Source organism: Pleurodeles waltl, chromosome 10 (assembly GCF_031143425.1).
Source record: "Pleurodeles waltl isolate 20211129_DDA chromosome 10, aPleWal1.hap1.20221129, whole genome shotgun sequence".
NCBI lineage: Eukaryota > Metazoa > Chordata > Amphibia > Caudata > Salamandridae > Pleurodeles > Pleurodeles waltl.
Genome location: NC_090449.1, coordinates 436,150,177 through 436,726,892, shown reverse-complemented (window position 1 = coordinate 436,726,892; position 576,716 = coordinate 436,150,177). Strand labels below are relative to the sequence as shown.

General features: G+C 46.3%; 1 protein-coding gene across 1 annotated transcript; it reads right to left on the bottom strand.

Annotated features, from left to right (window-relative positions):
- Positions 1–91,901: 91,901 nt before the first annotated feature.
- Positions 91,902–574,832, bottom strand: GLYR1 (glyoxylate reductase 1 homolog). Its single transcript, XM_069210697.1, has 16 exons — positions 574,679–574,832; positions 530,029–530,065; positions 500,157–500,236; positions 488,956–489,118; positions 488,063–488,815; positions 414,289–414,375; positions 389,267–389,320; positions 388,660–388,707; positions 388,500–388,573; positions 327,268–327,367; positions 326,521–326,631; positions 296,060–296,161; positions 200,772–200,934; positions 199,776–199,955; positions 99,182–99,306; positions 91,902–93,064 (listed from the first exon to the last, which is right to left on the bottom strand). Exons 1-16 carry the CDS (start codon positions 574,726–574,728, stop codon positions 92,990–92,992), a joined length of 2,202 nt encoding a protein of 733 aa, XP_069066798.1. The 5' UTR covers positions 574,729–574,832; the 3' UTR covers positions 91,902–92,989.
- Positions 574,833–576,716: the final 1,884 nt, after the last annotated feature.

Sequence of the window (576,716 nt, the reverse complement as noted above, 5' to 3'; positions counted from 1 at the left end):
TGTATCTCACACCTACTTCTTCGTGACAAAACGTTACTGGTGTAGATTGGGGGACTGCTAATAGCCTTCTTAAAAATTTGTTTTCTACGATCTGGAGGCCTGAACATTCTGCGTATCCCCAGACCCCAGCTCCAAATGTCGCAATAGAAAGACATTTGGAGGAAAAAACAGTCATCATTTCTTTGACAGGTTTGTGTTGCAGTCTTTTCGCAAACCTAAAAACTGCTTCTATGGCTTTTTGAAATTGTATTGAACGTAAATTTACTAAAAATTTCCAATTTAAATCTACGTCAATGGGGACCCCCAGATACGTAAAATGTGGGACCTTGAGTATCTCATGCCCATCTAGAGCAATTTTTTTTGTTTTTGCTAATTTGGGCCCAGTCTTCATCACAAATGACTTAGTTCTATTCATTGTAAGACCAAGGTTCCCCATAAAAGTATTAAAAGCATTCAATAAAATAGAATAGCGTACCCAAGCCTCTGTGCAGGCGTGGAGTTTACTAAGTAAGATGATTATATCTTTATCCACGCCCATATTCAGCATGACCATCCACAGTTTCTCCCTGTTAACTGTGTCAAGGGCGCAGGACAGATCCATAAATGCTAGATGTATACACCCCCTTTTAACTTTGGTATATTTTTGAACTATGAGGGTCAAATTGAGAGTTTGTTCTACTGTGCCCACACCGGGCCGAAAGCCAAATTGAACTTCTGAAAGGGAATGAGATTCAGTTGCCCAATTTTCCAACTTGTTTAGGATCACTCGGCCTAAGATTTTAACTGAGCTATCCAATAAAGAAATTGGACGATAGCATAAAGGATCTGCCCTGTCTCCCTTCTTAAAAATCGGGACAATGATCGCTTCTTTCCAGGTATCTACTAAAGGGCCTGTCACAGCCGATCTCAGGACATTAGTAAGCAGTGGCCCCCAGAAATCTGGAAGCACTTTATATAAATCAGCAGGGATTCTGTCTGGGCCAGAAGCTTTCTCAGAGGGGCAATCTTGAATGGCTTATTTTACATCATCCACGCTTATAATATGCTGAAAGCCAGACTTGACTGATCATTTCCTCTTAACTTCAAACAATTTATCTTTTCTAGTTGAACATTAGTCTCTATTGCAAAAGTTTTTTTTAAAATAGTCACCCAAATTTTGGCTGGAATGACAGTATCCATGGACATCTCATGTTTGTCATTCAGCAATGAAGAATTAACCACATGCCAGAACGCAGTTGTATCTTTAGTTTTGCTTGCTTCCATCAATTCCTCCCACGCAGACTCACTTAATTCGGCTTTCCTCTTGGCAAGTGCTTCCGTGTAATTTTTCCTAGCAACTTTAACTGCTTGTCAGTCTTGGGGAAATGCGCTGGTTATTTTCTTTAGGTTACTTAAGGATATGGTACATGTGTGGTTAAACCATCTTGGGCCATGTACTTTATTAGTGCCAGAGGGCTGTAATTTCTCAGCCATATACTTTGTCAGAGAGGAAAATGCACAGACAATTTCATGGGGGGCCCTATCTTCATCCAAGGATATCATAACATCTGACCCTTTATTCAACATTAAGGGGGTAATTTTGACCCTGGCGAGGCTGGCGGTGCTTCCTGCCCTATTACGACCGCGGCGGAAGCGCCGCGGTCGCACCGCCGGGGCCGGCGGTTTCCCGCCGTTTTAGCCCCGGCGGTGATAATCCTCCAGGGCAGCGCTGCATGCAGCGCTGCATGCAGCGCTGCCCTGGGGATTATGACACCCCTACCGCCAGCCTGTTTCTCGCTGTTTGCACCACCAGGAAGAAGCTGGCGGTAAGGGGTGTCCTGGGGCTCCTGGGGGCCCCTGCACTGCCCATGCCACTGGCATGGGCAGTGCAGGGGCCCCCTAACAGGGCCCCGGCCAGCTTTTCACTGTCTGCATAGCAGACAGTGAAAAGCGCGATGGGTGCAACTGCACCCGTCGCACGGCTGCAACACCGCCGGCTCCATTATGAGCCGGCTCCTATGTTGTGGCCTCATCCCCGCTGGGCCGGCGGGCGGAAACTTGGGTTGCGCCCGCCGGCCCAGCGGGAATGTCATAATGGGGGCTGCGTGAGTGCGGCTGTACGGCGGTTACCGCCTGGCGGGTGGCGGTAGCCGCCTGCCAAGGTCGTAATGACCCCCTAAATCTTTAAAAAAGCTATTACTCTCTATCTTTCCCCCTTTGGTTGTAAGTCCTTTTTGGGCTGAAAACTTCATATCGGGGTGTCGCTTCTCTCTTCTTGAGTCACTCGTCAAGTCCAAATTAATTACAATAGATAAAGGCTTGTGATCGCTAATACAGGTCGCGGTCACCCTGAACTGCCCAACAAGAGAGGATAGTTCTCTAGAGTAGATAATATAGTCAATAATAGTATGAGTATCTCCCCTTATAAATGTTGGTACCCCTCTAGTAGCTGGTATGGGGAAAAGTAGAGAATTAGCTGTTATCAAAGAGTTAAGAGCATTCCCATATGAAGAATGTTTAAAATGCTGAATGGGATTATCATTTTCATCCAAGAGTCCGCAGCAGTCCAAATACTCTGGCTCACACAAATGGGCATTAAAATCGCTGACCCAAATTATTCTTAGGTCCTTTCTACTAATGATTGTTGCCTTATATATTGACATCTCCAAGCTGCCAACCACACTTGTGTCTGAATTGTCAAAGGTATTATTATAATAATTAATCAGTAGTATATCAAATGGCTCTGCTAATTTCAGAAATAAAGCCAAAAAGAAAGGGGATGTGCCCACAACATGTGCTTCCATCCCCCGGCCTTTACTGATAGGAAAGTAGCCAGACCACCCTTAGCCCTACCTGCAGAGGCCTTAATTGCAGGGACACTATATGTGGTGTAGCCATTAATATGCGGGGGTTCTACAAGCCAGGTCTCCTGTCAGCAGATGAAAAGATTTTCCTTCACTAATTTTAACCAGTCAGGATATCCAATTTTTGATTTTAAGCCTGCAACGTTCCAAGAAATGATCCCTAAGGCTGTCGTACCCTGTGTGTCATGTATGTCAGAAGCTCCCTTAGACTGCGAGAGGGACTGTTGCGGTATATTTATCTCCAGGGGGCCTTGCAATAAGGGCCCAGTTGCTGGTGGTCAATCTAGCTGCTCCAGTGAGGCCAGAGGCTCAAATCTGTTAGACAGTATCAGAGGAATTGTAAGCACCGGGATTGCCAAAGTTCTGATTCCCAGAATGAATTAAATCAGAGTGACATGGATTAAATGTCGAGGGAATGAACTTAGATAGACGTTGTACTTTTATAGACCCTACAGATGGTCTCATAGTTGAAAAATGGTGAATGGTGAAAAATGGTGACAATCCAGGGGCTCCTAAAGTTTATAATGATGCAATCCCCTTGTGATGCTTTAGGGGATGGGCCAACCCAGGGGACCCTTCTTACAGTTAAAATGTCCCTATAGAAATCTACCCTCCCTCCCGAATGCTTTCCTACCCAATTCGTCACTTTATTTAACAGTGATGCATGGGACTCATAGTGAGTATTTTCTAATGTAGGGACGTTTTCCAGGATTAAAATATAGGGAGCGCATACCAGCGGAATCCTCGGGCAGGCTATTTGAGTTCTTATAGTCACCTGACCCACTAAGCCTTCCCACTTGGTTATGCCCCACTGAGGCTGTAAATTTATTGAATCCTGGAATACTTCTGAGTTCAGGGATTTTAGGGCTGGGTTCTGAGCAGGAATCGGCCTGTAGTTTTGGTGCTGATGAATGGCCGGGACAGGTGAGCGTACAGGGGTGGGATGATTGTTCTGGGGTTCCGCCCTCGGTAGTATGGAATTCATTATCGTCATGTTTGTTATAAGTTCAACCTTCTTCTCAAGGACAGCCACTCTCTCCAGAACCAATGAACACAGCTTTTTTATATCCCTGAGTTGATCTTCAATCTGGGAGAAACAGGTATTAAGAGGATCCAAGTTCTTTCTGTCTTTTGGCTGTTTTCCTATAATTTGTTTTTTTAAAGGGTTAGATAATCATTTCCTCTTTTTCTTCTCTGTTCCTGCTAAAAACTTTCTGGTTCGTAACTGTTTGTAGGAGATCGGGCTAAGTCTGAAGGAGTTACTACAGTGTGGAGGGGGATTACTTGCCTACTTTTTTTTGGAGGTGGACTCTCTGGAGTTATAGGGGTAATTAAATCAATTTCCATTGTTACACAGGGATTTCCTGTCTTTGTCTTGCCTAGTGAAGATGTTACAGGCACAATCCTTCCCTCCCCCCCACCCTTCCCTATTTTCTCAAGGGACGACTCTAAGGAAGCTTCTACTCTCCCTGTCTTCGACTCAATGGCACCCATTACTGAGGTTAAATAGCTAGTTATCAACCTGGGGGGGGAGCCTCCTGAATGGAATCCCTTCACCCACAGTCTCTTTTGCGTTTCCCTATCAAGGCAAACTAATCCTTTATCAAAGGAGAAAACGCCGTGTGTTTCTTTACTGGTTTCGGTGCCCCAAACTAGGGAAGAGTGAAACTAAGTTATACTTGACTTCTATTTTCTATCTTAGGGAGATTATCTGGCCACAACTTCCTGCCACAAAAGCCCCTGGAATTACAACACAATAGTCCTTGCTGTCACTTTACGTGTGTATAAGTCAACAGGGCACAGGGGGGGACTGAACTGAAATATTTTAAATACCCAAAAAAATGGTGAGGGCTCCTCTCCTCCTCCCTTGCTTCAGCAGCTCTCCATAAATCAAGCTCCTCCACCGAGCCTCCAGTAGCAGAATTGAAAGGGGGGGCCCAGCCCAGTCTCTTCCTGGCGATGACGGGCGAAGGACGGGCCTGCCCTTGGCCCGGGCTTTGCCCGGGCGCCGCCCGCGTCCCGCGAGGCGGGAGCGCAAGAATAGTTTAAAGGGCTCCTGCCCCTCATCCAGCAGCAAGCGCGTCCCGCGAGGCGGGAGCGCAGAGAATAGTTTAAAGGGCTCCTGCCCCTCCTCCAGCAGCAAGCGCGTCCCGCGAGGCAGGAGCGCAGAGAATAGTTTAAAGGGCTCCTGCAAGCTGTTAGTAACAATATATCTGGTGGGTACTCAATCTTCCAGAACATTCCTTACATTGTGAATATCCTCTAGGCGCCAGACTAGATCAAGAAACGTTTTCCCCAGCAATAGCGCTACAACGTGGTGCCACAGGACTCCTACTGCAGCTTTGCCCACTTCAGATGTGACGACATGCAACTTTATAGGGTGTCCTCTGATGTGCTGGCATCATGACAAAACCGCAGAAATACATTTGCACACCTAAGGATCTTATTATCCCAGTACTAAATCATTAGGGGAACAGGGAGAGCAGTAAGAATTCTTGCCATAGGTAAGCAACTTTGCTTCTGATGGACACTTCTTCCAGCAGAGTTCACACCTTATAAATGAGTCCCAAAGTAATATCCTCCAGGAAGTGGGATTTAGCATTGCTGGTTTATTCAGATTTTCCACTGCAGGGGTGAGTAGAAAATCTTGATTTTATTAAAGACACAGAGGCCAATATTATGCATTACTTCTTTATTGCCACACACGAGGCAGCAATCAGAACTTTACATTAGAATAGGAATCTTAACAACATTAAATTCAAGTATAAAAACCACAAACAGCAGAAAATCGTTCCTTCTTTTTTTGCTGTGAATAAACCAAAACTGTTCTCTGTCCCGTATCCAACACAGTATTCCTTCTGCAAGGCTGTCAAAACCACATCAGTGTCTTTTCCGATCTTCTTAATTATCTCCTGTAATCATAAAATGTATCTTTTAAAGGTGAGTACATACTAGGTGAGACGATATTAGCCTCCGTGTCTTAAATAAAATTATGATTTTCTACCCACCCCTGCAAGGCACGGACATCAATATTATTCATGTTCAGTCTTGCCATAACAGTCCTCACAGCACACGCCACTTGTTTAAAATAGTATTTTTAAATACTGAGGTCCTCATTACGACTTCAGCTGTATTTTACACAGACTGCCGAAGCCGAGGGCACTAGAAGACCCCCAGTGCTGGTGGTCTTCCGACTGCACTATCAAAAGTACTGAGGGATTTCTGCCACAAAGTGTGTATGCGTGTGTGTAAGTTTGTGTATGGGTGTTTGTATACGTGTTTGTAAGCGTGTTTGGATGCTTGTGTGTATGCGTGTGTATGAGTTTATGAATGCGTGTGTGATTGTTGAAGTGAGTGCGTGTTGGAATGTCTGTGTAAATGCGTGTATAAATGCGTATGAGTGAATGCATGTATGTCAGTGTTTGTGATTGAGTGTATGCGGGGTGCATGTGGGTGTGTGTGAATGCGGGGTGCATGTGGGTGTGTGTGTATGCGGGGTGCATGTGGGTGTGTGTGTATGTGGGGTCTGGTTTGGAAGGTGAGTGGGAGGGTGTAGGGATTGTAGGGAGCAGTGGGGGAGTCATCTACCGGCGACAGGAATGCCACCCAGTTTTATAAGGATACACAAAGGGTCTCTTTCCAAACATACCTAGTTGTCCTCTAGCCCTGCTGTCCTCTGTCACCCATTGATCTTCCTCTTCCTCTCTGCAGTTGAGGATAAAATCCTGGTGACTTAAATCCGGATGGTCTAAAAGCCTCTGAAAATGAAGCTCGTGTGAATCCAAAACCTTGGCTGGGAAATCGTCCCAGCATTCTCCTAACCCCTCAGAAAACCTTCCTAATGTCCTTCTGTACCTTTTGAATGGAATTAAAAGGTACCAACATACCTTGCCATTTCTTTAGCAAATTCTTCTCCAAAGAGCATACCATTGGCCTCCGGGTGTGACTCTTTGCTTGCTAATTCAGCCTATTTTGGATCTATTTTCATGATGCTTTTCCTACAGTAAAAACACTGAGCTGTATTGGAATTACCCAACAAACAAATACCCATTAGCGCAAATCCTCTACATCAACATTTGCCTCTTTTAAATATGCTTCCTCACACATCAAATATTTTTGTTAAATGCCCAAACACATCTAAAAGCCTGTCCTGGCAACCTTTTAAGCCCATGTCCTAGCGTCATGCTCTGCTTGTTTTAAAATGCCATTATCTTAAGGTCCAAATCTGGAGTATAAGCAACTTTATTTGCTAATGATGGTCTTGGCATTCAGATCCTAACTGATTCCTCAGGCATTTCACACCTAACCCAAAACTCAACATATTCTGCCACATGATTTTGCAGAATCCACTTAAGTGAGGATCAAACACAAAAACACCCAAAGGATCCCTCACATTCTCAAATTTATCTCTGGTATTCAACTGTCTTCTCTCCCTCTTTTGTCTATCCAGTCTTGATCAGAACTCCCCAAGTCTGAGGAATAGCTTAATTCCACATTACCACTACCTGATGACTTGTCACAAGCTACCGATTTTGGACCCTGTTTTTTTTTTTACCTTCATAGCCTTTTCCTCCAACTCCAAATGAGTTGCCCGCTTCTTTTTTCCTTGGGGACCGTCATGTCCTTTCGATGTATGGCTCCTTTCCCTATCACAAATTAAATGTATCCTTTTTTGGGTCACTTTACAACCCTCTTTTGAACCGCTTGACATCAACCTCCTCCACTGAACAAAGATCCCTGTCCTCGTTTGTATTTGTTTTGAATTTTATAGTGGGTTATTAGGTGGCTAAGACGACATCTGCCACTTCCAGTAGTAAACAGGCCTCCAATTGGCGCAGCTCAATCTAAACAAAAGCAGCTGCAGCCTCAAATGGTTGGGGTGTAGGTTTTGACCACTGTGCAGGGAAAGCAGGTGCACCGAATATTGAGTCCAACAGATTGGTGTACCAAATCCCTTTCACCCAATGCAGTGCAATGAGACTTAGTTGTGCTTGATTCTCCTGCAGAGTTATTGAAAGAAGTGTGATTGGCAAAAGTGCATAAAGAACACTTCATGACCAGTTGAATATGAAGGCATCTCCCAAAGATCCATTCAGAGGGTAGAGTATGGCACAAACTAAGGAAACGTCCTGTTCGGGGCTGTTAAAGAAAGCCATGCATTATTATTTTGATTAACACAGAAAATATTTTCTATCTCTTCAGGATAAAGTTCCCACGTGTGGTCCTTTTAAGAGAAACAACTCAGAGTATCCATCCTCACATTCAAGGTACCCATAAGGTGGGCCATTACTGGGTAGACACCATTCTTCGTGAACAACTTCCACAGTTGTAAGGCCTCTTAACACAGGATCCAAGAACACACACTGCCCTATATGTTGAAGTAGTGGATGCTGGTTGAGTTGTCCAGTAGGATCTGGAAATTTCTCTATAAGACAGAATGGAGAAGTGCCTGCAGTACAAGGTGGAATGCTTGCAACTCCAACATATTCATGTGCAGCTGTTGCTTTGACACAGAACCCTAGCCTCCGACCTATCATATCACCCAGATTAGCATGCCTGCTCTGCCAGCGGAGAGCTTAAAGAACCAAGATTAGAGTCTGATTCACAAACATCACAGTAATATCCGGAATATCTGTAATCCTCTGAAGACAAGTAAAAGCTGTCATACAGGTCACGTCCAATACCACAGTACTGATGGACAATCTCTGCATGGAGACAATGTAAGACTTCTGGGAATTGATAGAAAATCCCACATTGTGCAAAAGTGTTGTGGTACAGTCAAGATGTTTCTTGAACAATACAGTGGACCCCACCTTCATCTCACAGTCATCCAGGTACTGAAATATATGGATATGGGCTCCTGTCATCACCTCCAACACTTTGTCCTGTTGAATGAAGACGATTAAGAGGAGAAGGTCCAGAAAGGGTTTTGAGGAACTAGAGAATAAGAAAGTAAAATCCTGTGCCACTTTCTACCATGGACACTAATTTTATGTTTCCTTTGTTCAACAGAACACGACCTCTACCTCCAAGAATGAGGTATGTACCAGAAAAGACTTCCTTGGATAAGCAGGATGGTCCAGTGAACAGGAAGGGGGGGGGGGGGTAATCCACGCAAACCCATGAACCCAGCAATCCATCGTAAACTTCTCCTAGTGGTGGTAAAGTTGGAGATCCCCCATAGAATCTGTGGTGGAGGTTTTGAGGTAGCAGATTTAGCAGAAGATGACTGAGAATTACGCTGCTGCTGCTGGACCACCTCAGTCCTTACAACAATGATAAAGCTGTAAGAAGTTCCGGACTGGATAGTTTTTCTGATGGTGTCTCTCAGAGGGAAGCTCTGGTAGCAATGGTACAGCTGGGGAGGCCAAGTCCAAAAACCGTCATTTGGTGCAACTGATCTTGCACTGTTCTATGGAGTAGTCAGCCTTCTCGCTAAAAAGCTGCTTGCTATTGATGGGAACGTCCATTAATGCAGTCGGCATAGCTCCAAAAAAGCCTGTGAAGCATACTGAGGTATACTGGCACAAACAACCATGGTGGCTGTGTATCAGGCCTTTTTGTTAGTAGAATTCCAGTCGCTCTTCAAATTTGTTTGGAGGGATCCAATCCATCACTGTCAAGGTAAGAAAGGCTGCTTCATGTGGGCTGGGAGACTAAATACAACAATTTTAGCCAGATCCCTTAAGGCATGGGCCTACCAGCCAAGAAGATGTGTGTTCACAGTGCACAGGGCATGGCTGCCAAATGCAAATCTTTTTGCCAATAGAATCTAGTCTCTTAGGCTCACGATCTGCTGGAGGCAGAATATCACTATCCCTATGACAAAGAATGTGTTGACAGAAATTTGGGGTCACATGGTGTCAAATAAACAGTTCCACACTACAAAACATAGTGGGACATCCGTATCTGCCCAATGAGGCAATTGGCAACATTCATTCAAGATATAAGCATTAGAAGGAACAGTAAGTATAACACATAAGTACATGAACTGCCTTTTATTTACATAGCACCCTGCACTATGGGTTACCTAATGCCTAACTTAGGGATTACATATATGTAGGAAAAGGGGAGTTTAAGGGTTGCCAGATAGTTTTAAATGCCAAGTCAAAGTTGCAATGGCAGGCCTCAGACATGGTTAACCATCGCTTGACAAATAACTTGCAATACAGTAGCCCAGTACGGTGCCAAAGTCGTACAAGTCCATACCATATCATAAAATCCTGTGTCATCCGCGTAGCATCTAGGACACTCTGAAAAAGCACCAGGAAACATGGCATGTAGACTTCTGGGGGTGAGGTATGCCCTGTGCAAACAGTAAAACTGAATGAGTTTAAATCTGGCATTTCAGGACACCTTTAGGGAGGATCCCAGAGTCGTCCTCCAACCAGAGTCATAAAACGTGATTCCAAAATCTGTCCCTAACACTGGCACAGCTGGAACAAGTCTGGGTGAGCCCCTTCCATCAGAGCCCTACAATATATCATGACCACTATTGTTCTCCCAGATATGAGGAACAAATAATAAAGGCACTCATGTTCAGGTGGTTCAGCGGGACCCTGCCCCCACCACTCATGGGCTGTACCAATGAAAGTCCAATGCAACAGGAAGTGTCCCACTGGGATGTAATATGTCTCCCCCAAGTATAGGAAGGAACTAGCTCCACCCCTGCAAATAGATCACCCTGCATCGTCAGCCTTGCTTACATTTACTGTTGCCGGCCAATCCAAACCCCCCCCCTCACGGGTGTTGCCGGTGATGAGCAATCATCAAGGGAAGTTTGCAAGTGTACGGGATCCTAGTGTGCATTCTATGTAATGCCCATGCCTACACAGTGTGCAATGTGCCATTCTAACCAATACATTCCTTTTGTGCACCATTGATGCAGGGACAGGTTTTACCAAAATTGTCAAAAAAGCTGCAGAAGCTGTTAGAAATTGGGTCACTAGTTGGCAGATGTATACACCCTTGTCCAAACAGGGACCACAATCCTAGTCAGGGTAAGTCACAAAACAATCCAAAATGTCCTGTGCTCACTCTCTGGTAGGCACAGAGCAGGCAGGCGTAACTTAGAAGGTAATGGGTAAAGTATTTATGCAATAATTCATACAGTAACAGTGAAAGCACCACAAAAATCAACAGTTTAGGAAAATAGATACTATTTATCTGAATAAAATAAGATCAAAATGAGAAAAATCAATATGCACAAGGCAAAATATCAATTTTTAAATGATTAAGTGTAGGAGGCTGGCCTGGCTTATAGTGGGTACCTTGTGGTACTTACACCTTGTGCCAGGTCCATTTATCCCTTATTAGTAGAATAGAGGTGTTTCTAGCAGCTTAAGCTGTTAGGGGTAGCTATGGCAAAGCAGCTTAGGCTGAACTAGGAGACATGCAAAACTCCTACTATACCACTTATATCATATATCACTATATCACAAGAAAACACAATACTCAGAGTTACTAAAAATAAAGGTGCTTTATTTTAGTGACAATATGCCAAAAGTATCTCAGATGATACCCTCAATTAGGAGGTAAGTAATATACACAAATTATATGTACACAAACCAAAGTCAGGTAAGTAACAGTAAGAAAAGTAGTGCAAACAATGTAGAATCACAATAGGATGCAATAGGTAGACATAGGCCTAGGGGCAACACAAACCATATACTCCAAAATTGGAATGCGAATCACGAATGGACCCCAGCCCTATGGTAGGTTGTAGAGGGTCGCTGGGACTGTGAGAAAACAGTAAGGGTGTCCAAAATACCCCAACCCAAGACCCTGAAAAGTAGGAGTAAATTTACCCTACTACCCCAGAAAGACAGTATAGTCGAGATAGGGGATTCTGCAAGAACCAAAACTGCTACCAAAGCACTGAAGACAGATTCCTGGAGCTGAGGACCTGTAAAGGAAGGGGACCAAGTCCATGAATCACGCAAGTGTCCGGGGGGGGGGGCAGGAGCCCACTAAACCCCGGATGAAGGTGCAAAAGGGCTGCCTCTGGGTGGAAGAAGCCAAGATTCTGCAACAACGGAAAGGGCCAGGAACTTCTGCTTTGGTCAGAAGATGTCCCACGGCGTGCTGGAGGTTGTAGAAATGTTTCCACGCAGAAATACCACAAACGAGCCTTGCTAGCTGCAAGAGCCACAGTTGAGGATTTTGGGTGCTGCTGGGGCCCAGGAAGGACCAGGATGTCGCCCCTTGGAGGAGGAGACAGAGGAGGCGCTCAGCAACTTAGAGAGCCCCTGCAGAAGCAGGCAGCACCCGCAGAAGTACTGGAACAGGCACTTAGAAGACCTGAGGACAGTGGTCGACTCAGAGTCACAAAGGAGGGTCCCACGACATCGGAGGCCAACTCAGCGAGTTGGGCAATGCAGGATGGAGTGCTGGGGACCCAGGCTAAGCTGTGCACAAAGGAATCCTTGGAAAAGTGCACAGAAGCTGGAGCAGCTGCAGATCACGCAGTACACAGGTTTGCTGTCTGGCGTGGGGAGGGAAGGACTTACCTCCACCAAATTTGGACAGAAGGGCCACTGGACTGTGGGAGACATTTGGACCCAGCTCCTGTGTTCCAGGGACCACCCTCGTCAGGATGAGAGGGGACCCAAAGGACCGGTGATGCAGAAGTTTGGTGCCTGCGTTAGCAGGGGGAAGATTCTGTCGACCCTCAGGAGATTTCTTCTCGGCTTCTGGTGCAGTGTGAAGGCACACAGCCCTCAGAGCATGCACCACCAGGAAATAGCCGAGAAAGCCAGCAGGATGAGGTGCAACAATGTTGCTGGTAGTCGTCTTGCTACTTTGTTGCGGTTTTGCAGGCGTCCTGGAGCAGTCAGCAGTCGATCCTTGGCAGACGTCAAAGAGGGAAGTGCAGAGGAACTCTGGTGAGCTCTTGCATTCGTTATCTGAGGAATGGCCCAGAGGAGAGACCCTAAATAGCCCATAAAGGAGGATTGGCCACTGAGAAAGGTAAGCACCTATCAGGAGGGGTATCTGACGTCACCTGCTGGCACTGGCCACTCAGAGCTGTCCATTGTGCCCCAACACCTCTGAATCCAAGATGGCAGAGGTCTGGGACACACTGGAGGAACTCTGGGCACCTCCCCTGGGAGGTGCTGGTCAGGGGAGTGGTCACTCCCCTTTCCTTTGTCCAGTTTGGCGCCAGAGCAGGGCTGGGGGATCCCTGAACCGGTGTAGACTGGCTTATGCAGAGATGGGCACCATCTGTGCCCATCAAAGCATTTCCAGAGGCTGGGGGAGGCTACTCCTCCCCAGCCCTTCACACCTATTTCCAAAGGGAGAGGGTGAAACACCCTCTCTCAGAGGAAATTCTTTGTTCTGCCTTCCTGGGACAAGGCTGCCCAGGGGGGCAAAAACCTGTCTGAGGGGTTGGCAGCAGCGGCAGTGGAGACCCCGGAAAGCAAGTTTGGCAGTACCAGGGTTCTGTGCTAGGGACCGGAGATGCATGGAATTGTCCCCCCAATACCAGAATGGTATTGGGGTGACAATTCCATGATCCTAGACATGTTACAGGGCCATGTTCGGAGTTACCATGGTGACGCTACATATAGGTATTGACCTATATGTAGTGCACGCGTGTAATGGTGTCCCCACACTCACAAAGTCCGGGGAATTTGCCCTGAACAATGTGGGGGCACCTTGGCTAGTGCCAGGGTGCCCACACACTAAGTAACTTGGCACCTAACCTTCACCAAGTGAGGGTTAGACATGTAGGTGACTTATAAGTTACTTATGTGGAGTGAAAATGGCTGTGAAATAACATGGACGTTATTTCACTCTGGCTGCAGTGGCAGTCCTGTGTAAGAATTGTCTGAGCTCCCTATGGGTGGTAAAAGAAATGCTGCAGCCCATGGGGATCTCCTGGAACCCCAATACCCTGGGTACCTAGGTACCATGTACAAGGGAATTATAAGGGTGTGCCAGTGTGCCAATGAGAATTGATAAAATTAGTCACTAGCCTGCAGTGCCAATTTTAAAAGCAGAGAGAGCATAAACACTGAGGTTCTGGTTAGCAGAGCCTCAGTGATACAGTTAGGCACCACACAGGGATCACATATAGGCCGCAAACTTATGAGCACTGGGGTCCTGGCTAGCAGGATCCCAGTGACACATATCAAACACACTGACAACATAGGGTTTCCACTATGAGCACTGGGGCCCTGGCTAGCAGGATCCCAGTGAGACAGTAAAAACACCCTGATATATACTCACAAACAGGCCAAAAGTGGGGGTAACAAGGCTAGAAAGAGGCTACCTTCCTACATTAAGTGAGTCCCAATCCTTAAGAATCAGTGGTTATATCCTTGTAACACACAGTACCTGGGATGTGTCAAAAATAACGACGCACGGAGGAGAGGCGTTGAAAAATAAGGCACTGCATCAGATTTTCCAGAGCGGCACAAACGATGCGTTGTGTCTTTCCACTCTGCAAGGTGATGCCTTGATTTCCAGGAGTGGAGCCATGGTTCCTCACTGCAATGTGGAGGTATTTTGATGCCCGGGAATGATGCGTTGAAAATGAAAATCCATGCCGCTCTGGTACGAAGGAGCAGGCGCTGCGTCAATGTGGTGGGCGATGCAGCAATTTTTCAGTTGCAAGGCAGGTGCTGCATTGATATTCTGACACACAGGGATTTTCTTCTCTTTGTTGAAGTCTTTGTTGGCCCAGAGACTTTTGAAACAGGAGGCAAGCTCAATCCAAGCCCTTGGAGAGCACTTGTGGGGAAGGCAGAATCCTTCCAGCAGAGTCAGGGGACAGCAGGGCAACAAGCCGGACAGCAGTCCTTCTCAGCAAAGCAGTCCAGATGGGTCCTTTGGGCAGCAAGGCAGTCCATCTGACAGAGTTCAGGTGTAGATACAAAAATGTCTGATTTGGTGGGGCAAGAGACCCAGTATATACCCAAAAATGCCTTTGAAATCGGGGAACCTTCAGAGAGATTTTGAAGTGCACAAGTTCCCCTTGTCTGCCAGGATCCCTGTGGGGAATTATCAGTCCTGTGTGTGAAGGCAGGCCATTGGCCTTTGAAATGTAAGAGAGCCCCTCTACCCATTCTGCCCAGGAAAACCCATCTGTATGCAGATGAATACAGATGCAGCTGAATGTCCTGTGTTTATTGTTGTCTGGGTGGAATGCACAAGGGGAATTTCAACCAGCACAGTCCAGACATGTATTGGAGACAGGTTGTAAGGCACAGATGGCAGTAAGTGCAGAGAAATGCCCACTTTCTGAAAGTGGCATTTCTAAAACAGTAATATTAAATCCAAAGTCACCAGTAAGCAGGATTTTCTATTACCATTCTTGTCTTACTAAACATGATAGAGCTACTCCTTTCAGATCAGAATCTACCACTTAAAAGTATGCAAGGGCAATTCTAATGCTGGCCTATGAGAGGAGCAGACCTCACAGTAGTGGGAAACACATTTGTGAGTTTTTCACTACCAGGACATGTAAAACACATAAGTACATGTTCTGCCTTTTATTTACATAGCACCCTGCACTATGGGTTACCTAGTGCCTACCTTAGGGATGACATATATGTAGAAAAAAGGGAGTTTAAGGCTTGGCAGATAGTTTTAAATGCAAGCCAAAGTGGCAGTGAAACTGCACACACAGGCCTTGCAATGACAGGCCTTAGACATGGTTAAGGGGCTACTTATGTAGGTGGCACAACTAGTGCTGCAGGCCCAGTAGTAGCATTTAATTTACAGGCCCTAGGCACCTCTACTGCACTTTACTAGGGACCTACAGTTAAAGCAAATATGTCTATTGGGTAGGAGCCAATGTTACCATTTTTAGGGGAGAGAGCAAATGCACTTTAGCACTGATCAGCAGTGGTACGTGGTAAAGTGCGCAGTCTTAAAACCAGTAAATACAGGGTCAGGAAAATGGAGGGAGACAGGCAAAAAGTTGGGGGATGACCACCCTAAAACTGTCACGTCTAACAGAAGGCAACCTGTGTTGCCTTTGGCCCGCCACATCCCAGAGCTCTGACGGCCACAGAGCTACCCTTTGTAACTGGCAAGAGATGAGGAAGGGTTAAAATCCTGGACGTTGCCACTCTTATGGATAGTGTAAGGTCTATTAGTTTGTCCTTAGGAATGGGAAACCCCTAGCCCATTTATACATTATATGCTGGAGGGTACAAGGACGCAACTGATATGTATCCCGTTATTAGATCATGGGATAATCCAAAATGATGTGAGGAATTGAGACAGTTCAGAAACGGTACAAAAATTCATACTGTATTTATTAATGTGCAAAGGGATCCTCCAATTTTTCAAGAAATGTGGGATCCCCTAAATATTAACAGCCACCACGTGTTTCGCCTCTTCCTTGGGTGGAAGCTGGGGCATTTTCAAGGTGTATAGTGGCATCTCTAAGGGGAGTAACTCTAGTGCATAACGTATAAAAAAGCATTTCGTAGTGACCTCAAAGTAAAAAGATGTAAGTAAGTGCAAGGCGACATGCAGGGTTCCCAAATCTCTGAAGTTGTGGCGTCATATGCTGTCTGGGGGCAACAGCTTTGTAACTGGGCAAATCGATAATAAAGCTTGCAGTTCGGTGCTGTCATTTCATGCCTGTTAACCAGCAAGCGTAATTTCTGTAATGCCACCTGACACATCGAGTTTCCCTAGTATAAGTTAAGAAGCATGCTATCCAATTCCCAAAAGAACACCCTTGGGAGCTCTACTGACAGGGCCGCAAACAAGTAAAGGAGCTGCAGCAGTACTACCAACTTAAAGATGGCTATCCGCCCACTGATCGATAGGAGCAAGTGACTCCAAAAGGCCAATAACTACCTCAAGGCAGAGGCACCTCGAGCAAAGATACCTCATAGAGTAGTTCTGCAGAACGATAAAAGGCGACTCCCAAGTAGCAAATGGTATCCTGTTCCCAGCACAGCAGTAAGGGGCCACACTTCCACCCAATCAGTTGGCAGTGTGTAAGCACAGGACCTGTGCCTGTTAACTTCTAGGTCAGACAAGAACCCAGACTCTGCCAAAGCTGATACTGCTACCTCCAATCAGAAGTGTCACCTCTCATATACAGCAGTATATCATCCACATACAAAGAAATGTGCAGACAGTATCACAATACCTGCAGGTCCCTATAATGTCTACCCTGCCAAACCGTCCATGCAAATGGCTCTAAGGCTAGAGCAAAGAACAGAGGGGACAGGTAGCGACCCTGCCGGGTACACTCCGAGATCACCATTCCAGTCCTGACCTCAGCCATCGGTTGAGTATACAACAGCTTAGTCCATTTTACAAAGGATAATCCATGCCAAGGAGAGAGGCATACAAGAACTCCCAGTGCAGAGAATCAAACACCTTCCGAATGTCTACAGATAATGCTAGTGAATCCTTTGGAAAATGCCCCTGCTGCTCCAACATATGAATCTATTGAGAAATGTTAGCTAAGGTACCACGGGTAAGTAAGAAGCCTGTCTGATCAGGGTGACTCAGACTACCTACATGTGGCAAAATCCTACTCACCAGAATCTTACTCGGAATTTTATAATCAACGCTAAGAATCAAGAGGGAGCGAAAAGAGTCGAACAAAAATGTGTCCTAATCCTTCTTGGAGAACGACAATTGTGATCTCGACCAGAGAGAGCGGAAGACCTCCCTGCCACTGAGCATTGTAAAAAAAATTCACCAATTTAGGGGAAAGGTCAATGTCATAAATAGCATAGAATTCTACCAGCAACCCGGTCGATCCGTGACATTCCACTTAGCCATCTCCTTAATCGGTCCTGCATCTGCTGCAGACTGATGTCATCACCTAGTTAATCTGCCATGACGAGTTCAAGCACCAACAGGGAGGAGTCCGCAATGTAACAAAAAAAATTGGCCTTGCAAACCACGGTTCTCACGGAGTACAACTCACAGTAGTAACGGAGGAATGAAGTATTAATTTCCTTCTGAATGAACACTTCTTGGCCCAACAAGTCATGAACTTGAAGAATAGTATGCCCCCTTGCCTCTTCCTCTATAAGCCAGGCTAACATGCTCCCTGATTTGTTCCTCTACGTGTGGGCTTTGCCATTATGCATTCTATAATCATACTGCTGCAAATGCTCCACCATTTTAAGCAGTTTCTCCCGGTCAGTGAGCATCCTCTTCCTGCCCTACGATGTCTCCCCCAGATCCTGAGGAACCCCATTGAGGACCGTCTCCTGCTGTCTAATATCTGAGAGTAATTCAGAGGCGCACACTCCTGTCTTATTAGAAATGCAATAACCTCGCACCACCACCTTTGTGGCCTCCCATTCAACACCCACAGACAACGCCAAACTTGCACTGTGAAGCCAGAAATGAGTGATCTGCTCTCCTAGTGAGGGCCGTAAAACCAGTTCATCAAGCAGGGTCGGGTCTAACTTCCAAGTGCAGCAGGGAATGTGGTCTGTCCAAAGTGAGATCTGCTACACAGTTCAAATCCCCTCCCACTACCCTAAAGCAAGGCAACATCTATGGTCGGAGGAACACCAGGCTGGTCAAGAAAGAGGGGTGATCCGCATTAGGTGCGTACACATTAAATAAGACAACATCCCTGCCATCTAACCGACCAAACACATACCGGCCTTCAGGGTCAACAATCACCCTATGCAGCCGGTGAGCACCCCAGGCCTAAGCCACATAAGAGCCACCCTTTCAAAGGCTTAATAAGTAGTGTCATACAGTTGTCCCTACCCTACCCTGAGGTTCCGTCAGGTATGTCTCTTGCAAAAACGCAACCTGCACCCCCTTTGTTTCAAATATGTCAAAACATCATAATGCTTGGAGGGAGTGGACAGGGCCTGCCCATTCTAGGTGATCACTTTAATACAGTCAGCCATCAAGTCAAGCCTGTGTGCAGTCCAGCAGGCCACAGCCCACTGCACTAGCCAAACCTTCAGGGCATCAGTTGCCAGTCATGCAACACACTACCACCCACTACACACAACTCCCAACACCCCTATGACTGTGATATGCATACATCCTGCCCAAACAAAATATGGCAGACAGCCTACAAACTAAGACCCATCAAGTAGGGCCAATCAATAGGTCCGTATCAATAAAGTCGGTAGGGGAAAGAGACCAGCCAGCCTCATAATTAAACAGAGTTCAAACATGGAAAAGTACACTTCACACAGGCCAGCATCCCAGATCCCCTCCAGCCAAAATCAAAAAGAATCAGCATAAATACACAGGAGAAGAAGTTGCAGTCACTACACTGTAGCACCACAGTTGAGGTGTGCACCTCACAGGTCCCCGCCACTATCCAGTCAGGACTCAAATACTGCAGTCTGCCATGCCCGGGATAACCCCTCGGAGCATGTACTACAGGGCCAATGCCGTTGAGCCCTCTGAGCTAAGGGTAGATCCCGTGCTGGTAGCAGAGTCACATTGTGGTGAGCTATCTCCAGATCTCAGGGATGCCACTTTCTCAACGGCCTTCATCCTTTCTAGGGCCACCTGCTGCTTAGTAGACCAGTGTGCTCCTCTTCGCCAGGACCACTGTTGCCTCAGGTACAGGAGCCGACAATGTTCCGTCTGCTCTCGTCACACCATCTTCCTTATTGTTAAGTTCTAACCAGTCCAACACTCCTTCAGGATTTGTGAAAAAATGAAGTTTATCCTTCGCCTGTATCCTCAAACAGTCCGGAAAGAGCAGGGAGTAGAGCAGCCCCAGCTCACAATGTCTCTTTTTGACTACAATGAACAATGCTCTTTGAGTTTCCAACTCAAGTGTAAAGTCAGGATAACAGGAAACTTTAGCTTCCTCCACTACGAAGGGACCATTATTGCGGGCCTGCTGTAAAAGGAAATCCCTGTTGCAGAAATGCAGGACACGGGCCACCACAGATTAGTGTGGGTCTCCCGGTCTGGGTGGGTGGGCATGTAACATGTATGATCTAGGGTGTAAAACTTAGACAGGCCTTCTGGGGCCACCACCTCCTGAAGGCAGTGTCCCAGGAAACTCAGCATGGAGTCGCCCTCCACTCTCTCCAGCAGCCCCACAACCTTGATGTTATTACAACAGGCCCTCCATTCGTGATCATTCAGCCTGTCTACCCGACTGCACCTCCAACTCCGTGAGGCTCGTTCCATGTTTTAGGCCTCAGGGGTCAACGTTTGCAACAACACTTCTGGGGCTGAGACTCTTCAATATTTTTCTAGAATCCTCTTAAAGGAAGTCCAGCTCAACCGCAGTGGAGTCGATCTTACCCTCCAGTCGTTCCCCGGTAGCATCAATCATGGCTAAGAGCTTGTCAAACTTTCTGTTGATGTGGGAGGTATCCCTGCCACCCGCACCCTGCTTGTTCCCTTTTGGGGGGGGCCTCACAGGCATCCTCCATGGACCTTTAAGTGCGACCTATGACAGACTCAGGTGAGCGGGGTCAAGACCAGGACAGTCAGTAACCAAAAAAAGAAACAAGGCCCAGAGGTGCAACACAGTCAATCAAAACCACAATGATGATATTGAGAAGGGCGAAGTCATCAGGGAGGACCCCACAAGCATCAAGACCAGTCCTTGGGCAGCAAGTCCCGAGCCCCAGCCAGGGGGCCCCAACACTTTAATGCCCAAAATATTCAGGGGAAAGGAGGTCTGCAACAACCTGATCACAGTGAAGACAGCAGCAGGGGATAAGGTGCATGCCATAGGATACTGCGCAGGTAGAAATGTTTAACTTGTTCCTGGGGCTCCTGCCCCAATGCTACAGTGAGAAGTCCCAGGAGGGAATGCCCAAATGATCCAGCCTGTACCCCCCAAGAGCCAACAACCATCATAATCTCAGCAACTGTAAGGCCCAGCATCCAAAGTCCTGAGGCCTCCACAGTCCCAATGTCAGTGCCCCTAAAACACAACACACTAGTAGACAGAGGCTGGTAATCCACAGCACTCCTCACCTGGTGTCTTAGGAGAAGACCCTGCAGCCTCAAAACGCACCTATAGCACCCTCTGTCACCTCTGATATCTCCCAACAAAGTGGCGGGAGGGGGCTGCCTCGGAATCCAAGGGATGGGAAACTGCAGCTCAGGACCCGGTCTGCATTCCTGTCTTCTGAGAAGGGGGGGAGAAGAGCCCTGTCAGGAGTGACCCCAGGCATGCAGTGGTCGATCCTGCTTCACAGGCCAGATCTGAATCAGGCATGGCTCCGGCGAGCTTGGCAGCCTCTGTCTCACTATGGGTCTGCCATCTTGCTCCTGCTTGGAGGTCAATCTGCCCTGGCCCTCCGCTGTGTCACCACACCCATTCTGGCAGCTACGGCCCCCACCAGACTGTCAATGGTTCAGGGGCACTCAGGTCAGCCTCCAGCGTCGAGTGTGATGGCCAGGAGAGGCTGGAGGCTTGAGGGTTAGCGAGGAGTTTGAGACACCTGCTCCTCACGACATGGCAGCAAGCTCCGCTCACCCATCAGATGTAGTTTATAAAGAGAATGAAGACTAATCCTTAACTAGAAGCTATAGGCCAATATCTTTAATCAAGTGGAATACAAGCTTTTTGCTAATATTTTTGCATGCAGACTGGAAAAATACGTCCTTCACAACCAGCTGCTTTGCCGCTAGTGAGGTGGTGAGGGACTCAATCGCAGGAGGCCCTGGACACAGGAGGAAGGGCTGCATCAGCGTTGCCCATGTCGCTAAAGCTACAAATCGGCTCACCATCTCCTACGGCTTGCTGCTTTGGCACTACTGATGTCGTGGGGACTCGTAATCCCAGGAGGCCCTGGCACAGGAGGAGGGGCTGCACCAGTGTTTCCTGCGCCAATAGAGCCACAAAGTGGTTCGCCATTTCCTGTGGCACAGGATGTGCACAGGCCACACCTGGTGATACTGATCATCTTCGATTTAGTAAGCCTTTTGTTAGACTTGGTATCCTTGGCTTGGTCTCCCCTAACTTATTGCCTCTGTTTCCCAGGTTGTTGATGTGTGCGGAACTCTGTTTTTGCTGTTTTTGATACTCTGGGCACTTTACCACTGCTAACCAGTGCTAATGTGCAAGTGCTCCTATGTGAAATGTATCTATAATCGGCTTTCCATGATAGTATGCATATTTGATTTACCAGTAAGTCCTTAGTACAGTTCACAAGAGGTGCCCAGGTCCTGTAAGTCAAATGCTACTAGTGGCCTTGCAGCACTGGTTCTGTCACCTATATGAAGTAGCCCTGTAAACATGGCTCAGACCTACCACTGCAGTGTCTGTGTGTGCAGTTTTAAACTGCCAATTCGACTTGATAAGTGTACCCACTTGCCAGAACTAAACCCTCCCTTCTTATACATGTAAGTCACCCCTAAGGTAGACCCTAGGTAGCCCCAGGGGCAGGGTGCAGTGTTTGTTAAAGGTGGGACATGTACTGATGTGTGTTACATGTCTTAACAGTTAAATACTGCTAAATTCAGTCCTCACTGTTGCAAAGCCTATCTCTCTCATGGGTTAACATGGGGTCTGCCTTAAAATATTATTAAAGAGCAGGTTCCATTTGGGGGCAGATAGAAATAAGGAGTTTAGGGTCTCTGAACTCACAATTTAAAAATACATCTTTTGGTAAAGGTTGTTTTTTAGATTGTGTGTTTGAAAATGCCACTTTTAGGAAGTAGGCATTTTCTTGCTCAAACCATTCTATGACTCTGCCTGTTTATGGATTTCCTGTCTGGGTCAGTTTGACAGCTGGGCTGTTTGCACCTCTCCTCTAGACAGTGACACAAAGGGAGCTGGGGTGTAGCCTGTATATCCTGATGAGCCATCTGGGCTGGAGGGGAAGGGAGGACTGGTTACTTACACCTGAATGGGCTATGCCTACCCTCACACAGTGCTGTCTCCAACCCCTCGGTGTGTGGAGAACAGTGAGAAGCTGAGGAGAAGTGCTGCCCCTGCCTGTGACTGTGCTTTGTTGATCTATCCTGCGGGTGCTGCTTCTGCCTGTGAAAGGGGACAAACACTGGACTTTTTTGTGCATTCCTGCTTGAGAAGAATCTCCAAGGGCTTGAACTGAGCTTGCCTTCTGTTGTTGAAGTCTCAGGGCCATCAAAGACTTCCCATGCCAGCACTTGGATCCTCTGCTGAGACCCCTGCCAAGTGGTAACCTATCCAGTCCCTGGGCCCTTGAAAGGTGAAGTTGGCAGATAAGAACTGAAAATCCACACACACAATGCCTTGCTGGGAAATTTGACGCACCTTCTGCAACACTAATGATAAACGACACGCTGCTGGCTTCGCGGCTGAAATCGATGCTCCACCTGCATCGTGGCTGGACAAACGACGCACAACACCAGCTTATGGAGGCTGATAACAACGCAAACCTCGTGCAGCGTGGTTTTCTGATAGCCTGCAACCAGATTTTCCGCGCATCGTTCCTGGGCATCAAAGTCAACCAGACTCTGCGTGGATCCGAGGTGCCCTGTCCGGAAATCTACGCATCGCTCTCTTGCAAGGGAAAAAAAACTATGCATCTCCGACCCGACCAGAGAAGGAAACAATGCACAGCCTCACTTGCGAGTAAGGAATCAACGCATCGCTGACTTTTCCAAGGCATGCTCGCTCGTGCGGCTTTATTTTTTACACTAACCAGGTACTTTGTGTAACAACAACATTCTCACTGTTTTCTAAGGAAAGACTCTTATTCTTTTGAAAATTCATATCTTGATTTGTGTATGTTAGATTTCTGTTGTTTTGGTCTTGTTCGATTTAGATAAAGATTACCTATTTTTCTAAACTGGTGTGGTGTCCATTTTGTAGTGTTTTCACTGTATTAGTATGTGTTGGTACAAATACCTTACACATTGCTTCTGAAGTTAAGCCTGCCTGCTCATGGCAAGCTACCAAGAGGGTGAGTGGGGGTTAACGGAGGATGATTCTCCTTTACCCTGACTACAGTGAGGGTCCTTGCTTGGACAGGGGCTAACCTGACTGCCAAACAAATACCCCATTTCTAACACCTTTCATCTTGGGGCTCCAATCTTCACACTGATCTCATTCCCCGCCCCACCTGCCCGAATGTTCATCTGCTCTCCGGCCTGTGTTTTGTTCACATCAGTGTTTATTACTTGAGCCTCTTTCTTAACAATATGGTCGAACAAACAACACAAGACAACTCTTTGGGGACAGGGAAGAAGCCCAAAGCCCCATGTGCCTGAGAACTGCACCCTCCAAGTAATTGATGAACTGATTGTGGAAGTTGAGTACTTAATTAGTGGCAGTGGAACTGTCCTTGTTATGCGGCACCCAGGAAGGCAAAATCTAAGATCACCCAGTTCCACAAACTGAAAGACATTGTCAAAACCAACTGCTCCAGGGATAAAGTCCTTGCTGAGTCTGGGTATAATTTGGCATTAGAGTCAGTTTCAACGGTTGGTGCCACAGCCTTCCCCCTTTCCTTGTCTTCCACTGCCCTGGGTCCCCTGTGCACCAAGGCATCACCCATCCAGGACCCTGAGGCAGTGCATTATCCTTACCAGTTCCTGCTCCCATTCCTTTTGATCTTACTAGTACTTACTTGATCTTACTAGGCACCAGGATGCAGAGTGAGTCCCTGCTGTATATGACCATGCTTGTCCAATGGGTTTCAAGAGTCTGGTCGTGCTACTTAGATCTGAATTTAAGTCTGTCAAAGGTGTTGTTGTTTCCCTGAGTTCAAAGGTATCAGACCTAGTTAGCATTAATAACGGTTTACTAGCAAAATTTAAGGACAAGGATCCCTGCATAAACCCCGCAAGAGCAAATACATCTCCCCCTCATATAATGTCTCCTCCTGTTGCTTGGAAATAGGACAGCCCGTCTCCTCTCATTTACCCTACCTTTGCAGCTTATATAGCTGCCATGGGTTCTGCTCTCACCTGGATCTCAGTAAGACAAGGGGCCCTTCAACCAAGCATAAACTCCAGTCCTAAAGATGCTCATACAGGTATCCCCACTGTCTCCAGTACCCCTCATCCAGTAACCTTAGGACGTGGCACCACCAGGGGTTCCAACTCAGGGGCTCATTCTGATTTTTCCCACAAAGGAACATGGCTTTGGGGTTCCCCTTAGTAGAGACCTTCCATCTGATTGTACTCCTTAAGTAGTAGTCCATGTGGATATGCCTCTAATTACTCCTAATATCCAAGAGGGTTTTTTTTCAACCTAAGAAGAAGGTATCCCATTGGTTGTCCAAGAAGGCAGGGGTAGAAAATGGTTTTCATATCAAAATTAACATAGTCCGTGAAGTAGAGTGGGTTGGACATAGCCCTAAGTTGAAAAGAGGGGACTTTAGTGGTGAATTTCAACAATAGGTGGACCACTGCCAGAATCTTGGCTTCCTCCCAGTACCTAGGGGACTCAGGTATTGGGGTGCATCCATTAGAGTTCTTTTATAAGTTAGGGCCTGGCCTTGTAAAAAGTCACCCCATCTCTGCCTGGTGGCCCCGTTCCTTCCCAGCCACCTTTAGTAAGTCCACCCAGGAGCAACACATTTGCCCTGCTTTTTCTGCGCCCGGGTAAATGGCTACCATCACCCTGAGGCCCTTCTTGGACCCTCATCTCATGGTGGGCTCCCAGGGGAGATTCCTGCTCACTTCCCTGTTTCTAATAGATTCGAAACCCTGGGCACTAGTATTGCCCATGGGGCGAATTAATAAATTGATGGAAACAGAGGTGAGACGCTTCCTATCAGTGGTCAGCTGGGATTCCTATCATGGGACATAGCAGGGTTAGATGCTAAGATTAGGGACATAAATTGGTTATATTTGATCAAATCCTACTAAATTTTATAGCTTTTCAAGAAAAAAAAGGTACCTTAAAGCTACATCCTTTTTCAGATAATTGTTTTCACTTCTTCTGCCCAGGGATACCTTCTTCCTCTGGGTGAGCCAAGGCTGGATTGTGCATTCTAGTCTCCAAGGTGGAGACAGACTGTTCTTATGTATGGACTGTTTTACTTACTTTTCCTGACAAGTCACTGGTGCTAATTGTGAATCTCTACACAACCTAATGGTCGCTTCCCTTACTCTGAACCTATTCTTAGGACCAACATGGTCATAGAGAAATTCAATAACTCATTGGACCCCTGTGGAGCTGTTTTGGTAAGAGGAGGGTCGATAATGGTCATGGGTGACTTTAATGTCCATCCCTGCCTGGGCCTTGCTTCGATTTCTAGGACACTATAACTGATGAAGAGTCCCTATTTCCCCATTTGCAAACTCTTCTCAAGAAGAGCAGCTAAATTGTTTGATCCACTCCCAGAGCCTGATCATCCCCAGTGTCCAGGCAGTTCTCACATATGTTGGCAGAGGGGGCTGAATCAATTGTAGATCATATTCTGATCTCAACATCACTCTTGTTTCCTGGGGGGCTAACAGATCAAATGGACAGGGTGGAGCGATCATAACCCCTTGAGTCTGGTACTAAAATACCTGAGTCAGGGTTCTTCTTCACCTACTCTTTGTTTGCAACATTTGACCTCCGCTGACCATGGTAGACATCTAAGGTGGTCTAAAATCAACACAGTAACTTTGTGGGACACTCTTTTAGCCAGTTTAGCCAAGTGGTCAAATGTTGACTTGATCTGGATCTCTGTCCCAAGAATGTTCTTATTCATTCTCAGCAGTTTGCTCTGGGATCAAGTCTGCCCTTGCTTCCTCCAGTCATGGCTCTACAGTCCCTACTAGTTCTCTGTGGTTTAATGAGGCATGTTTAAAAGCTCATTATGCGTTAAAAACAGCTCTTAAGTGTAGGAAAATACCATCTTCCTTGGAATGTTACCCCCATTTTTACCTGTATGTCAGTACGTTTTTGCCTGTCTCACTGAGATGCTGCTGGTCAGGACCCCAGTGCTCATAGTTTATGTCCTAATGTGTATGTGCCTAACTGTGTCACTGAGGATCTGCTAATCAGAACCTCAGTGCTTATGCTCTCTCTGCTTTTAAATTTGTCACTGTAGGCCAGTGACTTTATTAACAATTTCAATTGACACACTAGACCACCCTTATAAGTCCATAGTATATGGTACCGAGGTACCCAGGGCATTGAGGTTCCAGGAGATCCATATGGGCTGCAGCATTTCTTTTGTCCCCCTTAGGGAGCTCAGACAAACCCTTGTACAGGCCTGCTATTGCAGCCTGCGTGAAATAGTGCACACACTATTTCACATTCATTTTCACTGCTCTCAAGTAACTTATAAGTCACCTATATGTCTGACCTTCACTTGCTGAAGGTTAGGTGCAAAGTTACTGAGTGTGAGGGCACCCTTGCACTTGCAAAGGTGCCCCCACTTAGTTCAGGGCCATTATCCCAGACTTTGTGAGTGTGGGGACGCCATTACACGCGTGCACTACATATAGGTCAAAACCTATATGTAGCTTCACAATGGTAACTCCGAATATGGCCATGTAACATGTCTAAGATCATGGAATTGTCCCCCCATTCCAAATCTAGAATTTGGGAGCCAATTCCATGCATCCTGGGGGCTCCACCATGGACCCCAAGTACTGCTAAACCAGCTCTCTGAGGTTTGCACTGTAGCTACAGCTGCTGCCACCTCACAGACAGGGTTCTGCCCTCCTGGGGTCTGGGCAGGCCAGTCCCAGGAAGGCAGAACAAAGCATTTCCTCTGAGAGCAGGGTGTTACACCCTCTCCCTTTGGAAATAGGTGTTACAGGCTGGGGAGGGGTAGCCTCCCCCAGCCTCTGGAAAAGCTTTGAAGGGCACAGATGGTGCCCTCCCCTGCATAAGCCAGTCTACACCAGTTCAAGGACCCCTTCTCCCCTGCTCTGGCGCGAAACTGGACAAAGGAAAGGGGGGTGACCACTCCCCTGTCCATCACCACCCCAGGGGTGGTGGTCCAGAGCTCCTCCAGTGTGTCCCAGACTTCAGCTATCTTGCTTTGCAAGGTGTGGTGGCACTCTGGAGGGCTCCGAGTGGCCAGTGCCAGCAGGTGATGTTAGAGACCCCTCCTGATAGGTCCCTACCTGATAAGGTAGTCAATCCCCTTCTCATGGCTATTTAGGGTCTCTCCTGTGGGTTCTCTTCAGATTCTGCTTGCAAGTTTCCTTAAATCAAATCAATAAAAAAAAAATTATAAAGCGCGCTACTCACCTGTGAGGGTCTCAAGGCGCTAGGGGAGGGGAGTTACTGCTGCTCGAAGAGTCAGGTTTTGAGCTGCCTCCGGAATGCAAGGTGGTCCTGAGGTTGGCGGGGAGGGAGTTCCATGTCTTGGCCGCCAGGTAGGAGAAGGATTTCCCACCTGCCGTAGTGCGGCGGATGCCAGGGACGGCGGTGAGTGCGAGGTTGGCGGAGCAAAGTTGACGGTGGGTGTGTAGAAACTGAGGCGGCAGTTGAGGTATTCCCTTGTTGTGGAGGGCTTTGTGTGCGTGGGTGAGGAGTCGGAAGGTGATCCTTTTGTTGACGGGAAGCCAGTGCAGGTATCTCAGGTGGGCGGAGATGTGGCTGTTGCGGGGTATGTCGAGGATGAGGCGGGCAGAGGCGTTTTGTATTCGCTGAAGACGTTTTTGGAGTTTTGTGGTGGTTCCTGCGTATAGGGTGTTTCCGTAGTGCAGGCGGCTTGTGACGAGGGCGTGGGTCACAGTTTTTCTGGTGTCGGCGGGGATCCAGAGGAAGATCTTTCAGAGCATGCGGAGAGTGAGGAAGCAGGAAGATGATACAGCGTTGACTTGTTTGGTCATGGTGAGATGTGGGTCCAGGATGAATCAGAGGTTGCGTGCGTGGTCTGAGGGTGTTGGTGCGGTGCCAAGGGCCGTGGGCCACCAAGAGTTGTCCCAAGCGGACAGGGTGTTTCCGAGGATGAGGACTTCCGTTTTGTCTGAGTTCAGTTTCAGACAGCTAAGTTTCATCCAATCTGCGACGTCTTTCATTCCATCTTGCAGGTTGGTCTTGGCGCTGGTGGGGTCCTTGGTGAGGGAAAGTATCAGCTGAGTGTCGTCGGCGTAGGAGGTGATGTTGATGTTGTGTTTGCGTACGATGTCGGCGAGGGGGCTCATGTAGACATTGAAGAGAGTCGGGCTGAGCGAGGAGCCTTATGGGACGCCGCAGATGATCTCGGTGGGGTCTGAGCGGAACGGAGGCAGGTAGACTCTTTGAGAGCGGTCAGTGAGGAAAGAAGTGATCCAGTCCAGGGCCTGTCCTTGGATACCGGTGGAGAGGAGGCGGGATATTAGGGTTCGGTGGCAGACGGTGTTGAAGGCCGCCGAGAGGTCGAGGAGGATGAGGGCGACTGTTTCTCCGTTGTCCATCAGAGTTCTGATGTCATCTGTGACTGCGATGAGGGCGGTTTCTGTGCTGTGGTTGACTCGGATTCCGGACTGGGAGGGGTCGAGTAGGTTGTTGTCTTCAAGGAAGTTGGTCAGTTGTTTGTTGACGGTCTTCTCGATGACTTTGGCCGGGAAGGGGAGGAGCGAGATGGGGCGAAAATTCTTCAGGTCGCTGGGGTCCGCCGTTGGTTTCTTCAGGAGGGCGTTGACTTCCTCGTATTTCCAGCTCTCGGGGAAGTGGCAGAAGCAAACGAGCTGTTGATGATGGTCTGGAGGTGCGGGGCGATGATGTCGTCGGCTTTGTTGAAGATGAAGTGGGGGCATGGGTCCGAGGGGGCACCGGAGTGGATGGTTTTCATGGGGGCTTTGGTCTCCTCCGTGCTGATGTGAGTCCAGGCGTTGAGGGTGATGGCCGGGGTAGTAGGTTCTGTGGTGGTTGACTGGGACTGATGACCGAAGCTGTTGTGAAGGTCGGTGATCTTTCGATGGAAGAAGGTAGCGAGGGAGTTGCAGAGATCTTGTGAGGGCGTGATGGAGTTGGAGTTGGCGTTAGGATTGGAGAGCTCTCTGACGATGTTGAAGAGTTCTTTGCTGTTGTGAGTGTTCTTGTTCAGTCTGTCTGTGAAGGAAGTTCTTTTGGTGGCGCGGATCAGCTGATGGTGTTCGCGGGTGGTGTTTTTGAGGGCAGACATGTTTTCTACGGTGTGGTCTTTGCGCCAGGCTTTCTCGAGGGTACGGCAGTTTTGTTTGGATTCCTTGTTGGTGAACCATTGAGGTTTCCTGGTGTTGGTCTGTCGTGGGAGGCGTCTGAGGGGTGCGAGGTTGTCCGCGCAGTTGGTGATCCAGTGTGTGAGGCTGAGGGCCACGTTGTTGGGGGTCGGTGGAGAAGGTGGGTTAGTTGTCGCGGAGAGTGGAGAGTAGCTGTTCCGTGGGGATTTTTTTCCAATGTCTGCGTGGGATGGGTTGTGTGCGGAGGTGGATAGTCTTGCGTCTGAAGGTGAAGTGGACACATCTGTGGTCGGTCCAGTGTACTACGGATGAGTGGCTGAAGGATACGTGGTTGCTGGCGGAGAAGATGGGGTCGAGCGTGTGTCCGGCGATGTGGGTGGGGGTGTTCACCAGTTGCTTGAGACCGAGGTTGGCGAGCAGGGTGGTGGTGTTGGGGTCGTTGTTCTGCTCCATGTGGAAGTTGAGGTCTCCGAGGAGGATGTAGTTCGGCGAGGCTAGGGCGTGTGGGGAGATGAAGTCAGCGATGGATTCGCTGAAGAGGGTGGGTGGTCCAGGGGGTCTGTAGATGAGAGTTCCTCTGAGGGTTGTCCTGGGGTCGGTGTGGATCTGGAAGTGCATGTGTTCGGCGGCGAGGGGGGTGTCTTCGGTGGAAGTGGTGACGTTGATGGAGTCCTTGAATACGATGGCAATTCCTCCTCCGACTTGGTTGGTGCGATCTCTCCTGGTGATCTTGTAGCCGTCGGGGATGGCTATGGCGATGTCGGGTGCGGTGGAGTCCAGGAGGTCCTATAGTTCAATGGTGTGCTTGTGGACGGAGCGTGCGTTGATGAGGATGCATTTGAGATGGTTATTGGCGCGTGGGCTGGCGGGCGGGGTGCAGTCGCGGTGGAAGGTGTGTTTGCAGGTAAGGCATGCAAAGGGTCCATGAGTGCATTTCGGGTTGGCTTGGAAGCAGGTTCTGGAGCGTCCCGGGTTGAGTGCGTGGAGGGAGGTGGGGTCGTAGCGGTGCTGCGGGGTTTGGGAGGGCTGGGAGCAAGGGCGCCATAAGAGGGAGGAGGGGGGGGAGGAAGGGTCAGCTGGGGCGGGAGGCGAGGGGGGGGGCGACGAATGGGAGCGGGTGGGGCGGGGCCGAGCGGGTGGTGGCGGCGGGAAGCAGAGGGCGGGGGGGTCAGATAGAGGGGAAGGGAAAGAAGATAGGGAAGGGAGGAGATGGATTACAGAGGAGGAGAGGAGTCCGAAGAAAAGAAGAGAAGACCCCAGAAGAAGCGGAGGAGAGGAGTCAGAAGAAAAGAAGAGAAGAGAAGAGCCCAGAAGAAGCGGAGGAGAGGAGTCAGAAGAAAAGAAGAGAAGAACCCAGAAGAAGCGGAGGAGAGGAGTCAGAGGAAAAGAAGAAAAGAAGAGAAGAGCCCAGAAGAAGAGGAGAGAAGAGTACAGAAGAAGAAGAGAAGAGCCCAGAAGAAGAGGAGAGAAGAGTACAGAGGAAGAACACAGAAGAACACAGAAGAAGAAAAGAACACGCAGGATGGGGTGCAGAAGAGGAGAAGAACACTTAAGAAGAAAAGAACACGCAGGATGGGGTGCAGAGGAGGAGAAGAACACGGAAGAAGAGCAGAGCAGGAAGAAAATGCAGTGAGGAAGAAGAGAACAGAAGAGAAGAACACAGAGGAAGAGCAGAGCATGAGGTAAACGCGGTGAGGAAGAGGAGAAGAGAAGAACACGGAGGAAGAGCAGAGCAGGAAGAAAATGCGGTGAGGAAGAGGAGCGGGACCCAGAGGAAGAGCGGAACACGAGGAAAGTGCGGTGAGGAGGAAGAGAAGGACACAGGAGAAGGGCAGAACCGGAGGAAGATGGCTACCAGAGGGAGGAGCAGAAAGCGAAGGGAGATGGACAGAGGGAGGACAGCAGAGGTACGAAGAAAAAGTTGGAGGACAGAGCAGAAGACAGAAGTGCAGAAAAACTGAGGTGAGTGACGAGGGGCTGGGCGAGGGGCTGGGGAGTACTTACGGTTTTGCTGGTTTCGCTGGGAGATGGCAGGAGCCTGGGCAGGTGGAGCTGCAGCGGTGGGGGAAGCGACCTACCGTAGGGTCAAGGAATCATCTGCAACAACTTCAGCATCCTCTGACCTCAGATCAACCGCAGCCTGCTCCAAGAAACAATATAACTGCAACCAAGTATCTACAAGAGATACTTTTCTTCAGCAATCTCAGCTCCAAGTCAGCAACTGCAACCGTTTCCACGGCGTGCCTGCTCTGGGGACTCCCTGTCTTCATCCTGCACCAGGAGGGCCGAAGAAATCTCCTGTGGAGTGACGGAGTCACTTCCCTGCTCCCAGCAGGCACCTTCCAAGATGACGACGGGTACCCTTGGACTCCTCTCACAGCAACGAGCGTGCTCCTTGGGACACAGAGGATGGACATCATCGACAGACTGTCCTGAGGTCCTGCTGATGCAATTTGGAGGAGATAAGACCTTCCCTTCTCTGAGAACGATGGTACCCCTGTGTACTGCATCTTCCTTCTTCACCTCCTGAGGCCTCTGTGCACTCTTTGCAAAATTCCTTTGTGCACAGCCTGGCCCAGGTCCCCAGCACTCCATCCTGCGATGCTCAACTCGCTGAGTTGTTCTCCGGCGGCGTGGGACCTTATTTTGTTGTGCTGCATCAACCGCATTTTGCACCTCCTTTGTCCCCAGATCCTGTGACTCCCGGGGGTGCTGGCTGGCATCCTGAGGGCTCGCTAAGGTGCTGAGAGCCCCCTCTTCCTACTCACACAGAGTTGAGGCCCCCCAAGTCCCTCCTAGGTCGATCCAGCACCATTTTGACGCAAAATGCAGTTTTGTTGTAGCCAAGGCTTGTTGGTGACTTCCAACACGAAATCACATCTGCAACGATCTTCACGTCGTGGGACATCCTTTGCATCATGCAGGAACCTGCTGGCATCTTCCTAGGTTGCATTCCTGCAGTCTTCGACTAACCAGGGACTCTTCTTTTGCACCCTCTTCTGGGTTGCCAGGGGCTTCTGTCCTTCGCGGAACTTCTTTCGACTTCTGGACTTGGTTCCCTTCCTTTGCAGGTCTTCAGGTCCAGAAATCCAGCAGTTGTTCTTTGCAGGCTTGGTTGGCTGCTGCAAAATCCCAATCACGAGGTGCAGTGTGTCCTAAGGAAACTTGCAGTACTTTACTCCGGCTTTTCTGGGCTCGGGGGTGGGGTAATTTACTTACCTTTACTGTATTCTTATTCTCTCAGCGATTCTGCATGCACTACACTTGTTTAGGGGGAAATTTGTGATTCACATTCCACTTTCTTAGTATATGGTTTGTGTTGCCCCTAGACCTATTTCCTATTGATTGCATTGTCCTATGACTATTTACTTGTCTAATGTTGGTGTCTAGTGTATATATTGTGTATAATACTTACCTCCAGAAGGAGTATTGTCTCTAAGATATTTTTGGTACTGTGTCACCCAAATAAATACCTTTATTTTTGGTAACACTGAGTATTGTCTTTACTTGTGTATAAGTACTGTGTAACTATAAGTGGTATTACAGGAGCTTTGCATGTCTCCTAGTTCAGCCTAAGCTGCTCTGCTATAGCTAACTCTATCAGCCTAAGCTGCTAAAACACTACTACATTTCACTGGACCTGGTATAAGGTGTAAGTACCCAAGGTACCCACTACAAACCAGGCCACCCTCCTACACTAAGTGCCGCCCGAGAGTCAGGTAGGAGATACAGAGTGTGAGATCAAACTATAAGTTGGTATTGAAGTTGATATTTGGGATCAGTTAGTATGCACTTGACATTCCATTGGCCATGCAGCATTTTGGAGAGCTGTAAATCACCCCTTCTTGACAGAGGAAACCATGTCCAGTTTGGCCACCACCATTCCGGAAGCTAACTGGTTTGATCATCTCTCTTATATCTATTATTTTAGTAATAGCAATGAGTTGACTCCTAACCGGTTTTAAGGAAGCCAGTTCCTCCTGTCTCTCCTTTTCTATTGAGGAAGTTTTTAGTGCCATCAGACGCTTGTCCTGCATTAAAACTCCTGGGTCAGATGGCAACCCATCTGATCTCTTAAGACTGACATTGCTATCCGGGCACCACGGTTGACAAACATCTTAAATGCTGCAGCTTCTATTGGTCCTTTAATTTCTTGGTCACAAACCATCATAGTGCTGGTTTTCAAAAAGGGTTACCTGCCAATTTCCCTTATTGAAAACTACAGTTAGGGTTCTGGGTCAGGTTGATTTAACAAGGCTGTCAAACTGGACCAAATAAAAGAACAGGATCGTTGATTCTCAGTATGGGTTTAGGCCCGGCCTGGGTAACATTGAACAGTATTTAAACTTACATATCCTGATCCAAAAGTATACGCCTGCCAAAAAGGGTTCCCTCTTTCTGGGATTTATGGATCTCTTGTTAGCCCTTGATTGGGTGAACCAATCAAAGTTGTGGTCCTTACTATTGTCTTTAGGTGTGGAGCAGGCCCTTGTCTCCTTTCTGGCAAACATCTATATGGACATGTCCGCCTCTGTTAGATTTAGGGAGGATGGTTCATGCACAGAATTATTCCCTATCACCAGAGGTGTGAGACAGGGATGTATTTTGTCCCCCTTCCTTTTTACCATCTATATCACTGGACTGAAGCGGCATTGCTGGAAATACAAGGGGACCCCTTCGAGCAGGTTCTCAGACATTTCCAGCCCTTTTATATGCTGACAATGCCATCCCTATGTCAAGGAAGGCATTGGGTCTTCAGTGACGTATAGATTCTTAGGTCAAGTTTATGGAGAGTTTGGATCTCACAGTTAACATCTCAAAATCTTTTGTGGTGGCAGTGGGCCCCAGGTCCACCAAAAACCAAGATCACACAAGTTTGCTCTTTTAATTATCTAGATATAATGTTTGATGACAAGTCCTCTTGGGGCCCTGTCATCCAGTCGAAAAGGCTTACTTTACCCAGACTGTGTGGTGCGGTCTTGGACTTCAGTCTTAGGGTGGGTCGGAAACCTGTAAAAGCACTGCTCCATACTGATAAGGCTAAGTGAGTCTCTGCTACCTTAGGGGAGTGCAATCTGGGGGCATCGCGAATGCAGTCCTCTTCAGTTAGAGGAAAACACGTTTTTCAGGTGATTGTTGGGAGTGCCCCAAAGCTCTCCCACATTTGTAGTACTTGAGGAACTTGACCTCAGGTACATTGTGGACATCATTAAACGTAGGCCTATATTGCTTTGATTGACGATATGGTGCAAGTGTGAGCCAACTCTCAGCAGGCTGATTATTCTGGACTGTCTTTCTTTAGCCGACTCTAAAGCAATTCCCTGGGTATGCTACATCCAGCATGCGTTGACATCTTTGGGCGTCCCAGACTTTTTACACAGCCTGAGGAAATTGTCAAGGTGGACTACTTATGGGTTAAACAGCTTTTTTTTATTTTTTTATCTTGGCTTTCTGTTTTTAGGGAGAATCAGGAATTGTGTAAGCCACCTTTTCAAGTTTATTGTTTGATTAAAACAGTTCGATTTTTAGAACCACACAAACTGGGAAAATAATGTTTACCATCACCAGCTTTTATCTGGCTGAACTCTTTCCTCCCATTGGTCAGTTTCTCCAAAGATTGGGCCGCTGATGGATCTTTAGGTCCTAGTGAATGTGACAAAGGTTCAGCTCAGTCCATTACACGTGTTGTAGTGTTCAATAGCCGACACACCCTTCCAAGGAAAACATTTTTGTTTCATCTTGAAAGAGGCCCAGTTTTCACAAGTTAGGTCAGTAATGGTGTTCCTCTCCATGCTGGGGGGAGATGCGTACTTGTATAGACATATGTATATATATATATATATATATATATATATATATATATATATATAGATAGATATATAGATATATATATATAGATATGTATAATCTTCAAGATCCATTGGGCCCGGTTTTAGCCTGTCTACACCAATTTAACATATTTTACTGTTGTTAGCATATACAGTAATTGTGCCAGTTCTTTCTTTTGATTATGGTTTATGATCTGTGTCTTATGTATTTTACCTGCCATGATGGATTAGTACGATTAAGGTGATTTTATCTGCTTTCTATCTTTGATGGTTATTTGACCAAATAAAGATATTTTAGTACTAATAACTAAGTATGGTTTTAGAGAATCACTCATCAAAATACGAGTCAGACAATATGGGTGAGAATTAATGTTACTCTATGACACCTTCTTTTTAGGCCAATATACTGGACAGGGCTACACCCTCTCTTTTCTATTGTTCCTGTTAATTATCATCTATAAGAAATGCCAAGAAAACTGAATGCATAAAATTGGAGAATGACATTCGATGAGCTACCTTATCTAAATGATATCCTCATTTTCTAGGCTGAAGCACAATCTTTGATACTAGAGGTCATCCAGCAGTATGCTGCTATATCTGAATATACGCTTAATAAAGAGAAGTCTGAAGAAAGGCTACTAAATTTCACCTGTAAACTTGACAAACATGAAAGCTCAGAGGCCTGAAATAGCAGTCTCTTGAGTTAAAATTGTAGGAAAGTACCATCTTGCCTGGCATGTTACCCCCATATTTCACTGTATATATGTTGTTTTAGTTGTATGTGTCACTGGGACCCTGCCAGCCAGGGCCCCAGTGCTCATAAGTGTGCCCTGTATGTGTTACCTGTGTTATGACTAACTGTCTCACTGAGGCTCTGCTAATCAGAACCTCAGTGGTTATGCTCTCTCATTTCTTTCCAAATTGTCACTAACAGGCTAGTGACCAATTTTACCAATTTACATTGGCATACTGGAACACCCTTAAAATTCCCTAGTATATGGTACTGAGGTACCCAGGGTATTGGGGTTCCAGGAGATCCCTATGGGCTGCAGCATTTCTTTTGCCACCCATAGGGAGCTCTGACAATTCTTACACAGGCCTGCCACTGCAGCCTGAGTGAAATAACGTCCACGTTATTTCACAGCCATTTTACACTGCACTTAAATAACTTATAAGTCACCTATATGTCTAACCTTTACCTGGTAAAGGTTGGGTGCTGAGTTACTTAGTGTGGGGGCACCCTGGCACTAGCCAAGGTGCCCCCACATTGTTCAGGGCCAATTCCCCGCACTTTGTGAGTGCGGGGACACCATAACACGCGTGCACTACATATAGGTCACTACCTATGTGTAGCTTCACAATGGTAACTCCGAATATGGCCATGTAACATGTCTAAGATCATGGAATTGCCCCACCAATGCCATCCTGGTATTGGGGAGACAATCCCATGATTCCCCGGGTCTCTAGCACAGACCCGGGTACTGCCAAACTGCCTTTCTGGGGTTTCCACTGCAGCTGCTGCCAACCCCTCAGACAGGATTCTGCCCTCCTGGGGTCCAGCCAGGCTTGGCCCAGGAAGGCAGAACAAAGGACTTCCTCAGAGAGAGGGTGTTACACCCTCTCCCGTTGGAATAAGGTGTCAGGGCTGGGGAGGAGTAGCCTCCCCCAGCCTCTGGAAATGCTTTGATGGGCACAGATGGTGCCCATCTCTGCATAAGCCAGTCTACACCGGTTCAGGGATCCCCCAGCCCTGCTCTGGCGCGAAACTGGACAAAGGAAAGGGGAGTGACCACTCCCCTGACCTGCACCTCCCCTGGGAGGTGCCCAGAGCTCCTCCAGTGTGCTCCAGACCTCTGCCATCTTGGAAACAGAGGTGCTGCTGGCACACTGGACTGCTCTGAGTGGCCAGGGCCAGCAGGTGACTTCAGAGACTCCTTCTGATAGGCTCCTTCAGGTGTTGCTAGCCTATCCTCTCTCCTAAGTAGCCAAACCCTCTTTTCTGGCTATTTAGGGTCTCTGCTTTGGGGAATTCTTTAGATAACGAATGCAAGAGCTCATCAGAGTTCCTCTGCATCTCTCTCTTCACCTTCTACCAAGGAATTGACTGCTGACCACACTGGAAGCCTGCAAAACTGCAACAAAGTAGCAACGACGACTACTGCGACACTGTAACGCTGATCCAGCCGCCTTCTCGACTGTTTTCCTGGTGGTGCAGGCTGTGGGGGTAGTCTGCCTCCTCTCTGCACTAGAAGCTCCGAAGAAATCTGCCGTGGGTCGACGGAATCTTCCCCCTGCAACCGCAGGCACCAAAGAACTGCATCACCGGTCCTCTGGGTCTCCTCTCAGCACGACGAGCGAGGTCCCTTGAACTCAGCAACTCTGTCCAAGTGAATCCCACAGTCCAGTGACTCTTCAGTCTAAGTTTGGTGGAGGTAAGTCCTTGCCTCCCCACGCCAGACTGCATTGCTGGGAACCGCGTGTTTTGCAGCTACTCCGGCTCCTGTGCACTCCACGAAGATTTCCTTTGTGCACAGCCAAGCCTGGGTCCATGGCACTCTAACCTGCATTGCACGACCTCCTGAGTTGTCCTCTGGCGGCGTGGGACTCTCTTGTGCAACTTTGGGTGAGCACCGTTTCACTCCACTTCGTAGTGCCTGTTCCGGCACTTCTGCGGGTACTGCCTGCTTCTGAGAGGGCTCCTTATCTTGCTGGGCGCCCCCTCTGTCCCCTGACGCAATTGGTGACATCCTGGTCCCTCCTGGGCCACAGCAGCAGCCAAAAACCGTAACCGCGAGCTTTGCAGCTAGCAAGGCTTGTTTGCGGTCTTTCTGCGGGGAAACACTTCTGCACGACTCTTCACAACGTGGGACATCCATCCTCCAAAGGGGAAGTTTCTAGCCCTTGTCGTTCGTGCAGAATCCTCAGCTTCTACCATCCGGTGGCAGCTTCTTTGCATCCACAGCTGGCATTTCCTGGGCATCTGCCCACTCCCGACTTGATCGTGAATTTTGGACTTGGTCCCCTTGTTCCACAGGTACCCTCGTCTGGAAATCCATAGTTGTTGCATTGCTGGTGTTGGTCTTTCCTGCAGAATTCCCCTATCACGACTTCTGTGCTCTTTGGGGAATTTAGGTGTACTTTGCACCCACTTTTCAGGGTCTTGGGGTGGGCTATTTTTCTAACCCTCACTGTTTTCTTACAGTCCCAGCGACCCTCTACAAGGTCACATAGGTTTGGGGTCCATTCGTGGTTCGCATTCCACTTCTAGAGTATATGGTTTGTGTTGCCCCTATCCCTATGTGCCCCCATTGCATTCTATTGTGACTCTACATTGTTTGCACTGTTTTCTATTGCTATTACTGCATATTTTGGTATTGTGTACATATATCTTGTGTATATTTGCTATCCTCATACTGAGGGTACTCACTGAGATACTTTTGGCATATTGTCATAAAAATAAAGTACCTTTATTTTTAGTATATCTGTGTATTGTGTTTTCTTATGATATTGTGCATATGACACTAGTGGTACTGTAGGAGCTTCACTTGTCTCCTAGTTCAGCATAAGCTGTTCTGCTAAGCTACCTTTTCTATCAGCCTAAGCTGCTAGACACCCCTATACACTAATAAGGGATACCTGGGCCTGGTGCAAGGTGTAAGTACCCCTTGGTACTCACTACAAGCCAGTCCAGCCTCCTACAAAAATATACAGGGGTCTGGTTCAATAATGGTGTACTGGAATCAGCTAAGTATTATGAAAAAGGCATCATAGCCAACATCAAATAACTCAAAGGGCTGATCTCCAAGAAACATTTAATTTTGGAAGGGCAGAAATAAAATGATAACTTCCACTGGCAAACATTTAATATATATTTTCAGTGTCAGATGTTCCAGTTAGTTCTGCAGAAACCCAGGCTTGTTGATCTTATTGTGGAAGGCAAAAAACTCCACATCTCTCGGAGTAGGTTGACATTAAAAACAACATCTGGGAGGTATAAAAATTCCAAACGTCTTCTTAAATCAAAAGACACATGTAACTTAACAAAGCACTATCTTGCTAATGAACACAGTTGCTAACTCAGTGGTCAGGTTACCCATAGAAAATGATTTACTTGCCCCTAATTCCTTAATATCCATCACAACCAAACCTATAATTCAAGTACCCCTTTACAGACCTGCATAAAAATGACACGGTCTATGCTCTACAATAAACTTAAGATTCAGGTGAACAAATCTTCTATTTAAATTAAACTAGATGGCAAGACAATATACTAGGGTGACTTTATCATATAGTTTCACAAAAACACAATCTAAATTTGGACTAAATAATGTTTACTTCTAAAACGTCTTGAGATTAAAAGTCACTTTGCGCAGAACAGGCAACCACATGAGCCAGACCTCCCACCGATAATAAACACACTCAGACCTGGGCCATTTAACTTAAAAAATATACAACCATATCTCCATATCCTTTTAAATCGAATACCACTAAAGAGAAAAAAAGAGAAAGAAGATATACACCGTTTACTTAAACCACGTCTCTCACACATTCAATGGTCTCAAATCTTAAATTCTTGTTTCAACTATAAAAACAACGTAGCCACATCTCAAAGTACTTTGCAAATGACAGAACCTTTTGTAATCCCATCCTTAATCAGACTTTTAAAGGAATCAAACTGATCCAACCAATATGGTAAGGATATTGAGTTCATGGAGAAAATATTTCATGTGCACATCCACTTCAACGTAGACTCAACTTGCTTGGGTATCCATGCTATAAATAATTTACCAAAGATTAAAGTCAAAGATATGTGATGATTTTGCTGGGTGTCAAAACAATACTGAGTAATTGGAAACCAGTGAAGTAATTTTCAACACAGACTTGGTGGGTTTGGCTGAGCTACATACATGATTCCGACAATGCTTCCCTGAAAAACTGAAACTTTATAAAAATAATAATAGACCACTACGGGACTCCTTGGAAATGTACCTGTAGAAGTAAAACACTATAGTAGTTTCGCCATGATCAATGGATGGCTTTCTCTACCCACTCTCAAGTGCTGGTCCTTTTGATGATTTTTTTGGGTTGCACCCTGTTAGTATTTATCCTTTTTTTGACTGCCGTTTAATTTATTTATGTTCTTATTTTATTTATTCCTATCCTATTTTCAATTTTCATGTACCCCTTCTGTTTTTTTTTCTTCTAATTTTCTATCTTGGTGTCCCAACTACTCTTCCAGCACTAAATGTACTGTACTCAGGAAACGTTAAGCAGAATAACCAAATGCTATTGAAAAGCCTACCTGTTAATGTTATCTGTTCAGTATGCAATGTCTCACATATGACACTATTTAACAAAAGGGCTAAGATCCCTAACCTGGATCATTGCCCACTATTTTACTTATGACCTTATACAAGAAGCCTGCATCAGTATCGTTCTCAAATACTCTCCAAATGGCTATTAATTGATATCATGCACTTGTCTTCATACAATGAACTAACACTTTGATCCCTTTAAATACATGTGATGTAAGATGACATGTATACTTGTCTTTGCAATACATTATCAAAATATACATATATAATAACTAACTAAAATTGGTAAAACATTTACAAATAATGTCCAGCAAATATAAATCATGACATCTGTCTTCTACCTTATATTAACACAGAAAATCCAAATATAAAACATATCACAACTGTGTGCCTATCACACAGGATTAACGTTTGCTACATGATTTTAAAATACTAGACAGCCTGCTAGGAAAAGGCATGACACGTACATTTCTTTGTGAAAACTTAAAATCTTAGTTGCATCATACCCATATGCATTACATTATTGTTGTTTTGCACATATGATCAAGATTGTGTCAGTGTTTTATAAATATATATGTATGCCATTTTGCAGTGCTGTGGAGCTTCCAGTAGTTCTGAACATGCCTGCTAATTTCCACAGTTCAAGTCGGCCCAGAAGCCATGTTATTCAAGGTTGTACAATTGCACATTTCATACAAGCAGAACCTCACTTCTGAGCCCTGTGTGTGGTGATACATCACTGACTTGTATTGATATAATCATGTGTATTTAGGCATTATGCTCCAACTGACAAGTTTCTAGTCAAAGCCCTGGTCAGTTGAAATTACAATTGCCTTTTGTTGTCTGTTGCTGTTTTGCATTAACTGCTAGTTGGACTTTAGGTTTCCAGGGGCAGCCAGTCATTAAGGGCTCTGGAGTTTCACCCCCTTCCTTTCCCAAAGCATGAGGAATGTATGTCAGTCTGAGCAAAGATTAGCTTGCCAGACACTCGCCATATCAGGGTCAGGCAGCCAAGGTGCTTTGTATGTGTTAATTCACAGGCATCTTGTAGTCTGAGCCAAGTGTTGCCAGGATGAATTTGTCACAGCTCAGAGGGCGTGATCTCATCAGCCTGGCAAAGCCCTGTGAGGTCCCCCCCTCATGAAGAGGAGGAGCGTCACTGGTAGACCCAGACATGGGCACTTCAGGTTTAAGCCCTGAATCCCCTAGGGCTGACTATCAATGACACCTTGTCACAGAGTGGGGTGGGGTTTGTGAGACTAGCTGACCTCACACTGCGAGGAGTTAAAGAAAGTCCTCCTTTCATTGGCTAGCCTATGACAAGTTCAGTCAAGGATTTGTGGCAGGATCTTCTGTCCATTCCTTCCATCCACAAATCCTGCAGAAATCATTAAGGTCTTTGTACCTCTTCCACCCACCACAGCCCAGTAAGTGCTCAGTTAATTTTGTATTCGTGTATGTATGTGCATCAGCGCATGCATGCTGTGGATGGGTGTAGGAAAGTACCATCTTGCCTGGCATATTACCCCCATTTTCACTGTATGTATGTTTGTTTTTTGCCCTTGTGTCACTGGGATCCTGCCAGGCAGGACCCCAGTGCTCATAGTGTATGCCCTGTATGTGTTCCCTGTGTGGTGCCTAACTGTATCACTGAGGCTCTGCTAACCAGAACCTCAGTGTTTATGCTCTCTCTGCTTTCTAAATTTGTCACTGCAGGCTAGTGACTAATTTTACCAATTCTCATTGGCACACTGGTACACCCATATAATTCTCTTGTATATGGTACTTAGGTACCCAGGGTATTGGGGTTCCAGGAAATCCCTATGGGCTGCAGCATTTCTTTTGCCACCCATAGGGAGCTCGGACAATTCTTACACAGGCCTGCCACTGCAGCCTGAGTGAAATAACGTCCACGTTATTTCACAGCCATTTTATACTGCACATAAGTAACTTATAAGTCACCTATATGTCTAACCCTCACTTGGTGAAGGTTAGGTGCCAAGTTACATAGTGTGTGGGCACCCTGGCACTAGCCAAGGTGCCCCCACATCGTTCAGGGCAAATTCCCTGAACTTTGTGAGTGTGGGGACACCATTACACGTGTGCACTATACATAGGTCACTACCTATGTATAGCGTCACAATGGTAACTCCGAACATGGCCATGTAATATGTCTAAGACCATGGAATTGTCACCCCAATACCATTCTGGTACTGGGGGGACAATTCCATGATCCCCCGGGTCTCTAGCACGGAACCCGGGTACTGCCAAACTGCCTTTCTGGGGTTTCCACTGCAGCTGCTGCTGCTGCCAACCCCTCAGACAGGATTCTGCCCTCCTGGGGTCTGTGTAGCCCCAGCCCAGGAAGGCAGAAAAAAGGATTTCCTCTGAGAGAGGGTGTTACACCCTCTCCCTTTGGAAATAGGTGTGAAGGGCTGGGGAGGAGTAGCCTCCCCCCAGCCTCTGGAAATGCTTTCATGGGCACAGATGGTGCCCATCTCTGCATAAGCCAGTCTACACCGGTTCAGGGATCCCCCAGCCCTGCTCTGGCACAAAACTGGACAAAGGAAAGGGGAGTGACCACTCCCCTGACCAGTACCTCCCATGGGAGGTGCCCAGAGCTCCTCCAGTGTGTCCCAGACCTCTGCCATCTTGGAATTCAGAGGTGTTGGGGGCACACTGGACTGCTCTGAGTGGCCAGTGCCAGGAGGTGACGTCAGAGACCCCCTCTGATAGGCTCTTACCTCTCTTGGTAGCCAAACCTCCTTTCTTGGTAGCCAAACCTCCTTTTCTGGCTATTTAGGGTCTCTCCTCTGGAGTATTCTTCAGATACCGAATGCAAGAGCTCATCAGAGTTCCTCTGCACTTCCCTCTTTGACTTCTACCAAGGATCGACCGCTGACTGCTCCAGGACACCTGCAAAAACCGCAACAAAGTAGCAAGACGACTACCAGCAACATTGTAGCGCCTCATCCTGCCGGCTTTCTCGACTGTTTCCTGGTGGTGCATGCTCTGAGGGCTGTCTGCCTTCACCCTGCACTGGAAGCCAAGAAGAAATCTCCTGTGGGTTGACAGAATCTTCCCCCTGCTAACGCAGGCACCAAAAGACCGCATCTGCGGTCCTCTGGGTCCCCTCTCATCCTGATGAGCATGGTCCCTGGAACACAGAAGCTAGATCCAAGTGACCCCCACAGTCCAGTGAGCCTTCAGTCCAAGTTTGGTGGAGGTAAGTCCTTGCCTCTCCACGCTAGACTGCAAACCTGTGTACTGCATGATTTGCAGCTGCTCCGGCTTCTGTGCACTTCTCCAAGGATTCCTTTGTGCAGAGCCTGGGTCCCCAGCACTCTGTTCTGCAGTGCTCAACCCTCTGAGTTGCTTCTGCAGGGGCTCTCTGAGTTGCTAAGCGCCCCCTCTGTCTCCTCCTCCAAGGGGTGACATCTTGGTCCTTCCTGGCCCCCAGCAGCACCCAAAAACCTTGACCGCAACCCTTGCAGCTAGCAAGGCTTGGTTGTGGTATTTCTGCGTGGAAACACTTCTGCAACATCCAGCACGCTGTGGGACATCTTCCATCCAAAGGAGAAGTTCCTAGCCCTTTTCGTTGTTGCAGAATCTTTGGCTTCTTCCACCCGGAGGCAGCCCTTTTGCACCTTCATCCGGGGTTTTCTGGGCTCCTGCCCCCCCTGGACACTATCACAACTCTTGGACTTGGTCCCCTTGCCTTGCAGGTCCTCACGTCCAGGAATCCGTCTTCAGTGTTTTGCTGGTGCTTGTGGTTCTTGCAGAATCCCCCTATCACGACTATTGTGTCCTTCTGGGGTAGTAGGGTAACTTTACTCCTGCGTTTCCGGGCCTTGGGGTGGGGTATCTTGGACACCCTGACTGTTTTCTTACAGTCCCAGTGACCCTCTACAAGCTCCCATAGGTCTGGGTCCATTCGTGATTCGCATTCCACTTTTGGAGTATAAGGTTTGTGTTGCTCCAGACCTATGTTCACCTATTGCATCCTATTGTGATTCTACATTGTTTGCACTACTTTTCTTACTGTTACTTACCTGTTTTGGGTTTGTGTACATATAACTTGTGTATATTACTTACCTTTTAAGTGAGGGTACTCTCTGAGATACTTTTGGCATATTGTCATAAAAATAAAGTAACTTTATTTTTAGTAACTCTGACTATTGTGTTTTATGATATTGTGCTATATGATATACATGGTATAGTAGGAGCTTTGCATGTCTCTTAGTTCAGCATAAGCTGCTTTGCCATAGCTACCTTCTATCAGCCTAAGCTGCTAGAAACACCTCTAATCTACTAATAAGGGATAACTGGACCTGGCACAAGGTGTAAGTACCACAAGGTACCCACTATAAGACAGGCCTGCCTCCTACAATGGGTGCATGTGCTTGCCAATGGTGGGCGTATGTGTGCACACTTGTGAATGGGTGGCTATGAGTGAATGCATGTGGGTGGGTGTGAGTATGTGTGTGCTTTTAAAGGTGGATGGGTGGAAAAGAGCGTACCTGCCCCCACTACTTATGCACATTACGGGCTGCGACTGCCCAACATGTTGTGTTTAATTTTTAATACCCAATTGGTAATGCCTTAGTGGTCCATATTGCATCTGAATTACAAATTGCATTTAAATAATATTTCTTGTGCATCAAAGTGATTTAAATTCACAAAAACATAAGTAAAAATTGAGGCAGCAGCCTGTGGAGACATCATTAATCAATAGGCGAAACCAGGCTCCCAGAGCCCGTTACCAATTGTTCGGAGAAGAGAAAAAGAAACTGAAGAAATTGAAAGCGGTTTTTCTGTAACGTCAATACTGTAAAATATGTCTGTGGAATCAAGGTCGCTCACAAGGGCAGCAGGCAGTGCTCAATTTGTAAAATTAGTGTTGGTGCGCAAAGCTCAGAAGCCCAGCTGGTGCTATTAAACATCCGTGTGCCGAATACAAACAGCTCAGGCTTCGTTAATGCATTGTCAAGCACTGTCTGCCTCTTTATTTTACTCTGCAGGTTCCTGCTATCTCCCTGTCTGACAGTTTGCCAGTCTTCCGCTTCCCCCTCCTTTCTAATTTTTGTGTTTTCCCTCTTGGTTTCGGAAAATGTCTGATCTGAAACAATGAGCGCAGGTGCCGCCGCCCCCCCAACAGCAACCAGCAGCTCAAATTAAACACTGGCTACAGGGTATGGGTCAATGATGCCCTGCTTTGTCTTTGTTTTGAAATCCCTTAGGGGAAACCCTGATTAGCCCAAGTATGATAATGTTCATAACATTATTTAGATAAACAAAGTTTACATTTCTGGTTTCTTAAGAGTTCCTCCCAGATGAGTGAGTGGACAGATAAAACAAACCACCAAGAGTGGTCTTCAGAAGTTAAAAAAAAAAAAAAAAAAAAATGCTATTCACGTAATAAGTATGAAATGGCCAGCAGCCACATGGAGGCTCTAGACAGTACAGATGGGAGCACTCGCTATGGGAAAGCAGATGGGCGTACTCACTGTCTGTAGGAAGTTGGCTCTGTATGTGCTATTTCAAAGTAAGGAATAGCATGCACAGAGTCCAAGGGTTCCCCTTAGAGGTAAAATAGTGGTAAAAATAGATAATACTAATGCTCTATTTTGTGGTAGTGTGGTCGAGCAGTAGGCTTATCCAAGGAGTAGTGTTAAGCATTTGTTGTACATACACATAGACAATAAATGAGGTACACACACTCAGAGACAAATCCAGCCAATAGGTTTTTATATAGAAAAATATCTTTTCTTAGTTTATTTTAAGAACCACAGGTTCAAATTTAACATGTAATATCTTGTTCGAAAGGTATTGCAGGTAAGTACTTTAGGAACTTCAAATCATCAAAATTGCATGTATACTTTTCAAGTTATTGTCAAATAGCTGTTTCAAAAGTGGACACTTAGTGCAATTTTCACAGTTCCTGGGGGAGGTAAGTTTTTGTTAGTTTTACCAGGTAAGTAGGACACTTACAGGGTTCAGTTCTTGGTCCAAGGTAGCCCACCGTTGGGGGTTCAGAGCAACCCCAAAGTCACCACACCAGCAGCTCAGGGCCGGTCAGGTGCAGAGTTCAAAGTGGTGCCCAAAACACATAGGCTAGAATGGAGAGAAGGGGGTGCCCCGGTTCCGGTCTGCTTGCAGGTAAGTACCCGCGTCTTCGGAGGGCAGACCAGGGGGGTTTTGTAGGGCACCGGGGGGGACACAAGTCCACACAGAAATTTCACCCTCAGCAGCGCGGGGGCGGCCGGGTGCAGTGTAGAAACAAGCGTCGGGTTTGTAATGGAAGTCAATGGGAGATCTAGGGATCTCTTCAGCGCTGCAGGCAGGCAAGGGGGGGATTCCTCGGGGAAACCTCCACTTGGGCGAGGGAGAGGGACTCCTGGGGGTCACTCCTCCAGTGAAAGTCCGGTCCTTCAGGTCCTGGGGGCTGCGGGTGCAGGGTCTCTCCCAGGCGTCGGGACTTTAGGTTCAAAGAGTCGCGGTCAGGGGAAGCCTCGGGATTCCCTCTGCAGGCGGCGCTGTGGGGGACAGGTTTTGGTACTCACAGTATCAGAGTAGTCCTGGGGTCCCTCCTGAGGTGTTGGATCGCCACCAGCCGAGTCGGGGTCGCCGGGTGCAGTGTGGCAAGTCTCACGCTTCTTGCGGGGAGCTTGCAGGGTTCTTTAAAGCTGCTGGAAACAAAGTTGCAGCTTTTCTTTGGAGCAGGTCCGCTGTCCTCGGGAGTTTCTTGTCTTTTCGAAGCAGGGGCAGTCCTCAGAGGATGTCGAGGTCGCTGGTCCCTTTGGAAGGCGTCGCTGGAGCAGGATCTTTGGAAGGCAGGAGACAGGCCGGTGAGTTTCTGGAGCCAAGGCAGTTGTCGTCTTCTGGTCTTCCGCTGCAGGGGTTTTCAGCTAGGCAGTCCTTCTTCTTGTAGTTGCAGGAATCTAATTTTCTAGGGTTCAGGGTAGCCCTTAAATACTAAATTCAAGGGCGTGTTTAGGTCTGGGGGGTTAGTAGCCAATGGCTACTAGCCCTGAGGGTGGGTACACCCTCTTTGTGCCTCCTCCCAAGGGGAGGGGGTCACAATCCTAACCCTATTGGGGGAATCCTCCATCTGCAAGATGGAGGATTTCTAAAAGTTAGAGTCACCTCAGCTCAGGACACCTTAGGGGCTGTCCTGACTGGCCAGTGACTCCTCCTTGTTATTCTCATTATTTTCTCCGGCCTTGCCGCCAAAAGTGGGGCCTGGCCGGAGGGGGCGGGCAACTCCACTAGCTGGAGTGTCCTGCTGGGTTGGCACAAAGGAGGTGAGCCTTTGAGGCTCACCGCCAGGTGTGACAATTCCTGCCTGGGAGAGGTGTTAGCATCTCCACCCAGTGCAGGCTTTGTTACTGGCCTCAGAGTGACAAAGGCACTCTCCCCATGGGGCCAGCAACATGTCTCGGTTTGTGGCAGGCTGCTAAAACTAGTCAGCCTACACAGATAGTCGGTTAAGTTTCAGGGGGCACCTCTAAGGTGCCCTCTGTGGTGTATTTTACAATAAAATGTACACTGGCATCAGTGTGCATTTATTGTGCTGAGAAGTTTGATACCAAACTTCCCAGTTTTCAGTGTAGCCATTATGGTGCTGTGGAGTTCGTGTTTGACATACTCCCAGACCATATACTCTTATGGCTACCCTGCACTTACAATGTCTAAGGTTTTATTTAGACACTGTAGGGGTACCATGCTCATGCACTGGTACCCTCACCTATGGTATAGTGCACCCTGCCTTAGGGCTGTAAGGCCTGCTAGGGGGGTGTCTTACCTATACTGCATAGGCAGTGAGAGGCTGGCATGGCACCCTGAGGGGAGTGCCATGTCGACTTACTCGTTTTGTCCTCACTAGCACACACAAGCTGGCAAGCAGTGTGTCTGTGCAGAGTGAGAGGTCTCCAGGGTGGCATAAGACATGCTGCAGCCCTTAGAGACCTTCCTTGGCATCAGGGCCCTTGGTACTAGAAGTACCAGTTACAAGGGACTTATCTGGATGCCAGGGTCTGCCAATTGTGGATACAAAAGTACAGGTTAGGGAAAGAACACTGGTGCTGGGGCCTGGTTAGCAGGCCTCAGCACACTTTCAATTGTAAACATAGCATCAGCAAAGGCAAAAAGTCAGGGGGCAACCATGCCAAGGAGGCATTTCCTTACACAACCCCCCCCCAAACGAAAGAGGATGAGACTAACCTTTCCCAAGAGAGTCTTCATTTTCTAAGTGGAAGAACCTGGAAAGGCCATCTGCATTGGCATGGGCAGTCCCAGGTCTGTGTTCCACTATAAAGTCCATTCCCTGTAGGGAGATGGACCACCTCAACAGTTTAGGATTTTCACCTTTCATTTGCATCAGCCATTTGAGAGGTCTGTGGTCAGTTTGAACTAGGAAGTGAGTCCCAAAGAGGTATGGTCTCAGCTTCTTCAGGGACCAAACCACAGCAAAGGCCTCCCTCTCAATGGCACTCCAACGCTGCTCCCTGGGGAGTAACCTCCTGCTAATGAAAGCAACAGGTTGGTCAAGGCCATCATCATTGGTTTGGGACAAAACTGCCCCTATCCCATGTTCAGAGGCATCAGTCTGCACAATGAACTGCTTAGAATAATCTGGAGCTTTGAGAACTGGTGCTGAGCACATTGCCTGTTTCAGGGTGTCAAAGGCCTGTTGGCATTCCACAGTCCAGTTCACTTTCTTGGGCATTTTCTTGGAGGTGAGTTCAGTGAGGGCTGTCACAATGGATCCATATCCCTTCACAAACCTCCTGTAATACCCAGTCAAGCCAAGGAATGCCCTGACTTGAGTCTGGGTTTTTTGGAGCTACCCAGTCCAGAATAGTCTGGATCTTAGGTTGGAGTGGCTGAACTTGGCCTCCACCTACAAGGTGTCCCAAGTAAACCACAGTTCCCTGCCCTATCTGGCATTTGGATGCCTTGATAGAGAGGCCTGCAGATTGCAGAGCCTTCAAAACCTTCCTCAGGTGGACCAGGTGATCCTGCCAGGTGGAGCTAAAGACAGCAATATCATCAAGATAAGCTGTGCTAAAGGACTCCAAGCCAGCAAGGACTTGATTCACCAACCTTTGGAAGGTGGCAGGGGCATTCTTTAAACCAAAGGGCATAACAGTAAACTGATAATGCCCATCAGGTGTGGAGAATGCTGTCTTTTCTTTTGCTCCAGGTGCCATTTTTATTTGCCAGTACCCTGCTGTCAAGTCAAAGGTACTTAGAAATTTGGCAGCACCTAATTTATCAATGAGCTCATCAGCTCTTGGAATTGGATGAGCATCTGTCTTGGTGACAGAATTGAGCCCTCTGTAGTCCACACAAAACCTCATCTCTTTCTTTCCATCTGTGGTGTGAGGTTTGGGGACTAAGACCACTGGGCTAGCCCAGGGGCTGTCAGAGCGCTCAATGACTCCCAATTCCAGCATCTTGTGGACTTCCACCTTGATGCTTTCCTTAACATGGTCAGACTGTCTAAAGATTTTGTTCTTGACAGGCATGCTGTCTCCTGTGTCCACCTCATGGGTACACAGGTGTGTCTGACCAGGGGTTAAGGAGAAGAGTTCAGGAAACTGTTGTAGGACTCTCCTACAATCAGCTTGCTGTTGGCCAGAGAGGGTGTCTGAGTAGATCACTCCATCTACTGTGCCATCTTTTGGGTCTGATGACAGAAGATCAGGGAGAGGTTCACTCTCTGCCTCCTGATCCTCATCTGTTACCATCAACAGATTGACATCAGCCCTGTCGTGGAAGAGCTTAAGGCGGTTTACATGGATCACCCTCTTGGGGCTCCTGCTTGTGCCCAGGTCCACCAAGTAGGTGACCTGACTCTTCCTCTCTAGTACTGGGTAAGGGCCACTCCATTTGTCCTGGAGTGCCCTGGGAGCCACAGGCTCCAGAACCCAGACTTTCTGCCCTGGTTGGAACTCAACCAGTGCAGCCTTTTGGTCATACCAAAACTTCTGGAGCTGTTGGCTGGCCTCAAGGTTTTTGGTTGCCTTTTCCATGTACTCTGCCATTCTAGAGCGAAGGCCAAGTACATAGTCCACTATGTCCTGTTTAGGCTCATGGAGAGGTCTCTCCCAGCCTTCTTTAACAAGGGCAAGTGGTCCCCTTACAGGATGACCAAACAGAAGTTCAAAGGGTGAGAACCCTACTCCCTTCTGTGGTACCTCCCTGTAAGCGAAAAGCAGACATGGCAGGAGGACATCCCATCTCCTTTTGAGTTTTTCTGGGAGCCCCATGATCATGCCTTTTAATGTCTTGTTGAATCTCTCAACCAAGCCATTAGTTTGTGGATGGTATGGTGTAGTGAATTTATAAGTCACTCCACACTCATTCCACATGTGCTTTAGGTATGCTGACATGAAGTTGGTACCTCTGTCAGACACCACCTCCTTAGGGAAACCCACTCTGGTAAAGATACCAATGAGGGCCTTGGCTACTGCAGGGGCAGTAGTCGACCTAAGGGGAATAGCTTCAGGATACCTGGTAGCATGATCCACTACTACCAGGATATACATATTTCCTGAGGCTGTGGGAGGTTCCAGTGGACCAACTATGTCCACACCCACTCTTTCAAAGGGCACCCCCACCACTGGAAGTGGAATGAGGGGGGCCTTTGGATGCCCACCTGTCTTACCACTGGCTTGACAGGTGGGGCAGGAGAGGCAAAACTCCTTAACCATGTTGGACATATTGGGCCAGTAGAAGTGGTTGACTAACCTCTCCCACGTCTTGGTTTGTCCCAAATGTCCAGCAAGGGGAATGTCATGGGCCAATGTTAGGATGAACTCTCTGAACAGCTGAGGCACTACCACTCTCCTAGTGGCACCAGGTTTGGGGTCTCTGGCCTCAGTGTACAGGAGCCCATCTTCCCAATAGACCCTATGTGTTCCATTTTTCTTGCCTTTGGACTCTTCAGCAGCTTGCTGCCTAAGGCCTTCAAGAGAGGGACAGGTTTCTTGTCCCTTACACAGCTCTTCCCTTGAGGGTCCCCCTGGGCCTAAGAGCTCAACCTGGTAAGGTTCAAGCTCCAAAGGCTCAGTTCCCTCAGAGGGCAGAACATCTTCCTGAGAAGAGAGGTTCCCTTTCTTTTGCTGTGTTGCAGTTGGTTTCCCAACTGACTTTCCTTTCCTCTTGGTAGGCTGGGCCATTCTTCCAGACTCCAGCTCTACTTGTTCACCCTGTGCCTTGCATGGTGCTCTTGTTTTCACACACACCAGTTCAGGGATACCCAGCATTGCTGCATGGGTTTTTAGTTCTACCTCAGCCCATGCTGAGGACTCCAGGTCATTTCCAAGCAGACAGTCCACTGGGATATTTGAGGAGACCACCACCTGTTTCAGGCCATTGACCCCTCCCCATTCTAAAGTAACCATTGCCATGGGATGTACTTTTCTCTGATTGTCAGCGTTGGTGACTGTGTAAGTTTTTCCAGTCAGGTATTGGCCAGGGGAAACCAGTTTCTCTGTCACCATGGTGACACTGGCACCTGTATCCCTCAGGCCCTCTATTCTAGTCCCATTAATTAAGAGTTGCTGTCTGTATTTTTGCATGTTAGGCGGCCAGACAGCTAGTGTGGCTAAATCCACCCCACCCTCAGAAACTAGAGTAGCTTCAGTGTGGACCCTGATTTGCTCTGGGCACACTGTTGATCCCACTTGGAGACTAGCCATACCAGTGTTACCTGGATGGGAGTTTGGAGTGGAACCTTTCTTGGGACAGGCCTTGTCTCCAGTTTGGTGTCCATGCTGTTTACAGCTATGACACCAGGCCTTTTTGGGATCAAAGTTTTTACCCTTGTACCCATTGTTTTGTGAAGAGGCTCTGGGCCCACCCTCCTGTGCAGGTTTTTGGGGGCCTGTAGAAGACTCTTTACTATTTTTAGTTTTGGTTGTCTCATCACCCTTCTGCTGGGGAGTCTTTGTGACCCCTTTCTTTTGGTCACCCCCTGTTGAAGTCTTGGACACCCTTGTCTTGACCCAATGGTCCGCCTTCTTTCCCAATTCTTGGGGAGAAATTGGTCCTAGGTCTACCAGATGCTGATGCAGTTTATCATTGAAACAATTACTTAACAGGTGTTCTTTCACAAATAAATTGTACAGCCCATCATAATTACTTACACCACTGCCTTGAATCCAACCATCTAGTGTTTTCACTGAGTAGTCAACAAAGTCAACCCAGGTCTGGCTCGAGGATTTTTGAGCCCCCCTGAACCTAATCCTGTACTCCTCAGTGGAGAATCCAAAGCCCTCAATCAGGGTACCCTTCATGAGGTCATAAGATTCTGCATCTTGTCCAGAGAGTGTGAGGAGTCTATCCCTACACTTTCCTGTGAACATTTCCCAAAGGAGAGCACCCCAGTGAGATCTGTTCACTTTTCTGGTTACACAAGCCCTCTCAAAAGCTGTGAACCATTTGGTGATGTCATCACCATCTTCATATTTAGTTACAATCCCTTTGGGGATTTTCAACATGTCAGGAGAATCTCTGACCCTATTTATGTTGCTGCCACCATTGATGGGTCCTAGGCCCATCTCTTGTCTTTCCCTCTCTATGGCTAGGATCTGTCTTTCCAAAGCCAATCTTTTGGCCATCCTGGCTAACTGGATGTCCTCTTCACTGGGGCTATCCTCAGTGATTTCAGAGGTGTTGGTCTCTCCTGTGAGGGAACCAGCATCTCTGACTATTATTTTAGGAGTCAGGGTTTGAGGGACCCTGTTCTCCCTAGATAGGACTGGTAGGGGGGAATTGTCCTCCAAGTCACTATCCTCTTCCTCTGAGTTGCCACCCTCAGAGGGGTTGGCCTTTTCAAACTCTGCCAAAAGCTCCTGGAGCTGTATTTTGGTAGGTTTGGGGCCCATTGTTATTTTCTTTAGTTTACAGAGTGACCTTAGCTCTCTCATCTGTAGATGGAGGTAAGGTGTGGTGTCGAGTTCCACCACATTCACATCTGTGCTAGACATTTTGCTTCTAAAAGTTGGGATACTTTTTAAGAATCTACAACTAGTTCTAGGTTCTAATTCAAACTTTTACAAACTTTTAAACTCTAAAAGAAATGCTAAACAGGATCTAACACAAGGCCCTAGCAGGTCTTTTAAGAATTTAGAAAACTTTTCAAATTGCAAAAATCAATTTCTAATGACAATTTTGGAATTTGTCGTGTGATCAGGTATTGGCTGAGTAGTCCAGCAAATGCAAAGTCTTGTACCCCACCGCTGATCCACCAATGTAGGAAGTTGGCTCTGTATGTGCTATTTCAAAGTAAGGAATAGCATGCACAGAGTCCAAGGGTTCCCCTTAGAGGTAAAATAGTGGTAAAAATAGATAATACTAATGCTCTATTTTGTGGTAGTGTGGTCGAGCAGTAGGCTTATCCAAGGAGTAGTGTTAAGCATTTGTTGTACATACACATAGACAATAAATGAGGTACACACACTCAGAGACAAATCCAGCCAATAGGTTTTTATATAGAAAAATATCTTTTCTTAGTTTATTTTAAGAACCACAGGTTCAAATTTAACATGTAATATCTTGTTCGAAAGGTATTGCAGGTAAGTACTTTAGGAACTTCAAATCATCAAAATTGCATGTATACTTTTCAAGTTATTGTCAAATAGCTGTTTCAAAAGTGGACACTTAGTGCAATTTTCACAGTTCCTGGGGGAGGTAAGTTTTTGTTAGTTTTACCAGGTAAGTAGGACACTTACAGGGTTCAGTTCTTGGTCCAAGGTAGCCCACCGTTGGGGGTTCAGAGCAACCCCAAAGTCACCACACCAGCAGCTCAGGGCCGGTCAGGTGCAGAGTTCAAAGTGGTGCCCAAAACACATAGGCTAGAATGGAGAGAAGGGGGTGCCCCGGTTCCGGTCTGCTTGCAGGTAAGTACCCGCGTCTTCGGAGGGCAGACCAGGGGGGTTTTGTAGGGCACCGGGGGGGACACAAGTCCACACAGAAATTTCACCCTCAGCAGCGCGGGGGCGGCCGGGTGCAGTGTAGAAACAAGCGTCGGGTTTGTAATGGAAGTCAATGGGAGATCTAGGGATCTCTTCAGCGCTGCAGGCAGGCAAGGGGGGGATTCCTCGGGGAAACCTCCACTTGGGCGAGGGAGAGGGACTCCTGGGGGTCACTCCTCCAGTGAAAGTCCGGTCCTTCAGGTCCTGGGGGCTGCGGGTGCAGGGTCTCTCCCAGGCGTCGGGACTTTAGGTTCAAAGAGTCGCGGTCAGGGGAAGCCTCGGGATTCCCTCTGCAGGCGGCGCTGTGGGGGACAGGTTTTGGTACTCACAGTATCAGAGTAGTCCTGGGGTCCCTCCTGAGGTGTTGGATCGCCACCAGCCGAGTCGGGGTCGCCGGGTGCAGTGTGGCAAGTCTCACGCTTCTTGCGGGGAGCTTGCAGGGTTCTTTAAAGCTGCTGGAAACAAAGTTGCAGCTTTTCTTTGGAGCAGGTCCGCTGTCCTCGGGAGTTTCTTGTCTTTTCGAAGCAGGGGCAGTCCTCAGAGGATGTCGAGGTCGCTGGTCCCTTTGGAAGGCGTCGCTGGAGCAGGATCTTTGGAAGGCAGGAGACAGGCCGGTGAGTTTCTGGAGCCAAGGCAGTTGTCGTCTTCTGGTCTTCCGCTGCAGGGGTTTTCAGCTAGGCAGTCCTTCTTCTTGTAGTTGCAGGAATCTAATTTTCTAGGGTTCAGGGTAGCCCTTAAATACTAAATTCAAGGGCGTGTTTAGGTCTGGGGGGTTAGTAGCCAATGGCTACTAGCCCTGAGGGTGGGTACACCCTCTTTGTGCCTCCTCCCAAGGGGAGGGGGTCACAATCCTAACCCTATTGGGGGAATCCTCCATCTGCAAGATGGAGGATTTCTAAAAGTTAGAGTCACCTCAGCTCAGGACACCTTAGGGGCTGTCCTGACTGGCCAGTGACTCCTCCTTGTTATTCTCATTATTTTCTCCGGCCTTGCCGCCAAAAGTGGGGCCTGGCCGGAGGGGGCGGGCAACTCCACTAGCTGGAGTGTCCTGCTGGGTTGGCACAAAGGAGGTGAGCCTTTGAGGCTCACCGCCAGGTGTGACAATTCCTGCCTGGGAGAGGTGTTAGCATCTCCACCCAGTGCAGGCTTTGTTACTGGCCTCAGAGTGACAAAGGCACTCTCCCCATGGGGCCAGCAACATGTCTCGGTTTGTGGCAGGCTGCTAAAACTAGTCAGCCTACACAGATAGTCGGTTAAGTTTCAGGGGGCACCTCTAAGGTGCCCTCTGTGGTGTATTTTACAATAAAATGTACACTGGCATCAGTGTGCATTTATTGTGCTGAGAAGTTTGATACCAAACTTCCCAGTTTTCAGTGTAGCCATTATGGTGCTGTGGAGTTCGTGTTTGACATACTCCCAGACCATATACTCTTATGGCTACCCTGCACTTACAATGTCTAAGGTTTTATTTAGACACTGTAGGGGTACCATGCTCATGCACTGGTACCCTCACCTATGGTATAGTGCACCCTGCCTTAGGGCTGTAAGGCCTGCTAGGGGGGTGTCTTACCTATACTGCATAGGCAGTGAGAGGCTGGCATGGCACCCTGAGGGGAGTGCCATGTCGACTTACTCGTTTTGTCCTCACTAGCACACACAAGCTGGCAAGCAGTGTGTCTGTGCAGAGTGAGAGGTCTCCAGGGTGGCATAAGACATGCTGCAGCCCTTAGAGACCTTCCTTGGCATCAGGGCCCTTGGTACTAGAAGTACCAGTTACAAGGGACTTATCTGGATGCCAGGGTCTGCCAATTGTGGATACAAAAGTACAGGTTAGGGAAAGAACACTGGTGCTGGGGCCTGGTTAGCAGGCCTCAGCACACTTTCAATTGTAAACATAGCATCAGCAAAGGCAAAAAGTCAGGGGGCAACCATGCCAAGGAGGCATTTCCTTACACTGTCTGAAAGAGCTACAATGGGGAACTCTGTGAGAAAGTAGGCTCTTTCTAGCATGGTTACCCCCATTTTTGGCCTGTTTTTCAGCGTTTGTCAGTGTGTTTTTACCTTCTCACTAGGATCTTGCTAGCCAGGACCCCAGTGCTCATAGTTTGTGGCCTAGGTGGGTTGTCAGTATGCTTGACTGTGTCACTGGAGTTGTGCTAACCAGAACTCCAGTGCTTATGCTCTCTCTGTGTACCAAAGTTCTCACTATAGTTTAGTAACTCAAAATACCAATTCTAAGTGGCACACTGTGCGCGCCCCCCCCACCCCCCCCTTATATGTCCCTAGTATATGGTACCCAGGGCATTGGGGTTCTATGAGATCCTTACAGGCAGCAGCATTTCTTTTGCCACCCATAAGGAGCTCATACAAACACTCCTTCAGGATTGCCACTCCAGCCTGAGTGAAATAGTGCACACAATATTTCACAACTGTTTTTGACTGCACCAGGTAAATTATAAGTCACCTATATGTCTAACCTTCATTTACCGAAGGCTAGGTGCAAAAGTACTGTGTTGAGGGCACCCTTGCACTAGCAAAGGTGCCCCCACGTTGTCAAGGGCAATCACCCGGACTTCTTGAGTGCGGGGATACCATTATTAGCATGCACTACATATATGTCAATACATATATGTAGCTTCACAATAGTAACTCCAAATATGGCCATGTGAGGTGTTTAAGATTGTGAAACTGAATCCCCAATCCAAATCTGTTATTGTGGGCCTATTCCATGCACCCTGGGGGCTCCACCATGGGCCCCCAGTACTGCCAAACCAGCTCTCTGAGGTTTCCACTGCAGCCCCAGCAGCTTCCACTTCACAGACATGTTTCTGCCCTCCTGGAGATTGAGCAGCTTAATCCCAGGAAGGCAGAACAATGCAATTCCTTTAGGAGAGGGATGTTACACCCTCTCCCATTGCAAATAGTTATTACAGGCATGGGAGGGGTATCCTCCCAGAGGCCCTGGAAATGCTTTGAAGAGCACAAACAGTGCCCTTCTTGCATAATCCAGTCTACACCGGTTCAGGGACCCCCCAGTCCTTGCTCTGGCACGAAACTGGGCAAAGGAAAGGGGAGTGACCACTCCCCTGTCCATCACCACCCCAAGGGTGGTGTCCAGAGCTCTTCCAGCGTGTCCCTGGCGTTAGCCATCTTGATTTCCAAGGTGTGGCGACCCTCTGGAGACCTCTGAGTGGCCAGTGCCAGCAGGTGACATCAGAGACCCGTCCTGATAGGTGTATACCTGGATAGGTAGCCAATCCCCCTCTCAGGGCTATTTAAGATCTCTCCTCTGGGTGTTTCCTCAGATTTGGTTTGCAAGACTCCACCAGGACTCCTCTGCATCCTCTGCTTCAGCCTCTGACTGTCGGATCAACCGCAGATTGCTCCAGGAACCGCTGTAACTGCAACAGAGTATCCAAGAAGACTCCTGTGACTTGCAACTTCAGCTCCAGACAGCAATTGCAACAGTTTTTAAGGTGTGCACGCTCTGAGGGCAGCCTGTCTTCACCCTGCACCAGAACCAAAGGAATCTCCCATGGAGTGACAGAGTCCCTTCCCTGCTTCATCAGGCACCTCTCTGTGATGACAACAGGTACTCTGTGACTCCTCTCCTGTCGACAAGCATGATCCTTGGAACACAGGTGGTGGACCGAAGTGACCCTGACAGTCCAAAGGTCCAGCTGTCCAAATTTGGCGGAGGTAAGCGCTTGCCTTGGGCTTCCAGTCTTGCATAATTCTACATCATGACTTGTAGTGTGTTCTGAGGAAACTTGGTGTACTTTACTCCTGCTTTCCTGGGCTCTTGGGTGGGGCACTTTACTTACCTTTGGTGTTTTGCCACACTCCAAGTGCCCCTCTACACACTACACTTGCCTAGGGGGCAATTCGACATTTGCATTCCACTATTTTAGTATATGGTTTGTGTTGCCCCTAGGCCTATTGCAATCTATTGTATTTTCTACTGTTTGCACTATTCTGTGACTGTTTACTTACCTGATTTTGATTACTAATGTATGTATTGTGTATAACACTTACCTCCAGAAAGAGTGTTGCCTCGAAGATATTTTTGGCCTTATGTCACTAAAACAAAGTACCTTTATTTTTGGTAACACTGAGTATTGTCTTTTATTGTGTATAAGTACTGTGTAACTATAGTGGTATTGCAGGAGCTTTGCATGTCTCCTAGTTCAGCCTTTGCTGCTCTGCTACAGCTACCCCTAAAGAGCCTAAGCTGCTAGAATACTGCTTACATTTCACTAATAAGGGATGACTGGACCTGGTATAAGGGGTAAGTACCTTAGGTACCCACTACAAACCAGGCCAACCTCCTACAAACTCGCTATCCGCGCGTGGAGCGGCAATGAGTACAGCTCTCCACACTGACAAAAATAAATGGAGTTGCATAGAAGGAGAAAAAGGAATTTAGGGAATTGCGTGGAATTTCAGACAGCTTATTCTCTTGCCACAGGAGGGAAACGACTAGCTGCAAGAAGTACCCTGATTCCCCCACTTGGAGAATAGAGACACTTCAGGCAGCAGAAATATGGTAAGAAACAGAATCTTCATATTTTTTTGTGCTTTTTAATGATGATGGTGTCCTTACTGCAACATATCCTGCATTCAGCCACTACAAGGGGTATGGATCATTGCTGAAATGAACTATGTAGGTGCTTCCAGTGAGAAGAGTAGCAGATCTTGTGTGAATGGCATATTGATCAGCCCACATTCTTCAGCCATTGGTTGATAGTTCCTGCTATTTCAATGCACCATCCATGTACTCACTCAGTATCCTTCCATGAATACTCACCAATTCATGTGTCAATTCTTTGCACTAAAATTCAAAGGGCCAGTATGCATGATTGTGGCCATGTTTGTCTCAAAGGATGGGGCAAGACAATAGTCAAAGTCAAAACCATAAAGCTTTATTCAAAATTAAAAATCATTACAACAGGAGGGAAAAGTAGTTCATTGGTCTTAACTCAAATCAGTGTCAGTAATGCATAAAAATAAAGCTAATTATGGGAGTTCATAACATAAGGAAATTAGCCATAATCAAAATCAGAGATCAGTAATGGACAAGCATGAATCTACGCACTTCATAAGACAAGGCAGAATAATCAAGGGAAGTCAACATTCTTTATTCGGTTCATATATTAATAAAAGCCCACAATCATATTACATTCACATATTTACTTTTACAAACTTTAGAACCAAATTTCATCTTAAAATTAACTTGTGGGAGTAGACCTTAAAACCATAACAACCCTCGAATTAACAATTTCTTATAAAAAGGAATACATATAAAATTCTAATTAAAATCTCCTCGGTTCTTAAAATAAATTTGCACAATTAGGTCATGACTAGGAGGTGAGGGGCAGATCCAATACCACTCTAAAGTTTTTCCACCACTTGATTAGATAACCTTTTCCTTAGAGCTGTTACGCTAACAAAGTAAATGGCTAGGGCATAACAATCCTCAATATTCTCCAAGTCCATTAATAACTGAAACGCCTCCTGATAATGATATAAACGCTCTCTTAGGAACAAATGCCTATATTTATGGGCTTTGTGGCACAGGGCAGCCCAGCAAGTCACCTTACTGCACTGCTCTGCGTCACAGGGAAAGGGCAGAAATGCACAGTATTTAAAAGAACACCAAACATTCCTGTCCTTTCCCCTGAGCTGGCGCCTAAAGGCAGCCTAGTGCCAACGCAGGCAGCCTTGCACCTTGGTACAAGGGTGGCTGCTTTGCATGCGGGATTGTTTTTGTGCAGGAAGGGACACCTTCCTGCACAAAAACAATACTGAGAGGCTTTTTTCTCTAAGTGTGCTGCAGAATGTATCACACACAGAGGAAAAAACGAGGAGAGATAAACATATTTCTCCTTGTTACGCCTCTCTTGGGGAGGTGTATCTTTTTGGCCCATTCCCAGGTTTGCAAGTTCTTTTAAGTCTGGAAATGTGTCAAAATCAATGGATGCTGCATGGGAAAATTCACTTAACACCCATGGAAACACCTCCCTAGCGCAGAGTAATGTAACACAGTGATTTCCGCTGCGTTAAATTACTCGAGATTTATGAAGTCACACAAGGTAGCCTTGCATGTCCTCATAAATCACAGTTAAGTTTTGCATCCCTCTTACACCACGTTGCGTTGTGAAAGAGCGATGCAAACCAAGTCATAAATATGGCCCAAGGATTTCAAAAACATTTCTTCAGGTCAACATAAAATCTTCAAAAGAGAGTTAATGCTGTATAGACTGTTTGGCTTTCTCTTTGCACAGACAATTAGCAACATTAGTGACCCAGGTATTCCCATGCAAGAAGGAAACCAACTAGAGGATTGTTTAAAAAACACAGAGAAACTAGTTAAGAGAAATCTGTGTCGGACAATTGGGACCCAGCTGATACGTTTTTGCTGTCCCCAATGTCTAACTTCACTGTGCATTGCATCAAATTTCTACTACACTCTCCCAAACATCTTTGTCCAGGGCATATTGTTTTAGAGAGATTTGTGAGAATCGCACAACATTCTCTGGATTTTCAAATGGCCTCCTTTCCCTATTGTTCATAGGTTTTAAATTATCCCTTGATATAAGATAACCAACGTATTTTTTTAGCTTGGTCCATGGTTAGACAATCTTTGAGTACTAACTGAGTCAAGCGAGTCTCGGATTTAAACCATAACAAGTGCCAAAGTAACAGAGGCTTGGCCTTTATGATATACTTAATGGGATTTACACCAAACTCCTTACGTACTATAGTTTCAGTGGTTGAGTGGAGGACTGTCAGTAGCCTTCTAAGAAATGTATTCTCCTGCCTTTGTAAAACTTGATTATCTCCCACTCCCCAGTATTCTGCCCCATAAGTTGCTGCTAGAATCGTTTTGGCATTATAAATGGTTAACATTTCTTTGATCGGTTTGGCTCCCAAGTTTAATAGTGCATCTAAAAATCCCCTTATTATTCCTCTGTATGTTAACAGCAGTTATCTCTTATGCAATTTCAATCCTCCATCTTTGGAGAAGTGCATCCTATGTAAAAAAAAAAAAAAAAAAAAAAAGTGCTTGGTACTAGAAATTTTCAAGCTCTTGATTTAGAATGAGTGGGCTGTTTGTTTCTTTCTTTCACATGACATGGTAAAGGTTTTTCATAGTTTTATGTTTAAATCAATGTTTTCCATAATGCTAACAAAGGCATTAACGAGACTTTGCAGATCAATCAGAGTTCAGGCCAAAAGGACTGCATCATCCATGTATAAGCGGATCGGTATGCATCATGAACCTGCTTTGGGGGGAGGTCAGCATCAACTAACTGTAATTTCTCCTCCATCTGATTAATATAGATTGAGAACAGAAATGGAACTAGTACACACCCCTGTTGAGCCCCTCTGAGTCTTGAACCATCTGGTTAGTTCTTCCTGAGGTCCATAATGCACCCTCGCTGATATATTGCTATACCTGTGCGCAAGCAATGCTATTATGTCCTTGTGGGCCCCCAGCTTTGTCATGCATTTCCATAACTTATTATGATTAACCATATTTAATGCACAACTTAAGTCCATGAAACATATATATATTTCCTGCCATTGTATTGGTGTACTATCTTATTAAAATATTTAAGTTGAGGCATTGTTCTTCAGTCCCCAATCGTCTTCTGAGACCAAACAGCACACTCAACAATATATTATTATCCTCTGCTCACTGCCCTAAATTTTCAAGGAGAATCCTTCCTAATATCCTAGCTGAGGAATCACCTCTAGAGCCTTTTTTTCTTTTTCTTTTTTTTTAAATTGAGATTATTAAGGATCCCATCCAGGAGGGTAGAATAGGGCCTGAGCCAGCTGCATTGCAGACAGAAATCTGCATCATTGGTGCCCAGAAATCTGGAAGTTGTTTGTAGGGGTGAACTGTAACTCCATCTGGGCCAGCTGCTTTACCCTATGGGCTTCTCACCAAGACTCTATGAACCTCCTCTATGGAAAACAAAATCTGTATTTGGGAAAAAATATTATCTATAAACATCATCTCTGCTTTGTATGTGTTTAAAGAGACACACAAAATTGAAAGGAAATGATCCACCCAAGACTCTTCCCTTATTGAGCTGCCTAATTTAGGTGCGGCGCTATCCTTAAAAGGGGAAAGCATTTACAGTTTTCCATAATAATAGATTATCCCTTGTTTCTGCAGCCTGTAGTAAGTTTGTCCATGCTTTCACTTGTAGTTGTTATTCCCATTCTCTTAGGGACGCTTTATAACAAATACTTCTACTAGGTATTCCAACACAATACCTAGGATGTGCATGGAGTAGTATAATTAAGTCTTTTCGTGCTATTGCACAATTACGGTTAAACCATCTCTTTGGTCCCTGTTCTTTGCCCTCAAGTTCTCTAGCAAAATGTTCACTTATTGATCTGGAAATTTGAACATGGGTGGCAATAATCAACTCGTTATCAGCTCCTTCAATAAGTAAATATGTGGCCCTATCTTCTTCTATTACCATGATGTATAATCCACACGATCAACTCCTGTCAATTTCAATCTAATAGTATTTCCTCCTGTCGGCTGTATATTTATTACTTTGTTCTCCTGTTCAGTTAAAGGTATTTGTTATTGGAAGGTTAAAATGAGCAGACTGATCACTTACTCAGTTTTCTCCCCACTCATAACTCGAAGTGTTTGCCTAAAACTGTATGCGACTAAGATGTGGCATGTAATACTTTGACCTCTACTCACAATAAATGTGTGCGGTTTTGGGATATTGCCTACATAATTTAAGTCCCCAAAGTGCATATTGTATTTGAACTTTAGCTTAAGGCTGAGAAATCTGCAGCGTTTAAAATGGTCAACATCTTCATCCTGTGTATCGCGAAGGCCACATATCTCTTTTAGTGTCGCCAAACATTTTGCCAGATTGAAGTCACCCTTATTATACAAACATCCTTCCCTAGACCCTTAATAAAAACTTCCATGTCATTTTCCAGAGCTTCTATTCCCTTGTCTCCAGTGGCATCAAATATATTTTATAATAATAATCAATAAAGAGCACCGAGGGGGCATGGCTAGGACATCGAGATCAGACGTAGCTTAGCGGATGAGCTCAAGCACTGAACTGCCTGCGCCAAAATAATTGCCCCTGGGGCCTCCTGATTCACCCTGGCACTTGGGGGAATCTGGTAAAGACAATCCCCCGGATGAAGATATTCTGCCACCCTTGATCCGCACAACTGCTCTGACTTGTGGCTGCAAGATCAAGATAGTGGCCAGCTCCAGCAGGTGGGACTAATGGGCGGGGGAGGGGGGACGTGGGAGTTGGGGGCTGTTGGTGCAGAGCTGATGGCTTCCTTTGCCTCCGCATTCAACTAACCTCCCGTTGAAAACTGGAGCAAAAAGGAGGGGGAGGCCTTGGTCATTCTTGTGCTGTTACACCCTGGGATTCCGATCCTGCAGAGCTCATGACACAAGGCACCATGTCTGACTCTTTCACCCACCACCCCCGGCCAGGAATTTTCGAGGGACCTGGGCTATGGACTCTGTTCTCACCAGCCTTTGATGACAGCCACTTTGTCAGACGAAACCCGACAGTCTGCAGATCACAATACCGGCAAACAGCAAAATAGTATGTGATAAGAGGCAGAGGGGCTCTGAATCCCATCATTTTGAAAAATACACCCTTTGTGACAGAGGAGCTGCTGGCGACCATAGGGCAACGCTGGAGAAAGGAGGAGACCAGGGAAGCTCTCCTGACCTGACATTAGGGAAACTACTGCAGGCCATGCAGGCCTCATGGACGGCCCTCAAGAGGAAAACAGATAAAGGGTGATGGACATCATACTGATATGGGCGAACATGGGCCGCATGGCGAAGCGGGTGAAATCACCAGATTCTTGCACCTCAAGGGCAGGGACACAATGCTGAGAGTGGCCCTACGGCAGGCCTGCTCCTCTAAGGGGACCACACTATCATGATGTTCCCTGACTTCATGCATGAGGTACAGGCCAAGAGACGATCCTTCGATAAGATTAAGGTGGAACCCAGAAAGCGTAACCTACAATACTCCCTATAATTCCTGGCAAAACTATGCATAATGGATGAAGACAAGGTCTGGTTCAGCACAACACCAGAAGAGGAAAGGGAACTGGCTGGGGGGTGGCAGCTGGCGGGCCTTTGCAGCCCGCAAAGAAGGAGAAGTCCCCAAACAGAGGTGCAGCATGGTCCGGGCTCCCCTCATGGATTGGGGATGAACGCAGCTCTGAGCAGAGACATACGCTGTGGAGGGCAAGGAGCAGATGCGACAGCCAACCACAACCCACAGGGACAAGCCAAGACCATCTCCTACTTCAGAAGGCAAACTCTGATCATGAGCATTGTTCAGTTTCTATAAGGTTTAAAGTTTGGGAGGGGATGCAGACAGACACCACAGGCATTGGGGGAGTGGGTAGTTCTACAATCACAGCCTGAGGATGTAGAGTAGAGGTGTTGTGCTAAGGGGGATTGACAATGACACTACCAACACAGGGTTGACACTACAGAAGGGGCTAAGGGTCCTGATGACATGAATGAGAATGTCAGACATGGCGTCAGATACCTGGGAGGATAATTGGGGTTCTCCCTGCTATCTTGGAACATGAATTGTCTAGGGAGTAAACTGAAAAGAGGGGTGGATTCCAGATACTTGAATAGACAGAACTGTGGCATAATCCCTCTGCAGGAAACTCATTTGGAGGCTAACAGTAATACCATCTTGGAAAAACGGCCAATGGTCGCTACTACACTTGGGATTTGCCATGGGATCCAAGGGAGTCAGCATACTGGTGAGGAGATCTCTCCTCCTGGAAGTCCTGAAGACCTGGACTGACCAAAATGTCTGTCACGCTGAAATCCTGGAATGAGGAAAGGATTATCATTGCCTCATGGTACTTTCCACTTGGGTTACAAACAGACATGCGGTGTAGGGCAGGGGACTGGCTGGCTCAGATGCCACTCACAATCATGATACTGGCAGGGGGGGGTCGGGGAATTGGCCTGAACTTGGTACTAGACACTGAAACAGATACGATCTCATAGGACAGAGACCGTCAGGCAAAAATACACAACTGATACTTAATCTGCAATGGGGCTGACAGATCTATGGTGGGAGGTGCAGCCTATGGACCGTTGCTGCTCATATGTAGCCAAATAAGCAGACTACATGTCCCGATTGGACTCTCCCTGGTCCCCCCCGTACCCAGCATAAACAATACTATATTACTGCATTTCTGCTCAGGGACATATGAACAACTTGAGAACCACACACGATTGGGGAGATGGACTCACGGTGGCTGTGAGACTTGGAGGCTAGACCCCTGGAAGTTGAGAAACTGGGACATGAGAAAGCACCAGCCCGCCTCCAGAGAACACCAGCACGGCCCGTCGGATGTCATAGTATGGGAGGCCTACAAATCTGTTTTAAGGGGTGACATGCTCGCACACAAAACAGGGAAAAGAGAGAGAAACAAAAAGAGGTGGCTGCACTAGAAGCGCCTTTAGCACAGTGCGAATTAGCCGACTCTGGTGAGGGAGAACTACTGTTTCTGGGTGGAAGAAGATGCCCTATTATCGATCTGAACACCACCAGCGGAGGGGAGGAGATGAATCCACTATTTATCATCTACAAGAAGTTACAACTATCTTGGAGCATGGTTTAGTGATACGGGGAAAGTAACCGTTTATCAGCACAGGATGAAGACAAAAGCACAAGCAGCCATGTATGCCCTTTGTAAATTGTATGGAAAATTATACCGCTCAACGACCGTAGCAATCAGGGTTTGATAACCCACAAAGCTGCTGTCTACAGTAGGATACACGCATCAAGTATTTCCAGGGCTATGTGAGACTCTGTTGGAGAAACCCAGGTGCCAGGCTTCCAAGCACATTTTTTGGCTACTGAGATGTACATGCAACAGCCCGATACACCTGGAGTTTGGACTCACGCAGCAAATATATGAATGCCTGAGCATGCATGGTGCTAAACTCAATATGTGTGGTACAGAATACGCCATGGAGCAACTATTTAAACAGAGCAGTAGAGACCTTAAAACTTGGCGATTGAGAATTGGATAACAGAAGGCATAAGTTTTAAGGCTATATAGTGTGCCATAAATAAAGAAGTATGAGTTATTGTGGGAAGCAGACATTGCCAGACATAATGAAAAACAATACTAATCAGCTTTTACTGTATCCTATGAGGCTCACAAAATACAGCCATACTTGAGCAAGCACTGGGAAAGAAGTGCCTAAAAGAGATCCTATGGGCCAGGCTGGTGCCTTTGCAGATAAAAGAATTAAATCTTAACTGGAAATTGCTATCTCCTATTACAGGATACAGACTATGCAACTACAGAAAGGAGTCTCTGTTGCATCTGAGATGCATTTGTCCAGCCCTGTTACATGAACTACAAACTACTAAAACCAATTGTCCTGTCAACGGGGGCACAGAGAAGTGTAAAAGCAATAGCAGCTCCTCTTCAGCACGGTCCTCTCCGATCTGTCGAAGTCTGGCCAATTCATGCAGTGCTGCATGAACCGCCCTGTAAGAAGCAAGGTGACAGTGCTAACGAAGATTAAAAACTAACTTGAAAAACTCCACTGCCCAATTTGTGATGGCCTGTGCAGACAGCATTTTAATCCACTCATTTGCACAGGCTTTATATGGGCGGGATCGTTCTTTCATCCTGCTAAAAAAAATTGCTGACTATGGTGCCTTTTACAATGTATAATTACAATGTCTTTTGCATTCGTTTTTTGTCACTAATCCGCAGGAACGATGTGATATCTCACTAAGTCACATAAGGGAAACCCTGCATTTTTTATCGCACTAACTGCACTCTGCCAAGCCCCTGGCGGATGACCAGTCACTTACAAAAAATTCAATTGACTTGGAAGATAGTGTCTCCCGTCTTTCTTTAAAGCATGCAGAAATTGCACTTTATTCTGCTCACATGTACATTTTAAGTCACTCGTTGCAGTACCTTAGAAGTGTTGTATCTGATGTATTTATAATGACGAATGTTTTTAATGAAATTTCACGCAGTCCTTGCACTTTGTTCTTCCTGCATGCTTATTTTAAGTCACTCGATGCATAACCTCACAACTGTTGTCTCTGATGTATTTGTAATAACATGAAAGCTTTTAATGATATATCATACAGTTTTAATTTTTAATTTTAATGCACATGTATGATTTTATATTCGTATCTTCGGAACGCAGAAATTGTATGGAAGTATTGCAGTATGCTTGCCGAATAATTTTTCTTTTTCTTAACACATTATCATTACTATTACATTTATTTATATGAGGAATTGCAACGATTTTAATTAATCACGCAATAAACATGTATTCATTCAGTTCTGCTTTGCAACACCAGCTTGTCATGGAATAAGACTGTGTATGGCGAACAGGCACTCAGTACTTGAGGCTCACAGTCCTGCTTCGTTGAGGTGACAGCATCCAAAAAGACTGTTAAAGTAAGCACCCGTACCTGGAAACTAAGGACTCAAATGGTATCTCCATCAAAAACGTGAGAACAAGATTTAGGTCCTGCTGGGGCATAACAAAAAGAGTTGGGGGAGGAGGGGGGTACAAATTAGTCACCACCATCATAAGAGAGAACCTGAACATGGAAGATTGGTCTGGGAGAAAGAACAACACTGACAATGCCACCAAACAAACCCCTGCAGCCACCGCAGACAGTTCTGAGCCAGAGTGTGTGTGTGAACTGGATGACTTCTGACAATTGGTCGTCAAGACAACATTTTTCTATCTCTAAGGATATACAAATTACGTGGAACAGTAGCAAGCGGACAAGATAATGTCAACAGTCTTTGGTGGTAGTTGAAAGAAGCTTGTAGTCCCCACTCAATCCCCAGACATGAAGGTTGAGGCTCTGAAGACTGTGATGCAGGACCAGCACCTCTGACCGAGAGGAGATTCGCCCCGAGAGGTAGCTGAAGCAGGAGATCGACGGAGTGGTGCCGACGGTTTGTGTACCACATCCTTCTTGGTCAATCAAGGGCGAAAAGAATGATTTGGGCCTGGTCCATGTGCACCTTCCTCTGGAATGAAGGGTATGGGGGAAGTGCATAGTTAAGCGGAAAGTTCCAGCTTAACCAAAACCCTCTTAACAGATACTGGCTGATGGAGAACTGCTGGCACTAAGCATTTACTCAGGTACACAAGCTCACCTAAGGAGTGTCCCAAAGGGCAAAGATGTTCATGACTATCCCTGGTAGACGATGACACTGTGGATCGCCAAGATAAAGCCTGCTCGGGGTGCTGTCCCTGACATTCACAGCCACAGCCAAGCAATTGGCTGTTAAACAGATTCCTTGAGATTGTGTCTAGGACCACAGACTCAACCCCTCCTCACAGGAATTGAGGCCTTTCTCCCCCTTACTTGTTCATGTACCACATTCCAGGCGTATAGTCTGTTGAGAGCTGGACGGACTGTGAATGGAAAGGGGGAAGGCCTTCAGCACCAGCAGAATTGCCAGCAACTCTACAAGGTTGATATGTAGCACCTGCTCTTCTGGAGGCCCGAGGCCACTGGTCTATAGACGGGCTCCCGACCCAAAAGTGGAGGCACCCATCACTTTCATGGCCATGCCAGGGTTGACGGGGTGAAAAAAATACATTCCTTTGAGAAGGTTCTCTTCGTTCTCCCACCAGGCCACTTCCACCACAGCACACTAAGAGCGCACAATGATATCTGACAGCTATCACCCCTACCCTCAAATCCTGTAACCACTGCCTGCGGAGGCATTACCGCAGAGCCCTCACAGATGCCTGCAAGACCAGGAAAATACAGAAAGTCAGCAAGACCTAGCAGATGCAAAACATCAGGAATGGTATTCATACACTTTTTGGGAATGAAAAAAACATTACTTGGATGCCTTGGAAGAGGAGGAAAGGCATAGATCAGGGAAGCCTCCAGAACTGCCCATATGGAAAGGAGAAGCTGAAAAGGCTCTAGGTGAGATCCGGACCGGTTGATCAAAAAGCCAAGATTGAACAGTAACACTTCTGTCGTCTGCACATGGCACGTCACTACCTCTGGCGAGTTGGCTTTCATCAGCCAGTCGTCCAGGTACAGGAAACCGGGATCCCCACTCTGAGTTGTGCTGCAAGCACTGCCATCACCTTGGTGAAGACCAGAGGTGCTGACATCAAGCTCAATGGAAGTACCTCAAATTTCTCATGGATGGTGCCCAATACAAAATGCAGGTACTTCCAATGTGACCACAGAATCAAAAGGATGGAAGAACACACCCTGCAAATCGATTGATACCAACAAGTCTCCCGCTTCCAACACCGATGGGACCTGAGCTACAGACACCATCTTGAACCTTTCATTCCTGAGGAAAAAGTTCAGGACCCTGTGGTATGACCCTTGACCAGCTTCTTGATGTGGCATCAATTCCACTGCTCTGCTCAGAAGCAGCTCCACTGCCTCCTAATCCAAGATGGATATCTAATCTTCACATGACAAAAAGGTTGAGGAAAGGGCCTGTAGGAAGGGTAGGACATACCCCCTTTCCACTATCTGTAGGATCTGCTGATGCAAAATGATTGCCTTCAAGCCCCTTAGAAAGGAGGGCAATGGGCCTACCATAGGCTCCTGGTAGTGTGCAGGCAGCTTTGGGCTTTACTCCAGGTTCGATGAGACCACCCCTCTGCATTACATTGTCTGATGATGGGATTTTGGGCTTGTAGCTGCTGAGATAGAGTGAACGGATGCTGATGACATTTGAAGCCCTTCTGGAAGCCTCAAAAGTCGCCAAACTGCTTATAATCCCTTTGAGGCTACTGCTGTAGACCTAAGGGCCTAGCAGTAGATCTGCTGGCCTTGAACCTCTCCAGGGCAGAATCAACTTTGCCACAAAAAACAAACAGGTGCCATCAAAGGGACGGTCTATTAAAGTGGCTTGCACATCTGTGGAAAATCCAGGCGTGCAAAGCATGAAGACCCATAGCTCATGTCTAGTTAACAGCGTCCAGACCAGATTTGTTAATATGCTGAAAGGTATTTTGGCTATCTCTAACAACCTCAGAAAAATGGGCTTTTGAGGAAATCAGAAATATGTAGAACAACTAGCTGGGCCATGTATTACAAGGTGTGTGCATACCTGGCCAGGAGATATAAGGCATTTAAGTATTTCAATGCGTTTTGACTTTGTCCAAAGGACTGATTGGGAAAATTCTCGACAACTGTCCTGAAGTGCAAGCAGCTTGAATTACCAAGCTTTCTAGACAAGAGACTGAGTTCTCATGGGCAGGGCAATAGCGTCTGGCAACCTACACTCAGCACGAGAAGAAGACAATTTGTTCCATATTGCAAGTACAGGATCCAGCACAGCATCACTGAAGGCAAGTAGGGGGTATGGTCAAGCCAGCCAATGTGACAGACCTACCAAGCTAGTGCTTTGTCCACTAGCCTGCCCATCAGAAATCATCCTGGTCAACGTTAGGCTGTGGTGGCCATCAGGGGTGCTTAGAGATCCCCCCAACACCCCTCACAACACTATCTACCTCACCTCTACCTCTACCTCTCATGGTCCACACTCCTGCTGGGCCCGCCTTGTGACTGGGCCGTGGGACTGTGTGCCGTGAAATCATCCAACTGGCCCTGCAAAAGCACCCTGAGATATATTGGCTGGACTGTAAGTGAGGCTGCCTGTCCCCCCCCCCCCCCCTTCACAACTCTGGACCGTGCCGTCATTGTGCCACGAAGTCGTGCATCTATCGCCAGCGGTATAGCTGCTGCAGGCCCCATCTGGCAAGGCCCCAAGCCAGCGCCCCACCTTGGGACCTCTGAATCATTAGCCACCCTAGGGTGGTCTCATCAAACCTGGAGTAAAGCCCGAAGCTGCCTGCACAGACTACTCACAACAGCTGTGATCCCTCAGCCTACAGCCTTGGGGGACAGCATCTGTGAGGGTCTGACCGACAAGGTCACTTTCTGCAGTGGCACACATGCCGTACCTGTCCTCAAAGCCGGAGTCCGCACTCAGATTGGGGCACATAACCAAAGGAAAAGCGTGACTGGAGACATCCTCACATCAGCACCCACTGCTTGGCTCTGGTGGAGCCTAGGCCCTCCCAACTGCTGCAGTAAACAACGCGCTGACATTTGGGTTAAGAGTATACACAGCGGACCACACAAAATCACTGGACACTAATCAACCAACTGAATTTCAGAGATTACAGTGCTGCCTCTCCTCCACTGGAGACAAAAGATATCCGCCTCTGCTTTGGCTTCCCCCAGTGTTACACTCGTGGGGGGGGGGGGGGGGGGGGGGGGGGGGGTGAGTCTGTGCAGTATGTCTACAGATGCCTGGGACAGTCCTGAGAGTCTTCTTTGCCATCCCTTTTGGATACCCGGCATTACCTATACCCTACTGCCTTTAGAAGGGGACTCTTAATGCCCCCCCAACTCTCTACTTATATCAGGGTGCGCGGGGTGTAGGCACCCTGCTGATGGGGCCGGCACCTCAGATACAGCACTACCAAGGGGGAGGACACAGATGTTCTCCTGCCCTGGCCCCTTAGCTGCTTCTGAGTTGGGGCCTTTCCAGATTTGTACCTTGTCCTAATCACTCCTGCTTATTGTGATCCCCATCTAGACGGACAGCGCTCTCAGCACTCCTGCTCACTGAGACCCCAGAAGTGGCAGAAGAGAACTACAATAAACTTTTGCACTCTGGGGGTGAAGGACCCCAGACAGGGCCACCCAGGACACATTGGGACCCTTCAATCTTGCCCCCCTGCCCGGTACCCACTGAGCAATGCATGGGGGAGGTAGCACATTTCATAGACTTAATTGTCCTTCCTGGGATCTTACCTTTGGGCCCACACTGTGGCCCTTCACAATGGGCAGGCTACGTTCTGCCACCCGCTTTAAATCCTAGACAGCCTGGGACTGGGAGGAAAGATACAATTGGGGGGGTCACCTGCCAGAGAAACAGGCCTCTCCGCCCCAAGTCCCACCAAATCTCAGAGGTGAAGTAGGGGCAAGCTGCAAGAAGAGGCTGCCCCTCAACAAACCCCAGCAAAGCCCCCAGCCCTGGAACAGATTATCGAGGACCGCAGCTGTACCTTGCTTACCACAGAATGAAAGGATGTAACCTCCGGAGGAGGAGGCTTCAGGGGAACTCCATCTTAATAAATCGGTGAGGTATCCAGACTATCGACTGAACTGAGACCAGGAAACTCCAGTTGGGTCAACAGAAAAGGTGGTGCAGGAACCTGGCACCTTTATGTGGTATGTGAACATGGTGTAAAGGGTCCAGGGGGTTCCCCAGTGACTGGACAGGGCTTGCTATGCAATCCCAAAGTGCTCCATTTAGGGGTAGTGTGGTCGAGCATTCCTATGCTTAATACAAAGGAGCGCAAGACATCTACAAATATACACAACAGTTGATAAATGAGACTCACCACTCAAGGAGGAGATCCAAACCAATTTATAAAAATAGCAGATATCTTTATATACATTTAGGCATCAGAGACAAATTGCTCAGGTAGGTAAGTTTTTAAATAGGAATTATTTTCAATTTAAAAAGTGGACACTGTGTAGTTTGAGTTCTACAATATTATGCTATGGTAGGAAAAACAAGTTCAGCAATCAGATACTGTATGCCGACTTACGGGACTAATCTCCGAGACTTAAGGTGAGTATTGGGCAAGGGTCAGGACCACACCAACAGGTCATTCCAGGTGGCACTGAGGGAGGGGGAAGAGGGGAGGGTGTGTGGAAGTGGTCTAGTACGGCGTTGTGTGCCCAATGTGTTTTAATGTGGACTGGTCTCTGGAAAAAGGCAGCAGTATCTGGCTAGGAGGCCAGACGAGGACAACCAACATGTAGGTTACAAATGTGGGGTACTCAGGATGTAGGTGCACCTTAGGTCCTCTTCTCCACAGGCCAGGGGCGATGGGTGCAGAGGTGTCAGGGAGCACTCATGGTTTAGGGGATCCTGTGATCTGAGGCTGAAGGCATTGTTAGGGACTTCAGGAGAGGTAAAACCACAGTGGACTCAAGCTCAGGAGAGCTGGGAGACTTTATTGACAACAAGGGCCCACTTCAACTCAGGCTGGGGGCAACTGGTGCATAGGCAGTTTTAGGTGTCGGGTTTCTCTCACCACAGAGGCCGCAGGAGAGGGGGCATGCGGGCAGAGGCTGCAGGTGGCTTTGGGGGTCCAGGAGGGGTGAAACCACGATGGACTTGGACTCTGGGGTAATTTTGTTGCCACTCGTGGTCCACTTCATCTCGTGTCAGAGACGGCGGGTGCAGTGGGTACTTCAGACATTGAATCTTTGTGGTTCAAGAGGCTTCAGAGCCCCTTCTTTAGAGTTGGTTGGGGAACAGATCCGTTCACGGGGGTTCTTGAATCTATCGAAGGCAGGCAGTCCTCTTGTGTGTCTGGAGTCACAGCCTTTGGTGCAGAGTTCGATAATGGATGCAGACAGGCCGGCGGGGTTGGTACCAGGTGAGCTGCTTCTTTTCTCCTCTTCTGCTGTTGCGGCTCTTCAGTGTCCGTGGTCTTCTTAAGTCGTCAGGATCTGCTTCTCTGGTGACAGCAGCTCCTCTACATATTGAATTTAGGGGTGTTTGGGGTGTGTAAAACAGTAGCCAATGGGTCACTATGCCCCCTATATGACCATTTCCTATGGGAAGTGGCCATAACCCAGTTCCAGAATTCCTTAGTATGCCATCACCAAGATAGCTACTTATGAAAAATCTTACCCACGTAGCAGTACTCCACCTTAGGGGGTGGTACTAGCTTGGGGGTGTCACACCTACCCGACTAGCTCATTTTCTCAACTGTCGAGGTGCCCAATGGGCTCTGAATGGATGGGGGCGGGAGGGGGTTTTGGGTGGCGCTTCCTCTCGTGATGGGAGCCAGATTCACATTTCAAAGGCAGCAGTCCGTTGAGGTTTAGGAAGGCTTATCAGCAGGTCATCCTGTGGAAGGGGGTGTTACAATGTCTTCCCGAACAGGCTTTTGTTCTGGCCCTCCCGAGAGCAGAGTGCTCTTACCATAGGGGTCCAGAACAGTGTCTCCTGTGGCAGGCTGGCAGAAACTGGTTGCTGACCATAATAGAGGCTGGTAGGGTTTCAGGGGGCACCTTTAAGGAGCCCTCTGGGTACATGTATTGGTAAATCCAGCACTGGCATTGTGGGATTACCAATGCGAGATGTTTGATACCAAACATCCCTATCTCCAGTGATAGCCATCAAGTAGCTAGGGGTACTCGTACTGACCAGTGTCCAGCACATGCATGTAAAATCTGAGAAGCAACAGACAAAGCAGGGGCATATCTGCTTGTGCAGATATGCCCTCACGTGTAATATAATGCACCTTGCCTTAGGGATGTAAGGGCCGTTACAGTGGTGACTTACACATATTGCATGCAGTGTTAGGGGACATGGAACACAGGTTGTGTGCCATGTTGTGTTTTCACTTTGGTATGCACCAAGACATGCAGCCTGTAATGGCACCCTGTCACTTGCTTGTTGGGGGAGTCACTTAGAGAGGCACAGTTCATGATGCAGCCCTTAGGGGCCCTCTTTAGTACCCCAGGCCCTAGGTACCATTTACTAGGGGCTTACATAGGGTGTTAAAGATGTTGCCAATTGGGGAAACAACTGTGCAGTTTTGGGAAAGAGATTTGGCACTGGGGACCTGGTTAGCAGGAACCCAGTGCACTTTCAGTCAAAATGACAGATACCAGGCAAAAAGTGGGGGGGTAACCATGTCAAAAAGAGGCACTTTCCTGCATGTGGCCTACCTCTTGAAGTACGCTTTTTGGGTATACTTGATGCTGGCCTAGTTTGCTGTCGCAGGACCACAACTTAAAAAGTTTTGTTTACCTCTCAATAATTCCCTTGGGATGCATACCGAGTCAAGACTTGCATGACTTGGAGTCATGATCTGACCTTAGGCACCACAGACAAATAGTGTGAGGGTCTGTGATGTTCATGTGTCCCTTGCAGTCCCTATTGGGCTTAAAGCCTACAAGCACTGTAAAGGTAAGATGACAGAAATTGTGGATCGGCAGGTCTATGTTGTCTAGAACTTTGCCTATGGACTGCCTGGCCAGAGAAGGGTTTCTGCAGCTCAGCCAAAGACAGGTTGCAGAAGAGCCTCACTAAAGGAAGGAAAGGCTTTGATTCTGAGGACTATAGTTGCAATAGTTCTGTTAAAACGTTAGACTCTCCCTCTATATAGAGCAGACTCAACTCCAAAACATTTGTTGCTTTATCTGGTAAAATATTCTGGTTACTTTCAGTTTGTAAAAGAAGATCTAAGCCAGGATTCTGTATTATAGGAGGAAAGGAGCTCATCCAAAGTTGAGGTATTTGCTTCTGTGCAACCACAATCCTCATCAGCTATTACAAAGGCCTCAGAGTCACAGCCAAACAATTCTTGCATCTAGGTGAATGCATGGACCCTTCGGGGAGTGTCCACTATGTGTTTGCAACCAAAACATGTTTTTGCTTTCTCTTTAGCATCTTAGAAATGTCAGCAGACATTGAAGGTAGCATCTGAGTCAGCGTGGAGATGGCATATTGGTGGGGTTCATCTAAAGTGATGTGGAGATGAGATGTAAGGGTCAGAGCCTGTTTGATTTAACACACCTATCAGGATCAGACTTCTTGGGGAGAGGGCCACAAATCACAGGAGCTGTCCTGAACAAGTCCACCATTGCTAGTTGGAAGGCCTTAACCTGTGCAGTCAGTCAAAAGAGGCCAGAACTCCAGTGTCATCTTTTTAAAATATATGTTCTCCTCTGTCAGTAAGGAAGAGCCCCGCTTTCGACGATGGCGGCATAACACCAAAGGGTCCCAAAGGTGGGACAGTTTACTCAAGAAAGAAGAGGATTTCTCCATACTATGGTTGTATTTGAGTGCTTTATGGGAAGATCTTTTTAGAGATTGTTCTCTTTCAGGGGGACTTAAGTGTAGGCATATGGGAAAGATAAACAAGATAGTTGCCTGTAGTAACCTGTGTTCTGTTGGTTACTCCATCTAAATGTAAATGCTGCACATTGTGAATATTCCCCAGGTGTCAAGTCAAACTGGATCCAGAAACTTTCAAACAGTATTCCTGCAAGCTGTAAGTGGTGTCATTCAGCTACTTAGGGACGTTTTTTTCTGCTTCAGAAGTTACTAGTGGGTGCATATAAGCACCATCATGTGCATTAACGCCAGTTGCTTACTCAGGCAGTCCAAAACTTTAGATGGAGAGCCCATCGGCAGAATGCTATACCCAGTATACAATGAGGACTTTTTTAGATGGCATTAAGGGCACAGTTCACACAAAGGGGGAGTGGAAGAGTCTCTGCAGAATCTGTGGGTCGAGTACCCACCAGAAAGACTTTTACAATATTAAGTAACTTGTTCTTCTGATGTAAACCTCAAACCACAAATTCCTCACCTTGTGAATAGTTACTATAGCAGTACCTCCCCAGTTGGTGGGCATGTGAACTGGCTTAGAACAAAATGTCCTGCAGAATGGGGAGGCAAAATGCCCCTCTTGATCGACATGGCTGTCGAGGCAGTAGTGCTTCATGAATGTATGCACCATCCCCCACAAAGCAGTCTGACAAATGTCCAGGACAGGTAACCTGTCTGCTAGCGCAGTGATAGCAGCCTTAGTTATAGAAAATTAGCTCATAACCCCCTCGGAGGCTGCCTCTTTACTAACACATATCAGATCTTTATGTTCTTTTGGGAGATGGTCTGTATTTGTATTGCCTTATCCTTCTTTCTCTGGAGAAGCCCCACAAAGAGCTTATCATCTGCCCAGTGTTCTTCAGTATGATCAATATAAAAAAATATTGCCCTTTTGGGGTCAAACCTTTGAAGTCTATGTTTCTCCCTAGTGGGACGAGGTGGGGCAAATAATGCTGGAAGGGTGATATCCTTTAAGATATAAAATGGAGTGACTACTTTCAGTATTAAGGATACCCAGTCCCTCAACACCAAATTATGTGGAAAGAATACTGTATAATGTAGATTGCCCAAAGGGCCTGCAGCTCGCTCACATGTTGAGCTGATGTTATGGCAATGAGAAAAATAAGACTTTCCACGTCAGAAGCATTAACGGGACAACTGTGCAGCAGCTCAAAATGGGTGAGAACTAAGTCCAAATTCCACTGTGGTATCGCAAGGGATTTTGGTGGAAAACAATGTTGGAAACCTTTCAAAAATCTCTTTACAACAGGTGTTTTAAATAAAGAAGACTGATCTGGCAAGTACAAAAGGCTGAAATTGCTGGCAAATAGCCCTTAACAGTGCCTAAATTAAGTAATTGCTGGGCCAAGTACAAAACAAAACTTCAGACAAATTGACTTTTAGGGGCTCAATTTGTTGGGTGTCGCACTGCCTCGCATACACTAGTAGAAGTACATCTCACTGCAAAAAATAACAACCTCAGGAAGAAGGAAGGTTGAAAGAGGCCAACTGATGGCACTCAAATCAACAATGGAAATGTAAAATGTAGCAGATCCACCCTATTGCTGCGACAGATCATCCTGAAGTGGAAATGTAATCTGAGGACAAATGAGCATGTCCATGAGTTCCAGGTATCACACTCTTGGTCCAAATCCAGCGACACTAGGACAGTTTGGTGTGGGTCGTTCCTGATCCTTTGCAGACTTCAAGAGAGGAGAGGGAGAGACAAGAAAGCATACAGGAGACTTGAGGTCAATCTAGACGGAAGATGTCTCCATGAGAGAGTTGTCTTAGAAATTCCAGTGACCCTGCAGGTTATAAGTAATGTAGTAATGGCAGAAAAAAAAAAAAAAATCAAAATAATCGAACCATGACTGAACACGCCGTATGCCACTTCCGGGTGCAACAGCCATTCATGATCTGCTAAGCATCAGTGGCTGAGTTTGTCAGCAGTGGCATTTATAGATCTGTCAGCTTTACCACCAGAGAAATTTCTTAGTAATCCAGCCATTTCCAGAGGTGCAGAGCCTCCTGAAAGAGGGTGCATGGCCCACCCCGCACTGCTTGATGGAGTACCACCAGGCAGTATTGTCTAAGCACCTACACAAGCCTTCATATGATGACAGGCAGTAAGGCATTCAGTACCAAGATAGTTGACCTCAAATCCAACAAACTGATATAGTTTCAAGTTTCTGCACGAGACCAGAGGCCTTTGATCTCGACCTCTCCCAGATGGGCTGCCCAACCTAGTATTGATGCATCTGTGCCCATCAGCTCTGGATGTGGTAAAAAGGGTCTGCCACTGAACCAACCACAGTCTAGCAAACACCCCTGCAGATCGTTTACCGTCTCCTCTGAAATCTTGATTCAATCCAGCAGATTCCCCTAATGCTCTGCCCACTGTTATTTTAGGTTCAAGTGCAGAGTCCATGTGTGCCACCGGACATGGTTGGTCAACAGGATGTAGGATGACAACAATCCCAGCAGCGTCAGTGTAATCTGCACTGACATCCAGGACAGAGGCAGAAATACTGGGATCTTGGCTCAAATGTTCTGAACTCTCCACTTTGAGGGAAAGGCACAAAACTGTACTGTATTTTGAATAGCTCATCTGAACGGGAGTGTCTGCAAAGGAGTCCGGTATAACTTTTGCTCTTTGATACAATGTTAAGAGGTTTGCCATTGCCTGGGGTGAGTCTGCCTTCAGTAGCAAGTTGCAGAGGTGGGGGAAGACTGGTAATACCGGCCTCTGAAGGTAAGCTGCAACCATGGCCATCTCTTTCTGGAACACCTGTGGGGCACTAGTGAGGCCAAAAGGGAGCACGATTAACTGAAAATGCTCCAAGTCTATTGTGAACCACAGGTAGTGCCCGTGAGCCTGCAGGACATGAATATGGAAGTAAGTGCCCTTCAGGTCCAACAACACCATCCAGTCTCAGTTTTTAGGGTCGGAAGGGACCTGGGCTAGCATGAGCATCTTGAATTTGTCCTTATGTAGGTAGGCGTTGAGTGTGTGAAGATCCAAGACAGAATGAAGGCCTCCATCCTTCTTCGGCACAAGTAAGTGCCTACTTCGGAGGCTGGAACCTTCTCTATGGCTGAAAGGGCCTGCACGTTCTGCTGCAAAACAGATGGTCCTTTGTCAGCCATCCAAATGGTGGTAAAAGGTGTGGAAAGCAATAGGAGGTCATATCTCCAATGTACAATTTGGAGGGGACATTCGTCTGAAGTGATGGCTGGCCAACCTTGGAGGAAATATCGGATCCTGCCTCTGAAGGGTGTCTAAGTGAGGGCAAAGACACAGTAAAGCATTTTTTCGGCTGCTGTAGGAGAGACAGGGGAATGAGCTGCACATTGCCCCTGCTGTCCTGAGTGACATCTTTGAGAACCATAGCCTCGGCCACGAAAGGGCTGAAAGACCTGCTGAGCTGGTGGAGGGGTTTAGTATAGGCAAAAATGAAACCCCATTAACAGCTGGAGAGAGGGCGAAATTATTAATGAAATGGTCTGGTGGAGCCAGACAGACAAAGAACGTGCTATGGCTGTACTCTCCCTGGGTTCATTGGGACGCGAAGACTGCCAGAAGAAACCAGTTAAGTGCCAAAAATGTGCAGCATGGCCTCTCTGAAGGCCTCTACTTGCTACAGCAAGTCCAATGGAGCCGGGAACTCAGGTTGCGCCGAAACTAGCCTCTAAATTGGCTCTGATGATGATCAAGAGCATGACGGGAAGCCCACTAAAGCCCTTGTTCCCTCTCTGGAGTCTGAGAGGCGCAGGAAGGTGCCAGATTCCCGCTTTGGCTTCTTATGCTTATTTTTGGACTCACTCAAAGAAGTCAACCGCAACTATAAATTGGTCCTTGCTTTCAATTTCAACCTGGTAGGCGTGGAGCCTTCTTATGCTTGGTAATGTAAGATTTGGCCTCATTGTCCAGTATGGCCTTCGTATTCATCTAAGAGCAGTCATTACAGGCCCTGGAGTCATGTTCTGGCCACATTTTGTGAGGGTCCGTCACAGTCATCTGTTTACAACAGTTCCTACACAGTTTGACCTCAGTTACTAGAGGTTAACATTTCTCCTTGCACACCAGTAATTTGTTTGACAATAAAATAGGTATTAAAGACCATGGAGAAGCTCCAGATTTCTGCCTGAAGGCACGGAAAGAAAGTAACTGATATCAGAATGCAAGGATGGCGATTACATGCAGCTCTGCTCATCACTTGTGGAGTGGGACAGTATCAGATTGTGCGGCTCCAACCCCATCTACTAGAGCTCAGGAGTTCTACTATAAAGTTTCAAGATCCAATCTGACATCTACGGAATTTTCATAAGGTGAGGAATCAGCAGTTAGAAGTATCCATCAGAATTGGCCTTCTGCTCCCAGGTGGCTATGGAGTGCATCAAAGGATTCTTCGGCTGCAGAGCTGTGTTCCAAGCCAAAGCAACATGCAGAACATCTGGGTCCAATAAGTTCATTTACTCGCAGCATATGATACCAGGTTTAAATCACAAAATCATAAGGAGTCACTTAACCTAGTTAATGTCACAATACTGAGGAATTTAATCTGCGAGGCATAAATCGCACTGGGGACCTGTGTTGACCAGGAATGGAGAAACAGAAATGTGGTTGGCACCTAATACACACAAATATGGTCATATCAGATCACAAATTGGCAGCTAAAGCTACAGAGTACCATCTGACAGCACTCCAGAGTTTTTGCAGTGTGAAGAATTTTCCAGACCAACCTGGCACCTAGAGGGACAGCCACAAGGTGAGCAATCTGGGGGGAAATGTATCCATCAGAATCACAGAGTACACTTACGTTTAAACAAGGCTATTGAATGCTGGTGAATTTTTTTAATTTACTACAACACTGAATTTTTTGTGTATTATTTATCCTGTAGAGTTAGATTTATCTATTGTTAGGACTTAATGGCTAGATGAACCCCAGACATGCCTTGATATGTAAAACCATAAATAAAACACTAAGAGGGTGTACTTTCTTTTTCACATCATTGTATGGAAACATTTTCTTGGAAGAATTGTAATCCTGGAGACAGGTCCTTCGATTTATGTGGCTTTTTGTGGTGGCAAGACAAAGGTAAGCCTCTGTGAATATTTTTGCTCCATTAAGAAGGGCAACCATTTCCCAAATGTCAGGCAGAGGATACTTTTCAACTTTTACAAACTTTTTTGAGTTCCCTGAAGACAATGCAGTGTTGTCTCCTCTCCTATATCCCAACCACGGTTTTCATGCTACTACCACTGGGGGCAACCAGTAGGTGGTTTCAATAAAATCCATCACTCTAGTTTTACCAAGTCTTCTAAACCCTTAGTGGAAAGCACAACAGAAATGGTTTGTCATCAAAACACTTACATGACTCCATAATTTCGGCCCCACCCAGACCACCCCAGCTCCTTCTGCCACTCCAGACACTCTGCTAAGGAAAACAATACTTTAGGACCAGAAATCGTTCTTTAGCAGAAAAATTTTGAGAGGTTTTTACTTGAACTAACAGAGGTAGTGCCGGCTATACACAAGTTAGTGAATGCTAAACTGAATGACTAGCAACATTCATCAACCTTGATGATTCAAACCCTTCCTTTTCCTTTACTCTGGCACGGAAACATGAAAGAAGGTTGTCTCTGAGTGTTGGACCTGTGGGCAGTCTAGTGCTAATTGGAGCAAGTTAACACCCCACACCTAATTTTGCTGACCTGGGGTTGGTGACCATCTTCATAAGTTTGCTAAAAGACCACACAAAACTACCACCATCTGCTGCGCATTCGTTGTGTTTAATGCTGTACATGGAGCGTAAGAAGTGCCATGCATGGTGAATACAATCAATAACATCTTGGGTGTCAACATTTACTCATAAATTCTACTTTATGCATACATTCACCCAAATACAAAAAAAACAAATACAGATGGATGAGCACAACTTTTTGCTGCTTGGTATTTGGCGAAGTGTAGGAAGTTGCCTCTGTATATACTATTTCAAAGTAAGAAATAGTGTACACAGAGTCCAAGGGTTCCCCTTAGAGGTAAGATAGTGGCAAAAAGAGATAATTCTAATGCTCTATTTTGTGGTAGTGTGGTCGAGCAGTAGGCTTATTAGAGGGAAGTGTTAAGCATTTGTTGTACACACACAGGCAATAAATGAGGAACACACACTCAAAGACAAATTCCAGGCCAGTAGGTTTTTATATAGAAAAATATATTTTCTTAGTTTATTTTAAGAACTACAGGTTCAAGATTTACAAATAATACTTTAAATGAAAGGTATTTCACTCAGGTATTCTAGGAACTTTGAATAATCACAATAGCATGCACAGTTTTGACAAAAATGGCAATAAGCTATTTTAAAAGTGCAAAAATCAACAGTTCCTGGGGGAGGTAAGTATTGGTTAAGTTCACAGGTAAGTAAAACACTTACAGGGTTCAAAGTTGGGTCCAAGGTAGCCCACCGTTGGGGGTTCAAGGCAACCCCAAAGTTACCACACCAGCAGCTCAGGACGGTCAGGTTCAGAGGTCAAAGTGGTGCCCAAAACAAATAGGCTTCAATGGAAATAGGGATGCCCCGGGTCCAGTCTGCCAGCAGGTAAGTACCTGCGTCTTCGGAGGGCAGACCAGGGAGGTTTCCTCGGGGTAGCCACTACCTGGGCTAGGCAGAGGGTCGCTCCTTCACTGGAGTTCGGTTCCTTCAGGACCTGGGGGCTGCGGGTGCAGTGTGGTTTCCAGGCGTCTGGTTCCTTGAAGCAGGCAGTCGCAGTCAGGGGGAGCCTCTGGATTTTCTCTGCAGACGTTGCTGTGGGGGCTCAGGGGGGTCAACTCTGGCTACTCACGGGCTCGCAGTCACCAGGGAGTCCTCCCTGTAGTGTTAGTTTTTGGCAGGTCGAGCCGGGGGGCGTCTGGTGCAGAGTAGAAAGTCTCACGCTTCCAGCGGGAAATGTGTGGTCTTTAAAAGTTGCTTCTTTGTTTCAAAAAGTTGCAGTTTCTTGAACAGGGCCGCTGTTCTCTGGAGCTTCTTGGTCCTTTAGATGCAGGGTAGTCCTCTGAGGCTTCAGAGGTCGCTGGACCCTGTTGGATGCGTCGCTGTTGCAGTTTTCTTCGAAGTAGGGAGACAGGCCGGTGGGGCTGGGGCCAAATCAGTCGTCTTCTCCGTCTTCACTGCAGGGCTTCAGGTCAGCAGTCCTTCTTCTTTAGGTTGCAGGAATATATCTTCCTCGGTTCTGGGAGCCCCTAAATACTCAATTTAGGAGTGTGTTTAGATCTGGGAGGGCAGTAGCCAATGGCTACTGTCCTTGAGGGTGGCTACACCATCTTTGTGCCTCCTCCCTGTGGGGAGAGGGGCACATCCCTAATCCTATTGGGAGAATCCTCCATCTGCAAGATGGAGGATTTCTAAAAGTAAGAGTCACCTCAGCTCAGGACACCTTAGGGGCTGTCCTGACTGGGGAGTGACTCGTCCTTGTTTTCCTCATTATCTCCTCCAGCATTGCCGCCAAAAGTGGGGGCAGTGGCCGGAGGGGCGGGCATCTCCACTAGCTGGGATGCCCTGTGGCGCTGTAACAAAGGGGGTGAGCCTTTGAGGCTCACTGCCAGTTGTTACAGTTCCTGCAGGGGGAGGTGAGAAGCACTTCCACCCAGTACAGGCTTTGTTCCTGGCCACAGTGACAAAGGCACTCTCCCCACGTGGCCAGCAACATGTCTGGTGTGTCGCAGGCTGGCAAAAACTAGTCAGCCCACACTGGAAGTCGGGTATGTTTTCAGGGGGCATCTCTAAGATGCCCTCTGGGTGTATTTTACAATAAAGTGCACACTGGCATCAGTGTGCATTTATTGTGCCGAGAAGTTTGACACCAAACTTCCCATTTTTCAGTGTAGTCATTATGGTGCTGTGGAGTTCACGTTTGACAGACTCCCAGACCATATACTCTTATGGCTACCCTCCACTTACAATATCTAAGGTTTTGCTTAGATACTCTATAGGAATAGTGCTTGTGCACGTATGCCCTCACCTGTGGTATAGTGCACCCTGCCTTAGGGCTGTAAGGCCTGCTAGAGGGGTGACTTACCTATGCCACAGGCAGTGTGAGGTTGGCATGGCACTGTGAGGGGAGTGCCATGTCGACTCAGTCATTTTCTCCTCACCAGCACACACAAGCTGTGAGGCAGTGTGTATGTGCTGATTGAGGGGTCCCCAGGGTGGCATAAGACATGCTGCAGCCCTTAGAGACCTTCCCTGGCATCTGGGCCCTTGGTACCAGGGGTGCCAGTTACAAGGGACTTACCTGGGTGCCAGGGTTGTGCCAATTGTGGAGACAAACGTACAGTTTAGGGTAAGAACACTGGTGCTGGGGCCTGGTTAGCAGGGTCCCAGCACACTTTCAAATCATAACTTGGCATCAGCAAAGGCAAAAAGTCAGGGGGTAACCATGCCAAGGAGGCATTTCCTTACACAAAGGCTTCTCTAACTCAAACACTCTTAAGTGAAGGATAAAGGCTGCAGGGTGTCCTAATTAGGAGTTGTCAAGAAGCAAAAACAATAATTTCCAGTGCGATGGGTCTTGCACTTGCTTGAGTTAAAGCTGGTAATGTTGTAAATTCTTACCTGGACTTATCTTGCCACTTTAATGGAAAATGAAAAGTAAATCAGTTGACAGAAGTGAGTGTCATGGCCGCCATGAGCATGCGCGCAAAGGAGAAACAAAAGGAAAGAGAGGTTTGCTCGCAGTCATATATATTGGCAAACGTGTTATTATACATGTAACAGGGTGGATGTCCAAGGCGGTAACCAAACCTCCCCAAGGAGGAACAAACGTAAAACATTTACCAATAATAACAAAGGATTTTTCAAAGGCAAGCCTGTGAGTGATGAGCGTGCGGTGGGTGTGGTTAAAAACCCACAAATAGATTACAATAGGTCAGAGCGCTTGTATTCTCAACCTAACAATAGTTTCAGGGTAAACAAAGGGGTAGTTTTCACTTGGGAGACATTTTAGGCTCTTGAAAGGGGGTGAAAGACATTCAGATTCTCTTGCATTAGCCACAGTACTTGATTTCACCTAACAATTTATGGCTGCAGTGTAACTGCACAGTTAAGAGGTATTGTGGTATACAAAAGTGGTAGGCATTTTGACTGTGTCACCAAATAGATAGAAGGTTGTGTTTTGCTACCGATGCATAGAACTTATACAGGACACTGATGTGCTTTTCTTAGGTCATCAAACTTCTTTCACCTAAAATACTACTTCTGAGGATGTCACAACTCATCTTACATGGAAGGAGGAGGTGGGCAGGCATCTAGATACCTGAATATTCCAGTAGACAGGAAAAACATAGTGAAGGAGACTGGTACTTCTTCAGGTATTATGTGCACCGAAACAAAAAATAGAAGACAAGGATGGAAACATTTATACTAAATTGATGTTTTAGTATGTATATGACATGCCAAGTGAGTTGGAGGGTCAAATCAGGGCACTCTGGAAACCTTACCTGTGGCACGGCACTTTGGAGACAATCTAACAAAGCTGTCCCCCTAGAGCCTTCCACAAACTTGGGATATTTTATGCCAGTTAGCTGTTAGGGAGACAGGAAGGAGCTGGTGAAGACCACTGATTTATTTCTGAAATCTATTCAATAAATACGTGGGCTAGTCCCATAAATGCTTAGTATAATGCATTAAGTGCTTGGAGAGATATACTGAGCCAGTGACTGGCTCTTAGCATTCTACTGGGATACACCAGGAAGGCTGATCTTTTAAGCAATGATGCATACCTTTAATGTGACCTATGCTATTTATTCAGTATTGAAGCAGAGTTTGTAAAGCTTCCGTGCACATTTCTAGCAAGCCTGTGATATGCACACAGTATTGAAGCTATGACTTGTAATAACCATTTTGGATATTGGGGTACAGTGCAGCCACACCATACCAGAGTACGTTGCCATCATGTATACAAATTTATTGTGCTGTACTTTTACTGTTCTGGTTACTTTGTATCTAGCAGTCTATTTAAAAGTTGTCTCACCGTGCAATCTGGTCTTCCTGCTAATATCCCGTTTATATTTACAGTGAATCCTCATGTGTGCAAAAGGTGGAAAGAAGAGTGCAGCATGTGTATCGAAGCCATTCAGGGTGCCATTGAGAATTCAAGCAAACATGCTGAAGACTCGAGAAAAAGTGGCGCCAAGAACAGACACCGGACAACCACACAGACTTCAAGAACGCCACCCGCCGACACCACCAACTCATCCGAACCGCCAAAAGAACCACCTTGAAAGAACGCATCATCACCAACGCAGATAGCTACAAGGAGCTCTTCAACATCGTGAAGGAACTCTCCAACATTGGCTCCACATCAACAACATCCCACCATCACAAGACCTCTGCGACCCCCTAGCCACCACCTTCTACCGCAAGATCACAGACATCCATGACAGCTTCAAGACCCAGGCTCCCCTCAGCCCCCGTCATTCACCAACAACACAGACTCACCGCCCACCAGCCTCCGGCTCTCCTGGACCCACGTCAACGACGATACCATCAAAACCATGACCACCATCCACTCCGGCTCACCATCCGACCCCTGCCCTCACCACAACTTCAACAAAGCAAGCTCCATCATCGCACCCCAACTCTGGAAGATCATCAACAGTTCCTTTGAAACCGCCACCTTCCCGGAGAGCTGGAAACCCACCGAGATCAATGCCCTCCTCAAGGAACCCAAGGTGGACCCATAGGACCTCAAGAACTTCCGGCCCATCTCCCTGCTCCCCTTCCCGGCAAACGTAATTGAGAAAATTATCAACGAACAACTGACCCGTTTCCTCGAGAACACAACTCTGGACCTATCCACATCCCGATTCTGCAGCAACCACAGCACCGAAACCGCCTTCATCGCTGCCACTGATGATATCAGGATCATACTTGACAACTGCAAAACCGCGGCCTTCATCCTCCTGGACCTCTCGCCCGTGTTTGACACCATCTGCCACCACACCCTACGCACACGCCTCAACGACGCAGGGATCCGTGACAGAGCCCTGGACTGGATCACCTCCTTCCTCACCAGCAGAACTCCAAGAGTCCCCCTCCCTCCATTCCACTCTGAGGCCATCAAAATCGTCTGCGGTGCACCCCAGGGATCATCCCTCAACCTAACCCTCTTTAACCTCTACATGTCACTGCTCGCAAACACTGCCCGATCTCACAACCTCAACATCATCTCATACGCTGATGACACCCAGCTGATGCGCTCCCTCACCAAGGACCCTGCCACCACCAAAACCATCCTCAACGAAGGAATGAAGGCCATCGCTGAATGGATGAAGAACAGCTGCCTGAAACTGAATTCTGACAAAACTAAGGTCCTCATCCTCGGCTCCTCCCCCTCCACATGGGACGACTCCTGGTGGCCTGCCACACATCCACCGACCACGCACGGAACCTGGGATTCATCCTGGACTCATCGCTATCAATGACCCAGGAAGTCAACACCATCTCTTCCTCTTGCTTCAACACCCTCCGCATGTTGAGGAAGATCTACAAATGGACCCCTACTGAAACCAGAAGGACGGTCACCCAAGCCCTCGTAAACAGCAAACTGGACTACGGCAACGCCCTCTACGCAAGAACCATGGTCAAGCTCCAGAAAAGACTACAACGCATGCAGAACGCCTCCGCATCCCTCATCCTGGACATCCCCCGCCACAGCCACATCACAGCTCACCTGAGAGACCTCCACTGGCCCCCGTCAACAAGAGAATTACATTTAAACTCCTCACCCATGCTCACAAGGCACTACACAACACTGGACCAGAATACTTCAACAGACGGCTCTACTACACCCTGACCCGACAGCTGAAGCTTTGCTCTGCTGACCTTGCCCTCGCCACCATCCCACACATCCACAGAATGACCGCCAAGACATGGAACACTCTTCCAACCCACCTACGACAGACAGGACCGACTTAACCTTCAGTAGACACCTCAAGATCCGGCTGTTCGATCAGTAGCAGCTCCCCCACCCCTTCCATCAGTGCCTTAAGACCCTCACGGGTGAGTACTGCGCTTTCAAATACTTTGGTTGCCAAAATGCCTGCTTACAGCTAAAAAAAATTATTATTTTCATTTGTGTCAGAAAGGCATGAAGTGTTTTCATATTATGTCTCTTGAGCAACAAGTTATGAATTTGATGAGGCATTGTTAACATTGATATTTTAAACCTCATGCTAGTCTTGCCCTGGAGAGGTACACATTTTATAGCCATGCACAAATGGAAAGTCATTTGATGAGCTTCTCACAAGACTACGGTCACTGTGAAAGAACTTTACTTTTGGTAAAATGCCAGATTAATTGATTAGGGAAAATATTTGTCCGCAGCAGGAAAATTCAAAAGACTGGATTATTGTCGACCTGATTCTCCAAGTTTGTAGTGTGTCGAATCTCAATTTAAAGGATGAGAGAAGGCAACAAAATTATAAAACATTTACTGCAACAAAAATAGAGACCTGAAATAATCTCCAACTGCGGTTATATTATTTTGAAAGGTTCAGAAAAGAAGTAATCTCACAAAGAAATACATATCACACAAAATGTACCTCATTGGCAACCCTCTTTTATATTTTTATAACATAATGTTCTCTTTCTAACACTAGGCAAATATTAAAACCTCTCTTCCAAATCACATTAAAAGTGTACTTAAATCTCACTTGTAAGTAATGTCAGAAAGAAAAAAACGGAAAACAGGGAAGAGGGCATTAAGGCGAGAGTTCCATTCCAAATAGTATTATTCAGGAGATTGTTACATTGTGTATACCTTGAGACGTGTTCAGGCAAAAGTTACACAAAATGGGAAATCAGCTTAAAACAAGTGAATCTGTATTGTTCTAAAGACATTAACGATATTTAGCAGAGAATAACCACAGGGCAGCATGAAATGTTAAGTTCCTGGGGTTGCCAACAGAAAGGCTATGAGCTCAAGGTGTCAATAATTAAGATGCAGGCAGAGATGATGGACTTTCAACACGTAACGAAGTACTATATAGTATTCGGCCAATGGACATAATCCCAGATTTCTGAAATCTATAAAGAATGTCCACTACTGAGAAATGTGACCACCATCCCCAATACTTACACACTGTGCGTACTGCATCAATCAACCATAGACTTTTTTTTTTTTACCAAGAAAGGTTTATTTTTCGCCAGTTTTGTTAATTGCACAAAATTGTTTCCCCGTTAAACATCACACATAATATTCTGAATGACAAACGTTAATCATAAACAAATATCCCCCCCACCCATCCCCTCCCAAAAATAAAATTCACAACCTTAATTATATCTTTTTTGCAAGAGAAAAGGGAGAAACAGTCTTTCTAAAATACTCACTTGAGTCATCTTTTAAAAAAGAGGGTGATAAATTCTTTTTAAAAAACAAATACAGTTTGTCAAAAACAGAAAATAACCATAAAAAGAAACTTTACATAATTGTCGACAACAACAAAAAAAACATTGAGAAACAAGCTCTGGCAAAGCAGCTCCCTTCTAGCTGAACTATGACCTCGTCATACAGTCACCTGTCCCCATAATTTGTTAGATCATCTGTTCTTGAATTCTCCCATCTGCCTCTTGGAAGCTTAGCTAGTTTCCATGATTAGAAGATAGGTTCAAATTGATAAATAAAGGAATCAGCGAGGAAGGGGACTTCTGAATCATAAGAAATCAAATAGGGTTCTTGCTACTTCTCTAGGCTCTTGAGCCTCCCTTGTCCAGAAAAGTGTCAGCTGCCGAAAAACAAAACTGGACCAACACTGCAGGTCAACAGTGCATCATCACCTTCATACAGCCCCACTTGCTGACAGCTATAGTTTGTTACATTTATATATTATCTTGCTATCAGGCTAAGATATTGGTTCTGACTGTTAACACTAAAATGATGAGTTTACATGTTCACTAAACCATCTCCAATTGTGTTAACTTCTAGACCACAGCAGTCTGGCCCTATAACTTCAATTCCATGTTCTACTTTGACATACGGAAACCTCCCCGACCTTCCAGGATACCGAATGTCTGAAGAGAACACTCCTCTCCCAAGCCCTACATGATTATACTTACACAGAGCATCAATTTCTCAAGTGCAGTGCTCAAATAAAGAGCGTTGTACAGGAGTTTAAAAATATCATTACAGAAATAAATAAAACGTCTGCATAACAACCTTCCTCTCTCACACGTCAGATTTACTGTTTATTCCTCCACCATTCTCCCTGCACACAAGCTTCCCCATCAAAACAGGGGCACTGAAGAATGTACAATGTTTTGTTGCATTTCACCCACAGTGTTGTATGAAATCAGGAAACCTTGACCAGGCTACATTTTGGAATCATCAGGTATTTAATACCAAGTGCTGCATACCGCCCCAGTAAGTTCATTCAAAGCAATCAAAAATTTAAGACTCGCTCATTCTGACACTCCTTGTAAGCACTAATTAGAAGTGCATACTCTGCGCAATTTGGACTAGGAAACTCCAACAAAGTTTAGATTACCACACAAAGGAGAGTGTCAGGTTCCCATGAGCAGAAAGGTGGAAAATGGACTTGTACATTTAAAAGTGGAGCCACTCTCTTCCAACAAAAAGGGAGAATTGTAATGCAGAAAATGTGCAGACCGCATGATGATCATGAACTAGGACTTGGATTTCACACACATTAAAAAATAGGTAGGAACACCAAAATACTCAAAATTCCAGGTTTTTAAAAAGACAATGCTGCATCAATTAGTACATTGTTGGAGGCAGCACGGGGAGGGTGGGGGTGGAGGGGTGGCGGTGAGATTGAGTTGCGGGGGAAACATTCTTAATTATCTTTCTCAAGTGCATTTTCAAATGGGGCACGGGGACATCTATTCAACACACATGGATATACACACAGCTTTAGATTTTCTTTGATGTAATCAGTTCGCTAAAAAAAAAAAAAAAAAAAAATCACACCGCAACGGCAGTTTACAATCAACTAGTAATTACTCTTCTCAGACTTTGATCATGCTGGTTCACTTGCTTCTCCATTTTTTTCACTTGTTGTCTTGAATATACTCCAGCGACTGCTGTGACAAGCTATGGTAGTTAGAATACAGGACAGTCATGTAGAACAGAAGTGTCTTTGGAATGTTCCCTTTACATTTTGGTGTTTCCCCAATCTAGACAGCCATCTACTTTCTAAAAGGGAAAGAGGGGCGGGGGACAAATGTTGACTTCCAATGCTCATTTCCAGCACAAACCGAAGCACTTTTTTTTGCCTTGGTTGGTTGACAGAGGGGAAGAGGAGCCTTATTTCTTTGTGACTCTCAACACCGGAGGGTCCCAACTAAGGAAAGATATGGTGGCGATGAGTTTGGTTCTGAAATGGGGTGACAGCTGTCACATCAACAAAGCCTTTGATAGCCGTAGAAAATGCAGTGTTTTCAATAAAGCAAGGATTGGAGAAAATGATCCACAGATTTCTTTGCCGTCCTTGGAAGCAGGGTGTTCACCCAATGCAGAAGGGGTGAAGAGAGGGATACTATAAACATACATGAGAGAAAGGTAGGAAAATCGCTGGACCAGCACAAACTGGATGAGTCTGCTGTCACACCACAAGCCAGCATGACACTTACCAAACTGACTAATTGCAGAGCACTTACCAACAATGACTAGGCAAGGTACTCTACCACCTCAGATGGGCAAGAACAGAGGAGGTCTACCAACACCTGCTGCGAGAAAAACAGCCCTCTTGAGAACCTGCAGGCAACAGAGGAGGAGGGGACCCAAAGCAGCAGAAACACGCTGCTTTTACACAAGGCATGTCTCACTAATGCAACTCTCTCCCCCACACTGCCACCTCTGCAACCCTGCTGCTTCTGCCTCAGGGAAAAGGGAAGGGAGGAAATAAGTAACTGGGTCTATCCACATTTTGTGGCTGGTCTCTATACAGTAGGGAGAGAAGGATTGACCGGCCAGCATTAAAAACCCAGAATGGAAACAGTTATAAAAGAACAATGAGAGTGGGAAAAGCCTAATGAATGTAGGCCCTATACACTGCAGACATGTCGTTGTCTGATTGGTCCAATGCTTTCGCTCGTTTGTACACCTAGAAGAAAATGACAGACAATAATCAGGGTGGCATGTCCAGTCCTCGTTTCCCATCCCCCCTCCCAAATTCCACCCCAAGTTCCTTAGCTCTGTGCCCTTCTCTCCTGTGGTGAAGCACTATTGTATGAAACGAGAGGAGGGCTTGGTCCAGGCACCACAGCTTCTTCTGTAGAATGCCATTCCTGTGATGGGGAGGGTGAAGACTGATTTTAGAGGTCAAATCCATTTGCAACACTGCCTCTTGAAAAGGGACTGGTCAAAACCACTTCACATACTTTTAAGTAGCTGAGCAATACCTCACACATGGATGGCAGACACTTCACCAACTTTTCAACTGTATATTTCTTCCAACCATAATGTTCATTAGAACTGCTGCTCCTCACCTACCCCCATATGAAATGAGCTCTTCATCTCTAGGCTCCATCCCGCACTGTTCATCTAGTGGCTGAGTCTCACAGCGTTCTTCTATTTGAATCATGTCAGAGTTGTCATCATCTTCTACCTGAACAATCTCATAAGTCTCCCTCATCACTACCTGTACCATCTGACAGCAATGTTCCTCTACCTGAGCCATCTCACATGACACCTCTTCTTCCTGGGCCATCTGACAACAGACCTCCTCAACCCTTGTCATGTGATAGGGCAACTCACCTAACCGAGCCAAGTGATAAGGCACACCCTGCCCCTGACTCATGTGGCGAGACAGCTCTTGTACGGTAGAGACCTGGCAGGGCACACCCTCTATTTGAGCTGTCAGATAGGCCACGCCCTCCATCTGTGCCATGTTGCAAGACTGTTCATCTAGCTGAGCGGACAATTCTACTTGTTCCGATCGACAATGCACATCTCCTACCTGGGTTGCCTGGCAAGACCGGTCCCCTAAAGGAAACAACTGGTGGGGGGCATCATGAACATGTTCCACTTGATAGAGAACCTCCTCCACCGGATAAGTCTGGCAGGGCACATTACCTACACAAGATAAAGGTAAGGAGGACACTTCTTGACCCATTTGGCAGGTGTTGTCTTTCTCTAAATCATTAATTTCTGTGACTTCCTGTTCCTCATCATGTACCATTTCAAAAGGCCTTTTTGTTAGAGTCTGGACCACCTGGAAGGTTCCCTCCTCAACAGGTACCATCTCACCAGCTTCAGTCCCCATTTGTATTATCTGGCAAGAGTCCCCTTCATGTATTATCTCAGATGCATGATCTTCAATTTGTATTATGTGACAGTTATCTTCCACTACATCCACCAATTCTGAAGACTGAGCATCCACTTCTATGATTTGACAGGAGTTGTCCTCTTCATGTAACAACTGAGACACCTTGTGATCTATTTCTATTACACTACGAGTCTCCTCTGCTACTCTAGCTGCCTCACAGGTTTGATCTTTTACATGTTTAATCTGACAGGACTCCTCCTGCATCTCTGCAATCTGACTGTTGCCACCCACTATCTGCTCCATCTGACAGGGCTCCTCTAACTGGATCATGTGAGAGGGAGTTTCTTCTGCATGTACCATCTGACAGCAATGATCCTTCCTCACCTGAGAGGGGTCATCTGCTCCCTGATGCATATTACAGTTCTCCTCCTCTACTTCTACCATATGACAGATATCCTCCTCCAAATGTACCATTTGACAGGACCCTTCCTCCACCTGCACTATCTCACAGGCCTCTTCTAAGTGGACTATGTGACAGGTCTCCTCCTCCACATGCACCACATGACGAGTCTCCTCCTCCTCCACAACCATGTGACATGTCTCTGCCACCTCAACCATGTGAAAGGAGGACTCGTCCTCCATCTCCACCATATGACAGGACTCTTCCTGCACCACTTCAAGAATGTGACAGGGCTCCTCCACCTGAACCATCTGACACATTTCCTCTTCCATCTGTAACATGTGACAGGACTCTACATCCAACGGTGTCAGTTCATCAGTACACGCTGATTGCGCATGCTTCATCTCAGGCTCAACTACTATTACCCTATCTATTGCAGAGTGTGCCATCTCATGAGAACCCTGTGCTGCTCTTGCCATTTGAAAGTATTCCTCTGCTATGCGTGCCATCTGGCAAGTCTTAGCTACCTGTGCCATACTATCAGCCCCTGCCTCTCTATTATGTCCCGCTTGTACCTGTGATGCCATAACAGTCCCAGCCTCTACCATATGACAAGATATCTTATCTGTTTGTGGATGACATGTGGCCTGTGCTGCACGAGCCATTTGCCAGTACTCCTCAGCTATTCGGGCCATCTCACTGCTCTCCACTGTCTGACCCAGTTTGGCAGCCTCTGCTTCTACTTGTACTATCTCAATAGTGTCTATGTTAACTTGTGGCACCCTACCATTTTCTGTCTGTACCTGTGGCACAGTATCAGTCCTGGATTCTTCCTGTGCCAACCTCCCATTGTCTGCCTCTACCTGCAGCACTCTACCAGTCTCCACCAGTGGCATGCTATCACCCATGACTTTTATCTTCAGTATGCTACCAGGCTGTGGCTTTACCTGCTGTACCCTACCAGTTTGCGTCTCTACCTTAGGCACCAGAGTAGTCAAGGCATCTAACCGTGGAACCTGACCAGTCTTGGATTTGACCTGCGCCAAATGACCTATAAGGACCTTCAATGGGAGCCTGCTAACTGTTTGGGATTCTACCTCTGTCACCCGACCAGTCTGGGCTTTTATTTCTGGCACCCAATCAGAATCAGCCACTATCTCTGGCACCCACCCAGTGTGTGTGTCTTCCACTGGCATCCCACCAGTCTGTGCCTCCATCTGTGCCACCGCAACAGTCTCAATTTGTGTTTCTTTATCATCCTGGACCTCCACCCGTGAAATCTGGGATTTCTGGTCCGTGATCTGTGGCTCCCTTAATACCTTGACTTCCACATGCGGCACCATAATAGCCTGGGCCTCAACTTGTGACATTATAGCAGAACTTTTCTCTGCTTGTTGCAGCCTAATAGTGTGGGCCTCCACTTGTGGCATTCTACCTGTTGTGGCTTCATCCTGTGACACCTCAACCGTTCTGCCCTCTGTCTCTGGCACCTTAAAAGCTTGGGTCTCAAACTGTGGCACACCACCAGTTTCCACACGTGGTACCCGGCTACGCAACACCTTGGCAATCTCACAGGATGTCTCATCTATTTGTGCTATACATTCATTATCTGTTACTTGTGATATGTGCCAGTACTCCTTGGCTAATACTGCAATCCGACAGATCTCCTCTTCTACTTGTGCCATCTGACATGTCTCCTCCTCTTCCTGTACCATCTGACAGGCCCCATCAACTTCTACCTGAGAGGTCTCTGCTATTCCAGCCACAAAACAGGTTTTCTCCTCTACTTGTGTTATTTCACTATTAGGCTTCTCTACTTGTTTCAAATGACAAATGTTGTCCCCTACTTGGGTTATTTTATAAATTGCATTCTCTTTTAGTGCCACTGAACAATCATTTTTCTCTACTTCTGCCACCTGGCAGGTCCCCATGTCTGTGTGTGCCTTCAGACAGCTACTGTTGTTCAATGGCAGTGTTCCATGCATCTTGTTTGCCTCCACATGCATAATTTCCTGGTTGTCTTCCTCAAACTGTTTACTTCCATCTTGTCGTTTACTCTCTTTTAGATCTCCCGCACTCTGAGCTTCTCCATATCCAGAAGTAATTTCATCCTCAATCTGTTTTCTATCATAAACCTTTCCCCCCTTCCGTTGTTCCAAACCACTTATTCCTTCCTCTGATTGGCCCAACATACAGAGCAGATCTTTCTGTGGTATTTCACATTTGTGCTTTTTCTCTGTGTGAACACTTCTGCAAGTACTGCTTTGCTCTCTTTGTCCCAACTGAAACCCCCCCACTTCATTCCATTCCTTTTCTGATGTGGTTTTAGGAAATTGTCCTTTACAGAACTCTACTCCCTCAAGACATACCGTTTCCTTTCTGCATTTCATCTCACTGGACACTGCATCTTTACTTACCTCATGCTTAAAGTTGGTATTTGCCCTCTTCTGTTCACATATATTATCATTTCTCAGCATCAACTTACATGTTTTTCTTCTCTCCCTTCCAAAGAGGTTCTCCATTCTGTGCAGCCCCTTCTGACTACTTGTTTCTGACATAGCCTCCGTAAAGATCTCCTTTCTTTCTTCTTTCTTAGTATGTTCCAATGAAGCATTTCCCTCTTCATTCCATGATGCCCTCTTTTGTGGCTTTTCCTCTGATGTCATCTGCTTCTGATGCGTATCGTGGGATGTAATTTCCTTTTGCAGCATCATCTCAGCGATAGTCTCCTGTTTCTTTGCATCACAGTCCTCCTCCCTACTCTTTAAACTGGCTTCCTCTATATACGGTCTCTTAAAGGGTTCATTAGTTTGATTCTCGTACTTGTCCCTTTCATTACAGATTGGCAGCTTCAACTCCCTATTGCTGGTCTCCAGTCGCTGCTCCTTCTTGCAGATCTCCAGCCTCTGCTTCATCTCGCAGATCTTTTGCATCTTCTCCCTCTCAAAGATCTCTTGACTGGGCTCCCCCTCATGGGATGTCTTTTTTATCTCCCTCCCACAGGTCTTCCACCTATGTTCGTTCCCAATGTTTTCAAGTGTCTCCATAATCTCATGGGTAGATGGTCTTAATTCACTGGTCTCCTCCAACTGCACCACAACGCTGGGCCCCTGCCACTGCTCCTCAATGGCAGCACCCTGCCCCTGCTCCTTGACGGCAGCCCCCTGCCACTGTTCTCCAACACCGGACCCCTGACACTGTTCCCTCATGCCAGCCCCCTGCCTCTCTTCTCCAATGCCAACCTTCTGCTTCTTGCCAACATCATCCCTCTGCTGCTTTCCACTAATCTCTTCCTTCTGTTCCTGATCCTGTCTTGGCTTACTCTTACAGGATTCCTGTCTCTGCTCCCACTCTCCAACTAATTCCCCTTGTTCCCTCTCTTTGGTCCAAGGTATAAGCTGGTCCTCACTGGTCTTACTGCTATGCTCCCTCTCATCTGATTCCTGCCTCTGCTCCTTCTCACAGCTTTTCTGCACCCGTTCCTGCTCACACAATCCCTTTGTCTGCTCTAGTTCACACATTAATTGAGTCTGCTCATAAGCTTCCTTTCTTGGCTCTTGCTCACAGATTTCCTGCCTCTGGCCCCTCTTGTAGGTCTTCTCTCCCTGCTCTACCTCACAAGTCTTCTGCCACTGTACTCGCTCATAGTCCATCATCTGTCTCGGCTGCACCTTCAAAATTTCCTGTCCTTCAACATGGGCTTCTGGTTCATGCTCCGCAGAACAGATTTCTTTACACTTTTGCTCACTAGTGTCATTCTGACTCCGATTACTACTGTAGGTCCCTGCCTGTTTGTGCTCATTATTAAAGGTTTCTTCGTGTCCTTGCTCAATATAGCAGGACATCCTCTGCTTCTGCTCTCTATCGGAGGTCACCACTTGGTCCCTGTGACAGGTCTCTCCCTGCCTCTGCTCCCCATCACAGATATCTTGCCTTAGCTCTCCATGAGAATTCTCCCCCCACGTAAGCGAAACCCTTTGTAGAATTTTCTGACATGGCTTTCCCTCCTCTATTAGACTTACCTTCTCACGCAGTTCCTTTTTCTGCATCTCTTTTCCCAGATCCCCTTTTTGTGCACCCACTCTTAAGTGCCCTTCATGCACTTTCTCCCATGTCTTTTCCCTCATATAAGAGACCCCCAGTTGTTGCTCCTCTGTTAGTAACTCCATGTTTGACTCCTGTCCTGTAGGTCCTCCCTCAAATGTCTCTTTATCCCTGCCACAGAACTTCTTTGCTCTTCGTTTGCAGGTTCCCTCCCCATCTTGGAGCCAACTACAGGAACTCTGCCCTTTCTTTTTCAGCTTATGGATCCCTTCTTTAGTCCAGTCCCCATCACAGATGACCTCCTCTCGTTTCCTTTTACATATTACCTCCTCTCTCTTTTTTCTTTTGTGGGTCCCCTCCTCTCTGCGTTTCCTCCTGCAGGTCTTCACTGCTCCCCAACCCCCCTCGCAGGTGTCCTCCTCTCCCTGTCCCACCTCAAAGGACTCAGATGAAAAAAGTCTCTGGGACACATGTGTCCCATTATACTGGAGATGTGGAAGGTTTGCTACCTCATTAGCTGCAGCTGCCATCGGAGTTGGGTGGTTCACAGAATCGCCAAGGGCGATGGCTAGCCTCAGGTCCTTCTGTATATATTTCAGGTATAAATCAGGTTTAAAGTTCCCTTGAAGAATATCTGTAAAGAAAGACAAGTAACCAGTTGAGTTAATGTAAATATACAAAACAAACGACTCATGCCTCCTGATACAGTACTCACCACACTTCAAAATAATTTCTGAAGTGTCTTTTTACAGCAAACCTTTTTATCCTATAACAAGAGCCAGTGGGGAACACAGCAGCCTTCCTTCCAAGCTCAACAATGTCCATGGTAACCTGAGCCCTCACATTCAAACTCATTAGCCTCTGAGGTATCAACACCTTTCTAATAGTCTAAAAACAGTGGCTATCTACACACGGATTAAAAGCACTAATACAAAGGGTCTCCGTGATAGCAAAACCTTCTCATGCTCTGGTTACTTCTTTTTAAGTTACTAATGAAAATAACATACCTTGGCTATAGAGAAGCTACCAACAACAAATTAAACCAATAAAGAGAACAAACACCACCAAAAAGTTAGACTTCATCTAGTAGTCATCCAATGCAGTAACTAAATGTCAGATAGCTGGATATCACAAAATCTACATTAGTTCTCCAACACTGCATCTTATTCAGACTGGTCTACATACATTTATACTTCACCCCATACCAACAGCACACATTAAAACACATATTGTATCTTTAAAAAAATCAACACATCACCAGGCACAATCAGTTGGCTAAACGCTGCCCCCTTAACAGCCCATTAATTTATGTCCAAGCATATCTATGCTTCAGTCGACACCAAACCCAAAATGCCCCCACCTTCACAATACGTAAATATACTGTTCTATTTCAAAACATTAGCCAAGCCCACTGGCACCATTAAGCACACAACAGCACCAAAGTCATATAGTTTGCTACGTTTTACAACCACAAAAGGACACCAAAGTTGAAATTATATATATATTTATACTTTGCCCAATACTAATGACACACATTAGATGCACTACAAAGCCATCATGATCAAAACAGAGAACCAAAGTCAAATAGTTGGGTAAGCTTTGCCCCGCTGACAGAAAACTGACATTCTGCCATCAACATATAAATCAGAACATTTAAGAAAATCTTTGGTTTATACATACCACACATACTATCGCCCAATACAATTAATACACATTTTACTGTAAAGATATTTTTTTCTCTAGGCAAACAGAATGTCGGCAGGATGCCTTGACCACGAGTCACATAGTTCATTGCAACTATCCAAAAGGTAAAACTGCTGTGCAAATGGTGATTAAAAAAACAAGGTTATACAAGGGGGAAAAAAAATGTTAGCCTCCCGTATGAACAGTTTTGCAGTTTAAAGCTATTACTGTTGCGTAAAATGTGAATCTCCAAACAGTTCCTGTTACAAAATTAGTGGCGTACCTTTTACAGGGTGACACTCATTTATCTGAAGCTGCACAGTTGTATCCTTTAGCGGAACCACTAACGTTTGGTACTGGTTACATATCTAGTTACATGCACAAACAGTTCATTGAGTTATATAATTTATAAAGTGGGGACTATAGCTATGGAGAGGAAACTTAACTTTAACAGAAACTAGAGGTCAGCACATGAAACCGACTTTAACAGCACCTACTCATAAGGATTATCACTTTAGGCTAGAGTTCTTGAACGAGTAAGCTTGTGAGATACTGGTAGCTCTCCAGCTACCTATAAGTAGTTCTCCTGGATGCAGCTTAGCCTCCTAATTTAGAAGCTTTTGCTCAGTTGAATTAGTATACGAATATCAAAACTGAAACATGTAATTGAGCAGAAAACATGTGCATTTTCAGGTCTTAATAACTGATGTTTCAAGAAAAGTGGTTGAATTAAATATATATATATATATATATATGTATATATATATATATATATAGTTGATATTTGAGTGATAACTCATATGGGGTTGGGAAGACCTATTCTTACTTTTGAGTCATGGGCACAGGAGCTGTGACTTATGTATTACCCATGTGGAAGCATTTTACATCAAGAAAGCAGCTTTTTTTTTTTTTTTTTTTTTTTTTTTTAACACTCCTGATGGCAACTATGACTGATGAGTTGAGGGGGGAATCACTGCTCTTCTCTTGCATATTCCACTAATGTAACCTTGTCCAATGTGGTCCCAATTAAAACGTTAATATTAGTAGCTCAGGATGACTGTCATTCAACATAAGTAGCTCTTATAACAGAAAAGGTTGGAGGCCCCTGCTTTAAGAATTTTTGGGAACAGTAGCCTTAGCCATTTAATTGAAAGAGCAATTAGAAAGTAGTCAGTTACTCACCGTGTTTTGTGATTAAGATTGTGTAAAATAAAAAGGCTTCATTTGCCCTCCTTTTCTTCCAAATGTAATAAATTTTGTGAAACTAAAACAAGCATTGACAAAGCAAATAGGTCAGCATATATTTACCTATAGGCTTTGCCAATTCTTGTTGCAGAGGCTGTGCAGCATTAGGAGGGGGAGGGAAAAAAGTAAAATAAGGTGGAGCAATCATGTGACACACTAGCACATGCACGTCCTTGCATTGCTTGGGGACCACGTCACTCCGTAGCCACACACCTGAATCACAACGAATGCACATATCTGTGGAAGGCTACAGGGACCATTTTATTTTATTTACCGATATAAGATGGAAAATATGAATTATTACTGCATAAAAGTGCTTTTCTGAAAGCGGAGCGTCATGCAGACCTGCCTGGCACTAAAAAAAAAAAAAAAAAAGACAATTATATATATATATATATATATATATATATATATATATATATATATGGAAAATGTCACTTACCCAGTGTACATCTGTTCGTGGCATTAGTCGCTGCAGATTCACATGCTGTGCACATCCTGCCATCTGGTGTTGGGCTCGGAGTGTTACAAGTTGTTTTTCTTCGAAGAAGTCTTTTCGAGTCACGAGACTGAGGGACTCCTCCCATTTCGACTCCATTGCGCATGGGCGTCGACACCATCTTAGATTGTTTTGCCCGCAGAGGGTGAGGTAGGAGTTGTGTATGCTAGTAATAGTGCCCATGCAATGGAGTGAATGCGTATGTCCATAATAAAGTTTTAAGTAATATATTTACAAATGTACAAATATTTAAGATCAACTTCTAAACTGCTACAGGCTCCCGGGGAGGCGGGTGGGCGCATGTGAATATGCAGCGACTAATGCCACGAACAGATGTACACTGGGTAAGTGACATTTTCCGTTCGATGGCATGTGTAGCTGCAGATACACATGCTGTGCATAGACTAGTAAGCAGTTATCTCCCCAAAAGCGGTGGTTCAGCCTGTAGGAGTTGAAGTAGTATGATATAATGTTCTTAATACAGCTTGACCTACTGTTGCTTGTTGTGCAGTTAGCACATCTACACAGTAGTGCTTGGTAAATGTATGAGGCGTAGACCATGTTGCTGCCTTACATATTTCGTTCATTGGAATATTTCCTAGAAAGGCCATGGTAGCACCTTTCTTTCTGGTTGAGTGTGCCTTTGGTGTAATAGGCAGTTCTCTTTTAGCTTTAAGATAGCAGGTTTGAATGCACTTAACTATCCATCTAGCAATGCCTTGTTTTGAAATTGGATTTGCTGTATGAGGTTTTTGAAAGGCGATAAATAGTTGTTTTGTCTTTCGAATTAGTTTTGTTCTGTCGATGTAGTACATTAGTGCTCTTTTGATGTCTAATGTATGTAGTGCTCTTTCGGCTACATAATCTGGCTGTGGGAAGAACACTGGTAATTCTACCGTTTGATTTAAGTGGAACGGTGAGATTACTTTTGGTAAAAATTTAGGATTGGTCCGTAGAACAACTTTATTTTTGTGTATTTGAATAAATGGTTCTTGAATAGTAAATACTTGAATTTCACTCACTCTTCTTAGAGATGTGATGGCAATTAAAAATGCAACTTTCCACGTTAAATATTGCATTTCACAAGAGTGCATGGGCTCAAAAGGTGGACCCATGAGTCGTGTTAGGACAATGTTGAGGTTCCATGAAGGAACTGGTGGTGTTCTTAGTGGTATAATTCTCTTTAGGCCTTCCATAAACGCCTTTATGACTGGTATCCTAAACAATGAAATTGAGTGCGTAATTTGTAGGTAAGCAGAAATTGCCGTAAGATGTATTTTAATGGAAGAGAAAGCTAGGTTAGATTTTTGCAAATGTAGTAAGTATCCTACTATTTCTTTTGCAGATGCGTGTAAAGGTTGGATTTGATTATTATGGCAGTAAGAAACAAATCTTTTCCACTTATTTGCATAACAGTGTCTAGTGGTAGGTTTTCTAGCTTGTTCTATGACCTCCATACATTCCTGTGTGAGGTCTAAGTGCCCGAATTCTAGGATTTCAGGAGCCAAATTGCTAGATTCAGCGATGCTGGATTTGGATGTCTGATCTGTTGTTTGGATTGTGTTAACAGATCTGGTCTGTTTGGCAGTTTGATATGAGGTACTACTGAAAGGTCTAGTAGTGTTGTATACCAAGGTTGCCTTGCCCATGTTGGTGCTATTAGTATGAGTTTGAGTTTGTTTTGACTCAACTTGTTTACTAGATATGGAAGAAGTGGGAGAGGGGGAAAAGCGTACGCAAATATCCCTGACCAGTTCATCCATAGTGCATTGCCCTGAGACTGATGTTGTGGGTACCTGGATGCGAAGTTTTGGCATTTTGAGTTTTCTTTTGTTGCAAATAGATCTATTTGTGGCGTTCCCCACATTCTGAAGTAAGTGTTCAGTATTTGGGTGTGAATTTCCCATTCGTGGATCTGTTGGTGATCCCGAGAGAGATTGTCTGCTAACTGATTCTGAATCCCTGGAATAAATTGTGCTATTAGGCGAATGTGGTTGTGAAAGCCCAATGCCATATTTTTTGTTAGGAGACAACTGTGTCGAGTGTGTTCCTCCCTGTTTGTTTAGGTAATACATTGTTGTCATGTTGTCTGTTTTGACAAGAGTGTATTTGTGGGTTATTATGGGTTGAAATGCTTTTAGAGCTAGAAATACCGCTAACAGTTCTAAGTGGTTTATATGAAACTGTTTTTGGTGAATGTCCCATTGTCCTTGGATGCTGTGCTGATTGAGGTGTGCTCCCCACCCTGTCATGGATGCATCTGTTGTTATTACGCATTGTGGCACTGGGTCTTGAAAAGGCCGCCCTTGGTTTAAATTTATACTGTTCCACCATTGAAGCGAGATGTATGTTTGGCGGTCTATCAACACCAGATCTAGAAGTTGACCCTGTGCCTGTGACCACTGTGATGCTAGGCACTGTTGTAAGGGCCGCATGTGCAACCTTGCGTTTGGGACAATGGCTATGCATGAGGACATCATGCCTAGGAATTTCATTACTAATTTGACCTGTATCTTTTGGTTTGGATACATGGCTTGTATGACATTTTGGAATGTTTGGACTCTTTGTGGACTTGGAGTGGCAATTCCTTTTACTGTGTTGATTGTTGCTCCTAGGTATTGCTGTGTTTGACACGGCAGAAGGTGTGACTTTGAGTAATTGATTGAGAAACCTAGTTTGTGTAGGGTTTGTATGACGTAATTTGTGTGTTGTGAACACTGTTTTTGCGTGTTGGTTTTGATTAACCAATCGTCTAGGTACGGGAACACATGTATTTGCTGCCTTCTGATATGTGCAGCTACTACTGCTAGACATTTTGTAAAAACTCTTGGCGCAGTTGTTATTCCGAATGGCAACACTTTGAATTGGTAATGTATCCCTTGGAATACAAACCTTAGGTACTTCTTGTGTGAAGGATGTATTGGTATATGGAAATATGCATCCTTTAGATCCAGTGTTGTCATGTAGTCTTGTTGTTTGAGCAGTGGGATTACTTCTTGTAATGTAACCATGTGAAAATGGTCTGGTTTGATGTATGTATTTACTATTCTGAGATCTAGTATGGGTCTTAGAGTTTTGTCTTTTTTGGGTATCAGAAAGTACAGTGAGTAAACTCCTGTGTTTATTTCTTGTTTTGGTACTAACTCTATTGCTTCTTTTTGGAGCAATGCTTGAACTTCTAGTCCTAGAAGATTTATATGTTGTTTTAACATATTGTGTGTTTTCGGTGGAATGTTTGGAGGGAATTTGATAAATTCTATGCAATAACCATTGTGGATAATTGCTAAGACCCAAGTGTCTGTTGTTATTTCCTCCCAATGTGTGTAAAACTTGGTTAGTCTCCCTCCCACAGGTGTTATGTGTTGGGGATTTGAGACCTTGAAGTCACTGTTTGTTTGGAGGAGTTTTGGGACTTTGGAACTTTCCTCTGTTCCTTTGAAATTGTCCCCCTCTATATTGTCCCCGAAAACCTCCCCGCTGATACTGGCTCTGGTAAGTGGGCTTTGTTTGTAAGGCTGTGGCTTCTGTGGTTTGCCCTCGAAACCCCCCTCGAAATTGTGTTTTTCGAAATGTGCCTCTGCTCTGTGGGGAGTAGAGTGCGCCCATGGCTTTGGCCGTGTCAGTGTCTTTTTTAAGTTTTTCGATCGCAGTGTCCACCTCCAGCCCAAACAACTGCTGTCCATTGAATGGCATATTCAGCACAGCTTGCTGTATCTCTGGTTTAAATCCTGATGTACGCAGCCATGCATGTCTCATTGTTACAGCTGTGTTGACAGTTCTAGCAGCTGTGTCTGCAGCATCCATTGCTGACCATATCTGATTATTTGAGATACCCTGTCCTCCTTCTACTACTTGCTGCGCTCTCTTTTGGAACTCCTTGGGTAAATGTTCAATAAGGTGTTGCATCTCATCCCAATGGGCCCTATCATATCTGGCTAGCAAAGCTTGCAAATTTGCAATACGCCACTGGTTTGCTGCCTGTGCCGCCACCCTTTTGCCTGCAGCATCGAATCTTCGACTTTCTTTATCTGGAGGTGGTGCATCTCCTGAAGTATGAGAGTTGGCTCTTTTGCGCGCTGCTCCCACTACAACAGAGTCTGGTGTTAGCTGATGTGTAATGTACACTGGGTCTGTTGGTGGCAGTTTATATTTTTTTATCTACTCTTGGAGTAATGGCTCTCCCTTTAACAGGCTCCTCAAACACTTGTTTGGAGTGTTTTAGCATTCCGGGTAGCATAGGAAGACTCTGATATTGGCTGTGTGTGGATGACAGTGTATTAAAAAGAAAGTCGTCTTCAATGGGCTCTGAATGAAGGCTGACATTATGAAATGCAGCTGCTCTTGACACCACTTGTGCGTAGCCTGTACTATCCTCTGGTGGCGATGGTTTAGCTGGATAGCATTCTGGACTATTGTCTGACACTGGTGCGTCAAAGGTCCCATGCGTCAGGGTCATCTTGACTCATTCCTGTATGAGTTGGGGATTGCATCATTGGTGGAGTGGCTACCGGTGATGGTTGCGGAGAGTGATGTGGGGATGGTGGTGGTGTTACTTGTTTAGCCACCTTTGCGTGTGGCTGTTTGTCTTTGTCTTGGAAGGAAAGCTTGCGTTTCATTTTGACTGGAGGAAGAGTGCTGATCTTCCCTGTATCTTTTTGAATAAAGAGCCGTCTTTGTGTGTGATCTGGCTCTATTGCCTGTAATTCCTGTCCAAATCTATGTGTCTTCATTTGTGTGGACAGTCCTTGTTCCTCAGTGTAGGAACTTGTTTTCGGTTCCGAGGCCGGATATTTCGGTACCGAAACCTTTTCGGCTGCTTTTTTCGGCTCCGACGAAACCTTTTTTTACTTTCGGCGTCGTGCTCTCTCGGTGCCGACCCGTTTCGGTGCTGGTGTCTCGGTGCCGAATCTTCTCTGAGCCACTATCTCGGGCCCGAGATTGCTGTGTGCCGGTATCTCGACCGGAGTCGGATGACTTCGACACCAGCTCACCCTTTTTCGGTGCCGATGAACGGTCACCTACTTTTCGGGTTAAGCCATGGCCTGTTGGCGGTGGCGTCCCCTGGGCTTTAGCACTTTTCTCGTGAGTTTTTGTTTTCGACGTCTTACTCACGGTTTTCGGCGTTTCTTCAGGATCGATCTCCTCAGAGTCCGACTCCTGGGTGGAGAATGTTTCTTCCTCCTCCTCGAAACGCCCTTGTCCTGTTGGCGCCGACGCCATTTGCAGTCTTCTTGCTCTTCGGTCCCTGAGTGTCTTCCTGGACCGAAACGCTCGACAGGCCTCACAAGTATCCTCCTTGTGTTCTGGTGACAAACACAAGTTACAGACCAGATGTTGATCTGTATATGGATACTTGTTATGGCATTTTGGACAGAAGCGGAATGGGGTCCGTTCCATCAGCCTTGAAGAGACACGTGGCCGGGCCGACCAGGCCCCGACGGGGATGGAAGAAAACCCCGAAGGGCCACCGGAGCTCTTCTTAATTCGGTGTCGATCTGTTGTAACTAACCCAATACCGAACGCAAACAATACCGACGATTTTTCTGAGATTCTAACTAACTTTCCGACCCGAAAAACGGAGCGAAAAGGAACAAGTCCGAACCCGATGGCGGAAAAAAAACAATCTAAGATGGAGTCGACGCCCATGCGCAATGGAGTCGAAATGGGAGGAGTCCCTCGGTCTCGTGACTCGAAAAGACTTCTTCGAAGAAAAACAACTTGTAACACTCCGAGCCCAACACCAGATGGTGGGATGTGCACAGCATGTGTATCTGCAGCTACACATGCCATCGAACATTATATATATATATATATATGGAAAATGTCACTTACCCAGTGTACATCTGTTCGTGGCATTAGTCGCTGCAGATTCACATTCTGTGCACATCCCGCCATCTAGTGTTGGGCTCGGAGTGTTACAAGTTGTTTTTCTTTGAAGAAGTCTTTTCGAGTCACGAGATCGAGGGACTCCTCCCATTTCGGCTCCATTGCGCATGGGCGTCGACTCCATCTTAGATTGTTTTCCCCGCAGAGGGTGAGGTAGGAGTTGTGTATTACAGTAATAGTGCCCATGCAATGGAGTGAATACGTATGTACATAATGTAGTTTAAAGTGATATATTTACAAATTAACAAATGTTCAAGATCAACCTCTAAACGGCTACAGGCTCCCGGGGAGGCGGGTGGGCGCATGTGAATCTGCAGCGACTAATGCCACGAACAGATGTACACTGGGTAAGTGACATTTTCGGTTTGATGGCATGTGTAGCTGCAGATACACATGCTGTGCATAGACCAGTAAGCAGTTATCTCCCCAAAAGCGGTGGTTCAGCCTGTAGGAGTTGAAGTTGTTTGAAACAATGTTCGTAGTACTGCTTGGCCTACTGTGGCTTGTTGTACCGTTAACACATCTACACAGTAGTGTTTGGTAAATGTATGAGGCGTAGACCATGTGGCTGCCTTACATATTTCGGTCATTGGAATATTTCCTAGAAAGGCCATGGTAGCACCTTTCTTTCTAGTCGAGTGTGCCTTTGGTGTAATAGGCAGTTCTCTTTTTGCTTTAAGATAACAAGTTTGAATGCACTTAACTATCCATCTAGCAATGCCTTGTTTAGAAATTGGATTTCCTGTATGGGGTTTTTGGAAAGCAATAAATAATTGTTTTGTCTTCCGAATTAGTTTTGTTCTGTCAATGTAGTACATTAACGCTCTTTTGATGTCTAATGTATGTAGTGCTCTTTCAGCTACAGAATCTGGCTCTGGAAAGAACACTGGTAGTTCTACTGTTTGATTCAAGTGGAACGGTGATATGACTTTTGGTAAGAATTTAGGATTTGTTCGTAAGACTACTTTATGCTTGTGTATCTGAATAAATGGTTCTTGTATGGTAAATGCTTGTATCTCACTTACTCTTCTTAGAGATGTGATAGCAATTAGAAATGCAACTTTCCATGTTAAATATTGCATTTCACATGAGTGCATGGGTTCGAAAGGTGGACCCATGAGGCGAGTTAAGACAATATTGAGGTTCCATGAAGGAACTGGTGGTGTTCTTGGTGGTATAATACTCTTCAGGCCTTCCATAAACGCTTTAATGACTGGTATCCTAAATAAAGAAGTTGAGTGTGTAATTTGCTGATAAGCTGAAATTGCGGTAAGATGTATTTTAATGGATGAAAAAGCTAGCTTTGACTTTTGCAAATGTAGTAAGTAGCTTACAATGTCTTTAGCAGATGCGTGTAATGGCTGGATTTGATTATTATGGCAATAATAAACAAATCTTTTCCACTTATTTGCATAGCAATGTCTAGTGGTTGGTTTCCTAGCTTGTTTTATGACCTCCATACATTCATGTGTAAGGTCTAAGTGATCGAATTCTAAGATTTCAGGAGCCAAATTGCTAGATTCAGCGATGCTGGATTTGGGTGTCTGATCTGTTGTTTGTGTTGAGTTAACAGATCTGGTTTGTTTGGTAGTTTGACATGAGGCACCACTGAGAGGTCTAATAGTGTTGTGTACCAAGGTTGTCTTGCCCAAGTTGGTGCTATTAGTATGAGTTTGAGTTTGTTTTGACTCAATTTGTTTACTAGATATGGAAGGAGTGGGAGAGGGGGGAAAAGCGTATGCAAATATCCCTGACCAACTCATCCATAACGCATTGCCCTGAGACTGATCTTGTGGGTATCTGGATGCGAAGTTTTGGCATTTTGCGTTTTCTTTTGTTGCAAATAGGTCTATTTGTGGTGTTCCCCATCTTTGGAAGTAAGTGTTTAGTATTTCGGGGTGAATCTCCCATTCGTGGATCTGTTGGTGATCCCGAGAAAGATTGTCTGCTAACTGATTCTGAATCCCTGGAATAAACTGTGCTATTAGGCGAATGTGGTTGTGAATCGCCCAATGCCATATTTTTTGTGCTAGGAGACATAACTGAGTTGAGTGTGTTCGTCCCTGTTTGTTCAGATAATACATCGTTGTCATGTTGTCTGTTTTGACAAGGATGTGTTTTTGGCTTATTATGGGTTGAAATGCTTTTAGCGCTAGAAATACTGCCAGTAGTTCTAAGTGATTTATGTAAAATTGTCTTAGCATCCAGGGACAATGGGACACTCAGCAGTGTTGATTGAGATGAGCTCCCCACCCTATCATGGAGGCATCTGTAGTTATTACGTATTGAGGCACTGGGTCTTGGAAAGGCCGCCCTTGGTTTAAATTTATGCTGTTCCATCATAGAAGCGAGGTGTATGTTTGGCGGTCTATCAACACTAGATCTAGAAGTTGACCCTGTGCCTGTGACCATTGTGATGCTAGGCACTGTTGTAAGGGCCGCATGTAAAATCTGGCGTTTGGGACAATGGCTATGCATGAGGACATCATGCCTAGTAGTTTCATCACCATCTTGACCTGTATTCTTTGTTTTGGATACATGACCTGTATTACCTTGTGAAATGCTTGTACCCTTTGTGGACTTGGAGTGGCAACCCCTTTTGTTGTGTCGATTGTCGCCCCTAAGTACTGCTGTGTTTGGCACGGCTGAATGTGCGACTGTGTAGTTGAGTGAGAAACCTAGTTTGTGGAGGGTCTTGATAACATACCTTGTGTGTTGTGAACACCGTTTTTGCGTGTTGGTTTTGATTAACCAATCGTCTAGGTACGGGAACACGTGTATTTTCTGTCTTCTGATATGCGCAGCTACCACTGCCAGGCATTTTGTGAAAACTCTTGGCGCAGTTGTTATTCCAAATGGCAACACTTTGAATTGGTAATGTACCCCTTGGAATACAAACCTTAGGTACTTTCTGTGTGAAGGATGTATCGGTATATGGAATTATGCATCCTTTAGGTCTAGTGTTGTCATGTAGTCTTGCTGTTTGAGCAATGGGATTACGTCCTGTAACGTCACCATGTGAAAGTGATCCGATTTGATGTAGGTATTTAACGTTCCGAGATCTAATATAGGTTGTAGAGTTTTGTCCTTTTTGGGTATGAGAAAGTACAGAGAGTAAACTCCTGTTCCTTTCTGATGAATTGGTACTAATTCTATTGCTTGTTTTTGTAGCAATGCTTGGACCTCTAGTTGTAGAAGATCCATGTGTTGCTTTGACATATTGTGTTTTCTCGGTGGGACATTTGGTGGGAAATTGAGAAATTCTATGCAATAACCATGCTGGATAATTGCTAAGACCCAAGTATCTGTTGTTATCTCCTCACATTGTTTGTAGAACTTGGTTAGTCTCCCTCCCACAGGTGTTGTGTTGGGGATTTGTGACGTGAAAGTCACTGCTTGCTTTGTGGAGTTTTGGGACTTTGGAATTTCCCTCTACATTTTTTGGAACTGTCCCCCTCTATATTGTGCCCGAAAACCTCCCCGCTGATATTGGCTCTGATAAGTGGGCCTTGTTTGTGAGGTTGTGGGTTCTGTGCTTTGTCCTCGAAACTGTCTTTCGAAATGTGCCTCTGCTCTGTGGGGAGTAGAGTGCGCCCATGGCTTTGGCCGTATCTGTGTCTTTTTTAAGCTTTTCGATGGCAGTGTCCACCTCCGGCCCAAACAACTGCTGTCCGTTAAATGGCATATTCAGCACGGCTTGTTGTATTTCCGGCTTGAATCCTGATGTACGCAGCCATGCATGTCTCCTTATTGTCACTGCTGTGTTTATAGTTCTAGCAGCTGTGTCTACTGCATCTATTGCTGACCGTATCTGATTGTTTGAGATACTCTGTCCTTCTTCCACTACTTGCTGTGCTCTCTTTTGGAACTCCTTGGGCAAATGTTCTATAAAGTGTTGCATTTCGTCCCAATGAGCTCTATCGTATCTGGCCAACAAAGCCTGTGAGTTTGCAGTACACCACTGGTTTGCTGCCTGTGCCGCCACTCTTACCTGCTGCGTCAAATTTACCACTCTCTTTATCTGGAGGTGGTGCATCTCCTGAAGTGTGTGAGTTCTCCCTCTTGCGAGCTGCCCCTACTACTACTGAGTCCGGTGTTAGCTGTTTGTGTGATGTACACGGTTTCCGTTGGTGGCGGTTTATATTTTTTCTCCACTCTTGGAGTAAATGCCCTTCCTTTTACAGGCTACTCAAACACTTGCTTGGAGTGCTTTAGCATTCCAGGTAGCATGGGGAGACTCTGGTACTGGCTGTGTGTGGACTACAGTGTATTAAATAGAAAGTCGTCTTCAATTGGCTCGGAATGCAGGCTGACATTATGAAACGCCGCTGCCCTAGACACCACCTGCACATAGGCTGTACTATCTTCTGGTGGTGACGTCTCGCTGGATAACAGTCAGGACTATTATCTGACACTGGCGCATCATAAAGATCCCACCCGTCTGGATCGTCCTGACTCATCCCTGTATGAGTCGGGGATTGCATCATTGGTGGAGTGGCTACTGGTGATGGTTGCGGAGAGCGTTGTGGGGACGGTGGCGGGCTTACTTGTTTAGCCACCTTTGCCTGTGGCTGCTTGTCTTTCTCCTGGAAGGCAAGTTTGCGTTTCATTCTAATAGGAGGGAGAGTGCTGATCTTCCCAGTTTCTTTTTGGATGTGGAGCCTTCTTTGTGTGTAGTCTGGCTCCATTGTCTCTAGTTCCTCTCCAAATCTGTGTGTTTTCATTTGTGAGGACAGTCCTTGTTCCTCTGTGTAGGAACTTGATTTCGGTTCTGAGGCCGGATGTTTCGGTATCGAAACCTTTTCGGCTGCTTTTTTCGGTTCCGCCGAAACCTTTTTTATTTTCGGCGTCGTGGTCTCTCGGTGCCAACCCATTTCGGTGCCGCTGTCTCGGTGCCGAATTTGTTCGGAGCCGCTGTCTCGGGCCCGAGATTGCTGTATGGCGGTATCTCGACCGGAGTCGGATGACTTCAACACCAGCGTGCCCTTTTTCGGTGCCGATGATCGGTCACCTATTTTTCGGGTTAAGCCATGGCCTGTTGGCGGTGGCGTCCCCTGGGCTTTTGTGGTCTTCTCGTGAGTTTTATGTTTCGATGTCTTACTCACGGTTTTCGGCGTTTCTTCTGGATCGAGCTCGTCCGAGTCCGACTCCTGGATGGAGAAAGTTTCTTCTTCCTCCTCGAAACACCCTTGTCCTGTCGGCGCCGACGCCATCTGCAGTCTTCTCGCTCTTCGGTCTCTTAATGTCTTTCTGGACCGAAACACAGGCTTCACAAGTATCCTCCTTGTGCTCTGGAGACAAACAAGTTACAGACCAGATGCTGATCTGTATACGGATACTTGTTGTGACATTTTGGGCAGAAGCGGAATGGGGTCCGTTCCATCAGCCTTGAAGAGACACGTGGCCGGGCCGACCAGGCCCCGACGGGGGATCGAAAAAACCCCAAAGGGCCACCAGAGCTCTTCAAAAATCGGTGTTGATCTGTTATAACTAACCCGATACCTAACGCAAACAATACGACGATTTTTCCGAGATTCTAACTAACCTTCCGACCCGAAACACGGAGCGAAAAGGAACACGTCCGAACCCGATGGCGGAAAAAAAACAATCTAAGATGGAGTCGACGCCCATGCGCAATGGAGCCGAAATGGGAGGAGTCCCTCGATCTCGTGACTCGAAAAGACTTCTTCGAAGAAAAACAACTTGTAACACTCCGAGCCCAACACTAGATGGCGGGATGTGCACAGCATGTGTATCTGCAGCTACACATGCCATCAAACATAAATATGTGGAAAATGTCACTTACCCAGTGTATATCTGTTCATGGCATGAGACGCTGCAGATTCACATGCTGTGCATTATCCTGCCATCCAGTGTTGGGCTCGGAGTGTTACAAGTTGTTTTTCTTCGAAGAAGTCTTTTCGAGTCACGAGACCGAGGGACTCCTCCCCTTTCGGCTCCATTGCGCATGGACGTCGACTCCATCTTAGATTGCTTTCCCCGCAGAGGGTGAGGTAGGAGTTGTATATATAGTAATAGTGCCCATGCAATGGAGTGAGTATGTATGTACATAATGTGTCTAAAAGTGATATATATTTACAAATTTACAAATGTACAAGTGTTATCAACATATATCATTTTAATCAACTTATAATGGCTACAGGCTCCCAGGGAGGCGGGAGGGCGCATGTCAATCTGTAGCGTGTCATGCCACGAACAGATGTACACTGGGTAAGTGACATTTTCCATTAAATGGCATGTGTAGCTGCAGATACACATGCTGTGCTTAGACTAGTAAGCAGTTATCTCCCCAAAAGCAGTGGTTTAGCCTGTAGGAATTGAAGTTGATTGAAATAATGTTCGTAATACTGCTTGTCCTACTGTGGCTTGTTGTGTTAACACATCTACACAGTAATGTTTCGTGAATGTATGAGGCGTAGACCATGTGGCTGCCTTACATATTTCTGTCATAGGTATATTTCCCAGAAAGGCCATTGGGGCGCCTTTCTTTCTAGTGGAGTGTGCCTTTGGTGTAATAGGCAGGTCTCTCTTTGCTTTTACATAGCAGGTTTGAATACACTTAACTATCCATCTGGCAATGCCTTGTTTAGATACTGGATTTCCTGCAAGAGGTTTTTGAAAGGCTACAATTGTTTTGTTTTGCGAAATTGTTTGGTTCTATCAATGTAATACATTAGTGCCCTTTTGATGTCTAATGTATGTATTGCCCTTTCGGCTACAGAGTCTGATTGTGGAAAAAAGACTGGGAGTTCCACCGTTTGATTTAGGTGGAACGGTGATATAAATTTTGGTAAAAATTTGGGATTTGTGCGGAGAACCACTTTGTTTATGTATTTGTATAAAGGGTTCTTGTATGGTAAATGCTTGTATTTCACTGACTCTTCTAAGAGATGTGATAGCTATTAGGAAGGCTACTTTTCATGTTAAGTATTGCATCTCACAAGAGTGCATGGGTTCAAATGGTGGACCCATGAGTCGTGTTAATACAATATTGAGGTTCCATGAGGGAACTGGTGGTGTTCTTGGGGGTATGATTCTTTTTAGACCCTCCATAAATTCTTTTATGACTGGGATTCTAAAGAGTGATGTTGAATGTGTAATCTGCAGATAGGCAGATATTGCAGTGAGATGTATTTTGATGGACGAAAAAGCTAACTTAGACTTTTGTAAGTGTAATAAGTAGCTTACAATGTTTTTTGTGGTGGCATGTAGTGGTTGAATTTGATTATGGCAGTAATAAACAAATATTTTCCATTTATTTGCGTAGCAATGTCTTGTAGTAGGTTTCCTAGCTTGTTTAATGACCTCCATACATTCTTGTGTATGGTCTAAATGTCCAAATTCTAAAACTTCAGGAGCCAGATTGCTAGATTGAGCGATGCTGGATTCGGGTGTCTGATCTGTTGTTTGTGTTGAGTTAACAGATCTGGTCTGTTTGGTAGTTTGATATGAGGTACTACTGACAGATCTAGTAGTGTTGTGTACCATGGTTGGCGAGCCCAAGTTGGTGCTACTAGTATTAGTTTGAGTTTGTTGTCACTCAATTTGTTTACTAAATAAGGAAGGAGTGGGAGAGGGGGGAAAAGCGTATGCAAATATCCCTGACCAACTCATCCATAACGCATTGCCCTTGGAATGAGGGTGTGGGTACCTGGACGCGAAGGTTTGGCATTTTGCGTTTTCTTTTGTTGCGAATAGGTCTATTTGTGGTGTTCCCCAGTTTTGAAAGTAAGTTTGCAGTATCTGGGGATGAATTTCCCATTCGTGTATTTGTTGGTGATCTCAACTGAGATTGTCGGCTAACTGGTTTTGAATTCGTGGTATGTATTGTGCTATTAGGCAAATGTGATTGTGAATCGCCCAATGCCAAACCTTCTGTGCTAAGAGACACAGCTGTGATGTGTGTCTCTCCCTGTTTGTTTAGGTAATACATTGTTGTCATGTTGTCTGTTTTGACAAGAATGTGTTTGTGGGCTATTAACGGTTGAAATGCTTTTAATGCTAGAAACACTGCTAGTAGTTCTATTTGATTTATATGAAGCTGGCTTTGTTGAGTGTCCCATTGTCCCTGGATGCTGTGCTGGTTGAGGTGTGCTCCCCACCCTACCATTGAAGCATCTGTTGTGAGCACGTATTGAGGCACTGGGTCTTGGAATGGCCGCCCTTGGTTTAAATTTATAGGATTCCACCATTGAAGAGAGGAGTGTGTTTGGCGGTCTATCAACACTAGATCTTGAAGTTGACCCTGTGCTTGTGTCCATTGTGTCACTAGGCACTGTTGTAAGGGCCGCATGTGTAGTCTTGCGTTTGGGACAATGGCTATGCATGAAGACATCATGCCTAGAAGTTTCATCACAAACCTCACTTGATAGTGTTGGTTTGGGTGCATGTTTAGTATTACGTTTTGGAATGCTTGTAACCTTTGTGGACTTGGAGTGGCAATCTCTTTTTGTGTGTTGATTGTTGCTCCTAAGTATTGTTGTATTTGACACGGCTGTGTCATTTTTGGTAGTTTAGTAAGAACCCTAGCTTGTGAAGGGTTTCTATGACATATTTTGTGTGTTGAAGACACTGTTTCTGAGTGCTGGTTTTTATTAACCAATCGTCTAGGTACGGGAATACGTGTATGTGCTGTCTCCTGATATGTGCAGCTACTACCGCAAGGCATTTTGTAAATAATCTTGGTGCTGTTGTTATCCCGAATGGTAACACTGTGAATTGGTAATGTACTCCTTGGATTACAAACCTTAAGTATTTCCTGTGGGAAGGATGTATAGGTATATGGAAGTAAGCATCCTTGAGGTATAATGTTGACATGTAGTCCTGTTTGAGCAAGGGAATCACGTTTTGAAGTGTCACCATGTGAAAGTGATATGATTTGATGTAAAGATTTAGTGTTCTGAGATCTAAGATGGGTCTCAGTGTTTTGTCCTTTTTTGGAATTAGGAAATACAGGGAGTAAACTCCTGTTCCTTTCTGATGGTTGGGTACTAGTTCTATTGCTTCTTTTTGTAACAACGCTTGGACTTCTAGTTGTAATAGATCCAAGTGCTGTTTGGACATGTGTGCTTTTGGAGGCACATTTGGTGGTAATTGTAGGAATTCTATGCAATAACCATGTTGGATAATGGCTAGGACCCAAGAGACCGTTGTTATGTTTTCCCAATTTCTGTAATAATCTGTGAGTCTCCCCCCCCCCCCCCACTGGTGTTATGTGTTGGGGATTTGTGACGTTGGAGTCACTGTTTAGTTTGTGGGGTTTTTGGGCTTTGGAATTTCCCTCGTCTTAGGGAACTGTCCACCCCCTATATTGTCCCCGAAAGCCTCCTCTTTGGTATTGGCCCTCGTATGTGGGTCTGGCCTGGGAGGTTGAAGGTTCAGTACTTTGGGCCTGAAACCCCCCTCTAAAGTGTAGCTTCCTAAAGGTGCCTCTGCTCTGTGGGGAGTAGAGCGCGCCCATGGCTTTGGCCGTGTCTGTGTCTTTCTTTAGCTTTTCTATAGCTGTATCCACCTCCGGCACAAACAATTGTTGTCCAATAAAAGGCATTTTCAGCACAGCCTGCTGGATCTCTGGCTTAAATCCGGAGGTGCGTAGCCGTGCGTGTCTCCGAATGGTGACCGCCATGTTTACTGTTCTGGCGGCTGTGTCCGCTGCGTCCATAGCTGATCTTATTTGGTTGTTGGAGATACTTTGGCCCTCCTCCAAAACCTGTTGAGCACGCTTCTGAAACTCTTTGGGAAGGTGTTCAATGAAACGTTGCATTTCATCCCAATGTGCCCCGTCATATCTTGCCAATAAAGCCTGTGAATTGGCAATTCGCCATTGATTGGCTACTTGTGCTGCAACCCTTTTCCCTGCTGCATCGAACTTTCAACTTTCTTTGTCGTGTGGTGGTGCATCCCCAGAAGTCTGAGTTTGCCCTTTTCCGGGCTGCTCCTACTACAACCGAGTCAGGTGTTAGCTGTTGCGTAATATACACAGCGCCCGTAGGGGGAGGTTTGTACTTCTTCTCCACCCTAGGTGTGATGGTTCTGCCTTTGACTGGGTCTTGAAACACCTGTTTCGCTTGTTTTAACATGCCTGGTAACATAGGCAAACTTTGGTATTGGCTATGTGTTGATGACAGGGTATTGAATAGAAAGTCATCCTCTATAGGTTCAGAATGCAGTGCTACGTTATTAAAAGTAGCTGCTCTGGAAACCACCTGCATGTAAGCAGTACTGTCCTCTGGTGGTGATGGTTTTGCCGGGTAGCAATCCGTGCTATTATCAGATACTGGTGCATCGTATAGATCCCATGCATCTGGGTCATCTTGACTCATCCCTGTGTGCGTTGGTGATTGCATCATTGGGGGTGTTGCAATTGGGGACAGTTGCGGTGATTGCTGTGGCGATGGCTGTGGTGAAAAACGTGGTGGTGTTTTTTCTTTAGCCACCTTGGCTTTTGGCTGTTTTTCAGTTTCCTGGAAAGCGAGTTTCTGCTTCATTTTAATTGGGGGAAGAGTTCTTATTTTCCCTGTGTCCTTCTGTATATGGAGTCTTCTCTGTGTATAGTCCGGCTCTCCCATCTCTAGATCTTGTCCAAACTTATGGCCTTGTAGTTGTGACGAAAGGCCTTGTTCGTCGGTATAGGAGCTTTGTTTCAGCACCGAGGCTGGATGTTTCGGCACCGAAACCTTTTTAGCAGTCTTTTTTGGCTCCGAAGCCACTTTCTTCAGCTTCGGGGTGCTGATATCTCGGTGCCGAGTTTGGTCGGAGCCGGAATCTCGGTGCCGAGTAAACTTTGTGCCGGTATCTTGACCGGAGTCTGATGTCTTCGGCAGGTGTGTGCCCTTTTTCGGTGCAGATGCTTGGTCACCATGCTTACGGGTTAAGCCATGGCCTGTCGGCGGTGGTATCCCCTGGGCTTTCATAATTTTTGTGTGAGTTTTGTCCGGGGCTGTTTTACTTACGGTTTGTAGCCTCGCCGGCTGCTCACTCTCGGGCTCGTCCGAGTCCGAATCAGGAATGGAGAATGTCTCCTCTTCTTCGAAGTCGGGGTGTCCAGCCGGCGACGACGCCATTTAAAGCATTCGAGCTCTCTGGTCCCGTAGCGTCTCCTTCAACCGAAATGCCCAACAGGCCTCGCGCAGGTATCCTTTTTGTGTTCGGGGGACAAACACAAATTACAGACTAAATGCTGGTCTGTATAAGGATACTTAGCGTGGCATACGGGGCAGAAGCGGAATGGTGTCCGTTCCATGAGCCTTGAAGATGCACGCGTTCGGGCCGACCAGGCCCCGCCGGGGAATGGAAGCCCCAAAGGGCTACCAGAGCTCTTCTTTTCTTCGGTGTCGAGGCGCTATTACTAACCCGATACTGAGCGCAAACAATACCGAATTTTCTGATAGTTAACTAACTTTTCCGAACCGAAACACGGAGTGAAGAGGAACACGTCCGAACCCGATGGCGGAAAGAAAGCAATCTAAGATGGAGTCGACGCCCATGCGCAATGGAGCCGAAAGGGGAGGAGTCCCTCGGTCTCGAAAAGACTTCTTCGAAGAAAAACAACTTGTAACACTCCGAGCCCAACACTAGATGGCAGGATAATGCACAGCATGTGTATCTGCAGCTACACATGCCATTGAACATATGGAAAATGTCACTTACCCAGTGTACATCTGTCCGTGGCATGAGACGCTGCAGATTCACATGCTGTGCATATCCCGCCATCTAGTGTTGGGCTCGGAGTGATACAAGTTGTTTTTCTTCAAAGAAGTCTTTGAGTCACGAGATTGAGGGACTCCTCCGATTTCGGCTCCATTGCGCATGGGCGTCGATTCCATCTTAGATTGTTTTCCCCGCAGAGGGTGAGGTAGGAGTTGTATATATAGTAATAGTGCCCATGCAATGGAGTAAGTATGTATGTACATAGTGTGATTAAAAGTAATCTATTTAAAAATTTACAAGTTTATTTTTATCAACTTATAACGGCTACAGGCTCCCGGGGAGGTGGGAGGGCATGTGAATCTGCAGCGTCTCATGCCACGAACAGATGTACACTGGGTAAGTGACATTTTCCGTTCGATGGCATGTGTAGCTGCAGATACACATGCTGTGCATAGACTAGTAAGCAGTTATCTCCCCAAAAGCGGTAGTTTAGCATGTAGGAGTTGAAGTTGTTTGAAATAATGTTCTCAGTACTGCCTGTCCTACTGTGGCTTGTTGTGTTGTTAACACATCCACAGAGTAATGTGTAGTGAATGTATGAGGTGGAGACCATGTGGCTGCCGTACAGATTTCTGTCATTGGTATATTCCCTAGAAAGGCCATGGTGGCGCCTTTCTTTCTAGTGGAGTGTGCCTTTGGTGCAATAGACAGTTCTCTTTTTGCTTTAACATAACAGGTTTGAATACACTTAACTATCCATCTAGCAATGCCGTGTTTGGATATTGGATTTCCTGCATGAGGTTTTTGGAAAGCTACAAACAATTGTTTTGTTTTGCGAAATTGTTTGGTTCTATCAATGTAATACATTAGTGCTCTCTTTATGTCTAATGTATGTAATGCTCTTTCAGCTTCAGAGTCTGGTTCTGGAAAAAACACCGGGAGTTCCACTGTTTGGTTTAAGTGGAACAGTGATATAACTTTTGGCAAAAAAATTGGATTTGTGCGTAAAACCACTTTATGCTTGTGTATTTGTATAAAGGGTTCCTGTATGGTAAAAGCTTGTATTTCACTTACTCTTCTGAGAGATGTGATAGCTATTAGGAAGGCTACTTTCCAGGTTAAGTATTGCATTTCACACGAGTGCATGGGTTCGAATGGTGGACCCATGAGTCGTGTTAATACAATATTGAGGTTCCACGAAGGAACTGGCAGTGTTCTTGATGGAATTATCCTTTTTAGACCCTCCATAAATGCTTTTATGACTGGGATTCTAAATAGTGAAGTTGAATGTGTAATTTGCAGATAGGCAGAAATTGCTGTGAGATGTATTTTAATGGATGAAAAAGCTAACTTAGACTTTTGTAAGTTTAGTAAGTAGCTTACAATGTTTTTCGCGGATGCGTGTAATGGTTGAATTTGTTTATTATGACAGTAATAAACAAATCGTTTCCATTTATTTATGTAGCAATGTCTTGTAGTAGGTTTTCTAGCCTGTTTGATGACCTCCATACATTCTTGTGTAAGGTCTAGATGTCCGAATTCTAAGATTTCAGGAGACAGATTGCTAGATTGAGCGAGGCTGGATTCGGGTGTCTGATCTGTTTGTGTTGAGTTAACAGATCGGGGTCGGTTTGGTAGTTTGATATGAGGCACTACTGACCGGTCTAGTAGTGTTGTTTACCAAGGTTGTCGTCCCCAAGTTGGTGCTATTAGTATTAGTTTGAGTTTGTTTTGACTCAATTTGTTTACTAGATACGGAAGGAGTGGGAGAGGGGGAAAAGCGTAAGCAAATATCCCTGACCAACTCATCCATAACGCATTGCCCTTGGAGTGAGGCTGTGGGTACCTGGATGCGAAGTTTGGCATTTTGCATTTTCTTTTGTTGCGAAGAGGTCTATTTGCGGTGTTCCACAGTTTTGGAAGTAGGTCTGTAGTATCTGGGGATGAATTTCCCATTCGAGGATTTGTTGGTGATCTCGACTGAGATTGTCTGCCAACTGGTTTTGAATTCCGGGGATGTATTGCGCTATTAGGCGAATGTGATTGTGAATCGCCCAATGCCAAATCTTCTGTGCTAAGAGACACAGTTGTGATGAGTGTGCCCCTCCTTGTTTAAGTAATACATTGTTGTCATGTTGTCTGTTTTGACAAGAATGTGTTTGTGGGCTACTAGTGGTTGAAATGCTTTCAACGCTTGAAACACTGCTAGTAATTCTAGCTGATTTTTATGAAGTTGTTTCTGCTGAGTGTCCCATTGTCCCTGGATGCTGTGTTGGTTGAGGTGTGCTCCCCACCCTACCATGGAAGCATCTGTTGTGATCACGTATTGAGGCACTGGGTCTTGGAATGGCCGCCCTTGGTTTAAATTTATAGGATTCCACCATTGAAGAGAGGAGTGTGTTTGGCGGTCTATCAACACTAGATCTTGAAGTTGACCCTGTGCTTGTGTCCATTGTGTCGCTTGGCACTGTTGTAAGGGCCGCATGTGTAGTCTTGCGTTTGGGACCATGGCTATGCATGAAGACATCATGCCTAGAAGTTTCATCACAAACCTCACTTGATAGTGTTGGTTTGGGTGCATGTTTAGTATTACGTTTTGGAATGCTTGTAACCTTTGTGGACTTGGAGTGGCAATCTCTTTTTGTGTGTTGATTGTTGGTCCTAAGTATTGTTGTATTTGACACAGCTGTGTCATTTTTGGTAGTTTAGTGAGAACCCTAGTTTGTGAAGGGTTTCTATGATGTATTTTGTGTGCTGGAGACACTGTTTTTGAGTGCTGGTTTTGATTAACCAATCGTCTAGATATGGGAATACGTGTAAGTGCTGTCTTCGGATATGTGCAGCTACTACTGCAAGGCATTTTGTAAATACCCTTGGTGCTGTTGTTATCCCGAATGGTAACACTTTGAATTGGTAATGTACTCCTTTGATTACAAACCTTAAGTATTTCCTGTGGGAAGGATGTATAGGTATATGGAAGTGAGGATCCTTGAGGTCTAATGTTGACATGTAGTTTTGTTGTCGGAGCAATGGAATTACGTCTTGAAGTGTCACCATGTGAAAGTGATCTGATGTAAAGATTTAATGTTCTGAGATCTAATATGGGCCTCAGATTTTTGTCCTTTTTTGGTATTAGAAAATACAGGGAGTAGACACCTTTTCCTTTTTGATGTTTGGGTACTAGTTCTATTGCCTCTTTTTGTAATAACGCTTGGACTTCTAGTTGTAATAGATCCAAGTGTTGCCTGGACATAATGTGTGTCCTTGGAGGCACATTTGGTGGTAATTGTATGAATTCTATGCAATAACCATGTTGGATAATGGCTACAAGTCTGTTGTTATTTCCTCCCAATTTTTGTAATAATCTGTGAGTCTCCTCCCCACTGATGTTGTGTGTTGTGGATTTGTGACATTAATGTCACTGTTTAGTTTGAGGGGTCTTTGGGCTTTGGAACTTTCCTCTGGTTTTAGGGAACTGTCCACCTCGGTATTGTCCCCGAAAGCCTCCTCTTTGATATTGGTCCTGGTATGTGGGTCTGGCTTGTGAGGTTGAGGGTTCTGTGCTTTGGGCCCAAAACCCCCCACTAAATTGCGTTTTCCTAAATGTGCCTCTGCTCTGTGGGGAGTAGAGCGCGCCCATGGCCTTGGCCGTATCAGTGTCCTCCTTCAGCTTCTCTATAGCTGTATCCACCTCCGGGCCAAACAACTGCTGTCCATTAAAAGGCATATTAAGCACAGCCTGTTGGATCTCTGGCTTAAATCCGGAGGTGCGTAACCATGCGTGTCTCCGAATAATGACCATTGTATTCACAGTTCTTGCGGCTGTGTCCGCTGCGTCCATTGCCGATCGTATCTGGTTGTTGGAGATACTTTGGCCCTCCTCCACCACTTGTTGTGCACGCTTTTAAAACTCTTTGGGAAGATGTTCTATAAAGTGCTGCATTTCATCCCAATGAGCTCTGTCATATCTTGACAATAAAGCATGTGAATTGGCAATGCGCCATTGATTGGCTGCCTGTGCTGCAACTCTTTTCCCCGCTGCATCAAACTTTCGACTTTCTTTGTCGGGTGGTGGTGCATCTCCAGAGGTGTGTGAATTAGCCCTTTTACGTGCTGCGCCTACTACTACTGAGTCAGGTGTCAGTTGTTGCGTGATGTACACAGGGTCTGTAGGGGGAGGCTTGTACTTTTTCTCCACCCTAGGTGTGATGGCTCTGCCTTTGACAGGCTCTTGAAATACTTGTTTCGCGTGTTTCAAAATCCCTGGTAAAATTGGAAGACTTTGGTAGTGACTGTGTGTTGACGACAAAGTATTGAATAAAAAGTCACCCTCAATCGGTTCAGCGTGCAGTGCCACATTGTGAAAAGCAGCTGCTCTGGACACCACCTGCGTGTAAGCAGTACTGTCTTCAGGTGGTGATGGCCTTGCTGGGTAGCAGTCTGGACTATTGTCAGATACTGGTGCATCATATAGATCCCATGCATCTGGGTCATCCTGGCTCATCCCTGTGCGCGTTGGAGATTGCATCATAGGGGGGGTCGCAATTGGTGACGGTTGCGGTGAGTGGTGTGGTGATGGTTGTGGCGAAAAACGAGGTGGAGTCACTTATTTTGCCACCTTTGCTTTTGGTTGTTTTCCTGTGTCTTGGAAAGCAAGTTTCCTTTTCATCTTAATAGGCGGGAGAGTTCTTATTTTCCCCGTTTCCTTTTGAATATGGAGCCTTCTTTGTGTATAATCTGGCTCCCCCGCTTCTAGCTCTTGTCCAAATTTATGGCCTTGGAGTTGTACTGAAAGGCCTTGTTCTTCGGAGTAGGAGCTTGTTTTCGGCTCCGAAGCTGGGTGTTTCAGCACCAAAACTTTTTTTAACGGTATCTCGATGTCGAGTTTGGTCGGAGCCATATTCTCGGTGTCGAGTATACTCTGTGCCGGTATCTCGACCGGAGTCAGATGACTTCGACACATGTGTGCCCTTTTTCGGTTCCAATGGTTGGTCATTGATTTTACGGGTTAAGCCATGGCCTGCTGGCGGTGGCGTCCCCTGGGCTTTCATGATTTTGGCGTGAGTTTTGGCCGTGGCTGGTTTACTCACGGTTTTCGCCGGCTGCTCCGTTTCGGGCTCGTCCGAGTCGGCAATGGAGAAAGTCTCTTCTTCTTCGACGTCATGGTGTCCTGACTTCGGTCCCGTAGCGTTTTCTTCGACCATAATGACTGGCAAGCTTCACAAGTATCCTCTTTGTGTTCGGGGGACAAACACAAATTACAGACCAGATGCTGATCTGTGTAAGGATACTTCTTGTGGCATTCGGGGAAGAAGCGGAATGGGGTCCGTTCCATGAGCCTTGAAGACGCATGCAGTCGGGCCGACCAGGCCCCGCTGGGGGATAGAAGCCCCGAAGGGCTACCGGGGTATTTCTTTAATTTGGTGTCGATCTGCGTTAACTAACCCGATACCGAATGCAAACAATACCGTCAAATTTTCTGAGATTTAACTAACTTTCCGAACCGAAACACGGAGCGAAGAGGAACACGTCCGAACCCGATGGCGGAAAAAAAACAATCTAAGATGGAGTCGACGCCCATGCGCAATGGAGCCGAAATGGGAGGAGTCCCTCGATCTCGTGACTCGAAAAGACTTCTTCGAAGAAAAACAACTTGTAACACTCCGAGCCCAACTCTAGATGACAGGATATGCACAGTATGTGTATCTGCAGCTACACATGCCATCAAACATATATTTATAAATTATTGTTATGTACCATGAGGTGTGGTAAAGCAACTGAGGAATGGGTGGGTGAGAATCGGGGGATTATTTAAGGTATTTAGGGGGAGCAGCACACGAGTAGCGCTAAAGTTTATTTATTTTTTAAAGCATGGGTGGGGAAGCAACACAGATGGCAGGGACAGAGGGATGCATCAAAAAGGAAGTAGGTGGGTTGGGGTGGGGAAGCAACAGAGGGCATGAGGAGCAGCAACAGGCAAGAGTGCAACAAGAAGCGGGCTGGGGAGAAGTACATGGGTGACAAATCAATACGGGAGAAGTAGACACAGGGAGCGCAACATGGGAGTAAGGAAAAGAGCATGGGTGACAGAGCAACATGGAGTGCAGGGGTAGAGAAGTACACACTGAAAAAACAGTTGGAAAACACATGCACTCTAAAAGGGTGCTTAAAGAAAAAAGTAGTGCTTAAAAAGAAAGCAGTGGAAGGAAATGAGTAATTAGTCCGTGCTCCAGGGGAACAAAAGCTCACACATGCTAACAAGTAAGAGTGACAGTAAAGCCAACCAATGATAAGCAATGTGCATGCTCTAAACCACAGTAAGCTAAGAATAGGTATTTTCACCAACAGACAGATTGCGCTGTCTCGCAGGCAAGACCTAAAAAGTAGGTCCCGGACTATGAGCAGAGGCACAAATCAAGTCACTCAATCAAAAGAATGGTGAAGAGGGTATGGTAAAATGAAGGGACAAACAAGAATTGGAAGGAAAGCATTGAATAAAAAGCAAGACAGTGAGAGAGGAATAAAGCCGACTAATGGTAAGGAATGGGTGGACTCTAAAGTCAGTAAGCTTTTAGAATGGTCCATAAGAGATCTTTCCCAAGCAGAGTTAAAAAAACAAAAAAACAAAAAAAAAAAACACACATCTGAAGGCAAGACCAAAAAACTGGTTTTAAAATCCTGCATGTAGTAGATTTTGTTGGCATAAATCCAAAGGCAAAATGCACTTATTAGGGCAAAAGTTATCTACAATGCTTAGAAAAGCTGTGATGTCCTACAGTGTCTGCGGGTTTGCGGAAGAAACCAAGATCTCTTGGGTGACTTTAATCTGCAATCCTCAAATGCGTCTCCTCCTCTTCCTATACGTATTCTTAAAATAGCCTTAAATATTTCTCTCCTCTCATTTCGTGTCACTCATTTTATGGGTGGTAATCCTGAACTAATTTTCTTCTAATTCATTTTTTTCTCCTTCAATTCTATATTATTATTCTCCCTCCAAGAACTATCTTATCTCGCTTTTTTGTAGTTCACCAGTACCTGCCTCTTGTTCTCTCAATACTAAGATCTGCCATAAAAATAAAAAAATAAAGAAAAGACAGTGCAGTGGACAAACCCACCCATCTGGTACTCTAGCATCCTTGGATCTTTTGGCATCTTTAACTACAGGTCAAGCTTCCAGACCACTGTCTGAAGTTCTCACTGGAGTTGGCGGACCCCCTGAAAACCTAAAAACCCACCTGCAAATCCCCTCAGTCATATGACTCTGGGGTTATCTTTTCTGCGTTCCTCTATGCACAACTATGAACGCCTTTGGCATAAACTTAAGTATGTTGTGAGCTTCCAAAAAACATGAGAGATCATCAGATATCAAAATGCCAAAACAAGATACACTACTAGGCTTCAACATGCCAAGGAAGCTTTCTGTCACCAGGCTATATGGAGACACAGGGTACTGGCAGAATATTTTGTAGTTAGGGGTACAGACCTCTTCATGGAATCCCTGCATGTTTAATGCTCTAACAAGTGCTAATCCTACTTTCCAGTCCATCACCAACAACTCCCCTGTGAAATGGTTGCTCAAAATAGGGTCAAACCACATTTCTGAACCAGTCTAATATGGTCTAGGAAGGGAAAGAAGAACAGAAAGACTGAATCTGGTCTCCAAAAGTGGGTAGAAAGCAGGAATTTAAGCAAGTGAAAATAATTTAAGGCTAAGAGAGAGAACTTTGTTGTTCTTGTACATTGTTATACTGCTCCCATCTGTGTAGATGCTTAAAGGGCAGCACTCCATTAATGTATCACAGCAATAGAGAGTACATGGACTTACAAAAGGCTTAGTCTCCTGTGACCAAGCCTAACCACCAAAGGAAAAAAAATACTGACCCTCCTCAGTCAGTGTTTGTTCTCCAGGAATAAGGAAAAGCACAAAGCAAGAGAAGAGCTACCAGGCTGGCACTCTTCTTGCAGACTAAGCCTATGTACTGGAAGCTTGCAGAATCATTATGCTGCTGGACTTGTATGGCGATGACCACTACCTGAAGAGTGAGCCCACATCACCCTGATCATTCCTTACTAGCAGCTAACACCTTTCAACAACATCTTCTGCCCCCGATGTCTTGAGAAATCTGGACTTTGCCTTTACATAGACATTATCTTCTTCAAAAGCAGCACCGGCCGATCTAGAGACTCCCTAAATAAACATCTGCTTGTTTCGAGACCCCACCAAAATACCACATGGGTACAACATATCCATCACACCTTCATCTAATTTTAGAGCTGAGGTACCAATTTCCATCTCCAAGAACAGAAAAGCTCTTGTACAAGCTTCTGACCAGAATCTAGAGATCCTCGATCTTCACTTCACCATACTTAAGACACTCACATATAAACACACACACACTCAGAGGCACTCTCCATGGGACAATCAATCCCAGTCAGGGGATTCACACAAACATCTACTCCTGACCCTTTCTCCCCTAACCCTACTAGAAACCAGCACCATTCTCACTATCCTTCTGAAGTTTACCCAAACTCCGCAAGATTGAACTCATACATTCACAACACATCTGTAAGATAACAGGCTTCTTGCAGGTTTCCACCAACTTTTGCCTCCATTTGGACTATTAGCTACTGGTTTTTTGACAGAGTGCATTGAGGGCTGCTGTCCAGTCCTTTTACAAAATATATGCTGAACTCTATGTCCTCAATCAGCAAGTACTGACTTACTTAAAAGTCCCTAGTATATAGTAGTACCCAGGGTACACATGACATGCAATGCAATATGTCCCCACAGGGCTGCAGGGACTGGTTGTGCCACTCTTTGTGGGACAAAATGAAAACATGACCACCAGCCTGCCACTGTAAACTGGAAAGGCAGTGTCACACTGCCAGTTCGACTTTGTTATTACCATTAATGGTAAGGCCATTCTATCTCTTAACAATACATATAAAGTATCCCAAAGAAAGGTCAATAGAACCATATGACAGGAAGCTGTATTGTGTTAAGACAGACATGTATTTTTCATATGTCTTAGCAGCAACACTTCCAAATTGTTGTTTTTCTGTGGTTAAAGTTAGTAGCCCCACTGACTAACACAGGGTACTTGGTTGGCATCCCAACTCAGCTAACTCCTGAATGGGGCTATTTAATTGGGTTATGGAAGTTATCAATTAATTGTGGCATTAAATGTAACTTTATTGTTAAGTTGATATTTATGTCATTTTTAAAGTTAAGCAACATTAAGAAAGTTGCCACTTTGTGCCCCAGCTAGTTCAGTGGCCTCACAAAGGCCACAGCATGCAGCTTTCTGAACGCCTGAGGAGACGTATGAACAACTCCCAGACTCAGGAACACAGGCAGTAGCCACAGAGTGAGGTGTGACCTCCTCCCCCAGAATGGCCACTTGGTGTGTAAGCCCAAATGGGGAGCTTCAAAGGGGAAGCCAGCTTTGAAGGGCAAATGGTGATAACACTCCTGAGCAGGCTGCCTTTTGTTCCTGTAGACAGGTTGGAGAAAGGGACAGAGGGAAATGCAGTGTCAGAACCAGTTTTCCCGTGCGTGTGTAGCCCTTAGGTAGCCACACCTCTGGAAGGAGCTACCACGCTCCTCATAACCAAGGAAGGGTTGTGCCATCTTGAAAGGGGCAATAATGTTGCACTCTGGGGTGGCCAGATACCACACCAGATAAGAACTTAGTCACCCAAGAGGAAGGGATCCACAAGCCCACTGGCTAGTGACTGTTATCCCATCGGTGTACCTTCCTTGGATAAATATGGCACCCCTGGCACCCTAGGTTTCAGTACACCTTGGTTCTGGAAGGAGGACAGAGGAAAGACCATCTTGCAGCCTCTGGAAGCACACAAAGGCTGCAATGTGGTGGTGATAGCATCTGCTGCACTTTGGGCTAGTAGAGTTTGGATCCTGTACCAAGCTCAGGGAAAAGCTGATTCCTAGCCCCAGATCGAAGCAGTGACTCTAAGTGTCAGTTGGCTGTCCCTGTGGAACAGCACCAGGGTCACTGAGGCTAAGAGCCCAAATCACCAAGTTGGTTCTCTGAGATAGCCAAAATTCACACCTGTGGGTGTTGTCTATTCCTGGATTTGTTGCAACCAATGGACAATAGACACACCAAAAGTTTGCAGCCTGCTGTGGCCTGTGCTCTTTTACCTATATACACATTTTATTTATTATATTTTAGTACAGCTTGCTTTTTAGCGGAGTTGCTTTTATATTCTAATCAGCTGCCTTTCTACAACAGCATTGTTGTTAGTTTCTATGCATGACATGTCACTCTGTACCCTGCTCAAGGCTGTCATTGCACCTGACAGTTTACTTGGTATTGCGAGTCTCACTGTAGACATATCACATCAGGCCTGTTCTCAGGACACAACATGTTATTGTTATGTAATCATCACAGAGGCCGAAGAAGGTTATAGGGGACATTCCAACAAGCCATCTTACCATGAGTGCCTCTTTGTCGATCGCTTCGCTGATCTTGTCTCCAGCCAACTGGGCCACTACCAGCTGTCCACAGGCAGACCCTTGCTGTCCATGTATGGAGTCGGGGGCTCCTTTCATGGACTAGTGTGAGCACAAGGGCTAACACTGCGATGCTCTCATATTAGATGCTAGAAGTGTAGGTAGGAATTCTTAAATTCATGATTATGCTAGAATGCTGGGACCGTTTATATGTGTTACTGTAACAGTCACAATCATCACTGTATTTGTAATAATTGCAGCTCATGTCTTTTATCATAGAATTCAGTCTCTTCAATACATGTATTGAAACTTATGCTGCATTTCTCTGTCTGTCTTCACATGGGTGAGACCTGTGCAAATGAGAGAAAGGGTAAGTTCTGTTGAACCACGACTTCCCTGAGGCATCCGAGTGTCATGTTTTTAGGCTGCCACAAATCACCTTTACTTTCTAGTTTTGGGTGAAGTGCTGCCAGCTAGCCGAGAAGGTCAGTCCAACTGCTTCCAGTCAGTGTGGGATTGACTTGGTCATCCACCGACAACTGTGCTGCTGCCTGAAGTCAAGCAGTCTTACCCCCATGGTACCAGCACTACAACATGACGCCAAACATTGGTCAGGCACTAACTTAACAGATCCCCTGAGTATCTCTCACCCTTGCATGGTAAAGGCATCCTAATGACCTTATATGAAGATGTCCATTGCATTAGGGAAATATCCTCAGCTAAATAGGTAGAACCTATCTTTGACTGTAGGTTGTTCAAGCTTGAACCGTAAAAAGAGTCCCCAAATCGGTGTTTTTTTAAATCTCTGAACTTACCATTCTAAAATATGGCGAACCGTGAACGGGTAGCAATACCAGTAAAGACGAGACAACCTCTCACACATTTATTAGGTCACAGACTCACTAAAGAAGGCAGGGATGTTAAGTTTGCAGTAGAGGCACACAATGGACACAGAACAGAAATTTTCTATTTCTGGGTAAATTTTCCAGTAGTAGATGGAAACACACCTTTGCCATAATTGCACAATAGCAAATGCACCTCCTCAATACAGAGCTTATGTATATTTAGAAATACCAATAACTTATCTATAACACCAAAATTAGTTTGAAGGCACGCTACTGCATGTTATACACAACGTCAGATTAGGTCCCCTAAGTAATCTAGGACCTACATGGCCAGAACTAGCCATATATACACCACAGCCCAATGTAGCAAATATGCCAGTAGCGGACGTATGCCACTTATATAAGAATTTAGCAGAGATATATAGATGCTTAATATAATTCGTGATGCAGACCTTAAGCACCGCCTCAGCGAGGGCTGCTCCAGCGACACCACATTTGGCTAAAGTCTGGATAAAATCTGCGACACTGCATTCAATAATAGGTAAGATACCCACCAAAATTGAAGAAATTCTATTTTGGTTGACAAAAAATACACATGCTGGAAGCAGTGTTTCACCACACGGTAAAACAAAACAAACATAAAATTCTCCCTTTGGGTTGGTTCCCCTCAGATAACTGTGCCACTTGGCGTGCAGTATTTGCTGCAATTTACACTACTGCACATGGTACAGCAACACTTGCAAATCTTAGGGAAATCTTAAAACAAATTCAAGACGAATACAGTTGTGCCCCTGCTCTGAATTCGGGGATGCAATTAATGGGCAATCTTGCCACAGAGTCCTCAATTACATTAAGTAATCTTAAGGGGGAAGCAGTAGCATTGGCAGTACACCAGCTGTTCCGGGACACTCCTCAATAGGAACAGGAACGTAAGCTACCTAAGATTATCGCCAAGACTTATACCAGTATAGGTTTGGATTGTCTGGGAGCTGGGCCAGGTAAATCACAATTACACTGTAAACACAATAAAGATGATACCAAACAAGCAACAGAGGATTCTAAAAATGCTGGGATAAACAGAAAAATAATTAAGATAAACAAAAGCAAAGAGGAGAATCCTCGCATTCGGAGACCTCAGAAGAGTGTTACGATCTTATCTGTCAGGAGTTTTGAAAGTTTTCCTGTTTCTATCAGTATACTGCTACTCGCACATCTCGTTCCTTTTAGGACTCAACAGGCAAACATAGTGAGCGAGGACGATGGTCAGATCACTGAAACGAGTACGTGAAAATGAGAAAGAAGTCACAATGCTCATCCTAAGTTTCATTTAAAAAGGAAGAGAAACTTCCACAACAAAAACCCAGATTCAAAAAGAAAAATGTTTCTGCAATTTCAGCTAAACATACCACACATATTGAGAACCTTATTACTGAAGAACAGGACGTGGGCAGACAGCATTTCTCTTTCAATCACTGGGTGAGGTCCGGAGGGGCTTCAAAGGGAAGGAAATGTATTTCCTTCCCTTTGAAGTCTCTCCCAGGGTTTCAAAAGCCGGATTGCTTTTAAACCGGCTTATGAAACCCCACTTCAGAAATTGACATAAGGGAGCGACCCCTTGGGCAAGGGTCGCTCCTGGGGGGGGGGGGCATTTTTCAGGAAGGCCTTTTCTGGCACCAGGGATCATTTATTTTTTTTGTTATGTTTTTTTTTTTCTTTTTAGGTGGGGAGCGACCCCTTAGGCAAGGGTCGCTCCCCTAGGGGGAAAATTATATTTAGGCCATTTCTGCCCCCCTTGGGGGAAGATAGGCCTATTTTGATGAGGCCAATCTGCCCCCAAGGGGGGCAGAAACCACTAGACACCAGGGAGTTTTTTCTTTGTGTGAATTTCACGCAAGGGTCGCTCCCTGGGGGTGGGGGGGGGGGGGGGGGGAATTATTTTAGGCCGATCTGCCCCCGGGGGGGGGGGGGGGGGCCAGAAACCTCTAGGCGGCAGGGCAATTTTTTGGGGTGGTTTTTTGTTGTTTGTTTTTTTAGAGGTGGGGAGTGACCCATTAGGCAAGGGTCGCTCCCCTGGGGGGCAAATTGTATTTAGACCATTTCTGCCCCCCTTGGGGGCAGATTGACCTCAAATCGCCCAATCTGCCCCCAAGGGGGCAGAAACCACTAGGCACTGGGGATTTGTTTTTTGGCGCCAATGTCACGCAGGGGGAGCGTCCCCGTAGGCAAGGGTTGCTCCCAGGGGGTGGGGGGCAAATTTATTTTAGGCCATTTCTGCCCCTCCGGGGGCAGATCGGCCTATTTGGCCGATCAGCCCCCGGGGGGTCAGAAACCTCTAGGCGCCTGGGCAATTTTTTTTGTGTGTGTTTTTTTTGTTTGTTTGTTTTTTTAGAGATGGGGGGGCGACCCATCAGGCAAGGGTCGCTGCCCTGGGGGGTGGGGGGGGCAAATTGTATTTAGACCATTTCTGCCCCCCCTGGGGCCGGCTGAGCTAGAGGCCAAAATCCACAGGTAGGCACTTTGCAAAAAACACCTCTGTTTTCTTTAAAAAAAAATGTGATGTGTGCATGTTGCGTTTTGGGGCATTTCCTGTCGCGGGCGCTAGGCCTACCCACACAAGTGAGGTATCATTTTTATCGGGAGACTTGGGGGAACATAGATTAGCAAAACAAGTGTTATTGCCCCTTCTCTACATTTTTTTGTTCCAAATATAGGAGATTGTGTAAAAAAGACATCTATTTGAGAAATGCCCTGTAATTCACATGCTAGTATGGTCACCCCGGAATTCAGAGATGTGCAAATAACCACTGCTCCTCAACACCCTATCTTGTGCCTTTTTTGGAAATACAAAGGTTTTCTTGATAGCTATTTTTTACTCTCTATATTTCAGCAAATGAATTGCTGTATACCCGGTATAGAATGAAAACGCACTGCAGAGTGCAGCTCATTTATTGGCTCTGGGTACCTAGGGTTCTTGATGAACCTACAAGCCCTATATATCCCCGCAACCAGAGGAGTCCAGCAGACGTAACGGTATATTGCTTTCTATAATCTGACATTGCAGGAAAAAGTTAGAGTAAAACGTAGAGAAACATTTATGTTTTTTCCACCTCAATTTCAATATTTTTCTTTCTCAGTTGTTATTTTCTGTAGGAAACCCTTGTAGGATCTACACAAATGACCCCTTGCTGAATTCAGAATTTTGTCTACTTTTCAGAAATGTTTAGGTTTCTGGGATCCAGCATTGGTTTCATGCCCATTTCTGTCACTGACTGGAAGGAGGCTGAAAGCACAAAAAATTGCAAAAATGGGGTATGTCCCAGTAAAATGCCAAAATTGTGTTGAAAAATTGGGTTTTCCGATTCAAGTCTGCCTGTTCCTGAAAGCTGGGAAGCTGCTGAGTTTAGCACTGCAAACCCTTTGTTTGCCATTTTCAGGGGAAAAACCACAAGCCTTCTTCTGCAGCCACTTTTTCCCATTTTGTTTGAAAAAAAACGAATTATTCACTGTATTTTGGCTAATTTCTTGGCCTCCTTCAGGGGAACCCACAAAGTCTGGGTACCTCTAGAATCCCTGGGATGTTGGAAAAAAAGGACGCAAATTTGGCTTCGTTAGCTTATGTGGACAAAAAGTTATGAGGGCCTAAGTGCGAACTGCCCCAAATAGGCAAAAAAAGGCCTGGCACAGGAGGGGGAAAAGGCCTGGCAGCGAAGGGGTTAAGGGGACTATGAGCCCGCAGACTGTATTTGAAAGGAAATGTGGTATCAAATAGAGAGGATGTCCACACATCAAACGCCACTAGGCTATTTACCAGCTTGCTACTGGGAAGAATCAGTTCTATAGAATCATAGATAAAATCAGGGTGTGTGTCTCATAGCTCCCAAAATATATTCTCTTATGATAGAGCAGCAACCCCTCAATTTACGAATCCAACTAATTGACTTATCAGTGCACTTTTTTGTTCCATGTATGGGTTTTGCTTAAGTTTGGGGACACTGACAATGAAAATTGAACATCTACGATACCTAACAGAGGAACCCAGCTCTGTATTAGTCTTGCTGGGATTAAGTACCTGGGAGCCCCTCCTCGAGCCTAGCTCCTTCCTAACATTATGTGAGGGGAGTGTTGAGTGTGGGGGATGTGACTTCAAAGATGTACTAGCGTCACCCGGGTCTTCTGATCAAATTTCTGACCCAACCGCTTTTTGGCACAGAATTACACACAACTAAACAGCAGGAACTACTGGGGATTTTGAGCTCCTTAGTAGGTGGTGGTTGTTGGTAAGTATGAGTGACATTCGGAACCCTAGTGGTGACAGTTTTTTTTTTATAAAGAGTGAGCTGATTTAACAAAGTGCAGAGACGGAGAACCATATTTTTACGACCCCCCCGCTCCCTCCTCCGTTCTACAACTTGTTGGTGATCTACTCCAGTTGACACACCAAGGGCAACAATTGGTTTGATTACACTAAGACTGCAGCCTTTTATCCGATGGCAGTTCGGGGCCCAAGTTGCCCATGTCGGAAAGTGCTTGAAAGCGATTGCTAAACGGGATCGTGAGTGCATACTCGGCCAGGCTCTATTCAACAGATGCATCAGGTGTTTTATTGCATCTGATGTTATCAAATCCTGGCCCGTCGATGACTCACAAACTTGCATGTCCTTAGTACAGCCACTAAAGTAGCTTCTGATATTCTGAACTTCATGTTTAGATTTTTGGATTGTTTTTGAATTTCCTTACTGTGTTTGGGATTTGCTGGTTTTGGAATAGCACCATTGTTCTCTGGAGAAGCCTGGTTTTTAGAACTGTTCAAAGTTGCCTCAGAACCGACTTGGGACAGAGCGTCACCATTTATTAGTGACCATTTCTTCAATGAAAAAGGTCAATCTCCCCGAGAGTGCAGTTATTTTGCTTAGTTGAGTTTGTTTTCTGCAATACCCTGAACCACATTGGCTGCTTTCCTCTTGCCCACTGTAAATAATCCATAACAAGTCAGTATTAAATAACCCAATAATTAAACCATTAAAATTCCACCAATACAAGGATCAGTTTCTTGAAGCAATGAAACAAATAAATTTAGCCCACATAGATGGGAAGAGTGCTTAATTAATAGTTCCTAAGATTAAACCCACTAGGCCAATAGGGCAAAGTGAGGGTAGAAACCACAGTAGTCAGTCATTCAAAGTGCCTCGCCTGTTTGCAACGCGATGCTTGATGAACCACTTTATGATTTAATGTGTCCAGATTTCTCAAGCATTACAGATTGGCAAGCTTGAAGCAAAACAATTGCAAGCACTGACAACAAAACAAATGTGGTAATCCGGGCAATTCCTGGAGCCATCAGGTTCACCTATGTCACATTCAATGAAGGTTACACTGTACCCATAGCATACGAATCACATTTATACCCCAACGCTGGGCAGCTTTTTGCATCCACCGAAAGAATCCTGACTGCTGTCCAAATTGTTGTCATAAAGGAGAGACCACTAGCCCACGGGAAATGCAGTATTATTGTTACCCCTATACCAGCCCTTGAGGCGGTCACCAAGGCAAGCTTCCCAAACACAAAAGCATTACATCCACGTTGGATTCAAAGGGCTACCTCCCAGAATGACACTGATTTGGATCAAAAATGTAATCCACAACTTCAGATCCAAGAAATTCTTCAATACGGCTCTGAATACCCCATGCCCACCAACATTCTGCCTCTTGAACAATACAGAATTATAATTTACAACAATGGTTCAGCTCAACCAACTGTAGGTACCAGACACCAATCCTCTGCCGCTTGCACACCTGTTTGCAGGGTAACGAGGGATGGTCAATTCCAGCTTCAACAAACAAATGCAGAGCCTAGGGGACTGCACAGCACACCTTGCAGAGCTCAAAGCTCCAATTGTGGCACTGGAACACACAGATCCTGAACTTCCAACCCTAATTATGTGGAATTTGTACTATTGCAAAAGCACATAAGCGCTACATGTGGCTCAAGCATAAGTATTTGGTTTGCCCAGGGCATTATATGTGGATACTTCCGACTGCTTGCCTTTCTGCTTTGGATTGGGCTTGTCACCATTTTATTTTTGCTGACAGTCATTATCTTCCTGAATGCTCTGCTGCTGAGCTGTGGATGAGGATTTAAAATCTTACCTACCCTCACCTAAGGTATGAAGAGACTTGTGCCTTGTGAACATTTCAGCTGTTCCAGTTCCTGATGGGACTGTTTGGGATAAAGTACCTTTTGATATTTTTGGCCCTAAAGAAATGATTCAAATTCCATATATTTTTAAAGTATCAATGAATGATTACACAGAGGGATGTTTGATGCATGGGATGTAAAAACAGTTGATTCTATGCTTTCGGAGCTTGAATATTATACTGTAATTGGAAGTGAGGATGTTTGCATAAACACAGCAAATTTTGGGGAAATGTTCTGTTATCACCATTACGGATGCTACCCCAAGAATAGTTTATAATGATATACAACAGGAACACTGTCCAACTCCACCAGTGGGTAGTTCAAACACATATGTAGAAATGTTTTCTTATCTTACTGGGCAGGATATTAAAGATGCTGAATCTTTTTTTTAATTATCACCTACAAAAGCAAGGAAACTATTGCTAACAGACACCAAATTAATTTATTCAGATTCCTTTGTTTCCCAGTTGACTATACAAGGCTATGAGTATTGGAGGAAGTCGATTCACGTAAAGAGTGTGTGGGGAACAAAAGATTGGCAATACAAGGTAGGAAGGGTTTATTGAGAGCTTACCTTATTCTGTTACACATTACATTTCTCAATGCCACCATACAACAACTTGTTTAGGCTTGGCAAAAATAAAAGAAATTAATCTGCCCAGTATTCCCTCATCAGCTAAATTTGACAATTGGCAAACTATTTTAAATGTCACTGAAGAACAGCTCAATGGTTGGGTTCAGAACGGCACCTTTAATTCAACACTTTCAGGTCCCAACAGGTGAATATTGTGGCCAGTGTACACAAATAGTTGTTATGCACATTTTAACTCCACACGGGGATTTAGAGTAAGCAGACCTCACCCTCGTTACATCACTACACAAAACTCTGGTATTGTGACAACATACAGCGTGGGCAAACGTTGCCAGCAATGGTTAAAATTGTCCACATTAACAGCTGTAAAAGAGCACCTTAGTCTCCTTGCAGAAAATGTAGACTTTTTTTATTAGGGCCCAGAAAACCACGTTCAAAATGTTTCTTATATGCAATATATGATGACATTTGGAAGCTTTCACAAATAGAAGTGGCAGCCCGGTTAAGGCAGAGATATGGAAAATTTGGAGACTGCTCTAGCCATTGTCGATAATGGTATGAACACACCGTTAAATTGTATTTACACTTTTAACAGTATTGTGTCTTCTGTGACTGACATGATTCAAAATTATATATGTCACTTTTACACCATGGACAGAATTAACTTAGGTCCATTATGCCATTTAGTTGGACATTACAAGTTCTTAAAAATGGCTGTGTGCCTTGGCAGCAAGTTAACTCTACGGAGTTATTTGCCGTATTTAATTTGTCACAGCAACAACAGATGATAGCTAAGAAAGAGGCAAGTTACATCATGCTTAACACTGAAAAGTTAGAAAAGTTGCCTTTTACCCTGGCAGAGATACCATTGTCAGTGTGGTTAATAAACGGAGTGAATAATCTGCCAATTTCCATCTTTCAATTCACTTTGTGTTTAAAACATTTCCCTGTAGGCAGATTCAAACAGCTAGGAGGTAGTTACATCCATGAGGTGTGGGAGTTATCCTTAGATTACAGAGCCTTCTTAGCGGTAGCAAATGCAAGACTTTTGTAAGCCAATCTATGATTTGTAAGCAGGTGTCCTTGCACTGAGCATGCAATGCTTCTTTCCCAAATTTGGCCTGCTATCTGAAGGGTATTCCCGTACTTTGATTCGCCCAGTGTTTGAGGGGTGCCATGGAATGACGTGGGGTGTTCGCTATGTAATTTTGGTCTCTAAAATTGTGACTTGTGGAAACACACTGCCCCCCACAAGATAAAACAACAGATATGTGGCCTCATATTCCTACTTATAATGTATTTGACAAGCTGAGCAGACCAAAGGCTCTTGTTTCAAAAGCACATGGCTCTATCAGCCCATGAAAACTATGATCTCCAAGTGGGAAGGTGGCCTGCAGAGATAGTTACTTTTAAATACCAAGTTTCCTAAATATTTCGTTGAATAAATAAGTTGCATTTTTAATGTGTTTAGCTCCGCTGGGATTGTACATTTTTTTAAGGCTGTAGTTTTTGTCAGCACTTTCCAGACTGTCTTTGGAGTAATACCATCAGCCACCAACTCATTTGTTTTTTTAGTGTTTTTGGAGGATTTCCGATTACATTGGCATTAATTGACAGTATTCTGCTGTTGCAATTTTTGATTCACAATGGCTGCCCCATCTCAATGAGAAATTAAGGCGCTCCCACCAGCCAACCGGTGTTGTGTACCTATGGTGCAGTACTTTGGAGCATCACTCTTGGAAGAGCTTGACAGGAACTGGTAACTGTCATTCCAACCTGTTCTCAACTGTGTGCCTCTCGTCTTTTGTTGCCTGTGGTGCCCTTCCAATTCTGCACTAGGGGTGTGTCTTGCCTTACAATATGTACCATCTATGGATGTAAATGGATGTAAATCTGATGATGTTCTTGGTGAGGGCTCATTGCCCGAACAGTCCAATGAGAAAACAGTTGTTGTAAGATTCCTTCTACGAGCCACCCTTTGTGAATTTGAAGGCTTCTGGTGCTTCAACATCTGGCACTGCATGAATTGCTGCTTACTTGGCCAGACCTGTTGCTGAAGCAATGGAACACGTGTGCTCCTTCCACCTTTTATCTGACGAGCTGGTGGATTAATTGTCTACCGCAGTGGTGCCCATCCTGGATTCCTTATCCATCAATACGCTGGGAGACCTCCTGCGGGACCATGATTGATGTTACTTCTGTATTTGGGTTTTTCTAAAATTCTTAAATTGTCATGTTTGAATTTGGCCGCACGTATCAACCTGGTCTGTTTGTCAACTTGGACATTTTGACGTATTATGTATATTTTTAGCCTGCTTTTAAGTAGTAGTATTAGCAGTCTATTTTAGAGCTTGAACCCTACACTCTTGTACCGTCAAAGGGGCCAGCTGTCGTGGGTTCCCTTTTAGTGCCTAGAAAGTGCCCCTTTATATTAGCTTCTGGCCCGCGACCTGTGCCCTTTTACCTATATACACATTCTATTTGTTCAATAATTTTATTATATTTTAGTACCGTTTGTATATTCTAATCAGCTTCCTTCCAGAGACAGCATTGTTGTTAGCTTCTTTGCACAACATTTCACTCTGTATCCTGCTCAAAGCTGTCATTGCACATGATAGTTTACTTGGCATTGCCAGTCCCAGAGTTACGAAGTCACCCATCTCACCACAGACCTATCACGTCAGGCCTGTTCTAAGAACACAACACAATTTTGTTATATAAACATCACACAGGTCGAAGGTTAGCGGGGACATTTCAGCCAGCCATCATACCTTGTGTTCCATTTTGTCGAAAGCTTTGCTGATCTTGACCTTGTCTCCATCCACCCAGGAAGTCTGCCAGCAGCCCACTGGCAGAACCCTGCTGTTTGGTAAGGGTTTGGTAGGGCTCCTTTCACTGACTATTACGGGCATAAGTGCTAAAACTGCTACGCTCTCATGTTAGATGCTAGAAGTGTAGATAGGAACTCTTCGATTCATGGTGATGTCAGGATGCTGAGTCTGTTTATATGTTTTACTCTAACGGTCACAATCATCACTGTATTAGGTTTCATCTTCCTAATTATTGCAGCTCATGCCTTTTATCATAGAATGCAGAATCTTCAATAAATATATTGAAACCTATCTTGCATTTGTCGATCTTCGCACGTGTGAGACTTGTGCAAATGAGAGAAAGGGGTAAGATCTGTCCACCACACCTTCCCTGGGGAGTCCGAGTGCCATGTTTGTAGGCTTCCACAAATCATCTTTACTTTTTAGATTTGGGTGAGGTGCTGTTAGCTAGCCGAGAAGGACAGGCCGACAGCTTCCAGTCAGTGTGGGACTGACTCAGTCACCCACAAGCAGTGGTGCTGCAGCCAAAAAGCAAGCAGTCTTACCCCATGGTAAGAGTTCTATGACACAGCAGCCCTTCTACGAGTGCCAAGAGGACTTTGTTGCACCACCCTCGCCCCCCAAGACCAGTGGTCAAAGTAGTCACCTGAAATTGATCCCTGCTGACCAAAGAGCATCAGTAGCATCCTTTGCCTGCATCTATCTGCATTAGGACCACTCCACTGTAGTCTACAGTGATTGTTCAGTAAAGTTTGGATTTAGCTTCAAAGACGCTCTTGTGGCCAGATAACTGTCAAAAGTATCCTTACTTGCCTCATAGACCTCTACCCTATTGGTATTGGTCGCCCAACTTGGGTCGGGGTTGCCGGACTAACTCTTTCAAACTTTTCAAACGTTGCCAAAGTTTTTGCTGACCAGTGCTTGCTTGTGGTTGATATAAAAACTATTTAATGCTTTAAAAATTCTTATCTTGATAACCACAGACTCTAAAAATTCATAAAAATATGCTCTATTTTAATAAATTGTCATCTCGATCTCTTGTTGTGTGACTTTCTTAATCCGTTGTTAATCTGTTGTTTGGTACTGTTAAGTGCTTTACACAAGTTCCTTTGCTAAGCCTTACTGCTCGCAGGCAAAGCTACCCAGGGTTGAGCTTAAGGTTAAGTAAACATACCTGACTGGACCCAGGACCGTATTTGTGAGTGTACTGCACAATAAGGCCCCACAGTCATATCTTATAGAACAACCAAATCCTCACATCACTTTAACAAGAATGCGACTCCCAGAAGCCCGTCTAGGGTCCCATATTCCACAACGCAGTCCGCAAATCCCCCTCTTTCGCTCACCTACATACCCACCCATGCCTTAACCATCACAACTCCCACAAGACACTGTGCGCCTCTAATCTGGATGCAGTGTCCTCCAAAAGAATGCTGAATCAGCTCACTGGGCACCCTAGAGAGAAACCAGAGATAACCAATAAATGACATTGACAAACAAGTTACCTTCAGTAACTCCTTATCTGCCAGAGACAGACTAGCTGTAGATTCCTTACCTTAATATTCCCCCCAGCCACCAGACTGGATCTAGAAAAACATTCAGCAGTACCCCTGCGTGTTGGCAGAGGGTGTCGTGCCACGCTGTATCGACATCATCGAATGGATAGGACGTCGACAGTTCCTAAAATCCCTTTTCCGACGCAACTTCAGTTTCTTCTGTGACTAGAATCCACGCAAAACGCGGAGCCACTAGAGAAACTGGCAATGGAACAGTGTATCAGAAATTTGATTTACAACTACTAAATTGAAAAGCATGGCAATAGAATGCCAAAAAAGCAAGAGTGAAGTAAGCTAAAACGGTTCACAGAGCGGGGAGGATGGGTGGGTGGGTCGATTAGGATTCCGCAGCTAGTCTAGGTCTCTAGCAGATAAGGCATTACCAAAGGTAAGTAACTTGTTCATCTGAGAGACAACTAGTCGCAGATTCCTTACCTTAGAATTAGGTAAAGCAGTATCAACCCAGGAGGAGGGTCTGCGAACACATCCTACCCAAGTCTTGCAATAAACAAGCAGTCTATCTAAAGGAGTAGTAGACCAGATATGGCAGACACAAAGGTGAGAAGAAGCATACATCTCACTAGAAGAGTAATGGAAGACCCACAGAGAATTTTAAGAAAATATGAAATGCAATGGTGGGCAAAGAGTATGAAAATGAAAGTGAATCTGTTGGTAGAGAACCACAGGACAATAACATTAAGTGCCCCAAGTAGGAGCTGAAAGAGTAAGGTGCAAAAGCGCCCCAACAGTCACTGAAACATTAGGAATGGCACATCCATCAAGAGGTTTCCCTAGAGGATATGAAAAAATGGAAGAGATGCATGTAGGAAAGTACTCTCTTTTTGGCATGGTTGCCCCCACTTTTTGCCAGCTGTCAGTGTGTTTTGACTTTGTTCACTGGGATCCTGCTAACCAGGACCCCAGTGACGGTGCTTTCCCCTTCTAACTTTTGTTGCTCCTGACTGACTACACCCCACAATTGGCATACTGGTGCCCCCATGTAAGTCCCTAGTATATGGTACCTAGGTGCCAAGGGCATTGGGGCACCAGGGGTTCTCCATGGGCTGCAGAATGGATTATGCCACCCATGGGAGCCCATGCAAAATGTGTCTGCAGGCCTGCCATTGCAGTCAGAGTGAAAAGGCACATGCACAATTTCACTACAGGTCACTGCACTAGGTCACTCCTATGGTAGGCCATCCTAGCCCAGAGGGAAGGGTGGAAGAACATGTGTCTCGGAATCATACCCCAATACTGCTGCCAGTCCGCCCGGTCCTCTCAACCAGCCGTCCAACTTGGGAGACAGTGAGGCCTTGCCTCTCCCTGCAGGACTGTAACTCTGAACCAAAGAGGAGTCACCACTCGATCTCGTGACTCGAAAAAGCTTTTTCGAAGAAAAACAACTTGTAACACTCCGAGCCCAACACTAGATGGCGGACTTATGCAAAGCATGTGTATTTGTAGCTACACATGCCGTCGAACATTATATATGTGAAATGTAACTAACCCAGTGCACATCTGTTCGAGGCATGTTCTGCTGCAGATTCACATGCTGTACATAAGGATTCCGACATCTACTGTTGGGCTCGGAGTGTTACAAGTTGTTTTTCTTCGAAGAAGTCTTTTCGAGTCACAAGATCGAGTGACGACTCCTCTTTGGTTCCATTGCGCATGGGCATCGACTCCATTGTTAGATTGTTTTCCGGCAGAGGGGTAAAGGAAGGAGTGATAGATTATATAAGTATAAAGTAAGAGATGTCCATGCAAATGTAAATGTATATACAAGTGTAATAACTTAAATGACTACAGGCTTCCGGGGAGGAAGGGGGTGCATGTGAATCTGCAGCAGAACATGCTACGAACAGATGTACACTTGGTAAGTGACATTTTCCGTTCAATGGCATGTGTAGCTGCAGATACACATGCTGTGCATAGACCACAAAGCAGTTTGTCCTCCCAAAAAACTAGTGGTAGTTAGCCTGTAGGATTTGAGGTTGTTTGAAATAACGTTCTTAAGACAGCTTGACCAACTGTGGCTTGTTGAGATAATACGTCTACACAGTAGTGTTTAGTGAATGTATGTGGGTGTTGACAATGTAGCTGCTTTACATATTTCAGTCATTGGAATATTTCCTAAGAAAGCCATTGTTGCAACTTTCTTTTTTGTAGAATATGCTTTGGGAGTAATTAAAAGCTGTCTTTTTGCTTTGATATAGTATGTTTGGATGCACCTTACAATCCATCTTGCTAAACCGTGTTTTGATATAGGATTACCTATATGCGGTTTTTGGAAAGCTACAAATAGTTGTTTAGTCTTTCTAAATGGTTTGATTCTGTCCCTATAGTACATTAAAGCTCTTTTGATGTCTAATGTATGTAGAGCTCTTTCTGCCACAGAATCTGGCTGTGGAAAGAAGACTGGCAATTCCACTGTTTGATTTATGTGAAATGGTGATATGACTTTTGGTAGAAAATTTGGATTTGTTCTTAGTGTAGTGTGGTCAGTTTTACGTATCCTTTGCGCATTAGCTTCAGGCTTTAGGCCTTTGTGCATTTTGCCCTGGATGTATTTTATTCCTTTGCTCGCAGCTTAGAGCCTCTGTGCACTTTGCTCTAAATGCTTTTATTCGGCTTCGTACTGTTATTTTTCAAATAGCCAGTTCTACTGTCTTGTTTTATTTTTTATATCACACTGTTTAGCCTACTTCAGCACTGGAGTTCTCCATAACACATTCCTGTTCACTCTGTGCATCAGTCAAGGATACAGTCTGGTACATTGCCGATAGACGTGGTAGGAGTTTAGTCTTTGGCATTCTTGCATAGGGACATTTTGTGATCACGCTGACATGTTAGTTATAAAAACACTTCTTTGTCCCAATTCATGCAAGAGGGAGATTCCGACCAGGGAACCACAACTAGACGCCGACTGCCTCGTTGCAGATGCTGAACCAAATCACAGGCCTTTGCTCAGGTATGAGGGCTGATGTCTCCCCAGGGATTCAGAAAGGAAAGTTAGAAGCTTAACATGCTGTGCTTGAAATAGAACTAGCTGAGAGAGAGTAGAAATTGTTAAACACCATGATAGCGTTGTTCTTATCTTTCACTCTCCTCGTGACTATTTCAATCCTACTGTGTTGTATGGTTCTGGTTATTGTGGCTCACGCCTTAATATCTAAAATGCAGTCGTTTTATTAAAACATTATATAAAACTTATACTGCCTTTGTCATTTGTATATGAGATCATATTGGAAATGAGAGAGTTGGTTTGGATCTGAGTGACCACGACTTCCCTGAGAAGTTCCACAGATGTCATGCGCTCGGCTGCCCAATCATCTCTTCCCTTTTGGAGAAATGAGGCACTGCTAGTTAGCCGGAGCAAAACTGGGTTTAGGGTGACAGAGGTCCTTCCAAGTGGGTCCGACTCAGTCCCCCACACCATGAACGATCCTGCTGCCTAGAAATCCAGTAGTCTCATTTAGGATAATGAGAGCCCACGCGACATGGCGCCGCCAACGATTGGTCTGGCTCTAATTTTTGGGTCCGGCTGACTCTCTCAGTCTCATATATATATTGACTCCTCGGTTCCGTAAGCGGAGACGTCCGTGGGGCTGAGGATTTCCGCCACCACAATATAGGTACATCCTATTATTTTGTGGTCGGTTGTTCAAGCTTGAACTTTGAAAGGAAGACCCAGATAGTGGTGTGCCTTCTCTGCCCTAGTGCTATTTGTATAATGGCGAATCCTCAAGTAGTGAACATAGCACTTAATATGCGCCAACCGCTCACGGGACATCTGTTAGCACATGGTTTGACGAACCAGGGGGGTCCGGTCACTTTTGTGGTGGACGCCAATGCAGCCTATAGAACAGAACTTTTTTATTCTTGGGTCGTATTTCCAGCAGTTGATGGGGGTACAAACACTTTTCACGATTACACTGTTGCAAATGTCCCTGGACAGTACAGGGCTTATGCATACTTAGAGATACCTTTATCTTATCAAGAACACCATAATTGGCTTGATGGCGCCCTCCCACACACAGTAGCACAAGTTTGGTTAGGTCCACTAAGTAATGATGGTCCGACCTGGCCTTTATTGGCTACATACACACCATATCCTGCGGTTGCTAACTTGGCAGTGGCTGACGTTCGTCGTTTATATATAGACTTAGCTACTACATACAGAAGACTGGTTCAGTTTGTAATGCAGACATTAAATACTATTGCAGCGCGTGCTGCTCCGGCGCACCCACAGGCAATGGTTCCGGGTATCAATCCGGTCACTGTACACTCAGTTATGGGTAAAGTACCGGCTAAACGTGAGGAGACTCCATTTTGGCTGGCGCAGAAAATGAATACGCTGGAAGCAGTATTTCCCCATACGGGACCTCAGGATAAACCTAGAATATTGACGATGTGTTTGCCGTATGGAATGGTTCCCACTGTGGACCTTTGTAATATTAATGGCCAGGACCCCAATAGCTCTCCAGAAACTTCTAACAACCTGCATCACATACATGTCACAGTTGGGTCTTACTGTCAACCGCTCCAAAACTTTTATTATGAACTGTGGAGGGAACCGCGGTAAGACTTATAACACCACTATTGCAGAAAGCAAGGTCAAAATCGCGCAAACCTTTTCGTACTTGGGTATAACGTTTGATAAACTGGGCTCCTGGGCCAACTGTAGGAAGACGAAGAGAGTGCACTTGATCAAAACAACAATGGCATTACGACTTTTCGCCAAAAGGCTTGAGGGGGATTACTCCGCCAAACATGATAAAGATCTACAAAGCTAAGTGTATCCCGGCAGTCACGTATGGGGCAGGAATTTGGGGACATACAAATTGTGATTTAGTGCGTACAGTGGAAAACGATTTTTTAAGACATCTGCTGAGGGTACCAAATGGTACTTCATCGTATGTCACTCATTCGGAACTCGGGGTTCCCTTCATTGCAGACTTGATAAAGATCCAGCCACTGTTATTATGGCATAAAGTCTGGACCTCGGAACATACCGGTTTTAATAAGGCCATCCTGACCGATTGTACGAAGTCATTATATACATCAAGGATACCATGGTTAAAGTACATTATGACCTTTTTCAAAAAAATGGGCAATAAAGACTACTATACAAACCCAGTTTCGCTGGGGAAGATATCTAGGAAGGACCTGAGTATTTTGGCATTAAAGTATCTAGAAGACATACGTTGGGGGGCTGAATCAAAAAAAAACTCAGTCATTCATAACCAAATAATTTTGACGGGTGAGGGCATGCAGCCGTATTTGGCAAACGTGGTACACCCTCGCCATCGTTATGTTCTCACTAGATTCAGGCTAGATACCTTTCATCGCCTAGTTTCATTTCCAATTATGAACGACTGGTCCACCTCGTTAAAACCATGCCCCTGTGATGCAAAGACACCTCAATCCACAATTCATGTGGTTTTATTCTGCAACTTTTATGTCCACCAGAGGAGGTGCCTAGTAGTTCCACTTTTAAGGTCAATCAATCTCCCCCAGTGCCGCACAGCTTACGCCTGCCTCCAGTCACTATCTTCTTTAGAGATGTGCGGAACTTTAGCCAACTTTTTATGTTCTGTATTAAAGATAAGGAAATCTATGGGGGTGGTGATCTAATTATAATTTATTGTGATAGGGTTTTTTATCGATACACTAGACAGTCTATTGTGTGTTTTTTACTCTTTTACTATTTTATTTACTCAACTTTTTATTATATATTGAAATGTATCATAATTGGAGATCTTTTTATGACTTTTATGACTTGTTGAAAGTCGAATAAAGATTTTTGAACATGAACATATCTATTGGCAATATACCATATAAGGTTAAAAGCACTTTCAAAATAGTAATGACCATTTTTTTGTGCAGGTACCATCCCTTTACTCTAATGTATTGGTGATAGTGCTCAAACCTATTTCATTTGATGGCTCGTTTTTAACTTTAGTGAATGATTTTGTTTAGACGTCCTGGAAGTCCTTTTAAGTTAGAGGATGTCATTTAATAATTTTCATTATAATTTTTATGGATTGTGAAATATGATGAGTTTGGGATTAGTGGATTGCAATCCCCAAAATCTTTGTTTTTTAGAAGAACATTGACATTTTTTAATACATATTTGCATCTTGTCTTTTTATTGTATTTTATTAAATGTTTTATATTGCACCTTTTATGGTTCTATAGAACCGAAATAAAGGAAATATGATGATGATGACCACTGTAATACCTGGGGCACAGTGTTTGCCGCGCTCTACACTACAGCACACAGTACACCAACATTGGCTAATCTACCAGAAGTGCTTAAACAAATTCAAGATGAATATGGGGCTGCCCCAGCCTTAGATTTGGGGATGCAGCTGATGGGCAATTTTGCCGCGGTTTCTTTTATTATTTTGAGTAATCTCAAGGGAGAGGCAGTAGCGCTGGCTGTGCGTATGCGTCTTAGAGATGTTCAGCAACTTAATCAGGAGCGGGAACTGCCGAGAATAATAGCAGAAACATATTCCAGTATCGGTCGTGATAGCCTTGGGGCTAGGCCGCAAAAACCCCAATTACAGGGTAAAAATAGTAAGGATAGTGCTAAACAACAGCAGCCTGAGGGTGCTAAGTAGCGCTGGGAGAAAAAACAACAGACACCTAAGAAAGATGGGGGGCAGTCTCCGCAGCCTGAGACCCCGCAGAATAGGTATAATCTCAGGAATAGGGATAATTTGAAAACGCCTGATAGATATCAATATACTGATACACGCCAATCTCGTTCCTTTCAGGACTCCTCGGACAAGAGAAGTGAGAGAGGTGGGCGGTCAGAGCGGAAAACTGAGTACGAGAAACCGAGACAGGAATCGCAACGCTCGACTGAGGTTTCTGTTAAACAGGAAGAGAAACCGCTCCAACAAAAGCAACAATTCAAAAAGAAGAAAGTGGCAGCAGTCTCAGTTAGACATGCCGCTCAAAAAGAGAGTTCTCTTGAAGAACAAGACATGGGCATTAGCACTGTTAGACAGCGCAGCAGAGGTCACAATAGTTCGCCGGAGTCTTCTAGAGCATCTGGAGGTGAAAGCAACTGATGACTTCATACAAGTCGAAACGGCAGATATGCGAGTCTCTGATCCCGATAGAGTATATAAAGTAACTTTGCAATTAGAAGGGGACATTGACCGCATTGTACACGCCATCTCTTAGGACCATGTGGTAAAATCGTATGATGTTCTGCTGGCCGAACAAGATTGGCCACCTGACTTTGTTCACGACTGTCCAGTTGGGGAGGAGGTTATTACACCTTCATTCTCACCACTTGTTCCGGGAGAACTAGCAGAGTCCTATAGTAAATCATGGGCTCTGACACAGGCTCCCGCCCTATATAGAAATCATGTGGGGTGGGATAGAGAATGACCTTATCATGTAATTCCAATAAAGGGCAAACCTCAGCCGCAGTATCCTATAAAATTTGAGGCAAGGGCATCGGTGAGGAAAATTCTTACACAGTTGGAGTACCAGGGAGTAATTGAACCCTGTGTCTCGCCGATGAATAATCCCTTATTTCCAGTTGCTAAACCGGACCATTCATATAGGATAGTGGTGGATTACAGACATTTAAATGGACATACAAGCACATATGCAATACAGAATTCACACAGCGCAGCGCTTATGAATAATATAGTGCGTAAAAAATATATAACATTGGATATCTCGAATGGATTCTTCTGCCAAAATATAGCACCCGAAAGTCGGGACTATACCAGCTTCAGTGCGTTTGGCTCTCAAAAAAAAGTTTTGTCGTCTGCCTCAGGGGTATAAGAATAGCCCAGGACTATTTTCGGCTCGTGTAACTGAAATTCTGCACGAGTTGGACTCTGAAGCGTTATCATATGTTGATGACATATATTTGACGGACGATGAGATTCTGCAACATCTAAGGCGGGTAGCACGCATTGTTGTGGGGTTTGCTGAAATTGGCTATAAGTTTAATTTTAAGAAATCGAAGATTGCCTTCCTCAGCGTCATTTTCCTGGGATATGAGTTGTCTAATGAGGGCAAGAGCTTAGCGCCACATTTTTTTGAGAAATGTGCTCAAATGCAGCCTCCTAATACGGTTCGGAAGCTCCAGTCATTAATGGGGTTTCTGAATTTTGGCAGAACTTACATTCCTGATTATTCGACACATATAAAACCCTTATACGAGTTGATTCGCCCAAATTTTTCGAGTAGATTTTGGACAATTGAGCATACACATATTCTTCGAGATTTACAAACTGATCTCTTAGCAGTAAAGCATTTACACACACGGGACAATAAGACATCTGGTCATCAGGGTTATAGCTGGCCGTTGGGTTTACATATGTCACCTTCAATGAGGGTGAGACAGTCCAGATAGCATACAAGTCCCACTTGTATTCTGCTGCAGAACAACGCTTTGCACAGACTGAGAAAATTCTCACTGCTGTACAGATGGCTGTGATTAAAGAAAGACCTCTTGCCCAGGACCAACGCATCATTGTCGTTTCCCCAATTCCAGCCTTAGAGGCTGTTACGAAAGCGAGTGTTCCTAATTCGAAAGCTTTACACCTGCGATGGATACAATGGGCTACGTCTTTGACAGCCACTGATGTAGATTACATATTTGACCCTAAACTGCACACTCAAGAATTTCTTCAATATGAAATGGAATACCCAGTTCCCGCTGGCACGTTGCCTATTGACCAGTACCAGATGTTGGGACTAAACAACAGTATTCTGCTGCATGTGCGGTGGTGAGCGGCACTATGGAGAGGGAAGTGTTCTGCCCCCGACATACTTATACACAGACCTTGGGAGATTGTATGGCACAGTTGGCTGAGCTCAAGGCTCTATTGTTAGCCTTAGAACACGCGGATCCGGCGATACTTACCTTGCTGGTCTGTGACTCCTACTACTGTGTTCAGTCTTTCAATGAATATTTGCACTACTGAAGGTTGAATGGGTTCAGAGATTTCAAAGGCAACACCATTAAACACAAATTGCTGTGGGGGAAGGTTGCGAATCTGAAAGAAACGCTTCCTAATGTCCATGTTGTACATACACTTGGACACCAGCGCTGTAAGGAAATGCCTCCTTGGCATGGTTACCCCCTGACTTTTTGCCTTTGCTGATGCTATGTTTTGATTTGAAAGTGTGCTGAGGCCTGCTAACCAGGCCCCAGCACCAGTGTTCTTTCCCTAACCTGTACTTTTGTTTTACACAATTGGCACACCCTGGCATCCAGGTAAGTCCCTTGTAACTGGTACCCCTGGTACCAAGGGTTCTGATGCCAGGGAAGGTCTCTAAGGGCTGCAGCATATCTTATGCCACCCTGAGGACCCCTCACTCAGCACAGACACACTGCTTGCTAGCTTGTGTGTGCTGATGAGGACCAAACGAGTAAGTCGACATGGCACTCCCCCATGCAGTATAGATAAGTCACCCCTCTAGCAAGCCTTACAGCCCTAAGGCAGGGTGCACTATACCATAGGTGAGGGCACCAGTGCATGAGCACTGTGCCCCTACAGTGTCTAAACAAAACCTTAGACATTGTAAGTGCAGGGTAGCCATAAGAGTATATGGTCTGGGAGTCTGTCAAACACGAACTCCACAGCACCATAATGGCTACAGTTTACACTGAAAATTGGGAAGTTTGGTATCAAACTTCTCAGCACAATAAATGCACACTGATGCCAGTGTACATTTTATTGTGAAATACACCCCAGAGGGCACCTTAGAGGTGCCCCCTGAAACCTAAACCAACTACCCGTGTAGGCTGACTGGTTTTAGCAGCCTGCCACACTCGAGACATGTTGCTGGCCCCATGGGGAGAGTGCCTTTGTCACTCTGAGGCCAGTAACAAAGCCTGCACTGGGTGGAGATGCTATCACCTCCCCCAGGCAGGAGCTGTAACACCTGGCGGTGAGCCTCAAAGGCTCACCCCCTTTGTTCCAGCACCGCAGGGCACTCCAGCTAGTGGAGTTGCCCGCCCCCTCCGGTCACGGCCCCACTTTTGGCGGCAAGGCCGGAGGAAATTATGAGAACAACAAGGAGGAGTCACTGGCCAGTCAGGACAGCCCCTAAGGTGTCCTGAGCAGAAGTGACTAACTTTTAGAAATCCTCCATCTTGCAGATGGAGGATTCCCCCAATAGGGATAGGAATGTGACCCCCCTCCCCTTGGGAGGAGGCACAAAGAGGGTGTACCCACCCTCAGGGCTTGTAGCCATTGGCTACTAACCCCCCAGACCTAAACATGCCCTTAAATTTAGTATTTAAGGGCTTCCCTGAACCTAAGATTTCAGATTCCTGCAACTTACTGAAGAAGAGGACTGCTGAGCTGAAAAACCCCTGCAGAAGAAGAAAGAAGACACCAACTGCTTTGGCCCCAGTCCTACCGGCCTGTCTCCTGCCTTCAGAAGAAAACTGCTCCAGCGACGCTTTCCCTGGGACCAGCGACCTCTGAATCCTCAGAGGACTGCCCTGCTTCCAAGAGACCAAGAAACTCCAGAGAACAGCGGCTCTGTTCAACAAAGACTGCAACTTTGTATCTAGAGGAGCAGATTTAAAGACCCCTGCAATCCCCGCAAGAAGCGTGAGACTTGTAACACTGCACCCAGCGACCCCGACTCGAATGGTGGAGAACCAACACCTCAGGGAGGACCCCCCGGCGACTCAGAGACCGTGAGTAACCAAAGTTGTCCCCCCTGAGCCCCTACAGCGACGCCTGCAGAGGAAATCCCGAGGCTCCCCCTGACCGCGACTGCCTGACTCTGAAATCCTGACGCCTGGAAAAGGCCCTGCACCCGCAGCCCCCAGGACCTGAAGGATCGGAACTCCAGTGCAGGAGTGACCCCCAGGAGGCCCTCTCCCTTGCCCAGGTGGTGGCTACCCCGAGGAGCCCCCCCCTTGCCTGCCTGCACCGCTGAAGAGACCCCTTGGTCTCCCATTGACTCCCATTGGAAACCCGACGCTTGTTTGCACACTGCACCCAGCCGCCCCCGCGCTGCTGAGGGTGTACTTTTTTGTGTGGACTTGTGTCCCCCCCCGGTGCCCTACAAAACCCCCCTGGTCTGCCCTCCGAAGACGCGGGTACTTACCTGCTGGCAGACTGGAACCAGGGCACCCCCTTCTCTCCATTGAAGCCTATGCGTTTTGGGCAGCACTTTGAACTCTGCACCTGACCGGCCCTGAGCTGCTGGTGTGGTGACTTTGGGGTTGCTCTGAACCCCCAACGGTGGGCTACCTTGGACCCCAATCTGAACCCCGTAGGTGATTTACTTACCTGCAAAAACTAACATTACTTTACCTCCCCCAGGAACTGTGAAAATTGCACTGTGTCCACTTTTAAAACAGCTAAATGTGTTTTATGTAAAAAGTATATATGCTATTGTGATTATTCAAAGTTCCTAAAGTACTTACCTGCAATACCTTTCAAATGAGATATTACATGTAGAATTTGAACCTGTGGTTCTTAAAATAAAATAAGAAAATATATTTTTCTATAACAAAAACCTATTGGCCTGGAATTGTTTCTGAGTGTGTGTTCCTCATTTATTGCCTGTGTGTATGTACAACAAATGCTTAACACTACTCCTTTGATAAGCCTACTGCTCGACCACACTACCACAAAATAGAGCATTAGTATTATCTCTTTTTGCCACTATCTTACCTCTAAGGGGAACCCTTGGACTCTGTGCATACTATTCCTTACTTTGAAATAGTGCATACAGAGCCAACTTCCTACATTGGTGGATCAGCGGTGGGGTACAAGACTTTGCATTTGCTGGACTACTCAGCCAATACCTGATCACACGACAAATTCCAAAAATTGTCATTAGAAATTGATTTTTGCAATTTGAACTATTTTTCTAAATTCTTAAAAGTCCTGCTAGGGCCTTGTGTTAGTCCCTGTTAGCATTTCTTTTAGTGTTTAAAAGTTTGTGAAAGTTTGAATTAGAACCTAGAACTAGTTTTAGATTCTTAAAAAGTATTCCAACTTTTAGAAGCATAATGTCTAGTACAGATATGAATGTGGTGGAACTCGACACCACCCCTTACCTCCATCTTAAGATGAGGGAGCTAAGGTCACTCTGTAAAATAAAGAAAATAACAATGGGCCCCAGACCTTCCAAACTACAGCTTCAGGAGCTCTTGGCAGAGTTTGAAAAGGCCAACCCCTCTGAGGATGGCATCACAGAGGATGAAGATAGTGACTTGGAGGAAAATTCCCACCTACCAGTCCTAACTAGGGAGAACAGGGCCTCTCAAGCCCTGTCTCCAAACATAATAGTCAGAGATGCTGGTCCCCTCACAGGAGGAACCAACCTCTCTGAAATCACTGAGGATAATCCCAGTGAAGAGGACATCCAGTTAGCCAGGATGGCCAAAAGATTGGCTTTGGAAAGACAGATCCTAGCCATAGAAAGGGAAAGACCAGAGATGGGCTTAGGACCCATCAATGGTGGCAGTAACATAACTAGGGTCAGAGATTCTCCTGACATGTTGAAAATCCCTAAAGGGATTGTAACTAAATATGAAGATGGTGATGACATCACCAAAAGGTTCACAGCTTTTGAGAGGGCTTGTGTAACCAGAAAAGTGAACAAATCTGACTGGGGTGCTCTCCTTTGGGAAATGTTCACTGGAAAGTGTAGGGATAGACTCCTCACACTCTCTGAAAAAGATGCAGAATCTTATGACCTCATGAAGGGTACCCTGATTGAGGGCTTTGGATTCTCCACTGAGGAGTATAGGATTAGATTCAGGGGGGCTCAAAAATCCTCGAACCAGACCTGGGTTGATTTTGTAGACTACTCAGTGAAAACACTGGATGGTTGGATTCAAGGCAGTGGTGTTAATGATGGGCTGTACAATTTATTTGTGAAAGAACACCTGTTAAGTAATTGTTCAAATGATAAACTGCATCAGCATCTGGTAGACTTAGGACCAATTTCTCCCCAAGAATTGGGAAAGAAGGCGGACCATTGGGTCAAGACTAGGGTGACCAAGACTACCACAGGGGGTGACCAAAAGAAAGGGGTCACAAAGCCTCCCCAGGGGAAGAGTGTTGAGACATCCAAAAACAAAAATAGTAAAGAGTCTTCTTCAGGCCCCCAAAAACCTGCACAGGAGGGTGGGCCCAGAGCCTCTTCACAAAACAATTTTGGGTACAAGGGTAAAAACTTTGATCCCAAAAAGGCCTGGTGTCGTAGCTGTAATCAGCCTGGACACCAAACTGGAGACAAGGCCTGTCCCAAGAAAACAACCACTTCTAACTCCACTCCAGCTAACACTGGAATGGCTAGTCTCCAAGTGGGATCAACAGTGTGCCCAGAGCAAATCAGGTGCCACACTGAAGCTACATTAGTCTCTGAGGGTGGGGTGGATTTAGCCACACTGGCTGCCTGGCCTCCTAACATGCAAAAATACAGGCAGCAGCTCTTAATTAATGGGACAAGTGTAGAAGGCCTGAGGGATACAGGTGCCAGTGTCACCATGGTGACAGAGAAACTGGTTTCCCCTGGTCAATACCTGGCTGGACAAACTTATCCAGTCACCAACGCTGACAATCAGACTAAAGTACATCCCATGGCTATGGTAACTTTAGAGTGGGGAGGGGTCAATGGCCTGAAACAGGTGGTGGTCTCCTCAAATATCCCAGTAGACTGTTTGCTTGGAAATGACCTGGAGTCCTCAGCTGAGGTAGAACTGAAAACCCATGCAGCCATGCTGGGTATCCCTGAACTGGTGTGTGTCAAGACAAGGGCACAGTGCAAGGCTCAGGGTGAAAAAGTAGAGCTGGAGTCTGGAAAAAGGGCCCAGCCTACCAAGAGAAAAGGAAAGTCAGCTGGGAGACCAGCTGCAACACAACAACAAAAAGAGAACCTCTCTTCTCAGGAAGAAGTTCTACCCTCTGAGGGAACTGAGCCTATGGAGTTAGAACCTTATCAGGTTGAGCTCTTAGGCCCAGGGGACCCTCAAGGGAGCAGTTGTTTAAGGGGAAAGAAACCTGTCCCTCTCTTGAAGGCCTTAGGCAGCAAGCTGCTGAAGAGTCCCATGGCAAGAAAACTGGAACACATAGGGTCTATTGGGAAGATGGGCTCCTGTACACTGAGGCAAGAGATCCCAAACCTGGTGCCACTAGGAGAGTGGTAGTGCCTCAGGCGTTCAGAGAGTTCATACTGACCTTAGCCCATGATATTCCCCTTGCTGAGCATTTGGGACAAACCAAGACGTGGAAGAGACTAGTCAACCACTTCTACTGGCCCAACATGTCCCAGAAAGTCAAGGAGTTTTGTGTCTCCTTTACCAACTGTCAAGCCAGTGGTAAGACAGGTGGACATCCAAAGGCCCCCCTCATTCCACTTCCAGTGGTGGGGGTCCCCTTTGAAAGAGTGGGTGTGGACATAGTGGGTCCACTTGAACCTCCCACAGCCTCAGGAAATATGTACATCCTAGTAGTAGTGGATCATGCTACTAGGTATCCTGAAGCTATTCCCCTTAGGTCGACTACTGCCCCTGCAGTAGCCAAGGCCCTCATTGGTATCTTTACCAGAGTGGGCTTCCCTAAGGAGGTGGTGTCTGACAGAGGTACCAACTTCATGTCAGCATACCTGAAACACATGTGGAATGAGTGTGGAGTGACTTATAAATTCACTGCACCTTATCATCCACAAACTAATGGCCTTGTTGAGAGATTCAACAAGACATTAAAGGGCATGATCATGGGGCTCCCAGAAAAACTCAAAAGGAGATGGGATGTCCTCTTGCCATGTCTGCTTTTCGCTTACAGAGAGGTGCCTCAGAAGGGAGTAGGGTTCTCACCCTTTGAACTTCTGTTTGGCCACCCTGTAAGGGGACCACTGGCTCTTGTGAAAGAAGGCTGGGAGAGACCTCTTCATGAGCCTAAACAAGACATAGTGGACTATGTACTTGGCCTTCGCTCAAGGATGGCAGAGTACATGGAAAAGGCAAGTAAAAACCTTGAGGCCAGCCAACAGCTCCAGAAGTTTTGGTATGACCAAAAGCTGCACTGGTTGAATTTCAACCAGGGCAGAAAGTCTGGGTTTTGGAGCCTGTGGCTCCCAGGGCACTCCAGGACAGATGGAGTGGCCCTTACCCAGTGCTAGAGAAGAAGAGTCAGGTCACCTACCTGGTGGACCTGGGCACTAGCAGGAGCCCCAAGAGGGTGATCCATGTGAACCGCCTTAAGCTCTTCCATGACAGGGCTGATGTGAATCTGTTGATGGTAACAGATGAGGATCAGGAAGCTGAGAGTGAACCTCTCCCTGATCTTCTCTCATCAAACCCTAAGGATGGCTCAGTTGATGGAGTGATCTACTCAGACACCCTCTCTGGCCAACAGCAATCTGATTGTAGGAGGGTCCTGCAACAGTTTGCTGAGCTCTTTTCCCTAACCCCTGGTCAGACACACCTGTGTACCCATGATGTGGACACAGGAGACAGCATGCCTGTCTAAAACAAAATATTCAGACAGTCTGACCAAGTTAAGGAAAGCATCAAGGTCGAAGTCCACAAGATGCTGGAATTGGGAGTAATTGAGCACTCTGACAGCCCCTGGGCTAGCCCAGTGGTCTTAGTCCCCAAACCTCACACCCAAGATGGAAAGAGAGAGATGAGGTTTTGTGTGGACTACAGAGGACTTAATTCTGTCACCAAGACAGATGCCCATCCCAGTCCTAGAGCTGATGAACTGATAGATAAATGAGGTGCTGCCAAATTCTTAAGTACCTTTGACTTAACAGAAGGGTACTGGCAAATAAAAATGGCACCTGGAGCAAAAGAAAAGACAGCATTCTCCACACCTGATGGGCATTATCAGTTTACTGTTATGCCCTTTGGTTTAAAGAATGCCCCTGCCACCTTCCAAAGGTTGGTGAATCAAGTCCTTGCTGGCTTGGAGTCCTTTAGTGCAGCTTATCTTGATGATATTGCTGTCTTTAGCTCCAGCTGGCAGGATCACCTGGTCCACCTGAAGAAGGTTTTGAAGGCTCTGCAATCAGCAGGCCTCTCTATCAAGGCATCCAAATGCCAGATAGGGCAGGGAACTGTGGTTTACTTGGGACACCTTGTAGGTGGAGGCCAAGTTCAGCCACTCCAGCCTAAGATCCAGACTATTCTTGACTGGGCAGCTCCAAAAACCCAGACTCAAGTCAGGGCATTTCTTGGCTTGACTGGGTATTACAGGAGGTTTGTGAAGGGATATGGATCCATAGTGACAGCCCTCACAGAACTCACCTCCAAGAAAATGCCCAAGAAGGTAAACTGGACTGTAGAATGCTAACAGGCCTTTGACACCCTGAAACAAGCAATGTGCACAGCACCAGTTCTAAAAGCTCCAGATTACTCCAAGCAGTTCATTGTGCAGACAGATGCCTCTGAACATGGGATAGGGGCAGTTTTGTCCCAAACAAATGCTGATGGCCTTGACCAGCCTGTTGCTTTCATTAGCAGGAGGTTACTCCCCAGGGAGCAGCGTTGGAGTGCCATTGAGAGGGAGGCCTTTGCTGTGCTTTGGTCCCTGAAGAAGCTGAGACCATACCTCTTTGGTACTCACTTTGTAGTTCAAACTGACCACAGACCTCTCAGATGGCTGATGCAAATGAAAGGTGAAAATCCAAAACTGTTGAGGTGGTCCATCTTCCTACAGGGAATGGACTTTATAGTGGAACACAGACCTGGGACTGCCCATGCCAATGCAGATGGCCTTTCCAGGTTCTTCCACTTAGAAAATGAAGACTCTCTTGGGAAAGGTTAGTCTCATCCTCTTTCGTTTGGGGGGGGGGGGGGGGGGGGGGTGTTGTGTAAGGAAATGCCTCCTTGGCATGGTTACCCCCTGACTTTTTGCCTTTGCTGATGCTATGTTTTGATTAGAAAGTGTGCTGAGGCCTGCTAACCAGGCCCCAGCACCAGTGTTCTTTCACCTAACCTGTACTTTTGTTTTACACAATTGGCACACCCTGGCATCCAGGTAAGTCCCTTGTAACTGGTACCCCTGGTACCAAGGGCCCTGATGCCAGGGAAGGTCTCTAAGGGCTGCAGCATATCTTATGCCACCCTGGGGACCCCTCACTCAGCACAGACACACTGCTTGCCAGCTTGTGTGTGCTGATGAGGACCAAACGAGTAAGTCGACATAGCACTCCCCTCAGGGTGCCATGCCAACATCACACTGCCTATGCAGTCACCCCTCTAGCAGGCCTTACAGCCCTAAGGCAGGGTGCACTATACCATAGTTGAGGGCACCAGTGCATGAGCACTGTGCCCCTACAGTGTTTAAGCAAAACCTTAGACATTGTAAGTGCAGGGTAGCCGTAAGAGTATATGGTCTGGGAGTCTGTCAAACACGAACTCCACAGCACCATACTGGCTACACTGAAAACTGGGAAGTTTGGTATCAAACTTCTCAGCACAATAAATGCACACTGATGCCAGTGTACATTTTATTGTGAAATACACCCCAGAGGGCACCTTAGAGGTGCCCCCTGAAACCTAAACCAACTACCCGTGTAGGCTGACTGGTTTTAGCAGCCTGCCACACTCGAGAAATGTTGCTGGCCCCATGGGGAGAGTGCCTTTGTCACTTTGTGGCCAGTAACAAAGCCTGCACTGGGTGGAGATGCTATCACCTCCCCCAGGCAGGAGCTGTAACACCTGGCGGTGAGCCTCAAAGGCTCACCCCCTTTGTTCCAGCACCGCAGGGCACTCCAGCTAGTGGAGTTGCCCGCCCCCTCCGGTCACGGCCCCACTTTTGGCGGCAAGGCCGGAGGAAATAATGAGAATAACAAGGAGGAGTCACTGGCCAGTCAGGACAGCCCCTAAGGTGTCCTGAGCTGAAGTGACTAACTTTTAGAAATCCTCCATCTTGCAGATGGAGGATTCCCCCAATAGGGATAGGAATGTGACCCCCTCCCCTTGGGAGGAGGCACAAAGAGGGTGTACCCACCCTCAGGGCTAGTAGCCATTGGCTACTAACCCCCCAGACCTAAACACGCCCTTAAATTTAGTATTTAAGGGCTTCCCTGAACCTAAGATTTCAGATTCCTGCAACTTACCGAAGAAGAGGACTGCTGAGCTGAAAAACCCCTGCAGAAGAAGAAAGACACCAACTGCTTTGGCCCCAGTCCTACCGGCCTGTCTCCTGCCTTCAGAAGAAAACTGCTCCAGCAACGCTTTCCCTGGGACCAGCGACCTCTGAATCCTCTGAGGACTGCCCTGCTTCCAAGAGACCAAGAAACTCCCGAGAACAGCGGCTCTGTTCAACAAAGACTGCAACTTTGTATCCAGAGGAGCAGATTTAAAGACCCCTGCAATCCCCGCAAGAAGTGTGAGACTTGCTACAATGCACCCGGCGACCCCGACTCGACTGGTGGAGAACCAACACCTCAGGGAGGACCCTCCGGCGACTCCGAGACCGTGAGTAACCAAAGTTGTCCCCCCTGAGCCCCCACAGCGACGCCTGCAGAGGGAATCCCGAGGCTCCCCCTGACCACGACTGCCTGACTCTGAAATCCCGACACCTGGAAAAGGCCCTGCACCCGCAGCCCCCAGGACCTGAAGGATCGGAACTCCAGTGCAGGAGTGACCCCCAGGAGGCCCTCTCCCTTGCCCAGGTGGTGGCTACCCCGAGGAGCCCCCCCTTGCCTGCCTGCACCGCTGAAGAGACCCCTTGGTCTCCCATTGACTCCCATTGGAAACCCGATGCTTGTTTGCACACTGCACCCGGCCGCCCCCGTGCTGCTGAGGGTGTACTTTTTTGTGTGGACTTGTGTCCCCCCCCGGTGCCCTACAAAACCCCCCTGGTCTGCCGTCCGAAGACGCGGGTACTTACCTGCTGGCAGACTGGAACCAGGGTACCCCCTTCTCTCCATTGAAGCCTATGCGTTTTGGGCACCACTTTGAACTCTGCACCTGACCGGCCCGGAGCTGCTGGTGTGGTGACTTTGGGGTTGCTCTGAACCCCCAACGGGGAGCTACCTTGGACCCCAATCTGAACCCCGTAGGTGGTTTACTTACCTGCAAAAACTAACATTACTTTACCTCCCCCAGGAACTGTGAAAATTGCACTGTGTCCACTTTTAAAACAGCTAAATGTGTTTTATGTAAAAAGTATATATACTATTGTGATTATTCAAAGTTCCTAAAGTACTTACCTGCAATACCTTTCAAATGAGATATTACATGTAGAATTTGAACCTGTGGTTCTTAAAATAAACTAAGAAAAGATATTTTTCTATAACAAAAACCTATTGGCCTGGAATAGTTTCTGAGTGTGTGTTCCTCATTTATTGCCTGTGTGTATGTACAACAATGCTTAACACTACTCCTTTGATAAGCCTACTGCTCGACCACACTACCACAAAATAGAGCATTAGTATTATCTCTTTTTGCCACTATCTTACCTCTAAGGGGAACCCTTGGACTCTGAGCATACTATTCCTTACTTTGAAATAGTGCATTCAGAGCCAACTTCCTACAAGTGCGTTGGAATACACGTTGCTGGAAATTCTTTGGCTGATGAAGCCGCAAAATCAGCGGTGGCAGTTGCCACCGTAGCCACAGTAACTTGTTCGAGTTCCAAACCAGACACAGATTTCGGCTGCCATAAAAGCTACGGCTGATGGCACGCCATTTCCTAAAGGATTCCCTTCTAAATATAGTTACTGCATGGGCAGTATGCTAAACGCTGTAGTTAAAATTCCAGGCGTTGGTGTACGTGAAATGCCCAATAAAGTTGAGACCTCGATTAATATCTGCAGCACATGAGGGGGCGGCATCTGCACATGCTGGTGTGGCTGCCACGATTTCACTTTTACAAGCTCGTTACCGGTGGCCTGGTCTCTATAAAGAGACAAAGCAGTATGTCCTTTGTTGTGACGTTTGTCAACAAATTAAAGCTTCAACGGATAGACACCCGCAGCAGACGCCCCTTCTGATTTCAAATAAACCTTTACAGTGTGTGTACTTGGATCATTGTGGTCCGCTGACACCGGACAGTGCATACAAATATATATTGGTTGCTGTAGATTCGTGCTGCAGGTTTGTGTGGGTCTGGCCACAGCGCTCGGCTGACGCTCGGACTGTTATTAAAGATTTGCGCATCTTTGTCGATACATTTGCAGTTGCGGCTTTTCATTCGGGCCAGGGCCCTGCTTTTGCCTCTAAGGCATTCAGGGACACCATGGCTTCATTGGGGGTCCAACTCCAGTTCTCGTCTCCATTTCATCCCAGGGGAAATTCTGTCGTGGAGCGTTTAAATCATGATTTAAAGCAATCCTTAACGGCCAGAGTTATAGGTACGGGTCGTAGTTGGCTAGCCCATCTGTATGGAGTACAGAGAGCACTTAACTTGCCTAGAAGGTCCCTGGGGGGTCGTACTTCATATGAGTGCCTGTTTGGAACACAAATGTATGTTCCTGATCTAGATGGTCCTGGTGTGGAGACGGCAGATACGCCCTTTGACATAAATGATCGTGTCACTGTTTTGCAGGATTTGCAACAATTCCGTGAAGATAACTCTTCTGCAAGTGCTGCCTCCACAGGAATTAAGGATGAGCCAGTAACGCCTACTGGTTGGATTCCCAGGATTGGGGATGTTGTGCGTGAAAAGGTCGCAGTAAAGAAAGAATTTGGTCCTTCTTATCGGGTGCCTGTCCCTGTGTTAGGGATTAGCGGCACGAGAACTGTAATTTTACCGCCGCTGCACGGGGCCAAAGGAAATCGCTTTGTTTCCATTGATAATGTCAAGTTACAACATGTGGCCGATTCTGCACAGCAGACCAAGAGGGACACCCAGTAGTTCCGGAATCCCTCTCACTACTGGGGAAGAAGTCCCGCTGCAGGTGATTTGCACCGATGCTATTTCCTCTCCGAGCTTGGGGAGGGTGGAAGCTGATCTTGTGATTGTTCCACAGACGGCGAATAATTTGGAATCTTTTGATCAAGTTGCTGTACGTTCTAATTATATTACTGAACATGTGGTTTATACCGTGCCAAGGCGAGAGCCACCATCTGTTTCTTTGTTTACGGTTGCACCTTTTGCAAGAACTGCCTCTGGCTGCTTCAACGACACTGATGATACCGTGTCAGACTCCACGTCCTCTTTATCTTCAGCAAGGGTCCACGTAAGCTGCTGTGTTGGCTTAAACACACATATTTTGTTTTTCCTTGGAACGATCTGTGGCTTTTTATGACTGTAATGACTCTTTTCTTCTGGTTGGGATGGATTAGTTACTTACCTGTAAATCCTAGTTCTCTTCCAGGGGTATCCTCATCAAAGTCATAAACATTGAATATTCCCGCCCTTGTGCGGGGACCCCGGAGCATATATATATAAAATACATACATATTATCATGTGTAAAACAGCAATGCAGGCTATAATCATAAATAGGCAAAAATGCTTTATTTCTATGCAAGTTTTTTTTTTTTTTTTTTTTATATTATAAAATCACAATAGATCATAAATATCTACCTAAGCCCCAAAAACTGGACTTAGGGAAGTAAACAGCAGTAAATATCAGAGAAAAATAGAAAAAACCACATTGAAAAACAATGAAGCATTCTTAGCCAATAGGCTGCATGCAGGTTAACACAGGAGAACCATAAAAACTTTGGCACCGTGCCTTTAAGACCCTGAGCACCTCCAGTATCCCACCATGCCTCAGGGGTGAAGGGAAGGTGACAGTTGGTTCACAGTTAGGTCAGTACTTTTTTACGGTGACAATCTGTGTAACTGATCAGAAAGATAATCTGTCCTGCACTTCTAGGAGACTTAAGTCCGGGGAGGAGGGTGGGTTGTTTATGACTTTGATGAGGATACCCCTGGAAGAGAACTAGGATTTACAGGTAAGTAACTAATCCTTCTCTTCCAGGGGATCCTCATCAATAGTCAGAAACATTGAATAGATTAGCAAGCCCATCCCTAAACTCTGCGGACTGTCCGAAAGAAGTGCAGGAAAGAATACATATTCATGCAAATAGATTTCTAAGAGAGGCCTGCCCCACCTGGGCATCCGCTCTTGCATCCGAGTCTAAACAGTAATGCTTAGTAAAGGTATGCACAGACTTCCATGTAGCAGCCTTACAAATCTCGGAAATTGGTACATTGTTAAGGAGGGCAGCAGTAGCCGCTTTTCCCCTTGTGGAATGCGCTTTTGGCCTAGCCAGAAATTGCTTATTAGCCAGTTGGTAAGTGTTAACAATACAAGACACAATCCATCTTGATATCGTTCGTTTAGACGCTGCCTCTCCTGTTCTTAAATGACCATAATTCAGAAACAAATGGTTAGAATGTCTAATCGGTTTTGTTTTGTCCAAATAGAATTTCAGCACTCTTTTTAAGTCTAAAGAATGCAATGCTTTCTCAGCCGGAGTCTCCGGATTGGGAAAGAAAGTCGGTAAAGATATAGTCTGATTGATATGGAATTCTGACACCACCTTCGGAAGGAAAGATGGGTGAGTTCGCAGAACCACTCTATTATCGTGAAAAACCGTGTACGGTTCTCTGCAAGACAGAGCCTGAATTTCGCTGACCCTCCTCGCTGAAGTAATGGCCACCAAAAAAGCCGTCTTCCACGTAAGGTGCTGTAAAGAGGCCTTGTGGATAGGTTCAAAGGGAGGGCCCATAAGTTTTGACAGGACTACATTCAGTTCCCATGGAGGAGAAGGTCTCCGAATGGGAGGAAAAACCTTTTTCAAGCCTTCTAAAAAATCCTTGACTACAGGTATCGTAAAGAAGGATTCCTGAGAAGGCGGCTTACGATACGCTGTAATTGCAGACAAATCAACCTTAATAGAAGATACCTGCAGACCAGACTTCGCCAGATGAAGCAAATAGGACAGTATGACATCCTCCTGAGCTCGTATGGGATTTATACCTTGTTGAGAGCACCAGATGTAAAATCTCTTCCACTTAAAAGCGTAAGAACGCCTCGTGGAAGGTCGTTTTGACTCTTTCAAGATGTTCATGCACTCCTGTGACAGCCCTAGGTGCCCATACTGTAGGAATTCAGGAGCCATGCTGTCAAGCTCAGAGAAGGAAGGTTGGGATGTAGGATTCTGCCTTCCATTCTGCTCAGGAGATCCGGTCTGCACGGCAACCTCCTGTGAGGTTTTTCCGATAAGTTGAGAAGATCCGTGTACCAGAATTGGCGGGGCCATTGTGGTGCTATCAGAATCATTCTGGTTCTGGAGTTGTAAAGTTTGTTGATTACTGCCGGTATGAGGGGAATCGGTGGAAAGGCGTAGAGAAATATCCCTGACCAGTTGATCAACAGGGCATTCCCTTGAGATCCCGGACGGCAGAACCTGGATGCGAAGTCTGGGCATTTCTTGTTTGCTTCGTCTGCAAAGAGATCCAACTGGGGTCGACCCCATTGACCGAAGATGTCCTCGACGACTTCGTCGTGTAGGACCCAGTCGTGCGCGTCTTCTAGATGTCTGCTCAGGAAATCTGCCTTTACGTTTTGCTGACCTGGCAGGTGTACCGCTGTGATAGACATTCCCCTGGCCAGGAGCCAATGCCATATCGTTTGGGACTCTCGAGACAGAGGTAGTGATCTTGTTCCCCCCTGTTTGTTCAGGTAATACATTGTGGTTGTATTGTCTGTCTGAATTTGGATAGATTTCCCCTGAACCAATGGAGAGAAAGATTTGAGAGCCAGATGGACCGCTCTGAGCTCCAGTAGATTTTTGTGATAGTTCTTTTCCTTGTCGGACCACAGACCCTGAGCTTGGAAGGAACCCAGATGAGCACCCCAACCCTGAAGAGACGCATCCGTTACCAGAGTGTCGGCTGGAATTGTCTGGTGAAACGGAGAACCTATCGACAGGTGAGGTCTGTGCATCCACCATTGTAGTGATTGAAAAGCCGCTGTTGGTAGTCGTACTCTGTCCTCCCAGCGACCAGTCTTTTGGCTCCAGTTGTTCTCTAATGCTTCCTGAAGGGGCCTCATGTGTAGCCTGGCATTCGGGACTATGAAGATGCATGAAGCCATGGAGCCCAGAAGCGATGTCACCTGACGAGCAGTAGGTGCATCGGCTGTTAATAGTTGTTGACACTTCCTGTGGATTGATAAAAGTCGTTCCTCCGAAGGATACACTCTTTGGAGCTCTGTGTTTAGTATAGCTCCCAGGTAGTGGAGGTTTTGTGTTGGAATCAAGGTTGACTTGTTGTGGTTGATTTGAAGACCTAGAGACTCGAAAGTTCTTAGTACAATGTCTCGATGTTTTCTCGCCTGATCCGGAGAGGAAGCCTTCAATAGCCAGTCGTCCAGGTAGGGGTAGACTAATATTTTTTGCCTTCGAAGATGTGCCGCTACCACTGCTACACATTTTGAAAAGACTCGGGGTGCAGACTTCAGGCCGAATGGTAGGACTCTGAATTGGTAGTGCTGTGACGCTATCTGGAAACGTAAGAATTTCCGATGTTTGGATGCTATTGGGATGTGAAAATATGCATCCTGTAGGTCGATGGAGCACATCCAGTCTCCCTGATGCAGTTGCGGAACAATCTGGTGAAGGGCTAGCATCCTGAACTTCTGTTTTCTTATGTATTTGTTCAGGAGCCGTAGGTCCAGAATTGGCCTGAAGATGCCCTGTTGACCTTTTTTCGCCACCAGAAAGTAACAGGAGTACACCCCTTTTCCTTTTTGTGCCGGAGGAACCTTTTCTACCGCTTTCTTTTGTAGGAGTGCAAGAACTTCCTTGCGTAGCAGGCTGAGATGAGAAGGAAAACATCTTGCTGGCGGCAAGTGTGGCAGAGGTTTTTTGAAAAGGAGAGAATAGCCATGTTCGACAATATTGAGCACCCATTTGTCTCTTGTGATGGAGTGCCACTCGTGAAGATGATGCGTAATACTTCCCCCCACCGGAGTGGTGCACAGTGTTGAGGGAAGCAATGCTTCATTGCTTTGTTGGTGTCTTTGCTGTAGACTGTTGAGGTCTACTTGCCCCTCGGTCTCTTGTGGGTCTACGTGCCTGAAACAGGGGACGTCCCTGTCGTTGTTGTGGCCTCTGAGACCAGTGAGGGGTTTGAACCCTCTGCTGGAATGGTCGTCTGTCGTACGGCCTGTACCTCCGCCTGAAGTCTTTCTTACGTTCCAGACCCACTGCCCTCATAGTGTCCACCTCCGTTTTCATTCGGGCCATCTCTTCATCCGCGTGGGTACCGAACAACGAATTCCCGCTGAATGGAAGGTTTAAAATGCGTTGCTGTGCTTCCTGTTTCAGACCCGTGAGCCGTAGCCAGGAAGACCTCCTAGCGCAGATTCCGTGCGCATACCCATGCGCAGCCAAATCCGCCCCGTCCGCCGCCGCGCTGATGACCTGGTTAGATACTAGGCCCCCTTCCTGCAAGATTTCTTGGAAGTCCTGTCTATCTTCCCTGGGCAACTTTTCTGTAAATCTGTGGAGTGAGTCCCACAGAGAGCGGTCATATCTGCCCAGAAGTGCTGAGGCGCTGGAGACCTTCATAGCAGATGCCGCCGTACCGCACATCTTTCTCCCCAAGGAGTCTAGGTGTCTGCTCTCCTTATCCGGGGGGACTGTGGAAGATGATGCCACAGAGTGTGTTTTTCTGGCTGCGGCTAAAATAACAGAGTCCGGTGGCGGATCCTTCCGCAGGAATAAAGGATCTTGCTCCGGAGCTTTGTACTTCTTTTGAATCCTAGCCGGGGCAGACTTGAGAGTGGCTGGAGTCAGAAAGGTGTCCATAGTAGGTTGCAGCAAACCCGGTACTAGTGGCAGCAGTTTTCTCGAGACTGATCTGTGTTGTAGGGTCTCAAAGATAACTGAGGATGAGGTGGCCGGCTCCGGTACCTCAATATTTAGTTTCTGCGCTCCCCTTAAAAGAACCTCATTAAAAGTGGTGATATCATCCACCGGTGAGATCCTAGCAGGTGGAGAATCTGTCAGTGTGGGGGAGTAGCGCCCAACAGACGATCCTGAAGAAGACCAAGAAGGTGATCTTCTGTGTGGTGTTCGCGACCTGGTTCTCCTTCGGGAACGAGACCTGCTACGAGAAGTTGTAGCAGAGTGTGCAGGTCTTGTGGTCGGCTGACGAGAAGCAGAACGAGCCCGTCCTGCTCTAGCTGTAGGCGATGGCGTTCTAGGCAATGAGGCAGTAGGAGAATACATCCTAGAGTATTGGGAATCCGGGGATGCTGCCGGTCTATTGAGGCTCTCTAACCATCTAGGTGATAGAGTGATGGGAGAAACATGCCCCGATGCCGCTCTAGAATGGGATGATGCACTCCGTATAGAGACCACCGGTGAGGGAGCTTTTTCCGCTGGCTCTACTGCCTGTGACACAGCTGAAGGTTGTGTCGACGTCGAAAGTTGCGACGGCTGGTCCGTTCTCGACGTCGAAGGTCTTGACGTCGAAGGCCTTGACGTTGAATGTCTTGACGCCGATCGCGGGACCTGGACCTACTCGCCGTCGTGTGTCTCGACGTTGAGTGGCGAGTGGTTGACGGCGGATGTTCATGCCGTCGTGGTGTTTTTGGCGTCGTGTCCTTCGACGCCAAGGGGCGAGATGTTCTCGACGGCGAACGGGAGCGCCGGAGATGGCTCGACGCCGAACGGCGGCCTGCCGTCGACGGAGATGTACCCCTGTGCTGTCCATGCTTCGACGCTTTGTCCCTCGACGTCGGTCTGGTCACCGTCGACGGCGATCTATGCCGTTGAGACGGTGGCGCCGATGACGTCGATGGAGAACAAACAGGCACAATCCTACCTGTCGACGTCGATCTGGCCATTCCTTCTGTTGTAGGTCTGGGAAGTGAAGAGGACGTTGACTTTTTCCTCTCCTGAAGCCCATGTAGCCTGATTTTCTCTCTGTCTTTGAGAGTCCTCCTCGACATCTTCTTACAATACTTGCAGGTGTCAGGACAGTGACTCTGTGGCAGGCAGACAATACACAGAGAGTGTGGGTCTGACTGGGCTTTCTTCTTCCCACAAGAAGGACATTTTACAAAAAGAGATGGCATTTTCTGTCAGAAAAGACTGCCAAACTCAGACAAAAGATGTTATTTGTCGAGTAAACAGGAAAAACACTATTTTTAGGAATTTTTCTGAAGAAAAAACTCAGAAACACTGAGAGCTCAATGCTCCAGGATCCTCTCAGAAGAAGCCGGAAAAAAGAACTGACCTAACTGTGAACCAACTGTCACCTTCCCTTCACCCCTGAGGCATGGTGGGATACTGGAGGTGCTCAGGGTCTTAAAGGCACGGTGCCAAAGTTTTTATGGTTCTCCTGTGTTAACCTGCATGCAGCCTATTGGCTAAGAATGCTTCATTGTTTTTCAATGTGGTTTTTTCTATTTTTCTCTGATATTTACTGCTGTTTACTTCCCTAAGTCCAGTTTTTGGGGCTTAGGTAGATATTTATGATCTATTGTGATTTTATAATATAAAAAAAAAAAAAAAAAAAACTTGCATAGAAATAAAGCATTTTAGCCTATTTATGATTATAGCCTGCATTGCTGTTTTACACATGATAATATGTATGTATTTTATATATATATGCTCCGGGGTCCCCGCACAAGGGCGGGAATATTCAATGTTTATAACTATTGATGAGGATCCCCTGGAAGAGAATTGTGGTTACCTTTTTTTTGGTAATACATGGTCATTTTCTTCCTGAACGATCTGACATTGAGCACGTGGAGACGGTGTTGAAACCACATTTATTGTCTCATATGGTTCGAAGAGGCTTGTCCTATGTGAACATTTCTGCAGTACCGATTCCGGATGGGATTGTGTGGGATAAAGTGATGTTGGATATATATGGTCTCACTGAATTGATTCAAATACCGTATGTTCTCAAGTTATCAATGAATTATATCTTTATACCAGGCATTGTTTCTGATGATTGGGATGTGAAGACAGTAGATTCTATGCTGACAGAATTGCAATATTATACTGTCTATGACGATGAAGATGCTTACCTATTTAGAGATAATCATGGTGACATGTTTTGCTACAATTATTATGGACACCACTTTATTCATAAAGCTAGTAGCCCTAAGTCGATATTCGAATATATGCAATGGGAACATTGCCCGACTCCCCCACAGGGGAGTTCTAAAACCTATTATGATAAATTTGCATATTTTTCTGGGCATAATCAACAGAATGCTAAGTCTTACTATTTTAAAGTTACTCCGCATGCTAATAAGCAAAAAAGTTATTGACCGATACTAAATTACTGTATTCAAATTTGTTTGTATCTAAACTTTCGGTTGAGGGGTATGAATATTGGTCCAAGACTGTTGACTTGAAGTGTCTGAGGAACGAAAAATTGGCAGATGCGAGGCAGGGACACTTTATTTAGAGCGTGTATTATTCCTGTCCAAATGATTTTCCTCAATGACACTGTGCAACAGACTAGCTGTTTGGGCTTAGCAACGATTGGAAATTTGAATTTGCCTAGTATACCTGTCCCTTCCAAATTGAACAATTGGCAGCGATATGTTAATGCCACGTTTAGTGAGCTTACACACTGGGTCCAGAATGGTACGCTTAACACTTCATTGATACATCCGGGCGGGTGGTTATTATGGCCCATAGACACTAATGGGTGTCATCAGTGTTTTGTCACCTCTTCAGGGGGGTTCAGGACTAGTAGGGCAGACCCTCGCTACATATGTAAAGCTTTATGTTTGTGCACTTGGAAGAAAGGTTCTTCAAGAGTAAAGGCTTGGATTTCACTTACTCTTAAAGAAGTAATTGCCACTAGGAAGGCAACTTTCCATGTTAGAAATTGAAGTTGACATGAGTGCATTGGCTCAAATGGTGGACCCATAAGTCTTGTAAGCACTAGATTTAGATTCCACAATGGAACTGGTGGCGTTCTAGGTGGAATAATGCGTTTTAAGCCTTCCATAAAAGCATTAATGACAGGAACTCTAAATAAAGAGGTATGTTGTATATTTTGTAAGTATGCAGAAATTGCAGTAAGATGTATTTTTATTCAAGAAAATGCTAAGTTAGATTTTTCTAAATGAAGTAAATAACATACAATATCTTTGTATTGACGCTGTAAGAGGGTCTATATTTTTAGATTGACAGTAATATACATATCTTTTCCATTTGTTTGCATAGCACTGTCTAGTAGTAGGTTTCTTGTTTGTTTAATAACTTCCGTACATTCTGATGGGAGCTGTAAATATCCAAACTCTATGACTTCAGGAGCCAAAATGGCTAGATTGAGTGCCTTGGGATTTGGATGTCTGATCTGACCTTTGTTTTGTGTCAACAGATCTGGTCTGCATGGGAGTCTGACGTGCCCATGTTGGTGCTATGAGTATCATGTTGAGTGAGGTTTGAAGCAACTGGTTGACTAGAAATGGAAGGAGAGGGGGCAAAGCGTACGCAAATATCCCTGAACAACTGATCCATAGAGCATTGCCCTTGATAGGGGATGTGGGTGTCTGGATGCAAAGTTTTGGCATTTTGTATTTTTGCTTGTTGCCAACAGGTCGATGTTTGGTGTTCCCCACTTTTGAAAGTACTGTTGAATTACTTGAGGATGAATCTCCCATTCGTGAGTTTGTTGGTGATTTCTGCTGAGGATATCTGCCAACTGATTGTGTATCCCTAAAATGTACTGCGCTAATACATGAATTTGATTCTGAAAGGCTCATTTCCAAATTTTCTGGGCTAAAAGGGACAGTTGGGATAAATGTGTACCTCCCTGTTTGCTGAGATAATACATAGTTGTTGTAAGGAAATGCCTCCTTGGCATGGTTACCCCCTGACTTTTTGCCTTTGCTGATGCTAAGTTATGATTTGAAAGTGTGCTGGGACCCTGCTAACCAGGCCCCAGCACCAGTGTTCTTACCCTAAACTGTACCTTTGTCTCCACAAATGGCACACCCTGGCACCCAGGTAACTCCCTTGTAACTGGTACCCCTGGTACCAAGGGCCCTGATGCCAGGGAAGGTCTCTAAGGGCTGCAGCATGTCTTATGCCACACTGGGGACCCCTCACTCAGCACATGCACACTGCCTCACAGCTTGTGTGTGCTGATGAGGAGAAAATGACTAAGTCGACATGGCACCCCCCTCAGAGTGCCATGCCAACCCCACACTGCCTGTGGCATAGATAAGTCACCCCTCTAGCAGGCCTTACAGCCCTAAGGCAGGGTGCACTGTACCACAGGTGAGGGCATATGTGCATGAGCACTATGCCCCTACAGTGTCTAAGCAAAACCTTAGACATTGTAAGTGCAGGGTAGCCATAAGAGTATATGGTCTGGGAGTTTGTCAAACACGAACTCCACAGTTCCATAATGGCTACACTGAAAACTGGGAAGTTTGGTATCAAACCTCTCAGCACAATAAATGCACACTGATGCCAGTGTGCAATTTATTGTAAAATACACCCAGAGGGCATCTTAGAGATGCCCCCCGAAAACATACCGACTTCCAGTGTAGGCTGACTAGTTTCTGCCAGCCTGCCACACACCAGACATGTTGCTGGCCACATGGGGAGAGTGCCTTTGTCACTCTGTGGCCAGGAACAAAGCCTGTACTGGGTGGAGGTGCTTCTCACCTCCCCCTGCAGGAATTGTAACACCTGGTGGTGAGCCTCAAAGGCTCACCCCTTTTGTTACAGTGCCACAGGGCATCCCAGCTAGTGGAGATGCCCGCCCCTCCGACCACTGCCCCCACTTTTGGCGGCAAGGCAGGAGGAGATAATTAGAAAAACAAGGAACAGCCACCCACCAGTCAGGACAGCCCCTAAGGTGTCCTAAGCTGAGGTGAACCCTGCCTTGAGAAATCCTCCATCTTGAGTTTGGAGGATTACCCCAATAGGATTAGGGATGTACCCCCCTCCCCAAAGGGAGGAGGCACAAAGAGGGTGTAGCCACCCTCAAGGACAGTAGCCATTGGCAACTGCCCTCCCAGACCTAAACACACCCCTAAATTTAGTATTTAGGGGCACCCCAGAACCTAGGAAACTAGATTCCTGCAACCTCAACAAGGAGGACTGCTGACCTGAAGCCCTGCAGAGAAGACTGAGACGACAACTGCTTTGGCCCCAGCCCTACCGGCCTGTCTCCCAACTTCGAAGAAAACTGCAACAGCGACGCATCCAACAGGGACCAGCGACCTCTGAAGCCTCAGAGGACTGCCCTGCACCCAAGGACCAAGAAACTTCAGTGAACAGCGGCTGTGTTCAAAATCCTGCAAGTTCTTTGCAACAAAGAAGTAACTTTAAAGACTTCACGTTTCCCGCTGGAAGCGTGAGACTTTCCACTCTGCACCCGACGCCCCCGGCTCGACCTCCAGAAAACCAACACCTCAGGGAGGACTCCCCGGCGACTGCAAGCTTGTGAGTAACCAGACGCGACCCCCCTGAACCCCCACAGCGACACCTGCAGAGAGAATCCAGAGGCTTCCCCTGACAGAAGCTGCCTGTAACAAGGGACCCGACGCCTGGAACCAACACTGCACCCACAGCCCCCAGGACCGGAAGGAACCAAACTCCAGTGCAGAAGCGACCCCCAAGCGACCCTCAGCCTAGCCCAGGTGGTAGCTGCCCCAAGGAGCCCACCCTGTGCCTGCCTGCATTGTTGAAGTGACCCCCGGGTCCTTCCATTACTTCCTATCTAAAACCTGATGCCTGTTTGCACACTGCACCCGGCCGCCCCTGTGCTACTGAGGGTGTACCTTCTTGTGTCCCCCCCCCGGTGCCCTACAAAACCCCCTTAGTCTGCCCCCCCGAGGATGCAGGTACTTACCTGCTGGCAGACTGGAACCCGGGGCACCCCTGTTCTCCATTGAAGCCTATGTGTTTTGGGCACCTCTTTGACCTCTGCACCTGACCGGCCCTGAGCTGCTGGTGTTGTAACTTTGGGGTTGCCTTGAACCCCCACCGGTGGGCTACCTTGGCCCCAACTTTGACACTTGTAAGTGTTTTACTTACCTGCAAACTTAACCTTTACTTACCTACCCCAAGAACTGTTGATTTTTGCAGTGTCCACATTGAAAATAGCTTATTGCCATTTTTACAAAGACTGTACATGATATTGTTTTCATTCACAGTTCCTAAAGTATCTAAGTGAAGCACCTTACATTTAAAGTATTACTTCTAAATCTTGAACCTGTGGCTCTTAAAATAAACTAAGAAAATATATTTTTCAATATAAAAACCTATTGGCCTGGAGTAAGTCTTTGAGTGCGTGTTCCTCATTTATTGCCTGTGTGTCTACAACAAATGCTTAACACTACCCTCTGATATGCCTACTGCTCGACCACACTACCACAAAATACAGCATTAGAATTATCTATTTTTGCCACTATCTTACCTCTAATGGGAACCCTTGGACTCAGTGCACACTATTTCTTACTTTGAAATAGTATATACAGAGCCAACTTCCTACAAACATGATGAGAAGAAAAGCACCTGCGAGGAGCCGGAACACCACACTGGGTGTCACACTATAAACAAGAAGCACACCACCATATGGGCGGTAGAAAAAAAGCGCAACGGGGGAAAAACAGCTGCTCCTGAACAAAGGAACCAAGCCAGAGGAAGACTGTACTAAGAGAGGCCTTAAGACTGAGTTCCACCATGAGCATCTAGAACGGCCGTAAATCTGCATGCGTGCTAAAATGGGAGGTGCCATCAAAAGGCATATCAAGTAAAGATGCCTATACAGATTCTGAGAAATTGGAGGAACGCAACCATGCCCTTTGTTGCAAAGCTACAGAAGAAGCCATAATCCTTCCAATAGAATCTGTGGTATCCATACCACATTTGATACTAAGCTTGGAAGCCTGCTGACCATCCTGTACAAAAGGTGCTAGAATTGGCAGAGAAGGCAAAATGTAGTCTACTGAGTCCCACAAAACATGAGAAGCGAGCAAGGACACAGAAGTATTGAGTGAACGCAAGCCAGAACTAGATGAATCGAAAATCCACGTGCCAGAAGCGTCCTGCTGTCTGGCTTCTCGTTCTGGCGGTACAGGAGGAACCTGCATAAAACTGTGTGCAACCAACGCAATTTGCACCACAAGGCTTTGAGTAGTTGGATGCGGACGGATGCAAGATGGAAGCTTCGGTGCTGGCCTGAGTCTATGTGAGATAGAGAGCGCTACAGGGGGACCAAACACTGGTTGAGTCATAACTTCCCAAGAGGATATCATAAAGAGTCTCACAATAAGTAAGGACCGGCTCCACAGAAGACTGGTCAGGATGTAAGACATCAAAGCAGAGGCTCAGTGGAGAATTGCACACTAGGACGTTGTAAGAGTAGCACTTCCGACACCCGCTTTCACATGTTTGCTAGAGCAGAACTAGCCTCTGAAGCTAACTCAGGTTATGACAGCAAGCTGAAAACTGTCAAGGAGTTTAGGCCGCTAGCTTAGGCCAAGTCAAATAACTAATCAGATTGATGAAGCGGAATGGTACTGGAATTGGGAGGCTGAGAATTGAAACCAGGCCCCTTCAATGTAGGAACTGGAGGGAATGTCCTAGAAGACCGAAGCGCAGATACTACGGGGATACAACAATCGGGGCATTGAGCGGAGTTGCAGGCGCCACTACCGCTGAAGTCGGCCCGATCAGACTCTGAAGTCGAGAGGCCCAACGGGCCCGAGCACAAAGCCACCAATGAGGATCCTGCCAGAGCATCCCCACCTCTTTAAGGCCCAAAGCGCTCCAGAGGGAGGGTACGCCCAAAAACTGCATGCAAGGATGAGTAATAGTCCCGCATGTGAGCCAGAGTCACCCCGGTGCCGGGTTAAAGCAAGCAACATGGGGGTCGACTCCTGCTCAGACTCTTCCTCAGAGGAACAGGAGGAGCCTCGCAGGTGGGGGGTGGGAAGGTGGGTGGGTGGGGGGGGGGGGGGAGGTTTTGAAGCCGGAGGACGACAGGACTATGACCGCAGGCAATGCTTACCGTGAGACATTGCAGGATCTAGAGACATCGAAGGAGCCATACGCGAGCGACTCCTAGAACGGTCGCTAGGATGAGCCATGGAAGAAGGACTTCGATGTCTATGATTGTCCTGAGAAGGCTGCAACACCTGTGCCGCCAGGAGCTTTATCCGCCACTCCTGCAATGACTTAGGCCTCTGTTGACATGCGTTGCAATCTTCGGTGTTGTGGTGGTTGCCTAAGCACCACATACAGAAAGGGGGTCCATGACCTACATTTGTCAAGCACAGGACCCACAAGGCTTAAAGCTAGAAGGCATAAACACTGTTCCAACTATGAAAACTGCCAAAAGGGAAAGCCACAAAATGGCCAGAGGAAACCGCTTCTCTGTAGCTGCGTTGCTGCATGGGAAAGAAGAAACTGATGTCAGAGGAGGGATTATATGGACTCTGTCAACGTCATATCCGGAGGATGTTGTCGATATGGAGGCACTCAATGCCCTCTACCAACACGCAGGGATACTGCTGAAGATTTTGTTCAGATCCAGAATGGTGCCTGGAGGGAATTCTAAGGTAACAAATCTGCGACTAGTTGTCTCTATCTGATACCTCCACCAAAAGACTAGATATCGTATCACTTGATTTTCCAGCTCCAAGTTGCCCAGACCCGCCCCCCCAAACCTGCCATTACAATTGCTAAGAAGCAGCCCACACATTAAAATCCCTAATGCTTCATACCGAAGATAGATGGATCTCAGGTCTCCACAATCCCTGCCTCTCACGGAGTGAATTCTCACCCAGTGCCATGTCTCCCCCTTACTTCTCCGGGACCTCAGTGTGAACCAGGACGTGAATACTTTCTACCACTGCACTAATCCAGACTAACACTCTCAATCACAACTTTAATTACCTCAAGGAGGGCTACCCCCCCAGGCTTATCACCTTGCCAAACATGACAATTGCTGTCCCTGACCTACTAGGGGACTACATTCTAATGTTCCCCCCTCTGCTGACCCCCCCAGCAGTGAACAACATTATCTCCTGTAACCCGAGCAGGACCACAAACTATCACCCCCTCCTCCAATTCTAATTCCCATCAACACAGAAAACTGGACAGAATTAGAGGAGCTAAAATGGATCTCTGCAAGCCTTAGCAAGACCATCCCATAATTACGCCTGATACAGATGTAGCTAAATCACCTTGAAACACTATTCCCAGGCAATCCAAGATCACAATGCCTCCTCTTTTTCAGCCCAGTCCACAGACTTCCCCAGGTGAACTCTAAAGACCCTTTCAAGAGCTACATCAACACTATTATAGAATGGTGTAAAGACAGGCAACATAAGGATCTAAATGCTCAAAAGGAAGGCCATAATCAACTTGGACAACCTGGAGGACCCATGTGTCTGAAGTGACTGAACATCATTACAGTAAGCAATGTGGTATCCAGTTCTAGATGCCCACTAAAGGGTAAACTGATGGAATTTAGAAGCATTGGGGATGGACATACCACCAAATAGGTCAACCTCCAGAGGTAAAGGGGCTGGTGGTGGATGAAAAGATTTTGTCCAGGGCCAGTTTACATTTCTGGAGCTGTTGTGGTGTCGCCAATGGAACGGGAAAGTCAGGCTCACCGGCATCAATAGATGGAATCCATGCCGAATGGGGTTAATGATTGCGTGGCCTGGAGGTGCTGAGGGTATCACACAACTTCGAACGGTGGCGGGAAAAAGGGGATGCATACCTCGACCTGTGATTTTATGATTTCTTAGACTTACCTGAGCTCCTGGATTTTGAAGATAAGCAGTCATAAGCACGACCCTGGGAACAAGAACCCCCCTGTGCTTTCTACCGGCACTGAGCCTTTCTTAACTTCCTCCAAAGTTCTGTGCCAGCAACTTTGGCTTTGCGGTCCTGGGATGCCTAGTTCATCTTCACACAGCAGTCACATGACTGAGTTGTGCCTGGAGCCAAGGCACTAGAGAAGGACATCGTTGGTGTATGTTACAATCGCCAGCTGCAGTCCTTGCAAGGTTTAAACCCTGTTGCTTTTTTTTTTTAGGGGACCGGTTACTTGCATACTGGTATAAAGCTGAAGGAACAAAAAACTGTCAGACTGACAGGATTGGATGGAACTCTAGATCTGCACAGCAAGGCCCAGAAAGAAAAGAACTGTTGTTAGTGCATGGAGGCGGCGCAGATCTAGTGGCCCTAATGTCACAAATAGGGCAGGGTGGATTCAACACCTATCTAAATGGGAGGGAAATGCTAATCTCCCCCCGAAGGCCTCCCACCCCCCTCCCATGAGCAGGCCTGGAAGGGGAATTGCTTCCCCTTCCACCCTCCCAAACTCCCCAGTGACGTCTGATGACCTCATCAGAGGTCGCCTCCCATCGAGCTGGAAGCATGCTTCCAGTGCGATCTGAGGAGAAACAGATGACTTTCTCCTCTTTACGGGGGCAGGGGAGGTCAGGGAGACATGAAAATGAAAGGAAAGGCTCTTCCTTTCCTTTTCATGTCTCTCTGAGCATTCCTGCAGCACAATCTTATAGCGATCGTGCTTCAGGAATGCACACTAGACACCAGAGAGTTTGTTTTTTGTTTAAATGTTATGAGGGGATCAACCCCTTTGGTAGGTTTCCCTATGTGCCTGCTGAGCTAGAGGCCAAAATCCACAGCTAGGCACTTTCCAAAAAACACATCAGATTTCAATGTAAAAAATGTGATGTGTCCATGTTGCGTTTCCTGTCGCGGGCAATAGAACCCACATCAAGTGAGGTACCATTTTCTCCTTCCAAATGTAACAGTGTGTAAAAAAAGACGTCTATTTGAGAAGTGCCCTGAAATTCACTTGCTAGTATGGGGACCCCGGAATTCACAGATGTGCAAATAACCACTGCTTCTCAACACCTTATCTTGTGCCCATTTTGGAAATACAAAGGTTTCCTTGTTACATATTTTTCACTCTTTATATTTCAGCAAATGAACTGCTGTATACCCAGTATAGAATGAAAACCCATTGCAAGTTGCAGCTCCTTTATTGGCTCTGGGTACCTAGAGTTCTTGATTAAACTGCAAGTCGTATATATCCCCGCAACCAGAAGAGTCCAGCAGACGTAACAGTATATTGCTTTTGAAAATCCGACATCGCAGGAAAAGGTTTCAGAGTAAAATGTGGAGAGAAATGGCTGTTTTTTTTTACCCTCAATGTCAACGTTTTGTTTTTAATTTCAGCTGTTATTTTCTGTAGGAAAACATTATATGATCTACACAAATGACCCCTTGCTGAATTCAGAATGCTGTCTACGTTTTAGAAATGTTTAGCTGTTCAGGATCCAGCAATGATTTCACACCCATTTGTCACTAACTGGAAGGAGGCTAACAGCACAAAAAATCGTAAAAAATGCGATTTGTCCCAGTAATATGCCAAAATTGTGTTGAAAAATGTGGTTTACTGATTCAAGTCTGCTTGTTCCTGATAGCTGGGAAGATGGTGATTTTAGCACTGTAAATCCTTTGTTGATGCCATTTTCAGTGAAAAAAAAAAAAACACAAGCCTTCTTCTGCAGCCCTTTCCCCCCATTTTATTTGCTAAAATAAAAAACTGACTGTATTTTGGCCAATTTTGTGGTCTCCGTCAAGGGAACCCACAAACTCTGGGTACCTATAGAATCTCTAGGATGTTGGGAAAAAAAGGATGCAAATCTGGCGTGGGTTGTTTATGTTGACATAAAGTCATGAGGACCCAAGCGTGAACTGCCCCAAATAGCCCTGGCACCGGAGGGGGAAAAGGCCTGGCAGGGAAGGAGTTAATAATATTTAAAGGTAGCCCCCATGTTAACCTATGAGAGAGCTAGGCCTTGCACAGTGAAAAATCGAATTTGGGAGTATTTCAGTGTGAGGACATGTAAAACACACCAGTACATGTCCTAATGTAGGAAGTTGGCTCTGTATATACTACAAAGTGAGATAGAAGCAGGAGACGGGCCGGTAGGGCTGGAGCAGAGTCAGTTGTTGTCTCCTCTTCTCTGTGGGGTTTTCAGCTCAGCAGTCCTTTCTTGGGGTAGTCAGGAATCTGATGATCTGGGTTCAGGGTTGCCCCTAAAAACTAAATTTAGGGGTGTGTTATGGTCAGGGGGCAGCAGCCAATTGTTACTGTCCCTGAGGGTGGCTACACCCTCCTTGTGCCCACTCCCTCAGGGAGGGTGGGACATTCCTATCACTATTGGTCCTACTCCTCCAAAGCAAGATGGAGGATTTCTCAAGGAGGGGGTCACTTCAGCTCTGGTTACCTTAGGGGGGGGACCTGGCTGCAGGGGTGACTCCTTGTTTTTCTCATTATCCCTCTGGACTTGCCACCAAAAGTGGGGGTTCGTCCAGGTGGTGGGCATCTCCACTGGCTGGAGTGCCCTGGGGGCATTGTAACACCAGGCCTGATCCTTTGAGACTCACCGCCAGGTGTAACAGTTCCTGCCGGGAGGGGGGGGGGGGGGGGGGGGGGGGGGTGAATCACCTCCACCCAATGCAGGCTTTGTTTCTGGCCCCAGAGAGCACATCTCTCAGTCTGACACAGACCAGTTAGTCCTGCACTGAAGAATAGGATAAAATACAGGGGGCATCTCTAAGATGCTCTCTGTGTGCATTTTTAATAAAACCAACACTGGCATCAGTGTTGGTTATTATTCTGAGAAGTTTGATACCAAACTTCCCAGTATTCAGTGTAGCCATTATGTAACTGTGGAGTTCGTTTTGACAAACTCCCAGACCATATACTTGCTATGGCCACACTATACTTAAAATATCTAAGAATGGACTTAGACATTGTGCGCATGGGTGTGTTTTGGTGGAGGGAGAAGGGGGGTGTAACCATGCCAAAAGGGGCACTTTCCTATACAGCCCCCTCCCAAATGAAAGAGGGTGAGACTTACTTTTTCCCAAAAGAAGTTGGAGCCTTCATCGTCTAAGTGAAAAAACCTAGAAAGGCCATCTGCTTTGGCATGAGCAGTCCCAGGTCGGTGTTCCACTGCAAAGCCCATTCCCTGTACGGAGATGGACCACCTCAAACATTTAGTGTTCTCACCTTTCATTTGCATTAGCAATCTGAGAGGTCTGTGGTAAGTTTGAACAATAAAGTGAGAACCAAACAAGTATGGTATCGACATTTGCAGAGACCAAACCACAGCAAAGGCCTCCCTCTCAATGGAACTCCAGCATGGGAGTAACCTCCTGCTAATAAAAACAACAGGGTGGTCATAGCCTTCATCATTGGTCTGGGACAGGACTGCTCCTATCCCATGTTCAGAGGCATCTGTCTGAACAATGAACTGCTTTGAGAAGTCTGGAGCTTTGAGAACTGGTGCTGAGCACAATGCCTCCTTCAGGCCTTTTGACAGTCAGGAGTCCAGTTTACTTTTTTGGGCATCTTCTTTGAAGTCAGTTCTGTGAGGTGGGGTCACAATGGACCCATACCCCTTCACAAACCTCCTGTAATAACCAGTCAAGCCAAGGAATGCCCTGACTTGAGTCTAGGTTTTTGGAGCTTCCCAGTCCAGAATTGACTGGATCTTGGGCTGTAAAGGTTGTACTTGGCCTCCACCTACGAGGTGGCCCAAGTATACAACAGTGCGCTCCCCGATCTGGCATTTTGATGCCTTAATAGTGAGGGCGGATGATTGCAGGGCCTGCAAAGCTTTCCCCAGGTGGATCAGGTGATCCTGCCAGGAGGAGTTAAAGACGGCAATATCATCTAGATATGCTGCACTAAGGACTCCAGGCCAGCAAGGACTTGATTCACTAACCTTTGGACGGTGGCAGGGGCATTCATTAAGTGGGCCTAACAGTTAACTGATAATGACCATTAGGTGTAGAGAATGCAGTCTTTTCTTTTGCTCCAGGTGCCATTCTAATTTTCCAGTACCCTACAGTTAGGTCAAAGGTACTGAAAAACGTTGATGCACCTAATTTATCAATGAACTCATCTGCTCTTGGTAGAAGGTGAGCATCTATCTTAGTGACAGAGTTGAGACTCCTGTAGTCCACACAAAACCTCATCCTTTTCTTTCCATCCTTGGAATGAGGTTGGGGACTAAGACCACTGGGGTAGCCGAATGGTTGTGAGAGGGTTCACTAACCCCTACGTTCAGCACCTTATTGAATTCAACTTTGATGCTCTCCTTAACTTGGTCAGACTGTAAATAGATCTTGGATTTGACAGGTAAGCTTTCTCTAGTGTCCACATCATGGGTACACCAGTGTGTCTGTCCATGGGGTAAGGAGAAGAGCTTTGCATACTGTTTCAGGACTTGCCTGCAGTCAGCCTGCTGTTGGGAAGAGAGGGTGTCTGTAGGAAGGTGCCACTGTTGGCATGGTTACCCTCCCACTTTTTGCCTAGTGTTGCTGCCAGTTTTGATTGAAAGTGGGCTGGGACCCAGCTAACCAGGCCCCAGTTTCTTTCCCTAAAACTGTACTTTGTTTTCACAATTGGCACAACCCTGACACACAGTTAAGTCCCTTGTATAAGGTACCCATGGTACCAAGGGCCCTGTTGCCAGGAAAGGTCTCTAAGGGCTGTAGCATGTATTATGCCACCCTAGGGGACCCCTCACCAAGCACATACACACTGCCTTTCAGCGTGTGTATGCTGGGGAGGAGAAAAAGAAAGTCAATCTATCACCCCTCTCAGGGTGCCATGCCCACAAATCACTGAATGTGGCATAGTTAAGTCACCCCTCTAGTAGGCCTTACAGCCCTAAGGCAGGGTACACTATACCACAGGTGACGGCACAGCTGATTGAACAATATGCCCCTACAGTGTCTAAGTCCATTCTTCGACATTGTAAGTGCAGTTTAGCCATACTGAGAATATGGTCTGGGAGGTTGTCAAAACGAACTTCACAGTTCCATAATGGCTACACTGAATACTGGGAAGTTTGGTATCAAACCTCTCAGCACAATAAACCCACACCAATGCCAGTGTGGGATTTATTGAAAAATGCGCACAGAGGGCATCTTCGAGATGTACCCTGTACGTTAGCCAAACTGCTAGTGTAGGGCTAACCGGTCTGTGCCAGCTTTCCACTTTCAGACAAGTTTCTGACCACATGGGTGAGTGCCTTTGTGCGCTCTATGGACAGAAACAAAGCCCGTCCTGGGTGGAGGTGCTTCACACCTCCCCACTACAGGAACTGTAACACCTGGCGGTGAGCCTCAAAGGCTCAAGCCTCAGACTTCCGTGCCCCAGGGCACTCCAGCTAGTAGCGATGCCTGCCCCTGGACAAAGCCCCACTTTTGGCGGCAAGTCTGGTGGGAAAATTAGGGAAAACAAGGAGGAGTAACCACCCCAGCCAGGACCACCCCTAAGGTGTCCAAAGCTGAGGTGACCCCCTCTCTGCAGAATCCTCCATCTTGGTTTGGACACAGGGACTAATAGGATTAGGTTTGTGCCCCCCTCCCCAAAGGAAGTGAGCACAAGAAGGGTGTAGCCACCCTCAGGGACAGTAGCCATTGGCTACTGCCCTCTGACCCCTAAAACGCCCCTAATTCAAGGATTTAAGGACCTCCCTGAACCCAGCTCACCAGATTCCAGGCGACCTACAAGAAGAAGGACTGCTTAGCTGAAACCCCCAGCAGAGAAGAAGGAAGATGACAACTGCTTTGGCCCCAGCCCTACCAGACTGTCTCAATCTTCAAAGAAGCTGCAAAAGCCCAGAAACACGTCCTGCGGGACCAGTGAACTCTGCCCAACTCCAGAGGACTGCCCTGCACCCAAAAGGACCTAGAACTCCAGAGGACAGCGGCTCTAAGAAAAACCTACAACCAAGGACTCCCACCTCACTCCAGATGCGTGAGTCCTAACCCCTGTGCACTCGACGGCCTATGTCCACGAGGTCCACCCAGCAAGAGAGGGTCCCCAGGAAACTGTGAGCAAGTTCCCTCCCTGGGTTGACCTCTCCACCCCCTCAACGATGACCCCTGCAGAGGGAATCCCAAGGACCCCCCTGACCGCAAAGCTCCAGGCAAAGATATCTGAAGCCTAAGGACACACTGCACCTACAGCCCCCAGGTCTTGGAGAAACTGACACCTGGTGCACGCACGTTCAGAAGGTGGCCCTCCTCCCTGTCCGACTGGTGGTGTGCCCGAGACACCCTTCTGGACCTCGGCTGCGGCCTCTGACTGACCCCTGGGGTCTCCTCATGGACCAGCATTGGAAACCCGACATCCTGTTGGCACCCTGCACCCGGTCGCCCCTGTGCCACTGAGGGTGTGTGTTTGGTACCAGCTTGTGGCCCCTCCAGTGCTCTTTCAAACTCCCCTGGTCTGCCCTCCAAACTGCGGGTACTTACCTGCAGGCAGGCCTGATTCCAAGTACAACTGTCTCCATAGGAGCACACGTTAAAATTGTTATTCTTTGACCTCTGCATCCAGCCGGTCCCGTGTTGCTGGGTGTTTGGGGTTAACTTAAACCCCGACCAGTGGACTTCCTAAAACCCAGAGACTGAAACTATAAGTGTTGTACTTACCTGTAAAATGATCCAACATTTCTTCCCCCCAGGAACTGTTTCTGTAAACTGCACTGACCATTTTTAAAACAGATAATAGCCAATATTTCAAAAACTGTATTACTTACCGATTTCAAACGAAGTACTGTTGATACCTGTGTGAAATACAAATCTTATAAAAGGTACTTACCTGCTACTTGAATCTTGTGGTTTTAAAAATTAAGAACATTTATTTTTGCTATATAAAAACAATTGGTCTGAAGTTCATTCATTGAGTGTGTGCTTCTGCTATTGCCTGTGTATGTACAACAAATGCTTTGCACTACCCTCTGATAAGCCTAACTGCTCAACCACACTACCACAAAAGAGAGCATTAGTATTATCTACTTTAGCCTCTGTTAAGTCTCTGGGGAACCCCTAGACTCAATGCACACTACGTCTCATTTTGATGTAGTGAAAACAGAGCCAGTTTCCTACAGTGTTCGAGTAGACAACTCCATTAACTGACCTATCTTTAGGGTACTGTGAGAGGAGGTCAAAGAAAGTTTCACTCTGCTTCATGATCCTCATCAGTAACCATCAGCATGGTTACATCAGCTCTGTCACAGTAGAGTTTGAGGTGGTTCACATGGATCACCCTTTTGGGTGTCCTGCTAGTGCCCAGGTCTACCAAGTAGGTGACCTCACTCTTCTTTTCTACGATGGGGTAAGGGCCACTTCATTTGTCCTGAAGTGCACTGGGAGCCACAGGCTTCAGAACACATACATTCTACCCTGGTTGGAACTCTGTCAGTGCAGCTTTTTGGTCATAACACTGCTTCAGGAGAAGTTGGTGGACCCCAAGGTTTTTGGACGTCTTTTCAATGTACTCAGCCATCTCAGAGTGGAGGCCAAGTACATAGTCCACCACATCTTGCGGAGGCTCCTAGAGAGGTCTCTCCCCACCTTCCTTCACAAGTGCAAGTGGTCCCCTAACAGAGTGTCCAAACAGAAGCTCAAAGGGGGAAAACCCTACTCCCTTCTGAGGCACCATTCTGTAGGTGAAAAGCGATCATGGCTGGAAGACATCCCATCTCATTCTGAGGTTTTCAGGAAGCCCCATGATCATGCTGTTCAGTGTCTTGTTGAACCTTTCAACAAGTCCATTGGTTTGTGGATGTTGTGGTGAACTTGTAAGCCACCCACACTCATTCCACATGTTTCAGATAAGGTGACATGAAGTTTGTACGTCTGTCACAAACCACCTACTTAAGAAGCCCTACCCTGGTAAAGATACCAATAAGGGCTTTGGTTACTGCATGTGCTGTAGTAGACCTAAAGGGAACTGCTTCATGACATCTGGTAGCATGATCCACTACTACCAGTATGCACTGATTTCCTGAGGCTGTGGGTTGTCCAAGTGGACCAACAATGTCCACATCAACCCTTTCAAAGGGAACCCGCACCATAGGTAGTGGAATTAGAGGGGCCTTTGGATGGCTACCTTCTTTATCACTGGCTAGGCAGGTGACACAGCAGCTGCAAAAGGTCACATTTTTGGACATATTGGGCCAGTGGAGATGGCTGACAAGCCTATTCCATGTTTTAGTTTGGCCCAGATGCCCAGCTAGGGGGGTGTCAAGGGCTAAAGTGAGGATGAATTCCCTAAACTGCTGAGGCACTACCACTCTCCTGGTTGTAGGAAATTACCCTTTTTGGCATAGCTTCCCCCACTTTTTGCCTGTCAGTATGCTTTGACTGTTTTCACTGGGATCCTGCTAACCAGGAACCCAGTGACTGTGCTCTCTCCCTCTAAATTTGGTTGCCTAGGACTTCAAACACCCCACAATTTGGCATACGGCTGCCCCCTTATGTACCCAGGGCACTGGGGCACCAGGGGAGGTCCCTAAGGGGTGCAACATGTATTATGCCACCCTAAGGGACCCCTCATCAAACACATGCACACTGCCATTGCAACTTGTGTGTGGTGGTGGGGAGAAAAAGGTAAAGTCAACAGGCATTCCTCTCTGGGTGCTGTGCCCACAAACCATTGCCTGTGGCATAGGTAAGTCACCCCTCTAGTAGGCATTACAACTCCTAAGGCAGGGTGTACCATACTGTGGATGAGGGCATAGCTGCATGAGCAATATGCCCCTACAGTGTCTAAGTTCATTCTTAGACATTTTAAGGGCAGTGTGGACATATTAAGTACATGGGCTGGGAGTTTGTCATTACGAAGTTTGGTATCAAACTTATCTCAATAAACCCACACTGATGCCAATGTTGTATTTATTGGAAAATGCACACAGAGGTCATCTTAGAGATGCCCCCGGTGTTTCACCCAACCACTTAGTGTAAGGCAAATCGGTCTGGGCCAGCCTGCCATTAACAGACAAGTGTCTGACCACATGGGGCGAGAGTCTTTGTGCTCTATCGAGTCAGGAACAAAGCCTGCACTGGGTGGAAGTGCTTCACACCTCCCCACTGCAGGAACTGCAACACTTGGCGGTGAGCCTCAAAAGGCTCCTGCCTCCTGTTACACTACCCCAGCGAACTCTAGGTAGTGGAGATGTCCGCCCCCGGACCAGGCCCCACTTTTAGGAGCAGGTCAGGTGGGAAAATTAGTAAACACCAGGAGTGTCCACCCCAGCTGGGACAACCCCTAGGGTGCCCAGAGTTGATGTGAACCCCTCCTGGCAGATTCCTCCATCTTACTTTGGAGGGTGTCAGCCAATAGGGTTACGAATGTCAGTGAACATTATACCTTACTTTGGTATAGTATATAGAGAGCCAGCTTCCTACAATAGCCACCAAAAAAGCTCTCTTTTAAGCTAGCATCTGTAAAGTATCTTTGTGCAAAGGCTTGAAGCGTTTCTTCATAAGATAAGTACTACTTTAGATTCCATGTGGGTGCTGGTACCCTTATTGGTGATGCTATTTTATTTGCTCCTTCCAGGAATCTCTTTGCTACTGGTGTTGTGAAACAACTTCTTCCCGAATGTCCTGTGGTGTAGGCCACTGTTACTGCTAAAAGAACTTACAAGGACGCATGTTAGACCTTCCTGTAAAAGATGAATTAAACATTAAGACTCTTTCCCATTATTATTTTCTTCACTAATCCACTTTTTTACACACCATAGTGACCATCTCTTCCATTTTGCCTAGTAACATTTTCTTGTTATTGTTTTTCTTGTTTCCCTTCATAGTGCCATTGTCTTGTTGATAACTTCCTGTGTCCGAACTCTAAGTCTTTAGGAGCCGTGCCGTTAGATTAGAAGATTCTGGTTCTGGGTGTGACACCATTCTCTCTTCATTGAAAACAGATTCTGTTGTCTTGGTAGCCTTTGAAATCTTCCCCAAGCTAGTTGTACTATCTCTGAATACCAAGTTTGTTTCGCCCACTGTGGTGCGATTAAAATTAGGGTCATGCGACTCCGCTTGCATGTGTTGGATCTCTTTGTGCAACATTGGAATTGGGGGAAAAGCTTATGCAAATATCCCTGAACAGTTTAGGTGGTGTGGTTGTGTGGAGACAAAGTACATGAATTTTGTATTCCGAGGAGTGCAAACAAATCTACCACCAGAGGGCCCCACTTCTGAAAGATCTTTTGGACTACTCTCTGGTTGAGCTTTAATTTTTGAGAGCATGAGGTCTGCCTGCCAAGTCTGTTTGCTTCAACATTGCCCTTCCCTAGTAAATCTATTACTTGAATCCCTATGTTTCTTTGTATTGCCCATTTCCAGAGTAGCTGAGCTAACCTTGATTGGGGAGGAGATGAAGTCCCTCCCTGTTTGTTGATGTAAGACATTGTTGTTGTATTGTCTGTTTCAATCACTACTGACTTTCCCAGAAGTTGCTTTTGGAATGCTTTCAGAGCTAGAAATACAATTTTTAATCCTAGGATGCTGATGTGTTGTACTGTATCTGTCTTCTTCCAGATTCCTCATTTTCTGGGATCCCATATGTGCTCCCCATCCCATATCTGCGGCATCTTTGGTTATTATCATAGATGGAGATGGTTGCAGAAATGGTCCCTTTTGTGTTTTCCTTGTTCTACCACATAATGTCCTCCTGTACCTTCTGCATCACAATCACTAGATCTTCCCCACTCCCTGTTGCTTGTGACCATTGACTTTCAAGCCACTCCTGGACTGGTCTCATATGAGGTCTTGCATGCGGTTTTAAGGGAATGCATGATGCCATCTTTCCCAATAGTTTCCCCACTGTCCTCACTTTCGGCGCTTGCCCCTCGCAGTAAAGGCAAGTCTCTTCCAGAAGTGACTGAGTTCTTTTCTCACTGGGGAATGCTTTCCCTTGAATTCAGTTTATCCATGCTGCAAGGAAAATCTTTTCCTGTTCTGGTTCAGGAGAGGACTTTTCTATGTTCAACAAATGCCCTAATGTGTACAGTGCCTATCACAATTTGAATGTCATGTTTGCATTTTTTGGTAAGAGTTTGCTCTTACTAACCAATCGTTAAGGTATGGATAGACATATATGTCCATTCTTCTGAGGTGTACTTATTGTATCCCGAATGCTAGTGCCGTGAACTGATAGTGCGTTCCATTAACCATAAACCTTATTTATCTTTTGTGTTTTGCATTAATTGGAATGTGTAAGCGGGCATCTTTCAAGTCTGTAGTTGCCATGTAATCTCCATTTTGCAACTACATAATGACTTCATGTAAAGTTGTCATATTGAATTTTTGAGTTTTTTTAATAAACTTGTTGATGAACCAGAGGTCTAGTATTGGATGCAAGGAGCCGTCTACATTTGGAATTGGGAAGTATGTTGAGTAATTTCCCTTGTTGATTTCTTGCTTTGGGACATGTTTTCTTGCTTGCTTGTCTCTTAACTCCTTGACCTCTGAGGAGTCAAGCTGTTTCTTTGGAATGGATCTATTTCTTTGGTCCTCTTGTTCACAGGAATTTGATTAGTTCTAGTAAATAACCAAACGGAATTGTGTTTAGGTTCCTATTGTCTGAAGTTATCTTCCTCCATTCCTGGAGACTTTTTTTTTTTATCTTCCACCAATTGGTTTGCTGTGATGGAAATGTGACTTTGGTTTCTTATTTCACTGATGGTATTTGTAAAGGCGTTGTAATTGTTGTGCAGTCACTTATTTGACTGGGGTCGAGCCTTCTCTGCCTGGCTGACCTCTCCCTCTGGTTGTTCCTTAAAAGGAGTTTCACCCCTGCTACTGGCACTGCCAGTTTTGCTATGTTGCATCAGTTTGGCTGCTGCTTTGGAACCGTGGTGAGAACTCAGTCTGGAAGCTAAAGCGGAGACTGGCCTTCTTGTATGGAATATCTCCCTTTGCAAAATTGCAGTGCACCCACAGATTTTGCAGTATCGCAGTTTTTTTTTTAGTTGGTTGAGGCTTTCATCTACAGAGCTACCAAACAACTGTTGTCTGTTAAACGGTGTGTTTATGTTTGCTTGTATTTCAGGCCTGAACTCTGAAATTCTCAACCAAGAGTGACCCCTTAGGAGTACTCCCCATCATCTGACTAGATGCATCTGCCGCATTCAAAGCGGATTTTAAACATGTATTTGCTATGTTCTTTCCACAAGGTGTACTGCCATTTTCTTATATTGCTCAGGGAGATGTTTCATTAGCTTTCCAATCTCCTCCCAATGTTCATAAGTGTGTATCAAGTAGAGCATTTTAATTTGAAATACTCCACTGGTTTGCAGCACTTCATTCAATCCTGCGGCCCATAAGGTCCATCTTTTTTACTCTCCTTTTCTGGAGGAGGTCAAAAGGTTGAGGGGATGTTAGCCCTCGTTTTTGCTGTCAAAGTGATTATGGAGTCTGCCGTGACAGTACTTTCAATGTAATCAGGATCCTTGGAGGAATACTTACATTTATTGTTAGCCCTTGCTGCTCTGCAAGTTGCTGGTTCTTTAAAAGCTTCCCGGCCTTGATCAAGGATGCTTGGGAGCATGGGAAGAAACTGATTTCTCGCATGACTTGGCAGCAGTGTTTCTAACAGATAGCATAACTGAGGCTTATCTTCTTCTAGCTGAACAATAAGCTTGTCAGCTGCATTCTTAATGACCAAATTGTACATACCTATATCATCTGGAGGTGATGGTTTGGATAGGTAAGCCTCCACTCCTTCCTCTGGTGAGTCTGCCTCCATGTCTTGCCATTGGATTTGACATATTCACCTTCCTCTGAAGTCTGATACATTCCTTGTTGGTCATCTTCCTCTTCACAAAGGAACTATTACTCCTCATCTTGAGGCTCAGGTGTGAGTGAAGGCTGAATTTCTTAGACTTCTGCTTCAGAAGTCTCCTTTGTCAAAGTCTTTTGAGGGATACAGAATCTCTTCAGACTGTCGTTTAATTCTTTAATCTTTTCAAGAAGCACAGACATTTAGGTTTAGAGTCTTTCTTTTCTTCTTCTTGATTTTGGCAGCCCGTTCTTCTACGTCGGGACTCAAGTGTTTCCTCTTCTAAGTCAAAGTGTCTTTTGAGGACTCAGACATTGGACTTCGATGATCGTCTCGTGAATGTTATTTCAACATTGATGCGTCCGTAGCCCTCTGACAAGCTGTTTTTTTCCTGAGTTGCTCTCCACTGAAGTCTCCTTGGAGGGCTCTGTGAGATTCTTTCACGGGGCATGCCTGCGGATGGTGAGTGTTTCGGAGCCGAGGCTCCCTTATGTGCACGCAAGTCTTGTTTTTTTTCAATTAGTGAGTTTTAGGGGACGTTGTAGTCTCTATTACCTCTGATTTTCAGGTCTTCTTTGGCACATACTCCTCGACATAGATGATCTCTCGATCAACCTCTAAAGTTTCTCCATCTGGCCCCTCTGCTTCGCAGCATTCTTCCTGTCGTTGCTTTAAAGCTCCAGATCTCCAAGGGATGGTGCTGTCTTCTGGCCTTGCATGGTGTGATGGGTCCTTCTTTGCTTCGCTCTCATCCTCAATGTTTTCGCTGCAAACACAGAGCACAAGTTGCAATCTTAGCTCCGGTAGTGTACTGGAAGACAGAGGTTACACACCGGATGTTTATCCTTTTGGGCATACTTATGGTGGCAATTTTAGCAGAACTGGAACAGTGTTTTTTTATTACTCCAAACAATGGGCATTCTCGACGATTCTTTGCATTAAAATCAACATCAATCTTACTTAGCCCTTCGCCAGCTCCCCGTTGGTGATGTCCTCTTAATATGAAGTTCATGTTGTTTTCCTCACAAATTTTTTGAAGTTTTTCCCTCGTGTAGAAGACGTCTCTGCAAAAATCAAGACCCAGCGGCAGATAAGAATCTGAATATGGCAACCTAAGGTGGGAACGTCCGGAGGAAGTAGGAAGACGTCAAAAAACAAAGCAGAAGGACCCAGAGAACCCACCCCTGGGGCCAACATTAATAAGGAAGGGTAGGTGGGCCATGCGGTCTCCCCCCACAAGTCTCTAGAGGCTCTGGGAGACCACCAGGGATCTTCAAATGTTCAAAATGGGGAACGGGGGCACACAACATCCTTCCCTAAGCCATTAATGGCCATAGGGACCCCACCCCCTGGTCACAGTGGTTTCCATACCTGCAGAGGCACGGGCAGAGAACCCTGTGTTAGCTCTCAGTTGGCAGTCAGCAGTGATGCGGCCAGAGAAACAGATCTTAATACTGTTCCTGCTTGCAGGGAGCATCATTAGGAGCTGCTCCCAATCGATGGGAGCAATATGGGTTCCCGCTGTATGCAGGGAGCTGGGTAGGGGGTCCGTGTGCCCCTGTACCCCTGGGAGATGTATCTGGGCCACAATGGATGGGGTCCCCAGGGCTAAAATCAGTCTGGGGAGAGGTAACACGTACCACCATCCCCTTATAGATGATGTTGGCCGCGGGGTCAATGCCTCAAATAAATGAAACCAAGTCCCAAGGGATGGGGTCCCAGGGGCCTAAAGGGGTCTGGGAGAGGGGAGGGGAGAAGGAGGAGGAGGCCCTCCCATTAAAATATAGCTGGGTCCCAGGGGTGGCATTCCCAGGGCCGAGGTCAGAGTAGGGAAAGGGGCTGTGTGCCCCCATTCCCTAATAAATGATGTCAGGCCCGGGGCAAGGAGTACCTGGGGTCAGAATCAGGCTGGGGAGGGAGGCCGCGTGCCCCCTCCCCCTGCAAAATGTAGCAGGGCCTTGGGAGAGGGGCTACCAGGGGCCAAAATTGGCCTGGGGAGGGGGGTTGTGAACCTCCAAATCCTAATAAATAATTTTGGGCCCCAGGGGATGTGGTTTTGAAATCGGTGCACAAATGAATCACAGCACGCCCTGGGTGATAGGGTCTCTGGGGCCAAAATCAGCCCGGGGAGGGGGCCTTCATGCGCCCATCCCCACATATATGATGCTAGGCCACAGGTGATGGGTCCCTGAGGCTGGAATTGGCCCAGGGAGGGGGGCACATGTCCTCTGAGAAAGATGTCAGGCCCCAAGGGCGAAGTTGGCCCGGAAGCCATTTCATGAGTGATGTCACACGTGAGGTCATAAGCAGTGCATGGCAGGGCGCAAGCTATAGTTTGCAGTGCTAACTAGAACTGGTGTATTTGTGTGCTTTTTTTTCCATTCAAAACGTTAATGCAGTCACTGATAAATTCACTTAACTAGAATGTTACTCTAACCTTTGGTGTTTTTCAGTGAATTTATAAGGTGTTTTTTTTTTTTTTTTAAATCACACCTAACTATAACATTACTTTAACCTTTGTTTTTTTATAACGAAAAAAATGGAAAATGGCACTTACCCAGTGTACATCTGTTTGTGGCATTAGTCGCTGCAGATTCACATGCTGTGCACGGTCCGCCATTTGGTGTTGGGCTCGGAGTGTTACAAGTTGTTTTTCTTCGAAGAAGTCTTTTCGAGTCACGAGACTGAGGGACTCCTCCCCTTTCGACTCCATTGCGCATGGGCGTCGACTCCATCTCAGATTGTTTTGCCCGCAGAGGGTGAGGTAGGAGTTGTGTATGCTAGTAATAGTGCCCATGCAATGGAGTGAATGCATATGTACATAATAAAGTTTTAAGTAATATATTTACAAATGTACAAATGTTTAAAATCTACTTCTAAACGGCTACAGGCTCCCGGGGAGGCGCATGTGAATCTGCAGCGACTAATGCCACGAACAGATGTACACTGGGTAAGTGACATTTTCCGTTCGGTGGCATGTGTAGCTGCAGATACACATGCTGTGCATAGACTAGTAAGCAGTTATCTCCCCAAAAGCGGTGGTTCAGCCTGTAGGAGTTGAAGTAGTTTGAAATAATGTTCTTAATACAGCTTGACCTACTGTTGCTTGTTGTGCAGTTAGCACATCTACACAGTAGTGCTTGGTAAATGTATGAGGCGTAGACCATGTTGCTGCCTTACATATTTCGTTCATTGGAATATTTCCTAGAAAGGCCATGGAAGCACCTTTCTTTCTGGTTGAGTGTGCCTTTGGTGTAATAGGCAGTTCTCTTTTAGCTTTAAGATAGCAGGTTTGAATGCACTTAACTATCCATCTAGCAATGCCTTGTTTTGAAATTGGATTTCCTGTATGAGGTTTTTGAAAGGCGATAAATAGTTGTTTTGTCTTTCGAATTAGTTTGGTTCTGTCAATGTAGTACATTAGTGCTCTTTTGATGTCTAATGTATGTAGTGCTCTTTCAGCTACCGAATCTGGCTGTGGGAAGAACACTGGTAATTCTACAGTTTGATTTAAGTGGAACGGTGAGATTACTTTTGGTAAAAATTTAGGATTGGTCCGAAGAACAACTTTATTTTTGTGTATTTGAATAAATGGTTCTTGAATGGTAAATGCTTGAATTTCACTCACTCTTCTTAGAGATGTGATGGCAATTAAAAATGCAACTTTCCACGTTAAGTATTGCATTTCACAAGAGTGCATGGGCTCAAAAGGTGGAGCCATGAGTCGTGTTAGGACAATGTTGAGGTTCCATGAAGGAACTGGTGGTGTTCTTGGTGGTATAATTCTCTTTAGGCCTTCCATAAACGCCTTTATGACTGGTATCCTAAACAATGAAATTGAGTGCGTAATTTGTAGGTAAGCAGAAATTGCCGTAAGATGTATTTTAATGGAAGAGAAAGCTAGGTTAGATTTTTGCAAATGTAGTAAGTATCCTACTATTTCTTTTGCAGATGCGTGTAAAGGTTGAATTTGATTATTATGGCAGTAATAAACAAATCTTTTCCACTTATTTGCATAGCAGTCTAGTGGTAGGTTTTCTAGCTTGTTTTATGACCTCCATACATTCCTGTGTGAGGTCTAAGTGCCCGAATTCTAGGATTTCAGGAGCCAAATTGCTAGATTCAACAATGCTGGATTTGGATGTCTGATCTGTTGTTTGTGTTGTGTTAACAGATCTGGTCTGTTGGGTAGTTTGACATGAGGTACTACTGAAAGGTCTAGTAGTGTTGTGTACCAAGGTTGCCTTGCCCATGTTGGTGCTATTAGTATGAGTTTGAGTTTGTTTTGACTCAACCCCGTTTACTAGATATGGAAGGGGAGGGAGAGGGGGAAAAGCGTACGCAAATATCCCTGACCAGTTCATCCATAGAGCATTGCCTTGGGATTGATCTTGTGGGTACCTGGATGCGAAGTTTTGGCATTTTGAGTTTTCCTTTGTTGCAAATAGATCTATTTGAGGTGTTCCCCAAATTTGAAAGTAATTGTTTAGTATTTGGGGGTGAATTTCCCATTCATGGGTTTGTTGGTGATCTCGAGAGAGATTGTCTGCCAACTGGTTCTGAATCCCTGGAATAAATTGTGCTATTAGGCGAATGTGGTTGTGAATCGCCCAATGCCATATTTTTTGTGTTAGGAGGCACAACTGTGTTGAGTGTGTCCCTCCTGGTTTGTTTAGATAATACATTGTTGTCATGTTGTCTGTTTTGACAAGAATTTATTTTTGGGTTATTATGGGTTGAAATGCTTTCAGCGCTAGAAATACTGCTAACAGTTCTAAGTGATTTATGTGAAACTGCCTCTGATGTATGTCCCATTGTCCTTGGATGCTGTGTTGATTGAGGTGTGGAAGCATCCGTCGTTATGACGTATTGTGGCACTGGGTCTTGGAAAGGCCGCCCTCGGTTTAAATTTGTACTGTTCCACCATAGAAGCGAGATGTATGTTTGGCGGTCTATCAACACCAGATCTAGAAGTTGACCCTGTGCTTGTGACCATTGTGATGCTAGGCACTGTTGTAAGGGCCGCATGTGCAATCTTGCGTTTGGGACAATGGCTATGCATGAAGACATCATGCCTAGGAGTTTCATTACCATTTTGACTTGTATCTGTTGTGCTGGATACATGGCCTGTATTACCTTGTGAAATGTTTGAACCCTTTGTGGACTTGGAGTGGCAATCCCTTTTGCTGTGTTGATTGTCGCTCCTAAGTATTGCTGTGTTTGACACGGCAAAAGGTGTGACTTCGCGTAGTTGATGGAGAAACCTAGCCTGTGAAGGGTCTGTATGACATAGTTTGTGTGCTGTGAACACTGTCTTAGCGTGTTGGTTTTGATTAACCAGTCGTCTAAGTACGGGAACACATGTATTTGCTGCCTTCTGATATGTGCAGCTACTACTGCCAGGCATTTTGTAAAAACTCTTGGCGCAGTTGTTATTCCGAATGGCAACACTTTGAATTGGTAATGTATTCCTTGGAATACGAACCTTAGGTATTTCCTGTGTGAAGGATGTATTGGTATATGGAAATACGCATCTTTTAGGTCTAATGTTGTCATGTAATCTTGCTGTTTGAGCAGTGGGATTACGTCTTGTAACGTGACCATGTGAAAGTGGTCTGATTTGATGTAGGTATTTAGTGTTCTGAGATCTAGTATTGGTCTCAGAGTTTTGGCCTTTTTGGGTATTAGGAAGTACAGTGAGTAAACTCCTGTGTTTTTTTTGTAGATTTGGTACTAATTCTATTGCGTCCTTTTGTAGCAATGCTTGAACTTCTAGTCCTAGGTCTATATGTTGTTTTGAAATATTGTGTGTTTTCGGTGGGACGTTTGGAGGGAATTGGAGAAATTCTATGCAATAACCATGCTGGATAATTGCTAAGACCCAAGTGTCTGTTGTTATTTCCTCCCAAAGTTTGTAAAATTGGCTTAGTCTTCCCCCCACAGGTGTTATGTGATGGGGTTGTGTGACTTGTGAGTCACTGTTTATTTTGAGGAGTTTTGGGGCCTTGGAATTTCTCGATTTCTTGGGAATTGGCCCCCTCTATATTGCCCCCGAAAACCTCCCCTCTGATATTGACCCTGGTAAGTAGGCCTTGTTTGTGAGGTTGTGGTTTCTGTGGGTTGACCTCGAAACCCTCCCCTAAAAGGTGTTTTTCGAAATGTGCCTCCGCTCTTCGGGGAGTAGAGTGCGCCCATGGCTTTGGCTGTATCGGTGTCTTTTTTGAGTTTCTCAATGGCAGTGTCTACCTCCGGCCCAAACAATTGCTGTTCATTAAATGGCATATTGAGCACAGCTTGTTGGATTTCCGGCTTGAACCCTGAAGTGCGCAGCCATGCGTGCCTTCGTATCGTGATTGCAGTGTTTATTGTCCTTGCAGCTGTATCTGCTGCATCCATGGAAGACCGTATCTGATTATTTGAGATACTTTGTCTCTCTTCTACCACCTGTTGCGCTCTTTTTTGGAACTCCTTGGGTAAGTGTTCGATGAAATGTTGCATTTCATCCCAATGAGCTCTGTCGTATCTTGCCAAAAGTGCTTGTGAATTGGCAATACGCCATTGATTTGCTGCTTGTGCTGCAACCCTTTTTCCCGCAGCATCAAATTTGCGGCTCTCTTTGTCTGGAGGTGGTGCGTCTCCTGAGGTATCAGAGTTGACTCTCTTACGAGCTGCCCCGACAACTACTGAGTCTGGTGTTAGTTGTGTTGTAATATAGATTGGATCTGTTGGCGGTGGCTTGTACTTTTTCTCCACCCTTGGAGTTATGGCTCTGCCTTTAATTGGATCCTGAAATTTGTTTTGAATGTCTTAGCATTCCTGGGAGCATGGGAAGGCTTTGGTACTGGCTATGGGTGGAGGATAGGGTGTTAAACAGAAAGGCATCCTCAATTGGTTCAGAATGTAAGGTGACGTTGTGAAATTTGGCTGCCCTTGCGACCACCTGTGTGTAGGATGTACTGTCCTCAGGTGGTGACGGTTTTGTGGGATAGGAGTCTGGGCTGTTGTCAGACACTGGAGCATCGTAAAGGTCCCATGCATCGGGATCATCCTGACTCATTGTAGTATGAGCTGGTGAGTGCATCAGTGGAGGAGTTGTTGCTGGTGATGCATGTATTGGTGGTGGAGACGGTGGTGGGGTTGTTTTCCTTGCCACTTTTGCCTGTGGTTGCTTGTCCTTTTGTTGAAAGGCAAGTTTCCTTTTTATTTTGATTGGGGGAAGAGTGGTTATCTTCCCTGTGTCCTCATGAATATGAAGCCTTCTTTGCGTGTAGTCAGGCTCTACAGCTTGAAGCTCCTCTCCAAATCTATGTAATTGGGAGGTTAATCCTTGTTCCTCTGTATAGGAACTAGTTTTCGGCTCCGAGGCTGGATGTTTCGGAACCGAAACCTTTTCGGAAGTCTTTTTAGGCTCAGAAGAAACCTTCTTTGTTTTCGGCTTGGTGTCTCGGTGCCGAAATTCTTCGGTGCCGCTGTCTCTGTGCCGAAGTTTCTCGGAGCCGCTGTCTCGGCTCCGAGGTTGCTGTGTGGCGGTATCTCGACCGGAGTCGGATGACTTCGACACCAGCATGCCCTTTTTCGGTGCCTTGGATCGGTCACCTAGTTTTCGGGTTAAGCCATGGCCTGTTGGCGGTGGCGTCCCCTGGGCTTTTGTGGACTTCTCGTGAGTCTTGATTTTCGACGTCTAACTCACGGTTTGGTGTGTTTCTTCGGCGTCGAGTTCTTCAGAATCCGACTCGTAGATGGAGAAAGCTTCTTCTTCCTCCTCGAAACGTTCTTGACCTGTCGGCGTGGACGCCATTTGTAGTCTCCTGGCTCTTCGGTCTCTCAGCGTCTTCCTCGACCGAAACGCTCAACAGGCTTCACAAGTATCCTCCTTGTGCTCGGGGGACAAGCACAAGTTACAGACCAGATGCTGATCCGTATACGGATACTTGTTATGGCATTTTGGGCAGAAGCGGAATGGGGTCCGTTCCATCAGACTTGAAGTCGCACGTGGCCGGGCCGACCAGGCCCTGACGGGGGATCGAAAAAACCCAGAAGGGCCACCGGAGCTCTTCAAAATTCGGTGTCGATTTGTTCTAACTAACCCGATACCGAACGCAAACAATACCGACGATTTTTTCCGAGATTCTAACTAACTTTCCGACCCGAAACACGGAGCGAAAAGGAACACGTCTGAACCCGATGGCGGAAAAAAAACAATCTAAGATGGAGTCGATGCCCATGCGCAATGGAGTCGAAATGGGAGGAGTCCCTCGGTCTCGTGACTCGAAAAGACTTCTTCGAAGAAAAACAACTTGTAACACTCCGAGCCCAACACCAGATGGCGGACTGTGCACAGCATGTGTATCTGCAGCTACACATGCCACCGAACATATATATATAGAGTTTATCCAAAAGACAGTTTTTGGGTGTTGTACACAGGATGGCTTCATGTGAATCCAAAAAAAGCCTGCAAAACGTGACCAAAGGAAATGTCTGTCATGCAGTGTGATCTTTCTCTAAATTCACAAGCTCACATTGATTGCAAAGCAATTCCACATAACTTATTTAAACAAGTTAACTGTAGAGGGCTGCCATTGCCATTCGACTCAATCTGATGTTTTATGGAAGGCATGTGAAGAATGAAGCATCAACAGCAGAAAACGGACAGTCTACAAAAAGTACCAGTTTGAAATCTCTTTGAAAATAAACTAGTATTACATTTGGAGAGTGTAAGAAAATAGGAATCGTGCAACAAACAAGCTCAGATATTCGCAGTTTACCTCAAAGGCTTAAGTTTGTATTGTATGTGTTACCTAAAGATCATTGTTCCATTTGACCATATTGACCTAGTGCATACCCCAAGGTGCTGAAGCTATGAAAAATCAGTCTAATGAGTGTATGTTTGCTATACTACTTCCTTGGAGGTTCCAAAGCAAACAGATAACAAGCCTTGATCCACGTAAGATCCAAAGAAGTAAGACTGCTGCCCCTGCCACATACAAAGACCCAACTTTTTTCCAATCAGTAAATTTAAACAAAGAAAAAGTGGCATTTACTTTGGCATTTTTGATCCAGGAAAATACTGGCAAGTTGTCCCTGATTGAGGATGTCCAGGAGGGTCTGCTGGGACTGCCCGGTTACCTGGGCCAGCGTAAGTCCCTCTGCAATCGTGGCCATGAAACTTCCCTGCACCATGCTAAGGATGAGCATCATCTTAGCAGCATTTCCAACATCACCTGCCCAAACAAAAAATAACAAAAAAAAGACTTAACGCTTTTACACTCAGCGAGGTGAAAAACAGCATGCCTCACCCACAGAGTTTGACATACCCTTCATCACAAACACATAGTAACCAGGTGGTTAGCTGTGGGAACCAGTCTTGTGGTCTTTCTGATCAATCCAAATATCCCAAGATAATGGAAAAGGACACTCCACACATAACTTTATTATAACAAGCCTTATCATTGGTGCCCTCTTCAACCAGGTATGGGAGTTCTTGATAAAATAAATTATCTAGACAGGAGCTGGGATCCAGTGGTTAAAATACCTTGGCTATTCCCTAAGGATATTGCTCTTTATTTTTGGGTACCCACTGTACAATTAAAAGAAGCTGCCAGAATTCTTTATGAATTTATTGAACACAACATACACAACATGTTTAGGCCTTAGAAGAGCTCAAATGGGTTAATGGTCTTATTCAGAGGAGTACTTATTGTGATACCTAGCTAACCAATGCATACCTCATACAGTGTGTGGTATATATGCCTACAGCAATGAGGCCTACCACTCTCATACAAGAGTGAGAAATCTGAGATAGACTGAGGGCTGTTGCTGCTTCAAAGGCATAAAGAGGAGCTATACCATGTAGTAAAACATTAGTCAACGGTCATGCAGATAAATTACCTATTTTCCATTTTATGCCCACCACTGGTAGGCTGTGACACAGCACTGCCCAAATTACAAAAGGGGATATTCTAATAAAAGGGTAATTAAAAGGTTCTAAATGGTCGTCTGATCCCAAACATTAAAAAAAATGACAAGCACCAAGTTACCTAGAAAAAAGGAGGCCTTCCCCATAGCTTGGAAGCAGCTGCTGCAGTCTTCGTATACACCCCGGTCCCCAGCAGCCAAAATCACGAGCATGCCGTCGTTGGAGAGTTGTTGATTGCCTGAAACTGGAGCTTCCAAAAAACGCCCGCCTCGTGACACAATAACCTGAAGACGAGAAAATTAAAAGGAGAAATTAAATTGAAGACAAAGAGGAGTAGAAATTCTATTTAGTTTGAAAGAGGAAGCTTCCTTGGTGAAGTCTTCAGCACCTGGACTAGAATATAACCTTCACTTCAGAGACATCATTCAAGTTTTCATTTGTCAGGAAAACACTTGTATATAAATACATGTGGATGGTATTACATTAAATTAAGATTCTTCATTTACTGTTGAGATGTACATTTAATTGTTTGATGAATAAAAAAGAATGGTATCTTGCTATAATCTTAGTTCTCCTTCAGGGGAATCTCCAATTAAATAATAAGCATTGAATAGTTCCACCCACATGTGGGGATCCCGAGGCGCTTTTCACAAGTTACATTTTGTATAGTATTTTTGCCTTACTTTGAAAAAGCCAGGAAATACATGTGGCACAAAATATTAAAGCAGCCTTAAATAGGCTATAGGGCCATTAATTTGCTTCACAAATGCAAGAAAATACATCAAGCCTTAAACAGGTCACTAAATGAAAGAAAGGTGATGTAGGAAAGTGCCACTGTTGGCATGGTTACCACCCCTCACTTTTTGCCTACGTGTTGATGCAAACTTTTAAAGTGTGCTGGAGACCCTGCTAACCAGGCCCCAGGACCAGTGTTCTTTGCCAAAAACTGTACCTTTGTTTCCACAATTGTCACAGCCCTGGCACACAGTTAAGTCCCTTGTAAAAGGTACCCATGGTACCAAGGGCCCTGTGGCCAGGGAAGGTCTCTAAGGGCTGCAGCACGTATTATGCCACCCTAGGGGACCCATCACTCAACACATGCACACTGCCTTGCAGCTTGTGTGTACTGGTGGGGAGAAAAAGATGAAGTTGACATGGCACCCCTCTCAGGGTGCCATGCCCAGAAACCACTGCCTGTGGCATAGGTAAGTCACCCCTCTAGAAGACCCTACAACCCTAAGGCAGGATGCACTATACCACAGGTGAGGGTATAGTGCAGTGTAGCCATATTGAGTATATGGTCTGGGAGTTTGTCATTACACACTCCACAGCACCATTACAGCTTCACTGAATACTGGGAACTTTGGTATCCAACGTCTCAGCACAATAAACCCACACTGATGCCAGAGTGGGATTTATGGAAAAATGCACACAGAGGGCATCTTAGAGATGCCCCCTGTATGTTAGCCCAACTGTTAGTGTAGGACTGACCGGTCTGTGCCAGCCTGCCACTTTCAGACAAGTTTCTGACCACATTTGGGGGGGGTGTGCCTTTGTGCACTCTGTAGTCAGAAACAAAGCCTGTCATAGGTGGAGGTGCTTCACACCTCCCCCTGCAAGAACTGTAACACCTGGTGGTGAGCCTCAAAGGATCAAGCCTCAGGTTACAGTGCCCCGGGGAACTCCAGCTAGTAGAGATGCCCACCCCTTGGACAAAGACCCACTTTTGGCAGCAAGTCTGGCAGGATAATTAGGGAAAACAGGGAGGAGTGACCACCCCAGCTAGGACCACCCCTAAGGTGCCCAGAGCTGTGGTGACCCCCCCCACCCTGCAAAATCCTCCATGTTGGTTTGGAGGACAGGGACCAATAGGCATAGGAATGTGCCCCCTCCCCAAAGGGAGTGGGTACAAGGAGGGTGTAGCCACCCTCAGGGACAGGAGCCATTGGCTAATGCCCCCTGACCCTAACACACCCCTAAATCTAGGAGTTAAGGACCTCCCTGAACCGAGTTCACCAGATTCCGGGCAACCTACAAGAAGGACTGCTAAGCTGAAAACTCCAGCAGAGAAGGAAGGCAACTGCTTTAGCATCAGCCCTAATAGCCTGTCTCCTGCTTCAAAGAACGTGCCAAAAGACCAGTGATGCGTCCAGCAGGCCCAGCTATCTCTGCCAAGTCCAGAGGATTGCCCTGCACCCAAAAGGAACAAGAACGCCTGAGGACAGCAAATCTGTCTGAAGAAACCTACAACTAAGGACTCCCACCTCACTCCAGATGCGCGAGTCCTGACCCCTGTTCACCCGATGCCCACCGCCCATGTCCAGGAGGTCCACCCAGAAAGAAAGGGTCCCCAGGCGATTGTGAGGAAGTGCCCACCCTCCGTTGACTTCTCCACCCGCCCTCAACGATGCCTGCAGAGGGAATCCCGAGGAGGCCCCCCCCCCCCCCCGACTGCGAGCTCCGGGCAGAGATATCAGACGCCTGAAAAACACACTGCAACCGCAGCCCCCAGGTCTTGGAGAAACCAACCTCTGGTACTTCATCATTCAGCAGGCGGCCCTCCTCCCTGTGTGAGCAGTGGTGTGCCCGAAACCACCCCCTCCCCCGGGACCTTGCCTACAGCCTTTGAGTGACCCCCGGGGTCTCCTCCTAGACCAGCATTGGAAACCCAACAACTGTGTGTGCTTGGTGCCTACTTGTGGCCCCTCCAGTGCTCTTCTAATCCCCACGGTCTGCCCTCCGAGTTGAAGGTACTTACCTGCTGGCTGACCAGATTCCAAGTACCCCCTGTCTCCATTGGAGCCCACGTTAATTTTGCTCAACTATGACCTCTGCACCCAGCCAGCCCTGTGTTGCTGGTGGTGGGTGTTTGGGGTTAACGTGAACCCCAACCGGTGGACTTCCTAAAACCCGGCGACTGAGATTGTAAGTGTTGTACTTACCTGTAAACAGATCTAACTTTTCTTACCCCCCAGGAACTGTTTGAAAATTGCAGTGTCCATTTTTAAAATAGCTTTTTGCCATTAATTAAAAAACTGTATTACTTACCAATTTCAAACAAAGTACGGTTGATACCTGTGTGAAATATGAAACTTTTAAGGTACTTACCTGCAACTTGAATCTTGTGGTTCTACAAATAAATTAAGAAAATATAGTTTTACAATATAAAAACCATTGGTCTGGAGTTGTCATTGTGTGTGCTTCTTCTATTTTTGTGTGTGTGTACAACAAATGCTTTGCACTACCCTCTGATAAGCCTAACTGCTCGACCACACTACCACAAATAGAGCGTTAGTATTATCTATTTCAGCCTCTGGGGAACCCATGGACTTTGTGCACAGTATATCTCATTTTGATATAGTATATACAGAGCCAGCTTCCTACAGGTGACACTTACAAAACAACTTTCACAAAGCATTTTTATTTTATTTAACTGTACGAAGCTGGCCCATTATTTGGTATGTACATACCGTGTAGAGAGTCAAAGGGATTCCCCAGTGAGGGGACAGGGCTTGCTATGCAATTCCAAAGTGCTCTATTTAGGGGTACTGTGGTAGAGCAGCCTGAGGCTTATTACAAAAGAGTGCAAGACATCTACAAATACACACAACAGTTGATAAATGAGACACAACTCAAAAAGGAGATTCACACCAATTTATAACAAGCATTTGCAATGCAATGGGTCTCGCATTTGCTTGAGTTAGAGCTATTAGCACTGTAAATTCGTAACTGGACTTCTCTTGCAATATAAATTGAAAGTAAAACAGTTGATATAAGCAAGCCAATTTAAAGCACCACAGCCACCATGAGCGTGAAGGTGAGACACAAAAGAAAAAAAGTTAGTTTGCAGTCAAACGTATTGGCAAATGTGCAATTGTCCATGTAACCGGGTTGAAGGCTAAGGAGTTAACAAAACTGCCCCAAGGAAGGACAAACGTAAAGCATTTACCAATGATACCAAAGGACTTTTGAAAGGCAAGCTCATGAACAAGTGATAGTGATGGGCATATGGTGGGCGTAGTTAAAAGCCCAGAGAGATTAGAACACGTCAGAGTGCTTGCACGCTCAACCTAAAAATAGCAGGTATCTTAATATATGTTTAGACATCCGAGAAAAATCATTCAGTTAAGTACGTTTTTAAATAGGAATTGTTTTCAGTTTAAAAAGTGGATACAGGGCAGTTCTGCAATGCTATCCTTTGGACGGAAAAACAAGTTCTGCAAACAGGTACAGTAACGTGACTTACAAGAATAATCTCCAGGGGCTAAGTGGAGTTTTGGGCAAGGTCCAAAGCAGCACCAGCAGTACACCCTCAGCGGCACAGCGGTGGCAGGGTGCCAAACAGAGTTGCATGCCCAATGCGTTCCAATAGATATAGGTCACTGCGAAAACAGGCTGAGGGCTCTGGTCAGGAGGCCAGTCAATTCTCAGGCACAGGTATGCACCTTTGGTCGTCTTGTCCACAGCTCAAAGGCAACAGGTACAGAGGTGTCCTTACGTGTTGGGTTTTCTTGACCGGAGCAGTCGCGGTGGAGGGTGGCTGTGTACAGAGGCTGCAGGTGTCCTCGGGGATTCCGAGAGGGATGAAACGATGACCGACTCCAAAGAGCTGGGGAACCTTGTTGGCACCGGTGGCCCACTTCAACTTGGGTCAGAGACGGCGGATGCAGGCAGGATTTGGAGGTTCCAGAGGCTTCATAGTCCCTTCTTTTGATGTTTGCTGGGGATCAGTTCCGCTGTTCACGGGAGGTCGGACCTTTTTCGAAGGTGGGCAGTCCTCCTGGGATTCTGGAGTCACAGCTGCAGGACAAGTCGACTTTGGTGCAGATTTAATAGAGGGGTGCTTACAGGCTGGCGGGGTTGGTACCAGGTCAGCGGCTTCTTTTCTCCTCTTCTCCATTTACGGCTCTTAAGTGTTGTTGGTCTTCTTAGGTCGTCAGGATCTACTTCTCTGGTGCCAGTGGTTCCCCTAAATACTGAATCTAGGGGCATTAGGGGTGTGTTGGGTAGTAGCGGTAGGAAAGCGTCACCTTTCTAGCATAGTTAGCCCCACTTTTGTCCTACTAATCAGGACACCGGTGTGTGTGCTCTTTCCTCTAAATTTGGATGCTGGTAAACTTTTTACACTTACAATTAGCATACTGGTGCACATATATAAGTCTTAGTATATGGTACTTAGGTACACAGGGCGTTGGTACACCTGGGTCTCCCCCCCCCCAGCATGTATTGTGCCACCCATGGGGGCACAAGCAAACTGTCTGCAGGTCTGCCCTTACTGCCTGTGTGAAATGGTGCATGCACCCTTTCACCAAAGATCTAAGGCTTGCTTTAAATCCTAGTCACTGCACTTAGACATTGTAAATCAACCCTCAGGTAGGCCCTTCAACCCAAGGACAGGGTGCATGTCCCTAAGTGTGACAACCCCTGCATGAGCAGGATGCCTCTTCAGACCCCCAAGCCCATACCTTGGAATCTAAGTGCAGGGAAGTCATCTCAAGGTATGTAGCGGACACTGGTCAACACGAGCAGCCACACCACATAATAGCTTTTCAAAACCTAGGCATGTTTGTTATCAAACATGTTGGAATCATGCAACTACACTGATTCCAGTGCTAGATGCATGACACCGTATACTCTGGAGGTTCCTTAGAGTATCCCTCAGTTCTCCCTGTGCAGCTGTAAGGAAATGCCTCCTTGGCATGGTTACCCTCTGACTTTTTGCCTTTGCTGATGCTAAGTTTTGATTTGAAAGTGTGCTGAGGCCTGCTAACCAGGCCCCAGCACCAGTGTTCTTTCCCTAACCTGTACTTTTGTTTCCACAATTGGCACACTCCGGCATCCAGGTAAGTCCCTTGTAACTGGTAGCCCTGGTACCAAGGGCCCTGATGCCAGGGAAGGTCTCTAAGGGGTGCAGTATGTCTTATGCCACCCTGGGGACCCCTCAATCAGCACAGACACACTGCTTGCCAGCTTGTGTGTGCTGGTGAGGACAAAAGGGTGCCATGCCAACCTCACACTGCCTATGAAGTATAGATAAGTCACCCCTCTAGCAGGCCTTACAGCCCTAAGGCAGGGTGCACTATACCATAGGTGAGGGCACCAGTGCATGAGCACTGTGCCCCTACAGTGTCTAAACAAAACCTTAAGACATTGTAAGTGCAGGGTAGCCATAAGAGTATATGGTCTGGGAGTCTGTCATGCACAAACTCCACAGCACCATAATGGCTACACTGAAAACTGGGAAGTTTGGTATCAAACTTCTCAGCACAATAAATGCACACTGATGCCAGTGTACATTTTATTGTAACATACACCCCAGAGGGCACCTTAGAGGTGCCCCCTGAAACCTTAACCGACTATCCGTGTAGGCTGACTAGTTCTAGCAGCCTGCCACACACCAGACATGTTGCTGGCCACATGGGGAGAGTGCCTTTGTCACTCTGTGGCTAGTAACAAAGCCTGTACTGGGTGGAGGTGCTTCAGACCTCCCCCTGCAGGAACTGTAACACCTGGCGGTGAGCCTCAAAGGCTCACCCCCTTTGTTACAGCACCACAGGGCACTCCAGCTAGTGGAGTTGCCCGCCCCCTCCGGCCACGGCCCCACTTTTGGCGGCAAGGCAGGGGGAGATAATGAGAAAAACAAGGAGGAGTCACTGGCCAGTCAGGACAGCCCCTAAGGTGTCCTGAGCTGAGGTGACTAACTTTTAGAAATCCTCCATCTTGCAGATGGAGGATTCCCCCAATAGGATTAGGGATGTGCCTCCCCCTCCCCTCAGGGAGGAGTCACAAAGAGGGTGTACCCACCCTCAGGGCTAGTAGCCATTGGCTACTAACCTCCCAGACCTAAACACACCCTTAAATTTAGTATTTAAAGGCTCCCCAGAACCTAGGAACTCAGATTCCTGCAACCTAAGAAGAGGACTGCTGAACTGAAAAACCTGTAGAGAAGACAGACACCAACTGCTTTGGCCCCTGCTCTACCGGCCTGTCTCCCCACTTCTAAAGACACTGCTCCAGCGACGCGTTCCCAGGGTCCAGCAACCTCTGAAGCCTCAGAGGACTACCCTGCATCTAGAAGGACCAAGAACTCCCAAGGACAGCGGCTCTGTTCCCCAAAGACTGCAACTTTGCAACAAAGAAGCAACTTTGAAACAACACACGTTTCCCGCCGGAAGCGTGAGACTTTGCACTCTGCACCCGACGCCCCCGGCTCGACTTGTGGAGAACAAACACCACAGGGAGGACTCCCCGGCGACTATGAGACCGTGAGTAGCCTGAGTTGACCCCCCCTGAGCCCCCACAGTGACGCCTGCAGAGGAAATCCTGAGGCTCCCCCTGACCGCGACTGCCTGCTTCAAAGACCCGACGCCTGGTAAAGGCACTGCACCCGCAGCCCCCAGGACCTGAAGGATCCGACCTCCAGTGCAGGAGCGACCCCCAGGTGGCCCTCTCTCTTGCCCAGGTGGTGGCTACCCCTAGGAGCCCCCCCCTTGCCTGCATTGCTGAAGAGACCCCTTGGTCTCCCATTGAATCCTATTGCGAACCCAACGCCTGTTTGCACACTGCACCCGGCCGCACCCATGCTGCTGAGGGTGTACTTTTTGTGTGGACTTGCCCCCCCCCCTCCAGTGCCCTACAAAACCCCCCTGGTCTGCCCTCCGAAGACGCAGGTACTTACCTGCTGGCAGACTGGAACCGGGGCACCCCCTTCTCCATTGAAGCCTATGTGTTTTGGGCACCACTTTGACCTCTGCACCTGGCCGGCCCTGATCTGCTGGTGTGGTAACTTTGGGGTTGCTCTGAACCCCCAACGGTGGGCTACCTTGGACCCAAACTTGAACCCTGTAGGTGGTTTACTTACCTGCAAAAACTAACAAACACTTACCTCCCCCAGGAACTGTTGAAAATTGCACTGTGTCTAGTTTTAAAATAGCTGTGTCATTTATGTGAAAACTGTATATGCTATTTTGTTAATTCAAAGTTCCTAAAGTTCCTACATGAAATACCTTTCATTTGAAGTATTACTTGTAAATCTTGAACCTGTGGTTCTTAAAATAAACTAAGAAAATATATTTTTCTATAAAAAACCTATTGGCCTGGAATTGTCTGAGTGTGTGTTCCTCATTTATTGCCTCTGTCTGTACAACAAATGCTTAACACTACTCCTCTGATAAGCCTACTGCTCGACCACACTACCACAAAATAGAGCATTAGAATTATCTCTTTTTGCCACTATCTTACCTCTAAGGGGAACCCTTGGACTCTGTGCATGCTATTTCTTACTTTGAAATAGTACATACAGAGCCAACTTCCTACAGCAGCCTTATGGGATCTAGCTGCCAGCCCACTCTGCTGCTCAGCCCAGACACAGTTCTGCCCTCCTGCTGGCGAACCTGGCTTAGGCCAGAGAGGCAAAACAAATGATTTTCTGCAAGGGAGAGGTGTGACCACCTCTGCCTGTGTATTAGGTGTCTAAGAGCTAAGGTGGCCTCCGAGTGCCACCAGACTGCTTTGAAGGGCACTTATGGTGCCCTCCTTTCATAATCCAGTTTGCACCAGATCAGGAACCCCCCCCCCCAGTTGCTGCTGTGGTGCAAAACTGCTCAAAGGTCGGACACGGGAGTGACCAACCTAGGGAGGTGCACAGAATTATGCCAGGTGGCCACTTGATTCTGCTATCTTGGAAACAAGATGGGCAGAGGCCCCTGGGAGCATCTGACTGGTTAAGCTAGGTAGATGAAGTCACTGACCACCCTCTGATAGGTGGGTCACTTCAGAGAGTGACCAACCCCCTTTTAGGATTAATTAAAGGTGCCCTCATGGGTGGGTCCTCAGATTATCAAGCAAAACTCTAAAAGGAACTCTCTGCAAGACATCTTCTGCTCCTGGCCTCTGGAACTGCTGCTGGTCTGTTTTGGAACCGAACAAGTCTGTTTCTGGGGAAAAGGCTCCCATTGCAACCTTGTTTCTCTGGATCCTGCAAGAATTCTGCAACATCCAAGGCTGTGCATCCTCCAGGGTCACGAGGACTCTGTTTGCACCTGGAAGCACAAAGGAGTCTCCCTTGGAGTGAAGGAGTCACTCCCCTTTATCCGGAGGCACCTCAACACAACGTCAACCGGCTGGTGGGGTCTGCTGTCCCATGGACAATGAAAGGCTCTGCTTCACAGGTGGTGAGTCTTTGGTTTTATCTGGTTCCTGCTGGTCTTCTGACAAAATTGGGAGACTGCGGGCCCCTGCCACTGGACTGTAACTCCTGCAATGTGGGTCTTCTGTTTTGTAGTGCTGCTGAGGACTCCTTGTGACGTCCTGTGTCTGTCACCTGTGAGTCACTTATGGGTGCTCCAACAGCTTCTGCTTGCCTTCCTGCGTGCTGAGGGCCAGCCCTGACTCCCCCCTCAAGGGTAGAGTCTCTTGGACCTTACTGGACACCAAAACTCTACAAATACCTCTTCAACTCCTGCTTGCATTTGCCAGTGCTTGTTGGTGATCTGGCTGGTCCCTGACTACCCTGCAATCCAGCGACAATCTAGGGACAGCTCAAAGGCGACTCCTGGGATTGTCTGCAGCTGAACTTCTTCCTCAACCAACTTGCAGGAACTACACCTCTAGGAGGGTGGGTATTGCCACCTGTACCTACAAGGGTGCTGGACTGTCCCCTTCCTTTTCACGTCCTCCCAGTCTAGAACCTGTCCCTGCATTCCACGGATCATGACAGCAGCTGGACAATACAAGGTTTCCAATGCCTTCAGAGAGAGGTCCTTCTCCCCTCTGCATCCAGATCCCTAGTGTACTCCTGTCTTCTGGGTATCCTCGGGTGGCGGCACTCTCCAACCTTCCTTTGTCTGTTGGTTTCCTTGGGGTCCACTAGGAAGGGTCCTGAATCACACGAACCCCAACCACTACTCCCTGTGTTAGTCTATGGGATGACTGGGTGGGTAACTACCTTGCACCTGGTTGCTGGGGACACTTACCGTACTTACCTTTGGTGTTTTTATCTGCCCCTAGTTAACTACCACACTTACCTTGGTTGGGATCACTATTTCACCTTCCACTTTCTTAGAATGTGGTTTGCCTCCCCCACCATACGGTCCTGTGTATTGTATGCTATTTGTTGGTTATTTTGTGTATATATTGTGTTTAGATATCTCCAAAGGGAGATGTACAAATGCTAGTCTAGCAGTAGTGCTGTAATAAACAATCCTTTATGTTTGCAAAGCTTGTGTAGTTCTTTCTTGTGAGTGAGTTAATGTCTGACTGTGATATTAAAGTGCTTTACATTCCTCCTGGATAAGCTTGAGCTGCTTGCCTCAGCTACCTCTTGTCAGCTTTTGCTATCTGGACACATATTCACTATCACAAAGGGTTGCCTGGACTCATTAAAGGTTTCCAAACCATAGGTGTACACCATAAACCGAGTCAGCCTCCTACAGTAGCCAATGGGCTACGAACTCTTGGGGTCACTATGCCCCACTATATGACCACTTCCTGTGGGAAGGGAGTATAACCCTGTCCCAGAATTCCAAGGTAGGCCATCACACAGATGGCTACTTCTGAAATTGTGTCCACCTCGCAGTAGCCCACCTTCGGGGTGGTACTAGCCTGGAGGTGGCACATCTACCCGAATAGATCATTTTCCCATCTGTCCAGGTGCCAAGTGGGCTCTGGACAGGGGGACGGCTTCCACTCCTGAGGGGAGCCACATTTGCATTGCAAAGAGGACAGCCCTTGGAGGCCTGGGGCCTTAGGATGGCTAAACACCAGGTCATCCTGTGAGAGGGGATGTTACAGCCTCTTCCTTGACAGGCTTTTGTTCTGAGCCTCCTGAGAGCGGAAGGCTCTCATCCTAGAGGGCTAGAACTGTGTCTTGATATGCAGGCTGGCAGAAACCAGTCAGCAAGCACACGAGGCTGGTAGGATTTCAGGGAACACCTCTAAGGTGCCCTCTGTGTGCATGCATTGGTAAATCCAACTCTAGCATCACTGTGGGTTCAACAATACGAGATGTTTGATACCAAACATCGCTATCGTAATTGAAGCCATTATGTAGTTTCATATTAACCAGTGCCCAGCACATGCATTTAAAATGGCGTCCCTGGCCACTTACTAGGCCTGAGAATCGACAATGACATAGCAGGGGCATATCTGCTTTTGCAGATATGCCCTCACATGTAATATAATGCCGTCTAACTTATAGTTGTAAGGCCTGCTAGAGAGGTTATTTACATATAATGCATGCAGTATTATGGAACGGGCACACAGACTGTGTGTCATGTTGTGTTCTCACTTTTGTCTGCACCAAAACACACAGCCTACAATGGCAGTCTGCCATGGGCTTGGTAAGGGGTCCCTTAGAGTGGCACAATTTGTGCTACAGCCCTTAGGCCCCTCTTTAGCACGTCAGGCCCTAGGTACCAGGGGTACCATTTAACTAGGAACTTACAGAGGGTGCTAAAGAATTTGCCAATTGTACAGTTTAGGCAAAGCGATCTGGCACTAGAGACCTAATTAGGAGGAACCCAATGCACTTTCAGTGGAAATCACATCACATACCAGGCAAAAAGTAGGGGGTATCCATGTCAAAAAAAGGCACTTTCCTACATGACCCCATTCCCAAATGAAAGAGGATAAAACTAACCTTTCCCAAGAGAGTCTTCATCTTCCAAGTGGAAGAACCTTGAAAGGACATCTGCATTGGCATGGTCAGTTACAGGTCTATGTTCCACTGAAAAGTCCATTCCCTGTAGGGAGATGGACTACCTCAACAGTTTGGGGTTTTCACCTTTCATCAGCATTAGCCATCCGAGAGGCCTGTGGTTGGTTTGAACAAGGAAGTGAGAGCCAAACAAGTACGTCCTCGGGGACTAAAAGACAGGAAATGGTTCCCTCTCAATGGCACACCAATGCCACTCTCTGAGGAGTAAACTCCTGCTAATGAAAGCAAGAGGTTGGTCATGGCTATCATCAATGATTTGGGATAGGACTGCTCCTATCTAATGTTCAGGGGTATCTGTCTGCACAATGCACTGCTTTGTGTGATCTGGAGCTTTCAGAATGCGTGCTGAACACATTGCTTCTTTTAGTGTGTCAAAGGCCTTTTCAGAGCTCACTGTCCAGTTCATTTTGCCATCTTCATGGATGAAGATTCACCTTCTGTGAGGGGTGCCACAATGGTGCAATAGCCCTTCATGAACCTCATGTACTATCCAGTCAAGCCAAGGAATGCCCGGACGAGTCTAGGTGGTTGGAGCTTTGCAGTCCAGAATGGTCTGGATTTACTTGTGGACCCTCAGCAAGGCAGAGAGTCCACAGAAGAAAAAGCAGCTCCCAGAGGAGTCCCACTTGAAGAGGACCTAGGAGTCTCCAAAGAGCCATTGCAGCACAACTGAAGAAGGGTACCACTCCCGCAGGAGAAGCACGCAGAGGGCAGTGTGTCGCAGGGAGGAGTGCTGGGGCTACACGGAGCCTGAAGATCCCTTGGAGGAGATGCCAACAAGCCTTGGTAGCTGCAAGCGACGCAGTGCACAGGGGTACTGTCCTGTGTGGGAAGGCAAGGGCATACCTTCACCAAATTTGGACAGCTGGCAGAGAGGACCAAGGGGACCGCTCCAGACCACCACCCGTGATACAGGATCCACACTGCCGGTCGTCGTTGCAGTTGGTGCTTGCTGATGTAGGGGAGTGACTCATTCACTCCGAGGGAGAATCCTCCTTCCTTTGCGTGCAGACTGAAGACTTGCTGCTCTCAGAGGATGCACAGCCAGGGAAATGTTGTAGAAGCTGAAAGGATCCCTGGAAACAATGTTGCGAGTAAAGACTTCGTCCTGGATGCAGATTGTTGGTTCCTGGAGGGTCCAGTCACAGTTCCAGTGGCCAGAAGTCGAAGTAGTACTTATTAATTTTATAGTACATTTACATTCTTACACTCTATCACTCCTTCCTACACCCTTTTGCGGGAAAACAATCTAACAGAGGAGTTGATGCCCATGCGCAGTATGACCAAGAGGAGGAGTCACTCGATTCCGTGACTCCGAAAAGACTTCTTCGAAGAAAAACAACTTGTAACACTCTGAGCCAAACACTAGATGGCGAAAGCAATGCATAGCATGTGTATCTGCAGCTACACATGCATCGAACATATATATGTAACATGTCACTTACCCAGTGTACATCTGTTTGTGGCATGTTCTGCTGCAGATTCACATGCTATGCATATCGATTCCAACATCTAGTGTTGGGCTCGGAGTGTTACAAGTTGTTTTTCTTCGAAGAAGTCTTTTAGAGTCACGGGATCGAGTGACGACTCTTCTTCGGTCCATTGCGCATGGGAATGGACTCCATTGTTAGACTGTTTTCCAGCAGAGGGTAAAGGAAGGAGTGATAGAGTATATAAGTGAAAAAAAGGAAATGTCCATGCAAATGTAAATATATACATATGTACAAATGTGTTAACTTAAACGACTACAGGCTTCCGGGGAGGACGGAGGGTGCTTGTGAATCTGCAGCAGAACGGGCCACGAAGAAATGTACACTGGGGTAAGTGACATTTTCCGTTCAATGGCATGTGTAGCTGCAGATACACATGCTATGCATAGACTACAAAGCAGTTTGTCCTCCCAATTAGTGGAGGTCAGCCTGTAGGAGTTGAAATTGTTTGAAATAATATTCTTAGAACAGCTTGTCCTACTGTGGCTTGATGTTGTGATAATAAGTCCACACAGTAGTGTTTAGTAAATGTATGAGGTGTTGACCATGTAGCTGCTTTACATATTTCAGCCAATGGTATAGTTCCTAAAAAACACATTGTTGCACCTTTCTTTCCCGTAGAATGTGCTTTTGGGGTGATTACAAGTTGTTGTTTTGCTTTGATACAGTAGGTTTGTATGCACCTTACAATCCATCTTGCTAAACCTTGTTTTCATATAGGATTGCCTGTATGTGGTTGTTGGAAAGCCACAAAAAGTTGTTTTGTCTTTCTTAATTGTTTAGTTCTGTCTATATAGTACATTAAAGCTCTTTTGAGGTCTAGTGCATGTAGAGCTCTTTCTGCCACAGAATCTGGCTGTGGGACAAAAACGGGCAGTTCCACTGTTCAATAGATATGAAATGGTGAGACTACTTTTGGTAGAAATTTTGGATTTGTTCTTAGTACAACTTTCTGTTTGTGTACTTGGAAGAAAGGTTCTTCAAGAGTAAAGCTTGTATTTTACTTACTCTTCTTAAAAAAGTAATTGCTACTAGGAAGGCAACCTTCCATGTTAGAAATTGAATTTGGCACGAGTGCATGGGTTCAAAAGGTATTCCCTTAAGTCTTGTAAGCACTATATTTAGATTCCAAGATGTAACTGGTGGTGTTCTTGGTGGAATGATGCATTTTAAGCCTTCCATGAAAGCTTTGATGACAGGAACTCTAAATAAAGATGCATGTTTATATTTTGTAAATATGCAGATATTGCAGTAAGGTGTATTTTTATTGAGGAAAATGCTCAATTTGATTTTTGCAAATGAAGTAAATAGCATACAATATGTTGTATTGATGCTGTAAGAGGATCTATATTTTTAGATTGACAGTAATAGACAAATCTTTTTAATTTGTTTGCATAACACTGTCTAGTAGTGGATTTTCTTGCCTATTTAATAACTTCCATACATTCTGATGGGAGTTGGAAATATCCAAATTCTATGACTTCAGGAGCCAAATTGCTAGATTGAGAGCATTGGGGTTTGGATGTCTGATTTGACCTTTGTTTTGTGTTAACAGATCTGGTGTGCATGGGAGTTTGGAGTGTGGTACTACAGATAGATGTAGTAGTGTTGTGTACCATGGCTGACGTGCCCATGCTGGTGCTACCGGTATCATGTTGAGTGAAGCTTGACGCAATTTGTTGACCAGAAATGGAAGGAGTGGGAGAGGGGGAAAAGCCTAAGCAAATATCCCTGACCAATTGATCCAAGAGCATTGCCCTTGGATAGGGGATGTGGGTGTCTGGATGCGAAGTTTTGGAATTTTGAGTTTTCGCTTCTTGCAAATAGATCTATATTTGGTTTTCCCCACTTTTGAAGTACTTGAGGATGAATCTCTCATTTGTGTGTTTGTTGGTGATTTCTGCTGAGGATATCTGCCAACTGATTGTGTATCCCTAGAATGTACTGCGCTAATAGATTAATTTGATTGTGAATTGCCCATTTCCAAATTTTTGGGGCTAGAAGGGACAGTTGGGATGAATGTGTCCCTCCCTGTTTGTTGAGATAATACATGGTTGTCATGATGTCTGTCTTTATAAGAAAAATGTTCTGTGTGAGAAGAGGTTGAAAGGCTTTGAGGGCTAGAAACACAGCTAATAACTAAGTGGTTTATGTGTAGCTGTTTCTGTTTGACATCCCATTGTCCTTGAATATTGTGATTATTTAGGTGAGCTCCCCAACCAATCATTGATGCATCTGTTGTAATTATGGTTGGAGGCACAGGGTCTTGAAACGACCGCCCTTTGATTAAATTGTTACAATTCCACCACTGAAGGGACATAAGTGTTTGGAGGTCTATCAAAACTAGATCTTGGAGTGGACAGTGAGCCTGTGACCATGGTTGTGCAAGGCACTGCTGTAAGGGCCTCATGTTTAATCTTGCGTGTGGAACTATTGCAAAGTAAAATGCCATCATTCCTAGGATTTTCATGACAAATCTTACAGTGTATTGTTGATTTGGTTGTGTAAGTGGAATTAGATTTTGGAAAGCCTGCATCCTTTGTGTGTTTGGATACGCTAGAGCTAGTTGAGTATTTAGGATAGCTCCTAAATACAGTTGTACTTGTGCTGGTTGAAGGTGAGACTTTTGGTAGTTTATAGAAAATCCTAAGGTGTGCAGAGTTTCTATTACATAACGTGTATGATTTTGGCATTGTGTACGACTGCTTGATTTTTTTTAGCCAATCGTCTAGATATGGAAAGACATGTATATGTTGTCTTCTTAGGTAGGCTGCTACTACTGCTAAGCACTTTGTGAATACCCTTGGAGCTGCTGTTATGCCGAAAGGTAACACTTTTAACTGGTAGTGCTTTCCTTGAATGACAAATCTGAGGTATTTTCTGTGAGCTGGATGGATTGGTATGTGGAAATACGCATCCTTGAGGTCCAAGGGTGTCATAAAATCCTGTTTTTGTAGCAGTGGGATAACATCCTGCAGAGTTACCATGTGAAAATGTTCTGATAGGATGTAAAAATTGAGGGGCCTAAGGTCTAATATTGGCCTGAGGGTTCCATCTTTTTGGGGAATTAGAAAGTACAGTGAATAAACTCCTGTTCCTAGTTGAGACTGTGGAACTAACTATTGCCTGTTTGAGTAGTAGAGATTGAACCTCTTTATGTAACAGAATTGTATGTTCTGGGGTTAGCTTCTGATACCTTGGTGGAATGTTTGTAGGAGTGTTTATCAATTCTAGGCAATAACCATTGGGGATAATTGATAGCACCCAGTTGTCTGTGGTGATTGTAAAGAAATGGCTCCCTATTGCAGTTACCCCCCACTTTTTGCCCGATACTGATGCTGACTTGACTGAGAAGTGTGCTGGGACCCTGCTAACCAGGCCCCAGCACCAGTGTTTTTGCCTAAAATGTACCATTGTCTCCATAATTGGCACAACCCTGGCACCCATGTAAGTCCCTTGTAGCTGGTACCCCTGGTACCAAGGGCCCTGATGCCAGGGAAGGTCTCTAAGGGCTGCAGCATGTCTTATGCCACCCTAGGGACCCCTCACTCAGCAAAGACACACTGCTTGCCAGCTTGTGTGTGCTAGTGAGGAGAAAATGACTATGTCGACATGGCACTCCCCTCAGGGTGCCATGCCAAGCTCACACTGCCTGTGGCATAGGTAAGTCACCCCTCTAGCAGGCCTTACAGCCCTAAGGCAGGGTGCACTATACCACAGGTGAGGGCATATGTGCATGAGCACTATGCCCCTACAGTGCCTAAGCAAAACCTTAGACATTGTAAGTGCAGGGTAGCCATAAGAGAATATGGTCTGGGAGTCTGTCAAAAACGAACTCCACAGCTCCATAATGGCTACACTGAATACTGGGAAGTTTGGTATCAAACTTCTCAGAATAATAAACCACACTGATGCCAGTGTTGGATTTATTAAAAAATGCACACAGAGGGCATCTTAGAGATACCCCCTGTATTTTACCCAATTGTTCAGTGCAGGACTGACTGGTCTGTGCCAGCCTGCTGCTGAGAGACGAGTTTCTGACCTCATGCGGTGAGAGCCTTTGTGCTCTCTGAGGACAGAAACAAAGCCTGCTCTGGGTGGAAGTGCTTCACACCTCCCCCCTGCAGGAACTGTAACACCTAGCAGTGAGCTTCAAAGGCTCAAGCTTCGTGTTACAATGCCCCAGGGCACTCCAGCTAGTGGAGATGCCCGCCCCCTGGACACAGCCCCCACTTTTGGCGGCAAGTCCAGGAGAGATAATGAGAAAAACAAGGAGGAGTCACTGGCCAGTCAGGGCAGCCCCTAAGGTGTCCTGAGCTGAGGTGAGACTGACTTTTAGAAATCCTCCATCTTGTAGAAGGAGGATTCCCCCAATAGGATTAGGGATGTGCCCCCCTCCCCTCAGGGAGGAGGCACAAAGAGGGTGTATCCACCCTCAAGGACAGTAGCCATTGGCTACTGCCCTCCCAGACCTAAACACACCCCTAAATTCAGTATTTAGGGGCACCCCAGAACCTAGGAAACTAGATTCCTGAAACTACAAGAAGAAGAGGACTGCTGAGCTGAAAGACCCCTGCAGAAGAAAAGAAGACACCAACTGCTTTGGCCCCAGTCCTACCGGCCTGTCTCCTGCCTTCTAAAGAAACCTGCTCCAGCGACGCTTTCCCAAGGACCAGCGACCTCTGAATCCTCAGAGGACTGCCCTGCTTCAAGAAAGACAAGAAACTCCCGAGGACAGCGGCCCTGCTCCAAAAAGACTGCAACTTTGTTACAGAGGAGCAGATTTAAAGACCCCTGCAAATCCCCGCAAGAAGCGTGAGACTTGCAACACTGCAACCGGAGACCCCGACTCGACTGGTGGAGAACCAACACCTCAGGGAGGACCCTCCGGCGACTCAGAGACTGTGAGTAACCAAAGTTGTCCCCCCTGAGACCCCACAGTGACGTCTGCAGAGGGAATCCTGAGGCTCCCCCTGACCGCGACTGCCTGACTCTAAAATCCCGACGGCTGGAAAAGACCCTGCACCCGCAGCCCCCAGCACCTGAAGGATCGGAACTTCAGTGCAGGAGTGACCCCCAGGAGGCCCTCTCCCTTGCCCAGGTGGTGGCTACCCCGAGGAGCCCCCCCCTTTGCCTGCCTGCACGGCTGAAGAGACTCCTTGGTCTCCCATTGATTTACATTGCGAACCCAACGCTTGTTTGCACACTGCACCCGGCCGCCCCGCGCTGCTGAGGGTGTACTTTCTGTGTGGACTTGTGTCACCCCCCGTGCCCTACAAAACCCCCCTGGTCTGCCCTCCGAAGACGCGGGTACTTACCTGCTGGCAGACTGGAACCGGGGCACCCCCTTCTCTCCATTGAAGCCTATGCGTTTTGGGCACCACTTTGAACTCTGCACCTGACCGGCCCTGAGCTGCTGGTGTGGTGACTTTGGGGTTGCTCTGAACCCCCAACGGTGGGCTACCTTGGACCCCAATCTTAACCTCGTAGGTGGTTTACTTACCTGCAAAAACTAACATTACTTTACCTCCCCCAGGAACTGTGAAAATTGCACTGTGTCCACTTTTAAAACAGCTTATTGTGTTTTATGAAAAAAAGTATATATGCTACTGTGATTATTCAAAGTTCCTAAAGTACTTACCTGCAATACCTTTCAAATGAGATATTACATGTAGAATTTGAACCTGTGGTTCTTAAAATAAACTAAGAAAATATATTTTTCTATAACAAAACCTATTGGCCTGGATTTGTCTCCGAGTGTGTGTTCCTCATTTATTGCCTGTGTGTATGTACAACAAATGCTTAACACTACTCCTTTGATAAGCCTACTGCTCGACCACACTACCACAAAATAGAGCATTGGTATTATCTCTTTTTGCCACTATCTTACCTCTAAGGGGAACCCTTGGACTCTGTGCATACTATTCCTTACTTTGAAATAGTGCATACAGAGCCAACTTCCTACAGTGATATTTTGCCAATGTGTTTGGAACTGTTGTAGTCTACACCCCCCCCCCCACCCCAGGAGACTTGTGGAGTGGAATGGAGTGAGGGAAGTCACTGTTTTGGCTGTGGTGCGGGCTGTTTAGAGGTTTGGAATATACCTCTATTTCTAGAGTATTGTCCTCTATATGTGCCTCTAAACCCACCTTGCTGGTACTGGGTTTGGTAAGTTGGTTTTGTTTGGTAAGTAGATGCCTCTGAAGGTTGTGACTTGAACCCTCCTTGAAACTGAGGCTTACGAAATGACCCTCTATATGGTGTAGAATAGAGTGCACCCATTGCCTTGGAAGTGTCTGAGTCTTTTCTTAGTTTTTCTATTGCTGTGTCTAATTCTGGCCCAAAAATATGTTTCTTATCAAACGGCATGTTTAACACAGCCTGTTGTATTTCTGGTGTAAAACCAGAGGAGCGCTGCCATGCATGTCTACGAATAGTGACTGCTGTGTTCACACTCCTTGTATAGGTATCATCTGCATCAAGGGCAGATCTTATTTGGTTATTACTAATAGCTTGCCCTTCCTCTACTACCTGTTGCACCCTTTTCTGGTGCTCTTTTGGGAGATTCTGTATGATATCCTGCATCTCATCCCAATGGGCTCTATCGTAACGAGCTAGCAGTGCCTGGGAACTAGCTATCCTTCATTGGTTTGCTGCTTGGGACGCAACTCTTTCCTGCAGCATCAAATTGTCTGCTTTACTTATTAGGAGGGGGTGTATCTCCTGAGGATTGACTATTCGCTCTTTCTTGCAGCACTAACCACTACTGAATCAAGGGGCACCTGATGGGTGATGTAATCAGGGTCAGATGGTGCATGTTTATACTTTTTTCCTATTCTAGGTGTTATTATTGCTTTCACAGGCTCATTAAAAATTTGGTCTCCATGCTTTACCATGCAGTGTAGCACTGGGAGGCATTGGTACCTAGAATGGGTTGAGGATAATGTATTGAACAAAAAGTCTTCCTCTAGTGGTTCCGTGTGCATTGTAATGCATCATGTAGGCTGCAGCCCTGGCTATCACCTGATTATATACTTTAGTATCTTCAGGTGGAGATGGTTTGGAGGGGTAGGTGTCTGGGTCGTTGCTTGGGATGGGATCAGGGTCGTAAAGGTCCCATGGATCAATAGTGTCTTGTTGTGAGTCAAAATAATGTGTTGGAGAATGCATTGGTGTAGGACTTATCTGAGGAGAGGTAGGTAGGTGTGGAGAATGAGGAGAAGACCGAGAAGATGATGGCTTATCTTTTTGTTTTGCCACTTTAGCTAGGGGCTGCACAGTGTTCAATTCCTCCTGAAATGCCAGCTTTCTCTTTGTTTTTAAAGGAGGTGCTGTGATGATTCTCCCTTGTTCTTTATGGATGTGTATCCTGGACTGTCTCTCATCCATCATTTGAAGAATTGGTTCAATCTCTGTCTCTTCCTCAAAGGTTTTATGTCTTTATCTTAGTTTTTTGGAAAGTCCTTGTTCCTCTGTATAACCTGCCTTTTTTGGTTCCTAAGTGTGATGTTTTTTCGGGATCGAAAATGATGAGGAAGGTCTCGGCTCCGAAACAGTTTTTCTAATTTTTGACTCTGAAAATTGATGTTGTCTACTGGAGTCTGAAATCGAGCTTTTAGTAGTTTTTGTCGAATCCGAAGTGGTCAGAGGCATGGCCTTTTTCAGTGCTAAACCTGAGGGTCAGTCACCGACAGTCTTTATTTGGCCGAACCATGGCCTTTTTTTTTTTTTTTTAGCAGTGGTGTACCAAAGGCCTTCTGTTTCTTATGCGAAGTGCAGGGGCAGAGGTACTCACATGCTGGCTGGCTGTGACCGGTCTGTCCTCCTCGGATTCCTGCTCAGACTGTGTCTCGGATAGGGACTGCTGTCTGCATTTGTTCCTCTTCAGTAACCTTGAAATGTTCTCTGCTCTTTGATGCCATTTCCAGCCTTCTTGCTCTTCGGTCCCTTAGTCTTTTTCGATCGGAACGATTAACAGGCCTCGCAGTTTTTCTCCCGATGGTCTGGGGAGAAAGGCAGAGGTTGCAAACCGGATGCTGGTCTGTGTATGGGTACTTAGCGTGGCACCGAGGGCAGAATCGGAATGGAGTCCGATCCAGGAGGCTCTCCATGCGGTCAACTCGAATAGGCCCGAGTTGGGCGCGTGCGCCTCGAAGGGCGAACAAAGTTATTTTACGACGATACTGCTGTTTCGATGGAAGATAAATAATGCGAACTATACAATACCGACGAAAAGGAAGGTTTTTTTAAAGTTTTCTGAATCGAAATCTCGCTCGGAGAGAAAACACGGCCGAACCCGACAGTGGAAAGAAAACAATCTAACAATGGAGTCTATGCCCATGTGCAATGGAACCAAAGCAGAGGAGTCACTCGATCCTGTGACTCAAAAACTTCTTCGAAGAAAAACAACTTGTAACCCTCTGAGCCCCACACTAGATGTCAGAATCGATATCAATAGCATCTGAATCTGCAGCTACACATGCCATCGAATATGAATATATATATATATATATATATATATATATACACACACACACACACACACGGAAAATGTCACTTACCCAGTGTACATCTGTTCGTGGAATGAGACACTGCAGATTCACATGCTGTGCATATCCCGCCATCTAGTGTTGGGCTCAGAGTGTTACAAGTTGTTTTTCTTCGAAGAAGTCTTTTCGAGTCACGAGACCAAGGGACTCCTCCCCTTTCGGCTCCATTGCGCATGGGCGTCGACTCCATCTTAGAGTGTTTTCCCAGCAGAGGGTGAGGTATGAGTTGTGTATATAGTAATAGTGCCCATGCAATTGAGTATGTATGTACATAATGTGACTAAAAGTGATATATTTACAAATCTACACATGTACAAGTTTAATTTTAGTCAACTTAAACGGCTACAGGCTCCCGGGGAGGTGGGAGGGCGCATGTGAATCTGCAGCGTCTCATGCCACGAACAGATGTACACTGGGTAAGTGACATTTTCCGTTCAATGGCATGTGCAGCTGCAGATACACATGATGTGCATAGACTAGTAAGCAGTTATCTCCCCAAAAGCAGTGGTTTAGCCTGTAGGAGTTGAAGTTGTTTGAAATAATGTTCTTAATACTGCTTGTCCTACTGTGGCTTGCTGTGTTGTTAACACATCCACGCAGTAATGCTTGGTAAATGTATGAGGCATAGACCATGTGGCTGCCTTACATATTTCAGTCATTGGTATGTTCCCTAGAAAGGCCATGGTGGCACCTTTCTTTCTAGTGGAGTGTGCCTTTGGTGTAATAGGCAGTTGACTTTTTGCTTTTATATAACAGGTTTGAATACATTTAACTATCCACCTGGCAATGCCTTGTTTGGATATTGGATTCCCTGTATGAGGTTTTTGGAAAGCAACAAACAATTGTTTTGTGTTGCGAATTTGTTTGGTTCTATCAATGTAGTACATTAGTGCCCTTTTGATGTCTAATGTACGTAATGCTCTTTCAGCTAGAGTCTGGTTCTGGAAAGAACACTGGGAGTTCCACTGTTTGATTTAAGTGGAACGGTGATATGACCTTAGGTAAGAATTTAGGATTTGTGCGTAGAACTACTTTATGTTTGTGTATTTGTATAAAGGGTTCTTGTATAGTAAAGGCTTGTATCTCACTTACTCTTCTGAGAGATGTGATAGCTATTAGAAACGCTACTTTCCATGTTAAGTACTGTATCTCACATGAATGCATGGGTTCAAATGGTGGACCCATGAGTCGTGTTAATACGATGTTGAGGTTCCACGAAGGAACTGGTGGTGTTCATGGTGGAATAATCCTTTTCAGACCCTCCATAAATGCTTTTATAACTGGGATTCTGAATAATGAAGTTGAATGCGTAATTTGCAAATACGCTGAAATTGCGGTCAAATGTATTTTAATGGATGAAAAAGCTAACTTAGACTTTAAGTGTAGTAGATAGCTTACAATGTTTTTCGCAGATGCGTGTAAAGGTTGAATGTGATTATTCTGGCAGTAATAAACAAATTGTTTCCACTTATTTGTGTAGCAATGTCTTGTGTTTGGTTTCCTAGCCTGTTTTATGACCTCCATGCATTCTTGTGTAAGGTCTAGATGTCCGAATTCTAAGATTTCAGGAGCCAAATTGCTAGATTGAGCAATGCTGGATTTGTGTGTCTGATCTGTTGTTTGTGTTGAGTTAACAGATCTGGTCTGTTTGGCAGTTTGATATGAGGTACTACTGATAGGTCTAGTAGTGTAGTGTACCATGGTTGTCGTGCCCAAGTTGGTGCTATCAATATTAGTTTGAGTTTGTTTTGACTCAATTGGTTTACTAGATACGGAAGGAGTGGGAGAGGGGGAAAAGCGTATGCAAATATCCCTTACCAACTCATCCATAACGCATTGCCTTGAGATTGAGCTTATGGGTACCTGGATGCGAAGTTTTGGCATTTTGCGTTTTCATTTGTGGCAAATAGGTCTATTTGAGGTGTTCCCCACCTTTGGAAGTAAGTTAGTAGTATCTGGGGATAAATTTCCCATTCGTGGATCTGTTGGTGATCCAGAGAGAGTGTCGGCTAACTGGTTTTGGATTCCTGGTATGAACTGCGCTATTAGGCGAATGTGGTTGTGAATCGCCCAATGCCATATCTTTTGAGCTAAGAGACACAATTGTGTCGAGTGTGTCCCTCCTTGTTTGTTCAGATAATACATTGTTGTCATGTTGTCTGTTTTGACAAGAATGTGTTTGTGGGTTATTAGTGGTTGAAATGCTTTCAACGCTAGAAATACTGCTAGTAGTTCTAAGTGATTGATATGAAGTTGTCTCTGTTGAGTGTCCCATTGTCCCTGGATGCTGTGTTGGTTAAGGTGTGCTTCCCACCCTACCATGGAGGCATCTGTTGTGATCACGTATTGAGGCACTGGGTCTAGGAAAGGCCGCCCTTGGTTTAAATTTATATTAGTCCACCATTGAAGCGAGGTGTATGTTTGGCGGTCTATCAACACTAGATCTTGAAGTTGACCCTGTGCTTGTGACCATTGTGATGCTAGGCTCTGTTGTAAGGGCCGCATGTTTAGTCTTGCGTTTGGGACAATGGCTATGCATGAGGACATCATGCCTAGCAGTTTCATTACAAATTTTACCTGGAACCTTTGGTTTGGGTGCATGGTCTGTATTACGTTTTGGAATGCCTGTACCCTTTGTGGACTTGGAGTGGCAATCCCCTTTTTTGTGTTGATTGTTGCTCCCAGATACTGTTGTATTTGACACGGCTGGAGGTGCGATTTCTGGTAGTTGAGTGAGAACCCTAACTTGTGAAGGGTTTCTATAACATATTTTGTGTGTTGTGAGCACCGTTCTTGCGTATTGGTTTTGATTAACCAGTCGTCTAGATATGGGAACACATGTATTTGCTGTCTTCTGAAATGAGCTGCCACTACGGCAAGGCATTTTGTAAAGACTCTTGGCGCTGTTATTCCGAATAGCAACACTTTGAATTGGTAATGTACCCCTTGGATTACAAATCTTAAGTATCTTCTGTGTGAAGGTTGTAAGGGTATATGGAAATACGCATCCTTGAGGTCTAATGTCATGTAGTCTTGTTGTTTGAGCAAGGGAATTACGTCCTGAAGTGTTACCATGTGAAAGTGATCTGATTTGATGTAAAGGTTTAGTGTTCTGAGATCTAAGATGGGTCTTAGAGTTTTGTCTTTTTTGGGTATGAGAAAGTACAGGGAGTAAACCCCTGTTCCTTTCTGATGATTTGCTACTAGTTCTATTGCATCCTTTTGCAACAACGCTTAGACCTCTAGCTGTAATAGATCCATGTGGTGTTTGGACATGTGTGTTTTCGGTGGGACATTTGGAGGGAATTGTAGGAATTCTATGTAATAACCATGTTGGATAATGGCTAGGACCCACGTGTTTGTTATCTCCTCCCAGTTCCTGTAAAAATCTGTTAGTCTCCCCCCCACTGGGGTTGTGTTGGGGATTTGTGACACTGAAGCCACTGTTTATTTTGAGAGGTTTTGGGACCTTGGAACTTTCCCCTAGTTTTAGGGAACTGTCCACCCCTGTATTGTCCACGAAAACTTCCCCTCTGAAACTGGCTCTGGTATGTGGGTCTTGTTTGTGAGGTTGAGGGTTCTGTGTTTTGTCCATCGAAACCCCCCTCTAAACTGGGTTTTCCGAAATGTGCCTCTGCTCTGTGGGGAGTAGAGTGCGTCCATGGCTTTGGCCGTATCTGTGTCCTTTTTAAGTTTCTCGATAGCAGTGTCCACTTCCGGCCCAAACAACTGGTGACCGTTAAAAGGCATATTCAGCACCGCTTGCTGAATTTCCGGTTTGAATCCGGAGGTGCGCAGCCATGCGTGTCTCCGTATGGTGACCGCTGTATTTACAGTCCTTGCAGCTGTGTCTGCTGCATCCATTGCCGACCGTATCTGGTTATTAGAGATACTTTGGCCTTCTTCCACCACTTGTTGTGCCCTTTTTTGTAACTCTTTAGGTAGATGTTCTATGAAGTGTTGCATTTCGTCCCAATGAGCTCTATCATATCTAGCCAGCAAGGCCTGTGAATTTGCAATGCGCCATTGGTTGGCTGCTTGTGCCGCGACCCTTTTCCCCGATGCGTCGAACTTGCGACTTTCCTTGTCGGGTGGTGGTGCATCTCCCGAGGTGTGCGAGTTTGCCCTTTTGCGAGCTGCCCCTACTACCACTGAGTCCGGTGTCAATTGCTGCGTGATGTACACAGGGTCTGTTGGTGGAGGTTTGTACTTTTTCTCCACCCTTGGAGTGATGGCCCTGCCTTTCACAGGCTCTTGAAACACTTGCTTTGAGTTTTTCAGCATTCCCGGTAACATAGGAAGACTCTGGTACTGGCTATGTGTGGACGACAGAGTATTAAACAAAAAGTCATCATCAATTGGTTCTGCGTGCAGAGTGACATTGTGAAACGCGGCTGCTCTTGACACCACCTGTGTGTAGGCAGTGCTGTCCTCAGGTGGTAATGGTCTCGCTGGATAACAGTCGGGACTGTTATCTGATACTGCCGCATCATAAAGATCCCATGCGTCAGGATCATCTTGACTCATCCCTGTATGAGTTGGAGACTGCATCATTGGTGGAGTGGCTACTGGTGACTGTTGTGGTGTGCGCTGTGGTGATGGTGGCGGAGTTATTTGTTTTGCCACCTTTGCTTGTGGTTGCTTGTCTTTCTCTTGGAAGGCAAGTTTCCTTTTAATTCGGATTGGAGGGAGAGTACTGATTTTTCCTGTCTCCTTCTGAATGTGGAGCCTTCTTTGAGTGTAATCTGGCTCCCCTGCCTCTAGCTCCTGTCCTAATCTGTGTCCTTGCATGTGTGAGGACAGGCCCTGTTCCTCGGTGTAGGAACTTGGTTTCGGCTCAGAGGCCGGATGTTTCGGTATCGAAACCTTTTCAACTGTCTTTTTCAGCTCCGAAGACACTTTTTTGCCTTTCGGTGTTCCGATATCTCGGTGCCGACTTGTTTTGGTGCTGCTCTCTCGATGTCGAGATTGCTCTGACCCGGTGTCGAGTCTGTTCTGTGCCGGTATCTCGACCGGAGTAGGATGACTTCGACACATGTGTGCCCTTTTTCGGTGCCGATGGCCGGTCACCTAATTTTCGGGTTAAGTCATGGCCTGTTGGCGGTGGCATCCCCTGGGCTTTCATGAATTTTCCGTGAGTCTTGGGCAGGGGCGTCTTACTCACGGTATTCGGCCTCTGTTCGGTTTCGACCTCATCCGAGTCCGAATCCGCGATGGAGAAGGTTTCTTCTTCCTCCAATACTTGGTGTCCTGACTGCGCCGACGCCATTTGGAGTCTTCTTGCTCTCCGGTCTCTTAGCGTTTTCCTCGACCGAAACGCTCGACAGGCCTTGCAGGTATCCTCTTTGTGTTCGGGAGACAAACACAAATTACAGACCAGATGCTGATCTGTGTAAGGATACTTGTTGTGGCATTCGGGGCAGAAGCAGAATTGGGTCCTTTCCATTAGCTTGGAAGATGCACGTGGTCGGGCCGACCAGGTCCCGCCGGGGAATCGAAACCCCGAAGGGCCACCGGAGCTCTTCAAAATTCGGTGTCGATCTGCGTTAACTAACCCGATACCGAATGCAAACAATACCATCAAATTTTCCGAGATTTAACTAACTTTCCGAACCGAAACACGGAGCGAAGAGGAACACGTCCGAACCCGATGGCGGAAAGAAAACAATCTAAGATGGAGTCGACGGCCATGCGCAATGGAGCCGAAATGGGAGGAGTCCCTCGATCTCGTGACTCGAAAAGACTTCTTCGAAGAAAAACAACCTGTAACACTCTGAGCCCAACACTAGATGGCGGGATGTGCACTGCATGTGTATCTGCAGCTACACATGCCATCGAACACACATATATATATATATATATATATATATATATATATATATATATATATATATATATATGGAAAATGTCACTTACCCAGTGTACATCTGTTCGTGGCAGGAGATGCTGCAGATTCACATGCTGTGCATATCCCGCCATCTAGTGTTGGGCTCGGAGTGTTACAAGTTGTTTTTCTTCGAAGAAGTCTTTTCGAGTCACGAGATCGAGGGACTCCTCCCATTTAGACTCCATTGCGCATGGCCGTCGACTCCATCTTAGATTGTTTTCCCCGCAGAGGGTGAGGTAGGAGTTGTGTGTATAGTAATAGTGCCCATGCAATGGAGTAAGTATGTATGTACAAAGTGTGATTAAAAGTAATATATTTACAAATTTACATATGTACAAGTTTATTTTTATCAACTTATAACGGCTACAGGCTCCCGGAGAGGTGGGAGGGCGCATGTGAATCTGCAGCGTCTCATGCCACGAACAGATGTACACTGGGTAAGTGACATTTTCTGTTCGATGGCATGTGTAGTTGCAGATACACATGCTGTGCATAGACTAGTAAGCAGTTATCTCCCCAAAAGCGGTGGTTTAGCCTGTAGGAGTTGAAGTTGTTTGAAATAATGTTTGTAGTACTGCCTGTCCTACTGTGGCTTGTTGTGTTGTTAACACATCCACACAGTAATGTTTAGTGAATATATGAGGCGTAGACCATGTGGCTGCCTTACAGATTTCTGTCATTGGTATATTCCCTAGAAAGGCCATGGTGGCGCCTTTCTTTCTAGTGGAGTGTGCCTTTGGTGTAATAGGCAGTTCTCTTTTTGCTTTAACATAACAGGTTTGAATACACTTAACTATCCATCTAGCAATGCCTTGTTTGTATATTGGATTTCCTGCATGAGGTTTTCGGAAAGCTACAAACAATTTATTTATTTTTGCGAAATTGTTTGGTTCTATCAATGTAATACATTAGTGCTCTCTTTATGTCTAATGTATGTAATGCTCTTTCAGCTACAGAGTCTGGTTCTGGGAAAAACACTGGGATTTCCACTGTTTGGTTTAAGTGGAACGGTGATATAACTTTTGGCAAAAATTTTGGATTTGTGCGTAAAACCACTTTATGCTTGTGTATTTGTATAAAGGGTTCTGTATGGTAAAAGCTTGTATTTCACTTACTCTTCTGAGAGATGTGATAGCTATTAGGAAGGCTACTTTCCAGGTTAAGTATTGCATTTCACACGAGTGCATGGGTTCGAATGGTGGACCCATGAGTCGTGTTAATACAATATTGAGGTTCCACAAAGGAACTGGCGGTGTTCTTGGTGGAATGATCCTTTTTAGACCCTCCATAAATGCTTTTATGACTGGGATTCTGAATAGTGAAGTTGAATGTGTAATTTGCAGATAGGCAAAAATTGCTGCGAGATGTATTTTAATGGATGAAAAAGCTAACTTAGACTTTTGTAAGTGTAGTAAGTAGCTTACAATGTTTTTTGCAGACACGTGTAATGGTTGAATTTGTTTATTATGACAGTAATAAACAAATTGTTTCCATTTATTTGCGTAGCAATGTCTTGTAGTAGGTTTTCTAGCCTGTTTGATGACTTCCATACATTCTTTTGTATGGTCTAAATGTCCAAATTCTAAGACTTCAGGAGCCAGATTGCTAGATTGAGCGATGCTGGATTCGGGTGTCTGATCTGTTGCTTGTGTTGAGTTAACAGATCTGGTCTGTTTGGTAGTTTGATATGAGGTACTACTGACCGGTCTAGTAGTGTTGTGTACCACGGTTGGCGAGCCCAGGTTGGCGCTATTAGTATTAGTTTGAGTCTGTTTTGACTCAATTTGTTTACCAGATAAGGAAGGAGAGGGGGAAAAGCGTAAGCAAATATCCCTGACCAACTCATCCATAACGCATTGCCCTTGGAGTGAGGCTGTGGGTACCTGGATGCGAAGTTTTGGCATTTTGCATTTTCTTTTGTTGCGAATAGGTCTATGTGCGGTGTTCCCCAGTTTTGGAAGTAGGTCTGTAATATCTGGGGATGAATTTCCCATTCGTGGATTTGTTGGTGATCTTGACTGAGATTGTCTGCCAACTGGTTTTGAATTCCTGGGATGTATTGCGCTATTAGGCGAATGTGATTGTGAATCGCCCAATGCCAAATCTTCTGTGCTAAGAGACACAGTTGTGATGAGTGTGTCCCTCCTTGTTTAAGTAATACATTGTTGTCATGTTGTCTGTTTTGACAAGAATGTGTTTGTGGGCTATTAGTGGTTGAAATGCTTTTAACGCTAGAAACACTGCTAGTAATTCTAGCTGATTTATATGAAGTTGTTTCTGCTGAGTGTTTCATTGTCCCTGGATGCTGTGTTAGTTGAGGTGTGCTCCCCACCCTACCATGGAAGCATCCGTTGTGATCACGTATTGAGGCACTGGGTCTTGGAAATGCCGCCCTTGGTTTAAATTTACAGGATTCCACCATTGAAGCGAGGTGTGTGTTTGGCGGTCTATCAACACTAGATCTTGAAGTTGACCCTGTGCTTGTGTCCATTGTGTTGCTAGGCACTGTTGTAAGGGCCACATGTGTAATCTTGCGTTTGGGACAATGGCTATGCATGAGGACATCATGCCTAGTAGTTTCATCACTAATTTTACCTGATACTTTTGGTTTGGGTGCATGCTTTGTATTACGTTTTGGAATACTTGTACCCTTTGTGGACTTGGAATGGCAATCCCTTTTTTTGTGTTGATTGTTGCTCCTAAGTATTGTTGTATTTGACACAGCAGTAAGTGTGATTTTTGGTAGTTTAGTGAGAACCCTAGTTTGTGAAGGGTTTCTATGACGTATTTTGTGTGTTGGAGACACTGTTTTTGAGTGCTGGTTTTGATTAACCAATCGTCTAGATACGGGAATACGTGTATGTGCTGTCTTCGGATATGTGCAGCTACTACTGCAAGGCATTTTGTAAATACCCTTGGTGCTGTTATCCCGAATGGTAACACTTTGAATTGGTAATGTACTCCTTGGATTACAAACCTTAAGTATTTCCTGTGGGAAGGATGTATAGGTATATGGAAGTAAGCATCCTTGAGGTCTAATGTTGACATGTAATTTTGTTGTTTGAGCAATGGAATTACGTCTTGAAGTCTCACCATGTGAAAGTGAACTGATTTGATGTAAAGATTTAATGTTCTGAGATCTAATATGGGCCTCAGAGGTTTGTCCTTTTTTGGTATTAGAAAATACAGGGAGCAGACACCTGTTCCTTTTTGATGTTTGGGTACTAGTTCTATTGCCTCTTTTTGTATTAACGCTTGAACTTCTAGTTGTAATAGATCCAAGTGTTGCTTGGACATGTTGTGTGTCCTTGGAGGCACATTTGGTGGTAATTGTATGAATTCTATGCAATAACCATGTTGGATAGTGGCCAGGACCCACGAATCTGTTATTTCCTCCCAATTTTTGTAATAATCTGTGAGTCTCCCTCCCCATTGATGTTGTGTGTTGGGGATTTGTGACATTGAAGTCACTGTTTAGTTTGAGGGGTGTTTGGAACTTTCCTCTGGTTTTAGGGAACTGTCCTCCTCTGTATTGTACTCGAAAGCCTCCTCTTTGATATTGTCCCCGGTATGTGGGTCTGGCTTGTGAGGTTGAGGGTTCTGTGCTTTGGGCCCGAAACCCCCCTCTAAATTGTGTTTTCCTAAATGTGCCTCTGCTCTGTGGGGAGTAGAGCGCGCCCATGGCCTTGGCCGTATCCGTGTCCTCCTTCAGCTTCTCTATAGCTGTATCCACCTCCGGCCCAAACAATTGCTGTCCATTAAAAGGCCTATTAAGCACAGTCTGTTGGATCTCTGGCTTAAATCCGGAGGTGCGTAGCCATGCGTGTCTCCAAATAGTGACCGGTGTATTCACAGTTCTTGCGGCTCTGTCCGCTGCGTCCATTGCCGATCGTATCTGGTTGTTGGAGATACTTTGGCCCTCCTCCACCACTTGTTGTGCACGCTTTTGAAACTCCTTGGGAAGATGTTCTATAAAGTGCTGCATTTCATCCCAATGAGCTATGTCATATCTTGACAATAAAGCCTGTGAATTGGCAATGCGCCATTGATTGGCTGCCTGTGCTGCAACTCTTTTCCCCGCTGCATCAAACTTTCGACTTTCTTTGTCGGGTGGTGGTGCATCTCCAGAGGTGTGTGAATTAGCCCTTTTACGTGCTGCGCCTACTACTACTGAGTCAGGTGTCAGTTGTTGCGTGATGTACACAGGGTCTGTAGGGGAGGCTTGTACTTTTTCTCCACCCTAGGTGTGATGGCTCTGCCTTTGACGGGCTCTTGAAATACTTGTTTCGCGTGTTTCAACATCCCTGGTAAAATTGGAAGGCTTTGGTACTTACTGTGTGTTGACGACAAAGTATTGAATAAAAAGAAATCCTCAATCGGTTCAGCGTGCAGTGCCACATTGTGAAAAGCAGCTGCTCTGGACACCACCTGCATGTAAGCAGTACTGTCTTCAGGTGGTGATGGCCTTGCTGGGTAGCAGTCTGGACTATTGTCAGATACTGGTGCATCATAGATCCCATGCATCTGGGTCATCCTGGCTCATCCCTGTGTGCGTTGGGGATTGCATCATGGGGGGGGGGGGTCGCAATTGGTGACTGTTGTGGTGATGGTTGTGGCGAAAAACGAGGTGGAGTCACTTCTTTTGCCACCTTTGCTTTTGGTTGTTTTTCTGTGTCTTGGAAAGCAAGTTTCATTTTCATCTTAATAGGAGGGAGAGTTCTTATTTTCCCGGTTTCATTTTGAATATGGAGCCTTCTTTGTGTATAATCTGGCTCCCCTGCTTCTAGCTCTTGCCCAAATTTATGGCCTTGGAGTTGTGCTGAAAGGCCTTGTTCTTTGGAGTAGGAGCTTGTTTTCGGCTCCGAAGCTGGGTGTTTCAGCACCGAAACTTTTTTAACAGTCTTTTTCAGCTCCGATGCTACTTTTTTCGGTTTCGGGGTGCCGAGCTCTCAGTGCCGACTTTGGTCGGAGCCGGTATCTCGATGTCGAGTTTGGTCGGAGCCAGGTTCTCGGTGTCGAGTATACTCTGTGCCGGTATCTCGACCGGAGTCGGATGACTTCGACACGTGTGCGCCCTTTTTCAGTGCCGAGGGTTGGTCACCGATTTTACGGGTTAAGCCATGGCCTGGTGGCGGTGGCGTCCCCTGGGCCTTCATGATTTTAGCGTGAGTTTTGGCCAGGGCTGGTTTACTCACGGTTTTCGCCGGCTGCTCCATTTTGGGCTCGTCCGAGTCAGCAATGGAGAAAGTCTCCTCTTCTTCAACGTCGTGGTGTCCTGACTGCGTCGATGCCATTTGAAGCCTTCGTGCTCTCCGGTCCCGTAGCGTTTTCTTCGACCGAAATGCCCGGCAAGCCTCGCAAGTATCCTCTTTGTGTTCGGGGGACAAACACAAATTACAGACCAGATGCTGATCTGTGTAAGGATACTTCTTGTGGCATTCGGGGCAGAAGCGGAATGGGGTCCGTTCCATGAGCCTTGAAGATGCACGCGGTCGGGCCGACCAGGCCCCGCCGGGGGATAGAAGCCCCGAAGGGCTACCGGAGCTCTTCTTTAATTCGGTGTCGATCTGCGTTAACTAACCCAATACCGAACGCAAACAACACCGTCGAATTTTCCGAGATTTAACTAACTTTCCGAACCGAAACACCGAGTGAAGAGGAACACGTCCGAACCCGATGGCGGAAAGAAAACAATCTAAGATGGAGTCGACGCCCATGCGCAATGGAGCCGAAATGGGAGGAGTTCCTCGATCTCGTGACTCGAAAAGACTTCTTCAAAGAAAAACAACTTGTAACACTCCGAGCCCAACACCAGATGGCGGGATATGCACAGCATGTGTATCTGCAGCTACACATGCCATCCAACATATATATATATAAAATGTCACTTACCCAGTGTACATCTGTTTGTGGCATGTTTTGCTGCAGATTCACATGCTGTGCATTAGTCCAGCATCTAGTGTTGGGCTCGGAGTATTACAAGTTGTTTTTCTTCTATGAAGTCTTTTCGAGTCACGGGATCGAGTGACGACTCCTCTTCGGTTTCACTGCGCATGGGCATCGACTCCATTATTAGATTGTTTTCCCACAGAGGGTAAAGGAAGGAGCAATAGAGTATATAGGTATAAAGTAAGAGATGTCCATGCAATTGTAAACGTATATACATATGTACAAATGTTTGTAACAAACAACTACAGGCTTCTGGGGAGGAGGGAGGGTGCATGTGAATCTGCAGCAGAACATGCCTAGAACAGATGTACACTGGGTAAGTGACATTTTCCGTTCGATGGCATGTGTAGCTGCAGATACACATGTTGTGCATAGACTACAAAGCAGTTTGTCCTCCCATAAATATGTGGTGGTCAGCCTGTAGGAGTTGAAATTGTTTGAAATAATGTTCTTAGAACAGCTTGAGCTACTGTGGCTTGTTGTCGTGATAATACATCTACACAGTAGTGTTTTGTGAATGTATGTGGTGTTGACCATGTAGCTGCTTTCATATTTCAGCTATTGGTATATTCCCTAAGAAAGCCACTGTTGCACCTTTTTTTCTTGTAGAATGTGCTTTGGGAGTAACTAAAAGCTCTCTTTTTACTTTGATATAGCATTTTTGGATGCACCTTACAATCCATCTTGCTAACCCTTGTTTTGATATAGGATTGCTTGTATGTGGTTTTTGGAAAGCTACAAATAGTTGTTTAGTTTTTCTGAACGGTTTTGGTCTGTCTATATAGTACATTAAAGTTCTCTTATGTCTAATGTATGTAGAGCTCTTTCTGCCACAGAATCTGGCTGTAGGAAGAAGACTGGCAGTTCCACTGTTTGATTTAAATGAAATGGTGATACAACTTTTGGTAGAAATTTTTGATTAGTTCTTAGTAAAACTTTGTGTTTGTGTACTTGGAAGAAAGGTTCCTCAAGAGTAAAAGCTTGGATTTCATTTAGTCTTCGTAAGGAAGTCACTGGCACTAGGAAGGCAACTTTCCATGTTAGAAACTGAAGTTGACAAAAGTGCATAGGTTCAAATGGTGGTCCCATAAGTCTTCTAAGCACTATATTTAGATTCCAAGAAGGAACTGGTGGTGTTCTAGGTGGAATGATACGTTTTAAGCCTTCAATGAAACCTTTAATGACAGGAACTGTAAATAAAGAGCTATGTTGTATATTTTGTAAATATGCTGAAATTGCAGTAAGATGTATTTTTATTGAAGAGAATGCTAAATTTGACTGTTGTAAATGAAGTAAATAACATACATTATCTTGTATTGATACTGTATGAGGGTCTACATTTTTGGATTGACAGTAATATACAAATCTTTTCCATTTGTTTGGATAGTACTGTCTAGTAGTAGGTTTTCTTGTTTGCTTAATAACTTCCACACATTCTGATGGGAGTTGTAAATATCCAAACTATGACCTCAGGAGCCAAATTGCTAGATTGAGTGTCTTGAGATTTGGATGCCTGATTTGACCTCTGTTTTGTGTGAACAGATCTGGTCTGGATGGGAGTATGGAGAGTTCTACTATCAACAGATCTAATAATGTTGTGTACCACGGTTGACGTGCCTATGTTGGTGCTATGAGTATCATGTTGAGTGAAGTTTGACGCAGCTTGTTGACTAGAAACGGAAGGAGTGGGAGAGGGGGAAAAGCATTAGCAAATGTCCCTGACCAATTGATCCATAGAGCATTGCCCTTGGATAGGGGTGTCTGCATGAGAAGTTCTGGCATTTTGTGTTTGCTTGTGGCGCACAGGTCTATGTTTGGTGTTCCCCACTTTTGAAAGTATTTTTGAAGCGCTTGAGGATGAATCACCCATTCGTGAATTTGTTGGTGATTTCTGCTGAGGAAATCTGCCAAATGATTGTCTATCCCTGGAATGTATTGTGCCAATAGATGAATTTGGTTGTAGATTGCCCATTTCTAAATTTTCTGGGCTAGAAAGGACAGTTGGGATGAATGTGTCCCTCCCTGTTTGTTGAGATAATACATGGTTGTCATGTTGTCCATTTTGATAAGAATATTCTTCTGTGTGAGAAGAGGTTGAAAAGCTTTGAGTGCTAGAAATACAGCTAATAACTCCAAGTGGTTTATGTGTAGCTGTGATTGTGCAACCAATTCTATTGCTTGTTTGAGTAGTAGAGATTGGGCCTCTTCTTGTAACAGAGTTGTGTGTTCTGTGGATAGATTGTGTAACCTTGGTGGAATATTTGGAGGAGTGTTTATCAATTCTAGGCAATAGCCATTGCGGATAATTGATAGCACCCAGTTGTCTGTAGTAATATTTTGCCAATTTCTGAGAAACTGTTGTAGTCTTCCCCCCACAGGAGAGGTGTGGAGTGGAAGGGAATCAGGGAAGTCACTGCTTTGGGTGCTAAGGAGGCTGCTTAGAGGCCTGGATTTCCCTCTATTTTTGGGATATTGTCCTATATATGTTCCTCTAAAACTACGAAGTTGGTACTGCGGTTGGTAGGTTGGCTTTGTCTGAGAGGTTGATGCCGCTGAGGGCTGTGTTCTGAAACCACCCCGAAACTTAGGTTTACGAAGTGACCCCCTATATGGTGCAGAGTAGAGTGCACCCACTGCTTTTGCTGTGTCAGAGTCTTTTTGTAATTTTCTGACTGCTGTGTCTACTTCTGCCCCAAAAATATGTTTTTTGACGAACGGCATGTTCAACACAGCCTGCTGTATTTCTGGCATGAATCCAGAAGATCGGAGCCAAGCAGGTCTACGTATAGTGAGTGCTGTGTTGACACTCCTAGCAGCGGTGTCTGCTGCATCTAGGGCAGATCTTATCTGGTTGTTTGTAATGGCTTGCCCTTCCTCCACTACTTGTTGTGCCCTTTTCCGGTGTTCTTTGGGGAGATGCTGTATTATCTCCTGCATCTCGTCCCAATGGGCTCTGTCATAGTGCTTGCGAGTTGGCTATCCTCCACTGAGTTGCTGCCTGGGACGCAACTCTTCCCTGCAGCATCAAATTTGCTGCTTTATCAGGAGGGGGTGCATCTCCTAATGACTGACTATTTGCCCTCTTCCTGGCAGCGCTAACTACAACAGAATCAGGAGGTACCTGATGGGTGATATAATCAGGGTCAGAGTGTGCAGGTTTATATTTCTTTTCTATTCTAGGTGTTATGATGCATGCCTTTACCGGTTTGTTAAAGATCTGATCTGTATGTTTTACCGTGCTTGGGCGCATTGGGAGGCATTGGTACCTAGAATGAGTTGAGGATAGAGTGTTGAATAAAAAAAATCCTCTTCTATTGGATCTGTATCCATGGTAACACCATGATATGCTGCAGCCCTACCTATGACCTGGTTATAGACCGTACTATCCTCAGGTGGTGATGGTTTAGAGGGATAGCTGTCTGGATCATTACTTGGAATGGGATCAGGTTCATAAAGATCACATGGATCAACAGTGTCCTGTTGTTGAATCATATGAATGAGTGGGTGTAAGGAAAAGGCTCCCTGTTGCAGTTACCCCCCACTTTTTGCCTGATACTGATGCTGACTTGACTGAGAAGTGTGCTGGGACCCTACTAACCAGGCCCCAGCACCAGTGTTCTTTCCCCTAAAATGTACCATTGTTTCCACAATTGGCACACCCCTGGCACACAGATAAATCCCTTGTAAAAGGTACCAGTGGTACCAAGGGCCCTGTGATCAGGGAAGGTCCCTAAGGGCCCCTCACCTAACACATGCACACTGCCATTGCAGATTGTGTGTGTTGGTGGGGAGAAAAAGGCAAAGTCGACATGGCATCCTCCTCAGGATGCCATGCACACAAAATGCTGCCTGTGTAAGTCACCCTTCTAGCAGGCCTTACAGCCCTAAGGCAGGGTGCACTACACCACAGGTGAGGGCATAGCTGCATGAGCAATATGCCCCTACAGTGTCTAAGTCTATTCTTAGACATTGTAAGTACAGTGTGGCCATATTAAGTATATAGTCTGGGAGTTTGTCAAAAACGAACTCCAAAGCTCCATAATGGCTACACTGAATACTGGGGAGTTTGGTATCAAACTTCTCAGAATAATAAACCCACACTGATGCCAGTGTTGGATTTATTAAAAAATGCACACAGAGGGCATCTTAGAGATGCCCCCTGTATTTTACCCAATTGTTCAGTGCAGGACTGACTGGTCTGTGCCAGCCTGCTGCTGAGGGACGAGTTTCTGACCCCATGTGGTGAGGGCCTTTGTGCTCTCTGAGGACAGAAACAAAAGCCTGCTCTGGGTGGAGGTGCTTCACACCTCCCCCCTACAGGAACTGCAACACCTAGCAGTGAGCCTCAAAGGCTCAGGCTTCGTGTTACAATGCCCCAGGGCACTCCAGCTAGTGGAGATGCCCGCCCCCTGGACACAGCCCCCACTTTTGGCGGCAAGTCCAGGGGAGATAATGAGAAAAACAAGGAGGAGTCACACACCAGTCAGGACAGCCCCTAAGGTGTCCTGAGCTGAGGTGACCCCTGCCTTTAGAAATCCTCCATCTTGATTTGGGGAGGATTCCCCCAATAGAAATAGGGCTGTGCCCACCCCTCCCCTCAGGGAGGAGGCACAAAGAGGGTGTAGCCGCCCTCAAGGACAGTAGCCATTGGCTACTGCCCTACCAGACCTAAACACCCCCCTAAATTCAGTATTTAGGGGCTCCCCAGAACCTATGAAACGAGATTCCCGCAACCTGAAGACAAAGAAGGACTTATGACCTGAAAGCCCTGCAGAGAAGGCTGAGACACCAACTGCTTTGGCCCCAGCCCTACCGGCCTGTCTCCCCACTTCAAGAAAAACTCCAACAGCGACGCGTCCCCCAGGGTCCAGCGACCTCTGAAGCCTCAGAGGACTACCCTGCATCTAAAAGGACCAAGAACTCCCGAGGACAGTGGCTCTGTTCCAAAGAAGCTACAACTTTGCAACAAAGAAACAACTTTTAAAGGACTGCACGTTTCCTGCCGGAAGCATGAGACTTTCCACTCTGCACCAGACGCCCCCGGCTCGACCTGTGGAGAACCAACACTACAGGGAGGACTCCCCGGCGACTACGACCCTGTGAGTAGCCAGAGTTGACCCCCCTGAGCCCCCACAGCGACGCCTGCAGAGGGAATACAGAGGCTCCCCCTGACCGCGACTGCCTGCTTCCAAGAACCAGACGCCTGGTAAAGACACTGCACCCGCAGTCCACAGGACCTGAAGGATCCAACCTCCAGTGCAGGAGCGACCCCCAGGTGGCCCTCTCCCTTGCCCAGGTGGAGGCTACCCCGAGGCCCCCCCCCTCCCCCCTTGCCTGCGTGCTTCGCTGAAGAGACCCCTGGGTCTCCCATTGAACTCTATTGCAAACCTGACACCTGTTTGCACTCTGCACCCGGCCGCCCTCGTGCCGCTGAGGGTGTACTTTTTGAGCTGACTTGTGTCCCCTCCCCAGTGCCCTACAAAACCCCTCTGGTCTGCCCTCCGAAGCCGCGGGTACTTACCTGCTGGCAGACTGGAACCGGGGCACCCCCTTCTTCATTGAAGCCTATGCGTTTTGGGCACCACTTTGAACTCTGCACCTGACCGGCCCTGAGCTGCTAGTGTGGTAACTTTGGGGTTGCCCTGAACCCCCAACGGTGGGCTACCTTGGACCCAACTTTGAACCCTGTAGGTGGTTTACTTACCTGCAAAACTAACAAATACTTACTTCCCCCAGGAACTGTTGAAATTTGCACTGTGTCTAGTTTTAAAATAGCTTATTGCCTTTTTTGCTAAACCTGTACATGCTATTGTGCGGATTCAAAGTTCCTATGATACCTGAGTGAAACACCTTTCATTTAAAATACTGATTGTAAATCCTGAACCTGTGGTTCTTAAAATAAACTAAGAAAATATATTTTTCTATATAAAAACTATTGGCCTGGAATTGTCTTTGAGTGTGTGTTCCTCATTTATTGGCTGTGTCGGTGTACAACAAATGCTTAACACTACCCTCTGATAAGCCTACTGCTCGACCACACTACCACAAAATAGAGCATTAGAATTATCACTTTTTGCCACTATCTTACCTCTAAGGGGAACCCTTGGACTCTGTGCATGCTATTTCTTACTTAGAAATAGTACATACAGAGCCAACTCCCTACAGTGGGTGAATGCATTGGTGAAAGTGTAAGAAGTTGGCTCTGTATGTGCTATTTCAAAGTAAGGAATAGCATGCACAGAGTCCAAGGGTTCCCCTTAGAGGTAAAATAGTGGTAAAAAGAGATAATACTAATGCTCTATCTTGTGGTAGTGTGGTCGAGCAGTAGGCTTATCCAAGGAGTAGTGTTAAGCATTTGTTGTACATACACATAGACAATAAATGAGGTACACACACTCAGAGACAAATCCAGCCAATAGGTTTTTGTATAGAAAAATATCTTTTCTTAGTTTATTTTAAGAACCACAGGTTCAAATTCTACATGTAATATCTCATTCGAAAGGTATTGCAGGTAAGTACTTTAGGAACTTTAAATCATAAAAATTGCATGTATACTTTTCAAGTTATTGACAAATAGCTGTTTTAAAAGTGGACACTTAGTGCAATTTTCACAGTTCCTGGGGGAGGTAAGTTTTTGTTAGTTTTACCAGGTAAGTAAGACACTTACAGGGTTCAGTTCTTGGTCCAAGGTAGCCCACCGTTGGGGGTTCAGAGCAACCCCAAAGTCACCACACCAGCAGCTCAGGGCCGGTCAGGTGCAGAGTTCAAAGTGGTGCCCAAAACACATAGGCTAGAATGGAGAGAAGGGGGTGCCCCGGTTCCGGTCTGCTTGCAGGTAAGCACCCGCGTCTTCGGAGGGCAGACCAGGGGGGTTTTGTAGGGCACCGGGGGGGGGACACAAGCCCACACAGAAATTTCACCCTCAGCAGCGCGGGGGCGGCCGGGTGCAGTGTAGAAACAAGCGTCGGGTTCGCAATGTTAGTCTATGAGAGATCTCGGGATCTCTTCAGCGCTGCAGGCAGGCAAGGGGGGGATTCCTCGGGGAAACCTCCACTTGGGCAAGGGAGAGGGACTCCTGGGGGTCACTTCTCCAGTGAAAGTCCGGTCCTTCAGGTCCTGGGGGCTGCGGGTGCAGGGTCTCTCCCAGGCGTCGGGACTTTGGATTCAAAGAGTCGCGGTCAGGGGAAGCCTCGGGATTCCCTCTGCAGGCGGCGCTGTGGGGGCTCAGGGGGGACAGGTTTTGGTACTCACAGTATCAGAGTAGTCCTGGGGTCCCTCCTGAGGTGTTGGATCTCCACCAGCCGAGTCGGGGTCGCCGGGTGCAGTGTTGCAAGTCTCACGCTTCTTGCGGGGAGCTTGCAGGGTTCTTTCAAGGCTGCTGGAAACAAAGTTGCAGCCTTTCTTGGAGCAGGTCCGCTGTCCTCGGGAGTTTCTTGTCTTTTCGAAGCAGGGGCAGTCCTCAGAGAATGTCGAGGTCGCTGGTCCCTTTGGAAGGCGTCGCTGGAGCAGGATCTTTGGAAGGCAGGAGACAGGCCGGTGAGTTTCTGGAGCCAAGGCAGTTGTCGTCTTCTGGTCTTCCTCTGCAGGGGTTTTCAGCTAGGCAGTCCTTCTTGTAGTTGCAGGAATCTAATTTTCTAGGGTTCAGGGTAGCCCTTAAATACTAAATTTAAGGGCGTGTTTAGGTCTGGGGGGTTAGTAGCCAATGGCTACTAGCCCTGAGGGTGGGTACACCCTCTTTGTGCCTCCTCCCAAGGGGAGGGGGTCACAATCCTAACCCTATTGGGGGAATCCTCCATCTGCAAGATGGAGGATTTCTGAAAGTTAGAGTCACCTCAGCTCAGGACACCTTAGGGGCTGTCCTGACTGGCCAGTGACTCCTCCTTGTTATTCTCATTATTTTCTCCGGCCTTGCCGCCAAAAGTGGGGGCCGTGGCCGGAGGGGGCGGGCAACTCCACTAAGCTGGAGTGCCCTGCTGGGCTGTGACAAAGGGGTGAGCCTTTGAGGCTCACCGCCAGGTGTCACAGCTCCTGCCTGGGGGAGGTGTTAGCATCTCCACCCAGTGCAGGCTTTGTTACTGGCCTCAGAGTGACAAAGGCACTCTCCCCATGGGGCCAGCAACATGTCTCTAGTGTGGCAGGCTGCTGGAACTAGTCAGCCTACACAGACAGTCGGTTAAGTTTCAGGGGGCACCTCTAAGGTGCCCTCTGTGGTGTATTTTGCAATAAAATGTACACTGGCATCAGTGTGCATTTATTGTGCTGAGAAGTTTGATACCAAACTTCCCAGTTTTCAGTGTAGCCATTATGGTGCAGTGGAGTTCGTGTTTGACAGACTCCCAGACCATATACTCTTATGGCTACCCTGCACTTACAATGTCTAAGGTTTTGTTTAGACACTGTAGGGGTACCATGCTCATGCACTGGTACCCTCACCTATGGTATAGTGCACCCTGCCTTAGGGCTGTAAGGCCTGCTAGAGGGGTGTCTTACCTATACTGCATAGGCAGTGAGAGGCTGGCATGGCACCCTGAGGGGAGTGCCATGTCGACTTACTCGTTTTGTCCTCACTAGCACACACAAGCTGGCAAGCAGTGTGTCTGTGCTGAGTGAGAGGTCTCCAGGGTGGCATAAGACATGCTGCAGCCCTTAGAGACCTTCCTTGGCATCAGGGCCCTTGGTACTAGAAGTACCAGTTACAAGGGACTTATCTGGATGCCAGGGTCTGCCAATTGTGGATACAAAAGTACAGGTTAGGGAAAGAACACTGGTGCTGGGGCCTGGTTAGCAGGCCTCAGCACACTTTCAATTGTAAACATAGCATCAGCAAAGGCAAAAAGTCAGGGGGCAACCATGCCAAGGAGGCATTTCCTTACACAACCCCCCCCCAAACGAAAGAGGATGAGACTAACCTTTCCCAAGAGAGTCTTCATTTTCTAAGTGGAAGAACCTGGAAAGGCCATCTGCATTGGCATGGGCAGTCCCAGGTCTGTGTTCCACTATAAAGTCCATTCCCTGTAGGGAGATGGACCACCTCAACAGTTTAGGGTTTTCACCTTTCATTTGCATCAGCCATTTGAGAGGTCTGTGGTCAGTTTGAACTAGGAAGTGAGTCCCAAAGAGGTATGGTCTCAGCTTCTTCAGGGACCAAACCACAGCAAAGGCCTCCCTCTCAATGGCACTCCAACGCTGCTCCCTGGGGAGTAACCTCCTGCTAATGAAAGCAACAGGCTGGTCAAGGCCATCATCATTTGTTTGGGACAAAACTGCCCCTATCCCATGTTCAGAGGCATCAGTCTGCACAATGAACTGCTTAGAATAATCTGGAGCTTTTAGAACTGGTGCTGAGCACATTGCTTGTTTCAGGGTGTCAAAGGCCTGTTGGCATTCCACAGTCCAGTTCACTTTCTTGGGCATTTTCTTGGAGGTGAGTTCAGTGAGGGCTGTCACAATGGATCCATATCCCTTCACAAACCTCCTGTAATACCCAGTCAAGCCAAGGAATGCCCTGACTTGAGTCTGGGTTTTTGGAGCTACCCAGTCCAGAATAGTCTGGATCTTGGGTTGGAGTGGCTGAACTTGGCCTCCACCTACAAGGTGTCCCAAGTAAACCACAGTTCCCTGCCCTATCTGGCATTTGGATGCCTTGATAGAGAGGCCTGCAGATTGCAGAGCCTTCAAAACCTTCTTCAGGTGGACCAGGTGATCCTGCCAGGTGGAGCTAAAGACAGCAATATCATCAAGATAAGCTGTGCTAAAGGACTCCAAGCCAGCAAGGACTTGATTCACCAACCTTTGGAAGGTGGCAGGGGCATTCTTTAAACCAAAGGGCATAACAGTAAACTGATAATGCCCATCAGGTGTGGAGAATGCTGTTTTCTCTTTTGCTCCAGGTGCCATTTTTATTTGCCAGTACCCTGCTGTCAAGTCAAAGGTACTTAGGAATTTGGCAGCACCTAATTTGTCTATGAGCTCATCAGCTCTTGGAATTGGATGAGCATCTGTCTTGGTGACAGAATTGAGCCCTCTGTAGTCCACACAAAACCTCATCTCTTTCTTTCCATCTTTGGTGTGAGGTTTGGAGACTAAGACCACTGGGCTAGCCCAGGGGCTGTCAGAGCGCTCAATTACCCCCAATTCCAGCATCTTGTGGACTTCCACCTTGATGCTTTCCTTAACATGGTCAGATTGTCTAAAGATTTTGTTCTTGACAGGCATGCTGTCTCCTGTGTCCACATCATGGGTACACAGGTGTGTCTGACCAGGGGTTAAGGAGAAGAGTTCAGGAAACTGTTGTAGGACTCTCCTACAATCAGCTTGCTGTTGGCCAGAGAGGGTGTCTGAGTAGATCACTCCATCTACTGTGCCATCTTTTGGGTCTGATGACAGAAGATCAGGGAGAGGTTCACTCTCTGCCTCTTGATCCTCATCTGTTACCATCAACAGATTCACATCAGCCCGGTCATGGAAGAGCTTAAGGCGGTTCACATGGATCACCCTCTTGGGGCTCCTGCTTGTGCCCAGGTCCACCAGGTAGGTGACCTGACTCTTCCTTTCTAGTACTGGGTAAGGGCCACTCCATTTGTCCTGGAGTGCCCTGGGAGCCACAGGCTCCAGAACCCAGACTTTCTGCCCTGGTTGGAACTCAACCAGTGCAGCCTTTTGGTCATACCAAAACGTCTGGAGCTGTTGGCTGGCCTCAAGGTTTTTGGTTGCCTTTTCCATGTACTCTGCCATTCTAGAGCGAAGGCCAAGTACATAGTCCACTATGTCTTGTTTAGGCTCATGAAGAGGTCTCTCCCAGCCTTCTTTAACAAGAGCAAGTGGTCCCCTTACAGGATGACCAAACAGAAGTTCAAAGGGTGAGAATCCTACTCCCTTCTGTGGCACCTCTCTGTAAGCGAAAAGCAGACATGGCAAGAGGACGTCCCATCTCCTTTTGAGCTTTTCTGGGAGCCCCATGATCATGCCTTTTAATGTCTTGTTGAATCTCTCAACTAAGCCATTAGTTTGTGGATGGTATGGTGTAGTGAATTTATAAGTCACTCCACACTCATTCCACATATGTTTCAGGTATGCTGACATGAAGTTGGCACCTCTGTCAGACACCACCTCCTTAGGGAAACCCACTCTGGTAAAGATACCAATGAGGGCCTTGGCTACTGCAGGGGCAGTAGTCGACCTAAGGGGAATAGCTTCAGGATACCTGGTAGCATGATCCACTACTACCAGGATATACATATTTCCTGAGGCTGTGGGAGGTTCCAGTGGACCAACTATGTCCACACCCACTCTTTCAAAGGGAACCCCCACCACTGGAAGTGGAATGAGGGGGGCCTTTGGGTGCCCACCTGTCTTACCACTGGCTTGACAGGTGGGGCAGGAGAGGCAAAACTCCTTAACCATGTTGGACATATTGGGCCAGTAGAAGTGGTTGACTAACCTCTCCCACGTCTTGGTTTGTCCCAAATGTCCAGCAAGGGGAATGTCATGGGCCAATGTTAGGATGAACTCTCTGAACAGCTGAGGCACTACCACTCTCCTAGTGGCACCAGGTTTGGGGTCTCTGGCCTCAGTGTACAGGAGTCCATCTTCCCAATAGACCCTATGTGTTCCATTTTTCTTGCCTTTGGACTCTTCAGCAGCTTGCTGCCTAAGGCCTTCAAGAGAGGGACAGGTTTCTTGTCCCTTACACAGCTCCTCCCTTGAGGGTCCCCCTGGGCCTAAGAGCTCAAACTGATAAGGTTCAAGCTCCAAAGGCTCAGTTCCCTCAGAGGGCAGAACTTCTTCCTGAGAAGAGAGGTTCCCTTTCTTTTGCTGTGTTGCAGTTGGTTTCCCAACTGACTTTCCTGTTCTCTTGGTAGGCTGGGCCATTCTTCCAGACTCCAGCTCTACTTGTTCACCCTGTGCCTTGCATTGTGCTCTTGTTTTCACACACACCAGTTCAGGGATACCCAGCATTGCTGCATGGGATTTTAGTTCTACCTCAGCCCATGCTGAGGACTCCAGGTCATTTCCAAGCAGACAGTCCACTGGGATATTTGAGGAGACCACCACCTGTTTCAGGCCATTGACCCCTCCCCATTCTAAAGTAACCATTGCCATGGGATGTACTTTTCTCTGATTGTCAGCGTTGGTGACTGTGTAAGTTTTTCCAGTCAGGTATTGGCCAGGGGAAACCAGTTTCTCTGTCACCATGGTGACACTGGCACCTGTATCCCTCAGGCCCTCTATTCTAGTCCCATTAATTAAGAGTTGCTGTCTGTATTTTTGCATGTTAGGCGGCCAGACAGCTAGTGTGGCTAAATCCACCACACCCTCAGAAACTAGAGTAGCTTCAGTGTGGACCCCGATTTGCTCTGGGCACACTGTTGATCCCACTTGGAGACTAGCCATACCAGTGTTACCTGGATGGGAGTTTGGAGTGGAACCTTTCTTGGGACAGGCCTTGTCTCCAGTTTGGTGTCCATGCTGTTTACAGCTATGACACCAGGCCTTTTTGGGATCAAAGTTTTTACCCTTGTACCCATTGTTTTGTGAAGAGGCTCTGGGCCCACCCTCCTGTGCAGGTTTTTGGGGGCCTGTAGAAGACTCTTTACTATTTTTAGTTTTGGTTGTCTCATCACTCTTCCCCTGGGGAGTCTTTGTGACCCCTTTCTTTTGGTCACCCCCTGTTGAAGTCTTGGACACCCTTGTCTTGACCCAATGGTCCGCCTTCTTTCCCAATTCTTGGGGAGAAATTGGTCCTAGGTCTACCAGATGCTGATGCAGTTTATCATTGAAACAATTACTTAACAGGTGTTCTTTCACAAATAAATTGTACAGCCCATCATAATTACTTACACCACTGCCTTGAATCCAACCATCTAGTGTTTTTACTGAGTAGTCTACAAAGTCAACCCAGGTCTGGCTCGAGGATTTTTGAGCCCCCCTGAATCTAATCCTATACTCCTCAGTGAAGAATCCAAAGCCCTCAATCAGGGTACCCTTCATGAGGTCATAAGATTCTGCATCTTGTCCAGAGAGTGTGAGGAGTCTATCCCTACACTTTCCTGTGAACATTTCCCAAAGGAGAGCACCCCAGTGAGATCTGTTCACTTCTCTGGTTACACAAGCCCTCTCAAAAGCTGTGAACCATTTGGTGATGTCATCACCATCTTCATATTTAGTTACAATCCCTTTAGGGATTTTCAACATGTCAGGAGAATCTCTGACCCTATTTATGTTGCTGCCACCATTGATGGGTCCTAGGCCCATCTCTTGTCTTTCCCTCTCTATGGCTAGGATCTGTCTTTCCAAAGCCAATCTTTTGGCCATCCTGGCTAACTGGATGTCCTCTTCACTGGGGTTATCCTCAGTGATTTCAGAGGTGTTGGTCTCTCCTGTGAGGGAACCAGCATCTCTGACTATTATTTTTGGAGTCAGGGTTTGAGGGACCCTGTTCTCCCTAGATAGGACTGGTAGGGGGGAATTTTCCTCCAAGTCACTATCCTCTTCCTCTGAGTTGCCACCCTCAGAGGGGTTGGCCTTTTCAAACTCTGCCAAAAGCTCCTGGAGCTGTATTTTGGTAGGTTTGGGGCCCATTGTTATTTTCTTTATTTTACAGAGTGACCTTAGCTCCCTCATCTTAAGATGGAGGTAAGGTGTGGTGTCGAGTTCCACCACAGTCACATCTGTGCTAGACATTTTGCTTCTAAAAGTTGGAATACTTTTTAAGAATCTACAACTGGTTCTAGAATCTAATTCAAACTTTTACAAACTTTTAAACTCTAAAAGAAATGCTAAACAGGATCTAACACAAGGCCCTAGCAGGTCTTTTAAGAATTTAGAAAACTTTTCAAATTGCAAAAATCAATTTCTAATGACAATTTTTGAATTTGTCGTGTGATCAGGTATTGGCTGAGTAGTCCAGCAAATGCAAAGTCTTGTACCCCACCGCTGATCCACCAATGTAGGAAGTTGGCTCTGTATGTGCTATTTCAAAGTAAGGAATAGCATGCACAGAGTCCAAGGGTTCCCCTTAGAGGTAAAATAGTGGTAAAAAGAGATAATACTAATGCTCTATCTTGTGGTAGTGTGGTCCAGCAGTAGGCTTATCCAAGGAGTAGTGTTAAGCATTTGTTGTACATACACATAGACAATAAATGAGGTACACACACTCAGAGACAAATCCAGCCAATAGGTTTTTGTATAGAAAAATATCTTTTCTTAGTTTATTTTAAGAACCACAGGTTCAAATTCTACATGTAATATCTCATTCGAAAGGTATTGCAGGTAAGTACTTTAGGAACTTTAAATCATAAAAATTGCATGTATACTTTTCAAGTTATTGACAAATAGCTGTTTTAAAAGTGGACACTTAGTGCAATTTTCACAGTTCCTGGGGGAGGTAAGTTTTTGTTAGTTTTACCAGGTAAGTAAGACACTTACAGGGTTCAGTTCTTGGTCCAAGGTAGCCCACCGTTGGGGGTTCAGAGCAACCCCAAAGTCACCACACCAGCAGCTCAGGGCCGGTCAGGTGCAGAGTTCAAAGTGGTGCCCAAAACACATAGGCTAGAATGGAGAGAAGGGGGTGCCCCGGTTCCGGTCTGCTTGCAGGTAAGCACCCGCGTCTTCGGAGGGCAGACCAGGGGGGTTTTGTAGGGCACCGGGGGGGACACAAGCCCACACAGAAATTTCACCCTCAGCAGCGCGGGGGCGGCCGGGTGCAGTGTAGAAACAAGCGTCGGGTTCGCAATGTTAGTCTATGAGAGATCTCGGGATCTCTTCAGCGCTGCAGGCAGGCAAGGGGGGGATTCCTCGGGGAAACCTCCACTTGGGCAAGGGAGAGGGACTCCTGGGGGTCACTTCTCCAGTGAAAGTCCGGTCCTTCAGGTCCTGGGGGCTGCGGGTGCAGGGTCTCTCCCAGGCGTCGGGACTTTGGATTCAAAGAGTCGCGGTCAGGGGAAGCCTCGGGATTCCCTCTGCAGGCGGCGCTGTGGGGGCTCAGGGGGGACAGGTTTTGGTACTCACAGTATCAGAGTAGTCCTGGGGTCCCTCCTGAGGTGTTGGATCTCCACCAGCCGAGTCGGGGTCGCCGGGTGCAGTGTTGCAAGTCTCACGCTTCTTGCGGGGAGCTTGCAGGGTTCTTTCAAGGCTGCTGGAAACAAAGTTGCAGCCTTTCTTGGAGCAGGTCCGCTGTCCTCGGGAGTTTCTTGTCTTTTCGAAGCAGGGGCAGTCCTCAGAGAATGTCGAGGTCGCTGGTCCCTTTGGAAGGCGTCGCTGGAGCAGGATCTTTGAAAGGCAGGAGACAGGGCGGTGAGTTTCTGGAGCCAAGGCAGTTGTCGTCTTCTGGTCTTCCTCTGCAGGGGTTTTCAGCTAGGCAGTCCTTCTTGTAGTTGCAGGAATCTAATTTTCTAGGGTTCAGGGTAGCCCTTAAATACTAAATTTAAGGGCGTGTTTAGGTCTGGGGGGTTAGTAGCCAATGGCTACTAGCCCTGAGGGTGGGTACACCCTCTTTGTGCCTCCTCCCAAGGGGAGGGGGTCACAATCCTAACCCTATTGGGGGAATCCTCCATCTGCAAGATGGAGGATTTCTGAAAGTTAGAGTCACCTCAGCTCAGGACACCTTAGGGGCTGTCCTGACTGGCCAGTGACTCCTCCTTGTTATTCTCATTATTTTCTCCGGCCTTGCCGCCAAAAGTGGGGGCCGTGGCCGGAGGGGGCGGGCAACTCCACTAAGCTGGAGTGCCCTGCTGGGCTGTGACAAAGGGGTGAGCCTTTGAGGCTCACCGCCAGGTGTCACAGCTCCTGCCTGGGGGAGGTGTTAGCATCTCCACCCAGTGCAGGCTTTGTTACTGGCCTCAGAGTGACAAAGGCACTCTCCCCATGGGGCCAGCAACATGTCTCTAGTGTGGCAGGCTGCTGGAACTAGTCAGCCTACACAGACAGTCGGTTAAGTTTCAGGGGGCACCTCTAAGGTGCCCTCTGTGGTGTATTTTGCAATAAAATGTACACTGGCATCAGTGTGCATTTATTGTGCTGAGAAGTTTGATACCAAACTTCCCAGTTTTCAGTGTAGCCATTATGGTGCTGTGGAGTTCGTGTTTGACAGACTCCCAGACCATATACTCTTATGGCTACCCTGCACTTACAATGTCTAAGGTTTTGTTTAGACACTGTAGGGGTACCATGCTCATGCACTGGTACCCTCACCTATGGTATAGTGCACCCTGCCTTAGGGCTGTAAGGCCTGCTAGAGGGGTGTCTTACCTATACTGCATAGGCAGTGAGAGGCTGGCATGGCACCCTGAGGGGAGTGCCATGTCGACTTACTCGTTTTGTCCTCACTAGCACACACAAGCTGGCAAGCAGTGTGTCTGTGCTGAGTGAGAGGTCTCCAGGGTGGCATAAGACATGCTGCAGCCCTTAGAGACCTTCCTTGGCATCAGGGCCCTTGGTACTAGAAGTACCAGTTACAAGGGACTTATCTGGATGCCAGGGTCTGCCAATTGTGGATACAAAAGTACAGGTTAGGGAAAGAACACTGGTGCTGGGGCCTGGTTAGCAGGCCTCAGCACACTTTCAATTGTAAACATAGCATCAGCAAAGGCAAAAAGTCAGGGGGCAACCATGCCAAGGAGGCATTTCCTTACAGAAAGGCTGGTAGGAGGAGAGGGAGTTAGGTGGGGAGAATGAGGAGGAGAGTGAGGAGGAGAAGACTGGGGAGGTAGCAGTTTCTCCTTCTACTTTGGCACTTTAGCTGGAGGCTGCATAGTGTCCAATTCCTCCTGAAAAGCTAGCTTCCTCTTTGTTTTTTAAAGCAGGTGCTGTGATGAATCTCACGGTTTCTTTATGGATGTGGATCCTGGATTGTCTTTCATCCATAATTTCTAGAATTGGTTCTACCTCTAACTCCTTTTCAGAGGTTTTGTGACTTTCTTTAAGTCTTTTCAAAAGTCCATGCTCCTCTGTGTATGTTGGTCTTTTTTCGGCTCGGAAGCATGCTTTTTCGGGATCGAAAAAGATGAGGAGGGCGAAGGTTTCGGCTCCGAAACTGGCTTTCTTATTTTCGATAATCACTAACTTTTCTCCCATGCAACCAGCCTTCAAGAGCTTTTACAGAGGAGTCCACAAAATCTACCCAATCTTGTGAGGACTCTTTCCTGGTCTCTCTGAACTTTATTCTATACTGTTCAGTATTCATACCAAACCCATCTAACAGTGCTGTTTTTAAAACTGTGTGATTACTTGCATGATCTTCTCTGACAGTGAGGAGCCTGTCCCTCCCCTTGTCAGATTAGGAGAGTCACAAAATTGCTGCCCAATGTCTTTGGGGGATCCTCTGTAACTTACAGGTCCTCTCCAAAGCAGTGAACCGCTTGTAGAGGTCATCACCCACTCTGTAACGTGGGACTACTTTGTTTAAGTTTCTGGAGTCAAGAGTCCTCCCCGACCCTGTTGTCCCTGAAACTGAAACTGCTACCACCATGGGGTGCTAACTCCGTAACCTGCCTTCTTCTTTCCACTGCCAAGGCCTCCCTGTCTAGGGCCAGCTGTTGCTGATGCAGCCTCAGGTTGGCCTCCTTCAGCCTCAGTTGTCGGAGTTCCCTATCTAGGGTATCGTCCCCTGAAGTGAAGCAGTGGGTCCCCCTCACATACTGAGAAGACACGAGAATGGACATTGGAGGATCTGTTTCTCCTTTTAGGAACCCTCTGTACCAGCCAAAGGTGGGCCTACTCCTATGCCCCCCCCCCACCCCCCCTTAGAAGCACCTGTAGTGCTTCTAACACGGCAGTGATAGTTCCCAAGTTCTTACTGATCCTCCCTGGGTACTTCCCAACCTTTCTCAGTGTCTAGATCTATTTTTTCTAGTACTGGGGGTTAGATTCTATGTCTTCCTCCTACTGGTTGCCTGCATGATCCTGGTCTGCCAGGATTAGAAGGCCTAGAAGCAGACTCTTATTGGCAATTTCTCCCTCTCTTCAGTTTCCTCTCAGCAAACATCGACCTAAATTCTTGCTAAGTTAGACCCACATACTGTGAGTCCAGCACCTGAGAGGTGTGCTCTACTGAGGACATGATGTCTAGCTAGAGTGGTGTAGGTGACTACTTGGCTCCCAAAGAGGTTTGGAGCACAGGCTATGCTAGACCCCTAGCTTACCAAAACTTAGGAGACTAGATCCCTGACACTAAGTGCAGTGTGTACCAATTAGTTAGCAAATAGTCTTTCCTGTGGAAAGTACCTAGTGACAGAGTGGTACGGCAACTGCAAGTGCTTATCCCACCACTGCACCACCAATGTAGAAAGCTGGCCTGGTGAGCACCTATGGTGTTGTCACCTTATACCAGGTCCAGGTATCCCCTATTAGTGAGGTGTAGTCCGTGTCTATGAAGCCAGGGCTCTCTAGAGGTAGCAGTGGATCAGCAGCAAAGACTTAACAAGGAGACATGCAAAGCTTATGCAATACCACTATAGTCACATAGCAGTTACACATATCAAAGAACCACATAGAGTTACAAAAATAAAGGTACTTTATTACCGTAACAAATACTAAAATACTGTATAGGCAATCCCCCAACTGGAAGTAAGTAAACACACTATTATATACACATTAGCAATCAGTAAGTAGCATAGAAAGCAATAGCAAATAGGGAGGGCCAAACCATAAACTAAAAAAGTGGAATGTGAAAGGCAGTCCCCAACCCAAGGAAGTGGAATCAGTAGAGGGGAGCTGGAGGAACTAGGAACCCCAAGAGGCGAGTACCAAGGTGACGCCCAGTGACCAGGAGAGCAGAAGTAAGTACCTGGTTTTACCCAAACCCAACAGGAGGACTCTGGAAGAGGATTATGTAAGACCCAATTAAGACTGGAAGAAGCCGAAAGTGGATCCTGACAGAAGAGGACAAGAAAGAAGAAAGGGACCAAGTGCAGTTTGAGTTGGAGTTTCCAGCTGTGGAAGGAGCCACCTTCCACCCTTCTGTGGATGCAGGACCAGGTCGACAGTGGATGAAGAAAGTCAGCAGTGCAACACGGAATCAGAAGAGGAGTTCCAGAAGTGATGCAAGTGATGTCCCACGACGATGGTTGTGATGCAGTCAGTCAGGGGTGCTGAAAAAACCCAACAACAAGCCTTGGCAAAGGCAAGCGTCAGAGAATGAAAATGTCACTTACCCAGTGTACATCTGTTCGTGGCATCAGTCGCTGGAGATTCACATGTTCTGCATAGCTCGCCATCTGGTGTTGGGTCGGAGTGTTACAAGTTGTTTTTCTTCTAAGAAGTCTTTCGAGTCACGGGACCGAGTGACTCCTCCTTCTGTCTCCATTGCGCATGGGCGTCGACTCCATCTTCGATTGTTTTCCCCGCAGAGGGTGAGGTAGGAGTTGTGTTGTAGTAATAGTGCCCATGCAATGGAGTGACTAAGTATGTACCTATTTAAGGTTAAAATAATATATATACAAATGTACAAAGTTGAAGCTAACTTCCAAACTGCTACAGGCTCCCGGGGAGGTGGGTGGGCACATGTGAATCTCCAGCGACTGATGCCACGAACAGATGTACACTGGGTAAGTGACATTTTCAGTTCGATGGCATCTGTCGCTGTAGATACACATGTTCTGCATAGACTAGTAAGCAGTTATCTCCCCAAAAGCGGTGGCTCAGCCTGTAGGAATGGAAGTGGTTTGAAATAATGTTCTTAACACGGCTTGACCTACTGTGGCTTGCTGTGCGGATAACACATCTACACAGTAGTGCTTAGTGAACGTGTGTGGCGTAGACCATGTGGCTGCCTTACATATTTCTTGCATTGGGATGTTTCCTAGAAAGGCCATGGTAGCACCTTTTTTTCTGGTTGAGTGTGCCCTTGGTGTAATGGGCAGTTGTCGTTTTGCTTTAATGTAGCAGATTTGGATGCATTTAACTATCCATCTGGCTATACCTTGTTTTGATATTGGGTTTCCTGCATGAGGTTTTTGGAATGCAATAAATAGTTGTTTAGTCTTTCTGATGTTTTTCGTTCTGTCAATGTAGTACATTAATGCTCTTTTGACATCTAATGTATGTAGTGCCCTCTCAGCTACGGAATCTGGCTGTGGGAAGAACACTGGTAGTTCCACTGTTTGATTTAGGTGGAACGGTGAAACAACCTTTGGTAAAAATTTTGGATTAGTCCTTAGGACGACTTTATTTTTGTGTAGTTGTATAAAAGGTTCTTGTATTGTAAACGCCTGAATTTCGCTTACTCTTCTTAGAGATGTAATGGCGATGAGAAATGCAACCTTCCAGGTTAGGAACTGTATTTCGCAAGAGTGCATGGGTTCAAAAGGTGGACCCATGAGTCTTGTTAAGACAACATTCAAGTTCCATGAAGGAACAGGTGGTGTTCTTGGTGGTATAATTCTTTTAAGGCCTTCCATGAATGCTTTAATGACTGGTATCCTATATAGGGAAGTTGAATAGGTAGTCTGCAGGTATGCAGATATTGCCGCAAGGTGTATTTTAATGGAATAGAAGGCTAGGTTAGATTTTTGTAAGTGAAGCAAGTAACCCACTACGTCCTTTGGAGTTGCGTGTAAAGGTTGGATCTGATTATGATGGCAGTAGCAGACAAACCTCTTCCATTTACTTGCATAGCAGTGCCTAGTGGACGGCCTTCTGGCTTGCTTTATGACGTCCATACATTCTTGAGTAAGTTGTAAGTGTCCGAATTCTAGGATTTCAGGAGCCAGATTGCTAGATTCAGCGATGCTGGATCTGGATGTCTGATCTGTTGGTTGTGTTGTGTTAACAGATCCGGCCTGTTGGGCCATTTGATGTGGGGTACTACTGATAGGTCTAGCAGTGTTGTGTACCAGGGTTGCCTTGCCCAAGTTGGTGCTATTAAAATGAGTTTGTTTTGACTCAATTTGTTTACCAGATAAGGAAGGAGAGGGAGAGGAGGAAAAGCGTAGGCAAATATCCCTGACCAGTTCATCCATAGGGCATTGCCTTGGGACTGCCTGTGTGGGTATCTGGATGCGAAGTTTTGGCATTTTGCGTTCTCTCTTGTTGCAAACAAGTCTATTTGAGGTGTTCCCCAGAGTCTGAAGTAAGTGTTTAGAATTTGGGGGTGAATTTCCCATTCGTGGACCTGTTGGTGATCTCGAGAGAGATTGTCTGCAAGTTGATTCTGGATCCCTGGAATAAACTGCGCTATTAGGCCAATGTGGTTGTGAATTGCCCATCGCCATATCTTCTGTGCTAGAAGGCTCAACTGCGTTGAGTGTGTCCCCCCCTGTTTGTTTAGATAATACATTGTTGTCATGTTGTCTGTTTTGACAAGAATGTATTTGTGAGTTATAATTGGTTGGAAAGCCCTTAATGCTTGAAAAACTGCTAGCATTTCTAGGTGATTTATATGCAGTTTTGTTTGATGTACTTTCCATTGTCCTTGTATGCTGTGTTGATCGAGGTGTGCTCCCCACCCTGTCATGGAAGCATCTGTTATTACGCATTGTGGCACTGGGTCTTGGAATGGCCGCCCTTTGTTTAAATTTATACTGTTCCACCATAGAAGTGAGAGGTAAGTTTGGCGGTCTATTAACACCAGATCTAGAAGGTGACCCTGTGCTTGTGACCATTGTGATGCTAGGCACTGTTGTAAGGGCCTCATGTGTAGTCTTGCGTTCGGGACAATGGCTATGCATGAAGACATCATGCCTAGGAGTTGTAATATCATCTTTGCTTGTATTGTTTGTGTTGGATACATGCGTTGTATGATCTTGTTGAAATTTTGAATTCTTTGTGGACTTGGAGTGGCTACTCCTTTTGATGTGTCTATTATGGCTCCCAGGTATTGTTGTACTTTGCAAGGCAAAATGTTGGATTTTGCAAAGTTGACGGTGAACCCTAGTTTGTAAAGGGTTTGTATGATTTGATTTGTGTGTTGTAAGCACTTTGTTAGTGAATTGGTTTTGATTAGCCAGTCGTCTAGATACGGGAATACATGTATTTGCTGCCTTCTGATGTGTGCAGCCACTACTGCTAGACATTTTGTAAAGACTCTTGGTGCGGTTGTTAAACCAAAAGGCAATACTTTGAATTGGTAATGTATTCCTTTGAATACGAACCGTAGGTATTTCCTGTGCGACGGATGTATTGGTATATGGAAATACGCGTCTTTGAGGTCTAAGGTTGTCATGTAGTCCTGTAGTTTTAGCAATGGTAACACTTCTTGTAGCGTGACCATGTGAAAGTGGTCTGATTTGATGTAGGTGTTTAGTATTCTGAGGTCTAGGATTGGTCTCAGTGTTTTGTCCTTTTTTGGTATTAAGAAGTACAGTGAATAGACTCCTGTGTTTGTTTGTGTGTTTGGTACTAATTCGATTGCATTCTTTTGCAATAGTGCTTGAACTTCTATTTCCAGGAGTTCGGAATGTTGTTTTGATAAATTCTGTGCTTTTGGTGGTATGTTTGGAGGGAATTGTAGGAATTCTATGCAATAACCATGTTGGATAATTGCTAAGACCCAAGTGTCTGTAGTTATTTCCTCCCATGCTTTGTAATAATGACCTATTCTTCCCCCCACTGGTGTTGTGTGGAGGGGGTGAGTGACATCTGAGTCACTGCTTGGTTGTAGGGGTTTTTGGGCTTTGAAATTTTCCTCTATTCCTAGGGAATTGCCCTCCTCTGTATTGGCCCCGAAAGCCTCCCCTGTACTGTCCCTGGTAGCTGGACGGTGTTGCCTGCGAGGTGCTGGCTTGTGTGGCCTGACCCCGAAACCCCCCTCTAAAGGGTGTCTTGCGGAAGGTGCTGTAGGTTCCTCTGCTCTGCGGGGAGTAGAGTGCGCCCATGGCTTTAGCAGTGTCAGTGTCTTTTTTAAGTTTTTCGATTGCCGTGTCCACTTCTGGTCCGAACAGTTGTTTTTCGTTGAATGGCATATTGAGCACTGCCTGCTGTATCTCTGGTTTGAACCCAGACGTTCTTAGCCATGCGTGCCTTCTAATGGTCACAGATGTATTAATTGTTCTTGCAGCTGTGTCTGCTGCGTCCATAGAAGAACGTATCTGGTTATTTGATATGTTCTGCCCTTCCTCAACCACCTGCTTTGCCCTCTTTTGTAGTTCCTTGGAAAGATGCTCGATGAGGTGTTGCATCTCATCCCAATGGGCTCTGTCATAGCGCGCAGGTAGTGCTTGAGAGTTAGCGATGCGCCACTGGTTTGCAGCTTGTACTGCGACTCTTTTCCCAGCTGCATCGAACTTGCGGCTCTCTTTATCTGGGGGTGGTGCATCCCCAGATGTGTGGGAGTTGGCTCTTTTCCGAGCTGCTCCTACTACGACGGAATCTGGTGGCAGCTGTGTGGTGATGAAAACAGGGTCCGTAGGAGGTGCCTTATACTTCTTTTCCACCCTTGGCGTTATTGCCCTACTTTTGACCGGCTCCTTGAATATTTCCTTTGCGTGCCGAAGCATACCTGGCAGCATAGGCAGGCTTTGGTAGGAGCTGTGGGTGGAGGAGAGGGTGTTGAATAAAAAGTCATCCTCGACTTGTTCTGAGTGGAGGTTTACGTTGTGGAATTGTGCTGCTCTAGCCACCACTTGAGAGTATGCTGAGCTGTCTTCTGGTGGTGAGGGCTTTGTTGGATATGCCTCCGGACTGTTGTCCGACACCGGGGCGTCATATAAGTCCCAAGCGTCTTGATCCTGGTCACCTTGGCTCATGGTGGTGTGAGCCGGGGAATGTGACGGAGTTTGCGCTGGTGAGACGTTAATTACAGGTGGAGGAGAGGGTGGCAGAGTCACCTTTTTCACCATTTTTGTTTGTGGCGCCTGGTCTGTTTGAAACTCCAGTCTCCTTTTTCTCCTAATAGGGGGAAGGGTGCTTATTCTTCCCGTTCCCTGCTGTATGAAAATACGTTTTTGCGTATGGTCCACTTCGGTGGACTGCAGCTCTTCCTCAAACCTATGCTTTCGCATCTGAGAGGACAGTGATTGTTCCTCTGTATAAGAGCCTGGACCTGGGTCGGTTACGGGTTGCTTCGGCACCGAAACCCTGCCTGTCTCTCTTTTCGGCTCCGAGGTGGTTTTTTTCTTTTTTGGCCTCGAAACCTCTCGGCGTCGATCTTCGTCGGTGCCGCTGTCTCGGCGTCGAGCCGCTTCTACACCGCTATCTCGGTGTCGTTGCTTTTCTCCAGCACTTTCTCGATCCCGAGAAGGCTGCGTGCCAGTGTCTCGACCGGAGTCGGACGATCTCGGCACTGTTTTGGCCTTTTTCGGTGCCGATGGTCGGTCACCGAATTGATGGGTGGAGCCATGGCCTGGTGGCAGTGGCGTCCCCTGGGCCTTGTCACTTTTCTTCTGTGTTGTTTTCGACGTCTTACTCACGGTTCTTTGATCGTCGAATTCCTCGGAGTCAGATTCGTGGATCGAAAAGGTTTCTTCTTCCTCTTGTTCCTCGAACTCTCGGTGCGCTGTCGGCGTGGACGCCATCTGAAGTCTCCTGGCTCGATGGTCACGGAGTGTCTTTCGGGACCAGAACGCACGACAGGCCTCGCAAGTCTCTTCACTGTGCTCAGGCGACAGGCACAGGTTACAGACCAAATGTTGGTCTGTATACGGGTATTTGTTGTGGCATTTGGGACAAAAACGGAACGGGGTCCGTTCCATCGACGTTGTTCGACACGCGGTCGGGCCGACCAGGCCCCAACGGGGGATCGAAAACTACCCCGAAGGGCACCGGAGCGCGTCGATCTTCGATGCGGTGTTGACTCTAACTACGCCGATCCCGAACGCAACAATACCGACGAAAATCTTCCGATACTAACTAACTTTCTGTTCCGAAACTCGGAGCGACAGGAACACGTCCGAACCCGATGGCGGAAAGAAAACAATCGAAGATGGAGTCGACGCCCATGCGCAATGGAGACAGAAGGAGGAGTCACTCGGTCCCGTGACTCGAAAGACTTCTTTGAAGAAAAACAACTTGTAACACTCCGACCCAACACCAGATGGTGAGCTATGCAGAACATGTGTATCTACAGCGACAGATGCCATCGAACGAGGGTTTTGGAAGGTTGAAGTGAACCAGCAAGGCTTAGGGGACTTAACCCTAGGAGGGGAGTCCAAGGTGACCCTCAGCACCTGAGAGTCGCAAGAAGAGGAGGCAGCCCCCACAGGTGACCTACCGGCAGCAGGCACAGGAGCAGCAGTGAGGTCTACTCAGCACACCTGAAGGAGTCCCATGTCGCTGGAGCAGATGGCAGAAGACTGTGCTGTGCAGAAAGGAGGACTTGGGGCTGGGGCTACACGGACCCTGAAGATTCCCTTGGAGGAGGAATACACAAGCTTTAGTAGCTGCAAGAGTTGTGGCACACAGGGACCCATCAAGGAAAGGCAGGGGCTTACCCTCTCTCAAAATGCTGGTAGACAGGACCAAGGGGACACCCCAGACCACCACCTGTGATGCAGGATCCACAAAGCCCTGGAGGAGAGAAGATCCACACAGCAATCGTTGTTGCAGTTGGTGCCTGCAGATGCAGGGGAGTGACTCCTTCACTCCAAAGTAGATTCTTTCTTACTTCTTGGGCAGGCTGAAGTCTCCTTGTCCTCGGAGGATGCACAGCCAGGGAAACGTTGCAGTTGCTGGAAGGAGTCAGATAAACAATGTTGCAGAGGAGACTCGTCCCTGGAATTGCAGATTGTCGGTTCCTGGAGGGTCCAGTTGCAGTCCTGGTAGTCAGAAGATAAAGTAAACGACGCATAGGAGTCCTGCTTGAATCTTGCTCGTCGAATCTGAGGACCCACCCGAGAGGGAAACCCTAAATAGCCCAGGAAGGGGGACTGGTCATATAGCAGGGTGACCACCTATCAAGAGGGGGGGCTGTGACACACCTATCTAATCTGACCACTCAGATGGCCCCTGCGGCCTCTTCCCACTTTGGCCACAAGGAGGAGCTCTGGGCACCAACCCTAGGGTGGTGATGGACAGGGGAGTGGTGACTCCACTTTTTTTTTTTTGGTCCAGTTTCGCACAGGGACCAGTGGTCGCTGGACTGGTGCAAACCAGTTTATGCAAGGAGGGCATCAAATGTGCCCTTCAAAGCATACCGGTGGCTTGAGGAGGCTACCCCTCCCAAGCCATGTAACACCTATTTCCAAGGGAGAGGGTGTTACCTCCCTCTCTCACAGGAAATCATTTGTTCTGCCTTTCTCTTCTTGAGCTGGCCAGGTAGCAGGAGGGCAGAAACCTGTCTGAAGGGTGGAAGCAGCACGAGCTGCCCGGAAACTCCAGAGACTAATAGGAGCAATGCTGGGGGTCCTCTTAGGAGCCCCCAGAGTGCATGGAAGCATACAACCAATACTGGCTACCAGCTGTCCAACTTGGGAGTCTGTAAGCCCTTGTCTCTCCACGCAGGAAGGTACCCTGTGCACTGCGTCCCTTTCAGCTACCAAGTCTTGTGGCATCTCCTCCAAGGGATCGACAGGCTCCGTGTAACCCTAGCTCCCAGCACTCTTCCCTGCGAAGCACAGCCCTCTGCGTGCTGCGTGGGCCTCACTGAGACTCCTGTGCTTGCTGCCTGTTGGTCGCCTGTGGGGCTGACTCTTCTCCCTGTGACTCTCAGCCTGCTGCGGGTCACCCGGGACTCCCCTCCGTGGGTTGAATCCTTTTGGACCTTGCTGGTCCCCGGCAGCTCCGCATTTCTTCTTTCACAACATTTGCCTTTGCCAAGGCTTGTTGGCGGTTTTCCACACCATTGACCAACTGCAATCCTTCTGGCGTGGGAAGTCAATTGAATCACTTCAGGAACTCTTCAGCTGTTCCAGTGCTGCACTGCTGGTAGTTTTCATCCACCATAGAGCTGGTCCTGCATCAACAGATGCGTGGGTAGTAGCTCCTGCCACCAATGGACACTCCAATTTGAACTGGACTTTGTCCCCTTCCTTTGCAGCTCTTCCTCTACCAGGATCCACCTTTAGTTTCTTGCAGTCTTGTCTGGGTCTTGCAAAATCCTCTTCTGAAGTCCTTTTGGTGGGTTTGGGGAGAACCAGGTACTTACCTCTCTTCTGGGCGCTGGGGGGGCATTCTGGTACTTACCTTTGGGGTTATCAGCTCCTTCTGCTCCCCCTCTTCCTTAGGTGGGGGTGCGACTTTCGCATTCCGTTTTCTTAGTATATAGTTTGGTTCTCAAAATCCCAACCTCCCCCCTCCCCCCCCAACCAAATGGGCCTTCAGTACTTACTATTCTTGTCACTGTTGTCTATTGCCTTTTATGCTAAATCCGGACTCCTAATGTGAATATAATAGTGTGTTTACTTACCTCCGGTTAAGGTATTGCCTATATCGTATTGTGGTGGCTGCGTCACCATAATAAAGTGCCTTTATTTTTGTAACACTGTTGTTTTTTAATGTGTATAAATGACGTGTGACTACAGTGGTACTGCATAAGCTTTGCATGTCACCTAGATAAGTCTTGCCTGCTCATCCACAGCTACCTCAAGAGAGCACTGGTTTCCTAGACACTGTCTACACCTCACTAACATGGGTTACCTGGATCTGGTCTAAGGTGATAACGCCATAGGTGCTCACCACACACCAGGCCAGCTTCCTAATCTGACTGATAGACGGAGAGACATCAGTGCCAGATGGACAGCTCTCACAGGCTGATTTAATATGATTCTCCTTCTCTACCTATGTCCCTTGTAATTTTCAGATGGTTCATGTGAGAGTGCCCAACCTATGAGAGAAGCAGCCGTCAAAACCACAGGAACTACTTAATCACTCAGAGTTAGTTCTAGTTTGTTTCCCAGCTGGTTCCACGAGTCTTGTAGACTCGGTTGTAAAAGCCTCATGTGAAGTCTGAAATTTGGAACTAGAAAGATACATGACTCCACCAGCCCAGTCATAAAGAAATCAGGGGGTGGGGGGAAAGAGTGAGAGACAGAGCGAGACAGAGAGAGTGAGAGCTGTGTCATTTCTGACACACAGAAATTAATCTCTCCTCCGAAAGATAAACTTTTGCAGCCTGGGTGTCTAAGGTTTTTCCCAAGTAGTAAACCTTTGCACAGGAGGAGCTGTTGGCTTCTGCATATTGATTTGTAAACCCAGATGTTGACAGATGTCTGCCGCTTGAAGTATTTATGAATACGTCATGTAAGTATGGGGAGTGCAGATCTTTTGCTTTCTCACACAAGCCATCACTACTGGCATGCATTTTGAGAAGGTGCAAGAAGTAGAACAGGACAACAGGGAGGACCTTGAATTGACAATGGCCCTTTTCCTACTACAAATGGCAGAAGGTTGCGTGGTTTCTTTTTACTTCAATGTGAAACTAGCTATCTTCTAATGCTATGGTGCATATCCAGTCCTAGTGGAGTAATTGGGAATAAACCTGTGTAAGGAAATGCCTCCTTGGCATGGTTACCCCCTGACTTTTTGGCTTTGCTGATGCTAAGTTTTGATTTGAAAGTGTGTGGAGGCCTGCTAACCAGGCCCCAGCACCAGTGTTCTTTCCCTAACCTGTACTTTTATTTCCACAATTGGCACACCCTGGCATACAGGTAAGTCCCTTGTAACTGGTACCCCTGGTACCAAGGGCCCTGATGCCAGGGAAGGTCTCTAAGGGCTGCAGCATGTCTTATGCCACCCTGGGGACCCCTCACTCAGCACAGACACACTGCTTGCCAGCTTGTGTGTGCTAGTGGGGATAAAAAGACTAAGTCGACATGGCACTCCCCTCAGGGTGCCATGCCAACCTCACACTGCCTACATGTATAGATAAGTCACCCCTCTAGCAGGCCTTACAGCCCTAAGGCAGGGTGAACTATACCATAGGTGAGGGCATAAGTGCATGAGCACTATGCCCCTACAGTGTCTAAGCAAAACCTTAGACATTGTAAGTGCAGGGTAGCCATAAGAGTATATGGTCTGGGAGTCTGTCATGCACGAACTTCACAGCACCATAATGGCTACACTGAAAACTGTGAAGTTTGGTATCAAACTTCTCAGCGCAATAAATGCACACTGATGCCAGTGTACATTTTATTGTAACATACACCCCAGAGGGCACCTTAGAGGTGCCCCCTGAAACCTTAACCGACTACCTGTGTAGGCTGACTGGTTTTAGCAGTCTACCAAACATGTTGCTGGCCACATGGGGAGAGTGCCTTTGTCACTCTGTGGCTAGTAACAAAGCCTGTACTGGGTGGAGGTGCTTCACACCTCCCCCTGCAGGAACTGTAACACCTGGCGGTGAGCCTCAAAGGCTCACCCCCTTTGTTACAGCGCCCCAGGGCACTCCAGCTAGTGGAGTTGCCCGCCCCCTCCGGCCACGGCCCCACTTTTGGCGGCAAGGCCGGAGGAAATAATGAGAAAAACAAGGAGGAGTCACTGGCCAGTCAGGACAGCCCCTAAGGTGTCCTGAGCTGAGGTGACTAACTTTTAGAAATCCTCCATCTTGCAGATGGAGGATTCCCCCAATAGGATTAGGGATGTGCCCCCCTCCCTTCAGGGAGGAGGTACAAAGAGGGTGTAGCCACCCTCAGGGCTAGTAGCCATTGGCTACTATCCCCCAGACCTAAACACACCCCTAAATTCTGTATTTAGGGGGGTCCCCAGAACCTAGGAACTCAGATTCCTGCCACCTAAGAGGAAGAGGACTGCTGAGCTGAAAAACCCTGCAGAGAAGACAGACACCAACTGCTTTGGCTCCAGCTCTACCGGCCTGTCTCCCCACTTCTAAAGACACTGCTCCAGCGACGCTTTCCACAGGGACCAGCGACCTCTGAAGCCTCAGATGACTGCCCTGCATCTAGAAGGACCAAGAACTCCCGAGGACAGCGGCTCTTTTCACCAAAGACTGCAACATTGCAACAAAGAAGCAACTTTGAAACAACTCGCATTTCCCGCCGGAAGCGTGAGTCTTGGCACTCTGCATCAGACGCCCCTGGCTCGACTTGTGGAGAACAACCACTTCAGGGAGGACTCCCCGGCGACTACGAGACCGTGAGTAGCCAGAGTTGACCCCCCTGAGCCCCCACAGCGACGCCTGCAGAGGGAATCCCGAGGCTCCCCCTGACCGCGACTGCCTGCTTCAAGGACCAGACACCTGGTAAAGACTCTGCACCGGCAGCCCCCAGGACCTAAAGGATCCGACCTCCAGTGCAGGAGCGACCCCCAGGTGGCCCTCTCCCTTGCCCAGGTGGTGGCTACCCCGAGGAGCCCCCCCCCTGCCTGCATCGCTAAAGAGACCCCTTGGTCTCCCATTTATTTCTATTGAGAACCGGACGCTTGTTTGCACACTGCACCCGGCCGCCCCCGTGCCGCTGAGGGTGTACTTTCTGTGTGGACTTGTGTCCCCCCCGGTGCCCAACAAAACCCCCCTGGCCTGCCCTCCGAGGACGCGGGTACTTACCTGCTGGCAGACTGGAACCGGGGCACCCCCTTCTCCATTGAAGCCTATGCGCTTTGGGCACTACTTTGACCTCTGCACCTGACCGGCCCTGAGCTGCTGGTGTGGTAACTTTGGGGTTGCTCTGAACCCCCAACGGTGGGCTACCTTGGACCCAAACTTGAACCCCGTAGGTGGTTTACTTACCTGCAAAAACTAACAAACACTTACCTCCCCCAGGAACTGTTGAAAATTGCACTGTCTACTTTTAAAATAGTTAAATGTCATTTATGTGAAAATTGTAAATGCTATTTTGCTAAGTTCCTAAAGTACCTACCTGAAATACCTTTCATTTGAAGTATTACTTGTAAATCTTGAACCTGTGGTTCTTAAAATAAACTAAGAAATGAAAATGTCACTTCCCCAGTGTACATCTGTTCGTGGCATCAGTCGCTGAAGATTCACATGTTGTGCATAGCCCGCCATCTGGTGTTGGGTCGGAGTGTTACAAGTTGTTTTTCTTCGAAGAAGTCTTTCGAGTCACGGGACCGAGTGACTCCTCCTCTTCGTCTCCATTGCGCATGGGCGTCGACTCCATCTTCGATTGTTTTCCCCGCAGAGGGTGAGGTAGGAGTTGTGTTGTAGTAACAGTGCCCATGCAATGGAGTGACTAAGTATGTACCTATTAAAGGTTTAAATAATATATTTACAAATGTACAGAGCTTAAGCTAACTTCCGAACTGCTACAGGCTCCCGGGGAGGCGGGTGGGCACATGTGAATCTTCAGCGACTAATGCCACGAACAGATGTACACTGGGTAAGTGACATTTTCAGTTCAATGGCATCTGTCGCTGGAGATACACATGTTGTGCATAGACTAGTAAGCAGTTATCTCCCCAAAAGCGGTGGCTCAGCCTGTAGGAGTGGAAGTAGTTTGAAATAAGGTTCTTAACACGGCTTGACCTACTGTGGCTTGTTGTGCGGATAGCACGTCTATACAGTAGTGCTTGGTGAACGTGTGAGGCGTAGACCATGTGGCTGCATTACATATTTCGTTCATTGGAATATTTCCTAGAAAGGCCATGGTCGCACCTTTCTTTCTGGTTGAGTGTGCCCTTGGTGTAATGGGCAGCTGTCGTTTTGCTTTAAGGTAGCAGATTTGGATGCACTTAACTATCCATCTGGCTATACCTTGTTTTGATATTGGGTTTCCTGCATGAGGTTTTTGGAATGCAATAAATAGTTGTTTAGTTTTCCTGATGTTTTTTGTTCTGTCAATGTAGTACATTAATGCTCTTTTGACATCTAATGTATGTAGTGCCCTCTCAGCTACGGAATCTGGCTGTGGGAAGAACACTGGTAGTTCTACCATTTGATTTAGGTGGAACGGTGAAATAACCTTTGGTAAAAATTTAGGATTAGTCCTTAGGACTACCTTATTTTTGTGTAGTTGGATAAAAGGTTCTTGTATTGTAAACGCTTGAATTTCGCTTACTCTTCGTAGAGATGTGATGGCGATGAGAAATGCAACTTTCCAGGTTAGGAACTGTATTTCGCAAGAGTGCATGGGTTCGAAAGGTGGACCCATGAGTCTTGTTAGGACAACATTGAGGTTCCATGAAGGAACGGGTGGTGTCCTTGGTGGTATAATTCTTTTAAGGCCTTCCATAAATGCTTTAATGACTGGTATCCTATATAGTGTAGTTGAATAGGTAACCTGCAGGTATGCAGATATTGCCGCAAGGTGTATTTTAATGGAAGAGAAAGCTAGGTTAGATTTTTGTAAGTGTAGCAAGTAACCCACTACATCCTTTGGAGATGCGTGTAATGGTTGGATCTGATTATGATGGCAGTAGCAAACAAACCTCTTCCATTTGCTTGCATAGCAGTGCCTAGTGGATGGCCTTCTGGCTTGCTTTATGACTTCCATACATTCTTGGGTAAGTTCTAAGTGTCCGAATTCTAGGATTTCAGGAGCCAGATTGCTAGATTCAGCGATGCTGGATCTGGATGCCTGATCTGTTGGTTGTGTTGTGTTAACAGATCGGGCCTGTTGGGCAATTTGATGTGGGGTACTACTGAGAGGTCTAGCAGTGTTGTGTACCAGGGTTGCCTTGCCCAAGTTGGTGCTATCAATATGAGTTTGTTTTGACTCAATTTGTTTACTAGATAAGGAAGGAGAGGGAGAGGGGGAAAAGCGTATGCAAATATCCCTGACCAGTTCATCCATAGGGCATTGCCCTGGGATTGCCTGTGTGGGTATCTGGATGCAAAGTTTTGGCATTTTGCGTTCTCTTTTGTAGCAAACAAGTCTATTTGAGGCGTTCCCCAAAGTCTGAAGTAAGTGTTTAGAATTTGGGGGTGAATTTCCCATTCGTGGACCTGTTGGTGATCTCGAGAGAGATTGTCTGCAAGTTGATTCTGGATCCCTGGAATAAACTGTGCTATTAGGCGAATGTGGTTGTGAATTGCCCATCGCCATATCTTCTGTGCTAGAAGGTTCAACTGCGTTGAGTGTGTCCCCCCGTTTGTTTAGATAATACATTGTTGTCACGTTGTCTGTTTTGACAAGAATGTATTTGTGAGTTATGATTGGTTGGAAAGCCTTTAGTGCTTGAAAAACTGCTAGCAGTTCTAGGTGATTTATATGCAGTTTTGTTTGATGAACGTTCCATTGTCCTTGTATGCTGTGTTGATCGAGGTGTGCTCCCCACCCCGTCATGGAAGCATCTGTTGTTATTACGTAATGTGGCACTGGGTCTTGGAAAGGCCGCCCTTTGTTTAAATTTATACTGTTCCACCATAGAAGCGAGAGATATGTTTGGCGGTCTATCAACACCAGATCTAAAAGGTGACCCTGTGCTTGTGACCATTGTGATGCTAGGCACTGTTGTAAGGGCCTCATGTGCAGTCTTGCGTTCGGGACAATGGCTATGCATGAGGACATCATGCCTAGGAGTTGTAATATCATTTTTGCTTGTACTTTTTGTGTTGGGTACATGCGTCGTATGATATTGTTGAAATTTTGAATTCTTTGTGGACTTGGAGTGGCTAGTCCTTTTGTTGTGTCTATTATGGCTCCTAGGTATTGTTGTACCTTGCAAGGCAGAATGTGTGATTTTGCAAAGTTGACGGTGAAACCAAGTTTGTAGAGGTTTTGTATGACCTGATTTGTGTGGTGTGAGCACCTCGTCAGTGAGTTGGTCTTGATTAGCCAGTCGTCTAGATACGGGAATACGTGTATTTGCTGCCTTCTGATGTGTGCAGCCACTACTGCTAGACATTTTGTAAAGACTCTTGGTGCGGTTGTTAAACCAAACGGCAATACTTTGAACTGGTAATGTATTCCTTTGAATACAAACCTTAGGTATTTCCTGTGCGACTGATGTATTGGTATATGGAAATACGCATCTTTGAGGTCTAAGGTTGTCATGTAGTCCTGTAGTTTTAGCAATGGTAACACTTCTTGTAGCGTGACCATGTGAAAGTGATCTGATTTGATGTAGGTGTTTAGTATTCTGAGGTCTAGGATTGGTCTCAGTGTTTTGTCCTTTTTTGGTATTAAGAAGTAGAGTGAATAAACTCCTGTGTTTATTTGTGACTTTGGTACTAGTTCGATTGCATTCTTTTGCAATAATGCTTGGACTTCTATTTCTAGAAGGTCGGAATGTTGTTTCGATAAATTCTGTGCTTTTGGTGGTATGTTTGGAGGGATTTGTAGAAATTCTATGCAATAACCATGTTGGATAATTGCTAAGACCCAAGTGTCTGTAGTTATTTCTTTCCATGCTTGGTTAGTAATGACCTATTCTTCCCCCCACTGGTGTTGTGTGGAGGGGATGAGTGATGTAAAGAAATGGCTCCCTGTTGCAGTTACCCCCCACTTTTTGCCTGATACTGATGCTGACTTGACTGAGAAGTGTGCTGGGACCCTGCTAACCAGGCCCCAGCACCAGTGTTCCTTCACCTAAAATGTACCATTGTATCCACAATTGGCACACCCTGGCATTCAGATAAGTCCCTTGTAACTGGTACTTCTAGTACCAAGGGCCCTGATGCCAAGAAAGGTCTCTAAGGGCTGCAGCATGTCTTATGCCACCCTAGAGACCCCTCACTCAGCACAGACACACTGCTTACAAGCCTGTGTGTGCTAGTGAGAACAAAATGAGTAAGTCGACATGGCACTCCCCTCAGGGTGCCATGCCAGCCTCTCACTGCCTATGCAGTATAGGTAAGACACCCCTCTAGCAGGCCTTACAGCCCTAAGGCAGGGTGCACTATACCATAGGTGAGGGTACCAGTGCATGAGCACTGTGCCCCTACAGTGTCTAAGCAAAACCTTAGACATTGTAAGTGCAGGGTAGCCATAAGAGTATATGGTCTGGGAGTCTGTTTTACACGAACTCCACAGCACCATAATGGCTACACTGAAAACTGGGAAGTTTGGTATCAAACTTCTCAGCACAATAAATGCACACTGATGCCAGTGTACATTTTATTGTAAAATACACCACAGAGGGCACCTTAGAGGTGCCCCCTGAAACTTAACCGACTGTCTGTGTAGGCTGACTAGTTCCAGCAGCCTGCCACACCAGAGACATGTTGCTGGCCCCATGGGGAGAGTGCCTTTGTCACTCTGAGGCCAGTAACAAAGCCTGCACTGGGTGGAGATGCTAACACCTCCCCCAGGCAGGAGCTGTGACACCTGGCGGTGAGCCTCAAAGGCTCACCCCTTTGTCACAGCCCAGCAGGGCACTCCAGCTTAGTGGAGTTGCCCGCCCCCTCCGGCCACGGCCCCCACTTTTGGCGGCAAGGCTGGAGGGAACAAAGAAAGCAACAAGGAGGAGTCACTGGCCAGTCAGGACAGCCCCTAAGGTGTCCTGAGCTGAAGTGACTCTAACTTTTAGAAATCCTCCATCTTGCAGATGGAGGATTCCCCCAATAGGGTTAGGATTGTGACCCCCTCCCCTTGGGAGGAGGCACAAAGAGGGTGTACCCACCCTCAGGGCTAGTAGCCATTGGCTACTAACCCCCCAGACCTAAACACGCCCTTAAATTTAGTATTTAAGGGCTACCCTGAACCCTAGAAAATTAGATTCCTGCAACAAGAAGAAGGACTGCCCAGCTGAAAACCCCTGCAGCGGAAGACCAGAAGACGACAACTGCCTTGGCTCCAGAAACTCACCGGCCTGTCTCCTGCCTTCCAAAGATCCTGCTCCAGCGACGCCTTCCGAAGGGACCAGCGACCTCGACATCCTCTGAGGACTGCCCCTGCTTCGAAAAGACAAGAAACTCCCGAGGACAGCGGACCTGCTCCAAGAAAAGCTGCAACTTTGTTTCCAGCAACTTTAAAGAACCCTGCAAGCTCCCCGCAAGAAGCGTGAGACTTGCAACACTGCACCCGGCGACCCCGACTCGGCTGGTGGCGATCCGACACCTCAGGAGGGACCCCAGGACTACTCTGATTCTGTGAGTACCAAAACCTGTCCCCCCTGAGCCCCCACAGCGCCGCCTGCAGAGGGAATCCCGAGGCTTCCCCTGACCGCGACTCTTTGAACCTAAAGTCCCGACGCCTGGGAGAGACCCTGCACCCGCAGCCCCCAGGACCTGAAGGACCGGACTTTCACTGGAGAAGTGACCCCCAGGAGTCCCTCTCCCTTGCCCAAGTGGAGGTTTCCCCGAGGAACCCCCCCCTTGCCTGCCTGCAGCGCTGAAGAGATCCCGAGATCTCTCGTAGACTAACATTGCGAACCCGACGCTTGTTTCTACACTGCACCCGGCCGCCCCCGCGCCGCTGAGGGTGAAATTTCTGTGTGGACTCGTGTCCCCCCCGGTGCCCTACAAAACCCCCCTGGTCTGCCCTCCGAAGACGCGGGTACTTACCTGCAAGCAGACCGGAACCGGGGCACCCCCTTCTCTCCATTCTAGCCTATGTGTTTTGGGCACCACTTTGAACTCTGCACCTGACCGGCCCTGAGCTGCTGGTGTGGTGACTTTGGGGTTGCTCTGAACCCCCAACGGTGGGCTACCTTGGACCAAGAACTGAACCCTGTAAGTGTCTTACTTACCTGGTAAAACTAATCAAAACTTACCTCCCCTAGGAACTGTGAAAATTGCACTAAGTGTCCACTTTTAAAACAGCTATTTGTCAATAACTTTAAAAGTATACATGCAATTTTGATGATTTGAAGTTCCTAAAGTACTTACCTGCAATACCTTTCGAATGAGATATTACATGTAGAATTTGAACCTGTGGTTCTTAAAATAAACTAAGAAAAGATATTTTTCTATATAAAAACCTATTGGCTGGATTTGTCTCTGAGTGTGTGTACCTCATTTATTGTCTATGTGTATGTACAACAAATGCTTAACACTACTCCTTGGATAAGCCTACTGCTCGACCACACTACCACAAAATAGAGCATTAGTATTATCTATTTTTACCACTATTTTACCTCTAAGGGGAACCCTTGGACTCTGTGCATGCTATTCCTTACTTTGAAATAGCACATACAGAGCCAACTTCCTACATTGGTGGATCAGCGGTGGGGTACAAGACTTTGCATTTGCTGGACTACTCAGCCAATACCTGATCACACGACAAATTCCAAAATTGTCATTAGAAATTGATTTTTGCAATTTGAAAAGTTTTCTAAATTCTTAAAAGACCTGCTAGGGCCTTGTGTTAGATCCTGTTTAGCATTTCTTTTAGAGTTTAAAAGTTTGTTAAAAGTTTGAATTAGATTCTAGAACCAGTTTTAGATTCTTAAAAAGTATTCCAACTTTTAGAAGCAAAATGTCTAGCACAGATGTGACTGTGGTGGAACTCGACACCACACCTTACCTCCATCTTAAGATGAGGGAGCTAAGGTCACTCTGTAAAATAAAGAAAATAACAATGGGCCCCAAACCTACCAAAATACAGCTCCAGGAGCTTTTGGCAGAGTTTGAAAAGGCCAACCCCTCTGAGGGTGGCAACTCAGAGGAAGAGGATAGTGACTTGGAGGACAATTCCCCCCTACCAGTCCTATCTAGGGAGAACAGGGTCCCTCAAACCCTGACTCCAAAAATAATAGTCAGAGATGCTGGTTCCCTCACAGGAGAGACCAACACCTCTGAAATCACTGAGGATAACCCCAGTGAAGAGGACATCCAGTTAGCCAGGATGGCCAAAAGATTGGCTTTGGAAAAGCAGCTCCTAGCCATAGAAAGGGAAAGAAAAGAGATGGGCCTAGGTCCCATCAATGGTGGCAGCAACTTAAATAGGGTCAGAGATTCTCCTGACATCCTAAAAATCCCCAAAGGGATTGTAACAAAATATGAAGATGGTGATGACATCACCAAATGGTTCACAGCTTTTGAGAGGGCTTGTGTAACCAGAAAAGTGAACAGATCTCACTGGGGTGCTCTCCTTTGGGAAATGTTCACTGGAAAGTGTAGGGATAGACTCCTCACACTCTCTGGAAAAGATGCAGAATCTTATGACCTCATGAAGGGTACCCTGATTGAGGGCTTTGGATTCTCCACTGAGGAGTATAGAATTAGGTTCAGGGGGGCTCAAAAATCCTCGAGCCAGACCTGGGTTGATTTTGTAGACTACTCAGTAAAAACACTAGATGGTTGGTTAACTGGAAATGAAGTGTGTGACTATGTTGGGCTTTATAATTTGTTTATGAAAGAACACATTTTAAGTAACTGCTTCAATGAAAAGTTGCATCAGTATCTGGTAGACCTAGGTCCAATTTCTCCCCAAGAATTGGGAAAGAAGGCAGACCACTGGGTCAAGACTAGGGTAACCAAAACTTCCACTGGGGGTGACCAAAAGAAAGGGGTTACAAAAACTCCCCAGGAGAAAGTGGGTGACACTAGAAACAAAGAAAAAGAGTCCTCTGTAGGCCCCCAAAAACCAGAACAGGTGGGTGGGCCCCAAGACACAACCCAAAACAAAGGTGGGTACCAGGGTAAGAACTGGGATGCCACTAAGGCATGGTGCCACAACTGTAAACAGTCTGGGCACCACACCAAGGACACTTCTTGTCCCAAAAACAAACCCCAGAACAAAATTCCAGGGGTAACCAGTGTAGCCATGGGAGATGACTCCTCAGATGAGGAGGTCTTCATAGCCTTCAACTGGAAACAGGGCCCAACAGGTGAGTTGGAGATTCCAGAGGGAAGTAGACACTTCCACCACCTACTGGTGAATGGAATCCCAACCACTGCCCTGAGAGACACTTGTGCCAGTCACACTATTGTGCATGACAGGCTGGTGCTCTCAAACCAGTACATCCCAGGTGAGACTGCCAGGGTAAGAGTTAGCCTAGACAGGGTCACTAAGAGGCCTGTGGCTTTAGTACCCATAGAAGTGGGTGGCACTCTTAGCTGGAGAAGGGTAGTAGTCAGTACAGACCTCCCCCTTGATTGTCTCCTTGGAAATGACTACCCAGAGGTTAGTCAGAGCCCAAGAGAGGAACTGGTCCAGTGCCAGTCCTCTCCCAAGGATTCTGGAAGTCCTGCCTCTGCAGTAAATGCAAGCAGGCCCCAGAAGAAGAAGAAAAGAAAACAGAGTAGGAAGGGTGGACAACCTTTAGCCAAGGTTACAGCAAGCCAAGGAGATTCTGCTCCAGTAGGGGAGAACTCCAAAAATGGCCCTGATAAAGTCCAACCTGACCCACAAGAAGTCCTGGCTAGTCAGGCAACTGTTAAACCTGAGTGGGTGGCTCCTCAGCTAACAGAAGAAAGAGTGGAAGGCGGGTGTTTACTACAAGATGTGGTAACCCCCCACTCTAATACAGCAGACAGGCAACCTGAACCCAAAGAGGCCTGTAACTTAGCCCCTTCCCTTTTAGGTGAAGAGCTAAAGGTGTGGTTCTGGGCACTGACAGCTGTCAGTGGCCTCTGCTGGGTGTTAGCCTTTATGGCTGCACTATCCTTAGCATGGTGGTCTGACCCCATGCCAAATAGCAAGTTAGGCCCCCTGACCCTATTGGTCATGGTGGGGTTACTCCAGCTCTGGGTAACCTCTCTGGGTAAGCTAGGGGTAACCCTGGCCAAGATAAGGTTAGCAGAGGTGGATACCTCTAAGACCAAAATAGAAAGAATGCGTGGAGACATTGAAGAGGCAGACAAGAGGCAATTCAGACTAGGTCCTATCACTGTGGAAGTAGGTCAGTTCCCCAAAGGGAATGACCTGAACAGAAGGATGTAAGGCAGAGTAGGCCCTGCAACTAACCAGCCTATTTCTCCTACTCTTCCTCGCCTGACAGACTAGGAAGACTCTCCCAGCTTGGGCTGAGTCTCCTGGCCTGTGGGCTGGGGGGGGCTTGTGTAAAGAAATGGCTCCCTGTTGCAGTTACCCCCCACTTTTTGCCTGATACTGATGCTGACTTGACTGAGAAGTGTGCTGGGACCCTGCTAACCAGGCCCCAGCACCAGTGTTCCTTCACCTAAAATGTACCATTGTATCCACAATTGGCACACCCTGGCATTCAGATAAGTCCCTTGTAACTGGTACTTCTAGTACCAAGGGCCCTGATGCCAAGAAAGGTCTCTAAGGGCTGCAGCATGTCTTATGCCACCCTAGAGACCCCTCACTCAGCACAGACACACTGCTTACAAGCCTGTGTGTGCTAGTGAGAACAAAATGAGTAAGTCGACATGGCACTCCCCTCAGGGTGCCATGCCAGCCTCTCACTGCCTATGCAGTATAGGTAAGACACCCCTCTAGCAGGCCTTACAGCCCTAAGGCAGGGTGCACTATACCATAGGTGAGGGTACCAGTGCATGAGCACTGTGCCCCTACAGTGTCTAAGCAAAACCTTAGACATTGTAAGTGCAGGGTAGCCATAAGAGTATATGGTCTGGGAGTCTGTTTTACACGAACTCCACAGCACCATAATGGCTACACTGAAAACTGGGAAGTTTGGTATCAAACTTCTCAGCACAATAAATGCACACTGATGCCAGTGTACATTTTATTGTAAAATACACCACAGAGGGCACCTTAGAGGTGCCCCCTGAAACTTAACCGACTGTCTGTGTAGGCTGACTAGTTCCAGCAGCCTGCCACACCAGAGACATGTTGCTGGCCCCATGGGGAGAGTGCCTTTGTCACTCTGAGGCCAGTAACAAAGCCTGCACTGGGTGGAGATGCTAACACCTCCCCCAGGCAGGAGCTGTGACACCTGGCGGTGAGCCTCAAAGGCTCACCCCTTTGTCACAGCCCAGCAGGGCACTCCAGCTTAGTGGAGTTGCCCGCCCCCTCCGGCCACGGCCCCCACTTTTGGCGGCAAGGCTGGAGGGAACAAAGAAAGCAACAAGGAGGAGTCACTGGCCAGTCAGGACAGCCCCTAAGGTGTCCTGAGCTGAAGTGACTCTAACTTTTAGAAATCCTCCATCTTGCAGATGGAGGATTCCCCCAATAGGGTTAGGATTGTGACCCCCTCCCCTTGGGAGGAGGCACAAAGAGGGTGTACCCACCCTCAGGGCTAGTAGCCATTGGCTACTAACCCCCCAGACCTAAACACGCCCTTAAATTTAGTATTTAAGGGCTACCCTGAACCCTAGAAAATTAGATTCCTGCAACAAGAAGAAGGACTGCCCAGCTGAAAACCCCCGCAGCGGAAGACCAGAAGACGACAACTGCCTTGGCTCCAGAAACTCACCGGCCTGTCTCCTGCCTTCCAAAGATCCTGCTCCAGCGACGCCTTCCGAAGGGACCAGCGACCTCGACATCCTCTGAGGACTGCCCCTGCTTCGAAAAGACAAGAAACTCCCGAGGACAGCGGACCTGCTCCAAGAAAAGCTGCAACTTTGTTTCCAGCAACTTTAAAGAACCCTGCAAGCTCCCCGCAAGAAGCGTGAGACTTGCAACACTGCACCCGGCGACCCCGACTCGGCTGGTGGCGATCCGACACCTCAGGAGGGACCCCAGGACTACTCTGATTCTGTGAGTACCAAAACCTGTCCCCCCTGAGCCCCCACAGCGCCGCCTGCAGAGGGAATCCCGAGGCTTCCCCTGACCGCGACTCTTTGAACCTAAAGTCCCGACGCCTGGGAGAGACCCTGCACCCGCAGCCCCCAGGACCTGAAGGACCGGACTTTCACTGGAGAAGTGACCCCCAGGAGTCCCTCTCCCTTGCCCAAGTGGAGGTTTCCCCGAGGAACCCCCCCCTTGCCTGCCTGCAGCGCTGAAGAGATCCCGAGATCTCTCGTAGACTAACATTGCGAACCCGACGCTTGTTTCTACACTGCACCCGGCCGCCCCCGCGCCGCTGAGGGTGAAATTTCTGTGTGGACTCGTGTCCCCCCCGGTGCCCTACAAAACCCCCCTGGTCTGCCCTCCGAAGACGCGGGTACTTACCTGCAAGCAGACCGGAACCGGGGCACCCCCTTCTCTCCATTCTAGCCTATGTGTTTTGGGCACCACTTTGAACTCTGCACCTGACCGGCCCTGAGCTGCTGGTGTGGTGACTTTGGGGTTGCTCTGAACCCCCAACGGTGGGCTACCTTGGACCAAGAACTGAACCCTGTAAGTGTCTTACTTACCTGGTAAAACTAATCAAAACTTACCTCCCCTAGGAACTGTGAAAATTGCACTAAGTGTCCACTTTTAAAACAGCTATTTGTCAATAACTTTAAAAGTATACATGCAATTTTGATGATTTGAAGTTCCTAAAGTACTTACCTGCAATACCTTTCGAATGAGATATTACATGTAGAATTTGAACCTGTGGTTCTTAAAATAAACTAAGAAAAGATATTTTTCTATATAAAAACCTATTGGCTGGATTTGTCTCTGAGTGTGTGTACCTCATTTATTGTCTATGTGTATGTACAACAAATGCTTAACACTACTCCTTGGATAAGCCTACTGCTCGACCACACTACCACAAAATAGAGCATTAGTATTATCTATTTTTACCACTATTTTACCTCTAAGGGGAACCCTTGGACTCTGTGCATGCTATTCCTTACTTTGAAATAGCACATACAGAGCCAACTTCCTACAAGTGACATGTGAGTCACTGCTTGGTTTGTAGGGGTTTTGGGGCTTTGAAATTTTCCCCTATTCCTAGGGAATTGTCCCCCTCTATATTGGCCCCGAAAACCTCCCCTGTACTGTCCCTGGTAGCTGGACGGTGTTGCCTGTGAGGTGCTGGCTTGTGTGGCCTGACCCCGAAACCCCCCTCTAAAGGTTGTCTTGCGGAAGGTGCTGTAAGTGCCTCTGCTCTGCGGGGAGTAGAGTGCGCCCATGGCTTTAGCAGTGTCAGTGTCCTTTTTCAGTTTCTCAATTGCCGTGTCCACCTCTGGTCCGAATGAAAATGTCACTTACCCAGTGTACATCTGTTCGTGGCATCAGTCGCAGTAGATTCGCATGTTCTGCAATAGCTCGCCATCTGGTGTTGAGCCGGAGTGTTACAAGTTGTTTTTGTTCGAAGAAGTCTTTCAAGTCACAGGACCGAGTGACTCCTCCTTTTGTCTCCATTGCGCATGGGCGTCGACTCCATCTTCGATTGTTTTTCCCCGCAGAGGGTGAGGTAGGAGTTGAATTGTAGTAATAGTGCCCATGCAATGGAGTGACTAAGTATGCACCTATTTAAGGTTGAGATGATACATATATAAATAATTGAAGGTAACTTCCAAACTGCTACAGGCTCCCGGGGAGGCGGGTGGGCACATGCGAATCTACTGCGACTGATGCCACGAACAGATGTACACTGGGTAAGTGACATTTTCAGTTCGATGGCATCTGTCGCTGTAGATACGCATGTTCTGCATAGACTAGTAAGCAGTTATTTCCCCAAAAGCGGTGGATCAGCCTGTAGGAGTGGAAGTAGTCTGAAATAATGTTCTTAATACGGCTTGACCTACTGTGGCTTGTTGTGCGGATAACACGTCTACACAGTAGTGCTTGGTGAATGTGTGAGGCGTAGACCATGTGGCTGCCTTACATATTTCTTGCATTGGGATGTTTCCTAGAAAGGCCATGGTAGCACCTTTCTTTCTGGTTGAGTGTGCCCTTGGTGTAATGGGCAGCTGTCGTTTAGCTTTAAGGTAGCAGATTTGGATGCATTTAACTATCCATCTGGCTATACCTTGTTTTGATATTGGGTTTCCTGCATGAGGTTTTTGAAATGCAATAAATAGTTGTTTAGTCTTTCTGATGTTTTTTGTTCTGTCAATGTAATACATCAATGCTCTTTTGACATCTAATGTATGTAGTGCCCTTTCAGCTACGGTATCTGGCTGTGGAAAAAACACTGGAAGTTCCACTGTTTGATTTAGATGGAACGGTGAAATAACCTTTGGCAAAAATTTAGGATTGGTCCTTAGGACGACTTTATTTTTGTGTAGTTGTATAAAAGGTTCCTGTATTGTAAATGCCTGAATCTCGCTTACTCTTCTTAGGGAAGTAATGGCGATGAGAAATGCCACCTTCCAGGTTAGGAACTGTATGTCGCAGGAGTGCATGGGTTCAAAAGGTGGACCCATAAGTCTAGTTAGGACAACATTTAGGTTCCATGAAGGAACAGGTGGTGTTCTTGGTGGTATAATTCTCCTAAGGCCCTCCATGAATGCTTTAATGACTGGTATCTTATATAGGGAAGTTGAATAGGTAGTCTGCAGGTATGCAGATATTGCTGCAAGGTGTATTTTAATGGAAGAGAAAGCCAGGTTAGATTTTTGTAAGTGAAGCAAGTAACCCACTACATGTTCTGGAGTTGTGTGTAATGGTTGTATTTGATTAATATGGCAGTAGCAAACAAACCTCTTCCATTTACTTGCATAGCAGTGCCTGGTGGATGGCCTTCTGGCTTGTTTTATGACTTCCATACATTCTTGGGTAAGTTGTAAGTGCCCGAATTCTAGGATTTCAGGAGCCAGATTGCTAGATTCAGCGATGCTGGATCTGGGTGTCTGATCTTTTGGTTGTGCTGTGTCAACAGATCTGGCCTGTTGGGCAATTTGATGCAGGGTACCACTGATAGGTCTAGCAGCGTTGTGTACCAGGGTTGCCTTGCCCAAGTTGGTGCTATCAATATGAGTTTGATTTGACTGAGTTTGTTTACCAGGTAAGGAAGGAGAGGGAGAGGAGGAAAAGCGTAAGCAAATATCCCTGACCAGTTCATCCATAGGGCATTGCCTTGGGATTGTTCGTGTGGGTATCTGGATGCGAAGTTTTGGCATTTTGCGTTCTCCCTTGTCGCAAACAAGTCTATCTGAGGTGTTCCCCAGAGTTTGAAATAAGTGTTCAGAATTTGGGGGTGAATTTCCCATTCGTGGACCTGTTGGTGATCTCGAGAGAGATTGTCTGCGAGTTGATTTTGGATCCCTGGTATAAATTGTGCTATTAGGCGAATTTGGTTGTGAATTGCCCAACGCCAAATCTTTTGTGCTAGCAGGCTTAACTGCGTGGAGTGCGTCCCCCCCTGCTTGTTTAGATAATACATTGTTGTCATGTTGTCTGTTTTGACGAGAATGTATTTGTGAACTATTATTGGTTGGAAAGCTTTTAGTGCTTGAAAAACTGCTAGAAGTTCTAGGTGATTGATATGCAGTTTTGTTTGATGTACGTTCCATTGTCCTTGTATGCTGTGTTGATCGAGGTGTGCTCCCCACCCTGTCATGGAAGCATCTGTTGTTATTACGTATTGTGGCACTGGGTCTTGGAAAGGCCGCCCCTTGTTTAAATTTATGTTGTTCCACCACAGAAGCGAGAGGTAAGTTTGGCGGTCTATTAACACCAGATCTAGAAGGTGACCCTGTGCTTGAGACCACTGTGATGCTAGGCATTGTTGTAAGGGCCTCATGTGCAGTCTTGCGTTTGGGACAATGGCTATGCATGAAGACATCATGCCTAGGAGTTGTAATACCATCTTTGCTTGTATGTTTTGTGTTGGATACATGCGTTGTATGATGGTGTTGAAATTTAGAATTCTTTGTGGACTTGGAGTGGCTACTCCCTTTGATGTGTCTATTATGGCTCCTAGGTATTGTTGTACCTTGCGCGGCAGAATGTTGGATTTTGTAAAGTTGACGGTGAACCCGAGTTTGAAGAGGGTTTGTATGATCTGATTTGTGTGATTTGAGCACTCTATGAACGAATGGGCCTTGATTAGCCAGTCGTCCAAATATGGGAACACATGTATTTGCTGCCTTCTTATGTGTGCAGCGACTACCGCTAGACATTTGGTAAAGACTCTTGGTGCGGTTGTTAATCCGAAAGGCAGTACCTTGAATTGGTAATGTATTCCTTTGAATACAAACCTTAGGTATTTCCTGTGCGATGGGTGTATTGGTATATGGAAATAAGCATCCTTGAGGTCTAAAGTTGCCATGTAGTCGTGTAGTTTTAGCAATGGCAATACTTCTTGTAGTGTGACCATGTGGAAGTGGTCTGATTTGATGAAAGTGTTCACTACTCTGAGGTCTAGGATTGGTCTCAGCATTTTGTCCTTCTTTGGTATCAGAAAGTACAGTGAGTAAACTCCTGTGTTTATTTGTGTGTTTGGCACTAATTCGATTGCATTCTTTTGCAATAGTGCCTGCACTTCTATCTCCAGGAGATTGGAATGGTGTGTTGTTAAATTTTGTGCTTTTGGTGGTATGTTTGGAGGGAATTGTAGAAATTCTATGCAATAACCATGTTGGATAATTGCTAGAACCCAAGTGTCTGTAGTGATTTCCTCCCATGCTTTGTAATAATGACCTATTCTTCCCCCCACTGGTGTTGTGTGGAGGGGGTGAGTGACATGTGAGTCACTGTTTAGTAGTAGGGGTTTTGGGGCTCTGAAATCTTCCTCTATTTCTAGGGAATTGCCCTCCTCTATATTGTCCCCGAAAACCTCCTCTATACTGTCCCTGGTAACTGGACGGTGTTGCTTGTGAGGTGCTGGCTTGTGTGCTTTGACCCCGAAACCCCCCTCGAAAGGGCGTTTTACGGAATGTGCTGTAATTCCCTCTGCTCTGCGGGGAGTAGAGTGCGCCCATGGCTTTGGCAGTGTCCGTATCTTTTTTGAGTTTCTCAATCGCTGTGTCCACTTCTGGACCGAACAGTTCTTTTTCATTAAAAGGCATATTGAGAACTGCTTGTTGAATCTCTGGTTTAAATCCAGACGTTCGGAGCCATGCATGCCTTCTGATAGTTACAGATGTATTAATTGTCCGTGCAGCTGTATCTGCAGCGTCCATGGAGGAGCGGATCTGGTTGTTGGAAATGGTCTGTCCCTCCTCAACCACTTGTTTTGCCCTATTTTGTAAGTCCTTGGGCAGATGTTCAATGAGATGTTGCATCTCGTCCCAGTGGGCTCTGTCATAGCGCGCAAGTAGTGCCTGGGAGTTCGCGATGCGCCACTGGTTTGCAGCTTGTGCTGCGACTCTTACCAGCTGCATCGAACTTGCGGCTTTCTTTATCTGGGGGTGGTGCATCTCCAGATGTGTGAGAGTTGGCCCTTTTCCTAGCTGCTCCTACAACGACAGAGTCTGGTGGCAGCTGTGTAGTGATGAAAACCGGGTCTGTAGGAGGCGCCTTATACTTTTTTTCCACCCTTGGTGTGATTGCCCTACTTTTGACCGGCTCCTTAAAGATGTCTTTTGCGTGCCGGAGCATACCAGGGAGCATAGGCAGGCTTTGGTATGAGCTGTGGGTGGAGGAGAGTGTGTTGAATAAAAAATCATCCTCGACCTGTTCTGAGTGGAGGCTTACGTTGTGAAATTGTGCTGCTCTAGCCACCACTTGAGAATACGCGGTGCTGTCTTCTGGTGGAGATGGCTTCGTAGGGTATGCCTCCGGACTGTTATCTGACACTGGGGCGTCGTATAGGTCCCATGCGTCCTGATCTTGGTCACCCTGGCTCATGGTGGTGTGAGCTGGGGAGTGTGATGGAGTTTGTGCTGGTGAGACGTTAATCACGGGCGGAGGAGAGGGTGGTGGGGTAACTCTTTTCACCACTTTTGGTTGTGGTGTCTGTTCAGTCTGGAACTCCAACCTTCTCTTTCTCCTAATGGGGGGAAGGGTGCTTATTTTTCCTGTCCCCTGCTGTATGAAGATACGCTTTTGCGTATGGTCCACATCAGTTGCTTGTAGCTCTTCCTCAAACCTATGCTTTTGCATTTGGGAGGTTAGCGAGTGCTCTTCTGTATAAGAGCCTGAAGCTGGGTCGCTTGCAGTTTGTTTCGGCATCGAAACCCTGTCTGCGTGTTTTTTCGGCTCCGAGGTGACTTTTTTCTTTTTCGGGGCCGAAACCTCTCGGCGTCGATCTGCTTCGGTGCCGCTGTCTCGGCGTTGAGCCGTGTCCACACCGGCATCTCGGTGTCGAGGCTTGTCTCCAGCACTTTCTCGGTCCCGAGAAGGCTGCGTGCCGGTGTCTCGACCGGAGTCGGACGACCTCGGCACTGTTTGGGCCTTTTTCGGTGCCGACGGTCGGTCACCGAATTTATGGGTGGAGCCATGGCCGGATGGCAGTGGCGTCCCCTGGGCCTTATAAATGTTTCTCTGTGTGGTTTTCGACGTCTTACTCACGGTTTGTGTATCGTCGAATCCTTCGGAGTCTGAGTCTTGGATCGAGAAGGTACCTTCCTCTTCCTGTTCCTCGAACTCCCGTTGGGCTGTCGGTGCGGACGCCATCTGAAGTCTTCTGGCTCGACGGTCTCGGAGTGTTTTTCGGGACCGGAACGCACGACAGGCCTCGCAGGTGTCTTCGCTGTGCTCAGGTGACAGGCACAGGTTGCAGACCAAGTGTTGGTCTGTGTAGGGGTATTTATTGTGGCATTTGGGGCAGAAACGGAACGGGGTCCGTTCCATCGGCGTTCTTCAGCACGCGGTCGGGCCGACCAGGCCCCGACGGGGGATCGAAAAACTACCCCGAAGGGCACCGGAGCTCTTCGATCTTCGATGCGGTGTGGAATCTAAGTACGCCGATCCCGAACGCAACAATACCGACGAAAATCTTCCGAAATTAGCTAATTTTCCGTTCCGAAACTCGGAGCGACAGGAACACGTCCGAACCCGATGGCGGAAAAAAAACAATCGAAGATGGAGTCGACGCCCATGCGCAATGGAGACAAAAGGAGGAGTCACTCGGTCACGTGACTTGAAAGACTTCTTCGAACAAAAACAACTTGTAACACTCCGGCCCAACACCAGATGGCGAGCTATTGCAGAACATGCGTATCTACAGCGACAGATGCCATCGAACCAGTTGTTTCTCATTGAAGGGAATATTGAGCACTGCCTGCTGTATCTCTGGTTTAAAACCAGACGTTCGTAGCCATGCGTGCCTTCTTATAGTCACAGATGTGTTAATTGTCCTTGCAGCTGTGTCTGCTGCGTCCATAGAGGAGCGTATCTGATTATTAGATATGTTCTGTCCTTCCTCAACCACCTGTTTCGCCCTGTTTTGTGGTTCCTTGGGTAGATGCTCAATGAGGTGTTGCATCTCGTCACAATGGGCTCTGTCATAGCGCGCAAGTAGTGCTTGAGAGTTAGCGATGCGCCACTGGTTTGCAGCTTGTACTGCGACTCTCTTTCCGGCTGCATCGAACTTGCGGCTCTCTTTATCTGGGGGTGGTGCATCCCCAGATGTGTGGGAGTTGGCTCTCTTGCGAGCTGCTCCTACTACGACAGAATCTGGTGGCAGCTGTGTGGTGATGAAAACAGGGTCTGTGGGAGGCGCTTTGTATTTCTTTTCAACCCTTGGTGTGATTGCCCTACTTTTGACCGGCTCCTTGAAGATTTCCTTTGCGTGCCGAAGCATTCCTGGGAGCATAGGCAGTCCTTGGTAGGAGCTGTGGGTGGATGAGAGGGTGTTGAATAAGAAGTCATCCTCGACTGGTTCTGAGTGGAGGTTTACGTTGTGGAACTCTGCCGCTCTAGCCACCACTTGTGAATAAGCTGTGCCGTCTTCTGGTGGTGAGGGCTTTGTGGGATACGCCTCTGGACTGTTGTCCGACACTGGGGCGTCGTATAAGTCCCAAGCGTCTTGGTCTTGGTCACCTTGGCTCACAGTGGTGTGAGCCGGGGAATGTGATGGAGTTTGTGCTGGCGAAATGTTAGTTACAGGTGGAGGAGAGGGTGGCGGAGTTACCTTTTCCACCATTTTTGTTTGTGGTGCTTGGTCTGTCTGAAACTCCAGTCTCCTTTTTCTCCTAATAGGGGGAAGGGTGCTTATTTTCCCTGTTCCTTCCTGTATGAAAATACGTTTGTGCATATGGTCCACTTCGGTGGATTGCAACTCTCCCTCAAATCTATGCTTTCGCATCTGAGAGGACAAGGACTGCTCCTCTGAATAGGAACCGGTAACTGGGTCGGTTGCGGGTCGTTCCGGCACCGAAACCCTGTCTGTATGCCTTTTCGGCTCCGAGGTGACCTTCTTTTTTTTTTAGAGTCGAAGCCTCTCGGCGTCTATCTTCCTCGGTGCCGCTGTCTCGGCGTCGATCCTTTTCAGCAGCACTTTCTCGGTCACGAGAAGGCTGCGTGCCGGTGTCTCGACCGGAGTCGGACGATCTTGGCACTGTGTCGGCCTTTTTCGGTGCCGATGGTCGGTCACCGAATTTATGGGTCGAGCCATGGCCTGGTGGCAGTGGCGTCCCCTGGGCCTTGTCACTTTTCTTTTGTTTCTTCGACGTCTTACTCACAGTTCTTGGATCGTCGAATTCCTCGGAGTCTGATTCGTGGATCGAGAAGGTTTCTTCTTCCTCTTGTTCCTCGAACTCTCGGTGCGCTGTCGGCGTGGACGCCATCTGAAGTCTTCTGGCTCGACGGTCACGAAGTGTCTTTCGGGACCGGAACGCACGACAGGCCTCGCAAGTCTCTTCACTGTGCTCAGGCGACAGGCACAGGTTACAGACCAAATGTTGGTCTGTATACGGGTATTTGTTGTGGCATTTGGGACAGAAACGGAACGGGGTCCGTTCCATCAGCGTTGTTGTACACGCGGTCGGGCCGACCAGGCCCCGACTGGGGATCGGAAGCTACCCCGAAGGGCACCGGAGCTCTTCAATCTTCGATGCGGTGTCGATTCAATCTAAGCCGATCCCGAACGCAACAATACAGACGTAATCTTCCGATAGATAGCTAACTTTCCGTTCCGAAACTCGGAGCGACAGGAACACGTCCGAACCCGATGGCGGAAAGAAAACAATCGAAGATGGAGTCGACGCCCATGCGCAATGGAGACGAAGAGGAGGAGTCACTCGGTCCCGTGACTCGAAAGACTTCTTCGAAGAAAAACAACTTGTGACACTCCGACCCAACACCAGATGGCGGGCTATGCACAACATATGTATCTCCAGCGACAGATGCCATCGAACATATATTTTTCTATACAAAAACCTATTGGCCTGGAATTGTCTTTGAGTGTGTGTTCCCCATTTATTGCCTGTGTGTGTACAACAAATGCTTAACACTACTCCTTTGATAAGCCTACTGCTCAACCACACTACCACAAAATAGAGCATTAGAATTATCTCTTTTTGCCACTATCTTACCTCTAAGGGGAACCCTTGCACTCTGTGCATGCTATTTCTTACTTTGAAATAGTGCATACAGAGCCAACTTCCTACAACCTGGTACAACACCAACATCCTCAATAGGTCTTTCTTGATCTATTTGTATGTCAACATGAGGTCGCAAATAGGTCTGAAGTCTCTTTCAGGGCCTTTCTTTCAAACCAAAAAGTAATAGGAACAAACCCTAATTATATTTTTGGGAGTGGAGACTTCCGCCGCTGCATGCTTCTGGAGTAGGTGTTTAGTCCTTTCAGAAGCAAATCTTGACAATGCAGGTAGGATTTCCTTTGTGAAGCTAGTGAGAATATCCATTCTGACCAATGTTCAAGGGTTATCTGTCTTTTGTTACATTTTACCATTCCTGCAGATGGCTGGTAATACTTCCCCCTCCCCAAGCCCCCCAAAGACAAATTACTAACAGAGAAGAGAGAAGAAAGAAATCATTGTTTTGGAGACGTTTTACCTGGGGCCGTGGGTGGCTACTTGCTAAAACCTTTCTCTTTTGAAGGTCTCTTGTGATGGTGCGGTCTTCGTTGCAGCAGTTGTTCCTGCAGATATTGGGGGGATTGAATCCTTATCTGAAAAAATGGCCTGTCATAAGGCAGATAGTGTCTTTTATTGCCCTGTTTTCTTGTCGTGGCAGGTTAATTTTAACATGTTGTAGGAAGTTGGCTCTGTATGGGCTATTTCAAAGTAAGGAATAGCATGCACAGAGTCCAAGGGTTCCCCTTAGAGGTAAGATAGTGGCAAAAAGAGATAATACTAATGCTCTATTTTGTGGTAGTGTGGTCGAGCAGTAGGCTTATCAAAGGAGTAGTGTTAAGCATTTATTGTACATACACACAGGCAATAAATGAGGAACACACACTCAGAGACAAATCCAGCCAATAGGTTTTGTTATAGAAAATGAAAATGTCACTTACCCAGTGTACATCTGTTCGTGGCATTAGTCGCTGCAGATTCACATGTTTGGCACAGTCCGCTGCCTGGTGTTGGGCTCGGAGTATTACAAGTTGTTTTTCTTCGAAGAAGTCTTTTTGGTCACGGGACCGAAGGACTCCTCCCTCTTTGGCTCCATTGCGCATGGGCGTCGACTCCATCTTAGATTGTTTTCCCCGCAGAGGGTGAGGATGGAGTTGTTTGGTATAAATAGTGCCCATGCAATGGAGTGAATATGTATGTATGATAAGAGTTTCTAAAAATTATTTACAAATGTTCAGATGTTTAAGGTTTATGATCTACTTCTAAACGGCTACAGGCTTCCCGGGGAGGTGGGAGGGTACATGTGAATCTGCAGCGACTAATGCCACGAACAGATGTACACTGGGTAAGTGACATTTTCAGTTCGATGGCATATGTTGCTGCAGATACACATGTTTGGCATAGACTATAAAGCAGTTACCTCCCCTAAAAGCGGTGGTTTAGCCTGTAGGAGTTGAAGTAGTTTGGAATAATGTTCTTAGTACAGCTTGGCCCACTGTAGCTTGTTGTGCATTTAGTACGTCTACACAGTAGTGTTTAGTAAACTTATGAGGCGTAGACCAGGTTGCAGCCTTACATATTTCGCTCATAGGAATGTTTCCTAGAAAGGCCATTGTAGCACCTTTCTTTCTGGTTGAGTGTGCCTTTGGTGTAATAGGCAATTCTCTTTTGGCTTTAAGATAGCATGTTTGAATGCATCTGACTATCCATCTAGCAATGCCTTGTTTAGAGATTGGATTTCCTATGTGTGGTTTTTGAAAAGCTATGAACAGTTGTTTTGTTTTCCTGATTAGCTTTGTTCTGTCAATGTAATACATTAGTGCTCTTTTGATGTCCAATGTATGTAGTGCCCTTTCAGCCACAGAATTTGGTTGTGGGAAGAACACTGGCAATTCTACTGTTTGATTTAAATGGAATGGTGAGATTACTTTTGGCAGAAATTTTGGATTTGTTCTTAGAACTATTTTATTGTTGTGTATTTGAATAAATGGTTCTTGTATGGTAAATGCCTGTATTTCACTTACTCTTCTGAGGGATGTGATTGCAATGAGAAATGCGACCTTCCAGGTTAGATATTGCATTTCACAGGAATGCATGGGTTCGAAAGGGGGACCCATGAGTCTTGTTAAGACGATGTTAAGGTTCCATGAAGGAACTGGTGGTGTTCTTGGTGGTATAATTCTTTTTAGCCCTTCCATGAATGCTTTAATAACTGGTATTCTAAATAGAGACGATGAATGAGTAGTTTGTAGGTAAGCAGATATAGCTGCGAGGTGTATTTTTATAGATGAAAAAGCGAGATTCGCTTTTTGCAAATGTAGTAAGTATCCTACTATGTCTTTAGTAGAGGCATGTACTGGTTGTATTTGATTGGCATGGCAGTAGTAAACAAATCTTTTCCACTTAGATGCATAGCAGTGTCTAGTGGAAGGTTTTCTAGCTTGTTTTATGACCTCCATGCATTCTTGTGTGAGGTCCAAGTGTCCAAATTCTAGGATTTCAGGAGCCAAATTGCCAGATTCAATGATGCTGGGTTTGGATGTCTGATCTGTTGTTTGTGTTGTGTTAACAGATCTGGCCTGTTGGGTAGTTTGACATGCGGTACTAGTGAAAGGTCTAGTAGAGTTGTATACCAAGGTTGTCTTGCCCATGTGGGTGCTATCAGTATGAGTTTGAGTTGGTTTTGACTCAACTTGTTTACTAGATATGGAAGGAGAGGGAGAGGGGGAAAAGCGTACGCAAATATCCCTGACCAATTCATCCATAGAGCATTGCCTTGTGATTCGCGGTGTGGGTACCTGGATGCGAAGTTTTGGCATTTTGAGTTTTCTCTTGTTGCGAACAAATCTATCTGGGGTGTTCCCCAAATTTGAAAGTACTTGTTCAGAACTTGGGGGTGAATTTCCCATTCGTGGACTTGTTGGTGGTCTCGCGAAAGGTTGTCTGCTAGTTGGTTTTGTATTCCTGGAATAAATTGTGCTATTAGGCGAATGTTGTTGTGAATCGCCCACTGCCAAATTCTTTGTGTTAGGAGGCACAATTGTGTTGAGTGTGTTCCTCCTTGTTTGTTTAGATAATACATTGTTGTCATGTTGTCTGTTTTGACAAGAATGTATTTGTGTGTTATTATGGGTTGGAAGGCTTTTAACGCTAGAAATAATGCCAACAGTTCTAGGTAATTGATATGAAGTTTTGTTTCGTGTATATCCCATTGTCCTTGAATGCTGTGGTGATTGAGGTGTGCTCCCCACCCTGTCATGGAAGCATCTGTTGTTATAACGTATTGAGGCACTGGGTCCTGAAATGTCCGCCCTTTGTTTAAATTTTTGCTGTTCCACCATAGAAGCGAGAGGTATGTTTGGCGGTCTACCAACACCAGATTTTGAAGTTGACCCTGTGCCTGTGACCATTGTGATGCTAGACACTGTTGTAAGGGTCGCATGTGTAGTCTTGCGTTTGGGACAATGGCTATGCATGATGACATCATGCCTAGAAGTTTTAGCACAAATTTTGCTTGTATCTTTTGGTTTGGAAACATAGCACTTATTAGCTTGTGGAATGCTTGCACTCTTTGTGGACTTGGAGTGGCAATTCCTTTTGATGTGTTGATGGTTGCTCCTAGATATTGTTGTGTTTGACACGGTTCTAGGTGTGATTTTGTGTAGTTGATGGAAAACCCCAGTTTGTGAAGGGTTTGTATGACAAAGGTGGTGTCGTTTGCGCATTTTTTTACTGTGTTGGTTTTGATTAGCCAGTCGTCTAGGTAAGGGAACACATGTATCTGTTGTCTCCTGATGTGTGCTGCTACTACTGCTAGACATTTTGTGAACACTCTTGGTGCAGTTGTTATTCCGAATGGCAACACCTTGAATTGGTAATGTATTCCTTTGAATACGAACCGTAGGTACTTTCTGTGAGAAGGGTGTATTGGTATATGAAAGTACGCATCCTTTAGGTCTAATGTGGTCATGTAATCTTGCTGTTTGAGCAGTGGAATGATGTCTTGTAGTGTGACCATGTGAAAATGGTCCGATATGATGTAGGTATTTAGTGTCCTGAGATCTAATATTGGTCTCAATGTTTCGTCTCTTTTTGGAATTAGAAAGTACAGGGAGTAAACTCCTGTGTTTTTTTGTTGTACTGGTACTAATTCTATTGCATCCTTTTGCAGTAGTGCTTGAACTTCTAGTCCTAAAAGTTCTAAATGATGTTGTGACATTTTGCGTGTTTTGGGGGGGATGTTTGGTGGGAAGTTGTGGAATTCTATGCAATAGCCATGTTGGATTATTGCTAATACCCAATTGTCTGTTGTAATCTGTTGCCAAGATTGGTAGAATTGGCTTAGTCTTCCCCCCACTGGTGTTGAGTGAAGGGGTTGCGTGACTTGAAAGTCACTGTTTAGGTGGAGGTGTTTTTGGAGTCTGGAATCTTCCCCTACTCCTTGGGAATTGACCCCCCCGATATCCCCTGAAACCACCCCTTTGGAAGGAACCCTGATATGGTGTGGTTCTTGATTGTTGGCTGGTGGTGTCTGTGGGTTGGCCACGAAACCCCCCTCTAAATGGAGTTTTTCTGAAAGAGCCTCTGCTCTGCGGGGAGTAGAGTGCGCCCATGGCTTTGGCCGTGTCTGTGTCCTTTTTAAGTTTTTCAATGGCTGTATCCACTTCCGAGCCAAACAGTTGTTTCTCGTTGAAGGGCATATTAAGGACAGCCTGCTGGATTTCAGGTTTGAAGCCTGAAGTGCGTAGCCAAGCGTGTCTCCTTATGGTGACAGCAGTGTTGACTGTTCTTGCTGCAGTATCGGCTGCGTCTAGTGAAGAGCGGATTTGATTGTTTGAGATCGTTTGTCCCTCTTCCACTATTTGCTGCGCCCTTTTTTGGTATTCCTGGGGAAGATGGTCTACGAGAAGTTGCATCTCGTCCCAGTGTGCGCGGTCATATCTGGCCAGCAGCGCTTGTGAATTTGCGATGCGCCACTGGTTGGCTGCCTGTGACGCCACTCTTTTCCCTGCCGCGTCAAATTTTCGGCTTTCTTTGTCCGGAGGTGGGGCGTCGCCAGATGTATGTGAATTTGCTCTTTTGCGAGCTGCCCCTACTACCACAGAGTCGGGTGGTAACTGCGAAGTAATAAACACTGGGTCTGTGGGTGGTGGTTTGTATTTCTTATCCACCCTTGGGGTGATGGCTCTTGATTTTACGGGCTCCTCAAAAATTTGTTTTGCGTGCCGTAACATCCCTGGTAGCATTGGGAGACATTGATATTGGCTATGTGTAGCCGAGAGGGTGTTAAATAAGAAATCATCCTCTATAGGATCGGAATGCAGTTGGACATTGTGGAAGTCTGCAGCCCTAGCCACCAGTTGCGAGTATGAGGTACTGTCCTCTGGCGGTGACGGCTTTGTGGGGTATGACTCGGGATCATTGTCCGGCACTGGGGTGTCATACAGGTCCCAAGCGTCTTGATCCTGATCATCATGACTTATGGTAGTTTGCGCTGGTGCGTGCATTTGTGGCGGTGTTTGTGCCGGCGATGCCTGTGGAGGAGAGGGCGGAGGCGTGACTTTTTTAACCACTTTGGCTTGTGGTTGTGTGTCATCCTTTGGAAGTCCGATCTTTCTTTTCCTCATGATTGGGGGAAGGGTTGATATCTTCCCTGTATCTTGCTGGATGCACAGTCTCTTTTGTGTGTAGTCCGATTCTACACTTTGGAGCTCTTGTCCAAATTTGTGCATTTGGCCACTTAGTCCTTGTTCATCTGAGTAGGATGAAGGTGTGGTATTTTTCGGCGCCGAGAGAGAATCTTTTTTCGGTTTCGGCACCGACAGAATCTTTGTTCCTTTCGGCATGGATTCTCGGTGCCGATGTCTTTCGGTGCCGGTATCTTGTTTTTGTCTCTCGGAGCCGCTTTCTCGGCTCCGAGGTTGCTCCATGGCGGTCCCTCGACCGGAGTCGGGTGTCTTCGCTATGGGCGTGCCCTTTTTCGGCCCCTTCGACGGGTCGCCTGATTTATGGGTCGAGCCATGGCCTGTTGGCAGTGGCGTCCCCTGGGCTTTTGGTTTGTCGATGGATTTACTTTTCGACGTCTTACTCACAGTTTGTTGCTGTTGTTCGACGTCGGAGTCTCCGGATTCTGATTCCGGAACCGAGAATGTTTCCTCTTCGTCGTCGAAACGTTGTTTTGTCGACGTGGACGCCATTTGGTGACGCCTGGCTCTTCGGTCCCGGAGTGTTTTTCTGGACCGGAAGGCTCGACAGGCTTCACAGGTATCCTCCTTGTGCTCGGGGGACAAGCACAAGTTACAGACCAAGTGCTGATCTGTATAAGGATACTTACTGTGACATTTTGGGCAGAAACGAAACGGGGTCCGTTCCATCGGCTTCGATGTCGCACGCGGTCGGGCCGACCAGGCCCCGATGGGGGATCGAAACTGCCCCAAAGTCTTCCGATGATCGGTGTCGATGTACCTAACTATCCCGATACCGAACGGAACAATACCGACGCTTTCTTCCGAGATTCTGACTAACTTTCCGAACCGAAACACGGAGCGAAAAGGAATACGTCCGAACCCGACAGCGGAAAAAAAACAATCTAAGATGGAGTCGACGCCCATGCGCAATGGAGCCAAAGAGGGAGGAGTCCTTCGGTCCCGTGACCAAAAAGACTTCTTCGAAGAAAAACAACTTGTAATACTCCGAGCCCAACACCAGGCAGCGGACTGTGCCAAACATGTGTATCTGCAGCAACATATGCCATCGAACATATATTTTCTTAGTTTATTTTAAGAACCACAGGTTCAAATTCTACATGTAATATCTAATTTGAAAGGTATTGCAGGTAAGTACTTTAGGAACTTTGAATCATTACATTAGCATGTATACTTTTTACATAAAACACAATAAGCGGTTTTACAAGTGGACACAGTGCAATTTTCACAGTTCCTGGGGGAGGTAAGTTTTTGTTAGTTTTGTCAGGTAAGTAAATCACTTACAAGTCTCAGGTTTGGGTCCAAGGTAGCCCACCGTTGGGGGTTCAGAGCGACCCCAAAGTTACCACACCAGCAGCTCAGGGCCGGTCAGGTGCAGAGGTCAAAGAGGTGCCCAAAACACATAGGCTTCAATGGAGAGAAGGGGGTGCCCCGGTTCCGGTCTGCCAGCAGGTAAGTACCCGCGTCTTCGGAGGGCAGACCAGGGGGGTTTTGTAGGGCACCGGGGGGACACAAGTTCACACAAAAAGTACACCCTCCGCGGCACTGGGGCGGCCGGGTGCAGTGTAGAAACAAGCGTCGGGTTTTCAATGGAAATCAATGAGACCAAGGGATCTCTTCAGCGTTGCAGGCAGGCAAGGGGGGGCTCCTCGGGGTAGCCACCACCTGGACAAGGGAGAGGGCCTCCTGGGGGTCACTCCTGCACAGGAGTTCCGTTCCTTTAGGTGCTGGGGGCTGCGGGTGCAGGGTCTTTTCCAGCCGTCGGGAAATGGAGTTCAGGCAGTCGCGGTCAGTGGGAGCCTCGGGATTCCCTCTGCAGGCGTGGCTGTGGGGGCTCAGGGGGGACAACTTTGGTTACTCACAGTCTCGGAGTCACCGGAGGGTCCTCCCTGAGGTGTTAGTTCTCCACCAGTCGAGTCGGGGTCGCCGGGTGCAGTGTTGCAAGTCTCACGCTTCTTGCGGGGAGTTGCAGGGGTCTTTAAATCTGCTCCTTGAAACAAAGTCGCAGTTCTTTTGGAGCAGTGCCGCTGTCCTCGGGAGTTTCTTGTCTTTCTTGAAGCAGGGCAGTCCTCAGAGGATTCAGAGGTCGCTGGTCCCTTGGAAAGCGTCGCTGGAGCAGGTTTCTTTGGAAGGCAGGAGACAGGCCGGTAAGTCTGGGGCCAAAGCAGTTGGTGTCTTCTGGTCTTCCTCTGCAGCGGTTTTTCAGCTCAGCAGTCCTCTTCTTCTTGTAGTTTCAGGAATCTAAATCTTTAGGTTCAGGGAAGCCCTTAAATACTAAATTTAAGGGTGTGTTTAGGTCTGGGGGGTTAGTAGCCAATGGCTACTAGCCCTGAGGGTGGGTACACCCTCTTTGTGCCTCCTCCCAAGGGGAGGGGGTCACATTCCTATCCCTATTGGGGGAATCCTCCTTCTACAAGATGGAGGATTTCTAAAAGTCAGAGTCACCTCAGCTCAGGACACCTTAGGGGCTGCCCTGACTGGCCAGTGACTCCTCCTTGTTTTTCTCATTATCTCTCCTGGACTTGCCGCCAAAAGTGGGGGCTGTGTCCAGGGGGCGGGCATCTCCACTAGCTGGAGTGCCCTGGGGCATTGTAACACGAAGCTTGAGCCTTTGAAGCTCACTGCTAGGTGTTACAGTTCCTGCAGGGGGGAGGTGTGAAGCACTTCCACCCAGAGCAGGCTTTGTTTCTGTCCTCAGAGAGCACAAAGGCTCTCACCGCATGAGGTCAGACACTCGTCTCTCAGCAGCAGGCTGGCACAGACCAGTCAGTCCTGCACTGAACAATTGGGTAAAATACAGGGGGTATCTCTAAGATGCCCTCTGTGTGCATTTTTTAATAAATCCAACACTGGCATCAGTGTGGGTTTATTATTCTGAGAAGTTTTATACCAAACTTCCCAGTATTCAGTGTAGCCATTATGGAGCTGTGGAGTTCGTTTTTGACAGACTCCCAGACCATATACTCTTATGGCTACCCTGCACTTACAATGTCTAAGGTTTGGCTTAGACACTGTAGGGGCATAGTGCTCATGCACTGGTGCCCTCACCTATGGTATAGTGCACCCTACCTTAGGGCTGTAAGGCCTACTAGAGGGGTGACTTATCTATACTGCATAGGCAGTGTGAGGTTGGCATGGCACCCTGAGGGGAGTGCCATGTCGACTTACTCGTTTTGTTCTCATCAGCACACACAAGCTGGCAAGCAGTGTGTCTGTGCTGAGTGAGGGGTCCCCAGGGTGGCATAAGATATGCTGCAGCCCTTAGAGACCTTCCCTGGCATCAGGGCCCTTGGTACCAGGGGTACCAGTTACAAGGGACTTACCTGGATGCCAGGGTGTGCCAATTGTGGAATCAGAAGTGCATTTTAGGTGAAAGAACACTGGTGCTGGGGCCTGGTTAGCAGGGTCCCAGCACGCTTCTCAGTCAAGTCAGCATCAGTAAAGTGGGGGGTAACTGCAACAGGGAGCCATTTCTTTACATCAACGTTATGTGCCCAGTAGTGGAAATGTTGCGGTCAAGAGGTATATGGCTGATAATGTACCCTGTCTATAGCCTGCTGCTGCATCAGAAGCCCACAGAGCAACTTCAGCAGTTAGCAATTATAAATCTCAGCACCTGAAGAAGTGACAGGGTACTCAACAAGTGGAAATCTGAATGTATTCACAGACTAACAGGCCCGGACGCTCCAGCACAAGAAGCTCTCCCTCATCAGAAAGGCAATAAGACGGGTGATAGTCAAGGATTTTTTTCTCTTTGATTCTTAGCTTGGATAGTCCGTCTCCTGGCAGCATCTATTCAGTTGATTATTTAGGGTCCCTACCTTATTGGGCTCTTCTTTGGTAATGCTCTTTGTGGCAGACACTATCTAGCCGCAGATTCTGCACCTCTGGATTTGGAAGCTTTTACCTTAGTGCCTCTGTGTACTGAAAGGTGGCACCATGTGGCTCCATACTGTTGATGTTAAGCTCCGCAAATTAACTGCGGGCCCATGAAGGCCATACGCCTCGGCACTGACGTCAGTTGCTTTTAAAGACTGTCCGCGCCCCCAAGCATGGAGCCACTAAAGTAAATTCGTAAGAATGTGCAGAATCCTAGACTTGGGATCCTATTAATGGATAGAGGCCAATCACAGAACGAGGACAACAGGACGGGCAGTGAGGAACCTGCAGCTAGATAGTCTCTCTACCAGAAGGTACGCTTCTGTACAGCTTTTTAACTTTTTTTTGCTCCAGCAAACCCCACAAAGATCCGATTGTCCACTCATTAGGTCATTGATACACTCCATGTATAAGCTTAGAGCTCTCTTGGGGTCCAAGCAGTGGAAACTCTCCTCCCCTTAGTGGGTGGTGAGGCGGAGCACTGGATAGTGGATGACTTTAGTCAAAACTGCATCAATTACCAGGCAAAACTTGGGGGTTACCATGTCAAAAGGGGCACTTTTCTACAATTACTACAACACACCTGTGCAAACGAACTGTGTTCTGGTATGCCAGACATTGTGCTCACTCACAACCCCCTTTCTGACTTGCTAATACTCTTCTCCACTTTCATTGGTGATATAGTGTTTTAATCACACAGCTGTTAATAGTGGGGAACTACATGAAACAGCTTAGTTATCCCTCTCCTCAGTGAAAAGAGATACCAGGATATCTGCCGCCATCAATTATTGGGAATTCCTAATCTAATATTGTGGTGATTGTACGTTTATGTCTTAGTACTACTACCTGTTTGGCAAGTGGTAGAGGAGGGTGATAAGGAACTGCTTGTAAAACTAACAGATGTAATTTGTTCACCATTCTCCCCATTGTTTCAGCAAAGAAGACTGGGCTTCAAAGAACAGGAGATATGCAGGACATTTAATTCAAATAAAATACAAACTCAACCTGAAATATGGATTAAAAAATAAACCAAATGATGTCCAGTCACCTGAAAATGCTAAATGCACCATCCCCACAAACAAATATCAAGTGAAGCAGGTTTTGAAGTTTAGTATACCATCTGTAATGTTTGATTAAAGTTAATACTCACTAATTAGAGTATTCATACAGTTATAAAAGGAACACTAAAGGTGATCAGGCTTGTTACTGAAAAGAATGACATTACATGTCTCTTGAAACTTCTTAAGAATTTGTAATACATGTACTGCTTGCAGCACTGGAGCATTTTAAATGAACAACATTAGATACTGTTCGAGCTCCAGGAAGATGGGACTCATAAGACAGACCAAATTCAAAGACAATGCATAAAACTAATCTTATCTGTTCAGGGATAGTTACTCGAGAGACTTCAATAACAGTGTCAGGATCCACTGTTGACATGTCCACATAACACTTCCCAGGACGGATTCCCTGTAGAACACCACTCGGGCCAAGGACAAGCTGTGGAGAGGTAAACAAATAAAGATTATTGCATATTATAAAAATAATAACACTACTGAATACCCTACCTATTCAGTAAGATGACACAGTAAGATGACAATTCCTGCTCTTCTGCTGTTGCCCAACTGATATCTCAGTGCCATATCTAACCGTGTCCTGAATATTCCGCCTCCACCACCTATATAGAGGACCAGGACAAACAATCCCATCGACAAACATCTACTCTGGTCCTGCCCCCATGAAGAGCATCCTGGACAAGGGATAAAATGTCTGGGACCAGCACCACTTCCTATCCGCATCAGTCTCAACGTAATACCTCCCTTGATTGAAAGTGCCCTCTTTCTTGGCATGGTTACCCCATTTTCTGCCTGTTGTCAATGTGTTTGACTGTGTTCACTGGGATCCTGCTAATAAAGACACCAGTGATTATGCACTCGCCTAACTTGTTAACTGTACCTTTTTCTTGCCGCAATTAGCATACTGGCACACGCATGTAAGTCCCTGGTATTGGTACCTAGGTACCCAGGACACTGTGGTACCAGGGGATCCCTATGGGCTGCAGCAGCTATTCTCCCACCCATAGGGAGCCCATGCACAGGGTTCTGCAGGCCTGACCTTGCAGTTTGAGTGAAACGGGTGCATGCAACCGTTTTCACTACAGGTCACTGTAAATCCCTCCTATGGTAGGCCATCTCAGCCCAGATGGCAGGGTGCAGGTACCTGTGTTTAAGGGCACCCCTGCGCTAGCAGGGGTGCCCCCACAAGCTCCGGATCCATTTTCCTGGATGTCGTGAGTGCAGGGATGCCATTTTACAGGCGTACTGGACGTAAGTCACTACCTATGTCCAGCTACATAATGGTAACTCCGAACCTGGGCATATTTGGTATTAAACATGTTGGAATCATACCCCAATACTGTTGCAAGTATAGGAATTAGGATTCCATGCACTCTGGGGGATCCTTAAAGGACCCACAGCATTTCTACCACCAGTCTTACAGGATTTTCCAGGCAGCCCAGGATGCTACAGCCCTCTCAGAGAGGTTTCTGCACTCAAGCTGCATCATCTGATCAAGCCCAGGAAGGCAAAACACAGGATTTCCTTTGGGAGAAGGTGATAACACACTCTCCCCTTTGGAAATAGGTCTGACTGGCTTGGGAGGGGTAGCCCCCTAAGCCACTGGTATGCTTTGAAGGGCACATTTGGTGCCCTCCGTGCATAAACCAGTCCACAGCAGTTAAGGGACCCCCAGTCCCTGCTCCGGTGTGAAACTGGACAATGGAAAGGGGAGTGACCACTCTCCTGTCCATCATCACCCGAGGGGTGGTGCTCAGAGCTCCTCCAGAGGGTCCTTGGGTTCGACCATCTTATTTCCAAGGTTGGCAGGCAACTCTGGGGGCATCTAAGTGGTAAGTCCAGGCAGGTGACGTTAGAGACCCCTCCTGGTAAGTGCTTACCTGGCTATGTGACTAGATCTCTCTCCTGGGTGGGTCATCAGATTTGGCTTGCAAGATTCCAGCAGGACTCCTCTGCAACGTCCACTTCTGGCTACTGGAACCGAGAATAGACCCTCCAGGAGCCGACAACGCTGCAATCCATGAAGAAGACTCTTCTGCAGCTTTGTTTCCACGGCTCCCACCAGCTTTGCAACATTTCCCCAGCCGTGCATCCTCAGAAGACAGCAACTCTTCAGCCTGCACAAGAAGAAGAAATCTCCCTTAGAGTGAAGGAGTCACTCCCCTAAATCCGTGGGCACATGCTGCAATGACGACTTGCTGCATGGATCTCCTCTCATCTCGAGCTACATGGATCCTGCATCACGTGTGGTGGTCCAGAGTAGTCCTCTTGGTCCTCTCTCCCAGCTGTCCAACTTTGTTGGAAGTAAGCCATTGCCTTCCTAAGCAGGACAGTATCTCTGTGCATTGTCTCTCTCACAGCTGCCAAGGCTTGTTTGCATCTCCTCCAAGGATCTTCATGCAACGTGCAGCTCCAGTCCCCAGCACTCCTGCCTGCGATGCACAGCCCTCTCTTTGGTTCTCCTGTGGCGTGGGATCCCTTTCTGTAGTGCGGCATGGGCTCCTTCTGCAACTTGTGTCCCCGTCCTGTGGGACTCCTGGGGATGCTGCCTCTGCTCCTGTGGACACTCTGCGACCCTTTTTTTTGGGTGGTTTTAGGAAATTCCAGTGATTTACTCCTGCTTCGAGTCGCTTTGGGGGGGGGGGGGGGGGGTAGAGTACTGTGTTACTTACCTATGTGGTTTTCTAGTACTCCCAGCTCCCTGCTACACATTCCACTCACCTAGATGGGGGTCTTGTGCTCGCATTCAATTTCTTTAGTATATGTTTTGGGCTTCCCCTTGGGTCACTATTAGTTATTGCTATATGCACTGTTTTCTAACCTTTTCTATACCTATTTCTGATTACTAGTGTATATATTTAGGGTATTACTTACCTCCTACTGGAGGGTGGCCCTTCTAGTATTTTGTGCCACTGTGTCCCAAAAATAAAATATCTTTATTTTTGTACAACTGAGTGTTTTTTTATTTGTGTAAGTGCTGTGTTACTATAGTGGTTTTGGATGAGCTTTGCATGTCTCCTAGATACGCCTTGGCTGCTCATCCACAGCTACCTTTAGAGAGCCTGGCTTCTAGACACTGTCTACACTTCACTAAGAGGAGATATCTGGACTTGGTGTAAGTTGTAAGTACCTTAGGTACCCACCGCACACCAGGCCAGCTTCCTATAATGAGGCCTATCTGTTAAATTTGTCTGCCTCGCAATTCTCCTTCCCTACTAGATAAATCGCTTGAATGTCTGTTTCTTTGAATTGCACAATTCCACAGTTGTTGAGCTTGTTTCAAGAGGGGCGGGAATGGAGTCCCTCCCTGTTTGTTGATGTAAAACATTGTTGTGTTATCTGTTTGAATTAAGACAGTCTTTCAGAGAATGTGTTTCTGAAATGCTTTCATAGCAAGAAAAACAGACTTTGATTCCAGCCATTGTATGCGTTGTACTGTGTAGGGTAATCTTAGTGATGTCTCTGGGCATGTTATTTTATTAACAATTAGGCCTGCTGCATCAGCCCTTTGGCCTTTTAACATTTTATTTTATTTCAGCAATGGCTGTCTCATCACAACAAGGAGGACTGATAGCGCTTCCACCAGCGCAACTGTGCTGTGAACCCATGATGCAGTATTTCGGGGGGCACCATTAACTGGTGTGCAACTGGTCTGTGTCCTTCAGACAGATTTTGGATTGTGTGCAGCCTGTGTTTTGATGCCTCTGGTTGGTGCCTTTTCGAATGTGCACCAAACATTTGTCTTTTTAAGTAGTGCTTACTTTCACTGGACATAGATTTGTTGATGTTCTCGCTGGGGGCTCAATACCAGTCTTGCAGGTTGAGGGTGAATATGCTATGGGAAGCCAGTTATGAGCTGCCTTTCATGGATCATGCAGCTCTTGACTCAATATCGGGCACAACAGAGGATGCTGCTGCCTCAGCTGGAGTTCAGGCTTTAAAACATGAGTGCTCCTTGGTTTTCCTAGGAACCGATTTGGTCACGTTACCACTTGCCAAAGTGGAGCATTTCCTTGCTTCAATTCTCCATGCTGTAATTGGAGATTTTCAAAATGACACTGACTTTTAAATTCAGTTTCATTGGCCTCTTCCAAACATCTTTTTATATTTACATGCTCAAGGGTGTTTTAACTTGCCATAATTGACGTTTATGGATATAAGTTTTAAACCATTGCATTTTAGTTGTTTTTAACTTAGGAACTAGGCTGCTTTACCAACGACAAGTGGGGGGTGTTGTAGAGTCATTTTTAGTGATGTCTCTTGACATGTTATTTTAGCAATTAGGCCTGCTGCTTGGTGCTTTTGGTCTTGCAACGTTTTATTTTATTTCATTCTTTAAGAATCGGCCATATTTGTGGTGGTGTTTTAAAAAAAAAATGTTGTCTTTCGCCTAGGAAAGCATTACATTTCTTAGCATGACATTCTTTCACTCTGTGCTTTCCTCGAGGCTGCAGAAAGATAGGATTGTCGGCACAAGTGGAACACTGCGTCTCTAACATTCACAGAAACGCACTTATTTTCACTTGGGGACACCTTTTCAGAACACCAGTTGATTTAATATAAATACTCTTCCCTGCCCCATGTATGTTAGAGGGAGGTTCCAGCCAGATGGCCATGCACGCATGCTGTCTGACTTTGTTACACCTGCTCTCTGAGACCACTGGTTCCCTGGTCTACATGGGGATGGTGTCTCTTTAGAGAACAGGATTCTCTCCACCACTGTCCTACTCGGGTAAGAGGCTCAGGCCTCTTGATACATTGCTCCAGTGCACTCCATGCCCCCCCTCCCTGCCCCCCGGACAAAGCCCCACTTTTGGTGGCAAGTCCAGTGAGAAAGTTAGGAAAAACAAGGAGTGGCCACTTCAGCTAGAACCACCCCTAAGGTGTCCAGAGCTCAAGTGACACACTCCTTGCAAAATACTCCATTTTGGTTTGGGGGACAGGGACCAGAAGAGTTACGTCTGTGTCCCCCTCCCCAAAGTGAGTGGACACGAGAAGGGTGTAGTCACCCTCAGGGACAGTAGCCATTGGTTACTGCCCTCTGACCCTGTAACGGCTCTAAATCCGGGGTTTAAGGACTCCCCGAACCTAGCTCGTCAGATTCCTGGCAACCTCGCAAGAAGAAATAAGGACTGCTGAGCTGAACCCCAGCAGAAAAGACTGAAGATGCAAACTGACTTGGCCCCAGCCCTATCAGCCTTTCTCCAGCTTCTAAAGCCCTGCTCAAAGAAGGCAACGCATCCTGCAGGACCAGCGACCTCTGAAAAGCCTCAAGAGGATTGCCTGCACCCCCAGAGGAGCAAGAATTCACACGGACAGCGGCCCTGTCCAAGAAGAAACCCCATCCAAGGACTCCAGAGCCTCCCCAGATCCGCAAGTCCTGCCCATTCTGCACAAGACTCCCACAGCCGGAGTCCAGGTGGCCCAACCGACAAGAGTTGGCCCCCAGGTGATTCTGAGCAAGTGCCCACCCTTAGTTGACCACTCCTGTCCAACACGACATCGCCTGCAGCCTGAATCCAGAGGATCCCCCTGACCGGGACAGAACTGGACGAAGATTCCCCACAGCAAAAGGTACCCCTGTACTCGCAGCTCCTGGCCTTGGGGAATTTGACCTTTGGTGCAGCAAAGTCCAACAGGCGGCCCTCCTCCTTGTCTAGTCTGTCCCGGAACAGACCCCAGAACTTCACCTCAGCCCAACACTATTTGCACCTTGCACCCGGCCGCCCCTGCGTCGCTGAGGATGGTATGTTTGGTTCTAACCTCTCCCCCCAGTGCTCCTTTAAACCCCCCAGGTCTGCCCTCTGAAGGCACAGGTACTTATCTGCAAGCAAGCGTGATTCTGAGTGCCCCCAGTCTCCATAAGAGCCCATGTTAAATATACCTCAACTTTCACCTCAGCATCAGGCCTGCCCCGTATTGCTGGTGGTGGGTGTTTGGGGTTAACTTGAAACCCAACCTGTGGACATCCTAACCCCAGAGACTGGAACTGTGCTAACTTTTCCTCCCCCTAGAACTCCTTCTGAAAATTGCACTGTCAACTTTTAAACAGATTATTGCTTTTTATTTAAAAAAAAAGTATAACCTGCCAATTTGAAACAAAGTGGTATTGATACATATGTTGGATACATACTTGCAAATGAACTTACCTGCAACTTGAATCTTGTGGTTGTCGAAATTAACAAAATATATTTTTGCTATATAAAAACAATTGGCCTGGAGTTAGTCATTGGGTGTGTGCTCCATTTATTGCCTGTGTGTGTACAACAAATGCTCTGCACTACACACTGATACGTCTTACTGCTCAACCACACTACCACAAAAGAGATCATTAGTATTATCCATATTAGCCTCTGTTAAGCCTCTGAGGAACCCCTGGACTCTGTGCACAATACATCTAATTTTGATACAGCATATACAGAGCCAGCTTCCTACAGGCATATGTTGAGTAATTTCCCCTGTTGATTTCTTGCTTTGATCCCGGTTCTATTGCTTGTTTGGTTAGTAACTCTGAGGAATAGAATTGTTTCCTCCTTTGAATGTATCCTTTTCTTTGGCCCCTTTGCTGGTGGGTATTTTATTAATTCTATATGCACATTTGATTATATTCAGAACCCATTTGTCGGAAGTTATTTTCCTTAACTCCTGGAGAACAAGTTTTAATCTTCCACAGACTGGTGAAGTGTGATGGAATGTGGTATTGCTGCTAGTTTGAATCCCTCAAGCTTTGTTTGATGCTGCCATGCAGTCACTTGCTTGCAGGAGTTGATCCTCATCTTGTTTGCCCTCTGGCTCCAACTCGTATCCTAAAGGAATACCTCTCTTGTTGGTGGTACTGTCAATTCAGTTGTGATGATCTTTGTGTGAGCCTCGACATCAGGTTTGAAACCCAAAATTCTGAGCCATGACTGGCGTCTTAGGGTAACTCATCAATAGGTGGCAGCTTGACATGTCAGCTACATCTAAGGCCAATTTCAGACAAGTGTTTGCAATATTCTTGCCACTCTCCACTAGACGTGCAGCCTTCTTTCTATATTGGTTAGGAAGGTGCTTCATTAGCTCCCCTGATTCGTCCCAGTGCTGGTGTGTGAGCCGGTTGACTAGAGCAATGGAATTGGCAATGCACCACTGGTTTGCTGCACTACATTCTGTCCTCTGACCCAGGAGCTCCATCTTTTTGCTCTCCCTCTGAAGGTGGCCCTGATGTTGAGGGAATATTCACCCTTTTCCATACAGTTGACGTGAAAATAGAGTCTGCTGGGACTGTGCCCTTTATATAGGATCGTTTGACAAGAACCTATATTTCTTCTCTGTTCTCAGAGTGACTGTTCTACAAGATGCTGGCTCCTTAAAGGCTTCTCTGTCCTGGTCCAGAATACAGGAAGCATAGGCAGATATTGGTTCCTTGTCTGTGTTAGCAATAGTGTTTTTAACAGGAAACAAGACTGTGGTTTGTCCTCTTCCAACTGCACATTAAACTTATCTGCTGCATTCTGTATTACTAAATTGTACATTCCAATATCATCTGGGGGTGACTGCTTCAAGGGATAGGACTCTATATCCTCTTCAGGAGAGTCTCCTTCAAGGTCTTCCCATTGCCACTCCCCAAAATCTCCTTCACAAGGTTGAACATAACCTTGATCCTATTCATAGTAGACCTCTTCCTCTTGAGGCTCAGGCATGTTAGGAGGTTTGCATTTCTTCAACTTCTGACGCAAACTCTTACGACATCAACGTTTTTTGTGAGATTTGAAAGGTTTTCAGACTTTTGTCGAACTCCCTCTTCTTTTGGAGTAGCGCAGCCATTTCGGCTTCGAGCCTCTTCTTTTTATTTTCAATTTTGATGGCCTGGTCTTCGCGACTGATCAACAACTGCTTTCTTTTTGACACTGACGTTGAAGTTTCTTTTGTTGTCTGTATAGACTGTGAATTTCAATAGTTTGAGAAGGAGTAGAGTCCTTTTGATGCGGAAACAGCATCTTTTGCCTTTCCGATCTTTGACGAATTGAGTTTTTTCAGGGTTTTGACTCCACTGGAAACCCCTTTGAAGTCTCCAATGGACTCCTTTTCCTGGGTCTTACCAGCATACAACGATCATTTTGACACCGAGGCCCCCCTTTTGATGTTGCAAGACTGATTTATTTATTTATTTATTTTAGACTCTTGTGTCTTAATGGAGGTTTGGGAATTGCTTATCCCCTACTAACTCTTTCGGCATCTCTTCTCTGACGTCTAAGATGTCTCAAACCTACTCTGTAGTTACTCCTTCAGCACCCTCTTCTTAAAAGTGATGGTGCCAACTTCTCTCTCTGTGGTGTGCCATTCTCGGCTTTTGTCTCTCTTTCAGCGTCTTTGGAGCGAAAACAGAGCAGGCCTTCCAATCTTTGTTATGGTGGCCAACGGGAAGACAAAGAATGCACACTGGAGGCTTGTCTATTGTTGTATTTAAGGTGACAATTCTTACAGAACTGAAACAGCGTATTTTCCATCATGCATTCTCTATGATCCATCGAAATACGCTTGTGTTCTTCCTTTCGTTCTCTCCTAGAAAGTGACTGGAGAATGATTTTTCTTACTGGTTCGATTTTCCTTGCAGTTTTTGGGTAATTTGTCGAAGTTCCTAGTTAAGTTGAAGACATCTCCACGAAAACATTCAGATCCAACAGCAGAAAAAAAGAATCTGAAGGTTGCAAACTGGGACAGAGACACTCTGAGGAAATCAGAAAATGTCAAAAGGAGACAGCAAATGGAGGTTCCATCGACACCCACCAACAAACCAAAGTAGAAAAAGAAGACGGACTAAAAAAAAATTGAAAAATAGTCTGGACCCAACCACTAGATGGCCGAATAATGCACAGCATATGAATCCAGGGAAGATTCAGGCTGTAAAGACAGTATTTTTAGAATACAGGGGCAGGTAAGGGCACTGGGCTGTAAGGGTGTTTTTAGGGTTCAGGGGGAGTGTTAAAGGGTAGAATCTGATAAGGGTATTTTATGGTTTAGCAGTAGGTAAGGGCAGAGGGTAATATGGGATTTATTAGGGTTTAGGGTGGGTAGGGGTATAGGGTGGTAAGGATAAAGAGATTTGGTGTGGTTCTAACCAATAAAAACTCAAGCCCACTATACACACAGATATAGATTATAAGGAAAATGTCACTTACCCAGTGTACATCTGTTCGTGGCATGAGTCGCTGCAGATTCACATGCTTTGCACATCCCGCCATCTAGTGTTGGGCTCGGAGTGTTACAAGTTGTTTTTCTTCGAAGAAGTCTTTTCGAGTCACGAGATCGAGGGACTCCTCCCATTTCGGCTCCATTGCGCATGGGCGTCGACTCCATCTTAGATTGTTTTCCCCGCAGAGGGTGAGGTAGGAGTTGTGTATTATAGTAATAGTGCTCATGCAATGGAGTGAATATGTATGTACATAATGTAGTTTAAAGTGATATATTTACAAAGTTACAAATGTTCAAGATCAACTTCGAAACGTCTACAGGCTCCCGGGGAGGCGGGTGGGCGCATGTGAATCTGCAGCGACTCATGCCACGAACAGATGTACACTGGGTAAGTAACATTTTCCGTTCGATGGCATGTGTAGCTGCAGATACACATGCTTTGCATAGACTAGTAAGCAGTTATCTCCCCAAAAGCGGTGGTTCAGCCTGTAGGAGTTGAATTTGTTTGAAACAATGTCCGTAGTACTGCTTGGCCTACTGTGGCTTGTTGTGCCGTTAACACATCCACGCAGTAGTGTTTGGTAAACGTATGAGGCGTAGACCATGTGGCTGCCTTACATATTTCGTTCATTGGAATATTTCCTAGAAAGGCCATGGTAGCACCTTTCTTTCTGGTTGAGTGTGCCTTTGGTGTAATAGGCAGTTCTCTTTTAGCTTTAAGATAGCAGGTTTGAATGCACCTAACTATCCATCTAGCAATGCCTTGTTTTGAAATTGGATTTCCTGTATGAGGTTTTTGAAAGGCGATAAATAGTTGTTTTGTCTTTCAAATTAGTTTTGTTCTGTCAATGTAGTACATTAGTGCTCTTTTGATGTCTAATGTATGTAGTGCTCTTTCAGCTACAGAATCTGGCTGTGGGAAGAACACTGGTAATTCTACTGTTTGATTCAAGTGGAACGGTGAGATTACTTTTGGTAAAAATTTGGGATTTGTTCGTAGAACAACTTTATTTTTGTGTATTTGAATAAATGGTTCTTAAATGGTAAACGCTTGAATTTCACTCACTCTTCTTAGAGATGTGATGGCAATTAAAAATGCAACTTTCCACGTTAAGTATTGCATTTCACAAGAGTGCATGGGCTCAAAAGGTGGGCCCATGAGTCGTGTTAAGACAATGTTGAGGTTCCATGAAGGAACTGGTGGCTTTCTTGGTGGTATAATTCTCTTTAGGCCTTCCATAAACGCATTTATGACTGGTATCCTAAATAATGAAGTTGAGTGCGTAATTTGCAGGTAAGCTGAAATTGCAGCAAGATGTATTTTTATGGAAGAGAAAGCTAGTTTTGCTTTTTGCAAATGTAGTAAGTATCCTACTATATCTTTTGTCGATGCGTGTAAGGGTTGAATTTGATTATTATGGCAGTAATAGACAAATCTTTTCCATTTATTTGCATAGCAGTGTCTAGTGGTAGGCTTTCTAGCCTGTTTTAGGACCTCCATACATTCTTGTGTGAGGTCAAAGTGTCCGAATTCTAGGATTTCAGGAGCCAAATTGCTAGATTCAGCGATGCTGGATTTGGATGCCTGATCTGTTGTTTGTGTTGTGTTAATAGATCTGGTCTGTTTGGTAGTTTGACATGAGGTACTACTGACAGGTCTAGTAGTGTTGTGTACCAAGGTTGCCTTGCCCATGTTGGTGCTATTAGTATGAGTTTGTTTTGACTCAACTTGTTTACTAGATATGGAAGGAGTGGGAGAGGGGGAAAAGCGTAAGCAAATATCCCTGACCAGTTCATCCATAGCGCATTGCCCTGAGACTGATGTTGTGGGTACCTGGATGCGAAGTTTTGGCATTTTGAGTTTTCCTTTGTTGCAAATAGATCTATTTGTGGTGTTCCCCAAATTTGGAAGTAAGTGTTCAGTATTTGTGGGTGAATCTCCCATTCGTGGATCTGTTGGTGATCCCGTGAGAGATTGTCTGCTAACTGATTTTGAATTCCTGGAATAAATTGTGCTATTAGGCGAATGTGGTTGTGAATCGCCCAATGCCATATTTTCTGTGTTAGGAGACACAACTGTGTTGAGTGTGTCCCTCCTTGTTTGTTTAGGTAGTACATTGTTGTCATGTTGTCTGTTTTGACAAGAATGTATTTGTGGGTTATCATGGGTTGAAATGCTTTCAGCGCTAGAAATACCGCTAACAGTTCTAGGTGATTTATGTGTAACTGTTTTTGCTGTATGTTCCATTGTCCTTGGATGCTGTGTTGATTGAGGTGTGCTCCCCCACCCTGTCATGGAAGCATCTGTTGTTATCACGTATTGTGGCACTGGGTCTTGGAAAGGCCGCCCTTGGTTTAAATTTATACTGTTCCACCATTGAAGCGAGATGTATGTTTGGCGGTCTATCAACACCAGATCTAGAAGCTGACCCTGTGCTTGTGACCATTGTGATGCTAGGCACTGTTGTAAGGGCCGCATGTGTAACCTTGCATTTGGGACAATGGCTATGCATGAGGACATCATGCCTAGTAGTTTCAGTATTATTTTGACTTGTACTTTTTGTTTTGGATACAAGGTTTGTATTACATTGTGAAATGTTTGTACTCTTTGTGGACTTGGAGTAGCAATCCCTTTTGCTGTGTTGATTGTTGCTCCTAAGTATTGCTGTGTTTGGCACGGCTGCAGGTGTGACTTTGCGTAGTTGATTGAGAAACCTAGTTTGTATAGGGTTTCTATGACATATTTTGTGTGTTGTGAACACCGTTTTAGCGTATTGGTTTTGATTAACCAATCGTCTAGGTATGGGAACATATGTATTTGCTGCCTTCTGATATGTGCAGCTACTACTGCCAGGCATTTTGTAAAAACTCTTGGCGCAGTTGTTATTCCGAATGGCAACACTTTGAATTGGTAATGTATCCCTTGGAATACAAACCTTAGGTACTTTCTGTGTGAAGGATGTATTGGTATATGGAAATATGCATCCTTTAGGTCTACTGTTGTCATGTAGTCTTGTTGTTTGAGCAGTGGGATTACGTCTTGTAGAGTAACCATGTGAAAATGGTCTGATTTGATGTAGGTATTTAATGTTCTGAGATCTAGTATCGGTCTCAGGCTCTTGTCCTTTTTGGGTATCAGGAAGTACAGCGAGTAAACTCCTGAGTTTAATTGATCTTTTGGTACTAATTCTATTGCTTTTTTCTGTAGCAATGCCTGAACTTCTACTCCTAGAAGATCTATATGTTGTTTTGACATATTGTGTGTTTTCGGTGGGACGTTTGGAGGGAATTTGAGAAATTCTATGCAATAACCATGCTGGATAATTGCTAAGACCCAAGTGTCTGTTGTTATTTCCTCCCAATGTGTGTAAAACTTGGTTAGTCTCCCCCCCACAGGTGTTATGTGTTGGGGATTTGTGACCTTGAAGTCACTGTTTGTTTTGAGGAGTTTTGGGACTTTGGAACTTTCCTCGGTGTAAGGAAATGCCTCCTTGGCATGGTTGCCCCCTGACTTTTTGCCTTTGCTGATGCTATGTTTTCAATTGAAAGTGTGCTGAGGCCTGCTAACCAGGCCCCAGCACCAGTGTTCTTTCCCTACCCTGTACTTTTGTATCCACAATTGGCAGACCCTGGCATCCAGATAAGTCCCTTGTAACTGGTACTTCTAGTACCAAGGGCCCTGATGCCAAGGAAGGTCTCTAAGGGCTGCAGCATGTCTTATGCCACCCTGGAGACCTCTCACTCAGCACAGACACACTGCTTGCCAGCTTGTGTGTGCTAGTGAGAACAAAACGAGTAAGTCGACATGGCACTCCCCTCAGGGTGCCATGCCAGCCTCTCACTGCCTATGCAAGTATAGGTCAGTCACCCCTCTAGCAGGCCTTACAGCCCTAAGGCAGGGTGCACTATACCATAGGTGAGGGTACCAGTGCATGAGCATGGTACCCCTACAGTGTCTAAACAAAACCTTAGACATTGTAAGTGCAGGGTAGCCATAAGAGTATATGGTCTAGGAGTTCGTCAAACACGAACTCCACAGCACCATAATGGCTACACTGAAAACTGGGAAGTTTGGTATCAAACTTCTCAGCACAATAAATGCACACTGATGCCAGTGTACATTTTATTGCAAAATACACCCCAGAGGGCACCTTAGAGGTGCCCCCTGAAACTTAACCGACTGTCTGTGTAGGCTGACTAGTTCCAGCAGCCTGCCACACTAGAGACATGTTGCTGGCCCCATGGGGAGAGTGCCTTTGTCACTCTGAGGCCAGTAACAAAGCCTGCACTGGGTGGAGATGCTAACACCTCCCCCAGGCAGGAGCTGTAACACCTGGCGGTGAGCCTCAAAGGCTCACCCCTTTGTCACAGCCCAGCAGGGCACTCCAGCTTAGTGGAGTTGCCCGCCCCCTCCGGCCACGGCCCCCACTTTTGGCGGCAAGGTTGGAGGGAACAAAGAAAGCAACAAGGAGGAGTCACTGGCCAGTCAGGACAGCCCCTAAGGTGTCCTGAGCTGAGGTGACTCCAACTTTTAGAAATCCTCCATCTTGCAGATGGAGGATTCCCCCAATAGGATTAGGGATGTGACCCCCTCCCCTTGGGAGGAGGCACAAAGAGGGTGTACTCACCCTCAGGGCTAGTAGCCATTGGCTACTAACCCCCCAGACCTAAACACGCCCTTAAATTTAGTATTTAAGGGCTACCCTGAACCCTAGAAAATTAGATTCCTGCAACAACAACAAGAAGGACTGCCTAGCTGAAAACCCCTGCAGAGGAAGACCAGAAGACAACAACTGCCTTGGCTCCAGAAACTCACCGGCCTGTCTCCTGCCTTCCAAAGAACTCTGCTCCAGCGACGCCTTCCAAAGGGACCAGCGACCTCTGAATCCTCTGAGGACTGCGCCCTGCTTCGACGACGACAAGAAACTCCCGAGGACAGCGGACCTGCTCCAAAAAGACTGCAACTTTGTTTCAAGAAGCAGCTTTAAAGAACCCTGCAACTCCCCGCAAGAAGCGTGAGACTTGCAACACTGCACCCGGCGACCCCGACTCGGCTGGTGGAGAACCAACACCTCAGGGAGGACCCCCGGACTACTGTACGACTGTGAGTACCAAAACCTGTCCCCCCTGAGCCCCCACAGCGCCGCCTGCAGAGGGAATCCTGAGGCTTCCCCTGACCGCGACTCTCTGAAACCTAAGTCCCGACGCCTGGAAAAGACCCTGCACCCGCAGCCCCCAGGACCTGAAGGACCGGACTTTCACTGCAGAAGTGACCCCCAGGAGTCCCTCTCCCTTGCCCAAGTGGAGGTTTCCCCGAGGAGGCCCCCCCTTGCCTGCCTGCAGCGCTGAAGAGATCCCTTGATCTCTCATTGACTTACATTGCGAACCCGACGCTTGTTCTAACACTGCACCCGGCCGCCCCCGCGCCGCTGAGGGGGAAATTTCTGTGTGGGCTTGTGTCCCCCCCGGTGCCCTACAAAACCCCCCTGGTCTGCCCTCCGAAGACGCGGGTACTTACCTGCAAGCAGACCGGAACCGGGGCACCCCCTTCTCTCCATTGAAGCCTATGCGTTTTGGGCACCACTTTGAACTCTGCACCTGACCGGCCCTGAGCTGCTGGTGTGGTGACTTTGGGGTTGCTCTGAACCCCCAACGGTGGGCTACCTTGGACCAAGAACTGAACCCTGTAAGTGTCTTACTTACCTGGTAAAACTAACAAAAACTTACCTCCCCCAGGAACTGTGAAAATTGCACTAAGTGTCCACTTTTGAAATAGCTATTTGTGAATAACTTGAAAAGTATACATGCAATTGAAATGATTCAAAGTTCCTAATGTACTTACCTGCAATACCTTTCAAACAAGATATTACATGTTAAATTTGAACCTGTGGTTCTTAAAATAAACTAAGAAAATATATTTTTCTATAACAAAACCTATTGGCTGGATTTGTCTCCGAGTGTGTGTACCTCATTTATTGTCTATGTGTATGTACAACAAATGCTTAACACTACTCCTTGGATAAGCCTACTGCTCGACCACACTACCACAAAATAGAGCATTAGTATTATCTCTTTTTACCACTATTTTACCTCTAAGGGGAACCCTTGGACTCTGTGCATGCTATTCCTTACTTTGGAATAGCACATACAGAGGCAACTTCCTACACTCGGTTTCTTTGAAACCGTCCTCCTCTATATTGTCCCAGAAAACCTCCCCGCTGATACTGGCTCTGGTAAGTGGGCTTTGTTTGTGAGGTTGTGGCTTCTGTGGTTTGCCCTCGAAACCCCCCTCGAAATTGTGTTTTTCGAAATGTGCCTCTGCTCTGCGGGGAGTAGAGCGCGCCCATGGCTTTGGCCGTGTCAGTGTCTTTTTTAAGTTTTTCAATTGCAGTGTCCACCTCCGGCCCAAACAACTGCTGTCCGTTGAATGGCATATTCAGCACAGCTTGCTGTATCTCTAGTTTAAATCCTGATGTACGCAGCCATGCATGCCTCCTTATCGTTACTGCTGTGTTGACAGTTCTAGCAGCTGTGTCTGCAGCATCCATTGCTGATCGAATTTGATTATTGGAGATATTTTGTCCCTCTTCGACCACTTGCTGCGCTCCTTTTTGAAACTCCTTTGGCAAGTGTTCAATAAGGTGTTGCATCTCGTCCCAATGGGCCCTATCATATCTGGCTAGCAAAGCTTGTGAATTTGCAATACGCCACTGGTTTGCTGCCTGTGCCGCCACCCTTTTGCCTGCCGCGTCGAATTTTCTACTCTCTTTATCTGGAGGTGGCGCATCTCCTGAAGTATGAGAGTTGGCTCTTTTGCGTGCTGCTCCAACTACAACAGAGTCTGGTGATAGCTGTTGTGTGATGTACACTGGGTCTGTTGGTGGCGGTTTATATTTTTTATCTACTCTTGGGAGTAATGGCTCTCCCTTTGACAGGCTCTTCAAACACTTGTTTGGAGTGTTTTAGCATTCCAGGCAACATTGGCAGACTTTGATATTGACTGTGCGTAGACGACAGTGTATTAAAAAGGAAGTCATCTTCAATGGGTTCTGAGTGAAGGCTGACATTGTGAAATGCTGCTGCCCTTGATACCACTTGAATGTAGCCTGTACTATCCTCAGGTGGCGAGGGTCTTGCTGGATAGCATTGAGGACTATTGTCTGACACTGGTGCGTCGTAAAGGTCCCATGCGTCAGGGTTATCTTGACTCATCCCCGTATGTGTTGGGGATTGCATCATTGGTGGAGTGGCTACCGGTGATAGTTGTGGAGAGTGATGTGGGGATGGTGGTGGTGTTATTTGTTTAGCCACTTTTACTTGTGGCCGTTTGTCCTTGTCCTTGTCTTGGAAGGCAAGTTTTCGTTTCATTCTGATTGGGGGAAGAGTGCTGATCTTCCCTGTATCTTTCTGAATAAAGAGCCGCCTTTGCGTGTGATCTGGCTCTATTGTCTGTAATTCTTCTTCAAATCTGTGTGTCTTCATTTGAGAGGACAGTCCTTGTTCCTCTGAATAGGAACTAATTTTCGGTTCGGAGGCCGGATGTTTCGGCACCGAAACCTTTTCTGCTGCTTTTTTCGGCTCCGACAAAATCTTTTTGCTTTTCGGCGTAGTGCCCTCTCGGTGCCGACCAATTTCGGTGCCGAATCTTTTCGGAGCCACTCTCTCGGGCCCGAGATTGCTGCATGCCTGTATCTCGACCGTAGTCGGATGACTTCGACACCAGCTCGCCCTTTTTCGGTGCCGATGGACGGTCACCTACTTTTCGGGTTAAGCCATGGCCTGTTGGCGTTGGAGTCCCCTGGGCTTTGGCAGTCTTTTCGTGAGTTTTTTGTTTCGACGTCTTACTCACGGTTTTCGGCGTTTCTTCGGGATCGACCTCCTCCGAGTCCGAATCCTGGATGGAGAATGTTTCTTCCTCCTCCTCGAAACACCCTTGTCCTGTCGGCGCCGACGCCATTTGCAGTCTTCTTGCTCTTCGGTCCCGGAGTGTCTTCCTCGACCGAAACGCTCGACAGGCCTCACAAGTATCCTCCTTGTGTTCTGGTGACAAACACAAGTTACAGACCAGGTGTTTTTCTGTATATGGATACTTGTTATGGCATTTTGGACAGAAGCGGAATGGGGTCCGTTCCATCAGCCTTGAAGAGACACGTGGCCGGGCCGACCAGGCCCCGACGGGAATCGAAAAACCCCGACGGGCCACCGGAGCTCTTCTCAATTCGGTGTCGATCTGTTGTAACTAACCCAATACCGAACGCAAACAATACCGACGATTTTTCAGAGATTCTAACTAACTTTCCGACCCGCAACACGGAGCGAAAAGGAACACGTCCGAACCCGATGGCGGAAAAAAAACAATCTAAGATGGAGTCGACGCCCATGCGCAATGGAGTCGAAATGGGAGGAGTCCCTCGGTCTCGTGACTCGAAAAGACTTCTTCGAAGAAAAACAACTTGTAACACTCCGAGCCCAACACCAGATGGCGGGATGTGCACAGCATGTGTATCTGCAGCTACACATGCCATTGAACACGTTTACATGGCCATATTCGGAGTTACCATTGTGAAGCTACACATAGGTATTGACCTATGTGTAGTGCACGCGTGTAATGGTGTCCCCACACTCACAAAGTCCGGGGAATTTGCCCTGAACTATGTGGGGGCACCTTGGCTAGTGCCAGGGTGCCCACACACTAAGTAACTTTGCATCTAACCTTTACCAGGTAAAGGTTAGACATATAGGTGACTTATAAGTTACTTAAGTGCAGTGGTAAATGGCTGTGAAATAACGTGGACGTTATTTCACTCAGGCTGCAGTGGCAGGCCTGTGTACGAATTGTCAGAGCTCCCTATGGGTGGCAAAAGAAATGCTGCAGCCCATATGGATCTCCTGGAACCCCAATACCCTGGGTACCTTAGTACCATATACTAGGGAATTAGAAGGGTGTTCCAGTGTGCCAATGTGAATTGGTGAAATTGGTCACTAGCCTGTTAGTGACAATTTGGAAAGAAATGAGAGAGCATAACCACTGAGGTTCTGGATAGCAGAGCCGCAGTGAGACAGTCAGTCACAACACAGGTAACACATTCAGGGCACACTTATGAGCACTGGGGCCCTGGTTGGCAGGGTCCCAGTGACACATACAACTAAAACAACACATATACAGTGAAAAATGGGGGTAACATGCCAGGCAAGATGGTACTTTCCTACAGGCTCCGACAACACTTTCTTTACTTTCAGCGTCCCGGTCTCTCGGTGCCGAACTTGCTCGGACCCGCTGTCTCGGGGTCAAGGTTGCTGTATGCCGGTATCTCGACCGGAGTCGGATGACTTCGACACATGCGTGCCCTTTTTCGGTGCCGATGATCGGTCACCTATTTTTCGGGTTAAGCCATGGCCTGTTGGCAGTGGCGTCCCCTGGGCTTGGTCTTCTAGTGAGTTTTGTGTGTCGACGTCTTACTCATGGTTTTAGGCGTTTCTTCGGGATCGAGCTCGTCCGAGTCAGACTCCTGGATGGAGAAGGTTTCTTCTTCCTCCTCGAAGTGTCTTTGTCCTGTCGGTGCCGACGCCATTTGCAGTCTTCTTGCTCTTCGGTCTCTTAATGTCTTCCTCGACCGAAACGCTCGACAGGCTTCACAAGTATCTTCTCTGTGTTCTGGAGACAAACACAAGTTACAGACCAGATGCTGATCTGTATACGGATACTTGTTGTGACATTTGGGGCAGAAGCGGAATGGGGTCCGTTCCATCAGCCTTGAAGAGACACGTGGTCGGGCCGACCAGGCCCCGATGGGGGGGAAATCGAAAAAACCCCGAAGGGCCACTGGAGCTCTTCCAAATATCGGTGTCGATCTGTTGTAACTAACCCGATACCGAACGCAAACAATACTGTTGAATTTTCCGAGATCCTAACTATCTTTCCAAACCGAAACGCGGAGCGAAAAGGAACACGTCCGAACCCGATGGCGGAAAGAAAACAATCTAAGATGGAGTCGACGCCCATGCGCAATGGAGCCGAAATGGGAGGAGTCCCTCGATCTCGTGACTCGAAAAGACTTCTTCGAAGAAAAACAACTTGTAACACTCCGAGCCCAACACTAGATGGCGGGATGTGCAAAGCATGTGTATCTGCAGCTACACATGCCATCGAACATAAATATACATACATATACACACTTTTTTTTTTTACTTATCTTTTCTATACCTACCAGCATGGTAAAGACATGTATAAAAAAAGGCAGTCTCTTGGCTATCCAACTGAGTGCATCAGTACTGTTACTGGTAACCAAATCTATCCCCGAACTGTAAGGCCCAGTAACCTCTAACTACCCCTGGAACCCACAAAGTCTTTTTGTCAACACCAGTCTTTGCTTTTGATTCTGCCTCACTTTTAAACACTGTTTGTTTCACCTCAGGGTTTTTACTCAATAGCACATGTACTCTCTATGCTGGATCCTTCCATATAAATCTCTACTACAGTAGGATGGTGCCACACAATGATCAACACACAGTGTTTCCCTTTCTTTCAGTTGTACTAATTAAAACAGCAATTTCTGTCATTAGATGCATTGCTTGAATCAGATTGACATATTGCTGCATGCTAAGTTGAAACTGCTGAGAAAACAGTTACGCTCTACTTGCAGAAATAAACAATTCCCTGCAACACAAAGCCTCATCTTAGTAAAAGGGTTAGGGGCCATATCTCTAACTAGGACCTGATTAGGTGTGAAGCACTCCAATGTGTACAGGGACCTCTCTGACCAAAGGCACCATCAACACCCAGGAAAACAGGCCCTTTACCTGACGTCTCCTGGCCTCACAAGTTCATCCCTAATGTTGAAGAGCTCTGAGCAATGGTCCATAGAAAATGGCACCCCAATAATAAGGTGCGACTTCCACCAGCCCTGCAAGACCTCATTTGTTGAAGTGGCTAAATGCTGAGAGAAAACCATAGAACCTCTGGTCCACTGACCTAGCCAGCACCAAAAAGTAATCCAAATTCTCTTGAAGCATTCCATTTTGTAGTTCTACTTTCCAAAGTATACAACAGCTTAGAACCATGTATTCCACCATTAACCCAATTAGTGCAGAAGTAGGCCAATGTTCGACACCCACACACCATTCCCAGTGCATCTGTTGGTCACTGGCCAACAATGACGGGACAATCTAGTGGATCCTCTGGTGCTCACACTGGAGGATCCTATTTATTTATTTTTTAAAGAGTGGGGTAGTAGAGAAAAAAGGAGCACATAAGCGCTTTCTCCACTCTGGTGGGGAAAAGGCCTAAAAAGGCCTGCCAACATTTCAGGAAGGACTCATTGGAAAGGAGAAAGTTTCCCCTTTCCAATGAGGCCTTGTTGAAACAGTTTCCTGGCAGTGGATCGTCAGTGCTCTACGATCCACTGCCAGGAAACCCATTAGATACCAGGGAAAGTCATTGGGGGATTGGCCATCACGGTGCACTGGCCGACTCGCCTTGGGGACCTGTAAGGAAATGCCTCCTCGGCATGGTTACCCCCTGACTTTTTGCCTTTGCTGATGCTATGTTTTGAATTGAAAGTGTGCTGAGGCCTGCTAACCAGGCCCCAGCACCAGTGTTCTTTCCCTAACCTGTACTTTTGATTCCACAATTGGCACACCCTGGCATCCAGATAAGTCCCTTGTAACTGGTACCTCTGGTACCCAGGGCCCTGATGCCAGGGATGGTCTCTAAGGGCTGCAGCATGTATTATGCCACCCTAGAGACCCCTCACTCAGCACAGACACACTGCTTACCAGTTTGTGTGTGCTAGTGAGAACAAAATGAGTAAGTCGACATGGCACTCCCCTCAGGGTGCCATGCCAGCCTCTCACTGCCTATGCAGTATAGGTAAGACACCCCTCTAGCAGGCCTTACAGCCCTAAGGCAGGGTGCACTATACCATAGGTGAGGGTACCAGTGCATGAGCACTGTACCCCTACAGTGTCTAAGCAAAACCTTAGACATTGTAAGTGCAGGGTAGCCATAAGAGTATATGGTCTGGGAGTCTGTTTTACACGAACTCCACAGCACCATAATGGCTACACTGAAAACTGGGAAGTTTGGTATCAAACTTCTCAGCACAATAAATGCACACTGATGCCAGTGTACATTTTATTGTAAAATACACCACAGAGGGCACCTTAGAGGTGCCCCCTGAAACTTAACCGACTATCTGTGTAGGCTGACTGGTTCCAGCAGCCTGCCACACTAGAGACATGTTGCTGGCCCCATGGGGAGAGTGCCTTTGTCACTCTGAGGCCAGTAACAAAGCCTGCACTGGGTGGAGATGCTAACACCTCCCCCAGGCAGGGGCTGTAACACCTGGCGGTGAGCCTCAAAGGCTCACCCCTTTGTCACAGCCCAGCAGGGCACTCCAGCTTAGTGGAGTTGCCCGCCCCCTCCGGCCACGGCCCCCACTTTTGGCGGCAAGGCTGGAGGGAACAAAGAAAGCAACAAGGAGGAGTCACTGGCCAGTCAGGACAGCCCCTAAGGTGTCCTGAGCTGAGGTGACTCTAACTTTTAGAAATCCTCCATCTTGCAGATGGAGGATTCCCCCAATAGGATTAGGGATGTGACCCCCTCCCCTTGGGAGGAGGCACAAAGAGGGTGTACTCACCCTCAGGGCTAGTAGCCATTGGCTACTAACCCCCCAGACCTAAACACGCCATAAATTTAGTATTTAAGGGCTCTCCCTGAACCTAGAAATCAGATTCCTGCAACAACAAGAAGAAGAAGGACTGCCTAGCTGAAAACCCCTGCAGAGGAAGACCAGAAGACAACAACTGCCTTGGCTCCAGAAACTCACCGGCCTGTCTCCTGCCTTCCAAAGAACTCTGCTCCAGCGACGCCTTCCAAAGGGACCAGCGACCTCTGCATCCTCTGAGGACTGCCCTGCTTCGACGACAAGAAACTCCCGAGGACAGCGGACCTGCTCCAAAAAGACTGCAACTTTATCCAAAGGAGCAGCTTTACAGAACCCTGCAATCTCCCCGCAAGAAGCGTGAGACTTGCAACACTGCACCCGGCGACCCCGACTCAGCTGGTGGAGGACCAACACCTCAGGGAGGACCCCCGGACTACTCTACGACTGAGTACCAAAACCTGTCCCCCCTGAGCCCCCACAGCGCCGCCTGCAGAGGGAATCCCGAGGCTTCCCCTGACCGCAACTCTCTGAAACCTAAGTCCCGACGCCTGGAAAAGACCCTGCACCCGCAGCCCCCAGGACCTGAAGGACCGGACTTTCACTGCAGAAGTGACCCCCAGGAGTCCCTCTCCCTTGCCCAAGTGGAGGTTTCCCCGAGGAAGCCCCCCCTTGCCTGCCTGCAGCGCTGAAGAGATCCCTTGATCTCTCATTGACTTCCATTGCGAACCAGACGCTTGTTCTAACACTGCACCCGGCCGCACCCGCGCCGCTGAGGGTGACATTTCTGTGTGGGCTTGTGTCCCCCCCGGTGCCCTACAAAACCCCCCTGGTCTGCCGCCCGAAGACGCGGGTACTTACCTGCTGGCAGACTGGAACCGGGGCACCCCCTTCTCTCCATTGGAGCCTATGCGTTTTGGGCACCACTTTGAACTCTGCACCTGACCGGCCCTGAGCTGCTGGTGTGGTAACTTTGGGGTTGCTCTGAACCCCCAACGGTGGGCTACCTTGGACCAAGAACTGAACCCTGTAAGTGTCGTACTTACCTGGTAAAACTAACAAAAACTTACCTCCCCCAGGAACTGTGTAAATTGCACTGTGTCCACTTTTAAAATAGCTATTTGTGAATAACTTGAAACGTATACATGCAATTGAAATGATTCAAAGTTCCTAATGTACTTACCTGCAATACCTTTCAAACAAGATATTACATGTTAAATTTGAACCTGTGGTTCTTAAAATAAACTAAGAAAAGATATTTTTCTATACAAAACCTATTGGCTGGATTTGTCTCTGAGTGTGTGTACCTCATTTATTGTCTATGTGTATGTACAACAAATGATTAACACTACTCCTTGGATAAGCCTACTGCTCGACCACACTACCACAAAATAGAGCATTAGTATTATCTCTTTTTACCACTATTTTACCTCTAAGGGGAACCCTTGGACTCTGTGCATGCTATTCCTTACTTTGAAATAGCACATACAGAGCCAACTTCCTACAGGACCTCATTATTTTAAAAAAAATTAATAATAATTAAGTGGTAGGTGAAGTCTTTGCCTAGACAGTATTACCATGTTTTGAAAATAAAGTAATATCATCAACAAAATTATTGCATTAGACTGCATAATTTGCCTTTCTTGCTGCATAATCTAATCAACCCGGTCTCAAATAGGAGCTCTACACTGCATAATTCCAGTGGCCATGGTAATATTGGATGTGATTTCGACTGAAGGTGCACTGGATTCCTGCTAACCAGCTCCCCAGTGCCAGATCTCTTGCCCTAAACTGCACAATTGTTTTCCCAATTGGCAAATCCTTTAGCATCTTCTGTAAGTCCCTAATAAATGGTACCCCTGGCACTGAGGGCCTGAGGTACTAAAGAGGGTCCCTAAGGGCTGCAGCACAAGTTGTGCCAACCTAGCGGGCCCCTCACCGAGCATATACTAAGCTGCCATTGAAGCCTGTATGTCTTGGTATAGATGAAAGAGAAAACACGACATGGAACACAACCTGTGTGCTATGTCACCCAACACTACATGCAATATATGTAAGTCACCCCTACAGCAGGCATTACAGCCCCAAGGCAGGGGGCATTATATTATAGTTCACGTTGGGGCATAGCTGCAAAATGACTTCTGTGAAGACCAGAATGTTTGGTCAAGCATCTCATATTGGTGAACCCACACTAATGCCAGTGCTGGAGTTACCAATACATGCACCCAGAGGGCACCTTAGAGGTGCCCCCAGAAATCCTACCAGCCTCTGGTGTGCTTGCTGATGGATTTCTGCCAGCCTGCCACCCGAGACATGGTTCTGGCCCACTACGGTGAGAGCTTTCTGCTCTCAAGAGGCCCAGAACAGAAGCCTTTCCGAGAAGAGAGTATTACCCCCCTCACACAGGATGACCAGCAGATTAGCCTTCCTAAAGTGGCAAGCCTCAAAGGTCTGCCACCTTGGAAATGCGAATCTGGCTCACCTCACAGGAGCGGAAGCCACTTTCCCGTCCAGAGCCCACTTGGTACTTGGAAAGGCAGGAAAATTCACTAGTCAGGTAAGTGTGCCACCTCCAGGAAAGTACCACCGTAAAGTGGTTGTAGGAAGCTGGCTCTGTATATACTATAGCAAAATGAGGTATGGTGTTCACAGAGTTCAGGGGTTCCACAAGAGGCTTGACAGAGGCAATAATAGATAATAACGATGCTCTATTTGTGGTAATGTGGTCGAGCAGTTAAGGCTTATCAGAGGGTAGTGTTAAGTTTGTTGTACACACACACGCAATAAGTGAAAACACACACTCAATGACTTAACTTCAGGCCAATAGGTTTTTATATGGAAAAATATTTTGTTAATTTTTTTTTTAGAACCTAAAAAATTCATTTAGCATGTAAGTACATTAAATGAATGGTACTTTACATAGTAATAGTTGAGATTTTGAATAGATTCAATATTGTACACAGTTCTCACTAAAATGGCAAAAAGCTCTTTTAAAAGGGGACATAGTGCAATTTTCAACAGTTCCTGGGGGAGGTAAGTACAGTAGTTTCAGAAGTACTACACTTACGGGTTCAATCTCCGGGGTATAGGTAGTCCACCGTTGGGGGTTCAAGGCAACCCCAAACACCCAGCACCAGCAACAAAGGGCTGGGCAGGTGCAGAGGTCAAACAGGAGCCAAAATAACATGGGTGCCTATAGAGATAAGGGGTACTCCGGTTCCACTCTGCTGGCAGGGAAGTACCTGCGTTGTCGGAGGGCAGACCTGGGGGGTTTGGAGGAGTACTGGAGGAGCCCCAAGTAGGCACACAAACCACACCCTAGGCGGCACGAGGGTGGCCGGGTGCAGTGTGCAAACAGAGCGTCGGGTTCTCAATAGAACTTTAAGGAGGGACCCGGGGGTCACTTAGGTGCTGCAGGCAGGGCACAGGGGGGCATCTCGGGCAAGCCACCGACTGGGCAAGGGTGAGGGCCGCTGCTGGTCGTTGCTGCACCAGTGGTCGGTTTCTAACAGGCCTGGGGGCTGAGGGTGCAGTGCTTCTTCCAGGCGTCGGATATCTTCGCCCTGGGTAGTCGCGGTCAGGGGGTCCCTGGGATTCCCTCTGCAGGCATTGTGGGGGTGCAGAGAGGTCAGACCAGGGTGGACATGTCGTCAGGGTCGCTTGGGGGTCCTCTCTGGGTAGTTGGTTTCTCTGGACACAGGCCGGGGGTGTCGGGTACAGAGTCTTGGGGACTCACGCCTCTGGAGTGAGGTGGGATTCCCTTTAAAGATGGATATCTTTTCTTCCTGCTGGGCAGTTCCGCTGCCGACAGGAGTCCCTGGTCCTCGGTGATGCAGGCAGTCTCCTGGAGGCTTTCCAGGGGGTCGCTGGTCCTGCAGAAGGCCTAGCTTCTTAGTTGCAGGGTCTTTGATGTAGGAGACAGGCCGGTAGGGCTGCGGCCAAGTCAGTTGTCATCTCCTTTTCTTCTCTGCGGGGCTTTCAGCTCTGCAGTCGTCGTCCTTGTGAGGTCGTCAGGAATCTGAAGAGCTGGGTTCTAAATTTAGGGGAGTGTTAGGGTAAGAGGTCAGTAGCCAATGGCTACTGTCCCTGAATGAGGGTAACTACACCCTCCTTGTGCCCACTCCCTCTGGAGAGGGGAACACATCCCAATTGGTCTTAATCCTCCAAAGCAAGATGGAGGATTTCTCAAGGAGGGAGTGTAAGGAAATGCCTCCTTGGCATGGTTACCCCCTGACTTTTTGCCTTTGCTGATGCTAAGTTTTGATTTGAAAGTGTGCTGAGGCCTGCTAACCAGGCCCCAGCACCAGTGTTCTTTCCCTAACCTGTACTTTCGTTTCCACAATTGGCACACCCTGGCATCTAGGTAAGTCCCTTGTAACTGGTACCCCTGGTACCAAGGGCCCTGATGCCAGGGAAGGTCTCTAAGGGCTGCAGCATGTCTTATGCCACCCTGGGGACCCCTCACTCAGCACAGACACACTGCTTGCCAGCTTGTGTGTGCTAGTGGGGAAAAAAAGACTAAGTCGACATGGCACTCCCCTCAGGGTGCCATGCCAACCTCACACTGCCTTCAGGAATAGATAAGTCACCCCTCTAGCAGGCCTTACAGCCCTAAGGCAGGGTGCACTATACCATAGGTGAGGGCATAAGTGCATGAGCACTATGCCCCTACAGTGTCTAAGCAAAACCTTAGACATTTAAGTGCAGGGTAGCCATAAGAGTATATGGTCTGGGAGTTTGTCATGCACAAACTCCACAGCACCACAATGGCTACACTGAAAACTGTGAAGTTTGGTATCAAACTTCTCAGCACAATAAATGCACACCGATGCCAGTGTACATTTTATTGTAACATACACCCCAGAGGGCACCTTAGAGGTGCCCCCTGAAACCTTAACCGACTACCCGTGTAGGCTGACTGGTTTTAGCAGCCTGCCACACACCCAACATGTTGCTGGCCACATGGGGAGAGTGCCTTTGTCACTCTATGGATAGTAACAAAGCCTGTACTGGGTGGAGGTGCTTCACACCTCCCCCTGCAGGAACTAACACCTGGCGGTGAGCCTCAAAGGCTCACCCCCTTTGTTACAGCACCCCAGGGCACTCCAGCTAGTGGAGTTGCCCGCCCCGTCCGGCCACGGCCCCACCTTTGGCGGCAAGGCCGGAGGAGATAATAAGAAAAACAAGGAGGAGTCACTGGCCAGTCAGGACAGCCCCTAAGGTGTCCTGAGCTGAGGTGACTGACTTTTAGAAATCCTCCATCTTGCAGATGGAGGATTCCCCCAATAGGATTAGGGATGTGCCCCCCTCCCCTCAGGGAGGAGGCACAAAGAGGGTGTAGCCACCCTCAGGGCTAGTAGCCATTGGCTACTATCCCCCCAGACCTAAACACACCCCTAAATTCAGTATTTAGGGGCTCCCCAGAACCTAGGAACTCAGATTCCTGCAACCTAAGAAGAAGAGGACTGCTGAACTGAAAAACCCTGCAGAGAAGACGGAGACACCAACTGCTTTGGCCCCAGCTCTACCGGCCTGTCTCCCCACTTCTAAAGACACTGCTCCAGCGACGCGTTCCCAGGGTCCAGCAACCTCTGACGCCTCGGAGGACTACCCTGCATCTAGAAGGACCAAGAATTCCCAAGGACAGCGGCTCTGTTCACCAAAGACTGCAACTTTGCAACAAAGAAGCAACTTTGAAACAACACAAGTTTCCTGCCGGAAGCGTGAGACTTTGCACTCTGCCCCCGGCACGACTTGTGGAGAACAAACACCACAGGGAGGACTCCCTGGCGACTACGAGACCGTGAGTAGCCAGAGTTGACCTCCCTGACCCCCCACAGCGACGCCTGCAGAGGGAATCCCGAGGCTCCACCTGACCGCGACTGCCTGCTTCAAGGATCCGACACCTGGTAAAGACACTGCACCCGCAGCCCCCAGGACCTGAAGGATCCGAATTCCAGTGCAGGAGCGATCCCCAGGTGGCCCGCTCCCTTGCCCAGGTGGTGGCTACCCCGAGGAGCCCCCCCCCCTTGCCTGCATCGCTGAAGAGACCCCTTGGTCTCCCATTGATTTCTATTGCGGACCCGACGCTTGGTTGCACACTGCACCCGGCCGCCCCCGTGCCGCTGAGGGCGTACTTTCTGTGTGGACTTGTGTCCCCCCCCCCCCAGTGCCCTACAAAACCCCCCTGGTCTGCCCTCCGAAGATGCGGGTACTTACCTGCTGGCAGACTGGAACCGGGGCACCCCCTTCTCCATTGAAGCCCATGTGTTTTGGGCACCACTTTGACCTCTGCACCTGACCGGCCCTGAGATGCTGGTGTGGTAACTTTGGGGTTGCCCTGAACCCCCAATAGTGGGCTACATTGGACCCAAATTTGAACCTTGTAGGTGGTTTACTTACCTGTAAAAACTAACAAACACTTACCTCCCCCAGAAACTGTTGAAAATTGCACTGTCTAGTTTTAAAATAGCTATATGTCATTTATGTGAAAACTGTATATGCTATTTTGCTAATTCAAAGTTCCTAAAGTTCCTACATAAAATACCTTTCATTTGAAGAATTACTTGTAAATCTTGAACCTGTGGTTCTTAAAATAAACTAAGAAAATATATTTTTCTATATAAAAACCTATTGCCTGGAATTGTCGGAGTGTGTGTTCCTCATTTATTGCCTGTGTGTGTACAACAAATGCTTAACACTACCCTCTGATAAGCCTACTGCTCGACCACACTACCACAAAATAGAGCATTCGAATCTCTTTTTGCCACTATCTTACCTCTGAGGGGAACCCGTGGAGTCTGTGCACACTATTTCTTACTTTGAAATAGTATATACAGAGCCAACTTCCTACAATGCCCTTTTTGGTTCAGGCGAAATTCTCTTTCAAAACTTACTTAACTGATTGTATTGATTCGGGTGCCTAAACTTATATTAAACTTTTATAAAGATGCATGTTATTTTTATAAATTGGTGTAGATCTCCTTATTGAGTTGTGTGCATCATTTACCGACTTTGTGTATTTTAGATGTCTAACACTCCTTTCTGATAAGCCTAAGGCTGCTCGACAACACCACCTCTAAGAATGCACCTTGGAATTCCTACAGCAAGTCCCTGTCCACTTATAAGGTAATACCTGGACTCTTTGCACAGTATGCCTCATTTTGTTATATTATATAAAGAGCCAGCTTCCTACAGTTGTCACTGCAAAGGTTTTCCACTGGAGATTGTAAGAAGCTCCAAAAATCCCAGAGCACTGCATTGCGTCCAATTAACTGCTCACAGTCAAGTTCTCCGATAGGCGTGATGTGTAAGTGCTCACTAGTTGGGTGTGGTTTCACATGGCCGAAGTTCACAAGCCCATCTGTATACTTGATTACATGTTTCTGGGCGGAGGGGATAATCTGATCCAGATGGCAACATACAATGCATATGTTGCTTATCATTAGCAAACCACAGGAAGACAGGGTGGTTTCAGATGGCCGAAGTTCACAAGCCCACCTGTATACTTGATTACAAGTTTGTGGGCGGAGTGGATAATCTGATCCCGATGGCAACATACAATGCATATGTTGCTTATCATTAGAAAACCACAGGAAGACTCATGTCTTTCCTTGACTTTCAGTTGTCTGTCACTGAAAGTCTCAATGCTACAAAAGTAGTACCATTCACTTCACATATTCTGAAGGACGTGGCAAGGCTGCAGGATCGACACTTTGCTGATCGCAAAACTGAAACAGCTAAAAAGACTCAATCATGTTGTCAGCCTAGAGTTTGCTCTAAGCAGGTAAAGAGGCAGGCCAGTTGTGTTTACTGTCCCCAGTAAACATCTAAGCCAGCTCCGTGTTCTCCTACTTGCTTTATGTTGCACCATACAAAAGTGAAGTATAGGGAAATTGACTGAGGTGGAGATACTGTTAGGTAAACATTTCAATGGCTGTACATGGATACCTACCTTCCGTGGCCCACTACTTCACTAGGCAAGCAGCTGTAGTATTTTAGTTCCTCTACTTGAGGAAATCAGACTACCTTATGGCCTGCTCGACAACTTTATCTACTGTCAGAACGTGGTAGGTTTTCTGTTCACCAACTTGACAAGTACCTTATAGTCCCCACGCTGCACATAATGGTAGAAGGAACATAAGCCACGTTTTCACAGAGTACTCTGTGCTGCAAAATGTTTAAGTTCTGGCTAAGGTTAAAGTGCTTTCGCGTGAAACTCCCAAGGTTTTCTAACCCACAATGCTCTGCAAACCTCAAACTGACTGAAATAGCACACTTTCCTTCCATTTATGTAATGGAAACATCCAGAATCTACAGGAATCCACAGAATTCCTACCATTCTACATTACAACACTTGTGCCGACAGAAAGGACGTTCCACTTGAATGGCTGTGTTTAGAGCACAAACAAATAGGAAAAATGGGCTACATCTTTGAAAAATGCTAAATCTGTGGTACAAAACTAGGTTTCTGACTCAGCTCTGCATGTTCCTGAAAGCTGGGAAGATGGGGGCTTTAGTCATTTGTTGATGCCATTTTTAGAGGGAAAAAACTGAAACTTATCTGAAGCACTTTTTCCCTATTTTTCCTAAAAAATAGAAAGAAAAAGAAAAAAAATCAAAAGGTTGTTATGTTAGTCCCCTTCAGGCTAATCCAGAAACTCTGGTTATCTTTAGAATCCCAGAACGTTTGGAAAAAGACGCAAATCTGGCGTGGATCTCTTACGTGGAAAAAAGTTATGGAGCACTAAGTGGAAATTACCCCAGTAGACCAGTAGCCATTATTTAAAACGCGCTGCTGCTCCAGGAAACCTCCACCAGCATCTGACACTAGAAAATCAGCCATTATATTGTGCAAAAAGTAATCTGTAACCACTAATAATTTACTTCTGATCATGAATAATAATAAACACAAGCCCCAACGTCTTTCAAATGCTGAAATACTCACATCTTTGGCAGCCTTTGGATCCGCTACACAGGAGAAAGTGATGTCGCACATGGAAACTACTTCAGCGGGGGTTCTTCCCAATCTGGCTCCCTCCTGGATGAACAAGTCGCACTGAGGATCAGAGAGACAGAAGGTAGTTGTGTACCATCTATTGCACAAGTCTGCAGACCCTATCAACAGCATCTCTCCTTACAGCAAAAGACGGGAGGAATAACCCATCACCATCAACAGAGGACTCAGCAAATGGGCATGATTTACACCCAAAAGACTGATCAGGATCAATATCATGATACCATAAGAAAAGAACCACCTAGCCACCCTTCTTACAACTCTCAAGAAAATTAAAAAATGAACATTAATACATTAAAATGAATGAAGTATATTCAAATAATCATTTTTTTAAATATATTTAATTGTTTGTAAATTAAAATATTTCAATATTTGAACTCTTGTTTGGTGTATACTTGTTTCTGTATTTTTGTGTACTGGTTTGAGGTACAAATCATAGAAACTGCTAAAGCCAGGGACCATGGCTTCCAATCATGACTTTTAAGGGGGGGGGATTCAAGTAAGGTTTCAGTGCGGTTCCACAGAAGTCAAAGGTTTGAGAATCGCTTCCCTGGAGCATCCCAAATATTTATATAAAAAAAAAAAAAAAAAAAAAAAAACAAGGTGAATAACCCGTCTTCTACTATTTCAAGTATGTGCTCTGCCACATTTCAACCTGCTCGCTCTGGAAGTTCTCACCTTTTCTGCAGTGCGGTTCCACACAGTCACAGAGTGGCCCATCTTCAGCAGGTTGGAGACAATGCCGCTTCCCATCAGGCCAAGCCCCAAAAAGCCTATCCTAGTATTGGGAAATAAGAGTGAACATCAGCGCAGTAATCTGCCTTGCTTGATGCCTAAACTTTGTTTTGTTTTAGGAGGGTTAGGCACAAAGGGGACTTTTCAAAATCTGCTGGATCCAGTCCACCTCTGCCTCATACCATTATTCAGACTCTGGGTCAACAAAGTTGTACTGAATCACTTTTGTAATCATGATATTCAAAAATAAAAAAATCGCAAACAGCAACCAAATATGCAAGATGAGGTATCAAAAACAATGTATTTGTAACAAATGAAATACACGTGGACCAAAGAAAGAACAATCAAGATGTCACTGAAAAGGGGAGGACAATAAGAAAGGTTAGGGGGAAAAAACATTGGAAACAAAGGCGGTCCCCACACAATATTTAAACACACAGCACCAGCAGAGGGAGTTAGAAGGCCCTAGCCTATGGATTAAGCAATGATCCAATGTGGGTACACCTCATTAAAGGGGAGGGAGAACCGAGACAGAAAGAGAATTTAGGGATAATCCTAGTTCTACAATGAAGGAATCTTCAATTAAATCACAGATTTTGTTTTCTTTTTTTAAACCTCTGGGAGACGAGGAAGAACTTATGCATGCCCCCCTTCTCCCTTTTGCCTCAATGCCTTGATGCCTTCCTCACACCGTTTCCTGTCAACAGATCACAGCATGGCTGCGATCCATTGCCAGGAAATAGCCCTAGGTACCAGGGATTTGGGTTTTTTTGGGGGGGAGGGGTTGGGGTGGGGGGGGGGGGAATAATCGGCCCCTCATATGTTCTGGTTGATGTTGCAAGGCAGCAGGAGCAACTCTTTTTGTGATCAAATTCCTAAAAAAAAACAAAAGGATCACCCCTGTAATCACTGGAAATTGTGCTTGAAGCATGGAAAGTGGCAGTAGAGTCCGTATTACTGTCCCCAGTGCCCATCTCAGCCAGGCCTCTGTGTCCCTACTTGCTTTACGTTGTATCATACTAAAGCAAAGTTCTCGGAAATCGACTGAGGTGGAGCTGCCGTTGGGTAAACCTTTCAGTGGCTGTGCATGGATACCGAATGTACATGGGCCACTGCTTCATTAGGCAAGCAGCCACAGAATTTAACTTCATCTACTTCAGGAAATCATAAACTTTCTTATGGCCTGCTCGACACCTATATCCACCGTATGAACATGGTAAGTATTCTGTTCAATTAACATGCATTATACTCCCCACACTGCACATACTAGTGGACAGAACATATGCCACAATGTCACAGAGTACCCTGTGTGACAAAATGTTAAAGGCATTACTGAATTTTGAAGTGCTTGTTAGGGAACTTATGTATGCTGCACAAGGATCAGGATTGCCAATGAGAACCAGAGTATCTGAAATAAGTCAAACATATTCACCTTACATTTCTACTTGTTTGAAGATGTGCAAACTCAATTTGTAGCTTTGGATTTAGCACAGTAAGTGTGCTGATGGCGCATGAATGACATGTCTTCTTGAGCTTCAAGTAGCTAATAGCAAAAGGCATTCGTATAGGTTCACTTGGCAATTATGCAGGATTAGTCAAGACTCTGATAAGGGCAGAGACATGAACGGGTAAGGAACGCTTATGGTAGGTGTGCTTTCAAAGGGCTATTGCACAGGTAGAAGGCAGATAATAAAGGTAGTACAGATGCACATCATCCACACCTATAGATTCAAACCCACTGGTGCCACCCCAGCACTGAAAGACAATGACACGTATGGGTCAGTGTTTGACCTGCTTGCCATGATAATCCTCTATCAAAACCTAGTAGATGTTCAATTTGCTGCATGATAAGTGCATTACAGTCACAGCAATGCACATAATGCTGACCACCCTTTTTCATAGTCTATGACCTTCTCTTTAGAGAACATCACGAAAATTCCCCTTCATGTCTGCTTTAGTTTCAAAGGTAGATATGCTTGCTCAGTTTGAGGAATAGGCCTCCCAAGGCATACTAGGACACCCCCAACTTGCATCCACAAACTGGAAGGAGTAAGATTTAGCACAGTGGGTACACTAAAGGCCCATGAAAAACATGTTTTCCTGCGCCTCAGGTGGCTGTCAGGGGAATTATTAATAAAGGTTTCTTACCCATGCCTTCGGTAATGTTCAGGAAGAAGGGGACGGTTACTCAGTTACTTGACAGGTGGTAAAATGTAGTCATCCAGTGGCGTATGAATGTGATAGGCTCTTGTCTAGCAGCAGTAAGTTGATGTGAGTGCAGTGACTGGTTGGACTGGGCCCATGGCCGGCAGTATGAAAGTGTTTGTTGTACGTGAATGGCGTGTGAATGGAACACAAAGCGGTTGGTGCCTTGAAGTGGCTTTATGGCTAACCTTTAGAAGGCTTGGTTTCAATATTCAGATACTTTGATAAGTATTCGTGCTTTGAAACCATCATTTTTGGAGGTGCTAAAACCAACCAGTTAGAATAGTGGATTAATTTTAACATACTTGAACCAGGGGAGTCTAAGGGTGCAGGACTTGGGTGGCACTCACCAGTTTTTATTTTCCCAGAACCACCTTGAAATCACAAACTTTGCTTAAAAACACATTTGCATTGCATTTCAGTGAGGGGAAGACCTGGAATCTGCAGACGGACACAAATGTTCTACCACCCCGCGTTCCACTAAGTCTCCAGAGAAAAATGTTGCCTCAACTTTACCTATCACAAACTAGCCTGGTTTATTAAGACAGTCACCTGTGTATTTGGTCTTAGGCTCGTGGCCAAAGGGAAACCTATCAGACCCAGACATTTCTGAAAACTAGACAACTGGGGCAGTTGACAAAAGTGTAGCGTGTTTTGATTCAACAAAGTTTTCTTACCCAGAATACCCTGCAAATGTGAAATGATCATTAAAAACACAATTTTTCCTTGCTTTTTCGTCACCTTTACTACAGGAATGTGCAGGAATCCACAAAATTTCTCCCACCCAGTGTTTCCCCACTTGTCCTGATACAAACACAACCCCACTTGTGTGTCTGTGCCTAGTGCCTGCGTCAGGAATGGATCACTCCAGGGTCAACAGTAGCCCTTACCCAATGACTGCCATTGACTTGTGTGATCCATTCCTATTGCAGGCACTAGGTCTACCCACATAAGTGAGTTACCATTTGTATCGGGAGACTTGGAGGTATATTGGGTGGAAGGAAGTTTGTGGTTCCCCTAAGATCCCTGAACTTTGCAGCACCAAATGTGGGGTAAAAGTGTTTTTTTTTTTTGTTTTTTTTTAAGACAAACTGTGTTTGCATGGGATTCTGGGTAGACAAATGTGGAAAGAGTGACATGTCACCCTGTCCTGGATTACCTTAAGTGTCTAGTTTTCAAAACTGCACAGGTTTGGTAGGTTTCCCAAGATGCCGGCTCAGCTAGAGGCCAAAGTCTACTGCTAGGCACTTTGCAAAAAACACATAAATTTTCATTGGAAAAATGTGATATGTTCACGTAGTGTTTTGGGCCATTTCCTGTCGCGGGAACTAGGCAGTCACAAATGAGTTACCATTTTTATCGGGAGACTTGGCAGAACGCTCAGTGGAAGAAAGTGTGTGGCTCCCCCCCCAATCCCAGAATTTTGCAGCACCGGAATGTGAGAAAATGTGTTTTTTAGCCAAATTTTCAGGTTTGCAAAGGATTCTGGTAGGCAGAACCCAGTGAGAGCCCAATAAGTCACCCCACCCTGGATTGCCCTAGGTGTCTAGTTTTAAAAAATTGACAGGTTTGGTAGGTTTCACTAGGTGCTGGCTGAGCTAGAGGCAAAAATATACAGCTAGGCACTTTGCAAACAACACATCCATTTTCATTGGAAAAATGTGGTATTCATGTTTGCAGCACCAAAATGTGGAAAAAGTGTTTTTTAGCCAATTTTTCAGGTTTGCAAATGATTCTGGGAAACCAATGACAGCTGCACAAGTCACCTCATCCTGGATTCCTCCAGGGGTCTAGTTTTAAAAAATGCATAGGTTTGGTAGGTTTCCCTTGGTGCCGGATGAGCTAGAGCCGAAATCCACAGCTAGGCACTTTGCAAAAATAGAAAAATGTGGTGTGTCCATGTTGGTTTTATGATGTTTCCTGTCGCGGGCACTAGGCCTATCCACACAAAAGAAGGCTGGGAGAGACTTTTATAGGGAGACTTGGGGGAACACAGAATAGAAGAACAAGTATTATTGCCAATTGTATTTCTCAACATTTTTGCCTTCCAAATGTAAGACAGTGTGTAAGAAAGAAGTCATTTTGAGAAATGCCCTGTAATTCACACGCTAGTATGGGGACTCCCGAATTTAGACATGTGCAAATAACCACTGTTTCTAAACTCCTAATCTTGTGCCCAATTTGGAAAAACAAAACATATTTTGTATGAAATATTTTTCCCTTTTTATATTTTTCCAAATGATTTGCTGTATATCATATATCAGCTTGGAGAGCCTGGGTTCCTGATGAACCTAGAAGACCTATATATCCCTGCAACCAGGAGGGTTCAGTAAACATAACGGTATACTGCTTTAAAGAAATCTAACGTAGCTGGAAAAAGTTACGGAAGAAAATGTTTTTTGAAAACACATTTAAAATTTTGTTTTTATTTAAACTGTTATTGTGAATTGTTTTTCTGATTCAGGTATACCAGTTCCAAAAAGCTGGGATGATGGTGATTTTATCACCGCAAACCCTTTGTTGATGCCATTTGCAGGGAAAAAACAAAATGCTTACTTCTGCAGTACTTGTTTCCCATTTTCCACCCAAAAACACATTTGTGCTGTATTTTGGCTAATTTCTTGGTCTCCTCAAGGGGAACTCACCAACTCTAGGGAACCTTTACAATCCCCAGAATGTTGGGGGAAAAAAGGCTGCAAATATGGCGTGGATAGCTTATGTGCACAAAAAGTTATGGGGGCCTAAGCGCAAACTACCCCACATAGCCAAAAGAGGGCTCAGCACTGGGGTAAAAGGGCCAGCAGCTAAGGGGTTAAAGTTCAGTCATACAAATATTCGTTTTTACAGAGAGCAGGTTTCAGCAGAAAAAATTCTATTTATAGGTTGCTCAAAAGGGAAAGTTTTAATGGCCCATTCTATCAGAGTATATAGGAAGCCAAACAGTTGCTGGTACTTTTTCCACCACATTCCATCGAAGACTGCAGAGGGGAACCCGAAGCACAAACAATGACAAACTGAGAACATGATAGTTTGCATACCTTGGAATCTAAATAATGAAGGCATTAACCCACAGACATGAGGGAGTGCAAGGAAGAGTCTGCGGGAAGATGATGAATACACTGGAAGGAATAAGATACTTACCCTGTATACATCTGTTCATGGCATATAGTACTGCGGATTCACATGCTATGCATACTCTGCCTTCTAGGGATGGGCTTGGACGTGTACAACTTGTTTTTGCTCTAAGAAAGTCTTTCGAATCACAGGGTGTAGCTCCATCTTCAGATTGTTTTTCCTGTCCAGCGCGTGTAGGATAAAAAGTAAGGCGAAGCATAGATATGCTCGAGTATAAAGGAAGGAAGGACGAATATTGATAGAGAGGCCTGCTGCTTGCAGGCCTGCAAAACCTTCTTCAGGTGGACCAGGTGATCCTGCCAGGTGGAGCTAAAGATAGCAATATCATCTAGATATGCTGCACTAAAGGACTCCAAGCCAGCAAGGACTTAGTTCACTAATCTTTGGAAGGTTCCATCTGTCTTGAAGTGCCCTGGGAGCCACAGGCTCCAGAACCCAGACTTTCTGCCCAGGCCGAAACTCAACCATAGCAGCCTTTTGGTCATACCACATCTGGAGTTGTTGGTTGGCCTCAAGGTGTTTGCTTGCCTTTTCCATGTACTCTGCCATCCTAGAGCGTAGGCCTAGTACATAATCCACTACATCTTGTTTAGGCACATGGAGAAGTCTCTCCCACCCTTCTTACAAGTGCCAGTGGTCCCCTTACAGGGTGGCCAAACAGAAGCTCAAAGGGGGAAAACCCTGCTACCTTCTGTGGCACCTCTCGGTAGGCGAAAAGCAGGCATGGCAAGAGGACATCCCATCTCCTTTTGAGTTTTTCAGAAAGCCCCATGATCATGCCCTTAAATGTCTTGTTAATCCTTTCTACAAAACCATTGGTTTGTGGATGGTATGGTGAACTTGTAAGTCACCCCACACTCATTCCACATGTGCTTTAGGTAACCGGACATGAAGTTGGCCCCTCTTTCAGAAGCCACCCTCCTTAGGAAATCCAACTCTGGTAAAAATATCTATGAGTGCTTTAGCTACTGCAGGTCCAGTAGTGGACCTAAGGGGAATTGCCTCAGGGTACCGGGTAGCATGATCCACTAATACCAGAATATATTGGTCCCTGATGCTATGGGAGGTTCAAGTGGACACACTATGTCAACTTACACTCTTTCAAAAGGGACCCCCACCACTGGAAGTGGAATGAGGGGGGCCTTTGGACGGCCACCTGTCTTACCACTGGTTTGACAGGTGACACAGGAGGTGCAAAACTCAATCTTCTGGGACCTATTGGGCCAGTAGAAATGGTTGACTAATCTCTACCAAGTCTTGGTTTGTCCCAAATGCCCAGCAAGTGGAATGTCATGGGCAAAGGTCAGAATGAACTCCCTAAACTCCTGAGGCACTACCACTCTCTCCTAGTGGCACCAGGTTTTGGATCTCTTGCCTCAGTGTAAAGGAGTCCATCTTCCCAATAGACCCTGTGGGTTCCACTGACATTTCCTTTTTCTTGTTCAGCTGCTTGCTGTCTAAGGCCTTCAAGAGTGGGACAACTCCTTTGTCCCTTACACAGCTGTTCCATTGACGGCCCTCCTGGGCCCAAGAGCTCTACCTGGTAAGGCTCCAGCTCCATGGACTCAGTTCCCTCAGGGGATAGAACACCTTCCTGGAAAGAGAGGTTCTGTTTCTTGTGCTGTTTTGAAGCTGGTTCCCCAGTCTTCTTTCCTTTTCTCTTGGAAGGTTGGGCCATTATACCAGACTCCAACACTTCTTTTTCACCCTGTGCTCTGCATTGTGCTATAGTCTTGACACGCACCAGTTCAGGGATACCCAGCATGGCTGCATGGGTCTTGAGCTCTACCTCAGCCCTTGGTTAGGACTCCAGATCATTCCCTAGTAGACATACTACTGGAATTGCAGAGGAGACCACCAACTGTTTCAGGCCAGTGACCCCTCCCCATTCTAAAGTTACCATTGACATGGAATGGACTTTAGTTTGATTGTCAGCATTTGTGACTGGATAGGTCTGTCGAAACCAGTTTCTGTCACCATGGTGATACTGGCACCTGTATCCCTCAGGGCTTCTACTTTATTTCCATGTATCAAGAGCTGCTCCCTGTATTTTTCCATGTTAGGCGGCCAGGCAGCAAGTGTGGCTAAATCCACCCCACCCTCTGGGACTAAAGTAGCTTCAGTGTGGATCCTTTACACTGTTGATCCCACCTGGAGACTGACCATTCCAGTGCTAACTGGAGTAGTAGTTGTGGGACTTTTCTTGGGACAGGCCTTATCTCCAGTTTGGTGTCCATGCTGTCTACAGTTTTGACACCAGGCCTTCTTGGGATCAAAGTTTGTACCCTTATACCCATTTGTGGACTGTGAAGAAGCTCGGGGCCCACCCCCCTGAGCAGGTTTTTGGGGCCCTGTAGAAGACTCTGTTTTTGCCCTTGGGTGTCTCACAACCCTTCTCCTGGGGAGGCTGTGTGACCCCTTTCTTTTGGTCACTCCCTGTGGCAGTTTTGGTCACACTTGTCTTGACCCAGTGGTCTGCCTTCTTTCCCAATTCTTGGGGAGAAATTGGGCCTAGGTCTACCAGACGCTGATGCAGTTGGTCATTGAAGCAATTACCTAACAGACGTTCTTTCATAAATAAATTATACAGCCCATCATAATCACTTACACCACTGTCAGTTATCCAACCATCTAGTGTTTTGACTGAAGTCAACAAAATCAACCCAGGTCTGGCTCGAGGATTAGCGAGCCCCCCCCTGAACCTAATCCTGTACTCCTCAGTTGAGAATCCAAAGCCCTCAATCAGGGTAGCCTTCATGAGGTCATAAGATTCTGCATGTTTACGAGAGAGTATGAAGAGTCTATCCCTCCACTTTCCAGTGAACATTTCTGAAAGAGAGCTCCCAAGTGAGATCTGCTTACTTTTCTGGTTGCACAAGCCCTATCAAAAGCTGTGAACCATTTGGTGACATCATCACCTTCTTCATATTTAGTTACAATCACTTTGGGGATTTTTAGGATGTCAGTATTCTCCGACTATTTAAATTGCTGCCACCATTTATGGGACTTAGACCCATTTCTTTTCTTTCCTTTTCAATGGCTAGGAGCTGCTTCTCCAAAGCCAATCTCTTGGCCATTCTGCCTAACAGGATGTCCTCTTCATTGAGGCTGTCCTCAATGCTTACAGAGGCACTGGTATCCCCTGTGGAAGAACCAGGTTCTCTGACTATGAGAGGCATTTCCCTACATATACCTACTGGGTAAGTAACATTTTCCATTCAATGGCCTGTGTGGCTATAGATGCACATGCTCTGAGTAGACTGTAAATCAGTCCTTCCATGAAAGCAGTGGCTAGCCTGTGGGAGTTGCAGGAAGTGTTGTTAGTACTGCTTGGCCTAAGTTGGCTTGCTGGTGTGCAAGTACACAATAGTGTTTTGTAAATGTATGTGGTATAGACCCATAGCTGCCTTGCAAATGTCAACTATGGGTATATTTCCAAGGAAAACCACAGTGGCTCCCTTCTTCCTGGTAGAGTGTGCTCTGGGAGTAACAGTAATTTGTCTTTTTGCATTAGCATAAGAAGTTTAAAACCATTTTACTATTCACCTAGCTATGCTAATCTTTGATATAGGATTGCCTTTATGAGGTAGTAAGAAAGCAACATAGAATTGTTTAGTTTTTTTAAGCTCTTGAGTTCCATCAATGTTGAACATTAATGCAAGTTTAACATCTAGTGCGTGAAGGGCTCTTTCGGGAACTCAGTCAGGTTGCGGAAAGAAGAGAGGATTAATATGAAAATGAGGGACCACTTTGGGGGGGGGGGGGGGGGGGGGGGACTTCAGACTGGTACGAAGATGTATTTGGAAGAATGGTTCTTCCAGAGTTAGGGCCTGGAGATCACTAATACTTCGGAGAGACTGGATAGCAACTAAAACAGCTACTTTTCGTGAGAGTTACTGAAGAGCACATGAGTGAAGTGGTTGAAAAGGAGGACCCTTAAGCCTGGTCAGGACAATATTTAGGTTCCAAGATGGTGCAGGGGGCAATCTTGGTGGAATGACCAATTTAAGACATTCCATGAATGCTTGAATTTACTGTAATCCTAAAGAGGGATGTATGTTGTCTGTTCTGTAAGTATGCGGTTATAGCAGTGAGATATAAACGAATGGAGGTTTAAGCTACATTAGCTTTCTGCAGATGAAGCAAGTAGCAATGTCTTAGACAGTAGCTTTAATAGGATTAATGTGCTTGGGTTGACAGACGTATAGGAAAATGCCTCTGATGGCACAGTTACCCCCTAACCTTTTGCCTTTTGTTTATGCTAGTTATGATTGAAAGTGTGCTGGGACCCTGCTAACCAGGCCCGAGCTCCAGCGTTCTTTTCCTAAACTGTACCTTTGCCTCCACAATTGGCACAGCCCTGGCATACAGATAAGTCCCTTGTAACTGGTACCAAGGGCCCTTTGGCCAGGGAAGGTCCCTAAGGGCTGCAGCATGTATTATGCCACGCTCGGGACCCCTCACTCAGCACATTCACACTGCCTCACAGCTGGTGTGCTGGTGAGGAGAAAAATACTAAGTCGACATGGCACTCCCCTCAGGGTGCAATGCCCACATCCCACTGCCTGTGACACAGGAAAGTCACCCCTCTAGCAGGCCTTACAGCCCTAAGGCAGGGTGCACTATACCACAAGTGAGAGCATAGTTACATGAGCACTATGCCCCTACAGTGTCTAAGCCAAATCTTAGACATTGCAAGTGCAGGATAGCCATAAAGAGTATATGGTCTGGGACTTTGTCAAACACGAACTCCACAGTTCCATAATGGCTACACTGAATTCTGGGAAGTTTGGTATCAAACTTCCCAGCACAATAAATCCACACTCATGCCTGTGTTGGATTTATTGAAAAATGCACACAGGGGGCATCTTAGATGCCTCTGTATACCAGCCCAAACACCAGTGTTAGGCTGACCAGTTCCTGCCAGCCTGCCGCAACCAGACGGGTTTCTGGCCACATGGGGTGAGTGCTTTGTGACTCTGTGGCCAGGAACAAAGCCTGCACTGGGTGGAGGTGCTTCTTACCTTCCCCTGCAGGAACTTTAATACCTGGCGGTGAGCCTCAAAGGCACAGGCCTGTTACAGCGCCCTAGGACATCCCAGCTAGTGGAGATGCCCGCCCCTCCGGACACAGCCCCCACTTTTGGTCCGGAGGAGATAATGAGAAAAACCAGGAGTCACCAGTCAGGACAGCCCCTAAGGTGTCCTGAGCTGAGGTGACCCCTGCCTTAAGAAATCCTCCATCTTGCTTTTGGAAGATTATCCCAATAGGAACAGGAATAGTGATGTTCAACCCCCCAAACCCCCCCACACCCACCCTTAGGGAGGAGGCACAAAGAGGGTGTTAGCCATCCTCCAGGACTGTACCCATTGGCTACTGTCCTCCAGACCTAAACACCCCCCTAAATTTAGTATTTAGGGGCGAACTTGAACGATGAAAACCAGATTCCTGCAACCTGAAGAAAGAAGGACGGCTGACTTGAAAGCCCCACAGAGACGATAGAGACAACAACTGACTTGGCCCCAGCCCTACCGGCCTGTCTCCAGACTCAAAGAACGTGCACAGCGACGCACCCAGCAGGACCAGCGACCTCTGAGGACTCAGAGGACTGACCTGCACCTAAAGGACCAAGAACCTCCGAGGACAGCGGCTCTGTCAGAAAACAACAACAAATAAAGCAACTTTAAAGAGACTCACCTCCTGCCAGAAGCATGAGTCTTCACACTCCGCACCCCGCTCGAGTTCAGGACAACCTACACCAGAGAGGACTCCCAGGTGACTCCAACGTCGTGGACATCCTGAGTCGACCTCCCTGCACCCAGACAGCGACGCCTGCAGAGAGGACCCAGAGACTCCCCCTGACCGCGACTGCCTGGTAACAAAGGAACCCGATGCCTGGACCAAGCACTGCACCCGCAGCCCCCTGGACCGAAAGGAACCACCTACCAGTGCAGGAGTGACCAGCAGGCAGTCCTCATCCTAGCCTGGTCAGTGGCTGGCCCGAGAAGCCCCCCCTATACCCTGCCTGCATCACCAGAGTGACGCCCAGGTCCCTCCATTGTTTTCAACGACAGACCAGACACCTACTTTGCACACTGCACCCGGCCACCACTGTGCCACTAAGGGTGTATTTTGTGTGCCTGTGTGTGTCTCCCTCAATGCTCTACAAAAACCCCCTGGTCTGCTCCCAGAGGAAGCAGGTACTTACCTGCTAGCAGACTGGAACTGGTGCACCCCTGTTCTCCATAGGTGCCTATGTTATTTGGGCCCTACTTTGACCTCTGCACCTGACCGGCCCTGTGTTGCTGGTGCTTAGGGTTGCCTTGAACCCCCAACTGTGGGCTGCCTATGCCCAGGAGACTGAACTTGCAAGTGCTTTACTTACCTGAGAAACTAACCAATACTTACCTCCCCCAGGAACTGTTGAGTTTTGCACTAAATGACCCCTTTTAAAATAGCTTATTGCCATTTTAACAAAGACTGTATGTGATATTGCTTTAATTCAAAGTTCCTAACTTACCTGTGTGGAGTACCTTGCTTTTTATGTATTTACTTCAAATCTTGAACTTGTGGTTCTTAAAATAAACTAAGAAAATATATTTTTCTATTAAAAAAAAAACTATTGGCCTGGAACCAGTCGGAGTGTGTGTTCCTCATTTATTGCCTGTTGTGTACAACACATGCTTAACACTACCCTCTGATAAGCCTACTGCTCGACCACACTACCACAAAATAGAACATTACAATTATCTCATTTTGCCACTATCTTACCTCTAAGGGGGGCCCTTGGACTCTGTGCACACTATTTCTTACTTTGAAATAGTATATACAGAGCCAACTTCTTACACATGGGCACCCAACACTGTTTTGCCTCCTGCAATTGGCTGCCCTGTGCAGTTAGTGGTATACTAGTGGTGCTGCCTTGACCCTTGCCCACCACTCACCGTAACTCCTGGATATTAGTCTAGTAAGTTCCTGTAACATACTTGTAAGGAAATGCCTCCTTGGCATGGTTACCCCCTGACTTTTTGCCTTTGCTGATGCTATGTTTTGATTTGAAAGTGTGCTGAGGCCTGCTAACCAGGCCCCAGCACCAGTGTTCTTTCCCTAACCTGTACTTTTGTTTTACACAATTGGCACACCCTGGCATCCAGGTAAGTCCCTTGTAACTGGTACCCCTGGTACCAAGGGCCCTGATGCCAGGGAAGGTCTCTAAGGGCTGCAGCATATCTTATGCCACCCTGGGGACCCCTCACTCAGCACAGACACACTGCTTGCCAGCTTGTGTGTGCTGGTGAGGACAAAACAAGTAAGTCGACATGGCACTCCCCTCAGGGTGCCATGCCAACCTCACACTGCCTATGCAGTATAGATAAGTCACCCGTCTAGCAGGCCTTACAGCCCTAAGGCAGGGTGCACTATACAATGGGTGAGGGCACCAGTGCATGAGCACTGTGCCCCTACAGTGTCTAAGCAAAACCTTAGACATTGTAAGTGCAGGGTAGCCATAAGAGTATATGGTCTGGGAGTCTGTCAAACACGGACTCCACAGCACCATAATGGCTACACTGAAAACTGGGAAGTTTGGTATCAAACTTCTCAGCACAATAAATGCACACTGATGCCAGTGTACAATTTATTGTGAAACACACCCCAGAGGGCACCTTAGAGGTGCCCCCTGAAACCTTAACCAACTACCCGTGTAGGCTGACTGGTTTTAGCAGCCTGCCACACTCGAGACATGTTGCTGGCCACATGGGGAGAGTGCCTTTGTCACTTTGTGGCCAGTAACAAAGCCTGCACTGGGTGGAGATGCTATCACCTCCCCCAGGCAGGAGCTGTAACACCTGGCGGTGAGCCTCAAAGGCTCACCCCCTTTGTTTCAGCACCACAGGGCACTCCAGCTAGTGGAGCTGCCCGCCCCCTCCGGCCACGGCCCCACTTTTGGCGGCAAGGCCGGAAGAATTATTGAGAAAAACAAGGAGGAGTCACTGGCCAGTCAGGACAGCCCCTAAGGTGTCCTGAGCTGAAGTGACTAACTTTTAGAAATCCTCCATCTTGCAGATGGAGGATTCCCCCAATAGGGATAGGAATGTGACCCCCCTCCCCTTGGGAGGAGGCACAAAGAGGGTGTACCCACCCTCAGGGCTAGTAGCCATTGGCTACTAACCCCCCAGACCTAAACACGCCCTTAAATTTAGTATTTAAGGGCTCCCCTGAACCTAAGAATTTAGATTCCTGCAACTTACAGAAGAAGAGGACTGCTGAGCTGAAAACCCCTGCAGAGAAGAAGAAGACACCAACTGCTTTGGCCCCAGACCTACCGGCCTGTCTCCCTCCTTCAGAAGAAACCTGCTCCAGCGACGCTTTCCCTGGGACCAGCGACCTCTGAATCCTCAGAGGACTGCCCTGCTTCCAAGAGACCAAGAAATTCCCGAGAACAGCGGCTCTGTTCAACAAAGACTGCAACTTTGTATCCAGAGGAGCAGATTTAAAGACCCCTGCAATCCCTGCAAAAAGCGTGAGACTTGCAACACTGCACCCGGCGACCCCGACTCGACTGGTGGAGAACAAACACCTCAGGGAGGACCCTCCGGCGACTCCGAGACCGTGAGTAACCAAAGTTGTCCCCCCTGAGCCCCCACAGCGACGCCTGCAGAGGGAATCCCGAGGCTCCCCCTGACCGCGACTGCCTGACTCTGAAATCCCGACACCTGGAAAAGACCCTGCACCCGCAGCCCCCAGGACCTGAAGGATCGGAACTCCAGTGCAGGAGTGACCCCCAGGAGGCCCTCTCCCTTGCCCAGGTTGTGGCTACCCTGAGGAGCCCCCCCCTTTGCCTGCCTGCACCGCTGAAGAGACCCCTTGGTCTCCCATTGAAACCCATTGGAAACCCGACGCTTGTTTGCACACTGCACCCGGCCGCCCCCGCGCTGCTGAGGGTGTACTTTCTGTGTGGACTTGTGTCCCCCCCGGTGCCCTACAAAACCCCCCTGGTCTGCCCTCCGAAGACACGGGTACTTACCTGCTGGCAGACTGGAACCGGGGCACCCCCTTCTCCATTGAAGCCTATGCATTTTGGGCACCACTTTGAACTCTGCACCTGACCGGCCCTGAGCTGCTGGTGTGGTAACTTTGGGGTTGCTCTGAACCCCCAACGGTGGGCTACCTTGGACCCCAATTTGAACCCCATAGGTGGTTTACTTACCTGCAAGAATGAAAATGTCACTTACCCAGTGTACATCTGTTCGTGGCATCAGTCGCAGTAGATTCGCATGTTTTGCAATAGCTCGCCATCTGGTGTTGGGCCGGAGTGTTACAAGTTGTTTTTCTTCGAAGAAGTCTTTCGAGTCACGGGACCGAGTGACTCCTCCTTTTGTCTCCATTGCGCATGGGCGTCGACTCCATCTTCGATTGTTTTTCCCCGCAGAGGGTGAGGTAGGAGTTGAATTGTAGTAATAGTGCCCATGCAATGGAGTGACTAAGTATGCACCTATTTAAGGTTGAGATGATACATATATAAATAATTGAAGGTAACTTCCAAACTGCTACAGGCTCTCGGGGAGGCGGGTGGGCACATGCAAATCTACTGCGACTGATGCCACGAACAGATGTACACTGGGTAAGTGACATTTTCAGTTCGATGGCATCTGTCGCTGTAGATACGCATGTTTTGCATAGACTAGTAAGCAGTTATCTCCCCAAAAGCGGTGGATCAGCCTGTAGGAGTGGAAGTAGTCTGAAATAATGTTCTTAATACGGCTTGACCTACTGTGGCTTGTTGTGCGGATAACACGTCTACACAGTAGTGCTTGGTGAATGTGTGAGGCGTAGACCATGTGGCTGCCTTACATATTTCTTGCATTGGGATGTTTCCTAGAAAGGCCATGGTAGCACCCTTCTTTCTGGTTGAGTGTGCCCTTGGTGTAATGGGCAGCTGTCGTTTAGCTTTAAGGTAGCAGATTTGGATGCATTTAACTATCCATCTGGCTATACCTTGTTTTGATATTGGGTTTCCTGCATGAGGTTTTTGAAATGCAATAAATAGTTGTTTAGTCTTTCTGATGTTTTTTGTTCTGTCAATGTAATACATCAATGCTCTTTTAACATCTAATGTATGTAGTGCCCTTTCAGCTACGGTATCTGGCTGTGGAAAGAACACTGGAAGTTCCACTGTTTGATTTAGATGGAACAGTGAAATAACCTTTGGCAAAAAATTAGGATTGGTCCTTAGGACGACCTTATTCTTGTGTAGTTGTATAAAAGGTTCCTGTATTGTAAACGCCTGAATCTCGCTTACTCTTCTTAGGGAAGTAATGGCGATGAGAAATGCCACCTTCCAGGTTAGGAACTGTATGTCGCAGGAGTGCATGGGTTCAAAAGGTGGACCCATAAGTCTAGTTAGGACAACATTTAGGTTCCATGAAGGAACAGGTGGTGTTCTTGGTGGTATAATTCTCCTAAGGCCCTCCATCAATGCTTTAATGACTGGTATCTTATATAGGGAAGTTGAATAGGTAGTCTGCAGGTATGCAGATATTGCTGCAAGGTGTATTTTAATGGAAGAGAAAGCCAGGTTAGATTTTTGTAAGTGAAGCAAGTAACCCACTACATGTTCTGGAGTTGTGTGTAATGGTTGTATTTGATTAATATGGCAGTAGCAAACAAACCTCTTCCATTTACTTGCATAGCAGTGCCTGGTGGATGGCCTTCTGGCTTGTTTTATGACTTCCATACATTCTTGGGTAAGTTGTAAGTGCCCGAATTCTAGGATTTCAGGAGCCAGATTGCTAGATTCAGCGATGCTGGATCTGGGTGTCTGATCTTTTGGTTGTGCTGTGTCAACAGATCTGGCCTGTTGGGCAATTTGATGCAGGGTACTACTGATAGGTCTAGCAGCGTTGTGTACCAGGGTTGCCTTGCCCAAGTTGGTGCTATTAATATGAGTTTGAGTTTGTTTTGACTGAGTTTGTTTACCAGGTAAGGAAGGAGAGGGAGAGGAGGAAAAGCGTAAGCAAATATCCCTGACCAGTTCATCCATAGGGCATTGCCTTGGGACTGTTTGTGTGGGTATCTGGATGCGAAGTTTTGGCATTTTGCGTTCTCCCTTGTTGCAAACAAGTCTATCTGAGGTGTTCCCCAGAGTTTGAAATAAGTGTTCAGAATTTGGGGGTGAATTTCCCATTCGTGGACCTGTTGGTGATCTCGAGAGAGATTGTCTGCGAGTTGATTTTGGATCCCTGGTATAAATTGTGCTATTAGGCGAATTTGGTTGTGAATTGCCCAACGCCAAATCTTTTGTGCTAGCAGGCTTAACTGCGTGGAGTGCGTCCCCCCTTGCTTGTTTAGATAATACATTGTTGTCATGTCTGTTTTGACGAGGATGTATTTGTGAACTATTATTGGTTGGAAAGCTTTTAGTGCTTGAAAAACTGCTAGAATTTCTAGGTGATTTATATGCAGTTTTGTTTGATGTATGTTCCATTGTCCTTGTATGCTGTGTTGATCGAGGTGTGCTCCCCACCCTGTCATGGAAGCATCTGTTGTTATTACGTATTGTGGCACTGGGTCTTGGAAAGGCCGCCCTTTGTTTAAATTTATGTTGTTCCACCACAGAAGCGAGAGGTAAGTTTGGCGGTCTATTAACACCAGATCTAGAAGGTGACCCTGTGCTTGCGACCATTGTGATGCTAGGCACTGTTGTAAGGGCCTCATGTGCAGTCTTGCGTTTGGGACAATGGCTATGCATGAAGACATCATGCCTAGGAGTTGTAGTACCATCTTTGCGTGTATCCTTTGGGTTGGATACATGCGTTGTATGATGGTGTTGAAATTTTGAATTCTTTGTGGACTTGGAGTGGCTACTCCTTTTGATGTGTCTATTATGGCTCCCAGGTATTGTTGTACCTTGCGCGGCAGAATTTTGGATTTTGTGAAATTGACGGTGAACCCTAGTTTGAAGAGGGTTTGTATGATATGATTTGTGTGATTTGAGCACTGTATTAACGAATGGGCCTTGATTAGCCAGTCGTCTAGATATGGGAACACATGTATTTGCTGCCTTCTTATGTGTGCAGCGACTACCGCTAGACATTTGGTAAAGACTCTTGGTGCGGTTGTTAATCCGAAAGGCAGTACCTTGAATTGGTAATGTATTCCCTTGAATACAAACCTTAGGTATTTCCTGTGCGATGGGTGTATTGGTGTATGGAAATAAGCATCCTTGAGGTCTAAAGTTGCCATGTAGTCGTAAAGTTTTAGCAATGGCAATACTTCTTGTAGTGTGACCATGTGAAAGTGGTCTGATTTGATGAAAGTGTTCACTACTCTGAGGTCTAGGATTGGTCTCAGCGTTTTGTCCTTCTTTGGTATCAGAAAGTACAGTGAGTAAACTCCTGTGTTTATTTGTGTGTTTGGCACTAATTCGATTGCATTCTTTTGCAATAGTGCCTGCACTTCTATCTCCAGGAGATTGGAATGGTGTGTTGTCAAATGTTGTGCTTTTGGTGGTATGTTTGGAGGGAATTGTAGAAATTCTATGCAATAACCATGTTGGATAATTGCTAGAACCCAAGTGTCTGTAGTGATTTCCTCCCATGCTTTGTAATAATGACTTATTCTTCCCCCCACTGGTGTTGTGTGGAGGGGGTGAGTGACATGTGAGTCACTGTTTAGTAGTAGGGGTTTTGGGGCTCTGAAATCTTCCTCTATTTCTAGGGAATTGCCCTCCTCTATATTGTCCCCTAAAACCTCCTCTATACTGTCCCTGGTAACTGGACGGTGTTGCTTGTGAGGTGCTGGCTTGTGTGCTCTGACCCCGAAACCCCCCTCGAAAGGGTGTTTTACGGAATGTGTTGCAATTCCCTCTGCTCTGCGGGGAGTAGAGTGCGCCCATGGCTTTGGCAGTGTCCGTATCTTTTTTGAGTTTCTCAATCGCTGTGTCCACTTCTGGACCGAACAGTTCTTTTTCATTAAAAGGCATATTGAGAACTGCTTGTTGAATCTCTGGTTTAAATCCAGACGTTCGGAGCCATGCATGCCTTCTGATAGTTACAGATGTATTAATTGTCCGTGCAGCTGTATCTGCAGCGTCCATGGAGGAGCGGATCTGGTTGTTGGAAATGGTCTGTCCCTCCTCAACCACTTGTTTTGCCCTATTTTGTAAGTCCTTGGGCAGATGTTCAATGAGATGTTGCATCTCGTCCCAGTGGGCTCTGTCATAGCGCGCAAGTAGTGCCTGGGAGTTCGCGATGCGCCACTGGTTTGCAGCTTGTGCTGCGACTCTTTTACCAGCTGCATCGAACTTGCGGCTTTCTTTATCTGGGGGTGGTGCATCTCCAGATGTGTGAGAGTTGGCCCTTTTCCTAGCTGCTCCTACAACGACAGAGTCTGGTGGCAGCTGTGTAGTGATGAAAACCGGGTCTGTAGGAGGCGCCTTATACTTTTTTTCCACCCTTGGTGTGATTGCCCTACTTTTGACCGGCTCCTTAAAGATTTCTTTCGCGTGCCGGAGCATACCAGGGAGCATAGGCAGGCTTTGGTATGAGCTGTGGGTGGAGGAGAGTGTGTTGAATAAAAAATCATCCTCGACCTGTTCTGAGTGGAGGCTTACGTTGTGAAATTGTGCTGCTCTAGCCACCACTTGAGAATACGCGGTGCTGTCTTCTGGTGGAGATGGCTTCGTAGGGTATGCCTCCGGACTGTTATCTGACACTGGGGCGTCGTATAGGTCCCATGCGTCTTGATCTTGGTCACCCTGGCTTATGGTGGTGTGAGCTGGGGAGTGTGATGGAGTTCGTGCTGGTGAGACGTTAATCACGGGCGGAGGAGAGGGTGGTGGGGTAACTCTTTTCACCACTTTTGGTTGTGGTGTCTGTTCAGTTTGGAACTCCAACCTTCTCTTTCTTCTAATGGGGGGAAGGGTGCTTATTTTTCCTGTCCCCTGCTGTATGAAGATACGCTTTTGCGTATGGTCCACATCAGTTGATTGTAGCTCTTCCTCAAACCTATGCTTTTGCATTTGGGAGGTTAGCGAGTGCTCTTCTGTATAAGAGCCTGAAGCTGGGTCGCTTGCAGTTTGTTTCGGCACCGAAACCCTGTCTACGTGTTTTTTCAGCTCCGAGGTGACTTTTTTCTTTTTCGGGGCCGAAACCTCTCGGCGTCGATCTTCTTCGGTGCCGCTGTCTCGGCGTCGAGCCGTGTCCACACCGGCATCTCGGTGTTGAGGCTTGTCTCCAGCACTTTCTCGGTCCCGAGAAGGCTGCGTGCCGGTGTCTCGACCGGAGTCGGACGATCTCGGCACTGTTTGGGCCTTTTTCGGTGCCGACGGTCGGTCACCGAATTTATGGGTGGAGCCATGGCCTGATGGCAGTGGCGTCCCCTGGGCCTTGTAAATTTTCCTCTGTGTGGTTTTCGACGTCTTACTCACGGTTTGTGTATCGTCGAATCCTTCAGAGTCCGATTCTTGGATCGAGAAGGTACCTTCCTCTTCCTGCTCCTCGAACTCTCGGTGGGCTGTCGGCGCGGACGCCATCTGAAGTCTTCTGGCTCGACGGTCTCGGAGTGTCTTTCGGGACCGGAACGCACGACAGGCCTCACAGGTGTCTTCACTGTGCTCAGGTGACAGGCACAGGTTACAGACCAAGTGTTGGTCTGTATAGGGGTATTTATTGTGGCATTTGGGGCAGAAACGGAACGGGGTCCGTTCCATCGGCGTTCTTCAGCACGCGGTCGGGCCGACCAGGCCCCGACGGGGGATCGAAAAACTACCCCGAAGGGCACCGGAGCTCTTCGATCTTTGATGCGGTGTTGAATCTAAGTACGCCGATCCCGAACGCAACAATACCGATGAAAATCTTCCGAAATTAGCTAATTTTCCGTTTCCGAAACTCGGAGCGACAGGAACACGTCCGAACCCGATGGCGGAAAAAAAACAATCGAAGATGGAGTCGACGCCCATGCGCAATGGAGACAAAAGGAGGAGTCACTCGGTCCCGTGACTCGAAAGACTTCTTCGAACAAAAACAACTTGTAACACTCCGGCCCAACACCAGATGGCGAGCTATTGCAAAACATGCGTATCTACAGAGACAGATGCCATCGAACCTAACATTACTTTACCTCCCCCAGGAACTGTGAAAAGTGTCCACTTTTAAAACAGCTAAATTTGTTTTATGTAAAAAGTATATATGCTATTGTGATTATTCAAAGTTCCTAGAGTACTTACCTGCAATACCTTTCAAATGAGATATTACATGTAGAATTTGAACCTGTGGTTCTTAAAATAAACTAAGAAAATATATTTTTCTATAACAAAAACCTATTGGCCTGGAATTGTTTCTGAGTGTGTGTTCCTCATTTATTGCCTGTGTGTATGTAAAACAAATGCTTAACACTACTCCTTTGATAAGCCTACTGCTCGACCACACTACCACAAAATAGAGCATTAGTATTATCTCTTTTTGCCACTATCTTACCTCTAAGGGGAACCCTTGGACTCTGTGCATACTATTCCTTACTTTGAAATAGTGCATACAGAGCCAACTTCCTACAATACCTGTTTGCAGAACCTGTTTTTCCTCTCATAAGATAACATTGTAGAACTCAGAAATGGCACTAAGTGCCCACAATTTTAAAATGAAAATAATTTATAGTTTAAAAATTTACTTAACTGAACAATTGTTCTCTCATGCACTCCTCAGTGTTAAGCCTACAGCTGCTCGACCACTCTACCTACAAATAGAGCACTTCGGGATTGTATAGCAAGCCGCTGTCCACTCATCGGGGAGCCCCTGGACACTCTGCACGGTATATCTAGTTACTGATATGCCACATAGAAAGCCAGCTTCCTACAATAAGCAAGCTCTGCATTGGAAAGCCTCAGTGGGCCGAGCATCAGGGAAATCTGCCTGATGTTATACAGATTTTGGAGAAACCTGCAGAAGATCTGCAACCTGACTAGCAGCAGATGCCCCTCTTCCACACACACACACAGCTGGTGGTGGTGACTGATGCGTCACTGCTGAGTTGAGGAGGTCTTCATGGAGAGGTGTATAACAAATGAATCTGTCTGGTGGAAACCCAGATACATATCAATATGTTGCAGTTACGGCTATTTGTCTGAGGCTTAAGGCCTTCCTACTGTCCATGAAGGGGAGATGGGTACAGGTTCTCACAGTTCATACCACTGCCATAAGGTACTGCAACAAGCAGGGCAGTTTGGGATCCAAGGACTTTGCAACTTTGGAGGTGGTTGGAATGTTAGGGCATCTCCCGGACTGTGAACCACCTGGTTGGATCCATAAATGCTAGGGTGTGAGCTCAGCTGACCATAACTGGTGAATCCTCAATGTCGGCTACACCCTGGTGTGGCACATGGTGTCCTCCAACGATGGGGAGATTCCTGGCTAAATCTTTTCATCACTCAAGAACTTGCGGTGTTCAAACTTTTGCCTATTGGTGTTCCCATGAAGGCTGTCCCTAGGTGACACATTTCAGCAAGCATGGAACAGAGGTCTTGTGTGTGCCTTCCCACCTATGAAACTCCTCCCCAGAGTGCTTAAGAAAATCAGGAACAACTAGATCCAAGTCATCTTCGTGGCCCTGGATGGGGCCAGGAGTGTGTGGACCATGTAAATTCTATGCATGTGTGTTTACCCTTTCTTTAGGCTATCACTTCAGGTGGATCTTCTTTTGCATTGCAGCAGGGCAGGATTCGCCACACGAACCTGTGCAATCCACACTGCCATATGTGGAGACTGAAAGGCAGCAGTTGACTGCGTTTGATTTGCCAACTGAAGTTGCAGATATCTTGGACACATTTGTGGCCTAGTGTGGTGTCCACAAGACAGACGTTTTTCAAGCCAAGCTGTCAGATGTGTTTAGTTTTTGACCCAGCATGGCCTTGCAGTAGGCACTGAAGGTCATTCATCAGCCCTTTCAGCCTTTCTGCATTTCCCGGGCCAACAATCCATGTTTGTTTAAATCACGGGTTGTGATGCATCTTCTTAAAAATTTGACAGAAGTGTTCCCTTCCAAACCGTTTGTGATGCCACAGTAGGACCTTAATTTGGCCAAACCTTTCTCATGTTTGCTCCCCTCAAGCTGATGCACAGCTGCTTGTTGCATCTTCTGACCTAAAGATGGGGTTCCTCTTCATGATCACTTCAACTCATTGTGCGAGTGAGCTCCAGACCTACACTGCAACCGCCCTACCACACCTTCTCTGTAGACAACATGGTGCTGCGGACCAAGGGCATCCTTATTACCAAAGGTTGTGACTCCTTTTCACGTTGGGCAGTCCATCACCTTCAGGGTTTTTTGGCCCACTTCACCCCTTGAAAGAGGTAAACAAGACTCCATCAGCAGGACCCTAAAAGATTTTTAAGCTTTAGCATCAAGCACACCAAAGACCACTGGGTGGACAGTCTTATGTTTATGGGGTTTTCAGGGGCAGAGGCAAGTAAGGCAGTACTAAAAAGGACTCTGAGTGAACAGCCCTTTGCATTAAGATCTGCTATACGCTGGCCAGACTACGGAAGGACTAAGTGCTGATTCCGCTAGAGTCAAGGCTGCTAGCGCTGCATTTGCATACAGAGTTCCTGTACTTGACATCTGTTGTGCCTCAATGTGGGCATCCATGCACATGTTCACAAAGCACTACTGCTTTGACAGAGTTGCGACTGAAAGGGCATTTTACCCATTCGGTCCTGCAGGACATTTTGGTCTGAACCCACTCCACAAGCCCTTCCACCTTTTGGTATTTATTCTAAAGGTGAGGAATCCATTTTCAGAAGTATCCATCAGAAGAACAGGTTACTTACTTTTTGTAACACACATTCTGATGGAAACTCTGACTCCCCTTCCAACTCTCTGTTCTGTCGAGAGGTCTCTTATCTGAAAAAGTCCCAAATTAGAGATCTGCACACTGGTACGTCTAATTATTTAGTGCTCCGCATAGGAGGGTGCAGCAAGAGGCAAGAAAGGGACTGATGTCTCTGCACAGGGGTGGCACTTTATGTGGCTCCACTCATCACTTAGGGGCAGATAAAAGCCAAAACAGCTCCAGATGCCACCAGCTCGCAGGAGTACTGCTTTGGAGAGCTTCTGGATCCAGTCTGTAGCCTGGGTGATATTACAAAGGTATTAACTCAGCACTCAAATAGAGTATCCACCACAAAGGGCGCTACTGAAGGTAAGTAGCTTGTTCATCTCAGTTCAAACACAGAGATGGGGTATCTCATCAGTGGGAGCAGCATTTTGTTGAAATTCCTCACTAGAAATACCAGGAACATCAACACCAGTCTTTCTACGAAAGTCCACAATGGACAGCTAATCAAAGGAGTTACCCTGATCAGGAAAACCTCCAAGCCTACCTGTGCCAGTTTTCCTCACTTCCATTTCACAGTCCACCATTTCAGTTCATATTATTTGATGGAGCGTGACCAAAGAGGGCTAGGCGCTGATAGGTCAAATCATTTGCGATATATTTTTATTTTTATTTATTTTAGTGAAAGCAAACACCAAAGTCACGTCTGCAACTGTTGCACAAAGAAACCTGTGTGAAAGTACCCTATTGTTGGCATGGTTATCCCCACTTTTTGCCTGTCAGTGTGTTTTGACTGTGTTCACTGGGATCCTGCTAACCGGGACCCCAGTGACTGTGCTCTCTCCCTCTAAATTTGGTTGCTTAGGACTTAGCACACCCTACAATAGACATACTTGTGTCCCCATACAAGTCCCTAGTATATGGTACTTGGGTACCCAGGGCATTGGGGCACCTGGGGTTCCCCATGTGCTGCAGCATGTATTGTGTCACCCATGGGAGTCCACACAAAATAGATCTAAAGGCCTGCCATTGCAGCCTGCGTGAAAAGGTGCATGCACCCTTTCACTACAGGTCACTGCACCAGGTTACTGTAAGTCACCCCTATGGTAGGCCCTCCTAGCCCAGAGGGTAAGGTGCACGTACCTGTGTGTGAGGGCACCCCTACACGAGCAGAGGTGCCACTAGAAACTCAAGCGCCATTTCACTGTACTGCCATTTTACCTGTGTCCTGGACACTTGTGTTCCCCTACATAATAGTATTTTTGGTATCAAGCATGTCAGAATTATACCCCCCATATTTTTGCCAGTATTGGTTGTATGATTCCACGCACGACTGGTGGCTCCTTAAAGGACCCCCAGCATTACTCAGACTAATCTTCCGGGCAGCCTGCGCTGCTGCCACCCCTCAGAAAGACTTCTGCCCTCCTGCTGTTTAACCAGAGAGGGTGTTACCTCCTTCCTGTGGTAGAGGGAGGTAACACACTCTCCCTTGGAAATACGTGTTACATGGCTTGGGAGGGGTAGCCTCCCCAAGACACTTATGCTTTGAAGGGCACATCTGGTGCCCTCATTGCATAAACCGGGTTGCACCAGTCCAGGGACCTGGATCTTCTCAGCTGAATCTTTCATTTGCCAAAGCTTGTTGGTAGTTTCCTAGCAACACTGCCAGACTTCATCCCGACCGCAGACGCAGACCGCATTACTTGCCTCACTTCTGGAACGCCTCTCCTGCGCTGCACTGCTGACTTTCTTCGTCCACTGCATCGACAGAAGGTGGGGGGTAATAGCTCCTGCCACAACCGGACACTCCAACTCAAACTGTACGTGGTCCCCTTCCTTTGCAGGTCTTCTGTCAGGATACGGTTTCTTCTAGTCTTGTCTGGGTCTTGCACAGTCCTTTTGCAAAGTCCTACTCTTGGTTTTGGGGAAACCAGGTACTCACCTCTTCTCTCCTGGTCGCTAAGGGGGGGGGGGGGGGGGGGGGTGGAATGATCGTCATCCTGTTACTTCTTGCAGTTCCTAGTTCCTCCAGCTCCCCGCTACCGATTCCATGTCCTTGGGTGGGGGACTGCCTTTCACATTCCACAGTTTTAGTATGTGGTTTGGCCTTTCCCTAGGACTCACTGTTTTCTATTGCTTTTACAAATGCATATTGCTTTCTATGCTATTTCCTGATTGCTAATGTGTATATAATAGTGTGCTTACTTACCTCCAGTAGGGGTATTTGGGGTGGGGGGGAAAAGGAGACAGAGAGAGAGAGACAGAGAGAGAGAGAGTGACAGAGAGAGAGAGAGTGACAGAGAGAGAGAGAGTGACAGAGAGAGAGAGAGTGACAGAGAGAGAGAGTGACAGAGAGAGAGAGACAGAGAGAGAGAGAGACAGAGAGAGAGAGAGACAGAGAGAGAGAGAGACAGAGAGAGAGAGACAGAGAGAGAGACTCTAGTGCTATTGCATAAGTTTTGCAAGTCTCCTAGATACGTCTTGGCTGCGATCCACAGCTACCTCTAGAGAGCCCTGGCTTTCTAGACACTACCTACACTTCACTAATAGGGGATGCCTGGACCTGGTTTAAGGTGAAAACATCACAGGTGCTCACCACACATCAGACCATCTTCCTACAAAATCAGCATTGTTCTACAGAAGCAAACTGTAGAAAAGGTTCCTACTTTTCCCCCCCCAAAAAAAGGAAAATATTTAACTCATGGTACTTAACATTTGTACGAAATGTTCAAATAAAAAGTGCATTTATTTTCAAGAAATGAAACATCCAAAAATAAAGTGGGAAACTTGTGGATGTTAGCTCTTTATCAAATGTCCCCTCAGCTCCGTGCTACTTTGTGTGTGTAGCGTGATTAAGATAAATATTTTCATATCCTGATGGAAATAAATTACAGGAAAATACTTAGGTTTATGGTAGTAAAATAACTTTTTCTGTGTAACGCACCCCCTACCTTTGGCCTCAAGTTGAGTACCTTTCATGTTTGATGTTTGTAAACAAACTATTGATATAACCATACATAAAATGGGCTGCAATCCTCAGAATTTGTAAACCACGACAATAAAGCTTCAGAGTTACCTAAAGGTCCAGAAAAAACACCTAAAGTTAATTTGTTTCTGGTTAAATTCTGACCCATTTCGGCTCGGTTTCCAACACAGGTAAAAGATAACAGTACACAAACTTCTCAAATATTGTCATTTTCTTATAAATCAAAACCCGGCACAAAGTTGTTATCACTTTTAGAGTCAAAGGCATTTCTGCATCTTTAATGTCCTGACTGCCAGGCTGAATATAAAATCTTTTCAATAATGTTAGATTATTGAAGACTAGCTGAAGGTGACAGCAGCAGCAAGACACTCTCCCACAGTGGATTTTCTGTATCAACTGCCTGAAGGGATTTATTTCCTTTAAGTGTAAGGGTGTATTTTCTTGGCTGAGAGCATGCTAACAGGGTGAGGGGTACACCTGTATGCTGAGACGGTACAACATCTCTAGTATGAGAGAGACATTCAGTATTACACAAGTCTTTTAAAGGTCAACCACTATGTTCTTTAGGACATTTCAGAATGGGTTTTCTACAACTGGACTTATTTGCAATAGGCTGAAACATGAAATGCCCATATGGTCTATCAGTGTCAAAGAACCAGGGCCAGTGGACAATACACTTTGAAGAAATGGTCAGGTAAATTTCTCTGCCCTATTCCTCTAACTCCCTTTATTACATCAACTTTGCTGAAGTGGAAGTGCTCTAGGGAAGGAAGATGTTTATTACTCCAGAATAGGCCAGGCGGCGGCGTCACACTAATCTGTTCTATATGTCCGATTGGTCTCACAAACTTGTTGCAAACTTGGTCTATTGTCTACTTTATTGGTCCAAATATTCCATCCCAACCTGACATCATTGTATTTAGCAGCAGGAATCCTAAATGTGTACTATGACCTTTGTAATTGTCAGTATCCTGATAGTATATTCCCATTTTGAAAAAATCAAAGAGGCTAATTAGTGGACCCGCACATAAATTAAACCAACAAGCAAATGCAACTGGAGCTGTTGGAGAAATGCAGAGCTGAAGAGGACCAGCAAGGTCCTGGGGACTCGACTCTTGGAGGGGAGTCCAGGCTGACCCTGAGAAGACAGAAGAACCAGCAGAAGCAGTTGGAGCCACCACGATCAATTCACTGGCAAAAGGCACAGTACGTCGCAGTGAGGCCCAGCCAGCACACCTGAAGAGGGGTCCCATGACACTGGATCAGCAGAGAGGAGACTGTCTTTACAGAGTTAAGAGTGATGGGTGCGGGCCAACTTGGAGCTTGAGGATCCCTTGGAGCAGGAGTCAACAAGCCTTGGTTGCTGCAACAGGCACAGTGCACAGGGGCTCAGTCTTGGAGGAAGAGGCTAGGGCTGACCATCTCCCAACTTGGAAAGAAGGCAGAGAGGACACAGAGGACCCCTCTAAACCATTGTAAGGAAATACCTCCTTGGCATGGTTACCCCCTGACTTTTTGCCTTTGCTGATGCTAAGTTTTGATTTTAAAGTGTGCTGAGGCCTGCTAACCAGGCCCCAGCACCAGTGTTTTTTCCCTAACCTGTACTTTTGTTTTCACAATTGGCACACCCTGGCATTCAGGTAAGTCCCTTGTAACTGGTACCAAGGGCCCTGATGCCAGGGAAGGTCTCTAAGGGCTGCAGCATATCTTATGGCACCCTGGGGACCCCTCACTCAGCACAGACACACTGCTTGCCAGCTTGTGTGTGCTAGCGGGGATAAAACGACTAAGTCGACATGGCACTCCCCGCAGGGTGCCATGCCAACCTCACACTGCCTATGGAGTATAGATAAGTCACCCCTCTAGCAGGCCTTACAGCCCTAAGGCAGGGTGCACTATACCATAGGTGAGGGCATCAGAACAACCCCAAAGTTACCACACCAGCAGCTCAGGGCCGGTCAGGTGCAGAGATCAAAGTGGTGCCCAAAACGCATAGGCTTCAATGGAGAAGGGGGTGCCCCGGTTCCAGTCTGCCAGCAGGTAAGTACCTCTGTCTTCGGAGGGCAGACCAGGGGGTTTTTGTAGGGCACCGGGGGGGACACAAGTCCACACAGAAAGTACACCCTCAGCGGCACGGGGGCGGCCGGGTGCAGTGTGCAAACAAGCGTCGGGTTTTCAATAGAAGGCAGTGGGAGACCAAGGGGTCTCTTCAGTGATGCAGGCAAGGGGGGGGGGGGGGCTCCTCGGGGTAGCCACCACCTGGGCAAGGCAGAGGGCCACCTGGGGGGTAGTTTTAAAATAGCTATATGTGATTTATGTGAAAACTGTACATGCTATTTTGCTAATTCAAAGTTCCTAAAGTACCTACCTGCAATACCTTTCATTTGAAGTTTTACATGTAAATCTTGAACATGTGGTTCTTAAAATAAACTAAGAAAATATATTTTTCTATACAAAAACCTATTGGCCTGGAATTGTCTCTGAGTGTGTGTTCCTCATTTATTGCTTGTGTATGTACAACAAATGCCTAACACTAATCCTTTGATAAGACCACTGCTCGACCACACTACCACAAAATAGAGCATTAGAATTATCTCTTTTTGCCACTATCTTACCCCTAAGGGGAACCCTTGGACTCTGCATACTATTCCTTACTTTGAAATAGTGCATACAGAGCCAACTTCCTACAACCATCACCTTTGTTGGAGAAACTTCACAGGTCCCGAGGACAGCAGATCCCAGCAGCCGGATATTGTTGCCTTACCTGCCTGTAGATGCAGCAGAGAGATTCCTTCACCCAAGGGAGTCCTTCATGCTTCTTTGGTGCAGCTGAAGTCTTACCGATCCCAGAGGATGCACATCTACGGAAATGTTGCAAGTTGCTGACCGTAGCCGCTGACACAATGTTGCAAGGAGAGGTCATCTCGATGTTGGAGTCTTCTTCGGTCCCTATGAAGTCCAGCAGCAGTTCTGGTGGCCGGGAGCAGAAGAGGTCTTTTCAGAGAAGTCCTGGTGGAATCTTGCACGACGAATCTAGGGACCCACCCGCAAGGGAGTCCCTAAATAGCTAAAAAAGGGGGCTTGGCCATTCTGAGGTGACCACCTATCCGAGAAGGTCACTGACGTAATTTGGCAAACCTGACCAGTGAGCTGTTCCAAGGGGCCTCTGCACATCTTGCTTTTAAGATGGACGAATCAAATGGCCACTTAGAGGAGCTCTGGGCACCACCCCTGGGGTGGTGATGGACACAGAAGTGGTCACTCTCCTTTCCTTTGTGCAGTTTCACACCAGAGAAGGGACCGAGGAGGTTGCACCCCTTTCCCACAGAAAATCCTTTGTTCTGACCAGCTCAAGCAGGGGAAGGCAAGCAGCAGGAGGGCAGATTCCTGTCTGAGGGGCTGCAACATCATGCATCATGCCACCAATACTGGCTGACATGTTTGATACCAAACATGCCTAATTTCGGAGTTAACTTTATGTAGCTGGACCATAGGTCAGTACATAGGTATCCAACCTGTTTACAAAGGTTTACATAAAAGTATGAGTTTTTATTTTTATTTTTATAAGCGGAGAACAGATTTCCTTATCAAATGCGTGTCTCACTTACTGCATGAATGTGTGCCTTACATGCTTAGCACTACCCTCATATGCCTAACTGGTCGACCACACTAAAAGAGCATTTGGGTTATCATTTGTGCCTCTGTAATACCTCTGGGGATTGTTTGGACTCTTTGCACAGCGTACTTCATTTTGGTCTACTATATAAAGAGCCAGCTTTTCACAACTAATATATTAAGCAGAATTATTATCTCTCATAAAATCACCAATATTTATATTTAAATGTATGTTTCAATAATTTACAATATGCAAGGTTTAGTAATGGTAATTATTATAAAAATGTTTAAGAAAGGTTTAATTAAAGAAATTAAAAATGCCTACATGTCTTTCTTTTAATAGTTTTTACTGTTGCATTTTGTGGGCTGAAAAAATGAGTATTCCCTGCCAACATTCTTGCAGGCAGGGAAACTACTGGGACAACACAAATGAGCTGGCCCCAGGATAAGGGGTGCCTGTGACCTTTTCAAGGTGAGTTCCACCCTGGGGGTATATAATTTTGTAGTGCGGGAGAGGGCTTTAAAAAAAATAAAAAAATAAAAATAATAATAATAATAATGACTGACAGATTTGAAGGATCCTCCACGAATTTGTGGAAAAATGTATTGTTTAAAAAAACAAAAAGTATGTGGCTCCAAGTTATTCCCTCCCCCTTAAATCTTTTTTCACTTTTCCAACGGGACTGGGAACAGTCTTGCATCCTAAGATAGCTGCCGCCACATTGTTGTTAATGTGGTGGCAGCCAATCAGAATCTCCTTCACTAAATATAGAACGTTTTGAGCCTCAATTGACCAAAACAGCTCAAAGGACTTGCACCAAATCAAAGAAAGCAGGCTTTTAGGACCAAGATTTAGCTTTGTGCTAAATATGGTGTATTTCCATTTCGCAGTTTTTGTGGTATCGCTGTTCAATTTTCCTATGGAAAAATGAGAGGGAAAACATGTTTTGGACCATTATGCCTTGCATCCCCCCCTCATTCTCACACCCCACTTGATAGATCTCCCCAAAACGTTCCAGGAAGGAGCTGAGAATTTTTTTTGAATGTTTTGAAAAGATTGGTCAAACAACGGCAAGTTCTAAAGGTAACAAAAAATGCTCAGTGAATTTTCTAAATTCATATGCTGGCTGTTTTTCTGCCATCTAGTGGTTGGGTCTGGAATTCTCTAATATACCAGTAAGCCTTCTCTCTGTTTTTTTGGGTTGTTGGGTGTCGACAGTCACAACATTTAGGGTCCTTTCCAGCCTCCTCTGATGTCATAACCTGCCCAGAAGCTCCCAGTCATGGTCACCATCTTCAGATTCTTTTTGTTTATCTTCTCTGCAAGGGAGGTGGGTGGATCGCCTGTGAATCCGGAAAATTCTTCAAGCTGCAAAACGTTAAGAAACCATTCAGTTTACAGCATGAATCTTATCTGGATTCACATGCTGTGCAATGATTTGCAGTTTTTTTATTTTTTTATTTTGTAGTGATTGAGAAGAGGAGTTTCATATTGTAAACAGATGTTTTAATACTCTTTGTCCAACTTGAGCTTCTTTGTTCTTGTTCATTTTAATTTTCTAAGCAATATTATTTTGTAAATGTGTGCACTGATGAACAAGTAGCTGCCATGCAAGTGTACTGCAAAACGAATATTTCCTTGAAAAGCTATTATTGCTTTTTTTTGCATGTTGAATGCACTTTTGGTTTAAAATATAATTTTACTCCTGCACTTGAGTGGCAGAATTTTATCATTTGTGAGATCTATTTAGCCATTGTACCCTGTCGTCACTGGTTTACCCGTTGTCCGCAAATAGCACAATAGTTGCTTTGTCTTCCTACTTGTCTTTTTCTATGTAGTACATGATCGCTCTTCTTTCGTCCAGTGTGTGTAATGCCCTTTCTACTTAATTTTGATTTTTTGGTTCTTGGAAAAAATTAGAAAGGTGAATTGACCGTTTTATGTAGAAGTGTGAATTAACTTTGGGTAATAATTGTGGATCTGTCCTCATGACTGCTGGATTTGTAGGTATGGTTGTTGAATTGTAAGTGGCTGTGGTTCACTCACCCTGCGAAGGAACGTCATTGATGCCAGGAATACTGTTTTGAGTGCAAGAAATTTTAAAGAGGCCTTGTGAGGAGGTTCAAAGGGTTTCTTCATTAATTGTGTTAGTATCAAGTTTAGATTCCATGTAGAAGCCAGCACCCGTGTGGGCCTTCCTTTTTCCTCCCTTTAGGAATCTTTAGTTCAGGTTTTCTGAAGAAACTTCCTCCTATATTACGTCTTGTGTAGGCTCCGATCGCTGGTAGATGTACTTTTAGCAAAGCATAAGTTAAGTTGCAGTCTAGTAGGTGGGTGGAATGTTTAAGCACTGTGGTGTCCTGTGAAGAAATGGCTCCCTGTTGCAGTTACCCCCCCAATTTTTGCCTGATACTGATTTGACTAAGTGTGCTGGGACCCTGCTAACCAGGCCCCAGCACCAGTGTTCTTTCACCTAAAATGTACCATTGTCTCCACAATTGGCCCAACCCTGGCATCCAGGTAAGTCCCTTGTAACTGGTACCCCTGGTACCAAGGGCCCTGATGCCAGGGAAGGTCTCTAAGGGCTTCAGCATGTCTTATGCCACCCTAGGGACCCCTCACTCAGCACAGACACACTGCTTGCCAGCTTGTGTGTGCTGGTGGGGAGAAAATGACTAAGTCGACATGGCACTCCCCTCAGGGTGCCATGCCAACCTCACACTGCCTATGGCATAGGTAAGTCACCCCTCTAACAGGCCTTACAGCCCTAAGGCAGGGTGCACTATACCACAGGCGAGGGTATAGGTGCATGAGCACTATGCCCCTACAGTGTCTAAAAAAAACCTTAGACATTGTAAGTGCAGGGTAGCCATAAGAGTATATGGTCTGGGAGTCTGTCAAAAACGAACTCCACAGCTCCATAATGGCTACACTGAATACTGGGAAGTTTAGTATCAAACTTCTCAGAATAATAAACCCACACTGATGCCAGTGTTGGATTTATTAAAAAATGCACACAGAGGGCATCTTAGAGATGCCCCCTTTATTTTACCCAATTGTTCAGTGCAGGACTGACTGGTCTGTGCCAGCCTGCTGCTGAGAGACGAGTTTCTGACCCCATGCGGTGGAGAGCCTTTGTGCTCTCTGAGGACAGAAACAAAGCCTGCTCTGGGTTGAGGTGCTTCACACCTCCCCCCTGCAGGAACTGTAACACCTAGCAGTGAGCTTCAAAGGCTCAAGCTTCGTGTTACAATGTCCCAGGGCACTCCAGCTAGTGGAGATGCCCGCCCCCTGGACCCAGCCCCCACTTTTGGCAGCAAGTCCAGGAGAGATAATGAGAAAAACAAGGAGGAGTCACTGGCCAGTCAGGACAGCCCCTAAGGTGTCCTGAGCTGAGGTGACTGACTTTTAGAAATCCTCCATCTTGTAGAAGGAGGATTCCCCCAATAGGAATAGGGATGTGCCCCCCCTCCCCTCAGGGAGGAGGCACAAGGAGGGTGTAGCCACCCTCAAGGACAGAAGCCATTGGCTACTGCCCTCCCAGACCTAAACACACCCCTTAATTCAGTAGTTAGGGGCTCCCCAGAACCTAGGAAAATAGATTCCTGCAACCTAAGAAGAAGAGGACTGCTGAGCTGAAAAACCCTGCAGAGAAGACGGAGACACCAACTGCCTTGGCCCCAGCTCTACCGGCCTGTCTCCCCCCTTCGGAAGAAAACTGCTCCAGCGACGCTTTCCCTGGGACCAGCGACCTCTGAATCCTCAGAGGACTGCCCTGCTCTAAAAGGACCAAGAAACTCCAGAGAACAGCGGCCCTGTTCACCCAAGACTGCAACTTTGTTTCCAAAGAAGCAACTTAAAGACAACAGCATTTCCCGCCAGAAGCGTGAGACTTGCAACTCTACACCCGGCGACCCCGACTCGACTGGTGGAGAAACAACGCTTCAGGGAGGACTCCCCGGCGACTCCGAGACTGAGTAACCAAAGTTGTCCCCCCTGAGGCCCAACAGCGACGCCTGCAGAGGGAATCCCGAGGCTCCCCCTGACCGCGACTGCCTGATTCTCAGATCCCGACGCCTGGAAAAGACCCTGCACCCGCAGCCCCCAGGACCTGAAGGATCGGAACTCCAGTGCAGGAGTGACCCCCAGGAGGCCCTCTCCCTTGCCCAGGTGGTGGCTACCCCGAGGAGCTCTCCCCCCTTGCCTGCCTTGCTGAAGAGACCCCTTGGTCTCCCATTGATTCCTATTACAAACCCGACGCTTGTTTGCACACTGCACCCGGCCGCCCCGCGCTGCTGAGGGTGTACTTTCTGTGTGGACTAGTGTCCCCCCCGGTGCCCTACAAAACCCCCCTGGTCTGCCCCCCGAAGACGCGGGTACTTACCTGCTGGCAGACTGGAACCGGAGCACCCCCTTCTCCATTGAAGCCTATGCGTTTTGGGCACCACTTTGAACTCTGCACCTGACCGGCCCTGAGCTGCTGGTGTGGTAACTTTGGGGTTGCTCTGAACCCCCAACGGTGGGCTACCTTGGACCCAAACTTGAACCCAGTAGGTGGTTTACTTACCTGAAAGAACTAACAATTACTTACCTCCCCTAGGAACTGTGAAAATTGCACTGTGTCTAGTTTTAAAATAGCTATTTGTGTTTTATTTGAAAAGTATATATGCTATTGTGATTATTCAAAGTTCCTAAAGTACTTACCTGCAATACCTTTCATGCAAAGTATTACATGTAGAATTTGAACCTATGGTTCTTAAAATAAACTTAGAAAATATATTTTTCTATACAAAAATCTATTGGCTTGGAATTGTCTCCGAGTGTGTGTTCCTCATTTATTGCCTGTGTTTATGTACAACAAATGCTTAACACTACTCCTTTGATAAGCCTACTGCTCGACCACACTACCACAAAATAGAGCATTAGTATTATCTCTTTTTGCCACTATCTTACCTCTAAGGGGAACCCTTGGACTCTGTGCATACTATTCCTTACTTTGAAATAGTACATACAGAGCCAACTTCCTACATGTCCTTAGTATGAATAGGTCCAGCCTTTGCAACATGTTGAGTATCTTTCCCATTTGGCCATGTAACACGTTCTTGTTGTTGGCCTTCTTGCTTCTCTGAGAATGGTCACTCTGTATTCTAGTAAGCCTAGGTGGACAAATTTAATAAATAAGTTTTTAGGAGCCATTCTGCCAAACTGAAAAACTCTGGTTCTGAATGGGGAACTCTCAGCACTTTTAGTGACAGCAGGTCTTTGGAATTTCTGGATGTTTCCTCAAAGCCACTTCTATTACTTCAGAGTGGCATGTTTGTCTCACCAACTGAGGAGCAATAAGCATTAGCGTCATCTTGACATGATTGCATTTGTTAATATCCCTTTGTAACAGTAGTATTGAGGGGAAAAGTGTAAGAAAATGTTCCTGATCAGTTTATTGTCGGAGCATTCCACACAAACTGGTGGTATGGATGTCTGGACACAAAGTGTTGGCATTTGCGTTTGTTTGCATTGCAAACAGATCTATTTCTGGCTTTCCCCAGCGTTTGAATATCTGTTTCAGGACTGCTTGATTGAGTTCCCATTTGTGGGATGATGTGTACCTGCTTAGCTTCTAGGTTTCCTGCACTAGTCTTGATACATCACAGGATTGAGTTACTTTCTGCTTGTTGTTGTAAAATATCATCACAGTATTCTCTGTTTGGATTAATAAAGATTTCACACACAGCTCTTTCTGAAAGACTTTCAAGACTAGAAACGCAGTTTCTAGTTCCAGGGCACTGAGATGCTGGACTGCTTATTGTTCCCTCCATACCCCTCTGACCTTGAGTGAGCCCATATGAGCCCCCCAACCCATATGTAGGGCGTCTTTAGTAATGGATACTGCTAGAATTGGTTGGGTAAATGGTCTTCCCGCTGCTAAATGTGATCTGCTACACCATGCCATTTCCTCCTGTATTTTCTGTGCAACAACTACTAGATCCTCCAAACCCCCTGTAGCATGTAACCATTGGTTCTGTAGCCATTCCTGAATTGGTCTCATATGTAGCCTTGCACATGGAGTGCGAGGGATGCATGAGGCCATCTTCACCAGAACTTCCCCCACAGTCCTCGCCATCAGATTCCCTTTCTGGTAAAGGTGAGTTTCTAGAAGTATTTGTGTTATCCTCGTTTCACAGGGATACGCCCTTGCCTATTTCGAGTTGATTCTTGCTCCCATAAAGATTTTTTTCTTGTTCTGGTTTGGACGACGATTTGTTGGTATTTATTGAAAATCCAAGGTTGAAAACTGTTATCATATGTCTGCTTTGCATTTGCTTAAAGAGTTTGTTCATACTCGCCAGTTGGGTAAGGATAAACATGTATCCCTTGTCTTCTCAAGTGTGATGTCATTGCTGCTAGGCTTTTGCCCAAGGCCAGCGTTCTGAATCAGTGGTGTGTCTTGTCCACTACAAATATTAAGTATCTCTTGTGTCTGTGCTTCAATGGGTTGGGTAAGTAAGCGTCTTATGTCTATGGTTGCCATGTAATCCCCTTTTTGTAACTGGGGTATGAAGTCCTGCCGTGTTGTCATTTTGAATGTTTGCATTTTTATAAACCATAGGTCTAGAATATTGGACACAGGGTTCAGTCTTGTTATGGAATGAGGAAATCTGTTGAGTAATTTTCCTGATTGTTCTATTTTCTGGGTACCACTACTATTGTCCTCTTTTATAGCAACTCTTCTACGTCTGAGTACACAGGATGTGTCTTCCTTTGAGTGACAGTTTTCTTTGGGTCCCTTTGCTGAAGGTGTTCTGATCAGTTCTATGCAATATCCAAATTTTAAGATGTTTAATATTCAATTGTCTGAAGTTACTTCCCTCCACTCTTGAAGGAAGCCCTTTGTCCGGTCTCCCATTAGTGTTGTGTGTGACAGGTCTTGATAGGGTGCTGAACCACTTACTGGCAGGGAATGTTCCTCCCATGTGAGGCTGTGCTCTTCCTCGTGAATGTTTCCGAAAGGACTGGTGTCATTGTGTTTGAAACTGCCAATGTTGATCTTTTGTCTGTATTTGGGCTGTGCTTTGAAATCTTTAATGTCAGGAGTTACTGGAAAACCTTCCTCTTCCTGCCAGTCTCAGGACCGGTGCTATTCCCCTCCTTAGACTGCCTCTAAATTGCAGAGCTCCCATAGATATAGATGTTTTGTTCTCTTTTTTCAGCTGTTGTAGGGTTTTATCTACTGCACTTCCCAACAGTTTTCTTCCCATTTGAAAGGCTTGTTGATGTTTGCCTGAACCTCTGTTTTAAAACCAGACACCTTCTACCATGCCAGGAGTCCAAATGTTCCCGCCATCATCTGTCGACCTGCAGCATCTAGTGTGGACCTAATACAAGTATTTATGATGTTTTTCCCCTCGTCCAACAGGGAATCTGTTCTTTTCCGGTACTGTTTGGGAAGGTCTTTCATTAGATCTGCCATCTCATCGCTGGTATGCGTACCTATTTAGCAGAGTGTTGAAGTTGGCAATTTTCCAATGAGTTGCCACCCATCTCTCAAATTTCCTGCCTGTAGGAAGGTGGCTCTGTATATACTATGTCAAAATGAGATATAGTGTGCACAGAGTCCAGGGGTCACCAAGAGGCTTGACAGAGGCAATAATAGATAATACTAATGCTCTATTTGTGGTAGTGTGGTCGAGCAGTTTGGCTTATTAAAGGGTAGTTGTAGGAAGTTGGCTCTGTATATACTATTTCAAAGTAAGAAATAGTGTGCACAGAGTCCAAGGGTTCCCCTCAGAGGTAAGATAGTGGCAAAAAGTAGATAATCCTAATGCTCTATTTTGTGGTAGTGTGGTCGGGCAGTAGGCTTATCAGACGGAAGTGTTAAACATTTGTTGTGCACACACAGGCAATAGATGAGGAACACACACAAAGTCTTACTCCAGGCAAAAAGGTTTTTATATTGAAAAATATATTTTCTCAGTTTATTTTAAGAACCACGGGTTCAAGATTTACAGTTAATACTTTAAATGTAAGGTACTTCACTTAGATACTTTAGGAGCTTTGAATAATCACAATAGCATGTACAGTCTTTGTGAAAATGGCAATAAGCTATTTTCAAAGTGGACACAGTGCAAAAATCAACAGTTCCTGGGGGAGGTAAGTAACGGTTAGATTAGGAGGTAAGTAAAACACTTACAAGTCTCAGTCCTGGGGCATAGGCAGAACACCACTGGGGGTTCAAGGCAACCCTAAACACCCAGCACTAGCAACACAGGGCCAGTCGGTGCAGAGGTTAAAGAGGGGCCTAAATAACATAGGCGCCTATGGACACTAGAGGTTCTCGGTTTCAAATCTGTGTATTTGGGGAGCAGACCAGGGAGGGGCTTTGTGGTTCCTGGTCTGAGAAGGCAGCAATGTCTCAAGAAGGAACCTGGCTTAGGTTTTTATCCTCCTTTAATTGCACTCCATAATGTTCAACTGTTTTTTTTTAATAAGCTGTTCATACATAGCAATATCATCCGCAGGCAATGGCCTCAACGGATGTGTCAATTTCCTCCTTGGGGGAAATCTGTTTCGATGTCTTTCCCCGGAGTGTCGGTATACTCTGATTCTTCAGAATCCCGAAACATCCCCATGGTAAAGTTGTCAGGATCCTCTTCTTTGAAGAATTCTGGCTCTTCCTCCTCCTCCTGTGGCTCAGGTGTCATTGAGGGCTCTAGTGCTTAGACGTCCCTTCAGTCTGCTCTTTAGGAGTAGAAGATTTCTGAGGAATTCAAAATTCACGAAGGAATGCATCAAAATCCTTTTGCTTCTGCAGAACTGCAGGCATTACTGCCTCAAATTCTTTCTTTGGCTCGATTTCAGCGGCTCATTTTTTCGGGGTCGAGCACCGATGCAGATATCCTTTTTGACGTCGAGGTTTCCTTCTCAGTCTTATAGATTTTTTTCAGCATTTCCCTACTTCTTTCAACGTCAATCTCTCAATTTCGATCAGTCTTTGAAACCTCTTGACTTCAATCATCTTTAGATGTGGTTGTCTTTTAAATGTTCGAACACCTGCGGTGTCCCTGCCATGGGAACTGACGGCTTCTTTTTGTCTTTCCGTTGGCAATTTGTTCAATGCAGCTATCTGGGTTTTTGAGTCTGATGTTTTATAATCTACTCCTGAATGTTTTTTTTTCCAAGAGTTACCTTAGGTTTATGTTGCTCCTTCTCGTGGATTTCAATTCGACGTCCAAGCCTTCTTCTTCTGCCCCTTTGGCAATGTTATCCTTGTCGTCATTCGACAACCTCAGGTCTTTAAGCCATGGAGTCGACTTCTGTGTTTATATGGTGTGGTGTGCCTGCCTCTACTTGTCCCTTGCCCTCCACGTCTTTGGTTTATCATCTGCACAGGCCTCACAGTCTTTGCTGTTGTGGTCAAGCGGGAGGCACAGATAACATGACTGAGGGTGGACTTTTGGGGCAATTTTGTGGTGGCACTTCAGGCAGAGTAGGCAAGGTGTCTTCTCTGCATCACATGGAACAGGGAGCTCCCTGTGCAAAAACAACAAGTGATGGACGGAATGCTGAACAATGTCAAACATTCACCCCCAGTACAGAGATCTGGGCCTAAATCCATCGTTCTTTTGCTGCCCATGCCATTCCAGTTTGGACCCAGCCATATGCAAATCAGTCTTGACCCTGTTCCCCATGGGAACAGTCCAGCCCGAACTGCCAGGCCAGGTCTTCCCTGGACTGGAAACAAGCATCCTGGGACCGGTTTCGGGGTTTCACCCCTCATCAGCCAGGCTAGCTTGAATCCAGTGGCATGGGAAGCACGGGACCCACGTCTGGGCATACCCTTCCCACTTAGGGCAACAAATGCAAAAACAACAAGTGATGGACGGAATGCTGAACAATGTCAAACATTCACCCCCAGTACAGAGATCTGGGCCTAAATCCATCGTTTTTTTGCTGCCCATGCCATTTCAGTTTGGACCCAGCCATATGCAAATCAGTCTTGACCCTGTTCCCCATGGGAACAGTCCAGCCCAAACTGCCAGGCCAGGTCTTCCCTGGACTGGAAACAAGCATCCTGGGACCGGTTTCGGGGTTTCACCCCTCATCAGCCAGGCTAGCTTGAATCCAGTGGCATGGGAAGCACGGGACCCACATCTGGGCATACCTTTCCCACTTAGGGCAACAAATGCAAAAACAACAGGTGATGGACGGAATGCTGAAGGGAGCTCCCTGGCCAGGCATTCTTTGATATAAACTCGACATATCCTATCAGCTCTCTACTCCTGTACTTTTCTTCTGGTGGTCTTTGATTTTTGTTTGACAAAGTTTTTCAGCAGCCTTCAGCAATGCTTCCAGACCCAATGGCAGGGAAAAAGAATCTGAAGATAGCAACCATGAATGGGAGCTTCCGGGGAGGGCATATGTTGTCAGAGGAGGCTGAATAGGAAACCAAATGCGGGGACCTTTGACACCCACAAATAAAAGAGAAGAAAGACTACTGGTATATTGGAGCGTTCAGGATCCAACCAGTAGATGGCAGAATAATGTCCAGCAAATAAATCTAGAAAAGAATACAAACTGGAAAACTTTCTATAAGTTTAATGTTATACATTTGATTCTGTAGCAGCATGCTGCCAAACATAAGGTGATTCAACTCCTCACCAGGGTTTGTAAGCACTATAAATGGATTACATAACAGCCTGTAAGCATTTATTTGTGCCATGTAGTGCTGTAGATTCACATGCTCTGCAAATTCCTGTCATCTAGTCTTGGGTTTGGATGTTTGCAACTTGATTTTCTTTGAAGAAGGGTTTCGAGACACATGGTTTTGGTAACTCCTCTTTTGGTCGTGAATGCACATGGGCAACAACTCCATTGTTAGATTGTGTTTTTGGCCAGTGGGTGACAGCAGGTTTTGAGTAGTGAAAACAATAGAATAGTGTTCATGCATGTTAAACGAAGGAGTATGAAGGGCGAAAGATATCTGTAGGAAACACTGGTTTCTGAAGTCAAGGGTGGGCGCATGTGAATCTACAGCACAACTTGTAACAGATGCTTATAGGGCAATATAATCCATTCATAGGATATGCGGTTGTAAATACACATGTTCCACATCGAATGCAAAGCAGTACTCCCCTAAGTGGTGGCTAGCCAGTGGATGGTGCAGAGGGCTGAAACTGAGTCTTGAAGACAGTGTGACCAACTCTAGCTTGCAAGAATGTTCACACAATGATTTAGGAATGTGTGTGGAGTGTCCAAATGGCAAATTTACTAAGACAGCTGTGGGTATCATCCCAAGAAAATCCGTAGAGGCAGCCTGTTTGAGGGTGAAGAAAAGGCCTGGGGCGGTTAGGTAGGAAGAGTTCTCTTAGCCTACAAGTAAAATGTTTGGATGCATTTAACAATCCACCTGGTGCTCCCTGCCTTAGAAATTTGTGACCTTTATGGGGCTGTGAGAAGGCCACAAAGATTCGACTTGTGAAAGGCCTTAGTCATATCTATATAACACATGAGAGCACGCTTAACATCAAGTGTGTGGAGTACTCTTTCAGCACCTGAATCAGGACACAGGAAAAGGACTGGGAGCACGATTGTTTAGTTAAGGTGGAATAGGGAGACCACCTTAGGTAGCAATTTAGGATTGGTTTTAATAACTATTTTGCTATAGTGGACCTGGAAAAAGGCTCCTGCAGTGTAGGGGTCTGTAGTTCACTGGCATATCTAATAGATGTTATGGCTACAAGGAAGTCAACATTCCAAGAAACAAACTACAGGGTTGGTATGAATGCTGGGGATTGAAAGGTGACCCCACACGTTTGGTGAGGAAATGAAAATGTCACTTACCCAGTGTACATCTGTTCGTGGCATCAGTCGCAGTAGATTCGCATGTTATGCAATAGCTCGCCATCTGGTGTTGGGCCGGAGTGTTACAAGTTGTTTTTCTTCGAAGAAGTCTTTCGAGTCACGGGACCGAGTGACTCCTCCTTTTGTCTCCATTGCGCATGGGCGTCGACTCCATCTTCGATTGTTTTTCCCCGCAGAGGGTGAGGTAGGAGTTGAATTGTAGTAATAGTGCCCATGCAATGGAGTGACTAAGTATGCACCTATTTAAGGTTGAGATGATACATATATAAATAATTGAAGGTAACTTCCAAACTGCTACAGGCTCCCGGGGAGGCGGGTGGGCACATGCGAATCTACTGCGACTGATGCCACGAACAGATGTACACTGGGTAAGTGACATTTTCAGTTCGATGGCATCTGTTGCTGTAGATACGCATGTTATGCATAGACTAGTAAGCAGTTATCTCCCCAAAAGCGGTGGATCAGCCTGTAGGAGTGGAAGTAGTCTGAAATAATGTTCTTAATACGGCTTGACCTACTGTGGCTTGTTGTGCGGATAACACGTCTACACAGTAGTGCTTGGTGAATGTGTGAGGCGTAGACCATGTGGCTGCCTTACATATTTCTTGCATTGGGATGTTTCCTAGAAAGGCCATGGTAGCACCTTTCTTTCTGGTTGAGTGTGCCCTTGGTGTAATGGGCAGCTGTCGTTTAGCTTTAAGGTAGCAGATTTGGATGCATTTAACTATCCATCTGGCTATACCTTGTTTTGATATTGGGTTTCCTGCATGAGGTTTTTGAAATGCAATAAATAGTTGTTTAGTCTTTCTGATGTTTTTTGTTCTGTCAATGTAATACATCAATGCTCTTTTGACATCTAATGTATGTAGTGCCCTTTCAGCTACGGTATCTGGCTGTGGAAAGAACACTGGAAGTTCCACTGTTTGATTGAGATGGAACGGTGAAATAACCTTTGGCAAAAATTTAGGATTGGTCCTTAGGACGACCTTATTCTTGTGTAGTTGTATAAAAGGTTCCTGTATTGTAAACGCCTGAATCTCGCTTACTCTTCGTAGGGAAGTAATGGCGATGAGAAATGCCACCTTCCAGGTTAGGAACTGTATGTCGCAGGAGTGCATGGGTTCAAAAGGTGGACCCATAAGTCTAGTTAGGACAACATTTAGGTTCCATGAAGGAACAGGTGGTGTTCTTGGTGGTATAATTCTCCTAAGGCCCTCCATGAATGCTTTAATGACTGGTATCTTATATAGGGAAGTTGAATAGGTAGTCTGCAGGTATGCAGATATTGCTGCAAGGTGTATTTTAATGGAAGAGAAAGCCAGGTTAGATTTTTGTAAGTGAAGCAAGTAACCCACTACATGTTCTGGAGTTGTGTGTAATGGTTGTATTTGATTAATATGGCAGTAGCAAACAAACCTCTTCCATTTACTTGCATAGCAGTGCCTGGTGGATGGCCTTCTGGCTTGTTTTATGACTTCCATACATTCTTGGGTAAGTTGTAAGTGCCCGAATTCTAGGATTTCAGGAGCCAGATTGCTAGATTCAGCGATGCTGGATCTGGGTGTCTGATCTTTTGGTTGTGCTGTGTCAACAGATCTGGCCTGTTGGGCAATTTGATGCAGGGTACTACTGATAGGTCTAGGAGCGTTGTGTACCAGGGTTGCCTTGCCCAAGTTGGTGCTATCAATATGAGTTTGAGTTTGCTTTGACTGAGTTTGTTTACCAGGTAAGGAAGGAGAGGGAGAGGAGGAAAAGCGTAAGCAAATATCCCTGACCAGTTCATCCATAGGGCATTGCCTTGGGATTGTTCGTGTGGGTATCTGGATGCGAAGTTTTGGCATTTTGCGTTCTCCCTTGTTGCAAACAAGTCTATCTGAGGTGTTCCCCAGAGTTTGAAATAAGTGTTCAGAATTTGGGGGTGAATTTCCCATTCGTGGACCTGTTGGTGATCTCGAGAGAGATTGTCTGCGAGTTGATTTTGGATCCCTGGTATAAATTGTGCTATTAGGCGAATTTGGTTGTGAATTGCCCAACGCCAAATCTTTTGTGCTAGCAGGCTTAACTGCGTGGAGTGCGTCCCCCCCTGCTTGTTTAGATAATACATTGTTGTCATGTTGTCTGTTTTGACGAGAATGTATTTGTGAACTATTATTGGTTGGAAAGCTTTTAGTGCTTGAAAAACTGCTAGAAGTTCTAGGTGATTTATATGCAGTTTTGTTTGATGTACGTTCCATTGTCCTTGTATGCTGTGTTGATCGAGGTGTGCTCCCCACCCTGTCATGGAAGCATCTGTTGTTATTACGTATTGTGGCACTGGGTCTTGGAAAGGCCGCCCTTTGTTTAAATTTATGTTGTTCCACCATAGAAGCGAGAGGTAAGTTTGGCGGTCTATTAACACCAGATCTAGAAGGTGACCCTGTGCTTGTGACCATTGTGATGCTAGGCACTGTTGTAAGGGCCTCATGTGCAGTCTTGCGTTTGGGACAATGGCTATGCATGAAGACATCATGCCTAGGAGTTGTAGTACCATCTTTGCGTGTATCCTTTGTGTTGGATACATGCGTTGTATGATGGTGTTGAAATTTCGAATTCTTTGTGGACTTGGAGTGGCTACTCCTTTTGATGTGTCTATTATGGCTCCCAGGTATTGTTGTACCTTGCGCGGCAGAATTTAGGATTTTGTGAAATTGACGGTGAACCCTAGTTTGAAGAGGGTTTGTATGATATGATTTGTGTGATTTGAGCACTGTATTAACGAATGGGCCTTGATTAGCCAGTCGTCTAGATATGGGAACACATGTATTTGCTGCCTTCTTATGTGTGCAGCGACTACCGCTAGGCATTTGGTAAAGACTCTTGGTGCGGTTGTTAATCCGAAAGGCAGTACCTTGAATTGGTAATGTATTCCTTTGAATACAAACCTTAGGTATTTCCTGTGCGATGAGTGTATTGGTATATGGAAATAAGCATCCTTGAGGTCTAAAGTTGCCATGTAGTCGTGTAGTTTTAGCAATGGCAATACTTCTTGTAGTGTGACCATGTGAAAGTGGTCTGATTTGATGAAAGTGTTCACTACTCTGAGGTCTAGGATTGGTCTCAGCGTTTTGTCCTTCTTTGGTATCAGAAAGTACAGTGAGTAAACTCCTGTGTTTATTTGTGTGTTTGGCACTAATTCGATTGCATTCTTTTGCAATAGTGCCTGCACTTCTATCTCCAGGAGATTGGAATGGTGTGTTGTCAAATTTTGTGCTTTTGGTGGTATGTTTGGAGGGAACTGTAGAAATTCTATGCAATAACCATGTTGGATAATTGCTAGAACCCAAGTGTCTGTAGTGATTTCCTCCCATGCTTTGTAATAATGACTTATTCTTCCCCCCACTGGTGTTGTGTGGAGGGGGTGAGTGACATGTGAGTCACTGTTTAGTAGTAGGGGTTTTGGGGCTCTGAAATCTTCCTCTATTTCTAGGGAATTGCCCTCCTCTATATTGTCCCCGAAAACCTCCTCTATACTGTCCCTGGTAACTGGACGGTGTTGCTTGTGAGGTGCTGGCTTGTGTGCTCTGACCCCGAAACCCCCCTCGAAAGGGCGTTTTACGGAATGTGCTGTAATTCCCTCTGCTCTGCGGGGAGTAGAGTGCGCCCATGGCTTTGGCAGTGTCCGTATCTTTTTTGAGTTTCTCAATCGCTGTGTCCACTTCTGGACCGAACAGTTCTTTTTCATTAAAAGGCATATTGAGAACTGCTTGTTGAATCTCTGGTTTAAATCCAGACGTTCGGAGCCATGCATGCCTTCTGATAGTTACAGATGTATTAATTGTCCGTGCAGCTGTATCTGCAGCGTCCATGGAGGAGCGGATCTGGTTGTTGGAAATGGTCTGTCCCTCCTCAACCACTTGTTTTGCCCTATTTTGTAAGTCCTTGGGCAGATGTTCAATGAGATGTTGCATCTCGTCCCAGTGGGCTCTGTCATAGCGCGCAAGTAGTGCCTGGGAGTTCGCGATGCGCCACTGGTTTGCAGCTTGTGCTGCGACTCTTACCAGCTGCATCGAACTTGCGGCTGTCTTTATCTGGGGGTGGTGCATCTCCAGATGTGTGAGAGTTGGCCCTTTTCCTAGCTGCTCCTACAACGACAGAGTCTGGTGGCAGCTGTGTAGTGATGAAAACCGGGTCTGTAGGAGGCGCCTTATACTTTTTTTCCACCCTTGGTGTGATTGCCCTACTTTTGACCGGCTCCTTAAAGATTTCGTTCGCGTGCCGGAGCATACCAGGGAGCATAGGCAGGCTTTGGTATGAGCTGTGGGTGGAGGAGAGTGTGTTGAATAAAAAATCATCCTCGACCTGTTCTGAGTGGAGGCTTACGTTGTGAAATTGTGCTGCTCTAGCCACCACTTGAGAATACGCGGTGCTGTCTTCTGGTGGAGATGGCTTCGTAGGGTATGCCTCCGGACTGTTATCTGACACTGGGGCGTCGTATAGGTCCCATGCGTCTTGATCTTGGTCACCCTGGCTTATGGTGGTGTGAGCTGGGGAGTGTGATGGAGTTTGTGCTGGTGAGACGTTAATCACGGGCGGAGGAGAGGGTGGTGGGGTAACTCTTTTCACCACTTTTGGTTGTGGTGTCTGTTCAGTCTGGAACTCCAACCTTCTCTTTCTCCTAATGGGGGGAAGGGTGCTTATTTTTCCTGTCCCCTGCTGTATGAAGATATGCTTTTGCGTATGGTCCACATCAGTTGCTTGTAGCTCTTCCTCAAACCTATGCTTTCGCATTTGGGAGGTTAGCGAGTGCTCTTCTGTATAAGAGCCTGAAGCTGGGTGGCTTGCAGTTTGTTTCGGCATCGAAACCCTGTCTGCGTGTTTTTTCGGCTCCGAGGTGAGTTTTTTCTTTTTCGGGGCCGAAACCTCTCGGCGTCGATCTTCTTCGGTGCTGCTGTCTCGGCGTCGAGCCATGTCCACACCGGCATCTCGGTGTCGAGGCTTATCTGCAGCACTTTCTCGGTCCCGAGAAGGCTGCGTGCCGGTGTCTCGACCGGAGTCGACGACCTCGGCTTTTTCAGTGCCGACGGTCAGTCACCAAATTTATGGGTGGAGCCATGGCCGGATGTCAGTGGCGTCCCCTGGGCCTTGTAAATCTTTCTCTGTGTGGTTTTCGACGTCTTACTCACGGTTTGTGTATCGTCGAATCCTTCGGAGTCCGATTCTTGGATCGAGAAGGTACCTTCCTCTTCCTGCTCCTCGAACTCTCGGTGGGCTGTCGGCGCGGACGCCATCTGAAGTCTTCTGGCTCGACGGTCTCGGAGTGTCTTTCGGGACCGGAACGCACGACAGGCCTCACAGGTGTCTTCACTGTGCTCAGGTGACAGGCACAGGTTACAGACCAAGTGTTGGTCTGTATAGGGGTATTTATTGTGGCATTTGGGGCAGAAACGGAACGGGGTCCGTTCCATCGGCGTTCTTCAGCACGCGGTCGGGCCGACCAGGCCCCGACGGGGGATCGAAAAAGTACCCCGAAGGGCACCGGAGCTCTTCGATCTTCGATGCGGTGTGGAATCTAAGTACGCCGATCCCGAACGCAACAATACCGACGAAAATCTTCCGAAATTAGCTAATTTTCCGTTCCGAAACTCGGAGCGACAGGAACACGTCCGAACCCGATGGCGGAAAAAAAACAATCGAAGATGGAGTCGACGCCCATGCGCAATGGAGACAAAAGGAGGAGTCACTCGGTCCCGTGACTCGAAAGACTTCTTCGAAGAAAAACAACTTGTAACACTCCGGCCCAACACCAGATGGCGAGCTATTGCATAACATGCGTATCTACAGCGACAGATGCCATCGAACATATTGATATCCAAGACTGGGGCTAGAGATACCATTGGTTGAATGACATGCTTAAGGCCTTCCATAGAAGCCTTAGAGCGCCTCTAGGCTGCAGCCTAGGCACGGGGCTCACGACATTTGTTCCCCAGGCGTGTGGTGCTTGGCTCCGATGTGTGGCTGTTTGTAGGACTCTATTCCTGTGAGGCGTGGTTCTCAGGAGAAGTCTGGCTTTGGCAGACGTGGATGGAAAGTCCTTGGGCGCCTAAAGCTCCAGAAGTTCTTCATCCTCAGGCTCTAAGACATCAGAGTGATGATTTCTAGACTGCTTTGGCAGGCTCGAAGTTCATGGGACTCAGCAGATTCTTCTTCTGTGCCAAGGGGGTCCACCTCGCTGAAGATAGACTTGTACATTGTACTGTGGTCCCACCATCTGTCTGGTCCCTGAAACAGGGTTGTCTTGCCTCTGAATGCTGAGCAAGAATGGCACTGGCTCTTGCTGTGCGACAACAAGAGGCACCTGGTACTGATGGCATGGAGATCGGTCTCAGTTTTTAAAACGCCACTACAAGCATCTTTTGAAAGGCATCCGTTCCATTAAGTCACAGGTATAGTAATTCTCTGAAGTTGGTTGGGTCGGCACAGAGCACCAGTCGCTCCACAACAGGGACATCTAGGAGCAAAACAGACACAATGAGAAGTGAAAAGGCATCAAATATTCTTGGAGATGTTAAGATAGTCATCAGGTAACATGGAGTGGCTTGAGGAGCCATAATGGCGGACGCTCACTAGAGGAGCTCCGCGGCGCTACAAAGTTATCCTGCGGCAATCATCCGGCGTGAGGGGAAAGGCAGATGAGAGGCAGCGTGCACAGAGCGTTGCAGACCTGTGGGGAAGGCGGCCAGCTCCCACCCACCTCCGGAGACCATAAATAGCCAGAGTGGCTGGCGGCAGTGGCGCGGCCTGGTGCACCAAAATGGCACGCTGAGGGCTAGGCAAGCCCTTAGTGGAGCAGTGGCAGTCAGCGTGGAGGAGCGCAATGGGAGCCGGCAGAGCGATGCTGCGAGCGCCATGGGGCAGAGGCACCCCGGACTAATAATAATAATTAAAAAGAAAAAAAAGAAAAGAAAAGAAAAGGTTAGCTGGCTCCGGGGACTGTCTGGCAGCGGCCGCATCCCCGAACGAAGAGGGGTGGGCCTGCGTGAGGCACCAAGGTATGCTGCAACAGTGGGAGTCGCCCTGCTGCAGCAGCCAGAGGCAAGGGACCCCCTAGAGTACTTGGGCCCAGTGCAGCAGACACTGAGGTTTCAGGGGGGGGCGTGGATAAGGCTTGCCACCAGCGTTATCACGGGGGCTCCCTGACAGCAGGCCCCCGCTTTCTACCTGCATACTGGAATTCTCTTGATGTGTTCTGACCGCGTTGCTGCTCTGGCCAGTCGTATTGTGGGCTAGCTGTGTGTTGCCGGTGGAGCTGTACCACTAGGCGCGTCGCGGCGGCTCTCAATAGTTCCTACTTGACAGACGCAACTCGCGGCGATTGCCCACGTTGCGCCTACTTGAGCCTGCTGAACTAACAGATTATGTGATGTGCAATGGGGTTGTGCCCTATTGGCGATTCCACTGTTCATATCTGGCTGGCAGAGCACACCGACTATAGCCCAGCACTGCTACTCTTTTCAATACCCTTTGGAAATATATCCCACAACACAATCTACTAACGTGCAGACGCAGATCACATGGTGCTGTTTCCTCTCTCCTCACACGCCGCTGACCTGCTGGTCATGGGTCGACAGCGACCCGGGGGACAACCACCTGCGTCTCAGGTCCGGCGGGGCCTCAATTAACCCATATACTAGAACGACCACGGAGCGCCTCGGCGCACTAGTGGACAAACTGGATGCCTTACTATTGGCTATCGACGGCACTCGGACCTCACTAGAGTCTAATATAGATGCAGTATGTTGAGGACTTGCTGTGCACGGTTCTCCCCCTGGGTGCCCTCACCCACTTCTTCTCCATTGAGCGGGCACGACGACCCCCGAAGGATGCCAACCCGCGGCCGATGGCCATACGATTCCTTCTTTACCATGCTAGAGACGTGGTGTTAAAGGAAACCCGCCACATGACGGAGATGCGAGTAGGCAACGCTACTGTGATGTTCTTCCCAGATTATACAGCTTCCGTGCAGAAACAGCGTAATAACTTCCTGGCAGTGAAGCGATGTCTCCGTGAAATGGGATTTGCTTACTCTCTCCTCTTCCTGGCCAAGCTCTGGGTGGTGGCCGCTGACACCACATATTTCTTCCGCCACCCCGAGGAGTTGCACTGGCTGGAGAGCCCTAGAGCCGGTGCTGCGTGGCCAACCCGCTCGGTGTCAACAAAGGATGACCACATCAGAGGGCAACGTCGAATAAAGACAAGTGGGGGTGGAGATCTCCCAGTGGTTCCAGATTTGGAGCAGAGACTTCAGGAGCAGCACAGTGCATTGCAGCGCTCTCTGCTACGGGGCGCTGCTCTAGACCGGATGCTCTGGACTCCCCATCTTCAGATGGAGAAGGCTCTGTTGCCACCTGGCCATCTGTGCACAGCTTGTATGCTCCTCCAGAAATAACTCCACAGACATCAGACATTAGCATTTGATCTAAACAGTTTTCCTATTAATGCGTTTATTCATGTATGTGTAGCTCTTGATAATGTTTAATGCTCCTTATGTGGCCACAAATGTCGGGCTGCCTCCAAAGTGGTGCCCAATGTAGTCCATCTGCTGTTACATATTGCAAGTCCTCACCCGGCCCCCAGTATTGCAAGACAGACGGTCTTTTGTTTTAGTTACCATCACCCAGTTTGGGTGACCACTTGTTTCGGTGTACTACTCTTTTGGCATTTGCAATGTTATTGTTACAATATGTTGTTCCGTGTTACGCGCCCAACAATCTACCCATCACTAGGCGATTCATGAAGTTACTTACCATGCACTACTCTACTCCCTCACATGCACTAGGGGCAATGCCCACCGGTGTGGCGACCATGTGTGGCGCCCTTGGCTGTTTATTTTCCATATAATGGCACACATTAACGTGGTGACATGGAATGTCCGTGGCATGCACACCCCCACGTGTCGCTACGCCATATACTATCTGAAGCGCTGCAACGCTAATATATCTATGCTACAAGACACGCACCTATTAAACTCAGAGGTAGAGGCGCGTGGACAGAGGTGGCGAGGTCAAGTGTATTCTACAAACTACTCTTCTTATGCGCGGGTGTGTTAATATGGATTAGACCAGGGGTCCCATTCGATCTGATAGATCAAGTCGCATAAACAGATGGCCGGTATGTGTTCGTTCGAGGGGGACTAAGTGGCCAACCATTCTCCTTTGCAATATTTACGCTCCAAATGTAGACCAGGTCTCAATGGCATGATGTCCCCTGGCTGACTGGCGGGGACTTTCATTGTTTACTAGATACACATCTAGACAGGTCCTTTCCACCATTGCAGCACACCACAGCCACCTCTAATGCCCTTTCTTTAGTATCCTGGCTACACCACTGACAATTGACAGATGTCTGGTGTCATTATAATGCACCAACTAGAGTATACTCCTCCTACTCAGTCCCTCATGATCTGCATGTCCGACTCAGACTACGCTGGACGGCCAATGTGGTCCCAGCAGTTGTACGGACAGATTATCTGGGCTGTACTCACTCCGACCACAACCCCCAGTATCTAACAGCTCGGCTGGGACGGGGCCATCCGCCCCCCCTGCCCCTGCATGGAGGCTACAGCCTGCATCGTTAGAGGACCCATCAGCCCTTGAATCGACTGGCCAACAGAACAAGAGTTACTTTGAACTCATTGTAGGCACTGCCTAGTCTCATTCAATGGAGTGGAACGTGTCCAAGGCCATGCTATGAGGTCACTGCATGGGACTTAGTTGTAGTACACGCCAGCAGCTGGACCAAGAAGTGTCCGCTGTGGAGCGCCGGCTGTTACAGCATGAATCAGAAGCGGTCCAGAACCCCGGCACCCTATGTGACCTGGAAGCCGCCCGTAAAACTCATTTGGAGCTCCTTGAACGCTTGAGGAGCCTTAACTATGCAGCGCACTCTGCCAATACACATGCCAGGGTGGACAGGGCTGGAACACTACTTGCCCGACTGATACGTCAAGACGCTCCCCACAACACGGTACTGTCTATTCAGACATCGACAGATGGTTTGCTGTGCACGCAGGATTCCATCAATGCAGCGTTTCAAGCAGATTATGAGTTCCTGTACAAAGCAGTCTCTCATCCTCCTCTGAATGAGATTGACCAATTCCTTGCAGAGTTGCCCTTGCCCCGGATCACTGCTCAGCAGTGTTCAGAACTAGATGGTCCTCTCCTACTATCCGAGGTGCTGGATGGCATTAGCTCCCTTGCCAATGATAAAGCACCAGGCCCAGATGAGCTACCAGCTGAATTCTGTAAGGCATACATAGCTCAACTAGTGCCCGAATTACTCAATTTATACAAGGAAGCATTGGTGCAGGTGCACTTGCCCCATACATTGAGAGAGGCCACACTGGTTTCTCTCCTGAAACCGCACAAGGACCCTACCAGTCTGCACTCCTATAGGCCGCTGGCGCTTCTCAATACGGACTATAAAATATTAGCCCAAATTGTTGCAATGCGACTGGCTGCACTGGTGCACGAAGACCAGAATGGCTTTGTTCCGGGACGCACGACATCCCTCAACCTGCAGAGATTTTTTCGGGTGATGAGCTACGCTCCCACCCGCTGGCCACGAGCGGGCTACCTAGTGATAGACCTAGAGAAAGCATTCGACTCGCTGGAATTGCCTTACCTTTTTGTAGTTTTGCCCAAATATGGTTTAGGCCCACATTTTATACAATTAGTGAAATTGCTTTACACACTCCCATAGGCTCAAACCAAAACGGGACGCCTAGTACGCCTAGTGTCGGCCTCTATCTGTATCAGGAGAGGCACACAGCAGGGGTGCCCTTTATTTCCATTACTTTTCGCTTTGGCAGTGGAACCACTGGAAGTTGCGCTCTGCAGTGCAGGGCAGTCTTGTGGCATACCACTGGGCGATGGGAAATGAAAATGTCACTTACCCAGTGTACATCTGTTCGTGGCATTAGTCGCTGCAGATTCACATGTTTGGCACAGTCCGCTGCCTGGTGTTGGGCTCGGAGTATTACAAGTTGTTTTTCTTCGAAGAAGTCTTTTTGGTCACGGGACCGAAGGACTCCTCCCTCTTTGGCTCCATTGCGCATGGGCGTCGACTCCATCTTAGATTGTTTTCCCCGCAGAGGGTGAGGATGGAGTTGTTTGGTATAAATAGTGCCCATGCAATGGAGTGAATATGTATGTATGATAAGAGTTTCTAAAAATTATTTACAAATGTTCAGATGTTTAAGGTTTATGATCTACTTCTAAACGGCTACAGGCTTCCCGGGGAGGTGGGAGGGTACATGTGAATCTGCAGCGACTAATGCCACGAACAGATGTACACTGGGTAAGTGACATTTTCAGTTCGATGGCATATGTTGCTGCAGATACACATGTTTGGCATAGACTATAAAGCAGTTACCTCCCCTAAAAGCGGTGGTTTAGCCTGTAGGAGTTGAAGTAGTTTGGAATAATGTTCTTAGTACAGCTTGGCCCACTGTAGCTTGTTGTGCATTTAGTACGTCTACACAGTAGTGTTTAGTAAACGTATGAGGCGTAGACCAGGTTGCAGCCTTACATATTTCGCTCATAGGAATGTTTCCTAGAAAGGCCATTGTAGCACCTTTCTTTCTGGTTGAGTGTGCCTTTGGTGTAATAGGCAATTCTCTTTTGGCTTTAAGATAGCATGTTTGAATGCATCTGACTATCCATCTAGCAATGCCTTGTTTAGAGATTGGATTTCCTATGTGTGGTTTTTGAAAAGCTATGAACATTTGTTTTGTTTTCCTGATTAGCTTTGTTCTGTCAATGTAATACATTAGTGCTCTTTTGATGTCCAATGTATGTAGTGCCCTTTCAGCCACAGAATTTGGTTGTGGGAAGAACACTGGCAATTCTACTGTTTGATTTAAATGGAATGGTGAGATTACTTTTGGCAGAAATTTTGGATTTGTTCTTAGAACTATTTTATTGTTGTGTATTTGAATAAATGGTTCTTGTATGGTAAATGCCTGTATTTCACTTACTCTTCTGAGGGATGTGATTGCAATGAGAAATGCGACCTTCCAGGTTAGATATTGCATTTCACAGGAATGCATGGGTTCGAAAGGGGGACCCATGAGTCTTGTTAAGACGATGTTAAGGTTCCATGAAGGAACTGGTGGTGTTCTTGGTGGTATAATTCTTTTTAGCCCTTCCATGAATGCTTTAATAACTGGTATTCTAAATAGAGACGATGAATGAGTAGTTTGTAGGTAAGCAGATATAGCTGCGAGGTGTATTTTTATAGATGAAAAAGCGAGATTCGCTTTTTGCAAATGTAGTAAGTATCCTACTATGTCTTTAGTAGAGGCATGTACTGGTTGTATTTGATTGGCATGGCAGTAGTAAACAAATCTTTTCCACTTAGATGCATAGCAGTGTCTAGTGGAAGGTTTTCTAGCTTGTTTTATGACCTCCATGCATTCTTGTGTGAGGTCCAAGTGTCCAAATTCTAGGATTTCAGGAGCCAAATTGCCAGATTCAATGATGCTGGGTTTGGATGTCTGATCTGTTGTTTGTGTTGTGTTAACAGATCTGGCCTGTTGGGTAGTTTGACATGCGGTACTAGTGAAAGGTCTAGTAGAGTTGTATACCAAGGTTGTCTTGCCCATGTGGGTGCTATCAGTATGAGTTTGAGTTGGTTTTGACTCAACTTGTTTACTAGATATGGAAGGAGAGGGAGAGGGGGAAAAGCGTACGCAAATATCCCTGACCAATTCATCCATAGAGCATTGCCTTGTGATTCGCGGTGTGGGTACCTGGATGCGAAGTTTTGGCATTTTGAGTTTTCTCTTGTTGCGAACAAATCTATCTGGGGTGTTCCCCAAATTTGAAAGTACTTGTTCAGAACTTGGGGGTGAATTTCCCATTCGTGGACTTGTTGGTGGTCTCGCGAAAGGTTGTCTGCTAGTTGGTTTTGTATTCCTGGAATAAATTGTGCTATTAGGCGAATGTTGTTGTGAATCGCCCACTGCCAAATTTTTTGTGTTAGGAGGCACAATTGTGTTGAGTGTGTTCCTCCTTGTTTGTTTAGATAATACATTGTTGTCATGTTGTCTGTTTTGACAAGAATGTATTTGTGTGTTATTATGGGTTGGAAGGCTTTTAACGCTAGAAATACTGCCAACAGTTCTAGGTAATTGATATGAAGTTTTGTTTCGTGTATATCCCATTGTCCTTGAATGCTGTGGTGATTGAGGTGTGCTCCCCACCCTGTCATGGAAGCATCTGTTGTTATAACGTATTGAGGCACTGGGTCCTGAAATGTCCGCCCTTTGTTTAAATTTTTGCTGTTCCACCATAGAAGCGAGAGGTATGTTTGGCGGTCTACCAACACCAGATTTTGAAGTTGACCCTGTGCCTGTGACCATTGTGATGCTAGACACTGTTGTAAGGGTCGCATGTGTAGTCTTGCGTTTGGGACAATGGCTATGCATGATGACATCATGCCTAGAAGTTTTAGCACAAATTTTGCTTGTATCTTTTGGTTTGGAAACATAGCACTTATTAGCTTGTGGAATGCTTGCACTCTTTGTGGACTTGGAGTGGCAATTCCTTTTGATGTGTTGATGGTTGCTCCTAGATATTGTTGTGTTTGACACGGTTCTAGGTGTGATTTTGTGTAGTTGATGGAAAACCCCAGTTTGTGAAGGGTTTGTATGACAAAGGTGGTGTCGTTTGCGCATTTTTTTACTGTGTTGGTTTTGATTAGCCAGTCGTCTAGGTAAGGGAACACATGTATCTGTTGTCTCCTGATGTGTGCTGCTACTACTGCTAGACATTTTGTGAACACTCTTGGTGCAGTTGTTATTCCGAATGGCAACACCTTGAATTGGTAATGTATTCCTTTGAATACGAACCGTAGGTACTTTCTGTGAGAAGGGTGTATTGGTATATGAAAGTACGCATCCTTTAGGTCTAATGTGGTCATGTAATCTTGCTGTTTGAGCAGTGGAATGATGTCTTGTAGTGTGACCATGTGAAAATGGTCCGATATGATGTAGGTATTTAGTGTCCTGAGATCTAATATTGGTCTCAATGTTTCGTCTCTTTTTGGAATTAGAAAGTACAGGGAGTAAACTCCTGTGTTTTTTTGTTGTACTGGTACTAATTCTATTGCATCCTTTTGCAGTAGTGCTTGAACTTCTAGTCCTAAAAGTTCTAAATGATGTTGTGACATTTTGCGTGTTTTGGGGGGGATGTTTGGTGGGAAGTTGTGGAATTCTATGCAATAGCCATGTTGGATTATTGCTAATACCCAATTGTCTGTTGTAATCTGTTGCCAAGATTGGTAGAATTGGCTTAGTCTTCCCCCCACTGGTGTTGAGTGAAGGGGTTGCGTGACTTGAAAGTCACTGTTTAGGTGGAGGTGTTTTTGGAGTCTGGAATCTTCCCCTACTCCTTGGGAATTGACCCCCCCGATATCCCCTGAAACCACCCCTTTGGAAGGAACCCTGATATGGTGTGGTTCTTGATTGTTGGCTGGTGGTGTCTGTGGGTTGGCCACGAAACCCCCCTCTAAATGGAGTTTTTCTGAAAGAGCCTCTGCTCTGCGGGGAGTAGAGTGCGCCCATGGCTTTGGCCGTGTCTGTGTCCTTTTTAAGTTTTTCAATGGCTGTATCCACTTCCGAGCCAAACAGTTGTTTCTCGTTGAAGGGCATATTAAGGACAGCCTGCTGGATTTCAGGTTTGAAGCCTGAAGTGCGTAGCCAAGCGTGTCTCCTTATGGTGACAGCAGTGTTGACTGTTCTTGCTGCAGTATCGGCTGCGTCTAGTGAAGAGCGGATTTGATTGTTTGGGATCGTTTGTCCCTCTTCCACTATTTGCTGCGCCCTTTTTTGGTATTCCTGGGGAAGATGGTCTACGAGAAGTTGCATCTCGTCCCAGTGTGCGCGGTCATATCTGGCCAGCAGCGCTTGTGAATTTGCGATGCGCCACTGGTTGGCTGCCTGTGACGCCACTCTTTTCCCTGCCGCGTCAAATTTTCGGCTTTCTTTGTCCGGAGGTGGGGCGTCGCCAGATGTATGTGAATTTGCTCTTTTGCGAGCTGCCCCTACTACCACAGAGTCGGGTGGTAACTGCGAAGTAATAAACACTGGGTCTGTGGGTGGTGGTTTGTATTTCTTATCCACCCTTGGGGTGATGGCTCTTGATTTTACGGGCTCCTCAAAAATTTGTTTTGCGTGCCGTAACATCCCTGGTAGCATTGGGAGACATTGATATTGGCTATGTGTAGCCGAGAGGGTGTTAAATAAGAAATCATCCTCTATAGGATCGGAATGCAGTTGGACATTGTGGAAGTCTGCAGCCCTAGCCACCAGTTGCGAGTATGAGGTACTGTCCTCTGGCGGTGACGGCTTTGTGGGGTATGACTCGGGATCATTGTCCGGCACTGGGGTGTCATACAGGTCCCAAGCGTCTTGATCCTGATCGTCATGACTTATGGTAGTTTGCGCTGGTGAGTGCATTTGTGGCGGTGTTTGTGCCGGCGATGCCTGTGGAGGAGAGGGCGGAGGCGTGACTTTTTTAACCACTTTGGCTTGTGGTTGTGTGTCATCCTTTGGAAGTCCGATCTTTCTTTTCCTCATGATTGGGGGAAGGGTTGATATCTTCCCTGTATCTTGCTGGATGCACAGTCTCTTTTGTGTGTAGTCCGATTCTACACTTTGGAGCTCTTGTCCAAATTTGTGCATTTGGCCACTTAGTCCTTGTTCCTCTGAGTAGGATGAAGGTGTGGTATTTTTCGGCGCCGAGAGAGAATCTTTTTTCGGTTTCGGCACCAACAGAATTTTTGTTCCTTTCGGCATGGATTCTCGGTGCCGATGTCTTTCGGTGCCGGTATCTTGTTTTTGTCTCTCGGAGCCGCTTTCTCGGCTCCGAGGTTGCTCCATGGCGGTCCCTCGACCGGAGTCGGGTGTCTTCGCTATGGGCGTGCCCTTTTTCGGCCCCTTCGACGGGTCGCCTGATTTATGGGTCGAGCCATGGCCTGTTGGCAGTGGCGTCCCCTGGGCTTTTGGTTTGTCGATGGATTTACTTTTCGACGTCTTACTCACAGTTTGTTGCTGTTGTTCGACGTCGGAGTCTCCGGATTCTGATTCCGGAACCGAGAATGTTTCCTCTTCGTCGTCGAAACGTTGTTTTGTCGACGTGGACGCCATTTGGTGACGCCTGGCTCTTCGGTCCCGGAGTGTTTTTCTGGACCGGAAGGCTCGACAGGCTTCACAGGTATCCTCCTTGTGCTCGGGGGACAAGCACAAGTTACAGACCAAGTGCTGATCTGTATAAGGATACTTACTGTGACATTTTGGGCAGAAACGAAACGGGGTCCGTTCCATCGGCTTCGATGTCGCACGCGGTCGGGCCGACCAGGCCCCGATGGGGGATCGAAACTGCCCCAAAGTCTTCCGATGATCGGTGTCGATGTACCTAACTATCCCGATACCGAACGGAACAATACCGACGCTTTCTTCCGAGATTCTGACTAACTTTCCGAACCGAAACACGGAGCGAAAAGGAATACGTCCGAACCCGACAGCGGAAAAAAACAATCTAAGATGGAGTCGACGCCCATGCGCAATGGAGCCAAAGAGGGAGGAGTCCTTCGGTCCCGTGACCAAAAAGACTTCTTTGAAGAAAAACAACTTGTAATACTCCGAGCCCAACACCAGGCAGCGGACTGTGCCAAACATGTGTATCTGCAGCAACATATGCCATCGAACCATGTGTTCTCTTTATATGCAGACGACCTTCTGGTGTACATTAGAGATATAGTAGAGTTCTCCAGTGATAATATACCCTTATTCAACGCACATGCAAAGCTTTCTGGCTTGAGAGTGTAGGACAAGTCTTGTGTTTTTCCGCTGTCAACTACTGTGCCTGAGCCGAATCTCACATCAATGGCCCCTGGCCTGACATGGCAGCCCAGTACCTTCAGGTACCTTGGCATACAGGTATATCACGCAGACGCTGATCTGTCTGATGGAAATCTGACTTATGCTGTGTCGAAATTGCTCCGGCAGAAGACGTTCTGGACGACGCTGCCGCTAACAGTCATGGGCAGGATAGCCCTTGGCAAAATGGTAGTGCTGCTGAGGCTCCTATATTATTTTGTAAATTTACCACTATATGTCCTGGCCTCCTTTTTTCGATCTACGGAGCGGAAATTTGTAATTTAATTTGGAACAACTCCCGCTTTAGGGTAGCCCTCTCTAAACTTTACCACACCCTGCATCTGGGAGGACTGTCATTACCTAATCTGGAACAGTACTACCTAGCAGCACAGATACAGTGGATAGCTCGTTGGTTCTCATCGTAACACTTGGTAGACACGCCCACTGAACATCCGCCATGGTCACGTAGTAAATTACTCCAGTTATTTCACCCCTGTGCCAAATCCGCCACACCGGCAACCTATGTTACTGAATCTAGCTTACCGCTGTTACCGCAGATGCTGTTACCTGACTAGGGACGTCACGCCCTAGGCACTGGCTGTACCATTATTGGGGACACCACATCTTGACATCTGCGGAACTGACCGCCTGGCCCGAAGCAGGAATATATGCTCTAGGGAATCTCTATTCCGAAGGCACCTTCCCCACTCACATTACACTGATGGAGGACAATTTTAGTAAACCTAACGCGCTGTGTAGATCGACCCTTACCTCATGGGAGGCATGCATTCAGGGATTCTTCCCTAGGGGCAAAAAACAAAGCAACATCCCGTTTTCTAGATTTGGGATTCTTAGTGGCCAAGCGCCTTATCACGAGTAAATAGCGATCCCCCGAACCACCAGTACATGAAGCATGGGTACGATCCTTTTTTCGATCTGATTGGGCGAGAGCAGAGTGTACGGCTCTTAAGCACGAGGAGGTATAGGGGTTTGCCCCAAGTATCCTTTAGCATCACCAGGGGAACTAATGTTAATGGACCTCACTACTCCCTTGTGGCCTGCACAGATTAACTCCGACCCCACCCTGTAAGCAATGCATGATCGTGACGGCGTGCACATAATCCAACACACCACATATTTAAGTATATGGGTGGTACAGGTGGATACGCCCTGCAATTTGGCGACAGATGTGCCGGATGTATGCCATATAGACTGCATGTGTGGAGTCAACTTTTCGCACTTCTATGATTGTATAGTAACTATGATAATTGTGCTTTGTAAATACATGGACATGTTCTGCCTATACCGTTCCCTTCCCGTATGTTTATTGTTCTGACTTGGAGTTGCATGCAACACGTGGATCACACGTGCCTTTATGCTATATTATATCATCTTTACAATATAAATGCAATAAAGAACTTTTATTTTTTTTAAATCCGGCTCCGGGTAACGCCAATCTTGTTGGGACCAGAAGAATGCTGCTAAAGGTCCACACTTAAGGATAGCAAAGAAAAACAATCTAACAATGGAGTAGGTGACCATGTGTGTTCACAACCAGAGGTGTCATCATGGAGACCTTGTGACTCGTAAGACTTATTTGGGGGGGGGGGGGGGGGGAAATAAGCAGGAAACGACGGAGTCCAACAATACTTGGCAGTAGTATGCAGAGAATATGCATCTACTGCCACACACACTATGAACATGCAGTTACAATAAAATTATATATGTGCATACAGTATAGATGGAAATTAAACTTATATAAAACATTTATAAATACTTACCATCCGAATAAGGACCAAAATAGATTGAGCAAAATGTATTCTGACGTAATTGCAAACCCAAAGTAAACGTTCTCATGTAGTGGTATGTCAAATTTAAAAAAAGCAACAAAACAAGCACACATCACAGCAGTTTGACAGCATGGTAGCAGTAGATAGAGCCACTTCTATAGCCACCAACACACTTTTTACACCTTCAGTGTTCTAGCTTCCCATGATGGAGGATGTCTCTACAGTCCTTCAATGTGCTTGGGTATATTTTCTGAAAAAAATAATGTTGCCGCTGAATGTGAAGAAAAACGGCAAACAGACTGATTGTTGTAGCATTCCTTCTTCCACAGGCAAGCCATTTCACAATCACTGAAAACACGATGAAACTCCAGTGGGAAAAAGACAAAGGTTTTGAAAAACTCTCGAGACGTGTCCAGTTAAAGTAAAAGAATTCAACAACAAAAACAAAATCCCCTAGTGTGTTCTTAGATCATGTTCTTAGGTCCTTCACATGCAACTGAGATAAAAGAACTGGGGCAGTGAAGAAACTACCATTACAAGATATGATACCTATCTACTCCTTTAAAAGTAAGAGGGTATGTTTTTCAGCTTCTCTACAGATGAGGCACGCCTGGCTGTTTGCCTTGCAGTTTTTCTCCTCTTCCCAGGACTGCAAAGTCATGACTCTGCAGATGATGTTCTTATTTGGCAGCCTTCCTTCCTTTCAATGTATTCCCTCTGACACCATCCCTATGCTTTCATACATATGGCTTCAAGAATTGGGGGGGCGGGGGGGGGGGGGGGGGGGAGTGCCAGGCCAAGGACGATTAAAAACAGCACTGGTTGATAAGTCGTCCTACCTTTTGTCTGTGGGGTTAATGCTGCCGTTGGCCGCTGTACTGTCTGCTGCCTGGATTGATGTTGATCCCATTTCCTGCAACACATGCAATAAAACATATGTTCTTATTAAAGAAAGTAATATCTGTGTTAAAAGAAAGAAACACAAAAATAAAAACTTACTTCATCAGAGAGCTTGAACCGTTTACTGCTTGTATGGAACGACACAGACTGAGAAATGAGAGAACAGGTCAGTGCAGGTGGTTAGAATTTTCACAGTGAACTCATAAGACCTTTAATATGTTTTGACAACCCAAATGTTTTTTTATCTCTGGAATCCAGGGTTTTTTGGCAATATCATTTAAATGGTCCAGCTGAACCTGCAGAACAACGTCAGTACTTTTGGCCACAAACAAACATGAGGTGGTAAGATTATGTCCCATAATCTTCCTTTAAATGATTACACTAAGCTACTGGGAAAATTAGAGTTTGGGCTAATTCAGCCTCTAATAAAATAAATTATTCAGAGAGGCACACTGAAACCCCGCAACATTCAAAACACTTATCTGTACCTTGAAAAACACACGAAAAAGATTTTATCTCGTCCTCCCGCGCCCCCTGTATTGTGTGGAGTTTTATTGGCCAAATATTCCAACCACAGATCTCAAAATTATGAGCAATGGGCTATTGAAAATAAAATCTGAATGTACTAAAAAGCATCTTGACCAACCTAGCACCCATGGCCCTTCCGTGATCTCATTTAACATGGTTAATAAACAAATATTCTTACCTTCTCGGACTGGCTTAGCAGAAAGTGATGGAAGTGGGGGTCATCCCTCACAGGCTGATAAATAAAAAAATTAAATGGTCAAATTACTGAATCTTACTGCACACTCACAAAGCTGCCTTCTAACCATTAAAGATTTAAGATCATGCCTTTGACAGAATTCGAAATGGACTTCTATGTATAATTTAAAATACGTCCTTTCTCAAATGTGTGCTATGTTTCTCATACGATAGGCAACTCAAAAACCACAATTAAATTCATATTTGACACCTAGGTTCAGGACTGAGGCCAGCGGCACACAGTTTCTCTGAACCAGTAAGCTGTATGTAGCACGCAGTCACAGATGGTTTGAACCCATAAACAGCCAGAAGTTTTCAGTCAGGATTTAGCGGGGTACCTCTGGTAAACTGGACCATTGTTGTACACGTACTAATATTGACCAAATCCACACACTTGATGGATGAATGACTTCTTTACATTAGAATTACACACATTGTCAGTTAATTGTCTTGATGAGACTCATAGTAATATATAATGGATCAGAAAAATGGGTCAACAAGCCTGTGGGATTGAAGTGTTGACTAAAGAACATTCGGAAAATCACTCCTAAACTTTATTAATCTTACAAAAAGACATTTGCCCCGTTCATCTTGTTTACTCCAACTGGGCCAAATGACCTTAGAGGAGGTTGCATTTAGTCAATTAATTATTGAATCAGACTGATAAGGATTACTTTTTCAGAAGTACTCCTCATGGCAATTACGGTATCATTTATTCATTCTTCTATGACAAGTCACTGTTTCACACTGCACATTGCATGACAAATGTTTGACTAGTGATACAAATATGTTCTAATGTAATAAATATGAATGTTTAAGTTGTGTTGCAATGTATATAGGACGTTTTTGAATGTGGAATGATGAGGCCTCTCAAAAAATGTAGTTAACTGCACCATACCCTGTGTTCGCAAATATAAATAAACCTTTACTGTACAATTCATAGTTCTCCGTTCGAACGAATTCCGTTCATTTACATTACAGAACGGCCTAACCATCTAGGTCTTCAAACAGTCTTAACACCAATGCTATTGTATCTTATTTGGAATCCATCAACTAAAGGTAAAAGGAAAAGGCTACCTATCTGTTTGTGGTCTATGGATCAAGTACGACTCATGATGGCAGTAAGGAAAAATCCTCAATGTCCAAATCCTGAGATCCTATTTTCCCAGATGGCATAGTGAAGACTCACATTTTAACTGTGAATTATACAAACGTCTAATACCCTTCTTCACAGGCGAGGACAGGTGTCATGTAAATCTAGACTAGTCTCAGTGACGAAAATCACTGTTGTATGTTTGAAACTATTCCTTTATTCCAGCGTGAAACTATTTTAGATCCGGAAACAACACGTAGATTGCAATACAATATTTTATTTGTGGCAGTGAGCACTGAACGTGAATAAATGTAAACAGATTTTTCAATATTATCCGAGCTACTATTGTTTTTTGTCCTGCAACATCTACAGAATATCTGTGAAACAGATACTACAGCCTTGCATAGGAATGACAAAGCATTTCCAATAAGAGCCAGTTAAACAGCGTATTTCCTTATGGAATGTGCCCTAGCTCTAGAGCATACAGAAACTAGCTCAAGTTTAGCCTAACTGAATAACACTGAACAATCCTTCCCCAGTTATAGCAAAGCAACGGAGACAAGGAACTGCTGACTGAAAATGGCATAGCTACAGCTCCCTTCCCAGAGCACAACAGAGAACAACCACAGGAGCACCAAGGCAACACCAGTGTACATCACAGAAAATGGGGCAGCAACCCAACAACTTGGCACCAAACAACTCACAAAAGAGAAGTATCAGGAAACAGTGGACAAGAACCTATGGCAAACGATAACCAAAGGTGAGGCAAGGAGTGGACTATAAAGGTCAGGTCATCAGATAACATGGATTTTCATGGACAGTTCTGATTTTTTTTTTCCCCAAGGACTGTCCTGGCATCCTGACTCTTAATAAAGAAAATACATGTTCTTGTTTTTAAGAGAGGGTCACGTGAGTGTGCACATTAAATTGCTGTGCATGATTATATTTGCACCAGACCTCTCATCACACCATGGACAGTCATTATAAAGTTATTTAAATAGTCACCTGCTGTGCTGCCTCACCTCCCTTATGCTTCACAGCTAGTTCTAAAGAGGGTTGAAAGCATTGAAGAACCAAGGTCCAATCTCAGACTGCCCCTGGCACTCGGAGGGTGTTATAATGTAGAACTCTTTATATATAAAAATCAGAAAATGGACTGATTACAGTTTTTTAAAATTATTTTTAGGGCAGAAAGCAAATAACTTCATTGATCCATCATGGGCATTTCCTCACTGCCTTCCACTTCCCCTCTAGAAACACAAATTAAGGTTTATCCAGTTTCATTTTTTCTTTCATTTGCTTTCTGGTCACTGTTTCCTTGTATTAACACATAAAAACAGACTAGGAGTTGATACGGTGTGGTAGCCCATTAGCGTCCATGACTGATCCCATTATTTAATCCAACTACTATGTGTGTGGTGCTTCCATTTTTTTGTTCTGAAAATTCAGTCAGAAGAAAACGCTGCCTGAGGTTTATAGAGCACACCCATTCTCCACAACGGTTCACATTCAAGGTCTATGGAGAATTTAGTGGAATATCTGATACGTCAGCATCCTAAATTTCTCTTTTACACCCATTTTTTGTTGTTCCCAGGTCCCGATAAGGCCTGAAATAGCATCTCTTCTATTTTCCTAAGAAGTACTTAGAGTATATTCCTTTGTGTTTGGGTATAACAGACTCTTTCTACAGCTTTTTCTCTGGAGCATTATTACTTCTTTTCAAATGCTTTTAAGATGTTGATGGCTGAGTGTGAAAAGCTTTTACAGTTGAAGGAAAATCTTGAGCCTCAGAGCTCAATATTCTTCACAGTAGACAGCAGCCAGTTGTTGCCATTGTTCCTTGTACTGTGAGAAGCTTCCCTATATTAGAATTATTAACTGTGATGTTGAACAGGGGAAGTTAGTCCGGCATTTGTGGGGCTTTACCTGTTTATTCTGTTGAGTCGTGAACATTGATAGCATTCATGTTCTTTTGAGTGGGTATCTGGTGAAAGCAGATCTGATGAACACACTGAAATCTTTTACATGCAGATCTGTAAAAGGGAAGAGAAAAATACAGTCTGCCTTCTACAGCTTTAATATTCTTAAGATGTCTGCTTTGGCTTCATTTATGCATGCCGTCATAAGCCTGACGTCAAACAAAGACAAGTCAAAGATGGGAGATTTTTCTTTGCCCATCAACCTTCAGACTAGAAGGGCTTATCCATTAAGTGTCTCTTAAGCAGAGATCATGTAAATATTCAAAGGCTGAATGATGAGCAACAAACTGAGTAATGATTATGTTATCACCTGGTTGGATACAATCTTTCCTTCCTTGACCAATTCTAGCTTCACGTATATCCTTTATAGTGAAGTGGTCTGCAAGTCTTTTCATAGTACCCACAGGAATTGGTCACAGCAGCAAAGTATGGTCGCTGAACTCGCTGCTTCCAGTCATGGAACTGCAACACTCCTGCAGCTTCCTCATCTTGTGGGCTTAAGCAGATGACTATCGCTGCTATTTAATGAATGTGCATCAAATACACAACTTTATTGTCAACAAAAACATATGCTCAGTCTCTTACTAAGAGCTGGCTCTCAATCGATCACACCTACTCCTGGTTATTTTCACTTACAAAAAACATGCATTCATCTATGGAAAACTCTTATTATGGCTGAATATTGGGAATGATTATGTCAAAGGAAAGGCATATTAGATGAAGAACTGTATTGTCCAATTAATGTCCATCTACAATATATGAGATCTTTTACTAAGGCCTAGACCTAGTTCTCGTCTGTCTATCATCTTCTTGGTGGTGAGGGGTGAACTGTTTTTGCCTTCTGGGAAAAAGAGCATGTGGTCTCAGCACTAGAATCTGAGGAGCTGGAGCAGATTGTTGTTGAAGAGAAGGCTGGGGCATTATTACTTGAACAGTTTTGCGAGATGCTGTTTGATGAGCTTGTGGCACCACGTGGAGATTCAGGAAAATCAACACTTAGGAGCTGTACAGTCGGAGACTAGAATCATATTGCCAGTTCTTAAAAATCAGCCATGGTCACTGTGCCCGCTCGCTTCCTTCGCGCAATTTGTAAAGCAAGAGAGGATGCCTGCTTTTTTGCTTGTTTATTATTTAAGACTCAGGCCTACAATGAGATTCACATACATAATTATTCAATTTTCAATACAAATAGAATACCAATCTTTAAAAAATGAAATTCAAAACATTTCATTTTCAGGACATTAATATTTGACGAGACTGTTAGCAGAGCGTATTCCCAATGTAATAAAATTAGGCAAAAAAAAAAACGAAGTGTATTGCATACAATACTGGACAACGGTTGCATGATCAAGATCTTGCACGTTTTATTACATAGGTCATAATCTATCTTTAACCCCTTCGCTGCCAGGCCTTTTATTTATTTTTTATATTTGGGGGACGTTCGCGCTTAGGCCCTCATAACTTGTTGTCCACATAAGCTACCCACACCAAACTGGCGTCCTTTTTTCCCCCCTGGAAGAAAGCAGCCTCTTTCTAGCCTTGTTACCCCCACTTTTGGCCTGTTTGTGAGTGTATGTCAGGGTGTTTTCACTGTCTCACTGGGATCCTGCTAGCCAGGGCCTAGTGCTCATAGTGAAAACCCTATGTTTTCAGTATGTTTGTTATGTGTCACTGGGACCCTGCTAGTCAGGACCCCAGTGCTCATAAGTTTGTGGCCTATATGTATGTGTTCCCTGTGTGGTGCCTAACTGTCTCACTGAGGCTCTGCTAACCAGAACCTCAGTGGTTATGCTCTCTCTTTACAAATTGTCACTAACAGGCTAGTGACCAATTTCACCAATTTACATTGGCATACTGGAACACCCTTATAATTCCCTTGTATATGGTACTGAGGTACCTAGGGTATTGGGGTTCCAGGAGATCCCTATGGGCTGCAGCAATTCTTTTGCCACCCATAGGGAGCTCTGACAATTCTTACACAGGCCTGCCACTGCAGCCTGAGTGAAATAACGTCCACGTTATTTCACAGCCATTTTACACTGCACTTAAGTAACTTATAAGTCACCTATATGTCTAACCTTTACCTGGTAAAGGTTAGGTGCAAAGTTACTTAGTGTGTGGGCACCCTGGCACTAGCCAAGGTGCCCCCACATTGTTCAGGGCCAATTCCCCGAACTTTGTGAGTGCGGGGACACCATTACACGCGTGCACTACATATAGGTCACTACCTATATGTAGCTTCACAATGGTAACTCCGAATATGGCCATGTAACATGTCTATGATCATGGAATTGCCCCCTCTATGCCATCCTGGCATAGTTGGCACAATCCCATGATCCCAGTGGTCTGTAGCACAGACCCTGGTACTGCCAAACTGCCTTTCCTGAGGTTTCACTGCAGCTGCTGCTGCTGCCAACCCCTCAGACAGGTTTCTGCCCTCCTGGGGTCCAGCCAGGCTTGGCCCAGGATGGCAGAACAAAGGACTTCCTCTGAGAGAGGGTGTTACACCCTCTCCCTTTGGAAAATGGTGTGAAGGCAGGGGAGGAGTAGCCTCCCACAGCCTCTGGAAATGCTTTCATGGGCACACATGGTGCCCATTTCTGCATAAGCCAGTCTACACCGGTTCAGGGACCCCTTAGCCCTGCTCTGGCGTGAAACTGGACAAAGGGAAGGGGAGTGACCACTCCCCTGACCTGTACCTCACCTGGGAGGTGCCCAGAGCTCCTCCAGTGTGCTCCAGACCTCTGCCATCTTGGAAACAGAGGTGCTGCTGGCACACTGGACTGCTCTGAGTGGCCAGTGCCATCAGGTGACGTCAGAGACTCCTTCTGATAGGCTCCTTCAGGTGTTGCTAGCCTATCCTCTCTCCTAGGTAGCCAAACCCTCTTTTCTGGCTATTTAGGGTCTCTGTCTCTTGGGATTCCTTAGATAACGAATGCAAGAGCTCATCCGAGTTCCTCTGCATCTCTCTCTTCACCTTCTGCCAAGGAATCGACTGCTGACCGCGCTGGAAGCCTGCAAAACTGCAACATAGTAGCAAAGACGACTACTGCAACTCTGTAACGCTGATCCTGCCACCTTCTCAACTGTTTTCCTGGTGGTGCATGCTGTGGGGGTAGTCTGCCTCCTCTCTGCACTAGAAGCTCCGAAGAAATCTCCCGTGGGTCGACGGAATAATCCCCCTGCAAACGCAGGCACCAAAGAACTGCATCACCGGTACCTTGAGTCTCCTCTCAGCACGACGAGCGAGGTCCCTTGAATCCAGCAGCTCTGTCCAAGTGACTCCCACAGTCCAGTGACTCTTCAGTCCAAGTTTGGTGGAGGTAAGTCCTTGCCTCCCCACGCCAGACTGCATTGCTGGGAACCACGACTTTTGCAGCTACTCTGGCCTCCGTGCACTTCCTGCGAAAATCCTTTGTGCACAGTCCAGCCTGGGTCCACGGCACTCTAACCTGCATTGCACGACCTCCTAAGTTGTTCTCCGGCGACGTGGGACTCCTTTGTGCGACTTCGGGTGAGCACCGTTTCACGCATCCTCGTAGTGCCTGTTTCTGGCACTTCTCCGGGTGCTGCTTGCTGCTGAGAGGGCTCCTTGTCTTGCTCGACGCCCCCTCTGTCCCCTGACGCAATTTGCGACATCCTGGTCCCTCCTGGGCCACAGCAGCATCCAAAAACCATTACCGCACGATTTGCAGCTAGCAAGGCTTGTTGGCGGTCTTTCGGCGGGAAAACACTTCTGCACAACCATCCACGACGTGGGGGATCCGTCCTCCAAAGGGGAAGTCTCTAGCCCTTGTCGTTCTTGCAGAAACCTACGCTTCTACTGTCCAGTAGCAGCATCTTTGCACCCACAGCTGGCATTTCCTGGGCATTTGCCCATCTCCGACTTGCTTGTGACTTTTGGACTTGGTCCCCTTGTTCCACAGGTACCCTCGACTGGAAATCCATCGCTGTTGCATTGTTGGTTTGTGTCTTTCCTGCAGAATTCCCCTATCACGACTTCTATGTCCTTTGGGGAACTTTAGTGCACTTTGCACTCACTTTTCAGGGTCTTCGGGTGGGCTATTTTTCTAACCCTAACTATTTTCTAATAGTCCCAGCGACCCTCTACAAGGTCACATAGGTTTGGGGTCCATTCGTGGTTCGCATTCCACTTTTGGAGTATATGGTTTGTGTTGCCCCTATCCCTATGTGTCCCCATTGCATCCTATTGTAACTATACATTGTTTGCACTGTTTTCTAATACTATTACTGCATATTTTGGTATTGTGTACATATATCTTGTGTATATTTGCTATCCTCATACTGAGGTACTCACTGAGATACTTTTGGCATATTGTCATAAAAATAAAGTACCTTTATTTTTAGTATATCTGTATATTGTGTTTTCTTGTGATATTGTGCATATGACACTAAGTGGTACTGTAGGAGCTTCACTCGTCTCCTAGTTCAGCCTAAGCTGCTCTGCTAAGCTACCATTATCTATCAGCCTATGCTGCTAGACACCCTATACACTAATAAGGGATAACTGGGCCTGGTGCAAGGTGCAAGTACCCCTAGGTACTCACTACAAGCCAGTCCAGCCTCCTACACCCCCAACATCCTAGGGATTCTAGAGGTACCCAGAGTTTGTGGGTTCCCGTTAAAGAGACCAAGAAAGTACGCAAAATTCAACAAAAATTTCGTTAAAATGTTTTTTTTTTTGTTGTTTTTTTTTTTAATGGGAAAAAAGGGCCTGTGGTTTTTCCCTTGAAAATGGCATCAACAAAGGGTCTGCGGTGCTAAAATCACCATCTTCCCAGCTTTCAGGAACAAGCAGACTTTAATCAGAAAACCACATTTTTTAACAATTTTGACATTTTACTGGGAAATACCCCATTTTTACTATTGTTTTCGTGCTTTCAGCCTCCTTCCAGTTAGTGAGAGAAATGGGTGTAAAAATAATGCTCGATCCCGGACATTTAAACATTTCGGAAAAGTAGACAAAATTCTAAATTCAGCAAGGGGTCATTTGTGTAGATCCTTCAAGGTTTCCTTACAGAAAGTAACAGCTAAAATAAAAATTGAGGTAAAAGAAAAAAAAAAAAAAAACATTTCTGTCCATGTTTTCTTCTATAACTTTTTCCAGCTATGGCAGATTTTTTAAAGCGGTGTACGTCTGTTGGACTCTTCTGGTTGCGGGGATATATAGGGCTTGTAGGTTCATTAAGAACCCTAGGTACCACAGCCACCTTGCAATGGGTTTTCATTGCATACTGTGTATACAGCAATTCATTTGTTAAAATATAAAGAGTGAAAAATAGGTATCAAGGAAACCTTTGTATTTCAAAATTAGCCCAAGATACGGTGTTGAGAAGAAGTTATTTGCACATCTCTGCATTCCGGGGTCCCCATATTAGCATGTGCATTACAGGGCATTTCTCAAATAGACTTATTTTTTACACACTGTCTTACATTTGGAAGGAAAAAATGTAGAAAAAGACAAGGGGCAATAACACTTGTTTTTCTATTTTGTGTTTCCCCAAGTGTCCCGATAAAAATGGTATCTCACTTGTGTGGGTAGGCCTAATGACTGCAACAGGAAACGCAACATGGACACATCACATTTTTACACTGAAATCTAATGTGTTTTTTTTACAAAGTGCCTAGCTGTGGATCTTGCCCTTTAGCTCAGCCGGCACCTAGGGAAACCTAGCAAACCTATACATTTTTGAAAACTAGACACCTAGTGAAAATTCAGAATGGGGTGACCTGTGGGGCTCTCAAAAGGTTCTGTTACCCAGAGTACTTTGCAAATTTAAAAATTTGGCAAAAAAAACAAAACACTTTTTCCTCAAATTTAGGTGCTGCAAAGTTCTGGAATCTGAGGCGAGCCACAAACGTCCTTCTACCCAGCATTTCCCCACATCTCCAGATAAAAATGGTACCTCACTTGTGTGGGTAGGCCTAGTGCCCGCAACAGGCAATGCCCCAAACACTGCGTGGACACATCAAAATTATCAAATACAAAATTACCTGTTTTTGCGGGGTGGGGGACACCTGCGTTTCTGGTCCTGTACTCAGCAGACATCTAGGGAAACCTACCAAACCCAGACGTTTCTAAAAACTAGACACCCAAGGGAGTCCAGGGAGGTTTGACTTGCGCAGACTCCCCAGAATCCTCAGCAAACCTCAAATGTTACTTTAAAAAGAAAAAAAATCAAGTTTTTCCACATTTGTGTGTGGTATCACCGCACCGGCACACATTGCCTACCACCCAAAGTTCCCCTTAGTCTCCAGATGAAAATGATACCTCACTTGTGTAGGTGGGCCAAGTGCCTGTGACAGGGAAGAGCCAAAATCATGTCAAAACTGAGGGGGGAAACAAAGCGGGTCCAAAAGGGCACAGTGGAAAAAACACATTTTTAGGCCGACAAGTAAAGCAACAATTTTATGGGTATAGATGCAACAATGCTGGGTGGTAGGAATTTTGTTGATTCCTGCAGATTCTGGAAGCTTCCATCACAAAAATGTGGGGAAAATGTGTGATTTCAAGCAAGTTGGAGTTTTGCAGGGCATTGTGGATAAGAAAATGGTGCGGGTGCATGTGACGCACACCACCCTGGACTCACCCCGATATTTAGTTTTCGGATGTGTCGAGGTCCTGTAGATTTTTCTACATGGCAGCGTCTCAAAGTCCAAAAAGTGCAGCCCTCACCATTCCAAGTGGGAAGATTTTGAGAGTTAGACAAGCTCTCATGGCCCAAATGTAAAACTCAAACCCAAAATAATCAAATGTCATCTTGCTTGTCCTTGGGATAAGATATTTTAGTGTGTGGGGGGAGAGCTGAAAGACTGTTACCCTCTTCAGTTGGGGCGGGGGCATAACCATGCCCATACTGGTTGGCAGCAACCACCCCAAGATTTTTTATTTTGCTCCCTGGCATCTAGCAGGCTTTCTAATAAAGGCCGATCTGCCCCAGGGGTGGGGCAGAAAAGCCTAATAAACAAATTGCTCCCTGCGGAACGACCCTTGCCCAAAGGGTCGCTCCCCTTATCTGTAAGTCACAAAAAACACAATCTCCCTAGTGTCCCTGGCGCTATGTGATCTGACTGCAGGAATGCTTAGAGAGACATGAAAAGGAAAGGAAAGGAAAAGCCTTACCTTGTAATGCCTCCCCGACCTCCCCTGCCCCGTTCCGAGGAGAAACTAATCTGTTTTTTCCTCGGGTGGCTTCCAGCGTGATGGGAGGCAACCTCTGAAGGAGTCCGCTTGTGATCGTGTGTGGTAATCAGATGTTGGGGGGGGGGGGTCCCCCTTCCATCCCTGTCCATGGGGGGGCGAGCGGTGCTGCCCAGGACATAACCGTTACATCCCAGGCATCCAAGGGGTTAACATTCGATTTTTGCTAGCCACCTATTACAATCTTTAAATGTAAAATATGCATGCAAATAATACAAACAGGTGGCGCACCACTCATGTGATTAATCTTTCTCCCTTTTTCCAAAGGGTAGGCATCTCTAAACATTTAAAAGCAGCAGAAGTATATGAATGCTGCATAGATAACCTTCCCTCATGTGGAAACACTCTTCAGTAATTATTTGCAGTACAGCAACATTATCCAGGGTCAAGTTGTTTTCATTTAAACTGGCTTGTTCCATTGTGATTATCATCTTATCAGTTGCCCGGCTTTGAAGATGTTTCATAACACTATTTGGACAAAGCCTTTGATCTGTTAGACAGAAGCTAGGTCATATTCACAATCCAATACTGTTTCAGAAGGGGAATTAATGGATAATTGGGTAAAATCTGAGGAAGCAGAGTTAGGGGACTACAATTATGGTAAGTAGTTCTTATACTCCTTATCAATAATTGAATTTGTCTAAGGAGAAACATTGCTATCACTTCTCTCTGCAGCAATCTTAATCTTATTAGGTTGAGCGTACGACCACTTATATACTTTAAAGTATAATTCTTCTGTGGGCTTCCAGCTATTTCATTTGTTAGTTTGTGTCATTTAAAAATCCTTGCTTGGTAGTGGTCAGTCATGCCTCTTTGCCCCTCCTTCTGTGTAGGGTCAGGGACCAACTACTGTATAATTGTGCTTTTTCCTGTTTATCTGGTCTGTAGGGGACTTTTTTTTTTTTTTTTTTTTTAAACTTAGTTTTGTGCTCCCGTCCAGGGAAGCTTTCCTTTTCATTTGCAGAGCATTCTTCCTCTGAGCCTAGCTGTAAACAAGGCTATAAATCAGGATGCTATCTTAGTCACATTTAGTCTTAGCCATTGAGGCTCTCTGCACCCTCTCTCAGCTGCCTGGCACCCGTCTTTACTTGGCTTGGATTTTCTTTACCAAGTGTGCCTGCCTGTTGCTGAGAATTCCTTGCAATAGCTTATAACCCAGGCACCCAGCTCTACTGGGGCTCCTCAACCCTTAAAGGCAGTGCCCACTTCTGCTCCATACTGGGATCTCACTCGCACTTCCTTCAGTGCACCTCAGTTCACACACTCCAAGCCCTCAGCCGTGCCAGTGGCAGAAACCCCAGACACGTGGTCTGCCAGAGCACCTCAGTTCTTGCAGTCAGTACACTCTGCTGATCCAGTACTGGGACCTTTGACACAGCTCCATAAGTGTGCCTCAGTTCACACACTCCAAGCCCTTAGCTGTGCCAGAACCACACACACGCTTCTGGCAGAGCACCTCAGTTCTTACAGTCAGTACACTCTGCTGCTCCAGTACTAGAAGCTCAGGTGCAGCTCTATCAGTGCACTTCAGTTTTACCCCCACAAAAATCACTTCCTTTCCTATACTAGGTCCCCACTCACATACAGTTCCATTACAGCAGCTCAATTCTAATATTGAGTCCCACTGCCAAGCCAATACTGGACCCAAAAGAGTAAAAAAACAGCTCAGCCAGTGCACTTCAAGTCTACCATCCAATGCCACTGTTGATGGGAACCACCACAGCTCTGCCAGAATCCATCAATTCTAACATTCAGTGCACATTTCTTCTCAGTACCAAGGCTCACACACACTCCCTTCAGGACTCTTTACTTCTGTGGTTCAGAGGCAATTCCAATCCCATACTGGGCCCCATTTGCAGCTTCACCAGGGACATCCAGGCTAACACTAGGCAATACTGGTACGCCAATACTAGGTTCCAAGCACAGCTCCATTAACATACCTCACTTCTGACCTTGTGTGCCCGTTACTATTCCAGTACTGGAGCCCACATACAACTCTGTCAGTGGACCTCAACCCGAACCTGCAGTGCACCATTATTCCAATACCAGGAATTACACAGCACCCAGTTTCTCGTTCCTCACCCACTGCCTTTCTGTTATTCCAGCACTAGGCTGAGGCACAGCTCTGTCTATACCCTCACCAGATCTAAAGCACCCCAATATTGCTTTATTTGGGTTCACATAAAAATCTGCTAATCAACTCCTTCTGTTCTGCAGTGCCCCCTGCTGCTCCACACTCGGACTTCTGTTTGAGGACGTGGGGGAGCCAATTAAACCTATTCTTAGCTGCCATCTTTATTTAGGAGGTCTGTTCCACCTATCTCACTCTGTTCTTTCCTTTACTCTGCTTACTCTCAATGTTTTCTTTCTCCCCGACTTCTCTTTGCAGCTCTTAAAATCCACACATTATCAGTTTTACTTGTTTAACTGTTTCTTTCAACTCCTCTCCCTTTCAAAAAAAAAAAAAAAAAAAATGTTCCTCTTCCGCTTGCTACCTCCTCTTTCAAATTCGCAAAACTTTGGCTAATTCTTTCTTTGTTTTGTTCATCTCTTTTTTCTTCATCAGGAGTTCATTCTCTCACTATTTTTTCTCTTCCCTTCATTCTTTGCTCTTTCCTTTGACTCAGTATGCGTCTTTTCACTTTCCTTTTTCTTTATTTAGATCTTTCTTCCTTCCTTTCTCTGGTGTTTATCTTATCTTCATCTGTCAATTCACGTTTTACTATAAATCCCTCTATTTCCTGTATGTGGAAGCCACAAGTTACTTGTCGGGACCCTTAGTGTCAAAGTGGTTTTCCCATTCTGTGTCTGTGGGAAACATGTCAGTACACACACATGCCCTGTTTCTTTTGCTCGTTTCTCTCACCATCTTTTTCCTCTAATGATAATTTCTCTTTCTTGTCATACTTCTTTCGTTATTTTTGCTCTCTTTCGTTTGCTAGCTTCCTCCCTTTTTTCTTCTGTCTCACACATTTGTTCTACTTCTTCTTAGATTTAATTTTCTCATTCTTCCATTTCCTTCTTTCTTTTATTTCTTTGCCACTCCTCTTTTTTTCCTTTTGTCTGGTGTATTCCTTTCGCTTCTCTTTTTCTGCCCCATCCGCTTTCTCTCCTGAGGCCTAATTATCAATGGAGTAACAGGTGCAGTGGCACCAGGGCCCAGAAACCTAAGGGCCACACAACTTTAATTACTGCTGTATTTTCCTTTCTTACTCCAGGGCCCATGACACTGTTGCTACTCCACTTGTCTTCTCAATCTTTACACCCGATTTCCTCTTTCCTTTCAGCCTCCAATATGTCCCAAATTATATTTTTATTACGGTGTTTTGAGCATTACACTCTAATGCTGAAATTTTATTTCTGATAAAGGTTTATATGATAATTAAATGTTTTAAGATAGAGAAAGAATGTAAATGGATGTGCTTTAGTTAAATGCTGGGCCACTGGAATTATATGGCAGGAAAAGATGAAATTATTTAACAGGGAATGTGGCAAGAAAAGTTCAGTTATGAATTTACAATGCCAATAGCACTAACTCAAGAACATGTGAGACTTACTGCACTGAAAATGCTTGTTTTTTGTTTTTTTTAGCTGTTGCTTCTCAGAGTCAAATCCATTTTTGATCCTCCTAGAGCTTTTTCATTTCTTCTCCACTACAGGAGATGTATTATTTTATCCCTCCCCCTGGAGTAATGAGATTTGTTGTCCCACTAATCTGCTTATGTTCTTAGTTAGATAATCTTTGGAAGAATCCTTCTTGATCAAGTTATTTCAAGTATAGGTTGAATAACAAAAGTCCCCCCCCCCCCTCAAAAAAAAGGTTTTTCATATACACTGCTCCCTCTGTTGGGTCGCTGTGACTGAGTGGGCAATATGGGATGCCCGCACACAGCAAATGACCCTCAGATCAAGAGTCTTAACTGACTGCAACATGGTCTTATAACTGCATGTACTCTAGTGGAGAATTTGGTATGTCATGCATTGTCTATGCCAGTTATACCAGTGTACTGTTTAAAAATGAAAAATAAAAAGTTTTTTCATATGAAACTCAAACTTTTCGCATTTTTTTTTTTTATAAACTCTTTATTGAGTGTTTCCCCAACATAGTAGAGACATATCACAAATTACATTTGGCAGTAGGGATAACAACAGTACAAATTACTGTTGTGATCATGCATATCCCAAAGGTGAAAATTAGCAGAAACAACATGTCTATAGTGAGGTACCCTTCCATTCCAAGCCCCTGGCACCTATTGCTCCTGTGTCCTTCTAGTATCCTCAGGTGTTTCCCCTCCCACCCAGGCCTCCTTTTGTCCACGGTTTGTCTGGAAATGGCTCCAAATGTATTCCTCGTGCCTCTACCCCACCTTTCCATAACTTATAATGGTTCTTGGGGCATACCAGTCCCTTGAATATGGGTTGGTTTAGCCCCATGCAGAAGTCCATACTTTTAGCTCATCCCTCTACTGTGGGGGCAGCTATGTCTTTCCTGGCCCTCACAATATCGGTCTTGGCAATTATGAGGCCCAACCATAGGAGAGCCCTTTTGTGTAACGTGCCCTTTAGCTCATTCACAACAAGTAGGAGCACCAGCTTCAACCCAATACCTCTTCCAACCATCCCCAACCCCCCCCTCACCCACCCAATGTGTGCCAAGTCCACAGGAGTACACCCACATGTCAAACATCCACCACAGTACATTAGTCTTCTTAGAATTGGCTATAAAGCCTGCCATTTTCCAAGAGAGTACACTCTAATCCTGCAATTGCATGTTTAATGGAATGGAGAGTGTAGAAAGTTGGCTCTGTATATACTATTTCAAAGTAAGAAATAGTGTGCTAGTGTGCACAGAGCCCAAGTGTTCCCCCTAGAGGTAAGATAATAGCAAAATTAGATAATTCTAATGCTCTTTTTTTTGTGATAGTGTGGTCGAGCAGTAGGCTTATCAGAGGGTAGTGTTAAGCATTTGTTGTACACACACAGGCAATAATTGAGGAACACTGTAGGAAGTTGGCTCTGTATGTGCTATTTCAAAGTAAGGAATAGCATGCACAGAGTCCAAGGGTTCCCCTTAGAGGTAAAATAGTGGTAAAAATAGATAATACTAATGCTCTATTTTGTGGTAGTGTGGTCGAGCAGTAGGCTTATCCAAGGAGTAGTGTTAAGCATTTGTTGTACATACACATAGACAATAAATGAGGTACACACACTCAGAGACAAATCCAGCCAATAGGTTTTTATATAGAAAAATATCTTTTCTTAGTTTATTTTAAGAACCACAGGTTCAAATTCTACATGTAATATCTCATTCGAAAGGTATTGCAGGTAAGTACTTTAGGAACTTCAAATCATCAAAATTGCATGTATACTTTTCAAGTTATTGACAAATAGCTGTTTTAAAAGTGGACACTTAGTGCAATTTTCACAGTTCCTAGGGGAGGTAAGTATTTGTTAGGTTAACCAGGTAAGTAAGACACTTACAGGGCTTAGTTCTTGGTCCAAGGTAGCCCACCGTTGGGGGTTCAGAGCAACCCCAAAGTCACCACACCAGCAGCTCAGGGCCGGTCAGGTGCAGAGTTCAAAGTGGTGCCCAAAACACATAGGCTAGAATGGAGAGAAGGGGGTGCCCCGGTTCCGGTCCGCTGGCAGGTAAGTACCCGCGTCTTCGGAGGGCAGACCAGGGGGGTTTTGTAGGGCACCGGGGGGGACACAAGTCCACACAGAAATTTCACCCTCAGCAGCGCGGGGGCGGCCGGGTGCAGTGTAGAAACAAGCGTCGGGTTCGCAATGTTAGTCTATGAGAGATCTCGGGATCTCTTCAGCACTGCAGGCAGGCAAGGGGGGGATTCCTCGGGGAAGCCTCCACTTGGGCAAGGGAGAGGGACTCCTGGGGGTCACTTCTCCAGTGAAAGTCCGGTCCTTCAGGTTCTGGGGGCTGCGGGTGCAGGGTCTCTCCCAGGCGTCGGGACTTTAGGTTCAAAGAGTCGCGGTCAGGGGAAGCCTCGGGATTCCCTCTGCAGGCGGCGCTGTGGGGGCTCAGGGGGGACAGGTTTTGGTACTCACAGTATCAGAGTAGTCCTGGGGTCCCTCCTGAGGTGTTGGATCGCCACCAGCCGAGTCGGGGTCGCCGGGTGCAGTGTTGCAAGTCTCACGCTTCTTGCGGGGAGCTTGCAGGGTTCTTTCAAGGCTGCTGGAAACAAAGTTGCAGCCTTTCTTGGAGCAGGTCCGCTGTCCTCGGGAGTTTCTTGTCTTTTCGAAGCAGGGGCAGTCCTCAGAGGATGTCGAGGTCGCTGGTCCCTTTGGAAGGCGTCGCTGGAGCAGGATCTTTGGAAGGCAGGAGACAGGCCGGTGAGTTTCTGGAGCCAAGGCAGTTGTCGTCTTCTGGTCTTCCGCTGCAGGGGTTTTCAGCTGGGCAGTCCTTCTTCTTGTAGTTGCAGGAATCTAATTTTCTAGGGTTCAGGGTAGCCCTTAAATACTAAATTTAAGGGCGTGTTTAGGTCTGGGGGGTTAGTAGCCAATGGCTACTAGCCCTGAGGGTGGGTACACCCTCTTTGTGCCTCCTCCCAAGGGGAGGGGGTCACAATCCTAACCCTATTGGGGGAATCCTCCATCTGCAAGATGGAGGATTTCTAAAAGTTAGAGTCACTTCAGCTCAGGACACCTTAGGGGCTGTCCTGACTGGCCAGTGACTCCTCCTTGTTTTTCTCATTATTTTCTCCGGCCTTGCCGCCAAAAGTGGGGCCTGGCCGGAGGGGGCGGGCAACTCCACTATCTGGAGTGTCCTGCTGGGTTGGCACAAAGGAGGTGAGCCTTTGAGGCTCACCGCCAGGTGTGACAATTCCTGCCTGGGAGAGGTGTTAGCATCTCCACCCAGTGCAGGCTTTGTTACTGGCCTCAGAGTGACAAAGGCACTCTCCCCATGGGGCCAGCAACATGTCTCGGTTTGTGGCAGGCTGCTAAAACTAGTCAGCCTACACAGATAGTCGGTTAAGTTTCAGGGGGCACCTCTAAGGTGCCCTCTGTGGTGTATTTTACAATAAAATGTACACTGGCATCAGTGTGCATTTATTGTGCTGAGAAGTTTGATACCAAACTTCCCAGTTTTCAGTGTAGCCATTATGGTGCTGTGGAGTTCGTGTTTGACAAACTCCCAGACCATATATTCTTATGGCTACCCTGCACTTACAATGTCTAAGGTTTTGTTTAGACACTGTAGGGGTACCATGCTCATGCACTGGTACCCTCACCTATGGTATAGTGCACCCTGCCTTAGGGCTGTAAGGCCTGCTAGAGGGGTGTCTTACCTATACTGCATAGGCAGTGAGAGGCTGGCATGGCACCCTGAGGGGAGTGCCATGTCGACTTACTCGTTTTGTCCTCACTAGCACACACAAGCTGGCAAGCAGTGTGTCTGTGCTGAGTGAGAGGTCTCCAGGGTGGCATAAGACATGCTGCAGCCCTTAGAGACCTTCCTTGGCATCAGGGCCCTTGGTACTAGAAGTACCAGTTACAAGGGACTTATCTGGATGCCAGGGTCTGCCAATTGTGGATACAAAAGTACAGGTTAGGGAAAGAACACTGGTGCTGGGGCCTGGTTAGCAGGCCTCAGCACACTTTCAATTGTAAACATAGCATCAGCAAAGGCAAAAAGTCAGGGGGCAACCATGCCAAGGAGGCATTTCCTTACACACACACTCAGAGACTTACTCCAGGCAATAGGTTTTTATATTGAAAAATATATTTTCTTAGTTTAATTTAAGAACCACAGGTTCAAGATTTACAGTAAACACTTTAAATATAAGGTACTTCACCTAGATACTTTAGGAACTTTGAACAAAATCAATATCATATACAGTCTTTGTAAAAATGGCAGTAAGCTATTTTCAAAGTGGACACAGTGCAAGAATCAACAGTTCCTGGGGGAGGTAAGTAAAGGTAGTTTAGGAGGTAAAACACTTACAAGTCTCAGTTCTGGGGCATAGGCAGCCCACCGTTGGGCGTTCAAGGCTACCACAAAGTTACCACACAGCAGCTCAGGGTCGGTCAGGTGCAGATGTCAAAGAGTTGCCCAAAACACATAAGTGCCTATGGAGAACAGGGGTGCTCCAGTTCAAGTCTGCCAGCAGGTAAGTACCTGTACCTACGTCCTTGGGGGGACAGACCAGGGGGGTTTTGTAGAGCACGGGGGGCCACAAGTAGGCACACAAAACACACCCTAAGGGGCACAGGGGCGTCCGGGTGCAGTGTGCAAAGCAGGCGTCTGGTTTCAGGTAGGAAACAATGGAGGGACCCAGGGGTCCCTCTAGCAGTGCAGGCAGACACCGGGGGGCTTCTCGGGACAGCCACCACCTGGGCAAGGCAAAGGGTCGCCTGGGGTCACTCCTGCGCGGAAGTTTGGTTCCTTCAGGTCCTGGGGGCTACGGGTGCAGTGTTGGTTCCAGGCATCGGGTCCCTTGCTACAGAAAGTCACGTTCAGGGGAGCCTCTGGATTCTCTCTGCAGGCGTCTCTGTGGCGGCTCAGGGGGGTCTTCTCTGGTTACTCACGGGCTCGCAGTCGCTGGGGAGTCCTCCCTGAGGTGTTTGTTCTCTGGATCTCAAGCTGGGGGCGTCGGGTGCAGAGTGTGAAGTCTCACGCTTCCGGCAGGAAACGTGCAATCTTTGGAAGTTGCTTCTTTGTTGCAAAGAAGTAGCTGGTTTTGAACCGGGTCGCTGTTCGCGTAAGTTTCTTGGTACTTTACTCCAGGGCAGTCACCTGAGGCTTCAGAGGTTACTGGTCCCTGTTGGGTGCGTCGCTGGAGCAGGTTTCCGAAGTTGGAGACAGGCCGGTAGGGCTGGGGCCAAAGCAGTTGTCGTCTTCCTCCTTCTCTGAAGGCTTGTAGGTCAGCAGTCCTTGTTTCTTCAGGTTGCAGGAATCTAGTCTCCTAGGTTCTGGGGAGCCTCTAAATACTGAATTTAGTGGTGTGTTTAGGTCTGGTAGGGCAGTAGCCAATGGCTACTGTCCTTGAGGGTGGCTACACCCTCTTTGTGCCTCCTCCCTGTGGGGAGGGGGGCACATCCCTATTGGGGGAATCCTCCAAAATCCAGATGGAGGATTTCTCAAGGCAAGGGTCACCTCAGGACACCTTAGGGGCTGTCCTGACTGGTGGGTGGCTCCTCCTTGTTTTTCTCATTATCTCCTCCAGCCTTACCATCAAAAGTGGGGACAGTGGCCGGAGGGGCGGGCATCTCCACTAGCTGGGATGCCCTGGGGTGCTGTAACAAAAGGGGCGAGCCTTTGAGGCTCACCACTAGGTGTTATAGTTCCTGCAGGGGGAGGTGGGAACCACCTCCACCCAGTACAGGCTTTGTTCCTGGCCACAGAGTGACAAAGGCACTCTCCCCATGTGGCAAGCAACATGTCTGGTGTGTGGCAGGCTGGCAGAAACTGGTCAGCCTACACTAGAAGTCCAATTGGTATTCAGGGGGCATCTCTAAGATGCCCTCTGGGTGTATGTTACAATAGTTTGCACACTGTCATCAGTGTGCATTTATTGTGCTGAGAAGTTTGATACCAAACTTCTCAGATTTCAGTGTAGCCATTATGGAACTGTGGAGTTCATGTTTGACAAACTCCCAGACCATATACTCTTATGGCTACCCTGCACTTACAATGTCTAAGGTTTTGCTTAGACGATGTAGGGGCATAGTGCTCATGCACATATGCCCTCACCTGTGGTATAGTGCACCCTGCCATAGAGCTGTAAGGCCTGCTAGAGGGGTGACTTACCTATGCCACAGGCAGTGTGAGGTTGGCATGGCACTCTGAGGGGAGTGCCATGTCGACTTAGTCATTTTCTCCCCACTAGCACACACAAGCTGTGAGGCAGTGTGCATGTGCTGAGTGAGGGGTCCCCAGGGTGGCATAAGACATGCTGCAGCCCTTAGAGACCTTCCCTGTCATCATGGCCCTTGGTACCAGGGGTACCAGTTACAAGGGACTTACCCGAGTGCCAGGGTAGAGCCAATTGTGGAGACAAAGGTACAGGTTAGGGAAAGAATACTGGTGCTTGGGCCTGGTTAGCAGGGTCCCAGCACACTTTCAAATCAAAACTTAGCATCAGCAAAGGCAAAAAGTTAGGGGGTAACCTTGCCAAGGAGGCATTTCCTTACAGAGAGTATGTATAATTAAATGTGCCAGCTAACCAGTTGCACTGTCATAAATCCTTCTATGTTATTGCATCACAAAGCAGGTTATGAAGTTTTAAAGATCGAAACAGATCTGCCTCCAGCTCCAAGAGATCTAGTTGCCTTCATCGTTAACAGGTGCTTCCTACAGATTTGGAAACCCTCAGTGAAATGTTCTTTATAATTCTGAAAATATTAGATTGTCTTTTTTGAGCACGCAAAAAAGGAACATCTATTGCTCTGCAAAAAAAAAAAAAAAAGTAGTTTTCTAAAATCAAATTCACACTTGCTTGTTTAACCAAACGTTACTCTGGTTGTTTTACTATAAAATTGTAACATTGCCCTTACGTATATATTGCTACTCAGTGGTGTAATGAAACTAGAGGGGCCGCACTGCAAGATACATGGAGGGGACCCCCAATGCTCCGGACCCGGACAAAAGCACTCAGCCGGGGGCCTGCCACCCAGACAAAGCGCCGGAGGGCACCCCCCCGGAGCTTGGAGCAGAGTCGTAAGATCAGATATGTTACATTTTATGATGCTTGGGGGATACCTATACTTGCATGTGCACCTATAATTTTCTAAGCTGTGTAATCAAGTTACAAGAGACTTGGGATTAATCTTGGTTGATGTGCCTACAAGGGGTGTTTGCATCTGTATCCGATTGGGGTATGTGGGCGGTACAATTACGCCTGGAATCTCCAAAATTTCGGAGGGTATTGGCATTTTTTATATTCAAGGTTTAGGCTTGGGGTAATGTATATTAATAGGGGGGCCTTGGATGTCAGGCAATTTAATTTGTGTTTTACATATTTATATGGTTTTGTGAAGTGTTTTATGTTTTTTTAATATATATCTTTCATGTTACATTTTAACAATATTTATACTACTACTAGAGGAGTAATATGTTTGTAAAAAAAAATGAAGTCTTATATAAAACAAACTTGCGTTCGATTTATTCTCATCCTTTTGAAAGGAAGATCGGTTAAAATTCCAGAGAAGCAAATCCCGATGGTGGTAGAAAACCCTTTGCATTAAAGGTCAAGCCATGCTTCGAATTATTTTCTTTTGACGATCGCGCCTTTCAGGTCAGTGTTTGAATAAAAAATGTTTTTGTTGTTGATTGAATTAACTAGTCTGTTAGTCAAGGTGCTCGCGTCTGAACAAATGTGTGGTATACAATCACATTACTAACACTAAACTGCCACTACTGAGTAGACATGTCATATACAATCCATGAGGGGATTAACTCGTCCTGTGAGGATTCCACTCACTTTCACACGAGGCTGCGTAGGCTAAGGTACCCAGTAGCATTCATCATTTTGAACTTACACAGCTTAACAAGTGAATAGTCTATCTAGCGACATCTTGGGTGCATAAGACTTAAAAACCATCGTAACACTCTACAAGGTTGGCCTCTACTGTACTGTTATTCACAGAGAGGAATAGTGAATTCTTGATAATTTAAAGTGGTTTAATGTCTTTCTTCACTTCTGCCCTTACAACGCACACATTTCACAATAATCCAATTGGACCCCCTTCATCGCTTTGTCGAGTCAAAGTAATTATACCTCTTTCGCTCTAACCCATTTCTGCAGGTCATGCAGCCATAGTGCAACTTCAGGGTCTCACAAACTTCCATGACATTCCAATGCAACATTTAAACAGTACTGTGCCAAAATTTATAACTGTATTTAGGAGGTGTCGCATTTTGAGAGCTTGAAATAAGGCCCAGGAGACATCTATGGTCTACAGGATAAAAGCCGGTCCACTATTTCAGAAATGGTTTCCACTACTGGTGTCCAAGCTTTGTGCAGCACAAGGAACGATAGAAGCCTGCATCAGTTTGGTGGCATTTGGAGGACTCTGCGGGCATTTCTATAAACATGTGTTGTGTGCGTTTCAGAGCAATGTAGGACTGGTGTAAATAGGTAAATTGTAAAGCTAAAATATCGGGCTTTGTGACATATTTTTAACCTGCTCTTTACATCTTTGCTAAGGCTGTCCTTCTAATATTAAAGGTAAACTTGTGATAATCACAGAGAGAGTACCTAGTGTATGATCAGAGCTCTTCTTAGATTTTTCCAATAGGTGTAGTACAGATGATAGCATTCTTTTTAGGTAATGGAGAGTTTGTAAATACTGAACATAGTCCACAGGAAGATCACTGTAACGTCTGCTTCGGCGTTACCAACAGATCAGAAATCGAGTTTTAGACACACTATGTACAGCTAAACAAATTAATAGATTTTTTGGAAATGTTAAAGGTGCACATGCTGATGTCAGATACTTAGGATTTGGCTTTTCCCCTTCTGGACTACCGATTAAATCAATATCGAAATCTAGAAGAGTGAAGTCTTAAGGGGGTTTTTCTAGCCAACACTGCAGGAGGTGAGACATTACCAAAAATCCCAGAATGTCTGATCAGGACTAAAATTGTATGATGCTTCAAGTTCCACTGGGAGTTTTTCTTCAGCAGTAAGGTAACCATTTGTTGCTGATAAAGCAATTTTGGTTTCCTCCGTGACATTTAATAACTAAGCTGGATTAGAATCTAAACCCTTCAGCAAACCTACATAGCATGATTTGGTTTGCATAGGATTTAATCCGGTCTTCTGGCTAATTCTTGCAAAAAATTAGTGTTCCGGGTTTTCAATTCTTTGGTCTGTTACTGTAATAAGAGTCAAGCTGTAAACCAATTTTTATCTAAATTCTCTGATTTGATGTTAATAACTCAATGGACCTGAAATTGCCAATTTTATTACGCAATCACAGTGAGGTTTTCCTCATGGATCTTCAAATCGAATTTAAGGGGACAACTACTCTACTGAACAGTCCTCCACTGAAAGCCACAAGAAGGCAATTGTTGATGTTTTCCTAATAAACTAGACAGTACCCACCAGCAGCTGCAGCTGCCATTGTGATCCAGGTGGTGACATCGGTAGAGGCAATATAGTGGCTCCAAGCCGGGTTCAGAATTGTTTTAAGAAAGTTCAGCGGCAGGAGCACTTCTAGCCACTTTTGTGGTTAGTCACACAGTGTAAAAAGAACCTGTATCATAAGTGTCAGCAGTAAGAAAAGTTTTTCTAACAAAAAGAGCAGACGGGCAAAGAAACAGCCAATTAGACAGATGTCATGACTTTAAAGAGGCTCTTCAATAGATCTTGCTATAAACTGACCACAAAAAACTATGCATGGTGCTGTAGTTGGTAATTTTTAAATATAAGAAAGGATGCCACATCTATTTTGGCACTATATCACAACAAAGGGGCGCAGCTTTGCAGTTTTTCACTGCTCCCTTTCCTGTCACACTAGCCTATCGCAGTCCACAGTGGCTCTCCACATCAGGGTCAATCAGCAGGAAATTGAACAATGGGGATCACCACAGCTAGCAACCCACACCTGCAGTCTCACAGAAAAGAGAAGCAATATACGCCCACACTGCAGAAGTTAGCAGCCTGTACAGTGAGCACTAGGAAATGGGCAGAGTCACAGATAGGAGACACTGGTTCCTAATCCAGACAGCTGCTACTCCCCAGCATCACAGCACCTAGTGCCTTTTCCTTTGAGCAGTTCTCAGGGGAGCCTCACAGCTTGCCAACAGGAAACTTATGTGTCGATGACTGCCATGGAAAGCAGCTGTCAATAGATTCCACTACACAAAAATGTCTGCATTTTTGTTGTAAATTTCTTTACACCATTCCTGGGGTAAACTGCTTTGCAAGAGTTATTCCAGAACCCCAAAGAAAGTCAGAGAACGAACATCAGCAAAGATGCTGTGGAAAATAAATTATCAGCAAATTAACAAGGTTTTCAACTCTGACCACATATTAGCTTCTGAATCCAATGGCAAGTAACAGGACCTGAAGATCGCTCATGTGTTGTAGGCCACTGTGGGCATCAATTTAACATTGCTTATGAGTAGTACTGGCTTCGCTAATTGTCAACATCCAAAAACTACCTATAGTACTCTCAAAAGCCAACCACTACGTGGTGGATCGGTTCATCCTGCAAAAATGTACATCCAAGAGATAATTTTCACTCAAGGGGTGGCCTACCAATGAAGACAGACCCCATCAAGAATGAGAGGGAGAGAAAAACATGCAAGGTCGGTCATTTTTTGAAACCCATTCTTACCCTTCATCCCCAAGTGCTCTACTATTTTGGTCATGTATTAATGTGGTAATCTCCTACACGGTCCTTACCTAAACCACAGAAAGTTTCCTTCTTTTCTGCTCCTCTTATCATTCTGCCACTAAAAGCACAGGTCTCTCATAACTTTGATCCAACACGCACCATGGTTTAAGATCTTCTCTACTCCCAACATATGTTCTCTATTCTCAAGAAACTACTTACCTGTTTTATTTTCTCCTACACTACTCTTGGTACACATGACTTTAAAGAACAGAACCTCCCCAGGGCTTTGAATTTATGACCACTGATGAAAGGTTTAACTTTCAGTAGGCTCTTAAAACATTTTTAATACATTACAAAGTTGCAACCAATACCTCACTCAGGGGAGACTGCCACTTGAAGCCAGCAAGGGTTCCCATCATCATTCGCTTTATGGTGCTCGATTCAGGAGCGCTGAGATCCTGCAAGCACAAAGCACACACGGGTGAGAAAAATGGATCCATCTTGCATAATTTTGGTACATCGTAAGGAAAAATCAAGTGAGCAGGTGAGAATAGCATTACAACACAATTTGATAACTTGATAATTTGTTTATACGTGCCTATATAGTCGAGTTGCGAGAGTCTTGAAAGAAATATCCACTCCTTCCTCTAGGGAGTCTGTATCCAGCTCCTGCCATTGTTAGCTATACTCAGCTTCTGATCTCTGAAAGGTTTGTCAGTGGTTTCTCCTCTACCTCATAGAAAAGTTCTCCCTGTTCTTAAGGTTCTGTAGTAAGGGAAGAATCCATTTCTTCGACCTCTTTCAGCATCAAAGCTTTCTGGGATATGCGGAACCCCTTGAGGCTTTCATCAAAATTCCTTTTTTTCCTTGATGAGGGCGGACCATTCCAGCCTCGAGGTATCTTCTCTCGCATTCTATCTCCACAGTTATTTCTTCAGCAACAAGACTTAATGTCTCTCTTCTTTGAAGAGTTCCTCAAAGATTTAATCGGTCAGAGATTCATTGATTCGCTCGCAGTCTGTTTTCAACGCCAAAGTATCCTTTCCTTGATCGTCTTTCGATGACTTGAATTTTTCAATTCCTCCTGCAGTCCCCTTCGAGGGAACAGAGGGGCTTTTGGCATGGTGTACCGGCGAGGTCTTGGGTCCCCTTGTGTCAGATTTACGCATGATGTGCCCGTCTTTGTGTTTTTTTTGGTTTGTTTATATTTTCGATGTGAAGACCAAGCAGGCGTTGCAGTCTTTGTTCCGATGTTAAACGGGAAAACATAGGTTGCAGACTGGCTGCTTGCCCTTCTGTGAGAACAAGTGGTGACAGTTCTCGCAAAACTGGAAGGGTGTCTTCGCCATTTAGGGCATTCTCTAATGGTCTTTGTAAGGAAATGCCTCCTTGGCATGGTTGCCCCCTGACTTTTTGCCTTTGCTGATGCTATGTTTACAATTGAAAGTGTGCTGAGGCCTGCTAACCAGGCCCCAGCACCAGTGTTCTTTCCCTAACCTGTACTTTTGTATCCACAATTGGCAGACCCTGGCATCCAGATAAGTCCCTTGTAACTGGTACTTCTAGTACCAAGGGCCCTGATGCCAAGGAAGGTCTCTAAGGGCTGCAGCATGTCTTATGCCACCCTGGGGACCTCTCACTCAGCACAGACACACTGCTTGCCAGCTTGTGTGTGCTAGTGAGAACAAAACGAGTAAGTCGACATGGCACTCCCCTCAGGGTGCCATGCCAGCCTCTCACTGCCTATGCAAGTATAGGTCAGTCACCCCTCTAGCAGGCCTTACAGCCCTAAGGCAGGGTGCACTATACCATAGGTGAGGGTACCAGTGCATGAGCATGGTACCCCTACAGTGTCTAAACAAAACCTTAGACATTGTAAGTGCAGGGTAGCCATAAGAGTATATGGTCTGGGAGTTTGTCAAACACGAACTCCACAGCACCATAATGGCTACACTGAAAACTGGGAAGTTTGGTATCAAACTTCTCAGCACAATAAATGCACACTGATGCCAGTGTACATTTTATTGCAAAATACACCCCAGAGGGCACCTTAGAGGTGCCCCCTGAAACTTAACCGACTGTCTGTGTAGGCTGACTAGTTCCAGCAGCCTGCCACACTAGAGACATGTTGCTGGCCCCATGGGGAGAGTGCCTTTGTCACTCTGAGGCCAGTAACAAAGCCTGCACTGGGTGGAGATGCTAACACCTCCCCCAGGCAGGAGCTGTAACACCTGGCGGTGAGCCTCAAAGGCTCACCCCTTTGTCACAGCCCAGCAGGGCACTCCAGCTTAGTGGAGTTGGCCACCCCCTCCGGCCATGGCCCCCACTTTTGGCGGCAAGGCTGGAGGGAACAAAGAAAGCAACAAGGAGGAGTCACTGGCCAGTCAGGACAGCCCCTAAGGTGTCCTGAGCTGAAGTGACTCTAACTTTTAGAAATCCTCCATCTTGCAGATGGAGGATTCCCCCAATAGGGTTAGGATTGTGACCCCCTCCCCTTGGGAGGAGGCACAAAGAGGGTGTACCCACCCTCAGGGCTAGTAGCCATTGGCTACTAACCCCCCAGACCTAAACACGCCCTTAAATTTAGTATTTAAGGGCTACCCTGAACCCTAGAAAATTAGATTCCTGCAACTACAAGAAGAAGGACTGCCTAGCTGAAAACCCCTGCCGAGGAAGACCAGAAGACAACAACTGCCTTGGCTCCAGAAACTCACCGGCCTGTCTCCTGCCTTCCAAAGAACTCTGCTCCAGCGACGCCTTCCCAAGGGACCAGCGACCTCTGAATCCTCTGAGGACTGCCCTGCTTCGACGACGACAAGAAACTCCCGAGGACAGCGGACCTGCTCCAAAAAGACTGCAACTTTATCCAAAGGAGCAGCTTTAAAGAACCCTGCAATCTCCCCGCAAGAAGCGTGAGACTTGCAACACTGCACCCGGCGACCCCGACTCAGCTGGTGGAGAACCAACACCTCAGGGAGGACCCCCGGACTACTCTACGACTGAGTACCAAAACCTGTCCCCCCTGAGCCCCCACAGCGCCGCCTGCAGAGGGAATCCCGAGGCTTCCCCTGACCGCGACTCTCTGAAACCTAAGTCCCGACGCCTGGAAAAGACCCTGCACCCGCAGCCCCCAGGACCTGAAGGACCGGACTTTCACTGCAGAAGTGACCCCCAGGAGTCCCTCTCCCTTGCCCAAGTGGAGGTTTCCCCGAGGAAGCCCCCCCTTGCCTGCCTGCAGCGCTGAAGAGATCCCTTGATCTCTCATTGACTTACATTGCGAACCCGACGCTTGTCCTAACACTGCACCCGGCCGCCCCCGCGCCGCTGAGGGTGAAATTTCTGTGTGGGCTTGTGTCCCCCCCCGGTGCCCTACAAAACCCCCCTGGTCTGCCCTCCGAAGACGCGGGTACTTAACTGCAAGCAGACCGGAACCGGGGCACCCCCTTCTCTCCATTATAGCCTATGCGTTTTGGGCACCACTTTGAACTCTGCACCTGACCGGCCCTGAGCTGCTGGTGTGGTAACTTTGGGGTTGCTCTGAACCCCCAACGGTGGGCTACCTTTGACCAAGAACTGAACCCTGTAAGTGTCGTACTTACCTGGTAATACTAACAAAAACTTACCTCCTCCAGGAACTGTGAAAATTGCACTAAGTGTCCACTTTTGAAATAGCTATTTGTGAATAACTTGAAAAGTATACATGCAATTGAAATGATTCAAAGTTCCTAATGTACTTACCTGCAATACCTTTCAAACAAGATATTACATGTTAAATTTGAACCTGTGGTTCTTAAAATAAACTAAGAAAATATATTTTTCTATAACAAAACCTATTGGCTGGATTTGTCTCTGAGTGTGTGTACCTCATTTATTGTCTATGTGTATGTACAACAAATGCTTAACACTACTCCTTGGATAAGCCTACTGCTCGACCACACTACCACAAAATAGAGCATTAGTATTATCTATTTTTACCACTATTTTACCTCTAAGGGGAACCCTTGGACTCTGTGCATGCTATTCCTTACTTTGAAATAGCACATACAGAGCCAACTTCCTACATTGGTGGATCAGCGGTGGGGTACAAGACTTTGCATTTGCTGGACTACTCAGCCAATACCTGATCACACGACAAATTCCAAAATTGTCATTAGAAATTGATTTTTGCAATTTGAAAAGTTTTCTAAATTCTTAAAAGACCTGCTAGGGCCTTGTGTTAGATCCTGTTTAGCATTTCTTTTAGAGTTTAAAAGTTTGAATTAGATTCTAGAACCAGTTTTAGATTCTGAAAAAGTATTCCAACTTTTAGAAGCAAAATGTCTAGCACAGATGTGACTGTGGTGGAACTCGACACCACACCTTACCTCCATCTACAGATGAGAGAGCTAAGGTCACTCTGTAAACTAAAGAAAATAGCCATGGGCCCCAAACCTACCAAAGTACAGCTCCAGGAGCTTTTGGCAGAGTTTGAAAAGGCCAACCCCTCTGAGGATGGCAACTCAGAGGATGAAGATAGTGACTTGGAGGGAAATTCACCCCCTCCAGTCCTACTTAGGGAGAGCAGGGCTTCTCAAGCCCTGACTCCACAAATAATAGTCAGAGATGCTGGTTCCCTCACAGGAGGGACCAACAACTCTGAAATCACTGAGGAAAACTCCAGTGAAGAGGACATCCAGTTAGCCAGGATGGCCAAAAGATTGGCTTTGGAAAGACAGATCCTAGCCATAGAGAGGGAAAGACAAGAGATGGGCCTAGGACCCCATCAATGGTGGCAGCAACATAAATAGGGTCAGAGATTCTCCTGACATGTTGAAAATCCCTAAAGGGATTGTAACTAAATATGAAGATGGTGATGACATCACCAAATGGTTCACAGCTTTTGAGAGGGCTTGTGTAACCAGAAAAGTGAACAGATCTCACTGGGGTGCTCTCCTTTGGGAAATGTTCACAGGAAAGTGTAGGGATAGACTCCTCACACTCTCTGGAAAAGATGCAGAATCTTATGACCGCATGAAGGGTACCCTGATTGAGGGCTTTGGATTCTCCACTGAGGAGTATAGGATTAGATTCAGGGGGGCTCAAAAATCCTCGAGCCAGACCTGGGTTGACTTTGTAGACTACTCAGTAAAAACACTAGATGGTTGGATTCAAGGCAGTGGTGTAAGTAATTATGATGGGCTGTACAATTTATTTGTGAAAGAACACCTGTTAAGTAATTGTTTCAATGATAAACTGCATCAGCATCTGGTAGACCTAGGACCAATTTCTCCCCAAGAATTGGGAAAGAAGGCGGACCATTGGGTCAAGACAAGGGTGTCCAAAACTTCCACAGGGGGTGACCAAAAGAAAGGGGTCACAAAACCTCCCCAGGGGAAAGGTGGTGAGACAGCCAAAAATAAAAATAGTAAAGAGTCTTCTACAGGCCCCCAAAAACCTGCACAGGAGGGTGGGCCCAGAGCCTCTTCACAAAACAATCCTGGGTACAAGGGTAAAAACTTTGATCCCAAAAAGGCCTGGTGTCGAAACTGTAGTCAGTCTGGACACCAAACTGGAGACAAGGCCTGTCCCAAGAAAAGTTCCACTCCAAACTCCAATCCAGGTAACACTGGAATGGCTAGTCTCCAAGTGGGATCAACAGTGTGCCCAGAGCAAATCAGGGTCCACACTGAAGCTACTCTAGTCCCTGAGGGTGGGGTGGATTTAGCCACACTAGCTGCCTGGCCGCCTAACATGCAAAAATACAGGCAGCAGCTCTTTATTAATGGGACAAGTGTAGAGGGCCTGAGGGATACAGGTGCCAGTGTCACCATGGTGACAGAGAAACTGGTTTCCCCTGGCCAATACCTGACTGGAAAAACTTATACAGTCAAATGGAGTGGCCCTTACCCAGTGCTAGAAAGGAAGAGTCAGGTCACCTACCTGGTGGACCTGGGCACAAGCAGGAGCCCCAAGAGGGTGATACATGTGAACCGCCTTAAGCTCTTCCATGACAGGGCTTATGTAAATCTGTTGATGGTAACAGATGAGGATCAGGAGGCAGAGAGTGAACCTCTCCCTGATCTTCTGTCATCAGACCCAAAAGATGGCTCAGTAGATGGAGTGATCTACTCAGACACCCTCTCTGGCCAACAGCAAGCTGATTGTAGGAGAGTCCTACAACAGTTTCCTGAACTCTTCTCCCTAACCCCTGGTCAGACACACCTGTGTACCCATGATGTGGACACAGGGGACAGCATGCCTGTCAAAAACAAAAATTTTAGACAGTCTGACCATGTTAAGGAAAGCATCAAGGTGGAAGTCCACAAGATGCTGGAATTGGGAGTAATTGAGCGCTCTGACAGCCCCTGGGCTAGCCCAGTGGTCTTAGTCCCCAAACCTCACACCAAAGATGGAAAGAAAGAGATGAGGTTTTGTGTGGACTACAGAGGGCTCAACTCTGTCACCAAGACAGACGCCCATCCAATTCCTAGAGCTGATGAGCTCATAGACAAATTAGGTGCTGCCAAATTCTTAAGTACCTTTGACTTGACTTAGCAGGGTACTGGCAAATAAAAATGGCACCTGGAGCAAAAGAGAAAACAGCATTCTCCACACCTGATGGGCATTATCAGTTTACTGTTATGCCCTTTGGTTTAAAGAATGCCCCTGCCACCTTCCAAAGGTTGGTGAATCAAGTCCTTGCTGGTTTGGAGTCCTTTAGCACAGCTTATCTTGATGATATTGCTGTCTTTAGCTCCACCTGGCAGGATCACCTGGTCCACCTGAAGAAGGTTTTGAAGGCTCTGCAATCTGCAGGCCTCTCTATCAAGGCATCCAAATGACAGATAGGGCAGGGAACTGTGGTTTACTTGGGACACCTTGTAGGTGGAGGCCAAGTTCAGCCACTCCAACCCAAGATCCAGACTATTCTGGACTGGGTAGCTCCAAAAACCCAGACTCAAGTCAGGGCATTCCTTGGCTTGACTGGGTATTACAGGAGGTTTGTGAAGGGATATGGATCCATTGTGACAGCCCTCACTGAACTCACCTCCAAGAAAATGCCCAAGAAAGTGAACTGGACTGTGGAATGCCAACAGGCCTTTGACACCCTGAAACAAGCAATGTGCTCAGCACCAGTTCTAAAAGCTCCAGATTATTCTAAGCAGTTCATTGTGCAGACAGATGCCTCTGAACATGGGATAGGGGCAGTTTTGTCCCAAACAAATGATGATGGCCTTGACCAGCCTGTTGCTTTCATTAGCAGGAGGTTACTCCCCAGGGAGCAGCGTTGGAGTGCCATTGAGAGGGAGGCCTTTGCTGTGGTTTGGTCCCTGAAGAAGCTGAGACCATACCTCTTTGGTACTCACTTTGTAGTTCAAACTGACCACAGACCTCTCAGATGGCTGATGCAAATGAAAGGTGAAAATCCAAAACTGTTGAGGTGGTCCATCTCCCTACAGGGAATGGACTTTATAGTGGAACACAGACATGGGACTGCCCATGCCAATGCAGATGGCCTTTCCAGGTTCTTCCACTTAGAAAATGAAGACTCTCTTGGGAAAGGTTAGTCTCATCCTCTTTCGTTTGGGGGGTGAGGGGGGGGGGTTGTGTAAGGAAATGCCTCCTTGGCATGGTTGCCCCCTGACTTTTTGCCTTTGCTGATGCTATGTTTACAATTGAAAGTGTGCTGAGGACTGCTAACCAGGCCCCAGCACCAGTGTTCTTTCCCTAACCTGTACTTTTGTATCCACAATTGGCAGACCCTGGCATCCAGATAAGTCCCTTGTAACTGGTACTTCTAGTACCAAGGGCCCTGATGCCAAGGAAGGTCTCTAAGGGCTGCAGCATGTCTTATGCCACCCTGGGGACCTCTCACTCAGCACAGACACACTGCTTGCCAGCTTGTGTGTGCTAGTGAGAACAAAACGAGTAAGTCGACATGGCACTCCCCTCAGGGTGCCATGCCAGCCTCTCACTGCCTATGCAAGTATAGGTCAGTCACCCCTCTAGCAGGCCTTACAGCCCTAAGGCAGGGTGCACTATACCATAGGTGAGGGTACCAGTGCATGAGCATGGTACCCCTACAGTGTCTAAACAAAACCTTAGACATTGTAAGTGCAGGGTAGCCATAAGAGTATATGGTCTGGGAGTTTGTCAAACACAAACTCCACAGCACCATAATGGCTACACTGAAAACTGGGAAGTTTGGTATCAAACTTCTCAGCACAATAAATGCACACTGATGCCAGTGTACATTTTATTGCAAAATACACCCCAGAGGGCACCTTAGAGGTGCCCCCTGAAACTTAACCGACTGTCTGTGTAGGCTGACTAGTTCCAGCAGCCTGCCACACTAGAGACATGTTGCTGGCCCCATGGGGAGAGTGCCTTTGTCACTCTGAGGCCAGTAACAAAGCCTGCACTGGGTGGAGATGCGAACACCTCCCCCAGGCAGGAGCTGTAACACCTGGCGGTGAGCCTCAAAGGCTCACCCCTTTGTCACAGCCCAGCAGGGCACTCCAGCTTAGTGGAGTTGCCCGCCCCCTCCGGCCACGGCCCCCACTTTTGGCGGCAAGGCTGGAGGGAACAAAGAAAGCAACAAGGAGGAGTCACTGGCCAGTCAGGACAGCCCCTAAGGTGTCCTGAGCTGAAGTGACTCTAACTTTTAGAAATCCTCCATCTTGCAGATGGAGGATTCCCCCAATAGGGTTAGGATTGTGACCCCCTCCCCTTGGGAGGAGGCACAAAGAGGGTGTACCCACCCTCAGGGCTAGTAGCCATTGGCTACTAACCCCCCAGACCTAAACACGCCCTTAAATTTAGTATTTAAGGGCTACCCTGAACCCTAGAAAATTAGATTCCTGCAACTACAAGAAGAAGGACTGCCTAGCTGAAAACCCCTGCAGAGGAAGACCAGAAGACAACAACTGCCTTGGCTCCAGAAACTCACCGGCCTGTCTCCTGCCTTCCAAAGAACTCTGCTCCAGCGACGCCTTCCCAAGGGACCAGCGACCTCTGAATCCTCTGAGGACTGCCCTGCTTCGACGACGACAAGAAACTCCCGAGGACAGCGGACCTGCTCCAAAAAGACTGCAACTTTATCCAAAGGAGCAGCTTTAAAGAACCCTGCAATCTCCCCGCAAGAAGCGTGAGACTTGCAACACTGCACCCGGCGACCCCGACTCGGCTGGTGGAGAACCAACACCTCAGGGAGGACCCCCGGACTACTCTACGACTGTGAGTACCAAAACCTGTCCCCCCTGAGCCCCCACAGCGCCGCCTGCAGAGGGAATCCCGAGGCTTCCCCTGACCGCGACTCTCTGAAACCTAAGTCCCGACGCCTGGAAAAGACCCTGCACCCGCAGCCCCCAGGACCTGAAGGACCGGACTTTCACTGCAGAAGTGACCCCCAGGAGTCCCTCTCCCTTGCCCAAGTGGAGGTTTCCCCGAGGAAGCCCCCCCCTTGCCTGCCTGCAGCGCTGAAGAGATCCCTTGATCTCTCATTGACTTACATTGCGAACCCGACGCTTGTCCTAACACTGCACCCGGCCGCCGCCGCTGAGGGTGAAATTTCGGTGTGGGCTTGTGTCCCCCCCGGTGCCCTACAAAACCCCCCTGGTCTGCCCTCCGAAGACGCGGGTACTTACCTGCAAGCAGACCGGAACCGGGGCACCCCCTTCTCTCCATTATAGCCTATGCGTTTTGGGCACCACTTTGAACTCTGCACCTGACCGGCCCTGAGCTGCTGGTGTGGTAACTTTGGGGTTGCTCTGAACCCCCAACGGTGGGCTACCTTGGACCAAGAACTGAACCCTGTAAGTGTCGTACTTACCTGGTAATACTAACAAAAACTTACCTCCCCCTGGAACTGTGAAAATTGCACTGTGTCCACTTTTGAAATAGCTATTTGTGAATAACTTGAAAAGTATACATGCAATTGAAATGATTCAAAGTTCCTAATGTACTTACCTGCAATACCTTTCAAACAAGATATTACATGTTAAATTTGAACCTGTGGTTCTTCAAATAAACTAAGAAAATATATTTTTCTATAACAAAACCTATTGGCTGGATTTGTCTCTGAGTGTGTGTCCCTCATTTATTGTCTATGTGTATGTACAACAAATGCTTAACACTACTCCTTGGATAAGCCTACTGCTCGACCACACTCCCACAAAATAGAGCATTAGTATTATCTATTTTTACCACTATTTTACCTCTAAGGGGAACCCTTGGACTCTGTGCATGCTATTCCTTACTTTGAAATAGCACATACAGAGCCAACTTCCTACAGTCTTCCAAAATTATTATTTTTTCTGAATGCTCTGCCGGAAGTTCTCTCTGTGATGGTGGCGACTCTTGTGACCTTTACAGCGATTTCTTGGAAATTTCTTCTCAAACCTTTTTCCATGTGTTGGAGATCCTTCGGCAGGCTTCCAGATTCAATAGCGGGAAAAAAAGCATCTGAAGATGGTGATCAAAGGTGGGAGCTTCCAGACGAAGCAGGACGACGTCACAGGGGACACCAAATGGATGATTTATCAACTAACACCAACAAACAAATCAATAAGAGAAAAAACGACAACAGGATAGTGGAGAATTCCAGACCCAACCAGTAGATGGCGGAATAATGCACAGCATGTGAATCCAGAAAATATTCACACTACAAACTCAATATTAGGGCTACAGGACACACCGTTTCATTTTCCTATGGCCCTGAAGAGACTGCTTTTCTCACTGGCAATAAAATCTGTGAACTCAACTGGTTTTCTAATCACAATGAGAAGCCCATATCACTGCATAGCGCACATCAGTACACCTACTGGGAACTCCCATGTGGTTCCTCTCTGTAGATTTTAAGACAATCAACAGTGATATAGCAGAACCTACCACAACAGTACAGACAGCATTACATACAACATTCAGGGTGCAGACAAAAGTAATAAAGATACAGGCATCCTACAGAAAACTATGAAGAAATGCAGGCCAGACCGAGTGTATGCTCAAAATGGGTCTTTGTGCAAACATTGCTTAAGTGGTTGGAGCTCCACTTATTATCACTCTTGATTCCTACTTATTAGAACATGCAACAGAGTTTCCAGAACTGTGTTAAGGCTCATGATGCCACGGGAGGCAGCTTTGCATGATAACTTTCATGAGTTTAATAATTTTTCTAGCAAATAATGCCATCTTACGTGGTTTACAGCGATTAATAGAAATTGTAGAAAATGAAATCTTATGTTAGCGAATTTAATTCCCAACTTGCCTAAGAGAATTTAATTCCAGACTTGGCTATCTACTGTGAAGATGGAAGGAGTTGCTTTAGCGCCATGGTCCTTGTGCTAACCGATTGGTATATAAGACCCTAATCTAATTTAGCTTACATGTTTTTCTAGAGGGTTGTGCTCTGGCCACTTACAAAACTTGACTGTGTTCATCTAGGAAATTATGATATTAAAAACACTAACTACAAGAAGCCAGGGTGTGTGATGTAATAATTAAGGATCGTGGTCACGTACAGTCCTTTGTCCATGATGAAAGGAGAGACTCCACTTTGGACTGGATTGGCATATGTATTGTCGTGGCGCATTATGGTTAAAAAATCATGCTCTCAGAACCGTGCTGGAGTTACAGGCTTACTTGACTGAGACCAACAGAAAACAGATCGCATTATGCCATTGCCAACTGTGTAAGGCCAACTTCAGTTGCATATTGCCTAACTAGCACTGGTGGAACAAATATCTTTAAGGAATCTTCATATGCTCAGCAGCCCTGGAACATTCTTTTCCATAGTGCCCACTGTACACTTCATAGCCCAGAACCAAGGGCATGGAGCTTTTTTTGGGTAGCAGCACAGATTGTCAGTTCCTGTTATTTCTTATAAAATATTGCAATTGGATTGTCTGTACTGAAAAACAGCTGCTTCTCCCTCATTTGGGGTCAAGAACACTTTGACTGTGAATCAGAGTGCCATTAGTTCAGAAAATCTTATGTGATGAAGTGTTTCTTCTTGAGGCAACATTCCACGGGCATGCAAATTGCCCAGATGAACATTATAACCTGTCAAGGAAGTGTTTGTAACGAGAAACAAGCAATTTAGAAGGGCCAACACAGTGTGTCCTGCAAATTCACCACTGAGATAACAATTTGATGAGTGACAAGAATTGTATCATTCAGGTATACATACTGCTTGAATACATTGCTTGTTTAATTCCTCTGTTGACACGGAGGTAACAAGTAAACGCAAGAGGACATACCTCTAGGCAAGTCTAGTTTTCTTACCATGACTGCTGAGTTTGGATGCATGATGTCAGTGTCATTAGTTTCCGCCGATCCGCTTTGGACACTGTAGAATAGTACCTGATTTTTGGCATGGTTAACCCCACTTTGTGTCTGCTATTGGTGTGCTTAGACAGTTTTCACTGGGATCCTGCTAACCAGGACTCTAGTGATTGTGCACCCTCACTCCAAATTTGGTTACCTTGGACTTTTTGTGCACCCCACAATTGGCATACTGGTGTCCCTAGTATATTGTACTTAGGTACCCAGGGCATTGGGACACCAGAGGTCCACCATGGGCTGCAGCATGTATTATGCCACCCATGGGGGGCCATGCAAAATGTGTCTGCAGGCTTGCCATTGCAGCCTGCGTGAAAAGGTGCAGGCACCCTCTCGCCACATGTCAATACACCAGGACACTAAGTCACCCCTATGGTAGGCCCTTCTAGCCCAAATGGCAGGGTGCAGGACCTGGTGTGTGAGGGCACCCATGCATGAGCAGAGGTGCTCCTATAAACTCCAGTTCCAATGCACTGGACTTTGGAAGTGCAGGGAAGCCATTATACCTCTGTACTGGCTGTGGTCCAGCTACCTAATCGTAACTCAGAACCAGGGCATGTTTGATATCACACAGATATACCCCAATACTAATGCCAGTATTGGTTGTATGATTCCATGCACTCCTGGGGCTCCTTAGAGGACACCCCTGCCCAGTATTGCTCCTACCAGTCTTCCAGGGTTTTGAGGCAGCCTGCGCTGCTGCAGCCACTCCAGTTTCTGCCCTCCTGCAGCTTGATCAGCTCATGCAGGGTAAGGCAGAACAAAGGATTTCTTGTGGGAGAAGGAGGCAACACCCTCTCCCTTGGAAATAGTGTTACAAGGCTTGGGAGGGGTAGTCTCCCCGAACCACCAGTTTACTTTGAAGGGCACATTTGGTGCCCTCCTTGCATAAACCGGTTTGCACCATCCCAGTGAACTCTGGTATCTGCTCAGGTGCGAAACAGGACAAAGCAAAGGGGAGTGACCACTCCCCTGTCCATCACTACCCCATGGGAGGTGGCTTGAGCTCCTCAAGGTGGTCACTTGATTCTGTCATCTTGAAAATAAGCTATGCAGAGGCCCTGGAGTGGTCAGATCAGGCAGGTGACGTCAGTGACCCCCTCTGATAGGTGGTCACCGTGCAGAGTGACCAGACCCCCTTTTATGGCTATTTAGGGACTCCATTGCACATGGATCGCCAGATTGAGCATGCAAGACTCCTCCAGGACTCATCTGCATCGTCTACTCCTGGCTACTGGAACCACAACTGGACCTTCAGGAACCAACAAGACTGCAACTTCTGAGATGGCCTTGCAACATTGTTGCGCCGGCTCCTTCCAGCAATTGCAACATTTTCCCAGCTGTGCATCCACTTGGGTCAGCAACACTTCAGCTGCACTAGGAAGCAAGAAGCAATCTCCCTTGGAATTAAGGAGTCACTCCCCTACATCTGAAGGCACCTATAGCAACGGCGACGGGCTGCGTGCATCTGCTTTCCTCCCAAACTGAGTGGTTCCTGCAACACAGATGGTGGTCTGGAGTTGTCCCCTTGGTCCTCCCTGCCCGCTGTTCATCTTGGGAAACAGTACCTCCGTGCAACGTGACTCTTGCAGCTACCAAGGCTTGTTGTCTCCTGCTCCAAGGAATCTTCAGGCTCCGAGTAGCCACAGCCTCCAGCACTTCATCCTTCCAAGGACAGTCTCCTCTCTGCTGCTCCATCAACGTGGTCCTCTTCGCCGGGTGTGGTGATTGAGCCTCTCTGCAACTTACTGTTCCTGCTGACAGTAGATTGCTTGTGAGGCCTGCAACTGCTTCTGCTGGCTCTCCTGACTGCTGAGGGTCAGCCAGGACTCCCCTTCAAGGGTCGAGTACCCGGGACCTTGCAGTCCTCTTCAGCCTTACAGCACTTCTTTTGCCTCCTCTTGCATTTGCCAAGGCTTGTTGGGGGTTCTCCTAACCGCTGACCACCTGCGACCCCACGACCGACATGGGATATCATCTGCACAGCTCCAAGGACTCATTTGTAGCTCCTGGCCTCCACAGCTGATCTTCTCCTTCCCCCATCAACCCAGATCTTCATCCACAGAAGGTTGGGTAGTGGCTCCTGCCCAGCCTAGATACTCCATCGTTGACTGGACACGGTCCCCTTCTTTTCCAGGTCCTCTTCTTCCAGAATCCACCTTTGGGATTCTCTGGTCTGGTCCTGTTCTTGCACAATCCATTTTATAAGTCCTCCTGTTAGTCCTTGGGAAGACCAGGTACTTACCTCTGCTCTCCTAGTCGCTAGGGGTGACTTAGGTACTCACCTCTTGGAGTCCCAATTTCTTCCAGCCTCCCTCCAACTACTTCATACCCTGGGGTGGGGGGACTTCACTTCACATTCCACAATTTTATTATATGGTTTGTCCTTCCCCTCTGGCCCTAGCTATTTTTCACTAATTCTTGCCAATGTTCATTTCCTATTGTAGGAAGCTGGCTAAGTATATACTATATCAACATGAGATATAGTGTGCACAGAGTCCAGGGGTTTCCTAAGAGGCTTGAAAGATAAACAGATAATACTAATGCTTTATTTGTGGTAGTGTGGTCAAGCTGTCAAACCCTCAACACCGGACGAACAGCCACCTGCTACCAAGCCAGCCCAAAGCGAACCCCTGGACCCTTCACCTGTCGAGCCTGCAAATACAAATGCCTCCGAACCTGCAGACCACCCACCGGCCCTCGCAACAACAAAAACCACCTCAAGTGCATCCTCCTCAACACACGCTCTGTCCACAAGCACACCTTCGAACTATGGGACTTCCTGGACACAACAGCACCAGACATCGCCTTCATCACAGAAACCTGGATGAACGCTTCCTCGGCCCCACACATCGCCATAGCCATCCCCGACAGCTACAAGATCGCCCGGAATTACCGCGTCAACCAAACCGGAGGAGGAATCGCCATCATCTACAGAAACACCAACATCACGACCACCAAAGACACACCCCTCGCCGCCGAACACGTACACTTCCAGATCAACACCGACCCCAAAACCACCCTCAGACGAACACTCATCTACAGACCCCCGGGCCCATGCGCGCAATTCAGCAAAACCATCGCAGACTTCATCAGCCCGCACGCCCTAGCCTCACCAGAATACATCCTCCTCGGGGACCTGAACTTCCACCTTGAGAAAAACACCACCACCACCACGCTTGACAACCTCGGACTCAAGCAACTGGTGAGCACTCCCACCCACATCGCCGGCCACACACTCGACCCCATCTTCTCCGCCAGCAACCATGTCTCCTTCAGCCACTCCTCCGGACTACACTGGACCGACCACAGATCCGTTTGAAGGTGAAGTGGACGCGAGACTCACCACCATCGCACACAACAAATCCCCCGCAGATGCTGGAGCAAAATCACCCCAGACCAGCTCCTCTCAACACTGAACCAAAACCCACCAGCCAACATCATTGACGTCAACAACGCAGCCCACAGCCTCACACAGTGGATCACCAACTGTGCCGACAACCTCGCACCTCTTAATAAAAAATAAAAAATAAACAGGCGGGACCAGCATCAGGAAAACCCCATGGTCCACGGACGCCCTCAAAGAATTTAACCCTCGAAAAAACCTGGCGCAGCGAACGAACCACAGAAAACATGACAGCCCTCAAGATCGCCACCCGTGAACACCACCAGCTGATCTGCTCCACCAAAAGGACATAATTCAAAGAGCGACTAGACAACAACACCCACAGCAGCAAGGAACTCTTCAACATCGTCAAAGAGCTCTCCAACCCCAGCGCCAGCTCCAACGACATCACACCATCACAAGAACTCTGCAACTCCCTCACCACGTTCTTCCACCGAAAGATCACATATCTACACGACAGCTTCGGACCCCAGACCCAGCCTCCTACCACCGAACCAGCAGCTCCCACCACTACCCTCAGCTCCTGGACCCCTATCAGCTCAGAAGAGACCAAAAGCATCATGAACACCATCCACTCCGGCTCCCCCTCGGACCCCTGCCCCCATCACATCTTCAACAAGCTGACACCATGATCGCACCCCATCTCCGGAACATCATCAACAGCTCGTTCGTGTCAGCCACCTTCCCCGAGAGCTGGAAACACGCAGAAATCAACACCCTCCTGAAAAAACCCACGGCAGACCCCAATGACCTGAAGAACTTCCGCCCCATCTCTCTTCTTCCCTTCCCGGCCAAGGTCATCGAGAAGACAGTCAACAAGCAGCTGACTGCTTTCCTCGAGGCTAACAACTCGCTCGACCCATCCCAATCTGGATTTCGAGCCAACCACAGCAGAGAAACCACCCTCATCGCAGTCACCGGAGAAACAGCCGCCCTCATCCTCCTTGACCTCTCCGCAGCCTTAAATACAGTGTGCCATCGCACCCTAATAACCAGCCTCTGCACCACTGGAATCCTAGGACAGGGCTTGGACTGGGTCATCTCATTCCTCGCCGACAGAACCCAGAGAGTCCACCTCCCTCCCTTCCGCTCAGAACCCACCCAGCTTATCTGTGGTGTACCCCAAGGATCCTCGCTCAGCCCAACCCTCTTCAATATCTACATGAGCTCCCTCGCCGCCATTGCACGCAAACACAACATCATCTCAAACGCCGACGACACCCAGCTGATACTCTCCCTCACCAAAGACCCAACCACTGCCAAAACCAACCTACAGGAAGGAATGAAAGACGTCGCGGAATGAATGAAGCTCAGCTGCCTAAAACTAAACACAGACAAGACGGAGGTCCTCATCCTCAGACAATCCCCATCCGCCTGGGATGACTCCTGGTGGCCCACGGCACTGAGCACTGCACCAATCACCTCGGATCACGCACGCAACCGCGGGTTCATCCTGGACCCCCTCCTCACGATGACCTAGCAAATCAATGCCGTCTCGTCATCATGCTTCAACAACCTACGCATGCTCCGGAAGATCTTCCGATGGATCCCCGCCGAAACCAGAAAGACAGTAACCCATGCCCTCGTCACAAGCCGTCTGGACTACGGAAACACCCTATACGCAGGAACCACCGCCAAGCTTCAGAAACGTCTACAACGCATACAGAACGCCTCTGCACGCCTCATCCTCTACATTCCTTGCCACAGCCACATATCCACCCACCTGAAACACCTGCTCCCCATCAACAAGAGGATGGCCTCCAGGCTCCTCACTCACGCACACAAAGCACTCCACAACATGGGCCCCGAATACCTCAACAGCCGCCTCTCCTTCTACACACCCACCCGTCAGCTTCGCTCAGCCAGCCTCGCCCTCGCCACCATCCCACGGATCCGCAGAACCACCGCCGGAGGAAGATCATTCGCCTACCTGGCAGCCAAAACATGGAACTCCCCCCCCCCCCCCGCACACCTAAGAACTACCCAGGACCATCTCGCCTTCAGGAAACTCCTCAAGACATGGCTCTTCAAGCAGCGGTAACACCCCCGCGCCTTGAGACCCTCTCAGGTGAGTAGCACGCTCTATAAATGGACTGACTGATTGAGGGTAGTGTTCAGCATTTGTTGTTCACACTCAAGCAATAAATGAGAACACATACTCAAAGCCTTAACTCCAGGCCAATAGGTATTTATATAGAAAAATATTTTCTTAATTGATTTTAGAACCACAAGATTCAAATTGCAGGTAAGTACATTAAATGTAAGGTACTTTGCATACGTATAGTTCGAACTTTAAACCAAAACAGTAATGTACACAGTTTTTAAAAGTGGACACAGTGCAAATTTCAACAGTTCCTGTGGGAGGTAAGTACAGTTTAGTTAATACGGTAAGTGGAGCGCTTACAAGTTCAGTCTCCGGGTCATAGGTAGCCCACCGTTGGGGGTTCAAGTCAACCCCAAACACCCAGCACCAGCAACACAGGGTCGGTGAGGTGCAGAGGTCAAAGAGGAGCCAAAATAACATGGGTGCCTATGGATACAGGGGGTACTCCGGTTCCGGTCTTCTGGCAGGTAAGTACCCGCAGCCTGTGGGAGCAGACCAGGGGGGTTTAAGTAGAGCACTGGGGGTGGGGGGCACAAGTAGGCACACAAAACACACCCTTAGTGGCACAGGGACGGCTGGGTGCAGTGGGCAAACAGGGCATCGGGTTTGCAATAGGAGTCAATGGAGGGACCCGGGGGTCACTCAGACGCTGCAGGCAGGGCACAGGGGGGCAACTTGGGTCAGCCACTGACTGAGCAAGGGTGAGGGCCACCTGCTGGTCACTGCTGCACCAATGGTCGGTTTCTCACGAGCCTGGGGGCTGCGGGTGCAGTGCTTCTCCAGACGTCTGATATCTTCATCCTGGGCAGTCAGTCAGGGGGGTGCTCGGGATTCCCTCTGCAGGCGTCGTCGTGGGGGTGCACAGAGGTCAGCCCATGGTGAACACGCCATCACAGTCGTCTGGGGATCCTCTTTGGGTCATTTGTTTCTCTGGACACAGGCCAGGGTTGTCGGTGAAGAGTGGTCGGGACTTGCGCTTCTGGAGTGAAGTGAGAGTCCCTTTAAAGATGGTTTCTTCTTTCTTTAGTTGGACAGGTCCGCTGTTCACGGGAGTTCTTGATCCTCTGTAGTTGCAGGGCAGTCCTCCGAGTCGGCAGAGGTCGCTGGGCCCGCAGGATATGTCGCTGGTGCAGGTTCTCTGAAGTTGGAGACAGGCCAGTAGGACTGGGGCCAAAGCAGTCGTCTTCTTCCTTCTTCTCTGTGGGGTTTTTCAACTAGGCAGTCCTTCCTTGTAGGTCATCAGGAATCTGATTTCCTGGGTTCAGGGTCACCTCTAAATACTAAATTTCGGGTTGGTTAGGGCTGGAGGGCAGTAGCCAATGGCTACTGTCTTTGAGGGTGGCTACACCCTCCTTGTGCTCCCCTCCCCAAAGGAAGGAGGCACATCCCTATCAATATTGGGCTAAATCCTCCAAAACAAGATGGAGGATTTTCCAAGAAGGGGGTCACTCCAGCTCTGGTCACCTTAGGGGTGGACCTGGCTGAGGGGGTGACTCCTTGTTTTGCTCATTATTTCACCCTGGGTACCCCTCACTCAGCACATGCACACTCCCTCACAGCTTGTGTGTGCTTATGGGGAGAAAAAAAGACTAAGTCAACATGGCACTCCCCTCAAGGTAATGAGAAAAACAAGGAGGAGTCACTGGCCAGTCAGGACAGCCCCTAAGGCAACCTGAGCTGAAGTGACTGACTTTTAGGAATCCTCCATCTTGCAAATGGAGGATCCCCCCCAATAGGGATAGGAATGTGACCCCCTCCCCTTGGGAAGAGGCACAAAGAGGGTGTAGCCACCCTCAGGGCTAGTAGCCATTGGCTACTGCCCTCCCTGACCTAAACACACCCCTACCTAGGAACTCAGATTCCTGCAACCTAAGACTAAGAGGACTGCTAAGCTGAAAAACCCTGCAGAGAAGACGGAGACACCAACTGCTTTGGCCCCAGCTCTACCGGCCTGTCTCCCCCCCATTCTAAAGACACTGCTCCAGCGACGCTTTCCCCAAGGACCAGCGACCTCTGAATCCTCAGAGGACTGCCCTGCTCTAGAAGGACCAAGAAACTCCTGAGGACAGCGGCTCTGTTCACCCAAGACTGCAACTTTGTTACAAAGTAGCAACTTTAAAACAACCTGCGTTTCCGGCCGGAAGCGTGAGACTTGCTACTCTGCAACGATGCCCCCGGCTCGACTTGTGGAGAAACAACACTTCAGGGAGGACTCCCCAGCGACTGAGAGACCGTGAGTAGCCAGAGTTGCCCCCCTGAGCCCCCACAGCGACACCTGCAGAGGGAATCCCGAGGCTCCCCCTGACCGCGACTGCCTGACTCCCAGATCCCGACGCCTGGAAAAGACTCTGCACCCGCAGCCCCCAGGACCTGAAAGATCGGAACTCCAGTGCAGGAGTGACCCCCAGGAGGCCCTCTCCCTTGCCCAGGTGGTGGCTACCCCGAGGAGCCCCCCCCTTGCCTGCATCGCTGAAGAGACCCCTTGGTCTCCCATTGATTCCAATTGAAAACCCGACGTGTGTTTGCACACTGCACCCGGCCGCCCCGTGCTGCTGAGGGTGTACTTTCTGTGCTAACTTGTGTCCCCCCCGGTGCCCTACAAAACCCCCCTGGTCTGCCCTCCGAAGACGCGGGTACTTACCTGCTGGCAGACTGGAACCGGGGCACCCCCTTCTCCATTGAAGCCTATGTGTTTTGGGCACCACTTTGAACTCTGCACCTGACCGGCCCTGAGCTGCTGGTGTGGTAACTTTGGGGTTGCCCTGAACCCCCAACGGTGGGCTATCTTGGACCCAAACTTGAACCCCGTAGGTGGTTTACTTACCTGCAAGAACTAACAATTACTTACCTCCCCTAGGAACTGTGAAAATTGCACTGTGTCTAGTTTTAAAATAGCTATATGTGTTTTATTTGAAAAGTATATATGCTATTGTGATTATTCAAAGTTCCTAAAGTACTTACCTGCAATACCTTTCATGCAAAGTATTACATGTAGAATTTGAACCTGTGGTTCTTAAAATAAACTAAGAAAATATATTTTTCTATACAAAAACCTATTGGCCTGGAATTGTCTGTGAGTGTGTGTTCCTCATTTATTGCCTGTGTGTATGTACAACAAATGCTTAACACTACTCCTTTGATAAGCCTACTGCTCGACCACACTACCACAAAATAGAGCATTAGTATTATCTCTTTTTGCCACTATGTTACCTCTGAGGGGAACCCTTGGACTCTGTGCATACTATTCCTTACTTTGAAATAGTGCATACAGAGCCAACTTCCTACATTGGTGGATCAGCGGTGGGGTACAAGACTTTGCATTTGCTGGACTACTCAGCCAATACCTGATCACACGACAAATTCCAAAAATTGTCATTAGAAATTGATTTTTTCAATTTGAACTATTTTTCTAAATTCTTAAAAGTCCTGCTAGGGCCTTGTGTTAGTCCCTGTTTAGCATTTCTTTTAGAGTTTAAAAGTTTTGTGAAAGTTTGAATTAGATTCTAGAACTAGTTTTAGATTCTTAAAAAGTATTCCAACTTTTAGAAACATAATGTCTAGTGCAGATGTGAATGTGGAGGAACTCGACCTCACACCTTACCTCCATCTTAAGATGAGGGAGCTAAGGTCACTCTGCAAACTAAAGAGTTTGAAAAAGCCAACCCCTCTGAGGATGACAACCCAGAGGATGATGATAGTGACTTGGAGGAGAATAGCCCCCTCCAGTCCTACATAGGGGGAACAGGGCCCCCCAAGCCCTGTCTCCATATATACTAGTCAGAGATGCTGCTTCCCTCACAGGAGGGGCCAGCACCTCTGAAATCACTGAGGATAGCCTCAGTGAAGAGGACCTCCTGTTAGCCAGGATAGCCAAAAGACTGGCTTTAGAAAGACAGATCCTAGCCATAGAAAGGGAAAGACAAGAGATGGGCCTAGGTCCCATCAATGGTGGCAGCAACATAAATGGGGTCAGAGATTCTCCTGACATGTTGAAAATCCCTAAAGGGATTGTAACTAAATATGAAGATGGTGATAACATCACCAAATGGTTCACAGCTTTTGAGAGGGCTTGTGTAACCAGAAAAGTAAGCAGATCTCACTGGGGTGCTCTCCTTTGGGAAATGTTCACTGGAAAGTGTAGGGATAGACTCCTCACACTCTCTGGAAAAGATGCAGAATCTTATGACCTCATGAAGGGAACCCTGATTGAGGGCTTTGGATTCTCCACTGAGGAGTATAGAATTAGATTCAGGGGGGCTCAAAAATCCTCGAGCCAGACCTGGGTTGATTTTGTGGACTACTCAGTGAAAACACTGGATGGTTGGATTCAAGGCAGTGGTGTTAATGATGGGCTGTACAATTTATTTGTGAAAGAACACCTATTGAGTAATTGTTCAAATGATAAACTGCATCAGCATCTGGTAGACCTAGGACCAATTTCTCCCCAAGGATTGGGAAAGAAGGCGGACCATTGGGTCAAGACTAGGGTGACCAAGACTTCCACAGGGGGTGACCAAAAGAAAGGGGTCACAAAGCCTCCCCAGGGGAAGAGTGTTGAGACATCCAAAAACAAAAATAGTAAAGAGTCTTCTTCAGGCCCCCAAAAACCTGCACAGGAGGGCGGGCCCAGAGCCTCTTCACAAAACAATTTTTGGTACAAGTGTAAAAACTTTGATCCCAAAAAGGCCTGGTGTCGTAGCTGTAATCAGCCTGGACACCAAACTGGAGACAAGGCCTGTCCCAAGAAAAGTACCACTTCCAACTCCACTCCAGCTAACACTGGAATGGCTAGTCTCCAAGTGGGATCAACAGTGTGCCCAGAGCAAATCAGGAGTCACACTGAAGCTACATTAGTCTCTGAGGGTGGGGTGGATTTAGCCACACTGGCTGCCTGGCCTCCTAACATGCAAAAATACAGGCAGCAGCTCTTAATTAATGGGACAAGTGTAGAAGGCCTGAGGGATAAAGGTGCCAGTGTCACCATGTGACAGAGAAACTGGTTTCCCCTGGTCAATACCTGGCTGGACAAACTTATCCAGTCACCAATGCCGACAATCAAACTAAAGTATATCCCATGGCTATGGTAACTTTAGAGTGGGGAGGGGTCAATGGCCTGAAACAGGTGGTGGTCTCCTCAAATATCCCAGTAGACTGTTTGCTTGGAAATGACCTGGAGTCCTCAGCATGGGCTGAGGTAGAACTGAAAACCCATGCAGCCATGCTGGGTATCCCTGAACTGGTGTGTGTCAAGAAAAGGGCACAGTGCAAGGTTCAGGGTGAAAAAGTAGAGCTGGAGCCTGGAAAAAAGGCCCAGCCTACCAAGAGGAAAGGAAAGACAACTGGGAAACCAGCTGCAACACAACAACAAAAAGAGAACCTCTCTTCTCAGGAAGAAGTTCTGCCCTCTGAGGGAACTGAGCCTATGGAGTTAGAACCTTACCAGGTTGAGCTCTTAGGCCCAGGGGGACCCTCAAGGGAGCAGTTGTGTAAGGGGCAAGAAACCTGTCCCTCTCTTGAAGGCCTTAGGCAGCAAGATGCTGAAGAGTCCAATGGCAAGAAAACTGGAACACATAGGGTCTATTGGGAAGATGGACTCCTGTACACTGAGGCAAGAGATTCCAAACCTGGTGCCACTAGGAGAGTGGTAGTGCCTCAGGAGTTCAGAGAGTTCATACTGACCTTAGCCCATGATATTCCTCTTGCTGGGCATTTGGGACAAACCAAGACGTGGGAGAGACTAGTCAACCACTTCTACTGGCCCAACATGTCCCAGAAAGTCAAGGAGTTTTGTGTCTCCTTTACCACCTGTCAAGCCAGTGGTAAGACAGGTGGACACCCAAAGGCCCCCCTCATTCCACTTCCAGTGGTGGGGGTCCCCTTTGAAAGAGTGGGTGTGGACATAGTGGGTCCACTTGAACCTCCCACGGCCTCAGGGAATATGTACATACTAGTAGTAGTGGATCATGCTACTAGATACCCTGAAGCTATTCCCCTTAGGTCAGCCACTGCCCCTGCAGTGGTCAAGGCCCTCATTGGTATCTTTACCAGAGTGGGTTTCCCTAAGGAGGTGGTGTCTGACAGAGGTACCAACTTCATGTCAGCATACCTGAAACACATGTGGAATGAGTGTGGAGTGACTTATAAATTCACTACACCCTATCATCCACAAACTAATGGCCGTGTTGAGAGATTCAACAAGACATTAAAGGGCATGATCATGGGGCTCCCAGAAAAACTCAAAAGGAGATGGGATGTCCTCTTGCCATGTCTGCTTTTCGCTTACAGAGAGGTGCCTCAGAAGGGAGTAGGGTTCTCACCCTTTGAACTTCTGTTTGGCCACCCTGTAAGGGGACCACTAGCTCTTGTGAAAGAAGGCTGGGAGAGACCTCTTCATGAGCCTAAACAAGACATAGTGGACTATGTACTTGGCCTACGTTCAAGGACGGCAGAGTACATGGAAAAGGCAAGCAAAAACCTTGAGGCCAGCCAACAGCTCCAGAAGTTCTGGTATGACCAAAAGGCTGCACTGGTTGAATTTCAACCAGGGCAGAAAGTCTGGGTTTTGGAGCCTGTGGCTCCCAGGGCACTACAGGACAAATGGAGTGGCCCTTACCAAGTGCTAGAAAAGAAGAGTCAGGTCACCTACCTGGTGGACCTAGGCACTAGCAGGAGCCCCAAGAGGGTGATCCATGTGAACCGCCTAAAGCTCTTCCATGATCGGGCTGATGTGAATCTGTTGATGGTAACAGATGAGGACCAGGAAGCTGAGAGTGAACCTCTCCCTGATCTCCTTTCATCAAACCCTAAAGATGGCTCAGTAGATGGAGTGATCTATTCAGACACCCTCTCTAGCCAACAGCAATCTGACTGTAGGAAGGTCCTGCAGCAGTTTGCTGAGCTCTTTTCCCTAACCCCTGGTCAGACACACCTGTGTACCCATGATGTGGACACAGGAGACAGCATGCCTGTCAAAAACAAAATATTCAGAAGGTCTGACCAAGTTAAGGAAAGCATCAAGGTGGAAGTCCACAAGATTCTGGAATTGGGAGTAATTGAGCACTCTGGCAGCCCCTGGGCTAGCCCAGTGGTCTTAGTCCCCAAACCTCACACCAAAGATGGAAAGAGAGAGATGAGGTTTTCTGTGGACTACAGAGGACTTAATTCTGTCACCAAGACAGATGCCCATCCCATTCCAAGGGCTGACGAACTGATTGATAAATTAGGTGCTGCCAAATTTTTAAGTACCTTTGACTTAACAGCAGGGTACTGGCAAATCAAAATGGCACCTGGCGCAAAAGAAAAGACAGCATTCTCCACACCTGATGGGCATTATCAGTTTACTGTTATGCCCTTTGGTTTAAAGAATGCCCCTGCCACCTTCCAAAGGTTGGTGAATCAAGTCCTTGCTGGTTTGGAGTCCTTTAGTGCAGCTTATCTTGACGATATTGCTGTCTTTAGCTCCAGCTGGCAGGATCACCTGGCCCACCTGAAGAAGGTTTTGAAGGCTCTGCAATCAGCAGGCCTCTCTATCAAGGCATCCAAATGCCAGATAGGGCAGGGAACTGTGGTTTACTTGGGACACCTTGTAGGTGGAGGCCAAGTTCAGCCACTCCAGCCTAAGATCCAGACTATTCTTGACTGGGCAGCTCCAAAAACCCAGACTCAAGTCAGGGCATTTCTTGGCTTGACTGGGTATTACAGGAGGTTTGTGAAGGGATATGGATCCATAGTGACAGCCCTCACAGAACTCACCTCCAAGAAAATGCCCAAGAAGGTAAACTGGACTGTAGAATGCCAACAGGCCTTTGACACCCTGAAACAAGCAGTGTGCACAGCACCAGTTCTAAAAGCTCCAGATTACTCCAAGCAGTTAATTGTGCAGACAGATGCCTCTGAACATGGGATAGGGGCAGTTTTTTCCCAAACAAATGATGATGGCCTTGACCAGCCTGTTGCTTTCATTAGCAGGAGGTTACTCCCCAGGGAGCAGTGTTGGAGTGCCATTGAGAGGGAGGCCTTTGCTGTGGTTTGGTCCCTGAAGAAGCTGAGACCATACCTCTTTGGTACTCACTTTGTAGTTCAAACTGACCACAGACCTCTCAGATGGCTGATGCAAATGAAAGGTGAAAATCCAAAACTGTTGAGGTGGTCCATCTCCCTATAGGGAATGGACTTTACAGTGGAACAGAGACCTGGGACTGCCCATCCCAATGCAGATGGGCTTTCCAGGTTCTTCCACTTAGAAAATAAAGACTCTCTTGGGAAAGGTTAGTCTCATCCTCTCGTTTCGGGGGGGGGGGGGGGTTGTGTAAGGAAATGCCTCCTTGGCATGGTTACCCCCTGACTTTTTGCCTTTGCTGATGCTATGTTTTGATTTGTAAGTGTGCTGAGGCCTGCTAACCAGGCCCCAGCACCAGTGTTCTTTCCCTAACCTGTACTTTTGTTTACACAATTGGCACACCCTGGCATCCATGTAAGTCCCTTGTAAATGGTACCCCTGGTACCAAGGGCCCTGATGCAAGGGAAGGTCTCTAAGGGTTGCAGCATATCGTATGCCACCCTGGGGACCCCTCACTCAGCACAGACACACTGCTTGCCAGCTTGTGTGTGCTGGTGAGGACCAAACGAGTAAGTCGACATGGCACTCCCCTCAGGGTACCATGCCAACCTCACACTGCCTATGCAGTATAGATAAGTCACCCCTCTAGCAGGCCTTACAGCCCTAAGGCAGGGTGCACTATACCATAGGTGAGGGCACCAGTGCATGAGCACTGTGCCCCTACAGTGTCTAAGCCAAACCTTAGACATTGTAAGTGCAGGGTAGCTATAAGAGTATATGGTCTGGGAGTCTGTCAAACACGAACTCCACAGCACCATAATGGCTACACTGAAAACTGGGAAGGTTGGTATCAAACTTCTCAGCACAATAAATGGACACTGATGCCAGTGTACATTTTATTGTAAAATACACCCCAGAGGGCACCTTAGAGGTGCCCCCTGAAACCTTAACCAACTACCCGTGTAGGCTGACTGGTTTTAGCAGCCTGCCACACTCGAGACATGTTGCTGGCCACATGGGGAGAGTGCCTTTGTCACTCTGTGGCTAGTAACAAAGCCTGCACTGGGTGGAGATGCTTATCACTTCCCCCTTGCAGGAGCTGTAACACCTGGCGGTGAGCCTCAAAGGCTCACCCCCTTTGTTACAGCACCACAGGGCATTCCAACTAGTGGAGTTGCCTGCCCCCCTCCGGCCACGGCCCCACTTTTGGCGGCAAGGCCAGAGGAGATCATTAGAAAAACAAGGAGGAGTCACTGGCCAGTCAGGACAGCCCCTAAGGCAACCTGAGCTGAAGTGACTGACTTTTAGGAATCATCCATCTTGCAAATGGAGGATTCCCCCCCAATAGGGATAGGAATATGACCCCCCTCCCCTTGGGAGGAGGCACAAAGAGGGTGTAGCCACCCTCAGGGCTAGTAGCCATTGGCTACTGCCCTCCCTGACCTAAACACACCCCTAAACTCTGTATTTAGAGGCTCCCCTGAACCTAAGAACTCAGATTCCTGCAACCTAAGAAGAAGAGGACTGCTAAGCTGAAAAACCCTACAGAGAAGACGGAGACACCAACTGCTTTGGCCCCAGCTCTACCGGCCTGTCTCCCCCCCATTCTAAAGACACTGCTCCAGCGACGCTTTCCCCAGGGACCAGCGACCTCTGAATCCTCAGAGGACTGCCCTGCTCTAGAAGGACCAAGAAACTCACAAAGACAGCGGCTCTGTTCACCCAAATCTGCAACTTTGTTACAAAGGAGCAACTTTAAAACAACCTGCGTTTCCCCGCCGGAAGCGTGAGACATGCTACTCTGCACCCGACGCCCCCGGCTCGACTTGTGGAGAAACAACACTTCAGGGAGGACTCCCAGGCGACTGCGAGACCGTGAGTAGCCAGAGTTGCCCCCCCCTGAGCCCCCACAGCGACACCTGCACCGCGACTGCCTGACTCCCAGATCCCGACGCCTGGAAAAGACTCTGCACCCGCAGCCCCCAGGACCAGAAGGATTGGAACTCCAGTGCAGGAGTAACCCCCCTGAGGCCCTCTCCCTTGCCCCCTTGGTCTCCCATTGATTCCAATTGAAAACCCGACGTGTGTTTGCACACTGCACCCGGCCGCCCCCGTGCTGCTGAGGGTGTACTTTCTGTGCTAACTTGTGTCCCCCCCGGTGCCCTACAAAACCCCCCTGGTCTGCCCTCCGAACACACGGGTACTTACCTGCTGGCAGACTGGAACCGGGGCACCCCCTTCTCCTTTGAAGCCTATGTGTTTTGGGCACCACTTTGAACTCTGCACCTGACCAGCCCTGAGCTGCTGGTGTGGTAACTTTGGGGTTGCTCTGAACCCCCAACGGTGGGCTATCTTGGACCCAAACTTGAACCCCGTACGTGGTTTACTTACCTGCAAGAACTAACAATTACTTACCTCCCCGAGGAACTGTGAAAATTGCACTAAGTGTCTAGTTTTAAAATAGCTATATGTGTTTTATTTGAAAAGTATATATGCTATTATGATTATTCAAAGTTCCTAAAGTACTTACCTGCGATACCTTTCATGCAAAGTATTACATGTAGAATTTGAACCTGTGGTTCTTAAAATAAACTAAGAAAATATATTTTTCTATACAAAAACCTATTGGCCTGGAATTGTCTCTGAGTGTGTTCCTCATTTATTGCCTGTGTGTATGTACAACAAATGCTTAACACTACTCCTTTGATAAGCCTACTGCTCAACCACACTACCACAAAATAGAGCATTATTATTATCTCTTTTTGCCACTATCTTACCTCTAAGGGGAACCCTTGGACTCTGTGCATACTATTCCTTACTTTGAAATAGTGCATACAAAGCCAACTTCCTACACTAGGAAACTAGATTCCTGCAAACTTAACAAGAAGGACTGCTGACCTGAAGCCCTGCAGAGAAGACAGAGACTACAACTGCCTTGGCCCCAGCCCTACTGGCCTGTCTCCCAACTTCAAAGAAAACTGCAACAGCAACGCATCCAACAAGGACCAGCGACCTCTGAAGCCTCAGAGAACTGCCCTGCACCCAAGGACCAAGAAACTCCCATGAACAGCGGCCCTGTTCAAAATCCTGCAACTTCCTTGCAACAAAGAAACGACTTTAAAGCCTTCACGTTTCTCACCGGAAGCGTGAGACTCTACACTCTGCACCTGATGCCCCCGGCTCAACCTGCAAAAAACCAACACCTCAGGGAGGACTCCTCGGCGACTGCGAGCCCGTGAGTAACCAGAGACGACCCCCCTGAGCCCCCACAACGACGCCTGCAGAGAGAAACCAGAGGCTCCTGCTGACCGCGACTGCCTGTAACAAGGGACCCGACGCCTGGAGCCAACACTGCACCCGCAGCCCCCAGGACCTGAAGGAACCGAACTTCAACGCAGGAGTGACCCCCAGGTGACCCCCGGGTCCTTCCATTGTTTCCTACCTGAAACCAGACGACTGCTTTGCACACTGCACCCGGCCGCCCCTGCGCCGATGAGGGTGTGTTTTGTGTGCCTACGTGTTCTACAAAACACCCCTGGTCTGTGTGTGTACAACAAATGCCTAACACTACCCTCTGTTAAGCCTACTGCTCACAAACTACCCACACTACCACAAAATAGAGCATTAGAATTATCTAATTTTGCCACTATCTTACCTCTAAGGTGAAGAAAATAAGTTGCTTACCTGTAACTGTAGTTCTCCAGTATTGGAATCTTTCATAGATTCACATGCTTGAATCATTCCCAGTCGTCGAGATGGGAGTCCCTGGTATAATTTACACAAGTAATGGCAAGACATATTAACAAAGAAAAAGGCCCTAGGCCTCTTCAATTTAACAGTCTATCAGAGTCATTTTGTGAAAAGGACCAAACTTGAGCATCCACCAATCAGGCAACAGCACCCTCCAGAATCCTCCTGAGAGAAGCTCCAGCACCTCAGATTTTCCAAGCACAAGTCCGTACAATATAGGAAAAAGAGAGAGAGAAAGAGGTGAAGTGAGCTTCTCTGGGGAGGCGGGTGGGTCGCATGTGAATCTATGAAAGATTCCAATACTGGAGAACTACAGTTACAGGTAAGTAACTTATTTTCTTACTCCAGTATTGGAACTTTCATAGATTCACATGCTTGAATAGAGAGCAGTAGCTATGCACATTGTAATATGATAACATATTTGATAGAAAACACCTTGATACATGAAACCTTATTATATTCCTGTATATAAATATATGCAACTATAAAGGTATACACCTATATATATATAACTATATCTATATCTATATATCTACATATATATCTATATATATATACATATATATAACTATATGGAAAATGTCACTTACCCAGTGTACATCTGTTCGTGGCATTAGTCGCTGCAGATTCACATGCTGTGCACATCCCACCATCTGGTGTTGGGCTCGGAGTGTTACAAGTTGTTTTTCTTCGAAGAAGTCTTTTCGAGTCACGAGACCGAGGGACTCCTCCCATTTCGACTCCATTGCGCATGGGCGTCGACTCCATCTTAGATTGTTTTCCCCGCAGAGGATGAGGTAGGAGTTGTGTATGCTAGTAATAGTGCCCATGCAATGGAGTGAATACGTATGTACATAATGAAGTTTAAAATAATATATTTACAAATGTATAAATGTTCAAGATCAACTTCTAAACGGCTACAGGCTCCCGGGGAGGCAGGTGGGCGCATGTGAATCTGCAGCGACTAATGCCACGAACAGATGTACACTGGGTAAGTGACATTTTCCGTTCAATGGCATGTGTAGCTGCAGATACACATGCTGTGCATAGACTAGTAAGCAGTTATCTCCCCAAAAGCGGTGGTTTAGCCTGTAGGAGTTGAAGTTGTTTGAAACAATGATGTTCGTAGTACAGCTTGACCTACTGTGGCTTGTTGTGAAATTAACACATCTACACAGTAATGTTTGGTAAATGTATGAGGCTTAGACCATGTTGCTGCCTTACATATTTCGTTCATTGGAATATTTCCTAGAAAGGCCATGGTAGCACCTTTCTTTCTGGTTGAGTGCGCCTTTGGTGTAATAGGCAGCTCTCTCTTTGCTTTAAGATAGCAGGTTTGAATACACTTAACTATCCATCTAGCAATGCCTTGTTTTGAAATTGGATTTCCTGTATGAGGTTTTTGAAAGGCAATAAATAGTTGTTTTGTTTTTCGAATTAGTTTTGTTCTGTCAATGTAGTACATTAGCGCTCTTTTGATGTCTAATGTATGTAGTGCTCTTTCAGCTACAGAATCTGGCTGTGGGAAGAACACTGGTAATTCTACTGTTTGATTCAAGTGGAACGGTGAGATAACTTTTGGTAAAAATTTTGGATTTGTCCGTAGAACTACTTTATTCTTGTGTATTTTAATAAATGGTTCTTGTATGGTAAATGCTTGAATTTCACTCACCCTTCTTAGAGATGTGATGGCAATCAAAAATGCAACTTTCCACGTTAAGTATTGCATTTCACAAGAGTGCATGGGCTCAAAAGGCGGACCCATGAGTCGTGTTAAGACAATGTTGAGGTTCCATGAAGGAACTGGTGGTATAATTCTCTTTAGGCCTTCCATAAACGCTTTTATGACTGGTATCCTAAATAATGAAGTTGAGTGCGTAATTTGCAGGTAAGCTGAAATTGCAGTAAGATGTATCTTTATGGAAGAGAAAGCTAGTTTTGACTTTTGCAAATGTAGTAAGTATCCTACTATATCTTTTGCAGATGCGTGTAAGGGTTGAATTTGATTATTATGGCAGTAATAAACAAATCTTTTTCACTTATTTGCATAGCAGTGTCTAGTGGTAGGCTTCCTAGCTTGTCTTATGACCTCCATACATTCTTGTGTGAGGTCTAAGTGTCAGAATTCTAGGATTTCAGGAGCCAAATTGCTAGATTCAGCGATGCTGGATTTGGATGTCTGATCAGTTTGTGTTGTGTTAACAGATCTGGTCTGTTTGGTAGTTTGACATGAGGTACTACTGAGAGGTGTAGTAGTTTTGTGTACCAAGGTTGTCTTGCCCATGTTGGTGCTATTAGTATGAGTTTGAGTTGGTTTTGACTCAGCTTGTTTACTAGATATGGAAGGAGTGGGAGAGGGGGGAAAAGCGTACGCAAATATCCCTGACCAGTTCATCCATAGCGCATTGCCCTGAGACTGATGTTGTGGGTACCTGGATGCGAAGTTTTTGCATTTTGAATTTTCCTTTGTTGCAAATAGATCTATTTGTGGTGTTCCCCAAATTTGGAAGTAAGTGTTCAGTATTTGGGGGTGAATCTCCCATTCGTGAATCTGTTGGTGATCCCGAGAGAGATCGTCTGCTAACTGATTCTGAATTCCTGGAATAAATTGTGCTATTAGGCAAATGTGGTTGTGAATCGCCCAATGTCATATTTTCTGTGTCAGGAGACACAACTGTGTCGAGTGTGTCCCTCCCTGTTTGTTTAGGTAATACATTGTTGTCATGTTGTCTGTTTTGACAAGAATATATTTGTGGGTTATCATGGGTTGAAATGCTTTCAGCGCTAGAAATACCGCTAACAGTTCCAAGTGATTTATGTGAAACTGTCTTTGCTGTATGTCCCATTGTCCTTGGATGCTGTGTTGATTGAGGTGTGCTCCCCACCCTGTCATGGAAGCATCTGTCATTATCACGTATTATGGCACTGGGTCTTGGAAAGGCCGCCCTTGGTTTAAATTTATACTGTTCCACCATTGAAGCGAGATGTATGTTTGGCGGTCTATCAACACCAGATCTAGAAGCTGACCCTGTGCTTGTGACCATTGTGAAGCTAGGCACTGTTGTAAGGGCCGCATGTGTAACCTTGCATTTGGGACAATGGCTATGCATGAAGACATCATGCCTAGTAGTTTCATTACCATTTTGACTTGTATCCTTTGTTTTGGATACATGGCCTGTATTACATTGTGAAATGTTTGAACTCTTTGTGGACTTGGAGTGGCAATCCCTTTTGCTGTGTTGATTGTTGCTCCTAAGTATTGCTGTTTTTGACAAGGCAGAAGGTGTGACTTTGCGTAGTTGATTGAGAAACCTAGTTTGTGTAGGATTTCTATGGCATATTTTGTGTGTTGTGAACACTGTCTTAGCGTGTTGGTTTTGATTAACCAATCGTCCAGGTACGGGAACACATGTATTTGCTGCCTTCTGATATGTGCAGCTTCTACTGCCAGGCATTTTGTAAAAACTCTTGGCGCAGTTGTTATTCCGAAAGGCAACACTTTGAATTGGAAATGTATCCCTTGGAATACAAACCTTAGGTACTTTCTGTGTGAAGGATGTATTGGTATATGGAAATATGCATCCTTTAGGTCTAGTGTTGTCATGTAGTCTTGTTGTTTGAGCAGTGGGATTACGTCTTGTAAAGTAACCATGTGAAAGTGGTCTGATTTGATGTAGGTATTTAATGTTCTGAGATCTAGTATAGGTCTCAAACTCTTGTCTTTTTTGGGTATCAGAAAGTACAGTGAGTAAACTCCTGTGTTTAATTGTTGTCTTGGTACTAATTCTATTGCTTCTTTCTGTAGCAATGACTGAACTTCTAGTCCTAGAAGATCTATATGTTGTTTTGACATACTGTGTGTTTTCGGTGGGACGTTTGGAGGGAATTTGAGAAATTCTATGCAATAACCATGCTGGGTAAGTGTCTGTTGTTATTTCCTCCCAATGTGTGTAAAACTTGGTTAGTCTCCCTCCCACAGGTGTTATGTGTTGGGGATTTGAGACCTTGAAGTCACTGTTTGTTTGGAGGAGTTTTGGGACTTTGGAACTTTCCTCTATTTCTTTGAAATTGTCCTCCTCTATATTGTCCCCGAAAACCTCCCCGCTGATACTGGCTCTGGTAAGTGGGCTTTGTTTGTGAGGTTGTGGCTTCTGTGGTCTGCCCTCGAAACCCCTCTCGAAATTGTGTCTTTCGAAATGTGCCTCTGCTCTGTGGGGAGTAAAGTGCGCCCATGGCTTTGGCCGTGTCAGTGTCTTTCTTAAGTTTTTCTATTGCAGTGTCCACCTCCGGCCCAAACAACTGCTGTCCGTTGAATGGCATATTCAGCACAGCTTGCTGTATCTCTGGTTTAAATCCTGATGTACGCAGCCATGCATGTCTCCTTATTGTTACTGCTGTGTTGACAGTTCTAGCAGCTGTGTCTGCAGCATCCATTGCTGACCGTATCTGATTATTGGAGATACTCTGTCCCTCTTCTAACACTTGCTGCGCTCTTTTTTGGAACTCTTTTGGTAAATGTTCAATAAAGTGTTGCATCTCATCCCAATGGGCCCTATCATATCTGGCTAACAAAGCTTGTGAATTTGCAATACGCCACTGGTTTGCTGCCTGTGCCGTCACCCTTTTTCCTGTAGCATCGAATTTTCTACTTTCTTTATCTGGAGGTGGTGCATCTCCTGAAGTATGAGTTGGCTCTTTTGCGCGCTGCTCCAACTACAACAGAGTCTGGGGATAGCTGTTGTGTGATGTACACTGGGTCTGTTGGTGGCGGTTTATATTTTTTATCTACTCTTGGGAGTAATGGCTCTCCCTTTGACAGGCTCTTCAAACACTTGTTTGGAGTGTTTTTAGCATTCCGGGTAACATCGGAAGACTCTGATATTGACTGTGTGTAGACTACAGTGTATTAAAAAGAAAGTCGTCTTCAATGGGTTCTGAATGAAGGCTGACATTGTGAAATGCTGCTGCTTTCGATACCACTTGAGCGTAGCCTGTACTATCCTCTGGTGGCGATGGTCTCGCTGGATAGCATTGAGGACTATTATCTGACACTGGTGCGTCATAAAGGTCCCATGCGCCAGGGTCATCTTGACTCATTCCCATATGAGTTGGGGATTGCATCATTGGTGGAGTGGCTACCGGTGATGGCTGCGGAGAGTGATGTGGGGATGGTGGTGGTGTTACTTGTTTAGCCACCTTTGCGTGTGGCTGTTTGTCCTTGTCTTGGAAGGCAAGTTTACGTTTCATTTTGATTGGAGGAAGAGTGCTGATCTTCCCCGTATCTTTTTGAATAAAGAGCCACCTTTGTGTGTGATCTGGCTCTATTGTCTCTAATTCTTGTCCAAATCTGTGTGTCTTCATTTGTGAGGACAGTCCTTGTTCCTCTGAATAGGAACTTATTTTCGGTTCTGAGGCCGGATGTTTAGGTACCGAAACCTTTTCGGCTGCTTTTTTCGGCTCCGACAAAATCTTCTTTACTTTAGGTGTCGTGCCCTCTCGGTGCCGACCCATTTCGGTGCCGCTGTCTCGATGCCGAATCTTCTCGGAGCCACTCTCTCGGGCCCGAGATTGCTGTGTGCCGGTATCTCGACCTGAGTCGGATTACTTCGACACCAGCTCGCCCTTTTTCGGTGCCGATGGACGGTCACCTATTTTTCAGGTTAAGCCATGGCCTGTTGGCGGTGGCGTCCCCTGAGGCTTTAGCGGTCTTCTGGTGAGTTCTTTGTTTCGATGTCTTACTCACGGTTTTCGGCGTTTCTTCGGGATCGATCTCCTCAGAGTCCGAATCCTGGGTGGAGAATGTTTCTTCCTCCTCCTCGAAACGCCCTTGTCCTGTCGGCGCCGACACCATTTGCAGTCTTCTTGCTCTTCGGTCCCTGAGTGTCTTCCTGGACCGAAACGCTCGACAGGCCTCACAAGTATTCTCCTTGTGTTCTGGTGACAAACACAAGTTACAGACCAGGTGTTGATCTGTATATGGATACTTGTTATGGCATTTTGGACAGAAGCGGAATGGGGTCTGTTCCAGCAGCCTTGAAGAGACAGGTGGCCGGGCCGACCAGGCCCCGACGGGGATCGAAAAAAACCCCGAAGGGCCACCGGAGCTCTTCTTATTTCGGTCTCGATCTGTTGTAACTAACCCGATACCGAACGCAAACAATACCAACGTTTTTCCGAGATTCTAACTAACTTTCCGACCCGAAACACGGAGCGAAAAGGAACACGTCCGAACCCGATGGCGGAAAAAAAACAATCTAAGATGGAGTCGACGCCCATGCGCAATGGAGTCGAAATAGGAGGAGTCCCTCGGCCTCGTGACTCGAAAAGACTTCTTCGAAGAAAAACAACTTGTAACACTCCGAGCCCAACACCAGATGGCGGGATGTGCACAGCATGTGTATCTGCAGCTACACATGCCATCGAACATATATATATGGAAAATGTCACTTACCCAGTGTACATCTGTTTGTGGCATGAGTCGCTGCAGATTCACATGCTGTGCACATCCCGCCATCTAGTGTTGGGCTCGGAGTGTTACAAGTTGTTTTTCTTCTAAGAAGTCTTTCGAGTCACGAGATCAAGGGACTCCTCCCCTTTCGGCTCCATTGTGCATGGGCGTCGACTCCATCTTAGATTGTTTTCCCCGCAGAGGGTGAGGTAGGAGTTGTGTATTATAGTAATAGTGCCCACGCAATGGAGTAAACATGTCTGTACATAATGTAGTTTAAAGTGATATATTTACAAATTTACAAATGTTCAAGATCAACTTCAAAACGGCTACAGGCTCCCGGGGAGGCGGGTGGGCGCATGTGAATCTGCAGCGACTCATGCCACAAACAGATGTACACTGGGTAAGTGACGTTTTCCGTTCGATGGCATGTGTAGCTGCAGATACACATGCTGTGCATAGACTAGTAAGCAGTTATCTCCCCAAAAGCGGTGGTTCAGCCTGTAGGAGTTGAAGTTGTTTGAAACAATGTTCGTAGTACTGCTTGGCCTACTGTGGCTTGTTGTGCTGTTAACACATCCACACAGTAGTGCTTGGTAAACGTATGAGGCGTAGACCATGTAGCTGCCTTACATATTTCATTCATTGGAATGTCTCCTAGAAAGGCCATGGTAGCACCTTTTTTTCTAGTTGAGTGTGCCCTCGGTGTAATAGGCAGTTCTCTTTTTGCTTTGAGATAACAGGTTTGAATGCATTTAACTATCCATCTAGCAATGCCTTGTTTGGAAATTGGATTTCCTGTATGAGGTTTTTGGAAAGCAACAAATAATTGTTTTGTTTTCCGAATTTGTTTTGTTCTGTCAATGTAGTACATTAACGCTCTTTTGATGTCTAACGTATGTAGTGCTCTCTCAGCTACAGAATCTGGCTGTGGGAAGAACACTGGTAGTTCTAAAGGTGATATGACTTTTGGTAAAAATTTTGGATTTGTCCGTAGAACTACTTTATGCTTGTGTATTTGAATAAATGGTTCTTGTATGGTAAATGCTTGGATTTCACGGACTCTTCTTATAGATGTGATGGCAATTAGAAATGCAACTTTCCATGTTAAATATCGCATTTCACATGAATGCATGGGTTCAAAAGTTGGCCCCATGAGTCGCGTTAAGACAATGTTGAGGTTCCATGAAGGAACTGGTGGTGTTCTTGGTGGTATTATTCTTTGTAGGCCTTCCATAAAGGCTTTTATGACTGGTATCCTAAACAGTGAAGTTGAGTGGGTGATTTGCAGGTAAGCTGAAATTGCGGTAAGATGTATTTTAATGGATGAAAAAGCTAGTTGTGACCTTTGCACATGTAGTAAGTAGCTTACGATATCTTTAGCAGATGCGTGTAAGGGTTTAATTTGATTATTATGACAATAATAAACAAACCTTTCCTACTTATTTGCATAGCAATGTCTAGTGGTTGGTTTTCTAGCTTGTTTTATGACTTCCATACATTCCTGTGTAAGGTCTAAGTGTCCGAATTCTAAGACTTCGGGAGCCAGATTGCTAGATTCAGCGATGCTGGATTGGGGTGTTAGATCTGTTGATTGTGTTGAGTTAACAGATCTGGTCTGTCTGGTAGTTTGATATGAGGTACTATTGAGAGGTCTAGTAGTGTTGTGTACCAAGGTTGTCTTGCCCAAGTTGGTGCTAGGAGTATGAGTTTGAGTTTGTTTTGACTCAACTTGTTTACTAGATATGGAAGGAGTGGGAGAGGGGGAAAAGCGTATGCAAATATCCCTGACCAACTCATCCATAACGCATTGCCCAGAGACTGATCTTGTGGGTACCTGGATGCGAAGTTTTGGCCTTTTGCGTTTTCTTTCGTTGCAAACAGGTATATTTGTGGTGTTCCCCAATTCTGGAAGTAAGTGTGTAGTACTTGGGGATGAATCTCCCATTCGTGGATCTGTTGGTGATCCCGAGAGAGATTGTCTGCTAATTGATTCTGAATCCCTGGAATGAACTGTGCTATTAGGCAAATGTGGTTGTGTATCGCCCAATGCCATATTTTCTGTGTCAGGAGACACAACTGTGCTGAGTGTGTTCCTCCCTGTTTGTTTAGGTAATACATTGTTGTCATGTTGTCTGTTTTGACAAGAATGTATTTGTGGCTTATTATTGGTTGAAATGCTTTTAACGCTAGAAATACTGCCAATAGTTCTAGGTGATTTATGTGAAACTGTTTTTGTCGAGAGTCCCCTTGCCCCTGAATGCTGTGTTGATTGAGGTGTGCTCCCCACCTTATCATGGAGGCATCTGTAGTTATTACGTATTGAGGCACTGGGTCTTGAAAAGGCCGCCCTTGATTTAAATTTATATTGTTCCACCATTGAAGCGAGGTGTATGTTTGGCGGTCTATCAACACTAGATCTAGAAGTTGACCCTGTGCCTGTGACCATTGTGATGCTAGGCACCGTTGTAAGGGCCGCATGTGCAATCTTGCGTTTGGGACAATGGCTATGCATGAGGACATCATGCCTAGTAGTTTCATTACTATTTTGACTTGTATCCTTTGGTTTGGATATATGACCTGTATTACATTGTGAAATGCTTGTACTCTTTGTGGACTTGGCGTGGCAATCGCTGTTGTTGTGTCGATTGTTGCGCCTAAGTATTGCTGTTTTTGACACGGCTGAAGGTGTGACTGTGTAGTTGATTGAGAAACCTAGTTTGTGTAGGGTTTCTATGACATACTTTGCGTGTTGTGAACACCGTTTTAGTGTGTTGGTTTTGATTAACCAATCGTCTAGGTATGGAAACACATATCTACTGCCTTCTGATATGCGCAGCTACTACTGACAGGCATTTTGTAAAGACTCTTGGCGCAATAGTTATTCCGAATGACAACACTTTGAATTGGTAGTGTACCCTTTGGAATACAAATCTTAAGTACTTTTTGTGTGAAGGATGTATTGGTATATGGAAATATGCATCCTTGAGGTCTAGTGTTGCCATGTAGTCTTGTTGTTTGAGCAGTGGGATTACGTCTTGTAATGTCACCATGTGAAAGTGGTCTGATTTGATGTAGGTATTTAATGTTCTTACATCTAATATAGGTCTTAGTGTTTTGTCCTTTTTGGGTATGAGAAAGTACAGAGAGTAAACTCCTGTTCCTTTCTGTTGGATTGGTACTAATTCTATTGCTCCTTTCTGTAGCAATGCCTGAACTTCTAGTCCTAGAAGATCTATATGTTGTTTTGACATATTGTGTGTTTTCGGTGGGACGTTTGGAGGGAATTTGAGAAATTCTATGCAATAACCATGCTGGATAATTGCCAGTACCCAAGCGTGTGTTGTGATCTCCTCCCAATGTTTGTAAAATTTGCTTAGTCTCCCCCCCACAGGTGTTATGTGTTGGGGATGTGTGACTTGGAAGTCACTGCTTGTTTTGAGGAGTTTTGGGGCTTTGGAACTTCCCTCTATTCTTTTGGAATTGTCCCCCTCTATATTCCCCCCGAAAACTTCCCCGCTGATATTGGCTTTGATAAGTGGGCCTTGCTTCTGAGGTTGTGGCTTCTGTAGGTTGACCTTGAAACCCTCCCCTAAATTGTGTCTTTCGAAATGTGCCTCTGCTCTGTGGGGAGTAGAGTGCGCCCATGGCTTTTGCCATATCAGTGTCTTTTTTGAGTTTCTCAATAGCAGTGTCCACCTCCGGCCCAAAACAACTGCTGTTCATTAAAGGGCATATTCAGCACGGCTTGTTGTATTTCCGGCTTGAATCCTGACGTACGCAACCATGCGTGCCGCCTCCTTATCGTTATTGCAGTATGTACTGTCCTTGCATGCACTCTGCTGCATCCATTGCTGACCGTATCTGATTATTGGAGATACTTTGTCCTTCTTCCACCACTTGTTGTGCCCTTTTCTGGAACTCTTTGGGTAGGTGTTCTATGAAATGCTGCATTTCGTCCCAATGAGCTCTATCGTATCTTGCCAGAAGTGCTTGTGAGCTGGCAATGCGCCATTGGTTTGCTGCTTGTGCTGCAACCCTTTTACCCGCAGCGTCGAATTTGCGACTCTCCTTGTCTGGAGGTGGTGCGTCTCCCGAGGTATGAGAGTTTGCTCTCTTGCGAGCTGCCCCGACAACCACAGAGTCTGGTGTTAATTGCTGCGTAATATAAACAGGGTCTGTTGCCGGTGGCTTGTACTTCTTCTCCACCCTTGGAGTTATGGCTCCTGAAATATTTGTTTGGAATGTTTTAGCATTCCAGGGAGCATAGGTAAGCTTTGGTATTGGCTATGAGTGCAGGATAGTGTATTAAACAAAAAGTCATCCTCAATTGGTTCTGCATGCAAGGTGACGTTATGAAAAGCAGCTGCCCTTGAGACCACCTGCGTGTAGGATGTACTGTCTTAAGGTGGCGACGGCCTCGCAGGGTAACAGTCTGGGCTGTTATCTGATACCGGAGCATCATAAAGGTCCCATGCGTCGGGATCATCTTGACTCATTGCAGTAGGAGTCAGGGATTGCATCAGTGGTGGAGTGGCTACCGGTGATGTGTGCATTGATGGTGGTGAAGATGGTGGTGGAGTGTCTTGCCACCTTTGCCTGTGGCTGCTTGTCCTTTTCTTGAAAGGCAAGTCTTCTTTTCATCTTAATTGGGGGAAGAGTGCTTATCTTCCCTGTGTCCTTTTGAATGTGGAGCCTCCTTTGAGTATAGTCTGGCTCCATTGATTCAAGTTCTTCTCCGAACTTATGTCCTTGCATCTGGGAGGACAATCCCTGTTCCACTGTGTAGGAACCTGTTTTCGGTTCCGAGGCTGGATGTTTCGGAATCAAAACCTTTTCGGTCGCCTTTTTGGGCTCCGAGGAAACCTTTATTTTCGGCATCGTAGTGTCTCGGTGCCGACCCATTTCGGTGCCACTGTCTCGGTGCCGAATCTGCTCGGAGCGGCTGTCTCGGCCCGAGATTGCTGTGTGCCAGTATCTCGACCGGAGTCGGATGACTTAGACACCAGCGTGCCCTTTTTCGGTGCCGATGATCGGTCACCTATTTTTCGGGTTAAGCCATGGCCTGTTGGCGGTGGCGTCCCCTGGGCTTCTCGTGAGTTGTATGTTTCGACGTCTTACTCACGGTTTTTGGCGTTTCTTCGGGATCAAGCTCTTCTGAGTCCGATTCCTGAATGGAGAAGGTTTCTTCTTCCACCTCGAAACGCCCTTGTCCTGTCGGCGCCGACGCCATCTGCAGTCATCTCGCTCTTCGGTCTCTTAATGTCTTCCTCGACCGAAACGCTCGACAGGCTTCACAAGTATCCTCCTTGTGCTCTGGAGACAGACACAAGTTACAGACCAGATGCTGATTTGTATACGGATACTTGTTGTGACATTTTGGGCAGAAGCGGAATGGGGTCCGTTCCATCAGCCTTGAAGAGACACGTGGCCGGGCCGACGAGGCCCAGACGGGGAATCGAAAAATCCCCGAAGGGCCAACGGAGCTCATCAAAAGTCGGTGTCGATCTGTTGTAACTAACCCGATACCGAACGCAAACAATACTGACGATTTTTCCGAGATTCTAACTAACTTTCTGACCCGATACACGGAGCGAAAAGGAACACGTCCGAACCCGATGGCTGAAAAAAAACAATCTAAGATGGAGTCGACGTAAATTCGTAAATATATCACTTTAAACTACATTATGTACAGACATGTTTACTCCATTGCGTGGGCACTATTACTATAATACACAACTCCTACCTCACCCTCTGCGGGGAAAACAATCTAAGATGGAGTCGACACCCATGCGCAATGGAGCCGAAAGGGGAGGAGTCCCTCGATCTCGTGACTCGAAAGACTTCTTCGAAGAAAAACAACTTGGAACACTCCGAGCCCAACACTAGATGGTGGGATGTGCACAGCATGTGTATCTGCAGCTACACATGCCATCAAATATATATATATATATATATATATATATATATATATATATATATATATATATATATATATATAAAAAAGACACTTATGTAATATGAATACCATCATTAAAAACGACCACTTATGTGTCTGTTAGAATTTTCTCTTACCCTTGTATACTTAACTTTTTTTTATTTTTATAAGCAAATATAAGGGATATAAACAATGTGCATACCTGTTCTAGGATGGAGGTATGTAGAAGAGATGGCTCACCTTCACCTGAAGAGATTCCTGAGAACCGCTTGACCCACTGCTACCTCTCCCTGAGATAGAGATTCCAAGCAGTAGTGTTTCGTGAATGTATGACAGCTCTTCCATGTTGCTGCCCTACAAATGTCTTGTAGTGAAAGTCCGGCGAACAGTGCCGCTGACGAGGAGACTGCTCTTGTAGAGTGAGCATGTACAGGTGAGTGCAGAGGTTTGCCCGCTGCTTAATGGCAGAAGCGAATGGCTGAGGCGATCCATCTGGAAATACTCTGCTTGGAGAGTGGATGACCTTTCCTAGGAGCACTGTATGCTACGAATAGCTGATTAGAGTGTTGAAAAGATTTAGTCCTGTCCAAATAAAATTGAACACATCTTTTAACGTCTAAGGAGTGTAATGCCCTCTCAGCCGGAGTAGATGGATGAGGAAAAAAAGATTTGAAGACTAAAGGTTCGTTGATGTGAAAGTCTGAAGGAACCTTTGGAATAAAATGCGGGTTAGTGCGCATTAGCAGTCTGTCGTGTTTAAGCTGTAGGAATGGCTCTTGGGTGGAAAGAGCTTGCACCTCGCTGACTCACCTAGCTGATGTGAGAGCTACCAATAAGGAAACCTTCCATGACAGGAACTTGAGAGAAGCACGATGGATCGGCTCAAACGGATGCTTCATCAGTTGTGCTAAGACAATATTCATGTTCCACGAAGGAGGTGGTGGTCTGAAAGGAGGGAAAACTCTGAAAAGCCCCTTCAAGAATCTCTTGATCAGCCGAGAAGAGTAGAGTGAGGGTGTAGCATCTGAACGTCTGTATGCAGCTATAGCTGCTAGGTGAACTTTAATGGACGAGTGTGCTAGGCCAGCTTGAGCTAGCTGCGACAGATAGGGTAATATTTCCTCTGGTGGTGAGACTAATGGGTCAATCTGTCGTTGATGACACCAGACACAGAATCTTCTCCATTTACAATAATACGTTTTGTTGGTGCTATCCGCTCTGGCTTTTTGACAAAATATCCCTACAGTCCTGTGGGATATTCAAATGCGCGAACTCTGTGGTGAGGAGCCAGGCTGATAAACGTATTGACTTCGGATTGGGGTGCCAAACCTGGCTCTTGTTTATTGCTAGCAATTGAGGTAACTGCTCCAGCAGAATGTGAGGCTTGATTGATAGAAGGGGAAGTTCAGCAAACCAATGTTGACGCGGCCAGTACGGAGCTATCAGTATCAGAGTGCACAGCTCTGTTTTCATCTTCGTGAGGACCCGTGGGATCAACGGAATTGGAGGAAAGGCGTAAGCAAAGATGTCTGACCAGACATTCAAAAATGCATTCCCCCAAGATCCCTTATGGTGATGCCAACTTGCGAAGAACTGGCATTTGGCATTGAGTTTGTTCGCAAACAGGTCTACCGATGGTGTTCCCCACAGGGAAAAAATATGGTTCACTACGGTCTGGTCTAGCTCCCACTCGTGGCAGTTCGATTTCTGCCTGCTGAGTGCATCTGCTGTCTTGTTGTTTATTCCAGGCAAGTGTACCGCTGATAGTGTGATGCCTTGCTGCGAGGCCCAGTTCCAGATTGCTTGGGCTTCTCTGGAGAGAGTGAGAGATCTTGTGCCTCCTTTTTTGTTGAGGTAATGCATCGTAGTGGTGTTGTCCGTCCTTATTACCACTTGAGATCCTGAGATCTTGGGAAGAAACGCCTGTAAGGCCAGGTGCACTGCTCAGCTCTAGCCAATTGATATGCATTGATGCCAGATGCGGTGGCCATTTGCCGCTTATTTGCAGATCCTGTAACAGAGCTCCCCAGCCTTCGAGTGATGCATCCGTCGTTATGGTCCACGGAGCTGGCTGCTGTAGAAACAAAAGGCCGATTGATAGATGATGCCTTTGAGACCACCATATCAGAGCTCTGAGCATTATCGGAGTTATTTGTATCTGATCCTCGAAAGTGCCTGACACTTGGAGCCATTGACAATTTAGTTACTCTTGTACGCATCTTTAGACGGCATAGAGGAACCAGAGGTATGCATGAAGACATCATGCCCAACAGAGACTTGAGCAGACGGACAGTAACCTTTATTCTTTTCTGTATGAAACTTGCTAAGTCAGTAACCTTTGTTGCCTCTCTGACGTGGGACATGCCATGGTGGATTCTGTGTCCAGTTTTGCCCCTAGAAAGGTAATATTACGTGCTGGTAGAGGCTTGGATTTCTCCCCGTTGATGGGGAGTCCGAGGTTGGTTAGTAAGGAAACACACTTTTTTGTTGACTTGTGCGCTCCTGGGTAGGTCTTTGCCTTTATCAACCAATCATCTAAGTATGGAAAACCTTGGTGTTTTCTCCTTCTGAGAAAGGCTGCGACTGGTGCTAGACATTTGGTAAATATTCTGGGAGCTGATTTCAGCCCGAAAGGAAGGACACAATATTGAAAATGGCTGCCGGCTACGGTGAATCTCAAGTATTTTCTGTGGGGAGGGTGGATGGGTATGTGGAAGTATGCGTCTTTCAGATCTAGTGTAGACATGAAATCTCCCTGATTGAGACGCAGGAGGACGTCTTGTAGGTTGATCATACGGAATGATTGGTTTTTTAATTAGACATTTAGTTCCCTTAAATCGAGGATCGGCCTCCAATCCTTCCACTTTTTCCGAATGAGGAAGAACCTGGAATAAAAACCTGTTCCTCGCTGGGCTGGGGGGGTGGGGTTGTTTTGGAGGGAGGTATCTGGATAAATTCTAAAGTATGGCCACGTTTCACTAATTGTAGGACCCACTTGTCTGAAGTAATGGTTTGCCATTGTTTGAGGAATAGAGATCCTTCCGCCTAGAATAAAAGGAGGAGAACTGGACGTAGCCGGGGCCTCGAAAGCATCAGGTTCTACGAGCCGAATCTTTGGCCGGGCGGGTTGAGCGTCCACGGCCACCAGGTCTACCATAGGCCGGTTGCGGCGGCTGCCTTCGTGAGTAGTGAAGGAAGTTGGCTCTGTATGTACTATTTCAAAGTAAGAAATAGCATGCACAGAGTCCAAGGGTTCCCCTTAGAGGTAAGATCGTGGCAAAAAAAAGATCATTCTAATGCTCTATTTTGTGGTAGTGTGGTCGAGCAGTAGGCTTATCAGAGGGTAGTGTTAAGCATTTGTTGTACACACACAGGCAATAAATGAGGAACACACTCAGAGACAATTCCAGGCAAATAGGTTTTTGTATAGAAAAATATATTTTCTTAGTTTATTTTAGGAACCACATGTTCAAGATTTACAAGTAATACTTTAAATGAAAGGTACTTCACTTAGGAACTTTAGGATCTTTGAATTAGCAAAATAGCATATACAGTTTTCACACAAATGACATATAGCTATTTTAAAACTAGACAGTGCAATTTTCAACAGTTCCTGGGGGAGGTAAGTGTTTGTTAGGTTTTACAGGTAAGTAAACCACCTACGGGGTTCAAAGTTGGGTCCAAGGTAGCCCACCATTGGGGGTTCAGGGCAACCCCAAAGTTACCAGACCAGCAGCTCAGGGCCGGTCAGGTGCAGAGGTCAAAGTGGTGCCCAAAACGCATAGGCTTCAAAGGAGAAAGGGGTGCCCCGGTTGCAGATTGCCAGCAGGTAAGTACCTGCGTCTTCGGAGGGCAGACCAGGGGGGTTTTGTAGGGCACTGGGGGGGACACAAGTCAGCACAAAAAGTACACCCTCAGCGGCACGGGGGCGGCCGGGTGCAGTGTGTAAACAAGCATCGGGTTCGCAATAGGATTCAATGGGAGACCAAGGGGTCTCTTCAGCGATGCAAGCAGGCAAGGGGGGGGGGGCTCCTCGGGGTAGCCACCACCTGGGCAACGGAGAGGGCCACCTGGGGGTCGCTCCTGCACTGGAGGTCAGATCCTTCAGGTCCTGGGGGCTGCGGATGCAGTCTCTTTACCAGGTGTCAGGTCTTTGAAGCAGGCAGTCGCGGTCAGGGGGAGCCTCGGGATTCCCTCTGCAGGCGTTGCTGTGGGGGCTCAGGGGGGGTCAACTCTGGCTACTCACTGTCTCGTAGTCGCCGGGGAGGCCTCCTTGTGGTGTTTGTTCTCCACAAGTCGAGCCGGGGTCGTCGGGTGCAGAATGTAAAGTCTCACACTTCCGGCGGGAAACGTGTGCTGTTTCAAAGTTGCTTCTTTGTTGCAAAGTTGCAGTCTTTGTGGAACAGAGCAGCTGTCCTCGGGAGTTCTTGGTCCTTCTAGATACAGGGCAGTCCTCTGAGGCTTCAGAGGTCGCTGGTCCCTGTGGAACGCGTCGCTGGAGCAGTGTCTTTAGAAGTGGGGAGACAGGCCGGTAGAGCTGGGGCCAAAGCCGTTGGTGTCTCCATCTTCTCTGCAGGGTTTTTCAGCTCAGCAGTCCTTTGTCTTAGGTTGCAGGAATCCATCTTGCTGTGTTCTGGGAGCCCCTAAATACTCAATTTAGGGGTGTGTTTAGGTCTGGGGGGATAGTTGCCAATGTCTACTAGCCCTGAGGGTGGCTGCACCCTCTTTGTGCCTCCTCCCTGAGGGGAGGGGGGCACATTCCTATCCCTATTGGGGGAATCCTCCATCTGCAAGATGGAGGATTTCTAAAAGTCAGAGTCACCTCAGCTCAGGACACCTTAGGGGCTGTCCTGACTGGCCAGTGACGACTCCTTGTTTTTCTCGTTATCTCCTCCGGCCTTGCCGTCAAAAGTGGGGCCGTGGCCGGAGGGGGCAGGCAACTCCACTAGCTGGAGTGCCCTGGGGTGCTGTAACAAAGGGGGTGAGCCTTTGAGGCTCACCGCCAGGTGTTACAGTTCCTGCAGGGGGAGGTGAGAAGCATCTCCACCCAGTACAGGCTTTGTTACTAGCCACAGAGTGACAAAGGCACTCTCCCCATGTGGCCAGCAACAGGTCTGGTGTGTGGCAGGCTGCTAAAACTAGTCAGCTTACCCGGGTAGTCGGTTAAGGTTTCAGAGGGCACCTCTAAGGTTCCCTCTGGGGTGTATGTTACAATAAAATGTACACTGGCATCAGTGTGCATTTATTGTGCTGAGAAGTTTGATAACAAACTTCACAGTTTTCAGTGTAGCCATTATGGTGCTGTGGAGTTCGTGCATGACAGACTCCCAGACCATATACTCTTATGGCTACCCTGCACTTACAATGTCTAAGGTTTTGCTTAGACACTGTAGGGGCATAGTGCTCATGCACTTATGCCCTCACCTATGGCATAGTGCACCCTGCCTTAGGGCTGTAAGGCCTGCTAGAGGGGTGACTTATCTATACCTATAGGCAGTGTGAGGTTGGCATGGCACCCTGAGGGGAGTGCCATGTCGACTTAGTCTTTTTATCCCCACTAGCACACACAAGCTGGCAAGCAGTGTGTCTGTGCCGAGTGAGGGGTCCCCAGGGTGGCATAAGACATGCTGCAGCCCTTAGAGACCTTCCCTGGCATCAGGGCCCTTGGTACCAGTTACAAGGGACTTACCTGGATGTGCCAATTGTGGAAACTAAAGTACAGGTTAGGGAAAGAACACTGGTGCTGGGGCCTGATTAGCAAGCCTCCGCACACTTTCAAATCATAACTTGGCATCAGCAAAGGCAAAAAGTCAGGGGGTAACCATGCCAAGGAGGCATTTCCTTACAAGTAGTATTGGCGATATTGCTTGGAAGAGGAAGGATAGGCGGAATACCTGTGTTGTTGATATCCTCCTCTGTATGAGGGTTGGCCGTGTCCTCTAGGTCGAAAGGAAGACTTTCGATATTGCAGGGTCCCTAGTGACCTTGCCGTGTCCGATTTGATGGATTGTAAGGCGTCATTCAATGTGTTTCCCAAATAATGCCTGGCCATCAAAAGGTAAGTCCAAGATTTTATTTAGCACTTCTGGACGGAAAGAGGTAGCTTTAGGCCAACCTTGCCTTCTTAGCACCGCTACACCAGCGAGTTGTCGAAAAGCAGTGGTTGCTATATCCATTGCACAGTCTATAAGCTCTGCAGACGTGCCTGATCCTCCTGTACCGTTTTATTTGCCTCTGATCTTGCATCTTCGGGCAACTGGCTAATATAAGGTGCAATGTCCGCTCAAAGCTGTCTATCGAGCCTAGCCAGTATTGCCGAAGAGTTGGCAGCTCCGACTACTAGGCTAGCCATAGAAGAAAACCTTTTACGTAGGTTATCTAGCCGTCTACCCTCTTTGTCTGGAGGTGCGGAAATCGGGACAGAAGGATTCTTAGATCTTCTTTGTGCCGCCTGAGCTACCACTGAATCCGGAGGAGTGTGTCCTGTTAAGCATTTTGGTGCATCATCAGGTGCTTTGTATTTCTTATCCAGACGAGGCAGTACTGCCGTAACTGTAGCTGAATTATGCATGACCTTAAGACCCTCTCCCCACAGGTAGTTTACCATCGGGATAGAGCACACGGATTTCTGAAAAGGCTCCTTAAAGTCGTAAAGACAACAGTCTGTTTGCTTGCTAGGCATTAGTAAAGCAAAACATTTGGCCGCTCTCTAGAAGATTGTGAAACCCTTATATGTCTTCTGGTGGGAATTCCACCTTCGATTGAGAAGGAGAAGGAGGAGCAGGGATGATGTACTCGTCCCACTCTGAGTGAGTGTCCAGGAGCTCCCCTTCTTCCTGATCCCCTTCTGAGATGTCGGTGTCATGAGGAAATGTCATATCAGGAGTGGCCACATTCGTGAGAGGTAAGGAAGTTGGCCTCTGGTGTGGAGTGGAAACCCCAGAGACGGGCAATGGGGGAGGTTGTTCTCCTTGAGGGGGAAACCTCTTGTTGTAATCAACCAACATCGCTCTGAGGTCACTTAATAGGGAGGAAGGAATAAATGCTCCCTGTTGGGATTGCTGCTGTTCTGAATAAAACTGGGGGTCATAGGCCTCTTCATAGTCCTCTTCCTGGTACTTTACGTTCAGTTGGGATGGACTGTGGGCTGTTCCAAATGGCGAGTCTTCGTCTCCCTCCAAAAGGTGTACTGGAACAAGGGAGGACACCTTACTAGGTGATGTATGAGTTGGCGTCAGCTTTTCCACACTTTTTAGATGTTTTTGTCTCGTCGGCGGCGTATAAATAGACTTCGTCGTGGACGGGGTCGTAGACGCTGGACGCACAGCGATTTTAATAGAAGAAAGTCTTGCCGACGAGTCTACCGTCGATGAAGTCGTCGACGACATTAGGGCTGACACTGACATCAGCGACGATGACGATGTATAGGCGGTCGTCGACGCTGATGACGTAGCTGCAGTTCGACGGAGCCGTCGACGGTGGAAACCCCAAAGTAGATGTCGTCGCCGATGCTTTTTTCCCCAGATACAGAGGATGGCTTCTTAAAAGGCACAGGTGGTGGTACAGAGGAAGACTTCCTGTGCCTCTCTGAACTGGAAGAATGGCCTTTCCCATCTTTCCTGGAAACTTTCTTTGGGGAAGAAGATGGGCTGCGGCCTGTAGGAAGTTGGCTCTGTATGTGCTATTTCAAAGTAAGGAATAGCATGCACAGAGTCCAAGGGTTCCCCTTAGAGGTAAAATAGTGGTAAAAATAGATAATACTAATGCTCTATTTTGTGGTAGTGTGGTCGAGCAGTAGGCTTATCCAAGGAGTAGTGTTAAGCATTTGTTGTACATACACATAGACAATAAATGAGGTACACACACTCAGAGACAAATCCAGCCAATAGGTTTTTATATAGAAAAATATCTTTTCTTAGTTTATTTTAAGAACCACAGGTTCAAATTCTACATGTAATATCTCATTCGAAAGGTATTGCAGGTAAGTACTTTAGGAACTTCAAATCATCAAAATTGCATGTATACTTTTCAAGTTATTCACAAATAGCTGTTTTAAAAGTGGACACTTAGTGCAATTTTCACAGTTCCTAGGGGAGGTAAGTATTTGTTAGGTTAACCAGGTAAGTAAGACACTTACAGGGCTTAGTTCTTGGTCCAAGGTAGCCCACCGTTGGGGGTTCAGAGCAACCCCAAAGTCACCACACCAGCAGCTCAGGGCCGGTCAGGTGCAGAGTTCAAAGTGGTGCCCAAAACACATAGGCTAGAATGGAGAGAAGGGGGTGCCCCGGTTCCGGTCTGCTTGCAGGTAAGTACCCGCGTCTTCGGAGGGCAGACCAGGGGGGTTTTGTAGGGCACCGGGGGGGGACACAAGCCCACACAGAAATTTCACCCTCAGCGGCGCGGGGGCGGCCGGGTGCAGTGTAGAAACAAGCGTCGGGTTCGCAGTGTTAGTCTACGAGAGATCTCGGGATCTCTTCAGCGCTGCAGGCAGGCAAGGGGGGGGTTCCTCGGGGAAACCTCCACTTGATCAAGGGAGAGGGACTCCTGGGGGTCACTCCTCCAGTGAAAGTCCGGTCCTTCAGGTCCTGGGGGCTGCGGGTGCAGGGTCTCTCCCAGGTGTCGGGACTTTGGATTCAAAGAGTTGCGGTCAGGGGAAGCCTCGGGATTCCCTCTGCAGGCGGCGCTGTGGGGGCTCAGGGGGGACAGGTTTTTGTACTCACAGTCTTAGAGTAGTCCTGGGGTCCCTCCTGAGGTGTTGGATCGCCACCAGCCGAGTCGGGGTCGCCGGGTGCAGTGTTGCAAGTCTCACGCTTCTTGCGGGGAGCTTGCAGGGATCTTTAAAGCTGCTGGAAACAAAGTTGCAGCTTTTCTTGGAGCAGGTCCGCTGTCCTCGGGAGTTTCTTGTCTTTTCGAAGCAGGGGCAGTCCTCAGAGGATGTCGAGGTCGCTGGTCCCTTTGGAAGGCGTCGCTGGAGCAGGATCTTTGGAAGGCAGGAGACAGGCCGGTGAGTTTCTGGAGCCAAGGCAGTTGTCGTCTTCTGGTCTTCCGCTGCAGGGGTTTTCAGCTAGGCAGTCCTTCTTCTTGTAGTTGCAGGAATCTAATTTTCTAGGGTTCAGGGTAGCCCTTAAATACTAAATTTAAGGGCGTGTTTAGGTCTGGGGGGTTAGTAGCCAATGGCTACTAGCCCTGAGGGTGGGTACACCCTCTTTGTGCCTCCTCCCAAGGGGAGGGGGTCACAATCCTAACCCTATTGGGGGAATCCTCCATCTGCAAGATGGAGGATTTCTAAAAGTTAGAGTCACTTCAGCTCAGGACACCTTAGGGGCTGTCCTGACTGGTCAGTGACTCCTCCTTGTTTTTCTCATTATCTTCTCCGGCCTTGCCGCCAAAAGTGGGGCCTGGCCGGAGGGGGCGGGCAACTCCACTAGCTGGAGTGTCCTGCTGGGTTGGCACAAAGGAGGTGAGCCTTTGAGGCTCACCGCCAGGTGTGACAATTGCTGCCTGGGGGAGGTGTTAGCATCTCCACCCAGTGCAGGCTTTGTTACTGGCCTCAGAGTGACAAAGGCACTCTCCCCATGGGGCCAGCAACATGTCTCGGTTTGTGGCAGGCTGCTAAAACTAGTCAGCCTACACAGATAGTCGGTTAAGTTTCAGGGGGCACCTCTAAGGTGCCCTCTGTGGTGTATTTTACAATAAAATGTACACTGGCATCAGTGTGCATTTATTGTGCTGAGAAGTTTGATACCAAACTTCCCAGTTTTCAGTGTAGCCATTATGGTGCTGTGGAGTTCGTGTTTGACAAACTCCCAGACCATATACTCTTATGGCTACCCTGCACTTACAATGTCTAAGGTTTTGTTTAGACACTGTAGGGGTACCATGCTCATGCACTGGTACCCTCACCTATGGTATAGTGCACCCTGCCTTAGGGCTGTAAGGCCTGCTAGAGGGGTGTCTTACCTATACTGCATAGGCAGTGAGAGGCTGGCATGGCACCCTGAGGGGAGTGCCATGTCGACTTACTCGTTTTGTCCTCACTAGCACACACAAGCTGGCAAGCAGTGTGTCTGTGCTGAGTGAGAGGTCTCCAGGGTGGCATAAGACATGCTGCAGCCCTTAGAGACCTTCCTTGGCATCAGGGCCCTTGGTACTAGAAGTACCAGTTACAAGGGACTTATCTGGATGCCAGGGTCTGCCAATTGTGGATACAAACGTACAGGTTAGGGAAAGAACACTGGTGCTGGGGCCTGGTTAGCAGGCCTCAGCACACTTTCAATTGTAAACATAGCATCAGCAAAGGCAAAAAGTCAGGGGGCAACCATGCCAAGGAGGCATTTCCTTACACGGCCCTTATAAGACCCTAAAGTAGTCTTTTTGAGGGCTTTTCTTGAGTTGTGAGGGAGATCTGTAGCCTGACCTCACCCTCTTCGATGATCTCTTGGATGTTGATGATTCATTACTCTCAGAGTCAGAAACTGGGTCTTTCCTATGTTTTAGTTTCTGCAGCCATATCAATAATCTGCCTTCCCTGTCTTTTAAAGTTTTAGAAGAAAAAGTACGACAAATCTTACAGTCTTTAGCTGAATGATCTGGGTAAAGGCAGTACATGCAGTCTTGGTGAGGGTGTTCAGAATGAAGCCTTTTCTTTCCACAAGTCTTGCAGTCTCTGAAGAGACCCTTCTTCTCCTTGTCAGACATAGTTGGAAAATAGTTGACAAATCAAGTTAGATAAGTTTCTCTGAGAGAAAAATGTTGAAAAAAGGTGTGATGAAAGAGCAGAGCTCTGAGGAGACTCCCTAGCACAACGTGCGATAGAAAATCTGAGGTGCTGGAGCTTCTCTCAGGAGGATTCTGGAGGGTGCTGTTGCCTGATTGGTGGATGCTCAAGTTTGGTCCTTTTGACAAAATGACTCTGATAGACTGTTAAATTGAAGAGGCCTAGGGCCTTTTTCTTTGTTAATATGTCTTGACATTACTTGTGTAAATTATACCGGGGACTCCCATCTTGACGACGGGGAATGATTCAAGCATGTGAATCTATGAAAGTTCCAATACTGGAGTAACACTTGGACTCTGTGCACACTATTTATTACTTTGAAATAGTATATACTGAGCCAACCTCCTACAGCAGGCACTGGAGAATTAAGACAACCCCCTCCCCCAACCGATACTCCCCCTTATCCTCCTCCCATCCTACCCCCCACCAAAAAAAACCCGGGATGAATAATTGCTCAGCCAGACCAGGCTCCAGAGCACCTTATGGAGGAGGAGACTAGGATGTGGAGCCACCCACAAAGCATCGAAAGTCCTCTTCCTGAACTTAAATACACCATAGCTCATTGAGGAGTTGGGGGGGGGGGTGGGGGAGGAGGGGACTGGACCAGAGCGCCGAGGAGTAGATCGCCACGCCGTTTGTCAACCGTTCCTTGATATACATTGGCAGCACGGCCAGTCATGTGCAGCACAACTGTTTAGACCACGGCAAGTAGAGGGTTGGCAAAGCACGACTGGGGACAAATCCACAGTGGAAGACCTGGATACACATGTAAGATAGATGGAGGACTATAATCAAACGGGCTGAAAGGAGAGGGGGCATCGCTGATGCAGGGTACTCAGAAGAGTCCCACATTACAATACATCCTGCAAGCCATCACCTCCTCCATAGAAACCAAAATAAGTATGATGGGAACGGATTTGAGTCTTCTCAGGGAGGATCGCTGGCTCTTCTCAGAGCAGGTTATCGCAACATCCCTAATGAAGTGTCTGAAATGCAGATCTGTCTCACGGAGTTAGAAGCCAAATTCCGAACTCTTGAAACTAGAGTGGAGGACTGAGAAAATAGTTCACGCCAGAACAATATACAATTGATAGGCATACCGGAACGATCTGAGGGAGATGACACTGACTTTTTTAGAATGCTGGATACGAGAAGACGTAGCATTATCAGGGTTGTCCTCCTTTTTGATCCTCCAGCAAGTACACAGAGTCCCTTCTTGCCCACTCTTGCCTGTCAGCCCATCACAACCAATGTGGTCGCTGTTGCATTATAGAAACAGGAATCATATCCTTGCATGGGCCAGAGTCAAGCGTCCCTTAATGCTAGAGAGCAGTAAAATCATGCTTTTTCCGGACTTCACGCGAGAAGTGCAAAGACAACGCTCTTCGTTCCTAAAAGCAAAGCAGCAGCTCAGGTCCAGGGGAATAAAATATGCCATGCTGCTTCTGGCACGACTGAGGATTCTTAACCCAAACAGAGCACAGTTTTTCCACACAACAAAAGAAGTCTGTGACTGGCTGACAGTTCACCCAAATGCTGGCCCTAGCCAGAGTACCTTGAGAAGGGAACAGAGGCATCGAATACTTAAAACAATCCACCAGAGTTCCAGACCAGGGACCCTTTCCAATGAGGAGATTCAGAGAGGACAACAGATAGAGGAGGAGGTATACGCGCTGGGCAGGAACGAGCACCCAGCCCACCATCTCCCCCCCTCCCAAACACCCCACCCTTCATCGCCCAGTATGGATGCAGCTGCGGATATGACATCCCTGGAAGATAGAGCTGGAGAGTCAGCCTCCCCCTTGCCATGTTACCCCCCCACCCAAAACGGCCGATGAGCTAATCTAACACAAACAAGTAGCTAAAGAAGGGCCTCAAATCCTGTCTCTTTAAGAGATGAACAATGGCATTGAGTCACTGTCCACAATAAAGGGGTCTGTGCTACGAGCACCAAGCCAGAGAGGCGCCGGACACCCACACTCACTATGTAGGAGGGCGACACTGGTACGGGCTTAAGCCTAACAGAGTTGGGGAGATAGTGTTGGTGGGCGCTCCCACAAATGACTGTTGTATACATGTATGTTTGGATGGGAGAGTTGGACTGTTTGTCATGGGATTTGCTTATTTGCTATTTAGTTGTTGACAAGAAAGGGTTACACTGTGCCTTAGCGTTCCCCAAAGGTGCTAAGGAGAGAGGGTTGCTCCCGAGTATCAGGTAATTGTTTCTTCAACACCATACCACAATGTCCGCTTGCTACTACACATCATGGCACCCCCGTGACGTATAAGCTGTTATCATGGAATAACCATGGCATGCATTCCATGCACAAACAACAAAGTTTTTTCACACACAGCAAGGCAAGAAATCCAGACTTCACTGCTTCACGAGATATTAACACCAAATAAGGACTTGCGCTTAAGCATAGATGGAGGGGTAAACTCTACTACACCACATACACCTCATATGCTCGGAGTCCTGATGTAGATCAAGGTAGGTGTCCCTTACCAGTGTACTAGCCAAGTAACTGATCAACAGGGTGAATATGTGATGATAACTGGGAGGTTGGATGGTCGGGATATTGTCATACGTAGTATCTATGGCCCCAATACATATCAGACAGCATTTGTTCCCATGTTATCCAGGGCCTTAATCCCCCACATGGTCTGATCGATCATGCTAGGTGGGGACAATAATTGTGTGGCTGACCCAATTAAAGTTCGCCGCATCCTTTCCTTCAAGACTCGCCGATTTATAGAGGAGCCCGTTCGTACTCTGCTTGCCAGAGGGAATGGGGCTCGACTGACTCCTTGCATTTCCGAGACGGAGAAGAACGGAACTATTCTTTCTACTCACCAATGAACGACCTACATGTTCAGTTGGACACCATCTTATGTTCCACGGATATCCACGAGATGGTGGCGCTCATGAGTACCTAACAAGAACAGTCTCTGATCATAATGCTCTCTTACTTGAACTCCATTGACGCAGACCTGGGCCCACCATACCAACCTGACTATTACACCCAGAGTCTCTGGAAGACTTGGTGTTTCGTGATACTCTCTGATCCACCACAGACTTATCTTGCCGAGAATACTGGCACCACCTCATCCCAGTTGATACAGGGAGAGGTTTTCAAGTCCATAATTGGAGGTTGCTGTACATCTGAGGTCACAGGGGTGAGACAGATGCTACTCTGAAATATCGAGCTGCGGATCCCCGAAAGGCGAAGGACAGACCACTCAAAGGCCCATGGTGAGCTCTTGGAGGCCAGGGAAAAGATAGTGATGAAGGTAGAAAGTCTCTGTTGCTTGGATTACAAAAACTGTATGATTTGTGTGCATGCTGAACTGAATCGTGAGGGGGCACTACTAGCATGGTCAGCAAACCCGGCCACAAGTGGCTCTATGATAGTCAAATTGGCCTCCACCAATGGGAACAGACTGTACAAACAAAACAACATCAAATGGGATGTTTTGATCATATTACTTTACATCGCCACACCACCATTAACAGAGCACAGCACTAACTACATTCTTAATGGCCGCAGCCCTCTCGATGCTGCCTCCGCATGCTCCCGCAGAACTCAGCATGGACATAACATTCCCAAAGATTAGGGCTGCCATAATGCAGATGGCCAGCAGGAAAACATCGGGCACTGATGGCCTCCCTGCGGAGTTGTATTCCGGCTTTGTGGAGCACTTAACCCCTAAATTGTTAGCCCTTTACAAAGCAGCCACACATGTGGCCTCCCTTCTGCTTTTTACTGGGAAGCAGTTATAGTGCCCCTATTAAAAACAGGGAAGGAAGCTATGGACAAAACATCGTACCACCCCCTGTCAACGTTGAACATTGATTATAACATATTACCAGAATTTTGGCCATGAGAAGCAACACATGACTACTCTAATACACAGAGATCAGTCTGGGTTCATCCCAGGTCGGAATACAGCCCTGAATATTGGACAACTGTTATCGATACTGGAAGCTGATACTTATGATAAGAATGCGGTGGAGATTTTCGCGGTTGATATTGAAAAGAAGTTTGACAGATTAGAGTGGCCATACCTGAAAGAAGCAAGGGAAATTTTGGGCTGGTTGAATGGTTTGGAGCCTGGACAAAACATGTATATGAACCCACATGCCAGGTCCACACTGGCAGGATTATCTCAGAGGAATTCACAGAGCGGGTAATGAGGCAGGGGTGGCCCTTTGTTGTCACCCAAGCTTTTTACACTCACAGTAGAGCCACTTGCCTGTCATGCCCGGAGGGGCGACTCATATGGCGAAATAAGATGGAGGGGTTAGCAAGAGCATTATAATGCGCTCTATGCTGATGACCTCCTTTTTCTTCAGGGTATGGGGGAGCTCTTGCAGGAGCTCCGTGTCTTCTAGAGCGCTTTGGAGCATTCCTTAGCCTATGCGTTAATTCACCAAACCCAGGGAAGTTTTTTTCTTGAGATCCGTTGAACACCGGGTAGCTTTATTTTTATTTTTTTTATTGTATTTTCTGTGTGAGTTTTTTCTCTCTTTCTGTGTGGTGTGAGTTTGATTAGGGTGTGAGTGGCTCCATTTCACTATCAAGTCATGGACGGTATTAAAACATTTGGTTTTAATTAATTGGATTTAACAAGATTGTTGGGACAATCTAGAACAGGTACTGGATCCAGTCCACATTTTAACCAACCCAGAGAGGCGTTGGTTTAAACTAGTGTAACTTGAAAAGAAGGCTAGACGAACGGAACTTCATGCAGACTTTATGCTGGAGTATTTGAGAGCAGGAGTAATACCAGCAGGCTTAAGGGTGAGAAATATACCAGGATTGTTTACAGAAATACGAAAAAATTTAGAGAAATGGTCGCTAATATCGAATAGGTGTTCTCACGACTGGATGATCCTTATCGTAGAAACCGCAAGGGAACTCATTGAAATATTAACTACGGAAATACAGACATTGGAAGATGAGTTAAAAACCAAAGACTGTACAGGAAGCTAAGAAACAGTTAGAAATGGTTAATCAGGAATTGGATTATTTTGATGCTTATCTTATTAAAAGGAAAACAGATAAATTAAGAAAAGACATCAGGTGGTTCACCCAAGAAAAAGCCTATCCCTATTTATCAGACAAGTACTACCAGAATTCTAATCAGACAGGTCAGTATTCAGATCGGCAATTTTGGACTAGTAAAAAGATTGTTTCTTTCTCTGATACGTCCAAATCTGACGGAGAAGGTGTCATGGATCGACCAGAGCAGTCTGAAAATAGGAGTTTATACAATGAAGGATTTAACCAGTCGAACCGTTTTTTGTCCCGAAGAGGATCACAACGTACCAGGTTCAGAAATCAACAGAGGCAGATATTACAATGCAGACAATCCCACACATTTCTTGCAGACAAGGAGACAACAGTACGGGAGGGACTAGATCCCATCCCAGTTTTTAATCTTACTCCCTTTTACCTTGACCCAGTGTACTGCCATTTGATAAATTTTGTTTTGACCAATGACTTTGTGTTTCACCACTGCGCATATTAGTTGCTCAATGTTCACCAGTAGCACATGGTATGTTTTGTTCAGTTGAGCCGCCTATGGGCTTTGACATGGCATTAGCCATTACTTTCTGTATTCAGTTTAGCCGCCTATGGGCTTTGACATTGCATTAGTCATTACATTCTGTATTCTGCCTATTGGCTTTGACATGCTGTATCCAGTCTAGCCGCCTATTGGCTTTGACATTGCATTCCTATTGGCTTTGACATGATGTATTCAATTTAGCTGCCTATTGACTTTGACATGCTATTAGATATTCTGCCTATGGGCTTTGACATGATATTATATATTGCATTTTGTATTCAGCTTAACTGCCTATTGGCTTTGACATGATATCATATATTACATTTTGTATTCAGCTCCGCTGCCTATTGGCTTTGACATGATATCATATATTACATTTTGTATTCAGCTCCGCTGCCTATTGGCTTTGACATGATATCATATATTACATTTTATATTCAGCTCAGCTGCCTATTGGCTTTGACATGATATTATACATTGCATTTTATATTCAGCTCAGCTGCCTATGGGCTTTGACATGATATAAGACATTGCATTTTGTATTCAGCTTAGATGCTTATTGGCTTTGACATGACACTAGACATTGCATTTGATATTTAGGTTAGCTGCCCATTGCCTTTAACGTGGAGTTCGACATTGCAGTTGAGAATCCAAGCTGTATTTTTCCAAGCTGTGTTTTTGCACCAGAGAACCAAGATGTTTTTCTCACAGTAGACTAGACATGATAAGAGAGAGTACATGGGTGTTGTTTTTCTTCGCTTGAGCTTGGGAACAGGAGTAGTCTTGGAGACCAGGCCAGTCTCCAAAAGGTTTGCTCAGTTTCCCAGGTCTGAGAGGAGGGGGCACACCTTTGTAACGAATGACACAGGCTGCAGAGAGTCAGATTCGAATCTGCCGGACCTCGTGCTGGAGCTTGGCGCCAGCTGCCAGCAATCCCGTGTGGGTAGATGAATCTCTTTCTCGCGGCTGACAGGGGTCATCAGCTTGCAGACCTTAGAAAGATGAAGCTGTAGATAGTTTCCCACACGGTGAAGTATTTGTTTTGCTTTGCATTCAATATCTTATAAATATAACCTGCTGTGTATATTGCAAACTGATATATTTTGTTTGATTAACGCGGACTTGAAAGCTACTAATTCGTCATTCATAAATATTGTGGTTGGGGAAGAATTAACAACAATAAAAGTCTTCTTTGACCTCAGAAGTGCATTTCTGTTGTGTTATGTTAGTGCTTTAGAAACTAGCTAAGAGGAAAGCACTACAATTGGTACCAGAAGTGGGGTGTCGGTCATTAAGAGGTGATTAAGAAGGTGTTGACGAGTTGGTAGATTTCTAAGTGCACACTTTAAAAGTGTAATTGTTTTTGTTGTTTGGAGAATTACAGAAATGGTTTTTTTGGGAGAATCACAGTAGCACGGCAGACCATGTCTGAGAATGCATGTGTTGGTAAACTGCCCGATGGTGCTAAGAAAAACTGTGAATTGTTTTCTGTTTGGAGAATTACAGAAGCACAGCAGACCATTTTTGAAAATGCTTGTGTAGCTAAAATGCCTGATAGTGTTTTGAGAAATAATTTCTGTTGTACATATGTAGAAAAAGTGTCTTTTGGAAGTAATGATGACAGAAAGGTCTGGATACCTTTATCTGCTTACAGAGAAATGCAGGAGAAATGTAGGAAGTTGGAACATGAAAATAGGAATTTACGTGAGCAAATTAGCCCGACTGAAAGTTATAAAAGGGCTGTTTTAGAAGAATCTTTCTTGTCCCATTCCAGTAATGAGAGGGTTAAGACAGCTCCGAGCTGCACTGAGTTTTCGTGTGAGCCAGGGTTTTTGGCAGTGAAAGCGCATTCCTTAACTAATAACACGGACGAGAGAGACCAGAATGTGATTTACGAGTTACCGTTGCAAAATGCACAAGTAAAACGAAAGATTTTAGAGAAAGAGCCGACTTTCATTAGCTTGTTTGATTTTTGGAAAAAGAATAGCCCTCATTTGAGAGAAATCCTAACACTTTTGTATATGGTCACTGTGAAAAATAATATGCAGCTGCGCGCTTGTGATTTGGCAAATGAAATAATGCAGACTTTAGGTTTCTGCGCAGTGCAAGAAGGAAATACTTATGTACATGTAACTCAAGAACAAGGAAAGAAAATAGTGCCCCTAGCTAGAATCATACAATGGATCTGGTACTTGCAAGACAGGGCTAGAGTACCACAGGTAAAAGAATTACCGGTGAAATTGTGTGCACCATTTGAATCTGTGTCTACTGAAGATAAAAAGCATGTTTGTTTTACTAATGATTCATTGACTGAAATGTTGTTTTCTGGCACAGGAGAAGGAACAGCGTTGTATAATGTGTGTCAGATTTTAAAGCAAGAGCTACGTGAGATGTGTTATTTTTACGCTGATTTTTGGTTCATTGCTAATGTTTTAGCACCTAACTGGTTCAATTACCTTGCAGATGTTAATCAGAAAAATTCAGAGAGAGAAGTATACACCCAGAATTCTGCCTTAGTGGGGATGGCTAAGTGGGTGCCCCAGAAATGTGAACAGCTGAGAGAAAGAGCCACTTACAGGTGGGCAGAGATGAGAGAGATGCACATTCCCCTAGATTTGATAAAAACTGTGCAGCACGCACAAAAGCAATTTGTCATGCAAGCAGTCACAGAGCAGTTGGGGAGAGGAAAGTTACCAGGACAGGAATGGCAAAGTGATCAGGTTTTAGGGAGAGTGATTGCTGCAAATTACCAAGGAAAAATCGAAATGATGCTGATACCTAGAAAAGAATCTGATTCATTCATACAAATTGGAGACAGAATGGCCCAAATTGGCAAAAATGCAGTGAATGGAGGTTTGGTAAAGGAGTCTGCCCCAGCCCTTCTGACAGTGCAAGAAAAGGGAAGCTGTGGCGCAGCAGATAAAAACCTCAGTACTGATGTGTGGGCTGAAGCCCCAAGTGATCCTCCAGAACCTGCAGTGAATATAACAAAGGGCCCCAAAAACGTCCTGCTGATTATAAAACAGGGAAAGAAAGAGGAAGGGTGCAGTTTAAATGAAAAATGTTATTTGCAAGAAAAGTCATACTTGTTTCTTTTGCAGATCCTACCACGTTTCGCCACTGTCCCTGAGTGTGCTGTGTGGTCCCCCTTCCGGTGTGTGCGTGTGGGGTCGGGGAAGGGACCGAATCCCCAACCTGAACCTGGCTGAGTAAAGTGCCAGCACCATGGATCCATTTTGCGCAAACTGCGCCTTCAGTTCAAGTTCAACTTGTTTGATTGCATTCTTCCACTGGAACTAAGCTGTGTTTTTTTTTTTTTTCCCTTCTCGAATGGAACTCTGACTTTTGCTTACCTTCCAGAAAACCTTTCAGGTGGACCGTGCACCTTTACATGAGTAGAACTCATGCCACATCAAATTGCTAACACTGTTGAATTAGAGACTCATTCAGAGTACAAATTGCTCAGTCTTTTCTGTATAGATGTATCTGATGTGAAAGGTTATGAAATCAATGTGTTAATCCACTTCTATTGCTTTACAGGGATTGCTTTGATCATTCAAATCTGACTTGCTGATAATGTTTTTTTTTTGTGCTGATGTTTTTTGTTTTTGTTTGAAACAAGAGATATGTGAAACAAAAATTCATTGGTCAAAGGGCGGAATGTACTGCCATTTGATAAATTTTGTTTTGACCAATGACTTTGTGTTTCACCACTGCGCATATTAGTTGCTCAATGTTCACCAGTAGCACATGGTATGTTTTGTTCAGTTGAGCCGCCTATGGGCTTTGACATGGCATTAGCCATTACTTTCTGTATTCAGTTTAGCTGCCTATGGGCTTTGACATTGCATTAGTCATTACATTCTGTATTCTGCCTATTGGCTTTGACATGCTGTATCCAGTCTAGCCGCCTATTGGCTTTGACATTGCATTCCTATTGGCTTTGACATGATGTATTCAATTTAGCTGCCTATTGACTTTGACATGCTATTAGATATTCTGCCTATGGGCTTTGACATGATATTATATATTGCATTTTGTATTCAGCTTAACTGCCTATTGGCTTTGACATATCATATATTACATTTTGTATTCAGCTCCGCTGCCTATTGGCTTTGACATGATATCATATATTACATTTTGTATTCAGCCCCGCTGCCTATTGGCTTTGACATGATATCATATATTACATTTTGTATTCAGCTCCGCTGCCTATTGGCTTTGACATGATATCATATATTACATTTTATATTCAGCTCAGCTGCCTATTGGCTTTGACATATTATACATTGCATTTTATATTCAGCTCAGCTGCCTATGGGCTTTGACATGATATAAGACATTGCATTTTGTATTCAGCTTAGATGCTTATTGGCTTTGACATGACACTAGACATTGCATTTGATATTTAGGTTAGCTGCCCATTGCCTTTAACGTGGAGTTCGACATTGCAGTTGAGAATCCAAGCTGTATTTTTCCAAGCTGTGTTTTTGCACCAGAGAACCAAGATGTTTTTCTCACAGTAGACTAGACATGATAAGAGAGAGTACATGGGTGTTGTTTTTCTTCGCTTGAGCTTGGGAACAGGAGTAGTCTTGGAGACCTGGCCAGTCTCCAAAAGGCTTGCTCAGTTTCCCAGGTCTGAGAGGAGGGGGCACACCTTTGTAACGAATGAGACAGGCTGCAGAGAGTCAGATTCGATTCTGCCGGACCTCGTGCTGGAGCTTGGCGCCAGCTGGCAGCAATCCCGTCTGGGTAGATGAATCTCTTTCTCGCGGCTGACAGGGGTCATCAGCTTGCAGACCTTAGAAAGATGAAGCTGTAGATAGTTTCCCACACGGTGAAGTATTTGTTTTGCTTTGCATTCAATATCTTATAAATATAACCTGCTGTGTATATTGCAAACTGATATATTTTGTTTGATTAACGCGGACTTGAAAGCTACTAATTCGTCATTCATAAATATTGTGGTTGGGGAAGAATTAACAACAATAAAAGTCTTCTTTGACCTCAGAAGTGCATTTCTGTTGTGTTATGTTAGTGCTTTAGAAACTAGCTAAGAGGAAAGCACTACAATTGGTACCAGAAGTGGGGTGTCGGTCATTAAGAGGTGATTAAGAAGGTGTTGACGAGTTGGTAGATTTCTAAGTGCACACTTTAAAAGTGTAATTGTTTTTGTTGTTTGGAGAATTACAGAAATGGTTTTTTTGGGAGAATCACAGTAGCACGGCAGACCATGTCTGAGAATGCATGTGTTGGTAAACTGCCCGATGGTGCTAAGAAAAACTGTGAATTGTTTTCTGTTTGGAGAATTACAGAAGCACAGCAGACCATTTTTGAAAATGCTTGTGTAGCTAAAATGCCTGATAGTGTTTTGAGAAATAATTTCTGTTGTACATATGTAGAAAAAGTGTCTTTTGGAAGTAATGATGACAGAAAGGTCTGGATACCTTTATCTGCTTACAGAGAAATGCAGGAGAAATGTAGGAAGTTGGAACATGAAAATAGGAATTTACGTGAGCAAATTAGCCCGACTGAAAGTTATAAAAGGGCTGTTTTAGAAGAATCTTTCTTGTCCCATTCCAGTAATGAGAGGGTTAAGACAGCTCCGAGCTGCACTGAGTTTTCGTGTGAGCCAGGGTTTTTGGCAGTGAAAGCGCATTCCTTAACTAATAACACGGACGAGAGAGACCAGAATGTGATTTACGAGTTACCGTTGCAAAATGCACAAGTAAAACGAAAGATTTTAGAGAAAGAGCCGACTTTCATTAGCTTGTTTGATTTTTGGAAAAAGAATAGCCCTCATTTGAGAGAAATCCTAACACTTTTGTATATGGTCACTGTGAAAAATAATATGCAGCTGCGCGCTTGTGATTTGGCAAATGAAATAATGCAGACTTTAGGTTTCTGCGCAGTGCAAGAAGGAAATACTTATGTACATGTAACTCAAGAACAAGGAAAGAAAATAGTGCCCCTAGCTAGAATCATACAATGGATCTGGTACTTGCAAGACAGGGCTAGAGTACCACAGGTAAAAGAATTACCGGTGAAATTGTGTGCACCATTTGAATCTGTGTCTACTGAAGATAAAAAGCATGTTTGTTTTACTAATGATTCATTGACTGAAATGTTGTTTTCTGGCACAGGAGAAGGAACAGCGTTGTATAATGTGTGTCAGATTTTAAAGCAAGAGCTACGTGAGATGTGTTATTTTTACGCTGATTTTTGGTTCATTGCTAATGTTTTAGCACCTAACTGGTTCAATTACCTTGCAGATGTTAATCAGAAAAATTCAGAGAGAGAAGTATACACCCAGAATTCTGCCTTAGTGGGGATGGCTAAGTGGGTGCCCCAGAAATGTGAACAGCTGAGAGAAAGAGCCACTTACAGGTGGGCAGAGATGAGAGAGATGCACATTCCCCTAGATTTGATAAAAACTGTGCAGCACGCACAAAAGCAATTTGTCATGCAAGCAGTCACAGAGCAGTTGGGGAGAGGAAAGTTACCAGGACAGGAATGGCAAAGTGATCAGGTTTTAGGGAGAGTGATTGCTGCAAATTACCAAGGAAAAATCGAAATGATGCTGATACCTAGAAAAGAATCTGATTCATTCATACAAATTGGAGACAGAATGGCCCAAATTGGCAAAAATGCAGTGAATGGAGGTTTGGTAAAGGAGTCTGCCCCAGCCCTTCTGACAGTGCAAGAAAAGGGAAGCTGTGGCGCAGCAGATAAAAACCTCAGTACTGATGTGTGGGCTGAAGCCCCAAGTGATCCTCCAGAACCTGCAGTGAATATAACAAAGGGCCCCAAAAACGTCCTGCTGATTATAAAACAGGGAAAGAAAGAGGAAGGGTGCAGTTTAAATGAAAAATGTTATTTGCAAGAAAAGTCATACTTGTTTCTTTTGCAGATCCTACCACGTTTCGCCACTGTCCCTGAGTGTGCTGTGTGGTCCCCCTTCCGGTGTGTGCGTGTGGGGTCGGGGAAGGGACCGAATCCCCAACCTGAACCTGGCTGAGTAAAGTGCCAGCACCATGGATCCATTTTGCGCAAACTGCGCCTTCAGTTCAAGTTCAACTTGTTTGATTGCATTCTTCCACTGGAACTAAGCTGTGTTTTTTTTTTTTTTCCCTTCTCGAATGGAACTCTGACTTTTGCTTACCTTCCAGAAAACCTTTCAGGTGGACCGTGCACCTTTACATGAGTAGAACTCATGCCACATCAAATTGCTAACACTGTTGAATTAGAGACTCATTCAGAGTACAAATTGCTCAGTCTTTTCTGTATAGATGTATCTGATGTGAAAGGTTATGAAATCAATGTGTTAATCCACTTCTATTGCTTTACAGGGATTGCTTTGATCATTCAAATCTGACTTGCTGATAATGTTTTTTTTTTGTGCTGATGTTTTTTGTTTTTGTTTGAAACAAGAGATATGTGAAACAAAAATTCATTGGTCAAAGGGCGGAATGTACTGCCATTTGATAAATTTTGTTTTGACCAATGACTTTGTGTTTCACCACTGCGCATATTAGTTGCTCAATGTTCACCAGTAGCACATGGTATGTTTTGTTCAGTTGAGCCGCCTATGGGCTTTGACATGGCATTAGCCATTACTTTCTGTATTCAGTTTAGCTGCCTATGGGCTTTGACATTGCATTAGTCATTACATTCTGTATTCTGCCTATTGGCTTTGACATGCTGTATCCAGTCTAGCCGCCTATTGGCTTTGACATTGCATTCCTATTGGCTTTGACATGATGTATTCAATTTAGCTGCCTATTGACTTTGACATGCTATTAGATATTCTGCCTATGGGCTTTGACATGATATTATATATTGCATTTTGTATTCAGCTTAACTGCCTATTGGCTTTGACATATCATATATTACATTTTGTATTCAGCTCCGCTGCCTATTGGCTTTGACATGATATCATATATTACATTTTGTATTCAGCCCCGCTGCCTATTGGCTTTGACATGATATCATATATTACATTTTGTATTCAGCTCCGCTGCCTATTGGCTTTGACATGATATCATATATTACATTTTATATTCAGCTCAGCTGCCTATTGGCTTTGACATATTATACATTGCATTTTATATTCAGCTCAGCTGCCTATGGGCTTTGACATGATATAAGACATTGCATTTTGTATTCAGCTTAGATGCTTATTGGCTTTGACATGACACTAGACATTGCATTTGATATTTAGGTTAGCTGCCCATTGCCTTTAACGTGGAGTTCGACATTGCAGTTGAGAATCCAAGCTGTATTTTTCCAAGCTGTGTTTTTGCACCAGAGAACCAAGATGTTTTTCTCACAGTAGACTAGACATGATAAGAGAGAGTACATGGGTGTTGTTTTTCTTCGCTTGAGCTTGGGAACAGGAGTAGTCTTGGAGACCTGGCCAGTCTCCAAAAGGCTTGCTCAGTTTCCCAGGTCTGAGAGGAGGGGGCACACCTTTGTAACGAATGAGACAGGCTGCAGAGAGTCAGATTCGATTCTGCCGGACCTCGTGCTGGAGCTTGGCGCCAGCTGGCAGCAATCCCGTCTGGGTAGATGAATCTCTTTCTCGCGGCTGACAGGGGTCATCAGCTTGCAGACCTTAGAAAGATGAAGCTGTAGATAGTTTCCCACACGGTGAAGTATTTGTTTTGCTTTGCATTCAATATCTTATAAATATAACCTGCTGTGTATATTGCAAACTGATATATTTTGTTTGATTAACGCGGACTTGAAAGCTACTAATTCGTCATTCATAAATATTGTGGTTGGGGAAGAATTAACAACAATAAAAGTCTTCTTTGACCTCAGAAGTGCATTTCTGTTGTGTTATGTTAGTGCTTTAGAAACTAGCTAAGAGGAAAGCACTACACCCAGATATGGAATCGGTTTTGAAGAAGGGGTTGTCCTTTGTTCCTAGTACATCTATTAACCAGTTGGGACTTTTCACAGATTGACATGCTTTCTTTAGATGCATTAGACTAAGGAGATTTTTTGAGAATAGGACGAACATTCCGGAAGTTAATTTGTCGGGGTTGAAACCTACTTCCACCTTCACTCCCAGCCTAGACATGGTGGGGCCGGAAATTAGAATTTGGTTCTAGAGAAGGTCAAAAAATTTAGCAAATTCACACCGAAACCTGATTCCAACCTTACGAGGAATGAACAAAAGGCTCTTGACAAATTGCAGCTTAACGAGAGCATTATTATTAAACCTTGTGACAAAGGAGGAGGTATCGTGCTTTTAAAAATAGATCAATATAAGCAGAAAGTGAATTGTATGCTAGGAGTTTCAGAACATTATAGTCAAGCCAGTAATAATTGGCAAACTAATGTTAAACAGGCAATTTAGGAAGTAAGCTTAAAAGCATACAATGAAGGCCTTATCTGTGACAAAGAATATACATTTCTTAATCCCACCAACACTAGAGTGCCCTTGCTATACGGCTTACCGAAAATACATAAAAATGAAGTGGATCCCCCTTTCCGCCCTATACTGTCCACTGTAGGGTCTGTTACTGAACCAATATCCAAGTTTGTGGAAACCTTTTTAAAACAGAGGGTGGCACAGCTTCCTGCATATATAAAAGACACAGGACATATCATCTCTAAACTGGAAGGGGTTAGTTTCAATTCTGCTACTGAAATTTTGGCGACTATGGATATTGAGGCTCTTTATACCAATATCCTGCAACAAGAAGCTTGGCAGGCAGTTTCTCAACTCTTTGAAAAGGAAGGTATGACGGACCACCTAGAGTTAGTGTTAGATTGTCTAAAAATTGTGTTGGAAGGAAACTTTTTTGAATTTGAGGGTAAGATGTACCAGCAAAAGAAGGGAGTTAGCATAGGGGCAGCCTGCCCCCCGAGCGTAGCAAACATCTACGTTGGGGCTTTTGAACAGACCCACATCTATAATGAGATCGCCCCTTTTTATGAGAACATCAGACTGTGGTCTAGGTACATTGATGATATTTTTTTCATATGGTCAGGACAAGAAGAACAACTAGACAAATTTGTGAATGGATCAACCTATGTGATAGGAATCTAAAATTTTCCATCCACAGGAGCAGAGATAGAATTGAGTTTCTTGATATTTGGATCAGAAGTCACAATCTTTAGTTAGAAGTATCCCTATATACTAAACCCACGGCAAAGAACACTATACTCCACTTTAATAGCTACCATCCAAAGAGTCAAAAACAGGGTGTTCCTTTCAGCCAATTTCTACTGATCCGTAGAAATTGTATGAAACTTAGGGAATACGATTTCCATGCCGACATACTCCAAAAAAAGCTCCTGTTAAGAGGCTATCCCAAGAGACTGGTTAGGGAATCCTACAAAAGAGCGAAGTATTTTAATAGAGAAAGCATGTTCCAACAACGTACGAAAGGATCAAAATCTCAAATAGTTTGTGTCATCCAACATTCAAACATAAATGACAAAATCAGAAAAATAATAAACAACAATTGGCAAATCTTGAATTGTGATCAAACTATGGCACCTTTAGAAAGATCTTTGTTGGCCTTTAAGAAAAATCAGAATATTCGCAACAAACTAGTTAAGGCAGCCCTCCCGCGAGATAAAGACTTTTGTCAAACGTCCATTACTGGACTGTTTCCAGTTAAAGGCAACCACAAATGTGGAACTTGCAAAGCATGTGCAAGAGCAATTGTTAATGATTCCCTCGTTTGGAAACAAAAGAAGTACAAGTTGTGAGATATGACAAACTGTAAAACGTCTAACTTTATATATCTGATTACCTGACCCTGCCCAGCTGGGTATGTTTGCGAAACTGTACGTGAGGTTAGAATTAGGATTAGGATTTCGGAACACCTGTCTAACACTCGAAACAAGAGGGAGGGAGCTCCACTTGTACAACATTGGTTGAATGAAAAACATAATTTAGACGACCTCTCTTGGACGGTCCTGGAAAAAATTAAAGACGTCAATGGTGAAGAGGGAGTAAAAATCCGAAAAAACGTGAAGTTAATTGGATTTTTACCTTGGAAACATATTGTAATGGACTAAATGAGTACATTCCTTGGGAAAATGCCCCGATTTGAATACCCCTTCTTATTTCTATGAGTGGGTCTTTGGATTGCAATATCTACAGTGTTTAAACCAGGAGTCTGTGACCTATTCGCTTCTCTTTGTTTCTTTTCCCCATAAGGTTGAAGTAGACTTTAGTTCTACAGTGATTAGACATTCGAGTCAATAGGGTGCCATTGTTTCATCTTGGTATCTATATATTTCTATTAAATGGGGCAGGTTTGTAAGCTGTCTGGAACTTTTCCCAGCTTTTAATATCAGAAAATTGTATTCTTTTCATGCTTATCCTATGACGATCAGGCCAGTCCAACATGGCCGGATTTTGATTCTCTCTCCTCCCGAGTGAGCTCACGCGTTTTTTTTGCGACAACTGGCGGTTCCTTATCTTTTATTAGAGCAAGAGACCTGTCCTCTTAAAATGAAGGGTGTGTCTAAGGAGGGGAACAAAGAAACCGAGGCAGTGTAGTCATTGCCAGATAATATGTTTTTCTAAAAGAAGTGGGGAAAAGATGTCACGCTATGGTAGATATAGAGTTCCGCCTTTATGATGCGATTCTTAATGCAGGGTACCATGGATTTGCACTCTTGCTACCATTTGGTTGGAGCTATCGGACCTTTTCAACATGGCGATAAAGCTTTTTCTTTTCTCTTCCGTCTTTGTAGCGTTATCTCGCGGTTCTCTGCTATCAATTGGGACGAGACTCCCGTCTTTAAAATAGAAGGATGTCTACCAAACAAGGTTTGGTATTGTAGCTATATGCCTTGGAGGAGAGTATTTTGGCCTACTGAAAAGGTAATGTGTTTGAGGTTAGGGAGCCATTTTTATGTGAGTCGACAGGGATCATCTTTATTTGAACTCGTTCTAAGGTGTTTTAGAACATGGGCATGTCGATTGAGACGGCCAAAAAGTAGAAGGGTGGTCGGTGTGCAGCAATTGGTTTATGTAGAAAGGCTGTGTTAGCCAACAACCTTACTAAACAGCCACATTGGAATATGCAAAGTTAGAAAACACCGTATAGATCTAGATACGCTTGAAGTTTCAGACCGCTTTTTTCTCTCGCAATTATGTTATAAAAACCTCCTGAACTTAACACCCTGGGGTCTTTTTTCTTCTTTCTTCGTAGATGGAAATTTTTTGACCAGTATAACCTCGGGGTAGGATGCCCTGGTACAAATTTTATCGTAAAATATATAATCTGTGGTGAAGCAATAAGTCAATGCTCGCATCGGTATGAATATTTAGTATTACTACTTGGTACCGGAGTAGCGTGCTACTCATCGAAAAGCGCTTAGACGCCTCGTCAGGGGTAGTAAGCGCTATATAAATACGATTACAATTTACAATTTTACTATATATATTTTTTCTTTTACTATAAATTGACTCTTGGACTGAGTCTATGGAACCTTTTAGAATGGTGACCGGTATTCTTAGGGATCTCTTTTTTTCTCTCTCTCTCTCTTTGTAAGGAATATCTGTGAACCTACATTGGAATTAGAAAGCTGATGTCTCTCATCCTTTTTCGGACTTAACCTAGATCTTTGCCTTGGCTGCAGGTATATGCTTTTAGTGAAGTGTATGTTGGCACCCATCTGTCCCTTGCTGGTTGCATGTATTATACGTTTTTTGTTGGAGCACATCACTTTTTAGAACACATCTTTCTTTTCCTCTTTTTCTAATTTGTATTTTTATTCTCAAGCTGCACTTTTATTATTATTATTATTTTTGGCCAAAGTGGCCACACGGGTGTTGGCACTGGTTTTTCACAGTATCTCAAGAGTGTATAGTTATTGAACTAATGCTTTGTTGTATCTTTTTATCAGGCTATTAATTATTGGGAAGGATTATAAAATTGATTAAGCCTGCAGTTTTTTGTATTGGAAAACACTCCAGGAACTGCCCTGATGAAGGCGGCCTCCCAAATTAGAGGATTACCGCCGAAACGCGCGTAGGCTTGGTTCCTACTTTAATTGGTGCAGAGAACTTATAATTGGTTATTATCAGACAAGACTGCGCAAGAACTGTTATTGAAATAATAGGATTATGTAATTTTGAGTTGCTTTACGGCTATCGCTGAAAGAGGAAATGTTTATATTTAACTGTAATTAAATATCTTTTTGAGTTTTAAAGATTGTATATGTTAATTGTTGTGCTATCACTTCTGTGCTGTCTTGTCCTTTGTGGCACTTGGTCTTTGTGATTCATTGTTGTTATATTTTTGTATCGTCCATGAAATATTCATGTATGAGTTAGACTTTTATTTGCTTAAACTTCCCTAGTTTGTTTGTGTACATTTATAGAGTGAAGACTTTTTTGTTTTTTTTCTGTACTTACACATTTAAAAAATATTATCTTTGAACCCATTTCTATAAGTGTTTGTTCTGTATTTGGTTATAAATGTTGAAAATTAATTGTAGCTCTTTTTGGCTTATTTGTACTTAGGGAGCCCCAATGTCTACCACATTTGGGAGTACACATATACCACAGCCTAGAGGACGAACTGGAGGGCAACGTGAGAAAAGCTATCCAGGAGCTCAGGACTAGCAGTGATTTTTGGAGCCCACTTCCAATATCAGTAGCGGGTCAGGGTCCGCTCTTAAAAATGGTAGCATTACAGCACCTTCTCTACTTTTTTGTGGCATTACCACTTTAGATCCCACGTTCTTGGTTCAATGACTCGGACACACTCATTACAGGGTTCCTTTGAGGCACAGTGGTAGGAGAGGGGCACTGTCCACACTCCAAAGACCAATAAAAGAGGGCGCCATGTCCATACCAGATTTTGAAACCTATTTAGCAGGCCAACTACAGTGGTTGACCCAATAGATAGCAAGGAAGTTATCGCCCAATGGCGATTTACACATCAGGACCCCCAGACACCCATAGACTGGCCAGTATCCTTTTCCGACCGAGATCCCCAGCTACCGCAGACATGCTGGAAATCTCAGTGGTGCGACGCTGCTGGGACTGTTGCCTCTGCAGGAACAACCTTAAACTGCCCTTCTCCCCTGACATCCCAATGCAGTTTCTACTAGCACTCCCCCATGATGGTGATTGGCGGGGAATCGATAAATGGACAGCCGCAGGAGCAGCAACAATGGGAGCGTTATAAGAAGCAGACAATATTCTGCCCTTTGCAGATTTTCAAGAGCACTATTCTCTGGCTCTAGGGTAGTTTCTTTTGCACCCAGCAGTGACAACCAAAATACGCCGATACTGGAAGGAGGGGTTAGTGGAACCAGCCCATTCCAAAGTCTGTCAGTACTTGGTCACCAGATCTGGAAAGCTCAAGGTGGTCACCTGCTTGTAATGGCGACATAGGTACAAATTACTGACCCTGTTGACGGCCCTTAATTAACGGTGGGAGGGGGACCTGGGTAGCCCTATTGAGGATGACAGGGAGTGTGTCCTGGAGTTCATACCCAAGGTATCTCGCAATGCATGATTTAAGTTGATTAATGTTTATATACTGCACAGAGCATTTCTTACGCCATGGAAGCTCAACCAATATTTTTGTCAGTATGAGGCGAAATATCCCTGCTGCAAGGAGCCCCGAGATGAGTTTATACATATGTTTTGGAGTTGTACTTCCTTGATTTAATATTGGGAGGAAATCACTAAGACACTGACCTCTAGCATTGAAAGGGGCAATCCCTGCACCCCGGAGCATTATATCCATAACTTGGTCCCCCACACCACTAAAACAAAAGTTGTAAGTCAATTCCGAGACGTAGCCTTCATTTTAGCCAAGAGAGAAATACCTCTAATATGGAATAGCCCCCAGGGACCAACCTATGAACGCTGCAGACAAGAGATGTTGTGTCACCCTAACCCTGAAAGGGTGCTGTTTTGACTTATACTGGGTGCTCCCTTGTGTCGCGACAAAGCTAAACCTCTCTGAAGATATGTATTGATGTCAAAAACATGCACCAGGGGTTGCTTTTGCTCATTCCAGGTTGGCTTGGATGGTATTTTACCAGTTCAAAGCTGTAACACTGTGTCATTTTACAGCTCGGCAAGGATGGCACTGGGCCAATCCTATGCTTAAAGATTTTGCAATACAAATGGCAAAAGACTGTCGCGTTCTAGCTCAGCATGGATGGCACTGTGCCAATCCTATGCTTAAAAACTTTGCTAGAAAAGCAGACATTTGAGGTGAGCAAACCTAGGGTGTCTCTGGTGTTGCAGGGTGCTCCTTACTAAAGCTGCTCTCCACCTAAACTTGGGATTTACCCAGAGTTCCCTCTTCTGTTTTGTGTGTATGTGTGTGTGTATATATCTATGTTTTTTTTTAGTGCTTATTACAAAAGGTTAGAGGGATGCTTTGGCTTGTTCTCCAAGGTAACTATAACTCGCACCCCCGCCATACACAGTTTTCTCACCAAAAATGTTATGACAAATGTTGCAGTTACATTCTAAATGATGTCATAGAAAATGTCATTACTGATGTAATATTTGGGGTAAGTAGCAGTGCATTGCAAGGGTTCAGGTTATAGTTACCTTAGAGCACGAGTTAGTGTCTTCAAATAACTGTCAACCTTGTCAAGCCCGTCCCTGTAAATGTGTGAATGTGAGATATTACATTTTGAAATACTAATGTAACTACTGCAGACTAGAGCTTCTTTGACTATGGTAGCTCCAGCACCTAAAATGGTAAATATTGTAGCAGAGGATTCAGCAACAAATCAATTTGGCTTTTATAGGCTACAAACCTTGTCATCTTTGGGAGGGCGACCACGTTTGCGCGGACCCTGCTTTTCCAATCCTTTCAGATGGGTCTTCGAACCATGATTGGTTGAAAGTAGAATCTTCTTCCTGTCTGCAGCAACGATTTTCTTTCTTTCGGCAGTAATTATCTTTTTCTTCCCATCACCAGAAAGAATCCTCTTCCCAACAGCAAGATTCTTCTTTTTACTGTCAGTAGTAAGCATCTTCTTTCCTTCAGCACGGAGCATCTTCTTCCCATCAGCAGCAATAATTTTCTTCTTCCCACTGGCATTAAGTATCTTCTTCTTCCCTTCAGTAACAACCTTTTTCTTCTTCCCTTCAGCAGTAACAATCTTTTTCTTCTTTAAGTCAGCGGACAGAAGCTTTTTTTTGGTAGAGAGAATCTTCTTACTGAGAATCTTCTTGCCATCTGCAGTGAGTATCTTTTTGGTTCCAGTTTTCTTCTTTCCGCTGGCAGGGAGACATTTCTTGCCTAGTATCTTCTTTTTCTCCTCAGATGTGAGAAGTTTTTTCTTCCCATCAGTGGAAAGCACCTTCTTCTTTATCGTACTAGCAAGCAGCTTCTTTTTTATTTCTTTGGCAAGACTTTTCTTCTTCATTTCACTGGAGATAGTCTTCTTCTTCAAGACCCCACTGGCCTTTTTCATTTTCCCCTCAAGCTTCCGCTTCTCGGATGTTGGAATTTTCTTGATTTTCTCTTCATTGGAATTGCGTCTTTTTTTCTCTTCTGTGGATGACTGCAAATAGAACAGAATAGGATTGCGGGGGGTTATATGGCAAGGAATTGTGTTGGAACTAAATCCTATTCATATGAGAAACGCTAAAGCAGAGGTAAAAAAAAAAGGGGGTGGTGAAGCCACATCTTTAGTTTGTATACCTGTTCTTTGGCCTGTTCCTTGGCTAGCTCCCTGGCCTTGGCTTTCTTTAGAAACTCCTCAACAGCATCGACTGCCTGCTGGAAACGCTTACCCTTGGCAGCCTTCATCATCTCCTCCTTGTAGGCATGGAAAGGTTTTAACTGTTCCACCCGAATCCAGGCACTGAAGAAAAAAAAATGTGGCACTGTAAGTGTTTCTGTTAACTAAGGAAATCTATTGCATGATCAGAGTTTCAGTTGTATAAGAAAAGCTCCCCTTATTAAAACATGAAATGTCCATGTATGGTACTTAAGATGCATAAACAGAAACATGCAGTTGCCATCACAGTGAAGGCTGCCAACAAAAGTAACATTGGTAAGAATATTGCACTCAGGAGTAGTCTTGTAGGTCAGATGGTATATACGCTCACAGAGGTGAAATCCAGTATAGCATGAGCTTCACAATAAACTTCAGTAAAATTCAGTGTGTGTATTTATTTGTATTTACTTTTACAGCAGAGAACATTAAAACTTCAGACATAATTGTGCCAGTTGAAGTGACAATTTTGCTCTAGGTGGTGGCGTGGCTAACCATACGTGATGAACTTGCAGCTTCCAAGGGGAAGTTAAACACCATGTACAGTAAGAAAAGAACAAAGCAATACAGAAGGCTGTCATAAGAAAGACAGTGAGATGGGAAAACAAAACATGAATGGAAAAGTGAGAAGTGAATGTACTGAACAGGTAAAAGAAAATAAGATGCAGAGAGCAAGAAAAACAAAGCAAAGGAGGAGCAGGGAGAAAGAAAGAGCACAAGGGGAAAACAAAACATGAAAGGAGAAGCAAGCAGTGAATGTACTATAGAACAGTGAAAAAAAACATTTAGCAGAGAGCAACATTTCATGTAGACACTTGCTGTACGCTAAAAACAAAAACAAAAAAAAGTCCCTTTAATGTAAGCAATGGAAAGCTGCAAGTCATCCAATCAAATGGATGGCAAGATATAAGCCAGTAAATGAATAGGGACAAGAAAAGGGAAGTAAGCCACAGAATAAGAAGAAACCAACTAAGACTGATGAGAAAATTAATCAATAAGAGGTAATCGGCTGACCCAAAGTACTAGTACTCTCCACAACAGGCCTTTCCATCGACATCTAACCATTTTTATGGAAGACCAAAAAAGACAAGATCATCTAGTTAAAGTATTCTAAAGAAAGCGGTGGTCGAAGCAGTTGCCTGCATGATAAGTCTAATTTAAATGAAGCTATTATTTCCAACTAAATGACTCAAAGCTTCGTTCTACCTTGTGACCACTTGAGGAAAGAATTATGTACTCTGTCCAGTAAGCTATATTATATCTGATCCATAAAGGGCTGCCCCAAGTATGACTGCAGTGCCCACACCCCATCACTAAGCCTTTTAGTGGAGGGCTTTTCTTCTGGTGCTGGGGAGTAATCAGGAGTTTACTCGGCTGAATCCTCTGTGGACACTGTTTATAGCTACACCAATACTACCAAGCTTAAACTGGACACCCAATTTACACCCTTTAAGTACTCAACTTCCTGGAGTCTGCAAAGTCAAGCAGCCAAGGCTTACTTAGCCAAAGATTTAATCTGTTCTCATTGGGAACTCAAATTTTGGTATAGGAACTAACTAACTAAATAAATAATTAAATCATCTCTCAAACAGTAAGAGCCCGGAAAATGATTCAGCTAATCTGGACTCATGCTTGTCACTGTTATTGCTTCACTGGGCCATGGCTCCTGGATAGTCTTGGTCCCTTCATACTTTGACAATACAATATCTTTAACACCTTCGCTGCCAGGCCTTTTCCTCCTCCGGTGCCAGGCCTTTTTTTGGCTATTTGGAGCAGTTCACGCTTGGGGCCTCATAACTTTTTGTCCACATAAGCTACCCACACCAAATGTGCACCCTTTTTTCCCCAACATCCTAGGGATTCTAGAGCTACCCAGAGTCTGTGGGTTTCCCCTGAATGAGACCCCAAGAAATTTGCCAAAACACAGCGAAAATTTAGTTTTTTTCAAAATAAATGGGGGAAAAGTGCTGCAGAAGAAGGCTTGTGTTTTTTTCCCTGAAAATGGCATCAACAAAGGGTTTGCAGTGATAAAATCACCAGCTTCCCAGCTTTCAGGAACAGGCAGACTTGAATCAGAAAACCACATTTTTCAACACAATTTTGGCATTTTACTGAGGCATACCCCATTTTTACTATTTTTTTGTGCTTTTAGCCTCCTTCCAGTTAGTGACAGAAATGGGTGTGAAGCCAATGCTGGATACCGGAAAGCTAAACATTTCCGAAAAGTACACGAAATTCTGAATTCAGCAAGGGGTCATTTGTGTAGATCCTACAAGGTTTTCCTACAGAAAATAACAGCTGAAATAAATAAAAAATTGAAATTGGGGTGAAAAAAAACAACCATTTTTCTCCAAGTTTTACTCTTTTTCCCGCAATGTCATTTTTGAGAACAATATACTGTTATGTCTGCTGGATTCTTCTGGTTGCAGGTATATATGGGGCTTGTGGGTTCACCAAGAACCCTAGGTACCCAGAGCCAATAAATGAGCTGCACCTGGCAATGGGTTTTCATTCTATACTGGGTACACAGCAATTCATTTGCTGAAATATAAAGAGTGAAAAATAGGTAGCAAGAAAACCTTTGTATTTCCAAAAGGCCGATCTACCTCCAAATGGCCTAAAAAAAAATTGTCCCCCAGGGGAACGACCCTTGCCTACGGGGTCGCTCCCCTTGCGTGAAATTGACACATTAAAATAAGAATCCCTGGTGTCTAGTGGTTTCTGCCCCCCCTTGGGGGCAGACTGGCCTCATAAATATAGGCTTATCTGCCCCCAAGTGGGAAGAAATGAAACGATTGGGGGGCCAGAAGAAATGGCCTAAAAATAATTTGGTCCCCAGTGGAGCATCCCAGCGCCCTTGCCCAAGGGCCGCTCGCTTCATGTCCATTACCTTTAAAAAAAAAAAAAACTGGTGTCTAGTGGCCATTTCTGCTGCCCGATTGCATCCCGATCAGGCAGCAGAAATGCTCAGAAAGACAAAGGAAAAGAAAGGCATCTCCTTTCCTTTGATCCCTTTCTCAGCCCCTCCAGTGATCAGAGCTCCCTCCGAGGGCCCATAGCAGGACGAGGTGGTTATGTCCCTGGTGCCAGAGCACCACGGCAGCGGACATTTTTATAACAATTTCTAAATAAAGGCAGCTCTGTTGTTGCTGGTTTTTTCCCTAGGCACTAAAGCGAAATGTGTTTATGAATCTTCCTCAGAACCCGAAGAATCAAGGATATGAAAGGAAACGTGTAGTGAAGAGGAAAATTATACTTCAACCGGAATGCAATCCCAATGCTCTTCACAACTGATACTGGAGGACACAGTACTTCTGGCAAAGCACGTTCCTGTCAGCAGAAAACAAATCCACCCGAGGGGCACCCCACTGAGCAAAGATGGTCTGAATCTGGAGATCCCACTTGCGGTCAAGCAAGATGATACTGTCAGCTCAAGTTTTCAGAGTGGCTGCCAGTTGGTTTTCTACCACCTAACACTGTCCTGGTGACCACAAGACCAGAGTCACAGGAGGTCCTAACAGAGAAGCTGCAACCCTACTTGTTTGATGGTAAACCATATCACATTATAGTCATTTTGCCTGTCCACATCTGGACTGACTGACCGCAAAGGGAGGAGTGTGGGACATTTTGGTACAGCGGTGAAAGTTTGAGAGCAAAATCTCTTATGAACTCTTGACACAATGGCAAACAATTACAAATACAACCAGAGGCAGAAAGTTTTGATCAAGCACATATCCTCCCTAACTAAACTTATGTTATTCAAACTTACATTCAACTACAAAAGTGTGATAATGTGTCAAGAAAAAGGGTCTCAAAGCCAGCGCAAAGGGTCTGGACCCTACAGAATATCTAGAAGCAGCTCCTTTTAGGAGCACAAGCCCTCACCCACCAATGGTGCATATCATCGACCCTGTTACATAGTTAATTGCACTTTTGCCGGTTACATAGATAATTGCACTTTTGCCGATCGACTTTTTTTAAATTTCAATGTGGAAACAAAAATCCGGTTGGGAGTTTACAACTGCTAATAGCAGCGCAATAGCATGGTTTTTTTTCTTTCAATGTGGAAAGAAACATCGGTTGGGAGTTTACAACTGCTAATAGGTGTAACTCTGAGAAATGAGACCCTAGTGCATTGCAAATGCTTGTTTTTTTTTTGTTGCTGTTAGGCTCGACGGATCTGACCATTTGGTGCTTCCTGTGATGTTTCTTCTCTGGAAGCTCCCACCTTTTGTCACCATCTCCAGATTTTTTTTTCCTTTCTTCCAACTTGTTGGTGCATGATTTTTTTATTTCCAAGAAGTACATTGTCGCGTACGTAGGGTCCAGTATATGTAAGGCTCTCACGGTTTCATCTGTGGCGTTTTGAAAAAAACTTTTTATTTGAATAGTGTGGTTTGTGAGATTGTGAAACTGGTGATCTGCTCTCAAGACAATTCCCTCCTTGTGAATTTGTATACATGGTTCTTGAATGGATTACTGGTGCTGAGAAGGAACATCCCCCTAAGTGGCCCCTTGTGAAAGCTACTATTGCCGCTAAATTTACATTCAAGGAGGCATATGTTAATTTACAATCTATTAGGTGTGTTATGTATTTTAGCACTGTTCATCCCTCTGTATTTGCCCAAGAATCCCTTTTTAATGCACCATAAAAGGATATTATTTCCACTTGGAGGAGCAACAACTTCTTGTTATTGGTTATTGCCTCCAAGTACAGCCATTATCTGTTTTGATAGTTTCAAGTGACCAAATTCTAGGTCTTCAGGACCCAGGCTGCCAAGCTCAAAGCTTTTGGCTCTGTGTGAAATACTCTTCCTTTCTCCACTGACAACAGGTCTTGTTAAATTGGTCGTTTTTGAATGTTTTCAAACCCATGTCTGTCTTGCCCATTGGGGGCAATTAGGATTAGTGTAATTCTGCTTCCTTTACATTTGTTTATTACCTTGTATGATAGTGGTATCAGAGGAAAAGAATGAACAAATGTCCCCAACCAGATTATCGACAGAGCAATCCTTATGGACGGGTGGTGAGGTTGTCTGAACGGGAAGCTTTGGCATTTTTCATTACCTGGCCTTCCAAACATATCTAGTATTGGAGTTACCCACATTCCAGGAGTAACTCCCGAAGGTGGATCGATGTTAAATTTATCTTCCTTTGTGTGGCCCATTACCAGAGTTCTTTATCTAGCTTTAATAATGCAAGCGATTGTGTTCCCCCTTTATTGATGTAAAACATGGCTGTTATGTTGTCTTTTTGGATCAATAGGGATATCCCCAATAACTGTTTCTGAAAGGCTTTTAAGGCTAGGAATACTTTTAGCAGTTCTAGGATGTCAATGTGTTGAATCGTATCATTTCCATTCCAAATGCCTCTGACTTTGATAAAGTTCATGTTGGCGCCCCACCCCATATGTGAGGCACCTGCCATAATTGTTCATGTTGGAGTTGTATTGCAGAAAATCCCTGCCTTGTGTTATATTTGACCTCTTCCACCAAGCTAAGTCCTCTTGTATTCTTTGCATAACAACCACTAGAACTCCCTGTTGCTTGTGACAACTGGTTCTGTAACCACTGCTGAATTAGTCTCATGTGAAGCCTTGCATATGGGATTAGGGGACTGCATGATGCCTTTTTCCCCTAGAAGTCTCCCTTTTATATTCACTGTCAGAGCTTGCCCCTTCTGGCAAAGTGCTATATTAGTTGCGAAACACCTTCCCTAAATGGAGTTTATTCTTGCTCCAAGAAATATCCCTTCTTGCTCTGGTTATGGGGATGACGTCTCGATGTGAACTCAGAATCCGAATGAAAACGGAGCTTTTATTACCCGTTGTATGTAGTCTTTACACTTCTGCGCTTTTTGTAAGAATTTGAACTTGCTAGCCAGTCGTCTAGGTATGGCTAAACATGTATGCCTTGCCTTCTGCGGTGTGCTGCTGCTAGATATTTGGTGAACATCCTTGCGGCTGGATCTCATCCAGAATGCCGGGCCTGAGGGCTGGTAGGGAATTTAGTTTCTCACAAATCATAGGAATCCTGTGTGCCACGCAGTCATTGGCATGTACAAGTAAATGTCTTAATTCTATTGTTGCCATATAATAGCCTATTTGTAGTTGAGGGATTACCTCTTGTAAAGTATTTTAGAATTTTTGAGTCTTTATGAATTTGTTAATGAGCATGAGGTCCAGAATTGGTTGCAGGGACAGTGCCCAGACTACTCAGTGATGTCCAGATGAAGCAGACAGGCAATGTCAACTCTTGGAGGTGAAGTTCCTGCACGACGGCGAAGGAAGAAGTCCAGCTGCGGGGTCCAGTGGGATGCAGGAGATCCTCGGAGTCACCCACGAGCTATCCCACGTCAGACGCCGGATTGCAGGAGGTTCAGTGGCCAGCAGGACCATCAACAAGCCTTGGAAAATACAAATACTTACTACAAATACTAATTACAAGGATGATAGTATTTTTTGGAGGAACAGCAAGGATCCAGTGACTCAACTCTTGGAAGGGAGTCAGGGCAGGCCTTCACCAGGAAGGAAAGCCAGCCAGAGATGGAGGAGACGCCATGAGTGACCCACTGGAAGCAGGGACAGGGAGTCGCAGGCCGGCCTCAGCAGCACAACAAACAGGACTCCCACCTCGCAGGAGCTGCAGAGTGCACACTAAATCTCGAGTTGCAGAGTGCTGTTGCTTCTAGGAGCTCGAAAATCTTAGAGGAATAGCGAACAAGCCTTGGCAAGAGCAACAGTCGCAGTGGTTCCGTTTCAGTGCCAGCAGCAAGGGTCCACCATCTCCCAAGTTTGTTAGAAGTCAAGTTGGACCTGGAGAGGACCACAGAATCACCAACTGTGAGCAGAGCCTTTTCATTATCCATGGGATAGAAGGATCCACCAGCCAGTCGTGGTCATCTTGAGGTCCATGTGGATACAGGGGTGTGACTTTTTCACTTCAGGGGAGATTCCTTCTCGCCTCTAGGATGCAGGCAGAGTCCTTGTGACCCTGGAGAATGCACAGCCATGGAAGTTAAAGAAATTTTGTTGGAGAAACAATGTTGCAGTGGGAGCCCGCCCAACTGGATTCAGTCTTTCTTCAGTTCCAAAAGCAGACCAGCAGCAGTTTCTGAGGCCTGGAGCAGAAGATGTCTTGCAGAGAGTTCCTTGAAGAGTTTTGTTCGACAAATCTGAGGACCCACCATCGGGGAGCCCTCAAGTAACCCTTAAAGGGAGTAGGTCGTTCTCTGTAGTGACCCACTGTAGGAGGATGGCCTGGTTTGGCAGTACTGGGGGTCCATGGTGGAGCCCCCAGGATGCATGGAACTGGCTCCCCAATACCAGATTTGGAATGGGGGGGCAATTAGACATGTTACATGGGCATATTCGGAGTTACCATTGTGAAGCTACATGTAGGTATTGACCTATATGTAGTGCACACGTGTAATGGTATCCCCTCACTCACGAAGTCCCGGGAAATGGCCCTGAACTATGTGGGGGCCCCTTTGCTAGTGCAAGGGTGCCCTCACACTTAGTAAATTTGCACAGGTGACTTATAAGTTACTTAAGTGCAGTGAAAATGGCTGTGAAATAACGTGTGCGTTATTTCACACAGACTGCAATAGCAGGCTGCGGCAAGGGTTTGTCCGAGCTACCTATGGGTGGCAAAAGAATTGCTGCAGCCCATATGGATCTCCTGGAACCCCAATGTCCTGGGTACTTAGATACTATTTACTAGGGACTTATAAGGGGGGGGGGGGGGTCCCAATGTGGCAATTGAAATTGGTAAATGAAGTCACTATAGCCTACAGTGACAAATTTAAAAGCAGAGAGAGCATAAGCACTGAGGTTCTGATTAGCAGAGCCTCAGTGACACAGTTGAGCATTACACAGGCATACACATTAGGCCATAAACTATGAGCACTGGGGTTCTGACCAGCAGGATCCCAGTGAGACAGGCAAAAACATACTGACATACAGGTAAAAATCGGGGTAACATGCCAAGGAAGATGGTACTTTCCTACACCCACATATCAGAGGAGGTCAGGGACGTCATCTATCTGGCCTAACCCAGTCAGATGCTCCCAGGGGCCTCTACCCTTGTTTCCAAGTTGGCAGAATCAACCAGCGAACTGGCAGAGCTCTGTGCACTTCCCTAGGGGAGAGGAGCTGGACAGGGGGTGGTCATTCCCCTGTCCTTTGCGTAGTTTCACAACAGAGGGGGAACCGGAATTCCTGAACTGATGCAAACCAGATTTTGCAAGGAAGGCACCAAATGTGCCTTTCAAAGCAGTCTCGTGGCACCCAGACCACCCCAACCCAAAGACACCTATTTCAAAGGGAGGGGTGGTCACAGCTCTTCCTCACAGGAAATCCTTTGTTCTGCCTACCCCTGCTTGAGTTAGGCTCATCAGCAGGAGGACAGAACAGTGTCTTGTGTCAGCAACAGTATGGGCTCGTAGCCAGATCCCATAAGGCTGCACAGGCAGACCTAGGGGATCCTCTAAGGAACCCCCACAGTACATGGGATCATGCAGCTAGCACTGGAGTTGGTGTAGCTGCACAATTCCAATATATTTGATACCAAACATGCCTAGGTTCGGAGAAGCCATTAAGTAGTTGGACCACTTGTGTTGACCCAAGTCCACTACATACCTCAAGATGGTTTCCCCGCACTATCAAAGCCCAGGGAATGGAGGGACTTACATGGGTGCACCAGTGTCAGAATTGTGGGGTGTAAAGGTTTACCTGCAAACAAATTTAAAGGAGAGAGTACAGACACTTGTCCTGATTAGCAGGATCTTAGTGCAGTCTAAACAAACTGACAGGCAAAAAGTGGGGTAACTTTTCTACAATCCTCCCCTGTGAGCTTGACCCCTTCCTTTGCCTCTTGCACAAAAAGACTGCTGGCTTTGCTGGCGACATGGCCAACCTTTTAGGGTTGAAGATGTTTGGCTGGTTCCCTGAAAGCCTTGATGTTAAATTTCCCGTCTGGAAACCTCCCCTCCCTATGGGCCTGTATGATGGTGCTGTTGTCCTGCGCACTCCTCCACAAAACTGCAATGCTCCAATTGATTTAGCATTTTTATTGTCTTTTCTTGAACTGGTTGAGTTTGTCATCAATCATACTACCAAACAACTGATCACCATTGAATGGTATGTTAAGGATGCTTGTTAAGGATGCTGACCTAAACCTCTGAGTCGAATCCTGTGATTTTTAGCCAGGAGTGCCTCTTGAATGTTACGCCCATCATAATTCATCGGCTACATCTATCAGAGACGTTCAATTCAGACATGTGTTTGCCACTGTTCACTAGATGCCCTGCCCTTTTCCTGTATTGTTCTGTAAGGTGCTTCATCAACGCTCCGATTTCCTTCCAGTGTTTATGTGCATGTCGATTAAGAAGGGCACTGCAATTTGTGATGCACAACTGGTTGGTTGGGCTATGCTCACATTTTCTCCCCATAATCTCCATCGTTTTGCTTTCTTTCTCTGGAGGCGGCTCTACCGTTGATGGAATATTGGCCCTTTTCCTTGCAGTTGATGCAATGATGGAATCTTCAGGAACTGTACCCTTCATATAGGCTAAATCTTTTGAGGAACACTTATACTATTTCTCTGCCCTCAGAGTCACAACTCAACAAGTGACAGGCTCTTCAAAGACTTCCCTTCCCTGGTCTAGGCCACTAGGAAGCATCAGTTAAAACGGATTCCTTGTCTGCGTCGGCATAAGAGTTTCCAACAGTAAGCAAGATTGAGGTTTTCTTCTTCAAGCTGTATCCCATACTTGTCTGCTGCATGTTTGTTGGCCTGGTTGTACATGCCTATGTCGTCAGGGGAAGAATGCCTTGCGGGGCAGCTGTCCACCCTTTCGCAGGGGAGTCTGTATCCAGATCTTGCCACTGCTCCACATACTCAGCCTCTAAGCCTCAATATGCCTCAGTCAACTGTTGCTGCTCAAGGTATTATTTCTCCTTTTGTGGCTCTAGAGCAGTGGTCTCCAAACTTTTTAATGCTGCGACCCCCCCCAGTTGAAAAATAAAAATCCTCCCCCCCCCCCTCAGAATTCTTCGCAATTATTTAATAAAGATTGCAATGTTTAAATATGGCTTGACCTATTTAAACATTGCAGTTAAGTACTGTTACCTTTTTAACAATGCAATACCATGCTTCTGCTTACCTGGCAAACTGTCTTTGGACGACTTGGATTTCTTGTGACCTCCTACAAAGCCTTCTTAGAGGGCTCTAAGGGGCTCTTTCTCGAGGGTGCCTTCGGATACCGAAATCTTCGACACGGAGGCTCTCTTCAACGTCCTTGAGACAGATTTACATCGAGGTTGATGACTCTTACCTCTGGGTATCTACGGTTTCTTGTTCGCCTGACTTTCGACGCTGACATTCTTTACCTTCTAAGTCTGAAGTCTCTCCCTCTGTGTCATTCTCAACTTCACTTGACAGCCCCAGGTCCTTTAAGGACAGTTTTGCCTGTTGGACCTGCATGATGTGATGGACTCACCTCGGTCTCTAACTCGCACTCTCTTTGATGTCAAGACCAAGCATATGTTGCAGTCCTCACTTCAGTGGTCGACAGTGATTGACAGGGAGGCAGAGACTGCAGACTGGGTGCTTGTCCTTCTGTGAAAACTTGTGGTGGCAGTTCTCGCAAAACTGGAACAGTGTCTTCTCCAGCAGGCCTTTAAGGGAGCACACTGAACAGGCATTCTAAAAAGTCTCCAAAGAAACTTCACCTTTTGTACCAAATACTTCTCCACTGCCTCTTAGTCGATAACAGTAAACAACTGGTGTGCTTTTCAACAATGTCTTGTAATTTCTTCCCAAACTTTTTCCTTCTGTGGGAGATCCTTCAGCAAGCTTCCAGACCCAACGACAGAAACAAATCTGAAGACTTTGACCAAAAGTGGGAGCTTTCAGAAGAGGGGATACGTCACAGGAAACACCAAATGGGCAGATCCGTCCAAGCACAACAATAAAAACAAAAATAAAGAAAGAACTAAAGAAGATGAAAACGTTGGAACATTCCAGACCCAGACCCTAGACAGGGAAATAATGCACAGCATGTGAATCCAGAAAAGATTCACACTGCAGAATTGAAGGTCCTAAAAATAGCAGCAAATACTTACTGATCTTCTGTTCCAAAAAACTTCACAAAAAAGCATTTTTTCCCTTGTGGTTTCTTCAGATCTTTGGGAGCCGTGACAATCTACAAGGTATAAAAGATTAGTGGTTATATATTTGCAGAAACAGAAGTTTGCAACAATATATTCAAAAACTGGTTACTTCAACATCACTTAATGCCGGCCCCAAGTATTCAACATTTTAACAGTACAATCTGCAACATCTCGTCCATGCCTAGGAATGGTGAAAGAAGTGGTCGGATTGTAGTACAGAACCCAAAGTGTATCTATGGTGCCTGGGTCCTCCATCTAGTACTCTACCTGTTGCTGGTGAAATGTTCAGGTGATTGAAATGAAATCCAAAGGGCCTAAATTGTGGGTACCAGACAGACTTCACTGGACAGAGCCAAAAGGCAGTCTCACAACAAGAAAGCACTAGAATTACACTACCAACAATCTAAGGACAATGGGTTGTGGGGGCTGTAGCCATTCCTGAACAGAGGTACACTCTGGGTGTCTGCAAAAATTCCCAACAGCAAGGCTATGTCCAAACGAGTATGACCTAGCATGGTGTGGTTGCGAACTGTGAGTCTGTGTCTTATATCTACATAACAGCCCCCAGATCAAAGTGTATCTGGTGGATGAGATAGGTGCCTTACTGCTGCCCAGATTTTCCTTGATGAAAGTCATGGTAATCAACACAATTAGACCTAGTAAAGATCTGATGGCGGAGTATCAGCAGAGCAAATTATTGCACAAAACAAAGTGATCAAGTCGCTGAAGGAACATACTCAACATTTGCCTGCAAGGGCAGAGGATGCAAAATGATACTCATGGACAAATATTTCTGCTTTCTGAGAGTACCAGAAGAATGAGTTACTTACCTTCGGAAACGCCTTTTCTGGTGGATACACTAGCTACCTGTGGATTCCTCACTCACTGAATTTTCCCCCATGTGCCAGCATCCAATGGAAATTTTCTCCTAGCTTCTGCACGTCGATGAAGACGTAATAATTGCCTGGCTCCCACGCAACGCCGTCTGATGTCATACGGGCAATAAGAGGGCCTCGCCTGCGTGCTGACGTCAGTACCAACATTTTTTACGTGCCTTTGAGCACTAACATAATATATACATTTGAAAGGAATACATCAAATAAAATCTTATATCATAAAATGTAATTAAATCAAATAGAGAAAACATTCGTATAAATATGCACATATGCAAAAATATATACATATAAAATATATATAATTATATCATAACATGTTATATCCGTGAGGAATCCACAGGTAGCTAGTGTATCCACCAGAAAAGGCGTTACCGGAGGTAAGTAACTCGTTCTTCTGATGGATACAACTACCTGTGGATTCCTCACTCATTGAATAGAGTCCCAAAGCAGTACCGCACTCGGTGCAGGGTGCCTGAATGGTCAAACCAAGAAATCCTGCAGCACCGACCGTGCAAAATGGCCATCCCTCCTCACCTCCGAATCCAAGCAATAATGCTTTGCTAAAGTGTGGAGGGAAGACCAAGTTGCGGCCTTGCAGATGTCAACCACAGGAACACCTCTAGCAAAGGCCGAAGAGGCCGACTTAGCTCTGGTGGAATGAGCTCTTATTCCATCAGGGGGTTCCTTCTTTGCCAGAGAATAACACAGCTTAATGCAAAGAATGACCCACCTGGAGAGTGTTCTCTTGTGGACTGCCCTTCCTATCCTCTTTGTCATGTACCCGATGAAGAGTAGATCTTCCAATCTGAACTCCTTCGTTCTGTCGACGAAGAAGCTCAGTGCTCTTCTCGTGTCCAAACGATGCAGTCTTTCTTCCTCTTTCGAAGGATGAGGCGGAGGATAAAAAGAGGAGAGTGTAATCGACTGACCCATATGGAAGGGTGAAAACCTTCGGCAAGAAAGCAGCCTTGGTCCTCAACACCACCTTATCCCCATAGAAGAATGTGTACGGGGGCTTAACAGAAAGAGCCTGCAGCTCACTCACCCTTCTGGCTGAAGTAATAGCAACAAGGAAAACCGTCTTTAGACCCAATAGCCTCAAGGGGCAAGAATGCATCGGCTCAAACGGTGAGCCCATAAGAAACGTTAAAACTAGGTTCAAATCCCACTGAGGCATAATGAAAGGAGTGGGAGGATATCCATTAGTCAGGCCCTTTAAAAACCTCAACACTAAAGGAGATTTAAATAAAGAAGGTTGGTCAGGCAGACACAGAAAGTCTGACAGAGCCGACAAGTAGCCCTTAACTATCGCAACTGCACAACCCCTCTGTGCCAGGGACAACGCAAAAGACAAGATATCCGATAAGGGGGCACGTAAGGGATCAATTTGCTTCTCTCCACACCAATTCACAAATTTAGCCCACCTGCTAGCGTAGATAGATTTAGTGGAGTGTGTAAGGAAATGCCTCCTTGGCATGGTTACCCCCTGACTTTTTGCCTTTGCTGATGCTATGTTTTGATTTGTAAGTGTGCTGAGGCCTGCTAACCAGGCCCCAGCATCAGTGTTCTTCCCCTAACCTGTACTTTTGTTTTTCACAATTGGCACACCCTGGCATCCAGGTAAGTCCCTTGTAACTGGTACCCCTGGTACCAAGGGCCCTGATGCCAGGGAAGGTTTCTAAGGGCTGCAGCATATCTTATGTCACCCTGGGGACCCCTCACTCAGCACAGACACACTGCTTGCCAGCTTGTGTGTGCTGGTGAGGACAAAACGAGTAAGTCGACATGGCACTCCCCCTCAGGGTGCCATGCCAACCTCACACTGCCTGTGCAGTATAGATAAGTCACCCCTCTAGCAGGCCTTGCAGCCCTAAGGCAGGGTGCACTATACCATAGGTGAGGGCACAAGTGCATGAGCACTGTGCCCCTACAGTGTTTAAGCAAAACCTTAGACATTGTAAGTGCAGGGTAGCCATAAGAGTATATGGTCTGGGAGTCTGTCGAACACGAACTCCACAGCACCATAATGGATACACTGAAAACTGGGAAGTTTGGTATCAAACTTCTCAGCACAATAAATGCACTGATGCCAGTGTACATTTTATTGTAACATACACCCCAGAGGGCACCTTAGAGGTGCCCCCTGAAACCTTAACCAACTACCCGTGTAGGCTGACTGGTTTTAGCAGCCTGCCACACTCGAGACATGTTGCTGGCCACATGGGGAGAGTGCCTTTGTCACTCTGCGGCTAGTAACAAAGCCTGTACTGGGTGGAGATGCTTATCACCTCCCCCTTGCAGGAGCTGTAACACCTGGCGGTGAGCCTCAAAGGCTCACCCCCTTTGTTACAGCGCCACAGGGCATTCCAGCTAGTGGAGTTGCCCGCCCCCTCCGTCCACGGCCCCACTTTTGGCGGCAAGGCCGGAGGAGATAATGAAAAAAACAAGGAGGAGTCACTGGCCAGTCAGGACAGCCCCTAAGGCAACCTGAGCTGAAGTGACTCTGACTTTTAGGAATCCTCCATCTTGCAGATGGAGGATCCCCCCAATAGGGATAGGAATGTGACCCCCTCCCCTTGGGAGGAGGCACAAAGAGGGTGTAGCCACCCTCAGGGCTAGTAGCCATTGGCTACTGCCCTCCCTGACCTAAACACACCCCTAAATTCTGTATTTAGGGGCTCCCCTGAACCTAGGAACTCAGATTTCTGCAACCTAAGAAGAAGAGGACTGCTAAGCTGAAAAACCCTGCAGAGAAGACGGAGACACCAACTGCTTTGGCCCCAGCTCTACCGGCCTGTCTCCCCACTTCTAAAGACACTGCTCCAGCGACGCTTTCCCCAGGGACCAGCGACCTCTGAATCCTCACTGCCCTGCTCTAAAAGGACCAAGAAACTCCAGAGGACAGCGGCTCTGTTCAACCAAGACTGCAACTTTGTTTCAAAGGAGCAACTTCAAGACAACTGCGTTTCCCACCGGAAGCGTGAGACTTGCTACTCTGCACCCGATGCCCCCGGCTCGACTTGTGGAGAAACAACACTTCAGGGAGGACTCCCCGGCGACTACGAGACTGTGAGTAGCCAGAGTTGCCTCCCCTGAGCCCCCACAGCGACGCCTGCAGAGGGAATCCCGAGGCTCCCCCTGACCACGACTGCCTGACTCCCAGATCCCGACGCCTGGTAAAGACTCTGCACCCGCAGCCCCCAGGACCTGAAAGATCGGAACTCCAGTGCAGGAGTGAGCCCAAGAGGCCCTCTCCCTTGCCCAGGTGGTGGCTACCCCAAAGAGCCCCCCCCCCCCCCCTTGCCTGCATCGCTGAAGAGACCCCATGGTCTCCCATTGATTCACATTGGAAACCCAACGCGTGTTTGCACACTGCACCCGGCCGCCCCCGTGCTGCTGAGGGTGTACCTTCTGTGCTAACTTGTGTCCCCCCCCCGGTGCCCTACAAAACCCCCCTGGTCTGCCCTCCGAAGACGCGGTAGACTGGAACCGGGGCACCCCCTTCTCCATTGAAGCCTATGCATTTTGGGCACCACTTTGAACTCTGCACCTGACCGGTCCTGAACTGCTGGTGTGGTAACTTTGGGGTTGCTCTGAACCCCCAACGGTGGGCTACCTTGGACCCAAACTTGAACCCCGTAGGTGGTTTACTTACCTGCAAGAACTAACAAACTCTTACTCCCCCTAGGAACTGTGAAAATTGCACTGTCTAGTTTTAAAATAGCTATATGTGATTTATGTGAAAAGTATATATGCTATTGTGATTATTCAAAGTTCCTAAAGTACCTACCTGCAATACCTTTCATTTGAAGTATTACATGTAAAATTTGAACCTGTGGTTCTTAAAATAAACTAAGAAAATATATTTTTCTATACAAAAACCTATTGGCCTGGAATTGTCTCTGCGTATGTGTTCCTCATTTATTGCTTGTGTGTGTACAACAAATGCTTAACACTACTCCTTTGATAAGCCTACTGCTCGACCACACTACCACAAAATAGAGCATTAGTATTATCTCTTTTTGCCACTATCTTACCTCTAAGGGGAACCCTTGGACTGTCTGTGCATACTATTCCTTACTTTGAAATAGTGCATACAGAGCCAACTTCCTACAGAGTGTCGCCTGGCCGATAAAATAACATCCACTACTTCAGGTGGGAGAGAAAAGGAACTCGGGTTTCCCCGTTCAATCTCCAGGCATGAAGGTGCAGACTCTGGAGGTGGGGGTGTAAAACCTGCCCCTGCGATTGTGAGAGGTCTGCCCTGTGATAGAGACGGAGCGGGGGGTGGGGGCACAGAGCGAGTTGGAAAAGATCCGAATACCATACCCTTCTTGGCCAATCCAGAGCTATTAAGATGACTTGGGCCCGGTCTTGGCGAATTTTCCTCAGAACCCGAGGACTCAAAGGTATGGGGGGGAAACACGTAAAGCAACTTGTCGCACCAGGACATCTGAAACGCATCCCCCAACGTCCCTTGCATCGGATACTGGAGGCTGCAGAACAACGGGCAGTGCGTGTTCTCTCGAGTGGCAAAAAGATCTACCCAAGGGAATCCCCACATCTGGAAGACATGGAGGGCTAGATCTGGATAAAGACGCCACTCGTGATCTATCAAGAAGTGCCGACTGAGACTGTCCGCACGCACGTTCAAGACTCCGGCCAGATGATTTGCTACTAAGCAAATCTGATTGTCCCTTGCCCAGGACCATAGCCGCAGAGCTTCTCTGCAGAGAAGGTACGACCCTACTCCTCCCTGCTTGTTGATGTACCACATTGCGGTAGTGTTGTCTGTCAGGACCTGAACTGACTGACTGCGAAGGGAAGGGAGGAAGGCCTTGAGAGCCAGACGTATAGCCTGCAATTGTATTGAAAGTTCAATTAAGACAACAGTTACTCTAGCAGAATTCAAAAGTCGCCTGATGGAGATTAATGTGGAACTCAATGAAACCAAAGAGCTCCTTACACAACAAAAAATTTCCAAACTACAAAAAGATACTGGGAAATTCGAACAGGATAAAGTCTACCCCTATATTAAGGAAGACTTCGAGACTGACACCCAGTCCGGATCATCAGATGAGTCTTCTGTATCCTACAAGAAAACACATAATTACAGCAGTAGCTCCACATCTGATGGTTGGAGCACTGATGAAAACGTGCCCCAATCTTTCTACAACTTCCCTCAATACCCTCATAATCAACCACTCTTCTGGCAACCCCCTTACCCTTTCTTTCAGCCTCACCCTATGCCTCCATACGGGCCTTTTTTAGGCCGCGGCCCGGGCAGAGGAAGAAGGAGAGGAAGAGGCAGCAGAGTACACTGGGGACGCGAAGAAACACAGATGGTTACCAGGAGCCAGAACAAGATGGTTCCTCCAAAGATCTAGTGGTGAATTTGTCACAGACAATTGTCTGTACATGAATCGCGAGTTCTTAACCGCGGTCTAGGTTTTGTCCCTACACCCTTAGAGGACCCGTTACGTTGGAACTGTGAGTTGTCCCAATTTTTTAGGAAAGTACGCCTACATTTTTTCTTTAAAGATCGTCCCGAACCCTCGATTATAAATGACACAGGTTTGAAGAAACCTTCGACCTTTGTGCCTCCGGCGAATTCCCTTCCCTGTGAAGTTTTAGCGTTTGAAAAAGCTGTTCTGACAGACCTTGAACAGATCCATCCCAAACGTCCATTTATTAATCTACCCGCCCTTGAACGAGAGGCACTTAAGACTGTCCACCGATCCCTCTATAGTCATTAAACCAGCAAACAAAGGTGGGGCAATAATCACTATGGACTCAACAGACTATAAGCAGGAATGTCTCCGTCTGTTGAGCGATACCACCTACTATGCTCCGCTGACTAGGGACCCGACCTTTTCACTTCAGACAGAGATTAAAAGCATGGTTGAGGAGGCCAAGGTCAACGCTTGGATCACCTCTAGGGAGGCGGAATTTTTGGTGACTACCAATCCCCGTACCCCTTACTTTTACTGCCTCCCGAAAATCCAAAAGGGTACTTTCCCCCCTCCTGGACGTCCCATTGTGTCCGGCATTGGTTCGGTTTTGGAACCTCTATCAACTTTTTGTGACACATTTCTTCAACCATTGGTGAGGAGTTCTAGTACCTACCTTAAAGATACCAAAGATGTCCTGAATCTTATAGAGAACATCAACTCCACAATCTCGGTTGAGGCCCTCATCACTTTGGATGTTGAGTCTCTTTACACGAATATACCTCAGGCAGCCACCTTACAGGTGGTCGAGGCAGCTCTCCTTCAGGACTCATGGACCTCTTCCACTCCTGTGCATTTTGTGATGCACTGTGCCTCCCTGGCCTTGACACAGAATTACTTCTGATTTGAAGATTCCCTGTGTCATCAAATTCGCGGACTTCAATGGGCAGCACCTTTGCCCAGAGTTTGGCATGCTTATATATGTACCAATTTGAACAATTGCACATTTTACCGACATCGAATCCATTCTTCGACCATATTAAACTATGGCGCAGGTATATAGATGACATTCTCATCATCTGGCAAGGACCCCTACAGACTATTGTAGTGTTTACAGACTGGATTAACACGCTGGACCCTTTTTTGAGGTTTACAGCCCACGTTTCCACCACACAAGTTCCTTTTTTGGACTTAATGATCCAAATTGTGAACAGCAAACTCATTACCGACACCTACCATAAAATCACTGATAGGAATAGTTTACTTCTGTATGAGAGTCACCATCCAAAGGCCCTACGAGATAACCTTCCATTCGGTCAATTCCTGAGATTGAGTCGTAATTGTTCCACAACCCAACTTTTTGAGGCTCAGGCATGCAACTTGAGGGACAAACTACGACACTGTCACTATCCCACCAAGATCATCAATCCAGCCTATAAGAGAGCTCGCCATATTCATAGAGAAGCCCTCTTGGCACCCTCAGTGCGGGAAGAGCAGACACGACTGACATGCGTATCGTCATATACTCCCAAGTCCAATACTATCAAAAAACTTTTCAATAAAAGGTGGAACATCCTCCTTAGCGGGGGGATACAGATTGACAGACCCCTTTTTTCTTTTAAGAGATCCCCCAACATTAGAGACTTGGTTGTTCACACTCGACCGATCAAACAGGGCAGTACAAGTGTTCAACCAATATTATGGGATTTACCCCCGGTTTCAGGCCACTTTCCTTGCGGTTCGTGTAACGTCTGTTCACTGACTAAACGGACCGACGAATTAGACCTCAAATATGTTGGCATTTGGCGTTTGACCAAACACACAAATTGCAACACACGACACTGCATTTATTTGATTACATGCCCTTGTAATTTACAATACGTGGGTATGACGACTAGACCGGTCAAGCAAAGAATCAATGAACATCGCAGCAATATTAGATGTTCCCGTATAACAACCAAACTAAGCTCTCATTTCTTAGAAGCAAAACATGGGCCTAACGATCTTTGGTGGATAGTTTTACAAGCGCCCAAATGTAATGTTAATGACCCTAAACATTTGTTCAGGATTGAACAACGTTGGATTTACAAACTTAAGACATCCAACGAGGGTCTGAATGATGATATTCCATGGTAGACTATCACCTTGATTCATTCCTGAAACCCATTCTGACGGGGGATTGTTCTATTTTTGCTCTGACATTTTTATAGTATCTCTTCGCTCTCTATGCCTAGTTTGGTCCTCCTCCATTAAATCTGGTTTTCAGCATTGAGACTATGCTAGTTAGATGGGACTCCTATGTTTACCCTTTTATTTATGTACCTGTTTGACTATACTCATCATGACACTCACACCATGGTTGAGACGTTTTGTCCATTTACACATGCTTTAGATGTGTTCGTTTGCCTAGATTAAGATGGCCGCCGACTTGACTACAAATGTTAGTTCGACATAGTAGTCCGTGGTCTGTTGCTACTACTCTGGACACAGTTGACACTCGTTTTGGCTAATTGCCCTCATTTTTTAACACCGCCCGTGGGCAAGGTTCCCCGTCTTTCAGGCTCGTGTTCCCGGGTAGGTGCTCGGCCGGACTTTAGGAAACTTTCAAGTAAGTCTGCCTTCTGCTTCGTTTGTTTTGGTCCATTACGGGACCTGATTTTGGTTCTGAAACTCAGAGCCTCACATATGCGGAGCCGGCAACCCCTTTTTGTATTTTCTGTGTTCGGCCCACGTTGCTTGGGGTCGTATATTCTACTGTCTTTTGAAGTTATTTTATATAGGAGTAAGCGCAGACTGCATTTAGGACTTTTACATATTGAGACACCGACCTGCACACTTGGATTGGCGGCGCTCTCTTTCTCCTTACTAACAATATCATTAGACATGTTTTATCTTCTTATACTTTCACTTTGCTAAATACACTACGTTGATTTGCTACAGAATCTTGCTTCCACGACTGTAGTTACCTGTAATACGGGCATTTTTAACCTGTCTGCTACATGGAACCCTGCACTGTAACCATTGATAATTGATTCTGTTTATACGTGCTTCAGTTTAGTATCCAGTGAACGTGATTCTGTGTTCCCAGAGATGATACATGATAATTTTCTTCTGACCTTTGACTGCCATTTTTCTATATATAGTGCAACTTCCTTTGGTCTGAGGTTTACGCGTCCCTATGATGCCTTTCCTCCACATGGGATGGTAAGCCCTTTTTGTCTTGTCAAACATACCAGATTGTGTTATACGGGGTCTACGCCAATTACTTGCATAATGGTTACTTTCTGTTTTTAGACATCAATGTATGTGCTTTTGTTTTCTGTCTTTTTCACAGGGCGACCCACCACGTGACTGACTTTGACGATTAGTCTACGTATAGTAAGTGACCTTCTAGCACTTACTTATTTTTCTATAGGAGAAGTTACTAACCACAGTCCTGATGAAGCGCCAATGGATCATTGTCTGACCGCACAGGCGCGAAACATGTCGACCCCTAAATGGTAGGATAGAGTATTTCTCTTCCTCCCCCTTTTTTTTCATGAGTACTGGTAGCCATTACTGCTCCGAAGTACTCCTTTTTCGTTTTTTAATCTTGGCCTGACCACATTTTGAGTCAATTAAATTTTGCGTCCTAGTGTCCAGAGCCAATTTTAACTTTCTTTTCACTCGCCTTACTCTTCACTGTCAGCCTAATCTGTAGAGTCTATTGGACTCACGATTCCATCTCCGGTTTTGTGTCAGCACCTTCTGGGTGATGATCCGTCAGACATTGCAGTGCCGGTCTGACGAGGAGTTAGCCCAATGATGACGCCTAGCGTACTTTATGACGCTTGAGGGTACTCCTACCTTATTACTGACACTTGTCCTCTGTTTAGACAGTCTCTTTTGGAACGGTGTACACCTTTTTTTTGGCTTAGCCTGCAATTCCAACAGATTTATGTGAAACATCTGTTCCACTGGAGACCAATGACCTTTGACCTCCAGGTCCCCCAGATGAGCTTCCCCCACCCTAGAGTGGAAGCATCCGTTATCACTGTGGCCATTGGAGGAGGCAGCGAGAATGGCCTTCCTTGGGAAGCCCACCATCGAAGATCTACTGCAGCGTCTCTGGAAACCTTTACCGATCCCTCGAGATCCCCTTTGTGCTGAGACCACTGCTTTCGGAGGCACCACTAAAGAGCCCTCATGTGCCAGCGAGCATGAGTGACCAACAGAATGCAAGAAGCGAACAGACCGAGCAGACGAAAGACCTTGAGGACTGGAATGAACGCTCCACTTTGAAACATTGGAACCAACGCCTGAATGTCCTGAATCCGCTGAGGCGGAGGAAAGGCACGATTCAATGTTGTGTCCAGTACTGCCCCTATGAACAGGAGGTGCTGAGAGGGCTCCAGGTGAGATTTGGGCACGTTCACCGAAAAGCCCAGATCGAACAACAACTGGGTTGTCGACTGCAGGTGACGCAGCACGAGCTCTGGAGACTTGGCTTTGATCAACCAATCGTCTAGGTAAGGAAATACCGCTATCCCCTTCCTTCTGAGCTCTGCTGCAACCACCACCATCACCTTCGTGAAGACTTGAGGTGCTGATGTAAGACCAAACGGAAGGACCGCAAACTGATAGTGCTGCGATCCCACCACAAACCGGAGATACTTCCTGTGCGACTTGAGTATCGGGATATGAAAGTAAGCATCCTGCAAGTCGACAGACCCATCCAATCTCCTTCGTTCAACGCCAAAAGCACCAGATCTAGGGTCAGCATCTTGAACTTTTCCTGTTTGAGGAACCAATTCAAAATCCTCAGGTCCAGGATTGGTCTCAACCAACCATACTTCTTGGGGATCAGGAAATATCTTGAATAACAACCCTGACCCCTCTCCTGCTCAGGAACCAACTCCACTGCACCCTTTGAAAGGAGGACCAGAACCTCCTGTTCTAATAACAGGAGATGTTCTTCTGAACAGAAGGATGGACGGGGCGGGATAGGGGGTGGAAACTACCAAAAGGGAAGGGCATAGCCTTTCCCCACAATACTGGTGACCCAGGAGTCCGATGTTATTGCCTCCCACATGTGGAGAAAGTTCATTAACCTCCCCCCTACAGGAGGGGTATGCAAAGGAATTGGTGGATGACTAAGGCTGCTTCCTATGCTGCACCCCTAAAGAGGAAGAGGCAGAATGCTACTGGGGGGCCCCTCTGGTTCGAACCCTACACTTCCCCCTGTAAGATCTATAGGGGAGGGCAGTGGCGGCTTGCTGCTGAAACCTGCCCCGAAAGGAGGAGCCACGACCAAACCCCCTAAATCTTCTGAACTATCGAGAAGAAACAGAAGAGGAGGCCTGCAAGCCTAACGATTTTGCTGGGTCTCTACTCTCTTTAAATCTTTTAAGGGCAGAGTCCACCTTCGACCCAAAAAGTTTATTCCCATCAAAGGGTAGATCCATTAGGGCTGATTGAATGTCTGATGAAAACCCTGAAGAACAAAGCCAGGCCTGTCTCCTCGTAGCAACAGTGGTGCCCATAGCCCTGGCCACAGAATCAGTCATGTCCAGCCTTGACTCGATTACTTGGGTCGCCGCAGCCTGAGCATCAGACACAAGGCCCAACATCTCCTGAGACAATTCAGAATGAGATGACTTGATCTCCTCCATAAGGGCATAGATGTATCTGCCCAAGATACATGTGGCATTCGTGGACTTGAGGGGCCATACTACAAGATGAAAATGTCTTTTTTGAAGACTGGTCCATCTTTTAAGAGTTTCTGTCCGAAGGTACACCCGGAAAAGAACCTGGAGCATTGCGTGATGAACATGAAGCTTGTACAACCAAGCTTTCTGGAGTCAGGTGCCTCGACAAAAAGCTCGGATCCGCAGGAGCCACACGATATCTGCGCGCCACTGTCCTATTAACAGCCGTAGATGTAACTGTCTTTTTCAAAATCTCTAGAATTGGATCTAGGAGAGCCTCATTAAAAGGCAAAAGTGGCTCTGCAACTGCTGAAGCCGGATGTAGTACTTCTGTGAGTATGTTGGGTTTTGCCTCAGCCACTGGGAGGGGAAGGTCCAAAAAGTCAGCTGCTTTCCTTAATACAGAGTGGAAAGAAGCAGCTTCCTCTGTATATTCCCCAGGGGATGTTAAATCCCACTCTGGAGAAGTGTCTAAGCCACCTGCTGTGTCCAAACCGTGAAGATCTACAAGAGGCTCTTCAATCTCACCCTCCTCCAAGGCCTGCTTGTTATATTCCTGTTCTTCAAGAGCTAGCCTCCTATAATGAAGCTTGGCCTCGATCCTTGGCGTCGACAAGGCGTCCGCCGACGTTGATGACCTCGCCTGACGCCGATCCTCTGATCCATCCAACACCGGATCCATCGGCGACGTGGGCTTCCTCGGCACCGACCGAGGCAGAGGATGAGAAGGCGAAGAACTCTCCGGCGCACGGACAGCAGTCCTCATCCGAGTCGCAGGTCGTGTAGGCGACGTCAAAGGAACCAGCGCCGAGCCAGCACATCCCACTGGAAGGAAGGGCATGAAAGGTGCCGGTCGTAAAGGAGCCGGAGCACCCATATTAAAGGCCAATGGCCTCGAAGGACCAGCCGGACCACCACCTGGAGCCATCTGTTGAAAAATGGCAAACATCGCATTTAGAAATGCGGAACTATCAGCACCTGGCGCCGGGAATGACTGATACTGCAGAGCCTGTGCTCAAGGTGATAACTGCGCCGGCCCCGGCATCTCTGAAGCAGGTGAAAACTATGGCTCCTGTTGAGGTACGACCTCTAAGACAGATGGCGGAGTCGTCGGAGAAGTCGGGGAAGCAGGAGGCGACTGCGGCTGAGGAGTGATGGTGGGACTAACCTCCTGTGTCTTACGGTGCCGAACCAAAGGCGACCTCGAGCGTAAATGTTCTCTACTCGACCGGCGTCGAGAGTCACAGTGACACTGATGAGATTTGGGTGATGACGATCTGCGCCGATGCTGCTTCTCTTTCTTTTCGGACTTCACCAAAAACAGCTTAGCCTCCCGTTCCTTCAACGCCTTAGGATTTATGCGTTGACAGGATTCACATTTCTCCACTTCATGGTCGGAGCTCAGACACCACAAGCAATCCACAAGTGGGTCTGTCACCGACATCTTGCCTCCGCACTCTCTACATGGTTTAAAGCCAGACTTTCGCTGTGACATATTGAAAGAAATAATAACTAACTACGCAGAGCAGAAGCAGTTGCTCCCTCGAAGAATAACCATCGATGGAAGGCACGGAAAAAAGGGAACTGACGTCAGCACGCCGGCGAGGACCTCTTATTGACCGTATGACGTCAGACGCCGTTGCGTGGGAGCCGGGCAATTATGACATCCTTGTCGATGTGCAGAAGCTAGGAGAAAATTTCCATCGGATGCTGCCACATGGGGGAAAATTCAATGAGTGAGGAATCCACAGGTAGTTGCACCCATCAGAAAGGGCAGTCTTTCATACCATTTGGTGAATAATTTATTCTTTATGCTCTGCAACCCAAAGGGCCCTTTAGATTATTTTCAGTGAAAAGTGTGTTTAAGGTGCCAGTACACCAGCCAAACTAGAGCACTAACAGCTGGGAATGAAAATGTCACTTACCCAGTGTACATCTGTTCGTGGCATCAGTCGCTGAAGATTCACATGTTGTGCATAGCCCGCCATCTGGTGTTGGGTCGGAGTGTTACAAGTTGTTTTTCTTCGAAGAAGTCTTTCGAGTCACGGGACCGAGGGACTCCTCCTCTTTGTCTCCATTGCGCATGGGCGTCGACTCCATCTTCGATTGTTTTCCCCGCAGAGGGTGAGGTAGGAGTTGTTTGTTAGTAATAGTGCCCATGCAATGGAGTGAATAAGTATGTACCTATCTAAGATTTAATATATTTACAAATGTACAAAGTTGAAGCTAACTTCCAAACGGCTACAGGCTCCCGGGGAGGTGGGTGGGCACATGTGAATCTTCAGCGACTGATGCCACGAACAGATGTACACTGGGTAAGTGACATTTTCAGTTCGATGGCATCTGTCGCTGTAGATACACATGTTGTGCATAGACTAGTAAGCAGTTATCTCCCCAAAAGCGGTGGCTCAGCCTGTAGGAGTGGAAGTAGTCTGAAATAAGGTTCTTAGTACGGCTTGACCTACTGTGGCTTGTTGTGCTGATAGCACGTCTACACAGTAGTGCTTGGTGAATGTGTGAGGCGTAGACCATGTGGCTGCCTTACATATTTCGTGCATTGGAATATTCCCTAGGAAAGCCATGGTAGCGCCTTTCTTTCTGGTTGAGTGTGCCCTTGGTGTAATGGGCAGTTGTCTTTTTGCTTTAAGGTAGCAGATTTGGATGCACTTAACTATCCATCTGGCTATACCCTGTTTCGATATTGGGTTTCCTGCGTGAGGTTTTTGAAATGCAATAAACAGTTGTTTAGTTTTTCTGATGTTTTTAGTTCTGTCGATGTAGTACATTAGTGCTCTTTTGACGTCTAATGTATGTAGTGCCATTTCAGCTATGGAATCTGGCTGTGGGAAGAACACTGGTAGCTCTACAGTTTGATTTAGGTGGAACGGTGAAATAACCTTTGGCAAAAATTTAGGATTGGTCCTTAGGACTACTTTATTTTTGTGTAGTTGGATAAAAGGTTCTTGTATTGTAAACGCCTGAATTTCAGTTACTCTTCTGAGAGATGTGATGGCGATGAGAAATGCAACTTTCCATGTTAGGAATTGTATTTCGCAAGAGTGCATAGGTTCAAAGGGTGGACCCATGAGTCTTGTTAAGACGATGTTGAGGTTCCATGAAGGAACGGGTGGTGTCCTTGGTGGTATAATTCTTTTGAGGCCTTCCATAAACGCTTTAATGACAGGTATCCTAAATAGTGAAGTTGAATGGGTAATCTGCAGGTATGCAGATATTGCTGCTAGGTGTATCTTAATGGAAGAGAAGGCCAGGTTCGATTTTTGTAAGTGTAGTAAGTAACCCACTACATCTTTTGGAGATGCGTGTAATGGTTGAATTTGATTATGATGGCAGTAGCAAACAAATCTTTTCCATTTGCTTGCATAGCAGTGTCTAGTGGATGGTCTTCTGGCTTGCTTTATGACTTCCATACATTCTTGTGTGAGGTTTAAGTGTCCGAATTCTAGGATTTCAGGAGCCAGATTGCTAGATTCAGCGATGCTGGGTTTGGATGCCTGATCTGTTGTTTGTGTTGCGTTAACAGATCTGGCCTGTTGGGCAACTTGACGTGGGGTACTACTGATAGGTCTAGCAGTGTTGTGTACCATGGTTGCCTTGCCCACGTTGGTGCTATCAGTATGAGTTTGAGTTTGTGTTGACTCAATTTATTTACTAGATATGGAAGGAGAGGGGGAAAAGCGTACGCAAATATCCCTGACCAGTTCATCCATAGGGCATTGCCTTGAGACTGCCTGTGTGGGTATCTGGATGCGAAGTTTTGGCATTTTGCGTTCTCCTTTGTTGCAAATAAGTCTATTTGAGGTGTTCCCCAACGTTTGAAGTAAGTGTTTAGAATTTGGGGGTGAATTTCCCACTCGTGGACCTGTTGGTGATCTCGAGAGAGATTGTCCGCAAGTTGATTCTGGATCCCTGGAATAAACTGTGCTATTAGGCGAATGTGGTTGTGAATTGCCCATTGCCATATTTTTTGTGCCAGCAGGCACAGCTGTGTCGAGTGTGTCCCCCCCTGTTTGTTTAGATAATACATTGTTGTCATGTTGTCTGTTTTGACAAGAATGTATTTGTGAGTTATGATTGGTTCAAATCATTAACATTTATAAAGCGCGCTACTCACCCGTGCGGGTCTCAAGGCGCTAGGGGGGAAAGGGGGGGTTATCGCTGCTCGAACAGCCAAGTCTTTAGGAGTCTCCGGAAAGCGGAGTGGTCCTGGGTGGTCCTGAGGCTGGTGGGGAGGGAGTTCCAGGTCTTGGCCGCCAGGAAGGAGAAAGATCTCCCACCCGCCGTGGAGCGGCGGGTGCGAGGGACGGCAGCAAGTGCGAGGCCAGCGGAGCGGAGGGGGCGGGTGGGGACGTAGAAGCTGAGGCGTCTGTTGAGGTATTCCGGTCCCTTGTTGTGGAGGGCTTTGTGTGCGTGGGTGAGAAGACGGAAGGTGATCCTTTTGCTGACTGGGAGCCAATGCAGGTGTCTCAGGTGTGCGGAGATGTGGCTGTTGCGGGGTACGTCGAGGAGGAGGCGGGCCGAGGCGTTTTGGATACGTTGCAGGCGGTTTTGGAGTTTGGCTGTGGTCCCGGCGTAGAGGGTGTTGCCGTAGTCCAGGCGGCTCGTGACGAGGGCGTGGGTCACGGTTTTTCTGGTGTCGGCGGGGATCCAGCGGAAGATCTTACGGAGCATGCGGAGAGTGAGGAAGCAGGCGGAGGACACGGCGTTGACTTGCTTGGTCATGGTGAGAAGAGGGTCCAAGATGAAGCCGAGGTTGCGGGAGTGGTCTGCGGGGGTCGGTGCGGTGCCGAGGGCCGTGGGCCACCAGGAGTCGTCCCAGGCGGACGGGGTGTTGCCGAGGATGAGGACTTCCGTTTTTTCAGAGTTCAGCTTTAGGCGGCTGAGCCTCATCCAATCTGCGACGTCCTTCATACCCTCTTGTAGGTTGGTCTTGGCGCTGGCGGGGTCCTTGGTGAGGGAGAGTACAAGTTGGGTGTCGTCGGCGTAGGAGGTGATGATGATGTCGTGCTTGCGTACGATGTCGGCGAGGGGGCTCATGTAGACATTGAAGAGTGTCGGGCTGAGCGATGAGCCTTGAGGTACGCCGCAGATGATCTTGGTGGGTTCTGAGCGAAACGGAGGGAGGTAAACTCTTTGGGAGCGGTTAGCGAGGAAGGAGGCGATCCAGTCCAGGGCCTGGCCTTGGATCCCGGTGGAGCGTAGGCGGGTGATTAGGGTGCGGTGACAGACGGTGTCAAAGGCAGCCGAGAGGTCGAGGAGAATGAGGGCGACTGTTTCACCGTTGTCCATCAGGGTTCTGATGTCGTCTGTGACTGAGATGAGGGCGGTTTCCGTCCTGTGGTTGGTTCGGAATCCGGTTTGTGAAGGGTCGAGCAGGTTGTCGTCTTCCAGGAAGGTGGTCAGCTGTTTGTTGACGGTCTTTTCTATTACCTTGGCTGGGAAAGGTAGAAGAGAGATGGGGCGGAAGTTTTTCAGGTCGCTTGGGTCAGCCGTAGGTTTCTTTAGTAGGGCGTTGACTTCAGCGTGCTTCCAGCATTCGGGGAAGGTAGCAGAAGAAAAAGAAGAGTTGATGACGGTCTGGAGGTGCGGGGCGATGATGTCGTCGGCTTTGTTAAAGATGAAGTGCGGGCAGGGGTCCGAAGGGGCGCCGGAGTGGATAGAGTTCATGATGGATTTGGTTTCTTCCGTGTTGATGTGGGTCCAGTTGTTGAGGGTGATGTCCGGGGAAGCGGGTTCAGTGGTGTATGGTTGGGTCTGGTGTCCGAAGCTGTCGTGGAGGTCGCTGATCTTGCGATGGAAGAAAGTGGCGAGGGATTCGCACAAATCCTGTGAGGGCGTGACGGCGTTGGCGCTGGCGCTGGGGTTGGAGAACTCTTTGACGATGCTGAAGAGTTCTCTGCTGTTGTGGCTGTTTTTGTCTAGTCTGTCGGTGAAAAAGTTCCTTTTGGCAGTGCGGATCAGGTGGTGGTGTTCGCGTGTAGCGTTCTTGAGGGCGGTCATGTTGTCAGCGGTGTGGTCCTTGCGCCAGGCCTTCTCAAGGGCACGACAAGTTTTCTTTGATTCTTTGAGGGTGTCAGAGAACCAGAGAGGTTTTTTGGTGTTGGTCTGTCGATGCGTGCGTTTGAGGGGAGCAGGTTGTCAGCGCAGTTGGAGATCCAGTTTGTGAGGTTGAGAGCTGCGTCGTTGGGGTCGGTGGTGAGGGTGGGTTGGTTGGCGGCGAGAGCGGAGAAGAGTTGCTCTTCAGGGATCTTGTTCCACTGTCGATGAGGGATGGGTTGAGTGCGGAGGTGGGAGGTCTCGCGTCGGAATGTGAAGTGGACGCAGCTGTGGTCGGTCCAGTGTAGGGCAGAGGTGTGGCTGAAGAAGACGTGTTTGCTGGCGGAGAAGATAGGGTCGAGCGTGTGTCCGGCGATGTGGGTGGCGGTGTTCACCAGTTGTTTGAGGCCGAGGTTGGCGAGGTTGTCGAGCAGGGTGGTGGTGTTGGGGTCGTTGTTTTGTTCCAGATGGAAGTTGAGGTCGCCTAGGAGGATGTAGTCCGGTGAGGCGAGGGCGTGCGGGGAGATGAAGTCGGCGATGGCGTCGCTGAAAGAGGCGCGAGGTCCGGGAGGACGGTAGACGAGGGATCCTCTGAGGGTGGTCCTTGGGTCGGTGCGAATCTGAAAATGCAGGTGTTCAGCGGCGAGGGGGGGGTCTTCGGTGGAGGTGGTGACGCTGATGGAGTCTTTGAAGATGATGGCGACACCTCCTCCTACTTGGTTGGTGCGGTCTTTTCTGGAGATCTTGTAGCCTTCGGGGATGGCGGTAGCGATGTCTGGAGCAGAGGAGGCGTTCATCCATGTCTCCGTGATGAAGGCGACGTCCGGGGCTGTGGAGTCCAGGAGGTCCCAAAGTTCAACGGCGTGCTTGTGGACGGAACGAGCGTTGATCAGGATGCACTTGAGGTGGTTGATGGCGCGTGGGCTTGTGGTCGTGGTACTTGCGTGGTGGAAGGTGCGTTTGCAGGAGTTGCAGGCGAAGGGTCCATGGGTGCGTTTGGGGTGAGCTAGGAAGCAGGTTTTGGAGCGTCCTGGGTTGAGGGCGTGGAGGGTGGTGGGGTCGTAGCGGATCAGCGGGGCTTGGGGGAGCTGGGGACCAGGGGTCGTGGCGCTGGGCGCGGGCCAGGCGCGGACGGGCGCCATAAGAGGTAGGAGGGGGGGGGAGGGGTCAGCTGGGGGCGAATGGGAGCTGGGGGGCGGGGGCGTGCAGGAGGTCGCGGCGGGAAAGCGCGAGGGAGGGGGGGGACAGGTAAAGTGAGAGGAGCTGGGGGAGGGGGTTTAGGGTGGAGGAGGGTGAGTGTTAGGAGGTTTGGAGATTAGGGAGAGAGATAGGAGTAGGGTTGTGAAGATAGGGGAGGGGGGGTTGTAGAGGTGGGTGAGGGAGAGAGGTAGAGTGAGAGGATAGGGAGATAGGTAGTAGAGGGGGTGGCGGGAGGGGGGGAGAGATAGAGAAATAGATAGAGAAAATAGATAGAGAAGTCGATAGATAGGGAAATAGATAGATAGACAGATAGGTAGGTAGGAGGAGGTGGAGAGTGGGGGAGTTAGATAGTGAGATAGGGAGCAAGAGAGATAGGAAGATAGGAGGAGTGAGGGAGGTAGATAGCGAACGGGTTAGCTAGGGGTGAGAGAGGGGGAGGCGAGTGAGGGAGGGGGATGAGGAAGGAGCAGGAGGGCAGGCTCGGGGGAAGAAGACGGAGGAGGTAGAAGAGCCGAAGACAGGAGAACAGAAGACAGAAGAACAGAAGACAGAAGAACAGAAGACCGGAAGAGCAGAAGACAGAAGAACAGAAGAACAGGAATGCTTTTAATGCTTGGAAAACTGCTAGTAGTTCGAGGTGATTTATATGCAGCTTTCTTTGATGTACGTCCCATTGTCCTTGTATGCTGTGGTGATTGAGGTGTGCTCCCCACCCTGTCATGGAAGCATCTGTTGTTATGACGTATTGTGGCACTGGGTCTTGGAAAGGCCGCCCTTTGTTTAAATTTATGTTGTTCCACCATAGAAGCGAGAGGTATGTTAGGCGGTCTATCAACACCAGATCTAGAAGCTGACCCTGTGCTTGAGACCATTGTGATGCTAGGCACTGTTGTAAGGGCCGCATGTGCAACTTTGCGTGTGGGACAATGGCTATGCATGAGGACATCATGCCTAGTAGTTGTAATATCATCTTCGCCTGTATTTTCTGTGTTGGATACATGCGTTGTATAATTGTAAAGAAATGGCTCCCTGTTGCAGTTACCCCCCACTTTTTGCCTGATACTGATGCTGACTTGACTGAGAAGTGTGCTGGGTCCCTGCTAACCAGGCCCCAGCACCAGTGTTCTTTCACCTAAAATGTACCTTTGTTTCCACAATTGGCACACCCTGGCATCCAGATAAGTCCCTTGTAACTGGTACTTCTAGTACCAAGGGCCCTGATGCCAAGGAAGGTCTCTAAGGGCTGCAGCATGTCTTATGCCACCCTGGAGACCTCTCACTCAGCACAGACACACTGCTTGCCAGCTTGTGTGTGCTAGTGAGAACAAAACGAGTAAGTCGACATGGCCCTCCCCTCAGGGTGCCATGCCAGCCTCTCACTGCCTATGCAAGTATAGGTCAGTCACCCCTCTAGCAGGCCTTACAGCCCTAAGGCAGGGTGCACTATACCATAGGTGAGGGTACCAGTGCATGAGCATGGTACCCCTACAGTGTCTAAACAAAACCTTAGACATTGTAAGTGCAGGGTAGCCATAAGAGTATATGGTCTGGGAGTCTGTTTTGCACGAACTCCACAGCACCATAATGGCTACACTGAAAACTGGGAAGTTTGGTATCAAACTTCTCAGCACAATAAATGCACACTGATGCCAGTGTACATATTATTGTAAAATACACCCCAGAGGGCACCTTAGAGGTGCCCCCTGAAACTTAACCGACTGTCTGTGTAGGCTGACTAGTTCCAGCAGCCTGCCACACTAGAGACATGTTGCTGGCCCCATGGGGAGAGTGCCTTTGTCACTCTGAGGCCAGTAACAAAGCCTGCACTGGGTGGAGATGCTAACACCTCCCCCAGGCAGGAGCTGTAACACCTGGCGGTGAGCCTCAAAGGCTCACCCCTTTGTCACAGCCCAGCAGGGCACTCCAGCTTAGTGGAGTTGCCCGCCCCCTCCGGCCACGGCCCCCACTTTTGGCGGCAAGGCTGGAGGGAACAAAGAAAGCAACAAGGAGGAGTCACTGGCCAGTCAGGACAGCCCCTAAGGTGTCCTGAGCTGAAGTGACTAACTTTTAGAAATCCTCCATCTTGCAGATGGAGGATTCCCCCAATAGGGTTAGGATTGTGACCCCCTCCCCTTGGGAGGAGGCACAAAGAGGGTGTACCCACCCTCAGGGCTAGTAGCCATTGGCTACTAACCCCCAGACCTAAACACGCCCTTAAATTTAGTATTTAAGGGCTACCCTGAACCCTAGAAAATGAGATTCCTGCAACAACAACAAGAAGGACTGCCTAGCTGAAAACCCCTGCAGAGGAAGACCAGAAGACAACTGCCTTGGCTCCAGAAACTCACCGGCCTGTCTCCTGCCTTCCAAAGAACTCTGCTCCAGCGACGCCTTCCAAAGGGACCAGCGACCTCTGAATCCTCTGAGGACTGCCCTGCTTCGACGACGACAAGAAACTCCCGAGGACAGCGGACCTGCTCCAAAAAGACTGCAACTTTATCCAAAGGAGCAGCTTTAAAGAACCCTGCAATCTCCCCGCAAGAAGAGTGAGACTTGCAACACTGCACCCGGCGACCCCGACTCGGCTGGTGGAGAACCAACACCTCAGGGAGGACCCCCGGACTACTCTACGACTGTGAGTACCAAAACCTGTCCCCCCTGAGCCCCCACAGCGCCGCCTGCAGAGGGAATCCCGAGGCTTCCCCTGACCGCGACTCTCTGAAACCTAAGTCCCGACGCCTGGAAAAGACCCTGCACCCGCAGCCCCCAGGACCTGAAGGACCGGACTTTCACATGCAGAAGTGACCCCCAGGAGTCCCTCTCCCTTGCCCAAGTGGAGGTTTCCCCGAGGAAGCCCCCCCTTGCCTGCCTGCAGCGCTGAAGAGATCCCTTGATCTCTCATTGACTTCCATTGCGAACCCGACGCTTGTTCTAACATTGCACCCGGCCGCCCCCGCGCCGCTGAGGGTGAAATTTCTGTGTGGGCTTGTGTCCCCCCCCGGTGCCCTACAAAACCCCCCTGGTCTGCCCTCCGAAGACGCGGGTACTTACCTGCTGGCAGACTGGAACCGGGGCACCCCCTTCTCTCCATTGAAGCCTATGCGTTTTGGGCACCACTTTGAACTCTGCACCTGACCGGCCCTGAGCTGCTGGTGTGGTAACTTTGGGGTTGCTCTGAACCCCCAACGGTGGGCTACCTTGGACCAAGAACTGAACCCTGTAAGTGTCTTACTTACCTGGTAAAACTAACAAAAACTTACCTCCCCCAGGAACTGTGAAAATTGCACTAAGTGTCCACTTTTAAAATAGCTATTTGTGAATAACTTGAAAAGTATACATGCAATTGAAATGATTCAAAGTTCCTAATGTACTTACCTGCAATACCTTTCAAACAAGATATTACATGTTAAATTTGAACCTGTGGTTCTTAAAATAAACTAAGAAAAGATATTTTTCTATAACAAAACCTATTGGCTGGATTTGTCTCTGAGTGTGTGTACCTCATTTATTGTCTATGTGTATGTACAACAAATGCTTAACACTACTCCTTGGATAAGCCTACTGCTCGACCACACTACCACAAAATAGAGCATTAGTATTATCTCTTTTTACCACTATTTTACCTCTAAGGGGAACCCTTGGACTCTGTGCATGCTATTCCTTACTTTGAAATAGCACATACAGAGCCAACTTCCTACAATAATCTTTTGGAAATTTTGAACCCTTTGTGGACTTGGAGTGGCTATTCCCTTTGTTGTATCTATTGTGGCTCCTAGGTATTGTTGTACCTTGCACGGCAGAATGTGTGATTTTGCATAGTTGATGGTGAAACCGGGTTTGTAGAGGGTTTGTATGACCTGATCTGTGTAGTGTGAGCACCTTGTCAGTGAGTCGGTCTTGATTAGCCAGTCGTCTAGATACGGGAATACGTGTATTTGCTGCCTTCTGATGTGTGCAGCCACTACTGCTAGGCACTTTGTGAAGACTCTTGGTGCAGTTGTTAAACCGAAGGGCAATACTTTGAATTGGTAATGTATTCCTTTGAATACGAACCTTAGGTATTTCCTGTGCGACGGATGTATTGGTATGTGGAAATACGCGTCTGAGATCTAAGGTTGTCATGTAGTCCTGTTGCTTTAGCAATGGTAACACTTCTTGTAGTGTGACCATGTGAAAGTGTTCTGATTTGATGTAGGTGTTTAGTGTTCTGAGGTCTAGGATTGGTCTCAGTGTTTTGGCCTTTTTTGGTATTAGGAAGTACAGTGAATAAACTCCTGTGTTTATTGGTGTCTTTGGTACTAGTTCTATTGCGTTCTTTTGCAATAATGCTTGAACTTCTATTTCCAGAAGGTCTGAATGTTGTTTTGATAAATTCTGTGCTTTTGGTGGTATGTTTGGAGGGAGTTGTAGAAATTCTATGCAATAACCATGTTGGATAATTGCTAAGACCCAAGTGTCTGTAGTTATTTCCTCCCATGCTTGGTAATACGGACCTATTCTTCCCCCCACTGGTGTTGGGTGGAGGGGATGAGTGACATGCGAGTCACTGTTTGGTTGTAGGGGTTTTGGGGCTTTGAAATTTTCCCCTATTCCTAGGGAATTGTCCTCTGTATTGGCCCCGAAAGCCTCCCCTTTGGTACTGTCCCTGGTAGCTGGACGGTGTTGCCTGTGAGGTGCTGGCTTGTGTGGCCTGACCCCGAAACCCCCCTCTAAAGGTTGTTTTGCGGAAGGTGCTGTAAGTGCCTCTGCTCTGCGGGGAGTAGAGTGCGCCCATGGCTTTAGCAGTGTCAGTGTCCTTTTTGAGTTTCTCAATTGCCGTGTCCACTTCTGGTCCGAACAGTTGTTTCTCATTGAATGGCATATTGAGCACTGCCTGCTGTATCTCTGGTTTAAAACCAGACGTTCGTAGCCATGCGTGCCTTCTTATAGTCACAGATGTGTTAATTGTTCTTGCAGCTGTGTCCGCTGCATCCATAGAGGAGCGTATCTAATTATTAGATATGTTCTGTCCTTCCTCAACCACCTGTTTCGCCCTTTTTTGTAGCTCTTTGGGTAGATGCTCAATGAGGGGTTGCATCTCGTCCCAATGGGCTCTGTCATAGCACGCAAGTAGTGCTTGAGAGTTAGCGATGCGCCACTGGTTTGCAGCTTGTACTGCGACTCTCTTTCCGGCTGCATCGAACTTGCGGCTCTCTTTATCTGGGGGTGGTGCATCCCCAGATGTGTGGGAGTTGGCTCTCTTGCGAGCTGCTCCTACTACGACGGAATCTGGTGGCAGCTGTGAGGTGATGAAAACAGGGTCTGTGGGAGGCGCTTTATATTTCTTTTCCACTCTTGGTGTTATTGCTCTACTTTTGACCGGCTCCTTGAAGATTTCCTTTGCGTGCCGAAGCATTCCTGGGAGCATAGGCAGGCTTTGGTAGGAGCTATGGGTGGAGGAGAGGGTGTTGAATAAGAAGTCATCCTCGACTGGTTTCGAGTGCAGGGACACGTTGTGGAACTCTGCTGCTCTAGCCACCACTTGTGAGTATGCTGTGCTATCTTCCGGTGGTGAGGGCTTTGTAGGATACGCCTCTGGACTGTTGTCCGACACTGGGGCGTCGTATAAGTCCCAAGCGTCTTGGTCCTGATCACCTTGGCTCATGGTGGTGTGAGCCGGGGAATGTGATGGAGTTTGTGCCGGTGAAACGTTAGGTACAGGTGGAGGAGAGGGTGGCGGAGTTACCTTTTTCACCATTTTTGTTTGTGGTGCTTGGTCTGACTGAAACTCCAGTCTCCTTTTTCTCCTAATAGGGGGAAGGGTGCTTATTTTCCCTGTTCCTTCCTATATAAAAATACGTTTCTGAGTGTGGTCCACTTCGGTGGATTGCAACTCTTCGTCAAATCTATGCTTTCGCATCTGAGAGGACAGTGATTGCTCCTCTGAATCGGTTGCGGGTCGTTTTGGCACCGAAACCCAATCTGTACTCTTTTTCGGCTCCGAGGTGACCTTCTTCTGTTTCGGAGTCGAACCCTCTCGGCGTCGATCTTCCTCGGTGCCGCTGTCTCTGCGTCGAGCAGTTTCGGCTCCGCTATCTCGGCGTCAATGTTTTTCAGCAGCACTTTCTCGGTCCCGAGAAGGCTGCGTGCCGGTGTCTCGACCGGAGTCAGACGATCTCGGCACCATTTCGGCCTTTTTCGGTGCCGATGGGCGGTCCCCGAATTTATGGGTCGAGCCATGGCCTGGTGGCAGTGGCGTCCCCTGGGCCTTGTCACTTTTCTTGTGTGCTGGCTTCGACGTCTTACTCACAGTTTTTTGGTCGTCGAATTCCTCGGAGTCCGATTCATGGATCGAGAAGGTTTCTTCTTCCTCTTGTTCCTCGAACTCTCGGTGAGCTGTCGGCGTGGACGCCATCTGCAGTCTTCTGGCTCGACGGTCACAGAGTGTTTTTCGGGACCGGAACGCACGACAGGCCTCGCAAGTCTCTTCACTGTGCTCAGGCGACAGGCACAGGTTACAGACCAAATGTTGGTCTGTATACGGGTATTTGTTGTGGCATTTAGGACAGAAACGGAACGGGGTCCGTTCCATCAGCATTGTTTTACACGCGGTCGGGCCGATCAGGCCCCGACGGGGGATCGAAAACTACCCCGAAAACTACCTCGATTCGGTGTCGATTCTAACTAAGCCGATCCCGAACGCAACAATACCGACGTAATTTTTCCGATATTTAGCTAACTTTCCGTTCCGAAACCCGGAGCGAAAGGAACACGTCCGAACCCGATGGCGGAAAGAAAACAATCGAAGATGGAGTCGACGCCCATGCGCAATGGAGACAAAGAGGAGGAGTCCCTCGGTCCCGTGACTCGAAAGACTTCTTCGAAGAAAAACAACTTGTAACACTCCGACCCAACACCAGATGGCGGGCTATGCACAACATGTGTATCTACAGCGACAGATGCCATCGAACACTTAATTTCACAGAGATTTCCTCTTGTAAGCCACAAGTTCTCAGGGTCCTCCAAGTCTTGATATTGAAAATGTTATCTTATATCAAGGTTTCATGCCGGCCATGCAGAACCTACATAGAACATTGGATGCTGTGAGAAGAGAAAGTGAGACACATTCAATCAATGATGCTATTTGACACTAAAATGTGAAAGAAAATACTAGCATTCTACCCTACCAGATGGTATATGGGATTGGCTCTCCTTGTGCAAATGTAAGTCCTCAGTTGCCTCAAGAATAGGGGAGATGGGAAAGGGGGAACAATTGAGACAAAAAAGACGCTTCTACAGAAAAAGTTGGCAGATATGGAGATTGCAACAAGTTAGAAAAGGTGAAACTGTCAGATGTAAGCAAAGCTCAAGCCAATCCAAATCATCTGATATGCAAGTCCTGAATTACACTCCCTAGCAACTTTGGAGAAGGGAAAGGTCACACAAGGGAGGTGAAATTAATCACAGATGTATTACTGCTCTAAGGCCCACTATGAGTCTCTGTACTTGTTGCCTAGTTCTATATGGGTGATATTTATATTCAGAATTCTTGGGTTGGTGGATACAATGGGGTGGTTTTAAGCCTGTAGTGTTGGTGTGCAGGATGTAGAGTAGTTTTGTACTTTTGAAGTGTGTGGACAGGTGGTAACATTATAATATGGTAAAGATATAACATTGTTTTTCTAGGTGGTGCTTAATGTAGTGGGCAGCTGAAACTAATACAAATTGGAGAACAGGGCTAGGATACACTTCAATTCCCATCTTTGAAAGTAAGCAGTATACGGAATAAGGCTGGGTGTAGTATAGTGTCTAATTTTGCGTATAGAAAATGGCTACACATTCATGCAAGAAACAAACTTGAAAAGCGCTAACAAGAATCATGGTAGCACAATATGTTTCAGTGACACATGCAGGGTTTACATCTGGATCTAGAGGACTCCCCATTTTGGTCCAAAATTCTACACCAATTCTAGTGGAAGATACTTGTTTAAACCATTAGGACCATTATGCAACAGTGACAGGCAAGAGGGATAGATAGAGAGCGGATAAATCTAATGTCTGCATGCCTCGTGCCAGGCTTTAAAAAAAAAAAATGAAAGAAAAATCAGTGCTGCATTGGCTGCCACCACAAATTGTAAGTGTAAAGAGGGGCAGGGAAGAGGGGGTAGATTTATGAATGGCTATGGATGGAAGAATGGCTGGTAAAAAGTGGGGGAAGAGGTGGCAGCCCTGTGAGGCTGCATGCCTTTGGCAGAGTACTGACTATGGTGTCCATCATGCAAGATAAGCTCATTACAGTGAGGGAAGTTGCAGATGCTATTTGTCAGAGGGAAGGTACCAGCCAGAAATGGCTTTCCAATGGAATCTGCTCAAGACCTCCCTAGTACATTGGCAGATACTTAGGGTTATAATATGAGAGAGTGAAAGTGAAGGGCATTTTAACTAATGGTCGAATATTAGGCTCTAGGGCTCAGTTAACAGGATTTGTACCACAGGAAAGGAGCTGCATACACATTTAGCAGTGATAACTTGGGCCAGAATGGGCTAACACTTTCTGGTTATCTTTTTACAATTTATTTTTTATGCACTACCTATGTGGAATTTCAGGCTGGTTGCTAAAGTACTGACTCTGTTGGTTTACACACTATTCTTCCCCCTCCACAAGTAGACCAGGCTGCCTATCCTCGCTGCCACCACAAAGGGCTCTGGCAATGTCAATTTGAGTGAATTGTTTATTGTCACCCTCGGACTCTAGAAGCTAACAAGAATTATCCCACCAGTTATAGCAAAATAATCTGAGTGCTTGAAGAAATGAGAAAAGGCCACAGAGACTATGAAGTCTCTGAGAAGGTTTAATTTTGCCAAAGTCAATATGCAAACATGCATGCAAATATATACATTGGGATATTAGTTTGTGCTGCTATTCTGCATTGTATAAATTAACCATGCATGATGGACAAACTGTCTGATTTCCCAAAAATGTATGCACTTCTAAAGTCTCAAACATTTACGTTTAACATTTCCTTAGTGAGAATCACAATCTGGGTTGAATAATAAATGATTATTTTCTCGATCACATGGTATTGTGTTAACCCCTTGAATGAATGTAGATATCATTTAAAATAACAACCTTATGGAAGGCTCCACGAGGATCAAAAAAGAAACTGGTTTACTTTAGTCCACCTAGCAGATGTTATTGATACCATAAAGTATAACTTTGAAATAAGTAAACCAATTTCACAAGAGGACATATGCCTGAAAGGTTTATTCAATAAAAGGCAATAAACTTTGGACCCTTTTAGGTAACTGTGTTTGATGGGTGTACGACAGAGGCACAGTTATCACTTGTATAGAACCCTATGCAGCAACGATCTCTAGTCAGTGTAGGGCAAAAAAAAGAGGGTAAGAGAAAAAAAGAGAACTGACTTATAAAGGTTTCTATGCACATAACTAAATTAAAAAAAACAAGATAATTTTAAGATTAGTTTTTTAATCTGCCAGTTACACTGCTTTTCGGAATTCAATTTATTTATTTCCAGACTGTAAAAAAAACATTTCTCCACCATGGTATAATGCAGGAACGGATCTGTTATATCCTGGCTTTCTAGTATTTAGCCATATCAATAGGTTGCCATTCAGGATGGAGGGGGCTAAATGGGGGCTTCATTTATTTAGCAGGTACAGGTCTTTGAAAATGATCCAAATACTCCACTTTAAGACAATGCTAATTTTATTTTGCATTTGAGCCACAATCCTGCAGAAACAATGTATTTGAACTTTTTTTTTTTTAAGTGTGTGTATCGATCACAGTGCTCTCCCAAATTCTGGCCAATCTCAACACCTCTACACTGAAGTGACATCTTTCCGCTGTTTCAAACTCCAGTGCCTAATTCGCAATACTGCTGTTCGATGTTTACCAGGTCTGATTAATTTCTCCCATCAGCCACTGCCAGTTGAAAGATAGCTACAGCCTCTTCAATAAGCCTGGACTCTGCAACATTTCTTTTCTGGTGATGTGGGACTTGTGACATAACGCTTGGCGCTCTCTCTGTAGTCCTACCCTTCAGTACGTCTCATTCTCCTAGGGTGCTCTAAGTGCGTTACACGTGAGCATTCTCTAGAGACACTGATATTGCACACACTACTACAAAAACGTTTGTTTCAAACATCTCATGGCCTTCACATTTTGCTGCCATAAAAAAAAAAAAAAAAAAACACTTTCTGGCTAGGGGGATAGCAAGAGAGCTCTGTTCATGCCCTTCTCACTGCCCTAGTGGCCCCTTCACATAATTTTCAATGCAGTGCGAGGTTAATGCACCACTCCAGTTATATGCAAAGGTTGCCACAATTAACAATACTTGGTCTCTTTACTCACTATCGGTGAACGATATTGAAGCTCAAAATGCACATTTCATACCAAAATTAGGTTTATGCTTCACCAACCTTATTATTAGGAAAGAACACAATCTTATATTGGAAATGGGAAGCATGGATAACAAATTTTGAATTGACCGTGAGTCAAATAATTATTTTTCGCTATAAATACAGGCAAACTTACCTTTCCAGGCCATGGCGGGTATTTACCAAGCTTCCCCCTACAAAACATGAAAGAGGTTTATTACAAACACTATAGAGATACTGTATATATCCATCTCTAACCCCCACTGTAGGTGCAGATTCTAGACAGGGTGCAGACAAGGTATTTAAATGGAAGCGCATCAAAAGGTGCAACCTGAGCCCTAAATAAGCAAACAGGGATAGTTTGGAAAGACAGTCTGCTGAACTAATTAAAGTTAGATTTGTCTATGGTGACTGTACCCAACGTGCCTATAGATTATTTGTTTTTGTCCTCTATGTTTATATTCATTTACACAAAGAAATCAACACTTAGAAAAGATAATAGAAGCATGAACCAAAATGGAGAATAGGGGAGGGGGAGAATAAATGACAATATTACAGTGAGATGAGATTCTGAGGGGCGTGTGCTAAATGAAAAGCGCATATGCACTTGTACCTTATTCATTTTGTACAATCAGACAACGTTACTACTTAGTAAACAAGGTGCTTTAAAAAAACAAACAAAATAAATACAGTCATACTGATTCCAGCGTGGTTAGCCCTTCGTGTTGCTTCTTCACCACTGGCTGTGACTTGCCTGCTTTAGGGCAAGACCAAAATTAGCTGGAAAAAAAATAATGCCATTGCTTTAAATAAAACGTAGAAACTTCCACACGTGAGCAGAACTCCATGCATGCAGCCTTCATCCTTACCTACAGCATCTACTGCCTGCGTTTTGTTTCCAACATGCAAGTATGCGGCACACCATGTTGAGCGGCAGGATAGCTGGCTAGGTGTTGTGAAGGGATATCATAAAATAGGTGCAGCACAATCACTAGAAAGAAAATCCTACTAATTGTGGTCCTGCTGTGCCTCCTTCCCAACTAATTAATAACTTCTAAGGCATTCGTAGTTTGTGAGGACAGAAAAAAGGCTGGTTCCAAAGGTGATTAAATAAATGCACTAATGATTTAGCTGTTGCAACAGCAGTTTTGGATTTTTCTAGGCTTTTGCCTGTTGATAAGAGCATATTTGCATGAAATGGTGAATCCATTATTACTCTACCATGAACGTCCAGATATCGGAATAAAGATGAGCCAAATCTAGGCTTCTCTCCTTATAGTAAACAGTGCAGTCATGTCAAAAGGAACTTCCAAATCTGCGGCTGCCTTAAAGAAGTCACCTTACCATCTAATAACCAGAATGTTTTTGTGAGGAAGCAACTCTGCAAACGTGAATAATTTCCCAGTTTGTAGGTTAGAAAAAGCAACCAACGTATCTGCTTCAACACCAGGCAGGATGGTCTGTAAGGTTTCATGCCTCGGTTCTGCAATTTCTTTTCATTCTTTATTCAAGACTGAAAACAGGAGCAACAAACATTTTGCCTCGACGATTTCAGTAATTATTGCAGACAAAGGAAGATTACTCTTACAATGAAGGATTCGGTTTGGGTGCTCAACATATTACATACAAGTTAGATGGTTCAGGATAGTGCCTGGACCAAACTGTAAAGATAAAGCCTTAAATGAATACCCTATCCCAAGGGAGGAATAAACTAGAATGGTAAGCACCAACCTTTGGAGCAGTCCGCACAAAAATGTTTTTAAAAGCAAGAGTTGCTTTTGACTGTAATTAGAAGAATTTAATGATTTAGGAAAATCTTTAGATGTGAGCAGGTTCTTCTGCGCCAAAATGAAACTTCAATACAACAAGTTATGGTTCACCAGGTCCCGGAAAAAGATCAAATCTGGCACTCGCTTTGTGATATAATAGTATGCTTTAAGTGGCCAAGTCGTCAAGAAACCGGTCAGACAAAAAAAAGAAAAAAAAAAAAGTGCATGATCCGTTCACAAACGCTTTTGAGTGCAGCTGATAAACAATATGCCTCTACCTCAATAGGCACAGGAAAGAAGAAAATGCCCTTTAGTAACTGTAGGTGGTGCAGAAGTGATTGAGCAATCAGTATCTACTGTTTACTGGTAGGCAATAGATATTACTGGACTAAGCACCTATACTATAGTCACAAATATAAATTAAACCTGACCAGAGGTGGTGGATGTTCAAAAAACTGAATACTGCATCTCAAAGGATAACTGACATCAGGAAGTACTGCAAAGGTGGCAAGTTATCACTTTCCTTTCCTTGAACTACTGAACCATTGCTGCAGAGGCAAAGATAAATACAATTCACTGGTATGAAAAAAGGCGTGGATCATGCAAAAAAATATATATAATAAGAAGAACAAGCATTTTCAATGCAACGGGGCTCGCATTTGCTCGAGTTGGAGCTATTTGCGTTGTAAACTCCTAACCTAACTTTTCTTGCCACACAAATTAAAAAAAAAAAAAAAAAGTGCGACCGCGCTATGTAAAATGCAGCGCGATTGCGATGAAATTGAAAACGAAAAAACTGAGTGCCATCGCACTATGTAAACCCCAGCGCAATCGCGCTGTGGGGAAAATTAACAGATAAAGTAGTCCAGAAACCAGTCTCAAAACATCGAGCCTCGTATGTTTCTAGTAGTTTACTGGTGCTGTGTAGGCGGGCTAAACACCGGAAAAAGCACAAATGAAAGCAAGCAGATGTTAAAGAGCAAGCCCAGGAACCAATGAAAGAGACTGACGTGACCTGGGCTGGTTTGAAGCCCAAAGAGAGATTACTTTATGGACGGAGCGCTTTGCGCTCGCCCATAAAAAACGGATCAAAGAATAAGTTTGCAGAGAGGACAGAGAACCACAGATCCACCAGAGACTGCAAAGGACTGCATCCCCCGGGACTGCTTTCTAGCAGAGGGCAGGTGGGGAGTTGGGGAGTTAAATGAGGATATCCAGAGGAGAGCTATAATAACTCTATCAGCAATTTACCCTATCCAAGACGGTCATCACAAGAACGTCACAGTGTAGCCACCGTGCTGTTCAATGACATCTGCCATACAGGGTGTGGAGGAAGGTAAGGAAACGGGAGTGACCAAAGGCAAACTTCTATAGGAGAATGAGCTTGGAAAGGAGTATGTTTAAGGCTTTCATTAAAGGCACGCACACTGTGTGTGCATGTAGGAGGGAACAGAGACATACATCATAAAAACTGCAGAAATGTTGCTGAATCATAAGTACTTTCCAGTACACTCAATGCTGTCAGAGAAGGAATTGCGTATTGCAGGTCGAGGAAACATGGGATGGCCAGATAAGCACATGTGCAACTAGTTCAGAAAGCATACATTAACTTCAGGTCTGCCCTGGCCACACAGAGTATAGTCTGCAAAAGTACAGAGAGAAGGAGTGCAATTTATATGATAGTAATAAAAGGTTATGGTTGGCCTCGCTATGTTAAAAGGTTTTGGTATTATAAGGACTAGCACCCGAGTTTCAATTGATCTAGATGCTACTAAAATAACTGGATGAATAAAAAGAAAGGCGAATGAGGGTGTAGAGCATACATTTGCATTTAGCCTTTTTATGAGATGGATGCAGGAGACAGTAGTATTGAGAGGATCACTGTCAGGGAGTTACATTATATTGCAGCAAGGTGGACTCTGTAAGTGCAGCAGGCCTACTTAACATACTATCCATCCCTCCAACTCCAAAAGAATACTCCAAGGCCTACCCCCCCCCATTAAGGGTGGTTCCATAAAGAAGAATCTGCAAGTATTGTAGTATTCAGCATCTTTTACATTGAGAAGAAAACGGTGTGAATCACTTCACTGCAAAGAGATAACTGTTTGGTGTTTTCTTTGACCTTTTTAAGTTGAGCATATCAGCGTGCAAGCGCTGCTCTTCGCAACATGTTGTAATCTATTCTGTGGGTTTTAACCACACTCAGAACATTCACTGGTTCCTAGGCCTGCCTTTTAAAAATCCCTTGAAGTCATTGATAAATGCTTTATGTTTGTTCAGCCTTGAAGCTGGTTTGTTATAGCCTTGGAGAATGACCCTGTTACATGGAGAATTGCACGACCATAATGTAGTGCACTATTTGTCTCTTTTGCTTAGTACTGCATGGCCGTATGTTGTTTCTTCCTCTTCCTTGTTTTCGGGCATCTTGCTGTTTCTTTACAATGTCTGTGGGGTCTTTTTTATTTGTTTCAGTTTTATGCAGCACAAACTCGACAAAAACGTATTTGAGCACAATTTTTTTGTGGTTTTATGTAGCACAAACCCAACGCGAACGTACTGGAGCGCTTTATTTATTTTGCAGTTTTATATAGTGTGAACTGGATACAAAGATATTACAGCTCTTTACATGAGCATCAGCTACAGTACACAAGAACACATTCATTTTTGGTAGCAAGGGGAGATTAGGTGATTTGCCCAGAATCACAGGATGTTGAGCCAGCGCCAAGACTCTAACCGTGTTCCCCATGGCCAAAGTCCGTAGCTCTGGCACTTCCGCCACATCCTCTCCTCTAGGGTTATTTGTCTGGTGTGTGTTGGGGCAGTCTGGGAATAACTTGTGTTTTTTTTTTTTTTATATATTTATAGCGCTTGGTAATATATGTTCTGCCATTTCATAGCACTGGAAAGCAGGCGTCTTTCTTAACAAAATTGCAATAATTCATTTGCATCGACCTTGCAGAGATGAAGAGGTAAAAAAAAGTTATGTCAGGATTGTAATCGGAGACATTCTCCTTCTGTCAAGACCTCTGTAGTGGGTGCATTAACCAAGTGACATGAGTACAGCTGAACACTAAGCAATCACACATGCTCTTGTGAACATCCAGAGGGTCACAACCAAGTACGTAGGTTAGTTCTAAGCAAGAAGATGGCGAAAGGTGCTGTCTCCAAAGTGGTGGAAAAGAAGTTGTGACTCCATACCCAAGCACTACACAGCTTCAAGCTTGATAGCAAAAATCATCTAGTCTTTGGATGCAAATGAAGCCTCTTCAAATAAGAGTTCAGTTAGTAGAGGCAGGCATTTTCCTAACCCTGTAGCGCAAAGAAACGAACGCAGCGAGTGGTGCCACAGTGAGAGGTGCACCGTATCATAGGGCACAAAAGTGGAGCAAACTCCATCACTTCCTCCTCTCAGAATTCACTGATGTCATGGCTTTGACAGTCCCCTCACAGCTACTGAGGCCTTGCAGATGCCAGTTCGGGAAGCGCTGTCTAAAACAGCACTCGAATAGCACAGCTTCCTGTATGAAGAGGCCCTACCTCGAATATTCCACACAGCTGCTGTCACAGGCGCAGAGTGCTTCACTATCACCATCTGGACTCCTGTGTATAATATCACAGCCAGTGTGTAAGAATTAGACAACAATCTCAAGATGGAGGCTTTGCTGTATCCTCTCTCTTGCAGAGACAGACCTGGGAGGGTTTCTGTGGCACCTGGGATGCATCCACTACACTCCAAACCAAAACACACAGGTAAAATACATTTTCATTTACAACGCTAATCCCTTCTAACTCCCACAATTGCAAGACCTACTGCCCTGCAAAAGCTTGATTGTGAAGCAGCTGAAGAGCTGATGACAGAGATAGGTGTAGATGGCTGCGTGATGTTGATCCTCAGAGTTAAATCGGCACTACAAGTTACCCATGGGAACGTTTTAATCTGACATGGTCCAGTCAACGTGCTGACCAGGACTCAATACTAAATCGAAGAGTTGGCTACTGCTTAAAGTGTTTAATATACTCTTAATCTATATTTAACCGGGCTATTTCAAGTTGTAATCTAAGCTTCAACCTGACAGAGCTGAGGCATTTATTTCAAGAGTGAAGTTCAATTTACTGGCCAAAAGAATACATTGTTGCAGCTGCAGCCAGCAGACGTGCACAAAACGTTTTCAACTGGAACATGGGCCTTTCTCCAATCAATAAGCCTGACCAATCGGCCTAAAGAAAAAAATTCATAAGCCAGTCAAAAGACAAGGATGCCTGATGAAGAACGAAAACATTGTCACATTTCAGTTTTGTCACTTTCTTTACGGAGAGACAGAAGAGCAAGACCCTTCAGCTGCATAAGCAATGCCTGGAGGTAAGAGTTTCAGCGTAAGTAGAATTAGAGAGCAGTGCATTGTGAGATGGTGGAACCAGAAAAATGTGTTGCCTGGTCTAACAGCTCCTTGGTGCTGTAGGTTATACATAGGCATGGGATGGACTATCTTCATAAAGAGACTACTTAGAGCCCTGATTCTGTGTCAGGACCCGAGGCTCAGATTATGCAATAACTTTTTCCATTTTATTGCTCAGCAGACATAACCAACATTATATCACACATTAAAGACTACAAATCTCATTAGTCTTAACTTGTAATTTCAACAGTCCAACCATAGAGCCCACTATATAAAACATCCATCAACGAAAATCACCTACTCATTCGTTGCTGCTCAGCAGCCAGATAAGTGCATTTTTCTTGGTGACTTTATTGCATGGTATCAGTGTTTTGTGCATATTTACAGTATCTTTGCACATGTATTTGCTGTGTACTGGTGTCTGCGGTTGCTGATCGCGAAGCAGCTGCATGTCCCTTGGTGGGAGCCTTTTACCCAACTTCGCATGGTGGAGTTCCTTTCAAGCACTGACAGAAGGGGTTTGGAGCTTCAAGATTCAGGCCAGGCCTTCTAAGGGGAGCAGTGGGCATGGACAGAACGCCACAATTCCTTACATTACAGGCATTCCTCACCTGTGGGTACTTCACGATTCAGTTCGGGCATTCTAGGGGGTGCAGCGTACGCAGATTTCATATTCTAGACATTCTCTCTCTCCTGCTTGGCTCGTTAGCTCAGTTTCCCAAGGAAGAGAATCCGGACCATTTTGTCATTTTGAGTGCAAGGCTAACACCATCACATTTCTGTCGTCAGCTTTTCCTTTTAGGTCCAGCTATGCAGTCTGACCCCAGAGTGTGTTCCACATTGAGCAGCGGGCGCAACAAGCACTGATACCTAAAAGGATTCCCCACCCTCAACCAACAATAAGCATTGGCCACTGTAACAGGCAATTAACAATCCTACGCTGATTGTCATGGTTTTAAGCTCTTCCTGTGTGACTAACTCTAGAGATGAGCCCTAAATATATCCGCTTATAACGCTAGGCACCTTTCTGGACCTGACCTCCATGGTAAGTTCTAACACAGAGTTCTTGGGGCCTGGGGACGAGGAGCAACCTCTCCTACCCATTCACTTGGCGTTTGTAGACATCATTGACGTCTCTCTCTCAAGAACGATTTCTTGGACCCCGAGTAGGTCAATAGTCCAGCTTAATGCCCAACGTAATGTGGTACCTTGGCAAGGGGGAGGTGTGGGACCTATACCCCCTAGTGACACTCAGGGTGCCAGTCAATGTAAACAAAAAACCAAGGCCCGCTCTGTACCCCCTGCGGTGCATGCCATCAAAAGGATGTGCCACACTTTCCTGAGAGAGCATATTGATGCTTTGGCGATGCAGGACTCCGACTCGCAGCCTAGTGTTACCCTCAATGAGGAAGATTCCTACTCCCCTCAGGAGCTAGATGATAAGCCTGGGGAAGACTCCGATAACCCTGGATGAGGACTCTGGTGATGAACTAGGTCCCAGTATACCCTGGCAACCAGAGGGTGGCACCAAACTGGATGATCGGGTGTGGCTACCCACCCCCACCCCCCAAGATGCGGTGGATACACAGTATCTACTGGATCCTGATGATAATAATCACCCCAAGTCAGCAGACTGGGTTGCCACCAGCAAGGTTGTGACATAATTAGCTTTCCGCATTTGTGAACCTATGGACAATGGCCAGGGGAAGACTCAGAGCAGAGTGCCCAGACCATCCATAACTGGCAAAGTGGCCTTTACCCCAGAGATGGAAGTCAAAATGGTGACCATTGTTACAAAGTTTATCAAGGGCCAAGAAAAGGGTCTGGACCGGTCCTGGAGATCCTGCCAGGATAAAGTCCTGGATGTCCTGGGGCCACTCACAAAACCTTTCGACATGGCTAAAGCCACCCGCGAATCGGGTGAATTGATTGACCCAGTATATCCTCTCTGGATGCCCCGCAAGCTATATGCTTCCTGGGGAATGCCAACTGTGTGTTATCCACAGAGCACAGAGAGCTCTCATTTTTTAAAATCTACGCAAAGCTAAGGGAGTTGGTTAACACAGAGGCTGGGACAGTAGCAGATTGAGGTCTCTGGGTGGATTTTTTCATTAAAGAATTAACAAAGTCTGACACTTTTTTCCCTCTTTGGACAACTCCCATCAGTCTATCTGGAAGATGTTCCGCCAGAAGGTTTTTTTGTGGGGCTGGGAGGGGTAAGAGGCACTCCTCCTGCCGCACCTACAGTTTCAATCCCCCCACAAGTTCCTGACCAGACAATCCGTGCAGTAGCAGGACCAAAGAAAATTTGGCAGCTTCTACCCCACACCCAGGGCACATTTCGAGGATGCGGCAGCCAAGGCACCTTATGAGAATCCAACAATGCCATAGGGGGCTCCAACCGTGATTGATACCCCGCTTCTCTAACAGAGGTGGGAGGGAGGTTACAATGATTCATCGCTTATTTGGAAGACATTTTGCTGATGCATCAGAACAGACACAAACTAGAGTCACAGTTGCAACTGTAATATCACTGCTTCAAAATCTAGGGTTTACCACCTACTGTCAGTTTACTGCAAAAAAAAAAAAAAAAAAAAAGAAAGAAAATATAACTTTTCCTGGACTTAGAGATGGATACAGTCACTCAGTTCCCCAGACTGCCCCACAAGAAGATGATTGTCATTCGTAGGGAACAACGCATAACATTAGAGAAGGAAGGCATTTCTCCATGGCATCTAGCCAGGATTGCCTGTCTTCTCTTAGTCTTTTCAGGACATTTTTCAGGGGACGCTACATTACAGAGCACTCCAGCGGTTGAAGGCAATTCATCTCAGGAGGGGACTCACCTGTGACCAGGAGGTCAGTCTTCCATCAGAAGCACGGAGAGAGATCCGCTGGTGTCTATAAGACATGCAAGCCTGGAATGGCACGGCCATCTTCAGTACAAATCTGAATCTGGTCTTAGAGACCGATATGAGTTGTCAGGGCTGGGGAGCCCGGTGTGGGGAGGTTACCACCGGAAGACCGTAGTCAATCGCCGAAAGGGTGCTACACATCACCTGTTTGCAACCTGGAGTCTGGCAACCAACAGGGTCTCTTGATCCATCCTTCTGAAGATGGACAACGTGTTGGCAGTTCGGTACATAAATCGCCTGAAGGGCACTTGCTCCAAGGCGCAGGCAGATGTGGCCAGGGATTTTTGGAACCCACTATCTGACAAACAAAATCTGTCATGGTGGAGTATCTCCTGGGTCATCTCAGATGTCAGAGTGGCACTCCGCATCAGAGAGACTTCAGTGCTTGTAAGTTGGATTGGTCTCTTTTTCAGGTGATTATGCTCAAATGGGGTCCATGTTAAGTGGATATTTTCATCTCGCGACTCAATCATCAGCTGCCCTGTTTTTCCAATTGGTGCCCGGATCCGTTGCAGAAGCGACAGGCACTTTCCTGCAGGACTGGAGCCTGTTTCTGGGGGTATGTATTCCTGACGTTCTCAGTGACTGCCAGGCTCACAGCATTGGTCAGGGGGCAGAGTTGATTCTGGTGACACCATTGTGGAAGTAGTAAGTTTGGTATCCAGTTCTTCCAGAACTTTCTATGGATTTTTCAATTCTACTTCCTCAGACTCCTCTTCGGACGGATAATCCCAGCAACTTGTGCAAGTTGGTTTAGGACGGTGACCTCCGTTTGATGGTTGGAGGATTACTGGGAACACTGAGGTCCCAGGCCTTTTATCACAAGCTACGTTACTCATCAAGAGAGCTTGTGCACATTCTACAATCAAGCAATATGGTTCAGCTTGGTGAAGATGATCACGCTGGTGTTTGCAACAGGATCTCGACCCTGTGGGAACAGACGTCATACACAATGTGACTTTTTTTGCCTAAGGTTGTGGGTGTCGGACTAGCGTACTGCACAATTAATCTTGAGGATCTGCCATTTCTGTGGATCATTTATCATTTCACAAAGTACGCGCTGGGAAACATTCCCTGGTATGCAGACAAAGGTATTTGGTTGTCTAATCCCTCAGAACCACCTTGTTCCTCTTTATAGGATGTAAATTTGTCTCGGCTTCTTTTATTATCATGGCAAGATAAAGAAGATCAGTCACGTAGGGAATTGCCTGGTAAGTTTACGATTCTATTATGCTTGATCTCCTGTAGACAGGTATCAGATGTGCGAGTGCTTGATATCACAGCGTGCATATTAACTCCGGATGGGGTCATGTTCTCTATATCTAGGAGAACCAAAATTAATGCCAGACATGGTCCATTACCCGCCTTTCCCTTTCAACCTTAAGCTGTGTGTGGTTGGTGCCTTCAGGTCTAGCTGATCAAGCCGGTTTCAGCACCGACTATCGCCAGATGAGCAAAGTGCATTTTACAGGAGGCTTGTCGGGACTCCTCCTTTGGTGCACATTTGGCTGGGGTGCAATGGCCTCAAATGTTTTTGCTTATGAGGGTGGGATGATGGGGGGAGGGAGGGATGGGGGGGAATGAGATCAACGACTGGAAGATATCCCTAGGGTGGCAAATTGGTCCTAAACTATGTTCGGCCTCCCTGGTAGTCAGCCAGCTCTAAATGTACATGATCTGGGCTGCCAGTCCTGACACAAAATATAAAATGTCCAAGCCATCGTGAAGGAAAGTTTCAAATCTAATTAAGGACACGGAGGCGAGGATTATCCCTTCTAGTTATTCAGTCTCATTAAGCAAACCTCTCTCACCATTATGGATTAATGGAGGTGTTCTATTCTTTTTTCTTATGTTAGGAGCTGATCAGAAACAAGGTGTCTAACTTGAAACTATGAAAGGATGTTCATTGCACGAAGAAAGAGGAAATGCTTTTCCTTGGTGGATGCGTTATATTGTGGACTATAGTTGGACTGTTTAAAGTACAAAATAAAAGACTCATGGGATTTGTAGTCCTTAATGTTTGAAATAATGTTTTTGGATGGTGAGCAATAAAATGGACAACATTATTGCATAATCCTCCCCCTCCATGTCCTTATAGAATTTAAACTTTTCTTCATGATAGCTAAGAAATCTTATATTCTGCATCACTCAAAATTTTAAGCACATCTTAATCTCTGCAAGCTTTGTGCAAGGATGTAATGTTCTAATAGCAGGTGTTTGTCTCTTTCAAAGTCAGTCATTCAGAAAACTAAGCCAAGTAGCTGACTAGGAGATAACGCCCTGTTCTGGGCTGAGATTCCAGATCCCCTCGCATTGTAAGCTTGTACAAACAAGTCCTTGCAGTTGGTATGAGGTTGGATTTCTGAAAACGCTATGGTGAAATTCTGAACATGGGCTCATATAAAGGGAAGGAGCACGTCATGGGTGTCTTAAGGCAGGCAGATGATAGGAGGAGTGCTTGCAAATGGTCCACGTAACTGGTTATCGCTTTGAATAGGCTTTAAACTCATTGTTTTTGCCCACTGTGCACCATACACATAGGCCCACTCTATGGAAATTAGCGTGCACCTTCCTCCTCATGTGAACAGTCTATACTGAACTACCAAGTGAGGCCCCCTACAGATACAACACAAGCAACCCCAAACTGATTTGGGCATTGTTGGGCCTCGTCAATAAGCTATCACTTGGATCCTGCTGCACAGCATGCAAGGGACTCCATCTGGGGTTGTTAAAGTTCCCAATCAGAAGAGGCCCAGTTAGGCAGTTCAGGCTAGGCTACTCCTACTGAAGCAGGACCAAGGCTCATTTGCATATGGTCTGAGGTGGTATGGTGGGCAAACAAATATATAATAATGAACTGGGATGTGGCCTGGGTAATTACTAGTGGCTATGATTAATTTAAGCACTTTACCCATCAATTTTATGTTCTCTCCCATCAAGCAAACAAATAGACTCCAAGCCATACAGTGCCGATGGTGGTCACCACAGCAGCACAGATGAATGAAGATGCATCCTCACATCACCATACATCAACATCATACATTTGGAAGAACTGGGACCAACAAACAAAAACATAGATCCAAGCCACATAGCTGGCTAAGCATTTTCCACCATACTGTGTTTCTATTTAGGTTACTCCAATACAGATATAGCCTCTCACCAATCTACATAGCAAAACATCCTGAAACAAGTTAACTTAAACCTCTAAGTAGGCACATAAAAACACCAAAGACATGGTAATGGTGAAAGATGCCCTAAAAGAGAACCACCTGAAACCAACTGATGGACAACCATATTCACCAGCTGTCAGAAACAAATGATAATGTATTTCGGCACACACCAACTAGGCCATGCACACAGTACTACTCACAAATCTATACAGAATCTAGTTTACTTCTACACAACGTAATCCATCATTAAACAATAAATAAATCAGCTCCAACCTGCCAATCAGGACAGAATATGACCAGCCTCTAAACAATGTTAAATAACAACCAAACGCAACATCATTAAGCCACTTGGACTCCAGATAAAGTGAAAGAGGATGGGTCTATTCAGCAGGCTGCATCCTAGGCCTAACGTCTTTCGGTGTTCCAGTGGATTGTGGTATACATAAAAACACAGAAAAATCTAAGTGCCATTTACACTTAAGGTGCAGGGGATTATATTAACTGCTGATTTTGTAACCCTATATAGTCCAGCTAACCAATGCAGCAGGAATATATAGATGGGTAATTCAATATTTGTTTTGTTATGGCACATTATGCAGTCCTACTCTTCCACCCTAGAGTAGGTCTGCAAACTATTCTTGATTAATTCCACAAATACTGTAAGCAGAACCCTTTGGTAGGCAATGTTTTTAATGCTAGAAGAACAATAAACTGGGTAGAAAGATATTATGACTTACCCATGTATTGAGTCTAAGTAGTCAAGTGTATGGGAGTCCGATATAACAGACTGATAACTTGGCCGACTAGAGCAATAATGTAAATTTGCCAATGATTAATTAGGCAGAAGGTGTGCTATCCTGAATTTCAGTAGAAATGGGTCAGTAGACCTACAGGGTCCAAGTATTCCTATTAAGAGTTGGATATCAAGGGCACTGACCACAAGTTGTCATTGAAGCCTTTATTACTTTTGGGAGAAACCATGATCAAATGATAAAACGTTATCCTTTAGAAATTTGCTGGGGATTCAATGTGCTGACTTGCTCACCTGGATTAAAAGTACTAAGAATTCCTTAATTTATTTGGTACTAACAAACTACTGGAAAGGTTCAGAATTATTGTCATCTACACAAGGAGAAGCAAAGGTTAAGATCAAAGAGAAATAATGGTCTTTCTTCAACCAGGCAGATGAGGGAAGACATGGACAGAAAATCAACTTGATTGTACTTGGAGATTAAATTAAATGAAGTAAGAGAACGTAATTGTGATGGAATAAACCCTTGGAAGTTCTTAAAGTTGAATTTAGAATTAGGATGGGGATCCCACCATTTGTATTATTTACATAAAAGTAGGAGCCAGTAATAGTAGCGCTGAACATAATGCCGGTGCTGTACTGGTAAAAATGCCCTTTTCATGGTTTTGCCATGAGAGAAGGCAGTTGGAGACTAGGTCATAATAATCCAGTTAGTAATGATATTGAGATGAAATGTGTAACTGCTAGCTTTGGACTGCTGTATTCTTGTTTTGTAATGTAGGTTTTTACAGAGAATCAGGTTTTAATCTGAGCAAAACATAATTGAGAGCAACACTTAATTCGGAGTGACAATGCAGCAGTTACGGATAGGTCCCCCTTTCTTTGGCAGTATTTCTCTCCTTCAAACAACACCCTTCAAGAGCCATTGAGGTTGCACATGCCATCTATCTCACCTAGAGGAATCCAATACCACTTCTGATAAAACACACCAACAACAATAGAGAGGCAAAACTTACAGCATTCTCCATCTGATGATCTGCTAAGTAAACAAGTCATTGTCCCTAACCACTGCCTTCAAATTCATAACTATTTCCTGTCACTTTGTTGAGGGACGCAAATGTTTCATTTTTCAATACTATGTAAAACATTTGGCGATGAAAGGCTTTTGCAATTCAGTAACAAAAAACAGACTAAACAAGTGTTGGCCAAGCCTATAGGTCCCTCCTTTGGGGCGTTTTGCCTCCGCCAAACCCTTCTGGTAGCAATGTAAAGCACCAGTAAGTCGTATTGTGTTTGCGAGGGGGGGGGGGGGGGGGGAGAACTGAACACAAAAAGCCGTAATTGAGCACCCATGTCAATTTGTAGACGTGTTCATGAGTGATCTGTGTAAGAACATGTCATTCCACATGTGAGCCTACGCGAGAATCCTAGATAGAAGGCAATTTTTTTTTTTTAAAACAACAACAAAAAACACTTTGTAAGGTAGAGGAGCCAGCAGAATTATGCTGCCTGTTCCTCTGCCTGAAAAAATTATAAAATGGAAAAATATGGTTTTTTTTTGTTTTTTTTAAAGATGGTGCTTGTGAGGGTAACCTTGGTAAGTGGATGGTGGCTGGATGCAATGAGAACACGAAAAGCAGCACACACACAACAAGAGCAAAAGAGCACAGAGAGGCACACACTGGCGACTGGAGTGCAGCAGGGAATTTTGTGGAGGACGGAAAAGCACACTCACGATGATGAAAGTGCTGCAAAACACATGCGTTTTCATGGAATGCTTCAGCAAAGCAAAAAAGAAATAAAGCAGTCGGTCTCACCTATACAAGAGCTATTAGCTTTGGTAATATGTTTTGCCATAATGTACACCCCAGTGTGGCTGCTATTTAGAATGGCTAAAAGTTGGTGTTGTGGAGTGTTCTGAGAGGAATGGGGGAGCAGAATGTCAGTGAGGATTTGTTGGAATATCAGAGTAGGAGGACCAGTGTCGTAGAGTGGGGTGGAGTGGTGTGCGGTGGATTAGACTGGACTGGAGTTGGGTGGGCTGGATTAGAGTGAGTGGGCTGGATTGGATTGAGTGGGGTGGACTGGGGTGTGGTAGGCTTGAGTAGGATGGACTGGATTGGTGTGGGCTGGCATGATGTGTACTGGATTGAAGTGGGGTGGACTGGACTGAAGTAAGGTGGATTAATGTGGGGTGGATTAAAGAGGATTGTATTGGAGTGGGGTGCATTGTTTTGGATTGGAGTAGGGTGGATTGGAGTGGGACAGATTGCTTTGGATTGGAGTGGTGCAGACTGGAGGTGGACAGATTGGAGTAGGGCAGATTGTTTTGGGTTGGAGTGGGCAGATTGGAGTGAGGTGGACTGGAGTGGGGCAGATTGCTATGGATTGGAGTGGGGCAGACTGGAGTGGGGAAGATTCTTTTGGATTAAAGTGGGGCAAACTGGAGTGGGGAAGATTAGATTGGGGTGGGTTGGGAAGATTGGTTTTGGGTGAGTGGTCTGGACTGGAGTTGAGTGGACTGATTTGGGGAAGTGGGGAAGATGGTGGTGGGGTGGATTGGAATGGGTGGGGTGTACTGCACCATTATGTGCTAAAGCAGAAATAATACAGACAAAATGTTGCTTTGCAATATTTCGAACAAGCTAATCGTCATATTTTGAGACGAGCGCCCACAAGCAAAAAAAGAAAAAAAAAAAAAAAGTGGAAACTGAGAAAAGACGACTAGGCAAAATAAAAGAAAGAGCTTTAAAAAATAAAACTTTGAAATGTTGTTTGTCCTGCTGGGCATGTTTTTGCCAGTCACAAGCCTTCTGTTTGCAGGGAACTAGAAGTAAAAAAAGAACAAAATAGTACCTCGATCACGTAGGGAAAGCAGACAGGCACTGATTAAGTTGAATCAATCAGGGCTGGGTCCCTACTCCACACAGAGTAACAGAAATTATGAAAGGTTTGCCTTGACGAATTACAAGGCTGTAAAGAAGAGTGCCAGGCAAGCCAACAACTGGTGAGGCAAGCCAACAAATGCCTATGCACAGCCAGACATTTGTTGGAACAAGACACAAGAATACGGGAGCTTCAATCCAATCCTCAAATACAATACCAAAGTTTCACACAGAAGCCAAACTGTAAATATGACTCTGAACTACATACACCATACTCTGACCCGACTGCACAGAAGCACTTAAAGGGCCCACCATAGGTATAAAGTACTATTCTAATACAACATTATATTGGACGGAGTATTGCTTAGATGGAGTTCCTGCTCTTTTATAGTGATCTGGGGCTTTGTGCATAATTACATTGGTGTTTGGGTCAAAGTGCAAGGCCCAGGGGTGTGGGATTTAATAAAATATCTACTTGTCCATGGGGCAGGTTGCTTCATAAATCTACTTGTTCTGTAAAAAAATCTACTTGTCCCTTTGGTGCCATGTAGTGCAGCAACAAATTATGGCAGCACTCTCATTATGTTAGAGCTCTGATAAAAGGGTCTCTGATCATGCCAAGACTAATTCTATAGTAGAACAATACTTTAAATTTCAAACCCTACTATAGCAATTTCCTTATTTTGCTACCTTTCTGCAGATCTACGTACTGGGTATGCAGAAAGCAATAAGCAATAGTTCCAGTGCTGGAATACCTTCGAGTCTGCAAACCTACTAATTTGCATGTTTTAAGGACGTTCACTAGCTTTACTCTAATCTTTTCTATAAACTGAGAAAGGTTCGAAATGTACTCATGACAACAGCAGAAGTAGAAGTTCTTACAGGATCGGGTAAAAAGTGGTTAGAGTCAACAGGAACTTGAAAACGCTCAAAAGATTTTCGCATGAGCAAATCTACCCATGCATACCTGCTTGTGCTAAAATACAATTCACAAATATTTTCTAGGAGTACGATTTCCTGGTCTACTTCTGTAAGTTTGTGTGAATTCATGAAAGCCATTAATTCTAAGACATATAGCATGGGTGCACTTTTGTGACTTTAATAAGAATTGGGCCCCTAATTAGGTCTGGCGTTGACCAAGACATTTTCTTTTTACTAAAATTCTATTTCTCCATCTATTGGCTGGCTTTACTGCGAGTGATCGCATTCTGCTGTTCCGCAAGGAGCATATTGGCACACAAAGTAGTTTTGTTCAGTGCAAGGAACTACTGTGGCAATCAGTGGCGTACTGAAACTGGAGGGGGCCCCTTTGCAAAGAACAAGGAGGGGAGCCCCTCTCCACACTCACGGCAGATGCTGTGCTGAGGGGAGGGCCCTGGATGGGTGCCCCGCACTGCAGGGGGTGCAGGCCTTTGTTTCACCACTGGGCAACATGTGCTTTTTGAGACCAAAAATATATATTTTTTTTTTGCTATTTGCCAGTGTTTGTTACAATGGTGAGGGTCTGGCAGCTTCAACAACAATAAAGTGTTACACAAATCATGTCAAAACAAGGCATGCATTGGCGAAACCAAAAGACTCACAACAAATGTCGGATCCATTGGCTTTGCCAGTGCTTGTTTATTTTCATGCTTCCCATAACCTTGTTAAAAATGGTTACACTGATTTTCCATTAGGAATATTTTTGGGAAATACTAGCATGCATCAACACATTTTACGAAATGACGCTTGAAAGAAAAAATACCTAATTTCACAGTAGTGAAACATTTTTTTTTCTTACTTGCATTTTTTTCTGAACATTTTATTTTGAAAGCCAAGAATCATCATTCTTGCTTACAAGTTTCTGCAGACATGTGCATCTAATTGGAGAGCATTATATTTAGTTTCAAATTGGTAAACTTTTCAAATGTGTGTACGCTTTTTGTTTTTTTTACTGGAAACACTGTCAGTAGTGCAGTGTTACCTTAAAACGTTTATCTACAGCGCTCACCCTAATAAAGGCTTTTCAATAATGAACCATAAATCCAAGCTCGAACACCATTAACATACACACATTACCTCAACTACAGACAGTCCCTTCTTTGTAAACTGACAGCCAAAGGGTTTGTGCTGCAGGGAGTTGGACTTACTTGTTCCAAGAACAAAGTAAACATGAAAACTTGTTGCCCCTGACCCCAAACAATATGTTCCGGGCGTTGGGCGATAGGAATTCCACATCCCTGAAGGCCATGCATTTCCCAAAACTTTAAGGTTGAGCCTTTGATTTGCAAATCGCAAAATGACAGTTGTGCCAGCCAAATTTTCTAAACCACACACCTCTTATCATTAAGGGTGGGGTGGGAGGGGCTAAAAGCAACACAGACAAGGGAGGGGGGAGTTAAAAGCAACACGGAACAGGAGGAGTTAAAAAGCAACACAGACAAAAGGGTTGGGGACGGTAAAAGCAACAGACAACAGTAGGGCACCAATAAAGATGAAGCAATCACTTATTGGTCCATATTCCTCCCAAAGTGGAGGAAGTGATGCACGCACTGGGCAATTAGGAGGCAGCAAATAAGAGACCATGAAGCCAACGAATGGTAAGCAACAGGAAGACTGCAAGCCACCTGTTGTATAGAATATCTCTTGCATGCGAGAGCACACGGCTGTCGCAGGCAACACTTAACACATACTTTGAAACCTACAACTTTAAGCTACTGAAGTCAAGGTAACTAAATAAATTATAGCCTCAGCAGTCACTCTTGTACACTGCAAACACAGTTGTTACTGGTCTGCTATAATGTTAACACGGGAATGTAATGGCAGATTGAAGAGCTGGAGTCAGGATGGTGATGGATGTACGCTGAAAAGGAAGAGCAAGCCTTCATAAGCTATTGCTAATGTCTTTGCTTGTGACTTCTGACGAAATGAAATGGGAGACAACCCTTCCCTGCCTACTGGTTCCGAGCACCCGGGCTTCTCAAACTAGGCCCCTCCGAGAAGGGTCACCGCAGGGACCCCCAGGCGTGCAGAGGGCTCCGTCGACCCCAGTGTGTCTCGTCTGGCCACCACCTTGTCTGCTCCTGCAACCCCAAAGTGGGCCTGCTCCACACTGGTGCACTTGGAGCCCAAACAAGTACGTTTCTGAAACACTTTATTCCTTTGAAAAGGAGATATTTTATGAAGTTCCACACCCCAGTGATTACAGATAAGAATTAATTATTTGGGCTGAAGGCTGAGAGCTTCTAAAAAGCTATGACATTCCAAAAACAATTGACCTGTCTATCACTCTTGGTTTAGGCTCAAAACCTGCCTTGTGATCATTTTATGGATCAAATCTGTTTATTAAGTTTTCAATTATAGAACACCGCACATGTATATGTACTACATCACAATATTGCAAACAGGCACATAGTTAGCTTATTCCATGCGAAACAATGAAATAAAAAGGATTAAATATTTAACACAACTAGGTTTCCCCACTGCTGGTTGGAAATGCATTAATCAAACAATCTCAGGCTCTATTGCCATATAGTTCTAGTCCAGAATAAACATCTCCTCGTAGATGACCTCCTAGGCAATCAATTCAAGTTCAGAACCCTCAGATAGGTTGGTCATGTCAGCTCTGAAAACTCCCCAGATAGAATACGTAAAAACGGTTGCCAAAGTTCCCTAAAGTCCCCACTCCGCAGCTGTGAAGTCAGGGTAAGCTTTTCCATGGCGAGGATAAACCATAGCTTGTGCAGCCAAGAGACTGTTGACGGGATCTGCTCTGTCCCCCACACTGATAGCAAAAGCTGTACGGCAGCATTCAAGGCCAAGGCCATCTGCCGACCCTTCAAAGATCTTAGGGTAAAAGTGAGCGGGTTGGGGAGACCCAGCAAAATATATGCAGGAAATCTAGGGATCTGAGTGTTAAAAGCCCTGTCCACAGTGTCTATTATATCCTTCCAATACCGGTGTAGTTTGGGACAATGCCATAATAGGTGCACAAGCGTGCCCCCACCCCACATCCCCTCCAGCAGAGACTAGATTTGTCATGATTCCAAGCATGGATCCTGTTAGGGGTGTAATACCAGGAGGAGGCTACTTTATAAGCTGTCTCTGTACCTGCTGAGTTATAAGCTGTGCGGTGCGCCCTATAAAAAACATACTCACTCATCCTCCGATAGCTCCCTCTCAAGTTCCTTCTCCCATCTCAATTGACCCTTAGTCTTGGTTGAACGGGTCTCTGCCTGCAGGAGGGCATAGAGTTCAGAAACCACACACTTATCCTTTTTCACTAGAATCCATTTTTCAAATGGGGTTAACGGCCTATCGATTAATATCCTATTGGCTGGAAGCAGGGCCCAGTGTCTTATTTGGTAGTACATCATCCTATCGGCCTCGATTAGGCCATATTGCTCCCTCAATTGGTCAAAGGGGATAACCCCCTGCTCATCAAATAAGTATCCTACCTTTTTGCATCCCCTCTCATACCACCGACGCAGTGCTTCCGGCTGTAGGCCAGGGCCAAAATCGGGGTTTGCGCCCAGTGGAGTCATTGGGGATGGCAAGGTCGTCAAACCCGCCCTGCCGGCCACCCGAACCCACACTCTCATCGTAACCTCCGTAATCGGTGATATATACAACCCCTGCGCCCTGTGGCGGCGCCTAAGCCAGGGTTCCTTCCATATGTGAGAGCCCGCCACTGCTTGGTCCATGAAGAACAGATGCTTCTCCGAAGATGGCCGGCTCCATTCCAAAAGGAAGCACAACTGTGCTGCCTGAAATTATCGAAGGAAGCAGGGGACCGCCAGCCCCCCACCCCCCCTCTTAGGACGGTACAGAACCTGCCGTGATATCCGCGCCGCCTTCCCAAATTAATCTTAGGACCGCCGTTTGGAGGGACGCTATCGTTTGTGGGGAGTGATAAACTTGCCCAGAGCCTGCGATTTAAGCATGTTCATTCGGAACCCCGAAACCTGCCCAAATTCCTCTATAACACCCATTAGCACCAGTAGTGAGGTCATGGGCTCCGCCAAAGTAAAAATGACGTCATCCGCATATAGCAAAATGAGATGCTCACCCCCCCCCGAACCTCATGCCTGTGATCCGAGGGTTGTCCCGGAGCCTCTGCGCCAGTGGCTCCATGTAAAGCGCAAACAGGAGGGGCAAAAGCGGACACCCCTGCCTGGTGCCTCTTTGGACAACGAATGGCAAAGAGAGCATCCCATTAACCCGGACCGCTGCCCGAGGCTCTTGATAAATGCATTGAATCCATGTTATAAAGCCTGAACCCAGTCCAAAGCGTTCGAGCACCCTGAACAGGTATGGCCAGTGAACCCTATCAAAGTCTTTCTCAGCGTCAACAGACAGGAAGAGTGCCGCCCTACGGGAACGTTCAGTTTTATCTAAGAGATGGAGCAATCGCTTGGTATTATCGCTGCACTGTCTATGAAGTATAAATCCCGACTGGCCGGGATCCACAAGCCCCGGCATATAATAGTTGAGACGGTGTGCCAAAATGCCAGTAAACAGTTTGGCATCGATATTCAGGAGGGAGATCGACCTATACGAGGCACATTCCTCTGGGTCCTTCCCCGGTTTCTGGATAACAACGATAGTAGCGTCTAACATACTAGGCGAAAGCACACCTGTTTGACGAAAAGAGTTAAAAAGTCGCACAAGAACGGGAAGGAGTTCCGCACAGAAGGATTTATAAAAAAGCGCAGAAAAACCATTGGGCCAGGTGACTTCGCGGTATGCAAGCGAGCAATCGCAGATATAACCTCCTCAGCCCTTATAGGTTGGTCTAACGAGGCTGAGTCTGTCACAGACAAAGGCGTGATTGCTATGTCCTCTAAGAAGGATTCTGGGGCTAAGTGACCGGGCTTCTCAGCCATATACAGACTTCGATAGAATTCCACAAAAGCCTGCGCTATTTGGTCGCTCGTGCGCGCCTCCGCCCCAGAGGGGAATCGTACCATTTTTTTTATCAGTGACGCTGCACGCTGTGCTCTCAACCTATGCGCCGGTAGCTTGCTGCACTTATTACTTCCTACATAATACTTTTGTTTGAGTCTGACTACCGCATACTCTGCCCTGTCCCAGTCCAACCTCCTCAGTTGCTTTCGGACCTTCGAGCTCTCGCCATATTCTAGGAGCACCGGTGCGTTTATGTGAGCACTCTAACACCCTCACTCGCTGCTCCAAGTCCCCCCGGAGTCGAATCCTCGCCTTATTATCCCTAGAAGAAAGCGACATCACCTCACCCCTCAAGACAGCCTTCAGTGCCTCCCACAGTGTTGCACTGCTTGTTGTCCTGTTGTCATTAAAGCTAAGGTAATCTATTATTGCCCTTCAAATAGCCTCTACCGTTGCGCCGTTCTGAAGCATTGAGTCTCTAAATCGCCATCCCGATGGACTAACCCTCTCCATGTCCGTGTGAATCTCAACTGATACCGGAGCATGATCCGACAAGGCCCGCGGCTCGATCGCCGGGTCTCTAACTCTGGGGAGAAGCTCCTGGGATGCCAGAAAAAGGTCTAATCTAGCATATGTTTTGGTTGCTGGTGAGTAGAAGGAGTAGTCCCTCAACGTGGGGTGCGCGTTCCTCCACACATCCACCAGACCACACTCATTAAGCCACTGCCGCCCAGAATCCAACAAGGACCCAGTCTGACCATACCGTTGACCTGAGCGATCCAGGTCCCCATCCATCACCAAATTAAAATCACCCCCCAGCAATACAGCACCATCAGGGGACTGCAGCAGCAGAGTCAGAGACTGTCTCAAGGCGGCTTCCTGTTGGGCATTGGGTGCATATAGGGAAGCGATCGTGAGAGTGAAACCCCCCCCCCCCAATCGAATCCGCAAGGCCAAGAGCCTCCCCGGGACCTCATGCAATTTGGATATGAATTCCCCCGGGAATGTGCGTGATAAAAGTATCGCCACCCCTGCATGCTTTGACAGCAGGGAGGACCAGAACTGCATGGGAAACCACTTGGATCGTATGCGGGAGGTATCTTTAAGGACAAGGTGTATCTCTTGCAGAAGACATACATGACTCCCGGATCTCTCTAAAACCGAGAGGATGGCTAGCCTCTTAGTAGGGTTATTTAGCCCCCTAACATTTAAGCTTATACATTTGATGGTGATAGCCTATACTGAAGAAAGTAAGCAGGGGAGACAAAAGCACAACCTAGGACTACCACCCACAATATTATCTAGACCGCCTAGTGCAATCAGGCCTGAGGATGCCTTCTCAAAAGACCAACATCGCGGGGAAAACCAACAACAAAAACTCAAATAGCACAACAGGTGCATATGACACAAAAGTCCTCGATCGTCCATCCTTGCGTGGTAAAATCTCCACGGGGCAGTATATCCGACCAGGTCAGTAACTCGGTCCATTGCCCCCGCCGCCCTGACCCTCTGCAACAATCAACATATTATTACGACTGCGGCCTGCAGTAATCCCGGGCACCCCCGGGTGCCCAAACTAGGCTGAAGTGCCGGCGGCCACGCTGTTCAAAGCGGCTTCTCTCTCCGATCTCAGCTCCAAGGCCGTCGGGCGTTGCAACTTCCTTTTCTTCTCTTTTCTCCGCCACCGAGGAGGGCCCCCGCCGATAGAGCCGCCCCCTCACTCGCCTCCCGGCCTATGTCCTCAAGGCCCAGGAAGCGGCCAGCCTCCGTAACAGTTTTCACCTGCCGAAGCTGTTCCTCCCAGCGGAAGACCAGGTGGAACGGATGGCCCCAGGAGTAGGACACATTGTGCACCCTCAGGTGAGCCATGATCGGCCTAAACTCTGTCGCTGCAAAGTCCGCACACATAAATCATGAAAGAGCTGGAGTTCATGCCCTTGAAAGAGGACACTCTGGAGGTTGCGGGCCCGCTGTAGAATCTTTTCCTGAAGGACAAAATTGTGGAGACAGGCTAAAATGTCTGGGGGGCGGTCTCCAGGGGCCCCAGCGCGCCCAACTCGATGCACCTGTTCCAGGACTACCTCCTTTGTCTCTTCAGTGCCAAGCAAGGAGCGAAACAAATCCCCCACGTAGCCCCCTATGTCCCCTTTGTCAGCGCCCACCGGGGCCCCTCGTATACGAATATTTTGTCTCCTCGACCGCCATCTGAAGAAGGTCCTGTTGCTCTCGGAGGCGGACTACCTCCTGTGCAGGCCCGCGACCTCTTCACCGCGAGGGATCTCACTGTCCTCTAGCTGCGATACACGTTCACCCAAGGAGGTAACCTCTCCTCGTATCTCCTTCACCTCCTGTGAGATGTCCCTACGCAGCTCTTGGATATCGCCCCGGAGCGACTCAAACAGGGAGGTCAGAAAGCCCTTCGTAACGGAAGAACTCTCCTCTGGCTCCGTCTCAACTCGACTTTCCAAGGCCCTCGTCTCAGGTAAGTCCTCCATCATAGACCCAGGTGCAGAGCGTGCCCCTGCCAACATATCCCTCACTGAGCGCTCGCGTTTGGACTTTGATGTCGCCATGGCGTGCCGGGCCTGATCTCATCTCACCGCTCTTTCCAGAACCACGCCAGGGCACAGCTCCTAGCCGCCAAGACGTACAACGGTCCGCTCCTTTCGTAGGACTGCAGGCCAGGCTACTTAAAGATCCAAGTGCTGGGGTTGTGCCACCCGGAAGCCAGGTAACCGGGTACCTGCTATCCACCGGGGCCCTGCGCCTCACCGACCTCATTCCATGGCACCCGGGCGAGGAAGCTCCACCAGTCGCCGCTGATCCAGTGGGGCACCACTCACCCCTCAGGCGCTCCAACCACCAGGCGCTGGGCCCCGTGGTACTCTCCAATTATCAAGGGGCCCCAGGTAGGCCCCTCGGCCCTCAATCCCCGTCACCCTGTCTGCAAGGGCAGCCAAGGGGAAGGTCTGCCCCGTGGCCCAGGCTGCGCCTCGTGCCGCACCGCGGGCGCACCCGGGGGGAGCTGCGCGATGCGGGGAAAGCCTCCAGGCTTCCCCCAGGCTGGCCACAGGTCGCTTTCTCGGGCCGAGGCGGCGGAGCACAAACAGGAACGTCCTAGCGCTCCGCCATCTTGACCACGCCTCTTGTAATCATTTTAGTCTGGAACCCAGCATAACTAGATCTGCTTGTCATTGCTTGCTGGCTCTGCTTCCTGTGCCGCTTTTCACTATTTACCTTTGTGTTAAAGGCATTTCCTGCTTCATTCCGTATCCAGTGATTTTTTTTAATTTTTTTTTTTAATAGTCTGAAGACGCAGGAGTCATTTTCTGTACAGTTGCAGACCCACTGAGCAGATGTCACAGATACTCGGGGCTCCCGTCCACAGGTCAAGAACCACTGTCCTGGGAGATTAATTAGTGGAAAGTAATATTCCCACACCATCGACTGGGCGTGGGACTTCATCCCCTAGACTGCCCTGCACTTTAGACCAGACCCCTTGTGCCACACGACATAGTATGTCTATGCTTAGAAATTGGTCTTGAAGATTGAGTCACGCTATATCCCTCGAAGCCATTAAGGAAATGGGGAAACGTAAAGCTGTGGACACTCCTGCACACGAGTGGTAAAAAAAAAAAAAAAAAAAAAAAGAAACACGTCCAAATAACAAAACCAGCTCCTTGGACAATAAGAGAAGTAACACTCTAGAGGACAGACATTTTAAATGAAGAAGTGGAGGCCATTCTGAGAAATGACGCAAATATATCCCCTGCTAACCGTGGTGGTCTGGCCGATAAAATCCCTGATATGTTTAAGAAAAGGCCACAGCCGTCCAAAATTTCAAGGGTGTCAGGATAGAAGGAAGTGACCCAACCTTCAAGATCTGATTTGGCATTAGACTCAAACTCTCTCCACCCGTTGTTAGTATACCCTTAGTTTGCAGGGGGACAGCCAATGGGAAGTGTAATTTATGCCAAAAACATGCCCCTGTCTTGGCAGTAAACAACTTCCCTACTCAAACAGCTGTTGACTGACTCCATTGAATCCTATTCAACAACTCTTATAGCAGCTTCAGAGGTCAGGTGTGGGGTGTTGGTAGGGTCTGTCAATCATAGGGAAATCCAGCGATGTGGGGCTAATACCTTGGAAGATAGTGCTGAACTTTCTGTTATGTCTTGGTATGTAGCTGGGTTGGGCTGTAAACTTGTGGATCCCGAGTGGGCTGCCTACATAAATAAGCATGACATATGCTTATTCCAAGAGACTTCAGGAGTGGGCCCAGTCTTCCTGGATGTTTTTTTTAACCTATGTGGAAGCCCAACCTGCAGATGAGAGTAGTAGTAGGTCCAAGGGGGGTTTGCTGATATTAATTAACAAGAATCTGCAGTGTAATAACTTAGCATTAAAAATAGATTCCCCTGATATATTAGGTTTGCAGCCTGAATTTAATAGAGGTTTTAAGCTAATAGTTATCAATGTATATGCTAGGTCAGTGTCACGGGGAATAGAGACCAGGACTTTGGCCCAGCTAACTAAATTATATTGATGCATTGCACCATTCCATCAATTTAGTGGTTGCAGGGGATCTGAACTGTACGTTTGAACTCACTCTTATTGATTGCGATCTGACGGCCGATAAGGACGAATACTGGGGCATCCCACAATTGATGGGCAAACAACTGCGTATTTGCTCTCGGCTTGCCCTTCAGCTGACATCAATGTGTTTTAAGCGAGGGCTTATAATGGTTGTACGCGTTCAGACCCTAGTAGCGTCCCCACCTTCAAGCGCAGCAAGTCTACAAGTGTCATTGACTATTTTTTAGTGGATGCTAGGATGTGGCTGATGTTGGAAGATATGAGGGTTAACATGATAGTGATAATAATCCCTTGCTTCTCTCTTTACACGGAGGTGGGAAAAGGTATATTTTCCCATGAACCACTGGACGGAATTACACCAGATTTGGCAGAAAGCTAGCTGCCAGTGCACAAAGTACGCTTTTGCTAATTTGGGGTAGATCCATTCAGTAGTTTGAGAAATTTAAAGAAATCCAAATTTGTACATCTCTGGCCCGATGACTTTGTGGATAATGACAAGCTTGTGCAGAGAAATGCACAGCTCTGATTAGCTGCCAACACTTCCTCCAGGAAGTGTTTGCAGCCATTTTGCGACTCTGCCTCAGCCAAGTCCCTCAAAGGAAAAAAAAATTAATAAATAAATAAAAAGGGGCCAGATTAGAGAAACTCTGGTGCTTAAGCTCTGATCCTGGGCCCGACAGAGCGAAAAAGTGTTTTAAATTTTTTTTTTTTAATTGATACGAAAGCACAGGCTCCCGGGACTCCCTCTTGGGCTTTTCAGTGCCCCAGGGACAACCACCTCCCCTGGGCTTGATTTGTATGTTAATGAGAGGAGATTGCGTGCCCCCTCATCCCACAGCTCTGCAGATCACAACCTCCACAGAACTCATTTTCATCCAACCCCTTCCCCGCCATGGACGTAATGGTTACTTCCATGGCAGCGTTCCCCCGAGGGCCATCCCCCCACCCAGCCAGGTCAGGGCTGAAAGGGGAAGCCCTTCCCCTTCAACCCCGACCTCCGACTCCCCCTGTGACGTCTCGAAAGAGATATGCTCAGCATTTCTCTTTCGATCACGTGGGGGAGGCCCGGAGAGGCTTCAAAGGGAAGGAAATTTATTTCCTTCCCTTATGAAACCCCACTAGACACCAGGGATGTTTTTGTTTTGTTGTTTAAAGTGACATAAGGGAGCGACCCCTTGGGCAAGGGTCGCCCCAGGGGGGCATTTTTTTTTTTTAAGGCCTTTTCTGCCCCCCGGGGGGGGGGGGGGGCAGAAACCTCTAGGCACCAGGGATACTTTTTTTTTTAAGGTGTGGGGAGCGACCCCTTAGGCAAGGGTCGCTCCCATAGGGGGCAAATTATATGTAGGCCATTTCTGCCGCCCTTGGGGGCAGATAGGCCTATTTTTATGAGGCCAATCTGCCCCCAAGGGGGGTGGAAACCACTAGACACCAGGGAGTTTTTTTTGTTTTTTTTCACGTAAGGGGAGCGACCCCTTAGGCTCATTTATTGGCTCTGGGTACCTAGGGTTCTTGATGAACCTACAAGCCCTATATATCCCCGCAACCAGATGAGTCCAGCAGACTTAACGGTATATTGCTTTCAAAAATTTGACATTGCAGGAAAAAAAACCGGAGTAAAACGTAGAGAAAAATTGCTGATTTTTTCACCTCAATTTCAATATTTTGTTTTTTCAGTTATTTTCTGTACGAAACCCTTGTAGGATCTACACAAATTACCCCTTGCTGAATTCAGATTTTTGTCTACTTTTCAGAAATGTTGCGGTTTCTGGGATCCAGCATTGGTTTCATGCCCATTTCTGTCACTGACTGGAAGGAGGCTGAAAGCACAAAAAAATCATAAAAATGGGGTATGCCCCAGTAAAATGCCAAAATTGTGTTGAAAAATTGGGTTTTCTGATTCAAGTCTGCCTGTTCCTGAAAGCTAGGAAGCTCGTGATTTTAGCACCGCAAAACCTTTGTTGATGCCATTTTCAGGGGAAACAAAAACACAAGCCTTCTTCTGCAGCCCCTTTTTCCCATTTTTTTTTTTTTTTTAAACGAAATTTTCACTGTATTTTGGCTAATCTCTTGGCCTCCTTCTGGGGAACCCACAAAGTCTGGTTACCTCTAGAATCCCTAGGATGTTGGAAAAAAAGGACGCAAATTTGGCGTGGGTAGCTTATGTGAATGAAAAGTTATGAGGGCCTAAGCGTGAACTGCCCCAAAAAGCCAAAAAAAGGCTTGGCACCTGAGGGGAAAAAGGCCTGGCAGCGAAGGGGTGAATGCAGGGGGGAGTGGGGTCTAGGGATCTAGGGGACCCCCCCCCCAAGGACAGCTCCTGCTATGTCCTGGGGTGCCCCCACCCCCAGGGCATAACTGTTTACTCCCACTCCACCAAGCAAAAGCAAACTAATTCTGCTTTCTGTAAGTGAGAGCTGTCAAACAGGTCTCTCCATGCAATGAATTCAAAGAGTTAGATTCACAAGAGGTTTAGTACGAATGTTAAAGATGCCTTTGGATGCAGAACAGAACAGAGTCACTTCTGGCCTAATGGTCATGTGCTGTCACTAAATACGCTGAAGGTTCAAATCCTAGTATCACTTGACAGCGCGTTTGTATATTTACTGAAAGGCAATCTCACCCTAATTGACAAATGCATTTTTCTGTTCAACTTGTATAGAAATCTCTCATTCTAAGTATATTATTCAACAAAGCCAAAAAAACAAACTCTCTAGCTCACTCTCTCTCTCCATCTTTCAATCTCTTTCTCCCACTAACACCTACTCACAGACCCTCTCACACACAAACTCACACCAACGCACTCACTCTCAAAACCAGACAGACACTCTTACAGCCACCATCTCACCCAGATACACCCTGTCATACCTAATTTCATACCCAGAGAGACAGGTCACGGCCAACTCGTGCCCTGCACAGACAAAGGCCTTGCACAGCGTGGGGTTGGCCTCAGCATGTGGCCACAGATCAGGCCCTGCGGCCAATCCCCGCTTCACTCAGCCAAGGCTTGTGCACAGCACGGGGTTGCTGTGGCCAACTGCAGTAACGCACTACCAAAGGATGTGTGCAGCGGTGGTTGGATTAACGTATAGAAATTAAAATTACTTTACGTTAAAAAAAAAAAAAAATAAGACATTCACTGAACAAAAAAAAAAAAGAACAAAAAAAAAGTTACAGGGATGTTACAGTTAGGAAACAGAATTGTAAAAAAAACAATGAAATTCACTTACTAAACCAAAGGTCACAGGAACATTCTAGTTAGGCTCACATTTTAAATACATAGAACCCCAGAAATTCACTGGTTATAGTTCGAGCCATCTCAAGTAACTACAACTCGCTCCCTCGCCATGCACTAATTACTCCTCAAATTAAGGCACGTGTGATAACATCACTGATAATATCAATATAACATTTGCAGCAAAATTTGATGGATTATATATATATATATATATATATATATATATATCACACACCTCGTAGGTTGCGATTGTTAAAACCTAGTTTCCATAGGAAAAGCGTTTTGTTTTGCTAATAACTGTCACCTTTTGATGAATCTTCACAAAGTTTCAAAGCTAGTATGCACCCGAGTTAAGCTGCATGTGTTGAAAGTTTTGGGGGGGGGGGGGGGAGGCGGGTTGTAGATGGGACGTCCCAAAATGTACTTTCGCAGTGCAATTTCCCATAGAGATTATAGACAACTATAGGCTGAACCTCTGGACGGAATTAAACGAAAGATCAAGATCAAACTATAAGTCTGTTCTCAACAGGCGGGAGCAGGAAATCTTCCACCCACTGGGAGCAGACTTTTCATCTGTTTCTATAGATAAAAAAAAATTGCTTCCCACCAGGGAACAACCCTTTTTGCTGCTCCCTCCATGCAGGAGCAATTCTGGCTCCCACTGGAGGTGGGTAGTCAGCAGGAACCGCAGAGAAATTGGCTTCCCCTGTGGTCTCCAACAGTGCAAACTTGGTACCCAGGGTGGTGCCAGAGCACCCAGGCAACAAGTAGCCGGGCCCTAGAGGATGGGGTCCCAAGGGCCCAAATTAGCCTGGCGTGGGGGGATGTGTGACCCCCCCTCTCTTTCACCTAATTGGCAAGGCCCCAACGGATGGTGTCAATGGAGCCAAAATCAGCTTGGGGAGAGGGGGCCCATGTAGCCCTCTTCCCTTAAGCTAATTGGCTAGGTCCTTAGAAGAAGGCATGTTCCCGCCCCCCCCCCCCTTTCAATAATGGGCCGATCCCCAGGGAATGGAGTCTCTAGGGCCGTAACTGATCTGGGGGATGGGGGCGCTATGTGCCCCCCTCTTGGGTTGCCTGCCTATGAGAGGTGGGCCACAGGGCAGCTGACCGCCCCCACCACCACCACCGAGCATGGCCAAAGGCTATGCGAAGCATGGGGGTGGGTGCCTGTGGGGGTGTTGGTTGCAGGGCACAACCGAATGGCGTGTGTGGAGGTGGGTTAGGTCCCTGCAGGGGACCTGCAGAGCCAGGCAACTGGCCAGGTCCTGCAGACAACTCCAGCTGCACACAGCCAAAGGCCGTGCGTGGCAGGGGTTGGATGATTGTAAATTAATTCAATATTAGAGTTAAAAAAATAAATAAAAATAAAAAAAACACACACACAAACAACAACAATTCAATGAATAAACCAGCAGTTACAGGGGTGTTAGGAAATAGAATTTAAAAACCTTATAAATTCACCAAAAAAAAAAAAGAAGGTTAGAGAACCGTTATAGATCGGTTCAGATTTTACAATGCACAAAACTACAGAAATTTAAGTTAGTTACATTTATCTCAAGACACTATAACTTGTGCTCTATGGTAGCTATAACTTGCGCCCCCGCCATTCGCTGGCACAGTGTGTGCAGCCTAGCACCAACACAGGCAACTTTCCACCAAGATGCAAGGGTACCTAAATTATAGCCAAGCTTGTTTTTATGCAGGAAGGTGTCCCTTCCTTCATAAAAACAACTCTTAAAAACATTTACCTCTTTCTATGCATGCTGCAGAATGCAGGACAAACAGAAGAGGAAAATAAATATATTGCTCCTCGATGTGCCTGCTTGAAGGAAGCGCAGGTTATTGACGCATTCCCAGGTTTACAAGTTTTTATAAATATAAATCTGGGAATGCGCCATGTAATGCCTTCCTTAGGCAAGGCAGATATAAGTGCTGACTTGCATTACTTTGTTTACTAAAGCACACAAACCCACACGGCTTAGTGAATGTCAAAAATGATTTTGCAGTTGAATTAAACCATAAAAACGGACGCGTCCAGACACAAACCCTTAGGCAATATGCCCCCTTAGGTATGCATCTCAAGTCAAATGCAAAAGCTTTGATATTATTTCATGAAGGTGCAGTACCGCACGTCATTATTAGGTGTCCTTTTCAAGTCAAACGCAAAAGCCTTAACATTCGTACATGAAGTTTTAGTTCCACTAGCCATTACTAGGTGTACCTACTAAGTCAGATGCAAAAGCACTAAAATTTGTATAAGAAGCTGCCGTTCCATTGTTGGTGCCCCTCACAAATCAACAGCAAAAGCAGTGAAATATTTTCATGAAGCTACTATTCCACATGTTAATAGACGTCCAGCTCAAGTCAGAACCAACTGAGGTGGTGTGGTTCTAGTATATAAATTGCATACACTCTGTTGCTGTTTTAACAATAAGTGCTTCTTTTCTATATTATTATTTGACAAAACTGTTTCATTAGAATGAATCTAAATACAGATTTCAATACGTCTTGAATTTTTTTTTTTTTTTAAGTTAGTGACCACACCCTACTTATTATAGAAACTCCAATTAACTGGCAAGTACAAGTACAGTAAGATAGTTTACTCGGCTGTTTATGTTTGGTGAGTGTAAGTTTTGTCTCTGATTTAAGAAGAGTGATTTCTACATACTGGCCACATTGGTACAATACTTCAACAGAGGAGGTGCGGTTCAACAAGTAGCTACTTAACGGCTCACAAGTCAGATACAAGTGGTAGAAATGTGGGGAGTGTTGCTTCAACATAAAAATCTACATATGCACTCTAGCTACTCTAATGACATGCTCATTTTCAGTAGACTAAACATACCAAAGCTGGTTTACAGTGAGGAACGAACTTTGGAATTAACAATAAATGCCTTGCGAGTTATGAAAATAGCTACTATAAATAGGGTATATCAGTCATTGGGAAGTGAAAGCCTCAAACAATTTCTCTTTTGAGGAGCTATTATGTTTTTTCGCTGTATGTATACATGTGCAAGGGCAAAATGCAGTAGCAAAGTGAAGGCATCCAATGGCTGGAGTGGACTGGTGAGTTGAGCTATACCTTCTGCTGGTTCAGGAGGGAATATAATTTGTTCGACATCAACAGAGCACTGGTGAAAGTCTTGATTGGGATGTGTATGTACTTTTGTATTATATTTGTTGCAAAATGAGAGGCTGGCAAAACAGATAAAGCGGTCTTTAGGCCAGACCTATAAAAACTAATTAAGAAATCAATCTGTCCTTGGTCTATGTTCCAGGGAAGAAAACAAACATATGGAGACAAGGTGAAGAAGGTGGTGTAGGAGGCTGGTCTGGCTCATAGTGGGTACCTTGTGGTACTTACACCTTGTGCAGGTCCAGTTATCCCTTATTAGTAGAATAAAGGTGTTTCTAGCAGCTTAGACTGTTAGAAGGTAGCTATGGCAAAGCAGCTTAGGCTGAACTAAGAGACATGCAAAGCTCCTACTATACCACTTATATCATATGCACTTTCAAGCTGCTTTGTATCACCCACAAAGCTATACATGGATCAGGACCGCTTTTAATCAGAAACAAAATTACCAAATACATCCAACAAAGAATCCTCCGCTCAAGATTGGCATCCCGCCTTAGAACACCACCATACAAGAAAAAGACTATAGGTCGTACATCCTTCTCCGTCCAAGCAGCCAAACTATGGAATTCATTACCCCCAAGTGTAAGAGCCACAGATAACTTTCTTGTCTTCAGAAAACTACTCAAGAGTTGGCTTGTTCGTTCATAACCACCATATTCAAACTATAAACTGCATATGCCTATGTTGATAAATATATTTTTTTTTTTTTTACAGATTATGTGTATATTTCTATTTATTTAGAGTTTCTTTAGAAAATATGTATTGCTACTAGGTCATAACAATAAAATTACACGCACACTCTTTAAACCTGTTTGACTAAGTATATTTTATCCATGGTTCTAATTATGTATTGTATGTGCATATATATTCAGGGGTGTGGAATTTATTAAAATATCTACTTGTCCAGGGGACAGGTTGCTTCTCAAATCTACTTGTCCTGTAAAAAGATCTACTTGTCCCTTTGGTGCCATGTAGTGTGGCGACAAATTATGGCAGCAATCTCATTATGTAAGAGCTCTGATAGTAGCCTTTCTTAATTTGCCAGGGCTACTACCATAGTAGGGCTTGAATACTTGCCGTTTCAATCCCTACTGTAGCAATTTCCTTATTTTGCCACCTTTCTGCAGATCTGCATACTGGGGCTGGAGGAAGCAGTAAGCAATAGTTCCAGGGCTGGAATGCCTTTGAGACTGGAAACCTACTAACCTGCATGTTTTAAAGATTTTCACCAGCTTCTCTCGTATTTACCCATGCTAAAATACAGTTCACAAATATTTTATAGGGGTACGACATATACCATGGGTGCACTTTTGTGACTTTCTTTAAGAATTTGGGGCCACATGTAGGTAGGTTCAGATTTGCGACCCGCAAATTGCGAGTCAGAGCGAGTCAGTGCAAATCCGAATGTAGGATGGTGTCCCTGACACCATCTGTGATTCGTAAGGGCTTCGCAAATGCCCACCTAATGAATAATCATGAGGTGGGTCGCAATTTGCGACCCCCTTGCGAATAGTGGCCCTCACAGGGATGGTGGCCTGCTGGAGACAGCAGACCACCATGTCTGTGACTGCTTTTCAATAAAGAAGTTCTTTTTTTTTTGTAATGCAGCCCGTTTTCCTTAAAGGAAAACGAGATGCATTACAAAAACGAAAAATGAAACGTTTTCGCTTCATTTTTTCAGAGCAGGCAGTGGTCCACAGGACCACTGCCTGCTCTGAAAAAATGTTTACAGTGACATTCACAATGGGGAAGGGGTCCCATGGGGACCCCTTCCCTTTTGCGAAAGTGTTAGCACCCATTTGAAATGGGTGCAAACTGCGATTGGTTTGCGCCCGCGGTCACAAAACAATCCTACATTGCACTGCGAGTCGCAATTAGGAAGGGAACACCCCTTCCTAATTGCGAGTCGCAAACCTGTTTTGCGATTCGGTAACCAGGTTACTGAATCGCAAAACTGGGTTTGTTCATCGCAATGTGCTTTGTGCACGTCGCATACAGCGAAAGTCGCTATTTGCGACATGCAAAAAGCTACCTACATGTGGGTCTTGGTCCCTAATTAGGTCTGGTGTTAACAAAGACATTTTGTTTTTATTAAACTTCTATTTTTCTCTCTTTCGGCTGGCTTTACTGTGAGTGATCGCATTCTGCTCTTCCACAGGGAGCATATTGGCACACAAAGTAGTTTTGTTCAGTGTCAGGAACTACAGTGGCAATCAGTGACGTAACAAAACTGGAGGGTGCCCCTTTGCAAAGAACATGGAGGAGCCCCCTCTCCAGACTCACTCAGGGCAGGTGCTGTGCTGAAGGGGCCCCCTGGAGGGCGGCTGCAGGGCCTTTGTTATGCCACTGGTGGCAACGTGTGCTTTTAGAGTTCAAAAACTTTTTTTTTTTTTTTGTTGCCAGTGTTTGTTACAATGTTGAGGGCCTGGTAGCTCCCACAACAATAAAGTGTTACAAAAGCCATGTCAAAACAAGACACGCATTGATGAAACTAAAAGACTTATAAAAATATGTCAGATCAGTTGGCTTTGTCAGTGTTTGTTTATTTTCATGCTTCCCATATTTGTGTTGAAAATGGTTACACTGATTTTCCATTAGAAATATTTTTGAGAAATACTAGCATGCATCAACACATTTTACTAAATGACACTTCATTTGCATCTAATCAGAGAGCATTCTGGGAGCATTATACTTGGCCTCATAGCCTAAACTTTTCAAACATGTGTATACACGTTTTTCTTTTTTGTACTGGAACCAACGTCAGTAGTGAAGTGTGACCTTAATACATTTATTTACAGCACTCACCCTAATAATGAAGGCTTTCAAATAATGAACCATAAATACAAGTCCGAACAGCATTATCTTTTGGAAACACATTACCTCAACTGCAGAGAGTTCCACTCTCTGTAAACAAGCAGCCAAAGGGTTTGTGCTGCAGAGGGTTGGGCCTACTTGTCCCAAGGACAAAGTAAACATAAAAACTTGTTGCCCTTGACCCCAAACAAGATGTCCCGGCCGTCGGGCGATAGGAATTCCACATCCCTGATATATATATATATATTTTGTTTATGTGCTTGGCATGTTCGTGGATCATTGCATGGCTCCTGGGTGGGTTGTTATACTAGATATCTATGAATTCCTGCTCTCATCTCATCACACTTATCTAATCATCATATGTCATGTCTCTATCAAACTATCCTCCATTCTCACTCCGACTCATCCCAAATCCCTTCTACTACTTTCATCTCCTAATTAACTCTGCCTAAGCTCTTCCCCCCGCTTCCACATCTAACTCACCAAACCTCACTCTACTACTGTGACCTCCCACACAACCCTACTAAATTCTCCCACATTTATCTCACCCTGCTACTATGCTCTCCCTAACCCTTCCACATACTCTTCCCTCCTCCACCCCCCTTTACTCAGCCCAAGCCCTGGTGTCTTGCACCTGGTGGGCCTGGCTCATCAGAGTCTTCTTCTAGTCAGGTTAATCCATCTGGATGTGGTTACCCTACACCCGAGCAACGTTACAAGTGGCACTGTATTGTTGCAGACGTTGCCCGATACGGACCATGAAAGCCCTGCAGCTGGAGCCTGCTTCGTCACTGGAGGGCCTCCACAGCACTGTTTTTACCACTGCCTAACGTTCCAACTGGATGCAGACAGGGTTGAGGATGGTAGGGGGCCAATTCTTGATGGGCACACTCATACCTTTAGAGGAGCTATCAGAGCAATACACATTACCAAGGGGCCAGTTCCTGAATTATGAAGCTCTAGTGAGGACTTTTGCAGATTTTACTTTCTATGGGCTTCACCAGATGATTGATACCATGGTTTTACAGCTCCTTAATGACAAGGGGAGGAGGCCATTGGCTCATTTGAGGGCTAAGTGGGAAAGAACCTTGGGTCACAAAAATCACAGACAGGGAATGGAGCAAGACGTTAGCCTACCCTAAAAGGGTCTCCTGTAAAACAAGGCTATAGAGGGAGAGATCAAGTGTCCCCCTTTATGTTCAGATAGTACTTTGTGGTTGTGTTGTCTGCTTGGACCAAGAGAGAGCAATTTTGTATGGATGGATAAAAAGACTTCAGGGCTAGATGAACTGTCCTCGGCTCTAGCAAGCTGATGCAATATTGCTGTTTGTCCGACCACAATCCCCGAGTTTGGAGGAAGCCCATGTGAGCCCCCCAACCCTGAGGAGATGCATCCGTTACAAGAGTTTGAGTCTGAATGTCATGATGTAAAGGGACACCTATTAGCAGATTTTCAATGTGTCAACTATAGTAGTGAGTTCCTTGCCACTGGTGACAAAGTTAATATATCATCCAATTTATCTGCAAATTGACTCCATTGATCCTCCAGATTTTCTTGGAGTGGTCTCATATGTAATCTGGCATTGGAACAATGAAAGTGCAGGAGGCCATGGATCCCAGAAGTGAGGCTACTTGTCTGGCAGAGAGACAAAGTGTGAAGGAGCTCATGACACTTCTGAGCTATTGATGATAGTCTCTTCTCCAAAGGGTACACTTTTTTGAGGTTTGTATCCAGGGTTGCTCCCAAGTGCTGTAGCCTTTGGGTTCTAGTCTGTATGGACTTGTCTAGATTGACCTGAAGACCGAGATACTCAAGGGTCTCCAAACAGATCTGGTAATGTTGCACTGTGAGTTGGGGAACTTTTCACCAGCCAATCGCTGAAGTACAAATAAATGAAGATCTTTTTCCTCTGCAGGTGTTCTGCCACTACTGCTAAGCACTTGACGTATGCGTGACGATCTGACTTCAGACCAAAGGGAAGTACTTTGTACTTGTAGTGTTTGGATTTGACTGTAAATCACAGGAATTTCCGGTGCTTCTCTGCTATTGGTATACGGAAGTAGGCATCCTGCAGATCTATGGAACAAAGCCAGTAGCGCGGCCCTGCCCTCCCCCATCAGTGCAGCATCCACCCGCTGCTCTTCCGCTGCAGGCTCTCCTTCTTGATCCCACAACTCCAGCAGCATTGCATCCCAGCTAGAGGCCAGGGGAATTTTACACAATACCAAGCTGTCTTCCCTGCGCAGTGCCACTCCATCTGCCTCCGCCCATACCATCAGCGATCATTTCCATGCTACTATAGGGGGAAGTTCTGCAGATTTCCATTTTTTGGTGATAAGGCACTTAGTCGTAAGGAGGCCCAGAACCAAGAACATTGTGGATGCCCCATGTTTTTTGGCTCTAGGGAAAAGGCCCAGGATACACTTGCTGTGCAGATCGAGAGCTGCTCCAACACTGCCCTCCAGTAAGGAAATAAAGAGGGGCAGTACCATAGCATATGTAACAGGTCCGCTGCCTCTAAGCCGCAGCAGGTACATGCTGCGTCTACGTGATGAAAATACTGATTAATTTTTTCTGGCGTGAGGTATGCCCTGTGGAATATGTAGAATTGGACCAATTGAAACCATGTATTGCGCAGGACGTTAGTGTGGCTACTCATGGGACCTTCCCTTTCCTTATCTGTGCAGTGTCTTGCCATGTCGCCCTCCCAAGCAGCTCACGGCGCAGTGAAGGTTTGAGTTGTGTGTGTTCGCAGTGCCTCTGGAAGTAAACGCACCAAATGCTTACCCTAACCCAGAATGTTCATGTACTGCACCAGATGTGTTGGTGGTTCAACAGAAATGTCTTCCCAGCACTGGGACAGCAATGTCACTAATGAGTTATAAAATAAGACCCATTTATTCTGCTAGTGTAGCAAATGGGGTTAGCCCACCTTCAATGTATAAATCTTTCAGTGTGTATAGCCCTGCGGCATGCCAAGGCTCCAACTCCATCAAAGTTGTGTGTTGCAGTGTGCCCAGGACAGCCAAGGCAGGTGCATATGGAGTAACTGCTTTCGTGATGCGCAGGCTCCTGCAGTAACAGCAACGTGCCACCTTCACTAGAACTGAGTCTGGTGTCTTAGGACACACACTGGGGTGGAACAGGTGCGACATTGCTGTTAACGTCCAAGATGGAGTCAACGTTGCCGTATTCGATAGCTGGAGTCAAGAAAGCCACCTGGTCACCCACTGCAAGTGCGAGGCCAAGTAGTATTGTTCCATGTTTGGTACCGCCAGGCCACCCTTTTCTCGTGGCAAGTACATTTTAGTCAGCGTCACTCTATGCCGGCTTTTATTCCAAATGAACTCTAATCCTGGACTCCAGTTCCCTAAGAACCCAGTCGAGACACGTAGAGGTAAGTTTGAGAATTAATAAAGCATCCGGGGAGGACAACCACCTTCAGGAGTGTGACAAGCCCCAACACAGAGAGCGGCAACGTTTGCCAGAGTCATTCGGGCACGGTTAGATGTTACTGCCTTTTTAAGATTTCCATTGTGTATATCCTCCATTGTATGATAGACAACAACTCCCAAATATTGAATTGTCCTGGTTGCCAGGGAATTAAGACCCCTGATGGAACGAGGCCAGGGTCTGGCCAATTGGAGTTAAAAGGAAAGAGACAGGACTTAATCCAGCTGACCCATAGTCCCGACAACACGGCAAAATGCTGCAGTATACCTGCGACCTCTGCAGGGATATTAGAGGTGTCTTTGAAATACAGAAGAAGTTTGTCCGTGTAGAGCGACACAACATGTTCGCCATCCCCTAGCGGAATACTCCATGCCTTCCCCCAAAGCGGCGCGGCACAGCACACCGCTCAACCCCTTTGAATGGGTTGAACCTCTGCGATAGGTATTTTGAGATAACTTCTTTTGTAAAAGCAGTTGCTGAAGTCAAGATGTTTTCGATGGTGGGACTGATGGGGGAAGAGAGCTGAAGCATAGTCTATACCCTTTTTCTAAAATATTTAGGACCCAGCTGTCTTTGGTTATTGAACACCACTCATCTTGATAATTAATGATACTTCCCCCTACCGGAGTGGTTGACTGAACTAGGAGTACCAACGTCTCATGAAGTTTAGGACGCAGGTGGAAGTTGTCTGCTAGCTCCTCTGTCCCTCGTTGGTTTACAGGACTGGTATTGGTGTTTCACTTGTTGTTGCTGCTGCCTTGCGGCCCAGAGGGGGGGTTTGAACTCTCTGATGATAGGGGCGCCCGTCATAAGGTCTGTACCTTCTATAGAACTCTTTACATTTTTCCATACCTACAACCTTGAGCGTATCTAGCTACGTTTTCATTTTGGCCATCTCATCATCTGTATAAAGAAATAAAGATTTGCTGGTGAGCGGCAGGTTCATGATCCGTTGTTGTGCCTCAGGATCCGTCAGCCAAGATGATCGACTTGTCACATCTACCCAAGAGCGCTGAAGCACTGGATACCTTTATAAAGGAGGTTGATGTGCGCACATTTGTCTCCCCAAAGAGTCAATATGTTTACTTTCCTTATTTGGGGGACACAGATGATGAAGAAGCAATAGAATGAGTCTTCCTGGCGGCCTCTAAAATGACTGAGTCCAGTGTAGGGTTGGCTCTTAAGAATGAAGGGCCAGATGTAGGAAGACAGCAAATTGCGACTTGCAATTTGCGAGTCCGAGCGACTAGCAAATTGCAACTCGCAATTTGCTATGCAGAAAGGTGACTCAGACACCTTCTGCGACTCGCTATGGGGTCGCAAAGACCCACCTCATTAATATTAATGAGGTGGGTCGCAGTTTGCGACCCCATAGCGAGTCTGGGCACTCACGGGGATGGTGGCCTGCTGGAGACAGCAGACCACCATGTCCGTGACTGCTTTTAAATAAAGAAGTGTTTTTTTTTTCTATCTGCAGCCCGTTTTCCTTAAAGGAAAACGAGCTGTACATAGAAAAAAAAATACCGAAACCTTTTGTTTCGGTTTTTTTCTGAGTAGGCAGTGGTCCATAGGACCACTGCCTGCTCTGAAAAAATAATTTTGTGATCATTCACAAAGGGGAAGGGGTCCCATGGGGACCCCTTCCCGTTTGCGAATGAGTTACCATCCACTTCAAGTGGATGGCAACTGCGAGTTGATTTGCGACCGCTTTCGCAGTCGCAAATCAACTTACATCGCGGTGCGAGTCGCAAATAGGAAGGGAACACCCTTTCCTATTTGCGAGTCGGAAACGCATTTTGCGAGTCGGTTCCGACTCGCAAAATGCGTTTCTGCATCGCGTGCGGGCATCAGCGCCTCGCAAACGGCGTTTTTCGCCGTTTACGAGGCGCTAATGCCTTGCTACATCTGGCCCAAGTATCTTGATCTAGGGCCTTGTATTTCTTTAGGATTCTTAGTGGAGCTGCATGTAAGGAGGCTGGAGTGAGAAAAATGTTCATCACTGGTTGTAGGAGGCCCGGAACTAGAGGGAAGAATTGTCTTGAAGAGGGCAATGGTGTAGTGTTTCAAAAATTACGTAAGACCGGAACAGATAGGTATCTTCCTACCTTTAGAGGTACATCTTGCATGTCGTTTTTCTGTAGTTTGTAGCCCTTTGTCCTTGGAGACCTTTTTCATGAAGAGAGACTGAACTGTACACTCCTGATGTTGCCTTTTCTCTCTCTTGGAGGCCATGGAGACAAAACTTCTCCCAATCCCTTAAAAAGGCGTGGACAGTGTCTGCAGGTCTCAGATAGATTATATATATGTGTGTGTCAGGTAGACAAACGATACAGTCTGAGTGAGGGTCAGTCTGTGCTCTCTTTTTGCCACAGGCAGGGCACTTAAAAAAGATATGGCATTGTACAATAGGGAAATCAAACAATTCCCAACAGGAAATTATGTACTTTCACTCAAAGTGAAAAAACATTGAGTGAAGTCTAAAAGTATTCCAGTGACCGCACTCTCACCTCAGGGGCATAGTAAGATACTGGAATTCTTAAAGGCACTGTGCCAGTTTTTGTTGTGGATGTTTTAAATTCAGCCTATTGGCTAAACAAGCCTTTCATTGCAGTTTCTCTTAAAAAAAAAAATGTTTGCACTGTATGCCTCTTTTTATGACATACAGAAATACTAGTGGCTGGTTTGATATTTAATAAAGACAATTTTAACAACAAGCATTTGCAATGCAACGGGTCTCGCGTTTGCTTGAGCAATTAGTACTGTAAACTCCTAACCGGACTTTTCTTGCCACATAAAATGAAAATAAAACAGTTTCACATAACTAACTGGACTTTTCTTACCATATAAACTGAAAAGTAAAAGTTTCACATAAGCGAGCCGACGGCCACCATCAGTGCAAAGTAGACACACAAAGGGAGATAAAAGTTCACTCGTAGTGAAACCTATCAGCAAAAGTGCAATTAACCATGTAACTGGCAAAAGTGCAATTATCTACGTAACCGGTAAAAGTGCAATTAACTATGTAACAGGGTCGATGTCATGCAAAGCGCTCGATTCTGCCTAGCAAGATCGCGCTGCGAAAAACAGGGAAAAAGTAGTCCACAAACCTGACTGAAAACGTGGTTTTCAGTACTTGGTCGCTGTGCTCGAGAAGGGCTAAACACCAGAAAAGGCACAACTTAGGCATGCCTTTCACAATGAAAGCAAGCAGATTTTAAAAGGCAAGCTCACAAGCCAATGAAAGAGACTGGCGTGACATGGGCATGGTTTGAAGCCCAAAGAGATTACAACATGGTACGGAGTGTTTTGCGCTTGCCCCTAAAAAGTGGGAATTTTTAAATATATTTTAACATAGGCTGCATTGATATGTAGACAGATGTATACGTATAGATGTTAAACTTATAGGTACAATTTTACATCTACATATAAATTTAACATATATCTACACATAAATTCAAAACATATCTACATATAAATTCAACACATATATGTGCTCCAGGCCCCCCCCTACGCATGGGCAGGAATATTCAGTGCTTAGGACTATTGATGAGTCTCCCCTGGAAGAGAACGACCAGCTACATTTGTTAATAATAATGGAAAGGCCTTGGACAGCATCCGTGTGTGGAGTATGTTTAACAATGTGCTCATCAATGAAACAATCTACAAATGCACATGATCCCTGAAAACTATTTTATCTCGGCACTAGCAATAAAAAATAATAGATATACGAGAGTTGGGGCTGCATGCGCAAATATGTAGGCCCAAGGTGGAGAGTGAGCTAGGTATAGATCCGGGGGAAGAATCGGTTTAGGGGAGACTGGGATACAGAGACCGGGGGGAATGTTTGGATTGTGAGGTGGGTCCAGTTGTGTCAGTCACCAGAGTGTGAAAAGGGGGAGGGTAGAGGGATGAGACCGGGTTCTGGTTGCACTATCATTGCTTGTGAATTTGTCTTTTTCATGTCACATATATTGTCTTCACCTTTAAAATAAATAAGAAAAATAAAAAATAAAAATAATAGCAAACATTGGCGATACAGAAGAATTAGTCAAAGCTTTGGTGAAAGCACAGCATTTTCATATTGTCAAGCACAACTGGCAAGAAACACTGCTCTTGACGCAAGCCCATCCACCATCTTACCACTGCTTATATCACACATTGTAAAACTAGAAATTCTCCCACTCGATCCTAACCGGTCAGGATAAATTCAATTGCGAAAAAATACTGACGGAAAAGAGTGCTGAACCCACTTGATATCAAAAGACTGCACCATTCAGCATGCCACATACCTATTTATGAGACATGGGGACCACACAATTAATACTGGAACTGTAGTCATTAAAAAGACAAGCTTATTCCGGTTATTTTAGGAAAGCTAAGGTACGAGCGCTGTAAGAGTTATTGTTTCCTTCTTCACAAAAATAAAATAAATACAATCAAATTTGTTTTGTAAAAAAATAAAAGCTTATGCTTGCTGCTAGCTAACATCCACCTAAGCACTGTGGGGTATCAGTTTTATAGGGACTCCAGTACCATATAAAAAGGCCACGTCTGCCCATTTCACACAGAAATCACTATGCCCTCTAAATTGGAAACCTACTACCCCTACTCCTCCTCCTTCAGGGATCCTCTGTGGCTTCTACCACTTCAACCAGAGTATCACATCAGCCTTCCCTCCTTCCACGAGATTCTGTGCTACCTGTTCACCCTCCTTCAAAGATACTCAGTAGCTGGTTGAGCTTTTCAAAGAATCACCTCACCGAGATATGCCCAACCTTACGCCACGACTACTCCAGGGCGAACTCGCAGACTTCTAACAATCTTCTAGATTAATTTTCACACAGAGATGCTCTGTGGCAACCGTGACCATCGTGGATGATCTGTGAGCTATCCTGCGCCCAGAAGTCTGGTATCCTCCCTCGCGTCACCTGCTCACTTCACCTATGGATGCATCGTAAACTGCCCCCCCCCCCCCGCACAATTCATTAGAGGGTAGCACCAAATCCTAAAATGAACCCCTCGCGTCCTGCTCCGAAGTTCCTCCATAGGTTAAAATACCTTTTTCTCAGGTATACGCAACATTTTTTTCTTTGCGTAAGAAACCACCAAAGCCCACTGCCCCTACCAGTGTAAGCCAATGTGGCCTATAAAGATTCCACCCCCCACTCGTACGGGTCCCTTTCCTGGGCTCCTCTGTGGTCTGCTGCCTGCTCTTTGGCGATCTTCTATAGTTTACTTGCACACCCCCACGTTTTACCCCACATCCTGACATCCTTCGCGAAGCGCTTGTCCACTCTACTCCGTAGCCTAGTCGCCCCGCTGCCCCATCCAAGAACTCTATTAAACCTATCACCCAAGGGCATTACTCAATCTGTTCTGCCTACAAGGACACTTTGGGAAATCTTCCAATCTTTGCCGATCCTATCACCTGCTCTCACTCTTCCAGCGATGCTCTGTTGGGTTCATCGCATGCTCCCACTAGCGGTACTGGCTCTGACAATGTTTACTAGACAGCTGCTCCTTCAAGGTTTTTCTATGGTGTACTCCTTTGAACTCTACCCAAATTTCAGAATTTACTCGCACACTGGTCAGGGCTAGTGAACGCTATATAATACAAATGCAATTACAGTCCTAACAGTGATACTACACGCTTGGACCACTCTCCACTGGGGGAATCCTCCGTGGCCTGCTCCCTCCTCAGCGACCATTCCAGACTATGTATAACAATCGTCTCAATCTTCCGCGGAGTTCGTCCTCACCCGGGTGTAATTCTTTGCACCAGAAAGCCGTACTCACCACACCAAATCGCCTTGTCGCAGGCTTGGCCCAGCCACCATAGTAGCCATTTTACCGTTCCTTCGTCTGTGTGAGAATAGTCGCGCGTAGCATTTCGGGATCCGGAAGCCACGCCTCCTCACGTCCGCCAAGCAGAATAGGGCCGAAATCGAAATGAAAAAAAGCCAACCACAGATGACAGCAATGTACATGAAAATAGAAAAAGGACGTGCATTGATCTAACAAAGAGCTAGAGTGCTAACCTTTGTCAGCGTGGTACAAATAGAGATTCTATAGACGACATATTTGCTTTTAATTAATTTCAAGAGTGTTTTGCGATTTTATATAATAGGAAAATTAAATAACATAAATGAAAATAAACTATACACTGTACCATCAAATCAAGTGGGAAAATAGTTTAGCATATAGCATGAGGAGTTGTTCCACATTTACAAAGTAGAGGGTAGAGATAAGTGTATTCATTTGCAACAGTGAGGTGAGGTGAGGTTAATCAGTGTATGTATTGTGATGGAGCAGATTTTGATGTGGTGAATGTTTAAGGCACCTCAGTTGTAGGTGAATAAGACAGAGTAAAAGAGTAGAGAAGACAAGAAAATGGTGATGGGGTGAAAAGTAGGGAGTACATGGGAAGGGGGTGAGTTGGAAGAGGAGGGGGAGGGAGAGGAGGGGGAGAATGAGTGAGTGAATGCATGAATGATTGAGTGATCAGATGATTGATCGTGGTTACATAGACAAGTAGGACATAAAGTTGTCTAGTTTGCACCACAGTTTACCATTATTCATTGCTGTTGTCTTTAAGGATAAGTTTAGTGAGTTACAGGCAGTTCTGGTGAATTGGACCCATTCCTACCATGTGTGGGTGGATACTATGGATGAGTCTTTCCATTCATTGAGGATAACGATAAGACCAGTTGTGACCAGAATGGCCCATATGAAATGGTCCTCTTTGCTTAATGCCCTTTTAATACCAATGGGGAGGATGCCCAGTGCAATAGAGGAAAAAGTAGGAGTCCATTTTGTATGAAGTATGTAAGATATTGTAGTGTAGGCAACAAATTTGTTTATTAATTATTTATTTATATATTATTAAATAGTGTGAACAGTACCGATAGGTGCTAGGGTCCTTTGCAGTAGAACTATTTCTTCACACGGATAGTTACAGAGGGGAAACAATTACTAAATGTTATCAAATATAGTTACATAAGCTCTAGAATTATATAAGGAAGCAAGTTATACATTTGTTCGCTATTTCATACATACCAACATTTTCAAAGAGTAAAGTGGAGGACTGAAAAAAAAAGGTGGGAGAATGCATTTGTCCCACTGACTTCTATTGAAGCAGACACTTTTAGGTGGGATGCAACCAAAATAAAGCCATTTTTGTCTTGAACAAAATCGAAGCTTCTGGCCTGAATTGGGTTTATTGGTCTGCATGCTATGTACAGTAGGTAAATACAGCAGTGAGTCAGTAGGCATATGTAGCGTCCTCCCCAGCTGGATACCTGCCAATGAATATGCTACACACGGAGCTAGGCATTACACATCTTTATTCTTCAGCGTGGAACTGTGAACTCAACATTGTAAACTTGTATTCACTTCACCATGTTCTAAAACGTACATCATCATTCTACGGAGTCTTTCAAGATCTAAAAAGATTCCATCATACATACTCACAAGGCACAACATCTCAACCTCTGTGAAATAAAAAACGAATACATTTTTTTACAACGTATACACATTGTGACTCTTCAAAGAGCCTTCTTGGTGCTTTCATGACTCATCCACATTGTGTCTTTGGAAACTGGGAATCAGTAGTCAGAAAATCCGTAATTTGCTTTAGTGATGCATGATCAATGGCAGTCTGGGATTGTCCGAGTGTCCTCTCTGTGCCAGTCTCTACATTGATATTAGAGTCTGCTGAAGCAGGTGTCTCAAACTAGAAATAATTAATGAGTGTTTATGTATTTTGAATAAAGAACTATGTAGAAAATGAATAACATAGAGAAAAATAATGCACGCATTTGAAAATGTGACCTCG

Bases quoted from the DNA above. Each gene is read 5' to 3' on its own strand.
- GLYR1 (XM_069210697.1), bottom strand. From the start codon at position 574,728: ATGGCTACTATGGTGGCTGGGCCAAGCCTGCGACAAGGCGATTTGGTG. The intron at 389,321-414,288 runs GTATTGGTTGCA...TTTATTTATCAG, and splicing joins GGCAGTCTCCCCTGAGTGAG to CCTGTGAGGGATGACCCCCA. The intron at 326,632-327,267 runs GTGAGAACTTCC...TCTGATCCTCAG, and splicing joins GGAACCGCACTGCAGAAAAG to TGCGACTTGTTCATCCAGGA.